This window comes from Phyllopteryx taeniolatus, chromosome 12, assembly GCF_024500385.1.
Source record: "Phyllopteryx taeniolatus isolate TA_2022b chromosome 12, UOR_Ptae_1.2, whole genome shotgun sequence".
Lineage (NCBI taxonomy): Eukaryota > Metazoa > Chordata > Actinopteri > Syngnathiformes > Syngnathidae > Phyllopteryx > Phyllopteryx taeniolatus.
The window spans coordinates 6,080,723-6,612,746 of NC_084513.1; the positions used below are offsets into that span (position 1 = coordinate 6,080,723).

The window sequence follows — 532,024 nt, forward strand, 5'->3', positions numbered from 1 at the left end:
GAAACGTGGAAACGTGACAAAAACTGACGAGGACGGGATAAACTAGGGAAGGAACCAGAAAAATCTAAATCTGTGTCAGTCAGAATCCGACAGGAGGTTAACTAAATCAGGGCCATCTTCACAATCAGAAAAATCTGAATCTAAAGAAACATGTGGATGTACAATAGTAGGGCATGGTGAATAGCTAGGACAAGTGGGGGGACCCGAGGAAAAGGACAGAAAAGACTGAATGATAGGGCTTACTGGAGGAGGGTAGGTATGGATGGCAGGCTGAGGACGGTGGGAGCCAGTTTGGTGGCGTCCAGGGTGACGCCATGTTCTTCCCGCTGGGTCCTGTTCTGGTCGGTTCATTCTGTCATGAACATGGTTAGGGCGACGGCGAGGAACGCAAGGCAAGAACATGGTGGACCCAATTGCAGGGAAGCAGGGAGGCAAGGCAGGAGTGCGGGAATCTCAAAATAATAATATTTAATCACAATGATAAAACAACAGGCGACTATGACAAAAACAACAGGCGACTATGACAACAACAACTGGCGACTATGACATGGCAAGACATGTGACAACGACAATGAACCGACGAGAACTGAAAGAAACCAGGGAACTAAATACAAACAAATTGACGAGACAACGAGGAACACCTGGACAAGACGAGTGGCTAGAGAGAGCTGATTGGTCAACACAAAGTAGACGAGAACAGGTGGACACAACAACCTAATGAGCACACGACAAACATGGAACACAGGAAAACATGGAACAAAACTAAACAACCCAAACCAAAACACAGACCATGACAGAATGTTTCGAAACGTCTACTAGAAAATCTTTATCTTTGATTAATAAGAGGCACTTTAAATGAACAATCATGTTGTTTGTATAACAACATTCACTATCTGAAAACATGGCATGAGACAGACACCATCAGCAAGGAAAAAACAACAATTCCTATCACGTCTTCATCTCAGCATGTCACATATCAACAACCCCATCTCATAAAATTGTCCCGCTGTCCTACACCCATTAAATCTTCAAGTGACCCAAAACACACCCAGTGCTGTTTGTGTGAGATGGTGGCCTATCAGATGACAGTTCATTGGCTTCACAGTAAATCCCCTTTGTCACCATCGCAATCAATCTCTTTGCCTTCATGTCACAGACTTGAAAGAGATACCTCATGTTTGCATTGCCAACCTTTCATGGTTGTCAGCTCGCTGGCGGTCGTGGATGGCCTGCAGTGATACTGAATTGAACGCCGCCGCAGGCATTCAGTGGAGGGGCATTGCTCGGACCGTCTGTAGCTACGCTCACGCTGCTTGATTCTGTTAGATCCTGTCAGTCAATAATGGAGTCACAATTTGTCAGCTATTGGGTGCATTGTTTCATTAAAATAATGTCAATGTTGATTCAAACAAAGATACAAGGTCGAGCAATGCTAAACATGTCTGTGTGACTTGATTAAAATATTGTGATTTGCCAGGCAACACCATTCCACTCCAGTCCTGTAGGTGGCGCTAATGGCCATTTAAATGTATTTGCCTTGTTTTCCTGTGCTACATGTTCATGTGTTGTCTACTCATTAGGTTTTCATTTCCACCTACCCATTACCTACTTATTCATTGGTACTTTTGATTACAATAAATGCAGGTTTCCAAAGAGATACTACTGTTGTTTTTTTGGTGTGTGTTTGAATGTGCCTCATAAACAGATAACCCAACCCCTTTTGCCTTGGAAGGACACGGTCGCAGACACCACAGAGGAAATCACTGCGAGCTGGAAGCACTACAGCGTCTGCTGCTCATACTTGTATAATTTATTTTTAAAGAGAGTGCAACGTTGTCTCTGCATTGCAGATGCACATTTGGCATTTGGTGACTTGAGCGGCGTGTTGTAGCCTTAGGGTTACTCTCCCCCTGCGGTTCCATCACAGCGAGGCATCTTGACATAAAGCCTACCCCTGCAGGCTCTGAGCTGATGAAACTGGACGAGTGTATTTTCTTTTCTTTTCTATTTTTTGTCATGCTTGGCTGTTAGGTCAAGCAGAATGGAGGCCCTGTATCCCTTTCATGCCGGAACAGTTTTAATGTGCCACAGTGGAGGTTTTAAGATGCCGCTGTGGTTTCCTAGTATTATAATAGATGTTTATTGAGAATCAGAATCGATCAGTCAAACAGAACGAAGTTTCTAGAGGGGAGAGAGAAACGAAGACAAAAGACATCCATCCCATCCATTTTCTGAGCCGCTTCTCCTCACTAGGGTCGCGGGCGTGCTGAAGCCTATCCCAGCTGTCATCGGGCAGGAGGCGGGGTACACCCTGAACTGGTTGCCAGCCAATCGCAGGGCACATCGAAACAAACAACCATTCGCACTCACAGTCATGCCTACGGGCAATTTAGAGTCTCCAATTAATGCATGTTTTTGGGATGTGGGAGGAAACCGGAGTGCCCGGAGAAAACCCACGCAGGCACGGGGAGAACATGCAAACTCCACACAGGCGGGGACGGGGATAGTACCCCGCACCTCAGAACTGTGAGGCTGACGCTCTAACCAGTCGGCAACCATGCCGCCCGAAGACAAAAGACAAAGCACTAATTGTAAACAGGACGAGAAAAGTAAATCATTACATATCTACAAAAATGAAACATTAGATACGAGTGTTGCATGGGGCTGTAGCGCTCCATCCTGTAAGGGAAGAACAGGACAAGATAGAACAGGACAACGACAGGAGAAGAAGCATGCAGGACAAGGGTCGTGAACCCGCCTGTACAACTGAAGTGTGGTGGGATTGACTATGTAAATTATAAAAGTCTATAGGACGAGAGTCTGAATGAGGGGATACACAATCAATTTGCATATTCATGAGTTATTTGTCGCAATAAGTGAGTACCCCCACACCCAGCAAGAGTCCCAGGTGGATGAGGCTGAGGCCCCCACCCAATCGATCGAGGGGTGGCATCGGGCCCAGGGGTCCACCCGAGAGCAGGTCCCACACCGAAGGACCCAGGGAGGGCCTCACCGAGGCGCCACGGGGGAGGCCGCAGGGACCCATGCCAGTGGCGTGAGTGTCTGCTAAGTGAGTGATTAAGAGGCATGGCTCCTCCAGGTCGGACCCATCAGGCAGGACAACCAAAGATGAAGAGGGCTGTATTTTGTTTTGTGATGTCTGCTACAGTGACCCTCAGACAGACAAACTGTAATTAGGTTTCTGTTCGTTTTTTAAATGCTAAATTTGTGCAATTGTCTGATCATTTATAATGGGCTTTGTCACTGATGGCAAAATTATTTTTCATCTCATAGTCGTTCTCCCCCAATGAGTCTACATACGGTTTAGTTCAACTTCACAAGTATTTGGACAGTGATTTTTACCTTTACATACACCACTACCATGGATTCAAAGTGTGATTGACACTTCTGAGTTGATTGTCAATCATCCAAGACATGGTAATCCGCAAAGGTTGAATCAAGGCAACTGGACTGCTCTTGTTTGTTGAATACGTTTCACTTTTAATCCAAAAGGCTTCTTCAATTAAAGATTTTCACTGTTGAGTCCCTCTATTTATGCCTCGATCGGTGTGTTCCCTGGAGATGATCAACAACTACGGTGTTTTTGTTGTTGCCTTGTGTGATTAGTGAAATGACCGTCCGTGAACGACCGTTCACTCGTCTTGTGGCAAAACAGTTTGTTAGGACCACTCTTCACATTGAATAAGTACCTCAAATCTCCTTTGTTTAGAGATGCTTTTCTAGTTTAACATATAGGGCTTGTTTTACACATTTTTCACATCACCGGTCCTCCCTATCTAGAATTTGAACGTCATTGTCCTCCAAGGAATGTGCCTTCTTCTTGAGATGCAAATGACCTGATTCTGAACCTGACAAAGCCTACCGTCGATGCTGCGCCATGTGCTTGTGCAGTGGTTGCTTAGTCTCTCCAATGTAGAGGTCATTGCACTCTTCACTGCACTGCGAAAACAACATTGCTGAGTTTGCATCTCGTGATTTTGTCCTTAGGGTGAACCACATTTTGTCTGACGGTGTTAGTGGGTTTAGTGTGTAGTTGACATGTTGATGTTTTGTGTCCACTAAAGTAGTAGATTACTCACCAGAAATGAATAATCTAATGTCAGATTGGATTAAGATAAATGGCTGAAGGGCCACAAATACATTCGTAGTTCTGTGTCTCTTGATGGAAAAAGGAACTGTCCTTTTGTCAGTAACGATATAATGCACAACCTTTCACTGTGCTATGGGCAGCACAGATGACAATGTAAATCATTTAAATTTTCCCATTTAATTCCCGATATGACATTTGGTCTCATAAAAATCCATAAAGAGAACGTTTTACTCACCAATGCATTGACAGCAGGAATAGAGAAGTTCATATTTGCTGGTGCTGATGTTGGTATTGCGTCGATGTGCTAGTTAGAGTATTGAATCATCAGTGTCGGATGATTTCATCTGTCACAGAAATCAGCTCAAAGTGTCAGAGCCAATGAGGTTAAGATGGAAACTTGTCTGAATGCCAATGAGGGATGATTGCGACGGTATTGCATCAATAATGCTTCATTTCTGCTACACGTGGCAGTTAAGGGACTGGAAGAATGAAGTTTGATATTATTGGGTTACATCCCAGTTTTCTGTTGCAACACTTTACCGGGTAAAGAATTATATTTAATATTTTGTGTCTAGTAAGAGGAAAGTTTGTACTTTTAAATGCTCGCTTTTGTAATGTGTGCACCGCGTCGTCCAATGTTTTTTCAAGGTGACGGTTTCAATATAGGGCAATATGGTGCACCAGTGGTTAACATGTCTGCTTCGCAGTTCAGAGGTTCAGTTCTGTGGTTTGATTGCACCCACTCACATTTGTTTTAAAGTCATCTGGTGTGATGCAATAAATAAAATGATAAGCTGTCTCATACACTTTCTATGACGGATAAAGTTCTCATTAGCACATAGCTGTTGTCCGAGCATTGTTAGACATAACATTTTGGCGAGAAAAAGGTGGCGCTTCACTTTGTTCCATTGCCTTTGTTCCTCGCTGCCAATCAGGTTGTCCCACAGGTACATATATATATATGTATATATATATACATATATGTATATATATATATGTATATATATATATATATATATATATATGTATATATATATATATATATATATATATATATATGTATGTATATATATGTATATATATATATGTATATATATATATATATATATATATATATATATATATATATATATATGTATATATATATATATATATATATATATATATATATATATATATACACACACACACATATATATATATATATGTGTGTGTATATGTATCTTTTAAGACTAGAGAGGCTAACCACTTTGCTCCTCCACAACCATCTTATTTTTAGTACTCTTGGACAGAGCATTTTAGTCTGGCAGATTTTTTTTCACCAGCGGCGGTAGCAGACGGGCGAGTGGAAAAAATGTGCTGATTATAAGACAAGCACTAAACATCAATGTGAGTAGTAAAGTCGACTTGTTAACAACTCTGTTCAACCTCTATACTACACTACACTTTCTTTTACGGAGGCGTGGGGGGCTTGGGGTTCGTCTAAGTTTATTTTAAATGTGAACCTTAACCCTTTGCACCAAGGAGGCCCTACACATGGACACAGCAGAGAAATTAAAATAGTATCAAAGCAAAAAAAATTCCATTAAAGAAAAAGTAGGTGTTCCAGAGCCCTTACAAAAATATCTCATGATATCTCTCCAGACCTTTTGAGCAGGTCTTCATCACTGTGGGCCACTGAGGCGCTGACTGCAGTCTGCCACAATGCGGGGGGGGGGGAGGAAAAAAATGCTCTGGTCCCCCTAAAGCTATTATTTCTGCCTGTACCCAAAGCCTGTAATTGAATGTGAGTTGTTGTGATTACTTGTATGCAAGGTGGCATTTCTCATTAATAACTGGCAGGAGGCATAATCCTTTTGATGGTACGAGGCTTCTATGCTGCCTCTGTGCTTGTGCTTAAGCATTTGTAGGGGGAACAAGTCTATTGCTCCCAACCATGTTGTTCCTGAGAAGTGTGTTGTGCGTCGCGTTGTATGCAGTATGTTACACTAGTCAAAGGAACTGGACTTTTGGGGCCAGGCTTGCTTGAGTGCAATATGGACTGGCCACTTTGAGAGCCATGGTGCATCATCCTGTCATTTATTAAGATAATGGCTGCACAATTCAAGCGTTCTCTTTCCTACCACCATTATTAGTAGATCATGTTTAGGGAAATGTCCCTCACCTGGAAGCAGGCCTTGGGATCCACAGCTGTCCATTGTGACTTATAGTCTTGCTTTTGTCTCTTTTGTGGGTTCTTAGTCTATTAGATAACTCCTTGAGATGAGCTACTCAGATTCAGAATCAATGTTCATTTTGGATTTGTCTAAAAGAACACTGAAACACGGATATACATGGAGATGTTCATAACAGCTCAGTAAACTAAAGTGATATTAGTCCTTTTTCGCAAAGGATAACAATATATGCATGTGAATATTGTCATATCATCATATTTTATGTATACATGTGTTGCTGCACCATTTGTGTTCTAATATCCATTGCTTATGGAGTTATAACACCGCAAAATCAATGCTAGTTTTGTTAGCCTGTCTATGGCATTTTTGTGTTACCATTAAGCTGGCAGACTTTCAGAGAAAGTTATCTGGTGTTTGGTTGAATAAACAACACGTAATTCTGTTTTTTTTATTTGTAGTTTTAGAGTGAACTTTACCATGGAGTGGCAATTAACAGCTTCAAGGGTCTATTTTTCAAGATTATTTCACTATCTGGCAAACTGATGATTGTTGTGAGGTGAGTTGAGTTCGCTGCCACCAAATAAGCGCTTGTATCGCACATTTCTGTTCGTGAGTCAAAGCAAAAAAATCGTCCAAGCAATGGCTCATATCTCAAAAAAATTGTACATCGTGTTACGTGTGAGTTAAGGCACCAGTGTAATCGTATTTATTGGGCAATATTCAAGCCAAGCTGTATTCCTGTTGTATTCCTAATGTGAGTCAGATGGCCCCTTGTTAGGTCAGTTAAATTTGACGTGTTAATTCACGCTGGAAGATTCCCAATAATTACAGTAATTAAATTTTCTGCTCCGAAATCATGACGCATATAGATGCAGTGAGTAAGGGAAACCTGGTCCGACCCACTTTAAACACATAGGTGAAGGTGATAAACGGTAAATCCAAATGTGGCCATTCCTTTTCCATTATTACACATTAAGAAAGAGTTGGGATTTATCCATCCATCCATTTTCTGAGCCGCTTCTCCTCACTAGGGTCGCGGGCGTGCTGGAGCCTATCCCAGCTGTCATCGGGCAGGAGGCGGGGTACACCCTGAACTGGTTGCCAGCCAATCGCAGGGCACATAGAAACAAACAACCATTCGCACTCACAGTCATGGCTACGGGCAATTTAGAGTCTCCAATTAATGCATGTTTTTGGGATGTGGGAGGAAACCGGAGTGCCCGGAGAAAACCCACGCAGGCACGGGGAGAACATGCAAACTCCATACAGGCGGGGCCGGGGATTAAACCCTGGTCCTCAGAACTGTGAGGCAGACGCTCTAACCAGTCATTCACCGTGCCGCCCGGGATTTAATAAAGAAAAAAGAAAAATGTTAACTCCAGTGACAACCAGAGTGGGAGTAAATAAATTTGATTTGAGAAGTGAGGCAATCAGTGTCACCTAATTAAGCGCCTAATGTTTCCATTCAGAGATATAACAGCATTTTGTATTTATTTAATTTTTACATCAAACTCAAATGTGGATATGTTTGGCCGCTTTGGATCAGTTGGGATTTGTGAGGTCCAAAGAGAGTTGCTAAAAAGTCAATAATACACAATGCCTTATGGAAACTGGGTAATTGCCGAGCACCTTGCAAACATGAAAAATTGCCTTCACCACAGCGGCGTCCCTGAAGTGAAACAAGCTGCCATGAGGTCTCTCACTCTTGCTTGAATGTGGCAAGCGACGGCAGGAGACCAAGTGAGGATTATCACTGTGAATGTATGTATTGGGAAGGGAATGGAAGTTCAGACCTCCATGAAGCTTACTGCTTGTAGCTTTTTAATCATCTATTGATTTAGAAAAAGATACTGCCAAACATTTCGGACACATTCATTGATACAGTGCATGAACTCAGTCCTGTGTGTCAAGTAAACTGATCCTCTGAAAAAGGACCTCTGACTTAGTTGGAATAATTGTGAGGCAGGAGATTTGAGCAATGAATTTAGCACCAACACCACAAACACCAACACCAAGTGACTCTTCAGATTCTTGTTCTTGCTTAGGAACTTTCCTTTACTATCCTATCTGAACAAAATCACCTGGAAGTACTTGGAGGAAAAAATCTAATTCTAAAATTGTGTCGGAAAGTTCTCTAAATCTAACTTTTAAACACCTGCAGCACAGGTTACACCTGACCAACCTTTACAAAAGGGTGATCCTTTACGACAGCAATATTTCAAAATTTAACGACTCAATAAGAAGCGGCTCAAGAGTACAGTAGCAAAAGAAAACACCTATGGAGGATAAGTGATGAGTCTTGAGTCAGGGGGCAGTGAATTTTCACATTGACGTAAGTATAGCCTCTTTAGTGATACTCACTTTTGGCGACAACCTGATTGAACTAAATAGCTGTACATACAGCATGCATGGATAGAAGGAGTGCTTTTCGTCGTCCATCTTCAGAAAATAACAGTTTCACGCAAGAGATATCAGAAATACTCGCCATTGCCCAACGATGTCGGTTAGGAAAAATGTAGTCGAAATCATTCTAAACAGTTTTCCACCAAGATTAAGAAAAGGTGATCTAAAAGTTTGGTGATTAGACTTTCCGAATATGCCTCATGTGCCCAAGTAATGGCTAATTCTTAGTCCTCAACACTGTACAGTATACTGTATGTCGAGCCTCAAAACCAACACAGGGTCGTAGTTTTCCGTTGTGGCACGCCAGTACATGTGTGCCACTCAATCGCTTGGTGTGTGGCAAAGAGTCGGCAACTGTCCTTTTTTTCACTATAGTCCAGTTTAGTCGCATTCGGCCGTGTCGCTTGGTCTCTAGGATTTTTTCGATGTGACAAGCAACAGCGATCCTTCAAGTACCTCAGATTGCTGTGGTGACATTTGGATGGTTGACTTCCAAATTTAGTGTAAAATGACACACTTCGGTTGGTTTGCTTTTTCAATGCAGAGATTATGACTTAATCTGAACATATGGTTATAGAGTACACTGTAGACAGATGTTGGTAGCCTGACATACCTCATTTCCCACGGCAAATCCCCCTGTGATCGAAATGGGCAAAGTCCAGCTGGGATGTGCACCAGCTTCCCACTATGAACCAAATACTGTAAGTCTGGTGGATGGATGGATGGATGGATAATTGGTTTTACAGATAAATTATTCAAAATAAAAGAGAGCAGCACAACAGCAAGCAACGACTGTACTAGGAACAACAATCTAAGACTCTGGAAGAGGCAAAGGAAAACTGAACTGACATGTTATTAGACACTAGATGCAAGCTCAGCCGCACTTTTAAGAACATGATTTAGGCTTATTGGGGTTCATAAGAGTAAAATACCACAAAAAGAGTGATGGAGCTTTCACCAGAAGCCAATGACAATAGCAGAGCACAAAGATATGATACTATGTACTGTAAGTCCTGCATAAGTCTCGTCCCATTAGCTCTGAAGTAGGCTTCAGAGGAGGGCTTGGACACACTTTCCAGTCTGTATGTTAACGTGACGCTGTTTGCTAAGAGTGCCATAGTTATCCTCGTTTTACATGCTAAACAGGATGAAGATGTCACAACTTCTGCAACTCCACACATTATGCTCCTTGCTTGCACAAGTATCTGTCTCAAAATCTAAGAATGAGTTCTTCTTCTTTTCCAGAGGAGTACTTACTGTTTAGAATGACTGAAAGTCTTTTGAAGTGCAGACACTTATACTCAGGGACTTTATTCCATTATTAATATTCATGGAGCATAAAAATAAAGGTATACTTCGTCACTTTCATTTATTGCTTTTTGTGTACCATTGCTCAGAGAAAAATCAAACTTGAATTCATCTATTAAATATAACACACACAGCTTTTTCAATGAGCAATCAATGATTAATATGTCCACTTCAAATTTTTAGATCTTAATGTTTCATTTCAGATTCCAATGCGTGGTCCCCCTCTGTGACTTCAAATAGAGGCTGTGGTGCACTGCAAGGATGAGAACTGGCCAAGTCCCTTGATTTTTGCTTGGCTTGGCTGAATCCTAGGTGGTAATGGTTGCTGCTATTTTAAACAAACCATGAGGGATGCATCTATTTTACATTGAGCGATTTTATTTTGACACTTCTCCCTGGACTGCTGACAAACGCAAGTTTCAAGCAGCTTGATGGTTCCATTCACACTTGACTAAAAAAAACAACCTCAGACTTTATTGCACATTGAAATAAATTTATATAGATAAGAACATGTGTTTTTTTCTCATATAATGATGCGTATATTCATCAGATAGCCTGACAGGCTAAAGATGAGGTTAGATGAATATTTTTGGAAAGAACTAGTTCACCTTTCATCACAACATGCTTACATAGAGTTGAGGCTTTGAAATCAAGCCCTAAATATAGCTTACACCAACTTACCTTTCCGTGTATAAACAGACAAACACAGGATAACCAGGCCCCTCCGGGGTGAGAGGCAATTGTTTGGAGAAAGCTGTGATCTTACAGGTTGAAGTCGGGATGATAATTACCTTGGTGGATTCATCAGATCCTGCTGCAGCCTTTTTCTTTTGTTCAGACTCTTTATGGGCTCATTAATTATGTAGCAACGCTCAGGTGATTCATCTGAGAGCAAGGAATGTTTAAACCTTTCTTCTTCCTTTCACATGCGCGCTGCAACTTGGGAAAGGCCCTTTATCATATGTCAGTCAGAACAACGTACACCTCCACGAAATGCACGGCTTTTAATGAAGCTTTGAATAGGCTCTATTAGCTTGTGGAAAGAGAGAAGCTCAGTCATCAAAGTAGTCAGCGATTTTCAAGTGGTAACCAATTTAAGTTAGAGGCCGATTTGATATTGTTATAAGTGGCTGTTACCGATTACAACCAGGAGCGTATTTTGTCATTCGGGAGCCCAAGGCAAACCCAGTCATGAGGCCCTCCATATTCATGTACTGCACATATTTTGAATATTAACTGAGTCACTGCTAGCTATTTCCAAAGCAGAATTTCCCATGTTGCCCTGCCGTTTTAGAGTATTTTGGCAGATCTTTCAAGACCCACAGAATATTGTGTTCTGTGACAGTAAGCACCAAAGTATCAAAAGAAAGAGTAGACTCTCTCTATCTGTCTCTCCTGTCTCTCTCTCTCTCTCTGAATCAAGTATGCAATTGCATAGTAAGTGGACAGACTAGTCCATTGCATAAGAAGTAAGAGGGACCACTCGAAACGGTCATGCAAGCTCAAGCATTTTGATCTGTTTTTCAGCGTGTGAATTTAGACTAAAACAATAATAATAGCTTTAAATGGAAGAAAACTTTATTAATCAGTTTTCATGAGATGTTTGGGGGCCCCTGGAAATCTCAGGGCCCCAAACAATTGCCTGTATTTGCCTTATGGTAAGTCCGCCACTGGTGACAACATGCCTTGTATAGCATCCAGAGAGAGAATGGTGGCAGCCATATTGACAAAAATACCCTTTGTCAAACGCACACGCAAATATACACATACACATGCATACACACATGCACGCGCACACACACACACACACACACACACATGCAAACCAAACAGACTCAGCATTAGGAACACCAACATAAAATAGGATCCAACACAAAATATGGACGAAACATCTGCCATTACAAAGATAATGCCACAATTGGTAGGTTAATTGAAGACTCTAAATTGCCCGTAAGTGTGAATGTGAGTGAAAATGGCTGTTTGTTTATATGTGCCCTGCGATTGGCTGGCGACCAGTTCAGGGTGTACCCTGCCTCCTGCCCGAAGATAGCTGGGTTAGGTTCCAGCACCCCCATGACCCTAGTGAGGAGAAGCAGTACAGAAAATCGATGGATGGATGGATGGATGTCAAATAGCCATTTATTTATTGTGTCTTGTGAATGCAGTTTCCATTAGTGTAGAACTGAACTACATCATACGGAGAAGTGTTCCTAATAATTTGGTTTGATTAATGAATCCACAGCATCATCATCAAGTAGGTTTAAGTTTTGGTTGTTAACTCAATAATCATTTCTTACCATTTACAATACATTTTTAAATAATCGGCCAATACTTACAGTAGCACTTTATTATCTCTTCAGTACATAAAAAACATGCCACAAATACTTCACTATCACTATTATTAGTAAAAATTTGTTGCAATTCTGGTGGAATATAAAACGGCAAATAAACCTAAACCTTCGTTATCAATTGGCGTGTCCACTCAAATTTTCCAACTATGCTGCTTTTTCTCCCCAACAGAGAACACTGTGTCACTGTGGTTTTCCAAATGACAATTCACAGTTAACCTTTTTGTGGCTCCACAATGACCATGTTATTAGCTACCAGAGAAGTTTATTTCCACACGCTTGCCAAGGGAAACTCAATAAAAACTAATACCATACCATGAAATTTATATTACGGCAGTGGCCATATCAGTTTACAAACAAGCATTAGTGATGTACTCCTAAGAAGTGGTCTATACAACCAAACAGACTTGAAGCTCTTGTTTGGGCAGTTTCAGATCATGATATCTGTAATCACAACAGTTTGTCTAGTATCAGATCTCACCCTGGCCCCTACATATGTTGTGGTATTTTGGAAGCTTTATTTAGCTCTTTGCTTGGGTTCAAGGGTTGCTGGTCTTTTGTAATTCAATCTTATCGGATTTTAGAGAGAGTCTTGCACTATTTAACATCAGGTTACGTATGATGTTTACATCTGTTTAATAAACCCGTACAGGGTTATATTACAACATGATGTGGTGTGTTAAAGAAGGTGTCCCCAACTGCAGGACAAAATCAGGATGTCGGGGACAAATCAATAAACAAACCAGGAAGAAAGACATGCTAGACAAGGACAAGTACCATAATAAAAAATAAAAAATAAAAACGAACTGAAATGATGGTGTAAATAGCCACAATCATGAAGCTGGGGTACAGCTAGGTCGATAGCAAGGCCAGACTGCGAGCTGAATGGCTCACACAGAAGAAAAACATGTTTGTGACTGGCGATCAACAGCACACCGGGGGTATCAATGTGACAAACGGAAGGAAGCAAAATATAAACCAAATTAGGAGGGCACTGAGAGATGTCTCTTTTTAAATACTACTTGCCCGTGCTGAAGCCAAGACATGTTGGCTTAGGGAATTACTTGATTTAAATACATTTCATAAACTCAATATGAGATTGAGAGCATGAAAACGAATACACAGCAACCAGAAATGAGAATTCCAACTCAACCGTCCTGGGTTTTGTTCAAAGTTCAGTTTATTCTGGGGATGTTAGACTTGCTCTGATTAAAACAAGGAGTCTTCCAATTACTGCTGACTCGAGCAAGATAAATCTAAACGTGAGCGTAAATAGTTGTCAGTATGTTCAGAGCGGACCGTGCTTCCCTCCCAGTGGCAGCTGCGAGACATTCTCGCTATGGGAACGCTGGAGGATAGATGGATGAAAACAACCCCCCAAATGGCTATAAAGATAAATTATTAGCAGACATGGACTCATAGGAATGCAAGTTGCTTCCATTAGGCGCACAATGGAAATTACATGGCTGCTTGTCTTTGTCAACTTCACCTCCGCCTGAATTATTATTTGCAATTTAATCTGATTCGACACAGTGGAATGACTCTGAATCACAAACATTAAATTTTATTGACAATAAAGCTGCATGTACGTCTGTAACAACAGGCCTTCTTAATTGTTAGCAAGGGAAATTGACTAATAGTTTGCTTTTCAATTAAGCTGTTTTAATCAACATCTGATTGGCATTGCAACTACCTCATCATCTCCAGACAAAGACATTTGGATTATCATCAGTTAATCAGCAACCAAAAGCGAAAATGTACCCTGAGTGTTCAGGATCTTAAGTTGCCAAATTTGCTTCCCTGTCTGGCCATGCCTGCTAGATGCAGATTTTACTGTTGCAATTGATGTCGCGGAAACAATCAGAATTTAGGCCGGCAGGTACCACAGGCAGAAATTTGGTTAACTTTTTCAATATCAAAAGAGCTTAAAAGTTGTCGAAGTCCAACAGGGGTCTGAGCAGTTTTGGTCAGGAGGAATTTATTCACAAAAGTAAACGAGTATATCCCGAGTATCTACTGGGAGAGACTGAAACACAATGTGTGAAACACGCACTTATATACACAAAATGATGTTGTTAGGGAAACCCTTTTTCTCTGATTGGTCAATCCTGGATGGGCTGATTTTTAATCATGTCATAACACTGGCCATATTTGGCCAATCTTCCTAAATTTACTTCCTAATGGTGTCATAATCCATAAATATGATTTACTGTTTGACTATGTGCGAGTCACTTGTTTTTACTAGTATCCTGTCTAGACTTTCTTTGATGCCCGTGACTTTTTTTCTTCAGTTTATTTTGTATATTGTCACACAGCCCTTATTTTAACACAATTCTTGTGGTTTTAACACAATTCTTGTGGTTTAACTGATTATACTGGGGATGATTATTATTGGGACATTTAAAAAAACTTAAGATAGTCATATATCTATAACTAAAGTATAAGCATTTTGTCAAATGACTCATAAAAGGAACAAAATTAACGCCACACAATATCAGTACTGGCTACAATACATTCTCTTCCTGCTTGCATTGTGGGTCAAATAAAACACCAACAACACCTAACAACAAAGGCAATATGGGGCAGCAATGAAGTGAAAGCCTAATTGTACAGCTGAGTGACAACAATAAATAAAAGCAGCATATCTTACACTGTGAGTGGGGATAGTTACTGTACATTCTGCATATCAAAGGATATCCATGTTAATGGGTCAAAGCTTACAAGAATGTATCTCTACTGGTCTCTGAAGTACCATTTACAGGTTAACGCTTTGTCTAAGATTCTTCCCCACACCATTTCGTCAGCTGTTGTAGGGAATCTCACCTGGGCTGCAGAAGAGTAATATGTCTCATGTTGTACTGTGCTTATCAATATAACTACATTTTAAACATGATATATACGTGATTATTTATTTCTGTGTGTGCTTTCTTGTGTGTTGTAAACCATTTTGAAAACCAGGGCATTCATTTTGGGTGTAAAAGTTGAACATTCTGACTGGACAAAACTATGCAACTGTGGAGTGGGTGTGTGTACAAATATTACATTGTGAATTTGGTTAGATTGTCTAACATTGGTAAACATGATTTGTCATAGTACCCAAGCTTTTCAGCATTATTGTTACAACCATGCCTGGAATCACAATGAGAGGACAGGATTACAGCCTTGTCACAAACAAAACAAAACAAACAGACTCAAGGAGATTTCCCAAGGTTTGAAAGTCTGGGTTAATGTGTTCGACTTCAATCTTTTTGGCAGCAGCATAGCTCAAGTGGCTATTTTGGCTTTTCTCCTCCGTTTAAGTGACCATTTAGAAATAAGACGCTTTTGACTTCTGTGCCACTCCTTGGAGCGCAGAGAGGGGCTTGCAATTCTTGGAGCTGATTATTTTAGATAGCATTTGAGGCTGTTTCAGTAGAACTGAGGGACTACTACTCTTTGGCGAGTGTCAATGGTCATGGTCCTGCTCAGATCCATGCAACTAAAATTGGTTTCCATCCTTAGCCGTCTCACCTGCACATAATGTGAGTGTGTGTATATATATCCATCCATCCATCCATTTTCTGAGCCGCTTCTCCTCACTAGGGTCGCGGGCGTGCTGGAGCCTATCCCAGCTGTCATCGGGCAGGAGGCGGGGTACACCCTGAACTGGTTGCCAGCCAATCGCAGGGCACATAGACACAAACAACCATTCGCACTCACAGTCATGCCTACGGGCAATTTAGAGTCTCCAATTAATGCATGTTTTTGGGATGTGGGAGGAAACCGGAGTGCCCGGAGAAAACCCACGCAGGCACGGGGAGAACATGCAAACTCCACACAGGCGGGGCCGGGGATTGAACCCGGGTCCTCAGAACTGTATATATATATACCCCTCCTTGAAGCCGTCACCTTATCATGGTGGAGGGGTTTGTGTGTCCCAATGATTCTAGGAGCTAAGTTGTCTGGGGCTTTATGCTCCTGGCAAGGTCACCCGTGACAAACAGGTCCTAGGTGAGTCACCAGACAAAGCACGGCTCAAAGACCCCTTATGATGACGACAAACTATGGACTCAGTTTTCCCTTGCCCGGACGTGGGTCACCGGGGCCCCCCTCTGGAGCCAGGCCTGGAGGTAGGCCTCAAAGGCGAGCGCCTGCACCCATGGGGCCCGGCCGGGCACAGCCCGAAAGGGTAATGTGGGTCCCCCTTCCCATGGGCTCACCACCTGTGGGAGGGGCCATAGGGGTAGGGTGCAGTGCGAGCTGGGTGGTGGCCAAAGGCAGGGACCTTGGCGATCCGACCCCAGTTACAGATGCTGGCTCTAGGGACGTGGAATGTCACCTCTCTGGCAGGGAAGAAGCCCGAGCAGGTGTGTGAGGTCGAGAAGTTCCGACTAGGTATAGTCGGACTCGCCTCCACACACAGCTTGGGCTCTGGTACCAGTCCTCTTGAGAAGGGTTGGACTCTGGAGTTGCCCACGGCGCCGAGCAGATGTGGGCATACTTATTGCCCCCCGGCTCAACGCCTGTACGTTGGGGTTCACCCCGGTGGACGAGAGGGTAGCCTCCCTCCGCCTTCGGTTGGGGGGATGGGACCTGACTATAGTTTGTGCCTATGCACCAAACAGCAGTTCAAAGTACCCTTCTCAGAATCCTTGGAGGGGGTGCTGGAGAGTGCTCCTGCTGGGGACTCCATCGTTCTGCTGGGGGACTTCAATGCTCACGTGGGCAATGACAGTGAGACCTGGAAGGGCGTGATTAGGAGGAATTTTGTTTGTATTTAATTCCCTCACTTTTTTCAGTCTGCGTCGGTTCATTGTTGTGGTTGCTTTTGTCTGACATCACGTCGTTTCCCTGTACTATGTAGTGGTGAGTGTTTTGTTTCTGTGTTTCTTTATCACTTTGAACCTTGTATTTTGTACTTTGCTAATTTAGTGTTTCCTTCTACGATGTGCTGTGTTTACCTTTTTTTTTGTTTTATTGAAATTAAACCTTTTCTTGGTACATCCTGCACTCCTGCCTGCCTCCCTTCTTCCATGCATTTGGGTTCACCTTTTGCCTCACCATCACGACAAAAACCTTGGCAGAGGAAGGACATTAAAATCAATTGCCTCGCAGACCATTCTGTTTTGAGTGAACATTGTTGAAAATATGATGGATTCCTTTTCTTTAATTACAAGGTCGCAAAAGTTTAGAAAACCGCTCCAAATCATGTCTAACAGATCAAAGAATAGTTGAAAAGTTGATGGTCTTGGCATATTCCAAATTCACCATGTGCATTGAATTTCATCAGGTAAAACTGAAACCGCAGCACTTAAAATAGGTCGTGGGCATTTGTTTGCTTCCATACATATTGATGTTTACTAACCTGTATCTTCAACGCTCATTGCTCACTTTGTGCACATGATATTTCATTTGACCCAGCAGAGGTCACAGTATTGAATCACTTTCGTAAACCCACGTAAAGAACTTCTACAGTCAATTACACCCTAAGAAATTGGAACAATGCACAGTAACATGTACATGATGTTTTCTGCACAAACACATACCCTGGACTGGTGACTAGTCAATCACAGGGGACATACATAGACAGAAAACTATTCACAATGTTGATTAGGAGGAACAGAACCAAGACTGAAATCTGGAGAGTCAACCACTACACTATCAGTGATATGACTAGACTCATAAAATTAAAAAGTACCTCGAGCCAATTGAGGGATAGTCATAGGCTCATAAGGAATCCAACTGGGAGGTCTCCAGATGCAGCCTCTCTAGGCAAGAGGGCTTATTAACGAGTGCTTCCACAACATTCACTAATATGGAGCCATTTTGAATGGTGGTTGTTCATCTGAGCTGAGTGTAATTGTATTATGTGTTATTAAATGACATAAAACACAAAAGATGACTCAAAACTGCCCTAAAGATAATGCAAAATGTGACACAATTAGATTGGTATTTAATTAAAATGTTGAATATTGTAGTTTTTGCAGGGGTGGAAACTTTCACTCTATCCAGTTATTTTCTGATCCATCCTTGTTCGGACTCAAATGCATTTTGCATACTGTGAGAACACAACGGCACAGATAAGGCTTGAGAGAACTATTTAGACATTGTCAACCGACTTCTCAGCTATCTATCAATCATAGTAGGCCATTAGGTAAGGAATCGGGCCACAAACACAAACTGTCAGGTTCTATAAATGCTATGCACATAGTTCATGGGAGATAAACAACAGAGCCAGAAGGGAAGGAGGGAAGACTCGGGAGAGAGTAAACAACAGCCGAACTGGATGTGACAGAGAGCAAGCAGCCACTTCTAAGGAGTCAGTGAATATGCAAAAGCTGATGCAACGCTGATCTCATGTTCTGTGTCTTAATTTTTTGTGCATTTCATTCTTTCCAGAAACAGATGGCACGTTTGTAGACGCATCCGAGCTGATGGCAAGAAATCCGACTACAGCTTGCAGTTTTAGATGTGCAAATATATCCAGGAGGCAGAACTCCTGTGGAGGTAAAAATCTAAATGTTTGAGTTGAACTTTATTCAGAAAGGCTGTTGTACTTAAGCAGGCAATTTACCAGCGTACACTTATGCAAAGTGTTCCACTACTTTGGCCCAAAGTTTCATGGTTGGTCTCTCTAGCCACCAAAGTTAATTAATATAATAAATGAAACCGAATAAAATAACCAAAACTAAAATTAAAATTTTTTTTTTGTAAGCTTAAAAACAAGAATGTTCTTGAACAAAAAAACCCATTAAAATGACATTTTACATTTGCAAAAATGTCCTTTGTTTTGTCTTTGTCAATTAATTTTCGGCCTGATTTTAAATCTATTAATTTTGGATAAATACACAGATACAGGACAGATACGGAAGGAAGGTCAAACCGTCCTTTGGGAATTGTAGTTCACTTACTGTGTGACGTCTAGGTAAGGCCGTTGCTAAATTGTAATAAAAACTTTAGATATTTGTTTGTAAATTAAACTTCCTCTTCATCTTCTTGTTTTTCTTCTTCTTCTTCTTCCTTTCCTTTCAGCTTGTCCTGTTAGCGTGTCATGTTTTTCCATGGAAGCCTCTCTAACACCAACTTCCCACATCTTCCCTCAATACATCTATAAACCTTCTCTTTGGTCTTCCTCTAGCTCTCTTGCCTAGCAGCTCCATCCTCATCATCCTTCTACGATTGTTCTTAAAAATGGGCACCCAGACACTTTTTCTCCATTCCTCAGGCATCTTCTCACCCGCTATAATTCTCTTAAGCAAACTCAAAAACTCCAGAGTCACCTCTCCTCGATGCTTCCATACCTCCACAGGAATGTCATGATCTTTCATCCTCTTTAATGCCTTTCTAACTTCCTCCTTACCAATCATTGTCACTTCATGGTCCACCACGCTTGCCTCTTCTACTCTTCCTTCTCTCTCATTTTTCTTATTCATCAACTCATCAAACTATTCTTTCCATCTATCCAGCGCACTACCGGTACCAGTCAACACATCTCCATGTTTGTCCTGAATCACCCTAACCTGCTGCACATCCTTCCCATCTTGATTCCTCTATCTGGCACACCTGTATAGATCTCTCTGTCCTTTAGTGTCCAACTTGACATACATACATACGCCATACGCTCACGCCACCGCTTCCCGCACATTCCTTGTCCCGACGTTCCACCATCACGCCTTGTAGATCCCACCCTGAACCCAAATACAAATAAACCATTCTCCACGACTTCTTTCGCCTTCGACTGCTTCTGGGTCCAGTCAACATCGATACTATTATATCGTGACAGACTCGACTAAAAAGACCATACCACACGTTTCTCGTGAATGGTTTTACTGTAGGCGGCACGGTGGCCGACTGGTTAGAGCGTCAGCCTCACAGTTCTGAGGACCCGGGTTCAATCCCCGGCCCCGCCTGTGTGGAGTTTGCATGTTCTCCCCGTGCCTGCGTGGGTTTTCTCCGGGCACTCCGGTTTCCTCCCACATCCCAAAAACATGCATTAATTGGAGACTCTAAACTGCCCGTAGGTATGACTGTGAGTGCGAATGGTTGTTTGTTTCTATGTGCCCTGCGATTGGCTGGCAACCAGTTCAGGGTGTACCCCGCCTCCTGCCCGATGACAGCTGGGATAGGCTCCAGCACGCCCGCGACCCTAGTGAGGAGAAGCGGCTCAGAAAATGGATGGATGGATGGATGGTTTTACTGTATGTTGTGATGCATCTAATCTAAGCTTGGAAGCAATATTATGTATTGCACTTTAAATTCTGTGGACTGTTATACAGTACCTGTATTCGATTTGTGGATGGTTGTTCATGTTATTAAGTTTTTTTAAAAGGTATATTTTGTTGAGTTTTTTGTGATCTCTTTTTATCTCACACTTGACGAAAAACAAAACAAACTAATAAAAAAAAAAAAAAAAAAACCCGGCTACCAACCCTAGGTAAGTTAGTTTAAGCCTCTTTCTGGTATTGTTTGACAATAAAAACATATTCGATATAAATATGATTACACTGAACATTAATGGATGAGTTTACAGATTTGAATGTAGCCTTACTTTGGATTTGAACACCCAACCTCAGAACTGTGTGCCAACGTGTGACATATTAGTAGAATAATTGTGTAAATTTGATCAAAAATCTGGGGGCTTGGGGATGGGTTAACTTTACTACTCTAGTACTACAGAGTCATTAGTACTCTGTAGACATTGACGGTCCGTAATCGTAATATTTACAGCATATAAAACCGTATTATGGCAGGCAAGGTGCAAATCTTCTGCCATTTATATTTTATCAGTGCGATCCTTCTACACATTTATCTTCATTGTATGCTGTCAAGTTTTTACATTAATAAGTTTGCGGTATGTCGGTGTCACGGAGGGACATTGTACAGAGAGACGACGGCAAGACCGACATTGTAAAGAAGCTTGATAATGATAACGGGATCAAGAATCCGCGGAATTGGTGCTGGCTGGAATTAAAAGTCGGAAATGAATACCTTCACGAAAATATTCGAAAGATTAAAGAACCTGGGAAGGCATACTCCATCTTGTGTCATCAGGATGTGAAGTATGGATCTGGAGGGAGAACGTGCTTGGTCGATCACATCAACGGAAACACGCACGCACAGCTGGTTAAAACGAAGTAGTCAAATTCTAGATTACCAGGTATTTTGCTATCACATTTCTATGAATTTGCTACGTACTAACTAACAAAGTTAACGTTAGTGTTTAACTTGTTATATTCATTTATGTAATGCATTATATATATATGTATATATAAATGTGTGTGTGTGTGTGTGTGTAAAGTACTTGTGTTCATTGTTCCGTCATTTAAGTTTCAATCTTCAGATGTTAACTCCAGAAAGAAGAAACGAAGTTCAAATCTTGAATCTTAAATTAGCACCCTCAGCCAGCGGAAGGAGGAAACTTTGTTGTAGTTTTAAAAATGACAGTCACATGCTTCACTACTTTGTCTTGATTTTGGAACTGAGCTTGTGTTTATCTGTACTTAGTTTTCACAGTGTTAAATGACTTTACATGGTATTTGATAATAGCAATCTGCAGATAAAGTTAAGTATCCGTCTGGGAATGTCTTGCCTGTTGACTGAGCTGGGGAACAGCTACAAATAATAAAAGACATTTTAAACCAAAAATTAATATACTGTATATTGCATACAGTGTGCTGCTGCAGTCTCTCCCTCTGTGGTAAACTGATTACTTCACCTGTTTGGTATTTAACAGCCACAGCTTAAATGAGGTTTTGATAGCCCGCTTATAGATAACAATCAAGGGAGCTGTAGTAGAAGAATGCTGAAAATAAGTCATTGATTTATCTTGCTGAAATAACAAAAGCCAAGTATGAAGGCGATAAAAAAAAAAAAAAGAAAAATCTAAATCGACCATTTCAGGATATAAAGGAAGTCATAAGTTGGCAAAGTATGAGCATTCATGCCTTGACAATCCAATGCAGAGCGATTTGATTTTAGAAAGGCTTTAATTCACTTGAATTATAGATGCTGTGCCCAGAGGGATATTGGCGTTTTGCATAGGGATAACAAATGAATAAGACTGAGGTGTCCAAACATCTTCCACCGAGGCCCTATTGCAGCATAATCAAAGGATGTGAGGCCACTTGGACGTTATTCACCATTTATTTATGAAATAAGCTGAAACCATTCAATCAGGGTGGGCATTTGTTACATGTGATAGAGTAAAAGTAAGAAGTACGAACTTTGCTGTACTTGTGGACGAGCTAATGTTTTTGAATTCCTCAAATTTTTTTCAAAGCAACATTCATGAGTCACTTTATTATGTGGGGAAAGGTTGTCCTACACCCGGTAGTTGCCTTTTTGTAGTTGGCACGGTGACAATGTAGTTGAGCTAGCAGGTTAGTGACAGTCTACTTAGCTTTATGCAGTCCCCTCGACACATCCTCTTACGATAGATTCATAGTGTCAGTGTTACTGCAATAATATCTGTGCATATTAAACAGTGACACCTCCTCTTGACTTCATTGATTGACCTTCATAATTGATTAGATTTTATTTAAGTCACTCTAAACATAAATATTAATGGAAAAGCTGTTTTTTGTTTTTTTTAATCGTGTGTCTCCAATGGTCTAATAGTTTTGCCCTCTAAAGGAAAATAATAATAATAATAATAATAATTTCTATAGATCCATATTTCGAATGTGACATTATTATAAATCAATAATAAATAACTTGTTTGATATGTATACTAAGGTCAACTTTGTCTAAAATTTGTTGATTCCCAGAGCATTGGGTAATTTGAATGAACAAGTTCCGCGGTTGCGTGCCATCTTAGGTAAAATATTATTTACTAATACTAATTATTTTTAGGTGCTTGAGCTGGACCAATACAAGTTCCTGAAGGTTCCTGAACATGCCATCTATCTGAGACAGTGATAAAACCCGAATTTGTTTTTATAATTTTCCCATAGATATCACACTGAAAAGTCACCAATAGCCAAGAATGACCCAAATGTATGTCGAAATAATACAATATTAAGATTTAAAAAGATATCGTGAATATGAAGTAATAATGTTCATATAATAATTCCTTATGCCTTTCAGAAGGCGAGCTACAGAACTAATCTAAAATGGGTAGTTATCACCATTCAGTTTAGTTCATATCAGTGAGCAAAATAAGCACATGGGGGGGGGGGGGGGACAGTGTCTTTTAAAAAGTAATTGCAAAGCTGTCTTGAAGTCAGTTACCTGGGAGGGAGAATTTTCCAGATCTCTATGAATTAGATTTCCCTCACACATCAGAGGGAAGCAATTTCTGACCTTTCATATGAGTGTGATAAAAACCTGTTGTATAATGGATCATTTCTCCTCCAACAACCTATTACACCTACAATTCTCTCTTGCCGTTTTCTCTCTTTTGCTGGATTCCTGTTTCTCTCACATTTGGGAGGCGAGCAAATATCGACTGTGCTTGTAGCTACTTTGTTTTCATAAAAACAATCATATCCCTTTGCAGAGCAGAGGCTTTAGTTATAAGAGCATTGTCTCCTAAATGTCTTTTTAATCCACAGCACAAATGATATCTGGGAGTCAAAGCTGTCTTTCGATTAATTTAATATAATAGTGTCTCTTTGTTACCATCACATCAAGAATGTGAGATTTTCCAAGCTAACACTTCTGTGAGTTTGGAAAACATTTTAATTATCTGAGAGATCCTTCTAAAATATGTGTATTTTAACAAACAAGAACATGTGTAATTATAGTCATTGGTAAGAAAATACATTCCATTTAAGATGCAATTTGTAATTTTACAGAAACAGACTTGGGCTGTCACAATTCAGATAATTACTGACTTAGGTTTCTAAGGAAGCGAGTGTGTGTGTGTGTGTGTGTTTGTACCTGTGTGTCTGTGTGTGTGTGTGTGTGCGTGTGTGTCTTTCACATGCTGTAAAAAAATATTCATCAAAGACAATTCATTCACTTAACAACTCATTGAAACAAGTCATATAGATACAAACGTTAAACTAACTTTCCTAAACAAGAAATAGTGCTTTTATTCAACAAAGTTACTACAACGTGAATATTTGGCATGAGTCAATTTAAAAAGTGTCTACTACCACACAAGGAGCAAAGGACATTTGAAGAAAATTTGGAAACGTCTATAAGAGGAACACAACTGTCCATCATCTTATTTCAGGGGTGGGCAATTAATTGTTCAAAGGGGCCATGTGAGAAAAAAACCGTTGTCGAGGGCCACACCAACATGCTAACCTCAATTGTGTTAAATATGAATTGAATGTCTTTTTCTCATAAAGCATTAAATTGTATTGTTTTAATAAGCTGCTACATGTATAGCTATGGTGTATGTTGTTATAATTATGAAATACAAATGTAAATAAAAATTGTTGAAAAAATTATATTTAGTCGAATTGAAATGACTGATACACTTATTAACATTACATCACTATTTAATTAACATTCAAAAAGAAAAAACATCTCTACAGTGTCAATATTTTTTTTCTATTTTGCTAAAGTTTGCTGACATTATAGTAACCACAAACCACTAAATCATTTTAGTTGTTCTTAGATAGGAATCCAAAATCATTACCAGGGCAAATTCCGTTCTTCAACCGTGCACACGTGCACATCAAAATAAAAGTGAAGCGTTCTTTACATTTTATTTTGACGTCATAAAGGCTCCTCGGGCCATTCAGAGTCTGTAAATGGGCCGGTTGTGGCCCGCGGGCCATACTTTGCTCAACTTGGCTTATTTGGTGAGTATGCCAGCCAATGTTTCTTTTTTGCTTGATTTTACTTACAATGCGGACAAAATTACAATGCAAGTAATGAGGTTCTTTTAAGCGCTATCTTCAATCATTTGCTTATTAAGGTACAATACAGCGTAGTAAGATACATTGGTGTAGTAACAGATATTTAAAACGCTAAGGGGGGGTACAGCTTTACCTCAATTTACGAGTAACCTGACTCACGAGGTTTTCGAGATACGAGCCGATTTTTTTTTAGTTGGTCTCAGTGAACAACAAGCATCAATTTGGAAGATTGTGAACAATTCTTCAAAAAAGAGGCTTCAAGCTGTTTAATGGCACTCCCAGTCGAGTTTTACAGTAAAACTAAACATACAACAAAGGATTACACACTGTGTATTTAAGCAAACCACTTTGCCTTACAAAAGTCTGGTGGCTTAATGCTTACACAGGGGGAAATGCCTTAGACGGGCTACGGAAACTAGCATGACATTTTCTGGTACTTATAAACCTTTACCTTTTCTGCTATTTTTCTTTTTAAAAAGAAGGAAAGTTGAAGTAATTCAGCATTCGTTAAAGAAGTGTTCCACAGAAGAACAAGTGCATATAACAAATGTACGAAAAGTACGAACAATACATTTGTTATGACCCATTGAGGGTGACAGGTATGTTGTTGATACATGAGGACTATTTACATGAAGCGCGGACCGCTTTATCCAAATAACTACTCTGGTCAAATTCTTTACAAAAGATGAATGATTCCGACAATAAAAGTTCTGTGATCAGATTCTACGATTCTATTGTAACGATGCTCCCAGGTAAATAGACTGCTGGATATAGCACACATATGCTTGTTTAACCGCAGACATTAACGTGCTGCCAGAATAGCATTCAGTCTTCTGGAAAGGGTTTGCACTAGACATGATTCCATTACCACCGTGGAAGTGTGAGTATGAAGAATGCAAATGTAAGTACCTGACTGCATGTATTTTTTTATTTATTTTTTTAACTGAATCTAAAATATGTCAAAACGTGACAAATATTCCTGGATCATACGGTGCTTCCTTTTCCCCCCCACACACATTTGTTGTGATGCACTAGGTGAACTTGTTTAAAACGGCAGACAAAATGTTTCTGTCGACGTCTGAGTTAATTCATGTGTTACATCATCAACGAAGATTAGCGAGCAGTCCCAGAAGAAGCCACATGAGCTCGATGGCCTTACCTTTGTGCTTCACAGATGAGTATATGTTTGGGATCACAAGAAGAAGAAACTTGAAGCTTTCCATCACTTCGGAAAAGGTTCATGTTTGTCTCATTTGTTCTTAACACTTTGTTCCAGAATGGTTATGGCTGGTCACTGCATATTTCTTCAAATTCCAACCTGCCCATCCTATTCTTCTTGCTAATGAGTGGTTTGCATCTTATAGTGTCGACTCAATGCTTTTGTTCGTGAATGGGAGGCCGGACGACCATCCCTGTTGCCACGGTGAGTGCGGGCCTCGCTATTTCAGCCACTATGGTTGCACTGTAAGTATTATGTAGTTAGGTGTTGTAAAACACAACACGTGTATACTTATAGACTGTATCTGAATGTCAATTCCGAGTGTATAAATAACTGCCACGATAAAACTCATGCAAAGGATTCAAGTCTGAACTTGGTATTAAAGGATGAGACATCTATCTAGCAGACGCAGTGATATGGACCAATCAGACCCGAACTGTTTTCCATATTTAAATTAGGGAAGCTGAATGATCCAATCAGAGCAAAACCATTTACATGTCACATGATAAAGAGAAATCCAACCGTCTCGAATGTCAGGTGGAATAGACCTACTAGAATAGCTTGAAAAAGGACATTTTTGGCATTTCCAACAAAAATTATCATGCAAACCAGCTAAAAGTACATCAAATGTGATCAAAATTAATTAGTAAAACAGGGATGAAAGGGAACCTTGAATGTAATCTGGACAAAACCATTGCACTGGTGGGATCAAACAAAATCTGCTATAGCTGCTTCTCCGTCAGAAGCAGCTGTAAATACTGTTCGTCTCATCTTTAGCTTTTGAAGTCAAACCCAGATGTTTTCTACCATGGCCGGAAGTGCAAAAGAATATAACAAATTATGAAACCCTTTTACATTTCAGAAAACAAATTTACAAAAACCTAACACATTTACATTTCAGAAAACAAAATGAAGAAAAACCGAAACACTTTTGCACTTCAGAGAACATTAACAAAAGCAGAAAGATTTTTACAAAAGACAAAACAAATGACAATTGAGACAAATCGGAAAGGGAACGTCCCATATCACAGATTGACGAGTGAAATTCCAAGATGCATTATTAGAAAACCCACGCACTTTCTCAGCAAGACCCGCCTCGCTTCAACATGATTAGCTCCTGCATAGCAAAGAAATGTATTATGGTTAGGTTTAGGACGAGGGTTGGGGTTAAGGCAGTTTAGGATGAATTAAATTAGGATTACAATGGTTAAGGCTGATGCACACCGATCACGGACGCCGAACCCGACTGAAGTATGGCGCAGTGTGCGTGGTTTGGCAACTATTTCCTTGAGCGGCTGATCGGTCGGCCACTGGTTTTGACGCGATTCAAAATTAGAATCTCCGTTGCACATTGTCTTCACGTCCCAGTTTACATTCCATCAAAATGCACAAGAAGCTTTCCCCTACGGTGAAAATACATTTTCGGCTCAAGCCATATAAAGAGTACGTAACGCATCAAGCTTTAGGGTTAATGGGATTTATATTAACGCCGCCACACTTAATAAGTCACATACTTCTTTTACCGTCTGGAAGCAGTAGAGCGTGTTCTACAGGGATACAGCAGCCAATCATAGTGCAGCGACGCGTGTCCTGGAGCCAGTAATATTGGAGCAGGGCGTGTCCTTCCAGGAAAATGCTCTGGATTCCTAATAATGTTGGACGTTCCCTTTCCAGTTTGTCTCATTTGTAATTTGTTTCGTCTTTTGTAAAAGTGTTTCTGCTATTTTTTTAAATGTGTTTTATGAAATTTAAAAGTGTTTTGGTTTTTGTTCATTTGTTTTCTGAAATGTAAAAGTTTTTCTGCTTTTGTTAATTTGTTTTCTGAAATGTAAACGTGTTTTGGCTTTTGTTCATTTGTTTTCTGAAATGTAAAAGTGTTTCACAATTTGTTATATTGTTTTGCACTTCCAGGCCACCGTAGTTTTCAATAGGATTCGTACTCGCCTTCTAAATCTCAATTCATTATTGGTTTAGACAGTTACGAATGACGTACGAATCAGAATCGGATCCTTACTCCTTGTATTATTCCGAAATAATAGTCCAACAAATGACACATCCTGTTTGATTATTTAAAAACTATCTATTAAACCGGAAAGAGAGTAGGCTGGCGCATTTTGGCTGCCATTTCTCCCTCCAGAAAAGTTTTTCTTTTTAGTTAAAATTACTTACTTTAACCAGAATCCCTCGCCGTACCACGGCCATAGGTAGAACACAGTTTGGTTTTGCCCCTGTTGGTGCCATAAAACCTCACTGTCTTGGACCAGCTGCCTCTTTCCTCCGTAGTTCACCAGCTGGCCTAGCTAGCCGGCTCTCGTCATCTGCTACGCTGTGTTGGATCAACTTTCTCTCATTCATTCTGCCGCGGTCGACGTCGACCTTAGCGATGGCTCCTTTTCGGTTTCAGTTGTGGCTTTAACATGAATATCCGTGCAGCTCCTTGGGCTAGGCTAATGGACGCCTCCTTCCGCGGAGATCTCGGTGGAGGACTATACTATATGCACAGTAAGTCCAAATAGTATCGGCCATCAACAAAGGCTAAAAATCATGGATTCATTTTGTATTTAAGTAAATGTGGCGTGGCAGCAGTAGCAGCTCTTGTGAGAAACTGTAGTATGTTATTCTTTGTTTCGTTGTGATTTGAATACGAAAATTCTGATTTGGCGTTTGTTTTTTCGGCTAATTCAAGTCACCACCGATTTGTGAATAGTCCTAGTTTTCAGTCGACTAGAAGAAAAGAATAATAAATCGACCTCACTGTTTCAGGAATTTTGGAGGCGAGTGTCTCTTTGTGTGGGGTCAAACACGGGTTACTTCTTTTTATAAATTAACTATATCTCCAGAGACAATGTGTAAAATAAAAATAAAGTGTGCAGATGAAAGAAGGAATAATTTCCCTTGGTACGCAACAGTTCAGTTTCCACGTCTTTTGTAGGTTTTTTCTTTCTTTCTCATTAACACAGTACCTATGCAGGTTTTATAAGTCTGCGCACACGCCAGACACCATGGAATTAGATGTTGAATTGCGGAACTGATCTGGAGCTCTGCAGGTAATTATCAATGCAAAACCTGGTGCATATCAATGAGGCTCTGCAAATAGAAACACGACTAGGTCAAAACCGAGTATATGGCGGGACCGTGTATGGTCACCGCGTGGAAATGTGACCAATTTGTCACAGAGGTGCAGTCAGTGCTGGCGTGTAGATTGTGAAATCTTAGATGATACAATGCGCATCTGCTCTTTTACTATCATGTATGTCTGGATCCAGAGTGTAATAAAGAGGACTAATTTTATTTATAACTAAAATTATTCTCATTATATGTTCGCCAAACCCAAGCACCCACCCACCTCCTCTTCACCCAGCGTGCTCATTTATTTTAGGTATTTGTCTCCACTTAAGGATGTCTCCCATAGAGCCGATTTGCGCTCAATGCTGGTGTGTTATCGTGCAAGCAGATGGTTGATTTGGAGGAGAATACAATTTAACTGTAATTAGTACAATTCTGATTATCTCTTAACCCCAATACTCTTTCATGTATCTGCAAATGTCTCTGGATTTCATTAAGCGGTGTTGCATGGTTTTGTTTTTTCAGAGTGATTGCCATTTTTACAGGCTTAACTGTGAGTTCTCTATCATGTCCTTCTGGGGATAATGACACATTCCGTGCTCTTATTTTGCTGCAAGAGGCACTACAATATAAAACTGAAAGTTTGAATCCGAAGGTGATAAAAAAGTAGTTATCTGAATTGTTATTTAGAAGTGTAGTAGTATTATTTGAACATTGCTACAGATTTCAAGTACTCCAACTTTAATGATCCAGTGGAAATCCAAATAAGGATAGTCTCAAAGCACTATTTTTGTAAAGCACATACTGCATACTATAGATCAGTGTGTCAGGTTCAGGCTTTCACAGTGTTGGAAGTCAATTCAAAACTTGGAGGACCCAAGTGCAGGGAAGCATGGAGATCAGGCAAGAGCACAGGAATTACAAAAAAAAGATTTATTTACTAAAACAGGCAACCAAGGCACATGGAAAAATCTAACGAAACAAAGTCCCAAAACCAATAATCAAAGTAACAAAGAAACACTTGAGTAAACCAAAAACAGGACACAAGACATTCCTAGTGAGATGACTTACAGAAATGACAAACGACATTCAAAAATGAACGAAACCAGGGAACTAAATACAAACAAATTGATGAGACAATGAGGAACACCTGGACAAGACATGAGTGGCTGGAGAGAGCTGATTGGTTGACACAAGGTAGAGGGTTGACATGAACTGGTGGAGACAATAACAAAGTGAGCAAGCTTCCAACACAGGGTGGGTGGAAGGGGGCCTGGAGGCAGGGCCAGTCTGGTGCCTGTCTAGGCCACCAGACGTACGGTGCATGGCTGGGCAGTTCAGGATGTACGCCAGGACGCTAAGCACAAGGGTTTTTAATGGGCTGTTCAGGCGGACAGCCATGATGCCGGACTCAATGGCAATGCAGGGGCCAGGCAAGAGGCTAGGGTGGACGAGCGCCGCCACAGCAGGGTTGAGTGGCTGCCGCTGGACGAGCGCCGCCGGAGCAAGGTCAGGTGGCCGCTGGGCGAGACACTTTTTTTCCTTATTTTTCTTAACTTCTATAAAGGTGGGTAACAACGTTAGGAAAATGTGCGTCCCAGGGTGACAACCGCTGAGAACCACAGAAGATGAGGTTTGTGCGCATAAATTAAAGTGTATTAACAATGTTTACAGCCATGAGATGTAACTTGTCCATGTGCTTGTGTTTGTGTGTGCCAGCGGGCGAGAGAGACTGGCACACTGCACTGGCTGCTTATTGAAACACTGCATGTGCTGGGTGATACGTTTTCGTTTTTACCACCATGAGATGTAACTTAATGTTAACTTTAGCTTGATACCCGTGGCTGCTCGCAAAACAATCTATCTGAACACAAAAGTGTTTTTAAACAGTGACTCATTCGGACACAACCGTAAAAGTTACTTTAGAATGACATTGTAGATTGGCTCTGGGGCAAATCATCTTCTGTGGCGATTCTTCTTCTTTTCCTAATAAATGTGGATTACAACTCTTTGTGGTACATAGCGCCAACTACTGTACAGGAGGGACTTAGCAGCCAAAAGACGTCACTGATTTCAAAATGCCAACGGCTCCTTTCGACAAAACGTGCAGTGCCGTGATATGTCAATCCTCTGGGGGGGCACCTGGGGGGTCCAATCAGATTTCAGGGGGGTCCATTGCTACCCCGGCCGCCCGTCTGGCTCCGCACCTCTGGCTCAGCCCTTGCTGCCAAATAGCAGGAATATCACTTATCCACAGTAGAAATAAAATCATGAATTTAACCATACCCATTACTTGGTAATGTTCGCCACACAAATTACAGAATGATGACATCAACATGAACCAATAACTGAAATATTAGTGTATTGAAGGCACATTAAATGAGCAACTTAGTGCAGACTTGACATGCCAACACAGTACAGTAAGCACCTAAACGTAGACAAGCACACCATTCTTAGTACATTTCTCTAGAAACGGTTAACTGATAGATGGATGCTGATTGTGGTCCATGAAGGCAACTGTGTGTGTGTGTGCGCGTGTGCGTGCCTGCGCGTGTTTGTGTGTGCGTGTACGTAAATGTTAAAGTGAGTGCCGGTTTGATATTGGGGGCATACAAACACACACACACACACACATACCATTGCTCCCACCATTGTAATTTTGGTGCGAAGAGCAAGAAAAGGTGACAAAATTTAGCAAGCAAAGCTGTGGGTGATTGACGGGGAGAAGCACTTACATACCTGAACGTCAGCCGTTAAACCAGCTCACAGTCCGGACTACAGACGAGTCCACATTTCAAATTGTTTTGGGAAATTGTGGACGTCGTGTCCTCAAGCCAAACAGGAAAAGAATCATCCTGACTGTTATGGACGCAAAGTTCAAAAGCCAGCACCTGTGATGGTATGGGGCTGTGTTAGTGCCAACGGCATGGGTAACTAACACATCTGTGAAGGCACCATTAATGCTGAAAGGTACATACAGGTTTTGGAGAAACATATGCTGCCATCCAAGCAACGTCTTTTTCATGGACGGCCCTGCTCATTTCAGCAAGACAATGCCAAACCACATTCTGCACGTGTTACAACAGCGTGGCTTTGTAGTAAAAGAGTGTGGGTACAAGACTGGCCTGCCTGCAGTCCAGACCTGTCTTCCATTGGAAATGTGTGGCGCATTATGAAGCATAAAATACATCAACGAAGACCCTGGACTGTTGAACAGCTGAAGCTGTACATCAAGCAAGAATGGGAAAGAATTCCACCTACAAAGCTTCAACAATTAGTGTCCTCAGTTCCCAAACATTTATTGAATGTTGTTAAAAGAAAAGGTGATCTAACACAGTGGTAAACATGACGCTGTCCCAGCTTTTTGGGAACGTGTTGCAGCCATAAAATTCTAAGTTAATGATTTGCTAAAAACAATAAAGTTTATCAGTTTGAACATCAAATGTCTTTGTAGTGTATTCAGTTAAATATAGGTTGAACATGATTTGCAAATCATTGTATTCTGTTTTTATTTATGTTTAACTCAACGTCCCAACTTCATTGGAATTGGGGTTGTAGATTGCAGTTTTTCCTTATAAAACACATGACACTTTTTGGTGTGTTTTTTTTGGGGGGGAGGTGGCTGGAACAAACTGCTTACAGTATTTATAATTTGAAAAATAATGGAGTTTAAAGCTTTCAGAATAAAAACATTGCCAGAGTGATAAAGTCCGAATCAACCATAGTCATTTAAAAATCAATTAAAGCTTACTTTATTGACTCAACGTAAGCATCAATCCATCTGTACCGCTTATCCTCACAATGGTCGCGAGCATGCTGGAGCCTATCACAGCTATATTCGGGCAAGAGGCGGGGTACACCCTGAACTGGTCACCAGCCAATTGCAGGGCACATATAAACAAACAACCATTCGCACTCACATTCACACCTGAAACAGTCATGAATTAAACTTTTGGGATGCAAACCTTTGACCATAGTCAGTTTTGCCCCATTTGTAAGTAATAAGGCAAAAAGTCTCATTATCAGTAACACATGAGAGTATTTTTCTCTTTTTTTCCAAATTGTAATGAAGTTTAATGCAATTATTGCCTTATAGCTACTATAGAGGATGAGCAGTCATAAATTATGCTGCCATCCAACCAACATCTTTTTTAGGGATGTCCATGCGTATTTCAACAAGACAATGCCAAGTGACATTCTGCATGTGTTACAACAGCGAGGCTTTGTGGTAAAAGAATGCGAGTACGAGACTGGACTTCCAGCAGTCCAGACCTGTTAGCAGTCCAGACCTGTCTCCCATTGAAAATGCGTGGTGCATTAAGATGCGATGCCGCACTATACATCAAGCAAGAATGGGAAATAATTTCACCTGCAAAACTTCAACAATTACTGTCCCCAGTTTCCAAATGCAAAATTCAAAATGAGTAAATATTTGCAAAAAAACCAATAGGAATAAGTTTCAGTATGAACATTACAAATATCTTTGTAATGTATTCAATTGAAAATAAGTTGAAAATGATTTGGAAGTCATTGTATTCTGTGTTTATTTACATTTTACACAATGTCCTAACTTCACTTGAATTTGTTTTTTTTGTGGGTCTTTGTTTTGTTTATTTTGACAGCAAACGTCAACTGGCAGTGGCATTAAACGGCTTGAAGCCTCTTTTTCAAAGAATTCTTCACTCTCTGCCAAACTGCTGCTTGTTGTCAAGTTAAGTCAATGTCAGCATTCAGTGCTCATATCTCAAGTAATTACTCGCAAGTCAAAGCAAGTCGAGTCACTCATCTCAAGGCACCACTTTTGTCACGTACGTGGTTAAGGCGACGGCGAGGAACGCAAGGCAAGAACATGGTGGACCCAATTGCAGGGAAGCAAGGCAGGAGTGCGGGAATCTCAAAATAATAATATTTAATCACAATAACAAAAACAACTGGCGACTATGACATGGCAAGACATGTGACAACGACAATGAACCGACCAGGACTGAAAGAAACCAGGGAACTAAATACAAACAAATTGACGAGACAACGAGGAACACCTGGACAAGACACGAGTGGCTGGAGAGAGCTGATTGGTCGACACAAGGTAGACGAGAACAGGTGGACACAACAACCTAATGAGCACACGACAAACGTGGAACACAGGAAAACATGGAACAAAACTAAACACAACCAAAACACAGACCATGACAGTACCCCCCCTCTAAAGGAACGGATCCCAGACGTTCCCCAAACAACAACCAAAAAGTCATCAACCCAGGGTGGGCGGAAGGGGGCCTGGAGGAGGGTACAGAGTCCACCCCTCAGGTCAGTCTGGTGGCCATCCAGGCCACCCGAGGTGAGGTGCTTGGCTGAGCGGTTCAGGAGGTCGTCCAGGACGCCAAGCACCAGGGTCTTTACAGGGCCATTCAGGCGGACGGCCACGGTGCCGAACCCAATGGTAATGCAGGGGCCAGGCAATAGAGTCGGGTGGCGGCCGCTGGACGAGTGCCGCCTGAGCATGGTCGGGTGGCGGCCGCTGGACGAGCGCTGCCGGAGCAAGGAACGGGTGGCGGCCGCTGGACGAGCGCCGCCGGAGCAAGGGACGGGTGGCGGCCGCTGGACGAGCGCTGCCGGAGCGTGGTCGAGTGGCGGCCGCTGGACGAGCGTCGCCGGAGCGTGGTCGGGTGGCGGCCGCTGGACGAGCGCCGCCGGAGCGTGGTCGGGTGGCGGCCGCTGGACGAGCGCCGCCGGAGCGTGGTCGGGTGGCGGCCGCTGGACGAGCGCCGCCGGAGCGTGGTCGGGTGGCGGCCGCTGGACGAGCGCCGCCGGAGCGTGGTCGGGTGGCGGCCGCTGGACGAGCGCTGCCGGAGCAAGGATGGGTGGCGGCCGCTGGACGAGCGCCGCCGGAGCGGGAGCCTGGCGCAGCTGCCGAGGAGCCGGAACGGGAGCCTGGCGACCAGGACTGAAAGAAACCAGGGAACTAAATACAAACAAATTGACGAGACAACGAGGAACACCTGGACAAGACACGAGTGGCTGGAGAGAGCTGATTGGTCGACACAAGGTAGACGAGAACAGGTGGACACAACAACCTAATGAGCACACGACAAACATGGAACACAGGAAAACATGGAACAAAACTAAACACAACCAAAACCAAAACACAGACCATGACAACTTTACATTGTTGCTTTGTCAAAACAGCACATCCGCCTGTCAAAACAAAAAGTTCGATACAGTCCAATACAAGGTTAATGTTATAAAAGCTGACTGTATTGAATATTGTTTATCATATTTGCCGCAATCCAATTAAAAGTCAAATGGATACCGTCTCTTCCGAATCAGCGGTGCAGTACTTTTACTGCTATTTTACGGTCTCATTATTTACATATTCCTTTCACAATTCAACACAAATTGGTTGCTCCATTGGCCAACAAAATCATGGTCTTCAGTAAATGGTGCTGTATTTTCTTTCTCCGTGCTATTTAAAGGTCTCATTATTTACACAGGAGCTGTCCCAACCTCGGTGGGTGCACAATGTTCGTACACTGGCTGTGCACGTTTACGCATGAGTGCCGCGTATCTTCATTGATTATTTAAATCTGCTGATATGTCGTCAGGATCTGTCAGGATCTAATGGTTATTAATGTTCTGTATACTTCTGCATGACAGAAAGGTCACCAGATTAGAGAGGCTGATGTCAGTCTATGTAAACAATCCATGTGTGGATTTATTGTATGCACCAGCTGAAATACAGTTAGGGCTGTAGAAACATTGAGATACAAGTTTAATTAGTTCGGTGACCACGCTCGTAACTCAAAACACTCGTATCTCAAATCATATTTCTCCATTGAAATGAATGGAAATTAATGCGTTACAGCCTCTCAAAACACACAACTAAAATGTTTGTGTTTTTAATAAGAAAATATCATTATAATATTGTACTTCATAAAACTATACAGTCATGACATTAAATAGAACGCAAAGAATTAGTTTTTTGCCAAATTCTTTTGCTTGAAATATTGCTTAAAGGGTTATAATAGAGCAGGGGTCACCAACATGCGTGGTAGGTTAATTGACAACACTAAATTGCCCGTAGGTGTGAATGTGAGTGCGAATGGTTGTTTGTTCGTATGTGCCCTGCGATTGGCTGGCAACCAGTTCGGGGTGTACCCCGCCTCCTGCCCGATGATAGCTGGGATAGGCTCCAGCAAGCCCGTGACCCTGGTGAAGAGAAGCGGCTCAGAAAATGGATGGATGGATGATTCAGGGTAATTTTAGCAAATTTCTTTTTCCGGAAGTGTGTATCAAACAGGTCGCCCTTATTAATCAGTCCCTGAAGAAGTAGCTCTTATTTTCCAAAAGGTTCATGACAGTATATCGTGGTTAAGTTTTCGTGGTGTTTTGTTTTGTTTTTTTGTAAGTTTTATTAGTGTTATAACAGTTCTTACTCTTTTTTTTGTTTGTTTTTTACTGTTGTACAATATTTTTGTGTTATCCATTGTTTTTGCTCTCTTTCAATATATTCTTTTGAATGTATTTGGAATGTTTTAAAACTGTTTGGAGACCTTAAAAAAACATGCCAAGGGTGTATTTAAATTGGGTATTTCTATTTCGTGGACATTCACTTATCGCGGGGGCCTCTAACGTAAACTGCTTTACTGTACTGCGATATTGATGCTATTTGTTAGCCTGTCTATGGTGTTTCCCATTATGTGTGAGCATTAAGATAGCAGATTTTAAGGCAAAGTAATGTTTTTGTTTTGTTTTGATTTTTAAAATACACATACATGTACTTCAACTTGGAGTAGAATTAAACAGCTTGAAGCCTCTTTTTTTTTGGGAACAATTGCTGTTTGTTGTGAAGTGGGTTGAGTTCACTGCCGCCATAAAGCCCTCATATCTCCTATATTTATTCTCAGGTCAAAGTAAAAAAAATAAATGTGAATATGAAAAAACATCAAAATCAACAAAAATAACATCTCGTATCTTGAAAAAACTATTAAGTCTAGTCACTATCAGCTGGAGTCACCACTGTATTCGGATAATGACACCATTTTAAGCATTTCAGCATTTCACACTAATATAAAAACGCCATTAATGATATGACCTAAAATCTCGTAGGGTCATTTGCCTCAAACCTCTGACATGAACTTATGCTCAGCACAGACTGACACTGCCTGTATTTTGTGGTATAGTGGTCTTTTTTTCCCAGAATCTACACTCAGCAGGGTGCAAATTATTATTAATGCCTTTAGTAATTACTGTGGATCTAATCGAACGCCGTTAATGGACTTAAAGCAGAAGTTGGTGAATTGAAAGGCTTTCAGGAAGGTCTGCTGACACACCGTATCGGCTCATTCCTTTCAACTCTGCCGGCGCACACCTCTTAAATCTCAATTAAGGACGGGAAGGAGCCCTTCCTTCATGCATTTGGCGTGTGCGGGTTTTATTTCTTGGCATCGCCACCATTTCTGTCCATTTAGAAACAGCGTACTAGAACCCCGTGCAGGCCCCGTTGAGCCCCCTCTACCTCATGACTTGTTTTTCCTCATTTACCATTGAGCAATGTTTTTCCTCAAAATGTTATGAAAGCAGAGTATACACATACTTCTAATCGGGCCTAATTTGAGCATTTTAATCTCTTCCGATCAAAGTCAGAAAAAGTGTGATTATTGGATGTCTGTTACCCAGATTATCCTGAGCGATTATCTTGTGATGCAACGTGTGTTAACAGTGATTTGTCCTCCCAGATCAACTCAGAAAATGGTTGTGTTGACAGTTGTAAATTTTAAACTAGACTTTACAGCGATCTGATCGGCTTGATCTGTATCGACCGATAATTAGCATTTTATGATGATAGGCTTTAATGTCATAATTCGCCGATCAATGACGTCATTGATCGGCTCCGCAAAAAACATTTACTCCTTGTTGCCATCGTGTACAGTGTATTTGAATCCAAAAGCTAGTTTATTTTTAGCCTTGTTGCGTGTCTTTTGACATCATTTACAATGACTGGGCTTTGTCAAATCAAACGCGACCGGATACACTCGTTACTACAGTGGACAATGGATTGCGCGTGTATTGTGTTGGTAAAAAAAGAACAAAATGGGGGAAAACGTGTGGCGGTCGTGGTCACCGGTGCTCGGGAGAAGACGTTCGTTCAAGGATTGCTTGAGGTATGTTCACGTACTTTTAATACGATACAGCTCACAAACAGCCAACAAAACGTTATGTAGCCTAGCAAGCTAGTGCTAACACTAACGGTTTCTTGTAAACATGCTGACGTTCTGTTGAATTATGCTCTAAAGTTTCGGTGTGTGTGAAGTAATTGAATTAGGACCCATTATTTCTGTCATGTTGTAATGTTGGTTTGACCTGACTGATTAGAATATATGACCTGACTAGAGAATATTTTGAAGATACCCAGTATACAGTGCACAAGTATATACAGTAAATGAACAAGTCATTTAAATAGACACATTGCTCCATCTTGTGATCGGTTATCGTTTTTTTTTAAACTTGCTGATCGGTGATCGGCCCCAAAACTCCTGACCGTGTAAAGCCTATTTTAAACCTGTTCAATATTTACAATCGCAAATTCTAGAGCACAGGTGTCAAAGTGGTGGCCCTGGGGCCAGATCCGGCCCGCACCATCATTTTCTGTGGCCCGCGAAAGCAAATCATGTGTGTCGACTTCATGTTTCTTGTGAAATTACCAAAATTGGTGTCTTTACTTGTACAATGTTGAGATATTGCAAGCATTTTATGTTACCAATCACCTTTTTGAAATAAATGTAATAAAAGTTCAAAATGTTTTATTGGCTTCTGATTTTAAAACTAGTTATCCATCAATTTGTTATTATGTCATTATATGAGACAATATTTTATATGGGTTCACAGTAATAACGGCCCTCCGAGGGAAGCCATAACTACAATGTGGCCCGTGACAAAAATGAGTTTGACACCCCTGTCCTAGAGTGTGTGGTCAACACCTATGCCAAGCCCTTTTGATGTTTAAGAGCTCGTCTGGATGTGTGTTGCAGATATCTGTCATTCAGTTTTGCCTAGTCAAAAATAACATTTCAAATATCCAGAACTTATTTCTTCCTATCCACAATTGTCATTTTAGATATCTGCACCATTATCTTGGCCAAGAGATATGTGCCATTCATGTGTATGGGGTTTCAAATATCTACTAGCAAATTTCAGATATCTGCAAGTGCAAGTAGATACTTTATCAGTAATTCCAGTTTGAGATATGTGAAATTTTATTCTAACCAGTCATAATTGCAGTTCAAGATGTCTTTAATTTAACTCAATTCAAGATATCTGCATGTCCCTTTTCAGACACTGTATCTTAAATTAAGTTTTAACTAGGCGAAATTATGTAGTAGATCTATAGAACTGGAATTATTATAATTATGGAATTATTGTAAATATCTCAAACTGGAGATTCAATTTAGTTGCACATATCTGCAATTCACTAGCAGATGTCTGCAACTGAATTGTCGATATGTGCAATAACAAATTCCATACACAAGAATAGTAAATGTGACATCCTTTTTCCTAGGTGAAATGATATAATACAAATGTAGATAAGGTATCTGTTATATCAAATATCAATAATTAAGTTTTGACTGTAGGCAAAACTGATGTACAGTTAGTTAGTTGTCGTTTCGACCGGTCTCAATTATGTTACATACTGTATATCTTTAATGAAAATGACGTATTTGAAATAGAATTAAGCTTAGTCAGAAAGGCGTTGTTAATTCTGGATAGTCAAACTTAGCTTTTAAATGTTGAAGCCTCTGGGCATATACAGTACAAGTGATTGTGAGGTAAAATGGAATGATAGGTGATTATGAATGACAAAATCCTTGGCCTCAACTGGTGGGCTAACTAAGAGGCAGAACTGAGTTGAGTACTTCGCATGAGTGGCTTCTACTTGTGAAGGAGGAAAGATATCAATGTAAGCCAAAACATTTCTGTGCCATTAAACGCTAAAAAAAAAGAAAAAAAGGCGGAGTCATGCAAAGTAGTTAACCATTGGAAGCAGTAGATTGCAGACCCAAACATGAAACTATGACATTTCACCCTAGCCCCCTCATTCATGTTGATTGGATATTATCCATCCATTTTCTACACCGCTTATCCTCACTAGGGTCATGGGTATGCTGTAGCCTTATTCCAGCTAACTGCGTGCAAGAGGCGGGGTACACCCTGAACTGTTCGCCAGCCAATTGCAGTACACATATAAACAAACAACCATTCGCACTCACATCACACCTATGGACAATTTAGAGTCTTCACTAACATGTACAATAACATTATTGTAACCATTGGAAGTGTTCAATCTCATCAAATGGCAATTACCTATGGGGTCGCTCAAGGGTCAGTTCTTCGCTCCCTCCCGTTCAGCCTGTATATGTTCTTCAGAACTTTAATCTTGACTATCAGAGCTAAACAGATGACACACAGTTATATCTAGCAGTGTCTTCAGATGACTACAGTTCAATTGAGGTGTTGCGTCAATGTCTAAAACAGATAAATAACTCGTTGAGCCAAAATGTACTTCAATTAAACCACAGCAAAACTAAGATAATTGTTTTTGCCAATAAAGAAGAGTATTTCTGTTAGTAAATACCTGGAGTCACTCTCTTTAAAATCCGAAGACCTCGTCCGAAACCTTGGTGTATTGATAGATTCCGACCTGAGTTTCAAGAGTCATATCAAATAAATTACTAAAACTGCCTTCTGCCATCTGAAGAACATATCCAGAGTGAAGGCTTGCATGTGCCAAGCAGACCAGGAGAAGCTCATCCATGCTTTTATCTCAAGTAGACTTGACTATTGTAATGGTCTTCAGAATGGACTCACCCAAAAGAGCATTATAAGCTGCAGCTAGTTCAGAATGCTGCAGCTTGGGTTCTGACGAGAACAAAGAGGTCAGTGCACATTACTCAAATTCTAAAGTCTTTACACTGGCTCCCAGTCAGCTTTAGAATCGATTTTATAGTTCTTCTACTGGTCTATAAATCACTAAATGGTTTAGGTCCTGAATACTTGAAAGAAATGCTAATGAAATATAAACCCAGTAGGGCTCTGATATCGACAGACTCAGGTCAAATAGTGGAGCACAGAGTTCAACGCAAACATGGTGAAGCAGCATTTAGCCACAATATTAGAAGTGACGTCGGCCCCAAGTGTGAATGTTTTTAAGTCCAGGTTAAAAAGTCTTCTTTTTAGAGCATTTCCACCTTTAAATTATGTTTCTTGCACTGTACACGGTTTTCATTGTACTTTTATTTTTCTATTTGTTTTAAATGTTTGTAGGCTGTTTTTTCTTTGTTTTTAAATACTTTTAATCATGTAAAGCACCTTGAGTTACCTTTTGTATGAAATCCGCTATATAAATAAATTAGATTTGCTTCAATTAACCTACCATGCATATTTTGGGGATGTGGGAGGAAACCAGAGTACCTGGAGAAAACCCACACAGGCACAGGCAGAACATGCAAACTCCACACAGGCGAGGCTTGATTTGAACCAGTCATCCACCGTGCCAGCTCAATACAGCAATACAGCTCATGCAAGGAGTTTTGAGTTATTCAGATTTCAGCCATGACTATATTAGTTTTTTTGGGGGAGGGCTTTTTTATTTATTTATTTAGTTTTGTTTTGTAGTTTTATTTATGTCATGATTCAACACACACATACAGTGCACACATTCCTCTGTAGACTATGACGCAGCCGTGAAATCTGTTTGTATCTCTAGATGGCACTAGTGAGTTAAACATCAGAAGCCATGTACTGTATCAGTAAAGAATGTGCCAGCTTGCTAGGGTTCGCAAGATTTTGATGAGACAAATTTCACAAATAAAGTCACAGGAAATACTGCACAAAAAAGAGATGTGAAGAAGAGGTGTCATTTTGTCCCTTTATGTACGGGACACAGCTTCCCTCCTATACCCGTGAATACATACAGAAGGGGTTTATTTCTCGCACTCATTCAAAGGAAATTAACTTGAAATTGCTTTGTTGAAATTGCTCCTCACAGTTTAATACGAGCCCAGGAAACGCTATTACATGTCAGCACTCCAGTATTTGAGAGATGTGGATGTAATATGTTCATTTCCTCTAAGATATGCATGAAATTGCACTGAAGAACAATCAACACCATTCAATAACATGTGATTGTTTCCCCTGACAAAGGCTTCCTGATGGATTTCTGTTATACAGGCTATATGCAATTTAGGCTGGATAACCAGTCAAGTATTTTTTTGTTTTCAGGGAATGGGGGGCGGACGATTAAAAATTTCTTCCAGTATAACATCTAATGATTCACCTGTTTGTTCCAAAATTACCGCTTCAATAATTAATGACCTCTCAGTTTTAAGAAAAATAACATCTTAATCAAGATGAGATGAGTGTTTTGCAGGACTGTTGTTATGCTGCCATGTGTTTATTATTTAAGTTTGCCTAATGAACTGACAAATGAGCAGGTCTGCATGCCAACAGAAATGCCTCCTTCACTGCGTAAAAATATCAGCCAGTGTTGCACACCTTACTTTTATTATAACTCCACTAGTTACTTTGAAATAATTCGTTTTATTGCAATGGTACTGTGAAAAGTAATAATAATAATATAAAATAAAACGTCGACTTAAACAGAAGCACAAATGAGCAAGTGGTACCTTGACTTGAAAAGGACCCGCAATCACTGTCCCGCAGATGATTTTTTTGTCTTGAGTTGCAAGTAAATATTTGAGTTATGAGTGATAGATGGTGGAAGATACCTTCACAACAAGCAGAAGATAATAAACAGTTCTTCCAAAACTTAAGTCAAGCTGTTAATTGCCACTAACTATACTAGAAACCTAAAAAAAAATTACACTTTGTGTATTTAACCAAACACAGTATAACTTTTTCTGGCGAAAGTCCACTAGCCTAATGCTAATGCATTTTCTGTACCGCTTATCCTCACGTGGGTCGCGGGCGTGCTAGATCCTATCCCAGCTATCTTCGGGCAAGAGGCGGGGTACACCTTGAACTGGTCGCCAGCCAATCTCAGGGCACATATAAACAAACAACCATACGCACTCACATTCACACCTACGGGCAATTTAGAGTCTTCTCGTGATGCAAAATTATATACAGGCTAACAAAACTGGCATTGATGTCAGGTTGTACATTGCAATACTCAAGAGGCATATATTGTTTATCCCTTGCAAAAAATGATTAATTTTACTGCATCTTACTGAGTAGTTGTGACCGTCTTCTTGGTGTTTATTGTGTATTTATGCACATATTAAATGGGCCCTTGGTGGCCAAGTCGTGCCTATCTGAAGGATCAACAATGTTTCCTCTAACAAAGTAGAATAAAACCAGCGACAATTACTTCAAAATTAACATATTTGTTTTTTTACACAAATAATGAACTCATGACAAAACATGATGAAATGTACATCCAAAATAAAAATTTGTTTGGTGCATTATATTTGTACAGCATGTGGAAACCACCATGTCATATCATGTTGACCTAATGACAAATGTGCACAATTTAGACAATATCACTTAATATGACAACCCAGATAAGTGAATGTTCCTAAAAATGTCCAAAATTATAAAGATGAAACTTTTCAACAGTCAATATTATTTTATATGTTCAAAAATGTAACCACGAGTCTTACTTTTTCAAAATCTCAGACAGACTAATAGATTGCACCATAAAATGGCATATTTGGAAATATATGACATGTTTGACACTACAACAGAATGGCACATGACCAGAGAGCCAATCACAAGCATCTACTTGACAAGGAGGAAGTGATATGAGAAACAAAATCTGAGTTTTTGTGTCTACTTTTCAAATTATACTAAAATTGTAATCATGGAAATTTCCTAAAGCAACTGTAATTTAATTACACATTTTCTCCCAGTAATGTAATGGATTACAATTACATACATTTTGTACTTAAATTACATAATCTCATTGTAAGTAATTAGTTACTCCTCAACCTGTGATTGTGTTACTGTTTTAGCATTGGGTAGCATGAAAACAATTTTTTCACAAGACAACAAGAGTGCAGTTTTTCAAAAATGTTCATCATGGTAAAAGTGCAGTGGTTCATACAGCAAATGGGCTGCCATACCACTTATTGATTAATAAGCACCCAGCCCCCCAGGGTGGTGTGGGCACCCATGGGTCCTCATCAGTGTGCAACCTTTCCTGAGGACTGCGTTTCCCCCTCCTTCTCAACCAGATGGAACCAATCTCAAACCCATATATTTCCTTCTTCACTGACTAATAACTGTCAAGAGAGACTAAATGTGTGACTGACCAGATTGGCCAGATGATCTTTTCTCGTTGCTCATTTTTACAAAATGGCTTTTGACTCGTGAGAGGAGTCTACCGCTAACCCGGCTGGGAAGAATGCGGAGCTAGCAGTGGCAGTGTTCTGAGCTCAATAATGAGCCTGCAACGATGACAGGGTCAAGCAGGGTCGGCAGTGGCTGCTTGCTTCAAATAACAGCACCGTCATCCAAAGTCAATGTTTGTCCTGTGGTTCTCAAAATGCCCAATGTAACTTGGTGGCCCGCAACATTATTTGCAATAAATTATTTGGTCGTATCAATAAAATAAAAATTAAAATAAAAACGCACAGACGTACAGTACATCAGCAATTATGATTTATGAAAATGGTTAACCCAATGTTTTGCCGACAACGCTAAACACATGACACAACCTGCATTAAAATTTGCCTTCTGTAAAGTTTGGCCTGGACTGACTCTTAGACAGATTTTGTCCATGTTTTTTGTCCGGAATACATTGATGCCTTGAAATACAAATTTAATTCGTCCTATGACCACGTTGGTAACTAAGAGACACTAGTATCCCAAATCATCTTTCCCCATTGAAAGAATGGATGAATCCCCATTGATGCATTCCAGCCCCCCCCACCCCCCCCCCCACAAAAAAAAAAGAAAAATAGCACCTTATAATATTGTACTTTATAAAATCATACAGCCCTTACATATTTAAATGTAATGTAAAGAATTTGCTTCAATTCAATGGACATTGCGCTGCTCCTCCTGGGGGCAAAATAATCCAGACATTTGGATATACATGAAGGAGACGGTCACAATTGCTCAGTAAGCGGCAGTAATATAAGTCGTTCATCACAGAGGATAAAGAATGTATGCCTGTGAGTATTGTTATCATCTGTCTACATCTGTTGCTCCACTGCTTGTGTTCAAATATCCGTCGTTTGAAGGGTTATAACAATGCGACACCGATGCTATTCTTTAGGCCATCTATAGCATTTGGCATTGTTTGTTAGCATTAAGCTAAACTGACGTTTCTAAGGTTGTTTTAAATACACATGTAATTCTCTTTGTTTGATGTTTAGTTTGACAGTAAACTTCAACTGGAAGTGGTAAACAGTTTGAAGCCTGAATGTTTTTTTTTAATTGTGCACTATCTCCGAAACTGCTGCTTGTTGTGAAGTGAATTGAGTTGAGTTCACTGCCACCACACAGCACTCATATCTCAAATTTTTGCTCACAAGTCAAAGCAATATATGGTCCGAAAGACGACTTTTGTCTCAAAAAAATTCATGATTCGTGTCACTCATATCCCAAGCCACCACTGTATTGGACCTGTGTGCCATTAAAACAAACATACCAAACCAATTACTCCACCCTCACTTAGCTTTCGGCCAATTAAAAGCTCTGATGTGATTGTGACATAACATATAATTCTGACATCCCTTTATGGATACCTCGCTCTCATATAGAGCTGTACAGGTGAGGCAAGACAACCTCAGCAAAATATTTGTGGCTTGGAAAAACACCTCACGTCAAAAGTTTCCAACATGGAGATAAATCACTGCTTTGCAACGTATAAATGTGTGAGGCAATATTATGCGCGATTGACTCCGTGATTGCCTTCCGATGGGCTTCTTACTTTTCATATAGAAATCAATGTGAAAAGGATTCCACTCATCTTGTCTGTTACTTTGCAGGATTTAAACTTGCTAGTCGTTTTTTTTTTAAATAGTCGCTGGATCAGTTGGAAACAACAGTTGACAGCAACACTGACTGTGCTTTTGTCAACTAGCTACTCTCTGTTTACAGCTAAATTGTTGGTGGGAACTGAATATGATTACGTTCCATTCTATTGAACGGCCCATGAGTATTTAGGTTCAAATGTTAAAGAAAAACAAGTAATTCCAACATGGTTGCAAAGTTATGTTTAACTGGTGTTAGGATGGCGGCATGGTTGACGACTGGTTAGCACATCCGCCACACAGTTGTGAGGACTTGGGTTCAAATCTGGCCTCACCTGTGTGGAGTTTGCATGTTCTCCCTGTGCCTGCGTGGGTTTTCTCCGGGTACTCCGGTTTCCTCCCACATCCCAAAAACAGGCATGGTAGGTTAATTGAAGACTCTAAATTGCCCGGAGGTGTGAATGTGAGTGCAAATGGTTGTTTGTTTATATGTGCCCTGTGATTGGCTGGCGACCAGTTCAGGGTGTACCCCGCCTCTCGCCCGAAGATAGCTGGGATAAGCTCCAGCACGTCCGCGCCCCTAGTGAGGATAAGCGGGACGGAAAATGAATGAATGAATTAATGGTGTTAGGATTATAAGTGGATCCTTGGAAAAATGTTTCCCCTGGACCCCAAACATCACGTTATTCAACGAGTGTCGTTACAAAGGAGCTAAAAAGAAGACCTGCAGTGCGTGCAACTCACAAAGACGTTAAGGTCATGTGGCATCGGTTCCGTGCGGCTGTGTGGCTCCGTGTCAGTGTGTACTCATGACAGGCGTCCTGTATGTCAAGACCTGTGGTGCAAGTGAGTGACATGCAATGCATGAGTGGCTTATTAGGCTGACCTCGCTGCTGCTGTTCAGGGGAGCGCTTGGCTTGCCACTGGGCTCCTCATTCCCGCTGACACGACTGTGGCGGCAAGCACGTCGAGCCTCCTGGTCCCGAATGACTAATATTCTTATTGACAGTTGCATGCTATCTTTTGGCTAAAAAAAAAAAAAAAAAGCTGTTACATTAAAACTAATGTGATTTTGCATTGATGGATGAGTTGCCAATTATGTGTGAAGATCAACTGAGAATGATATTTTGCGATAAAATAGCTGATACAAGTGACCATACTTATTAGTTTTTTTTTTCATTCAAAACAAAACTCACTTCACAACAAGCAGCGGTCTGGCAAATAGTGAACAATACTTAAAAAAAAAAAAGAGGCTCCAAATTGTTAAATGCCACTTCCAGTTGAGCTTTACTGTCAAATTAAACATAAAACAAAGTAATACATTTTTGTAAAACAAGCAAACAACTTTGCCTTAAGAATGCCCCACTATCTTAATGCTAACACATAATGGAAAACGCCATTGGGAGCCTAACACTTAGCATCTGTAAGTGTGGTGTTTAAGCATCTTTTAAGCAACATTACGGATATTTCCACACAAATTGTGGAGCATCACGTGTAGACAGACAGTACCACCATACTTACATCTATTTTTCATCCTCTGTGAAAAACGATTTTATTGCACCGTACTGAGAACAGCAGTGACTCTTCTTCTTTTGACTATGACTGTATTAAACCACCCTCTGTGGCCAAGGCAGGAAAACAGAAGGAGCATCCATCCATCCATCCATTTTCCTTCCCTTATCCGAGGTCGGGTCATGGGGGCTGCAGACTTCCCTCTCCCCAGCCACTTCATCCAGCTCTTCCGGCGGCATCCCGTGGCGTTCCCAGGCCAGCCGAGAAACGTAGTCTCTCCAGCGTGTCCTGGGTCATCCCCGGGGCCTCCTCCCGGTGGGATGTGCTTGGAACACCTCACCAGGGAGGCGTCCAGGAGGCATCCTAAAAAGATGCCCAAGCCACCTCATCTGGGCTTCTCTCGATGCAGAGGAGCAGTGGCTCGACTCTGAGCCCCTCCCGGATGACCGAGTTTCTCACCCTATCTCGAAGGGAGACGCCGGACACCCTGTGAAAGAAACTCATTTCGACCACTTGTATCCGCAATCTTGTTCTTTTGGTCACGACTCACAGCTCACGACCATAAGTGTAGGTAGAAACGTAGATTGAACGGTAAATCGAGAGCTTTTCCTTTCGGCTTAGCGCCTTCTTCACCACAGCGGACCGATATAGAGTCCACATCACTGGAGACGCTGCACCGATCCGCCTGTCGATCAATAGAAGGAGCAGCATAATAAACTGAATTGAAACATTTACAGTAATCATGATGCACAAATTGTTCTTTACACTCTAATTATGTTATTACTCTATATAGAGTAATAACAAAGTTCTAAAAGGGCAATATTATAGAGTACCATATTTTCACGACCATAAGGCACACTTAAAAGTCTTACATTTTCTCCAAAATGGACGGGGCGCATTATAATGTGGCACGCCTTATGTGTGCACCAAGTTCAAAAATCTATAAATGTTGTGTGATGAGCGCGCCGCTTGACTGACTAGGAGCATTTCCTGCCGACACGCTGCTTATATAGAGGAAGGCAGACGTGACTGAGGACAGCATCCGGACGTAAAGGGGGAAGGGTGCGCGTGAAGGAGGACGCTAAAGACACGGCCCCAGTAGGTACATAGCGCCGGGGTGTGCATTGTGCAAAACAGCGTCGGTTTGGCTAAGGCAGTGATTTCCAAGCTTCAGGGAGCGAAGGCACATATTTTACAATTGGAAACTCTCACGGCACACCAGCAAACAAAAATGTTACAAAAACTAGATGCACAGTAATTACTGTATGTACTTCCTGCCATCTAATAGAAGAGCATTTATTTATTCTGTCTGTCACTATGTCTCACTGGCATAAATAGAGGAACAAAGATACATTATTTCTTGTAGGTAAATGAATCATTTTTTGAGCAGTCAAGTAAGACTTGAAAATTTCCCACGGCACACCTGAAGAGTGCTCATGGCACATTAATGTGCCACGGCACACCGGTTGGGAATCAATGGGCTAAAGACCCCCCGAAAATGTCACTTACGAAGAGACACGCTTACGAAGAACAGTTTAAACTGAAGTTTACAGTTTAAAGTGAAGTTGCGAGCGGCGTGGGAGCGATGGATGAGAGATGGCAAACACAGCTTTACTAAGACTAGGAGGCAGCGCCGGGTGAGTTACGCCACAATTAGTGAATGGATTGTGGATGCTGGGGCTAACGTGTCTGCTTGCACTTTTGTTCGAGCTTTCGTAAAAGCCGGCATCATTTCTGAGGAGCCGCACGGCAACGAGACTGATTCGAACCTGGCGTGTTTGATTGAGAACTTGCCCAGCTGTTCATTTCGGATACAGAAGATGAGGACTTGGATGGATTTGTGGATGAAGATTGATCAAAAAATAACGTGAGTACATTGTTAAACACTTCAAAAGTACAAGCGAACTCAGTTTAGCTCCCGCTGCCTTTTTAAAAACATTGTTTTCGCGTGCATGCATGCTACCGTATGTTTTAAACTAGCGTATGTTTTACCATGCCTGCGCCCAATAATACGCTGCGCCTTATGTATGTGTTAAATACAGAAATAGACCCCGTAACTGAGACTGCACCTTTTAATACGGTGCGCCTTATGGTCGTGAAAATACGGTACTAGTTTCCTTATTAAAAACGCATTACAACAATGCTTGTTGTTTTTTTGGGCGGAGCTGGAAAAGATTAATGGAAATGCCATGCATTTAAATAGGGAAAGATGATTTACGATAGGAGTGTTCTGAGTTGCAAGTGATACTGATAAGATTGCAATGGATAACTGCAGTTGCCTCTAAGGCTTCGGCAGAAGGAAGAGGAAATGCAGAGTACATGAAATAAATCAGCAATTTGTGAAGGAAATAGAAAACTATTGATCATGGTCGCAGAAGAGCTCAATGTGTCATTCTTTGACATGTCACTTATAAAACATTACACATTTGTTCATCTCATCTATGATACATTTAATTGTCTTCTAAAACACTGTTTTGCCCCAGTGGATTTCCAACAGCATGACAGAACATGGTGGCTTAAATTTAAAAAATGTTGCTTTGTCTTTGGGGAATTGATGCATGCTGTGTGTGTCACTTGCACTTTGTAAACAACATTTAATAAAGTGGTACCTTCAGATATGAGTGACTCAAGCTGAGTGAGATATGAGTTTTTCAAGATATTAGCTGTGGTTCAACACATTTTTTTGCTTTGGCTTGTGAGCGCAGACTTCGGATACGAGCACTGTATTGAGGTGGTGAACTCAACACATTTGACAATAAGCAGCAGTATGTCAAATAGTGAAGAATTCATCAAAAAATAGGCTTCTAGCTGTTTAATGCCACTCCCAGTTAAACTTTACTGTCAGACTAAAAATGTGTATTTAAAACAATCACATATCTTAGGCTTTCAGTCAACTAGCTTAATGCTAATGCTAGTACCAGCCAAGCAATGGATTGAACACAAACAGTGCAGTAACACATTCAGACAGAAAATAAAACAGTAATCACAGTCCTCCTCTTTATCCTCTGCGTAGAGCGACTAATATTAGTGCTGGCCTGATGAGCTGAGAGGGGAGTTATGACGTCTCAATGAAGCGTTATTATAAATAGCAATTGAATTCTAGGCAGGACAACTCATAATAACATAAAATGGGATTCATAATCACATAAAATAATTATATTGTACGGTGCACTAGCTTCTGCCATTGTCACAGAAACCCCCTGATCAACCCCAATGTTGTGTTAAAATTAAAATTACAAGTCAGAAAATTGAGAGGTCAAAAAAGCTAAATCATTACAGAAACCCAAATAAATTTCATGCACTCAAATTACAGAAATATAACTCCCCCCAACCTGCGTCCTTGTCATTGTGTCCAAGCAAGTTAATTGTGAAATACTATGCCATCCACCGTCATTAGGTTTAACTTTTACCTAGTCCACTTCAGCCAAGTACAGTCTATTCTTTTCACTGACATCCCTGTGCCGCGTATGGGAAATTAATGACCATAACAAAGAAAGAAGCGAGCACTTCTGTCTAGTTATGGTCTGCAGTAAGTTGAGGTATAACGAGGCCGCAAATTCCCACAAAATGTGCCGCACTGCTCTGACAACAGCTCCCAAGCTCGGAAAGCACCACAATGTATTTGTTTTTATTTTTGTCTTTGCAGCCATTATTTAGAAGGTAAAGTATTAACTGGTCAAGTGTGGAGTTTTATTGCTTGGTTATATGATGTGATATGAACCTATCCCAGTGGACAGCAAGTGTCAACTAGTGACTTACATCATTTTAATTCTGCTTTAACCAAAATACAAGTGACGAGCCATTTTATTGTCTTGAGAAACCATCTGAGATACAAATGTGCTTCAGACCCCAACCACTAGAAGGTGGCAGACAACCTCACAACGTCGGACCACCATCAATTCACATTGGTTACCTTGCAGTGGAAGGACATAACACTAAAAAGAAGTCCTTCGAATTTACTACATTTGAATATGTACATCGGTTGCACATGGTTAAAATCTGTTCAACTAACATAGTATTTGATTAGTTTTTAGGAAAAGGGGAAAATTATGTCAGTTTAGCACATTTGAATCATGCAACCGAAAATAAAGTACTATTTTTTCAGTGCAGTTGGTGGTGCTAATGTGCCATTAAGCTGGTTTGCCAAGTGGCACTAAACCCCACAGAAGAAGAAAAACAAGGAAGGACAATACCTGAGGTACAGTTGTGTTGTGACCTTGCATTCTCTGTGTTTGCATGTTTTGTGGAGAGCAAATGTTATTACTGCATTTTTATACAGTACAATTCTGTTGAGTGCAATCTTTACCACGAAACAAAATCTGAATTGAAAATGCATCTTGTTGTATTTGTGAGAGGCTGGAACGTATTAATTGCATGTCCACTCATTTCACATCGGAAACATGATTTGAGATAGTAGTGTTTTGAGGTACAATCGTACAACTCGTATCTCAAGTCACCACTGTATATGAATAAGGCATTGTTGTATTATTATTATTATGGTTTAAAAACTATTTAGTGACTCTCAGTCAATTTCTACCAAAACCAAACTACCCTTAGCCCCTCCCCCAAAACAGATATTCAATCAACAAAGATGTCCCATTTCCTTGACATGCTTAACCTATCGCTTAAACGTTTATTAGCAAAATGATTGAAGACCCCTTATTATGTCTCCAAAAGGGTTTGCAACTTCCCCATACAACGCCAAATACCGTATTTTCACGACCATAAGGCGCACTTAAAAGTCGTAAATTTTCTCCAAAATGGACGGGGCGCCTTATAATGCGGCGCGCCTTACGTGTACACCGAGTTCCAAAATCTATAACTGTTGTTGTGTGATGAGCGCTCCTCTTGACTGACTGGGAGCATTTCATCCCGACACGCTGCTTATACAGAGGAAAAGCGGACGTGGCTGAGGACAGCATGCGGCCGTAAAGGGGGAAGGGTGCGCGTGAAGGAGGACGGAAAAGCCACGCCCCCAGTAGGTATATAGTTCCGGTATGTGCATCGGTTTGGCTAAGGACCCCCGAAAATGACTGCGGTCAAGCCAGCCTCCACTCGTAAAGTAGCAGTCAAGCCAGCCGTCCCTGATTTTGTTCATACTAGGCATTATAAATAAATCACCAACTTGCGGCGAAAGCCACCTTCAAAGTAAAAGCCTCCCAATAATACGGACGTATTTTTTTAAACAGATTTTTTCAGTCAGGGGTAATGACAGCAAAATATGCAGTTTTCAGAGACTTTTATTTTTAACTACAATATCAGATCTTCATCAAACCTCTTTTAGTGGAGTCCTTGGTGGTCTGTCACACACATCTGGACTTGTCTTGCGATACCAATGGGATTATGTTGGGGTGGCTTTGGCTCAGTAGGTAGAACAGGTTCTAATCCCTGCTACGACTGTCCGCATGTCGAAGTGTCCTTGGGCAAGACACTGAACCCTAAATTGCTCCCAGTGGACCTGGCAGCGCCTCACATGGCAGCAGTCGACCATTGGTTTATGAATGTGTGTGTGAATGTGAGGCTTTGTAAAGCGCTTTGGGCACTGTGATGATGTAGATAAAGTGCTATATAAGTGCAGTCCATTTACCATTTATTTTTCCTAAGATATCAAATAAATTAAATTTTTTAAATGTATCTCAAGCTTCAAATGAACTTTGCTGGTTGCATTCCTTAACCGAAGAGCATTGACGTCCGTATTATTGGGTAGCTTTTATTTTGAAGGTGGCTTTCGCCGCGAGTTGGCGACCAATTACCGTAATGCCTAGTATGAACAAAATTAGGGGCGGCTGGCTTGACTGCTACTTTACGAGTGGAGGCTAGCTTGACCGCAGTCGAAAACTGCACCTACGAAGAGACACGCTTACGAAGCACAGTTTAAACTGGAAGCTATCAGTTATTGCCTTTTTAAAAACATTGTTTTAGCGTGCATGCATGCTACCGTATGTTTTAAGCTAGCGTATGTTTTACCATGCGTGCGCCCAATAATACGGTGCGCCTTATGTATGTGTTAAACACAGAAATAAACCCCATAACTGAGACTGCGCCTTTTAATACGGTGCACCTTATGGTCGTGAAAATACGGTATGTCATGATGACAATAGAAAACCATTTCATGTAGCATTTTGTGTGGCTGCACATATTCCACATACCAGAAACTGCCAGAACTGTAGTGGAGGAAAGCACAATACACAGTCCTATATACAAGTTCTCATTTGATTGGCTCAGCAATACACAGGAGTAAATTACAGATTTCAAGTGAATGTATAGCATACATAAAATCATCTCAATGCATAAACTCAATATTTACCCTACAGTCTCATGATGAGCTCTAATTAAAACGGATAGGAAATGACTCCACAGGTCCTACTGTTGCCAAGTTGGGAGGGGATGAGTGTACTGCTGAAGAGATGGTGCCCATACTAATGGCAGAGTGGCAAGGGAATTCATTGTGGGTGGTAGTTTTTTTTTTTTTTTTTTTTTTTTTTTTTTTTTTTCTCCCCCCATTAGCAAGGACCAGCTTCTTCAAGAACGTCTAGACTGTGACTCATTAAGGCTTTGCTTTGTGGAGTGTTCAGGCACGGGCATGACCAAAGTGGTCTTAAAGTGTGGTTAGCAGGTCTCGAGCCTGTGACCGGTTCAAGATGCGGGTCAGACATTTAGCACCGGTCCTGAACATATGGTGCCGCCAACCCCACAGTTATTATTCCTCTCGGTGCGATCTTGGGACACATACATGTTATGAATCTCTGGTTTTAACAGAGGAAAATATATCATCAAGTGGCTGCTTGGCAAGTTTTCTTCCATTTGTGCATTTTAAAAAATCACTTGTTCTTAATTTGGTGGCTGTCTTACAATTTCTTTCGTTGTCTTCAATTAACTGAACATGGATGAAAACTTACGTAAGCGCCACGCAAGAAAAGCCTGAGCTGAGACTCGAACCCAGAAACTCTCGACAATAAAACAATACTCACGAGCATATTCTTTATCCTGCGTGAAAAATGACTAATATTACTGCAGATTACTGTGTCACTTGTAGTTGAGGAAAACTCTTCTTTGTTTGTCTGCATGACTGTTTTACACTGCACACCAGAGGGCGCTGCATTAAATTAATTGTGATGTACAAACTGTTTAATTCAATTCTGTAATTGTTAGTACAGTACTATACAGTACAGTATTATAAATTATTTTTTTTCGGCTGGAACGTATTATAGACATTTCCATTCACTTCAATGGGGAAAGCCGATTTGAGTTACGCGTATGAAACGCGCATCTTAAGCCACCGTGGTAACACACATTTCAAAGTGGCTACAGTAGGTGGGCTGAAACTGTCGAGTGTATGAGGCAATGAAACTCTGCTTGAGAGAGAGTGAGGGAGCAGAATGACTGCCCCCCCCACGCCCCCCCCCCCCCTCCCTCCCCGAGTTGAAATTCATTGCCTGTGAGGCTCCAGTCCAAGCAGACTGGCACCCGGCACCGGCTGACCAATGTGATGACTCTCACGCGAGATACGCCACCTTGACGACATATAATCGCTGACAAAAGACAAAAGACAAAGAGCACTACTCCGTCTTCATCCGCCTCCCATCCCGATCCCGGTCCTGCTCCTGCTCCCGCTCCTGGTCCCAGCGCTGCGCTCCTGCTGCCTCTGTGCTCCTCCGTGCTGCCTGCTCCCGTCATCGGCCGCACGCACAGAGGCGCCGTGTGCATGTGTCGGGGAGAGGGGAGGGCGCGCTGCACCGGTTCCGCTGGACGTCTCCGAATAACGGCGCTTGCTTGACAACCGCGTGGTGGAGGAGCCCGGAGAGGAGGGAGGGTGGGGGTGGGGGGGGGAGGGTGGGGGGACTGGACCTGGACCTGGGCCAGGAGCGAGCACCGGGACCGGGGAGACGCGCCGCGGCTCTCCGAAAACATGTCCGAGTTTTTTCTCCTCACCTTCTTAGCCCTTTTCTCGGGATTATTTCCATGCACCCAGCCGTCGGCAGTCTCGGACGAGAGGAAAGGTAAGGGAGAACCTTTTGTGAAGCACACAACAACTGTGATGAGCAAAGAGTTGGACACTCACTTCTTTTCTTTTGTCACTGACCGGCATGTCGCTGTGCGTCACCACAGCCACCCGACGAGCCAAATAATAGCCGTATAGTAATACATTTACTGGGTACTGGGGGGGTAATCACGTTAAGTGTGTGCGTGCGCTATCACACAGTGCAGCAGGTGAACGTACGTCTCCCCCAGGGCTGTGTTTGTCTCTCTTGGAGCTTTAACTATTAATCTCCACTGTGGGACCTGCACGCAGATGATGTGGGAATGCACAATGTGGGCAACAACGAAATTGATGCCTCCTCTGTGCAATTGTCTGTAATGCAGATAATGAATTGCATTGGGGAAGAAAGTCAGCCCGGTTCGGTTGATGCTTTGAATTACATTGGATTTTATTGGGAACAAAGTTGAAGTAAGGAAAAAAAAGAAAAGGAAAAACTGTGTCCAAGAGCACCTAAAGGTTAATGAAATTGGAATCTCTTGAACTAAAAGATGTTATTATCCAGTAAGTATTAAAACAATGTAATCAAAATCAAGGATGGCCTCAGGTACAACATATAAAAAGAACCAAACGTCGCATCTTGATTTTGATTGACGTGTCTGTACATGATGTGATGCAGAGAATTAATTGGGTTTCATAGGATAGATGGCCAAAGAAGAAGAAAAAAAAAATGACAGCCCAGTTCATGTAAAGCAAACATCGGCACATTATGAATTGTGTACAAATGACTAATATCTAGGATATTTGGTCATTGAATTATATGCGAATAAACTTTAAAAGTGATTAAGTAGCTAATGAAGAGCACTCCAAAAGCATGGACATTCATCATGCATTCAATATCTGTGACGTCAGTACTAGAATCGTGATAAGGTTTATACAAAAGAAAAGAGGCAAACGTATTCAAAGTCGAAAAAATGGCTTCGTGGACGTGTTCCGATTTAATGCAGTGAATTAATTACATTAGGTCTCATAGGAACGATGACCAAAGAAGGTAGAAGACAACCCAGTTCACGTAAAACTTAAACATTTCCACAGTATCTGCTTATACTTGAAATGCGAATTGCATGGACAATGAATTCATCAAGCCTTAAATACGTGGCATCAGTATTTAAATCACCTTAAGAACTAAATAATATCAAACTCAAAAATTCGCCTCTTGGATCGTCAAAAGGTACAGATGCAAAATGAAACACACGTTAAATCCTGATTTTGATTTAGGACTGTAGGATAGATTGCCAAAGAAGGAAAAAGACAGCCCACTTCCATTTAAAAAAAAATAAAAAAAAAAAAAAATAAAAACACATTTGCCAATGATTATCTGCTCATACTTTAAATATATTTAAATTACATGGCCATTGAATTCTACTGACGTTGACAGGTCATTAAAAATTCTTACAGTTCAGCTTGGCACTCCAAGAGCACAGACCTTTGTCAAGGCATCAACATTTGTGAGTATTTTGAATTTGACTCCAACAAGTCAAAGGTCATGTTATAAAAAGAGACAAAAAGAATACGGAAAATCAGGGATAACGTCATGGATCATTTAATGGCAAAAGACCCGCACGTTGCATCCTTTTGTTGGACAGCTGCATGACACCCAGTATGTTTGTGATCATATTCAATTGGATTTCAAATGGAAATGGCGATTCATATGAAACACAAATCCAACACATTTTTTTTAATGACATCATCACTATGGTCACTAAGATTTAAATAATACTTTTGCATGTACAAAAAATATAGCCAGAAAGTTGCCCCAAACAAAGAAAGAAAGCCATCTTCTTGAAAACATAACTTTGTCTGGTGGATTTAATGATGTGATGACCTTTGTTGCCCTTTAGCTGGAGGTCACATTTTTCCTACATTTTCTTTTTTCTAGCAATGTCAAGACTATTTATGACTGTCCCAAATTCCCCTTTAAGCCTGGGGTAATAAAAAAAGAGATTTTGTTTTTTTTCCGGGTGTGTGTGTATGATTTTCCGGGCAATCACATGAGGGTAAAGGAAATAACATAAAAATACTGTTTACCTCGCTTACTGTGCATGAAATGAAAACACGAACCTTCTTCTCCTCCCCGAGGATGCCCTCATGGCTTTGAGAAGGGAAATAAGAGCACCTCTCTGAAATTTCACAAAACGCTGCTGGTGTTGTTATTCCCCCCACCCCCCCCTTATTTTTATTTGTCAGCACTGGAGTGTTGAGATTTATTAGTGTAGCCAGAATCAAAGTGAAGAATTACATGCCATCCAGTTGTTTCCTCTGTGCCGGCACACCAATATGTAAATGCAAATGGTTTTACACAGATACCGTACTGTATTTTCATCACATCCCCAGCTCCCTCGCACTCAGATCTCCAAGTACACTCAGTTTTTTAGTGTCTTTGTACCCTCGAACAAACGAAGCCTCTGTGCCGTCTTGCTCCTCTGCACATGCACGGAGGATAAATGTGAGCTTTCTGAGTGGTGTCTAAATGGACCGTAATGATAACGGCTTGCAACACCAAAGCTGCTTGTCAGGCTAATTAGTCTGATATTAATTTGCTTTGTGGTAGAAGCATTGTTACGTTGAATGCCAAGTGGTGATCTTGTGGTTTCTGCTGTGTGCAATTTGGAGCATTCCGAAGACTCATTCATGGAATTGTAGTGTCTATTTAAAATGTTTGGCTGTGAATGAAATCAACTATAGAAATCATCCAGTAAAAAACAGCTCAAAGTTGTTTGAAATGCATACTCCATTGAAAGGATGATCCAATATTAGTGGAGGACATGTGCACTGATGTTGTGAAGTCTTCCTTCTGCAGCTAATTTGGGTAGATGATATCACAGAGGTCTATGTACAGTAAGTGCGTGTCTGCATGCAGCCAATAATGAAGAATTTATTCGTTTTCATTCCTACTACTTTAGATTAATCCAGTCTTTGAAATTGACCTTACAAACATAGGACACCTGACATTAGTATATATATATATATTTTTTTTTTATATCAACGGAATATAGTACATCCTCTGCACGCGTGATTATGCTGTGGCATAATAAACTACAGTACACTATGACATGCAGTAAAGTAAGCACAGTAGGAATTATGTTTCATCCAAGATGTGTCAAACCAGTAGGACTAGGTAGAATGAATTGTTATTATGCTATTTTCTCAACTACCAAGATGACTAAGGTTGAGCTTTTTGGCCATAATTCCAAAAGGTATGTTTGGCGGAAAAAGAACACATCCATCCATTTTCAACATCGCTTATCCTGGTTAGGGTCGCGGGACGCTGGAGACTATCCCAGCTGACTTCGGGCAAAAGGCGGACTACACCCTGAACTGGTCGCCAGTCAGTCACAGGGCACATATAGACACAGACAACCATTCGCACTCACATTCACAACGTCACTGAGTGGGAACTGAACCCACGCTGCCTCCACCAAAGTCAGGCAAGTGTACCACTACACCATCAGTGACCCGGAAAAAGGACACATTAATCACTAAAAGAACCTCATACTTGCAATGAAGCGTGGTGGCAGTATCATGCTTTGGGGCTGGTTTCCTTCACCTGGAACTGGGGCCTTAGTCAAGATAGAAGTATTTATGAACAGGTCCAAATAGCAGTCAGTGGGAGAATCTTCAGGGTTCTGATAGAAAGCTGAAAAAATGTCAGGAAAAGCCAACTAGAACAGCTTAAATGTATTTCGAGTTAATCAGAGACACTTTAAATGGCTGCTGGTATGTGCTGACTCACACTGAACATGAGTTTAAATGTGATCGATTAATTCTGAGCGCAGCCACAGCCCGTTTTATATTAGGGTGTGCACACTTGTGCAACTTTATCTCAGTTGATTATTTTTAATTCCCCTCCAGTATCGTTAAACAAAATTGAATTGCACAGGTTATAGATGAAAACATCCTTGGCCTCATTTTTTTTTCTATTGCAAAAATCTGGCATCTGAACAGCGGTGTGTAGACCTTTTACAGTATATCCATTGTATAGAAACAAGCAGTCTGAAAAAAACAAACAAGCTATTAACATCAATCAGTGGTAAATCTCATCATAGAATATATTACGTTAGAAAAAATATCAGCAGAACGAAAAAATCTATTACATATTTACGTAGATAGCTGGTAACATTTCTTCAACATGCTAAATCTAGACTCTTGATTCCTTTACCTGGGTAGGGTGCCCCTTGACAATAACAAGACTATCGCCGTAAGTGTGAAAGAAAACATTTGAATTTTGTATTCTTTGTTGTCGAGGTTGTTGTTGTTGTTTTATTATAATTTTATTTATTTATTTTTCTTTTCCCACACATTTGAGATCAGTTTGCATGGTGAGAGGACACATGCATGGAGTTGGGATCTGGCTGGGGGGCTGGCATTGGGTCCCTGCGGCCACCCCCTTGGTGGGGCTGGCGGACCGTCCTGGGTCCCTCGGTGTGGGACGTGTCCCGTCCACCGGGCTGTTCTCGGGTGGACCCCTGGGCCCAATCCCGCCCATCGATTGATTGGATGGGGTCATCAGCCTCCGTGGTGCGGGCACAGCAATTATAGGACACTTCTGTCAGTCTTCGCGCATGTAAAACGGTGTCAATTCAATTGCATGTGTCCGCAGACACACACCCTTGGGACTCTTTCACTGGGTGTGGGGCCTCTCACTTATTGCGACAAATAACTCATGAATATGCAAATTGCTTCTGTATCCCCTCACTCATACTCTCGTCCTATAGACTTTGATAATTTACATAGTCAAGCCCACCACACTTCAGTTGTACAACCGGGTTCACGACCCTTGTCCTACATGCTTCTTCTCCTGTCCTTGTCCTGTTCTAGCTTGTCCTGTCCTTCCCTCACGACAGCCCCATGCAACACTCATATTTAATGTTTCATTGTTGTAGATAATGTAATGACTTTTCTCATCCTGTTTACAATTAGTGCTTTGTCTTTTGTCCTCGTTTCTCTCTCCCCTGTAGAAACTTTGTTCTGTTCGACTCTGATTATCAATAAACTTCAATTATAATATGAAGAAACCACAGCGGAAGCTTAAAAACTCGACTGTGACACAGTAAAACTGTTCTGGCATAAAAGGGATAAATATCTTCCATTCTGCATGACCTAACAACCAAACAGGACAAAACAAACAAACAAAAAGAAACAAGAAGTCTGCAGGTTATCTATCCATCCATCCATTTTCTGAGCCGCTTCTCCTCACTAGGGTCGCGGGCGTGCTGGAGCCAATCCCAGCTGTCATCGGGCAGGAGGCGGGGTACACCCTGAACTGGTTGCCAGCCAATCGCAGGGGACATAGAAACAAACAACCATTCGCACTCACAGTCATGCCTACGGGCAATTTAGAGTCTCCAATTAATGCATGTTTTTGGGATGTGGGAGGAAACCGGAGTGCCCGGAGAAAACCCACGCAGGCACGGGGAGAACATGCAAACTCCACACAGGCGGGGACGGGGATTGAACCCCGCACCCCAGAACTGTGAGGCTGACGCTCTAACCAGTCGGCCACCGTGCCGCTGCAGGTTATCTAACTAGATGAATTTTTTATTCAATCTTCGTTTTGTAACAAGGTGGTCAGTGCTTCCGATCCTTTGGGTTTAACCCTATTCAGGGGTTACATCAGTGAATCATCCACTTCCATCTCGGCTCTTCTGCTCTAACTCCATCTATCGGCATCTCTTTCCTAATCACATCCATAAATCTCCTCTTTGGTCTTTCTCTTGGCCTCCGACTTGACGGCTCCCTTTCCAGCATCTCAGTCTGGCCTTTGTGCCTCGGTCTGCAAAGCTTCCAATCTGTGCTGTCCCTCTGATGAGCTCATTCCTGATCCTCATGACCAGAGGCGGCAGAATAACTTTTGGAGTGAGGGGACTCAGTGCTCAGAGGCACTTCCAGCTTGTTCTGTGTCTTGTGGTGTAGTACTGTAACTATCTGACGGCCAATAAAGTTTTTTTCAATCTCGTCAGCGAAAAAAACGTCATCGGTGTGGGACTATTTTGCGGTGTCTCAGACAAACACATAAGTTATTTGCATTCTGTGCACAACTGAAGTACGTCGTGGGGAATCTCATCTAAATGCTTCAACACAACAAATTTGATTGGGCACCTGAAGAAACCCCGTGCCTGCGTGGGTTTTCTCCAGGCACTCCGGTTTCCTCCCACATCCCAAAAACATGCATTAATTGGAGACTTTAAATTGCGCGTAGGTTTGACTGTGAGTGCGACTGGTTGTTTGTTTGTATGTGCCCTGCGATTGGCTGGCAACCAGTTGAGGGTGTACCCCGCCTCCTGCCCGATGACAGCTGGGATAGGCTCCAGCACGCCCGCGACCCTAGTGAGGAGATGCTGCTCAGAAAATGGATGGATGGATGGATATATATATATATATATATATATATATATGTATATATATATGTATATGTATATGTATATGTCCATATAGCCGGGACAGTGAGAAAGTTAGAGTAAGCATGTCATTAACAGTATTGCAATAAAGTAATTTATCTACAGTTAGTTAGCACGCATTATTACTGTTATGTTGATGTTGTAATGTTGATTTGACCTAAACTTGTCAGTGGCCAATCCTTGAATGCCCCCTAGAGGTCATTGATGTTTTAACTTTTGTCTAAAATGCTCGCGAATACTTTATGATACCCAGTATACAGTACACAAGTATATACAATAAATGAACAAGTCATGTAAATAGATACATTGCTCCATCTTGTGATCGGATCGGTTATCGTTTTTTTAAACTTGCTGATCGGCCCCAAAAATCCTGATAGTGTACAGTCTATTATTAAGTGCAATCACAAATTGCAACTTGACGGAAGCAAATACAGTTTATGAATAAAACGGAATAACATTTTGGCAGTAAGCACCGACTTTTCCTTTGAAAATCCCTGTCGTCAATATAGTGAATTGTCAAGGACGGTCGGTCGTGCACGGTCACAAACTGCAAAGAACTCGACAGTTGTGATTTCCCTCTCGATTTACTCCCGGCTTTTTTTTATTGTAGTCAGGCCAGCCGAAAAGTAGAAGTCAAGGCAGCCTCTACAACGATTGTTAATATTTTCTTACCATGACACGCCGCCTGTCCGCCAACGTGCTGAGAGGGCCAACTTCAAAATAAAAGCTTCATATAATACTACATTGGACATCAATGCCGTTTGAGGCTTTTATTTTGAAGTTAGCCCCGCAGCGCAATGAAGCCATGCATTAGCCTCCTGATAGCTAGCTGACTAGGTTGTGGGCACTGCTGCAAATGAAGAACTTTTTATATGCAGCAGTGCCCGCATTTTAAATGTAAAAAATTGCCGACGATCAGGCTCATTTAATTGTGGCAGCCAAAATAACGATCACAATTAAAATTTGATCATTGTACAGCCCTACATCATTGTCTATGTAGACTGTCAGTCATCTAGTCATGGTGTGTTCCCTGGCGCTGGTCAACAACAGGGTGTTCTTGTTGTTGCCCAGTGTGTTAAGTGATATGACCTTCCTGCATACAAATCAGTCATTCACTCATCTTGTGGCAAAACCGTCATTGGGGCCTCCGTTCTCATTTAATTAGGCAATCTTTGGGGGAGAGATGTCAGGACATTGTTATAGTCAGACGATAGGTGATGCCTCAAACCTCCTCCTCTGTTTACAGACGACACCTATCCAGAATTGGGATTTTGTTGTCCTTGAAGCAATGTGTCTTCTTTTCGAGATAAAAATGAACCTGATGAAGCCTCCCTTCGATGCTGTGCCATTTGTCTGTGCAGCGGCTGCTTGGGCTCTCCAATGTAGAAGTCATTACAGTGCATTGCAATGAGGAGTGCTATGCCCCCGATGTTGCCTTGGTTGCGCCGCTTCTGCTCGTCACTCTCAAAAAGAATCTCATCATCTTCATTTCTACTACATCCTACTCTGTCTTCTGGTCATTCTACTGACTCCAAACCATACCACATGTTTAGTCTCACTGCAGTTGCCTGGCGACCAGTGTACCCGCCTCTTGCCCGGCACTGGCAGCGATTTCATTCTGTATTTTAATTATCTATTTAACGAGGGGCGGCACAGTGGATGACTGGTTAGCACATCTGCCTCACAGTTCTGAGGACCCGGGTTCAAATAAAAAATCAAAGCAGCAATTCTTCATTAAATTGCAATTGGAAAATAATTGAATGTAACCAAGGTAATGTATAAACTTTGGTTTCAGCTGTATAGCCTAAATATAAAGATGAAAAAACACTACAGTGGGATATATATTTTTATTAAAAATGTATTGAATTATCAGCAAAGCATAATTAGAATTAAGAGAACAGAGAATTCAAAAACACAAATCTTCCATTGCACAAATGTAGACAAAAATGTTATTGTTAAATTGTTATTGTTATAGTATTTATGGCTTTGTCCCCCAGTGTGCTTTTCTGTTAAGGATTAGATTGTTAAATTATTTTAAAAGTATTGCCTTCTTCTGGCCTTCCTTGATGCAAAATCGTCTGTGAACGCCTCGTATGATATCTGCTCCCCAAGTGTGTGGTTGATGCGTGTGCAGCTGGGCCAGTTAAACCTTCCAGGGACATAGTTGACCTCAAATGGGTTTTTATTAACATCAGCATCTCTTCTATAGAGGGCCTCTCCATCCATCCATCCATCCATCCATTTTCTGAGCCGCTTCTCCTCACTAGGGTTGCAGGGGCCTCTCCAAAAGGGGGGCACAAATTCCCCATACAAAGGCCAATGATTAACATGTCGTGCATCACACAATAAAAACCCATTTCACATAGCAATTGCTTTATTTTTTTATTTTCTGGAGCCCTGTGAGGCCGCACATAATGAACATGCCAGAAAGCACCACTGATTGTACATGGTGCAGATGTAGTTTTGAGAACTTCAACCTTCTCCAAGATGGATCCATCCATCCATCTATTTTCTTATCCTCACTAGGGTCGCAGGCTGCTGGAGCCTATCCCAGCTATCTTCAGGCGGGAGGCGGGACACACCCTGAACCGGTCGCCAGCCAAGGGCAGGGCACATAGAAAACAACCAACCATTCGCACTCACATTCACACCTACAGGCAATTTAGAGTCTTCAATCAACCTACCACACTGTTTTTGGGACGTGGGAGGAAACCGGAGTGCCCGGAGATGACCCACCCAGGCACGGGGAGAACATGCCAACTCCACACAGTCGGGGCCGGGAATTGAATCCCGGTCCTCAGAACTGTGAGGCAGATGTTCCAACCAGTCGTCCACCGTGCCGGCTCCAAGATGGATCTTATATGAAAATTGGAGTGCTGCTTTCATTGGAGCACTCCTGTGTTTTGTTGACCTTTAAAGGCTGGACTTCTTTTTCATATGCTGTTTACCTATTTCTCTGGGAGGCATTAACACAAAAGCAAGTCCGCATGTGCCAATGTGGCTCACGTTTCAGTCCACATCCTGTTCTAACCGTTGGTGTCTACTTCAGCAATTGGTGTTCCTCTGGACGGAAGGGCCACCCCATTACTTTCTTTGCGTGGTGCTTGGAGAAACCACATGTGGATTCCAGTTAGTGGAGAGTAAATAGAAAGCGCAGAGGAGGTCTGCATGAAAGGAAAGAGAGGTGATGTAAAAACATGAGTCAGCACCGTGATCAGTAGTCAGAGGGGGAAAACCATCCACTGCGATCGTTATTGGCATTTGCGTCGTGCACATCCAGTGGGCACTGCCTCAGGTGCTCTTTAACTGGTGCTTCACTCTGGTGCTTGTTTTTGGCTGGAAAAAACAGACGAGTCGTCGGAAAAGGTCTGACAGCTGCTAACATGGAAAATGTAAATGAGCAAATGAAGCATTTGAGGCAAACCTCAGTGTTTAAAGTCTTTTCCCCGAAAAGCACATTTGACATTTTAGTGTCCCTTACTGGTTTTCGGAGGTTGTCTGAGGTAAGAGCTTAGTCAGCATTTGTGCTTCTTTCAGTCTTGCGCATGCTATGAAGAGACATTAAAACAGCTGACGGATCCATTCATTGATGTCAGCTAAGTGTTGCTGTCGCTGAGTTTATACATTAATCTCAGGCCGGAGGTGATGTATGGCCCCAAGGTGCAGGGGTGTGCGGTGGACCAGCCCACAACCCCTCACCTCACTCTTACGGACACTGCTCCTCTCCTTTCGCTTGCAAAGTTGCTGAGAGAACTCATTGGACTTTGATATTGTCCCATTTAATATCACAGCACAGATCTAATGTCTTACAATCAAATATGCAATAGATTGACTCGTTTTATGAACGCCATTGGCTGGAAAGTGACACATGATGTTGATTAGCAATTGAAGGAGGGGGGGTTAACCTTTCAAATCTAATGATCTGATGTGATGACGTACTCGGAGGACTCGTTGTATGCGCCAGAGGGTTTATGTTAGATTTTTTTTCCCTCAAGTGATACTTCATTGAAAATGTGATTAATGAATCAATAAGTTTCCTGCTGAGAAGAATGGTATGACTGGAGTTAATTCCAAGAGAGTGGCTTGGTCGTATAATGAAAGACCGGCTATAGAAATTAGAAGAAAAAAACAGTATATAAATTATTAATGGAAGAAAGCCCAACTACTTTATTGCCAGATTCATATTCTAATGAGAATAGGTCTCAAAGGGGCAGCGGTAAAATAAAATGAGTTGGGTGAGATTGAGGTCATTATTGCATGACGGATATGGTGCAATGCATCGTAAAATGAAAAGGAAGGGTGACGTCATGTGTTTTAGGAGAAGGGGAAAACCTGGGCACATGCGCAGCCCCAGCTGCTTAAACACAGATGAACTAATAAAAGGAGTAGTGTTGTGAACATTTGCACGACTCAGCTCCACTGTAAAGGTTACAATTAGTATGCAGGGTTCTTGTTGAAAGGTTGTACAGGTATTTTTTATTTTTTGGGGGGGCAGGCAGCCTATACAATGATTTATTCCATTCAGGAAAATGTAAATTATTTTTATGAACTTCAAAATTCCCAGATGCTTTGACCATCGAGGTGTTTTTCGACTCTAGGAGTATAGATGGCCCCCGCCATGAGGCCAACGTTGAAAAATGTAGTTTGACTAAAACAAACATCTTCCAACAGCTGCGTGAATAGAATATAAAATGTGCATGGGTTGAAATGTCTGTCAATCAGTCAGTTTGAAAGGGGTGAAGGGCAACACCCCGAGGGCAAGCCCCCGCATTGTTGTGTGCTCTCACCATGCTCTGACACGTGTCATGGTGTCAGAACCCGCCAATCGAAAACACCACTGCATATTTATTTAGCATTTTTGGCCGCAATGTGTCATGTTCGTCATGTCATGTACCTCAGGTTTATGCCAAAACAATAGCATAGCAGGGATGTTCCCCTGCACGGGTTGTGCTGCCATGGTATTTATTTTATTTTCTATTTTTTTTTAACGCAGTAGTGATTCATCCATATAGGAGCCTAGAGAATTAACTTTGTTGTTTTATCATTTAAAATTACACTTTAGCTTTTATCTCTGCCACCGCTTGTCTTTCCTTGGAAAAAAAAGGACAGATTTCTTGTGATTGATGATGTGGAGAGTGGACATGCGGCTGGCTGACCTGCATCTTTTTCAAGAAGCTGTTTTGCTGCACTCAAGCGTCACACTTGCCAGCGTGACACTGAAAATAATGTTGTGTTTTTTTTTACGAGCTATTAAATGAGATGTTGAATAGGTGTGTTATAAAAACAGCACACATTTCTACAGGAGGGAGGTCATGGAAGTGTTTTTGTTGTGTGGCTAGCCATTGTTAAGTTTCCATCAAAATTACCCCCCCCCCCCCAAAAAAAAAACACGTAGAATTTGTTATGGTACAAATTTTTTTCCCATTTGCACTGTAAAACATTACCAATGGACCAAAGTAACTCATCGAAAGCACATCATTTCTTATTCAACTGTAATTGTAACCTTGTAGTTGAAACATTGGTCTGTTTTTCACCACCAAGTGTGTAGGTGGGATGGGATCAGCTGTGGTATGTAATAAAGAAATCTTGTAGCAATAACAAACCAAGCTTGGTTTTGTGTTCTTCCCAAAAAAAACATTTGCCGATCTGACCTCTTAGGTATACTGTGATCATGTGGTTTGCACCCCAACAAGAGGGTTGTGACAAAACAGACTGCCTTAAATATTAAGAGTCTTCAAAACCTTTAACAATGGGAAAGTTATGTACCGTACCGACCTGAATTGAACTGCGCTAATTTATAGAACGGAGTCTCTGAGTGCTATTAGAGATGTTTTCTGAGTTTGACATGGCATGTTCTGAGTACCTGATCAACATTACATAGTTTGTAGTTGTTGATTTCAATTTATAATGTTGCTCTTGACTTTTATAGCACAATTTGTACATTGGGAATCGAAAACCGGTTCTTTCTAACGCTTCCCATTAATACCATCCCTAGGAATCGTTTGTTTGCGTCCTGGCAATTCCGCTTATCAACAAAAAGAACCAGCGCTTTCACCATTCACCTGATGAGGCCGCTTAAAGCTTCTGTCCGAAGTTGAAGACAAAAAATTTGTTCAAGAAAAGAACCTAGTTTGTATTATTTCATTTCTTCACACAGGGGCGGTTTCTGATATACAGTATGCGATAAGGGCAGCCACCCAGGGCTCCGCCTCTCTGTTGTCGATCGGCCACAGGGACACAGTCGACGTCCCTCGTACAGGGCGCCATTCGGTCCAGGACCGCCTCTGAGTTCACACAGTGAAAATGGATGAGAGAATCGGATCGACAAGCAATTTTGGTAATGGAATCGGAACCGCAAAATTCTTATCAATTTCCATCCCTAGTTGCAGCACTACTTTTTGTGTACTGGTTGGACACACCTGAAATCATTTACCTTGAGCTGTCAACTACGACCTGCGGCCTTTGACATAACATTTGGGGACAGAGGTGAAGGTGTTGAGTCCCGGAGTAGAACTGGTTAGTGGACCGAATGACGCTGTCTAAAGGCTAGCTGGGGACTATCTCTCCCAGCTGCCACCTGGCACAGGCCAAGGGCTCACAGGGCGCCATCTCGCTCATCTTGGCCCAGAAAACTTGCAAACACAGGGAGGGATTCATCTATCCCCCAACGAGATTCATTCAGCAGACAAACCTAAAGCCAGTTGATGATGCTGCGCTGTGTCCCTCTTAAAGAACAAACGATGCGTGTTGCAATTGCAAACAGCAAGTAATTGAGTTGTTTCTTTACCCTTATTTTCATTTGGATTCAAAAAGGAAAATGTAGGAGAGACCATTTTCAAACAAAAATCTGCATTTTGAATCCACCTTTAATCACAAGATGTATAGATAACATTCAAAAAGAGAACAAACATACATATTAGTATGCTGTCTAGTATTAACATAAAAAGTGCAATTATGTTGGAACGAAGCAACTGTCAAAAGCTGTTTTCCCACACAGACCGAGTATATATATGTGCCACACACACACATGCACACTGATCCTCTAAAATGAAAGCCTGCACCCAGTGTGTGTAGCCGCTGCCATTCCTGCCAGAGCTAATTGTAATCCAGTCTACTTAGATGGATGATAAAACAAGGCAGAGTGCTGGCAACATTCGCACTACACAGTGCAAAAATCAACAACCGTGCACCTTGTTTACTGTCCAGTGCCTTTCATTTTGACGGACTAAAAATAACTACAGAGTTGGTGTTTTGGAGTACATGGCTAGGTCTGACTTAGCACTTTAAGAGGCTTTTTAGGTCTAAAATATTTGTGAGAGCGAAAGATGAATAATTTAATGCACTTTCATGGAGCAGTTCGTAAATTGGAAGTTCGAGATCTAAAAAGAAAGTAATGCTATACCTGCAGCAGGTCGGCAGTTCACTTGTCATCAGCTGTGATTGAATCTTATGTTGTTACTTTGTGTTCCAATTTGATAACATACACAAACGCACCAGCTGGCATCAGTCTGATTGAGAATGATTGCCTGACACGCTTCTGAGCGGTTCATCATCTTTGTTCTCAACCGCACTGTCTCTTCTCACACATTATTGGATTGGGAGACTCATTAACCGCACTCCCACCAATCAAAGTTCAGCCGTGTTTGTTTGTAGACACCTTTGATAAGATTAGAGCAATTCCGCCACGTTCCGTGTCTTTTCCTCATTCTGCTTTTCTTGCTGGCTGCTTGTAAATGTGCACAAGTGTTGTGTGATGGACCTCGCCACTCCCAGAAGAGATGAGAGAGATTATAAGCACTTGGGCCTCAAATGTGTTGACTGTTTCAGGTATCTGCTGATACCTGCTGGCTCCTGATAAGAGACAGTTGTTTCTCAACAAGTGTTGCCAAAACAACAAGGGTCTGAATTCAGGACTCGGACTTGGGTGTTTCAGTGTTCATTACCTTTCTCATTGCATCACACCCGTGGGAATTTGGAGGTTGTAGTCATCCGTCCACTGCCTCACAGATATTTTGTTATTCGAACACAGGTCACAGTTTTATCTGGATCCTTTTCACATTAGGGCATATTCTCCCTGTGCGCTTAAGTCATGAAAGGTGCGTAGCTCCATGCTTTTCTGACTGCGCCCATTCTGACTGTAGCATGTTTGCACCTTCCCACCATTTACGCACTCTGGATGGAGTCACCCTGAAGTGTGGGCGTTCCCTGCCGAGCGCGCATTTTGCCAAAGACTTCATTCGGACTTCATTCAGCGCCAGCAGATATATTTCATGCACTTGCGAGAGACATTTTCACTTCAAACAAGCTGCATGGTGTTTTGTCTGAAAGCACTGCTCACAACAACTGCAGTCCTTTCAATGGCACGAGGGTGTGTTCGATTTTTAAAAGAAAGAATTTGTAAAAGAACATTTACTCACGAACGGGAGAATATGGCCCACTTGACATCTCATCATGGTCATCTTTTCCTACAATTGTGATGCGGTTACAGTGGTGCCTTGAGATATGAGTGACACGACTTACTGTATGTGTTTTTCAAGATATGGGTCGTTGCTCAGCTGATTTTTTTTCTTTGACTTGTGAGTAACATTTTTAAAAACGAGCGAATTAGAGAAGAAGAGAATTCCACGTTGTAAATTTAAAACAACCACGTAACTTTGCCTTTTAGTCCACGAGCTTAATGCTAACACATAATAAGAAATGATATACACGGGCTAACAAATAGCATCTATGTGGCGGATTATAATGCTATAAGCAAAGGAATATTTGAACACAAACTGCAGCAACACATGAAGACTGACAATATAACAATACTGACAGGCATAGATTCTGTATCTGCTGCAAAAAAAACCAACTAATATTACTGCAGATTACTGCTTCATTTACAGTAGTTGAGTAAAACGTCTTTGTTTGTCTGTCCGCCTGGTGGCCAAGTTGCACACACCACATGCACAAACTGTTTAATTCTTTACATTCTATTTAATTATGATTTTCTAAATTGTGATAGTGTAGTGCCATTTTCCTGATTATAAAAAAACACATTACAAAAATGTTTTGTTGTTTTCTTGGGGAGTCTGGAAGAGAGTAATGGCATTTACTTTCTTTTCAATGGGAATAGATCATTAAAGATATGAGGGTTTTGAGTTGCGGAATGAATTTAACTTTTGCAAAAAAAGTTCCAAAACATGCCTTTTCTCGTGATGGTAAAATTACGGTTGACAGAGAAAAGGTGAAAAAAAAATAATAAAATAAAAAAATGGAATTACAGACATTCAAATTAGTATGTACAGGTATGGTAGAGTGACAATGGTTAACCACAAAGAGTACGAATAATAAAAGTAGAAGTTATAATATGCAAGGTGTGTCAGAAAGGTTCCAGGACTCATGTCACAAAGGATACATATCAAACCCAAACTACAAACTACAGATTTCCCGCCTTCAACAGGGGCCAGACAATCAAGCAGGACTGTCTCCAAAGAGATTCTGGTAATTGTTGCACGGCAATGCCTGCTCAATGATGCCCTGAGCATCTGACAGTTCCTGGCCCTGAAGAAGATCGCCTTGCTGGAGCACCTGTAAGGTACCCAAGCTCAAGTAGGTCATCAAGGGGACCCGTTTGAAGTCCTGAAGAAAGAATTCTTCCAAGAATTTATGAAGGTGTGGCAGAGAAGGCTGGGTAGGGAAAGATTACTTCCAAGGGCAAAATCTGTAGTTTGTATTTTAAATATATCTTTTGTGACACCAGTCCTGGAACGTTCCTGACAGACTTCATACAAAATAGGCTTAATTGCAATGGTATACTGTACTGGCTTGCATACGATGGATTTGTCGTTCATATGGAGGTAGTTTGATTGTATTTCTGTTCACTATTTTCCCCTTTATTCTATTCTAACTCCACTTGACAAATCAACAACTTGATTTCAAATGAAAATTCATCAAAGCGAATGAAATTTCTAAACAATTACAATGATTTTAACAACAAACATGAGGGGGGGGGGGGGGGGGGGGGAAACACGTGAAAGTTCTGAGTATCAGCCTTGTTTTGAAATATCCCCAAATTGAAATGACCAACCACCCACCAGTATGTAAAACAGGTTATTTTCTAGACGAATGTGAAAAAGGAATGTAATTGATTGGCAATCTCTCCTATGTGTAGCCCAACTCATCATTTTCTGCCTTGTTCGTGTGTAGATATTGGATGGATTGATGACATGACCAGCATTTCGAATGGACATTTGGGGGACCAACTGGATGTGTAATCAATCTGTTGTGTCATTCCTTGTTATCATAAAGCTACTATTTGTTCTGATTTATGGAGATGGCTGAGGTGTAAGTAGAGTCAAATACAGGGAAGCAGCACAAAGCAGGCGTGAACTGTGGAATTCTTTTATTAAGGAGTCAGAAAAGACATGCTGGGAAGAACAACAATCACAGAACAAATGAGCCGAGAAGGAGTGAACACAAAGAGTGGAACTAAAGAGACTCAGCGGCAATTATTCAAATGAAAGGCACGATGGCAGTCGCCGTCCTGATAGGCTTGACACAAGAGGAAAGGGCCGTGGGTGAAGAGTCATATGAGATAATAGGGTGAAAGCAATTAGGAGACATAAGGTCACTTCAACGACGCTTCATTTTTACAACAGCTTTTAAATAGAACATGCAGCCATTGTTTTGATCATATGCTTTGCTGTGCCAGTTCATGGTTCACAGTAATCGGCATGGTTAATTTATTATTGGTTCATAAAGTGCTTTGTTATGGTCGATAATGTGGAATATGATCAATCAAATGTTTTCCTAATAATTGAGTTTTCTAATGTATTATTGCTTTGTATCCACCACTTTGGCACCTTCTGAGCTGCCAATTTGATCAGCATGTTGACATGCTCACGTTTTGACAGTAGGGAAATAATTTTTTTTGTAAATTTAGTTACTGTTGGTTTGTGCAATTGAATGTGAAGGCGTTTAGGTCAGTGCCTCAGTCCCTGCTGTTGATTTTATTTTTCTATTGCTGTTTAAACCAAGTGGTGGCACAGTGGCCGACTGTTTCTCACATCTGCCTCACAGTTCTAAGGACCCGGGTTCAAATCCGGCCTCGTATGTTCTCCCTGTGCCTGTGTGGGTTTTCTCCGGGTACTCTTGTTTCCTCCCACATCCCAAAAACATGTGTGGTAGGTTAATTGAAGACTCTAAATTGCCCGTAGGTGTGAATGTGAGTGCAAATGGTTGTTTGTTTGTATGTGTCCTGCGATTGGCTGGCGACCAGTTCAGGGTGTACATCTGAAGATAGCAGGGATAGGCGCCAGCACGCCCGTGACCCTTGTGACGATAAACTGTATGGAAAATGGATGCATGGATGGATCTTTGAACGAAGCAGTTTAGGTCCATTGGAAAATAATCTCATCTTGGATTTACGATTTCATTGTATATGAAGTTTAGTTTAGAAGCTTATAGTCACGAGCAGGAATTAGAAACACTAATTGGCAGTGTTGTCATTAAGTGGCATAATTGACAGCCCAAAAATACAGCTATTGTTAAACTAACTGTGCAATTGGTTGATTTACTCAGAAAATTTTATTCTGGCACCAGAGCCATATATGGGTTCTTATCTTCATGTCGATCTTTAAAAACTGTCGGATGACTCAGAGTCACAACTACAAAATATTTAATATTCTGCCGTAAGCATTTTAAAATAATTACTCGGCAAACCCATTGATAATTGTCTATTCCTGCTAAAAAAACAAAAACATCTCACCTTGAGGCAATTTAATCTCTTCTACTCCAATAACAAGCAGGAAAGCTAAACACCCTTGAGACACATTTAACCTTGAAATAGAAATGACCAGTGATGACTACGTTCTGCCTGATTTGTATTTTCCAATAAAAAATATTGTATAAAAATGACCAGAAAACTCAAGCATGTGCATAGTGGGGCAGTATGGTCGTAGAAGTGTGCTAATGACTTTCAGGTGTAGCATATGAGACTAATTAAGTGCAAATGAAACCTCATACTGTAGGAGGAGGCCAATCAATGGTATACAATGAGCAAGTAAAGGTCATACACAATAGTAAATAGCGTTTGTTATAGGAAATACTTAGGCAATCATTAAAATCATGGGCAGCCTGCTAAAACCTTTGAATATCTATCTTATGTCATCAAATAATAGTCAGACCATTCCTCTAAAAGATGCCAATTAGTCTCAGGATGCTCAGTATTTATTTTAGACACCCCCGTATCGACTCTGAGTCACCATCAACTCTGTTGTTTTTATGTCTCCTGTGGTTTGGTTAGGTTGGGGGGGTCGCTTGTCCTACAGTCATAGGAAATATACAGTAGTAAATAGCACAGGAAATGCTCCTTGGGGGGAAATATATCAAACATTTCAAGCATTTTTTTGTATTTTACCCAAATAAAAAGTCACTCTTAACAAATGATAATTTTAAAGGACCTATAGCAAACAGATGGCCTAAATTTCACGAATATGTTCTTTTTATGTTTTTTTTTGGCTTAAGAAAATGTAACTGTTACTCATTTCCAATCATATCAGTCTGTATTGGAGCAATCGGTAAATAACTAATTGCCCAGGGAACGCCCCTTTTTCATCGCCAAACTTGATACTCTGCCATTTCTTGGTGTGACATGATTGACAGAACTGGAGACCAAATTCACTGCATAGCCGGTGTGGACAAAACATTTACTATACTATTAAGTGGCAGTATTTACGCATACTTTCTATATTGTTGGTGTCGGCCAGAATCCCACCACCTCCAAAATGAAAACCTTTTAGGAAAAAAAACAAAAACAACACATTCGTGCTTCAGTTTCCAAACACCGCTTTGTTCAGGTTGGTATTATCCCTTTTATTGCTATCATATACCGTTGCAAACTCACATCAACACATTAGCACCCCAAAATTATGTTCAATGGCTAATCTAATATGCTTTAAAAAAAAAAATCACAACTTTATTACGCTGTCATTGGTTAAAACGGATGAACACGGCGCCGGGCGTTAGCCGTGCCTATTAAAGTCCGCCGTAGTCAACAACTTCGCAAAAGCAAACGCCTGTGTTACGGCATCTTCCCAAACTCTTTTTCAAAGCCATGAGTAGTGATGCAGTTAATAAATCAATAAGTTGGCTAACTGTATTAGGCGGAAATGAATTTGCGCACACTTACGTATGTATGTATCTACCCTTCCTTCTGCCACGAAACATTACAGCGATTGATTTGAACAAAACCAGTTTACTCAAATCTATCTAACCTCACTATTTTCACTTATCATCTAAAAAAAAGCATTTGAGCATTTGAGCATTCAAGAGCATTTATAGATATGTTCCCAAGCTATTTTCACCACCTTAAATTTGAATTGTGTAAAAATAACAGACAAAGTGGGGAGAGACCAATAGTATCAATTTGTGAAGCAATCAAGTCACAATCAATCACAATCAATCAATCACATACTAGTCTAAGTAAATGTGCTCGTCTTCTGCATCCGAATCAGATGCCCCAGCCACCTCATCTGGCTCCTCTCAATGCGGAGGAGCAGGGGCTCTACTCTGAGATCCTCCCGGATGACCGAGCTTCTCACCCTATCTCTAAGGGAGAGCCCGGACACCCTGCGGAGGAAACTCATTTCGGCCGCTTGTATCCGGGATCTTGTTCTTTCGGTCACGACCCACAGCTCATGACCATAGGTGAGGGTAGGAACGAAGATCGACCGGTAAATTGAGAGCTTCGCCTTTCGGCTTAGCTCTTTCTTTACCACAACGGACCGATACAAAGTCTGCATCACTGCAGACGCTGCACCGATCCGCCTGTCGATCTCCCGTTCCATTCTTCCCTCACTCGTGAACAAGACCACAAGATACTTGAATTCCTCCACTTGGGGCAGGATCTCATCCCCGACCTGGAGAAGGCATGCCACCCTTTTCCGACTGAGGACCATGGTCTCAGATTTGGAGGTGCTGATTCTCATCCCAGCCGCTTCACACTCGGCTGTGAACTGCTCCAATGAAAGTTGGAGGTCACGGCTTGATGAAGCCAACAGAACCACATCATCTGCAAAAAGCAGAGATGCAATACTGAGGCCACCAAACCGGACCCCCTCTATGCCTCGGCTGCGCCTAGAAATTCTGTCCATAAAAGTTATGAACAGAATCGGCGACAAAGGGCAGCCTTGGCGGAGTCCAACCCACACCGGGAACGAGTCCGACTTACTGCCGGATATGCGGACCAAACTCTGACTCCGGTCGTACAGGGACCGAACAGCCCGTTCAATCGTATTTAAAAAAACATTTCACAAATTCTGCCGGGGTATATAAACTTACGAGCACAAATTTACATATATGCAGTCATATGTACACCTGTCATATTGGAATGAAAGTGTAGGCTACACCTCTCTCATAACCGCGAGGTGGTGGTGGCAAATTATAATGAAAGTGTACACCTTTCTCATAACCTCTTGGTGACGCTTGGCATATTGGAATGAAAGTGTACAGTTTTTTCATAACCTCTAAATGGCGGCATACATTTATAAAATGTGAAAGTTTTTTTCATTTTCCCTTATACCTATATATAAGGCGCACTATTGACTTTTGACATTTTTGGGGGGGAAAGAAATGTGCATTATACACGAGAAATTATGGTAATTCACAACAAAACAATGCAAAAAACAAACAAAACAATAGCATAGAAACCAGAGATGCAAATTATCAGTAGTTCAACATGGAAAAACGATGTTTCTGTCTCCAAAATGTCACGCAGCACAGATCACAGTTTTGGCTCATAAGAATGACTGAAATCTGTTATGAGCACTTTACACGATAAAGTACAAAATATGAACGGAATACGAGCACTTAATTATTAGCTATTCCAGACCATCAAAGAAACATGACTCGCCACACTGTGCATGCAGAGCGCATTAGGCAACAGGGCGGGCAAAATTCGTTCGGCCCAACTCGCAGGGCAGCCACCTCCCTTGCTGCCTGAGGAGTTCACCATCATCCTAATTTGCAGTCACATAAAATTGTTGTCATGCGTGTTACATCCAGTATTCAGTGTACACTGAGCAGCTGTAACACCACGACACTTAACACATTTACTTTTCAAAGCAGAGTTCCCCATATTGCCAGCCGTTTTACAGCATTTTGACTGATCTTTCAAGACCCACAAAATATTGTTTTGTGACAATATTAAGGACCAAAGACTCTCTTCATTCACCAGTTTTATCTTTAGTATTTTCTTATTGGTAAGTTTATTCACTTCTTAAAACATTCAATATACTTCTTTATTCTCCATCCATCCATCCATCCATCCATTTTCTGAGCCGCTTCTCCACACTAGGGTCGCGGGCGTGCTGGAGCCTATCCCAGCTATCATCGGGCAGGAGGCGGGGTACACCCTGAACTGGTTGCCAGCCAATTGCAGGGCAGATACAAACAAACAACCATTCGCACTCACATTCACATCTACGGGCAATTTAGAGTCTCCAATTCATGCATGTTTTTGGGATGTGGGAGGAAACCGGAGTGCCCGGAGAAAACCCACGCAGGCACGGGGAGAACATGCAAACTCCACACAGGCGGGGCCGGGGATTGAACCCGGGTCCTCAGAACTGTGAGGCTGACGCTCTAACCAGTCGTCCACCGTGCCGCCTTCTTTATTCTCATAGAGGAAAAAAATATCAGTGCATTCTCTAAAACATGCTTTTAATTTTACTGTAAAGAAGCCCAGACAGGCAATTGCGCAACTATTCAGATGTTTAATGTTTGATTTAGTCTGGTGTTTTTTCCCCCTCCTGTTTCTGTGTTTAAATACAGGTTTCTGCCAGCATAATCTTTGTAATTCTCTTTTTCATCCCTGAAGTAGGTGATAAATAACAGCTGGCAAAAGCAAAGAGATGGAAAAAAGTCAAACCTGAGTGTGCTCATGCAGAGTTAAGAATAGACCCACATCGTCAAAACAGTAATTTTACGACCATATTTATATATTTTTTTCATTTTTCAGTCATGCATTTTATAGGCTTCTTTCTGATATAAATATGTTTAGCAGATAATAAAAATGAAATGCAAAGCAGTCACAATTGGAGAAATTTCACAGCTGCTGAGCTCATGCTGTACTCCAGATCTCATACTTTGTTTTTGTAGCAGTACTACAATTGGCAGAACTCTCTTTCTTAACAACATAATGTCATGTAATATATTGCTTCAGTCCAGTTTGCATTGAGCACTGCAAACTAATGTACAGCACAAATACAAACCCAACCTCTCGTACCTCGAGCTCAAATTGCAAGAAATGAGGAACCAAATTGCGCAACTTAGTGCAATTAGTAGCCTGCTGAGAAAAATCAAGACTGGGGGTTAGCTTGTGGGGAGCAACGAGTGTGAGGCAATGAAAATTGCCATGTGACTCTGGTCCTAATCTCCTAACCTGAAGTAGAAATTACCTGACAAGTGGCCTCTGTGAGGGTGCAACCTCTCTTGAGATACTGCTCGAGAAAGCAGCCCATTAACTGTGCTGACAAGTGTGTCTTCTTGTCAGCTGTGTCAAGTGTATCCAGTGAAGCTTGTTGGAAACTAACATTTGAACAAAACAAAACAAAACAAAAAACAAAAAAAATCTAAAAATAAATAATGATGCCAAAAATTGCCCGTCAGGGCTGCTACCATCATCAGATCTGGTGAAGTAACATGACAGCTCTCATTTTTAGAGTCTCCTCTTGACCCAAGCCTGACCGACACATTCATGTCTGTCTCACTTGCCTCAGTGTTGCGCTTCGTCGTTCCTAACAATCAGTCGAGACAAAGAATATGAGCTCCCCGAGGTCTGCAACAATCTGCAGATGATGTCTTGGGAGACCTTCGCAAGTCTGTCATCAGACCAGTGAGGGGTAAAGACATTCTAAATACTGCAAAATAAGATAATGATGATGTACTGCTGTTATTCAGAAATATGATATGAAGCTACAGCTCGGATAAACAATGCAAATGCTGGACTGTTTTCTCAGAACTGAAAATGAGTATCAAAGAAAAGAATGTAGCAATATTCATTACATTAATCTGTCAGCTTCCGACGGTTAGTAGTGATTGGTAATAAATAAGAGCACCAATCTGTGAACTTTAAGGACATTGCAGTGGTATTAGGGCTGCGCGTCAGACATGCCAGACATGCACGCGGCAATGAAAGTTTCCAAACAATTAGCCTAGATTCTGCCATAGCAGCCATTTTATTGGAATTGAACAGTATTTCATCCAAGCTTTTGTGGTTCGTCTATACTTTCCGTAGTAGTAGTTTACATTGAGAGGCATTAGCAAGAATCAAATGAGTGATTTAATCTGACTGCAACTACACATTTTCAAAGATTTATGTAAACAATTTAGTCCAGTTTAGGTCACACTAAGTGCTCTATTTTCTTGACTAGCGGAAATCCTGCGTGGCGGAACTCCCCAGAAGCGGGTTAGACCCTTCAGTGGTAATTTCGTGGACTACCGCACCCTAACGCAAATAAAAGACAGACGTCTGCGCTGCTATGGCCGTGATCCCGAACGACTTAAATTCTGTCCAATCAAAGCGACTCCTCTCATTCCCTTTAAATTTGGTGCGCTAGAAGCTTTGACATGACCTCCACCCCCAATTGTTCGTGTCCTCACCCATGTCGGCCAGTGGGATAATTTTATTATTATTGGATTTCAGTGTAATAAAAATAATGATCCATCCATCTATTTTCTGTTCCGCTTATCCTCATGAGGGTCGTGGGCGTGCTGGAGCATATCTGAGCTATCTTTGGGCGAGAGGCGGTGTACGCCCTGAACTGGTCGCCAGCCAATCGCAGGGCACATATAAACAAACACCCATTCGCGCTCACATTCACATCTATGTGCAATTTAGAGTCATCACTAACATGTACAATAACATTATTGTAACCATTGGAAGTGTTCAATCTCATCAAATGGCAATGACCTATGGGGTCCCTCAAGGGTCAGTTCTTCGCTCCCTCCCGTTCAGCCTGCATATGTTCTTCGGAACTTTAATCAACCTACCACACATGTTTTTGGGATGTGGGAAGAAACCGGAGTAAACGGAGAAAACCCACGCAAGCACGGGGAGAGCATGCAAACTCCGCACAGTTGCGGCCGGGATTTGAACCCCGGTTCTTAGTACTGTGAGGCAGATGTGCTCACCAGTATCCACCCTGCCGCCAATAATAATACTAGTAATAATAATAATGCATTAAATGAATTACCTACTACACTGGATTTAGACGTGGTCCCAGCAGGTGTAATTTTGATGGAATTCCTACCATGTCATTGCACCTGAACGCCCAGTTTGTCTGCCAAATTGGCAAACATGTGCAGCAAGCCTTCCGCTTGGATGAAAATCAAATTGTGCCAGTCCGCCGCAGATCCGCCATCTACGAAAATAGAGCATTAAATCTAATTTCTCACACTTGAGGAAAAACGTAGACAATTTGTCAAATAATCCAAACAAATAAGATTTGTGCATATGCCATAGCGATACCTTGAGAGGACTGTCATGGAAGCAGTCCAAAATAAATTACAAATGTAGAACACAGCTCTACTGTAACTAAAACAAACAGCATGCAACACATTTAAGAATAGAATCTCACAATAGAAGTAAAGGGTGTGTCACTTACAGAATCGCCAGTGCAACATTGTAATACTTTTCTATTATTTCTATTTTCTGCATTTCTGCTAGAGATTAAGATATTAATAGAAAAATCTAGGGGAGCATATCATGTCATGCTATATTATTATAATCATTTTATCCTCTAATGCATCTACTGTATACTGGGACAACAAGTCGACAGATTAAATGTGTTGTCAAACTAAAGCAGTGTCTGGATTAAACTGTGCATGTAAACAAAGGGTTCACTTGTGAAGCTAGTGCTATGTAATTAGACCAATGACATTGTGGGCCTATGCTATTTTTTGTTGGAAAAGTGTTTGCCCTTTTACAATTTCAAATTTTCCCATCTCTCTCTCTCTCTCTCTCTCTCTCTTTCTCACTCTGTCTCTTTCTCTCTATTGCTCTATTTATCTCCCTCTGTCTCTGTTTCTCTTGAATATCACAAATGGTGTTTGTAGTTTTACGTTCTTTTGTCAACTACAACGTTCTGAAAGCTCAAATTATTTAGGGTATCACTTTAAAAATCTGTTTTGTTTTTGTTTTTGAAGTAATTTGGAGAATGAAACACTGCTGGAAATGAAAATGCTGTCAGCCAAAAATCATCATAACACGTGTTAGTTGGCCAGTTTATTTCAAAGGGAGTTGGGACATTTCGAAACACCTCAATAGCTTTCATTTCCATCGCAGTGTAAATGCCTGCTTCAGGCAGTATCTCCCTATGGTACCCGAGCTCTTCATTATTAAAGCCCCCTCGTCGATCATCCTCCACACTTCTCTGACCTAATGACTTCCTGGAGAGGCGAGCCTCTCTTTAAAGTGCATTTCTATTTTGCACTTTCTGGCTTCTTGTGGAGCAGCAGCCGAAGCACCGCACCATAGTTCTTTATAGCATCTAGTAGAAGGAGAAAATGGCCTCATCTTTTTGTAGCATTAAATATTGATGTTTATTTATAGATACACAGAACAGAACTTTAAATGGAGAAAAAGAAAGAAAACAGGCTTTAGACTTTAGATTTAAAGTGTAATTATCTATCTATCTATCTATCTATCTATCTATCTATCTATCTATCTATCTATCTATCTATCTATCTATCTATCTATCTATCTATCTATCTATCTATCTATCTATCAAACATGTATTGTAATTATGACTGGACTACTGCATTAGCGTAGGTTAGATTAAGTGACCTTCAAATTTACATATAAATTCATCACCAATTTATGAATGGCTCTCCATCATAAAATGAGGACCCCCCTGTATGTGCCCTGTGATTGACTGGCGACCAGTCAAGGGTGTAGTTTGCCTTTTGCCTGAAGTCAGCTGGGCTACGTTCCAGCTCCCTGAAAGGCTGAACAGGATACATAGTATGAAATTGGATGGATGAATGGGAATTGGCTGACTGAGGTGAGAAATGGTGTTAAACAACTGATAGATTATCATATTGTTACAGCATTGTATATCAATCTCTAGTTTTTCGTTTCTTTTGTTGATAGGCTCATGGACAGAGTCAGTGATCAAGCCAAGAAATAAGTAAAGTTCTGTTATTTTTAGATTAGATTGTTTAGTGTTATTCAGATTAGCAATTCATACACATGGGTTTTACAGCGCTGGTGATCTTTGAATGAAAGCCTAACTGGAATGATCTGGCTTCTTCTTCTTTCGGAATCTGTCTTTACCTCTGTCTCACTCTTCCCACAAAATGTGTGGAATTTCCATCTGTTATTTCAAATGCATAACTTATAATCAGGAGGTGCATGGGTACCTTGCTTGAAACACTTGCAACCCCTGACAGTACAGAATATGATAGTCGGTCAAATATTGCTCAAGCGATGTTTAAAACAGCAACAATGATATAATAGCTAACACATCTATTAAACCCTATTTCCAGTGGATCCTGAAAGTATCACGTCATGGCGTTAGGTTCAGGTCGATTGACATACAAAAGCATTATTGGCTTTGGGCACGTCCCTGGAAGAATTGAGTGGAACCTGACTTGACGTAAACACATTTATCAGTGAGAGGAAATAGACCAATTTAGTGACTTTCCAAGTCCATTTTATAATCCATTAAATCACGTCGCCCTTTGTTGTCACCAATGTTGTTACAATCCATGCAACTTCACCGCAATGCAATTGTCACTTTCCACATGACACAGCTTGCACTTGTGCCTGAGGCCATTGGTATGGTTGTTTTCATGCATGTAAAAGCTGAGCGAGGTTGACATTTCCTCTCATGTCTTTGTTAACTTTGTGGCATCTGTCATGGTGGTGTAATTTAAACCGTTACTCCTTTTATTGCCGCATGAATGTGATCTCATTCAATTCACTTCAACTCATCCAGCACACATAATCATTTTGAATCTTCTTGACTTCATATCCACTTGAATGAAAAAACTGTTTGAAAATGTATGGTCTCTTTGGCTTTGTTGATTCAATTGTGTTATTCTATTAGGGCTTATGTGTGTATGTGTGGGTGTTAGGTTGTGTGAGACTCGGTGGATGGCCTTCTGATCAAACTATAGCTTAGGCCAGGGCCTGCCTGGAGAAAATCATTTCACCACAATCTCCTATTCCTGAAGCAGCTCTCAGCATCAAATAGAAACTCAGAGAGTCTGAAATCTGCATCCAATGCCAATTGTTGATAATAGCAGAGTAAAATACCATGCCCGGTGCGGCGCGACTACATTTTATTTTTTTAAAGGACCTTCCCTTGTCCCCGCCGACTTTATCATAACAGTGCTCCCACTGCAGATCACGAGCTTTCATGACAGAATTAACCTGTGTGTGAATCTTAGTTTTTATATCCAGGGATGGGCTACTTGGAAAATGTCGTGTGCTAAGTAACGACATAAAACTTAAAAACAAAACAAAAACTTAAAACCAAATTGCTCGGTAGTTCTTTGTTAGTTGTTGATGTTTGTTGACTGAATTGTGATGACAAGCTTCGCTGGGGATTGTTGTGTTAGACATCTTGGGTATTGACCGGCGCTTCCTTACGGAGTTACACAATGAACACTGGAATGTATAAGAGTTCTATGAGGACACTATAAGTAACATGCATTTTGTAAGTTAAGGTCATGGGGAATCTGGCCCTTCCTTATCCTCTGTCTCCAGCTGCACACTTTCTATCGCACTCCGCTGCATTATCAGCAAATACGTGTGTCATGGGTGTGTGTTCCGGTTGTTGTTTTCCCCCTGTCTCGTACACACCTGCTCCTGAGAGCATCTTCACCACCTGTGCCTCGTTCACCCTAATTACCCCTTGCATTTAACCCTGTGTCTCATTCTTCCTAGTCGTCAGTTCGTTGTACCTTGTCGTCGCATTCCAGCATTCCTTCTTTCCACGTCACAGACTCACAGTAAGACTAGACCCTGTTCCGATTACCGACCTTGCGTTTTTGGTTACTGTTGCCTTTTTCGGATTGCCTGCCTTTGTTACCGACCTCTGTCCCGTGTATTAAACCTCTCTTTTTGAAACTGTCCATTTGTTTTAGAGTCGTGCATTTTTGGGTCCTATCCTCTGTTCCGTTCATGACAACGTGTGCATCTTTTTCTACTCCGTCTGTGGCTGATAGGTATGCGACATCAAATGAAAGAGAAGCATTCAAGGTTTCGAACTGGCTGGGGAAATATAATATACAGTATGAAAGTAGCTTCACTTTTAAAAAACTATTGGATATTGAAAACAGCTATGTTATGACCACAACTACTGAAAAATGTTTAACCCGCTACTTGTTGCTCCTTGCTACTGCCCAACAAGATTAGATTGACAGTATGAGTCTGATTTACTAAGATCCCAAATAGCAGGAGGTAAATTGCACATTCACTCACTCTAACTCTAACGCTGTTAGCAACAGGTGTAAAAGTGGAGACAGCTGTGTTTAGAAGAGAGTTTTGCACTTTTGGTAGCACAGATGGTTTTCACCATGGAACATTTAGTGCAAAATGAAGTTTGAAATGATGGAATTGGAAGTGTTAGGGGAAGAGGATAACGAATTATTACTGATTTAAAGGAAATAAACAGATTGCTTTGATAATTTGGGGGAAGCCGAAACTGCATAAAAGCCATGCTTTGAACCCGGGTCCTCAGAAGTGGCAAGCACATGTGCTAACCAGTCGGCCACCGTGCTGCCTTCTACAATAACAGCCATAGAAAAAATGTTTTTTAAACAGTATGGGCTTTAAAGCAACGAGACACACACAAAGCAACCTGATGTGCAGGAATTCTTTTTGCCACTAAAGAGCTAAAGCTGTTTGGCTGCGAGTCAGACAAAACTGAAGACAAACTAGTGATTTTCTTTTCAAAAAAGCATTCCTGGAAAATCTGTAGTTACCTCTGTTGATGCAGATATTTTTAAACATCCACCATCAACTGCCGTTATAAAGAGTGCACTATTTAAATTGTGCGCATATTGCATGCTCCACATATGAAGAAATAGAAAAAACAAGGCAAGAAGATTTCTCAGGGCATTGACTCAATCACAACTGGACTGTTCTGTTAGTCTTAGAAGACATTTCACCTCTCATCAGAGCAGGCTTCATCAGTTCTTCAACAAGGCTTAGGACGCGCTAGCCTAAGCAGAAGAGAACAGTCCAGTTGCAATCGATTCAGTGCCCTGAGAATGAAATTACATGGATGAATGAGAATATTTACAGGCATCGCAAGATGATTAAATGTGAAAAAAATATTTTCTCTGCTTATGGCTGGTGACCAGTCCAGGGTATAGTCTCCCTTTCGCCCAAGGTAAGATGCGATAGGCTGTAGTTACCGTTAATGTATGGATGTAAACGTTCTGTTGGTGTAGTGGTGTGTGAATGGTTGTTCTCTATACGTGTCCTGTGATAGACTGAAGACAGGTCCAGGTTAGATTTAACCTTTGGCCATAAGTCAGCTGTGTTAGGCTCCAATTTTCCACAAGCCTGAGCAGGAAAAGTGGTACAGAAAAAGGGTGGGTGGAAGTGTTGACTTTATCCTAACATGTTACTGAGTTGTTGATGTTATGTCCCAACAACATGTGAGTGCACAAATAGTTTGTTTTTAGATGTCTTATTGATTTCATCTTTTGTACCTTTCCAGCTTGAACTTGTGGAGGTTCTTTCTTGAAGATACTAATTTAAAAGAAAACCCTGATCTTAAAATCCCATGTGCCAAGGCAAAAATACTGAAGATGAGTCTCCCTGCTGTTTTATTGATATAGTAGTCAAATGGCACATCGTCATGCTAGTTTGGATTGCCTTCATTATTTTTGTGAACAGAGGCACTGAGGACATTGCTTATTTGGAATGTTCAACATATTGTTTTGTTCTGGGACAAGCATTGTAATATTGCTTTAAAAGATTTTATTTTATTTTTTCCACCGCACATTATAGAAGCTGTAATTTTCTTGTTTTTTCTTTTTTTTTTTAACCTGTCCTGTTCAGCTGCATGGCCTTGCAGAATGGTGTATCTTTATGACTTTGTGTTGGAACAGTTTTGCTGTTCAACAGGAGGGATTTTGACCATTATCCCTGTACCGTGATCGTGTGTGGTGGGGTATCGCGCATTAAAATTGGGGAGACTGGCCCCCACCAAGGCCAACTAGCTCCCCCAAAGGATGTGTGAATGTAGGTGGTGCATTAAAAAAAGCATGGCAGGCCACAGTGCACATCTGCCTCACAGTTCTGAGGACCGGGATTCAAATCTCGCCCCCCCCTTGTGTGGAGTTTGCATGTTCTCCCTGTGCCTGCATGGGTTTTCTCCGGGCGCTCCGGTTTCCTCCCACATCCCAAAAACATGCATGGTAGGTTGATTGAAGACTCTAAATTGCCCTTAAGTGTGAATGTGTGTGCAAATTGTTGTTTGTCTATATGTGCCCTGCGATTGGCAGGCGACCAATTAGGGTGTACCCCGCCTCTCGCCCGAAGATAGCTGGGATAGGCTCCAGCACGCCCGCGACCCTTGGGAGGATAAAGCGGTACAGAAATTGGATGGATGGACATAGATACAGAACAGATATGGAAGGAAGATCAAACAGTCCTTGGGGAATTAGTTCACTTAGTTTGTGTCGCCTAGAAATGATGTCATCAGGGAGCGCCGTCGTATTCACTGCTCACCAGACCAAGCGCAAGTTTTGCCGCGAAGCTGACTTTTACGTCTTCACAGAACCTGCATGTCGGTTATTTCGTCTTTTGTGGAAAACTCAGAGAAAAGGACAACTTCCGAGATTCTTAAAATGCTGCCGTTTCCTGCCACGAAAGGCAGATGTGAAAGCAGTAGCTAGTCTGTCTCACTGGCACAACAGGTGATTGAACTACTGCAACAAAAGGGAGATTTTCACAGGACTACTTAAGCAACAGCAGGAAAAGTTGAACAGTTTTTGTCACAATAATCATGGACTCAACAAGAAAACAGACTGGATGCACTTTCACTGGAAATACAGGAGGTAAAATCAAGCTTACTTTCTATCGATCTAACAGTCACAAATCTGAAAGTCCACTTGAGAAGTTTGCAATTTAGCAACAAGGGAAGGAAAACATGCATATAAAAACTAGATTTTTTTTGTTGTAAGTTAACATTAACAATTTTTTTTAAAAGGTCATACTACGGCAATGTGTCTCCTGAATAGTTTTACTATACATTGTGATGCATCTGATCTAACCTTAGCAGTATTATGCACTGCACTTATAGCATTTCAAATTCAGTGGACTGTTATACAGTGTCTGTATTGGATTTGTGGATCTGTTAGTCTGTTAATCTATTTTTTTAAGGGCAACCATTATTGCACAATACCTTTTTGTGATTATTTTATTTTTATTTATTTTTTTGTCCCACTTGAGAAATACCTCGTAAAAAAAAAAAAAAAAAACTACAACTAATACTGAAAATAAATAACTAAATCAAAGCATTTCTGAAAAAAATAAAAACTAACAAACCTGCTCTAAAAACTAATTAGAACTAACTAAATTTGAAATAGAAAAGTCAAAATGTAATAAAAACTAACTATAATGGAAAATACAAAACTATTATAACCCTGCTCCTGACCAATGTTTACGAAAGGGGGGTTACGGGTTATGTTACCCATAATGCTTTGAGGCAGCAATTTTTAAAGCAACAGGTCCCCGACAAAGTTTACCGAGAGTACAGAACTAAAACAAAAAACATCAATGGAGTAGAAGTGACGTATCGCGAGTAAGTTTGCTACAAAACAGTAACTTAACATGTTAATATTAGACAGCATCCTGATGGTTGTTTTCGTAGCTCACAATTTCCACCATAAGAAAATAAAATGCCAACTTCACATTTAAGCGGGTCTACTGAGGGCAGGGAATATCCACATCAATGTCTTTGGCCTTTTAAGCGATTCTTTCTTGGGCTGTCCATATTTTTAGAATCTATTATTCTGTGGATTATTCCATAGTTTTCAATATATTATATTCGAATAATCCGCACACAAATTATTTTGCATTGGAGTTTATTGCAAGACCATTTTTTTCGATTACTGTTTATTAACTGATTCATGTTGTTGATTTGTAACTTGCTTGATTGACAACCAATCGATTATCAAATAAACAACAGCTATTTTGATAATCGATTAATCATTTTGAGCCATTGTTTAACTTAAAAAAAAAAAACAATCCTGATTTCAGCTTCTCATCAGTAAATATTCTCTGATTTCTGTAGTCCTTTATGAAATCACTGTGTTTATCTTTGTGTTTTTATCAAAATAAGACGTGTGAAAACATCTGCTTTTACTTTGGAAAACAATACCATTATTCCGTCTTTTCTGACGTTACACACAAAACCACCAAAATAATAATCAATAATAAATGAATAAATCATAGCCAATTTATGGTGGTGGGGGGGGGGGGAATTGACAGTTAAATGGATGATGAAAAAAATCATTATTCGCAGCCATAGTATGAATAACCGTTAAATTAACTTAATCAGTACCCAAGAAGTAACTCTCAATTACAATAAGGTTGGTGGGTCCATCACTCCTCATGTGATAATGTTGTTAAATTGTTGTATATTTGGTGTTGTTTAATCATTAAACATTAACAAATAAACAACAAAAATGGTTAATAAACAATCATTGGAGAAAACATAATTATTTGCATAATTGATAGAATATTCGATATAATGCCAACAATTGTTTCTAAAAATGTTTTATAGTGACAGCCCGACGACTTAGCTACTAAGAATTTAATTTGATTGCTCAAACGTAATCACTGTACTGCTGCCTGCCCACCGGGGCTTTATTACGGACATAGGCTGTGGATTACTGTAAAATGCTGTGAATCGGTACTATAGTCCCCTTTTTGTCATTTTGACTTACTTTCTCAACCATCACAGTCAAGTGATTTATTTCAATGTTTTGTAATACTTTATCAATAAGGCACCCAATTGTAATTGGTCCAGTGTTTTCCAAAGCTACAGCTATGTCTAAATACCAAAACAAAAATCATGTTATTTGGTATGCTGTACTGAAACTCTCAGCCTCCACATTCAGCAAATAATTGGTGGGGATTTACATGCCGCTCTTGTCACAGTCAGAAAGTCAGACACAAGGATTTGATTTATTAAGATGGGCAGTGGCACAGAATATTTTTAGAGCATGTGTCGGTGTCACGTGATATACAATTGTCATCGTGACTGACTGGAAGTCAAAATATCATCTTCATTGTGGGTGTGTTGCTGCCTTTGTCATTTTGTCACGTCCATTTTGGCATTACCGAAATATGCCAGTGGAGGGCTGAGCTGGGCCCCTGCCACAGCATCTGCCTCGCTTCTCCGTGTCTAAGATGGGATTTACTGATAATGATAATGGAGTCCGCGACCCTCCTTGGTGCACCCATATCCTATCGAGCACCTCCACTATTGCCCACAAAAAAAAAAAAAAAAAAAAGTGGCCACGGACCAGAAAATGGAAACCTGATACACTGAGCCAACACATTTAGCGTGAAACATGATGTTTACATTCTTAAGTTGCCAATTTACTCCTTAAGAGCAACCATTATCAGTTCTGTGGAAGCCAAGATAATTGACTGAGGATTAGATTATCTCTGTCCAAACATGATTATGGCATAGTTTAGTGGCTGTCTGCAAATGTTGATCTGTTGCAGGCTGTTGATGCCCAAATTCAATCCAAGAGAGGCTATTGATAAAGACATCATTCCAGCACAAAGAGCTACAGAAACAACACATCAGTATGAATTTGTCCACAACTCAAACCCCTTTTGTTGCAGACCCATTTATTTCTCTGTGGAAATATAAAGATGTTTTCTTGCAGTCAAACCATCTTGGTCTATCGACTAATCACATTTCTTACAGGGGATGATGATTTTTCACTGTCAATGGCTACAACTAAGGATATTCACCTACTCTGGCTAAAGAAACAGATGCACTAATGTAGATATGTATAATAATATTGGTTAAACAGGTTTAAAACATGTAGATTACTGTATTATGAGCTAAAGTTTTAAATGACCATCTTTTTTTGTAAATCCCTTCTTTTGTCTCTTGGCTGCCCACTGTATTTATCACCAAAATAAGGATGGGATTAGGGATGCAGCTATCAGAATTTTTAGAATAAATTATTCAACCAATTATCCCATCAATACTTGAGTAATTGGATAAGAAATGATTTTGCACTATTTAACAACAAAATGTGCAAGTATTGTGCTTGTCCATTTGGGGTCGCCTTCCTTGTGTTCCAAACGCTAATATCTGTGACATTGAGAGTGTGGCTGGCCTGGTGAGTGATGTGGAAGTCAGCAAATCAGAGTGTAGAGCTGGCTGTTGTAAGCTCAATTTAGCGGCTGGTGGTTAACTGGCTAACGTTGAGCCAGTCTGCATGTAAAATGCGTGGTCGTCAGTTGTGACCGTAACAGCTTGTGTATTAATGAGCGTATTAAGTGTTTATTTTGTTACTATGCATTGGCAGCTGTGTCTATCCATGACCAGTTGTGGGGGCATGACAATACATTTTAACTAGTGGTGGCATGCTATATTGAATTAGCTAACATCGATACCTTTTGTTGGCAATTATAGACATGCTCTTAGTTAGTTCTGCTTTGCAGTAGACATATTGCAGATTACCTTCTTTTTTAAGTGTGAAATGATCCCAAACTTTGGCCATTCTCCGTCTTTTACCCACTCTTTCTCTGCCATCAGCCAAGTATTTCGACATTGAGTGTTGCATGAGCCTGCAGTAACATCAATCCGCGTGAAAAAAAATGATCACTGCGAAGCTTCGAGGCAGAGATTTCGCTGTGATTTTTTTTTCTTTGTAATTGAATTATTCAAGTGACTTTACTCGATTAATTGTCTCAGCTCTAGTTGGGATGCTGTTTGTGTCGTCCAAATGGTTAATTGGACAACAGAAAACCACTAAAAAATATGCATTCAAAACCTTTTATATTATTTGAGAGTCTCAAGGTTCAGATAGATGGATATAAACGAGTCAGGCTTTTGAGCAGCTACACAATGTCATCACCCAAATATTGAGGTGGTGTGGTCTGTTGTGTTGCAGTGGCCTTACGCTCTCCTTTTCCTTGACTATAAGGTTGTGCCAGGGATATGATTGGCATTTCAGTGAATTGACTTCTAATCATGTCTAATGTTCCAAATAAGAGTCTACTCTGTCTCTGTCCACCCTCGTCACAGAGGCAACACGTTGCTATTGTGTTGGTGACAAACAGCAGTGAATATGGCTTCTCATTGGAACATCCAACTGCAACTTATGTCCCTGTTCCTTCATTTTTAGTTTTTGCTTCTTGTCCTTGTGGCATTTTCGGCACTAATCAAAACATATACTGTGATGTAATACCTCTTTTGGTTACATGATGTTCATGTCACATAAATCAGAAGTCATGCAGCCATTTAGTGGCGATTGCCACCATATACCTTGATTTCCAGGTGGAGGGTACATTTCGGTCATGAACAGAATATGCTTAATTTTCAACCATTGTTGCCTTTAGAAACCTGATATGGTTAGAAGAAAAGGATCAAGACAAGTACTGTTTATTTTTTTTACTAAAATCTTGGGAATAACCGATTTTCTTCAACAAACCTTTTCAGTGCTGCTATTTCAATTCAGTCAAACATTTGTGTCAATCTTCAATATGATTCGGACCATCGCAAAAAGGGCCAAAACCAATTCAACATCCTTAGAGAAGACGTGGCAAATAAGTGTACGGTTTAGATTAGAGGAAGTGATGTATCAATAAACTGAGAATATTTGCTTCGATCCTGCTGATGTTTTCTGAGAATTGGACAAAAGTCCTTTTTTAAAAAAAATAAATAAATAAAATAAACAGAAATACAGTGGTGCCTTGAGATACGTTTGATTCGTTCCATGACCATTGTTGTAACTTAAAACACTCGTATTTCAAATAAATTATAAATATATATTGAAATTAATGGAAAAAATCATTAAAAACAAAATCCAACACAAATTTTGCGCACAGACATTGTATTTATTTTGCCAAGTATGTCAAAAAAACACACAAGGAATTTGTCTCCAGTAGTTGGAGCCGCTCTCGTATGACAACAGTCAGTCAATTGACAGAGAATACTTTTGAGACATAAAGACATTGAGAAAAACAGTCACTGAGCAATAAAAGGTTGCTAGTAATCTGGTAATGCTGGTACAATTTTGAATTTTTTTCTTTTTTTATGGACAATTGTGCAAAAAGATACAGAGTCCTCTAGCAATTTGAATGACTAATATAGCAATAGTCCGGTGCAATGACCATTGTGCAAAGGGCGCCGAGACTTCAAGGAATGTATGCAGTTTATTTAAAGTGTCTAGTAGTGTGATAATCTGGGACAATGTCGATTGTGCAAATGTTGCAGATACTCCTGAGTCAGTGTGCAAGTGTTGCAGATGCTAATCTGTCATGAATGGCCAGTATTGGTCAACAACAGATGCGCAAATAGTGCAGCGTGGCGAGACTACTACAGTGAGTGCACAAGTAATGTAAAATTGGCCTGACAGAAATGTGACAACAAACTCAAGACAAAGAATTGGCAGCATGTTGCAATGGAATTGTAAATTAGCTGTTTAAGAAGTTGATGGCAAGAGGGAAGAAGCTGTTGGAATGTCTGCTAGTTTTAGTTTGCATTGTTCGGTAGCGCCTACCTGAGGGAAGGAGCTGGAAGAGCTGGTGACCATGTTGTGGAGGGTCCAAGAGGATTTGGCATGCTCTTGTCTTAGTTCTGGCAGCGTGCAAGTCCTCAAGGGTGGGTTGGGGGGTACCGACAGTTTTCAGCAGTTTTGATTGTCCGTTGCAGTCGGAGTTTGTCCTTTTTTGTAGCAGCACCAAACCAGACTGTGATGGAAGAACACAGGACTGATTCGATGACCGCTGTGTAGAACTGCCTCAACAGCTCCTGTGGCAGGCCGTGCTTCTTCAGAAGTCGCAGGAAGTACATTCTCTGCTGGGCCTTTTTGAGGATGGAGTTGATGTTTATCGCCCACTTCAGATCCTGAGAGACTGTAATTCCCAGGAACTGGTCTCGAAGGTTGACACAAGGCAGCTGGACAGTGTGAGGGGCAGCTGTGGCGAAGGACTTCACACAATCATCTCTACAGTCTTGAGCGTGTTCAGCTCCAGGTTGTGTCGGCCGCACCACAGATCCAGCCGCTCCACTTCCTGTCAATATGCAGACTCGTCACCGTTGATGAGGCCGATGACTGTTGTGTCATCTGCAAACTTCAAGAGTTTGACAGCCGGGTGCGTTGACGTGCAGTTGTTCGTGTAGAGAGAGAAGAGCAGCGGAGTGAGGACACAACTTTGGGGCGTCCCAGTGCTGATGCTGCGTGTGGATGAGGTGGCCTCCCCCAGCCTCACCTGCTGTGTCCTGCCCGTCAGGAAGCTGTAAATCCACTGGCAGATGGCAGGCGAGACGCTGAGCTGAAGAAGCTTGGAGGAGAGGAGTTCGGGGATGATGGTGTTGAACGCAGAGCTGAAGTCCAGGAACAGGATCAAAGCAGCAAAGTGCTACTGTATAGGGCATTGTTTCTTCATAGTAAATGTTTCTTTAAGTATTTACTATACACACTTGCATGTCAGCCGAGGCAAAGCAAAGAACCAGCGACATTAAACATGCTATTTCTGCCTTTTTTTTTTTCGGTCCCAAGCATTTTGGATGCCAGAATTTTAGTGCATCACTAATTTAAAACAATTGGCCTATAAAGCTAGTGATGGGCAAATGATACCGAGGCTTTGGAGCTTGTGTCACTTTTCCTGAAAGGGGAGTGATTCAAAAGACCAGTGTCACGTGACCAATGACGTTCGAATCCTCGAACGTCATTGCTGTTTCGCTTTGCGCTTCAAAATGTTTCGAAGCTTTTTATTGGCTCATAGTATTTCAGTGTGTGTCATTGCATCATGGCGTTTCAACTAGGCTTTACACGATAAAGATTTTTGGGTCCTATCACCGATCAGCAAGTTTAAAAAAACGATAACCGATCACTGATCCGATCACAAGATGGAGCAATGTGTCTATTTACATGACACATTGACATGTATATACTTGTGTACTGTATGACTTGTTCATTTATTGTATATAGTTGTGTACTGTATACTGAGTACTGTATCTTCAAATTTGTTCTCTTCCATTTTAGACAAAATGCCTCGTGGGGGCATTCAAGGATTTGCCACTGACATAACTTTAGTTCAAATCAACAGTATAACATGACAGAAATAATGGGTGCTAACTTACTGTAATTTAATTACTTTATTGCAATTAAATCCATCCATCCATCCATTGTCAACACCGCTTGAAAATACTTTATTGGCCGTCAGATAGTTAGTACTACGCCACAAGACACGTGACAAGGATAAAAATAAACTAGCTTTTGAATTCATACCCAACGGCGACGCAGAGTTAAATGTCTAGTGTGGAGCCGATCGATGACGTCATTGGTTAGATCGGTGAATTATGACATGAAAGCTGATCAGCCGATCAGCATAAAATGCTAATTATTGGCCGATACCGATCACACCGATCAGATCGGCGTAAAGTCTAGTTTCAACGCATTCTGAGCCAATGACAGCTTAACAGGTTTGACAGATTTGATTTGAGTGGTTTGGCGCCATACTAGCTATATAAGATGCATCATTATGCTTAAAAATGTGGTTGTGAGGAGATAGAGATTTGGAGAATGAGAGTAAATAAACCCTTAACCAACATTTAACCATTAATATAATTTGCGTTTGTTCTTTGGGTTCATCTGGAATGTGTTTTAGAGTATGGGGGAGAGCATCTACCATCTATTTTATCGTAATGACGATATAATCATTATTTGGTATGAATTAAGAAAACACTTGAATGACCATATAGACTTTTCTGAACTTTTATTTTACAGGTGAATAATTGCACTACTCTGACCATTAAAAACAAAAAATCTTCGCTGCACTGAATATGCAATAAATGAACTGCAATACAGCAAGGGACTATTGGACTAGTAATTTTAAAAACAGTTACGCTCATATTGGGTCGAAAACTGTCCACACAAATGGTGTTTTTACCTCTTTTGCAGACTCAATCTGTATTTTACTTAGTCAGAGGGCTGAGAAAAGTAATAGCAGCCTCTTTTGTTCATGTACATGCTGACATATCCATTATTCAGTCTGGCATGTCCACGAAAAGAGGCTTGTAAACATGTTCTATATGAAGGTAGCCTTTTATAATGGTACAAATGTTTTTTCAAAAACATGATTCAAACTTAACCATCCTTTCTTTTCTGTACATCCTTGTTGAGAGATGTTTTGTTGTCTGACTTCAAACATTGTAGATTTTCAAGTTCCCTGTTTGAGTTAGTGATTAGTCATGATATGTTTTGACAAATGCATCACTTCAGAGTTGTCAAAAATGTCGCACGTGTTCAAGAGCTTTAATCTTCACGTTCCTGATGACTCCGAGATGCCACAACAACATACCAGAGCACTGCAAAATTATCCTGACAGTTGTTCTCCTTCCCATAGTATTGACCAGCCACATTGCAAACATAGCTCATATATTATTCACATTTAATCAGTTCTCCTGCGGGCAGTGTTTGGTTTTCTGTCTCCTCCTGCAGAAAAGCTGCAACGGGCGGAATAGACAAAGTTGGCAGGTTTAAGTTGTCAAGGTTGTAGTTCAAGGTTAGACATGTCACTGCCACACGGCTGTGGAAGAAAGCTGACATGTACCTGTATTTATAGGAACCCTTCTGTTGTCTTGTATTGACACTGCTTTACTTGGACCAGTAATAGATTTTATACAGCTCTTGAAGGATTTTCCAAGGCGATTATTACACACCACTCCTATCACTGCAGGCAGAAGCTAGATTGTTTTCTTGTGCTTTCTTTTTAATGGACATTTTGGGCACAGACTGTGGGAAGTCAGTGTTATGTGATTTTTGGTGATACACTATAGGAAAAAATTTTGGCAAGGTAGATCCAATGCCACCCTGAGCTCTGAAATCGTCCTACATTTCCCCCTCCTGACGACTCTTTACACTGTCGATTAACAGCCCACTGCATTTCAAAGTGGACAGAGTGTGTCTGTGGCCTGTGTGAGAATGTGCAATCCCTGCGAATTCTCCTCTCCCTGCTTAGGAGGAGCCACGAGAGGAGGCACGGCTTTGATTGACAGCTGAAATTTCTGGGTAGGCAGGATTTTGAGAGCGACACACCTACAACATCTGGAAGGTGAAAGAATATCTCATTTCTTTTTTTCCTTTGTATTCAGATTCTGATTGTATTCTGTATTTATTAACCAATTACAATCGGTCAGTCGAACAGAACAAAGTTTTTAAACGGGAGTGAAACGGTAACTAAATAATATAGGAAAAGAAGACAACAGGCACCGCAGCCCCGGAGTTGACTGACAACCTGTAACTTTAAATTTACCAGAAACTACTTTTCCAGTATGTCTTAGACACGGAAACAAATCTGGATTCCAGAAGCACTCTTCCTCGACCCTGCGTGTGGGCTGCAACCTCTATCTTTTCTTGGCGTGGTATTGACATGGGGCAAAAAGAAAAGTCACAGTATTACACCCCCGACCGTTCCAATTTCTCATCTCTGCTTCTGAAATGATGCTGCTGCTGCTGTAAGCTTGAAACTGAATTAATAATGTACAGAGTCAATAGGCCTCAGGATCCTATTCTCCCAGGTATCACCTTGAAGTGACTTTGCTTAGGTATTGAAGAACAGAGTATGGAGGGAAATCTTACAAATTTACTCCTGGATGTAGAAGCATCTATATCTTATTACTCGGTGAAAATTTGCTCATCCTTGTTGTGTCGGACTTCAGATTTTAAATCTTTATGATGCTTATGTGTTGAATGTTAAGGGCAGTTTTTCCAGGAAATGTGATTACACTCATGTCCAACATGTGTGTGACCTTTTATTATATATCTGAATAAGAGCTGTTTAGCATTCCTCCTGTGTGTTTCTTATGCATTTATGCATTCACTGACTTTGCCGTTATTTGAGGAGAAACATTTACATTTGGGTGTGTGTAATTACTTGGAAATGAGATTGTTCTGCGTCTGATTTGTTTTGTGCAAACTAATAAAATATGCATCAGCTAGAGGCTGCTGTGGAGCCCAGCTGATCGATACACATGGCTGTTTTTATGAGAAATCTCAGCAGAGGGGTCTTGTCAGTCTGTCAGAGATCATTAGCAAAGCAGAAGATATGTTTGACTGTTTCTGCTGTGGGGAAAAAAAAAAAAAAGAAAACAGGTAAGCCTGACATTAATAGCTCATTATCATCTGTTACCAATCCATGGTTGAGAAAACACAATTCAGTAAACACGCAGGCGTTCCAAAAAGCAATCCTGGCTTTGATGAACAATAGCATTTCTTGGAATAGCATACACGTCTATGTGCTGAAGCCCCTCGTATTGTAAAAGTTTATTATACTAAAATATTTTTTGTGTCATACAGTAAATGGGTGCAACAACAGTCGAGTACAAATTTATGAGCTGTCTGTTGTAATCGGTCCATATTTGCTGTTATTTTCACAGATATAATGGTGTTTTTAAATTTTGAATAGTCCTTTTTATTAAAACATGTTTATCAACTTAACTTTTTATTGTTCCTGGGAATAGCAGAAACCCTTTCACCGTGACATATGATATCTGTGCATGTTTATCAAAAGAATTTTAAATTATCTAATAAGCATGGATCCAGAGGCAATGGAGCTCCATTTTTTTAAATGTATGCTGTGCTATATCCCACCTTAATTACAGTGGATGATTCATTCTATGATTTTAGTTAGAAATATTTTTTATTTGGAATCGGAATATGGGCATGGTGTGTCCTTTTATCTTTTTGTCTCACGGCAAATGGGTGCGTGCGCTTATGTCCGTGCGAACTCCACACAGAAAAGCCTGAGTCGAGATTCAAAACACAACCTATACCTGTGAGGCAGACTGCCATAATAATATATAATATATTGAAGAACAGTCACTGATGGTGTAGTGGTACACTCGCCTGACTTTGGTGCGGGCAGCGTGGGATCAGTTCCCACTCAGTGAAGGTCTGAATGTGAGTGCGAACGGTTGTCCGTGTCTATATGTGCCCTGTGACTGACTGGCGACCAGTTTAGTGTGTAGTTCATCTTTCGACCTTAACCAGGATAAGCGGTGTTGACAATGGCTGGACGGATGGATATTGAAATACAATATGAGGAGTAATGGGGCAACACGGTGGTGTGGGTTCGAATCTTCATAGGTGTGAATGTGAGTGTGAATGCTCATTTGTCTATAGGTGCCCTGCGATTGGTTGGTGGCCAATCCAAGGCGTATTCAGCTTTTCACCCAAAGTCAGCAGGGATAGACTCCAAGTGATATAGAAAATGGACTAGTGGATGTATGAAGGAATGCGCTGATGATAATTTTCCAGAAAATCAAGTTAATGGTTTTCACCAACCATAACTCTCCCATCTTTACTGCATACTAGAGCCTAATGACTTAATGCCTTGTTAATTACGAACATGTCATCATGCTCAGAGGTAAGATTAGAGCAGTGAGAGTAAGTAACCCAGAAAAATGCGCTTTTCTGATAAGTTGACAGGGTGCAGACATACTGATACAAATTTGTTTATGGCTGATTTTGTTGAAGCGTCAAACAAGAGATGCTTGCACCCTTAGCTGGTTTTTCTGCCTTAATTAGACCTGTATTACTAAACAAAATAACCTCAATGAGTGTCAGATTAATCAATGATCAGTAGCTCTTAATGGTATTAATATTACAGTATTTCAATGTTAGTGTGGAAACATACTACAATAGTCCTCCGTATTTAAAACCTCCGCTCTATCTCTGTAAGACTTTATGTAGTTGTATCAGACTTAATTTCTGCTAAATGGCACTCGGCGGCAGCAAATTATGATCCAGTGTTTATCGCAGTAGAGGCTTGGTTGTTATTTTAGTTGTGGAACAGCCATAAACCTGATTTCCTGCGAGAGCCGCGACCATTAAGCAGTGTGTAGCTCCTCGTTTTTCATGTAAATTGTCTATTTTATGCAGATTTTTTTATCACGCTAAGCTAATTGGACCTTTGATTGTGTGCAATATTTTTAGGCTCTTTAAGACTAATTATGAAACAAAGTCTTGCTCAACCCACAACAGTCAAGTGTAGCCTCTGACTTTCCTTACATTACTTAAGAACTGTACAACTGAGTGACACGGGATGTATGCCAGGATTCATCCTCTCCCCCTCCAGAAGCCATTACAATCAACAATTGTAGTGATACAATGAATGGAAGTGAGGATTTTGCAGGCTATGTTGTCACATTTGCAATTTTCATCATTACCGTTCATTTTCATCGGGATACACAATATAGACAGTGTTGCCTTGAGATATATGGGTGACACGACTTATGAGATTTTCAAGATCAGAGTTGGCTGATTTTCTTGCTTTGACTTAGCATAAACTTGAGATAGGAGCATTGTATGGTGGCAGTGAAGTCAACTCAACTCAGTTCACAAAAAGCAGCAGTTTGGCAGATAATGAACTGTTCTTTTAAAAAGAGGCCTCCACATGTTTAATGCCACTCCCAGTTGACTGTCAGACTAAACATGAAACTACGACAATACATGTATTTAAAACAAACACAGTGTCACCGGCATGGTCCATGTCATTCCTCTTGGGGTATCGCTATTGCGTATGTACAAATCATATTTGTTTAGATTATTTGACAAATTGTCTAAGTTTTTTCCTCAAGTGTGAGAAATTAGATTTAGTGCTCTATTTTCAGAGATGGCAGATCTGCGGTGGACTGGCATAAGTTGATTTTCATGCAAGCGGAAGGCTTGCTGCATGTATTTGGCAGACAAACTGGGCGTTCTGGTGCAATGACGCTGTGCCTATGTGGGTTTTCTCCAGGTACTCCGGTTTCCTCCCAAAAATATGTACGGTAGGTTAATTGAAGACCCTAAATTGTGCGTAGGTATGAATGTGAGTGTGAATGGTTGTTTTATATTTGCCCTGCGATTGGCTGGCAACCAGTTCAGGGTGTACCCCGCCTCCTGCCCGCAGTTAGTTGGGATAGGCTCCAGCATACCCACTACCCCAGTGAGGATAAGCGGTGTAGAAAATGGATGGATGGACACAGTGCAGCCTGTAGACTGCTAACTTAATGCTAATGCTTAGATGTAATGGGAAACATACATAACCCTTAACAAATTAAACTTCAATAACAACAATAATCTCAAGACATCACTCTACATAGTTATTTTTGCTTGATAGGAAACGTTAGCCATATAAATGATAATCGACAAGAAAATTGGGAGCAGTTCTGTACAGCGTAGAGGCTTGGGAATAAATAATACACACTGTGGATGTCCACAGTGCCCTTGCTGTAAGGCTGTAAATGAATGTAATTAATGGTAAGAAACACCGCAGGGCTCACAGGAGGAATGCCACCCACCAGAGTGCATACATGACATACGTCTTAATTTATTATAATGTACATGCAGTTGCTTCTATTCACTTATATAAGGAAGTGTTACAGAGCTTCAGGTACATAGGTATGTAGAAAAACATTTTTACTGCATGATTGACAGAACCAGTGACAATAATGTCTGTGCCTGCTTTGGCCCTGCAGGCTTGAATTGGAATGCTTTGGTCCCTACCATTGCCAGTCCTGACCGGAGTGGGCAATTACACTGTCACAGCGTCATAATTTACTGTTGTATTTTAATTGGAGGAAGAGTTTTGCAGTATGATGTGCTCTACCTGCCTTCAGCTTGCTAAGAATAGAGTGGTCTAGAATCTCAGCATGCCTTTTGTTAAGTGTTTGCACCCTTAGGCCTCAATTTTCATAGTCAAGGATAGCTCTCCCACTGAGGTTACTTCCATTTTCCAGGCATGGGGCTCCTTGTGTGCTGCTGGCCTTGCACAATGTGGTTGGGGGATTTTTTAGCTTTGTCATTAACTTTCCTGGATTCAACACTCGCTGTCATATGTCGGACTTGCAAAGCATATTAGAGTACTGCAGTCATGAAGAAAGTTACACACAAGTTTTTCAGGTAGAAAATAGAAAGATACATTGTGAAGTGTTGGATGATTAGAAATGAGACATTTTCTTCCTCTCACGTTTTGAATTTTCATTATATAACTGTTAGTTCCGACAAAGCAATGTAATGATACAGTATGCTGCACAGTGGTGCATTGAGATACAAGTAACCAGACTTTTGAGTTTTTCGAATTATGAGCTGTCGTAGAGCTGATTTTCTTTGCCTTGACCTATGTACAAAAGCATGAGATACGAGGTGTGTATGGTGGCAGTGAACTCATCTCACTTCAATACAAGCAGCAGTTTGGCAGATGGTGAACAATTATTCAAAAAAGAGGCTTCAAGCTGTTTAGCCACTGTCAGCTAAAGTTTACTGTCAAACTAAACATAAAACATAATTACTCGCGTTTTTAAAACAACCACATAACTTTTCTTTCTTTTTGTCTGTTTAGCTTAACGCTAACAAACTATGTAAAATGCCATTGACGTGCTAACGAATATCGAACGAATGGTGATGCTTAGAGACAAATATTGAATACAAATGGTGACGCAACAAACTACAGTAATTACTGTACTGTAATTGTGTAGCGCAACTTGCTGTGGAGCGGACTCAACTTCCAACTCGCTTCAAGAAAGTAAAACAAGCTTAATTTGTTAAATTTTTTTGTAGATGTGGACACTGATGTTTTGGCTGATTAGCATGTCGTGCTAACGGCTAAATTCATAGCTAACACCGCGGTTTGCTGAACTGTTTGTGATGGCGGAGCCGAGCAACTGATTAAATAAACAAACAAATCATAATTTGTTGTTGCTTATTACTATTGACTAATAAATAGTTCCTGTAGCAATATCACACTCAAAGCCGTGCTGTTTGTATTGTATCTCATCATGGCTGTGATTTGGTCGTAGGCACGAGGCCTCCCTCTCCTGTGGTATTGCTGAAATACACTAATTGCAAATCATATTCAATTTCACTGCAGAGCCAAATGACATGGTAAAATATGCATGACTATTTGATTGGCTGCCAGCCGGTGCCTGTGGTATTTCTTCAGTCTTTAGAGACAGCATGGCAAGTGTGGGAAAGGTGAGGTCTTACCGTGCTGATGTCTATACCTTCTTTAATTTGAGGTCCATCCATCCATTTTCTGAGCCGCTTCCCCTCACTAGGGTCGCGGGCGTGCTGGAGCCTATCCCAGCTGTCATCGGGCAGGAGGCGGGGTACACCCTGAACTGGTTGCCAGCCAATCGCAGGGCACATAGGAACAAACAACCATTCGCACTCACAGTCATGCCTACGGGCAATTTAGAGTCTCCAATTCATGCATGTTTTTGGGATGTGGGAGGAAACCGGAGTACCCGGAGAAAACCCACGCAGGCACGGGGGAGAACATGCAAACTCCACACAGGCGGGGCCGGGGATTGAACCCGGGTCCTCAGAACTGTGAGGCTGACGCTCACCGTGCCGCCTAATTTGAGGTCACTTAACTAAATTGTAAGGACCCCAACCACATGCCGTGCTCCCTCGACTCCATACACCTCCTGCCCTGCTACTGCTTGATAAATGCAAGTTTAGCCTCAGGAAATCAAGGGTGACATTTACCACATGTTCATACAGGTAAGATTTCCTATATAAAGTCGCATTAATATAGTTGCTCTCCTTACAATGCCGGTGTTAGAGGACATTTGATACATTTGACCTGAATTGCTTAGACAGAAAATAGTAGGCCTTGGGTAGGTTGAATCCATATTTCTAGTTGTTATACTTTGAGATATTTGAAAACTCCATTCAATGAATTTGCAACTTTGATTCATTACGTGGCTTTTCTCTGGAGTTTCCTTCCACATTCCAAAAGCATACATGCTTGGTCCATTGACAACTCTAAATTGTAGATCATACCCCACCTCTCGCTCAAAGTCATTAGGGATAGGTTTCATCTTACCCACGACCCCTGTGAGGACAAATGCTATCGAAAATGACGCGATGGATGGATAAAACCTTTTGTTCAATGCTTTAATGTGCAGTCATTTATCCACATGATTGAATGGAACGAAGCACCAAATGGGCATTTTCATATTAATATGATTATGTAGTAAAATGTTTAATGGATACAACAATAAAAGGCAGTCACCTGGTCTACGACTGACATTGGTTTGAGAGTCTGTCTGTGGGATTACTGCAATGATGTTTAGTAAATCATCGTAATGGCCATACGTGACTAACTGCTGTATTGCAAAATATCTTTAATGTAAGGAGATTGAGAAAGGCACCATTGATTGACATGGGAACATCTTAAAATCGTAAGCTTCATAACATAATTATCTAAGTATTTTTTAGCTAACTGTCACAATAACACAAAAAAATATATACCAATGCGCTTGATGAAAATTTAGCTTTTTCTTTTTTATGTAAATTCCGTCATCCAGGTCAATCATCTATCGATCTATATAACTCTATGTCTCTCTGTCTGTCTGTTGTCATTGTCTATCTATCTATCTATCTCTCTCTCTCTCTCTCTCTCTCTCTCTATCTATCTACCCACCCACCCATCTATCTACCTACCTACCAATCTACCTACCTACCGACTCCATCCATTGATACAGTACAGATACTTGTTTAAAAAAAAGTACTGATTCAACTCATGTACTTATCTTAAAGTAAAAAAAAAAAAAGTACAGACTCTGAGTTAAACAAGTACAAATTCGTATTTATTATCACTTAAGTGTTATTCGGACTCCCACTCGATATTGATTGGCTCGTGCATCGTGGGAAAGGCAGGCTACGCAGATGCAACGACATGACCATTCTAAATATGTATTACATTAGTACAATATATTTGTTACTTTTTATAATAGCATTTTTATTATGGTTGGGAGAATGTGGGGTTATGATGGTTTAGCATCAGGGTGAGGGTAGGTTAAGGTTAGTGGGATTCATACTAACATTGCCACACTGAAGTCGCATACTTCTTTTCCCTTCTGGAAGCACGAGGGCGTATACTTCCGGGACGCAGCAGCTAATCATACCCGTTTTGATAACTTGGCACAACAACAAAAAACTTCTTGCCATCTGCAAATGGATTTACAGCTTCCTGACGGTCAGCACACAGCAGGTGAGGTTGGGGGACACCACCTCATCCACAGGCACTATCAGCACCGGGGCGCCTCAAGGATGAGTGGCTCTTCTCTCTCTACAGGAACGACTGCACCTCAACGCACGCGGTTGTCAAACTTCTAAAGTTTGTAGATGACACAACAGTCATCGGCCTCATCAAAGACGGTGACGAGTCTGCGTATCGACAGGAAGTGGAGCAGCTGGCTCTTTGGTGTGGCCGACACAACCTGGAGCTGAACACGTTCAAGACGGTAGAGATGATTGTGGACTTCAGGAAGCATCCTTCACCACAGCTGCCCCTTACGCCTTCCAACTGCCCTGTGTCAACTGTCAAAACTGTCAAAAAGTTCCTGGAAATTGCAGTCTCTCAGGACCTGAAGTGGGAGACCAACATCAACTTCATCCTCATAAAGGGCCAGCAGAGGATGTACTTCCTGTGGCTTCTGAAGAAGCACAGCCTGCCACCGGAACTGTTGAGGCAGTTCTACACAGCAGTCATCGAATTAGTCCTGTGTTCATCCATCACAGTCTGGTTTGGTGCTGCCACAAAAAAGGACAAACGGCAACTGCAACAGACAATCAGGACTGACGGAAAAATCGTTGGTACCCCCTCTACCCACCCTTCAGGACTTGCACGCTGCCAGAACTAATTCTCTTGGACCCTCCACATCCTGGTCACCACCTCTTCCAGATTCTTCCCTCAGGTAGGCGCTATCGATCAATGCAAACTAAAACCAGCAGACATTCCAACAGCTTCTTCCCTCTTGCGATTAAACTACTAGAGGCTAAGTGACTCTCCATAGTGTGTTTTTATGTTTTTAAGTGGCAAAAGTATTTATTTATTGCCAAAATGTCTATTGTCGTACTAGAGCAGCTCCAACTACCAGAGAATAATTCCTTTTGTGTTTTTGACATACTTGGCAAATAAAGAGATTTCTGATTGTCTTTTTTTTTTTTATCTTACAAGAAAATAAATCATGTTGTATGTTGTTTAAGAGCTAGCTAGCATTGGTACGACTTAGTCTATCAAAACAACGTTACCATAGCTTTGCTCATGTTGCGAACGGACTAACAAAAATGCTAAATTGGATAATGATAAAAACTGAAAAAGTGCACCTTGTTTTTTTTTTTTTTTTTTTTTTTTTTTATTAATTTATTTTTTGCAGTTTCGACAGATCATTTTTGAATGCCAGAGGCTGACACAACACATTTGCCACAAATCATTCTTTTAGCCGACAACATCAAATAATTATCTTAAATAAGGCCATGGATGGGGAATAGCTTTACATTGCACCAGCAGTCCCTGTTTTTTTTCTTCCCTATAAGACCACAAGATCTCATGTCATCGTCTGCGGAGGTTGAAAAAAGTAACAAGCCTACTTTGCCTAGGTAAGGAGTAGAAATTACAGAAATTTGTTTTCAAATGTAGTGAGTAAAAGTGAAAAGTTGTCAGAAAAATAAATTGTCAAGTAAAGTACTGACACCTGAAAAATCGACAAGTATAGTAAAGATATATTTGTACAGTACTTAGTTACGTCCCACCACTGCCATTGACCAATTCAGACACAAGCTCTAACACAGCGTCCTAAGGTTGTGCCTCTATCAGATGATTTACAACTTTCATTCCATTGCTTTCACCTCAGTTCAAAAAGATGAACAATTTATCGCAGCAGACATCAAGATTAAAAATGCATTCCATTCTGAAAACAAAGCCATATCAAAGCCAAAAGTTGAATTAGTAGGCGCTTGGTTCTACGAATCTGAAGGCGTGATTATTGCTGATGCACAGTGAGAAACTACCATGAAATATTTATTCCCAAAGCAGCCTCCAGTCAAGCCTCCTCCAGACTCCTTACAACACACCCAGGAGAGTCCCTAAAAGCTGCGACTGCTGTGACTATAAGAACAACAAATGTTGGTCTTCAATACAAAAGCATAGCATCCAGTAAAGGAAGGATATCAGTTTCAATGACCATCCCTGTCTGAACAGGAATAACACCAAGCTTTAGAATACAGCTGGCTGGTTTCTCTGATAATTCAATAGCATTTACCCCGAAAAGTAACTAATTAATATGAACGTCCAGTTGTGCCATTTTGTTCTCTTAAATATATACATTTCCTTGTATTCCTTTGTACACATTTTTTGTACATTTATGACTAAATCATGACAGGGCATTATTGTCTTGGTTTAAAAACGTGTGAGGATGACTTTCGTTCTATTCACGAGCTCAGCCTTATGGCAAGGATTGATTGCCTCTCTGTGGATTCCTCCAGACCTGCTGGGCTGTGCAAATGCCTTTTGACGTGGAGAACATTTTTAATGTGTCAACTCAGACCTAAGGCAGATTTATGGGAACTAAATTGCAGGCACATGATCCAGGTAGAAGAAACAATGGCCAATGAGTGTTGTTTCCTAACATACTAAAAGTCCATAACTAGTCACTAGTAGTAATTGTCCAAAACCATCCATCCATCCATCCATCCATTTTCCGTGCCGCTTATCCACACAAGGATTGCGGGCGTGCTGTAGCCTATCTCACTAAAAAAGTTTTTTTTTTTGATGTCACAACATTCATCCATCAATTTTCTACAGCACTTATCCTTACTTGGGTTGCGGGTATGCTGGAGCCTATCCCAGCTAAGAGCGGGCGGGAGGCGGGGTACACCCTGAACTGGTTGCCAGCTAATCGCAGGGCACATGTAAACAAACAACCATTCGCACTCACATTCATATCTACGGATAATTTAGAGTCTTCAATTAACCTACCGTGCTTATTTTTGGGATGGGGGAGGAAACTGGAGTACCCGGAGAAAACCCACACAGGCACGGGAAGAACATGCAAACTCCACACAGGCGAGGCCGGATTTGAACCCGATTCCTAGAACTGTGAGCCGGATGTGCTAACCAGTCGTCCACCCTGCCGCCTGTCACAACATCACTAAATCCATTACCTTGCCCTGCCATAAGCCACATAATGACACATATAATTAGGATGACAAATTTCAAAATGCCATAGCAATAAATTATGTCTGCATTGATTGTTGTGTTACAAACCAAAGAGGAAAATTAGGTCTCTTAATAATTTATGTTCAAAGGTCCTATTTAAATTCTTATCAACATCATAGGTTCAGGAACAATTGGTAATTAGAAGACAAATATCTTACTCGGGTTAGAGCGTCAGCCTCACAGTTCTGAGGACCGGGGTTCAATCCCCGGCCCCGCCTGTGTGGAGTTTGCATGTTCTCCCTGTGCCTGGACACAACATGGAGGTGGGCCCAAGCCAAGGTTGGAACCAGACCCAATACATTCATTTGATTTATGAAAGAAGATACATATGTGAAAAGGAAATATTTGTCAACCAGACACAAATGTATTCCACAGCCACAGTATATACGCAAAAATAAATTATGGTATTTGTGGATGAAGATTTGTGTGAAGGGTGGCACGGTGGGCGACTTGTTAGAGCGTCAGCCTCACAGTTCTGAGGTGCGGTGTTCAATCCCCGTCCCCGCCTGTGTGGAGTTTGCATGTTCTCCCTGTGCCTGTGTGGGTTTTCTCCGGACACTCCGGTTTCCTCCCACATCCCCAAAACATGCATGAATTGGAGACTCTAAATTGCCCGTAGGTATGAATGCGAGTGCGAATGGTTGTTTGTTTGTATGTGCCCTGCGATTGGCTGGCAACAAGTTCAGGGTGTACCCCGCCTCCTGTCTGATGACAGCTGGGATGGGCTCCAGCACCCCCACGACCCTAGTGAGCAGAAGCGGCTCAGAAATTGGATGGATGGATGGATATATATATTACAATTACCCACCTCACCCCCCCAAAAAAACAACAAAAAATGGTGGAGTGTTTTTTAATGAGGAAACATATCGATGTACGATATCTTTATACACCATGTTTATCAGATGTTTTCAAAAACATTTTAACTATGTTATTAAGAGTTATGCAAGTATAAGTAGACGTTAGCCATGAATAATAAAATGTTAAACCAATACAAACATGATTTAAATACTGTCTTCTCATTTAAAAACAAAGCAAACAAAAAAAAAACAACAACAAAAAAAGCACAAATGCCACCTTAAAAGCATTTATAATTTTTTGGGGCCAGTCTCTAAGGTGTTTGAGAGTTAAAGTTCCAATGTAGTCACAAACAGGTGACTATTGTGCAAGGCTCAAGTTTGGATTTCATTACCTCCAAATGTGTAGTTTGTAACAGTTGGACACACTGTACAGTGCAATTATTAAAAATGCCTCGCAATGGCACTTTTGTTACTGCACTGAGGTGCTTTTTGTCAGAATGAACTCAAGTAAACCAATCTGTGTCATGGCGAGCATAATTTGAATCAACCCAAAGAAAAGAAAAAAATGTTCATGCCTTTTTAGATAGCCGGACCTTTGGGTGACAGTAATCATTTGCAGCTAATTACTGGCCTTCCTGCGTAAACAAAATGTTGTTTTCGTACCGCAATCCAAACAATAATCAGCGCACACAAAAGCGTGGTGCTGTAATGAGTTAGATAACAATAATCCATGTTTGATGTAGGCTGTTGGTTCCATCAGAATGGACTTGCTTGGATTTTAACTCTGCACACTGACAGTCACCCCCACTAACAATCTTAGGAACCAGTTAAAACAAACAAATGACACAAATTCAACTCAAACACAATGTAATTCATTTTCATTTGCTGTAGTTTCTGGTCATTATTTGTTACTTGTTGAAAATAAAAGTTTTATTCCAGAAACTGACAAGTGCTATACGCATTTTACTGCAGGCAGTGTCATCTCCACTGAATCCAATGACGAGCCCTTACGTATTTACGTCATTACCTACTCGTTGTTTGTGACTTACCATAATTTCTCATGTATAATGCGCACGCATGTATAATACGCACCCCCAAAGTTGACCTCGAAATTCTGGAAAACTCCTCTACCTATGTATGATGCATTTTTACAATGCATGATTTTGCTTCTACCTATATGATCAAAGCATGAAGTATGATCTGTATTATGATAGTTTTTTTTTCAAAGAATTATTCTGAAGTGAAGCACTTTATTTGAACACGTAATACTTTCTTTTTATTTACTTGCTCTTATTTTGACAGTTCACAGCCCCACTTTTATTTGGTAAATTAGAAAACACACAGTTGTGCTCATATGTTTGCTTACCCAGGCAGAATTTGTAAAATGGGTACAATTCTTTAAAGAAAACACGAAGGACCAGGCGAAACACAGTGAATTTTATTTTAATGGGATTCAAATTAAACGGTCAAGCATTTCAGAAAAGCATTGTCATTAAACAAAGGATAACCATAAAGAAATTAATGATGGTTGTTGTTCAGTCATCAGTCAAAAAACAACACAATATTTCACAAATTCTGCCAGGGTATGTAAACTTATGAGCACAACTGTACATATATGCAGTCATACGTACCCCTGTCATATTGGAATGAAAGTGGAGGCTACACCTTTTTTATAACCACTAGGTGGCGGTGGCATATTAGAATGAAAGTGTACACCATTCTCATAACCTCTTGGTGGCGGTGGCATTTTGGAATGAAAATGTACAGCTTTTTCATAACAACTAGATGGCAGCATATATTTATAAAATGTGAAAGTTTTTTTCCATTTGCCCCTATACCTATGTATAATGCGCACTATTGACTTTTGACATTTTTGGGGGGGGGGGGGGGGAAATGCGCATTATACACGAGAAATTAAGGTACGTCCTCAAACATGTCTGCGTCCGTTATTTCTTGTTAACTCGCTGCTCATATACTTAGGATTGTGCTTGAAAGTGAGCGTAACTATGCTAACTGTCAACCGTATTGCCTATGGTTGATTGCGTGAAACAGTCCAAGAGAGATGAGGTCATGAAACCCATAGGTTGAGATTGGAGTTTTCCATCAGATCCGCATATTGTTTGAGGAAGTCTTCGCCGATGTTCGTCGCAATCAAGTGTGTCAACACGATTTTGAGCATGAAGCATCAAGATAACTGACTATGTGTAACCAATCAGACTTGTCTCTCTCTTTGAAGAGCTAGGATTAAAGGCCTCTTTATACTCCCGCGCTAGCGCGGCCGACAGCGCCTGCATTGCATCACGTGACCGACGCATAGAGCCGTGCGGCCCCTATTTGGCACTTGAGGCGCACATGGCACAAATTGTCGCCACACGCGGAATGCCGCAAAGATCATCTCAACTGATTGGTCCGTTTTAGTCACACGCTGTGATGACGTACTCAGCATTCCCCTTGGTTTTGCAATATAATTTAACGTATCATCTGGTCATCTAGGTCAATTTGTTCAATCAGACACTTGTTCCACGGTCGCCATTGTTGTTGCTTTGTTCCTTGTTCCGGAAAGGAGAGGAAAAACAGCTACCGGAAATGGCCATAAAACTCCACCGTGTGGTGTCCTAGCCAATACCAGCCGTAGCGACACCCCCGACCTGCAGTACATCTTCAAAACTATGTGCGTGGGTTGTGCTCGAGTATAAAGGAACTGTTCATGGAATTTGTCTCTCATAGTGTGATGGATTCAAGCCAATACACCCTTGTATCCTCCCAAAAAGCCACAATGACTAGTTAAAAATGCTTCACAAAAGATCCATTTCAACAATATTATCCATCCATCCATTTTCTGTACCGCTTCTCTTCACCAGGGTCGTGGGCGTGCTGGAGCCTATCCCAGCTATCTTCGGGCAAGAGGTGGGATACTCCCTGAACTGATCGCCAGCCAATCGCAGGGCACATATAAACAAACAACCATTCAAACTCACATTCACACCTACGGGCAATTGATAGTTTTCAATCAACCTACCACACGTTTTTGGGATGTGGGAGGAAACCGGACTACGCGGAGAAACCCCACACAGGCACGGGGAGAACATGCAAACTCCACACAGGCGAGGTCAGATTTGAACCCGGGTCCTCGGAACTGTGAGGCAGATGTGCTAACCAGTCGTCCACCGTGACGCCTCAACAATAACACTCAGAATTCAGTGCTTTCACATTAGTGTCCATTCAAAAGAAGATTTTGAAGCCAAATGATGCATGGTTCTTCAAAGTTTGGTTTGCCATCCAATTTTCGTTGAGGAGAAGCTTAACGTGGAATTTTATTTCAGTTATTTCATTTTACCTGACAGTTTTATCGCCAAAATAGGCATTTCATCCACTATTGATGAAATTCTGCCAATTTTGGAATCATTATCTTTCAAAGTGAGGTTACATTTCTCTCTGTATAATGTTCTATCAATTTCAATTGCAGTGTGTGGTAATTTTGTGAACAATCTGTTCTTTATTTAGGTTAATTGAAGACTCTAAATTGCCAGTAAATGTGAACGTGACTGTGAATGCCTGTTTGTTTATATGTGCCCTGCGATTGGCAGGCGACCAGTTCAGGGTGTACCCGGCCTCTCGCCCGAAGATAGCTGGGATAGGCTCCAGCACGCCCACGACCCTAGTGTGGATAAGCGGTACGGAAAATGGATGGATGGATGGAAAATACAGTGCTGCCTCGACTTCCGAGTTTAATTCATTCTGTGAACACACTTGTAACTCAGTCATAGTTTTAAATTGAAATTAATGGAAATTCCATTAATCTGTTCCAGCCTCCCAAATTAAAACAACGAAAGATTTTGTAAGGTGATTTTTCAAAAAGAAAAATTACATATTGTATTGTATACATTTATAATGGCACAATTAAATAGGTATAAAAAAATAAATAGTTTTTGCCCAATTATTACCTTCAATAGACATTGTGCTGCTCCTTCTGGTCTGCAGGCCTTGGCCATCTGGGGGCAGTAAAATACAGACATAGAGACACACATGAAGAAAAGTTTCACAACTGACTCAGTTCGCTGCAGTATCATAATAATAGTCATTTTATAAAGATTTTATGCCTGTGAGTAGACAATATAACAATATTGTCTGTCTACATGTGTTGCATTACTGTTTGAGGGTTATAACACCGTGACACTGTGAATATTCTGTAGCCTATCAATGATGTCTTGCATTGTTAGTCAGCATTAACCTAAATGGACTTAAGGCAAAGCTATGTGGTTGTTTTAAATACAATAAACAATAAACGCTCTATTTTCGTGACTAGCGCAAATCCTCTGTACTTCATATGAGGGCTGGATATTGAGACACTATTTGTCAGTACATGAACCTACATTTCAGGTAGGGTAAGGTAATTCGTAGCTTCTGATAAGGCCCCAGAAATTCCAGCCAATAACGTAGCACCACCAACTGCTTCCTTTTTCATACTTAAAGATAATTGGACAGTGAAACAATGGCAATCGCCGTATCAGAAAGCGGTCCAGATGGAAAGGCAGATGGTGGATATGAGTGGAGGGAAATGAGCAGGGTGCATGTCAAAAAGTCTGGGAGTATTTGCAGTTTTCCGCCAGAAGAGGTACAGCGGAGGCGCTTCTGACTGTTTTCTTCTAAGCCATTAACTTGAAGGGTCTGGGGTGAGGCAGAGTAGTGGTGAATGAGTTTCCACTGATGAACCAGATGTTTATGGCTGAATGGATGACTTGTTTTATATGAGAATTGATTGCCTCTATTGCTAAAAAAAACCCCAAAACAAAACAGAAAAAAAATAAAATAAAATGCTTTTGACATTGTCGTGAAAAATGGCAATAACTGTTATTGGATATAATGTATAAAATGTCCCTGACAATGGCCTCTGATGTAGTTTTCAAAACAAACCTAGTCTCCGTGTCTCATTTCATTTGAGTGACTTAAGCTGATACAGGAGCTGTCAATGAAACAAGAGAGGCCATGAATGCTGAGTGCATCAATATTCCATTGAGAGTTGTTTGTTGTCAGAGTGTTATTAGGTGCGGTCTGCATGGGGTCGTTTCAGTCGAGGGCCGCCACTTGATTAGAACCATTCATCAAGTGTGTGCCGAGCGGATGCAGACGACGATTTCCTGGCGAGGAGGCTCTGTGCTTTTGTCTTAACACTTCATTTCATCTTTAGATTTGACGAAAACGGCGCCACCCTCCGATCCGTTGTGTTGCGAAACTGCTCGCATAAGTGAATTAGCGTTCAATTCGGTCCCCTAAGCATTCAAACTACTTCCTTTTTAAGCAACAAAACAATTACACTCACGTTGTCACGAGAGTTGCAATGTTTTTCTCACAGGACTGAGAGATTAACTAAAACATGCAGCATATATTAATTCTAGACCGCTATCATTCCATTTCCACCCATCCCTTGGAGGATGCTCCAGGGTAATTTGCCCTTGAAGCTACATTTTCCTTGTTAAGACTAGAGGGCTTTACTTTTATCTCAAGCTTGCTTCTACTGCACATTTGGAACACGTCTGATGTATGTATGCAGTGAAAGGCAGCTTTCCACTGTGGGAAATGTTGATATCAAGTCCTATTCTTTGGAGAAAGGTACAAGTTTAAGCCAACATATGCCAACAGTGCAAAGGTCATGCTAAAGAACTGCGGATGCAGTTATCCGTCATTGACAATGCTTCGAAGATTTTATTTTTTTCACTCATGGAAAATGCAGACATAAAAACCTCGGTAACCTTGACAATTTGCCCAATACCATCTGAAAACCACATTTCTGTGAAAAATACGTCTGTCATGATTACCTGCCTTTCATGCTAATGGTAGTCTGACAAAGGCTGTTGTTTTGTTTTGCTTTTGACTAACACTTATTTAAACCCTTTCAGTTTAGTGTTTTTTAGCGTCTGAAATTTTAAGAAGAAACTCTAATCTACAAATTAAATCTGCCGCAAAGAGCCAACATTTTTGGGGAAAAGTTTTTTTTATTTTTTATTTAAAGTGCAAATTGGAACATATTAAATTTTTTTTTTCTCTCTCATGCTCTCTTGTCGAGTCACCTAATACAACAAGAGTGTCTGAAGCTTTTCTTTCCACTATGATAACAATCATAATCCTAGCAGATCAAATCAATCAGCATGAAATGTTTTAAACAGGAATATTTTGGTCATCTTAGTTTTCTTCTCATATTTACAATCCTTGTCACAGGTTTTGGCGTTGAGATGAGATGCTAATAAAGAAAAAAGAGGAGGCAAAGTTTCATGGGAATCCAAAAAATGTATTGAAAAATTGACTTAACTGTATCATTATATCATGCAATTGCATTTTGAACACCACTTCAGCTCATTGCAGTGACTTGATCGCTCATGAGTTGGTCTAGCACACTTTCACAGGGTCACGGCAACCTTGACTGAAGCCAGCAAGTAAAATCCAGAGTAAGAAGTCTGTAAAGCTTTAGTTGCTACTCGTAAAGCATACTGCAATAGATTTTCTTTTAGAAGGGTAACACTGTGGATTATTTCCTTAACTCCCACAGATACACTCCCAATAGCTTGGACAAAGTTAAAGGAGAAATGGAAAACTGTTTAAACTGGAGGGGGGTTGGCGAGGGTTGGAGGGGGGGGATGCTTATATATATATATATATATATATATATATATATACAGTAATTACTGTACATCTAATACTGGGGAAATTACAGAAAATGTTCACTGCAACATCCATCCATCCATCCATCCAGCCACCTTCTACAGCGCTTGTCCGCATTAGAATTGAGGGTGAGCTGGAGCATGTCCCAGCTGACTTGGGGCAGGTGGGGGGAGGAGGGGCTACAGCCTGCACTGGTCGCCAGACAATCGCAGGGCACACAGAGTATTGACAAACAACCATTCACGCGCACATTTACACAACATGGACTACAACATGGAGGTGGGCCCAAGCCAAGGTTGGAACCAGACCCAATACATTCATTTGATTTATGAAAGAAGATACATATGTGAAAAGGAAATATTTGTCAACCAGACACAAATGTATTCCACAGCCACAGTATATACGCAAAAATAAATTATGGTATTTGTGGATGAAGATTTGTGTGAAGGGTGGCACGGTGGGCGACTTGTTAGAGCGTCAGCCTCACAGTTCTGAGGTGCGGTGTTCAATCCCCGTCCCCGCCTGTGTGGAGTTTGCATGTTCTCCCCGTGCCTGCGTGGGTTTTCTACGGGCACTCCGGTTTCCTCCCACATCCCAAAAACATGCATTCATTGGAGACTCTAAATTGCCCGTAGGCATGACTGTGAGTGTGAATGGTTGTTTGTTTGTATGTGCCCTGCGATTGGCTGGCAACCAGTTCAGGGTGTACCCCGCCTCCTGCCCGATGACAGCTGGGATAGGCTCCAGCACCCCCGCGACCCTAGTGAGGAGAAGCGGCTCAGAAAATGGATGGATGGATGGATTTGTGTGAAGCTTGAATGAAAGCAAATAATGACTAAATTAAGAATATTGATTTACATTCATATTTTTTTTCTGTAAAAAATATACATATATTTTGAGCTGTGAAGTGAGTCCTCATCCTAAGGTTTTCCTTCATCAGGCTGGAGTTTTCTGTGCTAAAAAAGAAAATCTGACAATTTACATTTCAGTCTCTGCTGCTCAGATTGTGGCAATAGCGACAGAGAGACACTAGGTGGCAAAACATTTGAGGCTTGAAGAGTGGCAACTTGAGTCACCTTGCTTGGGGCAGAGCCTATCCAGTTTCTGGAGTTTCCGTATGTTGGGTTCAGTGACTCATTCTGACCGCAGGGCAGCAGAGTCTATCACCTTCAGACGGCCACTTTCCATTGGTGGAAAGACACTTTGACTGCAGGTGTTCACAGCCCAAATCTTACACAGATCAGGTGGCACAACACAAGCTGTCATATCAGACTTGGGTTTTTTTTTTCATCCGAGTTGTGTTAATGCTCAGGGCAGACCATTCAGTGGGTCATTTTAAAGGCAAGACTCGTTTGGGACAGGTTACCAATTGGTATCCTTTTTTAATTGAAAATAATAAAATAAAATAAGTCTTTGTGTTCTGGAAAACGCAACCTTTTTTCCCATTAGGCAATATAGGAAAATGCTCCAGTGGGCAACACAATCTCTGGAAAATGTTCACTAGTATATCTAAAAGTAGTTATTACTATTAACTCTTAAATTGCATAAGCTCACGAAGAATCAAATGTAAAGCAATCCCCAATTTATATGAGTACAAAGGATGTAGTAGTAGTGCTGATGTTTTTTTATTAGTTATTGTAGTTAGATCTGACAACCTAACCTACTTTTAATAGTCATTAAAAATAATATTCCCTTTTCAAAGCCTTTTCAGTATATAGTTGATTTTTAACCCTAATTTTTAATTCTGTTACAGTTCAAATTTTCTGAAGCTTGTTAATTAGTGTTAAAGTACACATTATTATAATTATTATTAGTAGTAGTAGTAGTAGTGGTACTAGTAGTAGTATTTTAATTTTTTTTAATGATATGCCATAATTTAGCAGTCCCTAATGCCATATTCAACTGCACTTGACTGTTAATTTGTATCTGCTAATCAACAACATGAAAAAGATGTACCTAGTCTAATATGCATGTCAGAACAAATATGTATGTTATACATGCATGGTAGACAATATATCAATTAGGTTTCCATTTTTATATTATTATATTACATACATATATATATATATATACATAATTTCTATGTTATTATAACAAAGAAATATTTCCCCCCCCAAAAATTATATGAATTGGGTAAAACGATGCCATTTGATTTCTTTTGTAAGCTTATGTAAATAGGCGATAGAGGGGGCATCATACAGAATCTCCCCTAATGCGTCACACCTGGTAGAAGAGCAAACTTGAGATGGTGGATAGAAAAACTGTTCGACATGATGTCATGGCAACACCATAATATAATAGTGCACCTCTTAGTCATCTAATCAGATTGCTGTGAATGTCATCCCATATGACGCTTACAACCCCTAGGGGATGAAATCTGTTTTATGCATTCAAACAACCTCTGGAGTCGAGCTGTGTGTCGGTAGTTAAATATCTCGTCCCTAGCTGAGAATGCAGTCTGACAAGTTCATTTACTCAATTTGAAACCAACATTCAAGCTTTGTCCGCAGAAGCCTGGTTGCTAATCCTTTCTAAACACAACACCACTGAACTAAAATGAAGTAAATACACATAGTCAATATTATTTCATTACTGATTCAGTGCATCAGTAATGTAATGCTAATATTGATCACCTGCAATTGCAAAATTTATTTGTAACGCCCAGCTAACTCTTGTTAACCTTAAGCCAGAGATTTTCCGGCTGATTTTTTTAATTCAAATTGTATTTATTTATTCATTTTTATAACCCGATTTCTCTCTTCTGATCAGTCAGCAAAGGCCCGATTATTGGATGTCGCTAAAAATTACCCTGACCCTATCCTTGTGGTGTAAGGTGTGCTAAAAGTCATTTTTTTGCATACCCAATCTGCTCGGAAAACTGTCGAGGTTGACGGTTGTATTTCTCAAACGTTCGTTATTTACAGTGCAGCCGGAAAGTATTTACAGCGTTTAATTTTTTTCCCACATTTTGTTACGTTACAGGCTCATCCCAAAATGAAATAAATTCATTTTTTTCCTCAGAGTTCTACACACAAAACCCCATACTGACAACATCAGAAAATTGTTTTTGAAACTTTTACAGAATTTATTAAAAATAAAAAACTGAATAAACTGAGTAAACTTTGCCTTTCATCCTAGTAGACTCTTCTGTCACATAACACATTTAACACCTTCCTCCACTTGTTCCAATCTGCTTGGACCCGTTTCTTCTCTTCCTTACCACACTCACCATTGCTCTGGACTTTTGACCCCAAGTATTTAAAGTCCTCCACCCTCGCTCTCTCTTCTCCCTGTAGCCTCACTCTTCCCCCTCTAACCCTCTCATTCATGCACACATATTCTGTCTTACTTAAGATAATCTTCATTCCTCTCCTTTCCACTGCATGCCTCCACCTTTCTGTTTCTCCACCCGCTCCTAGCTTTCACTCCATATCACGTCATCTGTGAACATCATGGTCTATGGGAATTCCAGTCTAACTTTATCTGTCAGCCTATCCATCACCACTGCAAACAGGAAGGGGCTCAGGGCTGATCCCTGATGCAGTCCTCCCTCTGTCACACCTACAGCACACCTCACAACTGTTCTGCTGCCCTCATACATGTCCTGTACTATTCTAACATACTTCTCTACCCCTCCAGACTTCTGCATTCCACAGTTCCTCCCTGAGTACTCTGTCATAGGCTTTCTCTAGATCTACAAAGACACAATGTAGCTCCTTCTGACCTTTTCTGTACTTCTCTATCAACACCGTCAAGGCAAATAATGCATCTGTGGTACTCTTTCTAGGCATGAAACCATACTTTTGCTCGCAAATACTCACATATGTCCTAAATCTAGCCTTCCTATAACTTCATTGTGTGGCTCATCAACTATATAGTATACTGTATAGTTCCCACAGGTCTGCACATCACCCTTGTCCTTAATGGGAATCCATTATACGTTTCCTCCATTCCTCAGGCATCTTCTCACCCGCTAGAATTCTGTTGAACAAACTTGTCAAAAACTCTACAGCCACATTTCCGAGAAGCTTCTATACCTCCACAGTATTTGGGGTAGAAGTGCAACAATTTATCAATTAATCGACAACAAATCGATGATCAAATTAATCGACAATTATTGTGATTATTGATTAATCGTTTAAAGACATGGTTTAACTTAAAATGGTCCAAAACCTCTCAAGAGTAAATATTCTCAGATGTCTCTATTCCTTGAGGAAAGCAGACAGATCATCTTCGTGTTTAATGAAAATAAAACATTTGCAAAAATCTGGTTTTATTTTGGACAAAAATGATCAATATTTTTGCCCATTTTCTGACAATTTATGGATAAAACCAGTTACTGATTCATAATCAATTAATGCTGGTGCATTTTCCGCTGTCAATTGGTATAATGTCCTGTTTTTTAATGTTTTTTTAAATCTGATTCATCAATTAATTTATTATTAAAATAATCCTTATATGCATCCCTAATTTGGAGGCTAAAGGCAAACAGTTGCACACACAGCGATTTGATAACTGAAAAAATATCAATGATGTTATCGATTAATCAATGTCGACTCGACGACATGAGCCGTCGACTACAAAAGATTTGAAGTCGTTCAACCCCTAGTAACGTAGTTTTCACAGAAAAGTCTGAATTCTGGAAAGATGCCATAAAATGTCTTTCTGTGTGCAAGCACAAATCTGTGTCAGTGTGTATTGTAATAATTAGGTATATTAATGCCGGCAGGTCTCTTAAACAGAGATACTAATGAATGTTAATTCCATTTATTCTACTAATTAAAATCCCTCAAGAGGAATGCCATCTCGTGAGATGTCAGTGTAACAGAGTAAAAGAAAATTAGATGGATATTGAATGGAAGTGGAAATGTTGTCTACCCACTCAAGTGCCAAAATACTGGATCACCTGTGCTTTGGAGTGAAATTATGCCAGTATGTTTCTGCCTGTGGCCATGCGCATGGCTGACAAATGAAATCATTTAGCATGTCTTAAGTTGCCATGTCCCGTTTGGTCTTTGAGCTCTTTAGAGAATGACTAACTATCATACAATAGACCAGGATAAATGATAAGGTTCTCACTGGGCATTAGTAAACTGAAGTGAAATCAAATTGTTATATTGGCCATTCAAAAGTTGGAAGTTGAGTATCAGTGAGCGTCTGTGTTGAAAATGATTGTTTCATGAGACACAGAACCAACAAATTACTTTCAAAAGGACTCTGTTCAACAAAAGTGAGATGCTTGCCCTTTCTTTTGTGATAATGAGCTAAATGTTCTATTGCTGTCATTTTGAATGTTACTGAAATATTGATGCAGCCACTTTGCAACACACCATAACGGCAGAATGAGATCCTGATAAAAGCATAGCTGACAGTCCAGCTAAATTGAGGCCAATGAAAACATTGCAATCTCGGTGACCAAACAATAAGAAGACATTGTCAGAAAATAAATCATAATTTTTCATGCTAACATGAGTTCTTTTTTTTATAATTTCTTCTAATTCTTGTGATAATCCACATAATAGGAAAAACATTATGCCTTTTCCATTGTTGGTTCCACCTTTTGCGCTCTTGTGTATTTTGGAGGGTGACTAGTCCGCTCACTACCGTTATTCACTATTCTACATCCACTGTTCTGGAAATTGGCAGAAACCAAAGTTAGTCATGAATAAAGTCGCCTTATTGTAGGTACCACACTTGTTTCCTACACCCAGACCAAGAACGGGGCCATTTATCGCAAATAAATCATGTAGTACACTTTGGATGAGCTCATTGGTTACCATTAGCTGTTACGTTGTCTTTTGTGTTAAATGTGTGATTGGTCCATTTACATATATTTATATATACCATTTTAGTTTTTCTCTTTTTTTTCTTGCAGCAGGCAGACAAGTTTCAAATAGACTTCCTATATAGTTATTTGCAAGACGTACTCTCATTAAGAGAATGAAGGACAATAAACAGCTTGACACAAGCACTTCACATAAAACCAGAAAACCATTATACGGCTCCAGTCACTCAAGGTAGTTTTATGTGGTGTGTTATATAAAAATGTTTTAAAGCTAACCTACAACAATTGCAGTCATTTTAGTTTGTCATGGAAAGACACCTTGAAATTCATGAGCAATGAATGAAAAAAGGGTTCCTTAATACTGTCGCTTGCAGGAGCCAAGGTCAAGGCCAAAATTTTAGCAAAAGCAGAATGAAAAAATAACGCATCACTATACAATATTTATGTTTGTTTGTCCCTTGAAACCATCCCGCTAACACATGTCATGTATGTGTTAGCGGGATGGTTTCAGGTTGAGTAGTTTTTCTGCCTAATCCACTGTGCTAAAAGGGCACAGTTAATGTACATTTCAAACCAAACTGTAAGGGACCGGCTAAAGACATTTACTGTATATGGATATTGAAGTGATTCTCTTTTCTTGTACTGGCAATAGCTTTGATTGATTTTTGTTTTCCTATATTAAGAAAAATACAAGTAGTTATGTAACAGTAAAAGCAATGATATGAGGCCTCTGTACAGATGGTTTATTTCATCATGATGCAGCTTTCTTGGGGCACACACTTGAATAGCACCGGTGGAATGAGCGACAGGATAAAAAATTATTTGCTACAACTTTAATAATTCGAGACAATTTTCTAATTAAGAGCAGCGCCGGAGCACATTTCCAAACTGCATCAGATTTCTGTCTTCGGCAGATTTATTTCTTGTACTGCCACTTTACGAAGCACATTTCCCAAGTTAAAACATGTCGAATAACAGAGGGGCAAGTTACTCTGTCACTTTTAAAAGGAAAGTGATCGCTGTCAACTCGGCAGTTTGACAAACAAATGAAAATAATGACATTATGGAGGAACTCCAAAGAAAAGCTCCGACCTGATAAGACTGTACTGTTTTCAACTGGACTGTAACAAACTGGTTAAGTGTTTTTATTATTGTGTGTTGCTTTGAGTGGTGGCGGCACGGTGACCGGTTAGAGCGTCTGCCTCACAGTTCTGAGGACCGGGGTTCAATCCTCGGCTCCGCCTGTGTGGAGTTTGCATGTTCTCCCCGTGCTTGCGTGGGTTTTCTCCGGGCACTCCGGTTTCCTCCCACATCCCAAAAAACATGCATGGTAGGTTAATTGACAAATCTAAATTGCCCGTAGGTGTGACTGTGAATGCGAATGGTTGTTTGTGTGTATGTGCCCTGCGATTGGCTGGCAACCAGTTCAGGGTGTGCCCCGCCTCCTGTCCGATGATAGCTGGGATAGGCTCCGGCATGCCCGCGACCCTAGTGAGGAGAAGCGGCTCAGAAAATGGATGGATGCTTTGAGTGGTTGTGTGAGCTGTAGCTGAGCTGTTGCACTTAGCACTGTTATTTCCCAGTGGTTGTGAACGCATCGCGCTGGTGGCGTGTGGGAATGGGAGAGAAAGGGAGAGAGTGTTGTTGTTTCACAATAAATCCCAAGATATCATTGACGACACTGCGTACTACTAAAATGTTATATTTACTGTATCATTGAGCATTGATTTGAGTCAATAACCGTCTTTGTTCTTTCTTAATATGAGAACTCGAGGAGAAATGCATGGTGAGGAAGCGACACGAACATCAGCACTTGCACACAGAACAGAATAGTACTTAAAAAAAACAAATACAATAGGGATAATACTTCATGTTTTGAGCATGGCTACCAGTACATTGATGGTACGCATTATACATAGAAGGGGAAGGTAGCAGGTAATTCCTAATTTTGGCGGTGCGTATTATACTCGAGAGCGTATTATACACAAGCAATTATGGTAAACGCCATTAATCTTTTCCAACCTCTTTCGCAAAAAACAAAAAAGCATTTATTTGTTTAAAGGAAAATTATACTCTATATTAGTGTACTTTATCAAAACATCCAATAAAGACATAACTAAATAGAATGTAAAGAAATTAAACATTTTATGCCACATTTTTTTGCTTCGATTAAGTGTACTGCTCCTTCTGGTGCACATGCATTGTAATACTGACATACGGCTATACTGAAAATGTAAACGGTCTAAGATCCTCAGTAAGCTGCAATAATATTAGGTGTTCTTTACAGAGAATAAAGAATACATGGCTCTGTGTATTGTTATTAATGTTTCCGTTGCTTAAAGGGTTATAGCACTACCACATAGATGCTACTCGTAAAACACGTCTATGGTGTTTCCCATTATGTGTTAGTATTAAGTTAGCTGACTTATAAGCAAGTTTTGCAGTTTCGTTGTTTAGTTTGACAGTAAAGTTCTTGAAGCCTCTTTTTTGAATATTTGTTTACTAAGCCAAACTGCTCCTTGTTGTGAAGTGAGTTGAGTTTATTTCCATCATACAGCACTCGCATTTCAAGTTTGCGCTCGCAAGTCAAAGAGAAAAATCGACCGGATGATGGCTTGTATCTTGAAAAAGTTGTAAGTTGGGTGTCACTTTTATCTCAAGACACCTCTGTACCTTGTTTCAGTTTAACATACTGTATTTGCGTGGAAGAGAAAGACGTTAATGTGTTCTTTTTATTTTTTTACTCTACGAATTTCTGTGAGCTTTATGGGCAGGTAATTTACAGTAGAAAGCCAGCAGCTGGCATTGATAGATGATCCCTCTGCCTTGGCCAAAGCACATCAGGTTTAACAGACTGCTGCTCCCAAAAACCTTTGCTATATTTCGTGCGATAAACCCCTTTTTCGTCCACCATGAGATGTGACCTCGCTGACACTAACCGTTACTGTGTATCGTGCAGACTCTTAGATTCAATACATGCACTTATTGTTTTGTTTTGTTACTTGGACTAATTCCAACCGACGTCCTTTCATAAGTGCGTTGCCTTGCTCTGGTAAGTGCTAACAAATACCTTCGGTCTCCATAAGACTGAGTGGGATCAGGAATGAGCTGCTGGCATTTCGCAATTAAAAAAAGGAAAAGCAGAGATTCTTAAATCCTGAGCTTTTGTTTGTTGATGTGATATTTAACCAGGCCAGTTAATGGTGTTTGCGTCCCCTTTCATTATTTAAATAGAGCACACAGTAAATAGTGCTGTGCATCTTAAAGCAAACCCAAAGTGGTTGTCAACCTCATTAATTTACTGCACAAAAGGTCAAGTGCCTAATGATAGTGCGAGTTCCACATTGTTCTCCGTGATCGGTCGCAGCAATCTTGTGGTTTCACACCCAATTGCACTGGCAAGTGAATGAAAATAACAAGTGGATTTTTTAAAAATAAAAATAAAATCAACAGAATGAAGGTAAAAATAGTGAGGTGTTTTGCACACAGCAGTTTATCAGGCTCCTTATTATGATAAAAAAAACAGGACATTGGACAGAAGGGGAAATACAATGGTGCCTTGACATACAAGTGACTTGACTTGAGAATTTTTTAAGATACAATCTGTCGTACAACTGACTTTTCTGCACTGACTTGCGAGCACAGGCTCTAGATACGAACACTCTTTGGTAGCAGTTACTCAACAGTGACTCATAGTGAACATCCATCCATTTTCTGAGCCGCTTCTCCTCACTAGGGTCACGGGCGTGCTGGAGCCTATTCCAGCTATCATCGGGCAGGAGGCGGGGTACACACTGAACTGGTTGCCAGCCAATCGCAGAGCACATACAAACAAATAACCATTCGCACTCACATTCACATCTACGGGCAATTTAGAGTTGTCAATTAACCTACCATGCATGTTTTTGGGATGTGGGAGGAAACCGGAGTGCCCGGGGAAAATTTCATTTTTTATAAAGTACAATATTATGGTGTGCTATTTCTCCCTCATTAAAGTACATATTACAAAATTAAAAAAAAAAACAAGTTTTTGGGGGGGGGGGGCTAGAACAGATTAATGGCATTTCCATTCATTTCAATGGAAAAAACTATTTGAGATTCAAGTGTGATCACAGAATGAATTAAATTCATATATCGAGCCACCACTTTAAGTTCATTCATGCAGCATATGGTTTAATATGTCATCATGATTAGCATTTAATTTCAAAATTGCAATGTCCTGTTAATATTAATCTTATTGTACTGTTTTGCACGACAGGCCAAATAATTAGTTTTTTTTCAAAATGCCATATGTTCAAAACCATAGTCACAAGGGAGTTACAGTATGTCTGACACTGTGGCGTTCATTCGATCACGCGAGAGGATGAGATGCTTTACAATCTCTCATTTCAGCCCACCACTTTCCGTGTCAGCAAATGGATTTTAATCAGGCAATAACGAAGATCTGATCCTCCCTCTGTTGACTCACTTTCATGCCCCAAAGAGGCTGACCCGATCGACTCCTCTCATAGACTTGAATCATAAATACTTACAGTCCTGTCGAATACAGCAAATCTATCTCATTTTCAAGGACGTCCAGGAAGGATTGATGCTGTTTGAGTGTTTGCTGTGATGTTTCAGTTGTCTAAATTCATTTAATGTCTTCATCCTTTTAATTCCTGTCAAGTGTGCTGAAGAGGGAACTGCGTGTGGGCCCAATAATGTTGTAGTAAGCCTTTTTTCAAGTCTGACATCTGCTTGAAAACACAGAAGCTCTGTATATGCACTGAAGTAGTCACACTGACATTGTGTGTTGTTAGTTATACTTTATACAGTGGCTCCCACTGTGTAATGATGTTCAAAATGCTTTTAAAGTGCATTGTCCCTGATTATGGAAATACCAACCTAGAGTGCTCTCAATATTGTTCTGTTCAATATAATAATATTAGCCATGATAAAATAGTAAACCTTTCAGACTGCATATGATACGTACGTGTACTAAGAGTGTAAAAACGGGCATCAAAAGTGCTTAAAGATGCTGTAATTTATTCCTTGTTAGTACATTTGAGTATGTGAAGATACTATGAAATAGGTCCCCATATTATCAGCTGTTTTAGAGCATTTAGACAGATCTTTCAAAGCCCACAGAATATTGTAGTCTTCGACAAGTTATATGCTGTCCTTAACTAATTCACTGCTAGTCGTTTTCAAAGCACAGTTTTATGCCAGCCGTTTTGGAGCATTTTGACTGATCTTTGAAGACCCACAGAATATTATGTTCGTTGACAATATATGCACCGAACCTACCAAAAAACAAGAGTAGACTCTCGTCTTTGACCAGAAATAAAAGTTTGTTTCTAGCGTTTTACATTCATCCTCGGTAGAATGGAGAAAACAAGCTTTTGTCGGGAAAAAAAAAACGTCAAGCTTTTTTGATGAAAATATCTCACATATATTAAAAAGGAACTGTTTGAAATTTCATAAAAATGCAAATGTATTATTTAATTATTTTTTCTCTGTGTTACAAAGACATTTTGGTGTACAAACACAATTTAATCTGTTTTGTTCTCACAAATGTGTGAACACAAATGACTAATTGACCCTGCTGATATGTTTTCACTGCCCACTTCACCTCACACCCCTATAAGAAACCGGAGGAATTACAAACAGCCACAGAAAAGGGTGTCCTTTACCTTAGTTTTATTTTCTCCCGGACCCCGCATCGGTCATGTTCTCTTTATTGTGCATAATGCACTTCATGCTGCGGTTCTGCATTTGCATAGTATTATTTTACATAAATAAATAATCTCAGGTTGCTGTGAAATACCAATACTGGTGATTTGTTTGTGGCCCTCAACTGCATTGCTTCCATTTACCCAGTGCAAAGATTAATTGTGGGGAAAAGGCTTTTTTTTCTAACATATCTGGTTCATGAAAATAATTACGTGAGCCTGTCAAAGCAAATGAATCACTTGGAAATAAGGCATTGTACTTATTTTTCAAAGGGTTCATAAGATAGAGGCACGTTGCTACATTTTAAAAATTAGTCATTCTAGCAGAGCAAAAACTATTTGGAGGGAAAATATGACTTTGTTGACAGAAACCTATATATATATGTGTATATATATGTATATGTATATATATGTATATGTATATATATGTGTATATGTATATATATATGTATATGTATATATATGTATATATATATATATATATATATATGTATATGTATATATATATATATGTATATATATGTATATGTATACGTATATATATAAATGCAGGTGTGCAGGCGTATATATATATATATATATATATATATATATATATATATATATATATATATATATATATATATATGTATATGTATGTATATCATGAGTGACATATGATGAAAAAGTTAAAACTTTCCTTCTCATCTTTAGATATATCGATAGATAGAAAGATTGACTTAACTCACTTTTAAAAAAAAAACGCTCATATTAATAATATAGAAAACAACCATCAAAGCTCAGATTGTTAGTTCTGTATTTAGAAAACTATAGTACAAGTTCCCTCAGGTATCAGCAGGCTAAAAGGACCCGTAGCTTGGAAGAGGAATGTAGGTATAGTCCGTAATAACACATATTATGGCAGTCCGATGAATAGCTACATGCTTCAGGACAAGATGTGCAAAACAAGCTGTTCTCTACTTTGTTAAACAAGAAATATGTGTTGTTTTTCATTTCCTTTCGTTCATTAGCTTTGGGACCTGCGGCAGCTAATGAATGTACTGTATGCACTATGCACCCACATACACTATATGTACATTTGCATTTTAATACGTCAGTGACGTGTGCTGGTTTGTAAAACACAGCTATTTGAATTATTTTACAGCAGATATATTTACATAGTGCCCGTGTGCGTACGTTATCATGTGCAGTAATAATGATTACATGCAAGGGCAGAAGAGATTTGATTTGAGTGTAAGATGTTGCATTCATATTTGTCGTCAAATAAATTACATAGTTTGGTGAATGGCTTCCCAACATCTACAGTTCTGCATTTTAATGTGCACTATTTATTCACATTTTTCGTCTCTCTTGGAGGAAATGGAAATGCTTTCGCAGAGCGTATGCGATGTACAACCCCAATTCCAATGAAGTTGGGACGTTGTGTTAAACATAAATAAAAACAGAATACAATGATTTGCAAATCATGTTCAACCTATATTTCATTGAATACACTACAAAGACAAGATATTTAATGTTCAAACTGATAAACTTTATTGTTTTTAGCAAATAATCATTAACTTAGAATTTTATGGCTGCAGCACGTTCCAAAAAAGCTGTGACACGGTCATGTTTACCACTGTGTTACATCACCTTTTCTTTTAACAACATTCAATAAACGTTTGGGAACTGAGGACACTAATTGTTGAAGCTTTGTAGGTGGAATTCTTCAGAATTGAGAATTTGGTTTGGCATTGTCTGGTTGAAATAAGCAGGGCCGTCCATGAAAAAGACGTTGCTTGGATGGCAGCATATGTTTCTCCAAAACCTGTATGTACCTTTCAGCATTAATGGTGCTTTCACAGATGTGTAAGTTACCCATGCCATTGGCACTAACACAGCCCCATACCATCACAGATGCTGGCTTTTGAACTTTGCATCCATAACAGTCCGGATGGTTCTTTTCCTCTATGGCCCGGAGGACACGACGTCCACAATTTCCAAAAATAATTTGAAATGTGGACTCGTCGAACCACAGAACACTTTTCCACTTTGCATCAGTCCTTCTTAGATGAGCTCGGGGCCAGAGAAGTCGGCACGCACTTGCCGTGAACCTCGCCCCAGCTTTGCTTGTGAATGACTGAGCAATTCAGTGAAGCTCCTTTCATCCCCAATCATGGCACCAACCTGTTCCCAATTAGCCTGTTCACCTGTGGGATGTTCCAAACAGGTGTTTGATGAGCATTCCTCAACTTTCTCAATCTTTTTTGCCACCTGTCCCTGCTTTTTTGAAACGTGTTGCAGCCATAAAATTCTAAGTCAATGATTATTTGCTAAAAACAATAACGTTTATCAGTTTGAACATTAAATGTCTTGTCTTTTTAGTGTATTCAATTAAATATAGGTTGAACATGATTTGCAAATCATTGTATTCTGTTTTTATTTATATTTAACACAACGTCCTAACTTCATTGGAATTGGGGTTGTACTTTGAGTTTTACTGTAGAACAAATAAAAGCAGTATTAAAAAACAACAAAAAATATATTAAAAAGATAACCAAATACAGATGGATGAGCAATAATGCATTTTCATAATTATTTCTAAAATGCTTGTGTTTTGTTTTTTTGGACTCCATTCTACATGCAGTATCAAATGTTTTGACCCGTTTTTCAAGTAGGGATTTTCCTTATCATTTTTAAGGTTCTTATTGGGTTGACTAGGGAGGGTGTTTTGTCAGGTAGTAGGAGGAATATATTATTCTTGCATAAACCTTTCCTCACCAACCAGGCACACAATGGAAATTGATAATCCCACACGGGATGCAAAAAGGTGACAGTCTCTGCAGTCTGTACCTTAGCCAATGTGAAATTCAATTCAAGTTTTTCTCCATGAAGCAATTTGCATCAAAGTCTACAGAATAAGATGATGATGATGCCTACGGAGCTAAATGTTGAGATGTTTGTGAAAGTAGATTGCTTTAAAGAGCATAACTGCGTTCTCGAAAGCTTTCCAGATGGGACTGATCGATACCAGTCACACTATTAACCTCAGTGGCAGAGATGTTGATTGACAGTCTAATCCATAATCTCTGATATGGTGGAAATCTGTCTAACCTTCAGAAATTAAAAAAATAAATAAATAAAACAAAATGAACATAAAACAGTTTAACTACCTGTCAGCTGTATTTTTCGAAATACTCAAAAGAGGCTTTACAAGGGCAGACGAGCAAGACATTAAGAGAAGAGCTTTATTAAAGAGTGGGATGTTTTTTCATTTCTAGGAATCATTCGTTAGCTAGCCTTACCATTCCACTTATCAATTCCTCTTAGGAAAAGAAAAAAAAAAAAAAAAAAGTTGTGCTTGGACTGGGGCTCTGCGGCTGGTGAGGCCACTTAAAGTGCTTTGTTCTGTCTTTTGAATCTCGACTCTGGCCTTTCTGTGTGAAGTTTGCATGCTCTCTGTGCTTCCGTGGGTTTTCTCCTGGTACTCCAACTTCTTCCCACATTCCAAAAACATTCATGTAAGGTTCAGAATTGGAAATGGTTGTTTGTCTATATGTGCCTTGCAACTGGATGGCGATAAGTCAAGGCTCTACCCCACCTTTTGCCCTAAATCAGATGGCAGTGGCTCCAGTAAACCATGACCCTAATGAGAACCCACGCTACAATAAATGAAAGGATGGACATTCCAAAATCTTGTAAAAAATCATTCCAACAGTTTGTCAGCTGTTATTGATGCAAAAGGGACCATTACATGATTATTTTCTGTTCCTGAAGGTGTGCCAATACTTTAATCTATAGATATTTATGTCCGTTACCATGTGCAGAATGTTCTTGTTTCATAAGAATGCTAGCAAGGGACATGTTACCCCAATTATTAAATGCGCGTGAGGTGTTCCCCACTTTGCAACTTTGCAGACGTAACGTAGGCTAAAAATGGAATCTTTAAAAAAGGGCAAGTACATCTTAATCACGTGCATCAATAGTTGGGTGGCAGGCAATGTGACAGAAATTTCACATTAGCAATGGGAAGTGGTTGATTATTGATAGACCGTTGAGCCAAAATGCCGATTGCTGACCTTTTATCAAAAATAACATTTTTATCTTCTTTTTCATTAGTCATTCCGTATGATTACTATACAGGTCCCAAAAGGTTTTATATTTTCACTTACATTGCATTACATTACAGTCGTTAGTACAGTATGTACAACTCGAGTCCACAGTTCTTAAGAAACATTACAGTAAATTTGTTGTTTTACACTGCAAAAACATGCCTAGTGAATTTCTTATTTCTAGTGAAAACATCTTACTCTACTTAATTTAAGACAGTGTTGACTTTGTTCTCAATTTTCCGACTTGTTTTAAGATACAAGATATTATCAAGTCACTTCATATTAGTTTCATTGGCAGATTTTATTCACTTATTTTAGATACAAAATGTCTTGTTTGTAATATTGTTTACATGCTTGGAGAAGGTAATTTTTTTCTCGTGTAGCACTTCTGTAATTAACAAATATAACTAGAGTGTACCTAAGTGAGTGCAGACCTCATCCAAGGCAAAGTGTTGAGAAAAACTACTACTCTACGTCCTAGTACAGTATATGGATGGTGCCATTATGATTTAAGGAAGGATGCCAGGTTCCGTTGATGGCATAGTGACACATCCATCGGTCCATCCATTTTTTTCGCTTTTCCTCACTAGAGTCATGGGTGAGCTGGAGCCTATCGCAGCTGACCGGGCGCGAAGTGGGGATATAACCTGGACCTGTCGCCACGAGTCAATTACAGAGCACATTTAGACAAACAATCATTCAGCGCACCTTTAGGGAATTTAGTCTTCAGCAAACCTAAGAATCCTGGTGTTGGAACGCAGGAGGAAGACTGGAGAAAACCCACGCAACTTACGTACGCAAGGGGAGAAAATGCAAGCTCCACACAGGAAGGCCGGATTTGAACCCTCATCTTCAGAACTGAGAGGCGGATTAGCTAACCACTCATACACCATGCCACATCAATTCCAAAATGTGAACATGAATTCCTATACACGGAGTACTTGGTTTACGACAGAGATCAGTTCCCGAATGTGTACGCAAGTCGGAATCCGGTATCACTCAACCACATTAACACAGCAGCAGCAAAAAAAAAAGTTATTTGGTTTCATATTGACCGATGTTGATTTGTTGGTAATAGGCTACAATCAGGCTGATTAATCGGCCAGCCAATTTATCAATCGGGCGGTAGTTTCTGTCATACTATTTGATCGAAATGAACACTGTGAAAAAGTTTATTAAAGAACAAAGCATTCCGACTTGTGTACTAATCCAGGTTACATCGCCGCTGTTAGTATGGAGGACCCTCCCCCTCTGTGTGGCATAAGACCTTTGCATGATATAGCGTCTAAAAGTTGGCACTCATACTTAAACTTTGTTTGTAATTCAATAATGCAACTTGTTATATAATGAGCAGCTCCCTTGCACTCTGCACTGGTGCCACCCTCACTTTAACAGCTCTCACTCACCTCAGATAATGCAGTTTAATCTGGAGGCTACGGCTGAGCCACAGACATGCCCCACAGAGACTCAGCACACGTTGGACAAACTCACTGGCAACCTTGACAGGCATTTCACCCCTCAGTGATGGCGGAAACCCTGTCTGCTTAAGCAGCTATTACTGCACCTGATTGGTAATCAGGACATGTAGTGGAGTAAAAATCCCTCAGACTGCTGCCGGTTAAGATAGAGGAACACAGTTATTAGGTGATCTTGAACAGGGCAGGAAAAAAGGGGGCCCAGCTGAATCGAGGATGAAGGGGTTATCATCAACAGTATAATGACACATTGTCATGCAAATGAAATTAAAACATGGCCGCTACAATCATACCGTGGAAGAGCTCATTGTTTGAAAAAGAAATAAAATAAAATAAAAATCTGGAAGGAATTTATGGCTGTTAGCCCAATAATAAAGTACAGTATAGTATTAGTATTTGTCAAAATTTGAATGGATAAATAATGCAAACACAAAATTGGTAAGGGGTCACAAACCTGGTTCCTGTGGGCCTGTTCTAAAAATAGCTCACACATTGTTGGGGCATTGTGATTTCTGAGAAATGTTGTAGAAGTAATAATTTGAAAATGTAAGCACTTGCAAAGATTTGTAGAAATAAAGTGTGGCATATTGATAATCTCTTTCCTACCTTGTTAAATCATTGTTGATAATTATTGTGAAAAATCATAAACATGATTAGTGACTTCACCGAGCAAACAATGCCAAATACCATGATGAGGAGCATTTGTGTTGCGTTCTTATAACCCTTTAAGCAATGGCTATTTGAACACAAATGGCAGAGCAACAAATATAGACAGATAATAAAATAATACTCACAAGCATATATTCTCTATCCTCTGCGAAGAAAGACTAATAGTACTGTGACTTACTATGACCATCGACATGTACAGTGCCGTGAAAAAGTATGCTTAAACTCAAACACGTAAATATATCCATAGCTATCCGGCCCTGTATGAAAAAGTAATTGCCCCCTTTGTTAAATCATGAATTAACTCTGACTAATCACATTTTTTTTTTAAAAGCTGAGCTCATTTTCACTGACCACACCCAAGCCTGATCACCTCCATACCTGATCAAGAAACCACTTAACAAATTCAGTACCACTGACTGCTTTAGAAGTCAAATATCCATGTTAACTGGGGGGGCTGGCACTGAATGAGTTAAATAGAACCTGTTTGACAAAATTGCTTTTTCACACAAGGTCAGGTAGCTTTGAATAGGTTTTCCCCCCTTAATATATAAAATCACTATTTAAAAACTGCATTTATTTGTGTTATCTTTGTCTTAAATTTACATTTGTTCGATCTCAAACATTAAACTGGTGAAACTGTGCAAGAGAAAATAAATAAAATTAAAAAAAAAAAAAAAAAACTAAGAATTTGAGAAGGGGGGGCAAATATTTTCATGGCACTGTATAGCCATATGTCTGCACTATACTGGCCTCGGGTGGCAAAGGCGCACACACCAGAAGGAGCAGCACAATGTCCATTAAATAGAAGCAAAAAAAATTGCAAAATGTTTTTAATTCTTTACATTTTGTTTAGTTATGTAATTACAATATGTTTTTATGAAGTAAAATATTGTGCATGTCACGGTTTGTCACCAAACAGTATTGGACTTCACCCAAAAACAGACTGAGACTGAGGAAGTAGTTTGAAGGGGTTTATTAAGATGAAGCGCGAGGTCAAGGATTCCAAGACTTGAGCTGCGTCCGTAGGAGCAGGGAGCGTGCAGAAGACTGGAGCGTGAGCAGGTGGTTGAACCAGGCAGTGCGGTTGGAGTGAGCGTTGTGGTAGGAGACACAAGAGGGCACTGGATGAGGAGGGAAAACAGAGAGTAAGTTCAGGCACAGGTAATCAGAGAATCTTATTTTAAGAGCATGAGCAACGAGTCGCCGGGTGTACCGCGTAGGAGCGAGAATACTCTGGCGCTGGAACACTGGAACTGGCAGGCTTAAGTGCAGGCTGTGATGAGTACTGAGTGGAACCAGGTGTGCAGGCGAGGAGGTGATTAGTGCTGGAGAGACAGAGGGAGAGAGAAAGAGAGAGAGGGGGACAGGGAAAAAAGAGGCACCAGCCGCCACCCACGCTTCACAGAGGAACTGCAGGGCACAGATCATGACAGTGGTTCTCATTAAATATCCATGCATATTTTTTTAATGGCATTTTTCTTCATCTCAATGGGAGAAAGCTGATTTGTGCTAACTGTTTTGAAGTACAAGCGTGTTCACGGATATAATTAAACTCGTTTCTCAAGGCATCCATTGTATTCTGCTTTATGCCAACTTAAATCAACTGGCAATTGGCAAAGTTATTGCCGCTCAGAATCGAAAACAGCCAGCCCGCCTTGTTGCCATCTTCCTGGTCGTCGTACCTCCTCGTGATGATCCTCACAGTCTGATCTAGCCATAGACACGGAGATGTCTGTGTTTTAGTTTTGTATGTTGTGCATATTCCGGAGTTTTTACCATCATAAGGATACCAAAGTAAACGGTTCTTTCACAAGGGACTGAGGATTGAAATACATTTGTTTTTCTTGTTTATGGATCATGTCAGTAAGCAGCCCTGTACCGTGTCATGTTCCACTTTGTTGAATTTATTCTTGGGTTGTGGGTATGATGTCACACAATTTACAGTATGTCGCTGACACAACTGTGATAAGAACACGAGCACGATTTATAGCTCCAAAAGCACACTGTGACAAACTGATCTGTACCAGTGGGTTGCTTTTTATTGTGTTCATATTTGTGTTTGCCCATGTGATTTACATTACGTTGCTAGCATCAGTGTAACATTACTGTCCAGACTTATGTGCAGCATGTGCATTCATCTCAATTCATCAGACCATATTTATTTAATTTTGGGATTAGCCACATCCACAGACACAACTATTGCTAGTGATTAGTAAATACGGTATGTGTCATTATCTTTAACCAGAGTCAACAATAGCTTTACTACTGTCGATTCACACCTGTCAGGCTTGCTAAATAGTAAATTATTTAGAATTTTTGTGGTGTCTTTAAGCAAAAAGTTATACCGCACATTAACAATAAAGTAGACATTTGTGATCAGAGTCAACGCGAGAGCCCTCCAGTTGTTTATGATACTGTAGTAGTGCCTTGAAGTACGAATTTTTTTCTGTCACCATGCTTGGAACTCGAAACACTCATATCTCAAATGTATCTTTCCCTATTAAAACGAATGGAAATGCCATTAATCTGTTCCAGCCTCCCAAAACAAAAAAGAAAACATTGTACCATAATTTCTCGTGTATAATGCACACCCATGTATAATATGCACCCCCAAAGTCCTCAGAATTCTGCAAAACCCTTCTACCTATGTATAATGCATTTTTACAATGCATGATTTTGCTTCTACCCATATGATCAAAACATGAAGTATTATCTGTATTTTGTTATTTTTTTTCAAATAATTATTCTTAAATTGAGCACTTTTAACGTAGTACTTTCTTTTATTTAATTGCTCTTATTTTGAAATTCACAGCCCTACTATCCATCCATCCATCCATTTTCTAAGCCGCTTCTCCTCACTAGGGTCGCGGGCGTGCTGGAGCCTATCCCAGCTATCATCGGGCAGGAGGCGGGGTACACCCTGAACTGGTTGCCAGCCAATCGCAGGGCACATACAAATAAACAACCATTCGCACTCACATTCACACCTACGGGCAATTTAGAGTTGCCAATTAATGCATGTTTTTGGGATGTGGGAGGAAACCGGAATGCCCGGAGAAAACCCATGCAGGCATGGGGAGAACATGCAAACTCCACACAGGCGGGGCCGGGGATTGAACCCCGGACCTCAGAACTGTGAGGCAGACGCTCTAACCAGTCGCCCACCGTGCCGCCAGCCCTACTATTATTTAGTAAATGAGAAAACACACAGTTGTGCTCATATGTTAGATTAACCAGACAGAATTTGTAAAATGGGTACAATTCTTTCAAGAAAACATGAAGGGCCAGGCGAAACACATTTTATCTGATTTTAATGGGATTCAAATTACTGTCAAGGATTTTAGAAAAGCATTATCATATAACAAAACATAACCATAAAGAAATAAATGGACGGTTGTTGTTCAGTCATCAGTCATATTTAAAAAAACAATATTTCACAAATTCTGTCAGGGTATGTAAACTTATGAGCACAACTGTACGTATTATGCAGTCATACATACATACCTCTGTCATACTGGAATGAAAGTGTAGGCTACACTTTTCTCATAACCTTGAGGTGGCGGTGGCATATTGGAATGAAACTGTACAGCTTTTTCCATAACCTCTAGATGGCGGCATACATTTATAAAATGTGAAAGCTCTTTCCGTTTTTCCCTATATGTGTAATGCGCACAATTGACTTTTTGGGGGGGAAAAAATGCGCATTATACAGGAGAAATTACAGTAACATTTTTTTAATGAGAAAAATTACACTGTAAAATATAGTGCTTTACAAAAAAACAATAACAGTAATGATATAATTAAATACAATGTAAAGAATTAAACAGTTTTGCCACATTTTTTGTTTCAATGCAATGGACATTGCGCTGTTCCTTCTGTAGTGTGCTTTACCCGCCTGGGTAAAGTATAGTAAGACAGTATGTCTGCCAAATTGATACTTGTTTTGAAGCGAGTTGAGTTCAATGCCACCATACTACGATCCTACGTCCTATTTTGCCACCTGTCCCAGCTTTTTTAGAATGTGTTGCAGCCATAAAATTCTAAGTTAATGATTATTTGCTAAAAACAATAAAGTTTATCAGTTTGAACATTAAATATCTTCTCTTTGTAGTGTATTCAATTAAATATAGGTTTAACATGATTTGCAAATCATTGTATTCTGTTTTTATTTATGTTTAACACAACGTCCCAACTTCATTGGAATTGGGGTTGTACATTATATTATTTATTATTATTATTACCTTGTTGAATAAATCTGTGTTACATTACACCCATACTGACAATCAGAAAAACATATACGTTGATTATCAACTCTTGGGATTTTCAGGCAATGTCTCATGTTTTTTTCCACAGCTGTGGATTAAGCGACAGTATATCAGACACCATCACAAATTTCAAGAAGTGCGTTGACACAAGTAGTCTACAGAACACTCAAATGTCCTCTGGTACTGGCAGCTCAGGATACTTTAAATTAGTCCTATTTTTAGTGAAATGCGCTAAAAGCTTGATACCTGCTAATGTTCTTTTACGGTTAACTTTCAGATTTATGCTGTCAGGTTTGTTGGGATGTAGTCTGTGCTGCCAGGCTGGCAACTCGGCGTCAATCACAAGCTTTGTCATGCTTTTAACATGTTGACAACTTGCAAAAAAAGTTAGTCAGGTTAGAAATGCTGCTTCTGAATGTTTGTTTGGAGGAGATGTGTTTTGCACCTGTTGTAAAGCCTCCAATGTGGTTGTTAATTGGAAAACTGACAAAATCACACCCTTCTGAACATCATTTACATTAAGTAAAGGTCAGGTTGAAATCTGAGGAACAATGAAATACCCTGATGAAAATGTATAATTGTTGTTTATTGTATGAACCAACAATACTTACATGATAACAGTGTATTGAACAATTAATAATTAATTTGCAGAATGTGTTTTGGAACAGCGGGCTATTTCTGTGTTGTCCTCTGAAACATATTGTACTCTCTTTTAATACTATATTGACATGCCCTGGTTCTTGCAATGGACATGTAAGTAAGCCCACTCTGATGGGGGGGGGGCAGGAAAAGCCTACTAGAACAGCTCAAATGTATTTGGTGTTAACCAGAGGCACTTTAAATTGTTGCAGGTGTGTGCTGAGTCCCATTTAACATGAGTCTGAATGTGATTGGTTCAATCTGAACACAGTCACATCCCAGTTAAAAGTAGGCTTTACATGATTAGGCTTTTTGGGGCCGATCACCAATCAGCAAGTTTTAAAAAAACGCTAACCGATCACAAGATAGAGCAATGTGTCGATTTACATGACTTCATTTATTGTATATCCTTGTGTACTGTATACTGTATCCATCCATCCATTTTCTGTACAGTTTATCCTCACAAGGGTGGCAGGCGTGTAGGAGCCCGTCCCAGCTCAAATTATTCTCTAGCATTTTAGACAAAAGTTAAAACACCAATGACCTCTAGGGGGCATTCAAGGATTGGCCACTGACTTAAGTTTAGGTCAAATCAACATTACATGACAGAAATAATGGGCGCTAACTTACTGTAATTAAATTACTTTAATAAATACTGTTAATGACATGCTTACTCTAACTTTCTCAATGTCCCAGCTATATGGACGCGTGTTGAGTCAGTTTCACATGTTTATTTTATTTTTATTTATTTATTTATTTATTTTTCACCCCACGCTGCGTTGCTTGAACGCGACATGCTCCTCGTGTACATTCTTCAGGTGCTCGATCAAATTTGTTGTGTTGAAGCATTTAGATGACGTTCCCCATGACGTACTTCAGTTGTGCACAGACTGCAAATAACGTACGTGTTGTTTGTCTGAGACACCGCAAAATAGTCCCACACCGACGACGCGTTTTTTCACTGACAAGAGTGAAAAAACTTTATTGGCCTTCAGATAGTTACAGTACTGCGCAACAAGACACGTGACAAGGCTAAAAATAAACTAGCTTCTGGATTCATACGCGACGAAGACGCGGAGTTAAATGTCTTGTGCGGAGCCGATCGATGATGTCATTGATCGGATCGGCGATTTATGACATGAAAGGCGATCAGCCGATCAGCATAAAAATGCTAATTATCGGCCGATACCGATAACACCGATCAGAAAAGGGCATAAAGTCTAGTTATAAGAAGGTGTGCACACACACGGCAAAACAAAATGTACATAAAATGACTGCAATGAATGTTTGTGATGACAGAGATGAGTCGAGAGAATTTACATTTTGCCCCCTTTAAAATGTCATCATGGTTTATTGGTAAACCGTTGCATCTCTAGCCAGTATTTAATGAAAGTCAATAATGTAATGTAATCTAATCAAAGTCTTACACATTGATTCCTGACCAATTTCATGTCTAGAATGTAGAGTTGTTTGCCATTGGATGGAACCTGGAATGAGCGTTTTGGGTGATCAATATTTTCTGCAGCCACTAGGACCATGACAGCCTAAAACTGTTAATCAGTAAGCGGAGTCACGTTCCTCTCTCCAGTCATAATATTCTCATCAGACTTGACTCGAATGGCATTTAAGATAAATACCACATGGAGTATGTCACTTCCAGAAATAAGCTTGTAATAAAGATTTATTATTCACGTGGCAAGCATTGAGATGCATCACATCGCACTACATTTTTGGGTGAATTAACGATTTGAGACTCATGCCAAGAGTGCAATATACTGTTTTTATACTTAATAGCCTGCTTAGGTTGGCTCTTGGTCTCATGCTCATCCATTATGCGTATGACCTGCACCTGGGCCGGCCGCTGCACTGACAGTGTGAGATGGTTTAAAATCACTAATCTAGGTGCATGTGCATGTATAATAGATACAGGGGCAGGTTTGTACTTACTAACCTTAAGGTTTAACATAAAATTTTGAGAGAGAGTGAAGGTGCTAATGTGTTGCAGTTGGTTTCCCATATACCTGTGTACATACGATTCAGGGAGACACAAATCACAATAATACAAAGTTTCTCAAGCTCTAAATGTCAAGCGATGACGGCATCACTAATCATAAGGGTTACAAGTTATTTTTTATTTTATTTGGAGTAGTATTCAAATTAGCATGGATGGATGTAAAGTATTGCATTATAAACCTTATTACATGAGATTCAAACTATTAGCATCACCTCATGTGAATGCAGTGCACCCTCAAGCAATAATACAATAAACGAAGTGGTAAATAATACGTGCCTGTTGGTGTTCTTTATAGAGGCATGTTTGACACATGGAACGGGACGGGGATTTTCTTGAGAAGACGACACGAAAAAGGAAATGGGAGTTGAACCAGAAATGTCCAAATCCAACCGTTTGTAGACTTAGCCACATTGTCCCCTATAAAATAGTCGTCATTCACAAATGAGATTCAAACCTTGATCTAAAGTCCAAAGCTAGCGATGATGCTATTGTGAGGGGGGTCACCGTGAGCTAGGGCTGAGCAATATAGCCTAAAATTCATATTAGAGTAATCCCTTTCACAGTAACGGTTTATATATTGAGATATACTGTAAACATGAGTATAAGAATTATAACGGCAGTAATTACCACAACAAAAACAAAGATATAATTTTGAGAACATCCCATTCATTGTACAGATCTCAAAAGTCAAAATTAAAATTCAACACCCTATTGAGATAAGTCATGCAAAGACAGAAAAACAACAATGCTGATAAAAAATATTATATAGGGGTCATGCTTTGCTTTGCTTTTTTTTTGTGAGGTTAACTTGCTTTCTCACGTTACTTTTTAACCTCACACGGCTCGTAAAGCCCTTAGCGGCAGTGTCCTCGACTTTGGTAGCCATTGGGTTGTCACTCTGTCTTAGCTGAAGTAAAACAAAAACAAAAAAATATGCGCTGCTGCAGAGACTGCTGGCTAGTAAAGCTTTTGAGGGTACGGAAACCTTTTCTATTTGCCCGCCTCAATATAAGTCTTTGTTCCTCAGCATATCCGGCACACTTCAAAAGCCCCATGACTTTAATGAGTCTGGATGCTCTGCCAGTGGTGGCTGTTGGGTGTCAGGAACGAAGCTCATGATAATGTGCTGGGCTCAGTGCCACTGTGTTTCCACTCTTATGGAAATTGAACCTGTTTGGATTTTTTTTTCTTTGTCACTCAATGGAAGTTCTTTTGTTTGTTTTGGCTCTTCCCTCCCTCACATATTATTCTTACTCAGCTGTGTGAATATAAATGATCTGCCTTTATTTATTTATTTAACGCCTTCAAGTGGAATGATACAGGGGGTCTTTCCAACAACTGCTGTCCAAGAGTGGTTGCCTGCAGGAGTAAAAAAAAAAAATACAAATATGACATGGAATAAGAGGTCATTTGGTAGACATATATTTGGCTCAGTAGCTTTCAATGTGAAGTGGCTTGAAAGCAAGTAGACCATCAATAGGTAAGAGGGCTGCTCTGAGGTCTCTCTCAATGTTTCCATCGCCCAATGAGGAAAAGGCCCTTGTGTCATAAACCTCGCTTTCAATGGTAATCAATTCAGCTTTTCAGGTGTGGCAGACATACCCTTGAAGACTTGGGAAACTGCCTCTGTCAATAGCAAACCCGACATATGGCTTACCGGTGCCTTCATGAAGATTTTAAGCAAGTCAAACTGTAAATAATGGAAGTGACGAACAAAGATCTTGCATTGCATTCATTAGGCGGTGCAGATGTTCATTGTTTGAAAATGACAGCGTCAAGACCTGTTAACATGTGTCTGACACAAAATTACATGTAAAATGACTGTAATTTATGTCACAATATTGTGTGGCACCAAGTGTATTTTATCTTTGTATCCATGGCGACAGTGTGGCTTTTAAGATGGCAATTTTGTACCGCTTGATGATCTCCTATTTTTACGGCTGCCCAGCCACTCAGATATGCACATACAAAGTAGTTTATTTTGTCAGATATTCTGCATGTATGATGTATTTTAATGTTCTTCTGTTACACTTTGATGGCAGCAGCAATGGGTATTCACAAATGACAATATTTTAAATTTCAATCACACTGGTCGAAGCAATTAAAAATGCCCTCTTGTAAAATGGGAAATGACAAGAGACCCCGATTTAAATGGCAAAATTTCAGATGCATTGCATCAGTAGGGAAAAAAGGAGCGATGGAATGAATGTGGTGTTTGACCTTTTCAGATCTGTCACCGGGTAGTGAATTTGCTGCAGGGGGGCTCGCTACGAAGCAGTAGCATGTTGAATTATCACTCCCACTATTCAAATGCTGCAAACCTAATCTCCCACGTGCTCTATTACTACCTCAGATTGCATTGGACCCCATTGGGAGGTGAATAAAAGACAAGGCTAGGGAGTGGAAGCTTCATTGTGTGCTAAAAGCATAAATGAATTAGCATTTTCGTTTTGCTCAGAGCAACAATCGCTGTAGGTCACAATGTGACTAACTTTATTTATTTATTATTATTTTTTTTTCCAAAACCTTGTGTCATTCTTGGGGATGAAGTGTACCACTACCTTTTTCCATTTTTTTTTTTTTTTTTCCAAATGCTTGTGTCATTCTCGGGGATGATCAAGCTGAATCTCTGACAGCTACCGGCAGCAAACATGTCAACACTTTGATGGATATGTGCCATAATGAAAGGCTACTATGACTCTTAAGTCGACTGAGCTTTCACTGAACTCCCCTCATCCCTCCATTAAATCAAAGTACAACAGCGAGAAGGTGGAGCGATAAAAGGCAATTTTGCCAAACTGCCTTATAATGGTTTTCTAAAGTGAAGGACGTTGCGTCTTTGTTTGAGGAGCTGTCAAACACACTTCCTGCGCCATATCTGAGTCAATCTCTTTTAGGAACATTTTAATCACAACTACCAAAACTGCATGGTCTCCAGGTCACAGAAAATCAGACTGCTCTCATGTTTGGCATTACATTTACACGATCAAGCCACAGACTCTTATAATCAGGGGTGCTCATAAGGGGTGCGAAGGTGCGCACTGAAAATATTAAAAGTGCAACAGATCTAAGTATGTCACTGTGCATTTGCATACCAAACAGGGGCTCAAGTAGTTTTGGCATTTGCCACCATTGGTTCAAACGAAGAAATCTTTTCTGAATGGAATCACTTCGTGAATTGATTTATTTCTTTCACAGTTCGGTTGAGCTCAGCCGCGAGCAAGTGCTGTACGAGACACTGTCCCGCAAACGGCAACAGTCGCAGAGCGACGGGAGTAGTTGAACACGGAGGGGCTGCCGAAGAGGTGGCGGGCTTCGTGGGCATCTCTGTCTCGCTGTATAGCGGCTATGGCGGCCCGTCAAATATGTTTATGTGAAACCAGTCTGCGGTGCAAAAAAAGATTGGGGAACAGTGACCTAGAGAACTGCGCCAAATCAGCTGATTCTCCGGTCCCGTACTGTAGTGTAATTAGTAGTTGTAGGGTAGTTTGTCCACAACGTCGCTGGGTTTGGGAGAAAGAATGAGCTCCTTTGAGAACCAGACTGTTATGTTCACCCCTGATCATAATAATAACCATGGTGATTGCCACATGGGGTTACAGGGGAGGTCTCCTCACAATCATCCACATGAGCTCATGTTGTGTTCGAAACATACGGCTCACTTTCACTGTTATCATCTCATCCTTCATTCTTTGTGTTTCTGGCTATGCCATCCTCTCCTTTATCCATCCAGAGGCTGTCATGTGTGACGTAGGGGAGTTTACCTGTCACGATCAGGAACACTGCGTCCCCGAGGACTGGGTCTGTGATGGCGAGCCCGAGTGCCCTGATGACTCGGATGAAACTAGCGTGACTTGTAAGTCAGTCATTCCATCCCTCCTTCAAGCATGCCACCTTTTCATAGGATACATTAACATATACAAAGTGAAGTTTGAACTTTTTTATTTTTTTTATCATCAATCACTGTCCGCTGTTAAGAGTATCTGTTGTTTTTGTTTTTTTTTTACTCTTAAGAGAACACACACTGGCATTCTTTTTTAAGGTAATTTTGAAGATTCTTGTTTGTAGTTTGCATCCATCGACTTTACCGCTGTGCGATTATGATCACAGCTGGTCTGTCGGCGCAGCAAACTAGCAGCGATGCCTCAAGCATGTAGAAACATTTGACTGAAAATGATACCGTAGCATGGTCACTTGCAAATTACACAAGTCCATCCTAAAATATAACTATGAACCATGAACACCCATCTGAAAAGGCACCCGCTAACACTAACTGACTTATTTTCCTTTCGGCTTGTCCCTTTAGCCACAACGCGTCATCCTTTTCCATGTAAGCCCTATCTCCTGCATCCTCCTCTCGAACACCAACTGCCCTCATGTCTTTCCTCACGACATCCATCAACCTTCTCTTTGGTCTTCCTCTAGCTCTCTTGCCTGGCAGCTCCATCCTCATCATCCTTCTACCAATATACTCACTATTTCTCCTCTGGACGTGTCCAAACCATCGAAGTCTGCTCTCTCTAACTTTGTCTCCAAAAACATCGAACCTTGGCTGTCCCTCTGATGAACTCATTCCTAATTTTATCCAACCTGGTCACTCCGAGAGCGAACCTCAACATCTTCATTTCCGCCACCTCCAGCTCTGCTTCCTGTTGTCTCTTCAGTGCCACTGTCTCTAAACCGTACATTATGGCTGGCCTCACCACTGTTTTATAAACTTTGCCTTTCATCCTAGCAGAGACTCTTCTGTCACATAACACACCTGACACCTTCCTCCACCCGTTCCAACTTGCTTGGACCCGTTTCTTCACTTCCTGACCACACTCACCGTTGCTCTGGACGGTTGACCCCAAGTATTTAAAGTCCTCCACCCTTGGTATTTCTTCTCCCTGTAGCATCACTCTGCCCCCCACCTCCCCAATCATTCATGCACATATATTATGTCTTACTTTGGCTAATCTTCATTCCGCTCCTTTCCAGTACATGCCTCCATCTTTCTAACTGTTCATCCACCTGCTCCCTGCTTTCACTGCAAATCACAATGTCATCTGCAAACATCATGGTCCACGGTGATTCCAGTCTAACCTCATCTGTCAGCCTATCCATCACCACTGCAAACAGGAAGGGGCTCAGGGCTGATCCCTGAGTCAGTCCCACCTCCACCTTAAATTCGTCTGTCACACCTACAGCACACCTCACCACTGTTCTGCTGCCCTTGTACATGTCCTGTATTATTCTAAAATACGTCTCTGCCACTCCAGACTTCCGCATGCAGTACCACAGTTCCTCTCTGGGTACTCTGTCATAGACTTTCTCGAGATCTACAAAGACACAATGTAGCTCCTTCTGACCTTCTCTGTACTTTTCCATCAACATCCTCAAGGCAAATAATGCATCTGTGGTACTCTTTCTAGGCATGAAACCATACTGATGCTCGCAAATACTCAATTCTGTCCTGAGTCTAGCCTCCACTACTCTTTCCCATAACTTCATTGTGTGGCTCATTAACTTTATTCCTCTATAGTTCCCACAGCTCTGCACATCAACCTTGTTCTTAAAAATGGGCATCAGCACACTTTTCCTCAATTCCTCAGGCATCTTCTCACGTACAAGAATTCTATTGAACAAGCTGGTCAAAAACTCCACAGCCACCTCTCCTAGATGCTTCCATACCTCCACTGGAATGTCATTCGGACCAACTGCCTTTCCATTTTTCATCCTCTTTAATGCGTTTCTAACTTCCCCCTTACTAATCATTGCCACTTCCTGGTCCACCACACTTGCTTCTTCTTCTACTCTACCTTCTCTCTCATTTTCCTCATTCATCAACTCCTCGAAGTATGCTTTCCATCTATCTAGCACACTACTGGCACCAGTCAACATATTTCCATGAGGACAAGTGGTGGTCGATCAACAACCTCATTAGCATGAAACTGAAAGGTGAATGTTGGCCATAACTACAAGAAAAACAAAACATCCAGTTAGTGTTTCACTCAAGGCTTCAAATCGCAGACACACGCTGTCGGGGCACAAAAGGCTTTGTGATGCCCCCTGAAAACAAAGCGTCGATGGGGATAGGGGTGCAGATGGAATTTTTCCATCCTCCAATTACATACTTAACATCGAAATTGATTCGACGACTGGGGTGGGTGGAGGGGCATTTTGAGGCCCACCCAATGCCCCTGCCCCCCTTTGCATGGCACTGATGGAGGGGACCATATGTACAGTATATGTTGGTAGAGTGAGGCAGCAGCAAACAGTTGCACAGATAGCCGACGAGCGATGAAGACTCGACTATCATCACCTTAGCGTCGACTACGAACAATCTGAAGTCGTTCAACCCCTAATGCACATGCATGTGCAAGTATGACACAGTAAAAAAATTATGAAAAAAATTCTGTGTGGATTCGTGTCTATAATTGTATTTTTTGCTTGATGAGATGTCACAAAGAGCACCTCAATTTAATAATTCTTCCTTGATAGATGACAGGTCTTGTACAGTACTTGACGGAAAGGGTGATGCTTGACAGAAAACAATACATTGATCGATCAACAGAGAATTGGCAGTCCCATTCGACAACAAGAATGTAATGAAAAAGTCTACACAAGAATATAATGGAAAGACCATGAAACTTTATATAAACAAAGCTTATCTTCTCGTATTAATTAACCGCATGCCAAGAAGAAAGAACCGAAAATCCTGGAGGTCCTCTATTGTTGCTCTTTGTTTACATGAGCCACATTCCTCTTTGTTAAAGTCATTGGCAGGTTAACTGTGATGTTACCCTGCAGTGCAAAACAGCACAGATCAAGCTTTCCATTTTCTAGGACACTAATTAATTCTCATTAAGGTCACGGGTGACCTTGAGCTTATCGCAGCATTGGAAACAATCATTCACACCCGTATTCACACCCATGCTGACAACCTAACATGCTAACCCCAAGCAGGGTTATTCGTTCCAAAATTGTATGGTGGTAAGAACAAGAGCTTGGTGTAAATGTAGTTATTGAAGAGTGTAATGCGGGGAGGGGGCTAATCAGGTGGCAAAGGAAATGGAATGAGCCTTTTGATGCTCTCCTATTTTCCTGTTCATAGACATTACCGAATACACAAAAATGGTTTGAGCACAACTACCGTCCTCAAATACGGCACAATTTGCCAACTTCTAATAGCACTATGTGTTCGTTTAAGCATGAAATGCTGCCGCTACACATACACTAGTTGTGTGGGTTTCCATCGCATGCTCATGTTTTTCGCTCCCTCACCCCGCCGCCCCCGAATTGGCTCCATAAACCAAGCGTAAGCCTCTTATTTCCATTTTGCCAAGAGAAGCATATGATAAGTTCTCACTGCGGCAACACCATTGGCTCCTAATCCATTAATGTGATCAAAATTGAGAAGCTGTGCCAGACAGACACTTATGCTGTGGCACTAAAATAACTGCTAAAGACCTGTACAACACACTTAACAAATGGTTGGCTTTCAAAATTATTTTATTGTCTGGCATATGTTTAAATTATGTTTATTTTATTGCAATTTTGTAAACGCTGTAAATCCAACACCAAATGAGAATGCAGGCATGAATACCTTCATGAGTCATTCTCAGTGTTTGTGGTTCACAAACTCTTTATTATTTATGCACTTTGATGGTTTATCAAGGTATAACATTAGTTTTTATTAGATTCAGTCAGTGCTGTTAAAAGCCTTTATATTTGTATGATTCAGGAACATCTCTGCTGAAGTTGACCACATAGTGTACACATTATGAGTTCCCTTGATCAAGAAGGCGGTGGTGCAGACGCTTTTTTTTCAGAAATCAAATGAAACCCCTGTGTCTATTTCGACATTATATAATTAGAGTCAACAGCTGTTATCATGTTCACAGCTACTTGGACATTCTCTAATGGATTAACACAATCAAGGGAAGGCTTGTTGAGGCTGTTTATGCCTCAGTGACTACTGCGATAATGCAACATTGCCCTGAATACTTGGACCAAGCCAAAGGGCAACGCGGCTATCTAATCTAAAAAGATTCATCCATATTTTATCCCAAATGCTCTGTATTTTAATTTTCTCATTGATACTGTATACATTATTTTGACAGTGATTATATTTTCAATGGAATTTGTGTCTGGTCGTTTTAGGATTAATTATAGCGTGAAGTAATTATTGAACTAGTATTTTGATAAATCATTAAAGATGTGACTGAAGTTTAGGTTTCATCTTTAAAGAGAACATAACGGAAAATTGGCTAAAACAATTTGGTCTCCGGTGTGCCTGGCCACCCAGTTTGCCTGCCCACCCAGTTTCACCCAAGTTTGAAATTACACAACCAAGTGAACAATTTTTGAGATGCCTGTTTCCAAAAAAGTGTCTGTGACCAAGCCATTCAGAATTTCGCTTTTCTTCTCAGACTCTGGGCTGCTCATGGCAATAAACACCGTTCTTTGGATTTTGTCGGGGCAGGATGAGCAGTGGCTCATTTGCATGAGACAAGACTGACCCTTTGACAAAAAGCATTGTATGTTATATCTTGACACATACAGTAGTAGGAAGTGTTATAAATTGTCGCAAATATGCATGATCCCTTTAACTGAAATGGAGGCACTGCATAAAAAGGCTGTAATTTCTAAATTGGAGATGCCATCCATAGGTTTGGGAAACCTCTTCAATTCTTTAATCACAACTTTGTCATTCTATTTCATTTCCCTTTTGATGTCACGAGGGCAAAATCATAAAACAATGTCCATATACTTCTGGACCTAACTGTGCATTGCACTAATCTAAAGACTTTTCAGAGCTATTTCCACCAAGAAATACCAAAAGTTGTTAAAATCCTGTTATGATATGAGAAATACTGTATGATGCAACCTCTGTGTTGTTGCTTAGGGCTAAGTCATTTAATCTCTGAAAGGCCATTAATCATCACATCGATTATTGCAGGCCCGGTTTTATTTACAATGCCAGGAGAAAGAACACCTTGCATGTTCATTCAAGAATCATGCACAGCTCAGTAACATGGATTATGTATTGATAGAAAGCAGAATTAGATCAGTTTTACCCTGCAAACTGGAACTGGAGGCAGGACTGGAACATTTTCTACTTTCTTCAAAGATAGGCTGTAGTATCATGGGAAAATGGGCATAAAGAGCATGTTTATGATATGAAATGAGAAGCAGTAACGGCTTAAACTAAGAGCAACATATCCATCTAAATATCTTGGATTGAATGCAGTAATGCTTAGATTTTTCTGTGAATAATTTATTCCTGTGCATACAGTACATAAGCCTTTTTGTTAGGAGGCAGGAGCTGTTTGCTTTCATTCATTCATCTTCCGTTCCGCTTATCCTCACTAGGGTCGCGGGTGTGCTGGAGCCTATCCCAGCTACCTTTGGGCGAGAGGCGGGGTACACCCCGAATTGGTCGCCGGCCAATCGCAGGGCACATATAAACAGACAACCATTCGCACTCACATTCACACCTATGGGCAATTTAGAGTCTTCAATCAACCTACCACGCATGTTTTTGGGATGTGGGAGGAAACCAGAGTACCCGGAGAAAACCCACACAGGCATGGGGAGAACATGCAAACTCCACACAGGCGGGGCCGGGATTTGAACCCCAGTCCTCAGAACTGTGAGGCAGATGTGCTAACCAGTCGTCCACCGTGCCGCTGGTGTTTGCTTTTCTTTTAGAATAAAATATTGTGGTCACTGATGACCTCTTCCAGCTCTGCCCTCAGTTAGAAAGACATAATCACTGCATCTTCAGGTTCTGTGGGTAGGAGAGAAGGGAGGGTCGCCTCAGATTGGAATACCCAGCGAACAGGAGGCGGTACCGCTTTAGCTGTTCAGCCACAGGCCTCCTGGGACTGTATCCCCACAGAGAGTTATTCGAGGGGAGGAAAAAAGCCTGCAGGAATTGCAAAAGAAACCCCGGTAAAATGGCAATTCTCCCATTGTGTAGTTCAAAGGAGCAGTATCTGTGCAGTGTCAAACCCCAGCTGTTTTCTGGGGGCAGCTGAGCATCGAGTGTGGCGATGTGACTGCGTCAACAAGGAATTCCAAATGTCAAAGCAGTTTTGAGAACTATAGAACGTGTTTAGGATTGAGACAGGGGAGACACAATTCTGGTAATAGTGTCTCTATTGTAATTTTTATGAAACCTTGTATTTATTCTGCACGTTAGCACACAGTATCTTATAACTTAAATCCTTCATAAATCCTCTGGGAAAGGATTTTATAGACTTGTGGCTCATGTCAGAAATGCTGCTGTGTGGAGCTTTTTTTTAAATCTTGTGGACATTTCGACCACTAAATCCTCTAAATCGTCAATGCCAGAGGTAAAGACAATAAAAGGGGTCAGTTGCTGACTCCATATACATAAGCTTTGTTTCACGGCTGCAACTTGGCTGGTTCCAATCATCATTGATTTCGCTCAGGCGAAGACAATACTCTCGTTTGGTTTCTTTCACTTATTGCCCTTTATCAAATAACAAGGTTGTGTCTTTCCAAAGAGCTAGACTGAAGAGCTTTAAACAGCGTTGTTATCTAGAGGTGATGAAAAACACCTCGTGACACCTTACGCCGTCACCACATTCAACATAGTGGACTTGGAAAACATGAATTCTGATGATGACTCATAGGCCTGATTTAATAAAGGTTTGCACATGGGTAAAGAAGGGTGAACTGGATTGCTCACGCAAACAGATATGGCAGCTGATTTACTAACCGGGCGCAACCAAGATTGTGTCTGTCAAGCAGGCAATATTGCCGCACAGTCCATTTGGGAGGAGTATAGGCAATTTAACGTGTAATGTAATCGATCAAACCTGAGACAAAGTGCAATGGTTGATCTCGCGTTCTTAAATACAGCAACTGAAAACCAGGTGCAAACCGGCACACAGTGGTGCCAGCATATTGCAGGAGAAATGAAAGTCATTGGGGAGAACTTTTGCCCTATTGTAAACATTTTGAAATGCCATATGAACAGAAATTATTGCAACACATTGTCGAATCGAAAAAGCAATTTTTGAGCTTCTGAATGATCTTAGGGCTGACTTGGAGCCAGTTACAAAAACAGTCATGCGAAATCACCTATGACCCATTTCCACGTATGGGTCATTTAGCACACTGTGAAAATTGGTGCTGCCTCTCCCAGAGCATTTTTTCAGGTGTACTTCCCAAGGTTTAAATGTAATTTTACACAGAATGGGCAGATGGATCTGATTCACGCGCACTCAAAGCTAGTTAAGAACTCCCATATTGAAAGTAATGTATCTCAAATGTGGCTATTTGCCATGGGAATTGGCAGTAGTCGGACGGCGCTTTAGACAGTAATGTAGCGTAGAACCTTGTTATTAAGCTGAAGGGCAGGGCCTTTTGCATAATTTAACATTACTTTTCCACAGAGGTACAACTCTTCTGTTTACTCTAAATCCTGCAAATATGCCATCACTGCAAGCGCGTCAAGGTGAGATGGTGTTGTGTCTCATGCATTTTGTACAAATTATTCATTGAGCATGTGAGAGTCTTTTAATGTTTACTAAAAATCATTAATTTTGCATGATTCTGCTTTAGTACAACAGTGTTTTCTTAATTGAATGATGATCTGAGTTGGGGACATTACACAATCACTAAAATATTCAATTCAAGTGGTAAGTGCATGTCAGGTGCCTCAGCTCTGCACTGAACAGCTTCATGTGATTTGAGATCAAATGCAGCACGTTGTACTTTGCTTTCCATGTATTAAACGTGTGACCAATACTGTGAAGTGAGCGCTTTGTCGCAAATGAGTTATTATTAAGTTCAGTAAGCAGGCAACAGACAACAAATATTGTGTGAGTACGTTAATGTTGGCTCGCAAAACAATTTTGTAGATGCAAGTGTACGTGTTGTTCTGTGATTTAAACTGCCTCTTTTATTGCTCTCCATTAATAATTGTTTTCTGTCTTGTATTTTAGTATCTGTTGATTTGTTTAGAGTACTTTGTCTGTTATGTTTTCACATAACCCATTTTGGCATTTGAGTCTCGATGACTCATTTTCTCCTCTCTATATCCCGCAGTGATTCACTGTTGTTTACTCATTCACTGCCATGGCCGTTTATATTCATCAACTGGAATCCGTCTGCTTACTGCCACCAACGAATAAATTCATCAAGTACGTTTTTCAATCTGTAGGTGTGAAATTGAGCTTGTCTGTGAAATTCAGGTTCGCAAACCACTGTAATGACGAATAGATTCCGGTAGATAGCGCCGTTGCATCATTTTCTATACAAGCTCAGCACAAGCTCTCTGATTGTAACGTCCAACACGTTAGAAGTCGGACAAGTTACGGCACCTTGCACTCAAACTGAATATGTATATGTATGGTATAAACGGAATATGTGTTGTGGTAGGTTGTGGAATGTGTCTCGCAGATGTGAGAAAAGATGACAGTTCATGGAGTGAATGAGGACGCCATATAAAAAAGCCACTGACTTTTAACTCGAACCACGCGTTGAGTCGGCGTGTCTCCCTGTTTCTTAATTGTATATCTGAAAATAAATACATTTTTCACCAAAAGCCCTTTCTCAGTCTTGTTTTTGTTGTCTTATATGTTGAGGTGTCGCAAAAAATAATTAGCAGCAAAGTCACTGTTCTGCTTGACGTGTTACTTTTCAGAAAAAGCTTGTTTTCTTTGCTTTGGCCAGAAATCGGTGTGTTTCAGTTATTTATTTATTTTTTTTATTTTTTTTTTTTTTGGGTGAAACCAACCCATGTCTCACTGCTTATTTCTAAAAAACGAAAAAAAAGCTAGAAACAAATGTTTTTTTTTCCGGTGAAAGAAGAGCATCTACTCTTTCTTTTTGGTAGGTTCAGTGCATATATTGTCAAACAACATAATATTCTGTGGGTCATGAAAGATTAGTCAAAATGCTTCAAAACAGCTGGCATGAAATTGTGCTTTGAAAACGACTAGCAGTGAATAAGTCAAGGACAGCATATAACTTGTCAGCCAAAGAACCAATAGAAACGGCAGATTTCGAGCCAGGGTGACATTGGAGTCATCTCCCTGATGTTGCAGTTCACATTACACCATTAGGACATTCAATGAGGTACAGCTATACTCACGTGACAATAGAAGAGCTGCATCCCTAATTTTGCACAAAGATAATAATGCCCATCGATAGTTTCAGACACGCAACAATACAGCTCTTGCAACAGATCCCATTCGATTGTGCAACGAGCCGTGAGTGAATCTATTCTTTCACTAAGTTTAAACATATCAAGTCACTTTGACCCTCACATCTGGTTACAGCAATAGGATGTCCTCCCACTTGCTATGTGTACTGTACCTTTAACTATCATCCTCATTTAATATGCTTTCCAGTTGTTAGATGCTTGCTTATGAACAGCTGATAACACATTGATGGCCAAAAGCCCAAGTTGAAGCTCAAACCTCATTACATGTGATAATGTCAAAAGTTCAAGCCCTTGCACATTTATTAGTGTTTTGTTCAGGAACCCAATCCTACACTAAGGTTAAGCTTTTTGGAAAAGCTTCTGTGCTCTTGAATGAACATATGGTAGGCTACGCTAAAGGTGTCTTCCAAAAACACATTTAGTTTTGCTCACTAGTGTCTTGATCACTGGCCAAATAATGTATCTCTTAACACTAAAGGCAATGACAATTAGAACGTGCACAAATTAAACATGGACAGCATGCGTGATATGTTGTATGAGTGATTACTGAATCAAACTTTTGTTGCTTGGCATTTCAACAAAGGAGTTTCCAGCCATTCACTTTTCTTTTGTGTACAAGAGTTGAACTCCAAAATTATGACAACAATGAAGTGCTGTTGTTGATTTAATATTTTTTTCTTTAACTCATTGCATTTTAGATTCTGTTTATTCTTCTCTAATTACTTGAAAGTTGTCATTTTCTTGTCTGAAAAATTTGGATGTTGTAATACATTCTCGGCGTCTTTTAGACAGATCCAATTAAGTCATAGCAGGGTCAGAAGAAGAAAACAAAAAGGCAGCAATCTGCGATGGACTGCCTCTTTTCATTTGAATCTGAATTAATAGTTCTCAACTTAAGTGACAAAATGTACTTGCAGGGTAAAAATGTGGAACTGTTGCAGAATGTTAATAAAAAGGTTAATAAAAAGGTTAATAAAAGTTAGTATACAGTCAATAACTGTTTAAAAATAGAGATGATCCCTATTTACCTTAAAGTAAAAGCTTCAGGATCATTTGGATGGAAAATGGCTAATAATAAATATAATAATAATAATATACAAATACAATAAATATAAATAAATGTACTTTATATATATATATATATATATATATATATATATATATATATATATATATATATATATATAATAAACTAACTTTACCATTGCTGATACTGAGATGTGCAATGTGATTTTAAATTCTACAACATTTAAATGTGACGTTACGGCTTTGAAAACAAAGCAACTATTTTAGCAATGACTTAGTAAATGTTTCTTTCTCAATAGACTTGCACAACATTGGCAACCATTGAGATTACTTTTAAGGATGCGTGATGGTGCTCCCATTTAGTTTAATAGAGGTTGGCAACTTAAAACACATACCCGTGAATGTCAATGAAGCTCAAAATTGAATAAAAACAACAAAGGTAGACATGAGAATCTTTGTCCAATCAGTGTGATCTCATCCCGGTCAGTGTATATTTTTTATGATGAAATGTGCAAAATTAAGTCAAGACAGTCTGCACTTAAGTGTACTTGTGTGGGTTTTCTCCATGTACTTTGGCCCAAAATGTTTTGGTTAACAAAAGATTTTGAACTACCCGTATATGTGAATGTCAATTCTCTATGATTGACTGGTGATCTGTCTACCCTGTCTCTCACCTTAAGACTTCTCCTCCCCATGACCCTGAAAAATAAGTGGGAGAAAATGGATGGATGGATTGGTCAACATTACTGAATTATTAATGTTAGCCAGAAATATGTTCAAACAAATCTGTCCACTCCATGTTTTTTTATATTTAAGAGAGTATTCAAAATACCAGAATTCACTGTTTGCAAAATTACTCAGAGTGCTGAAAATGCCCTCGGTGACAAGACCATTATGTCTTAAAAAAAAAACAATCTGTCATTTTCAGCTCAGATGGACAATTTTTTAACATATAGTAATTATACTCAAAAGTATCCTTTCCACAATACTAGACAGCGTAAGTTTGGTCATAACTTAAAGGGAAGGTTAGCACATGTCCACACATTCAGCATCTTTTCCAGGACTCGTTGAGAGACGAATGAATGACAAGGTTGAACCAAATCAGCATTGCCTTGGGTTTTAATGAAATGAAGAATACCATACTTTTCTCTTAGCTGGAAGATCCATTTTCTATACTGTAGTTGTAGGTGACCAGTTATCTGTTTTCTGTACTGTAGTCGTAGGTGAGCAGTTGCCTATCCCAATTGACAATGGGTGAAAGGCAGGGTAGACCCTGTACTGGTCGCCAGACAATCGCAGGGCACATATAGACACATTGACCACCCACCTTCACATTCACACCAATGGACAATTTAGAGTCCTCAGTGAACGTGATGTGAAAGGAAGCTGGAGAAAGGCAAGAGCAACAATTCAAAGCCTGTACCCCGGAAGTGTGAGGCAGGCATGCTAACCATTAGCATCCTTTGATTATTTTATTATTGCTCTTTACTTAGGACAGAGATTATTTGTATGACTTTCTCACATTATAACAAATTATTTTTCTGCTTCTTTGGTAATGGATTTCTCTTTGCCACCACTGGACCCTTTTGAGGTGGCACATGACCAAAAAAGTGAATTATTTAGATTCTTACTGAGATTGTCTCATTGGGATATGCTGAGGTCTCGCATGGTATGATGACTCTTCTGGATTTATGTGCAAATTTAGAGGAACATTTGTAACACAAATATCTCTAACTGTTGGAATTCAGAAGACTACATACCAGTATGTTTGGGATGTTTTACACATTTAACCACTGTGTTCGATCAGTGAGGCCTCCTCTCTGAATGATTTTTTTGGGATTTTCCAGAAAGCCCCCTGCCCTCTCTTGTGTCCTTCTACCTGTGTCTTTCCATTTCAAAACAGTTTGATTCAACTTGGTTTTCATCACATTTTGTTTTCACTTTCTTCTCTAAATATAGCGATTTCTTTGTGATCTTGTACGCAGGTTCATTTTGATACACTGAACATCTTAACTTGTCATTATATGCATTTGTATCCACCAAGCCCCAATTTACAAGATTCAATGCCTAAATAATTTTAATAAGCCATCCACCTATATTCTGATTCCTCCTCAGTGATCCATAACTAATCCTGGCTCCTCTAAACGGAGAGTAACTCCATTGAACGTACCATTCATGATGATGAAGCGGAATAATTTTTAGGGCAATGAGACTTGGAATATACCCTATGAGTTCACCATAAGTCATCTCCAGGCACATGATAACCGCTGTAGTGGCAAACGTGACATATTTTTCCAAATATGACCTCGAAGTACCAGCTTGTGATGCAATCTAGTAGTTTATCTGGGATTTTTAAAAGGTTATACTCATAGTTACGGTTTTGAACACATAAAAGAACATTGACTTTTGAACAGTTTCATCTTTATAATTTTGGACTTTTTTATAGAACATTCACTTATCTGGTTTGTCATATACAGTGACAATGTCTAAATTGTGCACATTTGTTATTAGGTCAACATGGTGGTTTTCCACAAGCTGTACACATTTAATGCAACCAAAACATTTTTTATTATGTATTTACATTCTATCATACTTTGTCATAATTATTTGTGTAAAGAACAAATATGAGATTAATTCCTAAATAAGGATCTATGGTTTTTATCCACGTGTGAATGCGAATGGTTGTTTGTTTTTATGTGCCCTGCGATTGGGTGGCGACCAGTTCAGGGTGTACTAGGTCTCCCGTCCAAAGTCAGCTGGGATAGGCTCCAGCACACCTGTGACCCTAATGAGGAAAAGTGGTATAGAGAATGTATGGATGGATGCTATTAAGCCCCTTTTTGTAGAGGAAACAAGCAAGGGTCCTGTTGATGCGTTAATTCAAAATTAAATAATCAAAATGTAATCACATGTAATTAGTTACATTACTTATAGTAAGTATTTTTTTTCAACAGGGTAACTTGTAATTTTAACGAACGACATTTCCAAAATAATCTTCCCAACACTGGACCTCGCCTAAGGAGAAGTAGACAGACACTTCTTAGAACACACATTAGGTTGTACTTGAACTGTCTCCTTGCATGCAAGTTTGTATTAACTCCTTCACTGCCAGCCATTTTCAAAGCAGACTTCCACTTATTGCCAGCCGTTTTAGAGCATCTTGATAGATCTTTTAAGAACAACAAAATATTGTGTTCTGTGGTAATATAAGTACCGACCCTACCAAACCTCACAGGAAAAAGTTTTTTTTAGCGTTTTCCGTCCTTAAATAGTCAGCTGTAAAACACCAAAAACACTGGTCTCTGACCAAAAAGCGGGGAAAAAAACAGCTTTTTGTGAGAAGAAACATGTCTAGCAGAACAGTACCTTTGACGCTAATATTTTTGCATTTGTGACACCTCAAGCTATAAAAACATAAGACTGAGAGAGAGCTTTACGTTGTCATCTTTTCTCATGATCGCCACACATACAGGACCTTCTACTAACTAATACTACTTTTCTTCTACCTACTGCAATACATATTCTGATTATACATATACATACTCTGTTCGATTGTCTGGTGCCTAAACCTGTCCGACTTCCAACATGTTGACATTTCTCTCCCTCATAATGAACTTGGCAAGCCACCTCGGTGACCTCAGCCCCAGAGATAGGAGAGCCCGCCTCAGAGAACCCAGACTCTGCTTCCTCATGGGAAGGCCTGTCGGTGGATTGAGGAGGTCTTCGAAGTATTCTCCCCACCGACTGACAACGTCCCGAGTCGAGATCGGCAGCACCCATCCCCACCATACACAGCGTTGATGGTGCACTGCTTCCCCCTCCTGAGACGCCAGATGGTGGACCAGAATTTCCTTTGAAGCCGTCCGGAAGTCGTTCTCCATGGCCTCGCCGAACTCCTCCCACACCCGGGTTTTTGCCTCAGCGACCACCAAAGCTGCATTCCGCTTGGCCGGCCAGTACTCATCAGCTGCCTCAGGAGTCCCACAGGCTAAAAAGGCCCGATAGGACTCCTTCAGCTTGACTGCATCCCTCACCGCTGGTGTCCACCAACAGGTTCGGGGATTGCCGCCATGACAGGCACTGACTAACTTATGGCCACAGCTCCGGTCGGACGCCTCTGCAATGGAAGCGCCGAACATGGTCCACTCGGACTCAATGTCCCCCGCCTCTCCTGGAACGTGAGCAAAGTTCTGCCGGAGGCGGGGGTTGAAACTCCTTCTGACAGGGGACTCTGCCAGACGTTCCCAGCAGACCCTCACAATACGTTTGGGCCTGCCAGGTCGGACCGGCATCTTCCCCCACGATCGGAACCTACTCACCACCAGGTGGTGATCAGTTGATAGCTCTGCTCCTCTCTTCAGCCGAGTGTCCAAGACATGCAGCTGCAAGTCCAATGAGAGGACCACAAAGTCGATCATCGAACAGCGACCTAGGGTGTCCTGGTGCCAAGTGCACGTGTGGTCACCCTTATAGACAATCCGTGGTGAGCACAGAAGTCCAATAACATAACACCACTCGGGTTCTGATCGGGGGGGGCACCCCCCTCCAGCACCCCCTCCAAGGTCTCCAAAAAGGGCGCGTACTCTGAACTGCTGTTTGGTGCATAGGCACAAACAAGAGTCACCTGAAGGTGGACGGAGGCTACCCTCTCGTGAACCCCAATGTACAGTTGCCGAACCGGGGGCAATAAGTATACCCACACCTGCTCGGCGCCTCTCACCGTGGGCAATTCCAGAGTGGAAGAGAGTCCAACCCCTCTCAAGAGGACTGGTAACAGAGCCCAAGCTGTTCGTGGAGGCGAGCCCGACTATTTCTAGTCAGAACGTCTCAAGCACACACACCAGCTCGCGCTCCTTCACTGCCAGAGAGATTACATTCCACGTCCCTAGAGCCAGCTTCTGTAGCCGGGGATCGGATCACCAAGGTCCCTGCCTTCGGCCACTGCCCAGCTCACACTGCACCCGACCCCTATGGCCCCTCCCACAGGTGATGAGCCCATAGGAAGGGGGACCCACGTTACCCTTTCAGGCTGTGCCCGGCAGTGACACATGGGTGCAGGCCCAGCCACCAGTTGTTCGCCTTCAAGCCCAACCTCCAGGCCTGGCTCCAGAGGGGGGCCCCGGTGACCCGTGTCCGGGCAAGTGAAACTGATCTCCATTTGTGTTATTGATCATAGTGGTTTTTGGAACCGTGCTTTGTCTGGTCCCTCACCTAGGACCTGTTTGCCATGGGTGACCCTACCAGGGGCGTGAAGCCCCAGACAACTTAGATCCTAGGATCATTCGAACACACAAACCCCTCCACCATGATTAGATGATGGCCCAAGGAGGGGTGAATTTAATTATTTGTCAACAATTGAATTACTTCGAAATCACACTTAGTCACCAGGTAAAGCAGCAGGAAATTCAAGAAATAAATATATTGATATTTTCAACCCTTTAAACCCTTTAATAAATAATAAATTACCTGGATTTATGTAATAGTAACAAAGACGTGAGTGGGTGGCTTTTTACTGCAAAACTCTTTCTTAACATTACATTGGTCTGGCTACCTCTTTATCAATCTCCCTCATTTACGTCACATAATCTTGCTCCTCCGCTTCTTGAAAAACATGTTTCAGATTATTTATTGACCCGGTGATGCATATTTGCATTACGTTTATAACACCCTGCGGCTTTGCTTGCCGAAGTGGCAGACATTAATGTATGTGCTGCGTTTAGGCAAAGCAGGACCGTTTTCCTCAAATTTATCGCTGTGTTATTAAATACTTTAATAAATATTGATGTAGAACTTAAATCTTTCTCGCTCTTCTTGCAAACGCATATATTTCCTATTTTATTTGCCAGGGGATTGTCTTGCCTCTTAGTGAAGGTGATGTTCAGACTGGTGTTAAGAGTATTTGTCCATTTCGTCTCTGCATCTTATTAATTTATCTAAACCTAAACTGCGCTATGCTATAATTATTTCTATTTACTCAGTATTTTATTTCATTTTTTGCATGTCTCACTGTTTCTTTTCATATTAAACGAGCACCATCTAATTTTAAACAAGCACTTGATCAATTTTAACATGACTATCAATCCAAACATGCCTTCGGACTCTAAACAACATTGGGTCTGTGTTGGATTTATCTTACCCAACATTATAAAAAATAGACACAAAAGGAATGAAGACACTGGTTTCTTTTTCTCATGAGGAGGGCGTATGGGAGATTGTTCAGATCACAGCCTCTCAACACGCTCTAAACAATCCCCCCCCTCGCTCCTGCATTTATTTGAAATAGGAGGGATTTACAAATCATAATGTTCTAAGCAATAAGACACAACACAAAATATTTGATAATAAGAGGGTTTTTCCCAGACATAGTATTCTAAACAATAAGACACGACACATAATATTTGATAATAAGAGGGTTTTTCCCAGACATAGTATTCTAAGCAATAAGACACAACACAAAATATTGGACCAACACTTGTCCCGACCCGACCACATCCGATCACGTCCTTGGTCCAGGCGCCCTTCCATCGGATGATGCTGAGTCATCTTTTCGAAGGCGAGACATCTAAAATCGTCCATAATACTAATGCAAGCTAAGCAAATAAATGATAACTTCTAGAATATATTTAACATTTCCCTCCTGTTTATCATGTATTTGCACAAATTCTCATATCATCTTACAGTCACTTCATTTCGATTTTTAATTGTAGAATCATTTTTATGGAACAAATACATTTACACTCAGAGTAAACTTGTCATACATGAATGTTGTAGTTTAAACATCGTAATCACCTGGATCAGGAAACAAATCAGGTAAAACAACATCATCATCATCGTCATTATTATCAACCTCCAATAAAGGATAAATCTGCTCCATACGGTTCCATGTGGGTTATGGCTGTGGTGATTAATTTACTGATTAATGCCCGAATGCATGGGATACAACAACATCCGCACAATGTCAGAATGGCTGCAAAAACAGCAATTGATATCAATATTGGTGAAATTAGGGTTTTATATTTACCAAAAACGTCCATTCAGTTGTTTCAAAAGGAGTGTTGATTGAGGGTCCGTAGACCATCGATGGCTCTGGTCAAGCTGCCATCTGAAGCAGTATTGTTTGTTCTCCAAACATACCGCAAACACCTCCCTCTCTTGCGAGGAGCATGTCGACAGCTATGCGGTCTTTGGAACGTCCTTGAGCTGCTCGTGCACAGCTTCCAACCCAATCTGAGTCCAATTTCCTAATCTCTGTACATTGAAGTGGATATAGTTTATCCCATCAACATTTTTATTAATCGTACACCAACAGCATATGAAGTATTCAAATCCTCCTTCAACTTGGTCAGCTAATTTGTATTGATTAGGAACCCCACGAGGAACACCATGTATGTTTTATGTTGGATAATTTTGCCTCTGCCAGGATAAATCTCTTTTTTGTCAAGTATGTCCAAAACACACAAGGAATTTGTCTCCGGTAGTTGGAGCCGCTCTAGTACAACAGACAGTCAATTTACAGAACACTTTGGAGACATAAAGACATTGACAAAAAACAATTGTGCAAAAATATGCAGTCCTCTAGCAGCAGTTTGAATGACTAATATCGCAATAGTCCGGTGCAATGACCATTGTGCAAAGGGCGCTGAGACTTCAAGGACTGTATGCGGTTTAAAGTGACGAGTAGTGCGATAATCTGGGACAATGGTTGTGCAAATGTTGCAGATGCTCCTCAATCAGTGTGCAAATGGAATAATACAATCTTGTGATAATTATGCCGGAACTATGCGCAACAAAGGCCTGGGACCCATGCAAAGAACACAATCTTTTCTCGCTACATTTGCTGCTTGTTCCATCAATAGTAACCAATTGTTATTTTGTCCTGAAACTCCTGTGACAACAAGAAACCCATCATCAGTAGTTATGTTGTTAACCATTAAAATTTGTCTACCTTTCTTTGAAGTTTTCAATGGCATTTTTGGTTTAACACGGTTCCTATAACACAATACTACTTGGAAGTGGGGATCTTTTCCACCAGAATAGGCCCACAAGCTCACTATCAAACACATTGGGTGACTTGATTTGTATTTCAATATTAAACTATGGGCCGTTTTGCTTATGTTAAACTTCTTTCTTTGTTCTTTTGCTGTTTTTTTTTTTGACCAACTGGACCAATCATAACCTGTTTCACCAATAAGGTGTTCCCATTCAAAACCTATAGTTGCATACCAGTCATATCTAAATCCCCAATTCTGTCCATTCTCTTGAGCATCATTGGTGAGAGCCGCATATGGAATTATGATTAAAGCAGCTTGATTTTGGGGGGCACAAAATATTAAACCGTTTTGCCGCGTTTGGAGGCCATGCCCACAGTTCTGATCATCAACTGTACTCCTTTTGACACGAGTTAATGATTCAAATTTTTTTTATTATTGGGTTTGTCATATTGGTCCAGTTGGTAGGTGATTTTCTATCAAAAAAAAAGGGTTTTATCATTGAGGGTGGGACATCCCATGTACCACAAAAACAAAACCAACATCATAGTAGCCAAAGTTGCTACGTAACAACTTAGCGAATCTCATAACCAACGTGGGTGTGCCTTTCTGCTGAGTTCTCACTAAAAGGGTTGGTGTCTTTTTTCTTCACTGACCAGCAAGCGTTTTCAGAATCTACACATCTGCTCCCGCTCCGTTATCAGACTTTTGCTCACCTTCCCTATTTGAGTACTCAGCTGAAATGACTCTTTTACAGTGTGTTAAATGAACCCACGTGTTTCTTTCTGCTATTTTTTAGGGCTGTAAAGTGTCAATCTATCTGTGCCACCATTGGTTCCCATACCGGGAGTCGAACCCGGGCCGCCTGGGTGAAAACCAGGAATCCTAACCGCTAGACCATATGGGAACCAATGGTGGCACAGATAGATAGATTGACACTTTACAGCCCTAAAAAATAGCAGAAAGAACCACGTGGGTTCATTTAACACACTGTAAAAGAGTGGCGTATGGGAGATTGTTCAGATCACAGCCTCTCAACACGCTCTAAACAATCCCCCCCCTCGCTCCTGCATTTATTTGAAATAGGAGGGATTTACAAATCATAATGTTCTAAGCAATAAGACACAACACAAAATATTTGATAATAAGAGGGTTTTTCCCAGACATAGTATTCTAAACAATAAGACACGACACATAATATTTAATAATAAGAGGGTTTTTCCCAGACATAGTATTCTAAACAATAAGACACAACACAAAATATTGGACCAACACTTGTCCCGACCCGACCACATCCGATCACGTCCTTGGTCCAGGCGCCCTTCCATCGGATGATGCTGAGTCATCTTTTCGAAGGCGAGACATCTAAAATCGTCCATAATACTAATGCAAGCTAAGCAAATAAATGATAACTTCTAGAATATATTTAACAGTCTGTCACAGTTATTTTAAAGATCCTTCATACTGATGAGGTACATACACAGCTAATTATGTTTATTCTGCCTGACGGAGCCATCCAAGATTCATGTGCACTGACGCTGTTTAATTGCCATCACCTTGATGAACTTTTTCAATGAGTTGTTCAAATTAGTTTGTGATGTTTGGAAATGTAATTACCAATAAGTGTCCGCTTCAGTAATCTGGAACCTGATCGGACAGTGAAAAAACAAAAAACAACTTGACTACTATCGGGGAACGAGCCCAGATCTCCACCAAGGTTGATATGTGAACAATCACAGCTCTTCTCTAGATCCATCCATCCATCCATTTTCTGAACCGCTTCTCCTCACTAGGATCGCGGGCGTGCTGCAGCCTATCCCAGCTATCATCGGGTAGGAGGCGGGGTCCACCCTGAACTGGTTGCCAGCCAATCGCAGGGCACATACAAAGAAACAACCATTCACACTCACAGTCACACCTACGGCAATTTAGAGTCTCCAATTAATGCATGTTTTTTTGGGATGTGGGAGGAAACCGGAGTGCCCGGAGAAAACCCACGCAGGCACGGGGAGAACATGCAAACTCCACACAGGCGGGGCCGGGGATTGACCCCGGGTCCTCAGAACCATGAGGCTGACGCTCTAACCAGTCGCCCACCGGGCCGCCTCTTCTCTAGAAAATAATTGTTTCGCAGAAATACCGACTAAACACACCCAAAACCAACGTGTAGGACTTACCCGACTCAGTCCACCTCTTAATACCACCTCTATCACATTACAATTATAGAAACCATCAATATTATATGATAACACAATATGTACCTTACATCATCTGAAGCGGTTCAATCAATCAATGTGTGTCGAATAACATGACAAAAGCCTAACAAAATTGCCTGGTACGCAACCAATTGCAGGGCACATAGAGAAAAACAACCATTCTTGCTCGCATTCACTTATGGACAATTTAGTTTTGTAGCATCCACTTGCTTTGGAATGTGGGAGGAAGCCAGAGTCGCCGGTTAACCCCACGCAAGCATGAGGCGTAACATGCAAACCCTCATTTGTGAGGCAGAGGTGGTACCGAAAATTCTCCCGTTGTGGCCTTAAAAAGAGACATAAAAGGCAAATTCACAAAACAGTGGGGAAAGCTTTACATTGAATTCAAACAAATTCCTGAATAGCTTTAATGACTGTGTTTTCATGGAAGTATGTGAAACATTAATGACCCACCTCTCAAAAAAGATTGGAAATGCATTTTACTGTACTGTACATCTGGCTTTAATTCATCAAAGTTGAGTAGTTTGGAAGAGGAGAGAGCAACTCTGAGCCACCGTTGGGAGAACATCTGTGAACCTTTGCGTGACAGATCCGAGCCACTGAATATTCATTTGCCATCCTCCCCTTATCACATTAGATTAGAACCCATGTGGCGAGAAGAGAGGAGAGAGGTTGACAACGCGGTTAGCTTGTCAGGGACCTTTACAGCTGTGCGTTAAGTAGCACATTTGCCAAATGGGTGTGAATGTATTGAATGTTCTGGGACACTGTGTGCTCCCTTATGAGGGATATCCCCTTTGTTGGGGTATTGTCCACATGTGTCATTAATATAACTACAGTATGTAGCTGTCCATCCAGATGCAGAGCAAGAGTGTGGGGGTTGTACCATAACATTTTTAAGTTGCAGGGGGGTGCGGTGTTGTTATTAATAACCGCAGGAAAAGTGTGGGTGCTGAACCCTTTCACTGGGAAAAGTCTGGCTTTTGAAACTTCCACATCCCCCTTGGGGGCAACTTACTCATGTCCATCCATGTCATATATCGGTGAATCTCAATAAATTAGAATATTGTCAAAAACTCAATTTATTTCAATTCAAGTTCAATTCAAATAGTGATGTTCATATATTATACAAGGGTGCCTTGAGATAAAAGTTTGTCAAAACGCTCATGTCCGAAATCATTGTTCCCCATTGACGTGAATGGAAATGCCATCTGTTCCAGCCACCCAAAAAAAAAACAACAAAAATGTTTGTCTGTTTTTCTGTCAGAAAAACACCACTATAATATTGTACGTCATCAAAACCTACAGTAATGTCATAATTAAATATAATGTACATAATTCAACACGTTTTGCCACGTTTTTTGCTCAAATTCAATGGACATTGATTTGCTCCTTCTGGTGTGTGCACCTTAGCCAACCTGGGGCATTATAATACAAACATACGAACATACTGAACGTGGAGAACGTCTCAGCTTCTCAGTAGTCAATCTTCACAGAGGATAAGGAATATATGCCTGTGAGTATTGTCATATTACCCGTCTACATATGTTGTACTACTGTTACTGTTGAAATATCTGTTGCTGAAAGAGTTATAACACCGAAACACAGATGTAATGTTATTATACCGTCTATGGCTTGTCCCATTATCTGTTTGCATCAATTTTGCAGACTTTAAGGCAAAATTACATATGTGGTTGTTTTGAATAGATAACATGTAAATGTCTTTGTGTTATGTTTAGTTTGACAGTAAACTTCAAGTGGGAGTGGCAATAAAAAGCTTGAAGCGTCTTTTTTGAAGAGTTGTTTGCTATCTCCCAAAGTGCTGCTTGTTGTGAAGTGAGTTGAGTTGTGTTGATTGCCACCATACAGTGCTCGTATTTAAAATGTTTGCTCGCAAGTCAAATAAAAGATTTGGCCAAACGACGGCTCATATCTTGAAAAACTTGTCAGGTCACTCGTATCGCAGAGCACCACTGTATACATTCATTACACACAGAGATAAGTTCAGGATACATTTTTTTAAATTTTATTTCATTTTGATGATTATAGTTCATAGCTTACGAAAACCCCAAATTCACCATCTCGAAAAAAAATTAATATTACTTTAGAAACAAGGAAAATGATTTTTAATGTACAAATAAGGGTCAGAATTAGTGTATTAGTGTAAAGTGTATTTTCCATGTTTGATTAATCTGCATAGGAACTCCTGAAATATTTTCTACGATACAGAACTCTAATTCATTGAGCTTAACCTGTACTTTTAACATATAAAGTGAGAGTTATATAAACACTTTCTCTTGAAATATGAACTCCCAAAGACAAGGGCACTTACCTAAACACTGCGTAAAACTGTGGTACTAAAAATACAGCCAAGTAATATTAATTAAAGACCAAGGTCCCCTCCACATTTCCATGGAAATGCATGGGAGGAGATACTAGCCTGACTCTTTATTGTCATTATGGAAGCCATGCTCGCATACTTGATTTGTGTAAATCATCACAGCGTGACAGCCCTTCACTGCAGCAGGCACATTAATTGAAACATTTCAAAGTAGAAATGGATGCTTTGAATAAGTAATCAGCCAGGCAAGATGGTCCATGTGTGCTGGAATGTGACTTCTTACGAGCGGGATAACTTCCTGGATTGTTCCAGATCCCATCACACGAGTGATAAATCTTCCCATGAGGCGAAGTTTGTAATGGCGCGTTTGTAATGGGAATTGTGGTGTAGTTAAGGTAGAGATGGTCAGCTGTGTTTTATTTGCTCCCACATGAGTGAGGGTCATCTGTGTGCCTCACAAATTCTTCAACAGCTGCTCCCTGCTGTCCGCCTGACTGGCAGCGGGAGTTAAATGTTTTTTTTTTCCTTTTTAAAGGGACTTCATGTGTGGTTGCAAACATCTGTGCGGTGCAATGAGCAAGACTGTGAAGTACAAATGTATTTGCATACGCTTAGGCTATTTTGTTTCACACAAAAATGTTCTTTTATCCTTTGAGGAGGATCTCAAAAGACGCTGGAAAAAAATGTTTACCTGTATGGAAAACAAATGCTAATCAAGTTTTCCACCCTTGAAAAACAATCTTCAGTGGGGGATGGAGGGGTCCAAGTCAAATAAGATCTTGTCTGGGGTAATTTATAAAGGGGAGTGGGGGTTACTGCCTGCCCTAAACTGTTTGGATGCCCCCCTTCCAGGTGGATGCCCAGGGCATGTCATAAATCGTGACATCTGAGCCAGGCTCCAACAAATTAAGTATTTTTCTTTTTCACTGTTTCTATTTCACTTGTGCTTTTATCTGAGCATAGAAATTATTTGCTGTCTCACTTTTGGCGACGAAGATGGAGCTTCACTTCATGCTGCTGCCCTCGTTCATCGCCGCCGTACCCACATCCTACTGTTTAGACTATTTTAAGACGAGTGGTGATCGGAATAGCCGAAGCTAGTGAGGCTAACCTCTATTCTCATTGACACCAGCTTGTTTTCGTATTCTGGGACCCGCGCAAATGTATGAAGACGGTGTCGCCTGGTTGGCCAGACATTTCGTTGAGCCACAGAGCTTTATTTTCCAGCGACAGCATCAGACTGGCGAGTCATAAGTCCTCTGTATATTGCCCAATTGGAAGAAGAGATGCCAAAAACATGATTAGTCAACTTCAAATTTTTAAACGTTGACGCAGAGTAGTAAAGGCGATTTGTCGACTAATCGTTTAACCTCTAATCAATACATCCATTCTTCATCCTTGCTATAATCTGGGTACTATGGTGACTATCCTAATTGATATTGGGCAAGAGGCGGGGTAGACCCTGGTCTGCAAGCCAATTGCAGTACACAAATAGACCAGCAACCATCCACCCTCACATTCTTATTTATGGCCAATTTAGAGTATTCACTTGAACAAATGTTCATGTTTTTGGAGTGTGGGATGAATTACCCAGAGAAAATCCATGCAAGCATGGGGAGAATATGCGAACTCCACACAGGAAGAAGGCCTGAGCTGAGATTGCAACCCAAACTCTCACAGCTGAGTGGCAGACGTGCTAAACACCACAGTTTGCTCATATCATAATAGAAAGTGTTGTGCAAAGTGCTGGAAAAAAAATAAAACATTAGTCAAGGACATTCCACAGTCTCTGATGGTGTAGTTGTTCACTTGTTGGCTCACTTCCCACCCAGTCTGTCTCTATGTGCCCTGCGATTTACTGTTAACAAATCAACAGTGTCGTCGATGTAGTAGGAGAAGCGGTATAGCTAATGGCTGGACGGATGGATTTTCTACTTTGCAAGAAGCAAAAGTATGACAAGAATTGTTGTTTTTCTTTTTCAGGTGCACAGGATGTGGTGATCAAATGTCCACTCAATCACATACAGTGCATTGGGACAAAAAAATGTATTCATTTCAACAAACTCTGCAACGGTGCAAGAGACTGTGAGGATGGCTACGATGAAGGAGTCCACTGTCGAGGTAAGAAATAATGAATACGTTATATTCATAGCAGCTTGGTAGGCTTTATATGAACAAATAAATAGACAGAGGTAAATACATCATTGTCTGCGTCTGGAAGATTGTGAGTTTAGAAATTCAATCAGTATTGGAGTTTTATAATACTTTGTAGTTTATTGCTATTGAACATATAGTTATATTCCTAGTATATGGGCATGCATGAGTGATCTTTTTTAATTTTCCTCATATATTTTCTTGCACAGGGCAGTAAAAACGTTATATAGGGATTCATTAAAAATGCCAATGAGAGCTGTCTTCCCCGTTTTAGGTATTTGATTAATTCAGTTTGATCTCAGACTGGATGTCCAATAATCACGCAGAAGGCAAGCACACTTGAGAGCTTAAAAAAAAAAAATTCACATTAAAGGTATAATTTGTGAAAGGCTATAAATATTACTTTAAAAATAGGAAAAGAAATGGTCATATGAAAAATCTAATACATAAAATAATCTAATTCCTACAATTATTTGTTGGCTTTTAGTCATTTACAAATAAAAAGTTTTATCATAAGTTGTGGAAGCACCAAATGTAAGTGAGTTTTATTGTTATTTAGATGACCAGCCAATAAAATCGGTCCATTAGTTGATATAGGTCTTGAAGACATACGGCAAGTTTATGGTCAGCAGTCTTAAACTAGTCGGCAGGTCATTTTAAGTGACCTGCATAATATGTTCATTAAAAAAAAAAAATTACACACTAAACTGTGACAGTTAAAAGCTAAAAATAATTAAAGCAGTGCATGTTGTCAACAGTTAATGTCATTATATTGATAAAGTAATGACATTTGTCTTCCACACTTGAATATCTCAGCATTATTTTTCCTAGATTTCTACTTTCAAGGCCAGCTTACATTTTTTTTTAATGATAAACAAAGAGAGTATCGATTTAGCTGGTTCAATGATGGCAGCTATAATTTTGATCTGGCCTTGTGTAAAAGGGACTTTGACATTGCTCTGTATATACAATTTAATTAATCAATGATATTGAATGAGAAGTATTTAAATACATTATTAAAAGTTCTTACAATGTCACACCGCACTATGCAATTTTATGCTTTGGTGGGTGAAGGAAGTTTTGCTGAAGTCTGTATAATTTGCAAAGGTGACTGACTTCTCAACCTGTCAGAACCAGCAAACAGACTAAAAACAAACAAACAAAAAAATAGTGTTGTCCACTATCTCCTGATTCCCACTCTCCTTCCAACTTTTTTGTATTTAGACACTCTCGTGTGATACGACGAGGTCTCCCTAGTTGGTACAACCTTAACAACCTTAACACTTTCTCTTTTGTGGCAGTCACTGTAACCTTTGTTGTCCCGTTAGATGGGTAAAGTCACACTGGGCTTTCCTTTGTTGCTGTCAGGTGCAATGAAAACATAGACTATGATTCACAGCTCCCTGTGGTGACTCATTTCCCAGCTTATTTAAGAATTGAAAAGGACAATGTGTTATTGAAAGTGTAGTGGTTCATTCGTCTGACTTTCATCCAGCTCGTGTGGGATCACGTCCTTTCCAATGACTGTGAATGTGAATGGTTGTCTGTCTCTATGTACTACTGTTATGTGGAAAACCTTTTTTAGTCAGCCCTTTTTTTAGTCTACTGTAGAAAATTATACATTTTCAAATACAAATGTGATAAATAAATGCATTTTATTGTCTCGTTTTTCCAGGAGCATTTTACATCAAACTATTCCGTAATAACAATATAAAATGTTTTTATTATACATCTGGCAAGCCATATGTGTAAATGTAATAATTTCTCTCAGTGAGGAACCAATGTTTATTTATCAGTGTGTAGCAAGGTAAAAACAGCATGCCTCACAGTAAGCCCACAATCAAATCAAATCAGTGCATTAGCATTTTAAATTGAAAATCAATGTCATTTAAAGTTTAGTTAGTAAAAATTGAACTTTCTTCTCTTCTTTCTTTGTAATAGTCGTCTTGTATATCGAGGAGGTTGAAGTACAATGGTGCCTTGAGATTCGAGTGACCCAACTTAAGAGTTGTTACATTTTTTTGAAGCAAATTTTTTGCTTTGACTTGTGAGCAAAAATCTGAGATACGAGCGCTGTTTTCTGACAGTGAACTCAGAAGAACAAAATCTAATAGCAGTGTAGTGACAATGGCCTGGTTGTCATAGCAACCCCCCCTCAACTGATAAACTCTGCCTTCCTCCCAGCTGCCCCGCTCAGCCAGACAGTCACAGGAAGCCTGGTTTATATAACCCGGACCTTAAACTAATTAACAGTTCCCTTAGAAATCTGGGTTTCCATTCATCAAAGACCCTTTGGTGTGCAGAACTGAGACAAAAGTGGCCAAGCACTCTGGGACAAGTGCTGGAACACGATCACCCTCAGTGGTGGTTAGAGGCACTGCCTGTCGACATTGAAATCCCATGTTTGTAACAAGCAAACCTTCAGGAATATTCTATGTAGGCCTCAATGTCTGTGTTATTATTGTGTCAGTCTTACAGGTCCAGCTGTGAGACTTTGAGAATTGTTCCTCTTGATTTGAAGCCAAACAGTACTAAATGATGTTGCATTGAACAATTACTTGATTTGTCAAGACTAAAGTTTAGACAATCATTCTACATGCTTGATCTATGAGTAAGAGTACAAAGTTGGGAGTGTTTTACATTAATATTTGATTTTTAAACCCATTTTATGGGTCAAAATTGTAGTCTATATTTGAGGCGATGGGCGTGGTCTTCTCCACTTCCGGTCCCTTAGACACGCCCCCTGGGTATTTAACCCTTAACTTCCGCCTTCTCTTTCCTTTCTCTTCTTGGCTCACTGCCCTTTCTGGCTAACAGGAAAGCTTCGGAACACTTCCCAATTTGAAAAATAAAATATGGCTTATTTAAAATTTACACATAAAAAGGGACGTGGTGCCCATTAAAGAGACAAAGACAGCTTGATTATAACGTTGAACGTATGTCGAACTAAACTGGAAGTTAACGCAGGCACCCGCTTCTGCCGTATTCTTTTTTCCAAAATGAATTACGTTTTTATCCAAAACCAATATACGCTACAACAGTATTCACTATTCACAAATTCACCAATTGACATATTTTCTGTGGAACCTATTCCTAACTATTTGCTATCTCACAGTTTTTGTGCTCTTTCTGAAACGCCCTAAAATGCCACCAAATCCCTGTCTAAATAGGAATTGGTTCCAATGAGGTCTTCTTAAACTGATACATCTCACCCGAAAGACAAGATTGGAACATCGGGAAAGGGCTAAATTTAGTAATTTCGATGAGGGTACAGTCAGACTACTCCAGTCTACTTTGGATTTAACATTGCCTAGACGTGATTGACACACTGGGCCCTATTTTCATGAATGCCGTAAATCCTGCAGGGCAGGCCGCGCAACTGTGTCCTAGAAGTGGGCCAGACCGGTGTGGGTAATTTTGTAGACAAGCGCAGCCAGGCAGATACGATGGTGGGCGGGCTGCACCAATGTGGGAGTGTTTAGAGCTGACTTCAATCACCACCAATCAAGTGGCTTCTCTCATTTCCTTTAACTTTGGCACAACTAACAGTCTTGACAGAGAAATGTCTATGTGGAAGAGAATGATTTGTAATTGCAGTGTGAGTGGAGCATTGTCACAGCTCTGGCCAAAGTGTGGCAACAGCTTATGTGTTGGGGTGTACATAATGAGCTAGTGATAACAGCTGACGACTTAAATATATCTGCCTGTACACCAATCAAATTCACCAAAATCGAGTTAGACCAGCAGTCTACTTTGTGACAGAATTTAGACATGGTCTGAGCAGAAGTAAATTTAGACCAACTTTCTGCCACCAAATAGTCACTCCGCCAGGCACATCTTTAACGTTGCGCCCGAACTCCCAGCTTGGCGCAGATTGGTTTGCCAAATTGGTAAACACGCGCAGTAAGCCTTGCGCTCGTACAAAAATACGACTCTGCCAGCATTTGCGCCCTCCTGTAGGTGCACTGTCTATGAAAATAAAGCCCACTGTGTCAAACAATCAGACAACAGTCAGCAACATTCCATCACAGACAACCAAAGACTGACGTGAATGAATGAGAATATTCACGATCATCACAGACAACACACTTCCAAATAGAACAATGCATATTTGCTTCAATGGGTATAAATAATTGCTGATACAACTGTATCAGTATCATTAAGGTACATTTTACCCAGTGCAAGTAAATTTTCAGTTTAAAATAATTTGACATTAAGCCCACCTGGGACTGTGTGGCGCCAACCATCTGCTTTGCTTCACATGGGGACGTGGCACACGGACATGCACCGAGTCCCTCACGGACAGGGGCCGACAGAATTGAGGTCACTAAGGAGAGGTTTTAGACAACCAGCTGGGTGTCTTACTAAACTCCCCCTGACCACCTCATCCCCCCTGCCTACCTTTCTCCTCTTCTGCACACCCCTTATGAATATACATGCTGACATCCCGAGGGGTCTTCAGTGAAGGTGCCCAGATGGAAAACCACCAAACTCTTTTTTAAATTCACCTTCAGGAAATGTGCTCATATGTAGTCACATGGCCATGGCTAAGTGAAGCATATCCCGCACATTTTGGCTTTGGACTGAAAGGGAATGTCGAAGGTTTTTTAACTAGTGAATTGAGAGACCAGTGAAATTAAGGACAGGGAGCATTAACTACCACAAATGCAGAGCAGTGGGCTGACAAGAGATCCAGGCTGGAGACGTTGGTCTTTGTTTATTAAAGCGTGTCCCATTACTTGGTTTTCAATGTTTCAATTTGCTTTGATTAGATTGTAGGTTTCGTGGGAAAACAAATTATTTTACCTCACTACACTTTTACAAAATTAGGGACATTAGTCAGGATAAGCTCTCACACTTACTACGCAATTGCTTTCACACACACAAGCTATAGAAAAACTCTCATAAACACTACTCAAACATTCTCATGAACACTACTCAAACCCTCTCATAAACACTAGTCAAATCCTCTTATACACACGAGTGAAAGTCTTACTCTCATAAATACTACTCAAACGCTCTCATACGCACGACACAAACCCTCTCATAACCACTTGTCAAATCCTCTCATACACACGAGTGAAAGTCTTGTTCTCATAAATACTACTCAACACTCTCATAGCACTAGTCATGCTCATAAACACAACTCACTCTCATAACACTAGTAAAATCCTGAGTGCATGAGTGAGTCTTGCTCTCATAAAACTACTCAAACAGTCTTATAACACTACTCAAACACTCTCATAAACACTACTCAAATACTACTCAGAAACGCTCCCCTGTGCCGGTGTAGCTAATGAGTTGGCCAAAAGGAATGAAGGAATTCTATTGTTATAAGCTAACTGCGGGCAGGATGCGGGGAACACCTTGAACTGGTTGCTAGCCAATCGCAGGGCACAAATAAACAAAAAACCATTCACACTCACATTCACACCTACGGGCAATTTAAAGTCTTCAATTAAGTTACCATGCATGTTTTTGGGATGTGGGATGAAACTGGAGTACCCAGAGAAAACCAACGCAGGCACATGGAGAACATGCAAACTCCACACAGCCGAGGCCGGGATTTGAACCCCGGTTCTCAGAACTGTGCCGCTACATTTATTTATCAGTCAGAAATTCAAGATTCTGGGGATTGGCAAGGAACATTACGTATTTAAAATTAAATGATGAATCCGCAGCAAGCGTGAACATGAAATTAGAGACTGACCGATAGTGTTTGTGACAAATTGCGCACCTCCAAATCATATACTCATTGGACAGGACATTAGGTACACTTGCACAATCCATCGATATACATTGAGTATTTCTAAACAAAGCTAATGCACATTTCCTAATTAAACATACAGAATATATTTATATTTATTTATGTATTGTATATGTACTGTATATGTTGATTGGAGTTTTAGTATCATACAACTAGATTTACATGTAAAAAAATATATATATTATTAATACTTAATCCATTCCAGTAGTTCAAGTCAAAAAGTGCAATGTGTGTATTCTAAGGATCCACCACACAAATATTTCATGTTAGATTTTTTTTTTCATTTTGATGATGATAGTTTGCAACTAGCAGAAACTCAAATTTCCCCATCCTAAGAAATTAGAATATCACATTAAAAAAATAATTTGTGTGTGAGGAATGAATATAAATCCATCAATTTTCTGAGCCGCTTCTCCTCACTAGGGTCGCGGGCGTGCTGGAGCCTATCCCAGCTATCATCGGGCAGGAGGTGGGGTACACCCTGAACTGGTTGCCAGCCAATCGCAGGGGACATAGAAACGAACAACCATTCGCACTCACATTCACACCTACGGGCAATTTAGAGTTGTCAATTAACCTACCATGCATGTTTTTGGGATGTGGGAGGAAACCGGAGTGCCCGGAGAAAACCCACGCAGACACGGGGTCGGGGATTGAACCCCACTCCTCAGAACTGTGAGACAGACGCTCTAACCAGTCGTTCACCGTGCCCCCTATGAATATAAATATAAAATAAAAATGTAATCTATAAATATATAAAATGTCCACTTTGAATTGAAGTACTGAAACAAGTAAACATTTATTTAGATGCACCTACAGCATATGTATTTTGCCGTTACAATGGCAATCAAAACATGGAAAGGTAATTATTGGGACGAATGACAGAAAATAATTTGATCTGGTCACATCAGGTTTTTAATGTAAATGGCATTTTAAGGACATTGGGAATATTTTATTAACAAAATTGCTCTGCGTGCTAACATAATTTGCACAAGGATTTATTTCCGATTATAAATCATTAGTTTTTGTTTGAGTCACTGATGGTGTAGTGTAACACTTGACTGACTTTGGTGCGGGCAGCGTGGGTTCAGTTCCCACTCAGTGACGGTGTGAATGTGAGTGTGAATGGTTCTCCGTGTCTATATGTGCCCTGCAACTGACTGGCGACCATTTCAGGGTGTAGTCCGCCTTTTGCCCGAAATGAAGCTGGGATACGCTCCAGCGCCCCGTGACCCAAACTAGGATAAGCGGTGTCGAAAATGGATGGATGGATAGTTTCTGTTTGTTTTAATGATGCAACAATTCAAATGAAAAAATATGAACATTTAAATTTGTCCATATAAATGATCCCATTGAAAAAACAATCTTTCTGTTTCTGATGAAATAATAATGGAAACTGTGAGACTGCTCTACTTTATCATTTATTATAACTATGACTCTTAATTACACCAGAAATTGCCAATATACCAACTTAAGTCACTGCTTGACAATGTTAATATTGCAGCCTGGAGAACAGCACAGGAAATTACACAGCTGAGCTATAAATAACGATGTATTTTGCATATAACTTCATTCATGACACCTTGCTATAAGCTATGTTGTTAAATATTGCTTTTCAAATAAAACAAATCGAAGACCTTTAATTAAATTCTGTTCCACATATTTTTTTTCTGCTCTTCCAAACATGCATGTGAGCTTTATTAAACCTACTAGCCCTTTATTGCTTTCTGTCATTTGATGTCTTCTAGTTTGATAATGATAATGCTAGGGTAGAATTAGTGGACTACCTGAACTGTTTTATGTCCATTTATTCAACTTGAACAATATCAGGTTATGTCTTGGAATGCGAAGACTGTAAATGTAGTACACATAACACTCATAATCTGACTCAATTTGTGGCGGCACGGTGGTCGACTGCTTATCACATCTGCCTCACAGTTCTGAGAACCCCGGTTCAAATCTGGCCTCACCTGTGTGGAGTTTGCATTTTCTCCCAATGCCTGTGTGGGTTTTCTCTGGGTACTCCGATTTCCTCCCACATCCCAAAAACATACACGGTAGGTTGCTTGAAGACTCGAAATTGCCCGTAGGTGTGAATGTGAGAGCGAAAGGTTGTTTGTTTATATGTGCCCTTCAATTTGCTGGCAACCCGTTCAGGGTGTACTCCGTCTCCTGCCCGCAATTAGCTGGGTAAGGCTCCAGCATACCCGGGACCCTCGTGAGGATAAGCGGTGTAGAAAATGGATCGATGGGTGACTGAATTTGTGCATTTTCCCTCTCTTCTGGTCAAAGTCAGCAAAGGCCTGATTGTTGGATGTCTCTTAAAGATGATCCTAAGCGATTACCCTGTGTGGTGTGGGGTGGACTATGAATTCTTTCCTCCACCTGATTTTTTTTCCTTGTCATGTTTGTAGCCTCTCACATCTTAAAAATTAGTTAAGATGTTAAAAATTTGTATGTGTGTAGTGTACCCCACTTTACATCTGGAGTAACCACTCTATCCAATATAAAAATTCTTATGAAAATTTGTTTCTAAACAAAATAATAATGCATGGTTTAAATTACATAGATGGATGGATGGAAGATTTGTATTGTGGTTGTATTGTATTATACCTTATTGCTTTTGTGTTGCTTCCACGAGAATAGTTGAGGTACGTCTAGATCCAAATTGGAAGAAAATATGTACTAGAGGGATTGTAATGTAGCTGAAAACACAAAAATCTAATTTAATAAAATCGTTTATGTGGACCGTTCATCCTCTCCTTGAGCCGTCACCTTATCGTGGTGTTGGGGTTTGTGTGTCCCAATGATCCTAGGAGCTAAGTTGTCTGGGGCTTCACGCCCCTGGTAGGGTAACCCATGGCAAACAGGTCCTAGGTGAGGGACAAGACAAAGCACGACCGTGTGCCTCGTGGAGTCCTGTGGGGGGAGCTTCAGGAGTATGGGGTACAGAACCACCTGATACGGGCTGTTCGGTCCCCGTATGACTGGTGTCAGAGTTTGGTACGCATTGCCGGCAGTCAGTCGGACTTGTTTCCAGTGAGGGTTGGACTCCGTCAAGGCTGCCCTTTGTCACCGATTCTGTTCATAACTTTTATGGACAGAATTTCTAGGCGCAGCAGGCGAGCTGTGCCTAGAAATTCGGTTTGGTGGCCTTAGTATTGCATCTCTGCTTTTTGCAGATGATGTGGTTCTGTTGGCTTCATCAGGCCGTGATCTCCAACTCTCACTGGAGCAGTTCGCAGCCGAGTATGAAGCGGTTGGGATGAGAATCAGCACCTCTAAATCTGAGACCATGGTCCTTAGTCGGAAAAGGGTGGAGTGCCCTCTCCAGGCCGGGGATGAGATCCTTCCCCAAGTGGATGAGTTCAAATATCTTGGGGTCTCGTTCATGAGTGAGGGAAGAATGGAACGGGAGACCGACAGGTGGATCGATGCAGGGTCTGCAGTGATGCAGACTTTGTATCGGTCTGTTGTGGTAAAGAAGGAGCTAAGCCGAAAGGCAAAGGTAGGGTGAGCAACTCGGTCATCTGGGACGATCTCAGAGTAGAGCCGCTGCTCATCCTCATTGAGAGAAGCCAGATGAGGTGGATGGGGCATCTGATTCGGATGCCTCCCGGACGCCTCCCTGGTGAGGCGTTCCTAGCACGTCCCACCGGGAGGAGATCCAGGATACGCTGGAGAGACCACGTCTCTCGGCTTGCCTGGGAACACCTCGGGATCCCCTCGGAAGAGCTAGATGAAGAGGCTGGGGAGAGGGAAGTCTGGGCTTCCCTGCTGAGGCTGCTGCCCCCGCGACCCGACCCCGGATAAGCGGAAGACAATGGATGGATGGATGGAGGGATGGATGGACTGTACTTAAACATTCAGTATTCATTCTCATAATCACCAGAAGTTGTATTTATGGATCATGTTATTTGGCACTTTAAAGGTATTCTGTATAATTTCCATGTTTTTTTTTTGGATAAATGTACTCAACTCTCCCACTCTGACTTTCGTAAATTAGTTTTGTGTGAAAGTTTAATTGAAAAAAGATGAATGAATGCATGATAAATCAAAAGTCATTTGTAATGCTTTCACTTTGTCATGCCTTTATCCCCCAGTGACATTTTCAGAATACACTAATTGATTTTAACCTTAAACTAATTTGGAACCAAGAGACTTATCTCTTCATTAGTAATATATTTAGGTCAATGATCTGGCATTTAGTACATCCAATCCACATGTTGCAGCATTTAGTGTACAGTGGTTGTGTAATATTGGTGCTTTGACTGCATTCAAGTCTTACTATATGACTATACTGTGTAACGAATACGCCCTATAAAATATATTTGTCTGGCAACTGAAATCAAAGTTGCTTGGAATTCAGTGTAATCATTCTTAATTTTCTTGTTAAAAATGAATGCCTGTGTAGTTTGTATAGCCATTTATATATCAATTGCAATATACAGTAGAGTTTAATTTGTCCCATGACCACACTGGTAAACTAAAAACATTCGCATGTCATCATCTTTCCCTAATGAAATGAAAGGAAAATGCCGTTAATCTGTGCCATATCTCCCCCCAAAGAACTGCAAAAAATGTTACTAATGTGTTTTTAAGTACAACAGCACTCTGTAATGTTATACTTTAAAAATATATTTTAAAGCATACAGTAATACACAAATAAATCGAATGTATGAATTAAACAGTTTGCGCATCATGATTAATTCATTGCAGCTCCTTCTGGTCAAATATTGTAACACAGTAATTTTCAGTAATACTAGTCATTTTTTGCAGAAGATAAAGAATGCCTGTGCGTATTATATTGTCTGTCAACATTTGTTGCTGCACCGTTTTTCCGCATCCGTTGTGAAGCATTATAACACCACCTGATAGCCCGTCTATGGCTTATGGCTTGTGTTAGCATTAAACTAACTTTAAGGCAAATTTATGGGGTTGTTTTAAATACAACAATTTGTATTTGTTTTACAGTAAAAGTAAACCAGAAGTGTCATTAAACAGACTGGACAGTTTTTTTTAATTTTTTTTAAGAATTGCTCCTAATTTGCCATACTGCTGCTTGTTGTGAAGTGCGTTGAGTTGAGTTCACTGCCACCATACAGCACTCGTATCTCTTTTTGATTTAAGCTCTAAAATGTTCGCAATCCATTGCCTAGTTTAGCTCATTCACCAGCTCAAAATGGTACAACATTCTTACCTTTTTAAAGTAACTTACTATTCCTTTCTTAAGGAGGCCTGATCTCTTGTCTAATAAGCCCTGCCGGCGATCTGTGTGGGGAAAATAGTCCAAATTAACATTTACCAAGTGTCAGAACATAGCAAACTATAGTGCCCGCGACTTAAGTGATAACAGCCTCGGCGTGTCATGACCGAGATTTAATGATGCATGGAAATTAGATTGTCAAACCACGTGAGAGCAGACTGTGTCACGTTAGCTCACATTTGTGCAATAGCATTACAGAAACAACAAGCTTCACTACGAAATGAAATGAATGAATTCATATGCAGTGGTTGGAATATTAGCATACTGACTGAAGTTGTATTATTATTGCTGTTTAATGCAAATTAATTGAAATGTGTTCTCCCTTTTGGCAACAAGTCTACAATCACTGAAGTTTTTGCGCATTCCACCCCCACAGGATTAAAAGCTACCCGCACTGAATGTGTGAAACGTGCCAGTACAAAACACTCCACTCCACCCACTTTGACCTGAATGACGAACATTCAGTAGAAATACAACTAATTTGTAAAGTGGGGTATGCACATACTGAAGATTGGGCCATATTTGAGCATTTTTCCTCCCTTCCAATCCAAGTCGGCAAAGGCCCAATTATGAGATGTGTCTAACAGATTATCCTGGACGAATATTCTGTGGTGTTGCACATGTTTAGAGTGTTTTGTTCCATTCTGCTTTGAAAATGGTCTGGGCAGATAGTTGTAAATGTTAAACCTGCTCAATATGTAAAATAAAAAATCCTTAAATGTCTTAAATGTAAATTTGACGCACCGCAGAGAAGTGTTGTTAACAACCCTGCCAAATTTGAATGATTAAAAATGTGGCCAAGTACTGTACATAAAAGGAGGCTTCAAAAACGTGGAAAATCAAGCCATTCTCTCGGCTCTCAGATGCTGTGGGCGTGTCCACTGAATGCGCTAAAACGACGCACCACTCCTCTGTCAACTGTCAATCAAATAGCACTTCTACGATATGGAAAAATGGACACTAATTTGTCCAGCATCTTTCTTATGCCTACAAATAACTACATGTTTGAGCCAAGAAAATATATTCACTTAAAGCCGTTGACAGCTGGAATTCACTATGTCCCACCGGGGTGGTCATGGGGCATATCCACGGCGTGACAATGAGGCGCTCTAAAGCGGCCACGCCAGTGCAAAACCCATGCCCACATGCTAGTTTTCATGTTGGACTTTTTATCATTTTTTTAACTGCATTTTTACGCCTTCTCTCAATGACTTAAGCGCACTCACGCTGAACGAAGTATTCTAAAGCGCCCATGCTTGCCCGAAGCCCTGGTCCATACAATGGCTGCCAAGTCATATTTCGTAAAAAAAAAAAAATGTACCCCCTTCTCACACTTCTCCTTTTTCTCCATGATCTGTGCGCATTCATGGCCGACAATGAGGCACTCTATGCACCAGATAACCGCTGATGCAAACGAAGGCACTCAAGTTCTTATATGGTGGGGCGATGGGCAACTCATGGCGTACTCCAAACAGCGCCACGCTGTGCTGTTTTTGCTATGCCCCCCAAAATAAAGAAAACTGAAATGGTGAAAAACAGTTTCATGCCATCGCCCCACGATTGAGCACTTCATAGTTCTCAGTACATGCATGTTTTTTTTTTTTTAGCAATTATCTTGAGACATCTTTCTTCTTTTTTGTCTTTTCCTTTCGGCTTGTCCCGTTAGGGGTCGCCACAGCGTGCCATCCATTTCCATGCATCTCCCTCTCTAACACCAACTGGCCACATGTCTTCCCTCACTACAGCCATCAACCTTCTCTTTGGTCTTCCTCAAGCTCTCTTGCCTGGCAGCTCCGTTGTCATCATCCTACTACCAATATACTCACTATTTCTCCTCTGGACGTGTCCAAACCATCGAAGTCTGCTCTCTCTAACTTTGTCTCCAAAACATCTAACCTTGGCTGTTCCTCTGATGAGCTCATTTTTAATCCTATTCAACCTGGTTACTCATAGAAAGAACCTCAACATCTTCATTTCCGCCACCTCCAGCTCTGCTTCCTGTCGCTTCAGTGCCACTGTTTCTAATCCCTACATCACGGCTGGCCTCACCACTGTCTTATAAACTTTGCCCTTCATCCTAGCGGAGACTCTTCTGTCACATAACATACCTGACACCTGCCTCCACCCATTCCAACCTGCTTGGATCGGTTTCTTCACTTCCTTACAACACTCACCATTGCTCTGGACTGTTGACCCAAAGTATTTAAAGTTTAACCACCCTTGCTATCTCTTCCCTCTGTAGCCTCACTCTTCCCCTCCGCCCCTCACATTCATACACATATATTCTGTTTTACTTTGACTAATCTTTATTCCTCTCCTTTCCAGTGCATGCCTCTATCTTTCTAACTGTTCCTCCACCCGCTCCCTGCTTTCACTGCAGATCACAATGTCATCTACGAACATCATGTTCCACGGGGATTCCAGTCTCACCTCACCTGTCAGCCTATCCATCACCACTGCAAACGGGAATGGGCTCAGGGTTGAACCCTGACGCAGTCCCACCTCCAGCTTAAACTCCTCTGTCACACCTACAGCACACATCAGCACTGTTCTGCTGTCCTCGTACATGTCCTGTATTATTCTAACATACTTCTCTCCCACGCCAGACTTCCGCATGCAATACCACAGTTTCACTCTGGGTCCTCTGTCGTAGGCTATCTACAAAGACACAATGTAGCTCCTTCTCACCTTCCCTGTACTTACAAATACTCATTTCTGTTCTGAGTCTAGCCTCCACTACTCTTTCCCATAACTTCATTGTGTGGCTCACCAACTTTATTCCTCTATAGTTCCCACAGCTCTGCACATTACTCTTGTTCTTAAAAATGGGCACCAGCACACTTTTCCTCCATTCTTCAGCCATCTTCTCATCCACTAGAATTCTGTTGAACAAGCTCGTCAAAAACTCCACAGCCACCTCTCCTAGATGCATCCATACCTCCACAGGAATGTCATCAGGACCAACTGCCTTTCCATTTTTCATCCTCTTTAGTGCCTTTCAAACTTCCCCCTAACTAATCATTGCCACTTCCTGGTCCACCACACTTGCCTCTTCTACTCTCCTTTCTCTCTCATGTTCGTCATTCTTCAACTACTCAAAGTATTCTTTCCATCTATCCAGCACACTACTTGCATCAGTCAACAAATTTCCTGTAGTAGTCACGCCACTCTGCACTATTTGCATATCTGTTGTTGACCAATACTGGCCACTCATGTGCCTGGGTAGCATCTGCACCATTTTCACAATCGACATCGTCCCTGATTATCCCACTACAGGTCACTTATACTGCCTCAATTTCTTGAAGTCTCTGCGCCCTTTGCACAATGGTCATTGCACCGATTATTGTTCTATTAGTCATTTCAAGCTGCTCTAATTGTGATTATTATTATTTATTATTAAAAAAGAAAAAATAATAATAATTATACCGGCATTACCACATTACTGGTAACCTTTTATTACTTTATTTATGTCTCAAAAGTATTCTCTGTCAATTGATTGTCTTTTGTCGTACTAGAGCGGCTCCAACTACCAGAGACAAATTCCTTGTTTGTTTTTGACATACTTGGCAAGTAAAGATGATTCTGATCTCTATCTGTCATCACCCTAACCTGCTGCACATCCTTCCCATCTCTATCCCTCTGTCTGGTCAACCTATATAGATCATTTTCTCCTTCTTTAGTGTCCAGCCTGGCATACGTGTCATCATATGCCTCTTGTTTGGCCTTTGCCACCTCTACCTTTGCCCTACGTCACATCTCAATGTATTTCTTTCTCCTCTCCTCGGTCCTCTGTGTCCCACCTCTTCTTATCTAACCTCTTTCCTTGTATAATTTCCTGTACTGTGATGTTCCATCTATTGTTAATGTTTCTGAGCTTGTAAATGTATCAAGTAGCCTTATAGACTAGAAGTGGACTGTAGAATATCAAAATTGTTGTTCTTCCCATGGAGTATTTACAGTAAGCAGTTTCTCTGCTGGTACATTCTACAAGAGATGTTTTGTTTGAGTGTTTTATTCTATGCATCTGCCTCCAGTAATGCTCACTTTTCTATTTTACACAGTGTGTCTTGTTATCCTGGTAACTGTGGCATAGGTCTCATGCTAAGCTCTGCTTCGCACTACAAACAAGAAGACGCAGGCAATCAATATTTCATGCATCTCGCTTTGTTCTCCCGCACTGTCACGATATCTTCATTCGTGTCAGTACACCCCCTGATTTGAGGAAACAATTCGGTGTGATCGGAAACTATTACAGAAGATATCCTTCCTCTGGAGCAGTTCGAATTAAAAATGTATTGTTTGCTTGAAGATTTTGACACCCACAAATATTTAAGGGCATATCAGGAACTGGCACTGCAGTCTCAAATCCCTCAGCCTAGTGTTCTTTCGGGGATTAGCCACCATTTACATTTCAGCCCTACTTTGATAAATAATATGATATATATATATCATATTTTTTTTTGCATGCATGAGTTAAATTCTAAACCATCCGAACACAATGTCACATCAAAGCTGACACACTTAAGCTTCCCTGATAACGTTCCACAACGTCAATAATAAATAGTCTCTCTGCAATCATATAACATGGAATACAAATTATAGTATAATAATATTTCTGGGAATTCTAGACTTTTTGAACCCCTGGGAAAGTTTGACCTAATTTCATCCTTGTTGAAATCAATCTTGTCGCTCCTGCCACCCCCAAGACACCAACTCCAGCTTTAGACCAACAGAATGGGGAAAGCTAATTAATAGCCGGTGAAGCCACTCATGAAAGGTCCTTGAGCCAGCCATGGGTGCATCTCATTTGTTGCCCTTGCATCCCACTCAAGGCCCCTCATCAATAATAGACCTTGACTGCAAAAGGAGTTTTGGGAAACTAGTTATTCCATGACTATAATTGAATGGATCTCATAATTGCGCCAGATGGGGCAATCTGACTGTCACACATTGGTTTTCTCCTGATGATGGCACATGAACAGTGCCACTCTTTCCATTCACACTAGGCCATCTGTCTGAATAAATATGGAGAGTTGGTGTAAGGCCTGCTGGATAGATGTGTGATTTTCATTTTTTTATTTTTCCTGGTTCAATTGAGCTACATTATTAGCATATTTTAAGTCTCAATTTAAGTCTCAAGTATTGCTGCAGGTCCCAAAAAATTGTAGCAAACTTTATAAAGTGCATTATCTCCATTTTCACAGAGATTCTAAAAGCAGTCAATGGATAAAGTATGTGGTACTAAGCCTAAGAATTACATCAATTTTCTACCTGGATAAGCTGCCAGCCCTTTCCTAGTAGTTGCACCACACTAATACTCGTGTCGAAAGAGAAAATATAGCCATATACCTGAATACCCGTTAAAAGAAAATTACAGTAGCCTGTAGTGTATTAAACAAATTACTGCACAAGTGGATGGATTTTATTTTTGGAGACTTGCGTGGTATGTCCACCGTCACATTTGTACACGTATAATGTGTACGACACACATTTCACTGCAGAACTGAGGCTAACTGAACTAACTTTACACCGGTAGCATTTATTGTCAGTCTTCAATATATGTGAAACATACAGAGTGCCAAAATTACTTTTCCAAGAGGCCTTTATTTTGTTTTGTTTTGAAAAACCTTTTCTAAATATGTATATGGAGCTATACTGTATATGGCCCACAGTCAGGGCTGGGAGGGTTATCTTAAAAATGTATTCCGATACAGTTACTAGTTAATTGTTTAAAAAATGTAGTCAGTAGTATAATTCAAGCACCATAATGTTAATGTAACTAGATTACTTTTAATTACATTTGGATTACTCCTATACCAAATGTACAGATTAAAAAAATATATATACATCAGTCTAAACATTTATTCTTCATGTTCCTGGAATGCCGGAGGCGCGACAGCACCTGTGACTTTAAAACCACAACCTCAGAACTGTGAGTCAGATGTGCTAACCACTAATCACCATGCTGCTTAGTGTATTTAAAACCTATTCACATGACCCAGCGTGTGTTATAACACGTGGAAATGGAGGAAAAAGGACAAACGAAGCTTATGAAGGCAGTGAGCAGTTGCTTCAACTAACATACCACCCTGCTGCCCACACACACACACACGCGCACACACTTCCTTCCCCCCCGTGGTTATGATATGATGATGATACATGACGTCATCCGCAAAATAACTTTAAAAGCATTATTTTTTTTATTCTCACTGACAAATTTAGGTGTTTAAATAGTAAAGCTCTGGGTGAAACACTTTGAGAATGAGCAACCAGCAGTGTGATGGGCGGGCGAGCCAGCTAGCTCGCTGCTAGCCCCACATAGAACAGTCGGGACAATTTTGACAGCCCACACTTTTCTTTGTAAATGTTACTTAAAATAAACAAGTTCTTCAGTAAATACGGTCAAAGCAGTCACCAATTACTCCTTTCCCCCGTGTCACTTTTAAACTGGCTGGTTTTGGGAAGCCCAACAAGGAAAGTCAACATCACTTCCGCCGACAAGCAACTATATCCTATTGGGATTTTCTCGTCAGCATAACTTTCAAGCTAACATGAGCTCACATGGCATAAATGCTCACCCACTTTGCTCGCAATATCACGGCAGTGGCCCATTGAGCACGACTTAAATACCCTTTATGCTAATGCTGGACAAGGTTGCTCCAAGTCAGCAAATGGCTTCTCCCCACATTAAAATTGTAATCCTGCGAAATAATCCCATTTTTTTTAACAAATTGTACTGTAGCTGTAGTCTGTAATCTTTTTTCCCCTCCTTTAACTGTAGCGGAATACCTTTTTTGGGTCTCCAATTATGTAACGCCACTTACATGCATTCCCTTGCTATGCAAGCCTGCCCATAGGTATGGATGTGAGTGTGAATTGTTCTGTATCGCTGTGTACCAAAAGGCAAAAGACGGTGCGTACTCCACCTTTCATTGTCCCCAGCTTTCATTTTGACCCTGAACAGGATAGGTTATGCAAGAAATTGGATGGACGAATAGCTTTATTTGCCAAGTTAATTTCATGGAAAATCCACCTGTGATGTCTTTGGACAGCAACAATAAGATTGTCCACGTATCAGATGTGGCCTACATGTTTTTTCAGTCTTTTTCCACATGAAACAAATCAGTCAAAAGAAAACACGTTAGGTCATCAATCAACCGAACAGGAAAAAGAAAAAGGCCAGTCCTATTCCGAGTGAGGAAACTCCTGAACCTTGAAGGCATCAGCATCAGTTCCACCTGCTTGCTGTAAGATTTTGGCAGGCTGCACAATCTAGAATGTTGCTCACTTTTAATTTAAGGTTAAAACCATTTCGTCATCTGGATGGTGTTAATTGTCCTGAATAGGTTGTAAAAGTTGAAAATGCTGTCAATGTCCGGTAATTCCGCTCTTTAAACCAGGCTCAGGCTGAAGAGCACTGTGTGTTTATCTCTAAGGAATCGCAAGAAAATGCCTACTTATTTGAAATGTGGAGTGATATTCTTGTTTAGATCATTTGTCTTAATGTGTGTCTGATAGTGATGGAACGATATGATTTTTTCAGGGCCGATACCCATTACTTGTAGTCAAGGAAGCCGACAATCGATAATTGGAGCCGATATTCGTTTTGCGTTAAAAATGAAAATATTAGCGTCAACATTTGAAATTATATATAAGCAACTAACTGGGTGTTAGACTCTTCACATTGTCTACTAGCGGGGCTTAGCCGAAGGCAAGGCACTGGCATCTTTATTTATACAGTGCATTTCATACACAAGGTAACCCAATGTGCTTTACATGATTGAAAATTTACTGTAAGCAAATTCACACGATTAACACTAACAAGCACGTCTGCAGTGTCTGGGAGTGAGATATATTTTTATATATTTACTGTGTACGTATATATGGGCTCATAGTAATGTTACACGTAGTTGTGCATTGTAGAGGACTAGGATTTATTACAATTTACGTAGAGTCTCCTGCCTTAACTTACCTTTGAAACATATTTTCTCCCTGAAGTGTCTCAATTTGGTAAAACTTTCTCTTCTCTGTCCCGTGTGTGTGAGACTGAGAGCATTTTGCACGGCTTGGCTGTTACCCTTACAGTGGCAATGCAAAGGTAACCAATCAGGTGGTGCTGTGGGCGGGACAATGCTGGACAGAGAAGTCACAGACATAGAGGCTCACAACGGCTGCATCACAGCCAAAGTAACCCAGCATTAAATTATCGGCTGTCGGATTAAAAAAAGGCCGATGCTGATATGCTCCAAAGTGCCAATAACCAGCCCCGATAATCGGCCCAGCCGATAATCAGTCTATCACAAGTGTCTGCCTTTTGTTTTTTGCTGCCCTAAGTCGTGGAGAATGGCCTTGTCAGTCCCTAATTGGCCATGACTAACATATACACATGATGTATTCATGAATTCTGCCAAGATACAAGTCGCTAAGAAAAATAAACAGCAATTATTTTTCATCCAGTTCGCTACACCCCCGAAATACCTGAAATGTTTTTTCATTTGAGAGGTTTTGTATTGAAGCTGATACTGCAGTATTTATTTTGTCTGTGTGCATCATTCATCGCTCTGTACACATGAAGAAGAGATGAAAGGCTGTGCAGGAAGGTATTCTTTATTTATTACACAACACAGCAACAGCCTTCTTTCGAAACAGGCATGTCATTATTTTTTCATGTTAACATAATTGTATAGAATTGCACTTTCTGAAAGAAGCTTTTACAGTTTGCAAATTGGTCATATATGGAGGAACACCCTTTGAGAGAGGTATAATTACAACTAGAGTTTAAGCTTCCTGGCAGCTGTAATGTAGTTATTTACGAAAAGGTGGACACATTTGCATTTGGCATAGCATGAGGCCTGTCTGTGTGGGAAATGGAACATTTTGTGAAAGTGGCCAGAACAACTTCAATACCTTGTGAAGTTTGCGGTTGTTGGTAGTTTTTGAGTGTGAATGGTTGTTTGTCTGTATGTGCCCTGTGACTGACTGGCGACCGGTCTTGGGTGGGTCTCGCTTCTCACCCAAAGTAGCATTGTGAGGTAATAGTTAGTTTGCGCAGATGCATATTTTCATTATGAAGATCACTGGAGTGCTCATTCTCCTCTCTGATCTTGCCCAGTACTGGTGTATTCTCAAATGCACTTTGGATATGTTCCACCTTTCCAGAAAAAAATATTTACACAGTATACACTGCTATGTCTCATGTAATCTTGAACAAATGTTTCAGCATCACTTGGAAGTGAAGATGAACGTTCCCACATTCCTTTTAAAATAGGTTCCCTCTATAATTGCATTTAGAGTAAATTAAACTTTTGCTTTCATCTATTCAGAACTCACATAACACATCACACAATATCACCAAGTACTCGAACAGAAATGAAGCAGGTTCTCTGTGATCATTGAATAGCAAAGGCTACTGAAGATTTCCCATTTAAATACGTTACATACTGTACATCTGAATACATCCATTGAATACATCTTTTTAATTTGTGCCAAAATGAAAATTAATTCATTGCCCACTCAAAATTCTATCTGTTAAATCTGCTCCAAGACCTTTATGAAAATCAAACACTCAGAGCTCACCTCCTTTCATTCCATTCCTTATCCCTAAGGTGTTTTATACTGTTTTATACTACTAACTACGACATGTGTCTTGCCTTCTAGCTTTACAAATGTATGTTGAAGTGATATTAATGAAAACTCTTTTTGTGGTAGAGTAGCAGATTAATGTACTTCCATCCTACCGTGTTAGTTAAATGTTGTCTTTGTTATAGTTGATTTTCGCATCTCTTGACTCTGACCCACTGATGTAATTTCAAACAATCAAAGAGTAAAGTTTGACTTTAGAAAATGATCATGTTCCTAAATGTTAAAATGGATACTTACAGAGTTCCTCCTAAATAGGAATGATTAAAAACATTTTTAAGTATGTAAAATGAGGCTTTAAAATTGCGAAATAAATCCATCCCTTCTCTATGCTCTCTATGCCCCGCGCAAATATCAATGAAATACCTCTACTACGACCTGGATAAAGGGATGCTACCCCGCCTCTCGCCCGAAAATGGCTGGGATAGGCTCCAGCACGTCCGCGACCCTTGTGAGGATAAAGCGTTACGGAAAATGGATGGATGGATGACCATGTCATCAAAAAGAGATGTTTCAAGCTGTTTAACTCATTTACTGCCAGCCCCCCCAGTTAACATGGATATTTGACTTCTAAAGCCGTCAATGGCAGTGATTGTGTTAATGCCACCCCCAGTTGAAGTTTTTGGTCAAACTAAACACAAAATCAAAAGAATTAAAAGTTGTGTATGTAATATAACCTCCGTTTTTCCTTGGGAAAGTCCACAAGCTTAATAGTAACAAACAGCAACCAAATGAATGAAAAATGTCATTGACATGCTCACAGGTAGCATCGACAGACGGAATTTTAGAACCCTTTTCATAACAGATATTGAACGCCTATGGTGGACCAATACGTTCAGACAGATACACTGGGAAACAATTTGAAAAAAAAAAAAAACTTCGGTTAAGTTAGATGTTTATGTGATTAAAACTAAAATTGCTTAAAACAAAATTAAAGAAAAAAAACTAAAATGCTGATTCCAAAATTGCAGTCAGGTTTTTTTCTAGCCCGTCAAGTTTTTTCTCCACAGCTTACCCTCCAGATAAGCAAAATTCCACTGATTAGCTGTAGGCTGGAGTAAGCCTTGCCAGCTGATTACGATTGGACTCATCTACAGCTACGTGGAAACTTGTTTGTGCATTCACAATTGAGACAGTGCGGTGAGATGTGTGTGCAGCTCCCAATAGGTCAGTACTATCAATATCTGCAAACAGAAAGCTACCATAGCAGGCATTAAGAGGATTTCTGCCATATCCTTTGTAAAACATAATAGGCCTGACTGGAATGTTTATTTAACATTGTTTCTTTATATTTCATTGTATGTCAATATTTGAAAAGTTTTATAAAACAAGGACACCTCTGTTAAGTGCAATATTTTTCACATTTTTCAAGAAAACGGGGATCAATAGTTCAAAAACTTGACATAATAGAGAAAAACAGATCCAGTTTTGGATTCCCCAGCCAAAAATTGTTTAAAAACAGCTGTCAGACCTAGCTCAACAAAAAATGTCTTCCCCAGTGTACTTGTAATATAACATTATTCACAGGCATATATTCTTAATCCTTGACACACAAAAAAGACTAATGTTTAATATAACTTACTGAGTGATAGAACAGCAGAAGAAGGTTATTCTTCTTCGTTTGTCTGCATGACTATACTATGCAATAGTGGCCAGCAATAGTACTATACAATAGTAGCCAAGGCGGGTACACCAGAAGCCGCAGCACAGTGATGGATTAAACATTAGATCACACACTGTTTAATGCTTTACATTCAATGTGATTATTTTATCACCCTGTATTTTTATGAAGTACAATATTATAGAGTGCTATTTTTCCAAGAAGACTGGGAGGCTGGAACGGATTAATGACATTTGAATTCATTTTAATGGGGAAAGATGCATGAACATGGAACAAATTAAACTTGTATCTCAAGGCACCACTGTACTGTAATTCTCAGTCTAGTTTCCATCAAGCTTATCTTCAAACATGTATGATGTATATAGAAACAAATCTCTGAATTCACGTCTTTAATTAGTGAGTTGATCATGTCTGGCATCAGTCCTGATGTTTATTTAATATACCTGTCTTAGATGTGCATTTGACTGTATTAAATATAAACAAGCTGACGAAGACTGCGAAGACAGCGGGAAGATCGTAGGCTGCCAACAAATCATTGCATGACCTTTGCTGCACAGCAGTGCACAGCAAAGTCTTTCCATTCATCAATAACGCCACATTCCCTCCACCCTGAATTGAAGAAAAAAAAAAGATACAATCTCAAAGACAAAAGAAAAAGCACTAATTGTAAACAGGATGAGAGAAGTAAATCATTACATTATCGACAACTGTGAAACATTAAATATGAGTGTTGCATGGGGCTGCAGTGCTACACCCTGTGAGGGAAGGACAGGACAAGATAGAACAGGACAAGGACAGGAGAAGAAGCATGCAGGACAAGGTTCGTGAACCCGACTGTACAATTGAAGTGTGGCAGCATTAATTATGTGAATTATAAAAGTCTATAGGACGAGAGTATAAGTGAGGGGATACACAAGCGATTTCCATATTCATGAGTTATTTATTGTGAAAGAGTCCCAAGGGTGTGTGTCTGCGGATACATGCAAGTGAATTGATACCGTTTTACATGCACAAAGACTGACAGAAGTGTCCAGTAATCACGGGATCAGGCCCAGGCTCTGGCATTGATCAGGTAAACTGTGACTCTTTACTTGAGAGCAGCTCAGCGGACGGGACATTTCCCACACCAAGGGACCCAGGGCGGTCCGCCGGCCCCACCGAGGCGCCCCGACAACTGGCCACCCAGTGGGGGCCGCAGGGACCCGATGCCACCCCCCAGCCAACCGCCCCCACCCCGCCGACACCCTACTCAGGCAAAGGAATCAAGAGTCTAGATTTAGCATGTTGAGTATGCACAATCTTGGGGAAAGTGGAATCCTGCAGTTTAAAATCTAGTTTAATATATAGTTTTTGTATAACCGAAGACCAAAAGCATTGAATTGGTGTACATTCCCATATAGCATGAAAATAGGGTTCTGGGGTATTTTTGGTGCCTTGCACGCATATATTAGATGGAGAGAATCCCATTTTATGCCTAGTGTACTGAGTAAAGTGTGTTCTATGGATCACTTTATATTGTATAAGATGTAGATTTGTGTTTTTTGTCATTCTAAACGTATTGTTACAAATCTGTATCCAGTAGCTACGGTCAGCAGACATGGAGAGGTCTTCTTCCCATTTGGTGATTGGTAAGTGCATTGATTTTGTACATGAAATTAATTTATCAACTTTTGAGAGATTTCTTTTACTTAGCGGGAGAAGTTTCATTAGTTGCTTGACAAACTTTGAGGGTGCTCTGGAGTATTGGTAATTTTTTTTTATTGTTGCTTTTAATTTATTGTATTGAATAAAGTTTATGCCTGTTATTTGGAATTCTTGGAACAGTTCATCACGTGTCCTAAAAACATTATTGTTAAATAGTTGTAGGTGATTAATTCCATGTTGCTCCCATGTACTAAAATGAAATCTGGATTATGCCAGATTGGGGAGAGCATACTGGGAGCTAATTGAGATCCTGTCGATTCTAAACTTTGCCACCAAGCCGTTAAGGTGCGATTATTGGATTCTTGAAACATTTATGGCGTTTAAGACTAGTAGAAATAAATAGTTTTGGTAGTTTGATGTTGTTGCAGTCTGTTTGTTCCAATTCTAGCCAAGAATCACAATCCTCACTGTGGTGCAACCATTTGATGACGTATTTTCATTGGTTAGCGAAATAATAGTGTTTAAAGTTTGGAGCATTTAGGCCTCCCTCCTGTTTACTTTTCTGAAGAGTGGATAGACTGATTCTATTTTTCTTATTTTTTGAATAACAATTTATTACAGCGGAGGCACGGTGTCCGACTGGTTAGAGCGTCAGCCTCACAGTTCTGAGGACCCGGGTTCAATCCCCGGCTCCGCCTGTGTGGAGTTTGCATGTTCTCCCCGTGCCTGCGTGGGTTTTCTCCGGGAACTCCGGTTTCCTCCCACATCCCAAAAAACATGCATAAATCGGAGACTCTAAATTGCCCGTAGGCATGACTGTGAGTGCGAATGGTTGTTTGTTTCTATGTGCCCTGCGATTGGCTGGCAACCAGTTCAGGGTGTACCCCGCCTCCTGCCCGATGACAGCTGGGATAGGCTCAAGCACGCCCGTGACCCTAGTGAGGAGAAGCGGCTCAGAAAATGGATGTGGGCTTAAATGGAATCATTGAAAATAAATAATTTATTTGAGGTAAGGTTTTCATTTTTATTGTAGCTATTCCTCCCAGTAATGATATAGGCAGGTTATTCCAGCGTCTTAAATCAGATGAGATTTTTTCCAGAAGTGGTGTGTAATTTAGATTGGTTAGCTCTGTGGGTTTTGACGAAATATTGATACCTAAGTACTTAATGTTTCCTATAGGCATAGAGTACTCTGGGATTTGATCTGCAGGAGTCCATGTATTTGCTGTTATTGGCAGTATTGTTGATTTTGTCCAGTTAATAGAGTAGTCTGATATTTGTGAAAATGTTTTTAATGAGATTGAAGAGTGCCTGAAGAGAATACTTATTTCTCATACTCAATACTCATTTATTTCTAACGGTGACTGTGTACAGTCGCCGTTTGAATCTTGAATGGCTGTAATAATGACTTTTCTTTATGGCACTGAAGTTGGTTCGCAAGGAATTTTCCCGATTTATTATTGTACTCAAAGTTAGTGTATGTATTAAGTTAGTGAAAATCTGTTCTTTTTGATAAGATAAAGTCTAATTGATGTTTTGCCTTTCTAAGTTGGTTTCTAACCATATCTATCGGATTAATTGCATATCCTTCTGTGAGGTGTTTTATTTTTTCCTCAATTCCATTGTCCAATTTTTAGTCGTTTTTTCTTAAACGAAGAATATGATATGATTCGACCTCTCAAAAGAGCTTTTTCCCACAACAGAGATGGGGATATGGTTGGGGAGTCGTTAAAACATATCCCATTCCTTCCTCACAAAAGAATCAAAATCTGGGTACTTCAATGGCGACGTGTTGAAGCGTCATGTTGGTGGGGGTCCCAAATTTTATTCAACTTTTAGATTGAGAGAAATTGGTGCGTGATCACTGATGATGATTGGATGTATTTTGGGAATAATTCTTTGAGCTGCTGAATTGTTTGTAAGAAAGAAATCTATTATTGAGAAAGAGCGGTGAACTGATGAAAAATGTGTATTCTCTTTTTGTACGGTTTTTCAGCCTCCATATGTCAACGAGACCAAAGTCATCCATATTCTGGTCTAGGATATTGGAGCATTGTGGCTGATTACTATTTTTGAGATTTGAGCAATCTATTAGGTGATTTAGCGTTAGGTTAAAATCACCTCCCATAATAATTGTCGAAGTGGCTGACAAGTTTAACAAGTGTGAAAAGAGCATGTGAAAAAAGGCTGGATCATCTTTATTTGGATCTTGTTAAATATTGTAGCCTGTATAATTATATATCGGCCTGGATCTGATACTGTAGTATTTATTGTAAAATGTAATCTTTTATGGACTAGTATTGAGACTCCTCTTTGTCTACAGTTATAAAAGATACAATCTCAGGATCTATGGGGTTTATCTATAGGAGGCTTTTATAGTGGGTGAATATTTGTTGTGGTTGTGCAGTCGTGAAAACATGATTTACTGAAAACTGTGGAAACGTTTTAAAATGTGTTTATCAACAAAGTAACCAGAATGTAAAGGGGCTAAGTTTCCTTCAAATAAATAATTTGTCATTTGTGTGAGAAATTTGTACAAGTACTGCACACAGCACAACCATGATGTCATGGTCCACCAATATTAACGACCATATATACTGTATACAAGTCACTGATGGTGTAGTGGTACATTAACCTGACTTTCCTGCAGGTAGCGTAGGATCAGTTCCCACTCAGTGACGGTGTGAATGTGAGTGTGAATGATTGTCCATGTCTATATGTGCCCTGCGACTGACTGGCGACCAGTTCAAAGTGTAGTCCGCCGTTCGCCCGAAGTCAGCTGGGATAGGCTCCAGCACCCCGCGACCCTAACCAGGCTAAGTGGTGTTGAGAATGGATGGATTGATATACTGTATACTGTAAGGGATGCAAGGTCTCCACTTCAAAAAGTATTTTCAGAGTAGTATAAAGATAATTTGAAGCAGATGAGTTACTGTTGCTTTAAAATGATGAAAAATGTCAGGTTCATTTAGAACAGGGTAAGGAATGCTTACAATGTCATTCATTCCCATTATCCTATTGAAATTAATTATATTTCAGGAGACATCCTGTTCCACGCAGCATATAAATGTCTCAAATTCTCAGCAAAGTCAAAGAAATGAGTGCGAGCTAACTTTTATGTTCCCTGTGACTTGATATTAACTCATACCGGTACTCAACAACAGCTCACAGTCTCTGGCTGGACCAACCCGAGCTTTGTTTTGAGGGTTGCGCCTACATCTGTCCTGTTTATTCATTATGTCAGTGTTAGCTTTATTTCCTTTCTGTCTGCCCAAATATCAAGAGTCAAACATCACCACTCATCTCAACGTGAAAAATACAGCAACTATCTTGGAACTTTCTGAGGGAGTCAGAAGTCGAATCAAATAATTACTGTTCATTCTTCATTATCATCCCAATGATGATCTGCAATCTGCAGGCTCAAAAGTTTTAGTCACAGTTTACCTGATCAATGCCAGGACAGTCCCACAATACCATAAAACAATGCAGTGATGATTCAAAGGAAGTGTACTGTAAATACAGAATTTGACTAAATGGCCAAACGTATACCTATATTGCCTAAGCTAAGTAAATATATCAATGTTGTTGTTGGTGCGACTCTCAGTTTGTCCAATTGACCCCACTCACATGATTTGTTTAGTACAGTTTTTAACAGGGTGTCCTTCCTGATACAACCCACCATTTTTGTTCTTTTTTATTATAATTGTTTTTATTTGGGCTTGGAAACAGCAGTGACTGGGTATTGGGATACTGAATGAGAATTAAACCAACGCCAGCTGCATTAAAGGCAGCAGCATGTACGACTACAATACCATTGCCTGAGTAAATATATCATTTAGGTCACCAAAATATGAGAACGGTAAATGTAAAAATAATGTACTGTAGATGAGATGTGACAGTGACAAACAAAGATTATAGCCCTTGAATTGGTTATTATTTGACAGAGCAGTATACATATTTATTACTGTAAAAATGCAATGGGTATTAGATGTATTGATATACACAGGGTACTTGGTTTACAATCTTGACATACCAGGATTCAAGTTTACTAACTAGTTGCGCTGTGGTGTAAGAGTACAGCAAAGTCGCGCTCAGTTCCCGGTATATTTCTTGTTTTTCATTTGATTCTCATTATTACTTATGGACGAGAAATGTTTTCATATAAATATTTACTATAATAATCGGTCTACTACTATGTTAGTGGTAGACAGCAGCATGTTCTGACGTGTCTACCAATTTGGGTTAGATGGCTGCCGTACGAATGAAACTCTGTCGCACACTGAGGACCCTTTGTATATAGACCATTATTATAGTGAGATAACAACACTAGCCTGAATACATAATTTCCCAACTATTTTTTTTAACGATTTTAGGAAACAAGGAAAAATGCACATAATCCAACAAACAAGAATTTGCCTCAATTGAACCTTTGCAGGTCACCATGACCTACATGATTGAGAATCTACGTAGACAATAAGAAAAAAAAAAAGACATAATTTTTAGAAAGCACATTGTGATTTTGTTTTATTATTGATATTGTGACAGCAATTTTAAAATGACTTAGGCAATTATGCTTAACAGTAAATAACCACCATGGTCAATCCTATTTTTATTCTTATCACGGAGCCGAGTCAAAAGAAGAAATAGGCTCAGGTCGTGTGGAGGGGGTTACTTTTATACCAAAAGGTTCAATTACCACATTCTCATTTCTTGCTATGTACCCTGCAGAGCTTCTGTCAGCCTGCCATGAGCTCCGGTGTCGCTACGGCTGCGTCATGACAAGGAACGGCACATTCTGTTTCTGTGCTGACGGTTTTGAGGTTGGCGAGGACGGCACGAGCTGCCGAGGTAAGATACTGAAATGCCACCGCCCTTTTCCTCCCTCCTCCTTCCTCCTCCTTGCCCACGCCTGTCTTCCCTTTTGACCTCGATCAGACTTTCCCCGAGGTAAAATAGCGGGAGGTGGAAGGTATGCGAGACCATCTGTCAGTAGGCAGGGGCCTTCGTTCACAGCGTATCACAGGCCCAGCACACAACATAAGGCAAACTATTTAGCTGTGTGTCTTACTGTGCCTTTGTTTGCTCATCACAAAATGCACCACAAGCCAGGTTTCTGCCAAAAGAAATATAATTTCAATGCCAAAAGGTGCCTCTGGAGTTGTTTCACACTTGCACTTACCTTGGAACAACACCATAGAATGCAACTGAACAGCAGAGCTGGAAGCACGTTATGTTATGCTGGACACTCGGTCCTTTGTTTTTCAGCTTCTCGAAATGCAATGTTACCCGGTTTCGAACGACGTGCAGTGAACTCACCTGCACAGCGGCAAAAGAATATGTCATCATGTGTACCTTTTTTCATTGAATTTGGTTACTGTATATTGATGACCTCGAGGTGTCACTACAATAGGAATAGAACTCCGCCGTAAACCGAGGACCCTCTATACAACCTTAGTGCCAGAACCTGATCATTCCTAGGCATTGCCAGCCTTCATAAGGCCTGAATAGTATCACTAACAGCATTTACGGAGTTCAGTGATGCCTTGATTCAGGTCTCACAGGAAACCATCGCATCAGGACCATTTCCAGTTATGTATCAGCTTCTTTTACACGGCCTGCTCAAGTTGGGATTCATCTACCTTTTTTTTCTGCTTTGTTCTTAACAGCACAGGCACTAACCAATTTATTCCACTGGCACTTCCTTCAGAGGTAGTATCAGAACTGTGGACAGAGCTGAGACGACTCTTGTATAAACGCCCCATCCTCACAAAAATGGAGGCAATCTTTTCCTTATTCGTATTTAAAAAGTTTCCTGTGAACACGGAATCATTTCAGGACGTGTGTATCCACACAAAGATGCTGAAACACTCTTGTATACAGTATATGGCAGGCCTTAAGTGTTGCTGTAACAGTGCCACAGGAAGTCACAAAAAAAAAAAACAGAATAAGAAGCCTGTGCGATGTAAAAATACAACAGTGGAGGGGAATGCGCAGCAAGTATTAAAGGAGACATTTGTGTGGACTGATGACAAGCTTGAACGAAAGCCCAGAACACCACTAACGTAAAGAACATCTGGCACGGTAATCCACCATTGTTGTTTTAAATGTTGGCGGTGTTTGCACGTGGTCACACGAAAATTGGGACAACCTCAACATCGTCTCAAGAAAGGCGGCTCCATGTGGTCGAAATAACAAAAGGCCTTTGCGGATACACTGGAATGCGTTTCTGTGTTGAAGACACAGAAACTATTCACATTCATGACAAATGAAGTTTGTATCATAGATGAAGTAATATACTGCCGTCACTGGATTCTGTATAAAAGAGGTCATTTGTCACTACTGACTTGGTGCGAGAGGAAGCTTACTGTCACATGGCCAAAGTGTTTTTCATACAAATATTCACTGTAATTATGACTTTACTCCTGCATTAGCCTGGCTAGTGATAGACTATGGTGCATTCCAATTTGCGTCCTAATTCAGCAGAGTGTAACTAAGTCAGAAATTGAGATTCTACAATGGACTGATCACCAGTCAACCACAGTTCTGACACATAACCGACATTCAGACTGCAAAGACAGAACCTTTTTATATACTAGAAGAACTTACAAAATCTACAGAGAATGACACAGAACAAACTCGCCACACTGTGTAATCACTCCATCATTTTGTCCTTCCAAACAATGTTCCTTGGTCATACAATTGTTTGCCTAAGATGCTTGAGTGAAGCCTGATTAAGTATACTTTATGCATTTGGGTCATCTTGGAGTGTAATAAATTTGTTACCACTGACTCTGTACTTTCTTTCCCCCTTAGATCATGATGAATGTGCCCAGTATGGCTCATGCAGCCAAATGTGCAAGAACACCTATGGGTCATACAGTTGCAGCTGCGCAGAAGGATACGTCCTGCAGCCTGACAAGACATCGTGCAAAGCCAAACAAGGTGAGTTTGGATCAGGAAAAGGCCCCGTCGTCATCGTGTGTATGTTTCTTCTCTCATAATGACTGGGGTTTTGTTCAATGTGAGTGCCGTTATCGCATATTCCCTGCTCCTCAGGTTGTTGGAGCAAGATGAATGTGGTTTGGCAGTGACTACATCTATCACCCACGTGGGAATTGAGTAGATGTGGTCAGGCCAGGATAATGATAAAATTAATGAGCACGAGGGAAGTGGGAGCAGTCTACAGAGTTTAATACTGAGACAATGCCCGCCGTAACCCTGATTTATGTTAATGCCATATTGTAGTAGCTAATATACCCAAATTAATTAAAAGGCCCAATTCGAAGTAACACAGCTTAAATAGATGTTATTTTTAGGTGCTCGATCATCAGTGAGTAAAAAACAGTATACTGTATTTACTATATTTGTGCAGCACTTATATTCTGTTGTACTCAGACACATGAATTGATTGTATTTATTGTTGTCTCGATGGCCTATATGTGGAAAATAGCTGCACAGTGCACCTAGGAGGGGAGAACATCACCGTTGCTGCTTTTAATCAATATGACTGGTGTCCTACCAGGAATAAACTGAATATGATTACCCATAAACTTAAGTGAACCCAATGCTTGGCTGCATTAATATTAATTTAGTATAGAGGGATAGTGGTACGGTGATAACTATGGGTTTACCATTACTTGCGAGAACTCATGAATATAAATTTAGTGATAGAGCTCTGCAGGGCTAGTAGATGAGGAGCAGCAGGGTATTAAAAAAACATAATGTAAGATTGAAGGTACAACTCTACAGTGTAATTTAAGAAGTAATCTTGATCCAATCTTCCTCCATTTGGTTGAGACCGAATTGAAGTATTTCATCTTCACCCTCAACACACAGCTCTGAAACCAGATCGATGGTTAATATACGGTATCTGCTAAATAATAACATACCACTCCTTGCCCCAGATTATTAAAATGGAAGGGGGGTAATTGCATTTATTGACATGTTTTAAGTTTATTTTTTATTTTTGTTATTTTTTTTTTTTACATTTTTTTCCCTCAGTCACAAAAGACACATGGGGGTCTCGAATCTGGTTTTCTATAGATAAAGCAGTTAAGCAGGGCACACAGTTGGTCCTCAGTTGCAGTAATTCCCCATTGATAGAAGCACCTCAGACTACCAAAAAAGAAAAAAAAACTGAAACAATTGACAGAATCATTTAGAGGAATTAACCTACACTGCCTCAAAGTCTACACACACTGGTATACCCCATTAGGCTAATATTTTAAACTGAAAGACCAAAAATGCACATGCCAAATGACAAGGAGGCAAAATTTGTACATAAATGTACTTCTTACTGTAATTTTTCTCCTACAGAAATTGGAAAAACAATTTCAATTTCTGATTACTCCCTCAGAAAAAAAATGCATAAAAATGTAACATGCCACAAGTGGAAGACTTCAAGTATCGTGGGGTATTGTTCACGAGTGAGGGAAGAATGGAGCGGGAGATTGACAGGCGGATCGGTGCAGCGTCTGCAGCGATGCGGACTCTGTATCGGTCTATTGTGGTAAAGAAGGAGCTGAGCCGAAAGGTAAACCTTTCAATTTACCGGCCAATCTACGTCCCTACCCTCACCTATGATCACGACCTGTGGGTGATGACTGAAAGAACAAGATCGTTGATAGAAGCGGCCGAAATGAGTTTCCCCCGCTGGTTTTCCAGCCTACGGGTTACAGATAGGGTGTGGAGATTGGTCATCCGAGAGAGGAGTCAGATGAGGTGGCTCGGGCATCTGATTAGGATGCCTACTGGACGCCTCCCTGGTGAGGTGTTCTGGGCACGTCCCACCGGGAGAAGACCCTGGGGACAACCCAGGACATGCTGGAGAGACTCTGTCACCCGGCTTGCCTGGGAACGCCTCGGGATCCCCCCGGAAGAGCTTGTTGAAGTGGCTGGGGAGAGGGAAGTCTGGGCTTCCATATTAAAGCTACTGCCCCCGCGACCCGACCTCAGATAAGCGGAAGAAAATGGATGTATGAATGGATGGATATACAATTCAACGAAGAGAAGTGCCGTTAGCGATGCTGATTCACTACTTGGCTTGAGTCTGGCTTTTTTTATATGCCATTCACTCCATGAACTGTGTCATTTTTTTTATTTTGTATTTTTTTTATTCCCGATCACAATGCTCACTTTCTGCTAACTACAATAACACATCTTCTGTTAATACCATACATATACATACAGTACTCTGATTGAGTGTGAGGTGCCTAAACTTGTCCGACTTCTGTGTTGGCATTTCTGTCCCTCATAAACGTGACAAACCGAGATTCACTCCTCTTCTTTGTCTACTCTACTACTACTGTGCTAATTTCAAATTTTAAAGCAATGCGTTACAGCCGTCTACAGGGGTCTGTTAGTCATTACCTTCTTTTACAAACCTTTTATGCCAGAACAGTTTTACTGTGCAACAGTGGAGTTTTTTTATACTGCCACTGTAGCCACTTTGTATTATGATCAAAATGTATTGAAAATTTCAGTTGGTTTTTGGCTTTTAAATGGGAGGGACAGAAAGAAATGGAGATGACAGTGAAAAAAATATCTAAATAAAAAAAAAAATTCAGGACTCTAGCTATAAGAAAGATAAGCAAAATAAATAATTATATGCATAATACAATGTGACATTGGATTTGAGTATTGTACGGGGCAATAGTGCTACACCCTGTGAGTGAAGAATAGGACAATATAGGACAGGTCAGGACAGGGGCAGGAGGGGAAGCTATGTAAATTCTAAACATTTACAACCTATAAAGTGCAATTGCAATTCAGGGGACCTCCAAAGAAGTTTGCATGGTCATGAGAGTTATTTATAGCAATAGCTGTAAATGCAAGCCCGAATTTCACAGACAAGCTTGGCAAGACCCTCTTCCACACCCATCTGTTGAAAAATGACAAATATTTACGTCGTTAGCAGTAAACGGTTGGAATTCAGTTCATGAATATAAACGTTCATGCCAGCGAGGACAAGACAAGCACTCCCCCCAAAATAAATACATACCATAAAATATAATTACATTTGAAAAAGAGACAAGGACTCCTCTCAAAGCAGCCTTTTACACAGTGTTACTTCTGTATGAGTAAAGACAATGCATGCATGAATCAAGCATGCATTGTCAGTGGATTTGGGTGCCGTTATTGTTCCAGCATTATCTTTGCGCATTTATTAGTCTGATGCTAGTCAATGCAGTTCTTTGATGTGCACCGTTATTGTCAATGTGTCTGTCTTTAGTGCATTTCCCCCAATTGGGCTGAGCCCTCCTTGACGTTTCAACAGAAGAACAAATGAATTGAAACATATTTCTTTCTGTATCTCTACTAGATCCTGGCGACAAGCATCCTGTGCTTCTCATGGGTGGATCAGATCGTATTGTCATTACCCATCTAAATGGAACGGGCTTTCTGCCCCTGAGGTCTCTAAGTGTAAATGGAAGTCTGGCATTGGATTTCCAGCACAGTCAGGACAAGGTTTGCTGGGTTCTGTCCAAAGAGTCCTCTGGGCAACTTCGCTGTGCTGAAATGAGGAATCTACGCAGACTCACGCGGGAAAAGGAAATCACAACACAAAAACACTTGCACAGTATGTTTTTTTTTTTTTAAATGTACTTTGCTTTAATCCTACTAATTACTACTAATCAGTTTAAGAAAAGGTGACATCTGTATTTGAGATTTTGCATTTGCAGCTGCCATGGCCTCCTGTCAATGGAATACAAATGCATCTCCAATCTCATGTCCTTCTGTGAAAAATCGAGGGAGTTTCTGCTTGGATTAAAAACAGTTGGCATAGTAACTAACACAAGTACAAACAGTACTGCAGGTTAGAAAAAAATGTCAATATACAGTATGAAGAATACATGTATCTACATTATAAATGCAAATGCTTTCTCGAGATAGCTCACTTCTATTTCTTCAAGATAATGAATACTGCATCTGTTATACAACTAAGGATTTGATAACACTTTCCTTAATTTAGCTAACCAACTGTGAAACACAACGTTCAACTACCCTGACAGATTCATTATTTATTAAATAAATATATATATACACAGGGTGTCCCAAACGTCCCTATGCACTTCCTTTTTTCTATTTTGTTTCAGGTCTAATTCAGGCAGACGTGAGCTCATCACTATTTGTAAGCATATCATTCCCTTTCCCCATGGCTCGCCAATTTGCATTGGACCAGCATTGTAAAATTGCCACCTGGCAAGAGGGTTTTCTGTCCCCAACTGCAGTTCAGTGCCAGTTTGAGAAGCTATAAGGCCGTTACAGTGCTCCAATGTGTAGTACAATTTATTGTATGTTATCCATGGTAAGTTTGTCGAAACAGGATCTGTTCTTGACAGACCACACTGCAGAAGGCCTGCTGCTACCACCAGTGATGAACACACTGAACACTAATAGCAGGCGTTCATGCAAAGCCAGAGAACATCTATCCAAAAGGCTGCACTGGAACTCAGTGTCAATTTAAGTTTGAATTCGGGGATGCTTCAAAAAGTGATAACCCTTTATCCGTACTGACTTCAGATTATTGAGAATTCTATTCTTCTGCTTGAAGCCTTTGAACAACCCGAAGAAAGGTAATTTTGCAACGCCGCTCCAATGTCAACTGGTGAGCTGTGGGCAAATCCATGATATGCTTACAAAAACTGCAAATGCAGATGGTCTCAAATCCGTCCGAATGATACCTGAAACGAAATAGAAAAAAAATGAAGTTTATCTAGGGACTTTTGGGACATCCTGTATTTAAGCAGCAGCTTTTGATCTGTCCACTAACATTCACTATTAAACTATAACCTCTGTTGCGCAGGAAAATAAAATGCATCGGAAAAATCTCCAACATGAATGGATTCATTTATACAAAGTAGCATTAAAACATACCTGTCTGAATGTGTCAAATGTACATACTGCAGTATATAGTTTATATAGTAGACTTTTGTCTGAAACATATGTACTATAGTCAATTACTGTAGGTGGATCAGGATTGGCTTTTGGGATTTTTTTTTTAAACTGAAACTGAATGTCCAATTACCACACAATCCCTCAACTATGATCTGAATATGACCAAATGAGAAAGACAATTATTGAAAGTTATTATATTATACACACAAAGTACAAGGAAGTAGACTTATTTAGGAAGAAACGATAAATGTAGGAAGTGCGCACATCCATCATGTGAAACACATTAGAGGAAGCATGACTGACCCAATTTTTCATTCATTCAAAGGCCTCCCTGTGTTCAAAATGGGGATCCAATAAGACTATTCCAAACAGCACGTTGATGAGGTCGCGCCATACGGCTGGATGGGCTGCAATTTTTACTGCGACGCCGCAGAGCCACAGTAAAGCTCTGCAGCCTAGTTCAGTTTGTTTCACGTACATACTGCAGTTTTTGTTCTGTGTTCTATTTACTGCCGCTTTTCTGCTGAATTATTAATGTCACGATCATCACACAACTATTTATTTCCCGCAGCAAACATTTCGCCATAAATAGTGTTTCCTGGGTGGCAAATAAGTTGTTATTATTGGTAATTATTGATTTATTGTCGCATCTCTGTTGTATCTACATCAATCGTGTAACGAGTCGATCAACAACTTTGACCCATCATCATGTTTTATTTATTCGAAAGCATTACCATGTAAGTTGCTTACATGTATCCGTGAAAAATTTCGAGTGGAAACCTAAATGCATTTTCAGCTATATTTCATGTTAACTAATCTGCTTTTAGTGTGCCCACAAGTGCACGAGAATGATTGACATCTCGTCTGGCACACCTTTTGTTTCTGATTGGTTGTTTTTCCTCGGGTCCGTGGTGGTTTCTTGAAAATCAAATTGGAGGCACAAGATTTGACCAGAAAGGGAATATGTTTTTAAAAAGATAAGTTGTCTCATCGACTACTGTTGGTGATACTCACAGTTTTGAATGAAATGACAAAAAGTGTTGTTTTTTTTTGTTTTCGTTTTTGAAAATTTTAAACCCCCATTTATTGAGCCTGTCGTTCTAACACCCTTGCTGTTTTTCCGCATGGTCTGATTTCCCCATTTGCACTTTGATAAGAGTGTTTGCAATGTAAATATAATTTGACAAAATCAGTTGCCTATGTGGGAATCTAATCTTGAGTTGCTACCCACCATCCACAACCTGATATTGCCTTTCAAGACAATCTTCTCCCTGAGGAAAGATTTCTTAACCACCAGCACCGTCGGCTGTGCAGGCAGCCACACTTTGAGAGCAACCACTCAGCACTCTAAATGCACAAATGGGCTATGCTTTAAATTCAGAACGTGGCCATTTTGCATGCGGAATGGACGCATAATGTGTGAAAAGGGGACGTTTTAGTGACATTATAAGGCACGACATACGGTTCTAGTAGCTGCGGGAAGTTGTTTATTACAGCTATTTTCTTCTCATTACAGATGCTGAGCACATAGCTATCGACTGGCTGACGGGCAACTTCTATTTTGTTGACCGGGTCACCGACAAGATATTTGTGTGTGACCAGAGTGGCGACACTTGTGTGACTCTCCTCCAGCTAGACCTGCTGAATCCTAAAGGAATCGCTCTGGATCCTCTCACTGGGTGAGTGTCTCCACGCTTGTTTAATAAAGCGTCTCACAAAGCCCCTCAAGCTCATTTATCATCACACGTAAGTTTTTAAAAAAAAAAATATATATATATGAAGAAAGGGAAATTATAGAAGAAGAAAATAATTACTATGCATAACAAAGGAGTTGTCTGAAGAATGAGTGATTTAGAATTAAGGGATTTCAGTTATTCTCTGTCCTGGTAAGCAGTACGATTTGGTGGATTACTGGTGATGTTTCTGCTGTCTAGACATAAATTTGCAATCACAATTGTCACCTTACATCTTCCATGAGGAAATTCAGCAAGCAGGATTTTCAGTTTGAGGGGGGAAAAGAATTGTGCAACTGGGCATCGTTATTTTTTATTTTTTATTTTTTTTGTCCGTCACATGAATGAGAATTGTTACCATGTAAAACCGCAGCCAAGTTGCAAACAAACAAAAAAAAGCAAAGGGAATGTTTTTTTTTTGGGGGGGGTACATTGTCAAGCAGAACAGTGACTTTGACGCTAATGTTTTTTTTGCTTTTGGCACACCTCAACCGATAAAACAACAAAAAGAAAACTGAGGAAGCGCTTTTGATGGCAAAAAATAAAATAAAGATTACAGATCTAGAACTAAGAAATGCACCATGAGCGACGCTAACTCACTCCATGGCTCGAGTGTGGCTTTTTACATGGCGTTCGCCATATACTCCATGAACTGCGTCATCTTTTCTAACAATCTTTACACACTTTCTACTACCTACCACAACAAATACTCTTGTTATACCATAAATATATGTACTCCGTTCGAGTGTGAGGTGCCTAAACTTGACTCACTTCCAACATGTTTGCATTTCTTTCCCTCATAACCAACGTGACAAACCAAGATTGACCCCCTTTAAGAGCTGTGTTGACCTAAAATCCAAAGCTGCCCTAAACCTAACCCAAAGTCACCATCTACAAGGGATCTTTTAGTCATCAAAGACAACCTGGGCGAAACCCTCTTCCATTCCGTTGAAAAATGTACTTCATGGTGGCAGTAAACTGAATACACAGTAAACATCCATGGCAGTGAATGAGTTAAGTGTGTCCTTTGACCACTAAATAATTTGGCAGTACCTCCCTGTTCTCTTTAAGTACTTTCAAACCAATATAACTGTGTATTCTGACAGACTCGGGTGCAGTTGTTGCGCTAGCTGTGATCATGTGCTTGTGAATTCTGTCAACCACGGGGTGACAAACTGAAGATATCAGGCAAGCGTATAACAGCAGCACAGGAGTGTTTGTAAGACATGACAGGACAGAAAAAAAGACATGAGCGAGGATGTGAGCTGCTTTGCTGACAACAAATTTGGATTCATATCAATTAAAAGAGATATTTCCAACTAAGCTAGCACCACTTTGCCTGGCCTTATGATGCCAATATTGCACTGCATCATTGCAGTGTCACAGTATTGTTACCCAGTGGTGCCTTGAGATACAAGTAACCCGACTTATGATTTTTCGAAATTCGAGCAACCTTTCGGCTGATGTTTTGCTTTGACTTCTGACCAGAAATTTGAGATATGAGCATCTAACTCACTTCATAACAAGCAGCAGTTTGGCAAATAGTGAACAATTCTTCAAAAAAGAAGGTTCAAGCTGTTTATTACCACGCCCAGTTGAATCTAGTATCAAACTAAACATAAAACAGAGAGAATTACACATTGTGTGTTTAAAACAACCACATAGCTTTGGCTTAGGAAGATCCGTTTAGCTTAAGCCTAACAAATATTGTAAAACAGCATAGCTGGGCAAACGAATATCACTGTAGCACTGGTGTCACTGTCACTTTAAGTAACGGATATTTGACCACAAACGGGGGAGCAACGCATGTAGAGAGACAATATAACAATAGTGACAGGCATATTTTCTTTATCCTCTGCTTAAAACAACTAATATTACTTTAGTTGACTTATTCACTGTAGTAGTGAAAGTCTTCTTCGTTTGTGTCTTCATGACTCTATTATACTGCCCCCTCCCCCCACCACCCCACGTTGGCCAAGTCATACACACCGGAAGGAGTTACAATGAATTAATTGCAATGCCCAAACTATTTAATTCAGTTTAATCATGTTATTAATATGTTATATAAAGTAAATATTAGAGTGGGCAATTATCCTGATTAAAATTGGCTGGCGACCAGTTTGGGGTGTACCCCGCCTCTCGCCCGAAGATAGCTGGGATAGGCTCCAGCACGACCGCGACCCTTGTGAGGATAAAGCGGTACAGATGATGGATGGATGGAAGGAAAAACATATTACAAAAAATTGTTTTTGTTTTTATGGAAGCCGGAATGGATTAATGGCATTTCCATCCATTTAATGGAGAAAGGTGATTTGCGATATTAGAATTTTGAGTTATGAGCGTGGTCACAGAACAAATTCAACTCGTTATCTTAAGGCACCACTATGGTGGTGTTTTGGGAGTAATTTACTCTGTGTTGCAGTTTAGTTTGTTTCTCATTGGTGACCATGACTGGCATGAACTATGCTTTGTTTTTAATTAGCCATTAGGATTAATCCAGATATGAACTCTGCCTGGCAACAGATGGTCACATAATTGTTTGACTTCACCAGGGTGAAATATCCAAGCAATTTTGTCACTATTGCATTGTTTTTTGTTGTGCTATATGTTGCAGAAGGAACAAATGTTTAAAAAATTCATTACCATACATAACATTATTGCATTGGAACTTTATAAGTTTGTTTTAATTTAGGTAAGGTAAATTTAAGGTAAGTGCCGGTGTGAATGTATGTGCCCTGCGACTGACTGGCAACCAGTTCTGGGTGTAGTCCGCCTTTCGCCTGAAGTCAGCTCGGATAGGCTCCAGCACCCTCTGACCCTAACCAGGATATGCGGTGTTGAAAATGGATGGATGGATGTTTTTGGAGTGCCAATGTCTGCATGCTCTCCATAACTGAAGTGGACCAGCTCCCAGTGTTCGGAAACCTCTTGGTGGTTTGTGGGGTGCTGATCACGTATTTGTCAGTTTGTTTTTAGTAAAGCGGCCATCTTTGAGCATGACATGATATTGGATTGATTCACGTCAAGGCTGCGGGCTGCCATGGAAACTCCGACCTCATTCTTTCAGTCAGCTTCAGCTCGTTACCCTGGGTGAATGTCGGCCCGTATATCATCGAGCAAATTGGGAGTTTCACCTTTGCATGTATTGACCGTGTCCTTGTTTCTTACGACTGAGGTCGGTAGACACACTTCATGGAAATGTAGTTTTCACTGGTTTTAGAGTAAAATAAATAAAGCTTAAACTTTGACAAGATCGACATTGACACAAGCAAATTAAACAGTTGTAGGATAGATCTTGAAGAGGTCCTTCAACATAACACATTTGGTCACCAAACTCTTTTAAGCTTATGATTGTGGCGAATACATTTCTGTGTCATTTTGTTGGAACTGGAGGAAAAGTAATAACTAAATTACCACTTCAGATATGTTGTTGATGCAACACACTGCTATCGCGAATTACTGCAATGTCTGTTATATTGATTTAAAAAGGCAGTGATATTACTCTTAATATTTACAGTGTTGCAGTTTCTCACTCGTCTAGCTCCTGTGTGTCTCTTGGGATAGATTTTGCTGCCAAAACTACGTGCCGCGTCATTTGTCGGCGCACGGTGGGCACACCCAAATTAGAAAAAGTGCAGTTTGGACAGCAGCGCGCTGTGCTGACCGACACCGCATCCAATAGGAGAGGTAGTCGCGGAGTGATTTCAGAGTGAAGATAGCAAGCGATTGAGTTGTACATTAAATCACATGGAGAAAATGGAGGGAACAATAATAGATGCAGTGTCACGAGCTTTGGGACACAAGACAAATGACATAGCATGACATGGTTAAGACGGCACAGCAATGAATGAACCACAATAAATGTACAATGTTGGTTGAAAGTGGTAGAAATGTGTGATTTTAGTATTTTTAACAATACAAATGTTAGCTTAATATAAAATATAGCATATCCACACATGCTTCACTTGTTTCACATCTCCTCCTCATTATTAAAGGTAAAGTCCCTCCGGTATATACAGTGAGAAAAGGCACCAAGCTACTACCTATTCGGTAGCTTAGCAACCAATGCCATATATGGACACCCTGTGCCGTCCTGCGCCCTTCCTCGCAGTGAACACCACAAAAGCAAATGTAGTGTGATGAGGGCTAAAGAAGGGTGCTGGGTGACGGAATTGAATGGTACACAGTTATTTGAGTTGGTTAAACTCTTTTGAACAATGTCAATTTGGATTGTTAGTGCATATTAAAGTGAAGGTAGCCTCCAAATATCAATAAAATGAACAAAAATGAGCAGCTACTCTGTTGAATAATGTTCAGAGAAAATAGACATGACATGAAATAACATTAGAAGTTCATATTACAGTTATATTCACTTACAACACTAAATCTTTTTCACACTGTATGTTTTGTCTGTTTTTGTTAACCCATAATTGTGTTCAAAATTCTACTTCCAATGGTTTTGGGAAATATGCTTGTTTGCTACATTGCAAACCCCACTGACATTGAAAGGAAGATTATTTTCCTGCCATTATTTTTTCAACAATATATGACTACACTTCTATAAATGTTTTGTCCTATCATTTTGTAACATATTGTGTATTTGGTTTGAATTTACCCCATGTAATTTGAACATACACGGAAATTCACCATCAGCGCCTTCTGTAATCCGAGGACGCTATCCTTTATATGCTGTATGGATGTGGATCTTTATGGGGATTGTTGTTCCTTGCTGATGCTGCCTTTCTTTTATCTGAAGATATCTGGAAGGCAGCACTTCTCTCTGCTGACCTGACGTACAGATTAAGCTCGATCTCTGTGCTTTCTCTGGGTGTGGAGTAGTTGTTCATTACTGGTTGATGTTTGAGCTCTCCCCACACGAGCCAGAGCTTGGACAGCATTGCGAGTGAAGCTAGTATGGAGTCCCACAATGATAGTAGGAGGGCTTGGTAATCACACACAAATTGGAACAGATAAAAAAAAATAATGATAGAAATGGCAAGAGCCAAGCAAGTGGATGGGGGTAAAAAAAGCACTACAAGATGTTTTTTTCCAATGATAATAACATTAAATCAATCAGAAATACAGTCTCGACATTAATTAGTAAAAAAAATAAACAAATAAAATAAAAGAGGCTTTCCAAGTGACCCCAGATTTCTGAGCGATAGTGTTTGAAATTATGTAAAAACAACGATGCCCCAAATCAGTATAAATAGAATAATAAATAATACAAAAATAAAATAAATAATTGCAAGTTCAAACGCGTGTTCGCCTTTCCGGGTACTCTGGTTTGCTCCCATATTCTTTAAAAAAAAAAAATGAATACAAAAAATGCATGCTTGGTTGACTTGCCCGTACTTCCAATATGATATCATGTTTACGAGAGCGCCAACCATCACTCTTTGACATATTCAAGGTAACTTGTCAGCTTGTTCATGCTCTGACGTTACTTCACGAAGTGGCACAGAGCAGAGAAGTAGCTACTAATTTTCTGAGAAATAAATGCTTTTACTCTTGGACTACCATTTGATTTTATTTATTTGATTTTATTTTACATTTTTATTTTGTTATTTATTTATTTCATTAATCAATGCTATTGGTCAGTACCCATGTGTGTGTGTTATTATTATTGTTATTATTTTTTACAAATTGACCTGGTCTAAATTGTTGAAAATGTCTTTCTCTCTTTAACGATGCAATGTTAATGGATCAACAAACATGCCGTTATTTTAGTTTCCAGCGATATGTTATTTAACAATAAAATAGCTTACATTTCAAAATAATAGATTTCATCGCTGTAATTGCAGTGATACCGTGAAACCACGATATATTTGCTCTAGGTTATCATATCGTCAAAATCTGATACTCGCCCATGTCAAGTGTGAAGATGAGTGCAAATGGTTGTTTGTGTATATGTGCCCTGCAATTGTGACTTGCGAGCAGTTCTCTCGCCAAAGGTCAGCAGACGCTTTGAGCAGTTTAGCATGCGAGTCAATGTTAATTGTGGACATGGTTAAGAGTTCATTTTGATCGTCCCACTAAGGTTCCAGTTTAACTAGTCTGGGTGACACAAGGCTGCTACAATTGTTAACCTTGGCCAAATAATATGTTTTACAGAATGACATTTGAGTGTTGGTCTTAGTTAATTGAGACCCTTTACTTGGGCATTGATTCATACATACAGTATGCTCTATAACACCTGCTTTCTGTGTGAAACAGACTCCCTCTCTCTTCTGGAATTGATTTCATCGCCCCTCCCTCACAGTATTAGAGGTACTTAGTAGTTTGGCTCCTCTGTGCATTCTCATACTCTGAGGTCTTCTGCAGCACTCTTTTTAAAATATCCTACAATTACAGAATGCTGTTGTTTTTGTGTTTACAGTAAGTCCAGGTATTCAAGCTGCTCTGTGGGTAGCGTTACTCAGCATTTATGGTGGCCTCAAAGATATTGCTTTTTATGCAGTGTTTTCTAGTAACAGCTGATTCAATGGAGAAGACGTAGCATCAGTTTGTTGAATCGTGTTTCATATAATGTTTCATCAATAGAATAACAATGATAATGTTTCTTTTTTTGGGGGGAGTGATAAACACCATTTGTAGCTGCTAGCCTAGAGTTCCAATTCCCGGTGTAGAGTGTGCGTCCCGGCCCATCCATCACTTAATATTAGCAATAACAACTGCCTGTGAAAGAGCGACACATGGTTAGTGCTACCTCATCAACTTAAAACAAATATCCACTTAATCTATTCGAGTTCCAGAAATTGTGAGATGCTTCACCCCAGTAGGGTGATTTGTTATTTTGTAATGGATGGGCTGTCTCAGTGGGACCCCCCTTATTCTAGCTCCCACACAACCATTTGACGTCAGCCAGAGGTGTTTTTGCAAGATACCTAAACCAGCACTCTGACTCCATTATATCCTGCGACATCTTGATTTTTCTCATTTGTCTTTCTCTAATAAAAGAAGGTATTTTTACATTTCACAGAGCAGACGCCAACTTATTCAGGCAGGGTTTTATTGTATTTTTTCTCATGCAGGACCATTTTAGATGCTGTGACCTCTGGAGCTTATTTATCTCCCAGGATCCTTGACAACATCAGATGAACTTTGTGCAATAAGTTCAAGCCGTTTTATTGGCTATTCTGTCCTCAACTTCACAACACTACTGACAATTGTATTCCTTAATGCTTCTTACCTTGACAAGAAAAAAGGAAGGCCCGGCATCCGCCTCATTATGCCTCGTGCCAGCCCCCCAGGGGACCCTAAATGTGCCCAATGTCGAAATATGTACAGTGTGAGTCATAAAAATTTGCAGTGTGTGTGACGTTTTGGAAGTATTTTGACAGTGAGTCCCCAAAACGTGTGGTAGAAAAATTGAAGACTCTAAAATGCCCGTAGGTGTGAATGTGAGTGCGAATGGTTGTTTGTTTCTATGTGCCCTGCGATTGGTTGGCGACCAGTTCAGTGTGTACACCGCCTCTTGCCCGAAGATAGCTGGGATAGGCTCCAGCACACCTGCGGCCCTAGTCAGGATAAGCGGTACAGAAAATGGATAGATGGAAGTGTAGATGCACAGCTTTGATTTTGGAGGTTTCACAAAAGGATGGCATTTACCATTCAGAAATAACAGACAGTATGAATGCAGACCACTTTCCACTCCATTCTTTCCTTCAAAAAGTCGTGATTTGCTTTGACAACTAAAGTGAATAATGGCAGATGGACTTTGTATTTGAAGATAAAAAAACAACACCACTGACAGTTAATAATATTCAGAAGAAAGTAGGCGTTACATCGTCAAAATCTTCAATCTTCAAGCAACACCCTCATTTATGTAAATCAAGACGGTATACAACAATGTACAAATTACTGGTAACACTCTGGTAATACACAGAAAAGCCAGATTGCATTTTGGAATGAGATTCTATGGACACATGAAAATAAGATGAATTTGTGTCAGAAGGATGCAAGTACTAACACTTGGAGAAGGTAAGGGACAGCTTGTGGTTTAAAGCTTAACATGTGGGAAACATGGTGGAGGGAGTGTTATGGCATGATCACGTGTCAGTGCTAATGGCCTTCACGTTCACCATGAGAGGCTGTGGAAAAGGGTTCTGCTTGTTTAAATGCTTCACACATTGCATCTGTTATTTCCTTAAGAAAGTTAAGTGGTCTTGTAGGACAGACTTTGCCAAGCTTTACAAACAGTGGTCTTATGGGACTCATTAGGCAGATTTTCCACATGTGACCATGAACATAAAAGCTGGTCAATGAGGTTACATTGTGTTGGTGCAAGTCTTATGTGCAACTCTCTTTGTGGTTATTCATAGATTCTAATTAACATTTGTGCTGTTCCATACAAGTGATTTATTGTGAGGGTAGTAGATACAGCGTACCTATTAGTATTGCTTGTCTTTAGAAAATAAGCTTTAAAAAAATTACATGGATCAGATACAGCTGCTCTCATAATTGATGCATGTAAAAAGGGTTTTATAAATCTTCATTCGGCTCTTTATATTTGCAATACATAAATGTTACCCCATTCAAACCAGATTCTATTTAATGTTTGGCCATATATTCATGTTGTTCATGTTCTGTTGTATTGACTAGGTGATGAGAGTCATGAAACAGCATTTGTTGCATTTTATTATTTAATGGTACCCTGAGATACAAGTGACCTGACTTACTTATAATCACTGCATCAATCCATGTAGACTGACAATATCACAATACTCACAGGCATATATTCTTTATATAGAGCTGAAGTGTAGGCGAGAGGTAGACCAAAATGCAGGGAAGCAAGGCAGGGAGCAGTCATAACGCACTACAAAATAATAATAAGACAAATAAGGTTCATGAAAAAATCAAAGTACTAAACTCAATTAATTTTGCCCCCCCCCCCCACCCCCCCAAAAAAAAGATCAAGATTCAAAGTGACAAATAAACAATGGAAAACAGCAACGACAGTGATCTGACACAGACTGAACGAAGGAAAGGAACTAAATACAAGTGAACTGACGAAACAACAAGGCACACCTGGACAAGACCCGAGTGGCTGGAGGGAGCTGATTGGTAGACACAAGGAACAGGGCTGTCGAGAACAGGTGGAAACGAAAACCTAATGAGCTGCCAAGACGTGAACAAGAGACACAGGAAAAAACCTAAACAGGAAACAAAATAACTCCACATCAAAACAAAGTCAACAAAAAAGATGGACCATTGTCGCCGGGTGGCCAAGTTGCACACACCAGAAGGAGACACAATGAATTAATCATACTGCGCAAACTGTTTATTTTTTTTACTTTAGATTTAATTATTTTATTGCCATAAGTTTTTATAAAGTACAATGATTGCTATATTTCTTATTAAATCACACAATTATTTTTTTATTTTATTTATTTTATGGGAGGCTGGAACGAATGTTTGTCCTTTCCATTCATTTCAATGGGAAAAGATGATTTGAGACACAAGTATTTTGAGTTACAAGCAGGGTTACAGAACAAATTAAACTCGTATCTCAAGGCCCCAATGTACTTTTCCTTTGTGCAGAATGATGTTCTTCACTGACTATGGGAACATAGCCAAGGTGGAGCGCTGCAACATGGATGGCACCAACAGGACCCGGCTGGTGGATTATAAAATTGAGCAGCCCACAGCTGTGGCAGTGGATGTGGTCAAAAGGCTGGTGTATTGGGCAGATGCCTACCTGGATTACATCGATGTTGTGGATTACCAAGGCAAAAACCGACACAACATCTTCCAGGGAAGCCAGGTGAGTGACTGCGTTTTGCTTTTGCCCCGTGTTATCACAACAAGACAGGTGCTACATTCTCTACTTGCTTCTCGCACAAGTCTCTTCTCATGTTGACATAAAAGGTTAAACTCACAATAGCCAAGTTGATGTATATAAGACGTGCGGCAAATCTTTCAAATTAGCTCTTCAGCAGTACGTTATCACAGATTGTGGCCATTCATTAAAATATGATTTCAGGTAAACGGATCCACACTCTATATTCACGCAAGAAGTATGTGTAATTCATGAACAGGACTATGTTCAGACCCCGCCTCTGGCCCGAAGTTAGCTGGGTTGGCGCCAGCACACCCGCGACCATAGTGAGGAATAGAAAATGGATGGATGGATGGACGAAATATGTTTGGGATTGCTTTTTACATAATATAACTGCTTTTGCCCTAGGTAGGGAGACAAACTGTCAGTTGGGCTCACAAATGCACAGACAGGAAGTTCAAGAGGCTGGAATAGCCTAATTTAGGCTTGTTCCTACAGTGATACAGTACCTCACAAGTGTGTGAACACAGTGTTCATGTACACTAGTCTAATGTGGTCATTGCTAAAAAAGATTTCCAAATTGACATCATGATCGTTATGAATGTTTAGTACCACAACCAAAACTGTCTCCATACTAAAACCTTGATCAAATGTAAAGGCAATGTTTTAAATAACATTTTAACATTAATATTGTTCATACTGGTATACACAGCAGTTAACTTTAAACTTCAAGAATCCATTTTAAACCTGTTAAGAGAACAAGCCATCACATATTTCTTTTAGTAATGGTGACACAATTGGTATTTCTTCACTGTTGTGACGGAAACCTCGAATGTCCAAATGTGACCTTTTTTTTTCACAGTACAATACTATTGATCAGTCCCCACGTTAATCTGTTATTTTTAAAATTTATTGACAGACCTTAAGTGTTGAAAATGGCTTGTTCTCTTTGGCGATGCAACAATGTCAGAGAGATGGGCTTGCATAGTGGACTTAGTGGCGAAAGGTGGCGGACCCAAGCGCAGGGAGTCAGTGAGGCAAGGCAGGAGTGCAGGATGTACTCAAAGGATTTCGTACAAAAATGGCAAAACAAAAAGTACTGCAGAAAAATAAAAACTGAAATAAAAGTCCAAAAATCATCAATCAAGTAACAAAGAAACATGAGGAGAAACAAAACACTCAACACTGAAGTGTGGGGGTAAAGCTCTGATGTAAGACGACAGCAACAACAATGAACTGACACAGACTGAATGAAACCAGGGAACTAAATGTAAACAAATGTCTTTGACATGATGAGCTGGAGGAAGCTATTTGCTTGACAAAAGTAGCAGGGCTGACTAGTACAGGTGGTGACGAAAACCTAAAAAGCACACATGACATGAAAAAAGGGCAGAGGGAAAACATGACATAACATGAAACAAAAACTAACTATTCAAAACAAAGTCAACAAAAACACAGATCATGACAGTCAATGGCTCAAGAAACATTTTATTTTTTGGTTGCCTGAAAAGTGATGGTTTTGGAGAAACGGGGATTCAGGCAAGAATTTATATTTTAATTATTATGAATAAATCATAGAGGCCCAAACAATCACATATGAAAAGTCAAATATATGTTTGATGCTTCCATTGAAGGTTAAGGTTTAAGGTTAACCTGTATTATTGCATAACAGCAGCATGTTTTTAAAATAATATACAGGGAGGTACATATGCAATTGGGGAACTGAGTACTTTTGTACGTGACTTTTTTGCAGCACATTTTATAAAAGTATAACCCAAAATGACTGCAATTAGACTGATTTGAATCATTAAAATACAGCGGTTAGCTTTTTTTCTACACCTCGTTGTGTCATTTCTCATTTCCAAAACAAAGTGAATGGGGAGATATGAACTAAAGCAGAAGTAAATTATTTGATGAACAGCAGAACACATAATCAGATTAAGTTAAATCGTCAAAATCCTAATCAAGTGGAGATACCTGATTTTCAACATCAACGATAATATACAGTACATGTGCATGTGAAATGTTAAGTCCTAGGCCAATACCATTGAGAGAGGTGGAACAGTAGTTTTGCTTGTTTATTTATTCAGACTCATGATTCTCTGTGCCCCTGATGTGACATCACCCCCCCGAGTTTAACTCCACTTCCTGTGAACACGGCTCAGCCAGTCATGTCGCTTTTCATGGGTGTCAGCCTGCTAAATGTAGCATGGTTGCCAAGGTATCAGGCCAGTGTCTGCCCCACGAGAGGTGGCCAGCTTCTCAGTCCAGTCTGTGGCCTGCCAAATGTGAGGACAGGCCCTCGCTTCACCTCGCCCACCCTCTCAGTCTGCATGCTTTGAGGCATTTAATTTGTCTTATTTTTAGGTTCATTGTATAATAAGAAAAGCTTATTTGATCTCTTTTTCTTTTCCAGGTGTCAAATATTTATGCATTAGCTGTGTTTGAGAACTTCCTGTATGCCACGCAGAGTACCTACTCTGACCCTTCTAGAGGGACTTTCAGTGTGGCGCTGCTGCAAATCCACAGGTTCAATGTCACAGCAGAGCTCAAGCCACTTGCAAGTCTGGGAAATATGCAATCCCTCCGTGTTTACCACAAACTCACTCAACCCAAAGGTAAAAGACATGTTTCATATACTGTAGTGTGCGCTAGGGGTTGAACGACTTCAGATTTTAACCCTAAACCTAGTCTACACTCAGGTGACGATAGTCAAGTCGACGGCGATTACCATAATTCCTCGTGTTTAATGCGCATTTTTCCCCCCAAAAAATTGTCAAGTCAATAGTGCGCATTATATATAGGTATAGGGGGAAATGAAAAACACGTTCACATTTTACAAATGTATGCTGCCATCGAGCGGTTATGAAAAAGGTGTGCACTTTCATTTCAATATGCCACCGCCACCAAGCGGTTATGAGAAAGGTGTACACTTTCATTCTAATATGCCACTGCCACCTAGTGGTTATGAAAAAGGTGTAGCCTACACTTACATTGGATATATGTAGAGTTGTGCTCATAAGTTTACATATCCTGGCAGAATTTGTGAAATATTGTTTTTTTTTAAATACGACTGATGACTGAACAACAACCATCATTATTTTATTTATGGTTATGTTTATTTTAATGATGATGCTTTTCTGAAATGCTTGACAGTTTAATTTGAGTCCCATTAAAATAAAATGAAATGTGTTTCGCCTGACCCTTCATGTTTTCTTTAAAAAATTGTTCCCATCTTACAAATTCTGCCTGGGTAGTCAAACATATGAGCACAACTCTGTGTTTTCTCATTTACTAAATAAAAGTAGGGCTGTTAATTTCAAAATAAGAGCAAGTAAATAAAAATAAAGTATTGTGTGTTCAAATAAAGTGCTTAACATCAGAATAATTATTTGAAAAAAATACAGTTAATACTTCATGTTTTGATCATATGGGTGGAAGGAAAATCATGCATTGTAAACAAGCATTATACATCGGTAGAAGGGTTTTTTAGAATTTTGAGGTCCAATTTGGGGGTGCGTATTATACATGGGTGCACATTATACACGAGAAATTAGGTAATCAATGTCGTCACTGATACAGTATTTTTTGCAGTTGTCAACATGCCGTGCACAATTTCACCTTCAAACACAAGCTCGCTCACTCATTTACTTCGCAGTACTCGGTTGCACTGGCCCCACCCCCGACTCTCATCCAATCACATTCTGACACTTGCTTTTTCAATCACATTCAGATACCTTCACGGCCACGCAGAGAGTCGGAGCTTGTAAAACGCTAAGACCAATTCAGGTAACATAACTGCTGGGTCGCTACAGTATATAATACTTGTATATAATTTTTTTTTTTTTTTAAATACAATCGGAGGGAATGTAATGAAGCAAACCTGCAGTTGTGTTAAGTGGATTGTCACAAGGGTTTCATAAGTTCCAACTGTCTGTGAGACCATAAAGGTGTCTGAGTGTGATTTTTTTGATTGGATGAATGAGTCAGGTGTGGCAAGTGGAAGAAGAGCTTGCTGTGTGTCTGGCTTGACCGAAACACTATTTGTTGATGATATTAACCGTTCATTTTCACAATAAAGAGATTATTGATCAAACACCGCCTGTCATCGTCCTGTTGTCTATGCAGACGTTACAGTATATTGTCTGTCTTGTCACTGTCACAGCAGGGCATTTGGTGAATTTGCTGACAGCTGACGTGAGGAATTAGGCTCCTCGTCAGCAAGTGGATTAGCGGATGCCTTTTTAAATGGGCGTATGTAGCAGTTGTACTTTTGTTATTCTGTATTTGAGGACAGGCTTGCATTTTTTGCAAGTGACCATGCTACTGCTGCGCCGACCAACCACGTTGACTTTTGCAAGGTGTCCGTATTGTTAATGTCAAAACACATGATCAGCGATTAAATGGACTTGAAGCTAGAATCATCATTGCTGAGTGGTAAAGTCGATGCATCGACTAGTCGGTTCAAAGCCTCAGTGTGTGTACACAATAATGTTTCACGGTCTTACTATGATATTCACTGATTTTGTCCACAGTTAAGTCTCATGCATGTGAAATGAATTCCTATGGGAAATTGGGTGGATGCTCCCATATTTGTCTTCTGAGAGGCAGCTACAAGTCCAGAACGTGTCATTGCCGTGTTGGCTACAGCCTTGGTTCTGATGGACAATCCTGCAAAAGTAAGTTTATCCTCCTGTAAAATATATTCTTTGAAGCTTTTGTTGTCAGTAAGCTCAGTCACTAACAGAGCAAATTGGAAGTGCTTGTAATGAATGTCTGAAAAGGACAACATAAGGTCATAACAGAGCAGACGGTGCATTATTCTGCCGCAGACTGACGTTGATTAAGAAGGGTGCTGATGGACACAGATCATTTAAAAAACGATTTAATACTATCATCACCTTGGCGTTTTGATTGATGATTACCATCTAAGATTTTAACTTTGTCTGCATTTGTTGACCAGGATGATCAATTCAGGAAGATTGTGAAGCTGACATTAAAAGCAGTAGATCAAATTCATGTCACACACAGGGAGTCAAAAAAGTTGCGGTTTGAGTAACAAAGCATCAGGAGGTTTTGTTTTCACACATTTGAGTTATTCCCCCATCTGCGATATGCGGAACGTCACGTGACCAAATCCGGAAAACAGGCTAGCGGACGTCCTGTGTATGCTCCAATAATTAGCATAACTATGGATTGATGACATGAATTGTTAGGGGTGTCCCGATCCAATCTTCGAGATCGGATATCAGTCCGATGTCAGCAAAAAAGTGAGTATTGGATCAGATCGGACTGGATCTAAAATCTTAAATTTTACTACTCTTATACAAGGAGTCCATTCCCCGCTCCACTCCAGCACTTCTATCTAGCAGCGCCTTGACGGCATGCAGAGACTATGTGATCACAACAACAGGTTGCTAAGCAGCTAACATAGTAGCAAGAAGTAAGAGTGAATGTTACTTGCTTAAAGTCGTTTATTGGCACTCCAGTTGAAGTTCACTGTAAAACTAAACAAAGCATAACAAAATAATTACACCTATTGCGTGTTCAAATACATCAAATATTTTGTGTCTCTCTTCGTTTTTGTTCACAAAAATTGCTAACTGAAAGCTAACACACAATGAATGAAAAACACAAATGATGAGCTAACGAAAATTTGCATCAGACTCGCAGCAATTACAGTATATCTCTCAAAATAATGAATATTGGTACACAAATGCTGTATAAACACATAAAAATGAAACATAACAATACTCTCAGGCATATATTCTTCAAACTCTGAGAAAAACAAGTTATATTAACAATATTCAATCGTGTCTTCAACTTTCTTTGTTACTGCAAGTGTCTATCTCACTGCATGCAACATACTGCCACTCAGAGGTCAAGACATGCACAGCAGGAACAGCAAATAAAACTATGCCCCAGATGGATGTCCTCACATGTGGAGAAACATGTGGGGTTCCCACCATATATATGGTTTTTAACTTGTTAAAAGTGTGTTTTCTTTATAGCTACTGTAGTGTCTTCAGATAAAAGTTAAATACATGTATAGTATATCATTTACAGTATTTATACAAATGCAAAGCTAAACATTGGCTGTTGTCATCTTTGGTAGCTCTTGAAGACATCTTGTAGACATTTAAAGTTCCTATACGGGTGCTTTGTCCGGCAGGTCTCCTGCTATCACGAAGTTCTTTGACCTGTTTTGCCAAATTCGGAAGTCGGTTGCGCATATACCCTATTACAGATGATCTGATGGCAGAAGCTATCTTTTTATTCCTCCTCTCACCCTCTCTCTCTCTCTCTCTCTCTCTCACTTCCAAAACTTAATGAGACGGTGGTGTTAAATGGTATTGCTTCTTACAGCAGTCACACTGGAGTTTGATATCTGGGTCTCTTGCAAGGCTTGTCTCCTAGGGAGTTGGTTTTCCCCTCGCAAAGTGATAAATTGAATGGAGGCATGTGGTCCTCACCCCCAGCATTGTAGTCTCATGGGTTGGAACTGAGAGCAAGGGGAGGTCTGCTTCACTCTCTGGAAGCCCATGCCTCCTCTCACCTCTCCAGAGGATTGTAAAGGGTTTGAGAATGTAGAGCCCCCTATGCGGCTGGCAGGCCACAGAGGAGCTCCGTCAGCTTTCTTCTCTTCTCTCTTAGTCCTTTTATGCAGACGCTGGGTTATTTTAAATCAGAGACAACGTTCATAGCGAAGGTAAGTATTTACCATTGTCTGTTTGCCTTGGCATTTGCTTTCTTGTACTGTCAGGCAACTTTTTATCTCAAGGATAATTGAGATAACTGTCATTGGCACTGGTCTTTGACTCCATTAAAGTGAACGGGTACTTCTGGAGAACAATGTGCCTGATTGATGAGCTTAATGCCAGGATCAGCACTGACAAATCACAGCAATTATTTGCCAATAACAGTAAATAATCTCTCCTTTTTTTTTCCTTTTAGAGCCCCAAAACAATCTCTTCCTGTTCTATGGTAAGGGGCGTCCTGGGGTCATCCAAGGTTTGGATATGAACGTTAAATCTAGCGATGAACATATGATGCCAATTGAAGACCTGGTCAACCCAAGAGCTATTGACTACCATGCAGCATCAGGACATATTTACTTTGCTGACACCACCAGTTTCCTCATTGGAAGGCAAAATATTGATGGAAGCAACAGGGAAACAATACTTAATGATGGTAAGTCACAAAACATTAAAATTTCCTGTGAAGCCTGCATATAATACCACATATGTGAGATTGTTTTCTGACAAAACAATGAGGTTAATTCATTTTTTAAGCATTTACCGTATTTTCACGACCATAAGGCGCACCGTATTAAAAGGCGCAGTCTCAGTTACGGGGTCTATTTCTGTATTTAACACATACATAAGGTGCACTGTATTATTGGGCGTAGGCATGGTAAAACATACGCTAGCTTAAAACATACGGTAGCATGCATGCACGCTAAAACAATGTTTTTAAAAAGGCAGCGGGAGCAAAACTGAGTTCGGTTGTACTTTATTGAAGTATTTAACAATGTACTCACGTTATATTTTTATCAATCCTCATCCACAAATCCATCAAAGTCCTCATCTTCTGTATCCGAAATGAACAGCTGGGCAAGTATTCCAGTTTCCCTCTCGTCATTGTCTGAGTCAGTCTCGTTGCCGTGCAGCTCCTTAGAAATGATGCTGGCTTTTACGAAAGCTCGAACAACAGTGCAAGCAGACATGTTAGCCCAAGCATCCACAATCCATTCACAAATTGTGGCGTAACTCGCCCGGCGCTGCCTCCTAGTCTTAGTAAAAGCTGTGTTCTCCATCTGTCATCCATCGCTCCCACGCCGCTCGCAACTTCACTTTGAACGCCCTGTTTACACCGATGTCCAGCGGTTGGAGTTCCTTCGTCAAGACTCACGGAATGATGGAAAGCTCCGAGTAATTGCACTCAGTCGAATGGTGACTGTAGAGACGCTTCTCCCGGCTGTTCTTTGCTCATTAATCCAACTCGGACCACCTCGCCTTGTTTCCGCGTTTTATTTTAATTTTTTTTCCGTGGAAACTCAGCTTCGTCTTCTTGACCTGGCAAAGCTCGTTTTCCTGCTTCCTCCACTTGCGAACCATGGATTCGTTGATCTTGAATTCTCTCGCGGCCGCCTTTCCTCTATATAAGCAGCCTGTCGGCAGGAAATGCTTCCAGTCAGTCAAGCGGAGCGCTCATCAAAGTCACACAACAACATTAACAGATTTTGGAACTCGGTGCACACATAAGGCACCTTATAATGCGGCACGCATATAAGGTGCCCCGTCCATTTTGAAGACTTTTAAGTGCGCCTTATGGTCGTGAATATACGGGAATCTTCTGAAACCATTCAACGTGTACTCAAAAGACACTACTCACACACTGAAAACTATTTTTTTCAGCTGTCTGGTGAAACTGTCGAATGTTATTGGGTACTATATTGATTTAAAATCTTGCTTATCAGAGTCATAGAGTTTATAAATTGTAATTGTTCTTTTATAGAACTCGACAATGTTGAAGGAATCTCAGTGGACTGGATTAGTAATAACTTGTACTGGACCAATGATGGCTACAGGAAGACAATCAGTGTTGCCAGGTTGCAGAGGGCCTCAGAGACCAGGAAAACCCTGTTGGAAGGGAACATGTCACACCCACGGGCCATTGTGGTTGACCCTCTAAACAGGTACAGAAAGCTGTTTTGCCAAATATTGCAGCATCTGAAACTTACGTCGAAAACTTCCCAACTGCCCAAGATTCGTGTACCACCTTTATTCAGTGAAGCTTTTGTATTATTGAGTCAGAGATTTGGTGCTTGTCTCTGTTCTAGGAGATGAACCACCACTACCAGCTCATTAACCACAGTTAACCCACTTGATTACTTCTCCCGAAGCCCTAATGCACATTAATTCCTTTGTAAATTGAGGCATGGTGTGTAAAACCAGCATAGATGAAAATTAACGTCGCTGCAGAACTCAGTTTTCTAAGAATTGCATAGAGTGGCTCTTAATTGATATCAAGTCAGTCAACACAAAGCATTTATATGTTATTGTATTTAATTAATCCTAATTAAATGCTCTTGTACTTGGATTACTTGCACAGACTTTGATAGGAAAATAACTGAGACTTGAATCATTCCGACAAGTTGTGTTGTCAAATTTTTGATTCTTCTTTAAATTAACAGGAATGTGAGTGTGAATATGTGCACTGGGATTGTCTGGCGAGCAGTTGAGGGTGTACGCAGCCTCTCGTCCCAAGATAGCTGCGATAGGCTCCAGCACTCCCGTGACCCTTGTGAGGATAAGTGTACAGAAAATGGATGGATGGATTAATAGTAATAAGAAGAGGGTTGTGATCAGGAGTCTATGGGTTCAATCCACAGCGTGATACGATCAATGGGGATATAAGTGGAGAAGGCAAAAACAAATGGCTGTATCTAAAACAAATATATACAGTAGCTAGATCAAGCACAAAGTTCAAGTTCAAATTCAAATGAGACTTATTTACATGACAGATTTAAAACTAAGAGTGTAAAGATGGGTCCATCCTACTGATGGATTAATAACTTCACTTAACTTTAAACCCCAGTGACAGCATGTATATACGATTAGTAAAAAAAATATAGATTTTTAGCTCCATTCATCTATAAACCAGTACTTGCTTCAGTTTTGTCTGTGGAATTTGAATAGGCTTGATCAGAAGTTAGACATTATCACTGTTATTCAAGAGTTCGTGAGCTGGTTTGGCTCACACGTAACCCTAACCAGGATTTTGACTGAACTCAACTGAGTAAAAATTTCTTTAAATTGTTTGGACATCATTAATGAACAATTTGCTAAATACATTTCCTATCCAGAGTCATTGTTTGCTTGTTTCTATTGTTGTTGAAAAGGATGTCTAATGTGTGTATGCTCCAGAGCACTTGTTTCCCAGGTTCATACCAAGCTAAAGCTTAGTTTGTATGCAGACCCTACATCGACATCACAATGTTAATTACAAGGTGATCATATCAGTAAGCAAATCTGTAATTAGAAACCCCAACATTGATTCTGCTTAACAAAATTAATAATCCAACCATGCTGTTAGTTTGTCCAGTTAATTTAACACCATATTGTGTGGATCAAAGTTGTACCGTGTAATTCTGGTGGTCCGTTGTTGAGCAAGGCGGAATTGTGTCTTGGGGAAATGGGTCCTTTGAGCGTGGCGTTGTGGTTTGAACATGCTTCATTGCTGACAAGTTTAAAGTCAGAGGCAGGCGCCTGCTAAAGCTGCTCATGCTGCTCAGTATTTGTTACACTCAGTTGGCACTAAGCGAACCAGGCATCTCTGGTAGGCTACGGTTGAGGAGTTAGATCCCTTATACTCACAAGAAATAGTTTGAAAGAGATGAGACGAGGTGGATTATACAAATTGTGTCCCTCTGTTTTCTACATCTGTGGGGTCTCTGTCTGTAGATTAAACACATCACTTCCTCAAAATTGGCCGTATAATTGATGCAGTGCACAAGATAGTATCTTAAAACAAATTGATAATCTTGAACTCATTCATTGCAAGCCGTTTTCATAGCAGAGTTCCCCATTTTGCAATCCATTGTAGAGCATTTGACTCTTCAAGACACACAGAATATCGTGCTCTCTCACAATACAGCATAATCACTGAACCTACCAGAGGACAGAGTAGACTCTCGTCTTTGACCAAAAAAAAAAGGTTGCTTCTAGATTTTTCCGTTCTTTAGTAACCAGCAGTACGACATGGGTTGGATTCATCAGAAACACCGGTTTCTGTCCAACAATGGTGAAAATTAGCTTTTGGTGAAAAGAAACGAGACGCAGAACAATGAATTTAACGGCAGTATTTTTTGCTTTAGTGACACTTCAACTATAAATTAACAAAAACTATACCGAGAAGGGGCTTTCAATGGCAAAATAGTGATTTACAGACATACAACTATGAAATGTGCAGTGAGCAACGCTGACTCACCGCAGGGCTCGAGTCATTGGCTTTTTTACAGTTGACAAATAAAAATTCACAGCAGTGAATGAATTAATTGGTCCAGAGCTAAGGTAGGGAGGAGTAATTGGTTTAGTATGTTTGTTTTATTGGTGTGCCAGTTCCAATATGTAAGTATGCACATTATAATAATACATTCTAAATAATTTATTGCATATTATTTTGAGGAACCCTAATTACAGCTCCCGGACCCCTGTTTGCTAAGCACTGGTTTATATCATACAATAGCATGAAAAGGTGTGTCAGAAGTTCTGACTGGTAGCGACATGGCCGAAAGCAAATAAAGTGCATCATTGCAAAAAAATTACAGCCGGCCACGCTTGACCGCACACGTAATGATTTATCACTTGCGCATGCATTGTAATGAAAAAACTGTGAATCTGTATCCGGTTTTGAGGCTCCACATATAATAATACTGTACGTTATTATTTTTCAGTGCGCCACAAAAACATAGCATGATTATCAAAGAACAAGCAGATGGTCACAAAGAAAAGGAGGTGACAATAAGGAGAGATTGTGGGTATTTTAAGACGCTGTTGACCATTGACCGCCCCATTCAATGATTGCACCCATGAATTTCGACGACAGGGACTCTATATGCTGCTAATCATAAAACATCCATGCTCTTTGTTGTATGAAGTAGATGAAAAAGGAAGTCTCCCTTCACTCCTTGATTATAGATGTTAACGATCACTGCATACATGACATAACCTCCATTAGCCACTAGCAAAGTTCAAAGTAACCAAGCAACTGTTCCGTCCGTTTTCGAGTAACATACATACAGAAATAACATCTCCATTTCGAGTCCCATCTGGCTCCGCATCACTCCTCAACTCCTCCGGGCCACTTTGCAGACACTCCTCGCTCAGCACAGCTCCTCCCACCACTCATCCAGTCGCAGGGCTCCATCGTGGGCATTCCACCAGCTCTGACATTTCTGCTGCTGTTGCAAGAGTGCTGCCTAACAAGGCGCCAAACGCAACCAGCGGTGACAGTCGAATAGGGCCGACATTCCCCTCCTCAGAAACGGTGCTGCTCCAAGCCTGCTGCCAAAAGGGCGCAACTAGGCGCAAACACCGACATTCTCCTCCAATGAATGACACACTGCCGCTGTAAACAGTCCACCACGGGTCCACACGAAGGACAACAAACGCCAAATGACATAAAATGACAAAAAAAAAAAGGAACAAAAGGCAAAATACTTTGAGAAAGTAATTGAAATAGTTACACGACTATAACATTATCATCAACAGTAACTTGTAATTAATTAATTAATTACATTTTCAAAGTAATCTACCTAACACTGGATATTGTACACTTTCACAATGTACTGAAACCAATTTGCTCACTTTTGTTGTTGTGGATTTCATTCACGACAGGCACCATATAAAATATGTGGTCAGTGTTGTATTCAGAGATCACAACAATTTAGCGCCCAAAATGCAGCCTAATGTGAACGTGCGCATGTGCGTGTTTGTGTGTGAATCAAGTGCACTGAATAATTCATGGGGTCATCCGGATGACTTGGAAACATAGTGTCGTCATTCACATCAATTTCAGATTCTCTTTCATCTTCCCTTAGCCATCCCTCTATCAGTGATGCAGTGATGAGAAGCAGGACGCCACATGGCTCACTCACAAACGTTCAAAAGGAACACATCCCCTGAGTATGCTTACTCGAAAACAGATCACGTCAAATCCTTGACCCACTCCTGTTTCAAACACTACAAGTCCGTTGTGAGTTCCGACCTTGGGATGCACAACCTGCACTGAAAACCTTTGGTCGGGGATACATGATGTGATGATGTGCAGTGAAGCGTCTTTTTCACTTGATAAGCCTGAGCGATTTGCGACGCTGCAACATCTTCGCTTTTCTTTGCCAGCATTTTTTAATTTTATGGTTTTGCATGAGGGAAATCTTGGTTCCAATTTATTCACATTTCTTTCGGGATCTGCTTGTTGTGAAATCAAACTCAGTATTCTGAACCACTGGTTGTATTTGGCATTTAGCAGTCAAGGGTGTGTTCTCTGTTGGAATCAATACAGGGTATGGGATGGGAATCATTATTCCCAAGGGTTTGCAGAACAAAACCCCTGGTGAGCGATGTCACTCCGGTACAAAACAAATTCCTTTCAAGCCTTGCATTTCAATTAATTTCAATGGGGAAAGATGATTTGAGATGCAAGTCTTTTGAGTCACGAGCATGGTCATGGAACAAATTAAACTTGCATCTCAAAGCACCGCTGTAGTTTAACTTTTTGTTAATTTATGAAGTTTTGAAGAAAATGTGTCATATTTCACAATAGTTGATTGTGTTTTTTGTGATCTTGCTATAGTTGGATGTACTGGACAGACTGGGAAGAGGATGAGGTCAATGACAGCATTGGGAGGATAGAAAAAGCCTGGATGGACGGTTCAAACCGCCGTATATTTGTCACCACAAACATGCTGTGGCCCAATGGCCTGACACTGGACCACAGCTCCAGTATCATGTATTGGTGTGACGCCTATTATGATCACATTGAAAAGATTTACCTCAACGGGACCGGACGAATGGTAAGTATTTACTTTGGAGTTTGGAAAAACTTGTTCTGTCAAAACTAGTCTATTGCTATAATGTTTCATGTACCCTTCGGTCCAAGCTCAACTATGCTAGTGTTTGCTATTTGAACATGTTTAATCAATGCTAACATTATTACGATCAGAAATTTCTCTACAATAATCTTCCCAATTAAATCCCATCAAACATCTCAACCCACCTCGAGATGTTATTTTCTTGGATTACATCTCCGATATTTTAGATTACAGCGTTGGTCTGCTTTCCATTACAGGTGGTCTACAATGGAAAAGAGCTAAACCATCCTTTTGGAATATCCCATCATCGTAATTTTATCTTTTGGACAGAGTACATGAACGCGTCAGTCTTTCAGCTGGACTTGTCCACTGGGGATGTCAATGTGCTGCGAAGTGAGAGACCACCGTTATTTGGCCTGCGAGTTTATGACGCACAAAGTCAGCAAGGTTGGCTGCTTTTCCCCTTTATACTCTTCTCAACCTGTGCCACTGAACCGTAACAACCCACACAGTCAAAGTTGGACTGCATAGTGACCGACTCTCTACTATGTGTCCAGATATTAGCGATGCGTGGGTCTTCTCCAAGTGTACTGGGTCGGAAAGTTCATGAGAAAACATCAAGGGTCAGATCCAAAAATTGACAACCCAGTCGTGTGTGAAAGATAATAAATAACCTCAAACTGAAACATTGCATACAGAACAAACTGGGTAGTTCATGCCCTGCTTTTGTCAATACGTCATTACCAGTTATTATTATTCACCTTTCACAAATCTTGACTATAGTTTATACTGCACCATCATACGAGCAGTCAGTGGCCATTTTCCACTCTAAACAACACCAAAAACTAAAATGTGGGAGGGATAGTGGCGGCTTGTACTGTTCAATGACATCATTAAAGGCTACATTAACTGCTTGAGTTGTGAGGCACCGCATAAATGTGACATCCGTGAGACAAGAACATCAAACCTTAATCTGCATTTACTCAGTCGTTTATTGTCGTCGCACATTCAGTCACTGCCCACCGGCCACAGCATGAGGTACACCTGACCAATCTAAGGTCATCCAGTACAAGAACTGTATTACAAGTCTGGCCTTTACGAAGATGATAGTACTTATTTCTGATTGACATAGAAAAGTATTCGTTTACCAACGTTTCTTATACTGGTAGAGCAAATTCAAATGTAGTTTACCTGAACAAGCTACCACAGACTGTTTTAATGAAAATCATTCACGCAAAGCACTAAAGTACGGTTGTCCAAAGTCCAGCAACTGACAAGTACTACGACGACTACAACTAATGATAATTTGGTTTTACAGAATAGTATATATAGTTATTTTCTGGAAATGCAAAGACGAGACAAAACGACAGTGGAACCTCTGTTTCTGTATGCACCAGTCTTCGTAAGATTCGGTTTTCAACATTTTTTTTATCCACATAATTTTAGTCCCAGTTTGTGTTCATCTGTTTTGGTACAGTTGAAAATTATCTGGACCAAACTCATCTGCCTGTGACTCAGCCACTCATTCCCTTGAATACAGCACCCACACAAAGCATCCCACGATGTGCATGCATGACTTTTTGAGCCAATGGGAAATTGTCGTCTCCTCACATTTCATCATGGATGTATCGGCCATTTTTATGCTACCAATCTTTTGTTTACTATTCAGACTTTCCCTGTTTCTGTGTTTCCTCTGTCTGTATTTCTGTCAACTTTATATTTTATCAGCTAATTTTAAGTTTGGTGAGACATGGATGTTTTAGGGGATACAGCACCTCCTCACATGAGATTGAGACACTAAGGGCTCTATTTTCATGCAGCGAGAAGCAAATGCCGCTGTACCCTGATTTTCATGCCAGGCTTGCTGTGCGTTTGCCAATTTGGCAGAACAATCAGGGCGTACAGACACAGTGAGAGTGGAGATGTGTTTGGCGGAGTGACAATTTGGTGGCAGAAAGTCCTGAAATACTGGCGCATTGTATACCTCTGGTCGACTGCGATTTTGGTGAATTTGATCGGGGCACAGGCAGAGAGATACTGAGGTCCGTGGACATATTTAAGTTGCTTGTGTTTATCACCAGCTCGTTCTGTTTTTAATAAGGGTACCTGCTCACATTGTCTGATGCCACACCGGTGAAGAGCAATGATAATGCTCCACTCACGCATGGATCGTTGCGATTATGCATCGTCCTCTTCCGCACAGAGAATAGTGCTATCTCTCTATCGAGACACCTCTCCTCTTCTGTCTCCCCTCCGCATCATTTTCCAAACGCCGTCAAGAGTCTTTTATAAAAGTAAAAAGGATGTTAAATTTATATTTATGCATTTCCTTAGTCATTTATATTTATTTCACGTTCTTTTCTATGAAAGGTATTTGTGGGTAATATTTTGGGATGTCAGGGACAGATTTATTGGATTTACATTAGTTCCTATGGGAAATATTGCTTTGGTTTTTGTTCTACTGTATTTCCATCTAAAAAATTAAGAAAAAATGTGTTCACAGCATCCTGTGAATGAAGATAATTAAATCTCAGGAACAAAACTGGTTTACTTCATTTTCTTCTTCGTGCCAAGGTCTGATTTGTTAACAATATCATGTTAATTATCCTCAAGTAAACTGTTTTACAGTTTGCGAGATTACTACAGATTCAGTTGCTGCTCAGTGGAGGGCCGATCGATTCTAGCGGGCTACGTATAAGACTATACTATAAAATCAAATATAATTGCTTGAGGGATTGGTTTTAGCCTGTCAAATACATTTTAATTATGTCAAAGTCACTGTCACGTGTGGGGAGTAGCTGGACCCAAGAGCAGGCGGAGGCAGATGTAAAATGACGAACAGTTTATTGAGCAAAGGTTATGGAGGTGGTCCTGGATGTGTTGGCAGGCGGCGGCGTGGACAGGTGGCAGGTAGTGGACAGAACAGGCGGCTGGCTTGGTGGCAGTAATGACGTGGGTGAGGAACACAGGGGAGCACTGGGAACCAGGAGACACAAGAGTTAAAAAGGGAACGTGGAGTTAAGTGGCTTACTTGAGTACGGTGGGCCGTGGTACCGCTAGGAGAGGCTGCAATACTTTGGCGAGGATTTCCTGGAACAGGCAGGCTTAAATACCGGTGTTGATGAGGCTGATTGGAGACAGGTGCTGAAAACAGAGAGGGGACGGGGGAGAGAGAGAGGACACGAAGAGCCCTCCAGGCTACTATAATGGAACTGCAGGGCAGTATATGACAGTCACTGTATATTCCCACCCATGCATCATGACCACTTAGCATAAAGTTATTTAAGAGTGCAAAACTTAAATAACACCCAAACATTTGCATATACGCATACTGAAAACAAAGTTGGCATTGTAAGCCGAGGCATAAAATGGCATGACAGACACTCTGAAATCTCTTGAGCCTCCACTCTGTGAAGTTACAGTATATAGGGTGGCCGAGGCTTCCTCACTCGACTGCAAATGATGATGGATTCACGCTGTTAGGAAGCTGAAAAGAGCAGATAGGAGAGGTAAAGGATATAGCAGACAATGGAGAATGGAACCGAGCCGGAACAGCGTGCGTTTCTTTTTTCTGCTGTAACAGGCGTATAAACGATTAGATGTGTGCCCTTTAATAAAATAACATTTAAATAAAATTTAAATAAAATACAATAAAATAAATAAAATGATGCTTCAGCTTTAAAACCAACATAAACTGCACTATTATACTCTGTTGTTAAGGCAGTGTTTTCCCTCTGAAGAATTCCAGTGCTTTGGCCGCAATACTTAATGCACCATGCGAAAACATATCTCCACTTTTAATGTCACACGGTATATTAAATGTATTTAGAATAATTAGTGGACTAGTACTAATCCAATAACATTATATAACTTCCTCAGGTGTCTCTGTGCTGTTTTAGTGAAAAATAAGTTGCCTTGCATATATTTATTTTCAGCGGCACGTTGTACGACTGGTTAGCACATCTGCCTCACAGTTCTGAGGACCCGGGTTCAAATGCGGCCTCACCTGTGTGGAGTTTGCTCTCCCCGTGCCTGTGTGGGTTCTCTACGAGTACTCCGGTTTCCTCCCACATCCCAAAAACATGCATGGTAGGTTAATTGAAGACACTAAATTGCCCGGTGTGAATGGTTGTTTGTCTATATGTGCTCTGCGATTGGCTGGCGACCAGTTCAGGGTGTGCCCCACTTCTCGCCCAGATTCAGCTGGGATAGGCTCCAGAACGCCCACGACCCTAGTGAGGATAAGCGTTATGGAAAATGGATGGATGGTTATTTATTTTCCATCTTCACCCACGAGCAAACTTGCAATGTCTCTTGACAGGAATGTTTTTTAATATTATTATTACTTTTTTTTTTGTCTTGGGATTTGAGATACCATGACATCCAACTTGGGTATATTAGGATAAGATATTAAATAATTAGCAATACAATCTTTAATTTTCACAGAATTTATACTGAGCCTGTGATATTTCACTTCAGACCTCACAAAGCCTTTAAGTGAATTCAGAGATTTGTTTCTAAATACATTATACTGTAATTTCTCGTGTATAATGGACACACATGTATAATACGCACCCCCGAAGTGCACCTCAAAATTCTGGAAAACCCTTCTACCTATGTATAATAGATTTTACAATGCATGATTTTGCTTCTACGCATATGATCAAAACATGAAGTATTATCTGTATTTTGTTCATTTCTTTTCAAATAATTATTCTGAAGTTAAGCACTTTATTTGAACATGTAATACTGGTACATTTGAACATAATTGCAGAAAACGTGACTGAGAACAATGTGTGCATTTAGCTGGGTTTTTTGGGGGTGGGTATTTTCAGTTTTCCTGATTTTTTTTTAGATATGTCCAAAAAACGGGCCCAATGAGAGCCTTCATCAGCATCAGCAGTTATCGGGCACAATTCCAGTGTACAGCTAGTTGGCTAACTATGCCTACACCCCAAAAATGTGTCTTCTCATTAGATAGTCATTTGGCGTGTCCGCTTGAGAGCGCCTCATTGTCTGACATGAGTGTCCGTACGTCACAGAGGGTGAAAAAAGTCAGACGTGACAGCCAGCGTGTGAACTTGTGGCTTGACGCTGGCGTGGCCGCTTTAGACCGCCTCGTTGCGCAGCGTGGAAAAGCGTGGGAAATATTCAATTTTTAAGCGGATATATTTTTGCAACGTAAACATGTAGTTAGACAATGTGTCTGCAAAAGAAAGATGCTAGATGATGTCGTATCCATTTTTACAGGTTGTAGAAGTGTATTTTATTAACAGTTGAACGGAATGTGGTTTCAGCGCATTCAGTGGACATGTCGACAGTGTTCCTGACGTGACTTGATATTTCATGATTTTGAAGCCACATTTTATACACTTGGCAATTTTTTTTGACTATTCAAATTGTTAACAACAATCTCCTTTTTTATCACTTTACAGCAAGTGTAAATTAGTACAACACCTTATTTAGGATATTTCTCTTTGTTCTCAGGTGACAACGCATGCAGTTTGAATTATGGTGGCTGTGGTACCCTCTGCCTTGCCATCCCAGGAGGCAGAGTGTGTGCGTGCGCTGACAACCAGGTTATGGAGAAGAACAATGTCACCTGTGCAGGTGGGAGGAAAATGAGTCAGACAGAGCAAGAGGCTTAAAATCATCTTTTCCCAGTGCGCTGTAATCCTTCCATTCTACTGGGAAAAGAGCAACTAATAGCTGCCTCTTCTCCAATGCAAATCAGTTGAGCAACTTATTTATACGGAGGCCAAATCTTCCCACTGCGTTTCCATCGCGTATATTCAAATCCCAGTGGTTATGAATGAGGTCATAACACATTATTAGCATGTTTTTTACAACATCATAGCTGTGACAATAATGTTCACTAAACCAATTCTTCATGGAAATCCTCCATTTAATTTTGCCCCACTATTGTCTCTCTCAGCAGGCTCCAGAGGCGCTTCTGAAGCACAGCGTTGTAAAAGCGAGGAGTTCCAGTGCCGTAACCAGCGCTGCATTCAGGCGCTTTGGAAGTGCGACGGAGACGACGACTGTCTCGACGGCAGTGATGAGGAAATCCACACGTGCTGTGAGCGTTGTTCATATAGTTTCTACACCTACTTACATGTGCAGAAATAAGCAGCAAAATGTTAGATCCTTTAAGCCTTTATCCTTCTAAATGTCAGCACTAACATAAGGATGTTTTCCACCTGTTCTTCCGTTTAGTTTGATCGAAATGTTTTTTCGCCATGCAGATTATTGGTCAGTTGTGTTGCATTTAATTTAGTCACCAGACCTGCACAAGCAAATTAGATTCAATGGAAGAGCTGTATCAGATAGTCTCTCTATACAATGATAATGACGCAAAATCTTTCAGGGAACCTTTGATGAACTAACTCACTGCGAACCATTTCAAACCTGAGTTCCCCATATTGCCAGTGGTTTTAGAGCATTTTGAATGATCTTTCGAGATAAGCAGGATATTGTGTCCTGTGACAATATAAGCACCAAAACTACCAAAAGAAAGAGCAGACTCTCTTCCTTCACCATATAAAATTGTTTGTTTCTATGTTTTAATATTCTTTAGTAATCAGCAGTAGCATATTATTATATTTTGTGACACCTCAAACTTTAAAACAACAAAAAAAAAGACAGAGAAAAGGGCTTTTAATACGAAGAAATGTGTGCAACGCTGACTCATCGCATGGCTCGAGTGGCATTTTTACATGCCGTTTGCCATTCAGTCCATGAACTGCGTCGTCTTTTGTCACAATCAGGACAGATAAATATTTTACCACCTAGTGCGACACACACTCTGTTCGAGTGTGAAGCGCCAAAACATGTCCAAATTTATTTCCCTCATAATCAACGTGACAAGCAGAGATTCACCCTCTAATCTTTATCTTCTGCTCAAAAGTTGAGCTGATCTCAAATCCATCCAATGCAAAGTCACCATCTACTGGGATCTGTTATTTTTTAAAGTGTTTTAAATACCTGAATTTCACAGACAAGCTGGGCAAGATCCTCTTCCATGCTTACCCATTGAAAAAAATGTATTGGTTGTATATAATGTATTCATATACGAGTTGCACATAATATGTAATATTATTAGTTTTATTATTAGTGTAATATTATTTAGCACACTGATTCCATAAGTGGAATAAGAAAGCAAAGAATTTCAATTATGCAAACTGGTCACAAAGCCGTGATGTGAAAAAGAAACATTTTCCACGTGAATTTACTGCACGCACCAACCCACACTCACTCTAAACGCTCTCGCAAAGCCTGACACTTGGTCAGTGGCTTCTATGTGTGACATATGGTTGCAATTTGCCACATGTATACAGCAAATAAAGAATATGCTGTCTTTATGGAGGCTGTCTGAAAACACAATGTTTTATACAACATATTGATTTGTAAGCTCGTCTTTTTCTTCCTATATTTCATCATCTGTATTACACTCTGTATACAGTACCGGTCAGAAGAAACCTTTGGACACACTTGCTGACTGAGAACGCCTATGTCCACAGTTTTGACCGATACTTGCTATGTTGTATACTTCACATGCATCTTCTTCTTCGCAGACAACCACTCGTGTCCACTGGATCATTTTAAATGCAAAAACAACCGCTGTATTCCAAAAAAATGGCTTTGTGATGGGACAAACGACTGCGGGAATAACGAGGATGAGGCCAACATCACATGCTCAGGTGTGTATTTTTCTGTCTCCGTGCAGCTAAATATGGTAACCCAAATATTAAAAAAAAAAAAAGTTATAAATCCCGTATAGTAGGATATAACAATCTATTCCCACAATGATAAAAATAATTTAACTAACACTAACCATTGGGTAGGGCCAGTTCTGTTCTAACACACATACCGCCATGTCTTTTCATTGCGTGTCAATGCCATCCTTCTCCATGAAAAATAGAGTAAAACATTAAACCGACATTAACATGTCATTAAAATTTGAGATCATTACGGCCAGTAGTGGTTATGTTATTCGACTACTGCCTTATAGTGAGCCGTGTGGCTTCCCTTTATGCATGAAAGTGCTAAATTACTCCCATTTTACAGTGAAGGTGTACTTAATGGTGTGTTCGGTGAGTGTCCTTAACAGTACTATCGAGAAAATAGGTACAGTGGTGCCGCGCGATATGAGTGACCCGACCTACGGGTTTTTGGAGATATGAGCCGTCATTTGCCCTATTTTTTGCTTTGACTTGCGAACATGAACTTTAAATAAGAGCACTGTGTGGTGGCACTGACTGAACTCAACTGACTTCACAACGAGCAGCAGTTTGGCAGATAGTGAACAATTCTTCAAAAATGAGACTTTTTATTGCTGCTCCCAGTTGTGGTTTGCTGTCAAAATAAACAGAACGCAAAGAGAACTACATGTTGTGTATTTCCGCATACTGTAACTTTGCCTTAAGAAGGCCCCTTTTAGATTAATGGCGACACCTAATTAAACGCCACTGACAGGCTAAAACTTAGCATCAGTAGTCACAGTGTTATACTGTAGATCTTTAAGCAAATGATATTTGCGCACAAACATTGAAGCAACACATGTAGACTGACAAACAACTCTCACAAAAAATGACTAATATTAAAGCAGCTTACTGAATCACAGTATTTTTGAAACTATTCTTATCCATTGGTGTCTGCATGACTGTATTATACTGCACACCAGAAGGAGCTTCACAGTGAATCGAATTGAATCATTAAATCATGATGCACAAACTGTTAATTCTTTACATTCCTTTTATTGTGTTATTACTCAGTTTTTATAATGTACAATATTTTCCTCAAAAAAATTAGGTTGGTTTTGGAATGGATTAGTGGCAATTCCATTCTTTTCAATGAGGAAAGATGATTTGAGATACCGGTGTTTTCAATTATGAGTGTGGTCATGGAACAAATTTTAAACTCGTATCTCAAGGCACCACCATAATCTGTTTAAGGATGTGGTTGCAAATTTTTATCACTAGAACTGACGTAATAGAGTTCCAATGTCACATTTTTTACATTAGCTCCAATGACCTTAACAATCCCTCTCTAGCGTGATATAAGTTTGGAGGATCAATCAGCACGTATTAACGGGTGATGAATGTCCCCTCGTCGTTAGATTGACGTGTATATTCCGCATCAACAAGATATCAGTGGCGGGCTTGTCTGTGGGTGTCCACCAGTGGTGTGCACCATGTAGCTGTCAGCACATCTAGTGGCATAATTTCCCAAGGCCGTCAGACCTTCTGAGCTGCAGCTGAATGATCGAGTGATAAAGCACTAAGCAGACATTGACATCCCAGTGATATAGTGATCATTAGGCTTGTTCTCTACATCTTACAATGACTTATGCAGGTTGGGATTGAATTAACTGGGGGGGGAGGGGGGGTGGTCTTTCCTTTTTTCTTTTTAAAATTTTTTTTTTTGTTTTCTATCACAGCCCGGTCCTGTCAGACTGACCAGTACGCTTGCCAGAATGGCCGATGCATACCTCAGGTGTGGCTCTGTGACCGCGAGGATGACTGCGGTGATATGTCTGATGAAGTATCGTGCGGTAAGTCTCATGTCGGTTTCCCACCTCCCAGTCGAGTGTGATTTCAACATTTCAGGTGTTACATTATGTACAGTATGTGATGTTCTGTACTGACAGCGGTAACACCTTTCAAGAAGATTAAATTCTTCAGTTATGAACCAGAAATACAGAGGATTGAATCATACTGGCCATTCCACCAAATCAGTGCCATTTGCTTGTTGTTACTCTCTCAAAGTAAACTTTTTTTTCTTTTTAAAACTCCAATATTACACATCTTGAATAACTAACATTTTTTATTGGCCCATCTCAGGGAACTTTATTTTTGTTTTATTTATTCATTGTTTTATGTAATGAAATTAGTATTAGTAAAACTAAATTAGTTTTAAGCATAGAATTAGGAAATACAGTACATAAAATAATGCCACATGGCATTTGTGCTAATAGCATAGTGAAACAAAATAAAAAAGCTAATTTAGTTAATAGGACTGTGCTGAGATTTTAACCCCCCCAGTTATAGTTGAAATATTATCAAATATACAGAAAAATAAATGAGTGAACTTGCTTTTGGTCTTGCCATGGCCTGCAGGAATCTGAATGATGCAGCTTCCTGTTGAGCATGTGACTTGTGGAATATTCCACATTTTTTTAGAGGGGGTAGTTGGGTAGGACTGGGAAACAAAGTGTTAGTTAAATTAATTTAGAAAAACAAAACAACAACAAAAAAAAACTTAAGGTTGCTATAGTTTGGCTGAGGAGTAAAACAAATAGCGTATGTAAAAAAATAAAAATTTCTAAGTTATATTTCACGGTAATGTAACATTTTCGTCAAGGATACCTGCTTCTAATTGGACCTCAATTGTTCGAATTCCCTTGTAGGAGTTCATCAAACTACAAGCCATGGAATTTACCCAAAAAAGCTGCTTAAAAACAAAATGGTCAATTTCATGTTCAACTTCAACCGTTGGACTTAAACATTTTTGTATGGTTGACTGTTTGATGTAACGTTTGTTGGAAACTAAGGCTATTATGCCAAAAAATCTTTTTAATTTTCATCTGCCAGATGAAGCCTTGATCCCAAAATGAGGCACATCGGGCAATTCTTTTCCTTCTTGTCGCTCAAGTATTTGGAATGAAACATTTGAATATGAATGACACACAACACTGTCACACAACAGTAACACCGACAACCAAAATAAGTGATTTTTAAATCACTTCTTCTAGCCACACACACACACGCACACACATACTATATCTATGTCATCAGTCAGTGTGAAATCACAGCAGGACTTCGGTGCTACCATACGTAGTCTCTCGAAGCTTCATCACGGGTTCACCGTACAGGTCATCTCGCAGCGTGAAGCTTTACGCTCCACCAGAGCACCCAGTGGGTTGCAGAAAACAGGATACTGACTATTAAGGCGATTGACGTCTTCATCCAAATATCGAAGGAAAGAGAGAACAAAGGTGGGCGCCTGGCAAATATAGCGCACGTCAGTACTGATGAGCCCACACCAGTCAGATGAGGTTTGTTTGGACACCGATCTGATCTGATGTGATGACAGCAGTCCCACGGGAGATGAGAGGGAGTCGAGGATACTTACCTTGATCCATGTTGAGTGTCAGACATAGGGTGTCCGAACCAATTTTTGGTTAAAGGGGAGACAACCACAAAGTATCCTCGTTGTGGTCTAAACCTTAGGGGGATGGATACTGCAGTTGCTCCAATGCTCACACAATTGGATGTATTTAAGAGGCACTCTCAACATTAGGTACAGCTTTATCTTTTTAACTGCACTGCACCATACTGCTGTTTTGAGCAGTTTTCCCTTCTCATGCAACTTTAGCAATCCATTACAGTTCTGCGCACTATAACAACCATCAGTCAACTAAACAAACACAAATCCAATTTAGGGTGAAACAAAATGATGCAGAACCCACATACATACAACTATTATACATCATGGCACTTAACCGAGTGGTTGGTAACAAGCTCTCTAGTATTATCTGTTTTTGTGTTCTTCGTTCATCTTTGGAGCCATTACGTGACTTAATTACACAAGGGAAGACTTGCTAAACATTAGGGAGTCTACTCCGGACGTTTTTTCGCCAACTTTCACAATTTCTTTTCTCGGTGTTACTCACTGATGGTGTGGCTGGGATCAATGGCGCATGGAGGCGATGCCACGTCAAGGTCCGGAAGAGAGGATTCCGAATGCTTCTCCCGACGATTCACCTCACAAATCTACGCTTTCTACCCAACAAAATGGATGAGCCTCATCTTCTCACAAAGACCAGTAAAGACTTTCCGCCACCCTGTGCCTCACGGAGACATGGCTATGTGAACGCGTCCCCGATTGCGAAGTAATGCTTTCGGGCTTCCAGCTACACTGAGTGGAAAACTGCGAAAACAAAAGGTGGCGGAATATGATTCTATAGCAACAAAAAATGGTGTACCGACATCTCAGAGCGCAACACACATTGCAGCCTGGACTTGGAGTCGCTGTTTTTGAACTGTAAGCCCTTCTACTCGCTGTGCGAGTTCGTCTCTTTCATCCTCACTGGTGTGCACATTCCTCTCCAGGCTCACACGAATACCGCACTGCTAACGCTCGCAGGACAAGTGAACAAACTTGAAAAAAAGCACCCAGATTCACCCTTCATTATTCTTGGGGACTTTAACAAAGCTAAACTCAACCACAAACTCCCTAAATACAAGCAGCACATCGACTGTTCTACCAGGGAAAACAACATTCTAGACCGCTGCTACACCACGCAAAATGATGCATACCGTGCTATCTACCACGCAGCTCTGGGCCCATCTGATTACTGTTTAATTCACTTAATACCAACATACAGGAACAAACTTAAATGTGCGACGCCAGTGGTGAAAACAGTGAAAAAGTGGACCAATGAAGATACAACTTCAAGGCTGTTTGGACTGCACAGACTGGTGTGTCTTTGAAACTCCAACTGGCAGCCTGGATGATTATACGGACTGTGTCACATCCTATATCAGTTTCTGTGAAGATGTGTGTGGACCCAACAAAGAAATTTCGCACGTTCAATGACAACAAGCCGTGGTTCACTGCCAAACTTCACCAACTTCGCCAGGCTAAAGAAGACGCCTATCGATGTGGGAACAGAACCCTGTACAATCGCACTAGAAATCAGCTGACCAAAGAAATTAACATCGCAGAGAGAAATTATGCAGAAAAGATCGAAAAACAGTTTACTGCCAACGACTCTAAGTCAGTCTGGCAAGGATTAAAATCGCTAACCAACTACAAGCGAGTGGAGAACAATAAAGGACGAGATGACGACTTGAACACCTTCGACTGCAGATTTGAAAGGAACACTTTCACACCCCACACCCCACACCCACCAGCCACACCACCGACCACCATCCCACCTCTGACTTCTGCGTAGACCAACCATGAACAGCATGTGAGAGGCACCCCGGTAGACGAGAGTATAGCCTCCCTCTGCCTTCGGGTGGGGCTCGGGTTCTGACTGTTGTTTATGCTGATGCACCAAACAGCAGTTCAGAGTACCCACCGTACTAGGAGTTGTTGGAGGGGGTGCTGGAGAACGCTCCCGCTGGGGACTTCAATGCTCACGTGGGCAATGACAGTGAGACCTGGAAGAGTGTGATTGGGAGGAACGGCCCCACCGATGTTATTGGACTTCTGTGTTCACCCCGGATTGTCCATAACGAACACCATCTTCAAGCAAAAGGGTGTCCACACATACACTTGGTACCAGGATACCCTAGGTCGCAGTTCGATGATCCACTTTTTGGTCATGTCATCGGACTTGCGGCCGCATGTCTTGGACACTCAGGTGAAGAGAGGGTCGGAGCTGTCAACTGATCACCACCTGGTGGTGAGTTGGCTCCGATTGTGGGGGAAGATGACGATCCGACCTGGCAGGCCCAAATGTATTGTGAGGGTCTGCTGGGAATGGCAGAATGGCAGAATCCCCTGTCAGAAGGAGTTTCAACTCCCACCTCCGGCAGAACTTCACCCACGTCTCGGGGACGGCGGGGGACAGTGAGTCCGAGTGGACCATGTTCCGTGCCTTCATTGACGAGGCGGCCGACCTGAGGTGTGGCCGTAAGGTAGTCGGTGCCTGTCGTGGCGGCAATCCCCGAACCCGTTGATGGACATCAATGGTGAGGGATGCCGTCGAGCTGAAGAAGGAGTATCGAGCCTTTTTGGCCTGTGGGACTCCTGAGGCAGCTGATGACGCCATGGTGAATGATTTCCGAACGGCTTCGAGGAAATTCTGGTCCACCATCCGGCGTCTCAGGAGGTCCTGAGCTGTGGAACAGCTCTACACCCTCGGCAGGGTCCTCGAGGGTGCATGGGAGTTCGCCAAACCAGTCTACATGTGTTTTGTGGACTTGGAGAAGACGTTCGAGCGTGTCTCTCGGGGAGTCCTGTTGGGGTTGCTTCAGGAGTATGGGTGTGTCGAACCCCCTGTTCGGTCATACGGGCTGTTTGGTCCCTGTACGACCAGTGTCAGAGTTTGGTCCACATTGCTGGCAGGGTTTGACTCCGCCAAAGCTGCCCTTTGTCACCGATTCTGTTCATTCTGACAGAATTTCAAGGCGCAGACGAGGCGTAGAGGCGGTCCGGTTTGGTGGCCTCAGTATTGCATCTTTGCTTTTTGCAGATGATGTGGTTCTGTTGGGTTCATCAAGCCGTGATCTCCAATGCAGTTCGCAGACGAGTGTGAAACGGCTGGGATGAGAATCGGCACCTCCAAATCTGAGACCATGGTCCTCAGTCGGAAAAGGGTGGATTGCCCTCTCCAGGTTGGGGATGAGATCCTGCCTCAAGTGGAGGAGTTCAAATATCTCGGGGTCTTGTTCACGAGTGAGGGAAGAATGGAACGGGAGATCGACAGGCGGATCGGTGCAGCGATTGCAGTGATGCGGACTGTATCGGTCCGTTGTGGTGAAGAAGGAGCTAAGCCTAAAGGTGAAGCTCTCTGTTTACCAGTCGATCTACGTTCCTACCCTCACCTATGGTCACAAGTTGTGGGTCGTGACCGAAAGAACAAGATCCCGGATACAAGCGCCCAAAATAAGTTTCCTTTGCAGGGTGTCCGGGCTCTCCCTTAGAGATAGGGTGAGAAGCTTGGTCATCCAGGAGGGGCTTGGAGTAGAGACGCTGCTCCTCCGCATTGAGAGGAGCCAGATGAGGTGGATTGGGCATCTGATTAGGATGCCTCCTGGACGCCTCCCTGGTGAGGTGTTCCGGGCATGTCCCACCGGGAGGAGCCCCCAGGGATGACCCAGGACACGCTGGGTGGCCTGGGAACGCCTCGGGATTCCCTCGGAAGACCTGGAGGAAGTGGCTGGTGAGAGGGAAGTCTGGGCTTCCGTGGTAAAGCTACTGCCCCCAGGACCCGACCTCGGATAAGTGGAAGAAAATGGATGGATGGACTTAAATAGCAATTCAATTAAAAGTTCTAAGATCATGGTTATAGAGTGTACAAAAATACACTTTTGTGTTATATTATTTACAAAAAAATACCATCTTGGGCATAATAAGTACAAGCAATCACTTAATGTACACAGGAACTTGACTTTTGTCTCGATAGTTACGCACAACTAGGGTTGTCAATAGGCAATGGAGGACTGTTTTGCGTCGTATAAATTACACTGAACCATATATTTAAAACAATTTAAAGCTTTGGGATTTCCCTTTAGTCATCATTTGTATGCAGTTGTTTGCAGTGACTGATTGTTGCCAAGTGCTGCACTGGGCTGAGTCGCCTTTGACTCCCTTTGGTGCGTCCGAACCCGCTCCAAGACATAGTCACAAACAGCCGGGGTGTAAGAAGTAATTAAAGTTTATGCTTGGCTTCATTCAATCATAATCAAGCTGTGCAGGAAAACATATTCTCTCACTCACTGTTGTCTAAGCTTCCTCAGGCATCACTCCTCTCTAGGCACTCTACTGTACAGTCCTGGCAGCGTCAGTGGAGCTTTTGTGGGTTTGAGAACACCTGAAGCAAAGTGGCGGTTGCCTTCTAGATGGATACCAATGTAGATTTTGTTTGTCAGTAGTTTAGGAGTTGTCACACAAGGTCTCACATTGGGCTCTTTGTTCATGGGAACCTGCCATTATTTATGGATGTTGGCGTTTTATTTTTAGCCAAGCTCACTTTTTACTTGAAACCTTCATTTTTTATGGATGCCTGGTGCTTCATTTTTAATGAATGTTAAATTCCATCCAGCTGTGGGCTGTCAGTGAGACCCGGCGTATATGGAGTGTATACACGACACTTGCCAAATAAAATATGTTGCCACAGCAGCCTAAAGTATTTCAGTCAGGAGAACCAGATGCTCACAAATCAATTCCAATCCAGAATTGCATTTCACTCTAAAGTCAATGAAGGTTTAGACATCCTGTTAGGATATCTGAATCTACTTTATATACAGAAGCTTATCTCAAAGTCTGAAAAGAGAACAGTCTCTGTTGGGAATAGAAATGTCAGGAAGAAGAAGAATCTATATTTCTATACCTAAAATAGCTTTGAAGTCTCCTTGAATAAGATGTGGGCAGAGGACAGACGTTGACGTGCCATATGATCAGGCCAGATTGCTTTGTTGTCTTAACTGTGTGAAAAAGATAACATCATTCCCTTGAATAACTTAGCTTCAGTTTGTCACGTAACAAAAAAAAAAAAAAAGTGCATAAATAAATGAAAGTGGCGTACAGGTGAACAACCGTTGACTTAGTTGGAGTTCCTAAAAGGAACAGAACATAATTTGAACTACCTACAAAACCCAAAGAAAACATTCAACTTCAACTGAATGTCATCACGTGTCTGTATGAATACCCTTGTAATAAATTACTTTAGTCTGATGGGTGTCTTGATACTTTGTGTACAGCCGTTTTGATGGTTATGTAAGAAATGTGCCTTTTTTTTTTTTTTTTTTTTTTTAAATACAGCTTTTCCCACTTGTGAGATCCTCACGCAGTTCACCTGTTCCAACGGACGATGCATCAGTGAGAAGTGGCACTGTGACTCAGGTTTGGTGAAGGCATTTTAAAAACAAAACATAGTTATTTTGCTTTCTTAGTTCATATTTGGCGGCACGGTGGACGACTGGTTAGAGCGTCAGCCTCACAGTTCTGAGGAATGGGGTTCAATCCCCGGCCCCCCCTGTGTGGAGTTTGCATGTTCTCCCCGTGCCTGCGTGGGTTTTCTCTGGGCACTCCAGTTTCCTCCCACATCCCAAAAAACATGTATTAATTGGAGACTCTAAATTGCCCGTAGGTGTGACTGTGAGTGCGAATGGTTGTTTGTTTGTATGTGCCCTGCGATTGGCTGGCAGCCAGTTCAGGGTGTACCCCGCCTCCTGCCCGATGATAGCTGGGATAGGCTCCAGCACGCCCGCGACCCTAGTGAGGAGAAGCGGCTCAGAAAATGGATGGATGGATGGATAGATCATATTACCTGAGTCATGTTTGTGCTGTGATGGTTTTGTTTCTCACAACACATTTGAAAATATGTTCAGACAATGACTGCGGTGATGGCAGTGATGAAGTGGACTGCATCCAGTCCTGCTCCAACAACCAGTTCCAGTGCGCCAGTGGCCGCTGTATCCCAGATCACTGGGCCTGTGATGGCGATAATGACTGTGGAGACTTCAGCGATGAGAACACGACGTGTAGGGGTCGATCGGCAGGTACGAACGACCCTGTAATCAACAACAACACAGATGGACTGTAAATTGAAAAAAAAAAGTCTTGTAAATTTGACACGCCACAGAGGAGACTGTTGTTAACAACACTGCAAAATTTGAATGATTAAAAAAATCACCAACAGCGGTGATGCTCTTTGGAGACTCTGTGGGACCATAGGAGCCAACAATTCTTGTATTTTCTGGAGTTGCCAGTTTATTGGATTTTAACACACAGATCCACATATAAAGAATGTATTTGGTGTAAATTTCCCTTTTAAACGTGAAGGTATGTAATTTGGAAATCTTGAAGCAGGAGAATTGCAATGCTAATTATGAATAAATGCTTATTATACTTTTGGCAGCTCGTAAAAAGTTCATCACAACACAATCGTTAAAAGAAGAACCACTCAGTATTGAATTGCATGACATTTACATGATGGAAAAGCTGTTATTTCCCCTCAGGGTCAAAATCGATACATTTTACGGGATATGGTCCAAATGGACAGAATACGTAAAACCAATTAGCTCTGATTTTAATCGATGCTTTTTGTGCTTAGTGTTAAATTGCTTTTTTTCCTTGTCATATAGCTGGAATGGCAAAGGTAGTATGCACCCAGTTCTTTTTTTGTTCTGTTTCACAAGAATTTTTGTCAATTCACTATGGAAAATATTGGAAGTGCACTATACAATGAAAAGATGTGGAATGTGATTGAAAATATTTAGGCTGTCTATCTTTCCAATAAAAAGATTTTTAAAAAATAAAAAATTCACCAAGTACATAAAAACAGGCTTTAAAATCTTGAAAAATCAAGCCCTGTTTCCGCTCTGAAACTTTGTGGGCATGTCCACTGACTGCGCTTACACCACGTTCTGCTGAACTGTCAACTGTCAATCAAATAAAACTACATGTAGCTTCTTTCTTATGCCTACATATGCCGATATGTTTGAGAGATGCAAAAATATATCCACTTAAAGCCTTCAGTGGCTAGAATGTATCCCACCGAGTTGTTGCGGGGGCTTTGCACACCCTGGCGAAAGGCACCAGCCACCAGCTAGCTCATGAGCTAACAGTCTTCCAATACACTTGTCTGGGGTGTCACCTCCTCGGTTGGTGTTGTTTCAGTGTGTAGGTCCACATAACAGACACACTTCAGAGAAATTCAACTGTTTATTAAACACAGCACCACACTTCATTCAGCCTGTGGCTCAAACTACAGAACAGAAATTTGAGCACATACTTCCTGTTAGTTATATACTTACAATGCGTTGCGTTCAAACATATTACAGTAGCCTGAATAACACAGTTCTCAGTCTTTGTACATGCTTGCATTTATTATCTTGAAAAGGGGCTTTAAGGAAAGATTCTGTTAGGCACGGTCGTGATCGTGGTTAGGGTGTCTGCTTTGTAGTGAAAAAGAGCTGGGTTTGAACCTTGGCTTGAGCCAAACTGTGGAGTTTGACTTCTTTCCACACTGAGGTTGATTGAAGACGAAATTGCTCATAGGTGTGACTGCTTGTTTGTATAGAATATGTGTCCTGTGCTTGATTGGCGACCAGTCAAGGGTCTACTCCACCTCTCCCCCAAAGTCAAATGAGCTCATCTTGACCCTTGTCCCTAAACAGGATAAAGGGTAAAAAAATGGATGGATGGAATAATGAGCGCTATTATTCTGACTTGACAATAAATTAAAAAAAATATTTTTTCTCAGCCTGACAATGTTATTTTTTCAGTGTAAGGCATGACTTTTAATGATGGCATCCTTTCCTTATATTCATTTTAGCCTGCTAATTGTGTTTTGGCAATTCAAGGCAATGCATAAATTCAGCTGTTGTAATTACGAGTTCAGCAATGAATCATCTTAATTTGAATAACGTTGTTTTAACACTCAAGTGTGACTAATCTTATCTAGTCGCTGTTCCAGGGGAACTTCAACATCGGGAGTTGAATCATTTAATCTAATTAATGCAGAAAAAAACTCGCAGCTCTCTTGCTTGTCACTGGAATATGTAGAAAATTCATCAAACCATTTTCTGATGAAAACTGCAGGCTCCCTCACAGTGCTTGTGTCTGCTTTTGCTTTTCGCAGAAGGTAGTGAGTCAATCTAAGCTTTGACTCAGCCGCAGAAAGTACTTTCAGTACGGAGTTTCAGTACTGTCAGCTATACATGACTTCTGACTTAAGTGTTTTATCTTGAAAAACAAAAAAACAAGGCTGCTTACTATGTTCCCAATTCTATTGATCTTAAATGGTAAATTGAGTGCACTTATATAGGGCTTTATCTACACCATTACAGTGCCCAGAGTACCACATTCATCCATTCACACACACATTCATAAACCAATGGGCGGCTGCTGCCGTGCAAGGCGCTGCCAGGCCCACTGGGAGTAAATTAGGGTTCAGTGTCTTGCCCAAGGACACTTCCACATACAGACAGTTGGAGCCAGGATTCAAATCGGCGACCCTTCGGTCACTGAAAGACCCGCTCTACCAACTGAGCCACAGCCACCCAGAGGAAGCAATTGTCTCCGTTCAACTTTGGGAGCAGATTGTGGAACGCCATTTTCTGTTCCAGCATTACAGTATTCAAAGCAAGGTCCATGGTATAGTGAGTTTTGTGGGGCTGGAGACCCTGACCTTGACCCATCCAAAACATTTAGTGGGCTCAATAACCATCCGTCCATCCATTAATTTTCTATGCCGCTCATCTTGTTCAGGGTCACAACAAGGGTCACAGAGCTGGAGCCTACACCCTGGACTAGTTACCAGTCAATAACATGTCACATATACACTGTCACCAAGTGGGAATTGAAAGTCATATGAGTGAACCCTGGGAGCATCAGTGAGCTGGCTCAATAATCCTGTCAGTAGTTCTACCTACAAATTGGCATTATATCATATACTGTTGTGCGCCCGCATGAAAGCAATACTTCTGCAAAATCATGTTCAATCACTAATTTAATATGCCCAAAATATGTAATTTATTATGCTATTGTTGATTAAAATGCTAGGACACGTCCCCAGTGCCAGCCCTCAAAGTCTGCATTCAAGCCAACCCCCCCCAACCAGAAAAAAAGCCTTTAATACTTTACAAAAGCAAACGGCTGTGGTGGCATACTCCTCCCAAACTCTTTCTCAAAGGTCCTAGAGCCATGAGTGATGCAATAAATAAAATGATGAGCTGACTAAGCAGTTCAATAGGTCAAAATTAATCTGGACCCAATTTACCTTTTGCCGGTGACACACTCCCTTTTGCAAAGAAGCATTACAGCAATCAATTTTTAACAAAACAGGCATACTAACATAATTGTGTCTAACCTGACTATTTTCACTTGTTATGATTAAAAGAAAAAAAAACATCCAGACTTTCAATCTTGAGGTGACATAATGTCCCATGGCTCCCGCAGAGTGAGGGAAGAGGCGGAGTTCTACAACACTTCTCGGACATTGGAGTGTTGAGGAGAGTTAATAGATTTGTTCTCAAGCTATTTTAAACACTTTAAATTAGTCAATACTGTGTAAAAATAACAGACGGCATGGCAACAGACCAATACTGTCCATATTGGGGGGGGGGGGGGGGGGGGGGGGGGGGGGGGGGGGGGGGGACAGGAAATGGAGCATATTTGGACATACGAGGTTTCCACCCGACAGCAACAATGTAGCATCATATGTCCGTCACCATGGCATATAAAGTGACGTTCATCTCAAAATATGAAATGTTTCATTTTTAAAAAAGAAGCAACAAAAGAATACTACCATGCCTTTCCGGTAAATACAAATATCTGAACAATAGCACTTGTCCACATAGAATGATTCAGGGCTGCTGTGCCTTGGCCCGCGACGGTGTATTGTCGAGCTCTGATGCGATCCAATCAATAGTTGAGTGACTTTCTTTTCAGCCCTGCCATCTGTGATTGAGTGCAGTGGGGAAGAATTCCACTGTGTCACAGATGGGACCTGCATCCCAGAGCGCTGGAGATGTGACGGAGATAAGGATTGCGAAGACGGCAGCGAAGAGAAAGACTGTGAAGGCACGAAAAGGATGTGCGACCCTAAAGCCAAGTTTACCTGCAAAGATACAGGTAATGTAAAATAAATAACATTACCATAAGTGATGCAGTTCTGATTTGTTTTCTTCAATCTTTAACTTTGATCTTGGATCTAATTTGTATTGTTAGCATGCATTGTTGCCATCCTTGGAAATTTATAACAAATGTAATCAAAAATACAGCCTGATAGGGGTTTAATAAAAGACAGAACATGACTCTTTGTTGATTTCAACATCTGGGACACAGCTGTACTGTTTTGAGACAGACCCCGGCAATCAGATTACCCATTTTTCTCTTCAACAACCCTTCTGTCGGGCGGTTCCATTACTAACGAAAATACTACACCCAAACAACGGTAAGCTATTTCAACAGATCCACACGGAAACACAGAAAAATGCAAGTATTATTATGCCATGAGACAAAGTAAATTATTGACTCATTATTTTGAATAAGCAATGTCATACTGGGAAGGCGAAAGCATTGCTCAATGAGATTAGTTTGCTTTTTAGATAATAGATAGAAAAGATAATACTGGTAGCTAGATTTTGGGGGGTCTAAAATATAGATATAATCAGTGCTTTTTGGACTACATACTTTTTTGTTGTAAAGAAATTGACTATTAGTAACAGTAGAAGAGATGGAGTTTGGTTAGCGTTTGCCGATGTGAAATATTTTCAATCCTAATAATACATATATTTATTAGGGATGTAATGATATCTATATATCACAGTTCAGTATTATCACAGTTCAGTATTATCACAGTATTACTCTCACGGTACGATAATTATTGCAATATCGTAGGAAAGCTCACCGTATTACAGTAAGACTCACTGTGTTGGAGCAAGGTTGACAGTACAAGTACCCTTGGGTCAAATTCTTTAGAACTGTAATGTTGACTATGCAGATGACACACAGTTATATCTAGCAGTGTCTCGAGATGACTACAGTTCAATTGAGGTGTTGAGCCACTGTGTAAAACAGGTAGATAACTGGATGAGCCAAAATGCCGAGATAATTGTTTTTCGCAATAAAGAAAAGAGGATTGCTGTTAGTAAAAAGCTGGTATAGGCTCCAGCACACCTGCGACCCAAGTGAGGATAAGCGGTGTAGAAAATGGATACCTGGAGTCACTCTCTAAAAACCAAAGCCCAAGTCTGAAACCTTGGTGTACTGATAGATTCTGACCTGACTTTCAACAGTCATATCAAATCAATTACTAAAACTGAAACATCTGAAGAACATATCCAGAGTGAAGACTTGCATGTGCCAAGCAGACCACGAGAAGCTCATCCATGTTTTTATCTCAAGTAGACTTGACTATTGTAATTGTCTTCTGACTGGACTACCCCAAAAGAGCATTAAACAGCTGCAGCTCATTCAGAATGCTGCAGCTCGGATTCTGACCAGAACAAAGAGGTCAGAGCATCATACTCCAATTCTAAAGTCTCTACACTGGCTCCTAGTCAGCTTTAGAATATATTTTAAAGTTCTGCTCCTGGTTTATAAATCACTAAATGGTTTAGGTCCTGAATACATGAGAGAAATGCTCATGGGATATACGTAAATCAAGTAGGACTCTGAGATCGACAGACTCAGGTCAAATAGTGGAGCACAGAGTCCAAAGCAAACATGGTGAAGCAGCATTTAGCTGTTATGCTGCACACAAATTGATTTAGTTGCCAACAGAAGTGACATCAGCCCCAAGTGTGAATGTTTTTAAATCCAGGTTAAAAACTCTTTTTTTCTTCATGCTTTTAAGAGAATTTTCACTGTTAAATATTTCTTGCACTGTACGCTGTTTTAATTGTACTTTTATTTTTATCTTTGTTTGAAATCATTATAAGCTGTTTTTCTTTCTTTTTAAATGCTTTTAATCATGTAACGCACATTGAGTTACCCATCCATCCATTTTCTGAGCCGCTTATCCTCACAAGGGTCGCGGGAGTGCTGGAGCCTATACCAGCTATCTTCAGGCAGGAGGCGGGGCACACCCTGAATCGGTCGCCAGCCAATCGCAGGGCACATAGAAACCCTGTGTATGAAATGCGCTATATAAATACATTTGCTTTGCTTACAAGTGGGGCGAAGAGGGGAACGCAGAACAACCGAAAGACCTCTCTTTTTCTTGCTGGCTGAGTCCTTCTCGATAGGCTTTAGTAGTTTCTGTGCTTTTTCCCACAGGTTTTTGGGGGAAAATACATCTACAAATCATATTCTTTATTAAGGTGCACTTCGATCCCCGTCCATTCAATATTTAGATTGGTATACCTCCAAAACGCTATTACTGCTGCAGCTTGTTTATGGAGTGGGCCCATTTTATGATTTCATTTTTGGGACTATAGAGCCTATCTCACTGACTGAGACGTTGCAGTGACTGCCGAGAGTGACTTATCAGTCGCGGCAACTTGGCACAGCGAGATACCAAAATTTTGCTTCAACATCGCGCAGAAAACAATTAGCCCCGCAATGTCATGGCACAGTCGCAGTTGTATAATATGAAGAGCTCTGCTAAATAAGGGGCAGGAGGGAAAACATATTGATATAATATCCACTATTTAAATATACAAATACACTGTATATGAAGAAATAAATCAAATATATCTAATAAGATACAGGGACACTGCTAGGCAAACAGCTGGTCATTATGAGCTTATGTGAGTATGTTTTATGTAAACAATAAGCAGAGGTGGGTAGAGTAGCCAAATATTGTACTCAAGTAAGAGTAATGTTACTTTAGAATAATATGACTCATGTAAAAGTAAAAAAGTAGCCATCCAAATATTTACTTGAGTAAGAGTAAGAAAGTACTCAATGAAAAAACTACTCAAGTAAAGAGTAATTTGTGCGTAACTTCTGATTTTTTTTTAATTTAATTTTGTTATTTTTTTTTGTAGATCAGCGCATGAACATCAAATATATATGGGAGTCGACACACACCTGCCACCATTTAAATTTTTAAGTGCCAAAAAACTAACAACACATGCATTGCGCCCTACAGAAATATCTTCTTTTCTTTCACCTTGTCCCTTTAGGGGTTGCCACAGCGCGTCATCCTTTTCCATGTAAGCCTATCTCCTGCATTCTCCTCTCGAACACCAACTGCCCTCACGTCTTCCCTCACGACATCCATCAACCGTCTCTTTGGTCTTCCTCTAGCTCTCTTGCCTGGCAGCTCCATCCTCCTCATCATCATCCTTCTACCAATGTCCACCGTGCCGCCCTACAGAAACATGTTTTGCTTTATTTACATGAATGAAGATAGCTGGGATAGGCAACCCTTGTGAGGATGAAGCTGTACAGAAAATGGATGGCTGGATGGACTTTATAAAGAAGCTGTTTGCTGAACAGACTTATTGATTGTGTGTGTGTGTTCTAATTTTACTACATCCACTGCCAAAACAACAGCAAAAACATCTGCAACTTACCGGAAGGTGTTTTCTCAAGTTAGAAGTGGGCTGAAATATCCAAGTTTGAGCAGTCACAATTTAAGAGCTACATGGCAAAGCTGTTGTTTTTTGGTCTCTAAACACACTCCCACTGCTGTTTTTTCCCCCCCAAAAAGAGCAATTTTGAATTACTCGCGAAAGCGACATGCGTGGTCATGTGACTGCCTTGTGTCATCTGATTGGTAAATTGGAGTCAAATGACATTAGTGTTCACGTATGATTGGTGCAACGGGCGTCCTTTGCGTATGTCGAAGATGGAATCTAAAAAAAAGACGTGCACACGCATGAATGGATAAATAAAAGTCATGAACGGGATGTCGATTATTGTAACGGAGTAAAAGTATCGATCCTTCTTCACATAAATACTCAAGTAAAAGTAAAAAGTACAGTGCATTTGAAGTACTCTGACAAGTACATTTCATCAAAAATGTGACTTGAGACAATGTAACGGAGACAATGTAATGTGTTACTACCCACCTCTGACAATAAGATAGCACAAAACAACATTTCTAATTCAAGGTAACTCAATGTGCTTTACATGATTAAAAGCATTTAAAAATAAAGAGAAACATTTATTTTCAAAACCTTTTTCTAATTAGTCTGATGGAACCTACTGCCAAAAGTGGGTCACGACTTACATTGTCACAGAGAAGTAGCGGATAGGTCTCCGTGATGTCTCTGCAGTCTTGTTGGTCTAAAACAAGTCTGGGAGATGTCCCAGAGATGTCGCGGAGACATCGGCCCTGTATATGCATCAAACAATGGAAAAAATTACTACAAAATCATTTAATCACTTAAATAATAAACCTCTGTAGTTTAGTTATCATTTAAGTTTAATATCCCCAAATTATTTGACTGTTTTGATATATTAGCGAAAATAATTATTCATGGTTATGTTTTCCCACAAAGCTGATTTTTTTATTTTTTTTGGTGCCACCCACTCCTTGAATAATGATGTTTTTGTGTTTTGCAATTTATTTCACTCCCTTTGCCCCTGTTTATACATCCCACCAATTGTTTTTAACAAGCTGTGAATGTCTTCTATCAATTCAGTCAAAATATTGCCCCATTTATGCCACGAACATGCTGCAGCATGTTTTTATTATTGTGGCACATTTCTGTAAAATGTATATTTTAAACCAAAGCCTTCATTTTTTTTGTTCCCCCCCTCCTGTGCTGGTGTCATAGCAGGCACTAAACATATGGAGGCCTCAATCAAACAGCGATATGTGGATATGTTTTTTTATGGGGCAGCCAGCCTGAGAGCTTAGAAGTCAATATCGACAAATGTACCCATCTGAACACGCAGACGCACACAATGACACCCTCAGCTGTCGCTTCATCCTCCCACACACACTGATCTGGCACCAAGAATAAACCAATGTTGTAACTTTGAAGGAAAATCTGTAAATTGGAATGTGCTGCAATCCTGCACCAGCACAAAAATGATGAGGCATGTTGGCGTCTGTGATATTGTGTTTGCTCGCCTCTGTCAGTAGTTCCACCTACTTCTTTCTAACGTGCATAGTGGAGGAATAGGATGCTGAAAATAAACAGCGGAATTGATGAACAGAAGTTCTGTAACTTTACAGTCGCTTTTATTAACTTGAAACAGTGTACAGTATATACTGTATTCGAGGCTCAACAAAAAATCTCGATCTTTGTTTTATTTTTTTGTCTTAAAGTCATACATTAATACTGTATACCCTGGCTTGTAATAAAAACATAATTGTAATCCAGCAGCACTGGATTTCCCACTTGAGTTGCCCACAACTGGACCAGCTTGACAACTCCCAAGCAGTGTTAAGCGAAGTGCATACACACTATTGATTTTTATCATCTGAACAAACACATTTTTTTAAATCTGAGATAGCCCTCACAAGAAATCATCAAGAAATCATCATGTGTGTTTTTTTTGTGTTTCCTATAGTCTGTCACCACACACATAATGATATTTACTGTGAGTTTCTTCCCCCAAACCAGATGCCTGGCATAGAACCAAAACTGACCTGTGAGAGGCAGCATGGTGCAAGAGGGCATCCAGACAACCAAAAAATACAACAATAAGAAGCCAGGCTAAATGTTACCTTACACTGCAGCTGCAAACTCTTCTCCTTGTCATTTTTATTGCGGTGAACGACTTGTGAGACACGTTACACAAACACAAAGGAAAAGTTACTCCTCTTTTTGTGTGTGGCAACAGCGCCACCTACAGGAGACCTCCTGATTGGCTGTCGTTCCATTTCACATCACATTCACGAAGTCTGTGTATCACCTGGACTTGGTGTTGACCACAAACATAAGGATTTGTTATTGTAAATAGAGAACACGTTCGACATTAATGATTGTCGGCCCAAACCGTTTTTGAGCAGATCAGGGAGGGAAAAGTCACTCTTAACACATCCCATTAATGCTAAAAGGTACATACAGGTTTTGGAGAAACATATGCTGCCATCCAAGCAACGTCTTTTTCATGGACGCCCGTGCTTATTTCAGCAAGACAATGCCAAACCACATTCTGCACGTGTTACAACAGCGTGGTTTCGTAGTAAAAGAGTGCGGGTACGAGACTGGCCTGCCTGCAGTCCAGACCTGTCTCCCATTGAAAATGTGTGGCGCATTATGAAGCGTAAAATACGACAACGGAGACCCCGGACTGTTGAACAGCGGAAGCTGTACATCGAGCAAGAATGGGAACAAATTCCACCTACAAAGCTTCAACAATTAGTTTCCTCAGTTCACAAATGTTTATTGAATGTTGTTAAAAGAAAAGGTGATGTAACACAGTGGTAAAAATGACCCTGTCCCAGCTTTTTTGGAACGTGTTGCAGCCATAAAATTCTAAGTTAATGATTATTTGCTAAAGACCGTAAAGTTTATCAGTTTGAACATTAGATATCTTGTCTTTGTAGTGTATTCAATTAAATATAGGTTGAACATGAGTTGCAAATCATTGTATTCTGTTTTTATTTATGTTTAACACAACGTCCCAACTTCATTGGAATTGGGGTTGTACAAAAGTTAACCGCTCTAATTTGTATTTGTTGTAATGGAGCCCAAATAGAGAATGCCCTAGAACCTGCTGATTCTTTTTAGCTCTACTAGTTACAAAAAGACCAGCATGTTGTGGGTGTAAAGCTTGGGATGGAACTACAGGTACCATCCTTAGTCACCAAGATAGGAAGGCGGTCAGCCATAAAATAGTTTCTGAATAATTTACAAAACCTTAAAATCACAACTCTGGTGGGCTGGGAGCCAGTGCAAGTTGCCCAGTATTGGGGTAATATGATCCCTAATTTCTAATCCTCATCTTTCTGCAGCATTTTCTGCTAACTGCAGACTTTTAATACTAGACATGGGAAGACCAGAAAGCAACATTTTATAATAGTCAAGTCGAGATGTAACAAATGCATTTATTTATTTATCTATTTATTTGTTTGTGTTTTGCGTTGGCACTGCAGCACTGATGCAATATGTCTTTAAAATCCTTAGGTTTTGATAATTGGGAAAACATTGCCTAAATGATTGAAATGGTAATGTATCTAACAGGTGTTTCTAGCCCATTTTTGGGGTGCTGCACCCCAAAAATGAATCCCAGCACCGTAAAACTTTGAGAGATCAAAACCATGTTTAAAGTGTAGACTATATCATTTTAGAGCAACCTACAAAAGTGTCAAACCATACAGTACGTGCTTGAAATTTAATACTTTAACAACAAAATACAGCTCCCCCATTGCCTAAAAAATGGTTTGCTCCACGCAATTCCTCCCACCTGTGCCCGACGATAGCTTGAGCACCTCACTTGAACAGAAAAATAGCAGCCTTCTAGTGATTTGGTGTAATTACGTGGCTTGTACTGTATATTATCATTACCAGTCCTCATTTTTTGCCACATTTAATCATAGGTCACTATTTATGCTATGTAGGAGTTAGCTGACATTTTTTCTAGCTAGGAAATGATTCAGGTGGTCAGACAGTAATACTGTTCTCTTTCTGAATTGGAATGAGATAAATTACATGTAGTTACATGTGTCTGGAACCCCAGATATGACATGGGGAGGGGAGGGAGAGAGAGAGAGAGAGAGAGTGAGAGTGAGAGTGAGCAAGAGAGAGAGTGAGCAAGAGAGAGTGAGTATCGGTAGTAGTAGTACTGGTATTCAAAGTATTCACAAATGGGGGGTAATTTACTCCAGGAAAAAAATGCATGCTATAAACGTGTATGTAGAATTACTGTTGTATCAAAATGAGGTGTCTTCCTACCAAAATTAGGGTTACACAATCGGATTACAATATCATTCATTGCTCTTTTGATGTGGCTCAACATTTAACTAACCTTTAACATATTTGATGGTTAAGTCACAGTTGTTCCCAAAAACTTTTCTCTCTCTTTTTTCTGGGAAATATGGAAATGAAATTGCGTTAAAATGTACAAAACAGTTAAATTTATCTTGCCTGGCCAGAAGCTCAACACCCCTAAACCTCCAACCCTGGAATGGCCCCTGGTGTATAACATGAATGGATCTTTGCTTCTAGGAAAGTGCATCACAAAGAGCTGGGTGTGTGATGGTGACATCGACTGCGAGGACCGTTCGGATGAGGAGTCCTGTGAGTCGGCCATATGCAAGCCGCCAAAGTACCACTGTGCAAACGACACCTCCGTCTGCCTGACACCTGACAAGATTTGCAACAGCAAAGTGGACTGTGCCGACCGCTCGGATGAAGGACCTGTTTGCGGTAATGTTAGATTATCTTCGCATTTCGTATCTTGGAAGCACAAATACCACTAAACATAAGTAAAGTCACTCCATCACATGTATTTACTTTCCGCTTCAATTGCCTTCTCTATTGTGGTATGTCTTTGTAACCCAATGAGTGGTACAACTTGAACTTGGCATTTCAAAATCAAAATATTGAGAAGAGACAGCTCAGTGAAGGGCAACCAAGGTCTGTTTTACCATATGAAGAAAAAGTCCTATGCTGTTGTCACAAGTTTTGTTTTGAGCTGCCCAATTCTATCGACTGCGGCCCACAGATGACCTCAAAATACAAAATTAGGTGGAAAAACTAAAAAACTAAATCTTTGCAGCAGAACTTTCCTCTACAATTGAAGAAACTATTCCTTTGCCCACTTCCAAAATTCTCCATAGGTGTGATTGTGAGTGTGAATGGTTGTCTATATGTGCTCTGCGATTGGCTGGCAACCATTCCAGGGTGTACCTAGCCTTTTGTGCAAAATTAGGTGTGGTAGGCTCCAGCCTACCCACCGTCCTAATGAGGACAAGCACTAAAGAAAATGATATTAATTGAAATTGATGTTGTTCAATGTTATTGTCACCTCTGTAATATTTTGCCAACACGGAAAGTGCTGATGCCAAGCCGATATGCAATAAGGGCACAGCCGCAGCAAAAGGCTACAACCAGTTAATCTCCTCTTGATTTTGTTGTTGTTGAATAGCCGCATCAATGAGATGAAGAAAGAATAAATAAGGAGGCGAGGAGAGGAATTTCTAAAGTTTGGCTTTTCAAAGTGTGTTCGCATTGGTTACGGTCTGACAAAATCAGACTGCATGCTGAGTGCATCTGGCCAGTTTGAGGTGGGTGTGAACCTGACCTTTTAAGTTTTGAGTTTTTGAACTTTGTGATACTTCAGCTGCGAAGAGATCAGTGCTTGAATCCATTCCAAATTGTCAACATTTGGACCTTTGCTGCAGTTCCTTTTGGTTCTTTTTGCTTAACTAAACACTTTAAATCTTACTGGGGGTTGTCTGTTTGGTACTCAGATATAAATCAATCTAAGTGAAATGGCAGCAAAGTTGTCAAAAGATAAGCGCCGATGTTAGATTCAATACTCAAAACTTTGATTTTTAGTTTTGACAAGAAGCATAAAAGAACGCAGAAACAAAAATAATGTAAAATGAAAGAAATATTCATCAAATTTACACTGCAGAACAAAGGCATACAATTCAAACTTATCTACCTACCATTAGATATAGCCTATACTATGTCTGTCTGTCTGTCTGTCTGTCTGTCTGTCTGTCTGTCTGTCTGTCTGTCTGTCTATCTATCTATCTATCTATCTATCTATCTATCTATCTATCTATCTATCTATCTATCTATCTATCTATCTAAATATTCAATTATCCGAGTCTGATCACAAATTAGGGCAGCATGCTCTTGTCCAAAGTAAGCAGGGATAAACTAATGAGGACATAGAGGTGGGTTGATGGATTGATGAATCACAATTGAAACAGTCACATTTACCCAGTCCAAACTGTGTATTATGTTGATGTTTTCCACGAATTGTATGCATTCTCAACACTGAATTATAAAAATATGCTGCTTTCTGCACACCCATCGATTTACTGGCTTTTCTTGTGCATGGTTACAATGAGCTGGAACCTGTCACAGATGATACTCGGCGAGAGGCGGCATGAACCCCGGACAGATTGCTTTTAAATTGTCGTCCTGACATAGAGACAGACAAGCATTCAATCACTCTTGTGCGCTCCCCGGCTGCTATTTTGTCCACCATCCATTCGGCTGTTAATGATGCTGTCTCGGAGACATCACAATAATGCTATGATAAATTCTTACATAGATGGGCATTATCATTCAAATCCATCCATCTCTTTTCCATACTCCTTATCCTCAATAGTGTCACAGTTGAGCTGGAGCCTATACATCTATTGTTATTATTATTATTATTATTATTATTATTATCATCATCATCATCGTTAGTAGTAGTAATAATTTTAAAACACTCACTGGCAAGACCACACCCTATCGTTTCTCCAAACTCACCATGCATACCACAATTGCACTCTCTGTTACAGCAGTTTTATTAATCACTTGGTTCCCAAAGTCCACAATATTTTTGGTCGATCTTCTTTTAAATTTTCTGCCCCAAATGACTGAAACCCTCTGCAACAAATAAAAAATTCCAATTCCAATATCCTTGTTTAAAATATTAATGAGGGATACTGCACGATCGCTGCAGCTGTTCTTAGCCGGCTGGTTATGAACCTTTTATTTCCTATGGTGGAATGTAATGTATTATGTAACTATATCATATTGTGCAGTTTGTTGTATACTGAATATACAGTATGTGTATTTGTTTTTATTTTGCTTTGTTTTACTCTGCTTTCTGCAGCCAGGTCGGCATTGCAAATGAGAATCTGTTCTCAATTGCCTTACCTGGACAAATGACGGATAAACCAATAAATAAATGCAACTGACTGTGCGGAAGGCAGGGTGCATCCTGGACTGGTCACCTGTCAATTGCAAGACACATACAGACAACCAATTATTCACCCTCCCGTTCACACCTATGGACAATTTTGAGTCTTCAATGCAGCTACAATGAACGTGGAAGGAAGCCACAGTATCCGGAAAAAAAATACAAGGAGAACATGCAAACTCACACAGAAAGCCAGAGGATCAAAGGCCAAACCTCAGAATTGTGAAGCAGACGTTCTAACCACTTGGTTATCATGCTTCCATTATCACTATAATCACTAAATCAAACATGTAATAGAATTAAATATGGGTTGTTAAAAAAATAATGTGTGACTGTCTGTTCAACAGTATTGTTTGTATGGCACCACATATTGTTTTCCTTCAATTTCAATCAGTCCGTGTTTGAGCTTGTACTGCCACCGCGGGTGTTGGATCACTGACCAAAAGGACAGACAAACTGTGAAAATACTGTGGGTTAATGATCACGAAGGCAAGTGTTTGTCCAAGTGCCACATGAGGGTAGAATGAGATCTCATGTGGCGAGCACTAGCCCTCTAATCTCCCAAAATGACCAGCGTAAAACACTGAGTTTCATTTTCTGGAGCGCCAGTAGCCAAGCCTCAGGGGTGCCCTTTAGGACCCTCGAGTGCTCGCATTATCTTAGCTGAGAAAAGAACCTTTTCCCTCAAAGTCAATTAGGTTCTGCTCAGGGAGACCTTCAGGGTCTCTTTTTGATTTGCACCAGATCACCAAGTCTCACACCCACCATGAGCTATTGTGTCCAGAGACTACTCAATTTCCCGACTACTGATAGTGTGAACTATTCTTTATCAAAGGGAGGCCTAGCACTTAAGTGAAAAGTGTAGACTACATTCCTTTTTTTTATTTTTATGTGTAGATTTGTTGGACTAGAAACCAGCATTTAAGTCTAATATGTTATGTGGCATTTTTCATGGCTCCATACTAGGCAAACAGTATTTAATGTTCTTTTGACAATTTCACATTGAACAGCAATGTTATACATATCATTGCTGTCGGGCAGAATCTTCACATCTCCAAAATCACTAGTTTTCAGGGGGAAAAAAGCCATCTTGCTTGAGTTACCAAACACTACATCATTCAAGTTGCTTTTAGGTTATACCTTATATTGCTGCACACCAACATCAACACAACACCACCACAAAATCAGGTCACCAATTCAATACGCTAAACAATCACTCATTTATTGGGATGCCGTTGATTAAAAAAAGATAGGACACGTAACCAGTAGTTGATGGGCCAAATGAAGGAAGGCTTCAGAGCGTGTCTCGAGGAAAAGTAGGTGTGCCAAATGAAGCCCGGATTCGAAACGTGTCGTTTCCAAGAAAACCACGTGACCGATTACAAACGACGCCTCAGTTTATGTGGATGACGTCATTGGTTCAATCAATGTATCATTTCCTCATAAAAACACTCGAGACCTCATGCCGCTTTGCGGGTGTTGTCAGCGTTTGTAGTGAGCTTCAAGTTAGTTGGCGAGTCAGTGAGTGCGAGGGAGAGAAGAATAGTTGGAGTGTAGAGGTAGCTGTGTAAGAGTAGCTGTGTAGTATTTTTTTCCATTACGTTGTTGCTGTGTGTGTAGGTACAGTATTGTATATGTTTGCCTATTGCAAGATGGTGTATGAGCAGCAGAGTTGTCAAAAGTCAAGCTCCGATATTGTAATGCTCAAAACCTCCTAGTTATTACAAGCAGCAGAAAAGAACTCAGGAAGAAAAAATATAAAACAAAAAAGTTAATGCAATATTCATCAAATACATTAACACTGCATAACAAAGGCATATAGTTCAAAGTGCCTTTCTGCTTATAAGTTTATAACCCTGTCCATCCATCCATCCAACCATCTATCTATCTATCTATCGATCTATCACAACATTACTAGCTATGTAAATATTGAATTATCTGAGTCTGATCACAAATTAGAGCAGCATGATGACCTAAGGTCTCGCAATCACCCTGCGACTGATTTGGGCTGGGATAGGCTCCAGTTCTATCACCCTTAACAGGATAAGCAGTATAGAAATGTAAGAGTGGATGGAGGTTATAAATTAGACAAATTTTTAAAATGTGCCTTCAAAATTCTGCGATGCCCAAAAGTTAGCAGTGCTAGGCTCCATCTCACCAACGATCCTAATGAGTTTAAGCAAAAATGGATGGCTGGACATTTAAAATGTGTCTCCTCTACCAGTGTCCTGATTGTGAGACATGTTGCCATTTGTTTACCCCAGACATGTGTCTAGTGGCCCGAGGGGGCTGCAGCCACATGTGCACCGTGGCACCGGGGAAAGGGGTTGTGTGTTCCTGTCCCCCTGGACTTCATCTGGACACCAGCAACAAAACATGCGAGGTAGTGGACTACTGCAACCGTCACCTGAAGTGCAGCCAAGTGTGTGAGCAGTACAAGACCACAGTGAAGTGCTCGTGTTATCCTGGATGGAGGCTTGACCCCGACGGAGACAGCTGCCACAGCACAGGTAACGCGTCACCCCAGGGATGCTGGGCCGTGCTGCGGTTGCATTTGATCCTTTGACTCACTAGCTTCTTTACAACTTGGAATCATTGCTGTTGTAATATAATGGTGCCTATTAATAAACATGAAGATATATTGTCAGACAAAAAAAAAAAAGACAACAGTAACTTTTGTTGAGTAGCATTAAGCCTTGGCTATGGAATATTTTTGATAGTTTTATGCAATGGCTCAACAAAAGTATTTAAAAGTGAACCCACATATATCGCAGGGGATATGTTCCAGATCTAGCTGGAATTGGTGAAAATCCACAATATAGAGAGAACATATGAAAACTTTTTTTTAAAAAGCATTTTACACCTACCACATGCTTTAAACAGATTTTAAGTTACTCAGAAACACTTTTTAAACACATTGTAAATGTGGCATGAACAACTGCACTTTCATTTTGACACTTCCAGATCTTTCACCAGGCCAGACCCCACCTTTGAAAGCCACACGTTCCAAGTCAGAGATATTATACTGTGGAACGTGAAGATAAAGATTAGGGGGTGAATCGCGGCTGGTCACGTCATTTATGAGAGAAAAATGCCAACACGTTGGAAGTTGGACAAGTTTACACACCTGACATAAACAGAGAATGAGGAACACCATGTAAAAAAAAAAAGAAAAAAAAAAGTCCTGCCATTGAACTCAAATCATGCGGTATGGCATGAGAAAGTTTCTCAACTTTTGAATGGCAGTGTAGCTCATGCTTTGTTTGTTTGTACTGTGATACATTTGCATATTTATTAAAACAAATGTATAAATAACTGGAAAGTTTTTTTTTCTTTTCTCAGTTTTTGAACTGTTAAGAGCAGTGCTACTCTGAAAAACAGGAAAAGGTGGTGGTTTGTGAGGTCTTATTCAATCTCATTCAATTATCCAAGACATGTGAGTGCTTACTGGTGTATGTCTATTTCTATCTGCATTGATGCTGAGTGATAGAGGTGGGCACCCACAAACCGCAGCTTTCATCACCTTTGCAGACATTCTCTTAAAACCTAATACAAACGCTGACACTTTGTCAATGTTCCTTCTGAGTACTTCCGATGTTGTTATTGAATAAGTTAGTTTTCACGAGACTGCTCTGTAACCACTTAAAATAAGACAGCTATTCACACATACACCATTGGCTTGTCATAGCCAGATTAATGGACCTTGTTTTGATTACTCACTTCTCTATTTTCATTTCAAGACTGATGGCATTTGCAACTCTAATCACACATTAACGCGAAAGAGAACACAACCATTTTCTCTTTGGAAGGTGATCAGGATTGTTGCGTTTCGTCATAAATCATACTTTGCATGCAAACAAAAACAATTTAATCTGGAGAGAGGTGTTATTGGATTCTTTGTGATGTCCCAAGTGCAGAGCCTCGCCTCATTTTTCTTTGCGCATTCCAGTAATAAAAGCCTTTCTTGGCAAAATCTGCATGTGCAGATGTTTTTTTGTGTGGTGGCATTGAAGCTTATTAGGACGACGTGTGTCATTGAAGCAAGGGCGCCATTTTAATTGCATTTTTGTGTCAGGATTTACTTGACAGTTTAGAGGACACCCACACACACCTAGACACACACAGAAGCATATATGTGTGTGTGTGTGTGTGTGTCCTGCGACTGACTGGCGACCAGTTCGGGGTGTAGTCCGCGGGCGTGCTGGAGCCTATCCCAGCTATCATCGGGCAGGGGGCAGGGTACACCCTGAACTGGTCGCCAGTCAATCGCAGGGCACATATAAACAAACAACCATTTGCACTCACATTCACACCTACAGCCAATTTAGAGTTGTCAGTTAACCTACCATGCATGTTTTTGGGATGTGGGAGGAAACCGGAGTGGCCGGAGAAAACCCACGCAGGCACGGGGAGAACATGCAAACGCCACACAGCCGGGGCCGGGGATTGATCCCCGGTCCTCAGAACTATGAGGCAGACGCTCTAACCACTAACTGGTCACCAGCCAATCGCAGGGCACGTATAAACAAACAAGCACTCAAATTCACACCTACAGACGAATTTAGAGACTTCAATTAACCTACCTAACCAGTCGGCCAGCGTGCCGGCTATATATATATATATATATATATATATATATATATATATATATACATAAAAAAAATATATATATATATATATATATATATATATATATATATATACATACACCGTGGGTACGGAAAGTATTCATTTTATATTGCAGCCATTTGCTAAAATCATTTAAATAAATGTTTCCACATTAATGTACACACAGCACCCCATATTGACAGAAAAAAACAGAATTGTTGATTTTTTTTGCAGATTAATAAAAAAGAAAAACTGAAATATAAATGTTATAAATAAGTACACTCTGCCACTTCCGATCGCAACCAATTAATGTGAAAGACACAGGGCAGGCATGTCAAGTATCTCTCTTGAGTATGTATGTCTCTTCAGTGTATGTCCGTTAATTTCTCAATGACGGTTTTCTGATCTGTAGCTGCATCTATTTCGTGTTCCTGAAAGTTACAACTGTGTAATAACAATAAAATATATACAAAGGTGGAAAAAGTACTAATACTATGTACTCAAGTAGAAAAACAGATAAAACTGAAGAAATATACCTTACCCGCATTTATTATTTTTTTTTTTTTTATTAAGCTTATAAAATTCCGAAACGCCTGAAGCTTGTGGTGTTTAGGCTGGCACAAGACACAACACATTCGGCACTAATCATTCTTGGAGCTGACAACATGAAACAATTCTCTTAAGTCCCTGTAAAGAGACAAATGTATGTCTCATAAATTTAGAGACCACAGAAAAGAGTGTTAACAACACTGCCAAATTTGAATGATATCTAGCTTGCTAGCAAACTGCAAGTCGCAATTGAACCGCATAACCGCTTATGCGAATTAATGTGCTCAAGTTCTCATCTAGTGAGAAAGGGGCAACTCATGCCGGGGCCCAAAAAAAATCTGGAAAATTGAAATGGTGAAAAACCGTGTACTGCTGTGCCACCGCATTCATATTCAGTACTACTGGTAGAGATTTGCTCATGCTTTCAGAAATTACCTTCAAACATTTACAGTATATGTATTTAACACATCTCTGAAAAATCTACTTTGGTACCATAATGTAGTATTTGTAATTTGTTATTTCCTACCAATGAATATATCTATCTATAAAAACTGTTTAAGTAGTGGAGCTGTGTGTTGTATATTAGTTACTATTTAAATGAGATCCGAGTTTGCCACTCAGAGTTGGTGTCACACCATCAATTAACTGAGCCCCTGGTGTCACAGTCTCTATATAAACAAGCTCCTTGTTTCCTGTCACTTTCCCTGTTCAGATCCCTTTGAGGCTTTCATCATTTTCTCAATTCGGCACGAGATAAGACGAATAGACCTTCACAAGAGAGACTACAGCCTACTTGTGCCGGGGCTAAGGAATACCATAGCGCTGGATTTCCACTTTAACCGCAGCCTCCTTTACTGGACCGATGTGGTGGAAGATAAGATCTACAGGGGAAGACTATCTGAGACTGGCGGTAGGCCAACATATGAGCACATCGCCTATGTACACAAATGACTCAAGTGATGTACCGACAAAAGGGACTCTTGTGGGTGATAACAGGCCATTTTATCCACTGGCTTCGACACATATGTAGCTCTTATACAGCTGATAGTGTTTCTTTGCAATAATAATAATAATAAAAAAAAAACACTTCAACAACAATATTCTTTAAATTAATAATTTTCCTTGCAATGTGAGGAGACTGTGTTGCAGCATTGCCTGCTTACAGAATTGGTTGCATGACTGTATTTTTGTTGTGTCAGGGGTGACTGGGATTGAGGTGATCATACAACATGGCCTGGCCACCCCTGAAGGTCTAGCCGTCGACTGGATTACAGGAAAACTCTACTGGATCGACAGTAATCTGGACCAGATAGAGGTTGCAAAACTTAACGGACATATGCGCACCACACTGATTGCAGGGGGTATGGAGCATCCACGGGCCATCGCTCTTGACCCAGGGCAAGGGTATGGACCACCTTCATTCACTTTTACTGTACTGCGAGCTGCGCTATCATCTGGCAATAGGAATATTAGAATAATAGCAATCTAGATTCCACAATTTGACGCCTTCTTTAATGCATGACAATAACATTTAATGACTAACAGGCTGCTATTTTAGAAAAACATACTTAAATGGCAGTTCCTATTGACTTGGGTCTACATGGAACAGTGAATCAGGTCAATAAACATGACTTTGTGTAAGCATACAGTTGTTATAAATAGTCTACTCACCCCTGTTGAAATGCCAGGTTTTTGTGAGATAGAAAAATGAGAACAAGAAAAATCATTTAAAAACCTTTTCATCATTAAAAAGATGATCCGTACAACTCAATTGATTTTTTACCCATGTTTTTAATAGGGGAAGTGAAGATAACGTAAAAAATATGGTTGCACAAGTGTGCACACCCTCATAACTGGGATGAGGCTGTGTTCAAAACTGACCAATCACATTCAAACTCATGTTAAAGCAAAGTCGGCAAACAAGTGAGGCGTTCCGGGCACGTCCCACCGGGAGGAGACCCGTGGGACGACCCAGGACACGCTGGAGAGACTATGTCCCTTGGCTTGCCTGGGAACGCATCGGGATCCCCTCGGAAGAGGAAGTGGCTGGAGAGAGGAAAGTCTGGGCTTCCCTGCTAAAGCTACTGCCCCCGTGACCCAACCTCGGATAAGCGGAAGAAAACGGATGGATGGATGGACATTTCAGCTTTCGAAGTTGGCTTTTGCTGGCATTTTTGTGCTTTCTAGCAGAAGCCTGAAGGTTTTTTGCTAACACTGAATGCTATTTGGAATTGTTTATAATTTCTTCCACCTTGACTTCTTCTTTTCCTTTCGGCTTGTCCCTTTAGGGGTCGCCACAGCGTGTCATCCTTTTCCATGTAAGCCTATCTCCTGCAACCTCCTCTCGAGCATCAACTCCCCTCATGTCTTCCTTCAGGACATCCATCAACCTTCTCTTTGGTCTTCCTCTAGGTCTCTTGCCTGGCAGCTCCATCCTCATCATCCTTCTACCAATATACTCACTGTTTCTCCTTTGGATGTGTCCCAACCATCGAAGTCTGCTCTCTCTAACTTTGTCTCCAAAACATTGAACCTTGGCTGTCCCTCTGATGAGCTCATTTCTAATTTTATCCAACCTGGTCACCCCGAGAGCGAACCTCAACATCTTCATTTCCGCCACCTCCAGCTCTGCTTCCTGTTGTCTCTTCAGTGCCACAGTCTCTAAACCGTACATTATGGCTGGCCTCACCACTGTTTTATAAACTTTGCGCTTCATCCTCCCAGAGACTCTTCTGTCACATAACACACCTGACACCTTCTTCCATCCGTTCCAACCTGCTTGGACCCGTTTCTTCAGTTCCTGAACACACTCACCATTGCTCTGGACGGTTGACCGCAAGTATTTAAAATCATCCACCCTTGCTATCTCTTCTCCCTGTAGCCTCATTCTTCCCCCACCACCCCTCTCATTCATGCACATATATTCTGTCTTACTTCGGCTAATCTTCATTCCTCTGCTTTCCAGTGCATGCCTCCATCTTTCTAACTGTTCCTCCACCTGCTCCCTGCTTTCACTGCAGATCACAATGGTAGCTGCGAACATCATGGTCCACGGGGATTCCAGTCTAACCTCATCTGTCAGCCTATCCATCACCACTGCAAACAGGAAGGGGCTCAGGGCTGATCCCTGATGCAGTCCCACCTCCACCTTAAATTCGTCTGTCACACCTACAGCACACCTCAGCGCTGTTCTGCTGCCCTCGTACATGTCCTGTATTATTCTAACATACTTCTCTGCCACTCCAGACTTCCGCATGCAGTACCACAGTTCCACTCTGGGTACTCTGTCATCCGCTTTCTCTAGATCTACAAAGACACAATGTAGCTCCTTTTGACCTTCTCTATACTTTTCCATCAACATCCTCAAGGCAAATAATGCATCTGTGGTACTCTTTCTAGGCATGAAACCATACCGTTGCTCGCAAATACTCACTTCTGTCCTGAGTCTAGCCTCCACTACTCTTTCCCATAACTTCATTGTGTGGCCCTTCAACTTTATTCCTCTATAGTTGTCACAGCTCTGCACATCACCGTTGTTCTTAAAATGGGCACCAGCACACTTTTCCTCCATTCCTCAGGCATCTTCTCACGTGCTAGAATTCTATTGAACAAGCTGGTCAAAAACTCCACAGCCACCTCTCCGAGATGGTTCCATAGCTTCACAGGAATGTCATCAGGACCAACTGCCTTTCCATTTTTCATCCTCTTTAATGTCTTTCTAACTTCCCCCTTACTAATCATTGCCACATCCTGGTCCACCACACTTGCCTCTTCTACTCTCCCTTCTCTCTCATTTTCTCATTCATCAACTCCTCGAAGTATGCTTTCCTTCTATCTAGCACACTACTTGCACCAGTCAACATATTTCCATCTCTATCCTTAATCACCCTAACCTGCTGCACATCCTTCCCATCTCTATCCCTCTGTCTGGCCAACCTGTATAGATCCTTTTCTCCTTCTTTAGTGTCCAACCTGGCATACATGTCATCATATGCCTCTTGTTTGGCCTTTGCCACCTCTGCCTTTGCCCTATGTCACGTCAATGTATTCCTTTCGCCTCTCCTCGGTCCTCTCAGTGTCCCACTTCTTCTTAGCTAACCTTTTTCCCTGCATGATTTCCTGTACTGTGAGGTTCCACCACAAAGTCTCCTTCTCTCCTTTCCTGCCAGAAGATACACCAAGTACTCTCCTGCCTGCCTCACCTTGGCTGCAGTGGTCCAGTCTTCTGGAAGCTCCTCCTATCCACCGAGAGCCTGTCTCAACTCTTCCCGAAAAGCTGCCCATCACTCGTCCTGTATCAGCTTCCACCACATGGTTCTCTTCTCTTCCTTTGTCTTCCTAATCTTCCTCCCGACCACCAGAGTCATCTTAAACACCACCATCCTATGCTGTCTTGCCACACTCTACCCCTTCCACTACCTTACAGTCGGTAACCTCCTTCCCCTGCACAAGATGTAATCCACCTGCGTGCTTCTACCTCTGCTCTTGTAGGTCACCCTATGTTTCTCCCTCTTCTGGAAAAAAGTGTTCACTACAGCCATTTGCATCCTTTTTGCAAAGTCTACCACCATCTGTCCCTCCAAGTTCCTTTGCTGGATGCCGTACTTACCCATCACTTCTTCGTGACCCCTATTTCCTTCACCAACATGTCCATCTGCACTCTCTCTCTGTCTGCGATGCTCAGAACTACTTTGTCTAGGTCCTTCCAGAATTTCTCTTTCACCTCGAGGTCACATCCTACCTGTGGGGCATAGCCACTAATCACATTATACATAACACCCTCAATTTCAAGTTTCAGCCTCATCACTCGATCTGATACTGTTTTCACCTCCAAGACATTCTTAGCCAACTCTTCTTTTAAAATAACCCCAACTCCATTTCTCTTCCTATCTACACCATGGTCAAATAATTTAAACCCTGCCCTTAAACTTCTAGCCTTACTGCCTTTCCACCTGGTCTCCAGGACACACAATATATCAACCTTTCTCCTAATCATCATGTCAACCAACTCCCGAGATTTTCCTGTCATTGTCCCTACATTCAAAGTCCCCACATTTATTTCTAGGCTCTGTGCTTTCCTCTTCTCTTTCTGCCAAAGAACCCGCTTTCCACCTCTTCTTCTTCTTCGACTTCGACCCACAGTAGCTGAATTTCCACCGGCGCCCTGCAGGTTGACGGCACCAGTGGCGGACATTGTTAACCCGGGCCACGACCGATCCGGTATGGAATTCTTTGGATAAACGCTCATATTTGTTTGGCAAAGTTTTAAGCCGGATGGCCTTCCTGACGCAACCCTCTGCATTTATCCGGGCTTGGGACCGGCCTACAGTTTGCACTGGCTTGTACCCCCCATAGGGCTGCATTCTTCTTCCACCTTGACTAAGGCCCCAATTCCATCTGAGGGAAAACAGCCTCAAAGCATGATGCTGCTTCCACCATGCTTACTGTAGGTATGCTGTTCAATAAAAGCAAAACATAAAAAAATGAGGAAAATCCTTCTTGAACATTTGAAATTTATTCTGGGTAAACCTGAGCCACTTTAATGGTGGCAGGTGTGTGCTGACTGCGATTTCACATGAGTTTCAGTGTGATTGGTTAATTCTGAAGACAGCCACTTGTACACGTGCAATACATTATTTTATGTTTATTTGTACTTTCCCTCTTGACAGCAAATACCCCCCCCCCCCTCCCCCAATTGTATTTTTATGTCCGGTCTGTGTTGTTTGAATGCCCTTTCCAAGCAACCTTCACCTGAATCATCTAACAAAGAGTGTTGAGTTAAAAGAGGACTGTGTCTCTGCATACAGATGTTTAATATTGATATGTTGCAGTAACGATGGTGCCCTCAAATTGGGAGCTTATCCCTGATTAATGCACCACAGTGCTTGAACCCTGACTCTATACTCAGGCAAGAATATTTCAGATTAAAGCCAAACCCAGACATTCCTAAAATCAATTTAACACTCTTAAGACTTGAGTAATCTGCTCATGCTCTCTCCCCTATGGTACTCTTAACATATTTGGGAGGATGGCTAAATGTTATGGCCATCCAGAGAAGGATTAATGGATGCTCTCTGTGCTATTCCATTCACAAGTCATAATTCTAATTTAATTGCTTGAATCCACTCAAAGTAGAGGTTCATTGATCAGAGAGACCTTATCAAGTGAATAACGCTATTGAGCTGGACATGGCTATTTCGTCTTGACACAGTTTTGTTGATGTCACATTTTGTCTTTTGTTCAAGTTGACTTTGTGAACCAAAGTAAAATCTGTGTTGGCTTGGTTGCAGTACGGACTCTGGATATTGTTAATGGTCGCATCGATGGTGTTCATTTTCAGGCCTCACTGAGCTGTGAAAAGTCATAATAAAACAGATGGTCTCCGGTTTCAAGGTCTGCCGCAGGTTGTACTGAGGTCATGGCTGTTGTTCTGGGACAGTGACTGCATCTGTTATTAAGGGCAGTCAGTGGCAACTGGATTTTTGTTTGTTTTCCAGTACAATAAAATTAGCAACTCTAACAAAGTCTAAATATTTGAGTTAGGGTAGCATACCTTTATAGCTTTGCTTGCTTGTGGATGCCTCAAAACTACTTGACTGTTGATTTGTGTTTTGTAATCGTAGCATTCTCTTCTGGACTGACTGGGATGCTACGTTCCCCCGAATTGAGGCTGCATCAATGAGTGGACATGGTCGCCACATTGTGTTTAAAGATATGGAAATTGGAGCCTGGCCCAATGGACTGACACTGGATCACCTGGAAAAGAGGATTATTTGGACCGATGCACGGTACTAAAGCATATGTGTCTTGTTTTCCAGTATAAGAAAAGTGCTAGTCCCTTAGCAAATGTTGTATTACACTCAGAATTCATGGTGCGAGCACTGTATAAAGAAGGATGTATACTATTTATTGATTTTAACTTGACAGCTCAGACTTGGAAATGCCTGTATCAACCCCCTTCCGCACATTTGGAGAGTAGTTTCAACTTTGACATGGAGCTTTGGCGCACTCTCTTTAACAGCTCAGACGCCATTTTCTCAGCACTCTACGATGGTAGCGGCGTCATCGAGATCCTCAAGGGCCACGAATACCTGTCCCATCCTTTCGCTGTGTCTCTCTTCGGAGGAAATGTCTACTGGACAGACTGGAGGACTAACACTTTGACAAGAGCCAATAAGTGGACAGGACAAAATGTCACCGTCATCCAGAAGACAAGTGCTCAGCCTTTTGACCTGCAGATCTTCCATTCCAGTAGGCAACCACAAGGTGAGGAGTTCTGCTTTATTGGTAGAGCTAAGTGATGAATGATTCCCAGTACATGTTGTTATAATCTGATTTAGCCTAGCGTCAGTGTCTGATGAAAATGTGTCATTTTAAATGATTTAGCAGATCTATGTGATGAAATTCATCGCAGTACCATACACAGTGGAACCTCTGTTTCCGTATGCCAATGCTTTCGTATGCCTTAGTTTTAGTACAATTCATTTATTCATCGAAATTTTATCCCAATTTTCGTACACACAAAAATGCATGACTGGTCATTCATTTTCTGGAATTGATGCACCATGCCATGTGAAAGTTGTGTGAAAAATGGTTCAACCAATGGCAAGGCGGATTTCACAATGCAAATGTTTACATTCCCAACTAAAGGCAATAGCAAGCCTCCCAGTGTTCTTGGAAACTTTCGGTCAATTTTGGTATAGCACATCCCGTCAAACGTCAGGCCTTCAAAATAAAAGCACACCTGTTAAATAACACATTTTCAACCCACTTTCTTTTCCCCCTATGGTAACATATTTAGCAGTGGCACTTGTTTTGCTTGTTTATTCAGTGCGACTGGTAGTTAGATTCACAGATATTGCCCAACTTGCCTGAGGTCTGCCGTCTGTTGTTTGTGCCTCAAAAGCTCACATTGTGCCGTACTCCCTGCTTTGTTGAACCCTTTTTGCATAATATGTTAGAAAGTTCTAAGTGCCAGCCATTTTATAAGGAATTTGAGAAATGCGCGAAATTCAATAAATAACCCGTAGCAAAAACTGGTTATCCCTCTCCCCTCCTCACCATTTTCCATATGCCATCAAGAGTATTTAATGAAGGTAAAAGTTATGTTACATGTTGATTTATCCACTTCATTAGTCATTTATATTTTACACTCTTTACTGTATGTAAAACTATAGTTATTCTCGATAAAATTTATTTTTTGTCCATATTTGTGGGTGTCTGTAATGGATTAATTGGATTGACATGAATTGCTATGGGAAATATTGCATTGGTTTTCGTCCAATTCGGTTTTAGTGAGATTTTCTGGAACGGATTAACTACAAAAACTGAGGTTCTACTGTACTCATAATTTCTGCATCAGTGCGATAAATGGCTCAAGAGTGTTTTTTGTTCATCTTAGTTTATAACATTGTACACCAAGGTACAAGGCCGTTCTTAAAAAGGGGGACCACCACCCCAGTCCGCTAATCCAGAGGCACTATCCCTGAGACCTGTCAACCAAGACAGCCCCACAACTTCCATAGCCTTCAGTTTTTTTGCCCTAAAATACTGTACATAAAATACCCTATATTATACCCATAAATTCAATAGCATCCCAAATATTAGCCAAATATTTTGGATACACATCAAAACCTTCAAAAACCTTAAAATTGATTCACTTTATGTTTCTTTAAATACGTCCTAATGAGTTTTCATTTTTAAGATGACATATAAATCTAATCTAATCTAAATAACCTTCTGATTAATTTGGACTATTGGCAAGTTTCCAAATGCAATACACCCAGCACCATTTGAGTGCAAAGCGTGCGCCATGCATAAATGAGTATTATCATAATGGTAATCGGGTTTACGTCTATTTAATGCTTCCTCTGCTTTCCCCAATGTGTCACCAATTAATTATCCTTCCCTTCCTGTAGCGCCATTAGCATTATTGTTCACCATAGATAAATGTCATCAAATGGGAACTATGTTTCTCAAGAAGAGCATGCCTAATCCTTTCTTCTATAAATCTTTTTTTTTTTAATGCAGCATATGTGTGTGCGTGTGTGCGTGCATGCTGCACCCTTAACGTTTGGTTGAGAGGAAGGAGAGGAATGGCTGTGATGTGATATGACGAAGTATGAAAATTCAATATGCAGCTGCTCTCAGATGACATCGAATGGTATTTTCACTGGAGGCTTTTGAAACACAAAGCCATAGGTGCTTCACCACAAGTGTAGGCGAACAATATTTTGAACATTAGAAAGCACACAACAGTCCTATTACTGTAATTTGCATAAATCATAAATGGTAGATTTTTGCCACCATCAACAACCACAAAGAAACCTGCTTGTATAGCCTAATGAGAAAGTAACGTAAAACACGGTCTATATGTACCTCAAGGTCATTAATAGTACTACATGCTACAGCATACACATTGACGTCTGCCTGCCTGACAGTCAGAGGTTTCATGTTTGGATTTCCTTCCTTCCCTCCCACATTCCAAAACATGTTTCTTTAGGGTCATTGGAGACTCTAAATTGCTCGTAGGTATGAATGTGAGTACGAATGTTTCTTTTTGTGTGTCTAAAAGTGTCCTGTGATTGACTGGCAACCAGTCCAGGCTGTTCCCGGCTCTTGACCAGCGTCACCTGGGATAGGCTCCAGCTCTCTAGTGACTTGAAAGGGAAACTGAAACCCATTTCTTTTTTTTTTTCTTTTTTTTTTTTGCTAGAATACATTGTATGTGCCAGCACTAGTTAAAAACACGGTATTCTGATTAATATTGAATTTGTGAAATAAAACCTAAACAAAATAATGAATTAATCTTCATCTAACTCAGGGGACTGCCATGTTGGGCAAAATCACACTCTGCTGTCGACCAACATTGTCACAACTACTCTCGCTTATTGGTTCCGCTATATGCGGAACATCACGTAAAACAGGTTAGCGAACTCCCTGTCTATACTGCAATAACTAGCATAACTACGGGTTGATGACATGATGGTTTGAACTCGAAATTACTAACATTTTGTTCATCAGTCTGTAGTTAGGGGTTTAGTTCCCCTTTAACAGAATATTCGCTATAGAAAATGGATGCATGGATATGTTTTTTTATTCAAAGAGGGTACGATGTTATTGTGTGAATTAGGATATCGTCACATAATTTTAATTGCAAAATATATTCATGGATTCAGGTGGAGCTTGTTGTTCATGATTTTCACTGTGTGTTTTTCTAATTACAAAAATATTCAGAGAGAGAATTACAGTATAATTATGACTCGGATGTCTTTTTTTGTCATTAAGATCACTTTCAGCTAAATGTCTAGTATATTAATGTAATTGAACAGTTATTTATAGGCAGGCAAGCAACATGAAGTTACAACAATAATATAATGATGTGTTTTGATGAAGCAGATTTTTGTAGAAGGAAGCATTTGTTACAACAAACCAGAGCAACAGTAGCAACTTGTTTTCTGATATTGAAATTAATGGCAGTGCATGTATGTATTCTCAAGATTATTTTGAAAGGTCACACCATTTTTTTGAAAGGTCACATGCTTCTTACGAGTGGAGTGGCTCAACTATGTAGTGCGTGTGACAAGGTTGCACTTTGTACTTTGAAACTTTGAGGGATATGAAGAATATGCTCAAGATATATGGGTCAATATCACTATAAAGTCCCTTTGGTGTCCTCATCAGAATCAGTCGGTCATTATAAAAATGTAGCAGATTAATGAAACTCTGAGGTCTTATTTTCAGTGGCCAAAAATTTGCACACATACCAGTACAGTGACAAGTCTCTTAAAGTGTCCTTCCTTCATTTTATACCTTTTTTTCCCCTTTGGATGTTTATGAGTTTGGCATGCCCAAGTTTTTAATAAAATGATATCATGTTATGTTTCGTAATTTCAGTCATATAATGTGTAGAGTACACACTCAGCTAAGTTGCTAAGTGAAGGTCCACCATGCGCTCATTAATGCTAACATTAGCCAAAAATGTCCAAAATGTCATCGTCCACCCTGCAAGCTCACGTATATTGATATTTGCATGTAAGCATTATCCTCTTGCAGTTAGTTTATTTTTTAATGTGTGTGGGCTTGACCAATATGCATTTCTGACAGCATAATATCTACTTAATACAATGAATATGGACTTCAATGGAACAGCTAAAAAGGGAGGTCTCAAAGGCACCTTATGATGATTTTGACTCATACAGTAGTTGGGTTTGCTTGCTTGAATGATTCAGGGTAGAGATTCTTCAGCATTATGGTCAATTTCTGATTAGTGGCTGGATTCAATCAGAGCTGAAGTTACAGTACACCTCTCTACCATTTTGTGATGGTGGTCGTGGGACTGATGGTTGTGAGTTCTTTGGAAGCATGCCATTTTTTTTTTGGTGTCTTGTTCGGCTGTTAGGTCAAGCAGAATGGAGGCTCTGTATCGTTTTTATGTCAGAACAGTTTTACCGGGTTACAGTGGAGTTTTTAAGCTGCCACTGTGGTTTCTTAGTATTATAATAGATATTTATTGAGAATCAAAGTTGATCAGTCGAACAGAAAAGGGTTTCTCGAGTGGAGTGAGAAAAGAAGACAACAAAAGACAAAGCACTAACTATAAACAAGATGGGGCGGGGGGGGGGGGGGGGGTCAAGGCTCCCAGGCACTGCCTAACAGCCAACCGCAGGCGGGACGCAAGGAACTGAGAGAAGAGGAGGAAGCAGGCCCGAGGAGTGACAGGGGGGTCGCACTGCCCCCCACCAGTAGCGAGAGTGGGGGACCAAGGCGGGCGTCAGCTGGCACCGCCCCAGCACTCGCGGAACATGGGTGAGTCCATCATCAACGCTTCCCGCGAGGCCAATACAGTGGTCCGCACCTAGCCCCCCCCGACATCGGGAAGGAGTAAAGAAAGCCCCTCCCCCACAAATGCCGGAACCGCAAACACAGGGTCAAGAAAAGAAGATCCCCAGTCCATGCATTTGGACAAAATATACGAGAGTTTCTGCGTAACCTTTGGAAGCATGCCCATTTGGAAGGGCCCTTGGTATGTGTGACTCCTACAGTATGTAAGATGATTGGAGTACAGACTTTAAGAGAAGAGGGCACCTTGTACCATAAGAGGACGTGTATGTTTCTGAGTTTGGATGGAGAGCGACGAGTTGCCATCACGATGATTGCATGTACAATACAGTGCTAATTGTGATTTAGTGTCCAGGGTTCAATCTTCAGTATTGCACCCCATATGGCTGAACTCTTTGTGCCAGAAATGTGCAGGCATCTTTGCAAACTTTAAGTCATTTGTCAAGGGTATAAAAAGCAGTACCATGCCAATTCCTCTGTCACACATCCATTGCTTAATTTTAAACACTGCTTACTATTTCAGCTGAAAATGTCAGTGAGTTGACTTGACTGATAATTAAACTGTCACTGTATTATCTGAACTAATATGATCTTTCACATGAATGTGCCCTGTCTTTGTACGCACTATCCATCTATAAGTAGAAGTTCTGTGAACATTCACGAGTGAAAAGGCAAATAACGTTTGACTGTAAGGACAGAGTGTGTTTCATTGACCGTGTCGACATTGTGAGTTGAAGGCTCACCTGAAACACATATACACCATATTGCCAAAAGTATTCGCTCACCTTTCTTGACTCAGATATAAATTTAAGTGACATCCCATTCTTAATCCATAGGGTCTAATATGACATTGGTCGACCTTCTGCATTTATAACTGCATAATTAAACTCTTCTGGGAAGGTTTCCCACAAGGCTTAGGAGTCTGTTTATGGGAATTTATGACCATTTTTCCAGAACCACATTTGTGAGGTTACACATTGATGCTGGAGTTGAAGGACTGGCTCTCAGCCTCTTCTCTAATTCATCCAAAAGTGTTCGATAGGGTTGAGGTCGGAATTGTGCAGGCCAGTCAAGTTGATCCACATCAAACTCTTTCAGCCATGTCTTTATGATCCTTGATTTGTGTTGATCCTTGATGACTGATGCACAGTCATGTTAAAGCAGGAAGGGGCCATCTCCAAAATGTTAACACAAAGTTGCAAATGTCCTAAATATTAGCCCTGAGAGATTTTGGACAGTCAAATAGTTTGGGGATTACCCCTTCCTGTTCTGTGGACTGGCGCACAAAGCAAGGTCCATAAAGACATGGATCAACTTGACTGGCCTGCACGATTCCGACCTCAACCCTATCGAACACTTTTGGATGAATTAGAGAAGAATGGGCAAAAATTCCCATCAACTACCTTGTTGAAAGCCTTCCCACAACAGTTGAAGATGTGACAGCTGCAAAGGATAGACCACCATCATATTAAATCATATGGATATATGGTGGGATATCACTTAAAATCATGTGAGTCAAGGCAGGTGAGCGAATACTTTTGAAAATATAGTCTATTTCTGGTGAATTTCCCTTTAGACGGACTGTTTTTTTTTAAACCATTTACTTTATTAGCATTTTGTTTTCTTTTGTTTAAACAAAATGTTCTGTATAGTAAATAGGTCACAGTAAATAGGTTTTCTTGAACACTTTCTGAACATTTACAATTTAGATGCTTTATCTCCCTTTTTCACTTAACAGCAGAAACTGTTCTCTCTTGTCCTTTTTTGACATTGAAGTCAGCATTTTCATTGGAGTCGCGTGAAACCAGGCATATCTGTTTTCTTGCCATTTCAACATTTGAGGTCTCAAAGATCCTCTCTGTATTTGTTTTCTTTTCTCTTTTTGCGCATCTCCTTCCTATCAGCCTCCAATCCTTGTGACGAGAATGATGGGCGCGGTCCCTGCTCACATCTGTGTCTCATCAATTACAACTCCACTGCGTCCTGTACCTGTCCACACCTTATGAAGCTCTCGCCCGACAAACAATCCTGCTTTGGTGAGCATAAAGATTCGTCATTTTTCATACTTTCTTTTCATGACAGTGGAGATGTAGAGGAGGATATCTGCAATTACGGGAGCGCTGTTTCATTGACATCAACAATACTGGCTTTGTTTAAATGGACAAAAAAAGTCGTTGTGTCCAATTTTAAACAAGACAATTTTCAGCCCTTGTGTGGTTTCATGATTTGTTCATCGAATTTTCATTCCTAATCTTATGATGTTTCGCACAGTATGTATGTTTGTTCCAAAACTGTAACATGTCCATTATGCTGAAAACGTGGAGCCTAAAGTTTGTGTTAGGTGAAAATAAATGTATTTGAAATTTTGACAGACCTCAGAGAGTTTTGTTAACAAATTTGAATGATTTAAAAAATCACCAAATATGTTAAGTGAGGCTTCAAAATGGTGAAAAATTAAGCCATGCACGCCACTCTTGAACGCTCTGGGAATGTCTTCTGAATGTGCTGAAACCATGCACCACTGAACTGTCAACTGTCAATCAGATAGCACTTCTATGACCTGGAAAAATGGATGCCGGGTCATCGCGGGGCGTTCCCACGGCGTAACAACGAGGCGCTCTAAAGCTACCACACTAGCGCGAAGGCCCTTCCACACACTGGCTGTCACGTCTGACTTTTTTCCCCTCCTACTCTTCCGCCTTCTCTCTGTGATGTGTGCGTATTCACTCCCTACAACGAGGCGCTCTAAAGCGCCCAAGCCAGCCCAAAGTTCCGGTCCACATACTGACTGTCAAGTTGCTCTTCCGTCTTTCTTTCTCTGCGTGACGTGCTCACACTCACGGCAGACAAAGAGGCACCCAAAGCTGGCAACGCCTGGGGACTTTCCGAAGGGAAGACGCATTTTTGAGGTGTAGGCGTAGCTAGCTAGCCAATTGCATGTCGCTATTGCACCAGATAACTGCTTAAGAAGCCGCTCAAGTTCTTATATAGCGGGGACAGGCGACTCATGGTGGACTCCAAAGTGTTCATGCCGCGCCATTTTGGTCATGCCCAAAAAATTGTGAAAACTGACATTGTTAAAAACATTTGAACGCTGTATCTCCACAATTGAGTGCTACATAAAACAGGACTATTGTCGCCTGTGCTGGTCTACAAAAGTACAAACACCCGCCGTATAACAAACAGCAAGCACAGCACTGGACTTGCACTAGTCCTGAGAATAGAGCCCTAGGGCTTTTAATTTGAAGGCCAATAATTTAAAAAAAAAAATCATGATACAAATTTTACGCAAGCTATTCAAACTAAAATAAGGGATGTCACTTAACCCTTCTGTACTGGTGAAAGTTACCCTACAGAAAAGTGCCAATTGACAACATAGCTTTGTCAGCTCTACCTTTCACCATTATATGACAAATAACCTTGAGCAAGGCTTAAGAACCAAAAACTATCCTTGGTCACACTCTACTCAAAATAGTGGTAGTGTTGTCAAAAAGATTTATTGCAGGGCATGGTTACATCATTGATGATGATGAGCAAGAAAATGTTTCCTGTCTCTTCTATGAACTGAACTTCATATGAGTAGACAAAATTACAACACACACAATAAAAGTAACTCACTTGGCTTTAATATAGTTACTGTGCATATCATCTGACCTGCACCCGACCATACATCAATAACATGGTCTTTCTTGAATTTTTTTATTTCTTAATCATATCAACAGCTTTGACAAGGTACCTCCTGTACGTACGTCGGTCGGAAATCCGAGGTGTGGATGTTGACAACCCGTACATGAACGTCATGACAGCACTAACGGTGCCAGACATTGACGATGTCACCGTAGTGGACTATGATGCAGAGGAGGAAAGGATCTATTGGGCTGATATTAAAACCCAAACTATCAAACGGGCTTTCATCAATGGCACCCAGCTTGAGACCATAATTTCTTCAGGTGGGAGGATTTCTCATGGTTTGTAAAAAATCAATAAAACACTGCTTAAAAGAGTTTTGTCTCATTATGCATTGTTTGTAAATTTGTAAATGCTTGCATGATAAGTTGTGTTGTGTGCTCGCTGACAGATATCGTGAACTGCCGTGGCCTGGCTTTGGACTGGCTTTCCAGGAACTTATATTGGCTTAGCTCCGAGAACGACGAGTCACAAATCAATGTTGCTCGGTTTGATGGGTCCCTGAAGACTTCCGTCATCCACGGCATTGATAAACCAAGATGCCTTGTAGTGCACCCTGTCAAGGGGTAAGTAGATTATAGAAGTTGGTATCCTTCATCACTGTCGCCATCAATGCTCAGAATTGACAACTGACTACCAACCAAGACGTAAGAGGTCACTCGGATCAATTGTAATCCGGATAAACTTAATCTATTAGTTCATATTCGCATTTCAGTTGCAATTAATAACTTGGATTGAACAATAAAAGGGGTATATTTTAGTCAAAGTGGAGGTATAACTGTTTGCCTGTCCCTCAGGAAAATCTATTGGACAGATGGCAACACCATTAACATGGCCAACATGGACGGAAGTAACAGCAAGGTCCTCCACCAGAACCAGAGGGAACCTGTCGGTCAGTAACACAGCATTTGCAGTAATCTCAATTATGTTGCCCACCATATGACCGAAAAGGGAAACGGATCTGGCTTTTATCACTCTTCATGTCAATCTATCGCTCTCACACATACACTTACACACATAAACAAAGCATCCTTACCATATGAATGAACAGTGAACAAAACAACAGCCTTCCTGTGGAGGTTTACGGTGTTTTTTTGTTGTCATGCTGTATAATGACAACAAAGAATGTGTCTGAAATTGTTGAGAATTTATTGTGAAGTGCTTAAAGCCGAACACACATTCAACCCTGCCAGCTGGCGTGCACGTTTCTGAGATGAGTGTCATTGTGAAAATTTCATGAGATTAAGGCCATTCGGCAGATTCCCATCACGGGAACGTATGTGTTGTGGTTGCCTACATGTCGTTATAGACTGCATCACTCTCGTATAAACCTAACATAAAAAAAGATGAAGATGATCAAAAAGACCATTTCTATGAATACATTTTTAGAAGATGTAATGCTAAAAGAAGTAATGCTAAAAGAAGTAATGCTAAAAGCTGAAAAATGTAAGGAAATGAAGGAAAAATGTGGGTTCTAATATAATATTAATCGATTCTCAATACCGCTTTTCCTCATTAGGGTTTCCGGGGAGCTGGAGCTTATCCCAGCTGACTTTACGCCCTCACTGGTCGCCAGTGAATCACAGCGGGCATATAGACAAACAGCTATTTACTCTTACATTCATGCATATGGACAATTTAGAGTTGTTAATGAACCTGAAATCCATGTTGTTGGGATTTTGGAGGAAGCTGGAGTACTTGGATAAAAAACACACAAGCACAGGGAGAACCTGGCAACTTCACACAGGAAGACCAGAGCTGAGATTGGAACCCCGAACCTCAGAACTATGAAGGAGAAGTGCTCACCACTACATCACTGTACCGCCTCTAATATAATTAAGCAATATCGCACCAGAGGAAGTGATGTTTTACTGTATATCACTGTAATATAGAAACAACAAATTATAAGGTCTTTATGTAATCAGTTTTTTGAAAAATGGAAAGGCAGTTGGTCCTGATGACATTCCTGTGGAGGTATGGAAGCATTTAGGAGACATGGCTGTTGAGGTTTTGACCAGCTTGTTTAACAGAATTCTAGCGGGTGAGAAGATACCTGAGGAATGGAGGAAAAAGTGTGCTGGTTCCCATTTTTAAGAACAAGGGTGATGTGCAGAGCTGTGGGAACTATAGAGGAATAAAGTTGATGAGCCACCCGATGAATTTATGGGAAAGAGTAGTGGAGGCAAGACTCAGGGCAAAGTGAGTATTTGCGAGCAACAGTATGGTTTCATGCCTAGAAAGAGTACTACAGATGCAGCATTTGTCTTGAGGGTGTTGATGAAAAAGTACAGAGAAGGTCAGAAGGAGCTACATTGTGTCTTTGTGGCTCTGGAGAAAACCTATGACAGAGAACCCAGAGGGGAACTGTGGTACTGCATGCGGAAGTCTGGAGTGGCAGAGAAGTATATTAAAATAATACAGGACATGTACGAGGGCAGCAGAACAGTGGTGAGGTGCGCTGTAGGTGTGACAGAGGAGTTTAAGGTGGAGTTGGGACTGCATCAGGGATCAGCCCTGAGCCCCTTCCTGTTTGAAGTGGTGATGGATAGGCTGACAGGTGAGGTTAGACGGGAATCCCTGTGGACCATGATGTTTGCAGATGACATTGTGATCTGCAGTGAAAGCAGGGAGCAGGTCGAGGAACAGTTAGAAAGATGGAGGCATGCACTGCAAAGGAGAGCAATGAAGATTAGCCGAAGTAAAACAGAATATATGTCCATGAATGAGAGAGGTGCAGGGGGAAGAGTGAGGCAACAGGGAGAAGAGATAGCAAGGGTGGAGGATTGTAAATACTTGGGGTCAACAGTCCAGAGCAATGGTCTGGTAAGGAAGTGAAGAAACGGGTCCAAGCAGGTTGGAACGGGTGGAGGAAGGTGTCAGGTGTGTTTTGTGACAGAAGAGTCTCTGCTCGGACGAAGGGCAACGTTTATAAGATAGTGGTGAGGCCAGCCATGATGTACGGATTAGAGACAGTGGCACTGAAGAGACAACAGGAAGCAGAGCTGGAGGTGGCAGAAATGAAGATGCTGAGGTTCGCTCTCGGAGTGACCAGGTTGGATAAAATTAAAAATGAGCTCATCAGAGGGACAGCCAGGGTTAGATGTTTTGGAGACAAAGTTAGAGAGAGCAGACTTCGATGGTTTGGAGAGAGAGTGAGTGTATTGGTAGAATCATGATGAGGATGGAGCTGCCATGAAAGAGAGTGATAGAGGAAAACCAAAGAGAAAATTGATGGATGTCTCAAGGGGAGTTGGTGTTATAGAGGAGGATACAGGAGATAGGCTTACATGGAAAAGGATGACACGCTGTGGCGACCCCTAACGGGACAAGCCGAAAGGAAAATAATTTAATCAGTTATTCGGCAACCTTAACACAAATAGCAGCTAACAGTGGCGCTAGCTGTGGAGTTAGCCGTTAGCGTGGAATACTAACTGGCCAAAGCCAAAATGAATCATGTTTTACTGTTTCACTTTCATGGGGAAAGTTGGGGGATTAGTCCACTTTACGTCAAGTTGCCTCAAGCTATTCCATTATTTTTGGGGGCGCTCCACAACGAGCAAAAGTTACAAAAGTAGTCCGGAAATGCAAAATGAAGTCAATTGACGCAACATTTTTGCACTCGTTAGCCACGTTTGCATACTGGCCGAGTGTCCCCTCCAGTTTGTACACTTAATGTGTCATTTAATCACATGAGCACTTGTGGAGGTTTGCGGTGAAATGTCTCCTGGCCTTCGTTCTCATCTGACAACAATTCATACTTTGAACAAAATGTCTGGAAAATATGTCTTTAAAAAAACACCGTAATGTTCGATAACCACTGACCATTGTTGTATGTCAAACTAATAATTCAAACACCTGTTCGGCAGAGTGATACTTAGTTAACAGTATTCGTGCTTTTGTACTGTATAACATCCATCCATCCATTTTCTGAGCCGCTTCTCCTCACTAGGGTCGCGGGCGTGCTGGAGCCTATCCCAGCTGTCATCGGGCAGGAGGCGGGGTACACCCTGAACTGGTTGCCAGCTAATCGCAGGGCAGATACAAACAAACAACCATTCGCACTCACAGTCACACCTACGGGCAATTTAGAGTCACCAATTAATGCATGTTTTTGGGATGTGGGAGGAAACCGGAGTTCCCGGAGAAAACCCACGCAGGCACGGGGAGATCATGCAAACTCCACACAGGCGGGGCCGGGGATTGAACCCGGGTCATCAGAACTGTGAGGCTGACGCTCTAACCAGTCACACACCGTGCCACTGTATAACATCACACATGAAATTACTGTTGTCCAATCAAATCAAACTGCTTGGTCATAACTGTTGTATAATTTCAATTTATAATGGACAATAATAAGATTAAATCAAAGTATTTTATATGGAGGTGTACAGCTCAACTGGACGCTTTTGCCTCATTTTTACTTTAATCCAAATGTGTTTAAAGTACTGTGATTGACTGGCCACCAAGTCAAGGATGTATCTCTCTTTCGCTCGAAGTTAGCTCCGATAAGCTCCATTTACCACCGACCCTAATGAGGAAAAGTGCTATAGAAAATGGATGGCTGGATTCAGAGTCATGATCCCTTTTGTAACTGGTATTAACTCAATTGGAAGACAACTTGTACAATATCAATAAGGCTTTAATGTAAATCCATGAGTCTTCGTTGCCGGCAGGCTGGTTGACTTTCATTTGCAAGATTTCAGATTGAATTCATTCCTCTCTAACAGTGTTAATGAAAACTAAGCATTATTGTGTTTCTTAAGTCAGAACTGTTGATACAAAAAAAGTTATTTTCAATTGACTCAAGGTCAAAACAAACCCATTTTGCACACCATGGTCTTTTCTGCATTTATTCACTCTCTGTGGCCTGTCAGCAGGATGTGCCATAATTCACAGACTTCATTTATGATTATGGGGTAGACCTGGGGACGAGAGCAAATTAATGATGCATTGTGAATGTGAATCTGCCAAATATAAATCCAACACAGAGTAGGCATTTTCCAGAAGTGTGCAACTGAAGTCGCTTTCTAGAGCTCACCCATTGACGGTGGTATTCCATGAAAAAACATCATGTCACCCTTGAAGTGGATTGAGAAGCTCCCACTTCCTTTTCTTGTTTATTTATCCTGCCAGATGGGAGTTTATGAAGATAATCTGATGTAAATACAAATACAAAATCTAGTCAGGCTGTATTTTCTTCCTTTGCCCTTGAATGGAAATACGTATATGCACATGAGCTGACATTTGAATGAAGATGTTACTGCAGTTTTGTTTTTAATTATAAGTTCATGAGTTTGTTTCCATTCGGGTCTGTTTTCATACAAGAGGAAATCTGATTCATTATATCCTAATTAAATCCATTGTGGTGTCAAATTTGTTGTGTCTAAACTAGTGTTTTGTTATGAATGCTAAACAGTCTGAAATGTAAGAGAACAATTCCAGCCCACTTTGATAATAAATCTTTGTTGTGCTCTGTTTTACTCTTAGGTCTCACGGTAGACTACGCGGCAAACAAACTATACTGGATTAGTTCGGCCAATAACACAATCAACAGGTGCAATCTGGACGGAAATGGGCTTGAGGTGCTGGAAACTCTGAAGAGGGTGCTTGCTAAAGGCACTGCTCTTGCTGTGATGGGTGAGTTTCTTGAATTTCTATATAAACATGGGAGTAGATATATTAAAAAGAACCATGCTGGCTGGAAAAGCCTAAACACGGAATACTTTTCTATTTTGTGTCTTGTTGAAGTGATTTTTGTGGATACCGCTTACCTTAAATCGACGGTGACTGTTGACTGTTTCCTATTCAGAAAATACTTTATTGTTGTGCTCACAAATGGGAGAGAGAAGGGAAGGTGACATAGAATAATGGCGTTGTAGCGACGTATTAGCAGGTACTGCCAACCAGCTGAATCATGTCTGCTAGTCGCCATCAATCAAAATTAATGTGGAGGAAATTGTTTGGAATGGGAGCGTGAACAACACTACAAAGTTTGTAAAGTGTAAAGTCACTGCGCCTTGACAGTACATTTGTCACAGATTAAAAACTTCAAGTCTTGGTCCATGCAGGTAGGACGTTTTATATTACGCCCAAATTTTAATCAAGTCATCAGTTTTTAGTGATCATATCCTGATTTGGCTTCATTCGCTTGGCCTGTGGAGACCTTTTTTTGTATGAATTGTCCATCCATCCATTTTCTCTTCCGCTTATCCTCACAAGGGTCGCGGGTGTGCTGGAGCCTATCCCAGCTATCTTCGGGCGAGAGCCAAGGTACACCCTGAACTGGTCGCCAGCCAATCGGAGGGCACATATAAACAAACAAGCATTTGCGCACACATTCACACCTAAGGGCAATTTAGAGTCCTCAATCAACCTACCACACATCTTTTTGGGATGTGGGAGGAAACCGGAGTGCCCGGAGAAAACCCACGCAGGCACGGGGAGAACATGTAACACAGGCGGGGCCGGGATTTGACAGCATAGTTTGAATTTGACATCATTACATTTAAGTAGGTAAGTACTCCAAAAGAAATGCGATAATGGCCTGAAACCATGAAAAGCTGGGTTTTTAGAACATCATCTTTCTGAAGTACATGTAAAAATGTCAAATTTGAATTTTAAAGTTACAGCAGCTGTGAATAGCGAAAACCTGTGTAATTGACACCACAGAAAAGGTTTATAATTGCCTATAGATGTCAAACGATAGGTGCAAACCATTACTTTTCTCTAAATGAAGGCCCTCAACTCGAACATAGTTTCTTGCCAACAAGATACCGCAGAATGTTGGCAAAGAAGTACTGTTGTCTAAATGAAGCTCCTCAACCAACTTCAATATGGTTCTCTGGCACCAAAATAACGCAAGATGTTGGCAAAGCAATACTTTTTCCCAATTGAAGCTCTTCAGCTCACTTCAACATAGTTCCTTGGCACCAAGATTCCAAAAGATGACGGCACAGCAATACTTTTGCCTAAATGAAGCTCCCCGCTCATGTCAACATAATTAGAAGCAAGATACCGCAAGATGTCTGCCAAGCAATACTTTTGTCTAAAATAAACCTCCTCAACTCACTTGTGTATTTCCTCAGCGCTAAGTTGGCACAAGATCACAGCAAAGCAATAGTTTTGTCTAAAGGAAGCCTTTCAACTAACTTTAACATAGTTCCTTGGCACCAAGATACTACAAAATGTTGGCAAAACAATACTTTTTAAAAAAAAAAAATTTTTATAAATGAAGCTCTTTAGCTCACGTCAACATAGTTCCTTGGCACCAAGATTAGGACACCGCAAGATGTCGGCTAAACAATACGTTTGTCTAACAGAAACTCCTCAGCTCACTTCAACATAGCTCTTTGACACCAAAATGCAGCAAGATGGCGAAGAAATCTGCAAACATGAATTTGTGAATGCCACACTACACTATGTCTGATTACTCCCAGTTGTCTGATTTTTATTGACATTTTTGTATTTTTGGTTTCCAGTGATGTAAAACTGCACTTCATCGGACTGACTGACTTCACATAATTTTCACCTGTCCTGAGTAAATAAGATAACCAAAATATTAAAATCAGCTCTTGGTATACTGTGGGCCAATCCTACACCATAGCAAACCACAATAGTTAACCTTGACAGCGTCGTTCACAACTGAGCATTATCCCGTCATTGTCTTTGTATAAAATGTACAGTAATTAGATTGTGGAGGTTAAGTTAATGCTGTAAATGGTGGTTGCATGTCTAGCTAATTATATCACTTCAAGATCTATAGACTAGAATAGACTAGGATAAATAAACAGGCCAGTCATCATTTAAGCAGATGTTCTTGTCTGTCCTGTCGTGATCAATTAGTTGGTTAAGGTTCAACCAATGTGGCCACGTGAGTAAACAAGGAGCGCTCGATTTTGATCAGTAAAATAATGTCCCTCACCCAGCAGGAGACAGAAGCAGACATAAAATCGCTGAACACAGTGAAATGAATTAGCCATTTTCCCTCAGATTGTCATGGGATAAAATCAATCAATTCATTTTTCTTCTACTGTATGTGCACGGTGTTAGATGGGAGAAGGTATTCACGTCAGTGTCGGAGGGTTGATACACTATACGTGGGTGTCCTATGGCTCCGTAGTAATTGGATTGGCTCGAGGGATAGGCGAGGACCTCTCTTTAGAAGGTAGGCCATTCATCAGCCTTGACTCGCCTGGAATCTAACAAGAGGTTGTTGCGGAAATTGAATATGATGTGCCACAAGTGAGCAATCACAACTAGCCACCGTGCCCCACGGCATCAAATTAACATAGAGAGCAAAGATAATCTAGGCCTTCGTGCCCTGCGGGGTCAAGTGTTCTGCAAACTTCATGTCGACTGTCACTTGCACTCACAGTAATTTTATTTTTGTTAACACACGACACTGGACCTGAAGCTATTACTTTAAGCGAGAACAATCCCGTGTGCGCGTGTGTGTGTGTGCGCTTGTGTGTGTATGCGAGTGTGTGTGTGTATGTGTACAGTATGTGTATGAGTGTTTTGGGATAAACCAATAGAAGTACGTCCTTGACGGGATTTATATTGTTGCTAAATGGTCTGCCATTATTACATTTTTAAACAATATAGTCTTGCCTTGAAAAGGTGGTTGCACATTTTTTTTAAACGGGTAATATCCAAAGGGAAGATGTATTCTTGAGGTGTTGGCATATCTAGCTAGCTAGTGGCTAATGCTGGCGCCCATATCAATTTTAAATAAAACTTCATGCAATACACTTTCTTCTCATGTTCATTTCTTGTAAGAATTATTGTTCAAGTACTTCAAAACAGGGAGTTACTTTTCAATCACCTGGTAGATCTTGTAGTTTCTTCCAGCTATTTGTGAGGGTTGCATATGCACTTTTACCCTTTTTGGTTTTAAATGAAAATGTATATCGGCGGTTGCTAATGGAACAGTTTAACATTAAGCAATATTTTTGAATGTTTAAAAATTAAAAAGAAATAATTAAACATAAACTCACTATTGTGCCATTACAGTGAATGTAGTTGTTATAATGTGCTTGTTCTCTTCAATGAGCTGGTCCCATCTTTAATAATAATAATAAAAAAAGAAACTCAATAGGTTTGTCTTTTAAGGCCAGCCGGGAAGATGTTTGAAGCTAAATTGCTCCTCGCGGTTGTAGGTGAGCATAGTAAAAACGGCAAAAAAAAGTCTGCTATGGCCGCTAATCTTGTAGTAGTAGTAGTAGGATGTTGGGAATCAAAGCAAAGTATTCAGTGCCACATTTTACGAAGAGTGGGCTTGGTGTGTGACACTCACTTGTGCAATAGTCAGTTGTAAGTAACATTATAATTGTTTTCAATTGTTTTATATTAGATTTTTATTTATGTACAGTACTTTTTTTCAGCTGAGGTTCTCTATAAATAAGCTTGAGTTGAGTTATACTCGTATTCTAAGTAGGACTGCTGATATTGTTTCTTTCTCAGCATTGTTTTTCTTGAAATTTGTATGCTCTTCTTTCATCTCATCATTTGGCCTTTTCTCCATGCCCGAAGAAGCCCTCCAAAGACATTTGTTTTTTTTTTACTCCTTCATGCTAACCTGTTGGCCTCCTTTTACAATGTATCACGTGACCGAGACAAGTGGATAGACATGGGCAGAGACAAGCAGATGATTTTCAAAATAAAACTTATTTCATAGTCTGATGATCAGTAAAATATTTTTGGTTCAGTCACTCTCTGTGGCTCTGTACCAAATGACTCATAGACCAGTACCTTGGGGACCGCTGATGTACATAAGCCTTTGGTGATGTGAAAACCTTTCCCCGTTGAAAATTTCCCCATTGTGGGACTAATGAAGGTTATCTTATTTCAGTGACAGTGGTTCATGGCTGCAAAAGTGCATCACGGGCTTAAGCACGGAGCTACTTTTTTTGGTCTCAAATTAGCTCAAGGATTATGTAAATATTACAGAGCTAAATAGAATGGGAGTCTAAACTTCATTCTAGGTTAAAGGCACCTGTGTGTGCCCCTTATAATTTCCACAAAAGCCAGTGAAGGATACTGCTGTACTCTGTTCTCTTGGTAATGCTGATGTAGCTATCTTGAATCTTGAACCAACATTTTTGCTGAAATCTGTCTCTCTCTGTTTTGGTTACAGGCAGTAAACTGTGGTGGGCAGATGATGACTCTGCACAGCTGGGAACTGTCAACAAGAGGGATGGCCGGAACTTGGTCAATCTGAGAAACAAGACTGGTGGGGTAGTTCACATGAAGGTGTATGACCGGGAAGGTCAGAAAGGTGAGCATGGTCGTTAGTCACATTTCCATTGAGTGTTTTGTTGTTTTTTTCTTCAAATTAATTTATTTGTCAGGGACCATGTACAGAATATATTAAACTCAAGATTAGAGAAGCTCTTTACCAGATTATAGCTCTGTAGCTAATTTTGAAAATGTTTTACTTTGATCAATAATGGTAAAGACATGATAAAAAAAAAGAAAATGTAATTTAGCAATTTCTTTATGTCACCTTGGTTTTTATATATGTCTTCCATGCTTAAAGTCATATTTTCAAAAACATGTTGATGATTGTACATTTTAGGCATTCATAGTCGAGGCAATCCTTATTGACAGAGCAAATGGCGGTGGCCCATTGAAATAGACTTCTTTTTATAACAACCAAAGTGCATAATGGCAAAGACATAAACACCTTAATAAAAATCCTGTGAGTTGACAACAAGTTTTGTTGGCGAAAAAGCCACCTTTTGTGTTATTACCAACTGTACCAAACTAGACTTTTTAAAAGTCTGTTTTAAGTGAAAATCAAAGTCTTGTGAATTTGACACACCACAGAGAAGTGTTTTTAACAACCCTGTCAAATTTGAATGGTTAAAAAAATCGGCAAGTACATAATTTGAGACTTCTAAATCCCACTACAGGTTTGAGTCGCAAAAATCTGCCACTCTTTGACAAACAGGCATTCTATAGCAGCCACGCCAGTGCGAAGTCCTGGACCACACAATAGCTGTCACGTCAGATTTCCCCCCCCCCCTTGCTCTTCCGCTTTTTCCCCGTGACGTGCGCGCACACATGGCCAACAACGAGGCGCTCTGAAGCGGCTGCAAAAGCAGACTATCCGAAGGGAAGATGCATTTTGGGGTGTATGTATATTTAGCGAGCTCGCCCTATACCTCTATATCCACAATTGAGTATGACATACATTAGCTCTCTCTTTGCCCGCCTTCAGAAATTATCTTCAAATCTATAATGTATTTAGAAACAAATCCCAGAATTCACTTTAAGCGGTCTTTAAACAAAAGTATCAACACAAAGAAAGGACACTCAGCGCTCGCAGGATTATTATAATAGTTGTGCTGGTCTTTGTTAACTTTCAGGAAGAAACCTTTGTCAAATAAACAACGGCGGATGTTCGCAGCTCTGTTTTCCGACTTCTGAGAGCACCCGCAGCTGCTCTTGCACTGTCGGATACAACCTCAGGAGCGATCGCATGTCCTGTGAGGGTATGCTTCCTTATTACAAGCAAACACAAACTATAACTTACACATTATTGCTTTTTGGAATTTGTTATGCATACATTCTCCATTATGCGTGGTTTTCATTGTGTTTTTTTTTTTCATTATTGTACCTCTTTATTTTTCCCAAAGGTATGGATTCATTTCTGATGTATTCCATCCATGAGGGTATAAGAGGGATATCTCTGGACCCAAATGACAATACTGAAGCCCTCATGCCTATCACAGGGACACTTTTTGCTGTGGGGGTGGACTTTCATGCAGGTAAGATACTTGCAGATGATACATTTGTGCAATTTGTGATACTTTTTTTTCTATGTACAAATTACATAACATTTACATAGACAGTAACATTTTGGACACATTTATACAAACGGTAAATGAACAGAACGATTCGAGGGTGCGATCTTTTACATTTGTGTCTGTGTTATACAACAGAGAAGAATCTCTAACAAGATGTAATCATGTAGTTGTAATTTAATTTGTGGAATTTGCATTGATTGCTTGATTGTCTGTGACTAATTGCGATTGCTTACAATTAATCTGTTTTTGTTTGAGTAGTAACTTGAAGGAATATTTAAAGTGATTAATGTTGTCATCAACATTGAAGCTGACAAGTATTTCATACCCAAGAGAATGTTTGATGATCCAAGTAGTCACATCTTAGTTATATATGCACCATTTTTTTTAATAAGTTCCGCATTAGGCGCTTGTAAATTAATTCCGAATCATGAAACCAAATGTATGGATCTAAGGTGGAACATTCCTTTGTGCTCCACGTCTGAAATTATATTTGCATCCAATATCTTGTAATCTTTTTCATTTTGAATGGTGGTTAAATGGCTTTGTTTTTATAAAACAAGCTTATTTTGCTTGCCTTTATTACCTCCGACCTCATGTGCCTTAAAATAAACAGGTCAAGGGAGGGGTCTTGGTTATATTTACATTGAAGCTTTTGAATAATGGTCTACGGGCTCACGAGAGGGCAGCTTTGATGGCGTTATCACATGATGTTACAAGCAACATGGGTATGAATAACAGTGAGCCTTTGAAACAATTCCATCCATCCATTTTCCATACTGCTTCTCCTCACTAGGGTCGTGGGCTTGCTGGCAATTCCCCAGATATTGCATAAAGGAACCGCAGCGTGCATTGTAAAGCGAGAAGCAAATAGTGCATACTGTAATTTGTTACATCCCAGCTTCCCTCTATGTCTGCACGATAAAAATAAAAGATTCATCGCAAAGACAGGCGATATAGCCTGGTTGCACTTCCATGTACGTAATAGAATCTAAATGATGCATGATGACGAAAGTGGTTCAAAGGATATTACATGAACTGAAAACGCGGACTGCATCTCCAGAAAGGGTTCACATAATGTATTATACTGTGTGTTCCTGTGTCATTCACAACAATAAGACAGATGCTGAGTGGAATAAAAGCATGGCAGTTATCTCCAAATGCAATCTATTGAAGAGAAAGTAACAGAATTGCGCTTGTTCTCGAGCAATATTCTGTACCATCGTGATAGGTTTTTGAATTATCTTGTCTAATGATTTTCTCCTCTACAAAACTACAACTGCTGTTCATTTCTACTAAGCATGGAAATAGTATTGTCTTTTTCACTATAGACATGATTTTATGAGCGATGAATTGTCGGCAGTTTTCAGGCCTGTGGATCACAGCCCTACATCAGCTGAGTGCAGACGTGCGTGTTGTCTCTTCCAGACCCGCCTGCAAGCTAGTAACCATGTTGTAATGGAAATTCAAATCCCTGCATACTGCGGTGGCACACGCAGTTGAACAGAGATGAGCCGAGCCAGCATATTTCTATAGAAAAGCGGCTTAAGATGTTCCATGAACTTCTCTTTCAGATGGCGTCACTGAGCTCTTAATATGACTGACTCGAGAAATAATGTGAAATCCTGACATGACCACAAGCTTTTTAAAATGTCGGGATAAGTCACGTTCTGGACACCATTAGAGACTTAGCATAAAGTAGCTTGTCAACTAGTCCTTTTTTTTTTGCAAACGTAAACACGAAAATCAATGAGACGGCAAGACGATAGCAAAAACGACAAAAATGGCAGAATCCTCGCATCTCCCCCCCCCCCCCCCCCCCCCCCCAAAAACGGCATCTTTCTTGAGTTGACAAACGCTGCATCGTTGATGTTGAAATGATACCTTAAATTGCTATCATCACCAACATCAACACAACACCAACCCAAAGTCATGTACAATCTCTAATGTAATATAGTTAATATAATGTAATTAATTCCGCTGACATTAATAAAGCCGCCAACATAAAAGTCTATGCTCCTACCTACACCCCCCAAACAGACAAAAAGCTTTTAAAACTTCCCAAAAGCAAACGACTGTGGTTATATCATCTTCCCAAAATCATTTTCAAACATTTCAGAGCCGTTAATGATTCAATAAATAATACAACCAGCCGAATAAGCAGTGTAATAGGTGGAAATTAATCTGCACGCACTTACCTTTGTGGTCGACCATTTGCTTCAGCACCGAAGGATTACAGTGATCCATTTTTAACAAACTAGTTAAAAATTGTTGTTGTTAAAGTGCTCTACTAATAAAGTTGAGTTGAGAGAGAATATCTTACTCAAAACTGTTTTAACTTATTGTCAAAAAAAAAACAAAAAAACATCCAGACTTTAAATCTTGAGGTGACATAATGCAACACAGTTACACAGTGTAATGGAGGCGGATTTTTACGACATTACGACTCATCTCAGACTGTTTGTGTCGAAGAAAATAGATTTGTTCTCATGCTAGTTTCAACACTTTAAATTGGTTAATAATGCTTAAAAATAACAAAAGACGTGGGGACAGACCAATAGAATTGATTTGTCAAAAAAATAAAATAAAAAATTGACCTTATTTAGACATACAAAGTTTCTGCCCAACAGCGACAAAATATATTGCGTGAATCCTGCTTCTTTGCTTATGCAATATGGATGCAAAAGCAAAAAGAGTCAACAATTATTTTACCAATGCCACGTTTTGCATCACAAAGTTTCTACTGCCCTTTAGAGTTTGCTTGACAACTACTAACTTACTATGCACCTGCTGTGCATGTAGTGTGTCTGCATTTCCACCATCACACTTTATTGTCCCGCACAACATTTCGGGAAATGGGCCATGCCGTAATGAAATGTGTTTTCACGAGCTGCATTGTTTGAGGGCACAAATACGTTTGAGGCAATTGCATCCATCATCCCATCTTGCTGTGTCATTAACTCCTTTCACAGAGAATGACACTGTATACTGGACAGACATGGGCCTGAACAGAATATCCCGGGCCAAACGCGATCAGACCTGGAGGGAAGACATCGTTACTTCCGGCATTAGCAGGGTGGAAGGCATTGCTGTAGACTGGATGGCTGGTCAGTGTTATGACTCTGGGCTATGAATGCTGTTTATCAAATGAGTTGGACGACTCATTTTGTTGCTTTTAGATGGATGTCTTTGTTTGTATTTGAACAGCAAAAGACAGAATAAACCTGAATGACGTAACCATTTCCTTCTCTTTACATAGGGAACCTTTACTGGACAGACCATGGTTTTAATCTTATAGAAATATCTCGTTTGAATGGCGCGTACCGCTCGGTGGTCATATCAGAAGGACTGGATCAGCCCAGAGGCATCGCTGTCCACCCTCAGAAGGGGTAGGTATTGTTTTGTTTATGTCCACCCTATCTTTACGATATGGGATATAGTCACTGGGATTATTATTTTGTGATGGTGTTATGACAACCATTTTATTGTGAAGCCATGTTTGATAAGTTGCTGGATCTGCTATCGGTACAAAAAAGAATGTTGTTCTGGAAAAAATGACTGGTAGAGAATACCTGAAACAAATACTTGTAGATAAAGTTAATTTTGCAGTTTATTATCTTTGCAAAGAGGTCTGACATTTCAACAAAGAGACATGAAGCATCTCAAAGGTCTGGCTAAGACGGGGCTTGAATTTTATACCCTCCTACATGCAAATGAGCTGATCAATACACAGACTTACAGACACAAGGGTCAAAGAAAGAAAGAAAGAAAGAGTTCTTCTCAAAGGGAAATGCATGCAGTCGGCATCATAACTCCTCCACCTTTCGCTAATGTTCTTGAGCAGCCACATTTTTTATGGGTAAGTAGTACAGTAACTGGTCCAAAGAAGTATGTTTAAGTGATACATCTCGAGATTGAGACAAGGTTTGTATGTTGGAAGTTACGGAGAGTCACTGCATGGGCCTGTGCACTTAGGGTGCTTTTTTTTCTACATCAAATAATCTGTGGCGGCACGGTGGGCGACTGGTTAGAGCGTCAGCCTCACAGTTCTGAGGACCCTGGTTCAATCCCCGGCCCAGCCTGCGTGGAGTTTGCATGTTCTCCCCGTACCTGTGTGGGTTTTCTCCGGGCACTCCGGTTTTCCTCCCACATCCCAAAAACATGCATTAATTGGAGACTCTAAATTGCCCGTAGGCATGACTGTGAGTGCGAATGGTTGTTTGTTTCTATGTGCCCTGCGATTGGCTGGCAACCAGTTCAGGGTGTACCCCGCCTCCTGCCCGATGACAGCTGGGATAGGCTCCAGCACGCCCGCGACCCTAGTGAGGAGAAGCGGCTCGGAAAATGGATGGATGGATGGAAATAATCTGTAACCCATTTTTTTTAAAGTAATGTAAGATTAGTTTAAAATTATATTATATTATATTATCCATCACCCATTCATACATACATTTTGCATACCGCTGATCCTCAATAGGTGGCGTGCTGTCTTCTGACTCTGGGCGAGAGGCGGAGTACACCCTGAACTGGTCACCAGCCAATCGCAGGGCACATATAAACAAACAACCATTCGCACTCATATTCACACCTATGGGTGTGGCATATCAAGATGCTGATTAGACAGCATGATTATTGCACAGGTGTGCCTTAGGCGGGCCACAATAAAAGGCCACTGAAATGTGTCTGGGGGGGCATCAGAAAACCAGTCAGTATCTGCTGTGACCACCATTTGCCTCACGCAGTGCAACACATCTCCTTTGCATAGATTTGATCAGGTTGTTGTTTGTGACCTGTGGAATGTTGGTTCACTCCTCTTCAATGGCTGTGCGAAGTTGCTGGATATAGGCTGGAGCTCAAGTCGGTTATGATGACGAACTGCAGGCAGATCGAGACCCCGATGAGGACGACGAGCATGCAGATGAGCTTCCCTGAGATGGTTTCTGACAGTTTGTGCAGAAATTCTTTGGTTATGCAAAACGATTGTTGCAGCAACTGTCCGGGTGGCTGGTCTCAGACGATATTGGAGGTGAACATGCTGGATGTGGAGGTCGTGGGCTGGTGTGGTTACACGTGGTCTGCGGTTGTGAGGCCGGTGGGATGTACTGCCATATTGTCTGAAACGCCTTTGGAGACGGCTTATGGCAGAGAAATGAACATTCAATTCACAGGCAACAGCTCTTGTGGACATTCCCGCAGTCAGCATGCCAATTGCACGCTCCCTCAGAACTTGCAACATCTTTATTATTGTGCTGTGTGATAAAACTGCACATATCAGAGTGGCCTTTTATTGTGGCCACCTGTGCAATAATCATGCTGTCTAATCAGCATCTGTGTTGTGTTTATATTTTTGTTCAGTGTATTTTCACACATGAAATTCAGGATACCATGGCACATCATGTGGCAGTCCAAGCGACTTTGCGTTTGTGCTTGTGTACAGTTTTGTATGTTAAGGGCTTTGCTAAATGGCACACTGGCTCAGCTCAGGAAGCACACCAAAATATCTGCACAGCAACCAGTCCAATGTATCTTTGTTACTATGCTTGCCAGGTATCTCTTCTGGACTGAGTGGAGCCAGAACCCATGTATTGGCCGCTCCCGCTTGGATGGTTCAGACCAAGTCACCTTGGTCAACTCAGGCATTATGTGGCCCAATGGGATTTCTATAGACTATGAGGTAAAGTTCATTGATCCTACTTACAGCCTCCTCAGGCTCAATTCCATGCAACACCCCTCTTTCTGTAGTGACCTCATCCTTTTATGACACAGATATGTCTATGGCGATTGTGTCTAATATGCATTTTAAAATTGCCTCTCAGGAAAATACATTATACTGGTGTGACGCCCGTACAGATAAGATTGAGAGGATCAACCTTGAGACAGGTGAGAGCCGGGAGATAGTACTGTCTTCGGCCAATGTAGACCTGTTCTCGGTGGCTGTGTTTGGGCCTTACATCTACTGGGCTGACAGGTAATCTACTATTTTTCTTAAAGGTACTACACATGGGCTTTTCCTACAAAGTCTGCAAAACTAACCTGATATTGACTCACAGCATTAAAGCTTTTGTGGAAATGTAAGGGGCTAAGGATGTCCTGATCAAGAGTGTAGCCTTTTAATAACGGTTATCTCCAAATCATGAGCCTGATACTTTTGTTTACATTGCAGCAGAAGATTGCAGTATTGATTCAGTATGACTGAATGTTATGTGTATGTTATCGCCTACGAGAGTGTAAAACAAGCCACTGACAGTTCAAATAGTGTACTCTATCTTACCTTGCTTGTTATGTGGCGTAGTACAAATATATTTCTTTATAAAATATAGTTAATTGTTAATAAGATGTTAGTCAGACCTGACGAATTATGCCCACCACGCACCGAGGAACCGGGCCGAATGTGACTGAAGTGGACGAGCACACAAAGCGATTGAGCGATTGTGATGGAAAAACTGCGTACTTCGGCATCTGTACTTCTATTGAGTTTTGAGGCTCCAATTACAATATACTGTACGGTATTACGAGGAGGAGGATGGCCACATAATAAGATACAGTTATGCCTTGAGATACAAGTGACTAGATTTAAGAGTTTTTCGAGAAACGAAACATCGTTTAGCTGATATTTGACTTACCAGCAACATCATGAGATAAACGCACTGTATGGCAGCACTGAACTCAACTTAAACACACAGTAAAACAAATAAAGACTTTAAGCTGTTTAATGTGATTCCCAGTTTACCACCGGAGACAAATTCCTTGTGTTTTTGATATACTTGGCAAAAAAAGATGATTCTGATTCTGATTCAAACTACTGTAATTTCTCATGTATAATGCACATTTCCCCCCCCCCAAAAAAATTGTCAAAAGTCAATAGTGCGCATTATACATAGGTATAAGGTAAAATGGAAAGAACTTTCACGTTTTATAAATTTATGCCGCCATCTAGAGGTTATGAAAAAGCTGTACACTTTCATTCCAATATGCCACCGCCACCTAGAGGTTATGAAAAAGTTGTACACTTTCATTCTAATATGCCACCACCACCTAGCGATCATGAAAAAGGTGTAGCCTACACTTTCATTCCAAAATGACAGGGGTACGTATGACTGCATATGTACAGTTGTGCTCATAGGTTTACATACCCTGGCAGAATATGAAATAAAAATAAAAATATTGTTTTGTTTTTTTTTAAATATGACTGATAACTGAACAACAACCATCATTAATTTCTTTATGGTTATGTTTTGTTTAATGATAATGCTTTTCTGAAATTCTTGACAGTTTAATTTGAATACCATTAAAATAAAATAAAATGTGTTCCACCTGTCCCTTCATGTTTTCTTGAAAGAATTGTACCCATCTTACAAATTCTGCCTGGTTAATCAAGCATATGAGCACAACTGTGTGTTTTCTCATTTACTAAATAAAAGTAGGGCTGTGAATTTCAAAATAAGAGCAAGTAAATTTAAAAAAAGTATTATGTGCTCAAACAAAGTGCTTAAGAATAATTCTTTGAAAAAAAAAAAAAAATACAGATAATCGTTTTGATCATATGGGTAGAAGCAAAATCATGCATTGTAAATATGCATTATACATAGGTAGAAGGGTTTTCCAGAATTTTGAGGTCAACTTTGGGGTGCGTATTATACATGGGTGCGCATTATACACAAGAAATGAAGGTAATCATGAATTAAAGAGAATTTCATGTGTCTTTAAAACAACCACATAGCTGTGCCTTGATAAAGTCAGTTTACCAAAACAGCATAGACGAGCTAACGAATAACATCGGTGCCGCGGTGTTATAACACATGCAACACATGTTGACAGAAGATATAACAAGACTCACAGCTCACTGACGATACAATTTTTAATTGCAGCAAAACTAGTGGCCAACGGTCAGCCACTCATGAAAGTAGTTGCCAAACCCCCACACATTGCATGACACTTCAGTCTGGTTCGGGCCTGTCGGTCAGTGTATGGCAGGCATTAGAATACATTCTTTTGTTCACGTACAAATACATTTTGTATAGCATTGTAGATCAAGTTAGTGAGCTTTCATTCAATGGCTGGAACTCGCCTGACATGTCTCCAGGTTTGGAGATGAAAAAATAGAAGTAGTTTGGAAAATGGCAAAAAAATATCATCAGGGGTCAGTCTCCCACATCCATTACAGCCAACTACAGAATTGTGAGGAGGTTTTATTTGCTCTCTGAAGAAATGTCCAGTTATTATAAACCTGCCGCCATGGAAGCTTCCTTGCTTATCTCTTCGGCAATGGCCATTGTTTACAGGCTTCCAGTCTCTTCTCGCTCTCTTGACATCAATACCCCATTTGTAGCCTCATCCTCAAAGGACACTGATGTGTCGTCATTTGGTTGTCCTGAAGGCCATCATTTTGAGGCTTGGTAAAATTGATTTTTGAATTTACATGCCAGTATTGTCTCGAATTCAGCTGCTCCATAAGGTTAGTCTGTCTGCAGTGACAGCTGAGTGGCTCTTGTGAAAATTGTGGGATTTATTATGCTCTTCTCCTCAACTATTCCTAATATATGTTCAAATGGTATGGTGACTATATCACCTTTTACTTTGGTGCTATGATCTTTCTTTCTATATAATTTCATCATGATCCTGCAGTGGGAAAAAAAAAATCAATAAAAAGCCAGAATGCAGCTTTCAAAATATATCTCCTTCATGGAAAGTAAAATCAGTTTTTCACCCCCTGACTCTGTGCTCCAGGGCCTTTTCGAATGGTTCAATCCGACGAGGCTTGAAGACTGACAGCGGTGAGGCCGTGACAATGAGGAGTGGCCTCGGGGTCAATTTGAAGGGTGTGACAGTCTTCACTAGAGGCAGAGAGAAAGGTTGAGGATTCTACTCCACTCATGTATTGATTCACAAATTGACTGCCCCATATAATTGTTTTTCAGAGGTCGTTTGAAAATACCCCGTACTGAAAATATCTAGCTGTGCATCATATTTAAATTTTCTTCCTTCGATGGTTTATCTCGTAGGTTCGAACCCATGTGCCAGGAACAATGCTGGTTGTCGACAGCTTTGCTTTCACGTTGGGAGCGGACGTCGAACCTGTTCCTGTGCCCACGGCCGCTTATCAGAGAATGGCTTTTCCTGCGAACGGTATGAAGGTTATCTGCTCTACTCTGAGAGGACGACTCTGAAAAGCATTCACCTCTCGGATGAGAATGACCTCAACTCACCGGTCCAGCCTTTTGAAAACCCTGCTCTTTTCAAGAATGTCATAGCCTTGGCCTTTGACTACAGTCAGAATACAGTTGGCACCAATCGCATCTTTTTCAGTGATGTTCACTTTGGAAACATCCAGATGATCAATGACAACTGGAAAGGAAGCTCTATTATTGCAGAAAGTAAGTGTAATTCATATTTGGTGTTCATGTTTTTGGCTGATCATGAAGAACATTTTAAAACAATATTTGAACAGTGTTTAATACTATATTGCCATTCTAATTTGAATCACACCAAAACCAAAGCGCTGATGATTACAAATATGTTGAAGCTATCAATCTGTTCAAATTAGTACAGATATCAATTTGGATCTGGTTACACAAAATTTACCAATCCGTCCTTCCATTTTCTATACTGTTTATCTGGTTGAGAGTTGCGAGGAGCTGGAGCCTATCCCAGCTGACTTCAGGTGGAAGGCATACTGCACCTTGGATTGGTCACCAGTCAATAGAAACAGACGACCATTCACGCTCACATTGTCACTGAGTAGGAATTGAATGCACGCTGCCTGCATCAATGTCAGGCGAGTGAGTGTACCTCTACACCAACAGAGACTAACATATGTATAAAGAGTCACTGTCGGGTGGAAATCTCATATGTTGAAATATGGTCAAATTCATATTTTTTTAACAAATCGATACCAACGGTCGTTCCCCACGTCATCTCTTATTGTTACACATACAGTATAAGTGTTGAAAATATCTTGAGAATCTATTAACCTTATGGACAAAAAGTGTCTGAGAAGTGTTGTAAAACTGCCTTTTTTGACTCCGCGGGAGCCATCCAGCAATTTGTTGCCACAAGATTGATAGTCTGGATTTTTTTTAAGAGAATAGCGAGTGAAAGTAGACAGGTTAGATACGGTCAAGTAAATCTATTTTGTTAACGTATCGCAGTAATACTTCGGTGCAGAAAGAAGTGCATCACCCACAAAGGTAAGTGCATACCGATTCATTTTTTTGCATATTACACTGCGTAGTCGGCGGCACGGTGGCCGACTGGTTAGAGCATCAGCCTCACATTTCTGAGGACCCGGGTTCAATCCCCGGCCCCGCCTGTGTGGAGTTTGCATGTTCTCCCCGTGCCTGCGTGGGTTTTCTCCGGGCACTCCGGTTTCCTCCCACATCCCAAAAACATGCATGAATTGGAGACTCTAAATTACCCATAGGCATGACTGTGAGTGCGAATGGTTGTTTGTTCCTATGTGCCCTGCAATTGGCTGGCAACCAGTTCAGGGTGTACCCCGCCTCCTGCCCGATGACAGCTGGGATAGGCTCCAGCACGCCCGCAACCCTAGTGAGGAGAAGCGGCTCAGAAAATGGATGGATGGATGGATACACTGCGTAGTCAGCATTGTAACTCAAGCAAGATGGAGTTTTTGAAAAACAGTAATTTTGGTGGTGCAAGGATTCTGCCCGACAGCGTCAATATGCTTTCGATGTTGTCATCCAAAAGCCAAATCTCCCTAATTTTTTGCGAATAGTGTATGTCAGCACTGTCGTAACCCATAAAAAGCATTTTCTTAGTAAGGGTGTGGCAATGAAAAATGTGCTCGACCAATGAGTGATCAGCAGGGGAATGCAACCATTTGTCATCATTGCAATGTGATGTAAAAAAAAATTACAAAAACATGCGAACCTACTGTACATAGTTGTGATATTCCTTCAAATATAGAACTGCTAAAGTCATTTTAATATTACATTTATGATGCTGAACTCTATAGGTTTATTGGCATGCTGGTTGACTTTGCGAGAGAGTTCAGTGTTGATGAGAACACGGCTAGAGTCAAAAAAAGCGGCGAAAATCTCTTCCGCTCAGTCTGGATCCTCTCCAATTCTACGACGTTTCCCCTGGGAACAAAGCTCAGCATTGTCCAAATCTACACGTCCAACCTATTCACACGCACACGCTCACATAGTGTACACAGAGTGTTGCTGATCCCCTTCTTCACACAACCTCAACTCAGCTGATGCTGCTTTATCAGCCAATTAAATGGACGTTAGCGCCTCATTTTTGAAGCATTGCGTCATAAGAAGTTCACACACCTTGGTGATACTTATATAGAATCTGTTTACATAATAGTAATTATTAATAATTAGTACATAATAAATTTCATTAGACATACTGTAATTCCAGTTACAGATATCTACAATGTCATTTTGCCTCGTTAAAACTTAATGTGAGGTATCTGTAAAGAGACAAAATGGTACCTTGAATTGACGTGAATTAAAGATATCTTGAACTGGAATTATGACTAATCCAAGTATTATTTATTTTTTTAGATATCTCAAAGTGGAATTAGAGAGTAATTCACATAGTAAATAGCTCCAACTGAATTACTGAATTCTAGGTCTTTGTAATGACAAACCCCATAAACATATGGCAAGCCTTCTTAACATTTCACAGGTAGGCTGGATATGTGTTGCGGATATCTGAAATGTAGTGTTGCCTAGTCAAAAAGAACAGTTAAGATACTGTCTGTTACTACATTCTTCCTAACCATCAGTAGCATTTCAGATATATGCAACGTCATTTTGCCTACTACAAATGACGTCACTTTTGCCATTCAGGTGCATATAGATTATAGATATCTACAATTCATTTTCAGATATCTGCTATGTGAATTACGGATATCTGTGATGGGATGAATGCCAAATGCACATGAATGCCAAAAATCACATTCCGATATCTGCAGTGCCAATTGCAGATAGGAAGAATGTAGTTACAGATAGCTGAAATGATCTTTTTGAGTAAGCACAACCGAATTGCAGACATCTGCAACACTCAGTCTAGGTGTTACATGTTAAAAGTGCTTGCCGTATCATCAACCATTATTACAAATCATTTGTTCAGATTGAAGATGCCATGTACAGTATTGTACTGACACTAAGTAATTGAACATCAAAGCAGTTTGGATGCTTCATGCCTTCACATTTGCTTCCTGTTAGGGAGAGAAAATTACAAAATCTATTATCTTATTTTGTAAATGTTTTATATTGGAATTAATTAATTTGTCCTGAGGGAGTACCGGTCAAACAAGTGAAATTATGATAAAGGTTTATCATTAAAGAGAAAACTACTTTTACTGGCCCCATTTAGCGGTTCTTCCCCCCTCTGGGCTTACTGTTAGAATAACCACCGACTTTTATATTTTGTAAATATAAAGGAAAGCCACCATTTGTCTCAGGAAGTTCTGTTTACATCCCACCATTAACGGAAGGTGCAGATGTTAATCATCCATATTTCCCAAATTAATCTCCATGTCCCCCAATAATTAATCCTTCAACCCACCAACAATTTGTGTCAAACTCGGCCAGATGGCTTTTATTGCAAACTATTAATTAGCAATCAGCTGACTCAGTATGTGCCTTAGAGATTTTGGGTTTGTGGGTTCCTTGGTGAGAATGTACGTGCAAACCTTTTAGTAACTGCCATGTTGTTTTGCAATAAGACACATTTTGTTCTGATGTAACGCAAATGTTATGTGAATCCAAGGACCTAAATTTAGAGCCTTTACTTTTGTTTATCATCCGCAATGTTACTGTTGTAGACAGAAGACCCACATTAAAGTAGCTAGCTAATCCCTTGGCCTTTCTCATGTTCCTGATAATGAATGGAATTCTGTTTTTATAACAACAAACACGTTCCACTGGATGAAATAAGTACAGTCAACACGCTTCCTAGCTCAACGTGGATAAGAATATTTAGTATTGTTCAAAAAACGAAATTTGACAGCTAAAGTTTCAGAGGCTATATTGACTCTTGTAGGAACAATTATTGCACTACGTTTGTAACTGTAAGTCCGTACGCATAGTAAAATAATGATTTATCTTTCTGCTTATAATGTTTCTGTGGTGGACACACCAACAAAGGCTATGTTTTAATAATGCTTGCAACATTAAGAAATCAACATACTTGCAATATCCGTCTAATTAGGACAGAGTCCAGCAGTTTTAAACGTTTTACAGACAAAGCTGTTGTTGTGGTTGGAATTTTGACTGGTCCAAGGTTACAGTTGTTGTTGTTAGTGGTGGTGTTGCTTTTGTGTTTTCCCCTATTTTTTTCTTTTCACCTGAAACAGTTCCTTAGTTTTTTGTCCCACATAAACGACAAAACCTCTGCAGGAAACCATGGGGAATAGGAGGTTTACGGAATGTTCAGATTTTCTGTACACAGGAATACTAAATGGGAGGTAGAATCCTTGTAATTCCCATGGTGACCCCAGATTGCCTCGTTTAGTTGTCTGTAATGATGTATTTACAAAATCCCTGGATTTGTTTTTAAATTTTGCTCGCCCCGCAAGCTTTTTTTTTTTTCTAATTTCCTTTTTTTACTTATTGTTTAATTCCCAACTGCATAATGCATGAATCTTAATTCTAAAAATTTGACACTCAATGTGTGTCTGTGAAGGTGAACATTTTGGTTCTTGCTTTGCAGCGCTATGCCCTCTACTGCAACTGTAGTTTCTTTTGAATTCCTTAGCTGTTTCATTTATGTTTAGAATGTAGGATGTAATGTAAATATGATCTGATCACAAGTGTCACTTGAAATGTGGAGACACTCAAGACGTTTGGGAACTAGCAACTCGATATAATCAGAAACGTCACAAAGCATTATGCTTACTATGTTTACTCAGTATATATTATTATAAATTTAACCATTCAAAGGTTTGGGATTTAAGGATAGTTGGAAAACAGTATGGTCCACTAGAACGTATTTCCTCTTTGGACACATTTTTGCACAACCTGGTCGAAAATATGTTTGATAGTGAGTGAGAGTCATCACATTGCCAAATAGTTGTCCATCCAGCATGCTGAGACATGGTGTTACTTTGCACTAGTCACAAAGTCATCCAAACGCAAATGGAGTCGGCCATCTGTTGCAAACAAAGTCAGTATTTTGAACTCAAGTCTTGTGACCTGAAATTGAGACAGCCTTGTAATTACCCGATGCACAAGGGTGCTATTTTCATCCATCTGTCTGTGTAAAAAGTAGCATTTGAACACACTGACTACTTAATGGAATGGTGATGGATTGAAGGATGGAAGCTAAATGTCTCCGCCGTCCACTGAACCACCATTATGGAGCTCCTATGGGTAGGAGATTTTTCAGATGTTCTGTCTAATGTGTCAGCTTCTTTCCCAATGGAGAGATGCACTTCAATATTTGGTGTTTGTTTATCCAGTTTCTATAATGGTTGTCCTAATTAGGGCTGCAAGTGAGTTGGGGGTGTGTGTGCGGATGGGGTGGGCAGCAAGTGGGGTACACCCTGGACAGGTCACCATGCCATTACAGGCATATAGACAAACCACAATTCACCATCACATATACAACTACCGACAATTTAGAGTCTTCAATTAATCTAACGTGCATCTTTTTTTGTTGTTTTTTTTAATGTGGGAGGAAACACATAGTACATAGAGAAAAACCACTGAAATAAGGGTAGAATGTGTAGAACTGAGAGGCAGACGTGCTCACTGTCCTTCCCCCCCCCCCCCCCCCCCCCCCCCCCCATATACTACAAAACACCACAGAATACAACAGAGGCCGCACAGGCCTAAAAACAATTGTATACGAAAGGAAGGGAAAGAATGCTAATCAATCGTCATCTTTCTCATGCCTATACATAACTACATGTTTGAGACATGAAATATATCCTCTTAAAGCCTCCGGTGGCTGAAATACATCCCACTGGGTCGTCGCGCGGCTTTTCCATGCTGCAACTACGAAGAGGTCTAAAGCGAACACGCCCGCGCGAAGCCCATATGTTGGCTGTCAAGGACTTTTTGAAAAAATTGTTCCCTTCTCCTTGCTCTTACACTCACGAGCGACAACAAGGCGCTGTAAAGCGGCCATGCCAGCACATTATCCAAAAGGAAGATATATTTTTGGGGTGTAGGCATAGCTAGCTACCAACCTAACTGCATGTAGCCGTGTTTTAGCCACGCCCAAAAAGTCAGGAAAACTGAAATGGTGAAAAAGTGTTTAAACAATACAATTGAGTACTACATAATTCTCAGTCTTTGCATGTTTTCAGTATTTATCTTCAAATATACAATGTATTTATGACGAAATCTCGGAATACACTTAATGTGATCTTTAAGGAGCAAGATATCTAAATATAGACATAATCAGTTGAGTGGCAAAAGTGTTGCTACTGCCTAAAACTTGACATGATACATGCACTGCCCTTTGCGTTGTGTTGATAGATGGTAGATCCATGCAAAAACTTTGTGCTATTAGTAGTCAGTCATATTTATTTATTTTGGGGGGGAAACGAATAGCTTTTTTTGTTCTTTACAGGCGTGGGTTCGGTTGAGGGCCTGGCCTACCACCGAGCTTGGGACATGCTGTATTGGACCAGCTCCACGACCTCCACAATCACCAGACAAACCATTGAGCAGAGAGGAGTTGGTGTTCTTAGCCGGGAGGCTGTAGTTACTCTTTCGGAGGAAGATCACCCACACGCCTTGGCCCTGGATGAGTGTCAAAAGTCAGTTGTGCTTCTTTTGTCCAAATCAAATTTAACTGCATGTTTCATCTGCTCCACTCACTAATACAGTCCACGAGGTATGTCAGAAATGTTCCAGGACTGGTGTTACATAAAATATATTTGAAACTCAAACTACAATACCGTAATGCATTGAGATATGAGTCTAATTCATTCAGTGACCACGTTCGTATTTCAAAACACTCAGATCTCAAATAATTTTTCCCCATTGAAATCAATGGAAATGAAACTACAACGTAATTTGTTTCAGCCCCACAAAAAGAAAAAAAAAGTTATTATTTTATTGTTTTTTTTCACAAGAAAAATTGCTCTCAATGACATTGTATTGTATAAGAAGACACAGTAATAGCATTTGTTCTCCACATAACTTAAAACCCAGAAAATGAGAGCATGAAATGCAACTTGGCAGTTGGCAAACCAGCTTGCACATTACTGCCACCAACTGACATTGTCCTTCCACTGCAGGGAAACCAATGTGAATTGATGGTGGTCAAATGTTTGCTGCAGGGGTCTGAAATGCACTCTAATCTCCAATTTTTGAAAAAAAAATAAATAAATCGGCCTCGAAAAACTCATAAGGCTTGGCACTCGTATCTCAAGGCACCATTGTATATATTTAGTGACACCAATCCTGGAACTTGTCTGACACCTTGTTTATGATATATTCAGTAATTACCGTATATTGTTCTCTAAAAAAAAGCAAAAAACTGATTTGACTATTTCCATGTGAGGATCTGTTGGTCTTAAAAATAAGTTATGAGGTTAAAAAAAAATAAGTTATGAAGTCTATGTTCAGGAGTAATTTATTTTTTACAAGAGGCAGAGATGCAGGACATTTCATTTATGTTAGTAAGTTACAGACTAAACACCAAATCACACCAAAAGACAAATGGAGATATAATCATTCCAAATGAACTGCAACATTATGTATAACCATGTCCACCACACCTTTTAGACTAGAGCTCCATCCTTGTTTTGTTGTGTTTGTTTTGTGTTTTGTTTTGTGTTTTTGACAATTTAGTTATGATTTCTATTTTTAGACCTCACCGGAACTGGAAGCCTTGATATACCCTTGATGAACTGTGATTTATCTTCTTAAATGTCTCTTGTAAAGACACACTGGCCCTCTCACAGAGCTAATAAAACCAAGATATGAATCATTCTTTTTTTTTTTTCACAGGATGCAGGTGTTATTTGTTTGTATTTTTAGCATTATCTCAAAACCAGTGATGCTTATCCGTATTATCTTGTTGAAAAGGAGTTACACTTTATCTGTGATGAGCTCCTTGAGGGTGAAAGGGGGGAAGATGACATGCCACAGAGTTACAGGCTGGAAAAGGTTTATATCTTATTGACGCTATATTTAAATTGTATTCGTTTTTTTTGGAGGTTTGTTTCTAAAGATAGAAGAATTCACATGCGAACTGTATTTTTTTCTGAAAAATGAATATAATCCATTTTTCCGCCTCAGATATTTTTCAGGCTATTCTGTAGTTTGTGTGTTTGGTCAATGCTTTTTGACTTTGAAGAAGCAGTGAGATGAAATACTGTAACGCTTATTCTGAATTCTCATTGCTAATTTGCTGAGAACAACATCTGCCCACCCATATTAAATGCTTGGTTCAACTTCCCCTCATTCCTTTGTAGCCTGATGTTTTGGACCAACTGGAATGAGCAGAGACCCAGCATCATGAGGGCCACTTTATCAGGCAAGAACATGAGGATTATCATCAGTACTGATATCCTCACACCCAATGGACTGACGATTGATCACAGAGCAGAGAAGCTCTATTTTTCCGACAGAGGCCTTGGCAAGATTGAGAGATGTGATTTCGATGGATCTGGCAGATATGTGAGTATGAATTTAAATGTTGTTATATTCTGTCTTGGTGTCTTGGATATGACAGTATCCTAACTAACCCTTATCCACAAAAATTGTCATGCTTTATTGCATGTGTTTGTAAATAATAAAATCTGTGGGACTGTAGTTAACCAAAACTATCGTAGTATTGAAGGTTTTTGTTCTGTTTGAAAAACTTGATTGGTCATATGTTTTTGTTCTGAAATTGTGTTTTGGAACTTTGTATGTCCATATTTTTTGTTTGAGTAACCTTATAACATTTACTGCAGATTTTGTTCTGTATGTGGTTTAGGTAATAGTCAATATCACTATAAGGCCTTCCAGACCCCCCCCCCCCCCTAAAAAAATCCATTGAACTTCATATTCATTGAGTTAGGTTGATGTCATTCTGTTAAAAATGCATATTGGTCAAGCTTCCACACGTCTAATACATAAACTGTAAACAGACAATGTAAATGTAAATAGTAAAATATGTGAGCCTGCTGACAGCGTAGACGATGACAGGCTGGAAATTTTTGGCTATTGTTGTTAATTTTTCATGAATAGTGGACCTTCACGTAGCAACATGATTGAGTTAGAAAGCTGATTGTGTGCTTTTCAACAAATATATTTAGAATTGCTGAAGGTTTTTATATCAACTGATATTTCACCATTACAGAGTGTACATGTTGCGCTTGACAACACCCAACTACACAAATACTGTAATATGATGAAGATTATGAAACAAGTATAAGTGTTTATTCTTCAACTAGCCTCGGTTTCATCCTCCTTTAAGACAAAATAAAATGTTTGTAATGTCACTGAACTTTAAAGTAATGCACACTATAGTTAGTTAGCAGTTACCTCGTGTATGCGACATGCCAAAACCATGTACATACAATGGAAAAAAATGGTACAAAATAATGCTAATGTTGGTATGTGTTCAAATATTTCGCCACTAATAATAAGACCTCAGAGTTTCATTATTACCTTTTCATAATGATTGACTGATTCTGATGAGGACACCAAAGGTACTTTATAGTGATATTTAACCCTTAAACACAAGGACCACACTAAATCTAGCTAGATTGGAGGTTTGAGGAAGGATTCAATAAGGAATTTGTTAAATATTTTGTTATATTTCAATGTACCAGCATATACTGTAGTTGATGAAGCCAGTCCAAGACAAAGCCTTAGCTCTTTGTTTTGTTCTTTGGTATGATAAATCTGCTTCTGTGGAAACCTCCATGCTAATCTCTGTAGAGGCTGCCATTGTTTACACACTTGCAGTTTTATTTATCTCTCGACAGATCTACCACATGACCATAGTTCACAATCATTTCTGCTTCAATCTTGGCAAGATGGATTTGTGAGAAAATGGCAAATCTGGCTACCCTGCAAGTGCCATGCATCATGTGGCAGATACTCATTTTTTATTTCTGTTTTATTTTATCTAACATTGGAAGTTATAGTACGCTGGCCTTTGTAGCTACAGTACTGCAGGTGATGTAAAATGATGCATTAATCCCTGGAGTCATCCCCATGTGAAGCAACTCAATAAGGGAGGCCTCCGATTCTATCCATGGGGTATGATACATGTACAGTACAGTGCAGTGGTGCCTTGAGATACAAGTGACCCAATTTACGAGTGTTTCAAGAGACAAGTCATAATTTGGTTGACTTTTTTGCTTTGATTTGCAAGCGCAAACTCAATATACAAGTGCTGTATGGTGCCACCAAACTCACCTCACTTCACAAAAACCAGCAGTTTGGCAGAACAAATCTTCAAAAAAGAGGTTTCAAGGTGTGAAATGCCACTTCTAGTTGAAGTTTGTCAAACTAAACAAACTAAGAGAATTACTTGTATATTTAAAACAACCCAACAACTTTCCCTTCAGAATGCCTCCGCTAGCTTAATCCTAGCTCATAATTAAAAACGCCATTGATGGGCTAACACTTAAGCATCGATAGTCACTTATAACCCTTTGTGCAACTGATATTTGAACACCAATGGTCGAGCAACACATGTAGACAGAAACCATAACAATACTCACAGGCATATATTTTTCCTTTTTGTTTTGTTTTTGTGATAACCTTGACAAGATGGCACCGAGCCATGTGGTCCCCTCGGTTACGTGCTCTCCAGTACTGTCTCTGTTTTTTTTGTGTGTTTTTCGTTCATCTTTGGAGACATTACGTGACTCACTTACACAAGGGAAGATTTGCTAAACATTAGGGGGTCTACCCCTGACTTTCTTTCACCAACTTTCACAAATCCACTCAGTTTTTTCTCCGAGTTACTCACCGGTGCAGCGGCCGTGGTCTACGGAGCATGGAGGCGAAGGCGACACCACAGAGGGAAGCAAGCCGGTGTGCAACTCCATAAGAGAGGGTTCTGAATGCTGTAAGAGAGGATTCTGAATGCTGCTCCTGTCGATTCATCTTGCAAATCCACCCTCCCTACCCAACAAAATAGACCAGTAAGGACTTCGGGCATTCCGCCGCCCTGTGTTTCACGGAGACATGGCTTTATAAACGCATCCCCCGATGGCGCCGTAATGCTTCTGGGCTTCCAACTACACCAGGAAAACCACTTCACGGAGTTATCGGGGAAAACAAAAAGCAGCGGGATATGCTTCTGTATCAATGAAAAATGGTGTACCAACGTCACAGAGCTCAGCACACACTGCAGCCCGGACTTGAAGTCGCTGTTTTTGAACTGTAAGCCATTCTATTCGCCGCATGACTTCGCCTCTTGCATCTTCGCCGGTGTCTACATTCCTCTTCAAGCTAACACGAATGCCACATCTCTGTCGGGCCAATTACACATTATTCGTGCACTCACTGTAGTAGTCTCGCCACTCTTCACTATATGCATATCTGTTCTTGACCAATACTGGGCACTCATGTAGTTGAGAAGTATCTGCACCATTTGCACAAATGGCACTGTTCCAGATTATCGCACTACCCGTCACTTAAAACTGTTTACATTTCTCGAAGTCTCTGTGCCATTTGCACAATGGTAACTGCACCAGACTATTCCTCTATTAGTCATTTCAAACTGTTTTAAATTGCTAGAGGACTCTGCAGCATTTACACAATTGTCAAAAAAAAAAAAAAGTGTCAGCATTACCACATTACTGGTAACCTTTCATTGCTCAGTGACTCTCTGTACTGTGTTTTTATGTCACAAAAGTATTTTCTGTCAAATGGCTGTCTGTTGTCGTACAAGCGCGGTTCACACGACCGGAGACAAATTCCTTGTGTGTTTTTGACATACTTGTCAAATAAAGATGATTCTGATTCTAATTCTGAAAATGGATATTGTAACAGCAACATACTGAATCACAGTAGTTGTGAAAACATTTTTGTTCATTTGTGTCTGCATGACTGTATTATACTCCCTCTGGTAGCCAAGGCAGGCACACCAGAAGGAGCAGCACAATGAATTGGATTGAAGCATGGAATCATGATGCACAAACTGTTTAATTCTTTGTGTTTGATTGAATTATATTATTACTGTTTTTATTAAGTACAATATTATAGAATGCTATTTTCCATTCTTAAAAAGCAGATTCCAAAATGGGCTGGAACAGTGGGGGAAGATTATTTGCTTTATGTGTGTTTTGAGTTACGAGCGTGGTCACGGAACAATTTAAACTGGCACCACTGTATATGGCATTTAGGATGGATTTACATCATCTATATACGCAGTGTAAAGGATCTGACTACACAATGTACCTTTTTTTTGGGGGGGAGGGGGGATTAAACATGTAGACCAGCGCCTTGGCCCAACTCAATTAGCAATCCATATGTTGACTGAGCCGGGTCAGCTGAAAAGCCTTCACTTTCCGGTCTGTACCTGCCCCTCCTGCAGTCTAATTCCCCTAATGAAGGCTTTGCTACGAGATTACCCGGGGTGCATTCCAATTAAAATGTGTAAATTATACCCAAAGTGGCTAATGCTCAACTTCGACCAAACCAAACTACAGCAGTAGAACCCTTAACATATGTCCCACACTGTATCTACAGAGCTGGCATTTTTTGTTGCTACTCCTGTATAAAAAATGCATTATTTTACATTAAGGTGGATAACCGAGCAGTCTTGAGAAGGCTAACTACTTTTCTTCACGACTGCTCTGCTGCTACATTGTAACGTGAAAGCAAACAAGCAAAAGCTCTCTTAGTTAGTCCTTTTTATTTTGATTCATTCTTGAATTCATCATTCATGCTACATTGTTCTATTTCTGCTGAATTTAAGCCCTATTTTCATCAATTTAGTAGTTTGGGATACATTGTTTTGCATTTCCAATATAGGATCCAAAGTGATCCACAGTGGTGCCTTGAGATATGAGTTTAATTTGCTCTTGCAACTCATAACACTCATATCTCAAATCATCTTTTCTCATTGAAATTAATGGAAATGCCCTAACTCTGTTCCAGCTTCCCAAAAAAAATACAATATAAATGTTTGTAATATGTTTTTAATCAGAAAAATTGCACTCTATAATAGTATACTTTATAAATATATACAGCAATGACAAATAATGCAGTAATATTCGTTGGTCTTCGCAGAGGATGAAAAAAACATGCCATCTTTCTACTTGTGTTTCTCTCGTCATGCGCAGTAGGGTCATAACACCGTGACACAAACGATACTTGTTACCCCATTTATGCTGTGTTGCATTGTTTGTTAGCATTAGGCTAAACAGACTTCAAGAAGGTAACACTATGTTGTTGTTAAAATACACAATGGGTAATTCTGTTAGTTTTCTCTTTAGTTCAATGGCCAACTTCAGCGGGGAGTGGCATTAAACAGTTTGAAGCCTCTTTTTTTTTAAGAATTATAAATTATCTGTCAAACTGCTGCTTGTTGTGAAGTAAGCTGAACTGAGTTCACTGCCACCATGCAGCGCTCGTGTCTCACATTTTTGCTCTCAATTCAAAGCAAAAAAAAAATCAGACGACAGCTCAAAGAACTCGGCTAGTCACTCCTACTGCATCTCAAAGCACCACTGCATACTTAGCTTTGGTGGAGGCAAATATGACAAACAAATACTCAATGTTACATATAATACAAAAGGCAAAGTACCGGTATGTTAAATATTATCCCATTTGCGTAAACCACACAAGGCATATGCAGGTGGTTGTAAATGCTTCCCAAATCCCAAATAATTTGCTTGCGGGATGTTACCCCATCTGGCGTGTGATCGTTCCATCTCGCTACCTCTCTCTGTCACTGTCTCACACTCGTCCCATGGCCAGTTGGTGCATCTGCGTGCTGGGCTTCTTTAATCAACACCTGTCCTAATCATCCCAGTATGGCACAGGGCTAATGTGACGCTGCTTACAAGCCTGTTGCACTAATGGCAGAGACTACAGAGCTGCTGGAGGCTGTGATCCTCCTACACAAGCGTGAAGAGTCCCACAAGGAGGAAGCTGATGGATTCCTTCCTCCCTGCCAATGACAGTGCAGTTTACCCCCCTGCAACATCTGGGTTCAGCAATTGTGTGGGGTGATGCGTTGATTAATGCAAGGAAACATTATCATCCACATTAATTCCTTGGCATGCACTCTGAATATTCGGGACGGTTCCTCCGGCCAGATCATGAACAGATGTCGATGCATTGTTTGTTGATGAAAGAGCAAATACTGGTCACAGAATATGTGTGTATTCATTTTTGTGTTGTGGGCCTTTTATGCCTATAGAATAATCTTGTTGTCCATTTTTATTTCAGTTATGAAATGCCATTGTTATATAACATTATTGTCATCAACTTCCAGGTCATTGTGAAGTCAGGTCAAGGAAACTTCTATGGACTGGCCATCTATGCAGATTTCATCTACTGGTCAGACTGGGCTCGCAGGTCAGTGCTGCGGTCCAACAAATATACGGGCGGTGATATCAAGGTGCTTCGAGCAGACATACCCCATCAGCCCATGGGAATTATTGCTGTTGCCAGGGATACTAACAACTGTGAGTACTTACACACCTCGAGGTTCAATATGTGTGTTAAATTAATGATGTATAGTACAGTGGAACTCCACATATTCGCGGTTTGGCATCCGCGCATTCACCTGTTTGAGGATTTTTTTTATTATTATTATTGCAATACTGTACATACAATGTTAATTCCAGATAGACTTTTTAAATGTTCAATCTGCTTTTATTTGGTGATGTGATTTTTTTCATGTAAAATATTTTCCTTGGCGCAATAAGGGTTGGGAAACACAGTGTTAAATGCCTGAAAGTTTGTGTGTGTATTCATATGCATCCATCAATAATATTGTATGGTAAAAATATTGCAGTTAAGATAAAGTACTGTGACGTTAACATCTTGTTTTATTGAATTGTGTACTGAACACTATCACATTAACATTTTACATGCATTTTTATGTTTTATGTGGATTATAGTTGACAATATTAAACATGCAATTGAGAGTTATTCATGTGTGATAACCCAAATTCTGGATTTGGAAAAACATCATAATGTATTTGAGTTTTGGCTCAGCAGCTGCACATGAATTGGATAGCAAAATCCCTCCCAGCAGTCATCTCCATTACCCATAAAGAATCAGGTTGGGTAGTTTCGTTATTAGACTGAAGAAGGATCAGGCACATTTGCCAAGAAAGGAAGAATGATCATTTATTATATTTTGAATCTCATCCAGTAATGGTACAGTTGATTGAAAAAGAAAGCCATGAGGTGTGTCTTTCAGTAAGCCGAGTAACTGATGACATCGAAATGAGGAAGCCTTTCCTGCCTCTGCATCCTTAACACTGCTTTAATTATTTTTGAAGGCGAGCTATCACCGTGTCAACATATGAACGGAGGCTGCGGTGACCTCTGTCTCCTGACCGCCCAAGGGAGGGTCAATTGCACTTGCCGTGGAGAACGCATACTCCTAGATGACAACAGATGTGTGTGTAAGTCAGATTCAATTATGCAGAGGCTACAATTGCTAACCCGTATTTGCACTAGCAGATATTGATTTCAATGGTACTCGGCATGGATTAGTTACTTGGACATGAGGTGTTTATGCAGAGCTTAACCTTGGTGTTTACAGTCCAGAGGGTTGGTAATGTATGGCCCGCGAGCCTCATATGACCCGTTCTGTTCTGTAATCTGGCCCACCGAGGGTTTAAATTGTCCGTCCTGTAATATTTGCCCATTACTCGTTCTTTTCCTCAAATAAGTTATTTAAATTGCATTTCCTCATTTTTATTCATTTATCTCTTTAAATAAATAGTATAATAATTTATGTAAAACAAAAATTAAAATTGACACACATAATTTGCTTTTCGGGCCACGTAAAATAGTGTCGCAGGCCACATCAGGCTTTCAGTTTGACTCCAGTGGGTTAATTAGTTATACTTACTAATAATACAGTGTTCCCTCGCCACGTCGCGCTTCACGTTTTGCGGCTTCAGTGCTTTGCGGGTTTTTCCAAAATATTCATTAAAAAGATACAGCCATATCGGCAGCCATATTGCGGAAAGACACGTTGTTTCATGTTGATGCGTGCGAGAGAAGGTTTCCCTGCATGCAAAACAAAGAGATGAGTTGACTCAGAGGCTTTGTACATGCCTGTACTGTACTGGCACTCATACAAGGCACGTGATTGGTTCCCGGCGCGACATGGACCAATGAGAGCACGAGTGGATTTATCCCATGAGCTGATTGGCTGCGCATCATCGCAGCCTCACCCAGCATCTTTCCTTGTTGTGTCTCGCCAGTCTCGTCCACGCTGTTGTGTTCGCAATAACTTTTTTGTTTAAGCGATAATTTTCCTACTTCGTGGTTTTTCACCTTTCGCGGGGGGTTCTGGTCCCCATTAACCACGAAAAACGTGGGAGCTCTGTACAATGAAAAATGAAAATGAACTATTATTTTCGTATTAGTATTTTATATATTTTACATACTATGGTTGGGACAGTACAGGTAATGTATGGATAAGCAGTGTTTTTTGTTTACATTTGTGTTTTAAATAGATATACATATTTTATATTATTGTATTAGCATGTGTATACAATTAGTCAAGGAAGAAGAGGCAGTTTACCATTCGAAAGAGCTGTTTAAATAAAAGTTAACTTGAAATAACATAATATTCAGTACACCATAAACAGCAGTTATTGCTCACAAAGAAAATAAAGAGAATTTTTAGAGAGATAAAAAAAAAAAAGTTGTTGTCTTTATACACAAAACACGTTGCGAATCTGTATCGTACCGTGGCCCAAAAAAAATAGCTGCGGCCTCATTGCGCGGTCCCGCCTGCATTCTACTCTGCAGGCATGACCAACCCATGCTAAATTCAACTGTTAAATTTAGGTTTGGAGTTACATCGCTGAAACGTGCATTAAGTGACCAAACCACACAACTTCAAGCACAGAAAAGGGCTCCATATATTTAGCAATAAATACTCCCACTGCATGGGTTAATTGTTTGTGTTTATCTTAAGTGGCACAGTATGTTTGTTCCAAAGCATTCTCAATAGATACTTGTTATTTTGTTGATGTTACCTTTTGTGAGTCTGTCACGTGTCTAGCAAGGATTACATAAGGATACAAACACAGGTCATATAGCTTATGTTTCACATTTTGACCACCCCTGGGTTACTCTATAAGAAATGATTTAAAATTCTTTCTGTCAAATAAACAATAATAAAAACCAAAATATTTTTGCTGTTTTATCTTATGTAGCTAGAATGTTTGTTACACAATTCATCATACTACAACAGATTTCCCCTCCATTATTGAGGTGAAATTTTGGGTCTGTCTTTCTCTTACTGCAGCAAAAAAATCGTCTTGCAACATCCACAGCGAGTTTGAGTGTGGGAATGGAGAGTGCATTAGCTACGAGCTTACCTGTGATGGAATCGCACACTGCAAAGATAAATCTGATGAAAAGATGCAGTACTGTGGTAAGAAACACTACAGTAACATGGCTACAGTTCTCAGATTCACAGGGGTGTCAAACTCATTTTTGGTCACATTGCAGTTACGGTTTCCCTCATTATGAGTCTGAAACCATATAAATGGTTAATCACTTCCTATTTTTGCATATAAAGAACAAATTGATGGATAACCAATTTTATATCAGAAATCAAGGATAAAAGGTTCTTTACTTTCTCTAACAAAAGGGAGTGGTTACAAAAAATGCTTATAATATTGTAACATTATTTGACAATTTGTGCGACTGACTGGCGACCAGTTCAAGGTGTAGTCTGCTTTCCGCCCGAAGTCAGCTGAGATAGGCTCCAGCGCCCCGTGACCCTAACCAGGATAAGCGGTGTTGAAAATGGATGGAAGGATATGAGAATTTGAAATGTTGTTACAGTGAAAGTTGCTGCACATGATTTGCTTTCGCGGGCCACATAAAATAGATTTGGTGAGCTGGATCTGGCCCCCCGGGCCTTGAGTTTGACACCTGTGAATTAATGCAAATTGGCGGTTGCTATGGTCATAGCAATGAATTCTAACCATTTACATATGCATTTTAATGCGTCCAGACAACAGGAACTGCCGTAAGGGTTTCAAGTCCTGCTACAACCAACGCTGTGTGGCCAACAGTCACTTCTGTGATGGGATAGATGACTGTGGGGATAACTCTGATGAAGCTTTCTGTGCCAGTAAGTCAAGGCCATTTGCTCTTGTGTTCAAACCGTCCTCAGACGTCTCTGAGGGCAGGATCCGGCCACGTTTATGCTTATATTAATACAAAACAAAAAACCACATGCTGCGCTAAGCCTCTCTCTTTCTAATGAGTCCCGAGATTACAGAGGCTGCACAAAAGATGAGTCCCACCCCCAACGGACACCCGAAAAAGCTGCTTTTGAAAGTCTGCACAATCCTTTTTGGTCCTTCACCCGGCAGACTGGCATTGTTTCAGTGATTTTAGCAGTGTGAAAAAGTCCCAACGAGAGTGGTCTTCCCTCTGTAAAATCCCAAAAGGAATAAAACGGATTATTTAAACAAATTTCCCCTTGAGGAATTCCAACCCCAATTCCAATGAAGTTGTGTTAAAAATAAATAAAAACAGAATACAATGATTTGCAAATCATGTTCAACCTATATTTAATTGAATACACTACAAAGACAAGATATTTAATGTTCAAACTGATAAACTTTATTATTTTACGGTCATTAATTTAGAATTTTATGGCTGCAACACGTTCCAAAAAAGCTGGGACAGGGTCATGTTTACCACTGTGTTACATCACCTTTTCTTTTAACAACATTCAATAAACGTTTGGGAACTCAGGACACTAATTGTTGAAGCTTAGTAGGTGGAATTCGTTCCCATTCTTGCTTGATGTACTGTCAGCTTTTCAACAATCCGGAGTCTTCGTTGACGTATTTTACGCTTCATAATGGGCCACACATTTTCAATGGCAGACAGGTCTGGACTGCAGACAGGCCAGTCTAGTACCTGCACTCTTTTACTACGAAGCCACGCTGTTGTAACACGTGCAGAATGTGGTTTGGCATTGTCTTGTTCAAATAAGCACGGGCGTCCATGAAAAAGACGTTGCTTGGATGGCAGCATATGTTTCTCCAAAACCTGTATGTACCTTTCAGCATTAATGGCGCCTTCACAGATGTTTAAGTTACCCATGCCGTTGGCACTAACACAGCCCCATACCATCACAGATGCTGGCTTTTGAACTTTGCGTCCATAACAGTCCGGATGGTTCTTTTCCTCTTTGGCCTGGAGGACACGACGTCCACAATTTCCAAGAACAATTTGAAATGTGGACTCGTCGGACACAGATCACTTTTCCACTTTGCATCAGTCCATCTTAGATGAGCTCGGGCCCGGAGGCATTTCTGGGTGTTGTTGATAAATGTTTTTTGCTTTGCATAGTAGAGTTTCAAGTTGCAGTTATGGATGTAGCGCCGAAGTGTATTTACTGACATTGGTTTTCAGAAGTGTTCCTGAGCCTCATGTGGTGATATCCTTTAACATTGATGTCGGTTTTTGATGCAGTGCCGCCTGAGGGATCGAAGGTCACGGGCATTCAATGTTGGTTTTCGGCCTTGCCGCTTACATGCAGTGATTTCTCCAGATTCTCTGAACCTTTTGATGATGATATGGATGTAGATGATGAAATCCCTAAATTCCTTGCAATTGTACGTTGAGGAACATTGTCCTTAAACTGTTCGACTATTTTCTCACGCACTTGTTCACAAAGGGGTGAACCTCGCCCCATCTTTGCTTGTGAATGACTGAGCAATTCAGGGAAGCTCCTTTTATACCCAATCATGGCACCCACCTGTTCCCAATTAGCCTGTTCACCTGTGGGATGTTTCAAACAGGTGTTTGATGAGCATTCCTCAACTTTCTCAGTCTTTTTTGCCACCTGTCCCAGCTTTTTTGGAATGTTTTGCAGCCATAAAATTCTAAGTTAATGATTATTTGCTACAAACAAAAAAGTTGATCAGTTTGAACATTAAATATCTTGTCTTTGTAGTGTATTCAATTAAATATAGGTTGAACAAGATTTGCAAATCATTGTATTAAATTTTTATTGATGTTTAACACAAAGTCCCAACTTCATTGGAATTGGGGTTGTATAATGAGAATAGTGAGACCTTGACTTGCGAGTTTAGTTTGTCCCGTGACCATATTTGTAAGTCAAATCACTCATATCTCAAATCAACTCTCCCCTTTGAAATGAATGGAAATGCCATTAATCTGTTTCAAACCCCTCAATATCGCCACAATTTATTTGTTACATGCTTTTAACTCATTCATAGCAGTGTATGTTTAAATTCATCAACTGGAATTACTGCTACCGACAAATCTATTCGTCAAGTGCGTAGGTGTGGAATATGGTCTTGCCCAGCTTGTCTATGAAATTCAACTAACAGATCCCTGTAGAGGCGGTCTTGCACCGCTTTGGATTTGAGACTAGCAAAGCTTTTGAGTAGAAGATAAATATTTGGCAGTGTATCTTGGCTTGTCACGTAGATTATGCGGGAGAGAAATGTCAACCTTTTGTAAGTAGGACAAGTTTGAGCACCTCACACTCGAACAGAGAACTTATATGCATGGTATAAACAGTATGTGTCGTGGAAGGTAGTAAAACGTGTGTTAAGATGATGAGAAAAAAATGACGTGGTTCATGTACAGAATGATAAAAGCTACTGACGTTCAACTTGAGCGTACGGTGAGTCAGCGTCAGTCATGCCAAGTTTCATAGTTGGATATCTGTAAATAAAATGTCAATGTAAATGTAATTATTTTGCCATAAAAAAACCCTTTCTCAGTCAGTTTTGTTGTTTGATAATTTGAGCTGTCACAAAAGCAAAAAACGATTCCGTCAAAGTCACTGTTCTGCTTTATTTCTTTTTACAACAGGTAAGTTAGTTAGTTTGCTAACTAGCTTGTTAGTTAGTTAGTTAGTTAGTTCGTTAGTTAGTTACTTACTTAAAAACAGCTGACATTACCAGGTGACCCCTTAGAATAACTTGTTGTGAATCTTGATATTAAATATCAAGGATTTGGAAAAGCAAACATAAAGCAAACATAAATAGGTGACAAGACTTTTATCTAAATTAGGAAATATCCCTTTTTGCATTTGCACATGGCCTATTAGTCATCTTACAACAGAGGGTCATAACATTTCATCCTAATGTCAGCACAGCCACGCAGCTGCACACACATCACATCCAACAATGAGATTTTGAAGTAGCAGCTTGTCCCATTTTTTTTATTTTATTTTTTTAAATCCAAGTATTGTTGTGTGCCATACTTGTCATGCCAACTCTGTTATCCTTGTGAAATGCTAATTCTCTGCTCCCAGATGTCACATGTGGCTCATCAGAATTACCCTGCAAGGATGGGAGCTGTGTACCCGGCACAGCCTGGTGTAACCAGGTCATTGACTGCGCCGATGCCTCAGATGAAAAAAACTGCAGTGAGTCCTTACGGCCGTGCTTTTTTATGGCAGTTAAAAAGGAAACATGTCAAAGCTTTACCTCTAGCAGTAGAGCTGTTCTCTCAGTTGGATCCAACCTCTTGAATATGTGCTTGTCACATGGATCACAGTGAATAATGCCCCCAACACCAAAGCTTACCTCTTCCTTTTACTACCACGGTGACAGACAGTTATTGTGGTCTTGTCTTTTGTATTCAGACCACACCGACTGCTCTCACTTCTACAAGCTGGGGGTGAAAGGGAAAGATTTCATCAAGTGCAATTCAACTTCACTGTGCATCCACCCCTTGTGGATCTGCGATGGTGCCAACGATTGTGGAGATTATGGTGATGAGGCCAACTGCCAGGGTGAGTAACTGGGAACAAAATCCCACTTTACATTGACATCACTGCGTTTTAACTTTCAAAAACTGAATTTTCAGATGTGATCACAAGATGACACTGGAAATCTAGTGGTAAATTCATAAATCATGATAATGAGCTCAATATACACCAGGGATTGTCAGTTACAATTCAGAGGTGTCCGGCTGTAAATAGTTTTCTCAGAGCAAAGGTCTGAACCTCAAAATGTTTTGATTTTGGGGACCCGACCTGTCAAACATAATCAAAATGGCACTTTTCCTTTTCACATTTATTTGTGCTTTTGCAAATAGGATGTTTTTTTTTTTTTTTTTTTTTTTTTTTGTTGTTTTTTTTTTTAACAGCTGTGCAGCTGCATTGAGACGTTCCTTTACGACGGAAACGTCTATGAATGAGTGAGTGATCAGTTGTGTAGCTCTGACGAACTGGGCTCCCAGTTCATTTATTTTGCATGTTCTGACGTCCGTGTTCGGTGGATTTGTTTGGTTGAAGGATCCGTGTTTCTTTTGGAAAAGCGGTCTCGGTCTTAACGAAGAAAAGTACTGGTCCATCCATTAATTTTTAAAAACATGAATGAATGTTTTCTTGATCAACTTTCATAACTTTCGGTAAAGAGGAAAAGAAACCGCTTGATTAAATCATTACGGTCACGTTATCACAACAAGGGCTACTGTAGTTGTGGATATAGCTGCATACACGGTCAGTGACAGTGGGGAACAACTGTGGCGTGACAATGCACATACTTAATTTAACAGCAATTTACCATGGGTTTACATGAGACCTTGACTTGGTCCAGACTCAAACCACGGCCTGCCATTTGAAGATACCTGATTATACACCGATACCTTTTTCTTCTTCTTCTTTTTGTTCATCAAGTTTCCCATGGTCAGAAGTGCGAGGAAGGCCACTTTTCATGTCCCAGTGGGAACTGCATCTCCAGTGTTTGGCTTTGTGATGGTCAGAAAGACTGCGAAGATGGCGCGGATGAATTCCAGTGTGGTAAACTAACAAATATCAACACTCTACACTGAATAATATTGTTTGTGTGCCGTACAGAATACCATTGGAAGATGGGATATTTATCTTCTTTGTTTTTGTGTTTTGTTCATTGAGCCAGATCCAGCCTTGCAAACAAACATTAGATACAATATGCAGCATAATGAGGAGAGAGCGATAGAGTGACAGTGATAATTTATATTGCCATAAGGCAATTTCATGTAACTTTTTGTTTTCTCGTATTAGAGATTGATCTTGGAGCTCCTTTTTTGAAAGTCAAATTCACATCCTGAATTCAGAAGGAAGCATTTCTCTGCCAATCATTGTGAACATCCCTTTATAGTCTAACAATGAGCATTTTGCCATGTGACTTGTGTGATATTGAAGATCGTATGCTACCAGTTACTGTCTGATCTTGAACATCTTGAATCTACACAGTATGTAAGAGGCAGACACAATTGACTCTTAATGTAGATTGATGTAAAAAAAAATATATAATATATATATATATATATATATATATTTCTTTGCATTGCTTTTGACTGGTTTCTTGAAAGTGACCACTCCTACAATTGTCCTAAAAGTTCCAAAGGTTTACTATTTTAATTGGAGAACTTAGATTGCACCCCTATCTAGTACGTGCACTGGAGGGGAATCTATTTCTATATGTACCTAAAACAACACCCCCAACCCCCGTCTCTGCTGCCATTGGTTGGGTTATGTAAATCGACCAGCATGACGGAACAAAATGCAGTTGAATTTAAAGGTAGAACATGCCACCATCAGAATTCACCCAAGAATAGCTGTACATACCTGTACGATATAGATAGCTTTCCAGTGACGTGTTGAAACATTTCCTTATTCAGGTAAATCTTCCCCTCGTATGGATACAACCATGTTAACTGGGCACCAAATCCTGGTGGACAATGTTTCTTAATTGTTGTTATACATGACTCTCCTACTAGCATGAGTATTTACCAGCCAACTTCCTCTCCCGTTTATTTATTCTCATGTTATAGCCAGTGGGAATTGTTAACAATTCCAATTATCACGCCGTGACTGGCAACCAAACTACAACGAGTCAGTTTGGGTGTTTTTGTAAATTAGTGTGCTCGCTGTCGCTTAGCTTTAGCAACATTAGCACGAAAACAACCTTTGGTCCAACAACGAAACAACACGATACATCAGTGCCGCATAGTTGCATACTCTGAGTAACCTGTACAAAAATGTTGTTTCCAATTGAACTGTAACGTTTTGTCAAGTTGACGTCATGTTCTTATTCAATCAGTATTAGACCAAATATTATTTATTTATAGCTGCTAAATGTACCAGTGGAAACAACTATCGATACATTCAACACAGTTAAATAAATAACCAATTAAAGGACATTCTTTAAATAGAATGTTGAGCTCATATTGATGTTTTTTTTTCTGATCTGTGCGTCGACACTGCACTGTCAGCCATGATGTATATACCAAATGTAACACTTGAGAGTCAAAAATCGGAATTGTGTCACTTGAATCATGCAGTCTAAGTCCAGCCTTGTTTATATATGATTAGCATTTAACATTTTACATCAGTGGTCAAACATAGAAGACTAATATCAAATGCATGTACTTGGCGTTTACGCTATTTGATGAGGATACTACAAAAAAACTTTTGCTTTCCTGTGCAAGCAGTACTTTTTTCACATTCCCGTTGCTAGGCAGCGGAAGGCAGTGCAGGGTTAACATTTGATTGTCTTTAAGTTATCCGATATATTGTGTGAATTATTGTTAGAATGGTTTATTACACATGGGAATTTCCATCTCCTCCTTTTGTGCCAGTGAGAAATAATGAAAGATCCATGCTTCATATTTGCCTTCATGAGAATAGATATGAATTATGCCACAGTTTGTTCTGTATAGCAATTCAGGACAAGTAGACAATACTCCCATTTTGCTGTGTTAATTATCATATAAAAAGCTCCAGACGCTGGTAATCTGACTGCAAAGGCGAAGGGGTTTCAGGAAAATGTCATCACATTTCAAATAATTTTCAATTCCACGTCCTCTTCGATGAAATAATCATTTGTCACTTCGCTGTGGATGTGCTTTTCAACTCTATACAGCGCTGTTCCATGTGAGACGTGGAAGAATAGCTTTGCCTTTGATACATTTAACATGTGGCAGACCTGCTATTTGTAATGCACTTGAAGTGTCTGAAGTGCAAATTTAGTTTCACGTACAGCAAGTCTGCATAATCATGGTTTCCAGATTTAGCCATTTAACATTCTTCTAAGTATTATCTTACATCTTCACAGCTAAAGTCTGAGAACAAGGTAAACGCACAATAGGCACACACGCACGTGTGCCTATACCCCTCGCTAGCAGAATCCATATCCATAATTTCTTGTCCCGTCGTCTGACCCACAGCGCGCATCCTCCCTCTCCTCTCTCATCAAAGCTCTGTCAGACTCTGGCAGACCTGGCATCCAAGAGAAAGCCACCAATAAATGAGTCCCTGGGCGAACGCAGAGTGACTTACAGACACACGCTCAGTGCAGATAATGACTATATGCGCATTTCTACATAATGATCACCACAATGCCTTTCCATTAACCTCTGTTTCCCATCACCACTGGGTGCTTCTTACCAAATAGATTAAAGGAAATTACCCTCAATAATAAATTCTTTAGAGCTTTGATATTGAAAAGTGTGCTGCATAGTCTTGGGCTATCATTAGATTAGTTGTATCGTCCACGCTATATGACCATATATAATTATCAGAATACAATAAAAGAACACATAAAAAGGATAAAGTGACCATTAATTAGTGTGACCTACCCTTACTTTACACATTTATGTCACATGACATGTTACACTGTACATATACTGTATTTATGTGTATAGAATGTAGTGAACCACCCGGAAGATCAAATTGCTGGAGCCTGCCTCTCAAAAACCTAAATGGAGTGTAACCCTGATTAATCTATTCATAATATTTGTGCATGGAGTCCTCGATTTCCAACTGTGTTCTGAATTTGTGTGTCGGAATGCGCTGCAGGGGTGTCAAAACTCATTTTAGTTCGAGGGCCACATTCACCCCAATTTGATCTTAAGTGGGCCGGACCAGTATATCCGTGGCCTCATAAGCTATAAATATGGACAATTAATTTTTTTACCATTTTTGGGTGCACATACGGTTGGGAAAATTTTCGTATTTATTGATTATTATCTTGTTGCAAATCTTGTTTCAAATCGTATGAGCAATCTCAAATGTCATAAAAAAACATTTTGCAATTTCAACAGTATTATAAATCAGTGTTTTCATTTACAGTTGCAACTTACAGATGACAGTGGATCATCTATAAACTGTATGTACCTTTGAGAAAACAACTTATTGAGAAATCATTTTAGATATTCATACATTTTCACATCCATCGGGAAATCTTGAACGGTTCAACTAGCTCATCAAACCGTACAACCTAAAGTGTGAACCTTTCAGAATGTAAGTGCAGTTATCCCCCTGCCTTGAAAAATTAAGACAAATTAAATGTATTAGCTATGTCTGTTAAGGACATACATATCCACAGTAAGTGCAAAATAGTAACTTAAATTAGCTGCTTATTTAATAGTCACCCAGTAGCTTGCCATAAAAGGATGAAAACACAAACTATGAATCTATATGAGGTTAGCTTTAGTCAGCACAAACAATTAGCAAGCCCTCTTCAACTATTAGCACACATCAAATTAGTTTGTAGCCTACATCTCACTAAAGCAGAAGTGACTTTCAGCGTTTCCCTGTCAGGGATCTCTGCCAAAGCGAGTCGCTCGCATGATTTGTTTGTCTGACATAACCCAAACATTTTTATCTAGGCGTTAATAAACCCATTTGCCAAGTAACTTCACAAACTCGTTTTTAACTGCACATGTTCACATTACATTGCTTAACAAACAACACATGAAATGATTGCTTCACACAAAGTCTCACTCTCTTACTGAATATGGATTGGAGGCGTGCCCCGCAGCACTGACCTTTTTACCGTAATTTTTATGTATAATGCGCATTTTCTTTTTTTTTTTCTAATTGTCAAAAATCAATAGTGCTCATTATACATAGGTATAGGAGAAAATGAAAAAAGCTTTCACATTTTATAAATGTCTGGCCACCATCAAGAGGTTATGAAAAAGCTGTACACTTTTATATCAACATGCCACTGCCGCCAAAAGGTTATAAGAAAGGTGTACACTTTCATTCTAGTATGCGACCGCCACCTAGAGGTTATAAGAAAGGTGTAGCCTACTCTTTCATTCCAATATGACAGGGGTACGTATGACTGCATATATGTACAGTTGTGCTCATAACTACATACCCTGGCAGAATTTGTGAAATATTGCTTTTTCTTTTTTTTTAAAAATACGACTTAACAACAACCATCATTAATTTCTTTACGGTTATGTTTTGTTTAATGATAATGTTTTTCTGAAATGCTTGACAGTTTCAGTTGAATCCCATTAAAATGAAATGAAATGACTGGCCCTTCATGTTTTCTTGAAAGACTCGTACCCATCTTACAAATTCTGCCTGGTTTAATGATTATGTATGAAATAAGAATTGTAATTTAGGATAAAGTAATAAGCCAGGAGCGACGTTTGTGTAACTAACGGTTTATCGTAAAACTTTATTTGATTGTTAAAATCAAACTAATGTCTCGAAAAGGCTACCACGTCAAATTTTTCAAGTTTAACTTTAGGCGAAATGACGACAAACCTTTTTAAATCAGTCTCATGATCTGTAGGTTGCTACAATTTACGACATTTTGAGTCCTAGGTTACAGAGGTTTACTCAAATTCAGAACACACAAAATACGACCACGAGTGGAATTTTATGGTATATTTAATGAAACGCACAACTACAATTACAAGAAAATAACACTAAGGGTAAACAAAAGAAAGAAAATAAGGTGTAAAAAAATGGAAATTAGGACATCGTGTGTGTGGTCGCTGGGCTAAAATAAATGAGCGTGTGAGCCTTTAATGCGTTGAGTCAGAGCAAGAGAAGGCAAAGTTGGGATTTTGTATGAAGCTAGTAATTTCCCCACAATTATTACCCACTGATGTTGTACATCATAGTAAGGATTGCAGTGTCGACTCACGAACGCAGATCTTTTAATGCGTTGAGTCAGAGCAAGAGAAGGCAAAGTTGGAATTTTGTATGAAGCTAGTAATTTCCCCACAATTATCACGCACTGATGTTGTACATCATAGTAAGGATTGCAGTGTCGATTCACGAACGCAGATCAGCTGGTCTTTGGGGTGGTCTTCCTCCGGACCTCAGGCGGAAACGAAAAAGTTTCGGTTGAAGAAAAACCAGATGCAGACAAATAAAAAGAAATAGGAAAGGAAAGTTGTTGTCCCGTTTGGGATGCACTCATAACTTCCCTGCCGGTTGACCTGGTGGCGAGCAGAGCTCTTGCCCACAGAGGTGTGCGGAATCCGTCCGGGATGCCGGCAGCTGCTCGTTGAGGCCCCGTTGACCAATTGTGGCTAGAGAAAGCGATCGGAGCCGCATGGTCGACTTCTCCGATCGAAAACGGCGCCAGCTTGGTTGCGGCGGACATTCACGCACGTGGTGGCACCCGGAGGTGCCCGAGGACAAAAAGGGAACAAAAGAAGGGGGAGGGGTGGCCGTAGGCCACCCAGCTGGCGAGCTACCAGCACAGAAGGAAAAAGAAGCCTCAACTCAACTCAGCTCAACTCTACTCAACTGAGAAAGGTGTGAGTTTCGAGTTGAATACCCCAGGGGCGGGGCTTAGGAAGAGGGAGTGCTGAGTTGGAGAAGACCACGCCCACCAGCCTGAATCTTGTCTGCAAATCTATGTAAATGCATTTTTAAAATAATATTAATCTCAAACACTCCCAACTTTGTATTCTCACGCATAGAATCATTGTTTAAATTTTGGTCGTGGCAGAGGGGTTGCTTATTGTTCAATACTATTTGATTTCAAATCATGAACAGCTTTCAAAATCTTCCAGAGTGATATCACTGTCAAAGTGATAATGGGGTCACAGACACCAAGGGATACATTGGTAATATTTCTATAGAGTTTGCAAGGTATAAAAATGGACATTTTATCTTCTGTTCACAAACATCAGAGGCACGTCCACAAGTCCTCCTTCGTTTCGCTTGCAGTTGCTCTCAACGCCAATGGGTGGAGCCTCACGCGCATCGGTGGATATTAACCACATAGTCTTCCCCAACCATTTGGTCCGGGAAGGGTTCTTTTGAAGACAGGAATCAAGATTTGACGGGAAGCTGCTAATTAGGTTAAGGTCCACTTGAAGAACACCAGGCATTGTCCTCGTCGGCGTCTCACAGCAGGGCAGCGTGGAGGAGTGGGGGTTCACAGGTGGTCACGAGTCTCTGTGACGCCTCAAAGTTGCGGCGTGCATGTCCGCAACACTGGGTATCTCAAACATATGAGCCCAACTGTGTGCTTTCTCATTTACTAAATTAAAGTAGGGCTGTGAATTTCAAAATAAGAGCAAGTAAATAAAAAAAAAGTATTACGTGTTCAAATAAAGTGCTTAACTTCAGAATAATTCGAAACAAAATACAGATAATACGTTTTGATCATATGGGTAGAAGCAAAATCATGCATTGTAAAAATGCATCATACATAGGTAGAAGGGTTTTCCAGAATTTTGACGTCAACTTTGGAGGTGGGTTTTATACATGGGTGCGCATTACACATGAGAAATCACGGTACTCTCTCTCTCTCTCTCAGCTTCATGTGTGTCACATCACTCGACTCAAAAAACGCCCGGTTCTACAGTGCTTGTGTCAAAATGAAAGCATGAGTTTCAAAATAACTAAAATATAAAGCAATCAATTAAAAAAATGGTAACTGAGTGCCTTTAGTTCTGTGTGACAATGTATGATGGTGTTGTGCAAACTAATTATTTTTGGTATATTCATGACCTCAAAATGTCATAATTACAGTTAATATTTTTTTTATGAGAAACACTTCTACGCATAAACATAAAGCAGTGAATTGAAAAACAGTTAGTACGGCGGTAACTGAGTGTGTCTTATTGTTCTGCGAGACAACGTATTTTTATGGCGCTGTGCAAACTAGTTCATTACACTATGTTAATCACATGGAAATGTAATATCCATCCATCCATTTTCTGAGCCGCTTCTCCTCACTAGGGTCGCGGGCATGCTGGAGCCTATCCCAGCTGTCATCGGGCAGGAGGCGGGGTACACCCTGAACTGGTTGCCAGCCAATCGCAGGGCACATCGAAACAAACAACCATTCGCACTCACAGTCATGCCTACGGGCAATTTAGAGTCTCCAATTAATGCATGTTTTTGGGATGTGGGAGGAAACCGGAGTGCCCGGAGAAAACCCACGCAGGCACGGGGAGAACATGCAAACTCCACACAGGCGGGGACGGGGATTGAACCCCGCACCTCAGAACTGTGAGGCTGACGCTCTAACCAGTCGGCCACCGTGCCGCGGAAATGTAATAATGACAGTAAATATTTGTATGAGAAATACTTCTGGGCCATAAATATAAAGTAGTCTTTTGAAAAACAATATGTACAGCGTTAGCTTAGCGTGCCTTAATGCGTTGCATGACGACGTATTCTTAGGCCACCGCGCATGCTTTTTGTAACCTCGAAATTGAGGACTCTCTGTATCATGTGATTTGTAATGTCAAAATGAAAATGAAAACAACAAGAGAAGGTCAAGCTAGTTGTGGTATTTTACTTTTTTAACGCGTTGTAGCATATATGGACACAGACTGGCTCAGCGGGGCAGCCGAGGCAGGTATGCGGAACAGCACGAGACTATGGGTGCTGGGTGTCATCTTTACTGGCGTGTCCGTTACAACAGTAACAACAGAATATTTTGTTAATTTAATCTTTTGTGTAGTCTGAGTGCCACCTATGTGATGCCATAAAGCAAGGGAAATTCAAACAGCAGCCAGGCCATTTGTTGTTTCGGATAAAAAAATGTATACAGTAAATACACTCAAGCCTTTCAAGAGGGTATACCAATTTGTCCCCAATGTGCCATTGATTTTTCCCTCCCTCGCCTCTGCAGACTCGTCGTGCTTGTGGAACCAGTTTGCCTGCTCCAAGAATAAGTGCATTGCCAAACAATGGCTGTGTGACGGCGAGAACGACTGCGATGACGGCCTTGACGAGAGCGTGCAGATCTGCGGTAAATGCCCTTTACGATGTCGTGAGGAAAGTTCACACCGGCTGCATTACCTGATGTGTGACAGCTCCTTCTGTTCCGTGAGCGGAGGAAGAAAAAAAAACTTACAGAAATAAATAAATCTTAATGAGACAAGCGGTATGAGACTGCAGGCGTCTCTGATGATTCAGGTGGGCATAAATAGATCTTTAACGGAGGCCCAGTAGGCACAGCTACTTTGGTGGATGAAATAAATGCGTGTGAGTCATGAAACGCCGATGATTTCTCTGTCTGATGTTTACATAATTGTTATAATGGGTGGTCAGGAAATATTTACATAAATAATTGAGTCGTGTGTGTGGTCCAATTTTAGTCAAACTTAACTTTTTTGAATTAGGTTGGATTTACACTACAGGTAGGGCTGGGCGATTACCGGTAATCGATTTGCGCAAATAGAGAGAAGCTGTCTTACGAAAGAGGCACCGTTTCTTCAGCCATTCGAAATTTGTTCGTGTTTGCAGTGTCAGACAATGAACAACAAACAGTTTGCTTGCTGCTAAGTATGTTTAAAGATTTTTTTAATTTATAAAAATGATCTTTAATTGTTTTACATATTAAAAGAAGGCAATCACAGGTTCAGTCACACTGAACATTATCAAAGATATGGTGCCCATTTATACATTGCAAAAGCAGTCAATTTATCCACACACTGCTACAGTGCATTGCTTTTTACCTTTTTAGTACTTCCGGTGGTGTCCCTTCCAATAAGAGTGTCCAAAAATTCACTACATTACAGCAGCATGAAATAAACTTTTTGGGACGGGTTATATCTGATCTGTTCGTTTAAACTACGCTAAGATTCACACTCGATATCTGATCTCAGATTTTTATACATATTCGGAAGCGGACTAATATTGATCTGAAGCCATTAGATTTTTTGTCTTTACGTTGCTATGACACATGATGAATGTGGTACTTGAGAAAAAAAAATGTGAATTGCGTCACTTGAACCATACCGTGTAAATCCGGTCTTGGCTATATGTCAAATTAGGTGTCTGACTTTACCTCGTACAGCTTGATCAGTTGTACCATTTTACTGAAGACATATTAATTACAAGTGGAACTACTTTTCAATTACACTTTTCCAGGTTCATTCCTTGCTCGATTTCTGACCATGAATGAAATGGGGATTCTTGAATATTGTTTGATTCTACTTAATACAAATTTATGTAAAGTACTGTACTTTGCATTTTTCATTTGACTGTATAAAATTCATCGTCTAGAAATTTTTTCATACAGATATTTACTACAATTGTAACTTTACTGCTATGTTAGCATATGCTTTTGGCACTTTCCAATTTACTTACAGATTCTACAAAGGTCGCTATCACAGGAACACAATGCCACCATAGAACGAGGATCGCCTGAACTGGCAAATGCTCAGCTTTTAAAATAGTCAAGGTTTTTTTTTTAATTTTATTTATTATTATTTTTTTATTTTTCTCAGGCTCAGTGACATGTGCTCCAGGGCTGTTCAGCTGCCCAGGATCGTATGCTTGTGTTCCAAAACGCTGGCTCTGTGATGGTGAAAGAGACTGCCCTGACGGGAGTGATGAACTTTCTGCAGCTGGCTGTGGTAAACTCAACCTTGTAGTCCTACACGTTGACCTGGTCACGGCAACAGTTTATATCACCTAGCATTTCGTATAAACAGCTTGAAGATACAAACATTGGGTATTGTTTCCTTAAACTCTATTAGTGGTCTGAAAAGAAGGTGTTCGGTCCCAGTCAAAGGAAAGTTACAGATAAAAGGTTGTTTTGCATGTGGGTAGTAATATAAAGCACCATTGCTGAGTATTGGCAGTCGTATGTATAATGTAGCTTTTTACGTTGTTTTTCTGGTCATTTTCTTTAAATGTCAAAGAACCCAGTAGTACTGTAATGCTTGTTGAACAATTCTCTGCTACTTTCGCCTCGTGGCAGTTAGCTGCATAGTGACTTTCGATTGATCTGAATGGAAGCTTTGTGAGTAGTCCAGCAATGCAATGTTGCACTATTAATTTTCGGTCCATTATCTTTCCCTTGATCTTTATGTAAAAAGCCCACTATACTGGAACCTATTATTGACTAGAGAAAAATAATTGCTAACCCTCCCGAGGTGCACATTTTGTTCTTTGAGTTTGAATCCATTGAGAAGCGGCAATAAAGATGCCACCCAGCAGCCTTTAAATATTTAGCACTTAGTCGTTTTGCAGCTGATTTACATTGCTATGAATCCTCACTCAGCATTCTCACAAAAATCCCAAATGGCAAATGTCTATGTAGACCATCTGCATGTTGGTCATTTGAACCTTGATGTAAAGGCTCCATTAAATAATTATGACGACAAAGACACCAGTAGATAATTATTCTGTTTACAACACTAGTTCTCTTAACATACTGCATTTAAAAATGGCACCCCGGCCTACTTGTTCTCATGCATTTTAGCACCCAACAACACGTGTGATGACAGCTCCTTTCACTGCCAGAACAAAGCCTGCATCCCCCAGCGATTCGTCTGTGACCACGATGATGACTGCGGAGATGGATCTGACGAGTCTGTGGAATGTGGCAAGTCCATGTGTTGTGTGCCCTTTTGCTCTCAATATTCATCTGCCATTTATGATAATGACCTCATTTGCATGCACTCTACTTGTTCTCTTTCATTATGATTTTTAATACGATATCCTAATGACAGCTCGAGGCTGGGAATGACAATACAAAAATGATTAGCAAAATTAAGCCCATATGATTCATCGTGCTTGGTGCAAGTAACAAACACTGAAGCACCTGCTTGGAACAATCTTTATAAAGCACTAAATTTACACTGAGAATTATTGCTGATTAAATAAAATGGACATTCTCTAATAAGATATTTTCACAGATCTCAGCTCATTTAAATTGAATGAGTTTATTTTACTTGTGAACTTATTGCAAAAAAATTTAAAAATATGCACTTCTCTGTAATGTAATTTGTTTATGGATATATTGCATATTATCAAATCGGAATTGTCTGATGGAGCTTTGATTTATGACTGATGAAACATTGTGTTTGTACTTGAAATATATTGACGAAAAGCCACACTGGAGACACACTGCAATGATTTAGTGGTAAACTTGAATGTCGCCACACTGTCTAAACAAGCCGACCTTTTTAGCTTTTGTTGCTAACCGGAGTTGGATATTCCCCAATAGTTTCAGGAAAGCTCGTCAAGCCCAACGTAACGGGTAACAGCTAATAGCATGAGGCCGCATGGGGTGCCTGGTGTTTGTGTACCCGTGAGAGCATGAGAATGATTGACACCTCATCAGTCTCTAGTGGAAAATGAAAAAAAAAAACTCACATTTTATCAATGTATGCCGCCATCTCGAGAGTATGAAAAAGTGGTCACTTTCATTCCAATATGCACCCGCCACCTAGAGGTTATGAAAAAGTTGTACACTTTCATTCTAGTATGCCACCGCCACCTAAAGGATATGAAAAAGGTGTAGCCTAAACTTTCATTCTAATATGAAAATGGTACATATGACTGCATATATGTACAATTGTGCCTATAAGTTTACATACCCAGCCAGAATTTGTGAAATGTTTTTTTTATTTACGACTGATGACTGAACAACAACCATCATTAATTTCTTTATGATTATGTTTTGTTTAATGATAATGCTTTTCTGAAATGCTTCACAGTTTAATTTTAATCCCATCAAAATAAAATTAAATATGTTTTGCCTGGCCCTTCATGTTTTCTTTAAAGAATTGTAACGATCTTACAAATTCTGCCTGGGTAATCAAACATATGAGCATAACTGTGCGTTTTCTTATTTACTAAATAAAAGTAGGGCTGTGAATTTAAAAATAAGAGCACATAAATACAAATAAAGTATTACATGGTCAAATAAAGTGCTTAACTTCAGAATAATTCTTTGAAAAAGTTAACAAAATACAGATAATACTTCATGTTTTGATCATATGGGTGGAAGCAATATGATGCATTGTAAAAATGCATTATACATAGGTTGAAGGGTTTTCCAGAATTTTGAGGTCAACTTTGGGGGTGCATATTATACATGGGTGTGCATTATACACGAAAAACTACGGTAAATACAAAAGTAAAAATGAATTTTGACTGTCAATTACATATAGTATTTTATTTTTTTATAACAGAACGGAAAAAAATGTACATACCAAATAGTTTCCCTCGCTTATTAACCTATTAACAGTGTTCGTACTTCACACTGAGAAGGAAAAAAATAGTAATAATTGTTACATTGTGTTGCATGTGATGTTTAAGAGTCAGGTAGCATTGGCTTGACTTTAATGCTACCAAAACATCAAGCTCTGCTAATGTTATGAACTGAGTAATATAAAATGCTAATGACAAATGAAAAAAATATACCTTATGTGTTTTTTTCAGATTAAAAGGGAGATTTTTTTTTAACACTAGAATCTGGTGTTTATTTAGACATTTGCCACGAACCATTCTTGTAGCTGACAAGATCAAACAATTCTCTTAAATAAGGCAATGGATAAGAAATATATTTATTCTCCAAATCAGCCATTGTCGCGAATGCTCCCAGGTTCACAGTCCTCCATGACATTGCTGTCCTTGTTTTTTCTCTACCTTTACGATCCAAGATCACAATCCATCAGTCGATCAAGATCTCAACTATTGTTGACTGTATCGCTCTGTGTTTACATCTTTTTTTTACATCCAGTTATTATCATATAGGTTGAGAAAGTAACGCGCCTCTTTTGAAATAGTAACGAGTAGAGACTACCAATATCTGTTAACAAATGTAGGGAATAAAATTTAAGTAGTTCAGCAAAATGAATATTCAAGTAGATTACAAGTACCAGAAACATCATTTACTTCTCTTCCGTGCCTTTCGCAGTTTTATATTGTTGAATTGAGTTGCTTGTTAAACTGACTTGTCACTGTTTGGTCTCAATGCCGCTTGCAGAAAATGTGTCTGTCCATCTTTCTCCAGTCTACCGCTCATGTGGATCAGGAGAGTTTCGCTGTGGGGATGGCCGCTGTCTTCTCAGTGCACAGTGGGAGTGTGATGGCTACGCAGACTGTCCCGACCACTCAGATGAACTGCCTCTGAACCTCAAATGTCTGGCCGCAGGTAAAACTGCTGTTTGACTCTCAGCTGGAACCTTTTTTACAGAGTTACCGGAAGCACAGTATGCATCCGGCAATATGATGAGGACATGTGAAAGGAACAAAAGCCGCTAGGACCAACAGAGCGTCTGTGACTAGAATTAAAAAGTCAAGGTCCTATGTCAGGACAAAAACACCCCCGCTGACTTTTCTCAAGGATTTTATTTGTAGATACAGCCATGTCTCACTCTTTTCAGGAAGTTTATGCAATGGCTCCTTCTTCATGTGCTCCAATGGACGCTGTATTTCCGAGGCCAATCTGTGTGACGGTAGAGATGACTGCGGCGACCAGTCAGATGAGAGGAATTGCAATTTGAATGAGTGCTTGAATCGACGTGTAAGCAGGTGCACACAGGACTGCCAAGATCTTCCTGTTGGATACAAGGTAAGTGCTCAGTGGACTGTTCGTATTCCATTTATCCATTCTTCCATCATCCATAATGCTGTCGTGTCCGAGGTCATGAGGAGTTGAATCCTATCCCATCTGACCTTGGGCAAGAGGCAGGGTACACCCTGGACAGACTTTCCTTCAAAATCTCCCGCTGTCTGTTGGGTCTTGCTGTGATTAAACAAAGTTAAACCATAGGTTCCTCCATATATACACCATAATTTCTCGTGTATAATGCGCATTCCCCCCCCCCAAAATTGTCAAAAGTCAATAGTGCGTATTAAACATAGGTATAGGGGAAAATGGAAAAAAACTTTCACATTTTGTTACTGTATGCCGCCATCTAGAGGTTATGAAAAAGCTGTACACGTTCATTCCAAAATCCCACCGTCACCTAGAGGTTATGAGAAAGCTGCACACTTTCATTCTAATATGCCACCGCCACCTAGTGGTTATGAAAAAGGTGTAACCTACACTTTCATTCCAATATGACAGGAGTACATATGACTGCATATATGTACAGTTGTGCACATAAATTGACATAACCTGGCAGAATTTGTGAAATATTTTTTTAAAAATATGACTGAAGAACAACGATCATTAATTTATTTATGGTTATGTTTTGTTTAATGATAATGCTTTTCTGAAATGCTTGACCGTTTAATTTGAATCCCATTAAAATAAAATAAATGTGTTTCGCCTGTAGGTTAATTGACAACTCTAAATTGCCCGTAGGTGTGAATGTGAGTGTGAATGGTTGTTTGTTTGTATGTGCCCTGTGATTGGCTGGGAACCAGTTCAGGGCGTACCCCGCCTCCTGCCCGATGATAGCTGGGATAGGCTCCAGCACCTCTGCGACCCTAGTGAGGAGAAGCGGCTCAGAAAATGGATGAATGGATGGATGTTTCACCTGGTCCTTTATGTTTTCTTTGAAGAATTGTACCCATCTTACAAATTCTGCCCGACTAATCAAACATATGACCACAACTGTGTTTTTTAATTTTCTAAATAAAAGTAGGACTGTGAATTTGAAAATAAGCGCAAGTAAATAAAAAAAGGAAGTATTCAGAATAATTATTTGAAAAAACTAGCAAAATACAGATAATACTTCGTTTTGATTATATCGGTAGAAGCAAAATCATGCATTTTAAAAATGCATTATACATAGGTAGAAGGGTTTTCCAGAATTTTGAGGTCAACTTTGGGGGTGCATATTATATATACATGGGTGCGCATCATACACAAGAAACTACAGTAATAGGGCTGTACAATTATGGCAAAAATAATAATAGCAATTATTTTGATTGATGTTGAAATCACGAATATTAAACACAATTATTCACTCATTTAAAAAATTTTAGTATTTACTGAACTACCAAAACTCAACTTTAAAGATGTCCTTAGCTAGCACAAATGTCACAGCCTCCGTCCATAGGGCCGCTGTTTTCATTCCCTTTAAATATGCCACAATGACAGTCTCAAAGGTAACAGCCCTGTGCAGAAGAGGATGATGCATAATTGCACCTATCTGTGGGTGAGTGGAACATTGTCACTGCTCTTGGCCGGTGTGGCAGCAGACAATGTGAGAGGGTACCCTTATTAAATACAGAGTGAGCTGGTGATAACTGCTGGCGACTTAAATATGACCGTAGAGCTTAATATCTGTCTACCTGTGCCCCAATCAAATTGACCAAAATCGCATTAGACCAGCGGTGCACCTTGCACCAGTATTTAGACATGGTCTGAGCAGGCACGTAAATTTAGATTTACTTTCTGCCACCAAATTGTCACTCTGCATTTCCAAGAACACATCCTCACTGCGCCGGAACGCCTAGCTTGGCTCAGACTGGTCTGACAAATTGGCAAACACGCTCAGCGAGCCTTGCGCTTGCTCAGAAATCCGCATGCGCCGGCATTTGCACCCCACCTCAGATGTGCTGTCTAAAACCCATGGTGTCTCTTGGAGATGGTGGTATATGAAGTGGCATTAAGAGTATGTAATGGAGGACCGTGTTGTGGTAGTGCTGTCTGAAGTTGATGAACTTGCACTCTTTTGGGGCATTTTCTCCTTTATCACTCGGTCATAGATGACTCACCTTAAAAACAAATGTTTAGATGCATTGGTTGCTTTGCCTTGTGGTGCACAGACAGGGCAGCGTAAAAAACTTGGCAAACAATTTAACTTTGCTGGATATCCAACAATTTGAAGCCAAATTGTCTCCAGATGAATGAAGTTGTCCTACCTTTTTTCTTAACCAAAGGCTATATTTCTGGTAGGCCCGGTCTGGCCTTTCTGCCATGTTTTTCATCGATTGATCCTCATATTACTGATCCATACATACATCCATACACACCACGCTGCGCAGTACATTAATCGTTTTTCTTCGATTATCATGTTTTTATTATCATCTGAACCCAAAATTTAAACCACCATTAAAATTCTATTAACCGTCCACCCCTAAGAGGTAACTCCCCAATTTCTCAGTGAATTTGTTTGGGGAAAGGAATTTAGGATGATAGGGCTCCAATACCCATCATAGTATATCGTAGTAACCTCCAGATATCACGAATGTATGCATGACCCCCTAGGGCCTAGGGGCTGTCAGACTAATAAGGATGGAGAAAAAAAAAAAAAGGATGACTCAGTGCAATCTGAACAGATTCTCAGTAAATTCTTATGTCTTCCAGCTGTGGCATGAAATCATTGCTCCATTGTTGCTTTGTCTCGCCCTTTACTTTATTGTGGAAATAGTGTTTCGACCGAGAAAAATAATCCAACTTTGTTCATTGACTCCAGTGATAAATGGCCCCAATACTGCATCGTATTGATGTATTCACCATTTCTTTTGTTGCAGAGTAAAAGGGTTGAAGGCTTTGCTGTCAGGATTCATTCACACAGTGAGACGTCTGTGATACTGTAGTATTTTTAGCCGTTAAACTGTGTTTACTGACATCAAGTTCTAAGCTTCCGGTGGAACATCTACTCAATGTACTCCAGCAGGAATCTCGTTTGATATGCGACCCGCCTCTGAGATGCAGAAAACTGGGCAGTGGCGCATAAACTAAGATGAATCTGCGTCCCAGGATGCAATGCTATGAATTAAAATATTCCGGCGTGGTGCTGGAAATCCAGTGTATTTTAAATTTTGTATTTTTTTTTTGACAAGACAGAGCTCTAGAGTGCGACTAATTTGGTCACATACGCGCCCTAACTTTGGAATGGTGCTGCTTAAAAAAAGAGAGAGCGGGTCCACCTTTACGCCCAGCCATTTGAGGAAGAAATGCAACTTGAAAGCAAACATAAAAAAACCCATCTGGTCTCTAAACCAATCAGCGATAGTGAAGGGCTTAACGGGAGCTCTCCCATCCTCCCTCTGATTGGCCGTACGTGTGCCTGTGTGTGTGCGCGCGCATATGCGTGCTTTTCAAATGCAGGCACTAGCGTAGTAAGCGTCCTCAAAGCTAGGTTTTCTGACGGTGAGCCAGTAGCTGCACAGTTATAGAAAGTTGAGCGGCAGGAATTTAATTAGTTCCACTGTCTAACACCACAGCGACGATGTGGAAACATTTTGGATTCAAACCAGATGAACACGGCCATCCTGCTCACACCAATGAGCTGATATGTTGAATTTGTATGAAGTTGCAACAAAGAACACAAAACATCAAAGTGATATCCCGCCCAATTTCTTCAGCTGGGAACTAAAAACACGGTGGTACATTTCCCATTTCCTGTTAGCTTGCAATTATAGAACCCTTTGCCCAACAATTCAAATACAAACGTGACAACGTATATGTGCACATACGCTCACATTATATACAGTATAGCGTGATCACTATAGTAAGAGATGCAGCCATTTGGCATATTGACAAAGCAGCGTTTAAAGAAAGGCTGCAGACTTTTGAAGAGTAGTACAAATCTTGAATCAAAACAGGTTGCCTTGAGCTACTTGTTGTGCTATACTTTTTCTTAACCAACTGTAAATTTGATTAGCAATATATTGCCTGTTAAGGCATTAATGACCATTTATACCTCTCTGCCAAATGTTTAATATTTCATCCATCCATCCATTTTCTGAGCCGCTTCTCCCCACTAGGGTTGCGGGCGTGCTCGAGCCTATCCCAGCTATCTTCGGGCGAGAGACGGGGTACACCCTGAACTGATCACCAGCCAATCGCAGGGCACATGTAAACAAACAACCATTCACACTCACATACACACCTATGGGAAATTTAGAGTTTTCAATTAACCTACCATACATGGTTTTTGGGATTTGGAAGGAAACCAGAGTACCCGGACAAAACCCATGCTGGCACGGGGAGAACATGCAAACTCCACACAGGCGAGGCCGGATTTGAATCCGGGTCCTCAGAACTGTGAGGCAGATGTGCTAACCAGTCGGCACCGTGCTGCCCATATTTGTTCAGTGAAATTTTTGTGAAAAGAGCCTGAGTGTTTTATTTCTATATTTTTATGTATCTAAAATGTTTTTATTTATTGTAATACATTACAATGCCAGTTTTCAATATATTCTTTGAGTTAATTGTTCTTAAAAAATGTACTTGAATTATTATGCTCTAATATCACCATATCATTGGCATAAAAAATCATCAACAACACTATTGTTTATCGTAATAGTTTTTGGGAAAGTATATCGCCCTAAAAAAATTTAATTAAAAAACTAAACACATTTCATATATTGAGAGCGCAAGCAATGGATAACACAAAAATATTGTACAGTGTAAAAAGTAGAGTAACAACTGTAGTAAAAATCTGCAATAAAGCAGGACAGTGAAGCAAGAAGCGTGATATACCGGAAGATTTCTGTATCTGTATTCCGTGGTGATAAGTTGCAAGAACTCATTGTTCCAGGACTGGGACTCATTGTTTCCAGACGTGTGTATCCTGGGACTCACATAGTTTCAAGTGTAAAATTGATCTATGCTACATGTGGATCGTATACATAATGTACATCGTGGACATGAATGTGTCACAGCTGATACTAAATCCGTCTTGAGCTGGCCCATCATTGAACAGATAAAATCTGGAGGAGCATGCATACATTGACTTTTTGAATAACCTTGAATCTTGCAAGGATGGTTAAATGATATGCCAACAACTTATTGCGCTCATTGCCTGTTCCTGGTGTGTGATGTCAGGGTTGAATCCGGGTCAAGGCCAAATCCACTGGAGCCTTGGCCATCACTGTTGTCAGACTGTGTATGTTTGTGCCTTCATCCCTGGATTTGCCTCCTCCTCCACTTCTAGTTGCCCAAGATGTGGTTTGCCGTCTCTGAAAAGAAGCTGAAAGCGCAATAAACGTTCTCTTTCCTGTGGTGACAGGGTCAGAACTGGACAGGGAGCACATCAATGCAGACCCTTTATCAGAAACATTTGTGCTCTCAGCAGTAGACCGAAAGAAAAGGCCTTATCGTGTATCCACAGCAGCCGATACAAGCACTTTTAAGTTATTCTTAGCTGTCTCCATTCCCTGCAACATGTTACATTCATCTGTGTTGTGTCTGTGTCACCGTAATCGTGAAACAATGTCATGCCTGTATCTTATCGCTCTCAAATGTACTGTATCTCCTTTGTTCTAATTGTACTTCTGCCATCAGTGTAAATGCTGGCCCGGTTTCCACTTGAAGGATGATGGGAGGACATGTGTGGATGTTGATGAATGCGCCACGATCCTCCCCTGTAGCCAGCGCTGCATCAACACCTACGGCTCCTACAAATGCCTGTGTGTGGATGGTTATGAAGCCCTGGAGCGCAACTCTAATGTTTGCAAGGCTGCATCAGGTTAGCTGAGTTTTTGTTTGTTTTTATTTTTCTTCTATAATCAGAATTCAAGAGTCAAAAGACCCCTGTCCCTCATTTCAGCTGAAGAGCCTTTTCTTATCATGGCCGACCACCATGAGATTCGGAAACTGAGTGTAGATGGCTCAAATTATACAATCTTGAAACAGGTAAGGAACATTAACTTTTTGGCCTTGTAATCTTTGCCCAGTCTAGTACCTCCAAGCCCCGCCTATTCTCAGTTTGCTATTTGCGGTTTTTTTCACTGGAATCGATCCTCAGCTATTCAGTGAAAACCCTTTTTGTGTATTTTTGTGCTCTTTTTTTAAAACCATAAGATGCTACGGGATGGCGCTACAGCCCTGGCTAATAAGAAAGAAGTTATTGGTGGCAAGAAAGTATTGTTGCAGTGATATTTTGACACAGAGATTATGGGCCTAATTTACTAAAATCTGGGGATGGGAAAGTACCGATACCAGGTATCGGTATTGGGGCGATAGCGGCCAAAATTAATTTAAATTTAATTGGGAAAGGCTGCCGATACCTGCCACCGATAACTAAGGCAAAAAAATCATAGTGTAAGTCGTCCTTGTCAGTAGTTGGTGGTACAGTACGGTGCTTTTCATTGGCGAATCATCATGTGCATCATAAAGAAAGAAAGAAATGTCTTTGTTCACAATTATCTGTCAATGTGTTAATTGAAATTTTATGTATCAAATGTACCAGTGGTATAAATACTCGTTATCGGTATCAGCGAATGAATACTCATACTTGTATCGATTAAAATTGAACACAAAAAAATACTTATGCCACCAAAGTAATTACAAGAAACTGAATGTACTTTTAATATTTTCTAAATCACCATGTATGGGGATGTCCAAATACAGGAATATTTAACACTATTAGCAAACCTTTGGTCTTCTAACAGGACTAACACATCATTTTAAAAGATACACATAATTAATATATAGAACAGGTAGTCAACAAGTCCTACTGTTTAGGTATGTAAAAAATTTGAATCTTTTTGGAATGCTCTGCTTGATGGGAAGCTTGTCATTAATTTTGCAGCTGTAAGGTTTCTATACCCTCCACAGGGACACCAAAAACATCGATCTGAGCGTGATGATAAAAGGTGCATGCTGATTTCATCTCAAAAGCTGATGTTTGGAGTAGTGCGACGCTCCCGAGGGGCACTTTGGTGCCAGTCTGAGAAGGTGTTGATGATCTGATGAAGATGTTTCATTTCCCCTGCCTGATTATCTGACACTTTTTCAAGGCAGCCTCGGAGTGAGACAGAAGGGTGGGGGCATGTGTTTTGTGAGTGACTGTGTGTCTGAGTGAAAATGAGGTCTTGTGAGCAGGATAGAGGCAAAAGACTAAACACTGCTGCATTGATTGGACTCAACATTCAAGCACCCATCATTAAATGTGACATCATAAAATGCTTAAAGGAGACATATTACACTAGGTTACGGGGAGAAAAGAAAGTAAGTTGTCTATGGTTTTTCAACTGATTTAGGACAATTTTGCATAGCCGAATATACAGTCCCCTCCAAAAGTACTGGAATGGCAAGGTCAATTCCTTTGTTTTTCTAATATACTGAAGACATTTGGGTTTCAGATAAATGATGAATATGAGAAAAAAGTTAATAATTCCAGCTTTTATTTCATGGTATTTACATCCAGATGTGTTAAACAACAGATCACCTTTTGTTTGAAACCACCCACTTTTCAAGTGAGCAAAAGTATTGGAATGTGACTGATGGGTGTTTCTAGTTGCTCATGTGTTGCCTTTCAGATTGATTGCTTAAACATTCGATAGTGCTTGTTTTTGGCTTTGGGTTCTCACCTGTGAAAACTGCATCTGTTGTTCAGCAAATATGAAGACCAGAGAACTGTCTACGGGAGAAAATCAAACAATTTTGTACCTGAGAGAAGAGGGAAAATTGATCAGAGCTATTGCACAAACATAGCCATTACAACAATTTGGAATGTCCTGAAAAAGAAAGAAACTACTGGTGTACTGAGCAACAGACATCGAACGGGTTGGCCAAAGGTATCAGCAGCAGTTGATGACAGAACATTGTGATAGCTGTGAAGAAACACCCAAAGACAACAGTCAGCGAGATCACTGTCAACCTCCACAGGGCAGGGGTGAAGGTATCACAATCCACTCCTCAGAGAAGACTTCAAGAGAGGAAATATACAGGCCATACCACAAGATGCAAACCACTCATTAGTACAGAGATGAGCCACGAAGGTTTTGGAACAAAGTTTTATGGACTGATGAGGCCAAGATTAATCTCTACCAAAGTGATGGAAAGACCATAGAAAGGATCTGCTTATGATCCAAAACACACAAGCTCATCTGTGAAGCATGGTGGAGGTAATGTCATGGCTTGGGCTTGCATGGCTGCTTTTGGAACAGGCTTTATTGATGATGTAACTCACGATGGTAGCAGCAGAAGTCTTCATTCTGACGTCTACAAAACCATTTTATGAAACTCAGTGTCTTTGCGGCACTATGTAAATCTGTACATTTTTCATTCTTTGTCCCTTTAATCGTAATAACATCAAAAGAGAAAGATAGTTTGTTTTTTGTGGAAGATTTTCTAATACCGGTAATTTCTCTCCTGGTTATAATGTTTCTCTCCTTATTAAATTGTGTATGCTTAAACAGTATGTCAAGGATATACAGTACATATTTTTGCACCAAAACCGAGAAATGATGAATTGTATGCTTTGGCAAAAACACAATGTAGAAATTGATGTTTTCGATAATGTTGCCGCTGTTCGATAACTTCAGTCAAATGCAAACATGACGTGAGTCGATACTAGTCATTTTGTGTGATTCCCAGGGCCTTAACAACATCATCCACATAGACTTTGACTACAAAAAGGAATTCATCTATTGGGTTGACTCAACCCGGCCCAGTGGGAGGAAGATCAACAGGATGCGGTTGAATGGGAGCGATCTTAAGGTAACATTGAATGGAGAGTCTACTGTAGTGTCTCATGATAAAGTTCGGTTCTCGAGCTACCAAAGATGACAATATCTGATGTTTACGCTGATGTTTAGGCGTTTGTGTTTACATATAGCATATTATATTTGTATAAATGATATATAAATGTTTTGTCCAAAAACACCAGCCATAAAGAAAACAAAATTTTAGCAAGTTTGGATTCAAACCATGTCATCAACCTGTTTTTTGGCTAGTTATCGCAGCATACACAGGAGGTCTGCTAATCTTTGGTCTAGGTTGGTCACGTGATGTTCCGCACATGGCAGATTGGCTATCGTTATGCATCACGTCAAAATCACAGCCTTATGATCATTACTATTGAACATCTTTGTTATTTACGATTGTCAGCCCCACTGTTACCCCAAACAGATCAGAAAGGGGGGAAAAAACATTCTTAACAGAGGAGTGTGCAGTTTTAAAAGATTTGAACGTAGCCTCACTTCACTAAACCCGCCCCTCATCGGGTTTGACCAAAGCCGCACCCCTCATTGACGTGCACGAGCGTGATTCTCAAACATGGCTTTTGACCATTCATAATGCCATGCAATTATGAAAGTGGGGGGTTGTGAACGCTGTCCATCTTCGACAAAATAGCAGCGCTAGTAATAATAACATAGCACTAGTACTGTGAACAAGCCAACGTAATTCATTGGTTTGAAGTTTTTGTTTTTGCAATGTACAACCAATTAAAAATCAGAACAGGTGATAAAGGTATCTGTCAAGAAGAAATTTGCTTGAAAGTTGCTAATTCGCTCAAGATGATCTTTTAGAGAGCATTCAATAATAAGGCGTTTGCTAACTTTGAATATGCTCAAATTCGTCTCAATTATCGGTCTCTGTTTACTCCGCTTTAGAAGTATGTTTCATCAAGCAAGTTGTAGTTATAATTTATTTATATCATCCATAATGTTGAACAAACTCTGTGTTTCTCTCTTTTCTGTTTTGAAGAAACAAATAAAAATTCACAAGGTAAAATACAGGGGGTTGGGGGGGATCATTTCAGTGATTATCGTGTAGTTTCTTTCTTAAGCTGAGCAGAAAGTTTGTTTAATGAATGCCAGCTTCATGCTGCCTGAGGTGTTTTTTAAAGATGCTGCACAATGAAGGACATGTTACTGTTTATGGAGTTTGTGGTTCAAATTGGTTTCTTGGGTGGCAGCCTAATCATTTGCCAAGACTATATATTTTCTTGTTAATGACTAGAGAGAAAGCCTCAAAGCGCATCATGTTGTTTAATGACAGATAGAGTGCTGTGTTCACGGCATCTGGAATATCTGCCAGCTGGCAAGATTTATTGGGATATTGATTGCACTCCCACATACTTATTATTTTTTTCCATCCGTTGTATACCTTCCATCACTTTCTAGCTAATTCACTCACAAAGCAGTTGCCAAACCCTCCATCTTTCTTCTTCTCCCTTGTCCCCTAGCATATCTGCTTAAAGCATAATAGTTACATTTACAAAGATGGAATGGCTATTGATGGAAAGCATTTGTTTTGCGTTACAATTACTGACAGGCTCAAGATAATACTTTGGTGTAAGTGTTTGATAATTGCAGTGGGGGAATTATCCTTTATCTTCAGCACTCATTATATTTTTTGTCATATTCTCATATCAAGTTGAATTGAAATATTGACTTTATCGCCATCTTTTTTACATTGGCACATGTACTGGACATGCATTGAGAAAATGCCATGACTTTGGTAAGATCACCTTCACAAGCCACTAAAATTATCCTGTGTTTTACTGTGGTAGCAGCCAAAATACTTTGAGAATTTAATGACGATAAGGACAAGTTGATCATTCATATTCTTGCTATCATCAGTCACTGTTTTATCTGCCTTGCCACAGCAGAAATTATTTGAGCACTACATCTGTAGTCTCTAATTTAAGAGCTGTGCTGTACACATCACATGGTTCAAAGAAGTTAGATAGCTGGAAGATCTGTATAAGTGGCTGTGTGATCCCTCAGAAGATTGGTGGTTTGTATTTTATAACCAGTGGTTACAGTCTGGCATTTATCACCAGATTCCTGAGCTTCCCTTCCCTCTATTTTATCTTGTAGCTGTTTTAATTTTGCTCAGTTTCTATCACACTTTGCCCGCCTACTAGCTGTTCCAATGTCATGCACAGAATACAAAAGAGCAATAAACAAATGGGAGAATAAAAGCACAGAGAAAGTCAAATGTTAGTAACCAGAGCAGGTCACAGAGGCGTCAGAAACACAGAAGACAGATGAAGGAGAAATTGCTGTCCTGAACATATTGATCACTCTCGACAATACAGGATGTACTTCATTACACACACAGTACACAGTCACCAAACAAATAGCTTTTTCTGTGGTCCTTTTTCCCCTCCTACTTCATTTTGTCTCATAATACATTCAAAAGACGCCTTTTTTTTTTTTTTTTTTTTTAATAATGTTTTGCAATTAGATTCCAACACAAATATACCAAGTTGTCGCTTTTTTAGGGCATTCTTCCTTGTACATCCTTGTTTGTGTATTTGTTTTGTATTCTTTCAAGAATGTCTAGCTAAGATGTAGTGAGACTGTATTCTTGTTCTTGCATTACCAGATTGTCCACAAAACAGCAGTTCCCAGCGCCTTAGCGGTGGACTGGATCGGAAAGAATCTTTATTGGTGTGATGCTGAAAAGAAAACACTGGAGGTGTCCAAAGCCAATGGTCTCTATCCTACTGTGCTGATCAGCTCAGGCCTCAAGAACCCCACAGATCTAGTACTGGACCCACAGACAGGGTATGTGCACTGAATGGTTATGACTGACTATGACTGTCTCTGTTTTTGGTCCTTATTGCACTCACTGTTTACTCTGATGGCTTAAATAATTGAATTTCATGTTTAGTCCTATTGTTTACTAGTGGGTCAGGCATTGAACTCTTCTGTTCTACCTTCTAGGTATGTATTCTGGGTAGACTGTTGTGGACCGCCACACATTGGACGCATCGGCATGGATGGTCATGGGCAAAGGATAATCATCGACAAGGAGATATATAGTCCCACTGCTCTGGCCATTGATTATACCAACAAGAGGCTGTATTGGGCAGATGACAACCATATCCTTTTCGCAAATATGGATGGCTCCCAGAGACACAAAGGTAATATGTAGTCAAAGTATGTGCCCATCCTGCGTAACTTTGTGTGGAAAACTGCTTGTAGGAGAGACCCAGCTGAAATGACCTAGATACACAGAAATGGAAAGTTGAAAAGAGTTTTATCATAGATCATATGCCATGACTTCTTCCTGTGACTATGATCTAAGTCAGCCCTTAGATCATTCAGAAGCTCCAAAATTTCATTGTTGAATAGATAATATGTGTGATATTTTATTTTTGTCATTTCAAAAATTTTTACACCAGCGGAAGACTTCTTTGGCCATTATGCCTGCACCTCGTTGGCATGTCTGTGCTTGGGACACACTATTTAAAGAAGCAAAATCAGTGGAATTAGTCTCATGTTTGGTAAATCACATTGTGCGTAATAAATTAGTCTATTTAGATACTTTCCTCCCACAATGTTCAAAAAGGAACTCTGCGGCAATTTAAGGGTTTGGCAGACAAAATCCCGGGTTTGTAGATCACCTTCCACATCTGTTTGCATAAGCAATCAAGTTTTCGCTAAATCCACCTGTTCCCCCCAGTGTCCTATGATCACATCCAAGGGGTAATGGCACTGACCTTGTTTGAGGACTTCATCTACTGGACGGATGGCAAATCCAAATCACTACGGCGAGTTCACAAGACGACGGGCGCTCAAGGGCTGGAGCTCCTCAACTCTTGGCAGGCCATCAAATCCATCAAGGTCTACCACTCTCTGCGCCAGCCTGAAGGTAGGAAGTCCATCTGGCCTTTGTGTTCAGTCTCCTTGAGAAGTTTCTAGTTAAGTATAATAATTCTCTGGGTTTGCACACGTGTCCCTCTACACAGTGCCCAAGCACCAGTGTCAGATTGCAAACGGAGGTTGCAGCCACCTGTGTCTGCTGTCACTTGGTGGGGAACACAAATGTGCCTGCCCCAGTAATTTCTACCTAGCTGCTGACAATAAGACCTGTCTCTCCAACTGCACCTCCAGTCAGGTCAGCAATGTGTCTTTGCCATTTCATGAGTTAATCCAGTTTGATGATGTTTCTTTTCCAACCTGATCAGAACTTCCACCGAAGGCAAACCGCCTTGCTTTGCTTTGCTTTGCTTTATTCCTCTGACATGCTCTTTTGGCCACATCGAATGCTTGTGCACTGATTTGTGTCTTTGCTTTGACGAAAACTAAAACTGAAATGGAGGATTCATGTTGACTTAGTACATATTATTCTATTTTCACTTATGCTGTGCTTTGTACGAATAGTTTCGCTGTGGCACAGATGAGTGCATCCCTTTCTGGTGGAAATGTGACACAGTAGATGACTGTGGGGATGGATCTGATGAACCTGCAGATTGCCGTGAGTACATTTTGTTTCAAGGTTGGCTTTGAAACAGTTTCAGAAATATTCGAGAAATCCATTATAAATCACAGCAGTGCCTTAAGATACGAGTGACAGAGTTTTTCGAGATACGGGCTGTCGTTCGGTTTACAATATTCTTTGACTTGCAAGCGCAGACTCGAGATACGAGCGCTTTACGGAGACAGACAAAACAACACGACTGGCTTCACAATAAGCAACACTTTGGCATGAGCAGATTGTGAACAATTCTTCAAAAAAAGAGTCTTCAAGCTGTTTAATGCCACTAGTTGCAGTTAGTGTCAAACTAAACCTCAAACAAAGAGATTTAAGGCTTTTTCACTCTGGATTTGGCAAAGCATCTGACATACTCGACTTTCCTTTTCATTGTGTGTATGCTGAGGGGGCGTCAGCGTATTTTGACTTGACGCCAAGCGGATTGGATAGAAAAATGTTCTGGAGCGTTGACGCGGTGACATCAAAAGCTCCCCCAAAGGGAGCAGGCCTGGCGCAGTGATTTCTCAGTGCTATTTTAGCGGAGTTGTACTTTAAACGGCAAGGGGGAAATGGAGGAAGGAATAATACTGTAATTTCTCGTGTATAATGCGCATTTTTTTCCCCCCAAAAATTGTCAAAAGTCAATAGTGCACACTATACATAGGTATAGGGGAAAATGGAAAAAACCTTCACATTCTATAATTGTATGCCGCCATCTAGTGGTTATGAAAAAGCTGTACACTTTCATTCCAAAATGCCACTGCCACCTAGAGGTTATGAGAACGGTGTACACTTTCATTCTAATATGCCATCGCCACCTAGTGGTTATAAAAGAGGTGTAGCCTACACTTTCATTCCAATTGGACAGGGGGTACGTATGACTGCATATATGTACAGTTGTGCTCATAAGTTTACATACCCTGGCAGAATTTGTGAAATATTGTTTTTTTTTTTTTTTAAATATGCCTGATGACTGAACAACAACCATCATTTATTTCTTTGTGGTCATGTTTTGTTTAATGATAATGCTTTTCTGAAATGCTTGACCGTTTAATTTGAATCCCATTAAAATAAAATTAAATGTGTTTCGCCTTCATGTTTTCTTTAAAGAATTGGACCCATCTTACAAATTCTGTCTGGGTAATCAAATATATGAGCACAACTATGTGTTTTCTAATTTACTAAATAAAAGTAGGGCTATGAATTTCAAAATGAGAGCAAATAATTTTTTTAAAAGTATTACATGTTCAAATAAAGTGCTTAACATTAGAATAATTATTTGAAAAAAAACTAACAAAATACAGATAATACTTTATGTTTTGATCATATGTGTAGAAGCAAAATCATGCATTGTAAAAATGCATTATACATCAGTAGAAGTGTTTTCCAGAATTTTTAGGTCAACTTTGGGGGTACGTATTATACATGGGTGCGCATTATACACGAGAAATTACGGTAATTGCGGTGTCCCACTAACCTGGACTTTGGGCCAATAGTAAAATAATATACTGAGACGTCTCTGCGGGAGGCTTTCAAACTCCCTTTCAAAGCTCCTTGCTCAGCCTGAAATATGCCTCAAAGTGCTTTTCCTGGAACTGGAAAGCTCATGAACTAGTTCAAACTCTGAGATGCTGCCCGGAAATTAGTATAGGATATTTCCATTCCCTTTTTTTTTTTTTTTTTTTTTGCTGCTGCGTCACCTCCTCCTCCTTAAATAAGCAAAGTTAGGGCTTTCTTTTCCAACAATGACAAATACATATTGCAGAGTTGTGGTCCACTCCACAGGGAAAGCCTCCCGACTTCCTTCCAGGCTGTTACGTTACCACTTCCTAATATGGGATGGCATCACCCTCGTTGCTGTCGTCGTGCTTTGATGCAGGGGCCTTTACACCTTGTGTATTTGAAACAAGCACACAACGCAAAATCGTTTAATTATTTTTAAAATTCTATTTAATTATGCCATTACTATAGGTATGTTTTTTTATAAAGTATAATGTTATGGAGTGCTATTTTTCCCTCATTAGAATACACATTACAACATTTTTTGTTGTTTTATGGGGAAGGCAAGGATGGATTAATGGCGTTTCCATTCCTTTCAATAGAGAAAAAAAACAAGTATGGTAACAGAACAAATAAAACTCGTGTCTCAAGGCACCACTGTATTTTATTATGTATTTGACTGGCATAAAAACATACAGGGGCTCCTCAATTTACGACTTTTCTGTTCCTATGCCACCAATGTAACCTGAATTTGTGCTTGAATCGCGACACACCATAATCGTATTACTAATGCTAGCTAGTCATAAAATCATAAGATCGTAACATAAGACAGTCGTAACTGAGCATGTATTGTATTCTTACACTGAACTCCTGTAGTTTCGTTCTTTAATTCCTTGTTCTAATTTTACACCAGGCCGTTTAACAGAAAATGCCACCTCTCAATGCTGACAATATAAAGTTTTGATTTCATTACAACAGCGGAATTCAAATGCCAGCCGGGACGTTTTCAGTGTGGCACTGGTCTCTGCGCACTCCCTCCTTTCATCTGTGATGGAGAAAATGACTGTGGTGACAACTCGGATGAAGCTAACTGCGGTGAGTAAAGAGGAAATAAAAAAAGAGAGGAAAAATTCATTCATTTCATTTTGGTCACTCGAGCACTTTTTTGGGGGGAGCTTATTTCCCACCGTGTCACACATGACGATAGCACTTTGGTGATAGTGGCAAATGAAACAATGCCTCCCGACAGGGAGAATACAATAGAAACAGAAATAGAAAAGAATGAAAGTGTTTCTATTCTATCTTGCCAGTCTGTGGTTTTATAGAGCAAGAGAAACCAAGTCCATTGCTCAAGGTAAAGCTCCCCCTACCAGCAAATATCCCATATCTATATAGTCATTTAAAAATGTTCTCTCCTCTTATCTTAGAACTCAATGTACTTGTCAGATATAACACCCCCACATCATCCTTACAACTTCTAATATAACTGTCTTTGTCCATAATTCTGCCCATTTGCTGTTGATGCAGTGGCAGTACATTTTTACTTTTACATGACTATTTAACTTTGATTTGATTTGTCTATTTTTTTTTGTTCGTGTTTTGCTGTTGTTGTATTGTTGCTTTGTTTTATTTGTTTATGTTGTTTCGTATGTTCAAAGTCATGGTAATGACGATTCTTGTATACTGTCATATGTAGGATCCCATTGCAAATGATTTACTCTTAAGAATAAAGTAATTGTACATATATGAAGTCAGTTGAGATATGCTCCAGTTACCTGTGACCCCAATGAAGAAAAATGGTATTGAAAATGGAAATATGGATAATAATCTAGATAAAAATCTAGTTAAACTGTGGTTGTCGTGGTAGTGACGGTACTTGTTTGGACATGTTTCCTTTCAGAGACATACATCTGCCTTTCAGGCCAGTTCAAGTGCACCAGGAAACAGAAATGCATTCCTCTAAATCTGCGCTGCAATGGTCAAGATGACTGCGGTGATGGAGAAGACGAGACGGACTGCCGTAAGTTTCAGTCTAGGTTTAAACTGTATTGAGCCTTTACATTGGCAACCTCATCAACTTGTTTTCACATTAACATTTCAAACAGCCTGTTCTTACTAAGAGGAGGCGTTCATACAAAAAGTAGTGCACAATAACTAGTCTTTGTTTCAAGTTTCATTGATGAACATTAGCGACAGTAATTCATTCATGATTTGATGTCCAAACTATAATCTCCTCGACAAAAAAATCCAATGGAATGGAAAATGTATGTAAAAGATCTTGAAGCTGATCCTACACTTTAGTCACATTTTGATTATTTTATTTCAAATCCATTGTTGTAGTATCTTACACAAACACTGACAAAATTACTAGCATTGTTTTTGAAAACAAAATAAACAGCATTTTTCTTTAAAAAAAACAACATATACAGTATCTTGCCATAACTGTACAGACTGTCACCTTCTTTTAACATTTTCAGATTGAGGCAATGAATTTTTTTAACAATGTAAAATTAATGCTTGTAAGTTTTGCAGGTCCGGGTAATTAAATATCAGTTTTCTCAGAATAATCCAAATGGATTTAAAGCATTTTGGAGAAGAGCTCTTTCAATACTTCAGGACCTAATTGTTGTCTACCCGTCAGCATATCACTCTGCATTCATGTCTTTCATATTGCTACATTTGTGATTGCGAGACAGGTTACAGTGGGGGAAAGAGAATGGAAAGGCGTTCAGAAGAAAAAAACAATAGATGGAAAAAAAAAAAGCTCCAATTACATTGAAGCTAATTACTTCACCTCTTCCTAAGACTGGATGTGGTTTTGAATGTCGTGTTGCAATTAAAACTGCAGCAGTGAATATAGAAATGCTGTCTGAGACAATGTGAGAGTTTATGACAACCTCCATAGCTTTTGGTAATACCCAACGATCATAGCTTGATTTGTATAAATAATTCCCATCTTTAAATTGCTACGTCAATTTTAGACACGTTAGATTAATCTGTCTCTCTCTTTCTTTCTTTCTTTCTTTCCGCAGCGGAGAGCACATGCTCCTCTGACCAGTTCCAGTGCAAGGCCTCTATGCACTGCATCTCCAAGCTCTGGGTCTGTGATGAGGACCCCGACTGCGCTGACGGGTCAGACGAGGCTAATTGCGGTGAGTTGCAGAAATCCACTTAACCATAAATCACAACATTCCCCTTCCCTCGGTTAGAGTTTGGTGGGAATGTGATTTAAACGGAATCAATTTTACACTCGGCTTCCTTCTCACTCAGACCTTCTACTCGTCTGATTGTAGCGAGACGTATCAGTCTTGAAGTACAGATCACACATACATACACGCACAGATGCCAATGAACTGCACTGGAACCACTTAAAGGAAAAAGGGGAAGTTTTTCGTCTGACCTTGAAATTTGTTCAAGGGAAATATTGTTGGATTACATTCCTTGTTTGTTCTGAACTTGGTGATGTGCCATTAAAAACGTGCTGAGCTGTTGTGAGTTATTTTCGCGATAATACTTTAAAATCAATTCAGTTTCATTTAAAAGTGGTGCCTTGAGACACAAGTTTAAATTGTCATTTGTTCTTGATTGGTGGAGTCAATTGTTGGATTTGTGAAACTGAGTCATGTGACAGCGCCATAGGCTGATATCCCTCTTAGAAACCAAAACAAATAGATTGATACAGGCAGAACTGACACTTTGAATATGGCGGATGCACTGTCGTATGCCTGGCAATGGCCGACACGTTCATTGAAAATGGAGCGTGCTCTGTCTCTGACTACCGCAATCTCAGGGCACGGTGAGAGCGTCGGACTGAATTCCCAAACGTACCCTCTGTTGATATATTGTGCGAGCGTTGTATCTGCGCGACTAAGTGTAATGCAGCTATATGTTTGTGAGAAGAACTGGGTGTGTATCTGTACTGGGATGTAGCAAACAAACATGCAATGTTGTGTAAGCATGCACCCAGTAATTTCTATCAATAGATAGATAATGAAGTAATCGTAATGTAGCTTAGTGTAATGTGTATTCAAATACAAATATTAAGTATATTGCATTAAAACTACTTTGAGTACTTTGAGGACTTAATTTCTTTAGTACATGTAATGGAGTAAACGTAGGGCATCACTCCTCACCTCTGTTAGTGACATCCAGTATACAGTCCATCCATCCAGAAAAATGTTAAGTGCTCATTATTACAGATACATTGAAACTGAAAACCAACAAAATGTCGGAACTGTCGAGTAGTCTAAATGCAAACCGCATCAAAGTGGAGAGTAATCGGTAAAAAGCAAAGGAAAGAAGAAAAAGGCCAGGTTGTAATTTATTTCATCGGATTTCTCACTTTTGTTGGAGTGAAGTGTTGCTTATTTGGAATGATTCAACATTGTTATGTTCCCAAAATGTTCTTGAATATCCTTTTGAAGAAAGTTGTATTTTTGGGGGCTTGGTGTCATAAATCCTGCTGAGGGTGATTGCTAGTGCAGTCAGGTATTTCATCTTATGGTGTGTTCGCCTCTGGGGAACATACTGTGTTTTGAACTCCGTCTCAAACTTACTCAGGCGACAACCCGGAGGATATGATGATTACGCCCGGAAAATATGATGGCAAGAGCAGCATTAATATTCATGCTCTTTGAAGCCTTTTTTTTTTGTCTTTTTGTTTGTTTGAACCTGACGAAAAAGATGAAAAGACGTGCGGACCTCATGAATTCCGCTGTGAGAATAACAACTGCATCCCGGACCACTGGAGGTGTGACAGCCAAAATGACTGCGGAGACAACTCAGATGAGCAGAACTGCAGTGAGTAACCGGGCTCCTCTGCTTTCCCTCACCTCACTTTCTATACAAAGTCGACGCTCGACAGATACCTACACAGGAGAATGCAAGTTTTATGAAGACACCTGTGAGCCCCGTGAACCATCACAAGCATCTAATCACCTCTGCCTCAAACTCACAGTCTCTCACACATTTTTCTGCTTGATATCAAGTCGATCAAGCTGAAGTTTTAACGATCCCATTGTTTCCATTTTTGACGTTGCTATAATTAGATTCCTTTCAATTTTTTTCTAGATGACTTTGCAAATGAATGGCAGTCAATAATTTACAGCTGTATAGTGGTTTACTCACCTGACCAAATTGGGTTCTTTTCTTATCAGTGAAGGTGTGAATGCAAGTAAGTCTTCCTGTATCAAGTTTGCTCATGTGCAACAAGAAGATGGAGTGGTCCATTGTGTGAAAAGGAAAGGAGGCACAGAAAAGCATTTTAACGTGGTTTTGAGCACATGAATTAAGATTAAAATGATCATTATTGCTTTAAATAGAAAAATACTTTATTAATCCATTTTTATGAGATGTTTGCGGTCACCTGGAAATCTCCTGTGTTTGCTTAATGGAAAGAAAGCCCCTGAAAAATAGATCAGCAGAACTCCGGGTTACGTCATCGCCATAGAAACGGAACTCTGACGTACACCGAGGGCTCCCTGTATTATGAATATTTATGATTTTATTCAGAATATCGGTGGATATTAAGGGCCAAATATCCAGTTGATAGAGATGTAGTGTAGATAAGAATAAAACATTTATCTTGATGCAATTCTTATTCCTAGTGTTACACCTGTTCATGTTAGTTGAAATCTCAGCCCCTGAGATGTCTAATTCTAAATAATAAGACATTTCCGAATTTTATTCAGTGCAAGCTGTGAATCTAGTAGAGACACACTCACGCACGCACACACACGCATGCGCGCACACACACACACACACAAATAGTGCAGGATAATGAGAGGGAGAGTCCAGACAGCAGATCTGATGCAGCTGTTAAGCTGCGTCCTAATATTGTCCTTTGGGACACACTAAATGGCAGCAACACAATTTTGGCTTCAGAGAGTTTTGCCCCGTCGATTGCAAAAGCAGAATTGAATGCATTTACATGGTGATCAGCTTTGCCAGCAGCCTCCATTCTTATCCCGCATCATCCATACAAAATGAGCCTAATTATCTAAAACTGCGTTGTCGGTTTTTTTCAAGGCATTAGCACATGGTTGTGAGCACAAATATTTGGCTAATAACAATATCTGGAGATGTGTTTGCTGTACATGTAATTTGCATGATTGTATCGCTTTTTTTTTTTAATAATATTTTTAATTCACTTTCTTGATGCAGCACCAGTCACATGTAACCACAAAGACTTTGCCTGTGCAAATGGAGACTGCATATCCTCCCGATTCCGCTGTGATGGGGACTACGACTGCTTGGATAATTCAGATGAGGTAAATTTTTGTTCATTAGGCACGGACTGTCTAAAGACACCCTGGTAAGACATTAACTTCAATATCAAACAATAATCAAAGTTTATAATGAGCACTTATGTGGCTTTTTATGAGCTATTCAATCAGTGAGAAAATAAAACTTGATTTCTGGTCATTGTAACGAGACACCATAAAGTATATTACCTTGTTCACTGCCGTGGATGTTTCCATTCATCAACTCAAAATCCAATTGTTTATTGCCACCGATCTATATTTATTCGACAAGTCGGTTTTTCAACGTGAATGTGTGTCTCGCCCAGCTTGTCGGCAAACCACTGTAATGACTAACAGATCCCTGTAGATGGGAGCATTGCATTGCTTTGGATTTGAGATCAGCACCGCTTTTGAGGAGAAGATTAAGGGCTTTTTACGTTGATCGTGGGGGATAGAAATTTCAACACATTGAAAGTTGGACAAGTTTAGGCACCTCACACTTGAAAATACTATGTATATGTTTGGTATAAACAGATTGTGTCGTGGTAGTTAGTAAAAGTGTGTATCGTGATCATGGAGTGAATGACAAACAGCGTGTTAAAAAAGCCACACTTGAGCCATGCGGTGAGTCAGCGTCATTCATGTCGTGTTTTCTTAAGTGTATATCTGTATGTAAGTTTTTATTTTGCCATCAAAATCCCTTTCTTAGTCTTCTTTTTGTTGTTTTATAGTTTGAGGTATCACAAAAGCAAAAAAATAAAATAATTATAATTGTGTCAAACTCACTGTTCGGCTTGACTTCACAAAAAGCTTGTTTTCTCCGCTTTTAGTCAGAAACCGTTTTTGGTGGAACCAACCCATGCTCTACTGCTGATTACTAAAGAAAGGATAGAGGTACAACAAAACTTTATCAGGTGAAAGAAGAGTCTAGTATTTCTTTTGGCAGGTTCAGTGCTTATATTGTGACAGAGTATTCTGTGATCAATCAAAATGCTCTCAAATGGCTGGCAGTGAATGGGTCAACCAAAACAAGCATACAGTCACTTAAACTTGAACTCTATAAATATGACTAAAATTAGTATCTTCTACGGTGATTTAGTGCATCAAATACAGCATGTAAATGAGCTTTTCAAGTTTAGTAAATCCTATTGGTTATAATTTCCAGTAAAATATGTTCAAGAATAAACATCAAATGGTACAAATAGTGCTTTCAAGGTTCATCTAAGTCGGCCCATCAATAGTACTGATGCTGTGCATAATTTAGGGGCAAACACTTGTAATTATTCATTATTCTCAGGGAATCTAGTTATTAAATTGCCCTTTATCTAAACATTTGCACTGCAGATTCCTGCTCTAATTTCTCCTAATGCTTCCCTTATTAACCCGTTTTCAGAGATATCCCTCCTCAGTGGAGGTTTTCAGGGTCAGAACAGTTCAACTCCCACCCCGTTGTACGATCTTTGAGCTGGGCTGAAAGACGCATATGCTCAACGCTACAAATGAGACCTAAACGTTCTCTTTACAAGTGGATGCACAGTACAAACCACGAGTGCCTCTTCACCCACTCGCTATTTTCAAGCCTGAATGATGAACATTGTTTTTACTGTTGTGTATGTATCAGTTCAAGTGTAACATATTGTGCTACCATTTTTGCTGCTGTGTGGGTGTTTGTAGAATTGCGATCGTGATTGTCATAATATTATTACATTCTGCAGATTTGATTCATTTCAGTACCCTTGTTAGCACTGTTTTTCCACTGTGTATTTCTTTTTTTCGTATGTTCACATTTTGGCTCACAGAAAGGCTGCGAGGCACACTGTGCCGATGACCAATTTCGGTGTCACAATAACCTCTGCATCTCCAAAAAGTGGCTGTGTGACGGCCAAGAAGATTGTAAGATTGGAGAGGATGAGAGAAACTGCCAGGGAACAGGTACAACTTTTTTTATTTGTTTTTTAATATACTGAAACCTGGTTGGTGCACAGCAGCATTTCTTGTTATTTTCTCTTTTATTTTCTGAGAAAAAAGTAAATCCTCTACCAGGTTAGGACATTTTTTCGCTTTCTATCATTGAGCTTTTGGGTAATTTTCTTGTCCATGTCACATCGGGACTTAAGTTGTGGTTAGAAATGATTGTGCTGTCAGTGTGATGTGCCACACAATGTGGAAATATGTTTTATAATGTATCTAAGCATAAATCCAGACTACACGGAGATTCAACACGCAGACTGGCTAACATCTAGCAGCTAATCTGACCTCATTACAGCCAGCTTTGCACTCTCATTTGCTGATGCCCATGTCACTCACCAGGGCAGGAACCGCCTTTAAAACTACACACACTCAAACTAACAGATGCTGTGACCCTAAGTAGACAAAAATAATACCTCACCTCAGATGCACGTTATTGTGTTTAATAATGTCTTTTTTCAATTTTTATCCGATCACTTGAGTAATTGATGGGGAAATTGATAGAATACTCAAAATTATTTGTCCTTAGGTGTGAATGCTTGTTTGTCTAAATGTGCCCTGGCGAACAGTTCAGGGTCTACCCCGCCTTTCGCCCAAAGTCAGCTAGCACAGGCTCCAATTCATCCTAATGAGCACAAGCCATATAGAAAATGGATGGATGGTCAGTCTGACTTTATGGGCGTGTGGGTGATTATTTGAGCTCCATTTGCTTTTAGCCACTCACTGCCATTCCTACAGTGGACCTGTGTGATAACAATTAAGTTTACGGTTCTCCTTCGCAGTTGCCCCCTCATGTTCCGTGAACGAGTATGTGTGCGACAGTGGAGGGTGTGTGTCAGCCAGTCTGCGTTGTGATGGACATGACAACTGCCTGGATGGCTCAGATGAGGTCAGCACACATTTATGTCACTGAATATGCATTTGGATCAATGTCGCTAAAAGATCATATTTACGCTGTGTAATAACAGACTGGCTGCGTGAAAGAGTGCAGAGAAGATGAGTTTCTGTGCCTGAATCGCGCACACTGTATCCCTCGACGCTGGCGTTGCGATGGCGTTATGGACTGCATGGATCACAGTGATGAGGAAAACTGCAGCCAGGGTAGGTGCTACAGTATATCCGTTCAATTAACGTCTCATACATTTATATATGGACAAAAGTCTTTGGACACTGCTCCATTTTTTTACCACTGTTTTATGCATAACATAGGTCAAAATCAGTCTGTGACATCTATGCGGTTTGTTGATTGTATGCAATAGCCGATGAAAAAGGCAAAAGGCATAAAATTGTGTCAATCCGTTTCAAGTGTCGTTGTCACATAGTTAGGCTAATTATTATTTAAGTACACACCCACTCAACTCAATTTTGCAAAATGGCTGAACAACACTAGCATGAACAGTCAATGTTAGCTAGAACGATCTGTATCCAGTCAGCTTTAAGCTATATCTCGGCAACTATAATGATTACTATTGTGAGACCACATCATCAGTAGGGTAACACTAACCTGTCTCGCGATCGTTTAAACCTGGCTCACGTTCCCTATTAGTGGGCAAACAATCCAATGCTCGGTGGATTCTGCTTCACAATGATGGGCAGAGCCAACATCGAAGGATCAAAAAGTGACGCTCCTGTGAACACTCGACTGCCACAAGACCCTAGATATAGCGTACTACCAATCAAAGCAAAGCTGTTTTCCATCTTCAAATTAAGGAGAACAGCAATCCAATTAGTGCAAAAGCTCATTTACATAACAAATATTCATGAGAAATCCGGCCATCTCATCTGCCGGGCGTTTTGGACCAACTAGAAAAGCTTGTAAAAGGGCATCCTGGGCATTTCCAATCCAATGTTATTCTGCAAGCCTGTTTAAGGACATCAAACATTATTTTAAAAAGATGCATATTCTGTATTTTTATTTTTTTCACGATTTAACAGTTCCCAGTAGGACTGTAACGATACACCAAAGTCAAGTCATATCTCCATTTCTCAACCCACTGTTCAATACAGTTAGATTATTATTATTATTATATATATATATATAATTTATTAATATCCATCCATACATTTTCTGAGCCGCTTCTCCTCACTAGGGTCGCGGGCGTGCTGGAGCCTATCCCACCTGTCATCAGGCAGGAGGTGGGGTACACCCTGAACTGGTTGCCAGCCAATCGCAGGGCACATACAAACAAACAACCATTCGCACTCACATTCACACGTACGGGCAATTTAGATAATAAATACATTTGGAAGAGTACACTGTAGCTGTGGTTTCTTCCGGGATCCACTTAAATTAATTTGGGGATGATGTCTTTTTGATGTGACTTGGAGAACATTTTTGAAGCGCTAACAGCAAATAGTCTGGGTCATGTCAACTAGGCGATTTCCATCTCTGGTCTCAACTGGGTGGCCAAAATGCTGCCATACTGCTGACGTAAATGAGCTTGGAGGGTCCGCTATTTCGTGGTTACTAGTCTTACTACCCATGTGTCTTCCGCAACTCCAGTCCACTCTCCTCACTTAGTTGAGCAGAACTAGCATTAGCAGTAGCCACAGTTTTGCTCACGCCGGTCAGATGACAGTCACTGGAAAAAGTCACATGACACGCAGGAGGCTTGATGAAGAAATGTATCTTCAATTACCTCCTCCACACAAAACTAAATGCAGCTCTGCTTACCCTTTGCCAGCACATGATAGCAGGGGCGTCTCACCCATCGTGGATGCCTCTGCATGTTAGTGTTTCAGGCAGGTGTAGTCAAGTGGGTCTGAATATTCGCCGAGACGAGCTGAGCATGTCATGGGCTGAAAAAGTCGACCGCCTGCCTTGGCTGGTTGGGTTGAGATGGAAAGACAGAGTAGAGGGAAAGAGCGTAGATAGAGAGAAAAATGGATAGAGGGGTTGAGCGGAGGGATGAAAGAACAAATGGAGCTTCTACTTCAACTAGATCACAAATTATAAACTGCTATACGTATAAAAGGTGAAATTATAATCGCGAAGTGTTCAACATTCTTTGTCCATATTGTCTTAGTCAGACTTACAAGAACAGAACAACGACTACATAGGCAAGTGCTTCCCACCTACATGCCATGGATTAAAAAAAAAAAAAAAAACTATAAAAGATTTTAAATTAGATGGACGGGGAGAGGAACTAACTTGAGTAACACCTTTTGTTCGCTTGACTACACTTCAATGAGAGCTGATGTTGAAAATGTGTGGGGGAGTGTTTCATTTCTTTGTGTGACCATAGGTGCTTTCTTTTGCCGGGCTGATGAATTCATTTGTAATAACACCTTGTGCAAACTTCACACGTGGATATGTGACGGCAAGGATGACTGCGGAGACAATTCTGATGAAGACACAGGCATGTGCGGTGGGTTGGACTCAAGTTTGCTTTTCTGTAAAGACAATGTGGGCACCTTCTTTTCAAGATATTTATGAACGGCTACCCCCCCGACACAGCAGATATTTAAATAGGTAGTGTGCATTTTTTAACCCCTTACAAAGCCGGAACCATTTGCTTTTTATCTCCTTTCATCTGCAGAAAAAATTCCTTGCCCTCCTACGAGGCTATTCCGCTGCAGAAATAATCATGTTTGCCTGCGCGTCGACCAAGTCTGCAATAAAGTGGATGACTGCGGCGACAGCTCGGATGAAGAAGAGTGTGGTGAGGACACGGTGCATCAATATAGATTATAAAGCTTATTAACATACAAAGGGCCTATGTAGTATATGTACAGTATTACAAACCTTGTATGTGTGTTGGGAGTGGGACGCTACCACAACTTCCAACTAACTTCACTTAATGTTAATCAGTAATAAAATAATTCTATTCAAATAGCAAAAAAAAACAAGTAATTGACCCCCACCTAAAAGTGTTTATAATTGCCTTTATTAATAGTCCCTAGTTCTATTCCATTTTCTGTACTGCTTATCTTCACTAGGGTCACGGGCGTGCTGGAGCCTATCCCAGCTATGTTCGTGCGGGAGGCGGGGTACACTCCGAACTGGTCACCAGCCAATCGCATGGCAAATATAAACAAACAACCATTCGCACTCAGATTCACACCTACGGGCAATTTAGAGTCTTGAATCAACATACCACGCATGTTTTGGGATGTGGGAGGAATCCGGAGTACCCGGAGAAAACCCACACAGGCACAGGGAGAACATGCAAACTCCACATAGGGGTTTGAACCCCGATCCTCAGAACTGTGGGGCAGATGTGCTAACCAGCCGCTCACCGTGCCGCCGTTTATTAATAGTATAAACCGTAAATTATGCCACAAACTCTGACCCCAATGCATTTCAATATTACTGCATTTCAAACTCATTATACAACACTACCCATAAAAGTAAATGATGTTCAGATGATATTGACAAAATGCCATGTAAGTGCACAAGTCCATGAACATATGGCAAAGGGCTCCTTAGGTCCTCCTAAACATGCACGGCTTGTGTCTCAGTTGAGATGTATCGCTTCAACATATGGTGCCTTGAAATACGAGTTCGTTGCAAAACACTTGTATCTCAAATCATCTTTCCCCACTGAAATGAATAGACATGTAATCTATTCCAGTAGCAGTCAAGCCAGCCGCCCCTAATTTTGTTCATACTAGGCATTACGGTAATAGGTCGCCAACTCGCGGCGAAAGCCACCTTCAAAATAAAAGCTTCCCAATAATACGGACGTCAGTGCTCTTCGGTTAAGGAATGCAACCAGCAAAGTTAATTTGAATCATTAGGGTTCAGTGTCTTGCCCAAGGACACTTTGATATGCGGACAGTCGTAGCAGGGATTCGAAACTGTTCCATTACTGAGCCAAACCCACCCTAACATAATCCCATTGGTATTGCAAGACAAGTCCAGATCTCTGTGACAGACCACCAAGGACTCCACTAAAAGAGGTTTGATGAAGATCTGATATTGTATTTAAAAATAAAAGTCTCCTAAAACTAATAAACTACATTTTTTACTGCATCTCAAGATTCAAATTAACTTTGCTGGTTGCATTCCTTAACCGAAGAGCATTGGCGTCCGTATTATTGAGAAGCTTTTATTTGAAGGTGGCTTTCGCCGCGAGTTGGCGACTTACCGTAAGGCCTAGTATGAACAAAGTTAGGGGCAGCTGGCTTGATTGCTACTTTACGAATGGAGGCTGGCTTGACCGGTGCTATATACCTAGTGGGGGCGTGCCTTTTGCGTCCTCCTTCACGCGCACCCTTCCCCCTTTACGGCCGCATGCTGTCCTCAGCCACGTCCGCTTTTCCTCTGCATAAGCAGCGTGTCGGCAGGAAATGCTCCCAGTCAGTCAAGCGGCGCGCTCATCACACAACAACATTTGTAGATTTTGGAACTCACATAAGGCTCACCGCATTATAAGACGCCCCGTCCATATTGGAGAAAATTTAAGACTAAGTGCGCCTTATGGTCGTGAAAATACGGTAGTTATATTTACCTCTATATTTAATTCAATATCTTTAATAGTTGCTGACTGTATATTGTGGATGCAGAAGGTGGAGGATTTCTGCAAATTGCTTCTATGATAACTGTTGCATGTCGTTTTCTTTTTACGACAGCCTGACATATTTGTGCAGCGTGACACTGATTTGAGTGATGGCGCCGAGCTGGCCCGAGTGAACGGGACAAATGACTTCATTCATATTTCACTCTTTCATCCTCTCTCTCTTTCCCTCTTATCTTCCTCTCTAATTCCATTGATCCGGTCATCAGTCTCTCACTTCAGTCCATTACCTCCCTCCATTGTGCGCCTATTCCCTCCATCTATCTTCTAAATCTCACCTCAATCCCATCATGCCACCCTTCCATCCTGCTCTCACTTAATTTTGTTGCTTCCTTCTTTCCCTCCCACGTCATTGCGCACAGATTCGATTTCCTCTTGATCTCGATATTTGACTAGGAGGTTGTGCTTAACAGTGAACCAATAACCAACCAATCTATGGTGTATGTGACGTGTATGGGAATTGTAACTGGCTGTTGACATTTTCTTCACATTATCTTATACTCACATCTTTTGAACCTGGAAGCTGCATTTCAGGGTTTGGAACATCTGACAGTAGTTTAGTAGTAGAACGCAACTCCTTCTTAAATCAAGGGCCTCGTGTACAGAGACTTTAATACAGAGATCAGTAATTTAGGGGTCCGCAAAATTCTTTGCAATACATTATATTGGCTTTTTTTTAAATGCCAGTACAACAAAAATACATCAATTATCCCCACCTAACTTAGCTTTGGGCCAACTAACAGGTGTCATATAATTTTAACATATCAAAGATCACAATACGACATCCCGATTTTTCTCTTTTCTCTCATATAGAGTTAAACAAGTTAGGCAAGGCGACCTAATATTTGCTGCGTGAAAGTTTTTAACATGTTGCTAAATCACTTCTTTTGCAATGTATAAATGGGCATCATGTCTTTTGCAAATTTTAGCACAATTGGTTCCATGCTTGCATTCCACCATGCTCCATTCTCGTCATACGGAAAAACAGTTTTTAGCCAAGTTGTTAGTGGAAGAATGTCAGCTAGCGACAATGGCTAAATATTGAATGGAATGCAGTTCTTTTCTATCAAACAGGTCATTAATATGAAGTTTGAAAAAAAAAGCTAATAATACCCATGGCAATTAGGGGTGCACATGGTAGTTATGTTCAATCCGCTATATGCCGAATGTCACGGTAGATGACTGGTTAGAGCGTCTGCCTCACAGTTCTGAGGTCTGGGGTTCAATCCCTGGCCCCGCCTGTGTGGAGTTTGCATGTTCTCCCCGTGCCTGCGTGGGTTTTCTCCGGGCAGTCCGGTTTCTTCCCACATCCAAAAACATGCATGGTGGGTTAATTGACGACTCTAAATTGCCCGTAGGTGTGAATATGAGTGCGACTGGTTGTTTGTTTGTATGTGCACTGCCTCCTGCCCGCGACCCTAGTGAGGAGAAGCGGCTCAGAAAATGGATGGATGGATATATATATATATATATATATTCTCCTCTGGGTTCCAAAGCAGAGGTGGCGGCTGGAAGACCTCGACCTTGCGGGAAGACCGAGTTCACCTGCAGTAACCGACGCTGTATTGCCATCCAGCTGCAGTGCGACCTCTTCAACGACTGCGGCGATTTTGGCTCGGATGAGCAGGACTGCAAAGCTTGTGAGTGCAGCACCAAATGACTCAATCAAAGCGAGCAAAACTACTCCGTGAGCCCATGAGCTTATCGGGAGGCGGGACTATCTCCTCGTTTTAGCTGTGATGTTTAGTTATTTATGCTAATGTATGTATGCCCCTGTTTTTGAGATATGTTGTGTGTGATGTGAAAGACCATGCTGTCCTTTTGGCTTCTGGACATCAAAAGGAAACCGCAGCAGGTGGTGGAGATGCAGAAAGCGAGTGTGTAATCAAAAGATTGTGTTTTGTATTTGTAGTCTCCAGCGGTGATGTATGTGGCAAGAAAACAAATCCATGCGGAGAGGACGCCATCTGCAATCAGACAAACACAAACGCAGTATGCCAGTGCAAACCAGGATTCAAGAGGAACCAGAAGTCAGGCCAGTGTGACGGTAGTTTCTGATGCTTTTTTGTCATGCCATCCTGTATGAATGTAAATAGCAAGAGCAAATAATAAATTGCAAAAAGACTATGGAGATAGAATATTGCCATTAATGTTTGGCATTTAAAATGAAAATTGACACCAAAACAAGTATTGTCAGTGAAGAGGATTGCAGACATTGGGGGGAAAAAATAAAACATTGAATTTCAATGTGTTTATATTGTTTGTTTTAGAATGTGTGCTGATTTCCCATCATGTCCATCTTTTTCCAGTGACTGTGCTTTTATTTTTCAGCTCTGTTTTAGATTTAACTTCTGGAGTTCACCTTTGATTTATTGTTCCTTTTTCAATGTAGTGGCAGTTTTTGGCTCCATAAAAGACAAATTATATGTTTAAATATTGACTATTGATATTTGCTTTGGTTAAGTGTGCTCAATATGGTGAACATCACTAACGTCATTGGGCGATGACAATCTTGTGCGTCACATCAATATTTTTTTTTTCAAGAGAAAGGAAAAATAGGTTCTTGAATAAAGTATGCCCTGAAACATCACAAACGACAGTTATTAGAATAGATTTAGCACCAGAAACATAATTGGCTCTTATCTTCACAATGAGTCTTGAGTGAAAATGGGAAACTTTGAAGCCGAAGTATGTTTTGAAGGTAAATTCTGGCACCAATAGGAGATACGTGCTTTAAACATGAATCCAAGTTTCATTCTTCATCCCCCAAAATTTTAACACTGCATGCAAAAAAATAGATATCTCAGTATGGCTCTCATTCTGTTAACTATGGAAAGTGTCATAAAGTGGACGTACGAGATCGTCGACCGCGATATTTCCTTTGACCTTTGCGCAGTTACTCTATGCTGACGTGCTGTAACAAATAACATCACTCAACATGTCTAAATCAATATTCTTAGCTTTTATAGTCATATTAACATGCTAAAAGCAATCCATTTCTCAAATATTGTGTTCTCATGATTTGCAGAGACAAACGAGTGTCTACAGTTTGATACATGCCCTCATTACTGCACAAACACTAAAGGATCTTTCAAGTGCACATGTGACAGAAATTATAAGGAGATCGATGGAAACTGCATAGCAAAAGGTATGACGCTCAGACGGTTTTATAGCAGCCGTCACAGTTTTATTCAAATGACCTTCATTCAGGAGAACAATGTTGTATTTCTTAAAATGGAACCAAGCTAATTCTGTGCTGCTTCTTTTCTTAACTTCGCGGGCAGGACCAGAGGATCGAGTGCTCTACATAGCTAATGACACTGAAATCCAAAGTTTTGCGTATCCTTTTAATCAGACCTATGGACACAAAGTGCTCGCACAAATTGAGGACAATGCACGGATTATTGGGATGGATGCTTTGTTTCACCACCAGAAGTTTATCTGGGCTACCCAATTCAACCCTGGAGGAATATTCTACAAAGAAAGTGTGGAAAGAAGTCAAAACAAAAAAAATATCCGAAATATTGTAAGTATATATAATCTCTTGTGTATAAAAAATAATGACATACATTCGCTGGTTTAAAGCGAATTCAAAGATTTATTTCTAAATACATTATACACGTTTGAAGATAATTGCTGAAAATTTGCAAAGACTAATAAGTATGTCGTACTCCTCTGTGGAGATTTAGTGTTATACTGTTTTTCAGCATTTTAGTTTCCTGATTTTTTTTTGGGGGGGGGTTGCAAAACACGGTGCCCACACTTGGGTCCGGGCATATGTTGCCCTTCCTCCACAACATAATAACTTGAGCGCCTTCATTCGCATCAGCAGTTATCCGCCGCAATTGCGGTGTGCAGTTAGCTAGCTTACTATAACTACACTTCAAAAATGCAGCTGCCCTTCAGCTAGTCCTCCAGCATGGCCGCTTTAGAGCGCCTCGTTTTCACAGAGAGGAAGCCCAATGTCAGATGTGACAGCCAACGTGTGTCTTTAGAGTGCCTCATTATCGCGGTGTGAAAAAACCCCATAACGACCCGGTGGGATATATTCCAGCCACCGAAGGCTTTAAATAGAAATATTTTCGTGGCTTACATATGTAGTTATTTGTAGGCATAATACTGATGCTAGATGGAGTAGCCTTCATTTGTAGTAGTGGCACTTAATTAACAGTTGAGCGGGGCATAGTTTGAGTGTATTCAGCGAACACGCCCACAGCGTTTGATAGCGTACACAAGGGCTTGATTTGTCGCACCATTTTATATACTTAAAAAAAAACATATACTATAAAAAAAAACAATTTTTTAAATCATTTAGATTTGGCAAAGTTGTTAACAAGACCCTTGTCTATGGTGTGTCAAATTTAGGAGACAATACGCGATGTGCTCGACCTTACTCTGTCTCGAGAAGGTGTGCCTGATTTGCATACCCAACTCTCCGATAATTATATTATTATTACATTTTGTGTACACTCTATACCTCATTATTAGCCACAATTTATTATGTACTATATATTATACTATACTTGCACCTTTCAATACACAAGAATTATACAATGACATAAATTGAAATGATGTTTTTGTACAGTATGTATGTTTTAATTGAAAATGTCTGAAAGGCGTTAATTGGATGTTTATATTGTGTATTGTAGTCTAATCAAGTGTTGCAGAACTGCACTGCTTTGTATTGTAAAAGTTAATTGCCTTAGTTACATTAGGTAAAACATCAAAGTATAATGCAAAGAAATGCATACTACGATTAACTCAATTTGTTGTACTGAATGTTGACGTGCCAACAATAGTGCATCTGACTCTATTTCTCATGTGTTTCCAGTGTTCAGACTTTCGACGACCCCGAGACATTTCCGCCGACTGGATCACCGGGAATATCTATTGGACCGATCATTCACGGATGCACTGGTTCAGCTATTACACGGCGCACTGGACTAAATTACGATATTCCATAAATGTCGGACAACTCAAGGGACCAAATTGCACACGCTTAATTACCGACATCGCAGGAGAGCCTTACGCCATTGCTGTCAACCCGGGTCGTGGGTAAGTGGTGTAATAGGACTTTACAATGATCTGTTGTATTTTTCAATACTATGACAATTTTTTTCTCTTGGATCCTTTACAATGATACACTCACCAACCAAAAATGTCAGGTATACCTGAAACCTTTATTCTGCCTTTAGAAATACAGTGTTCCCCGTTACCTCGCAGATTCTTTTGTGGAACATATCTACCTACTTGTCATCGTGAAAATTGTTGCTATTTATCAGCAGTATCTGCCATTTCACGGAAATCTGCAGTTAACAGCGATCGTTGTTTTGGGTTTTTTACAGTATACAGTGGTGCCTTGAGATACTAGTTTAATTGTATGGCCACGCTCGTAGCTCCAAATGTCAAAAAACATCTCAAATCATCGTTCCCTGTTGAAATTAATGGAAATGCCATTCATCTGTTTCAGGCTCCCCATGGAAAAAATGCATATTTTTTTCTAAAAATAGGATTGTAAAGTATATATAAAGTAAAAATATTTACTTTATAAAAACATACAGTAATGACATAATCAAATAAAATGTCAAAAAAAAATCACCACATTTTCTGCTTCAATTCAATGGACATTGTGCTACTCCTTCTGCTGTGTGCGCCCTGACCACCTGGGGGCAGTATAATATAACTATACGGATATTCTGTACATTGAGCTATGCATGGATCCTCAGTAAATCGCAGGATTATTTAGGGGTGTCCCGATCCAATCTTGAGATCGGAAACTGGTCCGACGTCAGCAAAAAACGAGTATCAAATCGGATTGGACTGGATCTAAAATCTGATTTTACCACTCTTACATAAGCAGTCCAGTCCATGCGCCGTTCCAGCAATTCTATCCAGCAGCACCCGGATGGCATGCAGAGCCGAGAAGTAAGAGTGAATGTGGCTTGCTTAAAGTCATTTATTGACACTCCAGTTAAGCTCACTGTAAAACTAAATTCACATAACAAAAGAACTATTGAATGTTCAAATACATCACAGCCTTCCTTTCTTTGTTTTTGTTCACAAAAATCGCTAGCTCAAAGCTAACACACAATACATGAAAAACACCATTAAGGAACTAACGAATATTAGCGTTGAACTCGCACCACTTATAGCTCTCAAAATAATGAATATTTGTACACAAACGCTGTATAACCACATACAAACAGGCATTATAACAACACTCTCTGGCATACATTCTTCAAACTCCGTGAAAAACGAGTTATAATCACGATTGATCGTGACTTCTTCTACTTTCTTTGTTTACTGCAAGTGTGTATCGAATTGCATGAATATCGCACTGTACTTCAGAGACCAAGACATGCACAGCAGGAACAGCAATTGTCAATAACACTAAACCCCAGTTGCATGAAGAAGTTCAAAAGTGTATTGCCACACGTGGAGAAAGCAAATGATGTTCCCACCATATACTGACAGTAAAAAGAAAATTTAAAAAATTGAATGGAACTTTATTTTGCACTTTAAAAGTATAATTTGTATTTATTTAATGAGATTATTTTTCATAGTTTTCTAATTTATTTTATTTAATCTTTTCAAATGTAGAATGTGCTTATATTTAAGTGGTTATGTTGCAATTTAAATATATATATTTGTATTGGTTATTTTTCAGGATTTCCTAATATAATTTTTTTAATATATTTTATTCAATTGTAGCACATTCTTGTTTTAAAGTTACTTTATGTAACCCATTGGTTAATAAGGAATGGGTCAGTTATTCTCATACCTAGTGTTGCTGATTGTGGTTCTCTGTATGAGTGAGTTGTAAGTTTGATATCACTTAATCAGGCCTTTTCTAATATTCCATACTACAAAATAAGTCAAGTGTATGTGATTATTGCTGGTATTGGATCGGACCGATATTGGTATCTGCCAAAATTCAAGGCTGCAATATCGGTATCGAATCGGAAGTGAAAAAGTTGGATCGGGTCATCCCTAGTAATATTAGTTGTTCTTCACAAAAGAAAAAGAATACATGCCTTTGAGTATTGTTATATTATCTGGCTACATGTGTTGCTCCATCATTTGTGTTGAAATATCAGTTGCCTCAGTGAGTATAACACCACGACACCGATGCTTTTTTTTAGCCCATCTACGCTGTTTCCCATTATGTTTGGGTTTAAAGTGGTTATGTGGTTGTTTTAAATACACAACATATAATTCTCTTGCTGATGCTTGTTGTCAAGTGAGTTAAGTCGAGTTCACTGCCCCCCTACTGTGCTCATATCCCAAATTATGAAACACAAGTCAACGCAAAAAAAATCGTCCAAATAACATCTCATACCTCGAAAAACTCGTAAGTGCGGTCGTTCGAATATCAAGGCACCACTACACTTCCTTACTGTAACGCCCTCGCATTTAGGAAAGGAAGGCCACAGTCCCTGATGAACGTTTCAGTTGTTTATTGAATACCAGCAGCTGCTGTCCATCACAGCTCACACCCAGACACTCACAGGCAGGCTCGGCGACATCACAAGCCACCCCGCCATGCCCCCACCTCTTAAAGGCACATATCTAACAAATGGATACTAAATTTCGGACAGTATTTTCTACACATTTTATACTTCATTTTTTGTGTCTTCGTATACCTTTACAAAGTGTTTGAAAGTGTCTTTTAATATTTAAATGTGTTTAAAGCAGGTGGGAGGTGTGTGTTTTTTTAAGTTGCTCTCTATATTGCGGACTTTCACCTATTGCAGTTATTGAAGACTAAATTGTCCATAACGGTGAATAGGAATGGTTGTTTGTCCCTGTGCCTTGTGATTGACTGGTGACATGTCGAAGGTGTACCCCGCCTCCATCTTATCCATGACCCTAAAATAGATAAGTTGTAGAAAATGGATGAACTTGTCCATACAGTTTTGTTATACCGTCATTAGATTGTGCAGGTGTACCTAATGAACTGTCCGGTGAGTGCATATAATTGCCATTGCCATCATCATCATCATCATCATATGTTAATGTTGCTTATAATGTATTTGAGCAGCACTTCCACTCAGTGTCTTATCTGTATAATAGTCTGACATTTTAAAAGCTTTGCAGTGTTAACCAGCTGGACTAATTGTGTATGCTCGCCATTAGAAGCTGAGCAGGTAATGTACTGTACACTTGGTTTTTATACGATAGCTGTCTGCTGCATTCAAATACAAGATAATGAGATCACTGAGAGCGAACCAAAACAGTAAGGAAGATGTGCAGCCAGCCAATGATTCAGATCTCATTATATTGTTCTGCAGAGTTGAGGGGAGCTGCAGCTCAGCTGCCATGAATGTCCAGTGGCAGTCCTAGCTTGATCGGCACCTTGTGTGAGTCCCTCCCTAGACCAGTCTGGAGACCATATTTTGAAGGTCTTGGTCTTGTCTCATACTTGACTCCCAAAGGTTTTGGTCTCGTCTCAGTCTCCGACTGGCAAGATTCTGGATTTTCCGTTGAGACTATCACCGATCTGATATTCTTCAACTTCATTAATGTGATAATAAGAAGAAGCACCTGGTAAAACAACAAATACCTTCAATTCATGTGTTACTATCCCCACACCACCCCCTGACTGCAATCTTTGCAGTGTTGCGAATGACGGATTCAGTTTTGGGTTTGACTTGGTCTCGACTCCCAAAAGTATTGGTCTTGTCTTGGTCTAGGGGACTTCTTCTCTCTTGATCACAACACTACTGATATCGCATGAAAGATTTATATTTTTAGAAATCAGAATCAGAATCATCTTTATTCGCCAAGTATGTCCAAAAAACACACAATGAATCTTCTCTAGTACGACAACAGACAGTCAATTGACAGAGAACACTTTTGAGACATAAAGACATTGACAAAAAAAAAATCTGTGTTACTTAAGAGTAAAATGGAGATGTGTACTGGATGTACGGTATGTAATGTGCGTTTTATGTTGCTAAGAATTCAGCTCAGCTTTAATGACGTGTTCAGAACAAACGCGGATGTATGGACGAGGTATCCGTGGAGAATGAGATCAGCTCTGCTGATTTGTAAAAGCCACAATCTCTGTCAATTCCTTGATAAATGATCAGTGTTCTTGCCGTGATTCAAAATTGGTGTCCGTGAACAGTCCCTCCCACCTGTGTAATCGCACAGTAATTCTCCATTTTTTGATGTTTGCTATCTATTCAAACACTCAATAAGCACCGGGGGGTGATAAATAAAAAATACTTAGACCTCCAGCATGGTAGCTGCGGTTGTGTCCTGAGGTGAGGAATGTCAAAATATCTATACATCACTAACAGTATGCAGTATACACGCATCTGGGGCAATGTTGCTCATTAATATATTGTAATTTTCGGGCAGAACCCTACTATGTCCATATTTGGTCAATTTTAATATTTTTATATATATATGTTAGATTAAATTAGACATTTAATGGCACTCCCAGTTAAAGTTTACAGTCACACTCAACATAAAAAAGAGAATTACTTGTGTATTTAAAACAACATAGCTTTGCCATATGAAAAAGTCTGCTTAGCGTAATGCTAAAACAATGCAAAACGCTGTTGACATGCTAAGGATTAGCATTATAGTCGCAGTTTTACAACCAATGGCTATTTGAACAGAAGCAGTGGAGTTGCACATTTAGACAAATAATACATATAACAAGACTCATAAGCGTGCATTCCTTTTCCTATAAGAAAAATGACTGCTATTACAGTAGCTTACTGAGTCACAGTAGTAGTAGAAGAACTGTTCAGTATTATACTGCCTCCAGGTGGCCAAGGTAGGCACACCAGAAGGAGCAGCACAACAAATTTGATTGCAGTATTAAATACTGATGCACAAACTGTTGCAATCTTTACATTCTTTTTAATTTTATTACTGTATGTTTTATATAGTAAAATATTATAGTGTGATATTTTTCCGAATTTAAAAAAAAAGGTTTTTGGGGGAAGGCTGGAAACCTCCCACTGTATATTCAAATTTGATCCATTTCATCTTCTTTTCACAAATCTATTCTATTGGTCAGTCTCCACTTTTCCAAATTATTGACCAATCTTAAGTGTTGAAAATGGCTTGCTCTCTTTGACAATGGAATGTTAATGGCTCTAAAAAATAATAATAATCAAAAAAAATAAAAAACAGTTTTTTGTGTTTCCTCAGAAGTGATGGTTTTGAGATGGGAGTATTCGGCCCAACACTTGCAATATGCTTATTCCATGCACTGCTTTTACAAGAGAAAGGAGTCACCCAATGTTTTTCTGTCATGCAGGATGATGTACTGGAGTGTAGTTGGCGATCACTCGCATATAGAAGAATCTGCCATGGATGGTTCTTTACGCAGAGTGCTTTTGGAGAAGAACCTCAGGAGACCAACTGGTAGGTAATTCTTGTATGGTCCATTTGTTATTTACATAACATGTTGAGTTTTGGCAGTATGGTGGATTAGTGGTTAGCTATCTCTGGATTTTAATACTGGATCCGACCCTCCAATGCACACTAGGTTAATTGAAGACCCTAAAACCACCATGGGTGTGAATGTGAGTGTGAATGGTTAGTTGTCTATACAGTATGTCCCTGGTGATTGGCTGGCGACATTTCCAGGGTTTAGGTTACACTTCTCTTTCCCAAAGTAGGCCCCCTCAGTTTACCCACGACCTTAATGAGTACATGTTTAGTTTTTGCAATAAAAGCAAAACAATGGTGGCATACACCGAACAACCATAACATTATGACCGCTTGCTGTTATGTAATGCATTTCTTTTCTCATAAAACATTTGCAAAACCATATTTTTTGTAGTAATTTCATCATCTGTCCATCAAAACATTGTGAAAACTGGATTTATTCGTCACAATGCTACAGGGGTCCACAGACGTGTCAGTGGAATGTCAGTAGGGCACATAATGACCTTAAACCATTGAGAATACACACATTTATTTATGTATGATGACAAATATATGAAGCGTTTGTAACGCTTTGAAAATGCAGCTTTGATATGGTCACACATAAATATAACAACGCCAAGGGAATTTATACGAATGAAACATTTCCCAGTCTCTGAAGCTAAAACAGTGCTGATCTAGTTTTGAGTATTAGATTTGGCCTCCTTTAATTCAAGCGCCAACATTCTGTTGTGTTTACAGAGTGAGGAATTCATCATCTGTGGAAAACCTATTTAAAACACCCAGCCTGGCTCTCAACTATCTCGTCAAACGCTGTGCAGAAAGTAAAAGTGATTAATTGGTTTGGAATTGTAATGTAAGCATTCCTAAACACTACCAACCAAAGTGCAATGCACAATACGGTGAGATCTACTTTGTAATTTCCACGCAGGAGAATTGATTGTGGAAAGAAAAACAAGCCAAAGGGTAGAAACACACAAAAAAGTTAGCTTCACGTTTCAGCTGGACTGTCATGACCTTAGCTTCTCCTAATGCCTGACGACTTCCACCGAGAACTCTGTGTTGTTTCTACGGTAAATAAAAGTCTTTGTTTTCTCATCCCCACAGGGCTCACTATTGATTATTTCAATCAACGTTTGTACTGGGCTGATCCCGAGCTTTCGCTGATTGGCAGCGTGAGACTGGATGGTTCCGACCCGCTAATCACGATCAATGAGAGACATGGTAATTTATGGCATAAAATGTCTCACTTTCGTTGAGATCAGACATTTTTTAAATTAAAACGATTGTGTTTTCTTGTCTCAGTAGTTCTATTGTTGTGTTGTATTTACAGGTATCTCCCAACCATATAGAATTGATTTATTTGAAGATTACATCTATGGAACTGGACTCAAACATGAGGTCTTCAAGATTCACAAGTTTGCCAAACAGTCTGTGGAGTTTTTCAACTTGGGTGTGGAGAAACCCACCAATGTTTTGATCTCCCACCGATTCAAACACCAAGAGGGTAATAATTTTGTTTTTTAATTCGTCTTTCCTAACATACTAAGTAGAAGGCATCATTCCAAACAATACATTATCAAACTACAGTATAGATGAATCTGTAGTTTACAGTATGCCTCTGTTTGTACTGTGGGAAAATACTTAGTGGCAGGCCTATTACTGTATATTATCGAATTCAAGATTTCTGAATGTCTTCTGAGGTCATCATCACATTATGACTGAGTTGTCCAACCGCAGTTGCATTCAAATGGAGTCAGTTGGTCAGTTTTTCAAAGGGATGCTTTGCTGTCCCTGAGAGACTCATTCGACCCGGCATGCAATGTGTGGGCTGAAGATGGGCATCAAAAGCTTTGACATGAGGCCTACCTGTTCCCCAACAACATTTATTATGGGCTTTAAATGTCAAGTTATTGAAGTAAGCAGAATAGTATACAGAGTATCATGCATACTTTATTTTTAAAAATTCATTAATATTTGGATTTCTCATGCTTGAATGATATTCTTTGGCAATCTGATCATACCAATATCAGTATGGTCATTTCCAATATTGAAATAAATATAACCACCCCTGAGTATTATTTTGATTAATTCATTTTTAGATGTTTGATGTGGTTCTTCAGTGCAATTTAAGGTAGAATAATCAAATACCGTAATTTATCGTGTATAATACGCATCCATGTATCATACACACCCCCAAAGTTGACATCAAAATTCTGGAAAACCCTTCTACCTATGTACAATGCATTTTTAGAATGCATGATTTTGCTTCTAGCCATATGATCAAAACATGAAGTATTATCTGTATTTTGTTAGTTTTTTTCAAATAATTATTCTGAAATTAAGCACTTTATTTGAACACGTAATACTTTATTTGTATTTACTTGCTCTTATTTTGAAATTCACCGCCTTACTTGTATTTAGTAAATGAGAAAACACACCGTTGTACTCATATGTTTGATTACTCAGGCAGAATTTGTAAGATGGGTACAATTCTTTCAAGAAAACATGAAGGGCAAGGTGAAACACGTTTAATTTTATTTTAATGGGATTCATATTATACTGTAAATCATTTCAGAAAAACATCATTAAACAAAACATAACCATGAAGAAATTAATGATGGATGTTGTTCAGTCATCAGTTTTATTTAAAAATAAATAAATAAATAAATATTTCACAAATTCGGCCAGGGTATGTAAACTTATGAGCACAACTGTACATACAGTATATGCAGTTATACGTACCCCTCTCATATTAGAATGAAAGTGTAGGCTGCACGTTTCTCATAACCTCTAGGTGGCGGTGGCACATTAGAATGAAAGTGTACACATTTCTTATAACCTCTAGGTGGCGGTGGTATATTGAAACGGAAGTGTACAGCTTTCTCATAACCTCTAGATGGCGGCATACATTTATAAAATGTGAAAGTGTTTTCATTTCCCCCTATACCAATATATAATGCGCACTATTGACTTTTGACAATTTTTTGGGGGAAAAATGCACATTATCCACAAGAAATTACGTATTAGGTATTTCTGGACACATCCACACTGCTTGAGTATTCAGTCTGGGAATGATGTGCATGTAAAATTGGGCAAATGTTCATCTGTGCGCCTCTCAGAGCTGTAACAAATATCCCACCACCCTTCATAATAGGAACAGAGAATAAATAACATATTTGAATTAATTACTGCTCCAAAAATGTATCACAGACCCACTCTTACTTTTCCCAACAGCGTCAAATCCATGCCTGAGGATGTCTTGTGATTTCATGTGTTTACTCAACCCAACTGGTGCCAGATGTACCTGTCCGGAGGGCAAAATACTGATCAATGGCAGCTGTAGTGATGTCAACACCTCAGGTGGGCTTATACTTTAGTTTTGTGGCACTGTTATGCTGCATTACAGAAAATTGGGAAGTAGGAAATATCAGGCCTCCAGCTCGGAAAAAGCACAAGGGATTACCACCTGCAGTCAAGTCATATTAATGTATCTCAATTTACCACCATGTAGTAGCAGTCACACATAAAAGATTTCTAAAAGAAAAGATTACAGTAAATAAGCTACTATACCTGTAGTTGTTAACCTGTATGCATGAGTATTTGTGTGTAGATATCAGGTACTGACACTAAATTGTCCGTAGGTGTGAATGTAAATGTCTTAATGTGCCCTGTGATTGGATGGCAACCAGTCCAGAATATGCTTCAGCGTCAACTCTATAGGCCCCGGCTCACCCACAACCCCAATCCTCATTAGGCACTATAGAAAATGGACGGATGGATGAAAATAAATGCAGGCAACATCCTGTGATAGTGGTTAGCATGTCTGCCTCACAATCAAGAGGTTCTGCATCTGAATCTCGCCTCTCTGGCTTCCTCCCACGTCCCCAAAACATGCTTCTTAGGCCTGCTGCACACCAAGCGGCACGGTCGAACCTGAAAGAACTGTCGCACGGGGTTCGGCAACTAGTTTTCGTTAGTGGTCGACCTTTGGCTACTAGTTTTGCAATGATTCAAAATTTTAATTGCCTGTGAACAGCGTCGCTACGTCATACAGTAGATGTAACAGCCAATCAAAATTGCACACAATATGTACATACATACATACATATATATGTCGGCCGCCAATATTGTACCGTATATACCGTATGTATATGTAATATATTGTTTTATAATAATACTCAACTATATTTATAATTTCATATGTACCTGGGCTATAAAGCAAAGGGTGGAAACTCACCTAAATGCAGCGGTGAAGTCAGTTAATGGGGCAATCAATCATTGCCAACGGCCTCTCAAAATATCCACACTTTCTCCATTATGCTTGCCCGTTTCCTGTCTTTTTTTTGACAATCCACTTCTTCCTTGACAATTGCACCATGTTTTTGTTGTTCAATAAAAATAAATAAATAATACATCACAGTATATGGTATGTGGAGCCTCAAAACTCAATACAGAGTCAGTACTGTCTGGTGTCGGTAGATGTGCTCATTCGCTTGTTGTGCGGGTGTGAGTCGCCAACTACAAATTTTTCCACTTCAATTGCATTCCGCCGTTATACTCAGTGTGTGGCCGGCCTAAGGTTAATTGAAAACTCCACAATGCCTATCGGTGTGAATGCGAGAGTGAATCGTTCTTAGTCTATATGTGCCCTGTGATTGCCTGGCAAACCAGGGTGTACCTTGGCCCAAAATCAGCTAAGATAAGCTCTATTTCATCCGCTTACCTTAAAAAGCAGTATAGGATATACTGTTGCGCTATATAAGCGCTACTTCTCACTTCCCTCTTCTACATGTTCCCTTGATACACTTGCTACGACCTTGTAAGTTCCAAGTACTATATTTACTACTTCCCAGCTCTCTAAAATGTAGCATTAAAATGACTTGTGATTAGATTTTGCAGAAATCCAGAAGAAATATAGACATCATATCTGACATTTCTTTCTACTGTGATTCCTGTATGCTTGCCTATTCTTTTAGTTTTTGTGGTCCTTGTTTATAATTTACTTGCAGCTTGTCTCTTTGTTGTTGTTTTCTGTGATTGACTTCCACACACAGCCGCACAATAAGAAATGTGGGCTTCTTTTTTCCTGTGGTGAAGGTGAACTGTGTCGTCCCCCCTGTGAGAACGGAGGTCGTTGCTTGGCCAATGAGAAAGGAGACTGGAGGTGTTACTGCTGGCCTGATTTCTCAGGTGAACGCTGCGAGGTCAACCACTGCACAGACTATTGCCTAAATGGAGGCACCTGCATGGGCTCACCCCTGGGTAAGACACCTTCACAGATGTGGCGCTTGAGCCCTGCAGAAATTCTATTACACGTCAATCAGGGCACTTTCTGGGGTCAGTCCCGTTGTGGTTCATCTTTAAATTGACATCTACTTGTCAAAAAAGTGTGGCATTGTAATCTCTCAACTCACAAGCATGCAGTACGTATAGCTAATGGTTCATGTTTTACAATAATCCCCGAGGGAATCGTCTGCATAGAACACTGATGCAAAATGGCATTTTAAATGTGGGGGCTTCAGGCCCTTTCCCTTCTGCACAATGATCCAATGAATAGTAACATTTCCCCACATCTCTTTCCCCCATGATATCAATGTGGCAGCTCTGCTTCTGCAAGCTGTGCAGTTTTATGAGCCCAGTTTCCCCAGAGGTTTATTTCAGTTTGGTATGGAACACATTTTTGGGGAATATTTCTATTGTAGAGTGTGCCAAAATACCCGTATCCATGTGGAACAACCCTCAAATGCAGTATTCAATGATTCAAATTTAACTTGTATCTCAAGGCACCACTGTATGGACAAAGGTATTGGCACACAATTCAGCATTCCCCTTAATTTAACATTTTAGGAGGACATTTTACACATTTTTGTATGCTTCATCTGTGGGAACAATTTGCAGGAGGACCTTTTTTTCTGTTTGCTAGTTCACAAAGCCAGGGATATTTTATTTCATTTGCATCTTCTGTGTTTCCAATTATAAACACAAACAACTCCACACTAGTGAATGTCAAATGAATGGCGGCGTAGACGTTTTGTGGTTTTATTGAAGATTCTTCGAGACTCTGACAACTCAGTTGAACATTCGAGTATGTGTCAGCTATCAGAAGCTAACTGTGATAACACTGTTAGCTAATTCTAATCTGTGTTTACACTGTGGCTCTGCTTACCTTTTGACTTTGACATGAGCAGTGTACGGTTAATACTTTCTAGTATGGAAGAGTATGGAATGTGATTTCATAAATTTCCAGGTCTGGAAAAGTATGGTATGGAAAAATATGTTTTCCAAGACTGTTACATGTTTCCAAGACTGTTACAGCAGCTCTATTTTCTAAAACAAAAAATTATGAATACCTAAAAAAGATAGATCGATCAGCAACAGTGTTTGTGTGAGAGCACACAGTATTATACCATGGTCTTGGTGAACACTCGATTGTGATTGGCTCAGAAAATTCCATCGGTATAAAATATCAGCTGATAATGTACACCCTTCGAACTTCTCAAGTAGTTCCTGTCAAAAAATCATTACATTGTTCCAAATTAATACGCAGCCGTTAGATTATACGAGCAAACATAGCAACCTGACACAGTCAGATTTCCTGGTAAGTAAACGTTAAGTACTCTTGACAGAATTTAACTAAGTTAAAACAATAATGAGTGATTTTATGATTTACTTTATTCTGTGATTACAACATGTTTGATGACTGGGATGTTGCTGAGGAACTGAGGGAAAAAGGATGAAACAGAAGTGGCGCAGAGAACTCTGTAACTCGCAGATGAGAATGCGAAGAAAACAACAAAATGGGCGATTAAAACGCCAAGACACTTTCTCGCACAAAAACTGACAAATACGAACCATTACCTGGCGACATAATGGCATATTTACTCAAATGTCACAAATTCGATTTTTTTTTTTTTTTTTTTACAGAGAAGTCTGGAAATTCAGGTCTGGAAAAAGTATGGAATTTTTAAATCTCAAATTTGTAGGAACGCTGCCAGTGGATCTCAAAGTGTGGTACAAGTACCACTCGTGGTATGAGGGCTCCCTCAAGTGGTATGCAAAAGAAAATCTTAAATCTTCAAACTGCGCATAACGTTAAAGTGGCTTAAACTCCAGTACGTTACACTCGTTAAGTAGAGTTCAGTTGGATTTAACCGTTTAAGTGCAGTACATTTGGAATTTCTATTTTACAACTGTTTACAAAAATGTTTTTAGGAAAAATTTGTGCAGTACATTTTAATTGAATCATTTAAGCACAATTATATTATTATTCTATTTTTAAGCACAGTGTTAATGTTCAAACCAGGCAAATTTTACAGTGGCTTACAATAATATTATATATACTTTTTAGGAATCGAACCACTTCAGCCTTCTGCGCTACTGTACTTTTAATGTTGCCATGACGGTGTTACTTGGAAAGCTAAGTAATTGTTTTCGGTGGTACTTGGCGTAAAAACCACTGTAACAGAGCCTTCAGATGAAAATGGTAGAAGGTTCGCCCAGCCTAACTGCCAACTCGTGGGTGGAGAAACTGTGCGGGAACGTTATTATGTGAAACTAGAAAGTCGCAAGTAGGTAAAGTTCACCCTGGCTCACTTTACAGGCACATTTTAGGGAAAAGGCAGCTAACAAAAGATTTACTTGGCGATGTAATTTCACACTTGATGGTCGGGCAGGCACCGCAGAGACCCACGTATTTGTATACAAGCAATTAACAAGTAAATTATTTTCATTATATATGCCCTTTAAGTTGCCTAGGATTGATTTCTACTTTAGAGGTACCATTGTGCACATGTTCCATTGTCTACTAATTAACTGCTAATGAGGAGCCAATTCTAACGAAGACAGAGTTGTTTCTTTTATTGCGTGAACAACTGTTTCACTTAGAATTATGTCACTGGAACCACAGAGCAGCAATCAAAGAGTGGCAATTTTGTAATTATTCTACAAAATGACACATTTTTGACTGACATAAATTGTCAATCACTGTATCACAGGAGGCGGCACGGTGGCCGACTGGTTAGAGCGTCTGCCACACAGTTCTGAGGAGCGGGATTCAATCCCCGACCCGCCTGTGTGGAGTTTGCATGTTCTTCCCGTGCTTGTGTGGGTTTTCTCCAGGGACTCCGGTTTCCTCCCACATCCCAAAAACATACATATTAGGTTAATTGAAGTCTCTAAATTGCCCCTAGGTGTGAATGTGAGTGCGGATGGTTGTTTGTTTATATGTGCCCTGCGATTGGCTGGCAACAAGTTCAGGGTGTACCCCGCCTCCTGCCCGATGACAGCTGGGATAGGCTCCAGCACGCCTGCGATCCTTGTGAGGATAAGCGGCTCAGAAAATGGATGGATGGATGTATCACAGGAAGGCTCCTCAACATATTTGAATTTAAAAGTCGCTCATATTTAATAATCTTCTCCATATACAGTGTAGTGGATAATTTTTCAGGTCTGTTTCAAAATCTTACAATTCCAATTTAATGCTGGATTATCCCTACACGCGCGTGGAGGTGCTGGAGTGTGTTATGTCTCTATGTACGCCTGTGCTCTGCTCCCAACACAGAAGCTCCATTTTGCACTTAGTACTTTTTAAAAAAGATTATGCAAATGTTTTATGCAATTCCATCTTGCACTAACGCAAGTAACATTTCTATCATTGCCATGGCGATGCCACACATTACTTTGGTGGTCTGTAATATGTTTTATTAGCACGAGCGTCAATATATGGATACATTGTCATGTTTAGTGCTTGTCCAAACTGCCTGCAGGCTATTTCTGAGTTTAAAAAAAAAAGAACTTTATTTGTTCTGCTTTGGTGCCTATTGTTTTGAAGCTCACATTGTTTGGAAAATTGTTGTCGTACACTGAGTGGATTTTTTTTTTCTTTGTCGCTAACTGTCTTAATGTGGGGGTGGAGTCATGCCATCCATCCAGCAATACGATCACGTTACACAGAGTTGTCAGTCAATGTAAATTGTTTGGTATTCTGGACAGGCACTCAAACATTTGATATTTCCAGTGTATACTGCACTTGTATTATAAACTGTAATATAACACAAGTGATAAGTCAGTTGACCCAACCACGCTATACTGAGACATATGCTTCAAAAGCAACTGTATTGCCAAATCTTATATGAGATATACAGTAATAACCATCCATCCATTCATTTTGTATCGCGCACTGTCAAAATTTGGGTCATGGGGGGCTAGAGCCTATTCCGGCTGACTTTGGGTCAGATCTGGGGTACACCTTGGTCTGGTCGCCAGCACAGTCACATTCAAACGTAAACACAATTTAGAGTGGCTCCCATTCCTCTGAATTGAAACGTTACTAATGTCCCGCTCCTCTATTGTTCGACCGTGACCCAGAAGTTGTAATCACAGAGCTATATTAAGGAGCGTTTCAATTGAGTTAAATGTACATTGAGGGGCAAGGATCGCGCTTCGAAGGAGTTCCAAGGACAAGGTAAAATCGAGGGACCACTGATGTGTCCATTCCGGAAGTTAGCTCCTCAATAGTGACATATAAAAAATGGAGGTGTACCAGCTGGACCAAATGTAAACGGACCAAATGTAATATTTAATCTTCTTTTTTGTCATTCCTTGATTATTTTATTACTATTATTTATTTTATTTTAGGAATCTAGATTATCGTGCTGCATTTAGGAACCATTGCAGGAATTATTTTGTCAATTTTTTGTTTGACGTCTAATCCCAATGGCCCGTGGCTCTGTAAAACATTTGGAGTGCTTTTAGCTCCTTCACCTTATTTATAGACGAGTGTTACTAGTTTTCCTTATATTCCCTAATCCTTCCTCTAACGTCTCCATTTATCTAGGTAAGCCGACTTGCCACTGTCCTCTGGGCTTCTCAGGGCCATTCTGCGAGAGGAGGATATGCGACAACTACTGTTTGAACGGTGGAACATGTGACGTCACTCAGGGGAACCAGCCAGTGTGCCGGTGTTTGTCAGAGTACACAGGAGAGCGCTGTCTATACCGTGAGTTCTGCACCTCCAATTTAATGGCGCCATGTGCAAAATAATTCAAATGCCTTGTTTGCTTCACATGATTGATGCAAAGAAGCGTGATCAAACAGCAGAGGAATTGAATTCAGATGCGTCTGCAAACCTACATGTTTAAAAGATCAGGGCGTTTCTCCCACCCCCTCCCCCCCACACACAAATATCATATTTTCTAATAAACAAAATGAAAATACCACAATCAAACAACCTTTGGGTGTTTCTGTGCGGAAGTGATAAAGATTTTATTGTCGTCTTTCACACTGCTTTGTAATTATTGTTAGTGGGGGAAACAATTTTAGCTAGACATCATTAGTATCCTCCGATTGTTTGCCCAACGGGTGAAATGTTTTCAACTGTGGCTAAGATGTCATTTGATAAGGATAATTAAGTCCCATTAAAACCTTTCACAAGTCCAATTAAAGCAGCTCAAACTACATTCCTGGTGTGTCATTAACATCCTCTTTCTTTATTTCTCTCTAAATGGGAAAGCAGATATTTGTCACCACTATTGCGTGAACTCCAAGGCGTGCACGCTTTCCAGTAGCGGCTACGTGGAGTGCGTGTGTCCTGCCAGGTTCGAGGGAAACAAGTGTGAGGTGGACAAGTGTCTTCGGTGCCATGGCGCGCCGTGCCTCATTAGCGAGGTGACAGCAGATGTGGTTTGCAAGTGAGTTATCGCCTTCTGCTCACTGTTGCTTCTTCTGTCGGGAGGTACGTTGTGCTGCTATGTGGTTGAAGTCGGATTTTGCATTATTTATGTTTATCCAATCCCAGACGTGTACAACACATTAAATACTTGCAATCATTAGACCTGATGTGATGTGCATTGGTGCCTTGAGCTATGAGGACTTGAATTGCAAGTTTTTCCGAGATACGAGCCATCATTGAGCCCATTATTTAGTTTTGAGTTGCGAGAAAATATTTATAAGAGCGCTATATGGTGGCATGGAACTGTGCTTCACAACAAGCAGCAGTTTGACAGATAGTGAACAAATCTTCAAGAAAAAGACTTCAAGCTATTTATTGCCACTCCCAGCTAAAGTTTACTGTCAAACAAAATGTAAAACAAAGAAAATTACATATTTTTAAAAATTTAAAACAACCACATAATGTTGCCTGTGTACAAGGCAGCATTCCATGAAAATATGATTGCTCCAACTTAGTCGCATCTATATATATATATATATATATATTGCAGCTGTTTTTATACAAACGCTCCTCATTTTGGGGGCTCAAAAGTAATTGGACAAATAAACATAACCCGAAGTAAAATGTAACTTTTCAATATTTTGATGAGAATCCTTTGCCGGCAATGAGTGCCTGAAGTCTGGAACCCATGGACATCACCAAACGCTGGGTTTCCTCCTTTGTGATGCTTTGCCTGGCCTTTACTGCAGCTGTCTTCAGTTGTTTCTTCTTTGTGGGTCTTTCTGCTTTAAGTTTTGTCTTCAGCACGTGAAATGCATGCTTGATTGAGTTGAGATATGGTGATTGACTCGGCCATTCCAGAATATTCACCTTCTTTGCTTTAAAAAATTCCTGCATTGCGTTTGCAGTATTTTTTGGATCATTGTCCATCTGTACTGTGAAGCGCCGTCCAATCAACTTTGCTGCATTTGGCTGAATCTGAGCAGAAAGTATATCCTATACACTTCAGAATTCATCCGGCTGCTTCTCTCTTTTGTCACATCATCAATAAACACAAGTGACCCAGTGCCATTGGAAGCCATGCCATCACACTGCCTCCACCAAGTACAGAAGATGTGGTGTGCTTTGGATCATGAGCTGTTCCAATTCTTCTCCAAACTTTCTTCTTCCCAGCATTCTGGTACAGGTTGATCTTAGTCTCATCTGTCCAAAGAATGCTTTTCCAGAACTGGGCTGGCTTCTTCAGGTGTTTTTTGGCAAAGTCAATTCTGGGCTTTCTATTTTTGAGGCTGATTAATGGTTTGCACCTTGTGGTGAATCCTTTGTATTTACTCTCATTAAGTCTTCTCTTTATGGTAGACTTCGATACTGATACACCTACTTCCTGGAGCATGTTCTTCACTTGTATGGATGTTGTGAAGGGTTTTTTCTTCATCATGAAAAGGTTCTGTGATCATCCACCACTGTTGTCTTCCGTGGACATCCAGGCGTTTTTGAGTTCCCAAGCTCACCAGTGCACTTTTTCTTTTTCTCAGAATGTACCAGTGTTGATTTGGCCACTCCTAACATTTCTGCTATCGCTCTGATGGATTTCTGTTTCACGTCCATTGAGAGCTCCTTTGACCGCATGTTGTGTGTTCACAGCAACAGCTTTCAAATGCAAACACCACACCTGGAATCAATTCCAGACCTTTTAACTGCTTAATTGATGACTGGTTAACGAGGGAAGAGCCCATGCAGCCTTATTTTTTTTTGCAGCCTTCTGAGTCAATTGTCCTTTGAAAAAGAGGCAGCTATGTATTAAAGAGCTGCAATTCCGAAACCCTTGCTCCAATTTGGATGTAGATACTCTCAAATTACCGCTGAGAGTCTGCATTTTAAGCCCATATTGATTACACAATTGTATCCTGAATATGTTTTCAAAAACAGCTAAAATAACAAAACTTGTCACTGTAATATATATAAATATTTTTGGGCCTGACTCTATATATAGTTCTGAGGACCAAGGTTCAAATCCGGCCTCCCCTGTGTGGAGTTTGCATGGTCTTCCTGTGCCTGCGTGGGTTTTCTCCCGTTACTCCGGTTTCCTCCCACATTCCAAAAACATGCATGGTAGGTTAATTGAAGACTCTAAATTGCCCATAAGTGTGAATAAGAGTGTGAATGACTGTTTGTCTATATATGCCCTGCGATCAGTGTTGCCACAGTTACCTTGAAAAAGTAACTTAGTTACTTTACTGATTACTTGATCTTAAAAGTAATTTAGTTACTTTGCTGATTACTTGATTTCAAAAGTAACAAAGTTAGAAAAAAGTAACTTTTTAGTTACTTTCAGCAGCTGCCAAGTGGCAGGAATATCAGTTATCCACAGTACAAAAAAAAAGCATTAACTTAACTGTACCCAGTACTTGGTAATGTACGCCACACAAATTACAGAAGGATGTCATCAACATGAACAAATAACTGAAATATTAGTGTAGTTGAAGCCACATTAAATGAGCAACTTAGCGCAGACTTGACATGGCAACACAGTATAGTAAGTACCTAAACGTAAACAAGCACACCATTCTCAGTAAACTTATCTAAAGACTCTTAACTGATAGATGCCGATTGTGGTCCATGAAGGCAACTGTGTGCGTGTGTGTGTGTGTGTGTGTGCGTGCGTGCGTGCGTGCGTGCGTATGTGCGTTTGTGTGTGCGTGTACGTAAATGTTAAAGTAAGTGCCGGTTTGATATTGGGGGCACACAAACACACACACACACACACACAAACCATTGCTCCCAACATCGTAACTTTGATGCGAAGCGCGAGAAACGGTGACAAGATTACGCAACTGTTTAACGAGCAAAGCTGTGGGTGATGGACGGGGGGAGAAGCATTTACTTACGTGACGTCAGCCGTGCAGTTCGTTAAACTAGCTCACTGTCCGGACTACAGACGAACTTGAAACTTCTCACTTTTCATTGTAACTATTATTTAAGATAAGTATTGTAAATCCTTCAGTGAGTCAGTCCTTAACCTCCATGACCGATTTATGACCACGCATGAATAATTAACCCACAATGGATTGCGCACTTAACACGCCAGTAAAACTATATTCTTAATGTATAAGTTAAAAAAGTAACAACAATCAAATACACTTTTTACAAAGGAAAATAACAAAAATAGTGAAATCGTACATTTCTTTGCACTTCTATTGTACTGCAAGGTCACTGTGCATTGTAGAATCAACAATCACCTCCCTATCGCTTTCTTCCGCTTATTGAGAAATCAGCGGTCTGCGTGAGCGGTTAAATGCTATTGAATGGCTGGACTGCGTTTTTTCAGAGTCACCAGCCACTAATCAGTACTTGGTGAGAGAAATTGATGACGCAAAAGTAACTATTGCCGGTTTGAAAAAGTAACTGAAGTTCAATTACACTCCCGGGGAAAGTAACACGTTACTTTGCTTGTTACTCAAAATGGGGGAATTTTGGAGTAATGCGTTACTTTGTAACAGAAGATGTAAATTTGTAACGCATTACCGATATCACTGCCTGCAATTGGCTGCTGACCAGTTCAGGGTGTACCCCGCCTCTTGCCCAAAGATAGTTGGGATACGCTCCAGCATACCTGCGCCCTGAGGGAGGATAAGCGGTACGAAAAATGGAATATGACTACGGTCGTATTTCAAAACATTTGTATATCATTTCCTCTTTCCCCATTGAGATGAATGGAAATCCCATCAATCCTTTCCAGCCTCCACCCCAAAACACGACAAACATTTTTGTTATGTGTTTTTAATATGGAAAATAGCACTCTCTAATATTGTACTTTTTAAAAAACTTACAGTAATAACCATTAAATAAAATGTAAAGCATAAGCAGTTTGTGCGTCGTCATGAAGTGATTGCGGCGCGACTTGGCCACCCCACCAGTATTATACTGTCATACAAACAAATGAAGAAAATGTTTCACTCAGCTTCCGTAAGTGACTCAGTAATTTGCAGTAATATTGGTCGTTTTTTCACAGAGGATAAAGAATATGCGCCTGTGAGTATTGTTATGTTATCTGTGTCCATGTGTTATGGCACCGTTTGTGTTCAATTCCATCCATTAATACCTACATGCTATTCGTTAGCCTTTTGGTGTTTCCAATTATTTCTTAGCATTAAGTTAAGCGAACTTGAAGGCCAAGTTATGCCGTTGGTTTTTACACACAACGTGGGATTCGTTTTATTTTATGTTTCGTTTGACAATAAGCTTGAATGGGGAGTGGCATTAAACAGCTTAAAGGCGCTTTTTGAAGATTTGTTCATGATACTAAACTCCTGCCTGTTGTGAAGTGAGTTGAGTTTAGTGCCACTATATAGCACTCGTAATGATTTTTTTTGCTCGCAAGTCAAACCAAAAAAATCGTCCCAATTAGGGTTTGTATCCTGAATAGCTCTTGAATAAGTGGAGTCACTCGTATCTCAAGGCACCACTGCATGCAAGTATCTCTCACATGTCACAAAACAGGTGCTAGTTTGTGCAAGGTTCTAATCAGTGAAGCTGCCAAGTAGTATGTTTGACTAGTAATGAAGCATGGATAGTTCTGTTTCATTCCCCTCCCCCCCTTCTCAATACCGCATAATTTTATTTCATTTCATTCATTCATTTTCCAATAAACAAATACAAAATAAACAACTGATAAAAATCTACAGTATATCATGACTCTCTGATGACAACGTGGATGTCAAATTACCTTTTTTGGGGGGTATTTAATAAAAGCAGACTGTTATTACAGATTTAGTACCTGAAATGTAACTATTTTTGCACATTTGTCATTTATTTTTATAAATTTCTGCTTTTTGCTCCTGGTAAAATATATATATATATATATATATATATATATATATATATATATATATATATATATATATATATACACATATTTGGAACAAACTCTCGTTCATTGCATGTAGTCTATTGTTTTACTTGTCACACAAATTCATTATTTCCCCCCCTCAGTTGCACAAATGGGCGAATTGCACCAAGCTGTCAACTGTGTGATGGATATTGCTACAATGGAGGCACTTGTCACCTGGACCCCGACACCAACCTTCCTTTCTGTCAGTAAGTCACTACTTAATGACACGAGAGACAGACTGTGATTATTCTCACCCTCGCTGCCTACACGAAAATGGCGGTTCTTCATCCCAGTAAGCCTGACTTGAGTAGCACTGCCGAGAACCATCACGGGGTCCCATTTGCCTGCCTGGATCGGAGAGTCGTACAACTTAGTAATTTTCCTATGCAACACAATCCTAAAACCCAACTTATGTTTGATGTCATATTGCTGAGGCGATGGCACAGCATGGGGCTGGATGCCAGAGCGCCATCTTACGCTGTGTGACATGTTGCTGTGGCTTAAGGCGTTCACGTAGATAAAAAAAAAAAAAAAGAAGGTGGACTCCTGTTCATAGCTTGCCATTTGGAGCATATCACACTAGTCCTCCTTGCAGTAAAGAGCTTGTGTCAGGTTTCCCTGACTCTCTTCACTCGTAGGATTTAGAAGTTTGCTGTCTTGAAAAAAGGGGGTATGTGTCAGTCATTGAACATGACACCCAGTCGAAGAAAAAAAAAAAAAAAATGATGTAACTCCTCCAAGCATGGCCCATAGATTAATATCACCGGAGCTATAATCGCATGCAGCGCTTTGTTAAAAATTTCTTCAAGGGGGAAATTGGAAATCCTTTCTTCTCAAGCCCAACGGTCTGCATTTTTAACTGCCCATTGTCCAGGCTTGCTAGATTGAAATTTGTACTCGTCTCACAAATTCAAGTGGATAGAATCAATTTCTATGCAAATGATTCTATCCTATTGGATGAGGTCAACAGATCTGATCACAGGGTTTATTATTTCCTAAAAGGAACAGGAGATGCATGTGAAGATATGTACAACTTTATCAAAAATCTTTACTTTGCCGTACTACCAAACTCACAAGGCCAAATTGCATTGCTTTGATCGATAATACTTGGGTGTAGTAATACCAAAAAAAGACTGTCTCTTCTTAAATTAACAGTATTTATTTTCTGTATGGATACCTTACAGCAGCTTTGGCACTGTCTTTTTACCACAAGTTTTGTCTTTCTATTCCAGAGTAGGGGTCGAATCAACTAGTCGACTTTACCGCTACACAAGCACGATTACAGCTTGTAGTCAGTTAATCGGAAATCACATGTTTTGGCATTAACAACGCAGAAGCCTCGCTGCAATCAACAGGTGGTCAGTCGGCGCAGCAAACTAGCAGCAGTGCCTTAACTGTGTGGAAATATTTGACTCAAAATGAGACCGGTAGTACAGTCACTTGCAAAATATGCACGTCTACCTTCAATTATAATAAATGCACGCCCATCTGACTAGAGGTTATGCGCAACCAACTTTCGCATTCAGCAAACAAGTCGAAGCACCTCCTTCCAGTTCAGGTGACTGGCGGAGGCGGAGCCCTATGGCAGGAGATTGAGACAAAGCAACTGTAGAAATATTAAACTTCTACACTGTCTTTTGTTTTACACAAGTTGTCTTCAAGAACTACCAAAGATGACTAAATCTTTTTGGGCTTTGTTCATTTTTACATATAGCATTTCATGCTGTACCTGTATGAATAAAAGACAAACATATTTAATTTTAGTCTGGAGACACCAGCCATAAAGAAAGCTAAATTTGTGTTCAAACCATCATATCATCAGCCCGTACTTATGCTAGTTATCGCAACATACACAGGAAGCCGGCTTAACTTATTTTCCGGGTTTGGTCACGTGACGCTCCGCATGAAGCGGAGAAGCAGCCGCTAATGCTAGTTGACTGGCAGCCTTAAATCCCCATGTCAGCGAATTCACCAAATGCCCTCCTGTAACAGTGCAAAGACAGATAATATATTGACTGACTCACCCATCCAATAGCAAATAGCACTCTGACACCATGTTTTCACAGATGGTCGGATCAAGCGTTCCCACCTCCTGTCATTTAAAAAAAAAAAATAGTATACACTGCTATATAAAACACTGCTATATAAAATTAAAAATGAGTGCGTGAGCTTGTGTTTGGATGCGAAAGGATGCATAGTGAGTTGACAACTGGAAAAATGTCAAAGTCATCGATGAATCGACGTCAACTCGACTTTCATCACCGTGGCTTCGACTGCAAAAAAACGTCCAACCTCAATTCCAGAAGGTACATTCTTTCCAAACTTTTACTGTTTGGCTTTGGAAATAGATTTACAGTTTCCTATTGGAGCTTTCTTTTTGCACAGCGTGCGATTATAACTCAGCAGGTATTAATCCGCGGCCGGCTCGGTACGTCGTTTTTCACAATGACTAATATGCCGTACATTTGGCAGCTGTGATTTATAAGCACAGAAAAAGCAATCCTCAATTTAGGCAGCGCTCAGATTCGTCTTAACTTCAATGACTTCTAAATCTATTCACAATCATTCCTTCCTGCAGTAGTCAAGGTCCCACTCATTGCAAAATTCACTGGACGGCTCACATTTTAATCACAGGAGCTCCAGTGAGTGGTGCAGGAGAGGTCTCGCTCCATCGTCCTTTCATATTAAACTGCAATAAAATGTGCATTTTGCCGAATTAGAATAACTGATGGACATGTGATACATTCGATTTATTGTTACTCACTTATTTCATGTAAAGTTGTACTTACAATTAAAGATGTTTCACAGCAGCATCAGTGGTCTTGAAACTTGAAAATACAGTAGTATGAGTGACCGGAGTTTTTCGAGATTCGAGTCGTCACTTGGCCGATTTTTTTTTTTTTTTGCTTTGACCAGCAAATAAAAAAATTGAGACACAAGCGCTGTTTAGTGGCAGTGAACACACAACGAGCAGCAGTTTGGCAGATAGTAAACAATTCTTCAAAAAAGACACTTAAAGCTGTTTAATGATACTTCCAGTTTAAGGATAACAACATAAAAATATGTTGTCTGTTTAAAGCAACCATATAACTTTGTCTTAAAGTCTGCTCGCTTAATGCAAACACATAATGAGGACACACCATAGACAGGTTGAGGAATAGCATCTGCAGTCCTATAGAACTTTAAGCAACGACTATTTGAGCAAAAAGAGTGCAGCAACACATGTAGACACACAATATAACAATACTCGCATGCAGATTGTCTTTATCCTCTGCGAATAACTAATATTACTGTGATTATGTACGTGACTACAGTAGTTGTGAAACTGTCTGCATGCCTGTATTATACTGAATTAATCCAAATTCACAAACCATTTAATTATATACATTCTATTTGACTGTTATTACTTCATGTTTTGATAAAGTAAAATATCATAATGTACTAGTTTCCTTATTAAAAATACATTACAAAAATGTTTATCGTTTTTTTGGGCAGAGTGGAACAGATTATTGTCATTTCCATTCATTTTACTTGGAAAATATGATTTTGAGTTATGAGCGTGGTCACGGAACAAATTAAACTCATATCTTAAGGCACCGCTCTATAAAGTATGTTTTTGAAAATATTGTGTTTTCTATGATATTCATGTATCGTGTTGTTTTAATGTATTAGTGTGTTATTTGTGGTAGGAGGCAATATTCCCTGCTACCCTGTCTACATTGATCCTATGTAGTTAAAAGTAACATCTCATGAGATGATTTGGTCTTAATGAACTTGAGGTAAAACCAAACCAATGTTTTTTCTTTCATTGAGTGCGCAGCTGATCTATTCTGTGTATATAATGTAACTCGCATTTAGATTTTGCTACATAGCGCACGCATGCACTCCATCTTCAACTCGAATCCACTCGAAGGCTTCACTGTGTCAATCAGGACACATCATGCAAATGGCAAGGTCAACAGTGTGCTATTTGAAAGGCCGTTTCATCACTCCAAACGCAATGTTTTGCAGCTGCACATCAGGGTTCAAGAACCAACGTTGCGATGAGCTGGCCAACCCCTGCGATTACTTCTGTCAGAATGAGGGGATGTGCACATTAACAGCTCTTAACAAACCCCGCTGCAAGTAGGTCACCTCGCCACCGACGTATCCAGAGCCCTGTCACCCGCTTTGTTGACGCCTCACTCAACTCCATCTGGCTCCCATTATGTAGCCTGTCCACAAAATGGGCTCTTTCTACCACCTTGGAGTAGTAACTCTTTATGTAACAAGTGCTCAAAAATACATTAGGAAAGGTGATTACATACTGTTCGCAGGGAATGATTACAGACTGTCCTATTTTTGAGTGAAGGGTCACTCAAGATGTAGCATGGTAAAAATAGCAGTAGTCAGTGTTTTCCCTGACTCTTATTTAAAAGTAGACGCATGTCCTTTAAAGGTGAACTAAACTAAAAAAATCGGGGGCAAGAATACAATGTATATGCCCTCAATAGTTGAAACACAGTATTCTGATTAATATTGCGTACGTGAAATTTGAATTAAACAGAATATTTCATCAATTTTCATCCATCTCTGGGCGCCACAATGTTTGTCAATATCGCCCTCTACTGTTGGCTGAAATGAACGTCACAATTGCTGTCGCACTTGCGCTGCAAACATCAAGTGGCCATACCCACAAAACAGGTAGCGGGGTCCCCGTGTGTGCTGTGATAACTAGCATAACTACGGAATAATGACGGTTTGTACAAAATTTTAGTTTGTTTAGTTTATGTCATCAACCTGTAGTTTTGCTTGTTTTCCACTGAAGGGAGAAGTCCACTACCTGTTCTCTGGAGTTGGTCACATGACTTTCCCAACACAAGCACGAGACCTTGTGACAATTTCGTCCAACAGCAGAAGGCGATATTGCCAAACATGGCGGCCCCCTGAGATGGATAAAAATTGATGAATGCTAATACTCCTCCTCCTAAAAGCAAGGCAGAGTTATCTGTCCATCCTTATTTTGAAAGATTTTACAGACGTACATACATTACTTACAGTATGTTAATACTGCATTATGTTACATTTCACCAATCTGCCGAGTCGAAGTTGCCGACATCGTTTATTCAGAGCTCTAATGAGCATGTCAGGTGAATCCAACGAGGCACTTGTTTCATGAACAGTTGCTGCACGACCGTCACTATTTCACCCATCTCATGCAGCCCTCGCCCAGCACAAGGACAAGGGGGCGAACTCGAATTTGACATCATGTGCTCATCTGGCTGCATTTAGCAACATGTGCATGACAGCAAGCTGAATATGAGGATTGCTTACAAGCTGGAGTAGGATGCCATGTTTTTCCCCTTGATGGAAGTTCCTTCTTGGAACACAGGCTCAAAACATTTCAGAGGATGTTGACTCTCTATTAAAGGTTCATGTTGGTGTCATACTGTGTATGGTGTAATTCATACGAGTGCATGTAATTAGCAGTGATTCATACATTCATTATCTGGTTGCACCTCCCTGGATCGTTCATGCTTTACAGGCCCATCCGCGGTAGTCGTGTGAAAATTACATATTGTACCTTCTCCGTTACATACATCATGCCCAGGCAGAACACAAATAATACAAGGACTTCTTGTCCTGATATCATCTTTTTATTTGTTTCTATCCACACAATAAGTAATCAACATCACTCACTGTGTGAACACAACATTGTGCTTTTTCTTGAGATGTCGGTTTGTTGAGTTCAACATGTCATTGTTTAAATGTTTTCTCGCTCGTGACTTGTGTTGTGTTTTCTAACCGTGCTATCTTCTGACCAGGTGCTCTAGCAACTGGGCTGGAACTCAGTGTGAGAGACCCGCACCCAAAAGCAGCAGATCAGACAATACCAGTGGAGGTTAGTTCTGCACAATGGCAATAGTTAAGTTTGAATGAGTCCTCACTCTAAAATTTAAAGGCGCTTCAGAGGTTCTATATAGCACCCATGGTTCCAGCTAGCACAATTGTACACCACTAGGGTTCTTTGGAAAGGTGATAGTTATATATAGCACACATGACTATGTATGCATAGCAGTATGGAGTTCTTTAGAGGTTCATAGACCACAGAAGCAGGTTATGTCGATAACACCTCTCCAAAAAAAAAAAAAACATGTTGTGCTTTCACTGATTATGTAAAGATTAGATGTTGCACTAACTAGCTAATAACATCCAAGTCGTCAGATCGGCACAACTACACATCTGTATTCACAACTTCTTTCGCCGTTTTATCCATGAACCATTTGGTTCTCTTTTGTTGCTATGTGAAACCATTACCGTATTTGTATTTTTTTTTTTTTTTTTTTGGTAGAACCAAGAAGAAGCTTTTTCTTCTTTGCCTGCCAAGGTCGTGAGTTTGTGTCATGTTGTTTTATTTGTTCCTGCTCTGTAAAAGAACTTTGTTAAAACATTTTTTTAGAGGTGATACATACAGTGTCACTGATGGTGTAGTGGTACACTCGCCTGATGTGAGTGCGAATGGTTGTCCGTGTCTATATGTGCCCTGCGACTGACTGGCGACCAGTTCAGGGTGTAGTCCGCCTTTTGCCCGAAGTCAGCTGGGATAGGCTCCAGCGTCCCGCGACCCTAACCAGGATAAGCGGTGTTGAAAATGGATACATACAGTGGCCAAGACAGGTCAATACAGCCACAACTGAATAACATTAACCGACAACGGCAGTGACGGATTAAGTGATTGAGGCAGGAAGTTGCACACGTTTTGATGAACACGGTTGGAAAAAAAAAGTAAGCTACTGTAAGTACATTATAAACTTCCTGCCTCAGTCCGTCAGCAATAGCAGTCCCCTGGTAACCCGCACTTCTGTTGGATGTTAATGTCCTCGTGTTGTAGCTGTATGTTGTTGTGTTGTGGCATTTGTATTTGTTGTGACCTGTCTCAACCACTGTAGTTATCGAAATAAAATTATTGTTATTGTTAGCAAAATTAATTGTATTTGTAGTAGCAATAGTAGTAGTAGTTGTTGTAGTATTACTACGTTGACCCAGTATGCAGTAATATATTAAAATGCAGAAGCTTTAACACATCAGTTTCACTGTATTTAAATTCCTGCTGTTGCGGACCTGTAACAGCTCATAAATAACTTTCATTCTGCTTACCAGGACTGCAAAAGCCATGTTTTTATTTCCATAAATATTAGCCATTTGGCTGTGAAAAGGTACCCGTTTGTTATCATTGATCATCCATCTCTGCCTGCATTGTGTCTCTCCAAGGGAGCATCGCTATCATTGTGCCTCTGGTCCTGCTGGTCATCTTGATCGTGATGGTGGTTGCGGTTATTTACATCTGCAGACGGAAGCAAAGGTTGGTAGTAAATGCATTCATTATTTTTCTATACTGATTATTGGGGATGTTTGATACCCCTTTTTTTTTCAGAGCGATGTCAGTACGAGTATTCACTCTTGAGTACGCACTGATACAAATACCACTAGTACCTTTCGCAGGGCACATATAGACAAACAGGCATTAACACTCATATTCCCACCTATGGACAATTTAGACTCTTCAGCGAACCTAAGATGTCTTTGGATTGTTGGAGGAAGCCGGAAAACATGCCAACTCCACACAGGAAGTAGCTGAGATTCGAACCCTGAACCTCAGAACTGTGAGGCAGACATGCTAACCACTACCTCATTGAACTGCCTAATGCAAATTTATGAGGATAAAACATCAAGCTTTGTTTGAACCAAGCATGAATTTGATTTTTGGGAACAGTATAATCCATTAAGCCTCTGATTGCAGTTCAGCTTTTCAGTTGTTGACTCAAACCACGCCAGTTAGGTTTGTGTGACGTAGTTTGGGAAACTGTTAAACAAGGTGGATTAGTGGTTAACGCATATGACTGACAGTTTAGAGGTCCTGTGTTGGACTCCGGCTTCCTCCCACATTCTAAAAACACCTACGTTAGGTTCACCCTAAATTGTCCATAGGTGTGAATGTGAAGGTGAATGGTCATCTGCCTATATAGTGCCCTTGGACTGATTAGCAACCAATCCAGGGTGTACTCACCCACGACCTTAATGAAGTGCTATCGAAAATGGCTTGATGAATGTGTAACATGGCTGAGCAAGTTACAGCTCTGTGTTTTGTGTCGCATAAATTTTGGCTGACTCCAGTCCACCGCATGCCTTTAGGGGGAAACGTGTCCAAAGGCAGCCCATGACCAACGGAGGGATGAACGTAGAGATCGGGAACCCGTCGTACAACATGTATGAAGTGGACCACGACAACCATGCCGATGCAGGCAGCCTGTTGCGACCCAGCTTCACGCTGGACCCTCATAAGGTGGGTCAGCAAGCCAAGAGATCCCCTCAAAAAGGTTCAGTGTACCTTTACAAGTTTAAGGCAGGTACAGGTATCCCATGCAGCTACCAGTTTGAACATAAATAGGGAATCATCCGTCCATCCATCCATTTTCTGTACCGCTTATCCTCATTAGGATTCAATTAAAATGTAGTGCACATAAAAGTGAAATAAAAATCATACCTTAATACATATCGCTGGTGACAGTCAGAATCCTTGTATCGCTAAAACCATCACATTTCAGGATAAACAAAAAAAAAATAATGGCATGTTTATTGAGCCATTAACTTTGCATCGGCCATTCTCAATACTTTAGACCTGGGCAATAGTTTTAAAAAATAAAACGCACACGTGGGCACTGACCAATAATATTAAATATTAAACTGACTAAATTTGGACAAGGGAGGTTTCGGCCTGACGCCAGTGATACGTGGAAACAAACAGTTCTAAAATAAATAAATCAATCAATAAATAAATCAATAAATAAATGACAGATAATTGTGAACAAAGAGCTTTCTTTCTTTCTGACGTACATGCTCTGCCGATGTTTCAAACCGCCACAGTGTGGAAGATTTTTCTTTTGCCTTAAGTATTGGTGGCTGGCATCGGCAGCCTTCACGAGTACCTGATACTTTGAAATAAGGCCGGTATTGGCCCATTACTTATACATCGGTATTAACCAGTTCCTGTTAAATACAACTGTATTCCACTTAATAAATGTATTGGTACTGGATTAAAAAAAAAAACTGTAACATTATGCATAGTTTGAACATTTTAAATCAGTAAATCGTTCGCATACCAAAAGTGGTACTCGTACCACACTTTGGGAATCACTAATTTAATGGGACCGAAAGTTATTTCTTTACTAAAAATATTGTATTTTTGTTGATGTCTATACTAGTGATCATTTTAAAATGTATTCTCATCTGACCACTCCACACTTAGGCTGAGTGTATGAAATGAGTCATAACACCTTCAGCGTTCTTTTTTTTGCTGTAAGAGCTTCAAACTTGATGCTTTTTGCACTGCGAACTTTGACATTTACTATTGTTAGAGCAACACAGCTTCATTTAAAACCTTTTCACTACTTTTTCTCTCTTCTCTAATACCCTCCTCCATCCCCAAAACCCTACATAACATATCTTGTAGCCTTCGCATGTTTTTTTAAAGCTGTAGCAAACTGTTAACAGCCATTTTTAGCAAGCTTTGCATGATCAGCAGTGCTGCTTGCTTCTGTTGCAGGGCTGGTGTGTAAATTCCAGTGACGCTCGCGCCTTGGGTATCAATTCGGTGCCCAAGGAGGTAATTCCTGGACAGGTGAATTTTTCAAACCTCACTATGAGTTTGCCTGATAAGGACATGAACCATCGTTGTATAGAATGTAAGCAATCAATGAGCAAAGTACGGGTGCCTGCAATGTTTGCTTCGTGTTTATATGTGACTGACTGTGCCACATGCCAGAATAATCAAACAAAAAGTCCATAGTGATGATGAAGTAAATCAACGTTTAGTGCATATGCCACAGGATTTCAATTAGAAATGTGTTTGCATGACTCTGCATCTTCTTGCATTTTAACTGCAACACCTCTTGAATATGTTGATCGAGGTTGTGATTTCCTTTGCACCTGCTCCACACGTACAAGTTGACATTTAAAGTTCAAAGATGCACATAGACATATTAAAGCAACAGTGCACATTTTGTTAGATTTGATTTATAAATTTGCTGCTCTGAGCCTTTCACTACAGAAGTTTGATTACCTCTCAGGACAATATCGCAAATACAAGTGATGAACATAAATTTGTTGAACACAAAAACATTTTTTTTTAACAACAATGCAACCACAAACCTGAAAGTGGTCCTTCTATATATACGTAGACCACGGAAGTAGGTCATCTTGTGTAACCATGGCTATGGCAGACATCATGCTACAAATAATGACCAAAGTGTAACATCCAAAATTATTTAAAAAGCTGGCTGATTGATAATTTGACCCACTGATGAATTGGTAAGTTTGCTCACTAACAAATAAATTAAACAATTGTGTCATTATCACCAATTATCACCTTTGAAACTTCCACATTTCACCCCCAAAATTCAACTTCATATTCATTGTGTTAAGAAGCTGTTTTGCTGTTAGAAACACATATTGGTCAAGCTCCCACACTGACGCAGACAATGCATCCATTTTCTGTACCGCTTATGCTCACTAGGGTCGCGGCCGTGCTGGAGCCTCGCCCAGCTATCTTTGGGCAAGAGGCGGGGTACACCCCTAACTGGTCGCCAGCCAATCGCAGCGCACATATTAACAAACAACCATTCGCTCTCACATTCACACCGAAGGGCAATTTAGATTCTTCGATCAACCTAGCACGCATGTTTTTGGGATGTGGGAGGAAACCGGCGTACCCGGAGAAAACCCATGCAGGCACGGGGAGAACATGCAAACTCCACACAGGCGAGGCCGGGATTTAAACCCTGGTCCTCAGAACTGTGAGGCAATTGTGCTAACCGGCCGTTCACGTGCCACTGAAGCAGACAACGTACATGCAAAAAGCAAAATACGTGAGCTTGCCGACAGGGTAGATATTTCTGGCTATTGGATTTAATAACCATGATTTAGCAACATGATTCCGTTAGAAAGCTGATTGTGCGCTGTTTAACAAATGTATTTTGAAATTCTAAAGCATTTTTACATCAAGTGATATTTCACTATGACAGAGTGGACATGTTAAGCTTGCAAACATCCAACTGCATAATATGTTGAAAATTAAGAAACGTAACTATTTCCCCCACAACTATCTATCCACTGTTTCAGCCTCCAATGAAGAAAGACAAAATGCTGGTCGTAATGTCACTGGAGACATCAGGTTTTTTTTAAGGGGCTTCCACACCATAATGACAGGGTGGACGACAAGTAAAGGGAAACATGCGAAATGTTCAATATGATGATGAAAATAGAATAAACATGCTCAAAATGACTCGTTTTATCAAATACCACGTAATTATTTTTTTTTATTTAGTATGATTTTTCCCACTAATTAGACCTCAGACTTGTATGATTGTGCTACATTTTCATGATGACTGAGTGATTCAGATGATGACACCAAAAGCACTTTACCGTGATATTGCGGCTTGGACACTCGAAGCTTCAGCACCCTCCGCAGGTTTTCTGTTGGATGAGGTCTGGAGACGGAGTCTTCTTCTGAAGCCACTCTTTTGTTACCGTAGCAGTGTGTTTTTTGCCCATTGTCATGCTGATAGGCCCATCAGTGAGCCAACTTCGTCTTGCCGAGGGAAGGAGGGTTTCATCTGAGATTTTACAGTCCACGGCTCAGTTCATTGGAACAGTAAAGTCGCACTGTGCCCTTTGCAGAAAAATAGCCCCAAAACATCATGTTTCCACCTCCATGTACGACTGTGGGGATGATGTATCCTTGGGTCAGAATTCTGGCTGAGTTGTAGGGCATCAAGTATTTTCATAACAGATCTTCTGTTTATCACCATAATCAATAAACAACCATCAAAAATGGAGCCTGCTAATTCATTATGAGCAAATTTACAAATTCCGAAGGCGATCAAATAGTGATTTCCTCCACTTTATTCCCACATGGAATATACTGGCACAGATGGTGCTGCATTTTTCTAATCTCTCTTTTTCTTCCATGTTGTTACCCTCCATACAGCCCTTGAATTACGCCAACCCAGTGTATGCAAAGATGTATATGGACGGACAAAACTGTCGCAAGGCGATCATCAGTATCGACGAGAGAAGAGAGCTACTCCCAAAGAAATTCGAGGGGATTATTCATGAAACCGCCGCATAGCTTACTTGACTCTTTGTACTTTTTTTTTTGTTTTTTTTTTAACACACTATTCGAAGGCGGTAAAACAATTTTCTACAAGGCTTTTAGGTTTTCCTGACGTCGCATCAGCATTATGTGCTCGGTGTAATTTGGAGCGCTATTTTCATGTTGCTTTCTAATTTCTGTAAAATTTAGGTTACGCAGCTCTATACTGAATGACACTCAAGCCTCTGAAGTGCAAAAAAAAAATGTATTCACACCACATCATTATTACGCACGGTTACAAGTGTACGAATCTGTACCATTTGATGATCAAATACTGTAAGTGGAACACAAAGGCTGATTAATGCTTTTTCTGACCAATTATAAGTAATGTTAATGTTTTGGGGAATTTGTTAGTTGGTTCTTGTTTAAGATTCTAATTCAAACACAAAACCTTTTAGTGTTAACACATCTCATCTTTATCTGGTGGTTCTGCTGCTTGGATTTTCAGTAAAGGCCATACAGTGTTTTAAATTGTCTTTGCCACTCCCGTGGACTTGAAGGGTCATCGACCACATTACGACAATAATACAGTATGCTGTAGAATAATGACGTTTCTTCTGTTTCAAGAGACTGAAGCCCACCTTGAATGTTCTCCGATCAGATCCCATTCTGTACGCTGAGAGGACAAATGCTGAATCTCATATTTTTCTAAATCTCATGCATCAACAGGATCACTAAATATGTACACAGACGGAGTTTTACCACAAGGTTAGTCAAAGCAAGGCGTATCATAGATCACATCTCTTACTTTCCAAAAGCAGGAGGATAAATATAAAGACTTTTTTATAATTTTATATTTGATTTGTATGTGGTTTGACTGCTATGTACTCTGACAAAATGTATTAAATGTAACTTTTTTATATATAAAATGTAAATCAATATTGAATAAAGGGGGTTTATTTCCATGCAGCAGCCTCTCTTTGTGTCTGAATACAAAATGCTCATTATTTAATATTTGGTTGTAAACTGCATATCTCCATGAACATGTTTAAATACACCACAACCACTCTCCCTTATGTATTTCTAGCCCCATAATTCACATCCGTGGTCACCATAGCAACCAGACTGATGCCTGCCCTTTTCCCAAATGGCCAGCACATGGAGACCTCAATGTGGATTATGACGCAAATACTGTAGATATGAACCGACTGTGGTCTCACATTTGTGGATGTTGACATTTCATGGAAGGTCTCAAGTCTATGTCTGAAGAGTTAAGTGTAGCGATCAATCACTTTTGGAAGTTTTCTTTTCATTTTGAGATTTAAAAATTTAGATTTTAAACCCAAGCGTATCAATAATGCAAAAATGACCAAACTGTAGTGAGGTGCCAAAGTCAGTTTCCTGAATGGTGTAATCACCCATTTTCTTTCTTTCAAGTTCATGTTACATTGCTGATTCCATTTACAGGAAGTCCTCGAGTTACGACGTACTCGACTTATGACGTTTCGACTTTACGACGCCTGTGTCTCGTCCGCCATTTTGTCCCCAGCACCATAGTGTTTCTGCTTAGCTAGTGCATAGTGCTTGTCTGTGTTTGTCTTTGCCTTTTTTCACACTCTCAGCACTAATGGTAAGTATAGCATCTTATTTTTTTATTTTAATGTATTTTAGTTTCTTTATACGAAGTGTTAACCTTTCCTGCTACGGTCACCTGACAGTGGTCGGGAGACGCAAGGGTTAACTCCCTTCTTTCGTTGCACAGCTGAGCTGGGTGGCGGCAACAATAAAGGCACGAAGCACCGATTTGCCGCTTTAATGGCTTTATGAGCTCCTCTGCACATTCAACGTCAACGGGTCCTCCACTAATCGCTACTTTTCCCCGGTCACCGTCACTACTACCGTACACACTCGCACTCCTTCCTCCTTCACAGTCCCGCCGGACGACGCCTGCGCAGTCTCGTCTCACTCACACATCGACGGTGAAATCCGACTTACGCGGAAATTCGGGTTACGTCGCCAGCGTAGGAACGGAACTCCTTTGTAAATCAAGGACTTCCTGTATTCATATTTTGTTTTGCTAAACATCCCTCTGTAACATTTCTAATACTTAAAGGATAAGGGCATGCTGAATTCTTCTTCTCCATACCAACATTATCATTAAAATAATTGCAAATAAAATGTATGCAGTTAATGCAAAGAGAATTGATGCGATTTCACAAATAAAGATTCAACTATCAAACAGCAACACCAGTAGCCTAAGAACAATGAACGACTACTACTCATTCTGTTCAGCCGGCTTGCTGATAATTTTACTCAACTATTGCTTCACCCCAATAGTCAAAATTATATTTTGGTTACACAATAACTGAAGGAAAGTGGGTCGCACTCACACATATCGCCGCTAGGGTTAATCACCAGAGGCAAGAATATAAATAAAACTGCAATTTGAAACTATAATGGATGTGCCCCCCCCCCCCCCCCCCCACCCCCTAACTTGCATATTGATTTATTGTCTCCATTCCACTCAGCAGGCATCACCACTCTTCTGCATAAACATAAGACCCAGAAGGTTCATTTATCGGACGTAATCAATATTATCAGCGTGAGTCGTATTCACAATCAAAACAACAGGTGCTGCGTAGTGCACCACAAAGAGCTTCTTATCTCTGCGTTTGCGGTTAGAACTGGAACTGGATGAATGCGGTTTGGACGCCCTGGGAGATCCAATATCAAACAGAAAGGCGTGAGTTGAGATTTGAACCTGCACACCAATCCAAACGTATTTGCTGTGAGGCAGCAGTGCTAACCATATGCCAATGTGCTGCCTCATGTGGTAATCCATTCTTCCATCCATCCATCCATTTTCTGAGCCGCTTCTCCTCACTAGGGTCGCGGGCATGCTGGAGCCTATCCCAGCTGTCATCGGGCAGGAGGCGGGGTACACCCTGAACTGGTTGCCAGCCAATCGCAGGGCACATAGAAACTAACAACCATTCGCACTCACAGTCATGCCTACGGGCAATTTAGAGTCTCCAATTAATGCATGTTTTTGGGATGTGGGAGGAAACCGGAGTGCCCGGAGAAAACCCACGCAGGCACGGGGAGAACATGCAAACTCCACACAGGCGGGGACGGGGATTGAATCCCACACCTCAGAACTGTGAGGCTGACGCTCTAACCAGTCAGCCACCGTGCCGCCGTAATCCATTCTTATTGAAGTTATTTTTATAGAGTCAGCATGGTTTCGTAGCTTAACGTAAAGTCGGTGGTGGATTTATACAACATACGGATGAGCACAAAGAGCTCTAAGAATCAGTTGGCAGTACTCACACTATGTACTTAAATGGAACTCCAGATACTTGTGTAATAAAATTACTGTGATAAAATTGTAAGTACTGACTGAACTCCTTAAAGTTCCTGTAAAGTTTAAATAAATAAGCTTTCTAAATTTGACACGTGTTGTTAACAACCTTGCCAAAGTTGAATCAAGTATATAAAATGAGGCTTAACAATTTAAAAAATCAACTGATGGGTTTCAGACGTGGTGGGCATGTCCGCTGAATGTGCTGAAACAACACCCCATGCTCAACTGTCAAACAAATACCACTCCTAGTCCCGGAACAATGGATAATACTTCATCTAGCGTCTTTCTTGTTCCTACACCAGCGCCTGTCCAGTCTTGTGAGATTCATTCATTCATTCATTCATTTTCCGTACGGCCTATCCTCACTAGGGTCGCGGGCGTGCTCGAAGCACTTTTACATTTCAGAAAACAAATTAACAAAAGCCGAAACACTTTTACAAAAGACGAAACACCCGGAAAGGGAGCGTCCCATTTCACAGACATTCTTAGAAACCCAAAGCCCTTTCTCGGCAAGACCATCCCCGCTTCAACATGATAGGCTCCTGCATCGCGGGTCGGGTAGGCTATGCAGGTGTATAGCTATTGTATATATGGATGCCCTGAACAGCTAGCCTGTATCGGCATTCGATGCTGTATGTACAATATATTGTACTTGATCACATTTCTTAAACCATAAAAAGATAGATTAAGAGTTCAGGAAGAAGCCGGTTGTTAAAAAGAGAGGATGCCGGCGAGAATTAAAGGGAAAGTGTGGATATTTGCAGGGCAGCTGCCGGCTCCATTCATTTGAACATACCGAGTGAGGGCTGTACCTTGCATACATTCTGGTCACAAGCTGTGCTTTTTCGTCGACGGGAACATTATACTTTATGAATATAGTTTAGCATTGATGTTAAACAACATTTGATGCTTTACGTACTATTTATATGGCTTGAGCCGAAGCAACACGGAGGCTGAAAAAAGTAACAAGCCTGTTTTGACAAATTAAGGGGTAGAAAGTATAGATCTGTTTTTAACTGTAGGGAGCAAACGTAATTTGCTAGAAAAATAAATACTCATTAAAGGGCAGACATGAAAAAGTTATGTATAGTAATGAAGTATTTGTATTTCTTTACTTCTCGACACTGCTAATAATGCAGAAAATATGGTAAACAGATATGGTGCAGTTGAAGGAATAAGGTTAAAGAAGGAAAATGATTGCCAAGCAGCTGATGACGTAATGCAGAGGGGACCTTCAGTCACAGCAGTGGTGGGGAAAACTGGAGAAGAGTCCATCCAGGCCGACTGCAGTAAACTCTATGTAAATTCATTTTATTAACTGTTGTTTACTTCTGCATTGCTTTTGCCCCAAGTTGCATTTTATTTATTGGTAGACAGACAGAGATACGATATGTCGCTAAGGGATGAGTTCCACCACATGCGCCAACTGTAATGAACAACATGTCCTGATCTAAATCATCTCCGGGCTTTGGGATTCCAATTCAAAACGAGCTATTTGGTGTTTATTAGCTAGGAATCCAAGGTACACTTTCATAACCCCTTACAGCACTAATTAGTGAGCTACATCCTCTGTGCTTGTTGGAGTAAACACATGACAAATTGGATGTGTTCAATTAAAGATGTCAATCATTGTTTAAAAAAAAAAAAAAAAACAGCTCAAAATAACTTTGTCCACATACAGACTGCATGCGCTCTCCGTCGCTCTGTCTTTCTCTGTCTCTGTCTATTAATGTCTGTCTCTCTGTCTCTCTCTCTCTCTGGTATGCCGTGGCAGGCACTGTAGGTAAATTAAGCAAATAGTTTATCTTTAGAAGAGTTGTAGGCATGTGCCGGGAAATACATATCATAGGTGTCAGGTGGAATCCTTGCATCTCTTAAACCATCACTTTTTAGGACAATAATTTGGACAATAATTTGTAAAAAAAACAACAAAAAAAAAAAAACAGTTACACATGAGGACTGACCAAAAGTATCCATTTTTGAAAAAAAATGTTAAATTGACCAAATTTGGACATACTGAATGAGGTTTCCAGGTTTTGATACGCCCTATTATGTACTGCCAGGTTTATTTGCGTGCACACCATTTTACTATGGCCAACTAGGTTTCTCATCGACACTGTGACTGCGGTGGCAAATGTTTTGACGATTTTAATATCTCGCGGGGAAATTCACGTCCATCACGGATTGCTATGACAAACCATCATGTCGACTTGCTCTGTATCACAGCCATCTGTTTTTTCCGCGGTGGCTTGAAATGTGGCTGCCGTGGCCGCTGGGAACATAGTGTACATGGAGCCATATCAGGGGACTTGAAACTGTGTTTTTCCAATTAAAATGTTTGAGGGTCAGTGAAATGTTGAGCCCCGGAATGCAAAGTTCACGTCACTTTCTCTTTAGACTACACCGCCAATTTCAGCTTTACGGATGCCATGTCTGTTTCTGTGGGCGTCTATTTAGACTACGGTTCTTATTTGTTCAAGTGGTTGATAGATCTGTCAATAAATAAAGATGCTATATTAGAATTGAGACTACTACAGAGGAAGCTCCAGAATCAAAGTGATGCCTGTTGCCCTCCAAATTATTCAAATTTCCAAACAAATTTTCCCATTAGAAATAATGTTAAGTGAATTCATTTGCTCCAGGGTCCAACTGTCGCCATCATAAAACCTTTATTAACTGCACAGGTAAAGTTTTAAGTAACATTTTAACATCCCTAACAATAAAAAAATGATATAAAAAGTATATCAAAAGTGTATTTTATGGTTCCAATAAAGGTGCATCACACATTGCCCAATTCTTAAGGGTGAAATGATAAGAAAATGCTTTATCATTACCTCTATCACTAGTGCTATTTTAAAGGCGCTGAAACTAAATTTAGGAGTGCTTGTATAATCTACCCAGATATTTAGTGTGTAGAAGTAGAGTGACCTTGTAGAAATGTAAACCAAAGATAACAAATTACAGCTCTGACAGGGTTCATTAATCAGTCTGACTTCCAAGCATTTTAGAAGTTTACGCTATCCTTAGAAGACCTGCAAAATGTAACTGAAGCCTTTTTAATACTTATCGCATTTACTAAAGCTGCTTACCAAAAGAATGGATTTTGTGCTCCAAAATGTTAGTCAATAAGTCCTAGTATTTACATGTGGAAGTTTAGGATGCTCTGTGTCCTTGCAAACCCTGACTAATGGCCGGATTAAGGGGGAAATGGGTTGAATTGTAATCCCCACGGTGAAAGATGCACTTTCATTGAGCTCCACCAATAAATCTGGGGGACGGGTTACTCTTCCTTTGGCAGCTTTTGTAATTTGACTCTTCTTCTTTTGGTCATTGATCACAGCAGTGTGCAGATTACTACATATGTTATTCCTGATATAAATGTTCCCCTAGACCTCTCTGAAAAACGAAAATAAATACAAACATCAAAATAGACTTTGAATCTTGCTGTCATAGGCTCCAGGACACCTGAGTCCCTTAATGCATGTGAATTAGACTGAGCTATAGCTTTATGTGCCAACTATTACACTGACTAAACCAGCTGCAACACCAATCTTTGCTATCGCCTCGTGTCATCTGCACATGCACCAACTAGCCTACAGGAGGCACAAACCTGCTGTGGTAGCAGATGTTGGCTAATTGATACATAAACTGTTTTTCGTTTGGAAGGGCACTTAAGTTCCAGGGGTGGAGCTCACTGACTCATTAGGCTGTTTGAAATATAAGCGGTGACGGTCAAAGGATGTTCAGCTGTATATTTTGTGTCTTGGTCGAAAGATACAACACCAATCAGGCTACAGTCTGTGACCTCCCTTTCACTTAAGCCACATGCTTAACTGAACAGGTAAAAGTCCATGTCCCTCCGATCTTTTAGGATCTGTCAGTCCTGTTAAAGCTCACTGATTCCTTTTTATGCTTTGTAATTCTCCGTGTACCTCTCTGTATGCTGTCTTTGTCACCATGACAACATCTTTGCCAGGATTCAGTTTAAATCTGGCAGATGAAGGCAAGAATGAAGAAGCACTGGCCTCCCGCAATGGCACCGTGTGAAAGAACAAATATGATCAAACACCCCGCTCACGTTTTGCCCTGCAATAAAATGCACCAGAAACCGGATGAAACAGATTTTCTGGGGTGGGACTTGTTCAATCTCTACTGTGGGCGACCTAAAGGATTCATTAGTATTATTATTATTATTATTATTATTATTATTAATTTTTCTTTTCACAATTTAAAATGTTTCCCGAACATACCGCAGCACTTCAAACCCACTCAGCGACACCCTCCGACAAAAGCCGGCTCACCACAAGGACAAAGTTCCAAGACGCAAATTCAGCTATGTTGTTTATGCAGTGTAGTGACCCCTACTGTATATTGGAGAGACAAAGCAACCCTTACATGGACGGATGGCGTAACATAGGCAAGCAGTTTCTTTGGGTCCAGAGTCAGCAGTTCACTTACAGTACATCTCAAAAGGAAGGGACTTTACTTTGCGGACAACAATGTCCAAATACTGCATAGGCAGGACCACTGGTTTGAAAGAGGTGTGAAAATAGCAAGTTTTGCCATCTCTGTCAAATTAAAAGGCCATCTCTAAACAGATGAGAAGGTCTGTGCCATCCCCTATCATCTGCTTAGAACAATGTCCTGACATCTCTCCCCTAAAGATTCTCATTCCGCGCGAAGAGTGGCCACTAACAAGCTGTTTTGCCATCAGGTATGTGAACGACCGGTTGGTATGCAGGATGGTTGTTCATCAGCCACGCCAAGCAACAACAAAAACATTAACAATAACAATAATCTGACCACTCCTCGGGGATACACCAACCAGACATAAATAGGGAGACTCCACACTTATGAACTTAGAGCTGAGGAAGCATTTTGGATTACAGGTGTAACATCTGCAACAAACAAGAACCCTCCAGTTGCCTCCATTCAAACTGTGCTGATTTGTATGCAATTCATTAAAATCTCAACTTTCCCTCATATGTCCTTTTTAATATGGCTAAATGTTAGCAAAGCAAATTTATATAGCGCAATTCCCATCCATCTAAAACATTTTCTGTACCGCTTATCCTCACTAGGGTCGCGGGCGTGCTGGAGCCTATCCCAGCTACCTTCGGGCGAAAGGCGATGTACAATCTGAACTGGTCGGCAGCCAATCATAGGGCACATATAAACAAACAACCATTCGAACTCACATTCACACCTATGGGGAATTTAGAGTCTTCAATCAACCTACCACACAAGGTAACTGAATGATTAAAAGCATGTGAAAATAGAACATAAAAGATAGCTTAAAACATTTAAAAACAGAGACAAATATATATATACATATATATAAAGGATAAGAAACATACAGTGCAAGAAATATCATTTAAAAGTGGAAATTCGCTATTAATAATCATAAGCATGAGGAAAAAAGAAGAATTTTAAAATTGGATTTAAAAACATTGACACTTGGAGCTGACTTGACTTCTGTTGGCAACTTATTCCATTTGTGAGCAGCATAGCAACTAAATGCTGCTTCACCATGTTTGCTTTGGACTCTGTGCTCCATTATTTGACCTGAGTCTGTAAACCCTGCTGGGCTTATGTTCCTAAACCATTTATAGACCAATAGCGGAACTTTAGCTGACTGGGAGTCAGTGTAGAGACTTTAGAATTGAAGTAATATGTTCTGACCTCTTTGTTCTGGTCAGAACTCGAGCTGGAGCGTTCTGAATGAGTTGCAGCAGTTTAATGCTCTTTTGGGGGAGTCCAGTCAGAAACCATTACAATAGTCAAGTCTACTTGAGATAAAAGCATGGCTGAGCGTCTCCTAGTTTGCTTGGTACATGCGAGCCTTCATTATGTTCTTCAGCTGGTAGAAAGCTGTTTTAGTAATTGATTTGATAATGACTACTGAATGTCAGGTTGGAATCTTTCAGCAAACCAAGGTTTAGGACTTGGTCTTTGGTTTTTAGAGAGAGGGACTCCAGGTACTTACTAACAGTGAACATCTTTTCTTTACTGCTAAAAACAATTACCTTGGTTTTGTTGTGGTTTAATTGGAAGACATTTTGGTTCATCCAGTCATATATTTGTTTAAGACAGCAACACAACACCTCAATTAAACTATGCTCATCTGGAGACACTGCTAGATATAACTGTGTGTCATCTACAGAGCTATGATAGGCAACATTAAGGTTCTGACAATTTTGACCCAAGGGTAGCATATACAGCCTGAACAGGAGGGGTCCAAGAACTGACCCTTGAGGGACCCCATATGTATGGCATTGCCATTCGATGAGATTGAAAACTTTCAATGGTTAGGAAATAATTCCTTTCCTCCAGGTAGGATCTGAACCATTTAAGAACTGTTCCATTTAGGAACTGTTCCTACCCCTGTTTCAAACCTGTTCAGCAGTATGATATGATCTACTGTATGAAACGCCACATTGAGATCCAACAAGACAAGAACTGACACCTTTCCCGAGTCAGTCTTCAAACATATCATTTAGCACCTTAATAAGAGCCGATTCTGTACTGTGATGAGTTCGGAAACCTGATTGAAATTTGTCAAAAAGTCCATGAAAAGATGGTATTGAGTCGCACCCTGAACTGGTCGTCAGCCAATCGCAGAACTGTACACCTATATTTCTGTTTTCCTTTTGTGCAGAAACAAACAGCAATAGTATGCACATAATAGATTTTTAACCCATTAACCGAATGAATTTGTTGTTTTTTCAATATTTGGGTAATTCACTTGACTTGTTAAACTGGGAATATTACATCCAAAATCAGTGAGATGCAATCCAACTGCAAAGAGATTATTTAATGACATAAAGGTAGTTGCCTTTGTAGAATCCATTTTCTCTCGAGTTATCTTTGATCATTCAACTCTCACCAAATAAAACGATCAAGGACTACATTTTTCACATAATGTATAAATCTGCCAGACTCTAAGCATCCATCCATCCATCCATTTTCTGAGCCGCTTCTCCTCACTAGGGTCGCGGGCGTGCTGGAGCCTATCCCAGCTGTCATCGGGCAGGAGGCGGGGTACACCCTGAACTGGTTGCCAGCCAATCGCAGGGCACATAGGAACAAACAACCATTCGCACTCACAGTCATGCCTACGGGCAATTTAGAGTCTCCAATTCATGCATGTTTTTGGGATGTGGGAGGAAACCGGAGTACCCGGAGAAAACCCACGCAGGCACGGGGAGAACATGCAAACTCCACACAGGCGGGGCCGGGGATTGAACCCGGGTCCTCAGAACTGTGAGGCTGACGCTCTAACCAGTCGGCCACCGTGCCGCAGACTCTAAGCAATGCTGAAAAAAATATTCTATATGTAACTTCCAGGCAGGATTATTGCAGAGCTGTGGCTGTTGTAAACCATTTTTCATGTAAATTGAAAAAAAATCACAGTTGGGCATGTTTTCTGAGTTTCTCTGCATAGAATACATTGATTCTCTTGTCCTGCAAATCTCTAAATATTAAATTGATTCATTCTTATTACAACCATTTTTAAAAGTAGCACGTCCTTAGTAGTATGGACATGTGCATACTTAATGACGTTACTTGTCTGGTTGATGGATGGCCGTCTACCTTTTGACCTCGAATGTTTTTCTTTGAAAAACCTTTGACCATAAGAGTGGTCATTGTAGCCATCTTTTTTAAAAAATTAACATTTCTCTTTTGTTGGACTGCTACTCGACAAATTGGATTGACATTATTTGAGTTAATAAAGGCATCTTGTTTATATGGCCCAGGAAATAAGATCAGGAGAAAAACAAAATAAGATATGGTCATGGGCAGAACAGGTTTAGTGGTAATAAAATGATGTCCGGCTTTGCTTTGTGAGATTTACTGCAGGAGTGATGGACGAGACGTTTATCGTGGAGGCCATTAAATCACAAAGAGCTTGTGTTGTGTCGTTTTTGTTTGACAAATTAAATGAAGTTCAGTGTGCTCATAGAGGTCCCAAAGCTTTTTTTGATAACTCTGTATAAATATTCTTGACAGCATGCACGAGCATATAGATAAGGCCTGGCAGCGCAGACTTTTAAAATAAAAAGAGCAGCATAGCACACGTCTCAGTAAATTAACCAAGGTGGCAATAAATGTCATCGCTAAATCAATTACAAAACTGAGTTGCCTTCCTCTAATGTCATTTGCATAAAGTTGATTCCATCATGAATCCATCAACTAAATTCATTATAGACCACAAAACTCATGCGGGTCTGTTTGACAAGGGTTATAATTACCAAATAAGTATTGTCTTGTTTACTTAGTTGTCTTCAAGACACACATTTTACATTACAAAAATATCCCTGCACACCACTGAACAAACTTTAGGTTAATTATGTACAGTACCTTCTGCCATCTACTGGAAAAGCATACAATTGTTCTGGCTTTCACTATACGTCGCTGGCATATTTAGATGAACAAAGATACAGTGGGGCCTTGACATACAAATTTAATTCATTCCGTGAGTGACAGTGCTTGTAACACAAAGTACTTGTATTTCAAATCATCTTTTCCCATCAAAATCAATGGAAATGGCATTAATCTGTTCGAGCCTACTCCAAAAAATAGCAAAGATTTTTGTAATGTGTTTTAAATAATACAAATATCCCTCTATAATATTGTACTTTCTAAAAACATAAGGTAATGACTTAATTAAATAGAATTATAAATAATTATTTTTGTTTTACTAACTTTTTGGCTTAAATTAAATTGACATTTTTCTGGTGTGTGTGTGCTTTGGCCACCTAAGGGCAGTATAGTAGATATACATATACGCATTACATTAAGGTGTTACAACTAAGCTAAGTAAGCCACAACAATATTAGTAGTTCTTCAAGGAGGACGAAGAAAAACACCTGTAAGTATCGTTATCTGTGTATGTGTGTTGCTCCACCGTTTGTGCTGAAATATCAATTGCTGAAATGGTTATAACATTGCAAAACGGATGCTATTTGTGAGGCTGTCTATAGCATTTTGTATTGTGTATTTCTAAAATCAGACCATGTGGTTGTTTTAAATGCACCTGTAATTCTCTTTGTTTTATGTTTAGTTGGGCAGTAAATTTAATCTGGAGGTGGCAATAAACAGCTTGAATACTCTTTTTTTGAAGAAGTGTTCACTATCTGCCAAACTGCTGATTGTTGTCAACTGAGTTGAGTTCACTGCACCCATAAAACGCTCCTATGTCAATTTTTTGCTCGCTAATGAAAAAAAAAAAAATATATATACATATATATATATTAAAAAGTCTGGTCGCTCATATCTCAAGGCACCACTGTCTATTATTTGTAGTGAATAATATAATATTAATTTCCCGCACCACACCTGATCTCCGGTCTCATGGGACACTAAAGCACACTGGTTCGGAATAACTCTGTCAGTTCCCCCTCAGAATTAGCATAATAGAATAATGCAATGTACGAAACTTCCCCTTCGTGTTGAGAAAGTTTCATAACACAACACTGCAGGTGGTAGGATTTTCTGTGCATGAGGCTGCATAACTTCAAGGTTAAGATGTAATATCTGCATGTGTGCAGTATGGAACGATACGCATTTTTTATTGACATCATGACATCCGTATGGGGAATGTGCACCCCGTTGTGGCGTCGCCCTATGTGAAAGAGATTAATTTATCCTAAACATGGAGAGAAAAAAGTCAAAAACAAAAAGAATCAGGTGTGCAATATCTGATCTGTTTTGTTTTTGTTTTTTTTTACCTTGTTTTAGTTTTGTTTCATGTTATGTCTTGTCTGCTCTTTAGGTTTTCATTTCCACCTGTTCTGGCCAGCCCTGCTCCTTGTGTCAACCAATCAGCTCCCTCCAGTCAATCGTGTCTTGTCCAGGTGTGCCGCATCATTTTGTTTGTATTTACTGTAGTTCCCTGCTTTCTTTCAATCTGTGTCGGTTCATTATTGTGGTTGCTTTCATCTTACGTCACATCAACTTTCCCAGTAGTTTGTAGTGGTGAGTATTTTGTTTCCCCGTGTTTCTTTGCTTTTTTTGGAGCCTTGTTTTTTTTTGGGGGGGACTTTGTTAAATTAGTGGTTGCTTCTACGACATACCTTGTTTACCTTTTGTCGTGAATATGCCTGCTCCCTTGCCTCATTTCTCCTGTTTCTCTGCATTTCGTCCACCTCTTTTATTGAAGTCTCGCAGTCTCGCCAAGATGCTTCACCAAAGGGCGCCCTTAAAGCTCGGACTGTGGCCACTGTGTACTCGTGTACAAGGTGAGTGTACTTGCACTTTGGACTAATCAGATTTTGCAAATTAACAATAAACAAAGGAATGTGAGCATATGTGTTAGAGAAAGGGAGCGAGACACCACATTAACGAAAACATAAACCATTTGCCACTAAACACTCGCCACTGCTCTCAGCATGATGTCACACATTTAAATTGTCAATTACATCATCCTGCTCTGCCTTGTGTGTAAACGCACACCGCATCAGTGCGTCCAGATGCACACTTTTGATTTCTACTGCAGAGATCACGGCGGGTATAAAACAAATAAGCATCGTATGCTTGTTTATTCTCTTGTCACATCAATTGAGAAAAAGTTGTTTCCAATTACAATATTTGAGTTGTAATTTGTGCGCTGCTGTGAGTCCTTTAGGAACACGCTGTGAAACGAGATTGAAAGAGTGTTTAACATCTGTCCGGAGGCACATTTAACGATTTGAATTAAAATGCCGCAAATGACCTAAACACGGAGGTGCTTCTTAACCTTTCTATACACTGTGTAGCACTTTACTCTGCATAACAGGAGACATTCACCATTTTATGCAAAAATGAAAACAAGAGGCGGGGTGCATCCTGGACTGGTTGTCAGCCACTCGCATGAGTCCTGGAACTCATGATGCTTAATTAGATGTCCTTTTAAAAAATAGTAAAGGACTCCATGCACGCATCACTTCCGTACGGTGGCGTGCTAACTTCCAGTCCCTAGTCAACTTCGTTTGCACTTTGAAAAAAGAACAACCACAGCAGTAATAAAGTGCTTTACATAATGAAATTGGAGTTGTAAAAAGATAAAACATAACCAATAATAAAACAGTATTAATGACAAGCATATACTATTAGCTGATTTCTCACGGCTTGAGAATTCCTCAAACAGCCGTGACCGGAGCAGCGTGTCAGGAACGGCTGGCAGTCGTTTGCTCGCTCGGCCGGAGCCAAACAGCACTGAGCAGGAGGTCAGACGAAGAAGGGGGCGGAGCTTCGCCTGTTGCAACAATTTTTGTTGTGATAGTGAAATTGTCTCAACGAATGTTAACTTCCCATCTTCTTTGTAGAACCTGGTCACTGTTAAAATAAAAAGCCGAGTTGACTCGCTGACCATAACGGCCAGCGCACCGCAGTATCGGCTCAAAAAGCTATCCCTTTCGTCTTTAAAAAGCAAACATTTTCTCCGTCAGATGGCGTCCCAGTAGCTTGAAACATATGGACACCAGAAACTCGTACGCTACCTAAACCTTCCACTGGAAATGCTTAATGCGTTGCCATGCATGTGGTCTATTCAAATTGAATTTAAAAGTCAAGCTTTTTAGCCCAATTATGGCTCATTTCCGTTATTGCCGACCTGGTAATAAAGTGCTGCTAATGTTTTCGTTTACGTATGAGCACAAATAATACTTTTCACATTGGAGAATTCATAATTTTCCTTAAAATAATGAATGAAAGACCCGCAGAGAGCCCCCAGATAGACGAATTTACTGACTTTATGGGAGTTTAAATTTGGCTCCCAATTTTCTCCTACAAAACTCAACATTGCACTTACCACCTTCTTATCGTCTCTAAACAGCTGTTTACAGCAGCTACTTTTGGGGAGGTGGTCCTGTCTCGTGCAAATGAGCCACTGCGCAAACCCCCCCCCCCTGTTACGCAATGTGCCAATGTGACTACAGCTTTGTGTTACCATGACTAATTCTTCACATTATGACTAAAGGCAGATCAATTTGTGTTCGGCTAATAAATCAGTGAAGATTCAAATCAGATTCTTGTATCCGTAAGATAAAGAAGAGAATGAGAGAAAGTTGTGTTCATCTTATATTTTACATCTCCTCCCCTCCAAACGTATTAGAGAGGCCAATTCCTTTTGGAGTTGACATCAGAAGATCAACATTTCAACTTTTATTTTCAGGTGTTTACATCTGGATTTCTTTACTTGGTAGCTTTCGTGTTGTAAATCCAATATCATAATGCCAAGTGGTTGAAGGATGATCAGTCATGAACAGATATTTGAATGAAACGGTTATAAGCCTTATAACGAATGATTTTTATGGAAATGACTATTGGATCCTGGAAGGGAACTGCTCCCACAAACGGAAGCATGATCAGAATTTTTTGTTCAGGGTATCAATTAATCAACTGCAGTTAATTTTTAATTAACTGAAGGCATGCGTGGACCATTTGAAAATCTTCTTAATGACTACCCGGGGATGAACTCTCGAGTACCGTGGGTTCAAATGATTCCAACCAGAGTGAATTATTATATGTTTGAACTTTAAGTCAGTAAAACTGCATCGATATCAAGGCTTATCAGCCCCCAAATAGTACCCATAAAGATATTGCATTATGTAAGGATCTGGTTAGCCATGCTCAATAGATAATAACTTAAACCCTTTCGATTTTGCGCACCCCCAAAAGACCATAATGAGTATGGCCAGATGATTGCAGTTGTTGACATTATCCAATGCCCTGTGAATGGTTAGCGACCAGTCCAGGGTACTGTATAGCCTGCCTCTCGCCATATCAGCTGGGATAGGCTCCAGCACGCCCGCGACCCCAGTGAGGAGAAGCGGTACGGAAAATGGATGGATGGAAGAATCAATATCGGAATTGTCGGGCAGGCAAACAACCAATTTCTAGGAATTGTATTACTGAGAACCGGTTCTCAAAAAGAACTGGTTTTGTATTTTCATCCCTAACCACTCCACTAACTAAGACAAGGGTTATAGAAAATAGATGGATGGACATAGTCCACTGTTTTTCTTCAGGGCTGCATTTTTTTTCTCCACTAATTTTTTCGTCCTGTAGCTATTATTACTCCTGTGTGGTTGCGTGTGTGTGTGTGTGTATGTGTGTGTGTGGGGTGATGAGACTATTCAATTAGATTAGTTCCCCCAAGAAACCTACAGCACATCAGTAGTTCTTTGTGAATTCATTGGCCTTTGAAACCCTGCGAATACAACCACAACTATAAACACACGGTAAATGCACTGCGTCAGTCGAAAGTTAACTTTGCAGCTCATTAGATTGAGCAGATGTATCTGATGAATTCTCTGGTGAGCTTCCGTTGATCTGTTCAATGCTCTGAATGTTGCAGGGATTCAAATATGAATGACCTATTGAGCACTCCTGAATAAAGTGCACCAGAATTTGGACAGAGAAAATATGAGTCATTGAATTGCAAAAACTAGAAATCGATTGTTTCTTTCTTTCTTTCTTTTTTTTTGATGTTTTTGTATTTCACTTTTTTTTCGTCTTCTTGCGTTGATTAACTCATTTGCATTAATTATCAGGGCTATACTTCACTGACATCTGGCTTTGGAGTATGTCTCTGATTCCTGTATTGCAAGTTGTTCGCCAAGCTGCTCTACTTGTAATTCTGCCCAAGAGCATGTGAAACGAGAGTGAACAGACTTCTAACCCCCCTCGGAGCCATTGGGGCTGCCTCATAGCAGTCACTGTACCTTGCAGCAGTAGATGACCCATGGAAAGGACGCTGGATTCACAAATCACTGTGGCATGACCACCAATGTCACTTTTCTGCAGAGGATTTGGTGCCCATTGCCTCGGAGTGTTTATGTGCTTTCAACAGAAGAATAAACAGGACAAAACAGGTCATGAGATCTCAGTCTAAACATTGTTGCTGCAGCACACTGCGACGGAATTGCTATTTTGAGCCCACACATTGCAGTGAATCATTTTAAGAGGTTATTACTAGAAAAAAGAAATACAAATAAAAATAAACCTCAAATACCTAAGGATGTAATGTGACTTAGTCTGGGGTTTAATTAGGGTAATCGTTGCCCCCCCCCCCGACCACCATCTTTGCACGCCACTGCTGTCAATCCGAATCCTTGAACCAGCCAGCACAACATTGGAAATGGATAGGTGGATGCTTTGTATGAAAGGACGCTACCAAATTGGAGATATGGTGTAACTGATGAAATTACACCCCAATGATTTGCTTCAGAAATCGATTTATTTTGATTTGGGTGAAGTGATTGCAAGTTTAAAAAAATACATCCAATCGTAGTAGCGTCAGTCCAATTGCATGAAGCTTGCCCTCTAGCTATGGCACTGATGGCATGCCTCAAGATAACATGTCCCCTTGCCTTGTCCAGCTAAATCCTCTCATCAATGTTTCTCACATCAGGCTGTTAGGGAGGGATCCAGGTCAAAGCCTTGTTAGATCACAATCTCGGTCAATTTACACAGGATGGCGGCTTAGAGCGATACAATCAACAACCTCCTGGCACTGCGGCACGTATGGCTAATTAATTAACTTAGCCTTTTGGGTCTCAAAAAGGACAGTTTGTGTCACCATTGTTTCATCAGCTTTTTCATAAACGACTAGGGGAGAGAACAATGCGCTGCTGTAAGACAAGCAGGAAGTATAAGCGACAAAATATATCCAGAGCTCTCCAAAAATGTTTTACATTACATTGTTCATCTCATATCCGTCGGTATGAAGACAAACAGTCCATGCCGGTGCGTGTGTCACCAAGCCATAGATTCACATTAGATGCCTGACTAACATAAAAGATGTAAATCCTCACTGTCATTGCCACAGCGAGTGGCTGTCCGTCCTCCTCATTGGAATTCACAGAGCCATCCCCAATAGGGAAATATATATATTTTTTCCATTTTCTTACACGTCTTTCTACTTATTTACACTGCCTCAGGTGTATCAGCTCTGAACATTTTAACCTTCGCTGTTGAACAATTGCAACCTGCAAGCGCTTGTGGGGGTAATTAGTTTGTCCATTTAATTGTTAGCCTTTGAGCTTCCTCTCCAAATACCAGAGGCTGAGGAAATACAATTCATTTATAACGTCATGACCACCAATGGAAATTTTAGTGGGTATGAAATTCCATCTCCTTGATCATCTCCTCGCAAAGGAAACAGATGCTCTGTAACTGAACCGTCACATTGGTTGATTAAATTGTAACAGCATTTGGTCTGCAAGCTACATGCCAATATTGTGAGGAAAATATGGTGAGCATGAATAATGTCAGATAAACAACATTGTCATGTTTCCAATCATGCAAACAAATCCCTTGCAATGTGTTTTGAGCACTTTTAATAAGTCACCACAATGATCAAGTACAAACCGCCAATAGTGAACAAGCTGCTCCTGGTTATGGTCCAACAAATGCATCGCTTAATGTGCATGAATATACAGTACATCTGCTCAACCAGCAGTTATCCAGTGAACCAATCAGACAATGCTTATCTCTAAATGTGGAGTAATTTGCTACGCTATCTTTACTGATGCTCTTGAACGAGGACATTTAGAAAACTATTTGGGGCCCGGGGGAAATCAATCATTAAAATAACTTTAGGACATTTAAGGGCTACAGATATCATGTTTAATTAATGAGATGGTATAGAAGACATTTACCACCTTATGAAGAATAGTAGAGTGCATTGATTGGAAGTAATTTTGAGCTATAATTTAGCATTTATAGAAATGTATTATAAATTACTTAGTAATGATGAGATATGTTATTTTCTATAGTCCATTTACCATGACAGATAATAAGGATGGTGGACCATGTTCTTCACACGTGTTTACTTAATTGGCAAGTTATATTACAATCAAGACTATATTGAAGATTTTCTCTTTCTTCTGATCAAAGTCAGCGAAGGCCTGCTTATCGGATGTTTCTCAAAGATTATCCTGGCCAATTTCACTTTGGCATGGTGTGTGTTAAGAGTGATTTTTCCACAGAGAGCTTACAGGATATTACACCCTATAAATAAAAAAAGAAATAAACAAAAACACCCAAATGTCTCAGATTTGTGCTGGCATGGCTGTGGCGAGCTTGGTACTTTTATCTATTTATTATGGTTTTGTCCAGCTGTACAAAATTCTGGTTTGAAGTACGGTAAATTGTTATCTTCAAAAGTATATTGAATGTTCAAATTCCTCAATGTCCTGTTGGATGTTTACTGGGAAGTACAGTGGACAATTTGCATGTTAGAATTAATCGACGGATTATTGCTTTAGCTTTTCTGTCTGTGAAAAGGACGATACTTAGGAATTGGAAGATATGTAAGCCGGACTGCTAATTGGTTGAAGGACTTTTTAGATTTATTGTCACTGGAAAAGGTACCTGCAATCCTTGAAGATCATGAAAATGAGCCAGCTGCCCCATGGACTGTCGTGATAGAATATCTGAGTAAAAGAACAATAACTTGATTTGAAGAAGCATGTTACATAGTTTACTGTTTACTGTTGTTGTTGTTTTTTTTTGTGGGGGGGGGGGGGGGGGGAACTGGCCTATTGTAAAGAATATCATTGACATATTTGCTGTGTGATGATGCTTGAATGGGAAGATAATGATAATAGAACAGTAGATCATAGAAAGATGTCCCAGATCATCATCTCCAAAGTGTACCTGCGCCAAACTCTGACCCCATGTTGTTGTTGTCCTGTCTTCATTTGTGTGCCATTGTAATGTTTTTTTTGTTAGTTTTTTTGTTATACTGCGAGGTAAAAAAATGTATCTTTAGTGTAAAATTAAAAATTATAAATAAAATTTTAAAAAACAGTCGATTATATTTTTAAATGCAATTTCAAATGAGTTTGCTGTACCGCAAAGGCACATTGCTTGCCATGATGTCCGCCAGCCAAAGGCTGCGTTGCACTATATTTGTTTACAAAATGAACTACTGGTTAGCGAACAAGACTGTAACATTTCTTGTCACTTTCCTGCTATGTTCCGTGTGGGAATTTGATACGCCCCCGTACAGTACTGAAAAATATGAATAAGAATACATGTCATTTTTTTACTAGCTGTCTGCAACCTGCCCAAAATGGGTCAGCGACCCACTTTTTGGGTCATCGACCCACCAGTTGAGAATCACTGGTTTAGCGGGTGCACAGTGTCGCCCTCTGGGCTCCCTTGGCCACCACCGACTTCATCTTATTGGTTGTTTTTTCTGGCCCTTGTATTCTTGCTTAGCCTCAAGTGCTCATTATCTTTTTCCCCCACCCCGTATGTTCCATCCATGATCCCATGCCCGCCTCCAGTGTTGGCCATACATAATGTCTTCACACTTCAGTGAAGGGCCGATGCGGCACCCACAAAGTGGCCCAAGAGGTTTCTCTTTGTCTCTCGGGTCCAGATCTGCCTGGTGTGGTGGCGCACCATCTTCTCAGGGCGTTGGTACTGGTTAAAGTGATATCAGCCAGCTTTTCTCCATTTGAGCCCTTAAAATAGGATTAGGCAGAGTCACTATCTTCTTTGGGGACACAGTTCCATTGGTTTACACTTATCTGTGATGAGCAGTCATCAACTGATGGCCGTTTGAAGAAGGACTGAAATTATCCTTGAGAAAACAGGTCAAATAGAACAAATTTTTCCCGTAGCACATTTGGCTCAAATATTTTTACTAAGATTTCTCAGGGGGCATTCACGCAATGCTGTTTAAACTGAATATGGGGGAGGGGGGTAATTATGGCCGTTTGTATACAAGGCAATGGTGTGTTGGGACCTAAAAATGAAAACAGGTCGCACATTAGAGGTTTTTGGAAATTGTGCAATTTTAATTCCAAACTTGTCTCACAACATATAGTGTGTATTTTACAGTATGTGTCCTATCCTGACAGCTGTAAAATCTTCACTTTGTGGGTCGATTTCCCAGCGTTTTAGCAAATATGCAGTACCACCTTAAACGTTTTTTAAGGCACACATTACTGCAAGGTTGTCGGTGGAAACCTTTTAGAGCCATTAAATAGATCATTAGAGAAATCCATGACAACCATCTTTTTTTGACATACACTCCACTGTGAAGTCAACATGCGGGATGAAAAATTCTTGAATAAGCAGAGTTATACCGACAATAACCATTTTCGGGGTTGGTTTCTTACCCCCCGAACCCCCCAAAAAGTTTGTTTTGTTTTTTTTTACTTAAAAAAAAGGAAAAATGGTGGGGGGGGGGGAAATGAAAAAGAATTGGGGGAAAATCCGTCAAAAGATGAATCGGCAGGTGACGAACCACGAGTATGTGGGGGTCCACTGTATACAGGTATACAAGTACAAGTACACAAAACTTATCAGTATCAACAGAAAGCGATTACTAACGTGTATGTGTTCACTGTGATGGGTTAAATGCAGAGAACAAATTTCATGTGCATGCATGCATGTTCATGACAATAAAAAGATGATTCTTCTTATTATTATTATTCTTATTCTTCTTCTGGTGGGTAACTTATTACTAAATTCATACCTATAGTTTGCTTTTGAGATGGCTATTCTCCTTACTGTAAGTCAATGTTGAAGGGAATTTAATGACAATTTAAAATTAATCTAAAGCTTGTTTGAATCGGGTAAATACACACAACACATACATATAGTATTTCCCATTGGCTTCTTCTTATTTCTGGCTCCCACACTTTGATTTCCTGAACATGAGTGAGGATCAATGTGAAGAAAGTGACAAGCTTGCCCTTTAAATTAGTATTTGGATGCAAATATTATCCTGTAATTTTGGTTTGCAGCCAATAAATGTTCCTGTCAAAGGTAGCATGAGTGAAAATTATTGACATTTTGTATCATAGATGTGTAGAAAGGATATATAGACTGAATAAATAATACGCCGCTCCATAGAAGATATCTATTCACGTAATACCTTACTTGGTAATGTTATATTTTATCAAATTTATAACCCTCATTCTTATGCACACAGACATATTCCCTACAGGCAGCCTTCAAATACAGAGAGAGCTGTATAACAATGTGATTAGTTGTTTTGTTCTTACTATTTGCATTACTTTAATCTGGCACCAATTTATGTCACTTGAAAAATATGTGCATGCTGAACTAAATACAATTTATTTATTGGAAGAGCTGGAAACACCTTTAAAATTAAGCCTTGGTGTGTTCCATCTAACCTCTTTCCTCCTAACCTCTCTCATATTGAAATGAAACCGTCTCGTGTAACAAGACAATTACAGGCGGTGTTATGCTTTGGTGTGACCTCCACAGACGTTAATGGCATTGAATGTACTACTTGCTTGAAGAGCGAAGAATAAATTACTGATTCTCAAGGTCAGTCAAAGATGGCGCTTACCGGATGAGTTTCTCTTGAGTTTTTTATCCATTACCATGGGGATATCTTTGAAAAGTTATGTTTTGATGTGTGGTTTTATTGCAGGGAGATGTTGTAAAGTCCAATTAAACTGTTTTCAATTTCAAGGTGATTTATTAAGAATTTGAATTTGTGACGTGGGATCCTTGTGTTTTTCCTCCTTTTTAAATTTCCTTTCTGTGGTTTATTTTCTAATCTCTCAGACTGGACTCCAGAGTGCTTCTTGTCAATTGAACAGAATTGAATCCAATCAAGTAACAATTCGATTTACCATCAGAAAGAAAAACACATTGATCCACTGGCTCAATTAAAATACCAAATGATGTGCTCAATATGTGTCAGTACACAATAGAATCTTGGTTTGGCTCCTTGGCTATGTTTACAAATAATCTTATGCCTTTCGTTATACTAAAAAAAAATATAAACGCAACCATTTTTCATGAGCTAAACTCAAAGCTCTTGGACATTTTCTATGTACGCAAAAGCCCAATTTCCCTCAATGATTGTTCTGTTTAACTCTGTGTTAGTGAGTGTTAGTAAATGTTTTCAGCTTCCACGAATTGTGTACAGACCCTTTAAACATGGGGCCATGCATTATCATGCTGCAGCATTAGATGATGGTCGTAGATGAGTGGAAAAACCATCAAAATATATATTTATATTTTTTATTTTGAGGCCGAATTACTGCATTTTGATGTTTTCCAAATTGTATGAAGCTGATTATATAAACATACAAATGTCAAGGTGATGTCTGTGACATACAAGGTGGTAATTTTGCCTAGCTCCCTTTCAGACTGAGCTCTTTCAACTCTATTTATACTACTGGGCATCCAGAATTTATTTGTTATTTTTTTTCATTTGATGACATTTATGATATGATCCAGAGGGAGCCTGAATATGGAAGAAGTGAAGGCAATATCCGTGCCTCTCTCGAGGACACTGTGTAAAAGCCCCAATTGAAAGGAAATGACGATATTTCAGCAAATATTTTTTTATTGAATGGCGAGCTTTGAATGGAACGATGACCTGCTTCTCCAAAAAAGATGTTCTTCCATTAAAGATGACCTCGTCTCCTCAAAGCAGCTGAATCGGCATTGGGGATATTTTTTCATTATTTAGATTTGTTTTATCAAACAATGGAAAACCCAACGTGGGGGCACTGGGACTTGGCTTTTTGTCAATCTCTAAGGCAATAATTCACTTTGCATTTGAGCTACTATTTTATGTCACTGTTGTATCAGAATAGGTGCAGTCACAAGGAAATGTATGACACAATGTTTGGCACAGTCTTTTCCAATTGTGCTGATGTGTCTTTTGAAATCCTCCTGCTAATTGACTGAACTGTACAGTGTGTGATCATAGTAACGAGATTTTTTCCAAATATATTCCTATATTTAGCCAACGACCTTTTCCCTACATACTGCAGTCCTTGCCTCTGGGAACAGACATGCTGTTGCTGCTGCTGCAAAACGTCAGACTCATTGTATTGCATTATAGGGCCATGATATTAACTGTAAATTCCCCCATCCATCCATCTTCACCACCAAAAGACCCTTGAAGTGGGCATATTATGTAAGATTGAGTTTTTGATGTCTTTTATGGAAGTAGTTGCGTTTCTCGAGTGCCTGCCTAGCCATCAAGGTTGAAATTAAACAAGCACGTGCAGTGGAACCCTCGGTTTTCGTAATTAATGCGTTCCAGAAAGTCTGTCTAAAACCGAATTATATAAAAACCAAATATTTCCCATAAGAAATCCATCCATCCATCTTCTGTACCGCTTTATCCTCACAAGAGTCGCGGGCGTGCTGGAGCCTATCCCAGCCATCTTCGGGCCCATAAGAAATCCATACATCCATTATCTGAGCCGCTTATCCTGACAAGGGTCGCGGGAGCGCTGGAGCCTATCCCAGCTATCATTGGGCAGGAGGCGGGGTAAACCCTGAACTGGTTGCCAGCCAATCGCAGGGCACATATAAATAAACAACCATACGCACTCACATTCACACCTACGGGCAATTTAGAGACTTCAATGAACCTACCATGCATGTTTTTGGGATGTGGGAGGAAACAGGAGTGCCCGGAGAAAAGCCAGGCAGGCACGGGGAGAACATGCAAACTCCACACAGGCGGGGCCGAGGATTGAACCGCGGTCCTCAGAACTGTGAGGCAGACGCTCTAACCAGACTCGTGCCGCCCCATAAGAAATCATGTAAATTAAAGTATTCCATTGCAGACACCCAAAATAACAAAAATACATAGAGAATAACTACACTTTTAATACGTAAAACAGTGTGACTAATCAGAATCAGAATCAGAATCAGAATCATCTTTATTTGCCAAGTATGTCCAAAACACTCAAGGAATTTGTCTCCGGTAGTTGGAGCCGCTCTAGTACAACAGACAGTCAATTTACAGAACACTTTGGAGACATAAAGACATTGACAAAAAACAACAACAAACAACAATTGTGCAAAAAGATGCAGAGTCCTCAGTTCGAATGGCTAATGTCTGATTCTGATTCTGGATTAATGAACATTTAACATCACTTTTATCTTTACTGAACATTCTTGATGCCGTGTACCGCGAGGAGAGGAGAGAGAAAAGCAATTTTCGAACTTTGCCATGAGTTCTTTGTTTAGACGTTTCATCAAGCTATTTTGTGCTTGTTTACTGAGTTTGGCTGCTAAATAAATCACCCTGTGGCCAAAGATAGTGTAGTAAAACTGTTATCATACTGTGTGCTTTTCTTTCGAAGGTCTGACTTTTGACAAAATTTGTTAGACCGATGTTGCCTGAGTGTTGTCAAGCAGACCGGGAGTGTTATTGTCTTGAGTTGTCAACAAACGCTTGCATTGTGGAATAAACTGTGCTGGCTGTTGAACAATTTTCACACAACTGAAGAAATGCTTTGGATGAACGCGCATCCATTCCAGAAAATGAATGGCCGAGTCATGCATTTTATTTTATTTTTTTTACCAAAACCGTGCAGATGTGTGAAAACTGGGATACAATTTAGCCCAAAAAAAATCCAAAAACCTATTCATTCATACACTAAGGAACACAGTGTAATAAAAACACCCTCACACTGAATATGCCGCCCAAGACTTGGCAGCTAGGCTGGGTGAAGAGCCTCCAATGTCAAGTGTCAATTAACGGCCGCACTACACTGAATCTCGGCATTAGTCCCGCCGTAAAGAGGAAAGCATAAACAGTCACTCATTTTCATGAGATGGGGCTGCCTCCTCAAAACAGGCTAAGTTCCAGGAGGCCAAAATAATGGGGTGTAATGTGTTCTGTCATTCTTGATCAAGGGCGCAGATGATACTGGGGACGAGGCAGACACGTCTCCTTCAGATTCACAATGACCCTGATCTGTACACGCAGAATTAAAAAAACAAACAAAAAAAAACCCTTCCTAAAGTCCGATCACCAACTCAGCAAGGCAGACGAATCTTACAAGGCAGACATAGAATTCCTGCTATCTGCAATACAGTTATCTCAAATTAGCTAGCTAGGTCTTATGGCATGTACTCAACACTAGCTGAATTGAAATACCTTCCAAATATCATATTACATAAATAATACATCTTTTTATTTTTAACGTTGGGCCAACACCTCATTCTTTACAGTGTGCTGCCAGTCTTCCTTAAACTAAAACGAAGAAACAAAAAACAATTATGGCATTTTTCCCTAAAACAAACAATGTAAGCATATTAGCATATCTTATGCCTGTTGACGAGATGTGGCAGTGAACACTATAACTCTCACACTCCTACCTCTACCATAGGGGCTTTCCCACCACAGGAACCGTGCTGGAGCCTATCCCAACTATCATCGGGCAGGAGGCGGGGTACACCCTGAACTGGTTCAGACTCACAGTCATACCTACGGGCAATTTAGAGTTGGCAATTAACCTGCATGTTTTTGGGATGTGGGAGGAAACCGGAGTGTCCGGAGAGACACTCAACATTACAGGTTGAGATGTTTTGAACAAGCAGACCTTTATTAGCAGAATGAGCTACAGAGTTTCATTAAACGGTAAACCCCTATGTCTTTAACAGTCTATTCTAGTCTCGTCAGCAGTGACAGTTATCTCAGATAGAATTAAAATCTTGCATTTTGTTGGAGGTCTGACTTCTTGCAGACAAATTTAATCTAAATTTCTCCTTTTATTTTGGTGCTAAAATGTTGATTATACACAGGCGCTCTGCTCTCGCTGACGTAAGATTTAAGCGTAAGCCGGAGTACCCAGAGAAAATCAATTTAAGCGCAGGGAAAACATGCAAACTCTTCCCAGTCAGGCCGGAGCCAGGATATGAACCCCTAACCTCAGAACTGTGAGGCAGATGTGATAACCATCCATCCATCCATTTGCTTTACCGCTTATCCTCACTAGGGTCAATATTCTTACAAAATATAAGAAAAAAAAAAACATGAGTACACAATTTAAGTCATTCACTGCTGTGGACTTTTCTATTTGTCAACTGAAATCAAACTTTTTACTGCCACCGACATATACACAATGTACCTCAAAGACGTTTTTCAACGGGTAGGCACTGATCTAGCTTGTCTGTGAAATTTGTAAACCAATGTAATGACTAACATATCATTGTTGATGGTGACATTTCATCACTTTGGATTTGAGATCAGCACGGCTTTTGAGTGGATGATAAAGATTAGGCAGTGAATCTTGGCTTGACTTGTCAATTATGAGGGTGAGAAATACCAACACGTTGGAAGTCAGACAAGTTTGGCCACCTCACACTTCAACAGAGTATGTATATGTATGGTATGAACAGAATAATGGTTGCGGTAGATAGTAGAAAGTTTGTGTTGCCATAGAGAGAAAAGGACGCAGTTCATGGAGTGAATGGCGAAGGTCATGTAAAAACACTGACAGCGCCACTGACATTCAACCCGAGCCATGCGGTGATTTAGTGTCACTCATTACATGTTTCTTATTTGTATATCTATAAATAAATTATATGTCCATTAATAGTCATTTATTTCTCAGTCTTCTTTTTGTTGTTTTATAGTTTGAGGATTCACAAAATCAAAGATATTAACGTCGGTCACTGTTCTGCTCGGCATGTTTCTTTTGAAAGAAAAAAAAAAGCTCGTATCCTCTGCTTTTAGGTCAAAAATTGGTGTTTTTTTGTGAAACCAACCCATGTTCTACAGCTCATTACTGAAGGACGGAAAAAGCTAGAAACACAAGAAGAGAGAACTTTGTTTTGGTTTGTTCTGTGCTTATATTGTCACAGTACACAATAGTCCGTGGGCCTTGAATATCAGTCAAAATGCTCTAAAACAGCTGGCTATATGGGGAACTCTGTTTTGAATATAGCTGGCACTGAATTAGTTAAGGTAACGGCAGTGTAAAGTTCCTTTTAGGATGTAGTATATTGTGGGATGGCAATGTGAGAAGGTTTACTGTCAAGCAGCGCAAATTTAAGTGGGGGCTATGTTTACACTAATTAAGTATCTCTGATAATTATGTTTTTTATTATAGCTACCTATGGGAGAGTTAATATATATGTGCATATAAAGTGCTTATTAAAGTTAAATCAAGATGTAAATGTTCATGAAATTTTTTTGTTGCTCATTATTGGCTAATTGCAAGAATACTCTATCTTTGTGTGATATATGCCATTTTGTCATATTGAATGCCCTCTCGGTGAACCCACTCCGATATGGCCCATGGCCTCATCGGACATCATTTTCATCAAATATGAAGGTTGATGGTTTTCATCAACAGGCGAGATCATCAATAATAGCCCCTGCACGCGGCTCTTATCCGGACTGCCTTCTGCCCTGTATTGCCAAGGGAAGATTCCAGCACTCTCATTCCCTTGATGTACATTTAACGGCTATGTTAACCAAAGTCTCGCAGAGGGTAATAGTGGATCTCCGACAGGGGAGGGCGGACTTCTCAATCTCAGATGTTCATTTACACACAAAGTGGAGGTCAATGCCTGCCGTGTCCCTGCGGTTCCATTTGCAAGAGAGAGAGACCTTGGCACGCATGTTTGGTTTCTTTCCTTCTCCCACGTCACATTTGTATAATCCAACCATAAGTTTTCAACAAATAACATCCAGCTGCTTATTTAACCTTATTGTCATTGATTGCAATGGCCGCAACGCTGCGTTAAATAGCGGTGGCTCAACATTTGTCAACATTATGGTGAATTACCTTGGAAACAACCGCAATGGAAATGCAATTGCTTTCAGAGTGGATGAAAATAATTTTGCCATGGCAGAAGCATATGATCCCTGATTCAGCAAATCAGTTTTTACCATAGCAAAGCACCCTATTGATCCAGCCACTCTTTTTCTATAGTTGTTGTCGTTGTCAGGGCCATGGGTGCGGGCCGGCTGGACTTGTACTTCCTGGACTAGATATACCGTAGACCAAGAGTAGCACAGGCCTTTTGAAAAAAATACCGGAACAGTGATTGGACATTGTGATTTCCCAGGAATATTGTAGAACTGATCATGTGGAAATGTAAAAACTTAGTTATTGAGTTATATGTTATAGATGTAAAGTTTTATGTATTGATATGTATCTGTATCTTGTTAAATCATTGTTATTATTTGTAAGAAATCATTAACATGGTCAGTGCCTTCGGAGAGATGAATATGATTAATACATAAAAAATAGTATGCAATTAAAGGTTAGTTTGAGCAAAGTTTTTTTTTTTCTGAAGCGTGTCAAGAGTAGCTCTCTGTTTCAAAAACATTGGTGACCCCTAATAGAGACAAAAAACTAAACAAGAAATCACATGAACAAAATATGTGCGAAAGCATGATTTAGGAATGTGGGAGACAACCGGAGCGCAATATTCACACTTTTTCAATCATAAAATGTTCAATATGTTTTATGAAAATACTGTAAGTTTCCAGGGCACCACATTGGTGTAGTAGTTAGCACATCTGCCTCTCAGTGGAGAGGTGCTGGATTCGAATGTCAAGTTTGCACTAGCCGTGTTTGCGTGGGTTTTCTCCAGGTACTTAGGCCAAAACATGCATGTTAGGTTGATTGATCTGTAGGTGTGAAGGTGAGCGTGAATGGTTGTTTGTGTCTTTGTGCCCTGTGATTGACTGTTGACCAGTCCAGGTTCAGATGGCATACTGAGGTGGGAAGCAGTTCAAATCGAAACAGCATTTCTAGGAGGCTTTTCTGACATCTGGTGAACAAATTCAAGCAAAAACTCACAAGAACTATTGAATAAGCTTCGAATGGTAAAGGTAACATTACCATGTTGAGATGTTTTTGATAGAAATAGCTTTTGATTTCAGTAAATCCAGTGTGACTATTTTCAGTTCTTTAAACCTACTTAATTTAGATTGTTATTAGTCTTTACACAATCAGGATTTTGGGGCCGATCACCGATCAGCGAGTTTAAAAAAACGATAACTGATCACCGAACTGATCACATGATAGAAGAATGTGTCTATTTAAATGACTTGTTCATTTACTGTACATACTTGTGTACCGAATTGGTCAAAAAATATCTATTTACAATAAATAATATATCTTTGTTCCTCTATTTATGCCAGTAAGGGATAGTGACAGACAGAACAGATGGCAGGAAGTTCATACAGTAATTAATGTATACACTTTTTGTGACATTTTTGTTTGTTGGTGTGCCGTGAGATTTTTCAATTGTAAAATATGTTCCTTGCCTCCATAAAGGTTGCAAATCACTGCTCTAGTCAGATCGTGTATTCTAATCAGTCAGGTCAAACCAACATTACAACATGACAGAAATAATGGGTGCTAACTTACCGTATTTTCCCGACCATAAGGCGCACTGTATTAAAAGGCGCAGTCTCACTTACAGGGTCTATTTCTGTATTTAACACATAAATAAGGCGCACCGTATTATTGGGCACAGGCTTTCCATGATAAAACATACATTAGCTTAAAACATACGGTAGCATGCATGCACGGTAAAACAATGTTTTTTAAAAGGCAGCGGGAGCAAAACTGAGTTCAATTGTACTTTATTGAAGTATTTAACAATGTACTCACGTTATTTTTTTATCAATCCTCATCCACAAATCCATCAAAGTCCTCATCTTCTGTATCCGAAATGACTGTCTGTTGTCGTACTAGAGCGGCTCCAACTACCAGAGACAAATTCCTTGTGTGTTCTTGGACATACTTGGCAAATAAAGATGATTCTGATTCTGATTCTGAACAGCTGGGCTGTTCTCCAACAAAGACGCCAAGTTCCCTCTCATACTCGTCGGAGTCAGTCTCGTTGCCGTGTGATTCCTCAGAAATGATGTCGGCTTTTACGAAAGCTCGAACAACAGTGCAAGCAGACACATTAGCCCCAGCATCCACAATCCATTCACAAATTGTGGCGTAACTCACCCGGTGCTGCCTCCTAGTCTTAGGAAAGCTGTGTTCCATGGCTCCCACGCCGCTCCTAACCTCACTTTGAACGCCCAGTTTACACGGATGTCCAGCGGTTCGTCAAGCCAATGATGGCAATCTCCTAGTTATTGCACTCAGTCGAATGGTGACTCTAAAGACGCTTCTCCCGGCTGTTCTTTGCTCATTAATCCATTGTTTGGGTTGGTCTTCCAACTCGGGTCACCTCGCCTTGTTTCCGCGTTTTGTTTATCTTTTTTTTCCGCGGAAACTCAGCTTCGTCTTCTTGACTTGGCGAAGCCCGTTTTCCTGCTTCCTCCACTTGCGAACCATGGATTTGTTGATCTTGAATTCTCTCGCAGCTGCTCGATTCCCGTGTTCCTCCGCGTAACTAATAACTTGCAGTTTAAACTGTGCTTCGTAAAGCGTGTCTCTTTGCAGGTGCCATTTTCGGGGGTCCTTAGCCAAACCGATGCACATACCGGAACTATATACCTACTGGGTGCGTGTCTTTAGCCTCTTCTGTCACGCGCACCCTTCCCCCTTTAACGTCCGCATGCTGTCCTCAGTCATGTCCGCCTTCCTCTATATACGCAGCGTGTCGGCAGGAAATGCGTTTGAGTTATAAATTACACAGTGTAGGTCCCAACTCACCTGCGAGGACAAGTGTTATAGAAAATGGAATGATGGATATTGAGTTTCTACCAGCAGCAGTACAGTGAAGTACAATTTCTGTGTATTACTTTCTATCTTTATGGGGTAATGACAATAATTAATTTCATACATATTTGGGGCTTCTACTGCCCAATAAGCAATTTACTTGCAAGTGATTAATTGTGCTGTTAACCAAGAGGATTAGAAATTTACCAGCCTATTAGCTGACCATAACTCTCTAATATACCTGCTCCATTAAAATGTCAAATCCAAATGAATTAAGCATGGCTTCAAGCTTTTGGAATTGAAATTTAAGATGCATTATTGGGGGAATATGTAAACGTTTCAGGGACCATATGAAATGTTATGCGTTCTTGTGCATCAACAGTCTTTGTAGGACTTTTGTTGTGAAAAAAAACTGAGGAATAAATTTATGAAAGCAAGACTTTAGGTCATTAATCTGCGTGGTGACACAAACTTTGGTATTATGGCCTGGTTAACTTCGTTGGCATGCACAGTCTCGGTCGGAATCACGCTGCTTCCTCTTCATCTTGCAGCAGACAAAAACCGCCATGTTCCCTGCAGCGGGAGACACTTTGAGAGGCTTTGATACTATACCTGTTCTCTTATGCTGAGAAACACAAAATCTATCCTAGAATCATCGCTGCAATCTTTTAAAGTGTGCACTGACACAATCATTTATTCAAGTGAAGTGTGCACGCACTAAGAGCCTCTTTGCAGCTAAACTTTAGTTCGCTGCAGTGCAGATATTTCAAACCTGATGTTATTGGCGTAGTTAAAGACTGGGATGTTCCGAGACACTAGGAAAACAAACACAAGAGTACACGACAGCAGAATGTTATGCAGACGAAAATCAGCAGCCGAGACGTTTGTCATCACACTGTCCGGGTGTTGGAAAACCTTTTTCTCAGAGTGACTTCATATGACCGTGCCTCACTCAAGTCGCACGAATAAGAAGGACGGGGAAAATACAATTCATTGACGTGGAACACATACAAAATCACTGACTCAAGTGATTCAAGTGAAAGGCGATATTTGATGGAAAATTCACTTTTTAAATCATTTACTATAGTGGATGTTTATATTCATAAACTGGAATCATACAGTTTATTGCCACCGACGTATATATTCATCAAGTAGTTTTTTCAACAGTTAGGAGTGGAAGAGGGTCTCACCCAGTTTGTCTGTGAAATTCAGGTTTGTAAACCACTGTAATGGAGAACAGATCTCTGTATGGTGCTGTTGCATTGCTTTGAATTAGAGGTCAGCACAGGTTTTGAGCAGAAGATAAAGGTAAGGGGCTGAATTTCGGCTTGTCACGTCGATTATAAGAGAGACAAATACCAACACGTTGGAAGTCGGACAAGTTTAAGCACTTCACACTAGTTCAAATTTCAATTAATCGTTTCAAAAATGAACAAGGTCAGTTCATAGTTCATAATTAAAATTTTTAACTACAACCCCAATTCCAATGAAGTGGGGACGTTGTGTTAAACATAAATAAAAACAGAATACAATGATTTGCAAATCATGTTCGACCTATATTTAATTGATTACACTACAAAGACAAGATATTTAATGTTCAAACTGATAAACTTTATTGTTTTTAGAAAATAATCATTAACTTAGAATTTTATGGCTGCAACACGTTCCAAAAAACCTGCGACAGGGTAAATACAGTTTGTTGCTACATCTGTAAGTGCAACTTGAAACTCTACTATGCAAAGCAAAAGCCATTTGTCAACAACACCTAGAAACGCCGCCGGCTTCTCTGGGCCCGAGCTCATCTAAGATGGACTGATGCAAAGTGGAAAAAGTGTTCTGTGGTCCGACGAGTCCACATTTCAAATTGATTTTGGAAATTGTGGACGTCGTGTCCTCCGGGCCAAAGAGGAAAAGAACCATCCAGACTGTTATGGACGCAAAGTTCAAAAGCCAGCATCTGTGATAGTATGGGGCTGTGTTAGTGCCAATGGCATGAGTCACTTACACATCTGCGAAGGCATCATTAATGCTGAAAGGTACATACAGGTTTTGGAGAAACATATGCTGCCATCCAAGCAACGTCTTTTTCATTGACGCCCCTGCTTACTTCAGCAAGACAATGCCAAACCACATCTGTCTTACAACAGCATGGCTTCGTAGTAAAAGAGTGCGGGTACAAGACTGGCCTGCCTGCAGTCCAGACCTGTCTCCCATTGAAAATGTGTGGTGCATTATGAAGCGTAAAATACGACAACGGAGACCCCGGACTGTTGAACAGCTGAAGCTGTACATCAAGCAAGAATGGAGAAGAATTCCACCTACAAAGCTTCAACAATTAGTGTCCTCAGTTCCTAAACGTTTATTGAATGTTGTGAAAAGAAAAGGTGATGTAACACAGCGGTGAACATGACCCTGTCCCAGCAAGTTAATGAGTATTTGCTAAAAACAATAAAGTTTATCAGTTTGAACATTAAATATCTTGTCTTTGTATTGTATTCAATTAAATACAGGTCGAACAGGATTTGCAAATCATTGTATCCTGTTTTTATTAATTTTTTTAACACAATGTCCCAACTTCATTGGAATTGGGGTTGTAAGTTTACGGTTCCAAAAAAGAAACTACTTCATTGTTTTTTTTTTCAATACTCTATTTTGCTGATGGGCTAATACCCTCAAAATACTGGCATTTTATTTCTCCACTGTTGCCACCCATTCTGTCCCTAGTAGTTGCCAGATGCAGCTGAGTAACCTTGAGTAAAAATCTGTTGCTTGACTGATCTTTTTTAAAATAAGCAATTTAAACAAAAACTTTTCTCTTTAATATGGAAACAAAAACATGCAACACAGTATGACAGGAACGACAGGACATTGATAACGTTGCATTCTTAGCAGCTCTGTCGGACTATCCATCCATCCATTTTCTGAGCCGCTTCTCCTCACTAGGGTCGCGGGCGTGCTGGAGCCTATCCCAGCTGTCATCGGGCAGGAGGCGGGGTACACCCTGAACTGGTTGCCAGCCAATCGCAGGGCACATAGAAACTAACAACCATTCGCACTCACAGTCATGCCTACGGGCAATTTAGAGTCTCCAATTAATGCATGTTTTTGGGATGTGGGAGGAAACCGGAGTGCCCGGAGAAAACCCACGCAGGCACGGGGAGAACATGCAAACTCCACACAGGCGGGGACGGGGATTGAACCCCGCACCTCAGAACTGTGAGGCTGACCCTCTAACCAGTCGGCCACCGTGCCGCCTCTGTCGGACTATATTAAATTTATTTTTTTAATCTTATCTACTCTTATATTATAAAACAAAATAAATTCCATATTGTGAAGTGGGATCATAGAGTGTTTTAACCAAAGCATTCTGATACAAATAATAATTTTCCTTACAAAATAACACATTCTCTCCCATTTACACAGTGTCCCGTAATGCACCTCATGCATGTAAACTTGAATGGCGGTTGCACTGAATCTGTTGCCAAATACGGCGTTTATACGGCATACAAGCCTTCATATGTCAGGGAATAAACGCCGTGTTATGTGTTTTCAGAAGGATTTTGTCCTGGAAGTCCCTAACAAAACCTGGCACTCTAGAACGAAACAACTTTAGTTTGAAAAACGTTCACATGTGCCAGAATGAGCGCATTCTCAATAACATTCATCAGGCAGAAATGAACTAAGTTCAGTTCATGTTCGCACAAAATATGAAACTAGTTGATGTTTTTTCGATCATTGAACTCGTTGTGGTACAACCCAGATCACGGTAAGTAGTAGAAAGAATGTGTCGCGATCGTGAGAAAAGCCATGCGGTGAGTCAGCGCCGCTCAGGGTGCGTTTCTTAGTTGTATATCTGTTAAAACAATCTGTAAAAATATGCCATCAAAAGCCCTTTCTCACTCGTTTTTGTTTTTTTTATATACCATAGTTAGTTATAGTATAAGTGTCAAAGTCACTGTTCTGCTTGACATGTTTCTTTTCACAAAAAGTTTGTTTTCTCCGCTTTGGCCAGAAACTGGTGTTCAACCCATGTTCTACTGCTGATTATTAAAGAATGAATGAAGAAAGAAGGAGGTAGAAACAAACTCCTACTCTTTCTTTTGGTAGGTTCGGTGCTTTTATTGTCACAGACCGTAATGTTCTGTGGGTCTTGAAAGATCAAAATGCTCTAAAACAGCTGGCTATTTGCTTTGAAAATAGCTTGCAGTGAATGCAGTTAAGCTACGTGAGAATTGTTTCTTCTTGTGAAGAATAAATGCATAATATACACTAGCTGTTTCAAGTGATTCAAAGCAACTAAAATGAAGCCCGTTTATACAATCACTGGTTCCAAGATAGATTTCTTTGTGGTATTTTAAAGGTGAATTATGTATTTATTTCTTATTTCAATAGTTCCAATTATTGCTCTTTGGATTTGCTATCCTCAATGCTCGCGATAGCTCAAAGGTCACTCTGACGTGCTACACTTCTGAAAAAATCAGGGATCTTTGTTTAGATGTATAGAACTTCAAATCTTTTTTATATTTCTTCTGTGATTAGAAAGAAAAAATGGAATGATGAAAATAAGTCTCAAATTTTAAAGCAGAGCTCTACTGCAGCTTTTTCTTATTTTTATTTTTTTTTCTTCTCAGCTGTGCTTCCAGACCAAGTGCAGGTATGATTAACGGTGGGAAGATAACAATGTTGCACACACATTCAAGGTTTTCTCTGTAACAATTGCACGGTGGAGAAGAATAATACATAATTAAGCCGACAGTTCGATACAAGAGTGCAGTGTTTGTTTGTGTTTTTCAAAGAGAAATGACTTGCTCGAAGAATACCAATGTTTCGCAGGGTATTGCTAACGCTGCGTAACACATCTTTTTTTCTGTTGAATTTTAAATATTTGATCCAGTCTAGGACATACCATGGGCCGTAACGAAATTATTTGTGACAACACAGCTTGGGTGACAGAAGGTGTCAATTAGTTTACCGATAATATTAATTAAAACGTAAACAAGTGATCTGAGTCACTGAAAAAGTTTCAATGACATTCCCTGAGGGAAAAAGTTAATGTGGTCTAAATTTAATGAATATATTATTTATTCATCATAATATTGATAAATTCCATGTAAATGCTGTTTGGTTAGTGCATTAAATTTGAACAGAAGCGCTCTAAAAGCCTTACCTCAGTGCCAAATTGAAGGACGGACACTCGCGAAGGAGACAATCGATGATGCAGGCAATTACGTACTCATGTTGGTTGCTGGCTGGGTGCGTGGAGGACGGACAGCAGTGTGCACGGTGCAGATCAAAGACAATTTAAGGAGTGATTATGAACAACACTGAGGCCGAAATTCATGAGTGGATGCGGCAATCTTTTGACAGTACCAAGCCCCCTCATGATAAGCAAGCATAACAGATTTGTCAGCTCTATTTGTCAATCGTTTTCTGAGTACATAATCTTGCATGTCTCACAGGCAAACAAGGCTCGCTATCACTTTGATATATGAAATCAAATGCGACAGACGGGGTAATGGAGCAGGCGGTTGTCTTCATGCATTCAGGCCGCATACCCGAACTCCCTGACGCCGTGTGTTACCCATCACCACTGCAGAACATCCCGGACTAGGCCGGAATCAAAGTGAGGTCAAAATGATTGAAGATAATCACGTTCACAGTGACATGATGTGACACCGCGACAGAAGCGGGAGGGTGGGTAGTTGGGGGAGGAGAAGAAAGAGATTTAAGGACACTTTAGTGAATTCAGAGATTTGTTTCTAAATATGTTACACGTTTGAAGATAATTGCTGAAAACATGCACAAACTGAGAACTATGTCATACTTAATTGTGGCGATATAACATTAAATAATTTTTCACCGTTTAAGTTTTCCTGATTTTTTGGGGGGGCATGGCTAAAACGGCGCCTTGTGACACACTTTGGAGTCCGCATAATTTTTTGCATCAGTGGTTATCGGCAAGCGGCACGGTGACCGACTGGTTAGAGCGTCAGCCTCACAGTTCTGAGGACCCGGGTTCAATCCCCGGCCCCGCCTGTGTGGAGTTTGCATGTTCTCCCCGTGCCTGCGTGGGTTTTCTCCGGGCACTCCGGTTTCCTCCCACATCCCCAAAACATGCATGAATTGGAGACTCTAAATTGCCCGTAGGCATGACTGTGAGTGGGAATGGTTGTTTGTTTCTATGTGCCCTGCGATTGGCTGGCAACCAGTTCAGGGTGTACCCCGCCTCCTGCCCGATGACAGCTGGGATAGGCTCCAGCACGCCCGCGACCCTAGTGAGGAGAAGCGGCTCAAAAAATGGATGGATGGATGGTTATCGGCACAATTGCGATATGCAGTTAACTAGCTAGCCATGTCTACACCCTGAACATGCATTTTCCCTTTCTTTGCGGCCGCTTTAGAGGGCCTTGTTGCCGACTATAAGTGTACACACGTCACGCAGAGAGAGGCAGAAGTGCGAGGAGAGTGGAAATTCAAAGTTCTACTTGACTGCCAGCGTGTAGACCGGGGCTTTGAGCTGGTGTGTTCGCTTCGGGCCCCTTGTTGTCAGCCGTGAGTGCGCTTGTCACACAGAGGAAGGCGAAAGTGCAGGGAGGGCGTAATTCTTTTCCAACTTGACAGCCATTATGGGGACCGGATCTTTGTGCTGACGTGGCCGCTTTAGAGCACCTGCTGCAGTGTTGCTGCAGTGTGCAAAAGACCCATGCCGACGTTGTAGGATATAATCCAGCCACCAGAGGTGGTTTAAGAATGATAATAGATGAAGTCGTATCCATTTCTCCAGGTAGCAGAAGTGTGAGAGTGACAGTTGACAGGCAAGGCGTTTTGTGCGTGTGTGTGTGTGTGCGTGTGTGTGTGTGTGTGTAGAGAAAGCGAGAGAGAAATCAGGGTAAGTGCAGGATGATTTCTGAGGGGCAACATTTACAAAGCATAGCCATCCTTTATCACAGAATCTGCCATCCATCCTCAGGAGATTGCAATAACGCACTTGCTCACTTTACATATTCAACCAGTTTCTGTATCATCCAGCATCCGTTTTAGTCCTTCATCATACTGAATGTAGACTATTGTGTCAGCAAATATAAATTAGGGGAACAAATCCTATTAGTCAAAATGAATATTTGCATATTGTAAATTAGTGTGGAGCTTTATTAAAACCAACATATTGAGTAATGTATTTCCTGGAGTCATAAATGTGGTATCGCACAATCTCTTGGCAATAAAAAGAAGCATTAATATTTAGACAAGAGAACTGCTGTGCTGAGAAACATCACTGCAGCCAGACGAAGAGACCAGCCACAGTAAGAGGAAAGTACTCGACCATAATTACATTTTGTGAGAATCTTGGTATTGTAGTCTCTAGATGGATAGATACAGAAGATAGATGGGTACATATAGTCGATGGCTAGACAGACCGAGAACAGTTTGGGGACGTCCCTTTTCTGCTCCAGTATTAGTGCCCAAAGCCATACACAAGGCTGCTAGGATGAGTTCTATGTGGAAAGACTTTACACATCCTTTGACCTAAACCCCATTCGTCACATTTAGGATGAAGACAACATATATTGTAATGACAGTCTCCTAAAGCAAGGTCCACACAAACATACAATGGGACCTTAATTCACACATTTTTCCTCTCTTTTGATCACTATCAACAAAGGCACGATTATTTACTGTATCAAAGGCCCGCCTCACACCGAGCGAGCGGCCGAACGCAACTGAGGTGGACCATGGCACAAAAAATGACAGTCGCACTCCAAGCGATTGAGCACCGCACATCTTCCAATGCGCTGAAACGGAAAAACTGTGACTCTGTATAGGGTTTTCAGGCTCCAGTATATTGTACTGCCTTATAATTTATTGAACCACAAAAACATGGTGCGAAGAAGAAGAAAAAGCGGATGGCCACAATGAAAGGAATCCAGCAAGAATAAAGGAAAGGCTGTGGATATTTTGAGAGGCTGTTGGCAATAATCGATTGTCCCATTCATTGATTTACTCTTGTATTTTGGTGACAGAGACTCTCCATGCTTTGCTTTCTAGCCAGAGGTATGAAGCTATTTTTTTTAAGCTTTTCACAACAAAATATACAACAGGCCTTTGATCTCTCAGGACCTGAAGTGGGCGACCAACATCAACTCCGTCCTCAAAAAGGCCCAGAAGAAGATGTACTTCCTGCGGCTTCTAAGAAAGCACGGCCTGCCACAGGAGCTGCTGAGGCAGTTCTACAAAGCGGTCATCGAATCAGTCCTGTGTTCTTCTATCACAGTCTGGTTTGGTGCTGCTACAAAAAAGGACAAACCCCGACTGCAATGGACAATCAAAACTGCTGAAAGGATTGTCGGTACCCCCATACCCACCCTTGAGGTCTTGCACGCTGCAAGAGCGTGCAAAATCCTCTCGGACCCTCCACATCCCGGTCACCAGCTCTTCCAGCTCCTTCCCTCAGGTAGGCACTACCGATCAATGCAAACTAGAAGTAGCAGACATTCCAACAGCTTCTTCCCCCTTGCAATCAGCTTCTTAAGCACCTAACCTACAATTCCATTACAGCCTACGGATCAATGCAAACTAGAACTAGCAGACATTCCAACAGCTTCTTCCCTCTTGCAATCAACTTCTTAAACACCTAACCCACAATTCCATTACAACATGCTGGCAATTTTTTGACTTGAGTTTGTTGTCACATGTCTGTGGTGCCAATTATACATTACTCGTGCACTCACTGTAGTTGTCTCACCATGCTGCACTATTTGCATATTTGTTGTTGACCAATACTGTGGCCACTCATGCCAGAGTATCATCTGCTCCATTTGCACACTGATTAAGGAGTATCTGCAACATTTGCACAATCAACATTGTTCCAGATTATCGCACTACTCGCTTGAAGTCTCGGCACCCTTTGCACAATGCTCATTGCACCGGACTATTGCAATATTAGTCTTTCGAACTGCTCTAAGTGCTAGAGGACAATTGTCAAAATAATAATAATATTAATGTACCGGCATTACCAGATAACTAGCAACCCTTTATTGCTCAGTGACTGCTTTTTGTCAATGTCTTTATGTCTCAAAAGTGTTCTCTGTCAATTGGCTGTCTGTTGTCGAACAACAGCAGCTCCAACTACCGGAGACAAATTCCTTGTGTGTTTTTTGGACATACTAAATACATACATAATAAAGATGATTCTGATTCTGACTAATGAATCAACCAATAAATATCCTGGTGAATTAGAAATGGCATTTAAACAGTCCTCTTTATTTTGCTGTTTATATTTTGACATCCCCAGACCAAAACGACACCTAAAAATTGATCAGACGTACCTTGCCACTGCAAGGCTTCAAAGAGGATATTCTCATAGGGAAGTGGCCATTTAGTGTCATAGAGTGTCATCAGTAGGATGCAACATGGATACAGAGAGACTGGAGGAGTCACAGAAAGGCAAAGAAGTGGACATCCTTGGAAATGTGTTGGCCGATTCATGGATCAAACACATTTTCTCCTTATGCGAGAACGCCAAGTTGAACAGATGGACATTTGGAGGTTAAGAGATCGGGTCATGTTAAGATGACTTTTATAGGTCATAGTAAATTTTCAGGTCATCTTGAAATTCACCACGAAGCCAAATATCCCCAACTTTTTGTGAGTAGTGTATCTTTATGTGTGTGGTGTGCTGTGTTGGCACACAACTTGTCGATTTTGTTCCTTTAAAAACTTTGTGTGCACCGCTTAACTCAACATCAGTGATCTCTGACCTCACAAATGTTCTGGATGAACATACACAAAAAAGTCCAACAAACACACTCCAACATCTTGAAGAACCTCCTCCCAGAAGAGTTAGAGCAGTGAAGCAAAGGCCTCACATTCACCTTTAAGGGCTATTCCCTGGCAATACAATCTGCATGGGCTGTTTAAAGCTGTCTCCTCCACTCAGCTGGGGAGATCACAGTGACAATGAATCAATGCGATACAACAACATGGCCCAGATTTAAATCCTTTGCACGAGCAGAATTCTTGCTATTTCAATGGATTCTGATGGTGCTTTGAGAGTGAGTGATGCATGGTCAATATTGGTCTGTTCGTAATGCTAATGTGGTGTCCGAACCTTTGTGACATATACTGTACATTGAAATCCGATGCACGGTGATTAAACAATATCTGTGCATTAAACTAAACTCAGTGCTGCTCTTTGTATCTTTTGGCTTTTACATAAAAAACAACGGTGTCACACACATGGGCCATATGGGTGTTTTCGGCATTATTACGTTTCAGAAAGTGTAGTCCAGAGACTGGACAGCGACATGACTTGAAAGTGGTTGGATCTTTACCCAGCCAAGGTGATGATGTTATTGTCAGAGGAACTCACTGTGGGGGTGGGTATAGTGTAAATTAGTGCAGAACTGCTTGGTCTCAGACCAGGAGCGAGTCTAGGTCAAGTACTTTGGATGGACTGAGCCCATGACCTAATTTTGGAAAGTACCTTTCTGAACCTGGTCATTAGCGTTAACACAGCTGAAAATGTGTGTAGCGGTTCTGACCAAGACTCTGCGCTGTAGCAGGCCCGCTAACCAACATCCCTATGTAGCGGCCATGTTGGAAAAGTCAATGTTCCCTCCAAAGGCAATGCGGGGACTTGAAATTAAGTCATAACTTGTTCATTTCTCAACCGATTTTCACAAGGTTTACTTTTTTTTGGTGAGTGCTATCATCACACTTTTTCTTTAAAAAAATCTAAATAAAATAACATTTATTTGAGGACGTATTCATCGGGTGGGTTAAGGCAAGTTTTGCGTGGGCTTGAGCCCACCCAAAATAGGGCTGCCTCAGACACATTTTCAGAAAAAAAAAGCTACAAAAATATTTTTTTGATTGTTAGGCACTGCAGAAACCCAACCTTTCTTATCTAAGCCATTGAAAAGTAAATTCAAATTCAAATCCATAACAAGCCCCTTTTATGTGATTGAGCTTTTCAAGGTTATGCACATTTAGATATCAAAGTATATTACATGGACAATGAAAATGTTGAACACTCTTCTGAACGAACAAAATGTTTATAATTGCAGTTGTGAGTGCTCTGGCGTGTCTGTTTAGTAGGCTGTACAACTACAAATGTCTCTTTCTGAGAAACGAGCCATGACATCAAAATAGGTGCAATAAAGAAAGAATCACCTGTGGAAGAAAATGTAAGGAGTAACAAATGGCATTGAAGCTGCTCTGGCAGAAATACAGCGACATACAACCCATGGGGAACGGTGGGTGGGTGATGTTTTCCCAGAGGCCCCTGCCGCGCCTCCAATGACAACGCCCAACGAGAGAGGAGATGTGGCTCAATACGCACAAACAGGGCAGTTTTTCGCCCGGGAGACTTCCGAGCAATGCAGGTGAGGCCACACATGTTGATCATTTTCATAGGGCAGGCTTTGTAAACAACGTTTGGCTGGGTTAGATCAGATGATTCCAAAGCAAGCCATATGCTGGCACCCTGTGATGGTGAAACTTCAAAAGAGGGATTAGTAAATCATTGGAGCTTGAAGGAAGTATGAGGAAATAGTATCAGTATGGTCCAAGAAAATATTGCTATCTCTCTTACAACACTCCACTTTAACATTGAGTACATAAACTAGCATACTATCATTCTCTAACTTTCACTATATTCTCAGAGCATTGATTGTTTTGGTTGTCTGGTTGGTTGACATTCCCACTCTCATCGGAGCAGGCTTCATCTGTTAATGCACATAGGCTAGATAGGACAGATAGATCTAGCCTGAGTGTTGGCATGGAAGCCCAACTTCTTTATCCCCTAAGTTAGAGGCCAACCACAAATGGTTTCACTCTTTTGGGATGCAAAACAACAGTTGTTAGGATTTATTAAAGAGAGGCATCTGCCTCCCCACATCTGTCACTTGGGTGGACTCTCCCTTCTTAATATTACATTCAGTTGTAAAAATGGTTGTGGAGCCACCGCAAAGCCAAATAAGGCCGTGTTGTTTTTTATTTGTTAGAGGCTACATTTTTGGGTGATATAAGTGGTGTCACAAGCATATTCTGCTGTTTAGAGATTGTCTTTCAACCTTAACATAGATGGCCTCTTTCAGTCTACTCTGTCCAGTATGTGTAGATTTCTGTCCTCCAATAAGTGTTGTTTCTCTCTGAGCTGCAGGTAAATAGCTGTGTGTTGACCCGAAGAATTAGCCCGTTTGTGTTGCCGCCTAAATAATTTCTGTCAGGGTATGTAAACTTATGAGTACAACTGTACATCCATCCATTTTCTGAGCCGATTCTCCTCACGAGGGTCGCAGGCATGCTGGAGCCTATCCCAGCTATCATTGGGCAGGAGGCGGGGTACACCCTGAACTGGTTGCCAGCCAATCGCAGGGCACATACAAACAAACAACTATTTGCACTCACATTCACACCAACGGGCAATTTAGAGTTGTCAATTAACCTACCATGCATGTTTTGGGGATGTGGAAGGAAACCGGAGTGCCCAGAGAAAACCCACACCGGCACGGGGAGAACATGCAAACTCCACACAGGCGGGGCCGGGGATTGAACCCCGGTCCTCAGAACTGTGAGGCAGACGCTCTAACCAGTCGGACACCTTGCCGCCTACAACTGTACATATATGCAGTCATATGTACCCCTGTCCTATTGGAATGAAAGTGTAGGCTGCACCTTTTTCATAACCTCTAGGTGGTGGTGGCATTATGGAATGAAAGTGCACAGCCTTTTCATAACCTCTAGATGGCGGCATACATTTATAAAATGTTAAAGTTTGTTTTCATTTTCCCCTATACCTATGTATAATGCGAACTATTGACTTTTGACAATTTTTTTTTGTGGGGGGATGCACATTATACACGAGAAATTACGGTAATTGCATTTTACTTATTATTTTACATCGGACTCTATTGATGGTTGTTTGAACTAATTTCATCTGGGTCAAACCATGGACTGAATTAGGCAAATACATGACATCGCATATACTGGTGCAAATTGAAGTCAATGTTATGTAGCTGTTGAGTCCATACTTTTAAAAGCCTTCCATTGCTCTCTACATGGCTGTGTCAATGAGGCTTACAAACAGAAGCTTTTACCCAAAAAGCACATCACACAAACTATGTTCCTAACTGGCCATTGGGGATGACTGCAGCTGTTAAAGCAAATGGGGGGTGATCACTGTGGTCCTTAGATAGTGTACCTCACACACCAGTTACCCCAATTTATCCAGTTTCACTCCGTTGCACCCAACTGACAAATTGTGTGCTCTCTCAGCCCTCCATTGTCAGGGAGGACTGAACCGTTTTTTCACCAATTACAGAAAACGTGGCTTTGAAAGCCGTCCTGTTAAGTCTGCCTGCATTACAGTCAGGATAAAAGCTTGGAAATGCTAGTGGTTTGCTAATTCCTGGAAAGAAGTCTGTCATTAGACTGACTAAAAATTTAACAAGCCATACTTTGGATAAGTGTCAAAAGATGGAGGGAATAAGAGCATTGACCTTTGGCATCTTAAATATGGGCTTTTCCAAGTGGAGAAGGTAAATGTTATTTGTCAAATAATGTGACTAAGGTACTCAAGTTTCTGTCCTTTGTGAAGGATAAACAAAGCAGAGTGGTTGTTTCAATATCTAAGATGGTGTTTGAAAGCTTGTGAATATATTGCTTCTCCAATGTCATTGTTAATGACAGCTCAAAGCTAACACACATTTACTGGATGTAACATTGCTATCCGCTTTGCTTGATCTATATAATTTTTTTGCATCACAGCAAAATATTCAGGATTCCAAAACTATTGTTGTTCTTAACTAAATATGTGAAAACTGGACAAGCCTCTTTAGTCAGTGTTCCTTGTGGTGTGGTGGCAATTACCCACTAAGGCACTGGTTCCCAACCTTTATTAAGCCAATGCAGTTATTTTACATTTTAAAAATCACTCAGCACACCACCAAACAAAACATTCATAAAACTGAAACACTGATCATTTTACTCACAAATTGTATTCTGTTTTATGAATGGCAACAGATTAATTGCACCTTCTGCCTTATATATATATATATATTGGAGAGACTCTGAATGGTTGACCTGGGGACCAAATTTTAGAAACGGTGCCATAACCTTTGGCATTTTAGTCCAAAAACAAAATACTGACAACTCTGGTTTCCTCCCACATCCTAAAAACATGGATGGTAGGTTGATTGAAGACTCTAAATTGCCCGTAGGTGTGAATGTGAGTACGAATGGTTGTTTGTTTATATGTGCCCTGCGACTGGCTGGCAACAAGTTCAGAGTGTCCCCGTCTCTCGCCCGAAGATGGCTGGGATGGGCTCCAGCACGCCCACGACCCTAGTGAGGATAAACCAGAAAATGGATGGATCTATCTATCTATCTATCTATCTATCTATCTATCCATCCATCCATCCATCCATCCATCCATCCATCCATCCATCCATCCATCCATCCATCCATCCATCCATCCATCCATCCATCCATCCATCCATCCATCCATCCATCCATCCATCCATCCACTAGTTTTGCCAGTTAATTTATGTGACTCTCACTTTGCCCTTCGACTATCCACGACTTTATACTCAAGACTTTTTAACCTGTGGTGATTAGGACTGCATGCCAAATGAATTTCATTCTCTCTCCGTGTTGCTGGCTCATACCATCTCCCACCCGCATGCACTTTGAAAACTGTATTGTACTTTTATATGGGTCATTAGCTCTGAATAACACCCATAGGCAATGTAACACAAACTGTTGTACAGCCAGGATTTAAAATCATTTGGGCTCAGTCATAACACCCTGCATTTTTGGTGCTTGTGCATCTTTTTAGTCACTATTCTTAAAATTTAGTTGTCTACCTGAAACTTATATAATCAAACAATCGGTGTGTAGGGTATGGCAACACCACTTGGACAAAAAGTTATAAATGAACAGAGTGATTAACATGGAAAAACACATTGATTGTAAGTAAAAAAAAAAAAAACATATTTCGTCTGGATTTCCTTTTATATTCTGGTGTGAACATGTTGACGGTGGACGCTAAACGTAGCTCAGTTGCAAGTCGTGCTGTGAACATCTGCCTGAAGCTGCTCCCCAAGGTGGCCGATCTGCCAGTGACCCGAATTTACAAAGTCGGTGATGTATTTTCTCTCGAACGTCTCTGTGGATGTGTTGTTACTATTTTCAGTATGGCAATTCTGTGGGGCAAGAGCTTGATGTTACATAATTTAATCTTTAACTGTCCTCCAATCTAAAAAAAAAAAAAAAAGAAAAAAGAAGAAATAGTGCAGCAAATGACTGCAGTCGGCCACCCACACAATTAGTTACGTCTTCTCTGTAATTGGAAATTGCATAAGCATATTTACATATGAATACATAGTTGAATATTATAAACAACACTTAACAATTTCTAGAAATTAGCAGCTCATTTACAATGTGTGACTCTGAGAAAATGGCATAAAGTATCTGCAAATTGTGATGAAGGAACGCTAAGGGGAACAAATGTTGCAAAATGGGCTTGATTTAGCTACACTGTAGCTTTGATGATTAAATACACCAAGTGTCCAGAGGGCAGTAAGCTAGGTGAACTATCATGAGTAACATAGGCTGGCTTTACATTGCAAATCCAAGTGCCTAATTCTGATTTTAATGCCTCTATCCGTTTATTTACTTAACTAATTTCAAGTGACACATGAATCCATTATGCCTGTCTTTACATTCATAGAATACATGAAAGAACCATCTTGTGCAGATGCACCCAACCCCTATGGCCCCTCCCACAGGTGGTGAGCCAATGGGAAGGGGGACCCACGTTACCCTTTCGGGCTGTGCAAGTTTACCAAATTAAACTTAATTCAAGTAAGAAGCGACAAGTTTCAAATACCTTTGGCTAATCGCTTTAAAGCTCTCTTTTCAAGTCCAAAGGACAGTGGAAATATCATGTAAATATTGGTATTCAAGTCTCAGGCATTTGTCTTTCTTCTGCATCCAAATCTTTGCTGCATTTGCAGCTTTGCACACATTTACAACTGCAAATAGGCATAACAAAAATCCTGTTTTATTATTTTATTTTCTTATTCAATTTATATTTCAAAAGTCTTGCGACTCGGGCTAATCTGGGACCTTGGGTATCAAATTTCATGGTATATCATGTGTAATTGCATATTGGTATGAGAATTTAATCCTTGAGATTGTGATCTTTCTGCAACTCAACAATCTTTTGGTAGATACCAAAACTACAGTTATGTTTGACACGTACATTTATCACAGGAGTCATTTTCACCCACCTTGTGTGTATTTTCACTATCTCGGCTTCTGTTGGAAGATGCAGTACAAGAAACCGTTGGGTAAACCGTGGCTTTGTTTGCATGGACAAATTCCTTTTGGGAGTACTTTGTAGCCATTTCTGTGGTTGTCGGTTATAGTGTTCTCAATCCTGTGTTCCCTGTAGCCGTCAAACTGCGCTAATATTTCTTTTGAGCTTTTGTCATCTAGCAGAAAGCCCACAGTTGCAGAGCATGAATATATTTATAAATGGTTCAAGATATTAGCAGGTCTCTCTGGAAGCTTTCCAGCAATAGGATGACTAAGCAAACATAAAGGCCAGACTGTCTTCCTCTACAAGAACAAGAGATCTGTCTTGGTGTGCTGTTGTTTCTCTTGCCCACACAGATATTGCTGGGTCATTATTCAGCCAACTCTGAAGAGAACACATGCTCTTTCAGATTTTTTTTGGGTCTCACCATGCTAAAATTTTGAAGACAAGGAACTTCTGAACATACGAAGATTTGTCAATCTTTTTAGAGCTCTGAGTGCAAAAGGAGTCTCAGAAGAACCACGCGCAAATATGACCTGATTTGTGACAGTCTGCAAGCAAATATTATAAATGTTTTAGACAAGAGGGCTTTTTGACAAGTGAAAAAAGAAAGAAGATATCTGGGGAGCTGAGGTTTTGTAATATATAAATACTGTCTGACATTGTATATTCATATTGTATTGACACAGGTTGTGTGTTATTGTAAAAAGGTTCAATCTTCTGAACAGCTGATCTTCTGAATTGTAGCATGCATTTATCATAAGTAGGGATGGAAATCAAAAACCGGTTGCTTTTGAGAACCAGTTCCCAGTAATTTGATACTTAGGAATCATTTGCTTGCTTGCTTGACGATTCCGCTTGTTGATTTCTCTTAGCGTCTGAGATGGTAACACAACAACAGTTGTTTTTTGTTTTGTTTTGTTTTATAATCACATCGGCCTTGTGCTTCACTCTCCAGGCATAACCAATAAATTTCATATAATTTAATATTATTCAAATATAAAATGTGTTTTATAAATAAATGGAGAAAAGGTCAGCAAAAAATGCCTACAGTTTCATGTAATTTTAAGGAAAAGCACTATATCGGGATATACAATAATCCTATGCTACATTGCTGTTCACTTATTGCGAATTCAGTGCATCACAGATATTTTTTATGGGTCAGTGTAGTGCAGTTACTCACCTGCACATCCCTGATCCAGTTAGGTTTATTGACTAAATGATTTTAATCTGGCAGCAAGGACTCACATAAGGTCAAATGGCCAAATATTAGCAGAAACAGATACCTTACAGAGTAACCTCAACTCAAACATTTGGTAAGTCACCAAATAGCTTGAGGATACAAAGCACATGCCTGGAAAGCCACTCTTTAAAACGCAAGCTAGAGTCAGAGTTTTATAAAATAAATTCACAAACCACCAACCTTAGCCCAACGAATAGCTAATGCAAACACTCGCAACAATGCGGTATATCGAAAGCAACAAATGCAAAGAGCAACGTTTAGCTCGATTTTCTACGACTACAGTCCTGTAGTTTAAAAAAACAAACAAAAAAAAACACTGCAATGAATTCCGGGTTCCCATAATGCTTTTAGCTTACTACGTTGCCAGGACCGTCAGTGTGAAAGAATAGGATCAATGCTTAAGGTAGGAAATCGCCTTTTCACACCATGTCTGCATGGGCTGTTGTTCATGTTATGTAAGCAGAGCACACCTGCCTTCAATTAGAATGTGCTTGCGTATAGTGGGTGGGTGGTAACGTCAAGTGGACAAATTAAATATCTGTATCTCTCTAAAGCATCAACTCTTGGTATTGACTTGTTTATAAGAAACTTATAAATGTATACAATAATACATAAATAATTGCTCGCTACTTCATGGATTTTATTTATTGCAGGGGTTTTCTGCCATAAATGAGGGTTTACTGTATGTCTTTATCGGGATGCTTATTTTGGGATGTAATATTTTGTCTATATTGCAGAGTACTAAACAGAAACATTTTTTGTATTATCGTATAATTATATATATATATATAAAAGAGTTCAAAAGCCAGCATTTGTGATGATATGGGGCTGTGTTAGTACCAATGGCATGGGTAATTTACACATCTGTGAAGGCACCATTAATGCTGAAAGGTACATACAGGTTTTGGAGAAACATATGTTGCCATCCAGGCAACGTCTTTTTCATGGACGCCCCAGCTTATTTCAGCAAGACATTGCCAAACCACATTCTGCACGTGTGACAACAGCGTGGCTTCGTAGAAAAAGAGTGCAGGTACGAGACTGGCCTGCCCACAGTCCAGACCTGCCAACATATGAAGCGTAAAATACGACAACGGAGACCCCGGACTGTTGAAAAGCTGAAGCTGTACATCAAGAAAGAATGGGAAAGAATTTCACCGACAAAGCTTCAACAATTAGTGTCCTCAGTTCCCAAACGTTTTTTGAATGTTGTTAAAAGAAAAAGTGATGTAACACAGTGGTAAACATGACCCTGTCCCAGATTTTTTGGAACGTGTTGCAGCCATAAAATTCTAAGTTAATGATTATTTGCTAAAAACAATCAAGTTTATCAGTTTGAACATTAAATATCTTGCCTTTGTAGTGTATTCAATTAAATATAGGTTGAACATGATTTGCAAATCATTGTATTCTGTTTTTATTTATGTTTAACACATCATCCCAATTTTATTGGAATTGGTGTTGTGTGTGTGTATATGTATATATATATACATATATACAGTCTAATAATAATGACATCAATGATATATCATTTGTATTACTTAATTCCCTCACCCAATCGGAATCGAAAAGAGAATTCATAAGAATCATATTGATAAGCAGTATCAATAATGGAAACATAACCAATAAATTCACATCAATTAGATTGCTAATCATAAGTGCACAAACATCTTCAAATGTTTTGAAATGGGGCCCAAGAAGCATTACATTTGGTGCACACGTCTGCCTCGCGGCAAAATATTTCAGGTTCAGGTCTCAGCTTGACCTATTTTTGTGTAAAACTTTCAACATTCTTCCCGTCATTGGATTGTTCTTAGAAAAACACACAGACATTGACAGCAGTTAGTTCACGGTGGTAATCTTTTGAACAGTTATGACCCATGCCCAACATTCCACCAGTATTATTCTTTAAATTTCGATGATGTAAAATCTTCAAGTGGACAAAAAACTCCTGGAAATTGGCCACTCCAACAATTTTCCATTATATGCTGATGTAAAAGGACAGGACGAATCCCCTTTAGTTTCCTAAATGATAATAATGAACGGCATTTATATAGTACTTTTCTGCTCCACCGACCACTCGTAACTTTTCAGTGCATTCTTGTCACCCTTTCACGCCTACATTAAGACACTAATGGCTTGTGCTACAGCGTAAGTTGCCACGCTGCTCATCAGACACAATTAGCAGTTCAATGTCTTGCTTAAGGACACTCCAACAATGGAAACTTTCCGATTATGAGGCAGCTTACTCCACCTCCCGGGCTATACCGCTTTCCCAAGGGGAACATAATACATGATACCCGACAATGATGACTTTTCCATAATGGAGGACAAACTGTCCAGCTGGGATGAATTAACGTATAATACATTCCAGCAGAGAAAGTCACTTCAAAATGAAATAGGCATCTTCCATTCTAAAACAATGCGATATGTCATATGACTCATCACGACAGATTTTTAAGTTAGTCACTCAATCTATCAAATTTTTACTTATATGGATAATTTTAATTAAGGTAGGTTAGGATAAATCAATCACTGTCTTGGCAGTCTGCACAACAGTTTTTAATTTAGCATCGAGTTGGCAATACAATCTTTCGCACCCAAATATTTAATTAAGTTTAAATTTTGGTGACTAGACCCAATGTTATATTACCTTCCTAGTGCAGTTCTTTATAGACAGGTCACCATTCTGTTGTCTTAAATTGCCCAATGCAATTTTAGTGCATGACAAGACTTTTTTTTTCCTTTTCTCTTTCCATTAAGGGGCTCGGATCCTAATTCAGCAGTTTATAAGGTGGACTGACTCTGGAAAGACTTTGTTGTTGATTGGCAAAGCGCAGCAAGCGTCGTCTGCTGACAAGACAGCAAAAAGAAAAAGAAATCGACAGACTGACACCAAAAACTTTTCACAATGTCACAACAGCTTTAAATGCTTATGAGGTAATGTCGGTGGATTAGTGACAAAAATCCATTGTCTGTCTGTCGGGATTCATGAAAAAAAGCTGTATCCAGAGACTTTATCCCGCTGCAAAATAAGCTTACAATATCCACAGTTGCATAAATAATGAATCAAAAATCAAATGAGCTTCCTGAGCTTTTGCGAGTTTACACCAATCCTAACGATGGTACATTTCAAGCTCTGTTAGGGTAAAATGTGCCCATTCCATTCCATTCAGCTTGTAGATATTCTCCAAGTTATGTTTTATTATATGAGCATTTTCTTCAACCTGTTCCAAAGCTGTTAAACATATTACCTCTGCCAATAGGATATATTTCCATTGGCGTGAGTTTGTTTGTATAATGCAGCCCTATGGGGGGCAGAAGCCAGTGCAAACTGTAGGCCGGTCCCAAGCCCGGATAAATGCAGAGGGTTGCGTCAGGAAGGGCGTCCGGCTTAAAACTTTGCCAAACAAATATGAGCGTTTCCAAAGAATTCCATACCGGATCGGTCGTGGCCCGGGTTAACAACGTCCGCCACCGGCGCCGTCAACCTGCAGGGCACCGGTGGAAATTCAGCTACTGTGGGTCGAAGTCAAAGAAGAAGAAGAGGTGGAAAGCAGGTTCGTTGGAAGAAAGAGAAGAGGAAAGCACAGAGCCAAGAACTGAATGTGGGGACTTTGAATGTTGCGACTATGAGAGGAAAATCTCAAGAGTTGGTTGACATGATGATTAGGAGAAAGGTTGATATATTGTGTGTCCAGGAGACCAAGTGGCAAGGGAGTAAGGCTAGAAGTTTATGGGCAGGGTTTAAATAATTTTACCATGATGTAGAGGGGAAGAGAAATGGAGACGGGGTTATTTTAAAAGAGTTTGCTAAGAATGTCTTGGAGGTGAAAAGAGTATCAGATCGAGTGATGAGGCTGAAACTTGAACATGAGGGTGTTATGTATAATGTGATTAGTGGCTATGCCCCACAGGTAGGATGTGACCGAGAGGTGAAAGAGAAATTCTGGAAGGAGCTTGACGAAGTACTTCTGAGCATCGCAGACAGAGAGAGTCGTGATTGGTGTAGATTGTAATGGACATGTTGGTGAAGGAAATAGGGGTGATGAAGAAGTGATCCACGGCATCCAGGAAAGGAACTTGGACAGATGGTGGTAGACTTTGCAAAAAGGATGCAAATGGTTGTAGTGAACACTTTTTTCCAGAAGAGGCAGGAACATAGGGTGACCTACAAGAGTGGTGGTAGAAGCACGCAGGTGGATTACATCTTGTGGAGACGATGTAATCTGAAGGAGACTTGGTGGTGGAACCTCACAGTACAGGAAATCATACAAGGAAAAAGGTTAGCTAAAAAGAAGTGGGACATTGAGAGGACCGAGGAGAGGCGAAAGGAATACATTGAGATTCGACATAGGGCAAAGGTAGAGGTGGCAAAGGCCAAACAAGAGACATATGATGACATGTATGCCAGGTTGGACACTAAAGAAGGAGAAAGGGATCTATACAGGTTGGCCAGACAGAGGGATAGAGATGGGAAGGATGTTTAGCAGATTTGGGTGATTAAGGATAGAGATGGAAATGTGTTGACTGGTGCCAGTAGTGTGCTAGAGAGATGGAAAGAATACTTCGAGGAATTGATGAATGAGGAAAATGAGAGAGAAGGGAGAGTAGAAGAGGCAAGTGTGGTGGACCAGGAAGTGGCAATGATTAGTAAGGGGGAAGTTAGAAAGACATTAAAGAGGATGAAAAATGGAAATGCAGTTGTTCCTGATGACATTCCTGTGGAGGTATGGAAGCATCTAGGAGAGGTGGCTGTGGAATTTTTGACCAGCTTGTTCAATAGAATTCTAGCACGTGAGAAGATGCCAGAGGAATGGAGGAAAAGTGTGCTGGTGCCTATTTTTAAGAACAAGGGTGATGTGCAGAGCTGTGGTAACTATAGAGGAATAACGTTGATGACCCATTATGAGCCATTATTTCCCATAACAATGAAGTTATGGGAAAGAGTAGTAGAGGCTAGACTCAGGACAGAAGTGAGTATTTGCGAGCAACAGTATGGTTTCATGCCTAGAAAGAGTACCACAGATGCATTATTTGCCTTGAGGATGTTGATGGAAAAGTACTGAGAAGGTCAGAAGGAGCTACATTGTGTCTTTGTAGATCTAGAGAAAGCCTATGACAGAGTACCCAGAGAGGAACTGTGGTACTGCATGTGGAAGTCTGTAGTGGCAGAGAAGTATGTTAGAATAGTACAGGACATGTATGAGGGCAGCAGAACAGCGATGAGGTGTGCTGTAGGTGTGACAGACGAATTTAAGGTGGAGGTGGGACTGACTCAGGGATCAGCCCTGAGCCCCTTCCTGTTTGTAGTGGTGATGGATAGGCTGACAAATGAGGTTAGACTGGAATCCCCGTGGACCATGATGTTTGCAGGTGACATTGTGATCTGCAGTGAAAGCAGATAGCAGGTGGATGAACAGTTAGAAAGATGGAGGCATGCACTGGAAAGCAGAGGAATGAAGATTAGCCAAAATAAGACAATATATGTGCATGAATGAGAGGGGAGGTGGGGGAAGAGTGAGGCTCCAGGGAGAAGAGATAGCAAGGGTGGAGGACTTTAAATACTTGGGGTCAACAGTCCAGAGCAATGGTGAGTGTGCTCAGGGAGTGAAGAAACGGGTCCAAGCAGGTTGGAACGGGTGGAGGAAGGTGTCAGGTGTGTTATATGACAGAAGAGTCTGTGCGAGGATGAAGGGCAAAATTTGTAAAACAGTGGTGAGGCGAGCCATGCTGTACGGATTAGAGACAGTGGCACCGAAGAGACAACAGGGAGCAGAGCTGGAGGTGGCAGAAATAAAGATGTTGAGGTTTGCGCTCGGAGTGACCAGGTTGGATAAAATTGGAAATGTACTCATCAGAGGGACAGCCAAGGTTCGATGTTTTGGAGACAAAATTAGAGAGAGCAGACTTCAATGGTTTGGACACGTCCAGAGGAAAAATAGTAAGTATATTGGTAGAAGGATGATGAGGATGGAGCTGCCAGGCAAGAGAGCTAGAGGAATACCAAAGAGAAGGTTGATGGATGTCGTGAGGAAAGACATGAGGGAAGTTGGTGTTCAAGAGGAGGATGCAGGAGATAGGCTTACATGGAAAAGGATGACGCGCTGTGGCGCCCCCTAAAGGGACAAGCCGAAAGGAAAAGAAGAAGTGTTTGTTTGTGTGTGCCACTTCCTGTATAGTTATTATACCCAATAGCAGGACTTGGACGAGGTCTGGGCTCTCTGAGTGCTCTTGTGTGCTTAAACAGTCTAATGCTGCAGTATTAGAATTGGATCACCTGCAGTCATGTTATGCAATACCCAGAATGCTTGTAGAGTCCATCTAAACAAGACGCACTGCTCTTCTACTCACAGCAATTTTAAATTTGTGTTTAGCATTCTGCAGAATTTGGGACCGATCGGATGGATCTCTCAGGTGAGTGTCTGGTTGCACACATTCATTTTGAGGAAAATCTCAGTTTTGTAGAAATCTTCTCATGGTAAAGCCTCTCTACCTTTTCCATAAGTTAAAATTCAACACATTTTGGAAATTCGTTAATTTGTGTTGCTTGGACAGAAGCACGTGTATATACTGTATATCACCAATTGATGCATTTCGATGACGTCATGCTGATATTGACCAGGTATATGTGGCAAGTGGATTTAACATTTAAAAGCTAAGTTTGACTATCCGTCATTAACACTGTACATCATCAACATCTTTCTTACTAGTCGTTATTACATTCTGAATAGTTGGAATATACTGTACAGTAGCTTCAATGTAATTGTGACTAGCTGAAATTAGAGACAATTATCTGTAATTCCATATCCGATTATTAATCACATTTGGACGAGGCGATGTCCAATCTAAAGATATGTCATGTGTTCTTTTTTCTTCTTCTATTTATGCTGACATGACACATAACCCAATTATGCCACTTGACAGCAAAAAAAAAAAAAAATCGGTATTGTGTCACTTGAACTAACAATCCAGCACACTTTGCTTTCTGCCGCCTGGATGTGCTAGACGTGTGATTTCTTCATTAGCACCTGTACAGGTATATTCTGTCCCACTTGCTGACACATTTCATGCAATTTGCTTCAAATTTCTTGTGAGGAAAGCAATTTATCAGTTGATTTCTGTCAGTTCTAAAATTATCTGTGCACCTTCTAGGTTGAATTGACCACTTTGATGTGCCTGCCACAAACGCTTCAGTCAGTTGTCTTGCTCAGCCACTCTTCATCCTGCCAGTTGCTTTGTACTTTTTAAACCTTATGAGAATGAAGCTGGACTTCATATTGACTTTGACCCATTTGGAATCAAAACTGAACGTGACAGCTTTCTTTTCTGGTGTAGTGAGCGGTTGAAAAATTGTAGGCTGTCATTCCCAAAGTGCCTGTGTGAATTAGTCCAATCAGAAACTAGAGAAGAAGAAAAAAGTTTTGATTCTTAATGTCCTGTAACAAGAAATCCCTGCTGGCTTGGACAACCATAAGAAGACTCAAGTCATAAATCCCCAGTATAATTAGCTTTTAAGCCATGTCACATCCCAGTTCAATAACTTCAGTCTTCAGATTAAGTGACAGGTGTGAACAGTAATAAATTGGTGAGTGTAGAGGCATCCCTAATTTTTTCTTGACTAAAGGAGTTTTTGATGTTAAGCACTTTTTGAAGTTCATCATAATACTTTTAAATACAGTAATACTAGTTGGATTTTGTAACATCATATACATTGTCTGAATGAATGACTAAGTTTACAGAATATTCATGCAACATCACAGTAGAATATGGCCTCGTCGGGGTGGGTTATTCATTATTCATTATTATTAAAATCGGATCACATTTACAGTACAGGTATATGTTGAGAGGTGAGAGGACCCATGTGCTGTCAGTTTATTATTTCAATCATCAAATTGAAGGTCTATGGTAAAAGCTATACGTCTATTTTGTTCTGTCTTTGAATTTTCTCTGTTGCTATAATGATTAAATATCCCTGATTATTGCTTACGCAAAGTCAGACTGAAGAAGTGAATTATAATAAAATGGTTGGTGATTTTAATAGAGTTTTAAAGACTGCATTAAGGAAATTAGCAATTTTCTCCTTAAAGCAGATCTTCTGAAGAAAATAAGGTGTTTCATGTGTCGACCAAACTGTTATATGATGGCAAAATGTTAAATCCTTCAGAAAAGCGCATGCATACATTTGTATCAGATTCAGTTTTACCACTATTACGAGAGTGAAAATCAAAGACCGATGGTAATATGCTGCGATTGGCTGGCAACCAGTTCAGGGTGTACCCCGCCTCCTGCCCGATGATAGCTGGGATAGGCTCCAGCACGCCTGCGAACCTCGTAAGGAGAAGCGGCTCAGAAAATGGATGGATGGATGGATGATGGCAATATGATAGAGAATATCGAGCACAGTCACTGACGGTGCTAAATGGAATGTTTGCCTTTGGCTCAGTATCGTAATTTACTCACACACTATCCTGTTTTAAAGCCTCAAACAGTCCTATGACCTCATAGAAAAGAGTGAGGTTTTTGCTTAAATGGGAAACTTACATTTACTACAGTATGGTCATATTTTCACTTTTCATAAAAATGTATGTCCATGTCCAAACTATAGCCCCTATGAACTGAGGCAATTATAGTTAGTGCTTTTTGTCCGGTTGGGAAAACGGGAGGCATTTATTTATCTTAAATTGACGACACACCGGGCAACTAATTGGAACACAGCGCAGATGGCCACCATTTGATAAAATGTGGTGTCTGTCTTTTGGTTTTTATAACTGTATGTCAAATGACCTGCTCTAATTGGACCAGGCTCTTCCAGAGACTCCTGCATCGCCAGTTAATAAAGCTCATCAAAGTGAGTCTCTCAGTGACGGTTGCATTCGGCTGGGTGTCAAACTTTCACAAGGCGAGAATAAAGAAAGTTGGAGGTCTTATTCAGGGTGATGGAGGGAAACATGGCTCATGAATTTGAATGGAAATGAGACATCACTGATATTCGCTCCCTTTGTCTAGCCTTAAGTTAATAGTCAGAATCCAGTTAAAAACAAGCCGATTTAGATCATCTACCAATTATTCTCTGACCAGGATGTACAGGGGCTGGGGGCAGCATGGTGACCTAGTGATGAGCATGTCTGCCTTATGGTTCTGAGGTTCAGAGTTGGAATCTCAGCTGCAGCCCCCTGCCTAGAGTTTGCATCTTCTCCTTGTCCTAAAATGGTTTTTTTCCGGCTTCTTCACACTTTCCAAAAACATGCTTGTTAGGTTCATTGAAGACTACATTTTCTGTAAGTCTGAACGTGAGTGTTATGTTTTTATTTTTTTTTTTAATTTTTTTTTTACCAGGGATTCCCTCTATTATTTATTGGCAGCATGACATTATATTCTCTTTACTTTGTTTGGATTTCTTCCCAGGCGTATTGAATGCTGATTCCTTTCGCAAGGAAAACACAGTGTCTTCAAATCCGAGACCGATATTCCAATGGTTAAGGATGGCTGTTCGTTACCACTTTCTACTTTCATTGTGATGAGATGCCACATGGGCCATGGTTTTATAGCCGCAGACAAACTCTTGTATCATCCAGAAAAGTGGACTGCTATTCAACGAGTTCTGCAAAGCTCCTCCATAGTGATGCCCGACCCTTCCAATACGGGCACAAAATCGACATCATCTGTTCAAAGTACTGCCTTCATATTTGAATTCTATCTGTTCTATAGCAAGCCTCCCTGGGTTTCGCAGATGATTTTACTGTGCAAATTGAAATTTCAGGCTGTCATTGTTTCTCCTAAAACCTCAAATCATTTTGTAGCATCATGGGCATTGTAACAATGAAAAAGTCAGATTAATTATGTTGCACACGTTCAATAAACTTTAGTGTCCATAATCCTTGTCAAAGTAACTTAGTCCAGAAGTATTAAAATATTTGAATAACACAAGTATAAGTTGTCACGTGTACTATTTTTGCTCTGTGGTTGCTGGACAACCAGTCCAGGCTGTCCATCCATCCATCCATTTTCTGAGCCGCTTCTCCTCACTAGGGTCGCGGGCGTGCTGGAGCCTATCCCAGCTGTCATCGGGCAGGAGGCGGGGTACACCCTGAACTGGTTGCCAGCCAATCGCAGCAGTCCAGGCTGTATTTCACCCAAAGTCTGCCGGAAAAGGCTCCATCCAGCTCCCTGTGGTAGAGAGCAGTAATTCTGAACTGGTGGGTGAGACCCAAAAGTGGGTCGCAGAGTGTTGCAATGGTGTCTTTCTCATCTTTTATTCACTTTTCTGTTACCTTATCACTCCAATTCACTGTTTTCAACTTCTGGAAGTTAATAAAGGAGCAAGGATGCTCATACTTCCTGGTTCATGAAAATAAATTAATCCTTGAAAGCACAACACATCGAGAGGGGAGTACACTCACTATATTTATTGTTTTTCATTGGTTTTCTATTGATGGCCAATAAGTGTTTTTTCATATAAATACAGTATTTACTGTAATTATGACTTGAGTACTGTGTTAGCATAGGTTACTACTTTGGGTAATTATGTTGCCATCGTGGGGGCAGACAAATATTTAATGTGCATCCAAGGTCGGAGTTACGTTTTATTGGGAAATAACATTCTACTATTTAATTTTAACATTATTATAAATAATAATATTTTTGACAGGTGTGCAAAAGAAACCTTTTTACTTTGGGTAGAAACACACGTCACACATTTTAAAAATGCTGTCAAAATCTTTACAACGTCATTACCCAGACTGTAAAAACTTTTACACTTGCTCTGGTTTGCATCCTTCGTTTCCTAAAAAGAAGACAAATTATTGATGCAATGGCACTTTCCCTAAAAAGAAGAGATCAGCGCCAACATTGTCATTTGTGTACATGCAGTTGTCTAGTTCATCATCAGTTTCTTAATATAGTGCTCTGAAAGCCAGTTTCAGCAGGCATTAATAAGTGCAGTAAATCAAACTTTATTTGTATGTCAGTTTTCATATAAGTGCTTTACATGAATTAAAATCAATCCCTCCCAGAAATTGCCCAGAAGGACAAAGGCACGCACACATCTACAGGTTAAAAATGATCTCGTATCAGAATCATCTTTATTTGCCAAGTATGTCCAAAAAACACACAAGGAATTTGTCTCCAGTAGTTGGAGCCGCTCAAGTACGACAACAGACAGAGAACACTTTTGAGACATAAAGACATTGACAAAAACAGTCACTGAGCAATAAAGGGTTGCTCGTTATCTGGTAATGCTGGTACAAATGCTGGGCCTTTTTGAGGACGAAGTTGATGTTGATTGCCCACTTAAAGCCCTGAGAGACTATAATTCCCAGGAACTTGAAGGTCTCGACGGTTGACACAAGGCAGCTGGACAGTGTGAGGGGCAGCTGTGGCGAAGGATGCCTCCTGAAGTCCACGATCATCTCTACAGTCTTGAGCGTGTTCAGCTCCAGGTTGTGTTGGCCGCACCACAGCTCCAGCCGCTCCGCTTCCTGTCGATATGCAGACTCGTCACCGTCCTTGATGAGGCCGATGACAGTGGTGTCATCTGCAAACTTCAGGAGTTTGACAGCCGGGTGCGTTGAGGTGCAGTCGTTCGTGTAGAGAGAGAAGAGCAGCGGAGAGAGGACACAACCTTGGGGTGCCCCAGTGCTGATGCTGCGTGTGGATGAGGTGGTCTCTCCCAGCCTCACCTGCTGTGTCCTGCCCGTCAGGAAGCTGTAAATCCACTGGCAGATGGCAGCCGAGATGCTGAGCTGGAGAAGCTTGGAGGAAAGGAGTTCAGGGATGATGGTGTTGAACGCTGAGCTGAAGTCCACGAACAGGATCCTCGCGTAGGTCCCTGTACTGTCGAGGTGTTCTAGGATGAAGTGCAGGCCCATGTTGACTGCATCATCCGCAGACCTGTTCGCTCGGTAGGCAAACTGCAGGGGGTCCAGCAGGGGACCTGTGACGCTCTTGAGGTGGTCCAGCACGAGACGGTCAAAGGACTTCATGACCACAGATGTCAAGGCGACAGGCCTGTAATAATTTAGACCCGAGATTGTAGGTTTCTTGGGGACTGGAATGATGGTGGAGTGTTTGAAACAGGATGGTACTTCGCACGGTACCAGAAATGTATTGAAGAACTGTTTGAAGACTGGAGTGAGCTGGTCCGTGCAGACTTTGAGGCAGCATGGGGACACATGGTCTGGGCCTGCCGCTTTGTTAGTCTTTTGTTGTTTGAAGATGCGTCTCAGATCCTGTTCGTGGATGGTCAACGCAGAAGTCAGAGGTGTGATTGTGGTCGGTGGTGCAGCTGGGTGTGTGTAGGGTGTGAAAGTGTCCTTTTCAAATCTGCAGTAGAAGGTTTTCAAGTCATTGGCTAGTGTGCTATTGTTCTCAGCTTGGGGGGATCGTCGCTTGGAATTGGCCAGCGATTGTAATGCATGCCAGACTGATTTAGAGTCGTTAGCGCTAAACTGTTTTTCCAACTTTACTGCATAGTCTCTCTTTACAATGTTAATTTCTTCAGTCAGCTGGTTTCTAGCTCGATTATGCAGGGCCCTGTCCCCGTTTTGATATGCGCCTTCCTTAGCTTGGAAAAGTAGCTTAGGTTTGGCAGTGAACCACGGCTTGTTGTTATTGACTGTGCAAAATGACTTTGTTGTTACACAAACCTCTTCACAGAAACTGATATAGGGTGTGACAGTATCCGTATATTCATCCAGGCTGCCAGCTGAATTTTCAAAGACACTCCAGTCTGTGCAGTCTAAACAGCTTTGTTGTTCCATCTTCGCTTCTTTGGTCCACTTTTTCACTGTTTTCACTGTAGGCTTCGCACATTTAAGTTCTTGCCTGTATGTCGGCATTAAGTAAATTAAGCAGTGATCAGACGAGCCCAGGGCTGCACGAGGTTTGGCACGGTATGCGTTATTTAGCGTAGTATAGTAGTGGTCTATAATGTTATTTTCCCTGGTGGGACATTCGATGTGCTGCTTGTATTTAGGGAGTTCGTGGTTGAGTTTAACTTTGTTAAACTCCCCGAGAATAATGAGAGGTGAGTCCGGGTGTATCCAAAATGTAACGCAGTTAATGTAGCGCGTTATTACCCACCTCTGTGTGTGACTGACAGTTTCTGATGAAAAGCATATTCATTTAGTCAAATCTGTTCTGGGAAATCATCCAGAGCCTCTTCTGGAATGAAGCAGCTTTAATGTAATGATAAGAGAGCTGAACGGGTGCACATTTGGATCCCACCCTCAAAGCATTGGTGACAATCAGACTTCTCAAGCTGTCAAAGCAGGTTTCAGGTTGATTGGTATAGATTGGTCCAAAAATGAATCCTCTTTACATTTTGGGGTCTGTAATCCTTGTGATAATCATTTTCATGAATAACCTGTACCTCACCTCAAGAAAATTTGTCAGATTAAAGGGTGGGATTTTTTTTTTTTTTTTTTTTTTTTTTTTTTGTTTTGTTTTTTACAAACTTCTCTCTACATATAAAGTAGAAGTGAAGACCTGATCAAAGCAAGTTTTTGTCACCTTAATTGTACCGATTTACGGTTCCCCCTGGCATTAAGTGGGATAATGAAGATGGGAGCGATGGACTGTATCATTTTAATGCCCAGCCACCTACTGAGCTCAGGTCTCTTGCTAACTGGTTGTTGAAACAATAAGAGATACAGCAGCTTGGTGATGTCTGACAAGTCACTGGGCCCTGTCTGCAAGTGAACGACTGAATACCACATCCCATATGCTTCTTGGCCAATGGTGAATCGGGATTTCATTACCATAACAACGGGGGGCCCATCTCAGACTCCAGTGACTCCGACTTGCAAGAGAAGAGTCCATCCAGACTGGGGGGGATAAGCGCACATAAAGTCAATAAATCATTTTTATTCATGGAGGCAGCTCTTCATATACTAAGCTGTGTGTATTTGGTGCATGGACACATCACCAAACACAAATAAAACGCACCGTCAACAACTTCCTCACGAAATTAAGTTTATCAATCTTATCAGAAACTAACTCTTTTATGTGTATCCAACAAAACTCTCTCAATTTACCATTCTGCATTGACAGTTATAGCTTGAGGTTGATTAATCGCCAATCACTTGTTTTGGCAACAACACGGCCACTGAAATTAAGCAGGTGGTGGTGGTTTCACACAGCAAACTAGCAACAGTGCCTCAAGCATGTGGCAATAGTTTACTAAAAATGACACCGGTAACACCATCACTTGCAAGTGTATCCTCAAATATAACAAAAGTACAAGTGGTATCTATGCACGCCCATTTGAAAAGGCTAAAAAAAAAACCGGTTAATTTCACAAAGAAAACATCAACTAGAGTTTCTCAACGTTCAGCCTTCATCCCACAGACATGCTTGCAATTCTCTTTCTTCCACTAGTCCACCCTCACCCGACTCACTCATCCAATCACAGACACCTTCAAGGTCCGAAGGTATTTGGATTTTGAAAAACTCTTGCAAAAATCCATGCATCCTTCTGCGCAATTTAAATGATGACGGGTCCCACAATTTTTTTGTCAGCGCTACCAGGAGGCCAGATGGCACCGCGTTTTTTCTGTTACTGCAGCTGTTCGCCGTCGCGTCAGTACTCCCTCTTCCTGCTGATTTTCATCAAGGTTTCATCGCTCTTCTTCTCTGACGGAGAAGATCTGGTGCTATAGCAAGTGATGTCTGCCATCTAGTGGTGAACGGTATTATTACAACTTAAAATTGCTCTGTTACGGTAGCGGTAACGTATTTAAATAATTTTGTAAAAACTCATTAATCTAATCTTAATTAATTAGGCCACTCAGAGTGTGGTTACTGGCCACGTTTCCTCTACCACGTTTAAAATCTAAAAATAACAAATAAAATGTTTTTTCCTAAAATTAATCAAGGGGCCACTCCAAGTGTGCCTGATGTAACACAACTGCAGGTTTGCTGTAATGCATTGTACATAGTGTATTTTTTCTTTTTGTATGCTTTTATTATATACAGTTGCGAGAAACGACCCAGAAGTTGTTTTACTGAATTAGTGTTACAGTTATACAAGTTCCGACTGTCTGCGAGGCGATGAAGGTATCTGAATGTGATTGGATGAAAAAAGTCATGGGGTGGGGTCTGTGCAACCAAGGAAGGCGGGCTATGGCAGGGAGAGGAGCGAAATTGACTGAAAAACGAAATATGAATGACATTATTGATTTGTCACGGGCGGAGAAACTTATTGTAAGAGCAGTTATTATAGCATGGTATTATGTAACAGTAGGGAATTTTCAGCGGGCGGCCTAACAGACACAATTTCCTAAAGAGGCAGATAACAAAAGATTAACGTGGTTGTTTAATTTCACACTTGATGGGTACGGAGCCACTCCAGAGACTAAACTATTTTTATACAAGCCATTAAAAAGTCAACTTTCCATCATATGTCCCTTTCATGTTCAAGATAAATTAGTGTCATGTATTTGAATGCAGAGCTACTGGGCCAAAAAATATGTTAATACCAAAGACCTGATTTACATTCAACGAGAGCAAAATTGTCTGCAGTTACTCATTGTGTTCATTTACTTATACACGTATACATTTCATCCAAATTTTATTCAGTTTTTAATGGTTTAACGGCGGATCAGCTTGAAATACTGCAGGTTGTCATGGGAAAAGGCTCAGCCAGTGAGGGACACAACCTACTTGTTAGATTGTGCTGTAGCTGCTCACAGAATGATGACCAAGTCCTGTTATACAATAATGGGCCTGTATTCACAGAACCCGCCACCCAAAATGGTGAGACCCAATATACAATAAGTGCAAAACAGCAGCAGATGAAATGAGACAGCCTTGAAAGGAAACTGAACACTGTCATCAGCGGTCTCATTCTTTCAGTCAGCAAACATTGGCTCCTGATACAGAGGGTATAATTGACTCATTTTTTACAATAGAAATGTATACCCATAGCTTTCTGGTAACGACCTGCTTTCACATTTAATGATCCTGTGAGAATTGGAGCTGAAACTGACATGAGTGTCTGAAGTTGAGGTCTAACAGACAGACCTGGTAAATGTTAATGGGGTTATTAACACACAATGCCAAAAGCTTACACAACAATGGAGTGAAATGAGGAGTTTTCTGTATCCCTCTAGGCATTAGGCTACCAGGTAAGGGGATTCCAGGTGGGGCCAGCAAGAGAACAGGCCACTGCAGCAAAGTGGAGACTGTGGGGTATAAAACAAGAAGGTAAGCGAACACCCTCAGCCTCTTGGGAAAAGCTAACGCTGATGAACAGTTACGCAATGTCAACCAGACTGCCTCCATTTGACAGAGATATGATAGCTCTGAATGATGGCTGTCACATATATCCTATGTCTCATTGGGAATGATTGGCACGCTGATTAACTAATCATTAAGGGAATCTCAGCAGGCTGGTAGAGGCGCGGGTAATCTGACAGGAGCAACATGACGGCACGATCCAGTAAAAGTATCACGACCATGATCGTCTCACGCACCCACCTGCTGCTAGAACCGACTGTGCATTGCACTCAGCTGTCATGCATTCAAAGCGCTATGAAATGTACTGAATCATAAAACCACAGTTCCCCCCCCCCCCCCCCCCCCCATCTCCAGTTAAGAAGGATAACAATACAATTTAGACTTCCTGACGCAGTGCTTCAATTTTGTTCTCAGGTTGTTTGATGTTAAGAGCACTTAAGACCGATGTACACCCCGTTATTCCCAAATTCACCTATCCAGCATGTTTTCTGTGGAATCAGTTCTCAGCTATTCACTTTACACTGTAACTCACCTACAGTATTTATGTTCTTTGATGCTGTTTCTATAATAAATTGAGATTTCACAAGTTGGAGCCGAAGCTCTGGCTAATAGGTAATTGGTAATCGGTGTAAAGGAAGTATGTTGAAGTGATACATCTGGAATGACAGACTTGGATAAGAAAATCTTTGCGATCCGGAAAGGTCATATTCAAGACTGGGCTGGTTAGTGGAAGTTATAATACAGAGAGTGCATGTGCATGTCAGAACATGTAGACTTCCAGTGCATTTTATTTACAAACTCAAATCATCTATAAGTCATTCCTTTTTAAGGTTAATATTGTAAGATAAGTTTAATATGCTAAAAGTGTTTTGGGATAATAGCTTGTTGTATATTTACATGTAAAAAATAATTTTGGGAATTATACACACTATTCATGGCCCAGCTACAGTAAGTCCCTATTCACCACGAATAGTGGGGTTTACTCTACAAGTGGTTACAAAGGTTACCGTCACCTAAACACATGGATGATACAATACTTAATCTAATATATACGCTCATATTCAGTGCAGGAGGACAATCCAATGAGATCCAATACGTGTAAAAATGACAGCATACAAGTGGCCCTCATTAAAATATTTTATGCACTCATGTAGTTTATCTGGTCCTTCCATGTAGATATTTGTATGAAAAACATTTCTTGGCCATAAATATATAACTATCAAATGAAAAACAGTAAGACGCGCCGTAACTGAGTGCCGAGCGAGTGCTTTCTTGTGCCGACGACATTAACATGCCGCTTCGCAAAACTAGTTCATTGTGGGCCGTATGTAACTTTGAAACCTTGCATGTTGGGATCATCGTAATCCAAGGACCCCCAGTACAAAAGTTGAATAAATGAAAGATAATAAATGGAACTCAGTTGATTGCACACCTCCGCTAATGCCAAACAATCCTGGTATCTTAGCTTGTAGTGAAATACGTGTGTTTTTGACATACTTGGCAAATAAAGAGGATTGTGATTTTGTTCAGAGAGAGATTTTTTTTTTCAATAATCAAACTCAAGCACCTTTATTTATCAACAACATTGTTGAATCAGCCAAAGGACATCGAGCATCCAAATGTTCCCATTTCCTTTGTACTTATTAAAAGTATTTCACATCTATTCAGTGCTAGCCTTTGGTCAAATACAAGCTGTCAGGGCAGCTGGTTTTATCAAATGGTCTCTTTCCCCAAAAGAAGTCAAACCAAGTAAAATTATTATTAACCACGCATTCTATTTACTTTACATGTTAGGTTTGAGAGAGTCTTCATATTAGGTGTTATTAATTTGATTCTCTCTTGTGGCAGTAATTTCACTAGAAGTGAGAGCTTGTGTGCATGCGCTGTTCTTGTGCTTGTGCTTCTCACACACTGCATCAGTTTGTGAGGGCTTAGTGCCCCCAATAGGCGACTGAAGTAAAAATCACACTTCAATGCGGTGGGAAGTCATTCTTCTGGTTTATTATGTATTGTATATTGTATATCTATCATCACAACAGAAAATCGGGGACTACACGCAGTTACCCGCACTCCTTGACGATTTGCATCAGGGAAAATGTAGAGCTCTATTCATTCATACTATATTTTTATTATGAATTAATAACTGGAATGCAAAGTCAGATCCATTGCCCTTTATTTTGTTGTCTCTCAGTGCAGCTTCACACACAAATATACATGCATAGTGTGTATATATCTATATATATAAGATAGATAGATCGATCGATAGATAGATAGATAGATAGATACTAGGTTTTATGAGTTGTTGACCATCGGCCACTGGTTTTGTTGCGATTAAAAATTTGAATCACCTCTGAATGGCACTGCAACATCACAGGTGTAACAGCCAATCAAAAAGGCTCATTAACTTTCACAAACCACCCCCCTCCCAAAAAAGGCATCCAAGTTTTAAGCGTAAGCTGGGCCCAACTGGCCGACGACTGTCGCGCCAAGTCGTATTACTATATTATGTACAGTATATACAGATTGTATTTTACAATAACTTAACTATATCTAATGTCATAATGTACCCGTGGCTAGAAAGCAAAGCACGGAGAATCTCTGTGGCAAAAATGCAATGGGTGCTCGCTCATTGACAAGAGCCTCTCATTATATACTCTCGCTCTCTTTAATTACGACCTGTCACCTCTCTTTGTGACCATCTGCTTCTTCCTCGACAATCCCACCACGTTTTTGTGGTTCGATAAAAATAATACAGTATAAGTATATTGTAAGTCGAGCCTCAAAACCCAATAGAGAGCTCCAGCTTTTCCCGTGTTTTTGTAAGAGCAGTAAGAAAGCATGTCGACGTGTGGGGTTTCTCATGTTTTAAAATTTGCTATGTGTGTAACAGGAGAGAGTGGTGGAGAGAGTGATGTGCGGTGACACAAATAAACATGACAGACTTGATATTTGCTTTTGCATTACCAAGGTACGATGACACAAAAAGGCTCATTACTCGACTGGATTGGAGAGACCAGTGCTACCAGTCCACTGGTTTGGGAATGTGAATGCCCCGCAGCGCTAACATTTAGTATGACCCCGCGCTGCCCACACAGAGTCAAAACAAGTTCACTTCGATGAGTTTAAACTTTCCATGAAGGAAATGGACAAATTCTTTGGCTTAATCTCATATCACGTGCAATTCCTCTCCCTGTTGGTCATCTCAGTGTGGTCTGAGACTCTTGACTGACTGCTTACAAATGATGGCCCTCCTAGCTTATCTGCACAGCCAATCTGAAAGAGTTTGCTGGCAAGGGCTGGCAGCAGCTCCCGCACAGACCCAATGGGCGGGAGAGATGACTGGAGATGGATTCCCTCTGTCGTTCTCCAGTCAAGCATGCCAGACTCTTTGAAAAAATGAGCCATGCTTCAGTCAGCATCTCTAATTAGCAATACAGACCTTTCGCCTTTTTTGCAGAGAGCTATTATACTGTGTCATAACAGCGACTGCAGAGCCCTCCCTACATGGAGATGCTGATTCTCCTCCGAGAAATCAATGAGGACACCGCCGAGCATTTTGCAGGCATTTGCAGCTATAGAAATAGCGTTCTAAGACGATGCGATATGTGCGGGTTATCTCGATGTCTTGTAACGTTGAGAAAATTGCCAGAGAAGTGGGTCTCAGATGATTAAGAGCCACCTCTTTCCCCAGGCGTCTTTACCTCTAGAGACACATCATCTTCCTGATAGTTTCTAGTCTGGGCTTCGGCCCGGCGACAGATGACATGTGGAGACACCCGACCGCTCTTCCGTTGGCCGGTTCGGAAGGGCTGCATCAAGCTTTATTTATCTTACAAATGACTCTATCTCTAAGGCGCCTGTGCTTGACTTCACAATTGGATGATTGAGAGGGTGTGGAAAATGATCAGATCTTCACAATCTCCCTCTGTCTTGCCCTTACTTAAAATTCAGAAGGCTTTCTTCCATTAGTTCCAAAGCAGATATGTCTCGTTACTCTTAGAACATGCTGCTAATCACATTTGATCTGGCCTAGATTTGAGTTCCTTTTCTATTACGGATATACCTCTGTGTAATCATAAGCCTCTGTGCATTCCAGTATTTCATTTCTTTTTCGTTTACAGACAAAACATTCACTTTCCTTACTTATTAACCAAAACACAGGCTCGTCCAGAAGGGAAAACAAAATGAAGCGTAGATTGTCCTGCGAGTGGAGACAATTGTCATTGAACCACTGACAGCATGTATTACCAGAGCATACCTAAATAGTTGTTTCTTACACTGTCACCCTGGGGTTTTGTTCTTTTCTCTCTGCTCCCCTTCTAGAGAGACTGACCTAAATGGAGAAATGTCAAGCACAAGACAGAGAAGACGCAGGAGAACCAGCAGAGAAAGAGGAGACAAAAGCATACCAAAGTGTGCACTCAGATCCACTCATGCAGGCAATGGAAAGGGGGAAAAAAGAGAATAAGATCCCTTTTTTATGCTTCCCCACGGGAGCCAGCTACCACAGTGTCTCACAGTTACAGTACATACTGAAACCATTTAAATCTGTGCAAGTTAGTGCGTCCCTTTTGTGATCGTTAATAAACCCTAACCCTAATTACACCTTGAGACAAAAGCTACTGCTGAGTATGTTTACAAATTCCATGATTGCATGATTGCATCCTTTTGCGTTTTGACCCAGAACAAACAGACATATTTTGTTTCTAGGTAATTGCAGCTGCTTCTCACATTTACCTGCACACAGTGTCATTAAATGCCTTTTTCACTTAATTAAAGTAGTTAGAAATTAGGTCTCTCTGTGTGAATAAATGTCACTAAATGGGCTCACTGTCATAGTATCATCATCTGCAGTCAAGATTTAGGTTTGCTTGACATCACCATAAGCGGTAGTAAATTACCGAGTGGGGGCAGATGGCGGAATAGTGGTTAGCTCATCTGCCTCACAGTCAGTAGCTCTGGTTTGTATCTCCTTCCTGTGTGGAGGTTGTACGTTCGCTCCGTTCTTCCATGTTTTTTATCCTGTTACTCCGACTTGCTCCCACATTCCAAAAACATATTATTTATTTTAGCCTTTACTTATTTATTCATTCAGATAAGGCAATTGAGAAGAGGTTCTCATTTGCAATGCCGCCCTGGCAGCGGACACCAGAGTAAAACAAAATTAAAGCAAACACAAAAAGACAACAAACTGTACAGTGTGTGGTTACATAATACATTACATCATAGTGAACGGTGACTAAAAACAGGTGCAGCGGTCATGTACAATACACAATTTAAACGATGTTACTGGGATGAATGAGGTGATCTCTGGTATATTGTTTATTGCAGGGTGTTCCAGTCGTGTGCGGCAGAAAATATAAAAGGAAACCGACCAAAACTGCCAGGGGACGAAGAGTGCAGGTGGTGGTATGAATGGTGAACAGTGGGAGTAGATAGGATGGCGTTTTATCAATTTTATAGATAAACACAGTATAATGAATTTGTCTGTGTGAGTGATGGCAGCTTCATTGACGACTCTAAATTATCCGTATGTGACTCTCAGCTTGACACGTCGATTACGAGGGTGAGAAATGCCGGGGGAAATGAGGCACCTCAGACTCGAACAGAGTACGTCCAGGATGTACTCCGCCTCTTGCCCAAAGTCAGATGGGATAGGCTCCAGTTCACATATGACCCTAATAAAGGCAAGCGCTATAGAAAATGGATGGCTGGATGGAGGGATAAATTAACAAGTGATGAGGCCATGTATTAAATTAACAAGTGATGAGGCCAATGAATATGGCAATATTGCCACCAGAGATGAATGTAAAACATTTATCTAAATGTAACACATGTATCTTTGATGCACACGTTTTTGGAAATTGTTTGAAATTGTAATAATTGAAATTTGAAAATTGAAGTGGTGCTTTTGACACTAACACGCTTCATGTCAATTTAATCAAACTAGTGCGGTGCAGTCGGAAAGGTGTTAACACAGCAAAATAACTGTAATTAATGGGTAATGTGAATAATTAAAATATTTTTCCTCACAGATTACTTTTAGGGTCCATGCAATTATGACTCTTGACCTTAAAAACATCACCTAAGGAGAAACTACATTACTAGCGTCACGACCACGGTCACGTCTAGGTTTTGTATTGACCTGGGGCTATTGGGGGATGCATTGGGACTAAGATCTCTGTCATTTGTCACATTTACAAGTAAGTCGCTTGAAATCTACAGAGGCTCCACATTTCCCATTTGTTGTAGAAAATTCTCAAACTGCCATGTTTTTAACCATTTGTGAAGGTGGACCATTAAGGTCACACAGGTTTGTAACTCCGGAGGGCTATTAATGATGTTGAGCAGAGCCTCGGCAAAAGTGACCTTCTGCAAAGTTGCAATGTGCAATACTGTCACTTCTAGCTTTCAGGTAATAATTTGAAGTTAGTCGTATGGGAATGGGTTACCTTTGGGAAAAAAATGCAGGTGCTTTTTGGAAAACGACTGAATGACTAAACGTTGCGACATTTCATATGGCTGCCACGATTTTGGGTGGATGAATGGTCAGGTTGCATCAATAAGGACCAGGATAAAAGCTAATCATTGCAAATAAAGGATTTTTACATAGAGATAGACCGAGGTTTTTTTTTTCAGGGCCAATACTGATTATTAGTTGTCAAGGAGCCTGCTAACCGATATGTGGAGCAATATTATTTTGCAGTAAAAAGGAAAATCGTGTCAACATTTTGAATAATGCAAACTCCAACGCTTGACTTCATTTAAATGCCTTAAAGCATGTTTATTAAAAAGCTTTTCAGATTTGCAGATTTTCCAGATTTATTTATTTTTTTTAGACAATAGACATTGTTTTTAAATTCTAACAAAAAGTCTAATAACTAGCAAGTAACTAGCTCTCTGTTTTCTACAGTAAATAGTTTTCAAATTTTTCAGTATAACTGAAATGTTAATCTTTCACTTATCGTTGTTTTGAGTTCAAACAAAACAAATAGTGCGGGGAGTCCCAGGCTCAACAGCATCTCTGTAAAGTTAAATCAGCCAATCAATAAATAGTTTCCTTAAGTTTACCCAGGTTAAAATTGATCTCTTACTGGCCGTCAGATTTATTTTTATTATTTTTTTAAAAAAGCTCGCTGCCGATATCCCTAAATTTGAAAGAGCTATACAATCACACACCTTCCAGGTGTCTTAATTACATGTCTGTCATGCTTTCATCCAAATAGCCCAAGGATCTACAATTTTAGCACCCACTCTATTTCATTTTCTTGCTGAAATTCACACAGGCAGTGGTCACCTTGCCAAAAAACAAATACTATCGCAACCCGACACAGCATCGACACTTCACCGAGCAATCAAGTCTGTGCCAATTATCAGAAGCTAATGATGTTAGCTAACATTAACTCACTGCTATGCTTATATGTGTGGTTTGATTTCGTGTTTTAAACCAGTGGTCCCCAAACCCCGGTCTGCGGACCGGTACCGGGCCATGAGGCATTTGTTACCGGGCCGCAGAAAAAGAATGACCAATTTATATAATTTCCGTTGTATTGCGATTCACGTGTCAATGTGTTTTATTTGGAAAAATGACCAGATCTTCTCCGCCGCAACAACTGCGGGTCTCAATTGAACGCATCAAGACTCCACAGAAGGCTTCCGTTTCTGGTCCCAGCCGGCTCGAACGCTTCTGTTTCCTGTCCGAGCGGGCTTGCTAATGGCGGCAGAGCTCAAAGAATGAAATCATTTCATAAACTATCCATCCATCCATTTTCTACCACTTATCCGAGGTCGGGTCGCGGGGGCAGTAGCTTTAGCAGGGACACCCAGACTTCCCTCTCCCCAGCCATTTCCTCCAGTTCTTCCGGGGGGATCCCGAGGCGTTCCCAGGCCAGCCGAGAGACGTTGTCTGTCCACTTCGTCCTGGGTCAATTAGTGCTTTGTCTTTTGTATTATTTTCTCTCTCCCCTCAAGAAACTTTGTTCTGTTCGACTCTGATTCTCAATCAACTTCAATTATAATACTAAGAAACCACAGCGGAAGCTTAAAAACTCCACTGTGACACAGTAAAACTGTTCCGGCATAAAAGCCTCCATTCTGCTTGACCTAACAGCTGAACAGGACAAAAAATAAATAAAGAGAGATTTCTTCTTAACTGTTCAACCTTATCATGGTTTTTAAAACGGATTTTTTTGGGCGTGGTGTTGTCACGGTCTCGTCTTACCTCAGGCTTGGTCTTGTCTTGGTCTAGTAGTGTGAGCCTGAGCACAATACTATTAAGACCTGTTCAAATAAAGAAACAGAAAAGAAGGAAACAGAAACAGGCAGAGAAGGATGCTGGACTGCATTTAAGGGACTTTAACAAGCATTACTGACTCAGGCTTCGCTTGGCGTGAAGATGTCATTAACCCCTGAGTTTGAGTTTGGGCACAGCTAGTGTGTCAGCCAATAAGAGCATTTCCTGTGCTTGTGTTCTACCAGCTGTGCCTCATCTGCTTCATTAACGTGAGTCTATTTAGTTTTCCGGTCCAGCTCAGTCTTTGTAGAATCCATGCCGTTATCGCCTCGCTGGTTTTCTGTGTTGTTTGCAGTTAATCTCTGGATTGATTGTCAATTGTAATCAATCAAATGTAATTGTAAATCTAAATGGCGATGCAATTGAACTTGCCATTAAAGTAACAACAATGATGATTGTGACTGTTTTTGATGTAAGTGCTGTCTCCAATAGTAAAGAATAGTTATTTGGCATCACAATCTTGATGTAAAATATGGATGGTACCAACGTTAATAATAAATAACTGGGTTTTCTGCAACAACCACAATGAGAATGCCTTCCCCCATTGTTGAAGCCCCCCTCTTGATTTTGTTCAATAACAGGGAGGAAGGGACATGGTTGTGGCATAGCTCGCAAAGACTTCTTTGATGCGATAGTTGCGATAACGTGAAAAAAAGAGAAGAAACTGTAAAGGAAAAAGAAATATAGTGGGCACAGGCCTGGTACACTCACAACAGTGATGACAGTGACACTTTCATGTTTGTTCCTTGACAAACAGCTTAAAACTGGTAAAGCTGGTCAAAAGCAGATATCCAGAACAAACGCTGGGTTTGCGGCGGCATTTAACCCTCAAATGTTGCCTTTCCTTTCAAGTCTCCAGTGAAAGTTTAGGTTGAAAAAAAAGCAGTTCTCCTGGAGCGATATAAAATGTCCTATTTACTATCTGTCAGCTTGCATGGCTTTGAATCAAATTCAGCAACAACCAATTGAATTTCAAAGACCAGCACAATGTGCTCCAGTCCTTATATAAATTGTGTTTTACAGTCCCAACGATTGGACAAAAAAAAAGTGTTGGAATCAATCTAGTTTTAGTAATACTCAACTTTAATGGGGAACAAGATTCAAAGAACATCCACAGTTTAACAACTTAATAACAGTAATGTTAACACTTATTTATGTATATGTACAAAATACTGGTTTGATCTCTCCACATTTCCACACTTGTCTGAAGCCTCAGTTTACATGCATTGGCTTTAATTCCATCTTTGGCCAAACTCCAGGATGTGTAACCCTTAAACACGCCTGTCAGCTCGTTATGCTGTGGATTTTCGAAAAGGAAGAGCGATTGTAGGTGGTTTTTCCCCCGAAACTAAACTACAAATAGTCCAATACTTCGTTTTACAAGTAAAAGAAAGTAAAGGCAAGTTTGAAAAGACATGCCAAAAACATGCGCGGTAGGTTGATTGAAGACTCTAAATTTGCCCGTAGGTGTGAATGTGAGTGCGAATGGTTGTTTGTTTCTATGTGCCCTGCGATTGGCTGGCGACCAGTTCAGGGTATACCCCGCCTCTCGCCTGAAGATAGCTGGGATAGGCTCCAGCACGCCCACGGCCCTACTGAGGATAAGCGGTACATATAGACAAACAACCAGTCGCACTCACATTCACACCTACGGGCAATTTAGAGTCTTCAATTAACCTACCCTGCATATTTTTGGGATGCGGGAGCAAACCGGAGTGCCCGTAGAAAACCCACGCAGGCACGGGGAGAACATGCAAACAACACACAGGCAGGGCCGGGATTTGAACCCAGGTCCTCTGAACTGTGAGGCAGATGTGCTAACCAGTCGATTATTAAATACGATTATTGCGTCTGTAATGTGATATTTTCCTTTTAACTGTGTAATAAGATCACTGCTACATTTGTTTGTCATCTTTTTAGGGCAGGTGTGTTCTGTTTTTCCCTATCAGTTTGCTGGTTGTCCCTGTGTAAAGGGCCACCGGCAGAAGACACCCCGACAAGCGGCCGGATTAGCCAGAGATGCAATTACGGCCTCAACAGGGAATTTGCGTCTGACACGAACCGATAGGATTGTGGCTTCATCTCCCCCCACATACAATTTTGCTCAAACTGTGAAGAAGTAAGAAGCTAACCTTGAGTCACATTACATGAAATCACCGTCAATTTGTTTTTTTACTTAAGAATTGTTGGCGAACGCGGGTGCTTGGTGACTGGCAATTACCTTCTGCATTTGCAGTTTCAAACCAATTATCACATGCAAATTTATAGCACTGGCGTGAGATTATATTTGCAATAACACAGTGGAAACTGACAAAGATTAAGTACTACTGACACTGAGATCCTTCATCATGCACAGAGTAAATGGAGTAGCTCAACACATATTCCACATTACATATTCAATATGCAAACTATAGCAGCAGATACAACCGGTGAAGCTCATTTAAGCAGGGTCAGTAAGTATGTTCCAGACTGCCGCTGTCTGATTGTGGCAGCTGGGTATTTTCAAGCAAACTCAAATCAGCACTGGCAAGGTTTACTTGGTCAAAAGATGGGTAAATGGGACTAAATCATGTGGGGCTGGTTACATGCCTTTGGTGCATTACGACACCCCACTTCTGCTCCATTTGTATTTTGATACGTTTATCTGTTCAAATGTTGTTGATAAACCACATGACCTATGCTGTTCAGGTTTGTTCAGAGGGATACAGTATGTTTACATCTTTGACAGGTGAAGTTCCATGGTGACTAACATTGATGGGATAGATCCCATCTGTCCATTTAAGGTGTGGTCACCGGCAGTTATCCATTTCATACTTGGTTGTTTTCCATATTTGGAATATACCTGATTCTGACCTGAGGAGATCTGATTTCAATGTGCCACTTGGGAGCAAAAAGACTAATTTGTCACTTGGAAAATTTGGTGTAAATCCATTTTACACATGCGTGACACTTATTCCCACAACCTTTGAAAGACAAAGATGACAGGACACTCAATCAACCAGAAAACGGCCGATATGAAGAAGTCGAAAGGGCCTTTGGCGATGGCATACTTCATCCAATACAGGTGCACTTACACTTGGCAATTTATACTGTGGTAAAACATGGAATGTTTGACTAGCTTTGTATATGTACAGTAAACATGGTGAGCGATTGGAAAACATTTGTCTGGTTGTTTGCTCGTGTCACGAGTGAAATGGTGTTTCTCCCAATTGACTTGGCGCTACACCCAAGACTGGTCGCCTGCCACTTATAGGCCACCACTCCACATTTCTACACTTATGGACAATTTTGGAGTCTTGAATGCATACTATACTACTAGCATGCATGTTTTTGGAATGAGTCATCATGCAGCTTTTTTCCTCTGTCCTCTTTGTCACTTTAAAAGTCTACAGTTATCCCCTGCACACCCAGATAGTGTTTTCTATTCATACACTGCCCCCTGTGCCCCCTTTTTTCTTTAGCTCCTCTCTCTGAAGGGATGCTGCAGCTGCAAACAACATGGAGATGCTTATCCCCTTTCTAATGACCTCCACCGAGACTCAGAGAAGCTGTTTGTGAGTCCACATTTGTCGCCACGACTTTGCTATAATAATTCAGGCTCATGATACAGTGCAGTGGGCAGATTAAGCACTTCTACCATTGTCAGTTGCTGTCAGTTTTTCGCTGACAGCATGTTGTTGCCATCACCAGATAAAAGGTCATGAGTACGTCACATGCTGTGAAATGGTCTGTCCCACAAGCTGCGTTTTTGGACAAGAACCCATTTGTGCGTGATTTCCCTGTGGCACATTCATATTCTTTCAGTTGCAGGTGTTACGTTTCAATGAAGTCACACAGTATTAATAGATTTTCCATTTTTAATACATTAATGTCTCATCAAGCCACTGATTTGAACCTAGAAATTCTGACTGTGAGGCAGACATGCTAACCGCATTATTCTGAAGCAGGCTTCAAGCAAAAGCAAAAAATTGGGTCACGATTCTCATTGCACCTTTCAAAATCAAGAGGGGATGTGAACTATTGTCACCCCCGGCATCTTCCGCCAACACTTTTTGGCACCTGTCTAAGATGCTGCAGGCTTTCAGCAAGTATAAAACTACCAAGGCCAACACAAGGCTGGTAACTTTTTTGACATTACCTGCCACCCTATTGAGGACATGGATGGTTAGATGCTTAGATTTTCTTTCTTTATTTATTTTTTTACCATGTAAATAAAAGCTAGATTAGTAATAGGGTAGCCAGACCTACATTTCTATCGAAACTGACCAAAAAAGCCCAACTATAGGTGCAAAAGCACCCTAAGTGAAAAAGTTTTCTTCTATCTCCGTGCTGTCAGACCCAGACGCTCTAACAAACTTGAAAAATAAATTGGACTTTCTCCAGCTTTATTCATGCCTACAAAGTGCAAGGTCTTAACCACCAACAACCTCAATATACAAGGTGTCTTATAAAGTTTTCATACAGAGGAAAAATGAACTTTTTATAATAAATAAATAAAAAAAAACATGTTATATATAAGCTCAGTGGTCCTCAAACGTTTTACAAGTAAAACCTCCAAAAATATTTAGCTCTCCAGGGACCACCATAATGGCCAACATTAAAATAGTCACACAAAGAAAAAAAAAATACAGAGGCCGAGGTTTTACTCCTAAAAAGCACATTTACTGTACTGAAGTTAAATACAACTGGACTGTATTTAAAAAAAAAAAAAAAAAAAAAAAAAAAGTCCACTGTACTTGAGAAATAAAAAATATACTGTATTGGATTTTTAAAATAATAATCTGTAGCAGAGCTACAAGTTTCATTCTAATATATTTCATATCATATTTCATGTTTTTGAAAGTAAATCTTAATTGTATTTAATTCAGTAATTCTTTTGCGCTCCACGAGAGAGAGCCCGCGTACCACTCGTGGTACTCGTATCACACTTTGAAAATCACTGCTCGACATGACCACCATTGTTTTAAAAACACATTTCAATGATTGGTTGGTTGGTGTTGGTGATATATTCCTTGAGATGATTTACATTTGGTATCTTTTCTGCTAAAGAAGCCTTCGCCAATGTTGGTCACAAACTAGCGAGTCAACAGGATCTTGATTATACCAACAACGAAGAAGATAACTGACTGAGCAATTAGTATGACTTGTCTCTCTCTTTGAAGCTAATTTAAGGATAAAGGTTAGTTCAAGAGTACTTCTAGTACAATCACCTGTTATTAATTTTTTATTCACAAAGCATAATACTTACCATTTCAGTGTAATTTTTATCACAACAAATATATTTTATTGGAGTTGTCTGTTTTTTGAGTAAATGACATCAATGACCTCTTTGAAAGATTTGTTCAATAAAAGTTCAATTTTAGCCTCAATAACTGCATTATTTATTCTCATATAGAATACCTGAAATCAAAATTATTATCTTAACCTGGAACCATAAATAAATAAACCCATTTAACTCAATTCACAAAAAAAAAATATGGAGATGTCTGATTTTATGTTTCAACTCTTACTGTTGGACTACATATTATTTTAAACAACCTCAAAAGCTTTGGTGTCAATCCACCTGGCATTTCACGATTCTTGCTGTCATCCAAAGATATACTGGGATTTGTCAAGGTAAAATTACATCTCGTAGGATAGATTCTTCAACTTTTCTCCTTCGAGTGAAAAGATAATCCCCCTCGGCGATCCTTAAAGTAGAAGACATAGAGTCCAAAAGTTTTTGGCAAAAGAGGGAACTGACAACTTGCATTAGCTGTTTAGTCTCAGCTGGTTCACATTTACTGTTTTATCCACCATCTGCTCCACCAGATTTTGGCACATAATTATGACAGGTGTACAAAGCAACATCTTAAAGTGACATCTGTGTGATTTTGTAATCCACTTCTCTAACTGGAGAATGCCACAGCAATTTGGTATTTGTAAAGTGGATGAGGCATTATTGGAAAATATCAGCACAACATCGTCCATTCTTTTTAAAAAGATGGCCCAAAATCCCAAAATAATAAAACTTGAATACAACTCAAGAATCCCCAAATATGCAAATGTTCTCCCAACAGGCTGGGATCAGTATAAGAGATGATAGATGAGCAATCAGATTGGAGCGTTAGTAGAAATCTGGTATGTTTCATTTAATTACATTTCCTGACTTCAACTTGTTATGTTATAGTCGCGTGTTTTGGCACGGAGAAAAAATAAATAAATCATAGCTCAACTACTCCTAAGGAGCCAATTTTGTGTTTTGATTGACTTCTGATCAGACAAGCAAGATGCATGATCATTCTTTCACTCTGGCATTGGTATGAATGCTTGACTCAATTATACACACATCGAACTGCGTAGTAAATTGGAATCTTAAGAGGAAAAGAGTGGGGAGCAGTCACTGCTTGCTTCTTTAAAAGCAACATTACGCTCATATAATTCAACTTAGCTCTGGCTCCAAATTGTCTGAAATGTTTCTGGGAGTTGGGACACACCTTTCAACAATTTAGCAGTCTGCTGGAACCCCTCCTTTCCTGGAATGCAACAATCAATACTCTATTTGTTTGTTTCACCTTTTGACTGATAACATTTCGCCACAGTCTACCATTTAACCGAAAGAAGAAAAACAGTACTTGGAATCCTTTGACAGATTCCTGCAACGAGCTCCTCTTGTGCTAACACATCATCATTTGCTTTTCTTTTTAGATTGCTCCAATATCCATGTGATAGGTGACATCAGTTCAAGCTTCAACTAACTTAAAGTTGACAACTTAAGTGAAGTTTACCAATTTTTAACACCTTAACCAAGCTTTTAAAGTGCGCGGTGCCTCCGAGGTGATGAACACTGCACACCACGCACACACATAACCACATTTTCACTGTCTCCTCCTCCAAAGCGGAACACTGTCATGGTACCAAAGGTGACCAGTGAGAGGCAGCGTAGTGCCGCAGGGCATCCAAACTGCCAAAAAATACAGAAAAGAAATAGAACAAGCGAGGCTAATCTGGTAACCTGATTGTGGTGGCAAACTTTTCTCCTTGTCATTTTTATTGTGATGGATGACTTGTGAGACATGTTATCCTCTATTTGGTGTCCGGCAACAGCACAAGCTATTAGTCACTTCCTGATTGGCTATCATTGAGTTTTACATCACAGTTACGGAGTCCATGGTAAGACTGAACTCGGTGTTGACCACAAACATAAGGATTTGCGATCCTAATATTGAACAGATTACACTTTTACTCTTGTCGGCCCAGGATTTTTTCTGAGCAGATCGAGGATGAAACGATACTCTTAAAACACCCCTTGCCACATAATAATGGTTCATAGACATCCAATTATCAGGCATTTACTGACTGATCAGAAATTAGGGAAAATGCTGAAATTAGGCCCGATTTTGCATGTGTGTACTGTTATGGGAAATTTCATATTGCATAACTGATTTCAGTGCATGTGTGTACCTTCAAAATGAATCACAACTCCTGTTGACTAATTAGATTATACAAGAACGACTCTAGTGTGTCTGATGGAGAACAATAGTGAAAGGTGGAGGTGTGAAACTGCCTGTATGCATTTCCCCCATGAGGCCCCCCATGAATCTTATTGTGCTGTTTTCTGTCTGACCAGTTATCTGTGTCTTCCTGCATTATGTTCATTGGTCTGAACATTTGCATGTAGGAAGGTATAAAAATCCAGTTTTGAGACGCCCTCTTGACCAGACCTTTGAGATGCTGCATGTCTCAGTGTCGACTTGTCTGACTGCTTTGTACAGATGATAAACTGCGCAAGTATCTTTGTCTTCAAGTATTTGTTTCATGTATTGTCTGTCAGACTACACAGACCTGAAAATACAGCCTCTGTCATAATGCTAGGGGGACCAGACATCCAGATTTACCCAGACATAGCCGCTTTTGTATTTCAAAAACAGCGTCCAGCTAGGATGGGAAAAATCATCTGGGATGTCATTATCTCAATCTGCCAAGTACAGGTTGAATAACAAACATGAGCACCAGGGTTCTTTCACTCTGCTGTATTCATCTGCAATGCTGCATCTGGCTGTTTAACTCCTTGCCTACCTGTATGCTGTGAGTGTACTGTAATTAGTTTCAAGCACTGCTTGTACAATCATTGGACTGTCTCATGTATCAATCAGCACCACTGATTGGCTGCAATGTCTGTCAGTAATGTGAATGATCTACTCGATCAGAACTACATTGTCACCAAAGATGATTTTTGTTTTACTTTAATGCTAAATTGTATTCATTTTTATTTATTTTTTTTATGTAACTTGTCCTCAATAGGGTCACCAGTGAGCTGGAGTCTATCCTAACTGACTTTGGACGAGAGGCAGGATACACGGACTGGTTGCCAGTCAATTGTAAGGCACTCACATTTTTGCCAGTGGACAATGTAATGTTCAATGAACCTAACATTCATATTTTGAGAATGTGGGAGAAAATACCTGATTAAAAAGAGATTTCAACCCAGAACTGTGGACAGTCGTGCCAACCACTAGGCTACCATGCATCTGAAAAACTAGATAATCTGGAAATAAAGATTTGTATTCCCAACACACTTTCTTTGCATCTTCTGCAATCTAAAAGTTTTCCAAAAAATAACAAATTGGTTGCTTTCTTTCACTTTTTTAAAAATGATCAACCAAATGGGAACCTTGGCGTTCAGGTGGTTGGCATGTGTGTCTCACAGTTCAGAGGGTTGATGTTGGAATCTTGGCTCATGTCTTCCATGTTCTTCCCATGTTTTTTTTTTGTTTGTTTTGTTTTGTTTTTTCAGACTTTCTCCCACATTCCAAAAACGTGCACGTTAGTAAAGTTTGTCAAACGGTTTGAATGTGAGCATGAATGGTTGTTTGTTTAATGCCCTGCAATTGGCTGGCAACCATTCAAGGGTGTACCCCAGATCCCGTCCGAAGTCAGCTGCGCTCTTAAGAACAAGTACCATAGAAAATGTATGGTTGATCAACAAATTTCTTTTAGAGTGCCCAGTCATCATAGCTTGTTGTTTCCTACTTTAGTCATAACATTAAGGATAAAGACGTCAGAAATGTTCATGTGATGAAGATAGTTATACAGTGTGCAAGGCGAGGTAAGATGTGATGTATTTCCTGTTGACAAAGTGTTCAAGCTGCTCTCTGACCACACCCGGGGTGTCTCAATCCTTGCTGCTATCAGTTAATGAAGCCTGCGTGGTCCTGGCGCTTGAAGCACCACGAAACCAATCTGCAGCACACACAACAGGAGCAGAAAGGGATTTGCGAACAGCAAGACTCTCACGCTTGGGGGCATTAAGCATCAGCTTATGATCTGATGGTCTATCTTTGACTCTACGAAATGATGAATTTATTGCATCAATATTTACTGTACGTTCCATCCGTGGGCCCCAAGGAGGCATGACGCCATCAGTAATTGTGTTGACAGCAAGACCTCAAAACAAAACTAGCAAAAACTTATCAACGATAGTAGGTGAGCTGGATTGAAGGTGCGTCGCTCCAATCAGGTGGGAGTCAAGGCATCTGATGGAAAGTACAGTCGGGTGCACTAAATTCCCCGCAAGCCTATCAGTCTGAATATGTGTGGAATCGCCCAACCTTCCACACTATGCTGTCTGCATTGAGCTGTTTTTTTTCTCTCTGGGGGTAATTTGTGGCAGCACATATTGAAACATCAATTCTTCGTGACATGTCATGTAGAGAAAATAGGAACATTCAAAGGCCTTTATTTGTCATCATTTCTCCTCAGACAAATTTATTACCATGCAGGTCGCTGGTCTTGGGACACCCAGCTCAGGGTAGGTGTATATCATCTCCTGTGCTTGTGCGAGTGGCTTTCTTTTGAAATTGAGTTTTCAATACAATCCTGCTGGTATGCACTCAGCTGAGCAGATGTTTTCCAACAAACGGTGCACTTATTCAATTTGTTGACACTCTATCAGCAATACTTACAATTGTGTTGGGAAATTTCTGTTAAATAGCGCACAGGGAGAGAAATGCCAAATTCTGAACACCTTCATATTGTTTCACTTCCGAGCCGATTTGACTTTCAAGTGTCTCACATGAATAAATAAACATGAACTGATCTCATCACCGCCATTGCATCTGAGCCTTCTCTGAAGCCACAGTCAAGCATGGGTGGGGAAACATTACACTTTGGGGCTGTTTCTGCAAAGGGTGCTGGATTACTTCATTCAATGAACTCATTTCCTCAGCAAGAACACTGACGATGAGTCATGGATGGGGCTTCCAGCTTGACAATGACCCAAAACATACTGCTAAAGCACCAAAAGAGTAGCTCAGGAAGAATCATATTAAAGTCAGGGAGGGTTTTTTCAGTCTTCAGACCTCGACCCAATAGACAACAGAAGGGTCGGGTTTCCAAGTGGCAGCCAAGAAACTTGAAGGACTAACAGCCAAAATCTTTCCTGAGCTGTGTGTAAACCGGTGACCAACTACAGGAAATGTCCCATCATTGTGCTCGTTAACATGGATTTCACTTGCTGTAGCTTTTTCACTGAATAAAATGTACAATATTTAAAACTTTTCTATTATGTTTTGTTTTATTTTGCAAATTCAGCAGGGAATCAAAGATTTTTTTTCTACTATCCATCCATCCATTTTCTGAGCCGCTTCTCCTCACTAGGGTCGCGGGCGTGCTGGAGCCCATCCCAGCTATCATCGGGCAGGAGGCGGGGTACACCCTGATCTGGTTGCCAGCAAATCGCACGGCACATACAAACAAACAACATTCGCACTCACATGCACACCTACGGGCAATTTAGAGTCATCAATTAACCTACCATGCATGTTTTTGGGATGTGGGAGGAAACCGAAGTGCCCGGAGAAAATCCACGCAGGCACGGGGAGAACATGCAAACTCCACACAGGCGGGGCTGGGGATTGAACCCTAGTCCTCAGAGCTGTGAGGCTCTAACGCTCTAACCAGTCGTCCACCGTGCCGCTATTTTTTCTACTATATATCAAAATTTTCTGTTAGAATGTTGAAACATGACCTTACAGTATCTAAAGATGGTATAATGAGAAAGTTACGGTAGTTTATTGTGGGAAAATTCAAGGTAAAAACAGGTTTGAACATGTTGTATACAACCACCCAGGGTCCACTCTATTTTTTAAAGAAGATAGATTGTCCATTTTGTTCACAATTTAAACTAGGCCCTTGGTGTCTTAATACCATGTCTGTGACATTCTTTCATCAAAATACCACAAGGAAAAAAAGCAACAACAAACAAGGCTAAAGACAAAGAAAAACATTTCAACTCGTGGTGGCAAAAGTTCACTGTATGTATGTGGCCCATGGTCACATGACCAATTACATTTTTAAAAATAGGCAAATAACGAAGGATTGACTTGGTTTATTACTTTTACATTTGATGGGTGGGTAAGCATTTCAGACACCCAACTATTTGTATATATGCCATCAAAAAGCTAATTTTCTAAAATATGGCCCCTTTAGCTTGATAGACAGTACTTACACGAGCAATAGTGAGTACTTATAGTACTCACTATTGCTCATGTAAGAGCATGAGCATGTGCCGGTTACCGGTTTCAAGGTTTAAAAAGTCACGGTTTCACAACCGCAAAAACTTTCCATCAGCATTCAGTCAGTGCAGCCAAAGTGACACGACTTCTCCCCCTCCCGTTGTTGGTGCAAGCAACCTAACCCTAACCCTAAACCTTGTGGGAAAAGTCAGCTCTTTTGGGTGTTTTTCCGACACATTGCAGCTCGGTAGAGGAAGGATCTGCAAAACGTGCTTACGAAGGGGCGCTGCCTGAGGAGGTCGGACTTTCAATATCAAATCATATTTACCGGAGCCCACCCATCGTTCTTCGTACAAATCAAGGTAACGGTAATTTGTTAATATAATGCTGTCTTGAAATGTTCTTTTGCAACCAGCTACGAGAATGAGTGTGTCTACAATTGGTGAAATAAATACTTAAATCAATTTGGTACCAAGACAGATAACTAGCTAACTAGCATGGCTAACATCATGTTTTTCTTTTCACATTTACTATCGTAACAAATATTCTATTTTTTTTTTCATAAATAAAACAGATTGTGTTCAATGGGGAAAAAAAGTGTTATCTACACAAACATTTAGAAATTACACATTTTAAGCTGTAATTGCAACACGGTAGGCGGCACGGTGGCCGACTGGTTAGAGCGTCAGCCTCACAGTTCTGAGGTGCGGGGTTCAATCCCCGTCCCCGCCTGTGTGGAGTTTGCATGTTCTCCCCGTGCCTGCGTGGGTTTTCTCCGGGCACTCCGGTTTCCTCCCACATCCCAAAAACATGCATGAATTGGAGACTCTAAATTGCCCGTAGGCATGACTGTGAGTGCGAATGGTTGTTTGTTCCTATGTGCCCTGCGATTGGCTGGCAACCAGTTCAGGGTGTACCCCGCCTCCTGCCCGATGACAGCTGGGATAGGCTCCAGCACCCCCGCGACCCTAGTGAGGAGAAGCGGCTCAGAAAATGGATGGATGGATGGATGCAACACGGTAATCCTCCTCCATTAAGACTGCCCCCGCAATAAGTGAAAACTGCGATATAGAAACACCCTATTTAAATACACCTTTTTATAGCATTTACAGCAGTTGACATTTTCTAAGGTATTTGAACACTTTTAAAACAATACAAATACATTTAAACACATGATACATTGAGAGAGACCAAGAGCAATGGAATACACAAAAATATTGTACAAACAGAACAGAAAAAAGTGTAATAACACTTTTAAAAAAATCTGTGATGCGTGAACTGCAATTAAATTTTTAAAAAAATCACATAATGCTCAGATGTACTTATTGTGGCTGATACGGTATGTAGTCTGTAAATACCGCTTACAAAGCTGCTTACATTTGCACTCTTTACACGAAGAATAGCAGGCTTCTTGCCACACACAGTGATAAGTATGATGTGACAATACAGATCGTCATAGTCTCTGTTTTTCTCTCTCTCTCTCTCTCTCTCTCTCTCTCTCTCTCTCTCTCTTTGTCGCAGTCTCTCTCGCACACACCAACATGCATACAAGCACAGACAATTCACCCTTTCCAATAAATGAAAGTGGTAGAGGAAGCTCACAAAGGACCAGGGAAAATGCCAAGTGTCTTATTAGTGGTTTAGCCGAGGTGGCTGGGAATCGATGAGTGACCCCGCTGGTCACAACACAGAACACACATCAGGGCACTCAGTCTACACTAGCCATCATAACAAAATAAAAATAATAATAATTAAAAAACACAAGATAAAGCCTTCCTACATCTTATCCACCTTCTGTTCTGTGCTTTGGGAGAGAGATGCTAGAGTGTTGCCAAGAAAAGGCACAAACAACTTAAGGAGTTCTTTAGTTTCTTCCATCGTCCTCGGAGATGCCCCTCTTTTTCTACCACTACAATGCACACATTTTATTTTATAAAAAAAAAGAAGATATATGGCACGATGGCCAATACCGAAGGAGTGGCTTCAGAACAACTCCGCGACTGTTCTTGAATGGCCCAGCCAGAGCCCTGACTTAAACCCAATTGCGCAAGACCTGAAAATGGCTGCCCACCAACGTTCACCATCCAACCTGACAGAACTGGAGAGGATCTGCAAGGAGGAATGGCAGATGATCCCCAAATCCAGGTGTGAAAAACTTATTGCATCATTCCCCAAAAGACTATATATATATATATATATATATATATATATTCACCCTAAATTCTTGGGAATCATTCAGATGTTGGTTTGTTTTTTTTCAAAAAAATGAATGCCATTTTTGCCGACTCTCTTGCCCACTCTCTTAATCGAATAATTAGTTTTTTTTTCAAATTTGTAATTAAAATTACATTAAATGTATAACATTTTCAGTGAAGCAATTTCAAACAAATTAAAGCAAATATAAATACATTTCAGTTTAAACTTAGAATGTATTTAAGTATAAAAAACAAGGCAATAATTAAAAAAGGCATAAACAGTCTTTATGTGTTGTACACTTTCACTTGAGCAACTAACATTTTAACATGTAACATTATGCAGAAAAGCGGCACGGTGACCGACTGGTTAGCGCGTCAGCCTCACAGTTCTGAGGACCAGAGTTCAATCCCCGGCCCCGCTTGTGTGGAGTTTGCAAGTTCTCCCCATGCCTGCGTGGGTTTTCACCAGGCACTCCGGTTTCCTCCCACATCCCAAAAACATGCATGAATTGGAGACTCGAAATTGCCCGTAGGTGTGAATGTGAGTGCGAATGGTTGTTTGTTTGTATGTGCCCTGCGATTGGCTGGCAACCAGTTCAGGGTGTACCCCGCCTCCTGCCCGATGCTAGCTGGGATAGCCTCCAGCACGCCCGTGACCCTAGTGAGGGAAAGTGGCTCAGAAAATGGATGGATGGATAATGCAGTATAGGTTCATGGCTGTGCGTTTATGGGCTAACACAAATATAGACAAATTACACAATGACATAACATGAACCAATACTGTAATAGTAATGCATAGCTTGGAACAACATTCTCGAACGACATTTCTCATAACCTCTAGGTGGCAGTGGCATATTGGAATGAAAGTGTACAGCTTTTTCATAACCTCTAAATGGCGGCATACATTTATAAAATTGGAAGGTTTTTTTCCATTTCCCCCTATACATAAGTATAATGCGCAGCATTAACTTTTGACATTTGTTGGTGGGATAAAAATTGCATTATACACGAGAAATGACTGTAACAGCTGCTCTTGTGATGCGTGATGAGTGCCCTTGCGCTGCCCTTCAAACCAGCCTTTTCTGGCCACTGGTAGGATTTCTCCGTGTCAGCCACTGTCGGTGGTCCATATGCTGTAGTGGGGCTAGCACTGCCACAAAAAAGTTCCTCTTCATTCTGATTCTCCTTTTAGGGTTTTTGCTTGTTGAGGCATCGAAATGACAGCTTTTCCAAAAATTCGGTTGACAGTATTTGGTCAAATGCAAGCCTCAGAGGTTCATAAAGAAACAGGGAATTGTTCATTTTTTATAGATTTTGGGTAGGTTCCCTGTTTCTTTACGAACTTTGGAGGTTGGAGGTTTTTATTTTATTTTTTTTACTCAGTATTTCTTCTTTCTCAATCATGAAACCAACTACATATAGGCTAGTGTTTCACACAGCTTCACATGCAAAAAGAATGTGTTGGTATGAAAGGTGAGTGAGGATGTTGAGTTGGAATGAAGCGCGCATTTTAGTTGTAAAATTACAAAAATCTAGTTTTACTGAAATCTTCTCACACAAAACTGAAATGCTCTCATATATACAACTGAAACACTGAAATGCAATCCTAATATTGAAAAATTCTCATGTGATATACTGAAACACTTTCACATATTCTACTGAAATGCTCTCATAAATGTATTGAAATTTTCTTTTCAGTTGTGTATAAGAGACTGTTTTAGTAGTGTGTGAGTGCAGTAGGCTATGTGAAAGGCAAATTCTGAAATATGTCACTGAGAGCTTCTCATGTTTTCTGCAGTCTGTTAAATCAGCAGATAGGCCGCCATGAAGTTATCAAGAGAGATTGGATGGACGAGGTTATTCCACATGAAAAAGGTCCGGAACGTGTAGCATCAATTTAACAGCCCTGGGAAACAGCTGGGGCTTAATGGTGTTTGCCCAAGTAGAGCTGCGGTGATGTCAAACGTTGTCTGTGTTGCACGAAATACCAGTTGGCTAATGCTCTGACTGATCTGAACTCCTGATTTAGCTTCCGTCTGAGGAAAATCTTAGCAATGGAACAGATGGAGAACCAGGTTGGAGGTGGTGATGTGTGATGTGAGACTCAGCTCAGTAGAAGGCACCATGATGTAACCTTTCACCAGTTTGAAGTACTAAACTATATTATGAGCAACACCAGATCTGTTTCAAATAACGGTTCCTTACCGAAATGGGGTGCCATTGAAAATTAGGAGAGAAGACAAACCATAATCATTGTTTCCAAACGATTACTAGAGTTTGAGGTTTGGTACACAGCAGCTTTTTGGGGGTACCGAGCACAGTACGCTGATATCAAGGACGGCAAAAAAAAATACTTTACCGGGGTCAACACATCATGGATTGTTTCGATTCCTGCTGATTTAGGGGTGAGAGGTGGGTTACATCCTGGACTAATCTCCTGTCAATCACGACGGGCAACTATTCAGACTCACCTTTATACCCACGGGCAATCTGGTGTCTTGAATTAACCTGACATACAGTATATTGTTTTTGGGGGATTGAGGCCAAAGGAAACCCACACAAGCACAGGAAGAAAACGTAAACGCCTCACAGAAAGGCAAACATTTCATCCCAGATGGCAAAAACAAAACAGCCTTTTCTCAAGCAAAAGTCACGTGCCAAGAGGAAAGAACCCTAAATCCTGGATATTCTCCATTGTTTTCTTTTGTTGACGGTGCGCTTTTTTTTCCCCCTTCCCTGAATGCATTGGAAGGCACCACTGTTTTGCTCTGCTATGATCACACAATATTTCACGTAGCTGACAAAGGTGTCGCCTGATCAGGGTTTACATTTCTAGTGCATGCTTTGCGAGGTATCATAGTGTACTTTCAGTTTTGCCTTAGTAATATTTTCCCTTTACAACAGCACAATGGATTTGAAGTTAAACTATTAAGATTTTTACTTGAGACGTTTCACAAAAGTGTTCTATCTACCTTTTAGAAATTCCGCCACATTCTACGCAATCATTGATTGCCTATACTCTGGAGCCGCTGGAGATGCTTTGCGAGGTCTTCGCTGCAACCACTATCAGTAAATGTGTTTAGTTGCTTTTTCCAGTACCTCACAGCCATACAACTAAAGTGGATGACTTCATAATCCTAACCTTTGTGGAGGAAAAACCCTTCCAAAATCAACTCATGTCAGGAATATTCTGGAAAAGGTGTATGTATCATTGTCAAAAACTAAATCAATTGAGCCTTTGTGAATGCAAATGTAGAGGTGTTCCAAGGTGCAAACCACTGACAGGATGAACATGAACAGGAAATCCAGCATAAGCAGGGTACATACAGTACTACATAACAGCAATGGGTGTTGCTCGTCATTTGGGGGCCCAAGGGTGTGGAGGGCTCCATGACCCATGGCAGTCATGGAGCCCTCCACACCCACATGTAACATAAAATGCATTTCATCAAGTATGGGACTTTAGTTATATTTTGACAAAAGGTGAATCATTTATGTAATTTAAGCAACTTTGTCCTGCTTCTGAAAGCTGTTAGAATGATCTGACCGCTTAAGTTACCGGTTACATAACTGTTTTACATGTTCAGTTATTAATATTCATCACCAAAGATTGTGAATATTAATGTTTATCCTCAACTAAAAAAAATGAATTTAAGAAAATTCTCCTGTTTCATGGGGTACATGGCCTTTAAAATCGTTGTTCAGGATTATTATCAAACAAGTGAATCATCTCAACACTTTTACTGTGATTGATCATAACATTATCAACTATTCAACAGTTTAATTTGATTTAATATGTCGTCATGATGAAAAACATCACTTGTGTCACTAGCTCTCCACTTTTTCACTGCATCATCTTTGGGCCATATGTTTGACACCCTAATTTGACACACATTTCTGCATTTTTTTTGTTGTTGTTGTAAGTTATTGGTTTTGTGTTTGTTGGTGGTTTATGGTCCGGCTTTTCATCTGCTTACTGCTCTGGTTGAGTTTGTTTCGGTCTACAGATTATTTTATCTTTCCATCCACAAAAGCCTGCAGAAGACTACTTGTATACTTCAGGCCCAGTAGACACAGCATGTGACTCTTGTCGGATTTATTTTGTTCACACATTTTGGGTGACAAAGACTTTGTGATCAGTTGTTTTTTGTTCTCCCTCAATCATGGAGCCCGTAGGCCCTCCTGTCACCAATTTTTTTTTCCCTTTCCTTTTTTTTGTGTCCATTTTGTACCTTTCAAATACCCCCTAATTTCCATTTGTATTTCAAGCCAGTTACAAACTGAAAGAGTGATGTTAAAAATTGAAGATGTTCACCCCTTTGGACTGATTGTCTAAACCCAAGTGGTATGTGGAAGATCTTGTTTACTGGCTTGTACCAGTCTTCATTCAGTGAAAACATTCATTAAGAAAATACATGTCGTAAGTGTTTAAATCTACCCACCGAACCTCGACACACAGGAAAGAAAAAGCAGACAGGCCCGCACTCAAACCACAGCACTGCAATCATCTATCATATTGACACTGTGTGGTGTAATGGAGTCACAAATGTCACTTCACTGTTTCTAACCACGCTAACAATACTGGTCTTCTCGCCTATTTTACATCATCTGCCAGCTTGGCACTGTTGATTTTTAGAACTGGTTATTATGTAAAGAGAGCCGATAAGAGGAATACCGCCCCAAACCTCTCATGCTAAAATACTTTAGTGGCACTTAATACCATTCGATTTGATGAATTTCATTGAGTTTTGATGTGCCAGGCTCTTCACAAAATAAATCATCCATTGCCTTGTAGTCATCAGCCTAGCGTTTCAGTATAAGATAATGATTAAGGGTTGAATCTTGGCTTGCCACGTCGATTACGAGGAAGAAAAATGCCAAAACGTTGGAAGTTGGACAAGTTTAGGCATCTCACACTCGAACAGAGTATGTATATGTACTAACTGGCGGGCCGCAGTCCGGGTCCAGACCCAGAATCAGTCCCACGCGCACCCACGCCATATGCAAAAAAAGAAAGGCTAATGATTTAAGACAAAGGGCACTAAGCGCCGCAGCATTACTGGCTTTATGGTAGTTACAAACCATACCGACCAATCACATTTTTCACTCACCCCTTCAGCCAATGTAAACAACATCTCAGGCGGTGAACACTGACTGCTCGCAGACCAGACAGACGAGGAGAAACGTAGCAGGGGAGAGAGAAATAGATTCAGCGTGGAAGTTGCGTAAATGATGGAGAAAAATCTGAAAATGACAGATAAAGGAAGAGAACCTTTGGAACAAACAGTGCTTAAAATGGAATGGCCAGTCAGTGGCAAGATGCTAAACAGAAAAGGGAAAACTCAAACTTGTTTCTTTATAGTAAGTGAAAGAACATTACACAGTTGTGCTCAGAAGTTTGAGCAACCATACGTATTTGTTTCGTTCTGTGTTGACTATGATAAACGGCAAAAGGTTTTTGGATTTCACTGAGGTATTGAGTACAAGCAGATTTAGAGATACAACAACTCAACTACTTAAATAAATATCCTAATAAATAGACATTAGATTGATCAGCCGGACCTTTGCTTCCAGACGTTTTCTCGATCTGAACCTTTTTAAATTTTAGTAGAAAGTTAGTAGAAAGTGAGTGTCTAAATTATTTTGTTTGTTTTTAAAGAGTTTTGTTTGCTTTTCACAGTGGGGCTTGATCCAGTGTTGGTGCTGTATATCAAACTGTGCTGTTGCACAAAACTGTCCTGTTGCACAAAACTGTTCCAGCACGACATACACTGCGAAAACGCAAAACCAGACCAAGTGAATTCATCTTATTTTTGAAAAAAAAAAACACCTTACAATACTTATTTTAAACGTTTTTACTTTTTTAAAATACATTTTCATCAAGACAAAAATACTTTTTTTTTTTTAAGATGCAGACCTTATTTTAAGAATCTTATCAATTCAATTTATATTAGTTCCATTGGCAGATTTCATTTTTGCTTATTTTAGAGACAAAATATCTTGTTTTTAATATTTGTTTTTATTTATTTTGAGAAGGTCGTTTTTTCCCCAGTGTCGACGAGACATACAGATATACCAAACTGCATTTTTCTTTTTTTTTAAGTAGACCGCGTACGGAGGGTGTTTAGATTAGCATCAAACCTCCCACCCTAAACTAATCAGAATTCTTGAAAATGTAATGTGCACCAATGCAGTGCAAGACTCTTTGCAAAGTCCCTTGAGGTTCTGGTTAGATGGACAAACAACGTATTTGAATATCTGCTTGATATCTTATTCATACATCACACTTTGTTAAATAATTGCAATCTAATTTCCAGCCACAGTGGTTTATGTTATGCAAAGACTATGCACCCTTCAGTCCACTTGAGTACCTCGGGGAGACTTCCATTCAGGTGCACAAAAGGCTATCCAGGGAGCAGTAGAGTGCTGGTTAAAATATAGCAAGCCTGGCCATTAGCATGATGGTGTTGCTGTGGAACCAAATTTCAGATAATCCCGTGGAGGCTCCTTTGGAGCAAACCTGCGACAAATAAACGGTAAAGTTGAGTGTTGAACCCCCTCATCCACTCCCCACCTTCATTTATCCATCCTTAATGCAGCAGGTCCTGATGCAATCATTGTCCACACAGCAAATAAATGTGAGCAACCCTCCAGTATCCCGCTGATCACATTTATTAATAGCCTTTAATGAAAGCACGCCCATCCACCTTTGACATGAGTTATTGCGATTATGAGCACCCACTGCCAGAAACCATCACGTGGGATAAATGTGAGCTCTCTAATTCGGATCCAGCTGGCCTGCTGCCATTCATGTCGCACTGGGCGAGGACCTTCGACTGCCTCTGCTTGACTCTCACATTGGAGACGTAGTCGAAAGTGTCGGTTTCAGTCTGAGGTTTAACTTGCAAATAAACCCTGATCGGATCTTGTGCAGTTCATGAGGGACCTTATCTGTCTCTCAGCTGGTTATTGAGGTTCCTTCTCATTGGAGACTTGTCTGTTTGCACAGATGAATAGAAACAGGCCTTGTTTACTTCAGTTCTACCAAACTCTGGAGTTTTCATCCCCTGGGTGAATATTTTTTGGAATCCAATGGTGTTAACCAATCCTCACCTTGTTTTAGAGGACTTCATGATTCCTTCTGTTGAGGACCTGTATGGAGATGCAGATTTAATCTTCCAGCAGGACCTGGCCCCTCCTGCCCATACTGCCAGAAGCACCAAAACCTGGTTCTAATCTATGGGGTATTATCAAGAGGAAAATAGGGGTACAAGACCCAAAAACAAAGAAGAACTGACAGCAAGCATCAAGGAAATCTGGGCTTCCATAACTCCCAGGCAATGCCACGGCGTATCGAGGCAGTGATTAAAGCAAAGTGATTCCCAACCAAGTATTGAAGATTAACGTATCGTTTTGAAAGTACCATATTTTAATGTGACTCTAATATCTTTCTTTTTTTCTACACAAATTGAAAGGTAAATGATTTCTTCACAGTATTAAAATTTTTTGAATACCTGATTTTGTGGGTTTTTTGAGCTGGAAGCCCAAATTATGTAAAAATAAACAAATAAATAGCCTTTACATCGATCTGATCGGCTTGATCGGTATCGGACGTTAATTAGCATTTTATGCTCATCGGCTGATCTGCTTTTATGTCATAATTCGCAAACCCGATCAGTTATTTCTAGTCTGTGCTCAACTGAAGTATGTCGTGGGGAACGTCATCTAAATGCTTCAACACAACAAATTTGAAGAGTGTTAACCCTAACCCTGAAGAATGTACACAAGGAGGAGCATGCCGCGTTCAAGCAATGCAGCGTGGAGGGGGGAGCCAAAACTCTGGACAACACCCACCCACCCATATAGCCGTGAGAAAGTTAGAGTAAGCATTAACATCCATCCATCCATCCATTATCTGAGCCGTTTATCCTCACAAGGGTCGCGGGAGCACCGGAGCCTATCCCAGCTATCATCGGGCAGGAGGCGGGGTACACCCTGAACTGGTTGCCAGCCATTCGCAGGGCACATACAAAGAAACAACCATTCGCACTCATATTCACACCTACGGGAAATTTAGAGACTTCAATCAACCTACCATGCATGTTTTTGGGATGTGGGAGGAAACCGGAGTGCCCGGAAAAAACCCACGCAGGCACGTGGAGAACATGCAAACTCCACACAGTCGGTGCCGGGGATTTAACCCCGGTCCTCAGAACTGTGAGGCAGATGCTCTAACCAGTCGCCCACCATGCCGCATTTCATTAACAGTATTTGTTAAATTAATTTAACTGCAATAAAGTAATTACAGCCCCCGTTATTTCTGTCATGTTGTAATGTCGATTTGACCTAAACTTATGTCAGTGGCCAATCCTTGAATGCCCCCTAGGGGTCATTGATGTTTTAACTTTTGTCTAAAATGAGAATACTTTATACTAGAGAATACTTTAAGATACACAGTATACAATACACAAGTATATACAATAAATGAACAAGTCAAGTAAATAGACAGATCGCTCCATGTTGTGATCGGATCGGTGATTGGTTATCGTTTTTTTTAACTTGCTGATCGGTGATCGGCCCCAAAAATCCTGATCGTGTAAAGCCTACAAATAAATACTTGAAATTGTTTAAATTGTGGGCCCTGAATCTATAATTTATGAAAGTTTAACTTTTTGAATGGAATTATGGAAATAAATAAATAATTTCCATGATATTCAAATTTTTTAGAAAGGGTCTGTATGTGTTTTTACTGCTCTTACAGCATGAGTATTCACCAGATGAACAACACAGCATAGCACACACTACGATATCTCCACCGATAATGGCGCGTCTCTTTCCCCAAACCAGATAAAAGATTGGCTGACTGTGAGCTGTTAATGGTTACAAACTGTTCTCCTTGTCATTTTTGTAGTAGTCATTCTTCGCCTGTTCTCCTTGTCATTTTCTATCCAAACTTCTGAAGGTGTAATGGTCATTTGTCGCAATACTGTAAAAGCAGATAAGATAAACGGGCGTGTTTATGCAAGTAAACAGTAATGAATGACAAGCCCAAGAGGCCAGAGAGCAAATGTCCTCCACTGTCACAGCAGGACAAAAGGTTTATGCAGCAAACAGAAGCGATGCAACGCGGCCTCTTTCCCTGATCTTCAGCCCGACGCCATTTTGACTGACAGAAACTTAAGTGGAACTTGATCTGAAGGTTCAAACAGGGCACATACAGTGTTGTACAGGGGGAAAATGCCTAAATCCCCTTTAGTGCCAATAAAAAGGACACCAGCTTTTGTATGCCTGCGCTCCCCTCAGGAAGAATTTCATCAGAGAGTGCCTCAATGCTGATCTGTCACCAGAAATCTTCTGAGGATACGAAACGGTTACAGCATAGTGTTTACCACTGCAGAGGGCAGAATCCTGTCCACCAGCATGAGGAAGGAGAGCGATATTTTCCTCTCCATGTCCTTCCATTTAGCAGCCACACACACACTGTCTATCTATCACCAGGTCACACCTATTCCTGGGAACTTCCTGGGCTTAATCAAACGGGAGACCAAGTCAAGATTGATGATGTAGTCCCCATGATAAAGACCATCTCTTGCAAGCTGTGACTGAACTTTCCATCCAGTTGTGTAGAATACTGCAAAATAACACCACAAATACGAAGAAGCGATAAGCACAGTGGAATTTTATTCAATCTTTGAAGTCAATTTGACCCCAGCAATTTAAACCTCCAGAACGTGATTGAAAATAATTGTTCTTTACCCAAGTTTGTTGACTACCTAAGGCCCGCCGCGCCGAAAGCGATTGAAGTGGACCATTGCAAAATAATCTACAGTCGGCGATTCTTCACCGCACGCTAAGCGACTGAGCATCAAACATCAATAGATGTTGAGGCTCCACATACAATATACTCTATATACTTTACTGTTTTTTGTTGTTTTTTTTATCCACAAAAACATGGCATGATTGTATTATTATTAGGATTTTCCCACACATGAACACTTACACAAGACAGGTTACGAAACTGAGCCTCCTCTCGCAGAAGTGGTTAAGGTGAATGTTTCGGCTGCTTCATGTGGAGAAAAACACGAGAATCGCTGTGATTGCTTGGTGTTATTGTGTTCATTCCAGCAAAGGCCAGGGCGCAACATGAGGCACATTCCCTCCTTATTACAGACAAAAATATACTTTGACCACATATACAGTGGGTATGGAAATTATTCAGACTCCCTTAAAATTGTTCACTCTTTGTTATATTGAAGCCATTTGCTAAAATCATTTAAGTTCATTTTATTCCCTCATTAATGTGCACACAGAACCCTATATCGACAGGAAAAAAACAGAATTGTTGAAATTTTTGAAGATTTATTTAAAAAGAAAAACTGAAATATCACACAGCCATAAGTATTCAGACCCTTTGCTCAGTATTTAGTAGAAGCACCCTTTTGAGCTAACAGAGCCATGAGTCTTTTTGGGATTGATGCAATAAATTATTCACACCTGGATTTGGGGATCCTCTGCCATTCCTCCTTGCAGATCCTCTCCAGTTCTGTCAGGTTGAATGGTGAACGTTGGTAGACAGCCATTTTCAGGTCTCTCCAGAGATGCTCAATTGGGTTTAAGTCAGGACCATTCAAGAACAGTCACGGAGTTGTTCTGAAGCCACTCCTTCGTTATTTTAGCTGTGTGCTTAGGGTCATTATCTTGTTTGAAGGTGAACCTTTGGCCCAGTCTGAGTTTCTGAGCACTTTGGAGAAGGTTTTCATCCAGGATATCCCTGTACTTGGCCGGATTCATCTTTCCTTCGATTGCAACTAGTTGTCCTGTCCCTGCATCTGAAAAACATCCCCACAGCAGGATGCTGCCACCCCCATGCTTCACTGTTGGGACTGTGAAGGACAGGTGATGAGCAGTGCCTGGTTTTCTCCACACATACCGCTTAGAATTTAGGCCAAAAAGTTCTATCTTGGTCTCATCAGACCAGTGAATCTTATTTCTCACCATCGTGGAGTCCTTCAGGAGGTGTTTTTTTTAGCAAACTTCATGCGGGCTTTCATGTGTTTCATGTGTCTTGCACTGAGGAGAGGCTTCCTTTGGCCCACTCTGCCATCAAGCCCCTACTGGTGACTTTCTAGAACTTTCTCCCATCTCCCGACTTCATCTCTGGAGCTCAGCGACAGTGATTTTTGGGTTCTTCTTTACCTCTCTCACCAAGGCACTTCTCCCCCGATTGCTCAGTTTGGCCGGACGGCCAGCTCTAGGAAGGGTTCTGGTTGTCCCTAACATCTTCCATTTAAGGATTATGGAGGACACTGTGCTCTTAAGAACCTTAAGGGCAGCAGACTTTTTTTTGGAACCTTGGCCAGATCTGTGCCTTGCCCCAATTCTGTCACTGAGCTCTTCAGGCAGTTCCTTTGACATCATGATTCTCATTTGCTCTGACATGCCCTGTGAGCTGTAAGGTCTTATATAGGCAGGTGAGTGGCTTTCCTAATCAAGTTCAATCAGTTTAATCAAACACAGCTGGACTCCATTGAAGGTGTAGAACCATCTCAAGGATGATCAGAACAAATGGACAGCATCCGAGTTAAATATATGAGTGTCACAGCAAAGGGTCTGAATACTTATGGCTGTGTGATATTTCACTTTTTCTTTTTTCATAAATCTGCAAAAATTTCAACAATTCAGTTTTCTTTCTGTCAATATGGGGTGCTGTGTGTACATTAATGAGGAAAAATGATAAATGGTTTGAGCAAATGGCTGCAATATAACAAAGAGTGAAAAATTTCAGTGGGTCTGAATGCTTTCCGTACCCACTGTAAATCTTGTACAAAAAGTGGGGAGCAGACAGGCTCACAAGAGGAAGGTTTTGGTTTCTCATATGCTGATTCTGACTTTTTTGTGTTGTGTTTTCATGTTCTGGCCCTTGTAGCCCCTTTTTCATGGTGAATCCTTGAACTCGTCGTGAAATTTCACGCAATGTTTGCAAACATTACACGACGGAAGGAAAAAAAAACATAGCAATTTTGTGTCGCCCATCTGTCTAGCCATAAAAAAAATGGCACAAAAATTTGATTAAACAGAAATTATTATGATTTTGTCTCAATTTACCGACAAATGTACTTATTCAGTGTGAAATGTGGGCCAGTTAAGTTTAACACAAATCCATTATTCTGTCGTATGAATGGCAACAGGTGGATGCACAGGTTACCGCTGCCATCTAGTGGATGAGAATTCAATTGTTCTGCCTGTCACTATACGTCCCTGGCACAGATTACACGATACATTATGTGTCATAAATAAATAATAATTTTCAGATCATCCATCCATTCATCCATTTTCTGAGCCGCTTCTCCTCAATAGAGTCGCATGCATGCTGGAGCCTATCCCAGCTATCATCGGGCAGATCAATTAAGTGAAATTCGTCCATAGCACGTCTGATGAGCTCTTTCAAGGTATTACTGGTGTAGGATACAGTACTTGCTTCTGATTTGGATAACTTTCCAAGTGGGATCTTGTCAAATTACAAACCCTGAAATTCGGGGCTGTCTAAAACGCTTAACGTAAAAAAGCTTAACGTCGCTGAATGTCATAAAACTGCGTTCAGTCATTACCAAAATTTATGTGAACATCTCTATCTATGATCACTTCAACCTCTGAAAAGATTAGAGTGATCAGTCCAATAGTTTAAATTTTATCGACGTTAAGAGTTTTCCTCTCCATACACACACTATAGGAAAAAGCTTAAGGCATCCTAATGTACCAAAACTGCACTCAATCATCACCAAACTTTATGTGGACATTTCTACATATGCTCACTTCAACTTTCAAAAAATATCATATAACGATTGGCCTGTTACTTTTGATTTTATAGATGTTAAGCCTTTTTTTTTTTATCAAGCTTATTGGAAAAGGTTTAACGTTTACTTATATTGCGCTGATCGTTCTAATAATTCTAGGGGTTGAAGTGGGCATGAGTAGAGATCTCCACATAAGTTTTGATGATGATTGAATGACCATTTTCTGACATTAAGCAACTTCAACATTTTCCTTGTATCGAGCCTATGGGGAAAAACGTAACATCAATACAATCCAAAATATTGGGCTGATCATGCTGATATTTTTAGACGTTGAAGCAGGCCTAAGTGGAGATGTCCGCATAAATTTTGGTGATGATTGATGACAATTTTGGGACATTAAGCTTTTTCTTATAGCGGGGGTCTATGGAAAACGCGCAGCGTCCATAAAATCCAAACCATTGGGATAATTGTTCTAATATTTATAGAAGTTGAATTGAGCACAGTCCACATAGATTTTCGTGGATTAATGACAGTTTTGGGACATTAAGCTACGTTAAGCTATTTTTGTTAAGCGTTTTAGACAGTCCCACTTTTTTGGCGATTCCAGGTGCGTAATTTCATGTGGATTGGTGAAACTTTTGTTGATTTTGTCTAACCTTACAGGTGAGTTTTTGGGCTTCATGTTTCTCCTAAACGCCATAAATTTTCACCATGGTACACACACTTGCAAAAACTGCTGTTTTCCTGCCTGCATTTGTCCATTTTCTATAGTGCTCATCATTATCCTTTCTTGTTCCATCTTTCATTAAGTAAGTATAGTATCATGATATACCGTTTTTGACAGATGTTTGGACTTAAACCACTTCTGCAGACACAAAAAAAATTCCAACCCCAGTTCGTTTTTTTTTTTCTCTTTCAGGCACCTGAGATGACACTGAATGGGATCCAACCCATGAAACTGAAGATGATAAAGTACATCATGAAATATTGACAGATTTGACACATGTTTGAGCTTCAACTATTGCACCAAACTTTGTTTTATTTCAAAACCCAGTTAGGTTATTTTCTTCCGGGCAATCTAGATGATAGGGACCAGGATCCAAACTATGAAACTGAAGACAATGACTGTAACTCTGAGATATGAATGGATATCAAGATCAAGATATCTTTATTGTCATTGTACAGGTACAATTAAATTTGGGCAGAGCAAGCCTAAAACAGCCATAAACAGCATCTTCACATAGCTGTCTTGCTGGTCCAGGTGTGTCAAGACAGTATGGAGGGCCATTGACACATCGTTCTCGGTTGATCATTTTGCCCAATAGGCAAACTGGTGCTGGTCCAGGGTGGGTGAGATGTTGCTGGTCATGTGTGCTAGAATGAGTCTCTCAAAGCACTTCATCGCTACTGGAGCCAATGCCTCCAGTCGGTAGTCGTTCAGTGACTTGATCGCCTCTGTTTTGGCACAGGAATGATCGTGGCTGAAATGTAGCAGGTTGGAACGGGAGATGTTAAACAGGTCTGTAAAAACTAGTGCACAGTGCTTGACCCGGTGCTTGACCTGGCTTGGAGGCCCCGTCTGGATACAGTATGTATGAATTTGTGAGTGTCGGAACTATTGCATGTCTTTACCGTTACAGTATTATGATTGTATAAAGACAAGAGTGTAATGGGTTTAATGAGCAATTAGGCACATTTATGCACTTTTAGCAGAAGAGCTTGAAGGGCAACATGTAAATTGTGCAGCTCACAATTTTTATGAAGCTGTTTATGTCTTTACCTTTTTAATAAGAAGTGTTTTTTAATGGGCCACCGCCATTTGCTCTGTCCCTAAGGATTGCCTTTACTATGAATGCCTGAAATTTTTAACTTTAACTTTTTGAAAATAGGACTTTAAGCATGACTGTTTCAGCATGGGAGACATTTACTCATACACAATTAATTTCAAGGCAGCATAAAACAAAAATCGCTAAATTGGAATTTTGGTGTTTTTTGTATTTTTTTGAATTGTCTTTACCATTATTGATCAAGTTATATGAAAATTACCCATATAAATGCAATACAATGGACAATGTTCACACTGCAAAAACATCCATCCATCCATTTTCTGAGCCGCTTCTCCTCACTAGGGTCGCGGGCGTGCTGGAGCCTATCCCAGCTGTCATCGGGCAGGAGGCGGGGTACAACCTGAACTGGTTGCCAGCCAATCGCAGGGCAACAAACAACCATTTGCACTCACAGTCACACCTACGGGCAATTTTAGAGTCTCCAATTAATGCATGTTTTTGGGATGTGGGAGGAAACTGGAGTGCCCGGAAAAAACCACACAGGCACGGGGAGATCATGCAAACTCCACACAGGCGGGGCCGGGGATTGAACCCAGGTCCTCAGAACTGTGAGGCTGACGCTCTAACCAGTCGTCCACCGTGCCGCTACACTGCAAAAACAGCTTAACTTAAAGGTTGTCATATACTGCACTGCAGTTCCATTATTTGAGCCGGGAGGGCGCTTGGCGTCCTCGCTCGCTCCCCCATCCCCTCTCTGTTTTCAGCACCTGTCTCCAATCAGCCTCATCACCATCGATATATAAGCCTGCCTGTTCCAGGAAATCCTCGTCAAAGTATTGCAGTTACTTCCAGCGCTACTACGGCCCATTTACCTCACGTAAGCAACTCTGTTCCTCGTTTCCTTTTTTTTTTTCTCCCACTCCTGTGTCTCCTTGTTCTCAGTGTTTTCCGCCCGTGTTCCTGATCCACGTCATTCCTGCCACCTGTCCACGCCATCGCCTGCCAACCCACCTAGGACCGCCACCATTTCCTTTCCTCAATAAACTGTTCATCTTTTTACACCTGCCTCCGCCTGCTCTTGGATCCAGCTACTCCCCATATGTGACAAAGGTAGGGCAAAGTTAAAGCAACAAATATAAAGGAAGTGGGTGAAAGTTCAACAATAACGCACAGCAGCAACAGAGGCTCAAGACATAACTAAAATCACACAGCAAATTGACAACATCTGCCCTTTGGGAGTCCTCTGCTTCCTTTTTATAGAATCAGGAGGAGCCAGTCACATCCGCCTGTCAATCACTCAACACGCCAGGCTGCTGACACTGGGAGACAAGCGCAATAACAATCAGAGTTCTCACTCTGTACAGTAGCTGTATGCGTGCTATAATAATAATAATAATATGAAGTTATATGCAGTATATTGTATACACATGGCTGTTCAAAATTTGGGGACAATTGCATGAGCCAGCTTAATGGCGTATTAGTGCTACCAATTGGTATTGTCCTTCCACTACAAGGAAACCGAAGTGAAGTGAGCTGCAGCCAGCCCTGCAATGATGGGGGTCCGAAGCGCATTCGTATCTCAAATTTGTGCTCGTATTGTTAGACAAAATAAATCTGCCAAGTGACGGCACGCATCTCGAAAAACTCGGAAGTCAAGGAACTTGTAGTGGTGTCTTGAGAGATCCATGACCACGCTCGTAACTCGAAACAGTCGTATCTCAAATCATTTTTCACCACTGAATAAAATGCCATTAATCCAGTCAGGCCTCCTCCCAAAAAATTAAAAAATTAATTGGGGATTTTTATGTTATGGCGGAAATAGCACTCTATAGTATTGTACTTTATAAAAACATATAGTAGTAACATAATTATATGTAAATCAGTTTGTGAATGAAGACTTCAACTACTGTGACTCAGCAAGCTGCAGTACTAGTTGATATTTTTCACAGAGGATAAAGGAAAAAATGCCTATTATTGTTGTATTGTCTGTCTATGCGTGTTGCTGCACCATTTGTGTTCCAATACCTGTCGCTTGAAGTTTTATAACACTGCCACCTAAATGTTATGTCCATCCATTTATATATATATATATATATATATATATATATATATATTTATAATTCCCCCTCTAAAATTAGCATACAAGCTCTCAGTTGTGAGTATGCAGCCATTGAAGGATGTTTCACATTTGCCACAGTGCTTATGAAATAAAAGTATACCACCCTTTTACTGTATGACCATTTATAGTATGCCGTTTGGAACCACTGTGTCCAACCTTGATGGACTGCAGCAATTTCACAGAGCACATAATGCATGTGTGTCTGCTCACAACCAGTGTTGTCTAGAATGGGTCACCTGTGCATTGACTCGTAAAAAAATGAAAAAAATAAAAGCGTCTTAAGTGAAACCAAACATTACTTTAAAATGGAGGTTGGGTCTTCAGTAATCATTGGTGTACAGTGCGTATTCTCCAGATTATGTGTGTGCTTGTTTTGTATGCGTTCTACTGGACCTTATTACTCTGTTTAGGTCAGGGATTCTCAAAGTGGAGTCCCCGCACGCTGCTCATGTTGTCTTGTTTTTCAGCAGGAATTCAAGAGAGTTCGTCGACCTAGCTGCAGACAGAAGAGGAAAACAAAAACAAAATAAAAGCAAATACAAATATAAAAACAAAAAAAAATGTAGAATGTGATATAGTTAATGTACATATTTACATAATACATTACAATAGCAGATGGTGACTAGAAGGGTCAAAAGTACAGGATCCCTCGCTAATTTCTTAATATGATAATATTAGGGTGAATGAGGTAAATTCTATTTGTTGCAGAATGTTCCTGTTGTTTGTGACATAAAATGTAAAGGAAGATCAACCAAAAGTATGGATTCTGGGAATGAAGAGGTTACTGAAACTGCTGCAACAGATAGTGCAAGTGGTGGCATGCAGGGTGAGCAGAAACTGGAAGATAGGATCGGGGCCTGCCTATAGAGATGTAATTGTATTTTTATTTTGTACGTAATTGTATGAATATAATGTCGTCATTGTTTAGTTTTGTTTATTTTCAATTTCACGTGAATATTTAGGTGAAAACGTTTCAAAAAGTATGTATGGTTTACATGGTAGTTTTGAGTCATTGGTATTAGGATTATTTTCTCCCCTGTGACGGCTACATAGACCCCAAAAGTTTGAGAACCCCTTGACTTAGGTGTCCTTAATATTTGGTTGGCGTTCGAACATATGGATTAAAAAAAAAAAAAAGCAAGATCCATTTTAAAGTGTGCAAGTTTAGTACACAGGCATCAAAATACACCATGTGGGAATGAGCCAGAGGACAATGTGTGTGTGTATGTGTGTGCGCGTGTGCTGGATGAAACAGGGACAGCAGGCCCTCTTCTTCGTCTTCCAGCACTGCGGGACCGTTCTGTCAAATACTGTAGCCCCTGTTGAGCAAAGCCCTATGGAGCATGGAGGATAGTCGTCGGGATCCATTACTCACAGCTCCAAAAACTAGGTCCGCTATGTGACAGATCACAAGCAAAAGTACTGAATAATGCACAATTTCAAATTGTATGCATGGGAATAGCAACACTTTAGATTACAGCTAGAAAAAAGCCCACACCCGATTCCACAATTAAGGCTTAATCTTACTTACAAAAAGACAGTCAAGGATTCGCGGTGGAGCTATGCAAAAGACTTCTAATGTAATGAATATCTGAAATCTGAAATATAACGTCATGTTATTCAAGTGAAGGAAATCGGATGTCTTCTGAAGTGACAGGAACAAAAGAACAAGAGGTGGTTTCATGTCAGTCCTGCTATGCTGGCTTTCCTCTGACATGAGTAACAGCTCATATTTATCGTGTTTACGCATACAGGCAAGTGGCTGTCATAACTTCAAAGGGGAAAAAAAAGCATCTTTTAAACCTTCAAATACGTTTGTACGATGTAATTAATCATGTATCTGTTAGATCGCTTTTATATTGTGGGAGTTGGCAAAAAAAAAAAAGTTTTGTTAAAACATTATGACCTGACAATAATACATGATAAATATGACCTATGAAAAAACAAACAAAAAAAACAAACAAAAAACCAGCCGTCTCTGGCCTCATCTTGTACCTCTAATTTGATTTGCAAGAAATCAGTGTCTGAAGAAAAACAACCAATCACAGTCAGAAGGCGTGACTTACGGGGTGTTAGTCATTTGTCGTGCACTCACAGGCACACACCTGTGACCTCTGAAAATATAACTTCAAAACAATAACATTTAGGGCTCTATTTTCATAAACTGTGCAACGTGCACCCAAATGCAAATGGAAACGTATCTTGATTTTCAAGAATCTCGCTGGCATGTTTGTCAATTCGGTAGACCGGCCTTCACCAACGAGTGTACCGACACAATGGGGGTGTGTCCTTTGACATCCGCCCGGCGCATGTGACAATTTGGTGCATGAAAATCAGTCCAAACTTAGACCTGCTCGGATCATGTTTAACTTTTAGTGCAAGCTATAATACTTCCGGTTGAACGCGATGATGGTGAATTTGATTGAGGTGATCCCATTACACTGCGTTTGAAATTATGCAAATATTTTCCCAGATTTTCCTAAATAGTTGATGCAAATGACAGTTGGCATAATTCTCTAGTCATCAACTATCAGAACATAATTCAAATGTCAACCTCCCAATGATAACAGTATTATTTTTTTTTTAACTAAAAAACATTTTTAACAACTGAAAATAGTCATTTATTGCATTTGTAGTATTAGGAGGTCATATTTACTGGAAACAAAATTATATGAATCAAAGACATCTTAACATGTCAAGTTACATTTTGATAAAGGACTCCTTATTTCAGGGGTGTCAAACTCTTTTTTTGTCTCGGGTTGCATTGTAGTTATGATTTCCCTCAGAGGGCCGTTAGAACAGTGAAACCATATAAATGTTTAATCAGCACCAAAACATATTATTACCATTGCACAACAAATTGAGGGATAAATCAGAATTGAAATCAGAAGACAAGGGTAATAGTTTGTTCAAGTATTGTTTAAGTTACTGTAGAAGAAGGGTTTGGTAACAGAAAAATGCAATATCTCAACATTATTGTTTATTATTATGACAATTTGGAATTTGGGTACAGATTTTAGTAAAAGTCACGGAAGTTGACGAGCATGATTTGCTTTCGCGGGCCACATAAAATGATGTGGCGGGCCGCATCTGGCCCCCGGGCCTTGAGTTTGCACTTAAGCCTTATTTGATAGCAGCTTCACAATTGTTAAATCCATTAAAGTTTTGACTTTTTGGAACTATTTAATTTTCCCGGGATTATCACGAGCTCCCCGGGTTCAATCCCTGGCCCCGCCTGTGTGGAGTTTGCATGTTCTCCCCGTGCCTGTGTGGGTTTTCTCCGGGCACTCCGGTTTCCTCCCACATCCCAAAAACATGCATTCATTGGAGACTCTAAATTGCCCGCAGGTGTGACTGTGAGTGTGAATGGTTGTTTGTTTCTATGTGCCCTACGATTGGCTGGCAACCAGTTCAGGGTGTACCCCGCCTCCTGCCCCATGACAGCTGGGATAGGCTCCAGCACACCCGCGACCCTAGTGAGGAGAAGCGGCTCAGAAAATGGATGGATGGATGGATGATCACGAGCTCATACTGCATTTAATCACGTTGTCTGTTGCCACATTGGCCAAGAGGCGAGACAATGCTCCAGTCATGCACGGATCGCTGCATCCTCTTCTGCATATCGAGACATCTCCATGTGAAGCTATTTGCGCCAGTTCTTAAGTGAATGACAGAACCCGCTTCAGGACAGGGTTGAAGTTGGCCGTGAACGCACCCAGACCAGCACAGAAGTCCCACTTTTCAACTCGCTGGGGGTACGCCGGTCCAGGAAATGACCATAACCGGGGTCAAGCCCACCTCGTCGCAGAGTTACGCCAAACCCAGTGCTGGATTTGCACCAGTCACGAAAATTACGGCCTTAGTGAGTAACGCTCCATTACAAATTAGATGCTTTTCTCGGGTAACGGGGTAATAGAGAGAGCACGTGAGAGAGAACATAAAAGTTCAACTTCTATTACTGCAGCTTACTGAGTCACTTATAGTACAATGGAACCTCGATGTAGTGGACTAATAGGTGCAGGGGGGAGTCCATTATAGCCGAATGTCCGTTATATTGAAGCACTTTTTTCGTGTGGCCTTATGCACCAATATTACTGTACAATACAAAATGATTGTTTTGTACTTTTTGTGCTCTAAAACGCTCAGGGCAGGTGCCCCCAAAAATGTCTGCACATGCTTGATTTTGGTCTATTGTCCTTTCTGTTGTGTTGGGCAGTGGGCACAGTAGTAAGCGTTACAGCCGTATGCCAATATTTAGGTAACAGTGAGAAATTACAGATCATATAGTTTCCCTTACCACTGATGTGTCTGCTTTAAGATATAAATAAAATATAAAGATTCAGATGCAAAACAAAAATTCTTCAATCAATCCTGAAGTATTTTTTTGAAGGCTCAATAATCACAGCCCTTCACTTCGTCAATCGTCACCAGTGAACGGAGCTCAACAGAGGGAATAGGATGAGTGAAATGCAAACATAGTGAGGCCACTGAGGTTTGTGGAAAATGGATGGATGGACTTCAAGGAAAAGCAAGACTGCCATCTACTGGCCGAACAGAGAACAGGCGCCCCCCAACTCCAACAGCAGCAGCACAGTTGCAAAAATAGAAGTTCTTCTTTGTCCATTGCATTTATCTTACAGGTCGAGCACAATTCCACAGTGTGTGTTTCTCTTTGCGTCTAATGAAGCAGCGTGATGGTGTTTTATCACGTGAACATCCTCATCTCCAACATTAGCTCACATATAATGAGGGTTACTCAGAGGACGGGGGGGGGGGGGCGTGGGGCCCTCTCTGCACAATGATTAAAGACCGGTGACACTGCATCGGTCATTAGGCTGCCCCACTTTGCCCTTTCATACATTTCTAAATAAGTGCCTTCCTGCGAGTTTAATGGACCCCCTAATCTGCCTACTTAGCGGCGGGCGAAGGGGACGGGTGCAAAGTGTCGGGCGAGCGGGTCAATGTGCCTGTCGGGTGGGCTGACATTTGGTTTCGCTGGTTGAAATGCTTCATTATACTAGTAGCTTTCACTAGTGCAGTGGTTTGCAAACTTTTTACACCAAGTACCACCTAAAAACATAATACTTGCCTCTCCAAGTACCACCATATTGACCGGTATTCAAATACAGTAGGCCCAAGCGTTCATAAAGTATAAGTGTTTAAGTAAATTTTTGTAAATAAAAAAAAATAAAACAGGCTTTATTCCCCAAAAAGTATATTCAGTATTATTATAATACACTGTAACAATATCCACAGTTTGAACATTAACACTGTGCTCAAATATGGGAGGAAAAATGTACTTAAATAAGGATTCAATTAAAATGTAGCCTATTGGAAGAGGGTGTGGGGGGACAGTTCCAAAAGATGTTTGGAATAAATGTATTGCCCTTAAATGTTAAATACAACTGTACTTAAATGTACAGTACTGGATTTTACAAATTTTTACAACACTGTAGCATTATGCAAAGTTTGAACAAATTATTTGATTTTCACGTACCACTAGAGTGAGCCCAGGTACCAGCAGTGGTACTCGGACCACGCTTTGAGAATCACTGCGCCCCCACACACACATAAATTAATGATGATGATAATAATAATACATTAACTCCAAGCAGACAATTTACATGCAAACAAATATTATGTAAGCTTGCTGACAGGGTAGACATTTTTGGCTAATGTTAGCATTTTATAAGTACATGGTGGACCTTTACCAAGCAACATCATCCTGTTAGCAAGCAGACTTTATACTGTTTGACAAGTATACATTTAAATTGAATTTTTGAAAAGTTTTTATGTCAGTTGATATTTCACTATGACAGAGTGAATGTTAAGGTAGACAAAAAAAAAGTTGAAAATTACAAAACGTGTGTCCAGGGAAAAAGCCAAAAGACTTCCTTTTAGTGTAGTTACTCTGCAACCATCCACTGTCTCAGTCTCCTTTGAGGAAACACAAAGAACACCCACATTAAATCTAGCACCACCTTAAAACATTCTTAGCTCTCTAAGTACCGCCATAAAGACCAACATTAAAATACGGTAGCTAGTAGGCCTAAGTGTGCATTAAAAAGAGAGAGATGTTTTCATCCTAAAAACTACATTTAATGGTTTGTTCCATAACTTTCCATTTGGGTAGGATGTGGGCGATATTGATAACAGGAGAAAGTGTGGGTATTCAAACCTTTCACCAGGAAAAGTGTGGGCGTCACTAACATATTATCTGATCATCTGGGTTCTACCATTACATTTTCAAGTCGGACACAGGGTTAAAATTGATCATAGCGGGAAAAGTGTCAGCGTTGAAACATGATGCCCCTGCTTTAGAAGATTACATTTACATCTGATAGTCTTAAATGTTGTAACAGTATAGTGTATATAGATTTCTTCAGTAACATGCATGGAAGCCATCACACATCATAAATACCATAAAGCAGCAGAATGAGGTCAGTGTAATTTCCCTTTCAAGTAAAAGACACAAACGAGCCCCTCAGAGGCGCACGCACACAAAAATGACTTCTATGTTTGGTTATGGAGGACTTGCAGTAATACTTTCAAGTCTGTGGAATTTCTGTTGTTTTGCATACTGCCAGGGGACACTTTCTATCCTGCCCCTTCACAAATGCGTGTATACATTTCAGAAATGGGATTCACAAATTCTTCCATGCAGGATAAGACTGATCTGGAACAAATGGCTGGCAGTTTATCACTGTCAGATAGAGAGAGAGAGAGAGGGGGGGGGGGGGGGGGGGGGGGGGGAGTTCAACAACCACCCTTTGCTACACAATAGAGCGGCTTACAGGTAACAAAGCAACTTCTGCATTGTTTGGCGCATTACAACGATGGGAACATACAGTAACATTTAAATGCAGTCGAATATTCAGCTTTAATTGTTTTGAATATGTTGTGCGAGTAGAGGCAAGGACAGAAATCCTGAGATTTCTAGGGGCCCCCAAACATCTAAAAAAAAGATGGATGCATAGTTTTCTCTGATATTCTTGCTTCAATGGTTCATTCAAACACTTGCAAACAGATCAAATTGCTTAATCTATCATGATCGTTTCAACTGCTCAACCTCCCTTCTCATGCAATGGACTAGCCCATCTTTGAACTTGTCAGTGGTATGACAATCAAGCATCAAATTGTTAATGATTGCAGAGGGATGGTTTTGAAAGAAATCAATTTCTGTTACGCATGTACAGCATATATAAAAACATTTATTCAGCAATGCTCATAGCACGGAATTAAAAGTATACTCACAGTAGTGGGCAGGTAAAAAGAAAATTGGGGAGGGGGGTGTGAATACAAAGAACATTGGAAGTAATTTTCCGTGGCACTTGATTATATTAAAAAAAAATAAGGTTAAGACATTGGTATTGACACGGAAAAGTTAGGACTTTTCAAATAGTTTTAACGTTTTAGTGGCAACCTCTGAACATCAGCTGTAGTGCATGTCCTTCAACAAAAGAAAATTATCTCCAAACTTCCTTGACCTGTCGTAGAAAACAGTAAAAGATGCACTTTGGGAATGTTTGCTTTGAAGGGTCAGAATGACATCAATATGGAGGAGCACCGTATAAAAAAACAAAAAACAAAAAAAACAATATCTGACTTAAGAAATGTTTGGCCGTGTATGTTCTCACTGATTTTTCAGTGGCTAGAAAGGACAAATTCATAAAATTCATAAAAAGACAATTGGAATTGCTTTAAATTTGGTGTAACATGAGACAGTAGCATTACAGTTCCTTTGCAGTAAAATAAGGAGACAATCCATAATGTAGATTAAGATTGTTAAAGTAAATACAAGCACTGTTACTGTGAAGCCCGGTGGGGCAAAGTTAAAGGCAGTGTCTTTGACCCTAGAAAAGAAACGGACGTCCCAAGATGAAGAGTTAGTGTCGGTGAAAGGTTGGTTCATTAGTCAGGACCGATGTTGGCGTCCGATGGCACAGCAGCCCGGATGGCATGAATCAACAAATAGGTAGTTGACACACAGTACTGGCTATAAAATATACTTTTAAATTAAATGGCAAAAAAAAACATAACATTTAAAAAAATAAACTGGGCAGTTATATTGTGCATATTAAGGTCCATACTTCAGAGTAGACAGCATCTCTCTCTGAAGCTCTTCTTGTTCTTCTTGTGTTTCCCTTTTCCGTTTTTATCCTTGTTCTCAGACATTTTCTTTCCCCGGATGTCACGCATCAGGTCAAAGAAAACCTGCAGTGAAACACCAAAAGCAGACCGCTCAACACACAAGCCTCTCGGCGTGTGTCTGAACTTACCGTCATGGGGGGGAAAGAATTATTGGTCCACCCTTGTTTCTTCAGTTTCTTGTTCATTTTTAATGCCTGGTACAACTAAATATACATTTGTTTGGACAAAATATAATAAGAAAAATATCTCAGAAGAGTTTAATTTAAGCGCTGATACCTAGCCAATTACAATGGCTTTCTTGAGGGCAAACAATTAAGCTTAAGCATGTCAAATAAGACGAAGGAATCAGCTGCATTGTTGTCGTGGTCATTATATTCTTCAGGTAATAAATAAACCTTTAATGGTACCAGGCATAAAAATCAACAAGAAATTGAAGAAACAAGGTTGGTCTGTTCATATTTTCCATGACTGAATGTGCGTGTGCATGAGAATAAGCACCTTGTCAACATTGGCCCTGGTTTTGGCGGACGTCTCGACATATTGGACCGCCCACTCTTCGGCCTTCCCGCGCACCTCGTCCACAGACACCTGCCGACGGTCCTCCAGATCCGACTTGTTTCCCACCAGCAGGAGAGGGATCTTGTCCTCTTCCGCCTTTACTCGCAGGATCTGCTCCCTGTGAGCACACACACATGCACGGTTGTTGTAGTCCACTTCAAGTATGCAAGATAAAAACGTTCCGGGTGTCCAGGACCTGAACTCGGCAGTGGCCGTGAACGACTCGTGCTCGGTGATGGAGAAGACGAGCAGGAAGCCCTCCCCGCTTCGAAAGTAGTTGTCCCTGATGGCGGCGTAGTCCTCCTGGCCCGCCGTGTCCAGAATGTCAATCTGGACCTCCTCCCCGTCCAGGACCACTTTCTTTCTGTAGCTGTCCGCCTTGGTGGGCTCGTAGTCCTCCACAAACTGCAGATGACATTTTTGCTTAAATTCGACGGCCGATAAGAGATTAATTTAAATCTGTGTTTTCTCCGGGTACTCCTGTATCCTCCCACATCACAAAAACATGCATGGTAGGTTGATTGAAGACCCTAAATTGCCGTAGGTGTGAATGTGAGTGCGAATGGTTGTTTATATGTGCCCTGCCATTGGCTGGCGACCAGGTCGGGGCGTACCCCGCCTCTAGCCCAAAGATAGCTGGGATAGGCTCCAGCATGCCCGCGGCCCTAGTGAGGAGAAGCGGTACAGAAAATGGATGCATGGAAAACTTTCTTCACTGTCGAAAACTTTAGAGAGCTACTAACACCTCAAAAAAGAAAAAAATAAATACATTCATCATATCATACATAAACTGCTGAACTAAGTAGTCAAATAAGGAGAGCATTCCTTTTTTTAAAATATTTTGGGATGTATTCCAATCCAAAATTACTAAACACTATTTGCATTTATTTGTTTATTTGGCTTTTAAAGTCCTAGATTTAACAACGTTGAGGAAGTAGTGATTTTGTCATTGCCCTAAACAATGGGGACATGCAGTCAACTGCCACCTTATGAGGAACAACAAGTACTAACATCACAATATCAGTCAGCAATAGTGGATCAGAACGGCACGTGGACATGGGGAGGAGGATTAGGAGGAGTCTTCAAATTGAGTAACAGTATGAGGACAAACAGGTGATATAAGAGACAGTTCTGACACGTAATGCCATACCGAGAGCAATTTTAGCATGGGACCATTGTGAGCTACAAAATAATGAATGAAATAATTTCCCAACAATTGTAATTTTCAATTGGAAGACTAGGGTGATTTTGTAACATGAAACTAAAACGTTTTTATTTTCGCCTCTTAAAATATGCATCACAACCACCGATGTGCGACACCTGGTGCCAAGGTTTATTGAGCTAGGTAAACCATGGATAAAGAACAACTCTGTTTATAAACACTTTTTTTTTTTTTTAAAGAAAAATAACCTCAGGTTACATACTATTTTCGGTTTACAAACAGTCTTGGCATGGCTGTGGAGGGCTCAGAACTTTGTGCTTTTTCTCACACCACTTAAACATTAATGGCTCTGTGCGTTGGGTAACTGTTTTTTTTTTTTGTGCCTAAAATGGCCACCGCCTCCCACAGTGCAACGCAAAAGCTGCACTGCATTGTGGGAATTGGCGGCCATTTAGGGCTAGTAGTAACCACGGTCAACATAAACAGTAAGTACTGTACCCGAAAAGGCTAAGACACTGCACGGTGATTTCGCTAGCGAAAACAGTTATTCATCATCAGATTTTCTGTTTTTACCTATTTCTATATTGCACACTATTTATTTTTAACCCCACAATAAACAAAATAAGGTCGCTCCAACATCATTTTGTGGCTTGGGATAGATTAATTGCATTTCCAAACATTTCAAAGGGAAACATTACCTGGCTTTTTGAACATTCCAGTTTGGGAATGGAGTCACTAAACACATTTGTAACCCAATGTTTCACTGCATTTTATTGGCTATTATTATGCAAACATATATTATACATTTAGTAAAATAGTCCTTTTCTATTATTGCAGCTGACCGCATGCTCGACAAGCGACAAACTGATGATACAAGACAAAGGCAGAAAGCATTTTCTGTTCGCCGCAGGTGGATAATTTAGGTTTGTCTTTACTTTCATAAATATGAGCATGACTCAAATAGACATCTTTTTCAGAGTTCAAAATGTGTTTTTTCCACCCCATGGATGTTCTCTGTAGCAGTTCATGGAGTTCATAAATATAACATGCTAGTTTCTTATTTTGGTAAAAATAAATACAAATGCAGTGTTATCCTCACTTCAGATGTCAAAAGGGTTTTGTGGCTTCCAGTATTTATTTTTCTGTGGGAGACCAAATAGCCCTTTGAGTATGTAAGGTTGCCGACACCGATCATAAACCTACAAGTCAAGGATTCGCGGTGGAGCTATGCAAAAGACTTCTAATGTAATGAATATCTGAAATCTGAAATATAACGTCATGTTATTCGAGTGAAGGAAATGGGATGTCTTCTGAAGTGACAGGAACAAAAGAACAAGGGGTGGTTTCATGTCAGTCCTGCTATGCTGGCTTTCCTCTGACATGAGTAACAGCTCATATTTATCGTGTTTACGCATACAGGCAAGTGGCTGTCAGAACTTCAAAGGGGAAAAAAAGCATCTTTTAAACCTTCAAATACGTTTGTACGATGTAATTAATCATGTATCTGTTAGATCGCTTTTATATTGTGGGAGTTGGCAAAAAAAAAAAGTTTTGTTAAAACATTATGACCTGACAATAATACATGATAAATATGACCTATGAAAAAACAAACAAAAAAAACAAACAAAAAACCAGCCATCTCTGGCCTCATCTTGTACCTCTAATTTGATTTGCAAGAAATCAGTGTCTGAAGAAAAACAGTGTTGGTGCACTTTGTAACATGAAACTAAAACGTTTTTATTTTCGCCTCTTAAAATATGCGTCACAACCACCGATGTGCGACACCTGGTGCCAAGGTTTATTGAGCTAGGTAAACCATGGATAAAGAACAACTCTGTTTATAAACACTTTTTTTAAAAAGAAAAATAACTTCAGGTTACATACTATTTTCGGTTAACAAACAGTCTTGGCAATAGACATCTTTTTCAGAGTTCAAAATGTGTTTTTTCCACCCCATGGATGTTCTCTGTAGCAGTTCATTGAGTTCATAAATATAACATGCTAGTTTTTTATTTTGGTAAAAAATAAATAAAAATGCAGTGTTATCCTCACTTCAGATGTCAAAAGGGTTTTGTGGCTTCCAGTATTTATTTTTCTGTGGGAGACCAAATAGCCCTTTGAGTATGTAAGGTTGCCGACACCGATCATAGACCTACAACAAAATTGAAGGAAAGTGATTGGAATATTTATGATGGGAGCCAGTCTCGTACTTCATTTTGTTTCCAGTTTGTCCAAACAAGTAGTTTGTCGAAACAATTTTAAATTGTGATTTAAAAAAAAAAAAAAAACAGGTAACAACTTACCTCATCATACATAAACTGTAGGGTGAGAGCTGACTTCCCCACACCGCCACTGCCCACCATTATCACCTTGTGCAAAGCAAGAGAACTCTGGCTTTTACTTTTACCAGTAGCCATCGTTGGAGTGGTCTTGGCCTCCCTCGGACACGCTCACACACAAGACTTCGCAGGACTCTTGACACGACCTGTAAAAGATGAGGAAAGTTCAAAATCACCATGATGGATCATGCTGGTACCGCCAGGGGTAGATGGGTAGCTTTAGGAGCAACTAGATGCTTCCCTTTGATTGACACCAACTCCTGAATCACACATTTTTATTAACTCAACCATCGTGAGGTCATTCCAGTTTACGGGGTGTAATGAAGCCATCACTGGTTGCTCCAAGACGGCCTCCGGGACTGCATAAAAAATAATCTTGAGCTCGGCCTTTTTAAAAAGGAAGGGAGAAGTCGCCGGTCATCTCTTTGCACATTATGAGTTCAAGCCTGAGAGGGTGAAAGCTCAGACTCACTTGCTTTCACCGAACTTCCATATCTTCCATCTTAGTCAGGCAAAGAGCATCTTTTACCGTGTTGTAAATACCTGCATGCCATGTAAGATACTATTTGTGTACCAAACATGACCCCCTTTCCATATCTGAACATACACGATATAATTCAACCAAGATTATTTAAGTTTTGTGATTGTCACATGAAGCAGAAATGGCAGTTTAAATATACATCTGTTATTTGATGTTTTTTAAAACATTTAAAAATGTGAATATCAGGTATAGCTGGTCCACTTTTTTTAAACGAGTACAATCTGAAGAGAGAGCTCATTTCGCCATAAAATGCTCAATTGAAATATGACAAAGAACTGCGTCAGGGTATGTGCAGTATGAGTTTGTGGCTTGTAAAATATTAGTATTATATGCGTTTAATGTTTTAATGTTTTCCATTTTTAAGCTGTGAGCACAGATAAGACTGCAAAATGTAGTGGATGTAAGTTTAAATTTATACAGTGATGCCTAGAGATACAAGTTTAATTGGTTCTGTGACCACGCTCGTACCTCAAAACATTTCGAATCATCGTTCACCACTTAAATTAATGGGAATGCCATGTTAATCTATCAACATGTTTTGTTCCACCATTTGCATTCAATTATTTGCTTGACGGGTTATAACACTGCGACAGCAATGCTATTTGTTGGCCCGTCTATGGCATTTTGCATTGTTTCTTAGCATTACTAAACAGATGTAACTAAGACAAAGCTATGCGGTTTGTCTACACACAAAACATGTAATTCTCTGTTTTATATTTCGTTTGACAGTAAACTTCAACTGGGAGTGGCAATAAACAGCTTGAAGCCCTTTTTTTCAAGAATTGTTCACTATTTGCCAAACTGCTTATTGTGGAATGAGTTGAATTGGGTTCACTGCCACCATACAGCCCTAGTATCTTAGGTTTGTTCGTGAGCAAAACAAAAAAAACAAAAAACAAAAATCTAATTTTAAAAAATAAATAAATCACTCGTATCTAAAGGCAACACTGTACAGTGAACATGACAATTATTCTCCCAGTGACTGCTCACAGTTTTAGAGACACTGATAAAGACAAACCCCAAAACAAGACAAACCACCGACTAGTCAACAGCAGAATTCCAAAACACAGCAAAGTATCTGACTGACTAAAAGTTCCATCATCATGATCTATTATCAGTCAACAACATACATCATTGTCGAAAAAGCACTTGGGCACACACGACTTGCATTATTAGGTAAACAAAAAGGTTTAGTGTGCCAACTGGAGATGCTGAGGATGTGGCATCATCTTTCCAACCTGCCTGACCAGGAAGTTGAGTCCACATTGTGTCCTTCCTGCCTTTGTTAACAAATTAGGTCAGTGAAAGTGTTGATAGACAGAATGTCTACTACTCAGCATTTATACATTGGGGAGAGGGCCGGCAGATGGAGGGTGGTCTTGACATAAATCATTAAAACATGACCCATCTCCACATGCACACACACATTTGTAATAATGTAAATAAACCCGCCATATGTAAAATAAGTAAGGGAAGACTATAGAGCAAAATGCTTTAACATTTCCAATGGACTTTTCCAAATACAAATGTGCTGTTCTTTCTGTTTGAGCAATGGAAAATTTGTAAATAGCCTGACCTACATTTGTAAGAGGGTCTGTTGCGTGTTGGTCTGCTCAAGGTGATGGTGGGTTAGAGAATAGGAGTGGGGGCTTAAGGGGGTCCAGAGACTACTTAGGCTGCTGAGCTCATAAAATATAGATAAAACTATGCAGCATGGACGACAGGATTTAATCAAGACTCCCCTTTGGGTGGAGGGGGGGAATAAAAAAATAGGACAGCGTTCCCCCAACTTTAGCAGTGATGCAAGATGTGGAGACCCCCCGCGGATAGTGATGAAAGAGTACAGACACAACAACGACAAGCCAGCGAAAGTCTACAGGCCACGTAAAATAGGCAATTTCTCCAGAAGACAGTACATCATGTAAGTGTTTGGGTCGATTAGGCACCAGTCAAAGCTGTGTCCATTAAAGATACAATTCCATCACAGTTGAATCCCGCTGTCATGCCCGCAAAGGCTAACTAATTATACATAAATAAGTGTTACATTTGGTTGGGCTGACAACAAATAGCGGACAAAGGGGAGTTGAATACAGCTTATGTGTAAACACCTCAGTATGATGGAGTTCACTTTTACAGTACATTCCCATTACAATATCCAAATCCTATTGAAAAATCTATTTACAGTGTTACCTTGACTTACAAGTCCCTGACTTAGTCTTTTTTTTAGATACAAGCTGTCATTAGGCCAATTATTTTTTTTTTGCTTCGACTTGCAAGCAAAAAATTGACATAAGCGCGCTAGATGGTGGCAGCAAACTTCAAAACGAACAATTCATCAAAAAAAGGCTTCAAAATGTTTACTACCACTCCCAGTTGAGGTTTACTGTCAAACTACAGTCATGCTCACAATTATTGGCACCCATGAAGTTTAAGTACTAAATGTGTAATATCTCCTGAAGAAAATTAATCAAGTTAAAATGTTTCTATAGAGAACTTGTGTTTGATACGAAAGAGCAAATGATAACATTTTATGGACAGCTAAAACAAAAGTTGAGCTTTTTGGCAAAGCACACAAACAGTATATTTATAAACAGCGCGATGAAGCCTTTAAGGAAAATCGGTCAAGCATGGTGGAGGATTCCTAATCCTGTGGGGCTGCTTTTGAACATCTGGTACTGGAGGCCTTGACTGACATGAAATCAGTACATTATCAAGAGATTTTAGAGCAAAATGTCTTACCCAGTGTAAGAAAGGTTTGAGGCAAAGATCAGGAGTCCTCCAGCAAGACAAAGACCCAAAGTGCACATCCAAAAGCACACACAGATGAATGGTTGAAAAGGAAAACGTTGACTGTTTCAAAATGGCCAACAAAGAGTCCTCACCTCAAATCTTTGGGGTCAACTGAAATCTGTCCTTGGGCAAAAGAACCCAGCAAATGTTTAAGAGATTGATCAAATTGCAAAGGAAGAGTGGGAGGAAAGTACCACCTGAGAAGTCCAAAAAGCTTATAGATGCATACAAGAAATGTTTGGAGGCTGTCATCGCTACCAAAGGGTGTGTTACCAAATATTAAGGAGGGGTACCAATATTGGTGCACATGCTGTTTTCATTATTATTTTTTTTAATTACACTAAGTTGAAATTATTTTTTTCTCTGAGTTAAATTACTTTGGACATCCAATTAAAAGATGTTGATGATATAAGTTTGGTAAATTTCCATTTATTTCTGAATCTATTACTCAGGTTATGCAAAAAAATTAAGGTGTGCCAATAATGGTGAGCAGGATTGTAACTGTGTTTAAAACAAACACATGCCTTCGTGTAAGAAATTCTGCTTAATGCTAACAGGACACACAATGCAAAACATCTTAGACAGGCTAAAGGATAGCATCAATGTTGATTTGTTACATAACCCTTTAAGCAACAGATTTTGGCACAAATGGGGCGGCAGCACATGTAGACAGACAACACCACTCACAGGAATATATTCTTTATCCTCTGCAAAAAAACAACTGATTACTGCAGCTTACATTTGTAACGGTCTTCTTCAGGTATATCAGTATCACTGTACTATACTGACCCCTGTTGGTCGAGACACGCACACCATAATAAGCCACACAATTTATCATGATGCACTGTTTGATTCTTTACATTATATTTAAGATTATAAAAACAAAGTAATAAAGTACTGTATTGTTGAGTGCTATTTAATTTTTTTTTTATTTTTTATTTTTTTATTTTTATTTTTTTTAAATCAGTGTTGTTTGTTGGAGGGGAGGCTGGAAAATAATGGAATTTCCATTCATTTCGGTGGGGAAAGAAGATTTGAGATGAGTGTTTTGAGTTACAAACATGGTCTCGGAACAAATTAAACACATAAGTCAAGGCACCGCTGTATTTGCAAAGTTTACAAAGTTGTAATAGCTTGCAATGAACTAACATAATTAAAATACCGTAGCTTACCACATGCAGTTTAAAGTTTGTCCATTTTGCAAGCAAATGTATTTGAAAATAGAGGTTGAATGAATTTGCGTCCAATCATGGTTAAATAAAAACCTATCTGACAGTCTCAGTTTAAACATTGTATTCTTTGTAACGCTATACTGTAATGCATTTCAGCTCTTATCTCTTTAGATTGTGCAGGTTTGGCAAATCAAGCAGAGAACAAATAGGATATCAAGTGTGAAATACTCTAATATAAAGCAGCCAGGTGGAAATGTCGGAACAGCACCCCACAATGCATACTAATGATGCCAGGGTATGTAAACAGAGGCGTCTTTGACCAAACCAGGCAGCAGGAAACTCAGTTCAGGCATCAGCCCCACTACTCTGACAACACAAATAGAAATCCAGCCACATAAGAGCATTAGTCCTGCACTAACTATTTAGCTGCAAATTGATGGTGCTGTGACATGGAGGAAAAAGAAAAAAAACAAAAACATACTATGGAACCACCTCACCCCTCAATCCTTTGCTGTTAAGAACAACTTCTTTATGCAATAAACTATAACTATCAGAAAGAATCCTGGGATTAACAAAACAGCTGGAATTTGTTGAGCTAATCTTATCAGCAATTACGAGAAAATTACAGTGAATTTACAGGCTGACAAAAACAATTTCAAATCAGTTAAATTATATGGTAGACTATGACTTCCTTGACACTGCTCAAACATGATTATTTCAAGGAATAAGTCATCAAGGCTGGTTGATGTCTCCCACCATTTCTCAGCTATGAATCATCTGATCCTCTTTTTGTAAAGCCTGCCCATAACCTCGACATGAACTGTTAGGGGAAAAAGATATAGGTAAAAGGTCAGCGACGTTGCATATGAGGGCCTAGCTCATGATCTTTCACAACACATGTGAAAGCCTTTACCCATTTGTTTTCAGTCACAAACCTGTATAAATGGCACGGACATGAAACAGGGGAGGATTAACCCACACAGAATTTTTCCACCAGGTATTTATCAGAGCTGCTGTATAAAAAGCAAAAGCAGACACATGCTGTATCTTCTGTTCAAGCCCCGATGTGCCCATTTTGCAGGTTTTGGTGTAAAAAGGCTATTGACATGATAAAGTCAATCAAGTCGCATTCCACTACACGAGAAGTTGGGTGGCTGCAACTTTTGCTAAAATTCAAACAATGTCCCCTTGGCGTTCAGGGACAGAGACACTGTCATTGTCAAGTTTCACTTTTGTGCATGGTTGCCTGGAAATGGAAGGGCTTACATCAAAAGGTTTAGTCATAGAACAGAATACGGCAAACAAGCGGACATGGAAAACCACACTGACAGTGGTTATTGAAAGTCTACAAACCCCTTACTTATGTATCCTTCTCCTGAATGATCACTCTGAACAATGAGACCCCTCTGATTTTGTGGAATATGCAAAGCATGGCTTTGACAACAAAAATGTCAGGAAAAGCCTACTAGAATAGCTTAACTTTTTTTGTGGGGGGGTCAGTCAGAGGCAATTGAAATGTGGCAGACGTGTGCACTGACTGCCATTTAACGTGAGTGAAAAAATGTTTAGAATTTATCTTAGTCTCATTTTTTTACACCACAAAAATCTGTCATTTGAACAGGGGTGTGTAGACTTTTTATATCCACCGTAAGTTTTGTGGTGACAAAAAGTAGAGCTAGCAATTATTGACCTGCCCCTTTCAGACAAAACTTGCCGAGCAGGACATTGCCTTGTCTTGAGTATGCCATAACACAGCAGTTGCTGCTAACCTCCAAAGAATTGTGATACAGAGCCCAAAAGAAAAGAAAGTTTTCCGCCATGTGGGACCATTTTGGTCTCATAGCCCCCAAACAGTATTGGCAAATAAACTATTTGTTTTCATTTCCTTGTTTCATCCTGTTCCTCTCAGTTTCCGCTTGAGCCATCAGAATTCAAATCAATTTCAAAGTAACTAGAATTTAAATGATTCATTTTCTGAAGGGTAAATGTGAATTTATTTATTCGACTGAACTGTCCTAAGTATTTAAAAAAAATAGTTCCTCCTCGCCAAAGGCATGGAAAAGAAGTTAGAATAAACGGGTGTACAGACATTTTACAACTTTGTGGTCGCTTTATTATATATATATATATATATATATATATACACACACACACACACACACACACACACACACACACAGCGGCACGGTGGACGACTGGTTAGCCTGAGGACCGGGGTTCAAATCCGGACCCTGCCTGTGTGGAGTTTGCATGATCTCCCCGTGCCTGCGTGGGTTTTCTCCAGGTACCGTATTTTCACGACCATAAGGCGCACTTAAAAGTCTTACATTTTCTCCAAAATGGACGGGCACCTTATAATGCGGCGCGCCTTGTGTGTGCACAGAGTTCCAAAATCTATAAATGTTGCCGTGTGATGAACGCGCCGCATGACTGACTGGGACATTTTCCTGCCGACAGGTTGCTTATATAGAGGAAGGTGGACGTGACTGAGGACAGCATGCGGACGTAAAGGGTGCGCAAAAGCTAAAGCTATATATATATATATATAAATCATTTAAATTATAGTTCTATATATATCTATATATATCTATTATATATATCTATATCTATCTATCTATCTATCTATCTATCTATCTATATATATATATATATATATAGTAATCATATCATTTTTATGATTATTTATTTAAAAGCATCCATTTCAAACAGCAAATATCTATATCTATATATAGATATATATATATCTATATATAGATATATCTATCTATCTATATATATATATATATATAGATATATAGATATATCTATATATTTTTTCACATTATGACACAGGTTCACAATTTCTATAGACTGTATATTTTAAAGATATCCCAGATATTTTGAATTTAGGATCAAGACAACATATAGTACCCTGAAATATACTGTATAGGTTGCCTGCAATTATATTTCAAACCCAGCAGGTGTGTTTTGAGCAACAGGGAACACAGTATCAATACAATTGAAACCCCCAAATAAACGTTTATTTTCCGTTAAATAGTACAGGTTACCGAGAACAATATATATTTGGACAGGCCATCTCGAGATGTAAATCTTCCCTTATTTTGCCATTATGGTGCGCTTTTGTTTTGCCCACACTGAGGGGGGCTTGTTCATGCAATCTTGGGTCAACTGTGCACATTCAACCTCCAGGGGCTCCTCGGTTTAGCGACGGCGTTCCGAATTGATCTATCACTCTCCTACACGAACGCTGTATTTGTTACATTTGCGGTAAGTATGGAAAACACTTCTGGGTCAGAACTCTAAAACAATCAAATGGGGGGGATGTTAACCTCAAAGCGTCAACTGAAACACTTGACATTTGATACTGAAGCCCAATGGATACAAATAATAATGAAAGGCTTCCCTTCGCGGACACTTGCGGCGTATTATTCGACTTAAATTAACATTCACCGTAAGCGGGACATCACATGAGAGCTCCATAAAGCAAGAGCACTCTTGGGTGTGTCGCCTACTCAGCAGGAAAACTTTGGAGCACCAAACATTCAACTCGGTGGGCAAGCAAAAAGCCACAGTTGTGTACATAACTATTGTTACGCTTAGAATATAATTATTACGTGAGGGGCACTGATAATTTAACAACTCTAGCTACATTAGATTCATTTATTTTTATGATTATTTATTTAAAAGCATCCATTTCAAACAGCAAATATTCTCAACTTACGAATGCAGGATTTGTATTTCTGCCTTTGGTCGCTGCTATCTGGACGGTTGGGTTAAAGGACCAAATCGATGCATTGGTTCCCCCGGAAGGCAGCACAACCGCCGCCTCGGCAACAAAAGCCCCACCTCCCGGATGTAAAACACCAATGGGCGACCTGCGTCATCGTGCCTTTTCTTCCTTGTCTTCAAAAGCGCAGCACAATACTGCCACTTAGTGAACGGGAGTCAGCAATTTATCGTTCACCTTTGATTTGCCACTGGTGTGAAAAAGTCTTCGGCCCCCTTCCTGTTTTTTGTTTTTGCGTTTGTCACACTTAAATGTTTCCCATCATCAAACAAATTTAAATGTTAGTCAAAGACAACACAAGGAAACACAAAATGCAGTTTTTATTATTTAAGGGAGGGGAAAAAATCCTAACCAACTTGGCCCTGTGTGAAGAATGTTTAATTTTGAAGAAGAAAAAAAAGGCAAACTACAGCTGTCCCACAAAACCATTTTTTATTCAAAATACCACCCTTGTGGCTTTAAGAAATACTTTAAATACGGAAGAAAGAGAATTGTTGTAGTCAGTCACATTTCTTTTAGAGCAAGTAAAAGATACAAATATGGACTTGCTCAACTCTGTGGAAAGAAATATGGAGTCATCTTGTAATTTTCAGTTTGAAAACAAACACCTACATCATCAGATTGAATCTGATGAGTCTACAGTTTAGAAAAAAAACAAGAGTGCTCACAACTTGGAGAGCTGTTGCACCAAGTGGAACACGAATCATGGCTCCAACATGAGAGATGTTAGTTGAAACCAAGGTGTGAATTATAAAACTTCAACAAGGTCAAATAACAGTGTCTAAAATCTGGACCAAGTACAAAAATAATGAGAAGGCTGTAAAAGGAAAGCATCCTGGTACACCAAGGAAAACCTCAAAGCGTCAAGATAGAAAACTTAAAGCAATATGTCTTGAAAATAGAAAATGCACAACAATATAAATGAGGTAAAAATGGGAAGAAACTGGGGTCAACGTCTGTGACCG

General features: G+C 40.3%; 2 protein-coding genes, 2 long non-coding RNA genes and 1 other non-coding gene across 15 annotated transcripts; 2 read left to right on the forward strand and 3 right to left on the reverse strand.

The window, feature by feature from the left end:
• Positions 1–55,781: 55,781 nt before the first annotated feature.
• Positions 55,782–407,294, forward strand: lrp1bb (low density lipoprotein receptor-related protein 1Bb). 10 transcript variants are annotated; one of them, XM_061792342.1, is made up of 92 exons: positions 55,782–55,926; positions 143,458–143,580; positions 168,465–168,602; positions 197,301–197,420; positions 199,386–199,514; positions 202,894–203,151; positions 205,987–206,149; positions 215,747–215,969; positions 218,401–218,602; positions 220,520–220,663; positions 222,939–223,175; positions 224,502–224,682; positions 229,344–229,563; positions 229,839–230,028; positions 235,069–235,191; positions 235,517–235,660; positions 237,156–237,281; positions 239,021–239,134; positions 246,079–246,159; positions 246,648–246,818; positions 250,714–250,896; positions 258,843–259,043; positions 263,811–264,056; positions 267,416–267,613; positions 267,903–268,107; positions 273,327–273,491; positions 273,725–273,969; positions 280,449–280,580; positions 282,267–282,494; positions 282,623–282,797; positions 283,029–283,123; positions 287,719–287,868; positions 292,367–292,507; positions 293,601–293,726; positions 293,871–294,002; positions 297,011–297,145; positions 297,298–297,427; positions 299,586–299,712; positions 299,855–300,006; positions 302,766–302,890; positions 303,041–303,412; positions 309,594–309,783; positions 311,449–311,653; positions 317,427–317,619; positions 318,445–318,570; positions 320,436–320,564; positions 321,153–321,272; positions 324,450–324,563; positions 324,783–324,932; positions 325,821–325,943; positions 334,036–334,155; positions 335,639–335,767; positions 336,619–336,741; positions 339,160–339,300; positions 339,533–339,720; positions 345,340–345,523; positions 345,605–345,690; positions 348,379–348,501; positions 351,121–351,302; positions 351,462–351,661; positions 352,204–352,392; positions 352,490–352,638; positions 352,905–352,998; positions 355,474–355,590; positions 356,396–356,515; positions 357,528–357,647; positions 359,179–359,295; positions 360,658–360,764; positions 362,537–362,669; positions 363,488–363,594; positions 363,674–363,806; positions 365,951–366,073; positions 366,245–366,367; positions 369,721–369,864; positions 370,137–370,271; positions 371,253–371,372; positions 371,509–371,750; positions 373,056–373,279; positions 378,504–378,610; positions 379,742–379,858; positions 379,968–380,141; positions 381,872–381,997; positions 383,735–383,899; positions 388,473–388,634; positions 389,151–389,325; positions 394,299–394,403; positions 398,209–398,322; positions 400,002–400,078; positions 401,449–401,539; positions 402,370–402,520; positions 403,781–403,919; positions 406,223–407,294. In XM_061792342.1, exons 1-92 carry the CDS (start codon positions 55,836–55,838, stop codon positions 406,348–406,350), a joined length of 13,995 nt encoding a protein of 4,664 aa, XP_061648326.1. In that variant the 5' UTR covers positions 55,782–55,835; the 3' UTR covers positions 406,351–407,294. The 10 variants fall into 10 exon arrangements, with proteins under 10 accessions (XP_061648326.1, XP_061648329.1, XP_061648328.1 ...); XM_061792345.1 differs by having other exon boundaries at positions 403,781–403,855; XM_061792344.1 differs by having other exon boundaries at positions 369,724–369,864.
• Positions 162,760–162,831, reverse strand: trnae-uuc (transfer RNA glutamic acid (anticodon UUC)). Its single transcript has one exon. It is a non-coding gene; the product is annotated as a tRNA-Glu (tRNA).
• LOC133486744 (uncharacterized) lies at positions 246,703–296,429 on the reverse strand. 2 transcript variants are annotated; one of them, XR_009791112.1, is made up of 4 exons: positions 296,237–296,429; positions 254,948–255,052; positions 253,883–254,083; positions 246,730–246,830 (listed from the first exon to the last, which is right to left on the reverse strand). It is a non-coding gene; the product is annotated as an uncharacterized LOC133486744 (long non-coding RNA). The 2 variants fall into 2 exon arrangements; XR_009791113.1 differs by lacking the exon at positions 253,883–254,083 and having other exon boundaries at positions 246,703–246,830.
• A 101,882-nt stretch (positions 407,295–509,176) lies between the features above and the next one.
• LOC133486686 (uncharacterized) lies at positions 509,177–511,092 on the forward strand. Its single transcript, XR_009791104.1, has 3 exons — positions 509,177–509,317; positions 509,383–509,550; positions 511,030–511,092. It is a non-coding gene; the product is annotated as an uncharacterized LOC133486686 (long non-coding RNA).
• Positions 511,093–517,750: 6,658 nt separating this feature from the next.
• On the reverse strand, positions 517,751–531,151 carry ralba (v-ral simian leukemia viral oncogene homolog Ba (ras related)). Its single transcript, XM_061792812.1, has 5 exons — positions 530,994–531,151; positions 522,734–522,915; positions 519,465–519,673; positions 519,209–519,386; positions 517,751–518,773 (listed from the first exon to the last, which is right to left on the reverse strand). Exons 2-5 carry the CDS (start codon positions 522,845–522,847, stop codon positions 518,651–518,653), a joined length of 624 nt encoding a protein of 207 aa, XP_061648796.1. The 5' UTR covers positions 522,848–522,915; positions 530,994–531,151; the 3' UTR covers positions 517,751–518,650.
• Between the last annotated feature and the right edge of the window lie 873 nt (positions 531,152–532,024).

What these genes read in the sequence shown, in the direction of transcription:
- lrp1bb (XM_061792342.1), top strand. Translation starts at nt 55,836, where the DNA reads ATGTCCGAGTTTTTTCTCCTCACCTTCTTAGCCCTTTTCTCGGGATTA. An exon ending in CTCAGATGAAAAAAACTGCA is followed by an intron (nt 324,564 to 324,782) that starts GTGAGTCCTTAC and finishes TTTTGTATTCAG; the next exon opens with ACCACACCGACTGCTCTCAC. An exon ending in GCTTGGATAATTCAGATGAG is followed by an intron (nt 360,765 to 362,536) that starts GTAAATTTTTGT and finishes TTTGGCTCACAG; the next exon opens with AAAGGCTGCGAGGCACACTG.
- ralba (XM_061792812.1), bottom strand. Translation starts at nt 522,847, where the DNA reads ATGGCTACTGGTAAAAGTAAAAGCCAGAGTTCTCTTGCTTTGCACAAG. An exon ending in TACAGTTTATGTATGATGAG is followed by an intron (nt 519,674 to 522,733) that starts GTAAGTTGTTAC and finishes TGTCATCTGCAG; the next exon opens with TTTGTGGAGGACTACGAGCC. An exon ending in CCAGGGCCAATGTTGACAAG is followed by an intron (nt 518,774 to 519,208) that starts GTGCTTATTCTC and finishes GTTTCACTGCAG; the next exon opens with GTTTTCTTTGACCTGATGCG.